We start from the raw sequence: 576,716 nt of genomic DNA on the forward strand, positions 1-576,716 counted from the left end.
TTACCTAGTTTCACCCTTGTTAATTCACTTGTTTTCTAACTGCACCACACTTGGAAACTGGAAAAAGCGGCCTTCCTTCTTTTACTCAGCACCGCTATCGTACGTGGTGGAAACATCCATCTTCTACCGACTTCAATGTATATATTTATGTTCATGTTGACGCAATCTATTCACTATTTAGCTAGCCTTTAAGAATAGCTCATCTGCTTGCGTTTCCTTGCATGTGTATACGTGTGAAATAGCTTGATCTCTTCATTATGTCTGCAGCATACGTTTCTTCATCTTGATCCCAATATGTCATTCATCTCGATACTTTCTTGATGCCTTATAGAACCGTCTACATTCTCTACAACTCTTCCCTATACGCCAGCTTTACTCTTTATGCCGGTGAGGACGTCACCATTCTTCTTCGTCATTCAACGTCCGGTTTCTTCCGGAATTTCATTCAGACGACCATTGTATTGTCTTGTATGCAGATATGGTTTCCTCAATGGGAACCTTGCCTCCCAGATTCTCCTTGGTATCAGTATTTTCACTGGTACTGCACATGTTTCACACTCCGGCATCCAACATACAGGTGCTGTGGGCGAGATGGTTGAGGTGGGGGTACTTGGCTCCTTCTCTACAGACATTATCCTATTCACCTTAAGATTTATTTCCTTAGAATGTGAGGGTCAGAATAGTACTTTGGACACAGGACAATTTTGTTTTGGACAGCTGACACTAAGAGATCCTTACTTTTGAGTTTATGTACGGAAACACCTCTAGCGCAGGGACAGCAAGGCATTTTCCCAACCCCTTTCAAGTCGTTCGCCAAAACCATGTCTAACTTGTGTACAAAGTTGTATTCCCGACTACTCACACATATCTGTCCCTGTTGGCCTTTCCTTGAGAGGATGAGGAAGTCCAAAGGGTAATGGTCAGGATGTTCTACAACATAACCTCTGTCCGTTGTTCAGAAAACAATCTATCCAGATTTCTGGCCCTACCACTAAAACCGAGCAAAAGCTAACAAAGTTAGGGCCTCTTGCCCAATGGTGGTTGGTTTCTGACCCAGTTACATGTCTTTATTATCAAGCGAGGGTGCCTGACCACATTGCTCAGTTCAAATAACCAGGCACCAGAATGGGATCTATATTAACCCCTTAACCGCTGAGGTTTTTCCCCTCCGAGGGCTGAGCCCTTTTTTGGAGATTTCTGTATGTTGTAAACAATCACTTGTAACTTTTCTGTTACAAGAGATATCTCAGCCAAATTTGGCGCATTTTCTTTCCATATGTAGGTGGTCATATAACCACCAAAAAAATCCTAGTTTGCTGTAGGAGTGCGAGAGAAAATAACAAAAAAGATCATATTTTTGTTTTTCCAAAAAATGCCAAAGAAATTATGTACAAAGAAGCCTTTGATTGTTTTCTTGTAAGAGCTAGGAACAAATGGGTTGCAGTTCTGAATTTGACATTTTCCAAGCTTTCAAGAACAGGTTGAGTGGAAACAAGAAAACACATTTTTATAAGGTTACCATCAGTTATGTGCAACGTAGGCGAATTATCCCTTTTTTCTTTTTAATAGGACCTTCTATGAGGAAATGGACTGGTAAGGTAATGGCTTCTGTCAGTATTGAGAAAAGTAATGCACTGCTACATTCCACCTACTCATCTAGTTAGGAAATCACACATTTCTGGTAATGTTTTGCAAAATAAGCAATATCACGAGCCAAAAATGGAGCCATGGTTCACAGGATTTTTATGCTGATGGATTAAACAGACGTACTTAGCAATTGAAAATAAGGAAAATTAATGTGGTGAAGAATGGCGGGCATACACTTTTTGAAAGAGCACAGATAGACCTTTTGAAGGATAGGTGACTTGTGCAGTTTACAAAAGCGCAGTGTGCCTAAAACAGCGACTAAATGTAGGACACAATTGGGAAATGAAAGGGCTGTGTAACAAAGTGCAGTAGGAAACGTGTGAAGACGTTCTGAAAACTAAGAGAAAACAATAAATGTCGTACCTTCCTACGTTCCCACAGGTGTCCCAACGAAAACAATACCTCACATGTGTGGGTGCACTGACCCGTGCGCAAAGGGAATAGGCTAAACCACTAGTACATCAGACGCCCTTGGGAATACTGGTTTTGGCCGTCTAGACAACCCACAGATTTGGGCCTGGGGTGTCCCAGCCACCAAGGAAAACGGAGAACCACCTACATTTCTGAAAAGAAGACAACTGGGGGAATTAAAAGGGTTCTTACTTCCACCAATCACGCTAGGATTTGTTACCCACAACGCCTGGCAGACTCCAAAAAGTGGCAGAAAAACACTATTTCCAGACATTTTCCACCAGGAAACTACCGAAACATGCTGGCAACAACACATGTCCTGCCTTCCCACGTTCCCACAGGTGTCTCAACGAAAACAGTACCTTACATGGGCACAAAGGGAAAAGGCTAAACCACTTGTACGTCAAACGCCTTGGGGGAAGTCTGTATTTTACCATCTGGGCAAACCACAGATTTGGGCCTTTGGTGTCGCAGCCATCAAGGAAAACGGGCAACCCCATACATTTCTGAAAAGAAGACACCCGGGGGAATCCAAAGAGGTCTGTCATTTTTGCCAATCGCCTTAAAATGTATTACCCCACAAGGCCCAACAAACTCCAAAAAGTGGAGAAAAAAATGCAATTTTCAGACATTTGCACTAGGAAACCACCGAAATACGCCAGCAATAACACATGTCCTACATTCCCATGTTCCCACAGGTGTCCCAGTGAAAATGGTACCCGACGTGTGGGTGCACTTACCTGGGTGCAAAGGGAAAAGGCTAAACCACTGGTACACCAAAGGGCCTAGGAAGAGGACATTCTTATGGTCAGGGTTGATGTCCCTGGCCTTGAGCGGCCCTCTCACATGTTCCCATGTGGGTCGAACTTGCCTGGAGATCTGGCTGGGCTGCGTTACAGCTTTTCCCTACAGGAAAGGACAGGGACCCTGCCGGGGCTCCCTGGAATTGCTGCTGGGCTTGGGGACGGTCAACCCACATGGGAGACAATTGCCCAAGGCCAGGGACATCACCAACGACTATCCTGGAGCTCTGGCAGGGCTTTGTTACAGCTTCTGCCTCCGGGAGGGGATGGGGACCCCACTTGGGCTCCCTGGGCATTACCTTTGCATCACCCGTTCCCACCCACACTACTGATACTTCAGCCACAGTCCCGCCAACCACACTAACAATCCGCCCCCAATTATAATATCATCTATATATATATATATATATATATATATATATATATCAAGAATAGTTATAATATAATAACAAAAGGACATTTTGGACTACTTACATAAGCCAGTGAAAGCTTCTGCCTGCCACAACTGTAAACTAAACAAAAAACATTAATTATCTATGGTCAGCCCACCAAAAACAATCATGGTCGTATCACCCCCACCCTTTTGTACAAGCCATCCCTGGTGGGTGTCCTTTGTCGGATGTCTCCCATGTGGGACGACCGTCCACAAGCCCAGGCAGGAGACCTGGCCGTGCTGCGTTACAGATGTTCCTTATGGGGAGGAATCAAGACCCTGCCAGGGCTCCCTGGAACTGTTGCTGGACTTGGGGATGATCGACCCACATGGGAGACAGGCGCCCAAGGTCGGAGGCATCACCTCCAACCATCCTGGAGTGCTGGCTGGCCTGCGTTACAGCTTTTCCCTATGGGAAAGGACGGGGACACTGCCGGGGCTCTCTGGGACCGCCACTGGGCTTGGGGACGGTCAACTGACATGGGAGACAGGTGCCAAGACCAGGGACATCAGCCCAATCATCCTGGAGCTCTGACTGGCTGGCCTGCATAGATTCTTCATCAGATTGGAAGGCAGGGGAGGGGGGTGAAAGCTCTTAAACAAGAAGCTCTGCAAAATCACATCTACTGAACAGGCGTCCGAACTACGGGCTACATCCAGGCAGTAATGCTTGGTGAACATGTGGCTCGACGACCACGTCAGTGTCTGGCAAATTTCTGTCACCAGCAGGCCCCTTTGTAAAGCAGAAGAACCGGCTATGCTCCTGGTTGAATGGGCCCGAACGCCTGGTGGCAAATCTTTCCCTGTCATCTGATAACACTCTGCAATGCAGAGAGTTATCCTTCGAGAGATTGTCTTTTCTGGACCATGAGAAATCCACAAAGAGTTGATCTTCGCGTCTGAATTCCACCGCGCTTGCCACATAAAAGCTGAGAGCCCTCTTCGGGTCCAACATGTGCAACCTCTTCTCACCCTGGGAAGGTTGTATAGGAGGGTAAAACACTGGTAAATTGATGCTCTGAGGGACTCGGAATTCACAGATCACTTTAAGGAGAAAGTTTAATCCAGGTGCTGCCTGGGTTCCTGCCTAAAGAACCAGAAGAAAGGTGGCCTACTGGATAAAGCCTGCAGCTCACTCACACGTCTTGCCAATGTGATTGCCACCAGGAAGGCCGTCTTCAAGGTAAGCATCCAGACAGAACATGAATAAAAGTGCTCAAACGGAGACACCATTAAAAATGTAAGAAACAAGTAGGCGGAAACTTACAAGACGCTTCAGGAATTGGGACATAACAGGGATCATGAATAAGGATCCTTGATCTGGAGACCTTTTAAAAACAGACAGTCACCAAGTAGCCTTTGACTGTACAGGCCGGAGGAGGCCTGAGACAGAAGGAACGCCATCACTGTAGTGGTGGGACAAGAAATAGGGTCTATCCTGTGTTCCATGTACCACATCTCAAATCTTCTCCATCTGCAAACGTACAGAGATCTGGTAGAAATCTGAGTGCAGCCAGTAGCACCCTAAGTACCTCTTCTGAAAGGTCTCAGTCATATCTCATCCTCTCAAGAGCCACGCATGGAGGGTGAGGGATTCTGGGTTTGGGTGGAGTATCTGACCTTCCGGCTGGGATAGGAGGTCTGGCTGTCGAGGCAACCGGAAAGGAGGGCAGATGGTCAAGTCTAGGAGTTCCGAGTCCCAATGTCCTCCTCACCAAATCCGGGGCAATCAAGATGGCTCGAAACCTCCTGAGAACCCCCGGTATGACAGTATCCAAAGGAAGGCATAGTGGAGGTTGAAGACCCACTCAACTAGAAATGCATTCCCTAATGCACATCTCACTGGGAATTCCCTCAAGCAGAACTGTCTGCACTTCCTATAGGAGCTTGTGGCAAACCGATCTATCGTGGGGGTACCCCAGTGAACGAAGATCTCCTGAACAACTTCCTGGCACACTGCCCACTCGTGTGAAACCGTACTCTGCCTGCTCAGAATGTCTGCCAGCCCATTCACTGCTATGCCAAATGGGCAATGGAAGCAGAGATCTGGTTGTCCAGCCACCAGAACCATAGTTGCAGAGCCTCCCGGCAAAAGGGTAGAAACCAAACGCCCTCCTGTTTGCTGAGGTAGTAGATGGCTACTGTATTGTCTGTCATAACAAGGACATGCTTCCCCCCTGAGAGAGGGCGCAAAGGCCATCACGGCTAACGTGATAGCCCGCAACTCCAGCCTGTTCATATGCCACTGGCTCTCCATTGGTGACCAAAGGACACTCACCTGCAGATCCCTGCAGTGAGCGCTCCAACACTTCTATGACCCAATCGTGACGACTTGGGCCTGGGGCCACGGAGGCCAAAAGGGTTCCCCCTTCTCATGTTCTCTGTGTTGGCCCACCAAGACAGATCGTTGGCCACTGACCTTGACACTTTGACAATGCCCTTCATTGCATTGAAGTATTGGGAGCACTGATCTCTCAGGGATGTAAGTTGAAACATCGAATGCAGATTTGTTTTTGTAGAAATGCGGGGGGGAGACCCTGTTTCGCCTCTCTCCCACCCACTTTAACTATTTCCCTTATCCCCACCGCTATATTTTTTTTAAATGTCCCCAAAATAGGAGAAATGATCACAAAAAAGCTGCAATAATTTCCCCATTCAATGTTTTCCTTTCGACTTTTTCTGCAGATACCGTATCTCAGCAGCCATAGCAGAAAGCGCCTGTACAGTCTGGATTCTGGCACCAGACAAATGTAAGAAGCCATGAGACCCGAGAGGCAGATGAAGGAAGCCGCTGGTAGGATGTCTTGATTCTGGAAGAGATAAACCATTTGCCTGACACTGGTGACTCTCTCTTCGGGAAGGGCCTTCCCCACATAAGTGTCCAGAACTGCTCCGATGAACTAGAGCTTCTTCGTTGGTGTAACACAGGACTTCTAGAAGTTTAGGGAAAAGCCCAACCTGTGTAGCAGTGAGCAGGTGTCCTCGAGCGGAGTCGATACATGCTCTGGCAACCTCCATTTGGATGAGCCAGTTGTCCAGGTACAGGAATACATGGACACCGCATCTCCTGAGGTGGGCCACCACCACTGCCATTAGCTTGGTGAAGACCTTGGGCATGGAGGTCAGCCCAAAAGGGAGCACTTTGAATTGGTAATGTGTGTCCCCTATGACTAACTTTAGGAAATGCCTCTGCTTCCGATGGATCGGCACATGAAAATAGGCGTCCTGGAGATCCAGCGACACCAACCAGTTCCGAAGCTGCAGAGCCTGGAGAATTTCTCTCAACATCCCCATTTTGTACTAGTCCTTCCTCTGGAACTTGATCAAGGCCCTGATGTCCAAAATGGAATGGAGTCCTCCTCTTTTCTTGGGTACCAGGAAATACCGGGAATACCAGCCCGATCCGCTCGGGTGGCACCTCTTCCAGAGCAGCACCCTCCGTTGTTGGTGGAGCTCCTGTTCCGGTTGGTGGTGAGGGGGAGGAGGGCTGTCTGGTGGTTTGCTCAAAAATGGTAGACAGTACCCCCATTCGACGAGCTGTAATGTCCAAGCCTTGGAGGTCATCTCCTTTAACTGGGGCAAGTGCTCGCAAATTCTCCCTCCAACTGGAGAAACATGAGGGGAGAAGTAAAAGTGGCTTGGCAGGCACTGCCGCAGTCTGCTGATCCCTAGATGCCCCTCTGCCTCGTCCGTGACACAAGAAACACCTCTGCCCTTGCCTGGCTTGCGGAAACTGTGCTCAGTTCCCAAACGGGACATACTGCATATAGCCTCTTCCCCCTGATGAGAAACCGAAAGATTGTTTAGGTGGTTGTTGCACAGCTAGGCCCAGCGACTTGGCAGCTAGTTTGGAGTCCATTGGCTCTATGGCCGAACAGGTGCTTGCCATCGGAGGCTATGTCCAGCAATTTAGCCTGGACATTTGGTGAGAACCCAGAACTGGGCAGATAGGCCGCCCTTCTCAGCACAGTAGCCAATCCCATTGTCCTGCCCACACAATATGCAACATCCAGATCAGACTGCAGTGCTTGGCAGGCTTCATCCTTGCCCTCATCCACAAGTCGCAGAAAACCATCCCTCATCTCGCAAACAGGGATGTGGTCTGCTGCCTGCTCGACCAGTCTTCACAGACCATGAGAGTATTTGGTAAATGCACAGGATGTATTCACTGCCTTGAGGGCCCCACTGCTTGAAGCAAAAATGACTCCCTGTATGTTGGCAGGTTTGAAGTGGATGTGGCTGGTCAGGAGCTCACCGTAGCAGCTTGCACTACCAGACCCTCAGGAGAAGGGTGAATAGATAGAAACGGCGGATTCCCCCTCGCTGGCTTGTACTTCTTGGTCAACTCAGAATCTACAGCTGGTGTGGAGCAAGGCTTTAGCTGCAAGGTGGTAACGGGATCAACTATAGCCATGTTGAAGGGCAACGGCCTTCCCATTGGGGGACCTCTGTCCAGAATGTCTGTCAGGTCATAGGTAGACAGGGACTTTGCAAGGGCACCCAGATCGAATGCTTCCACCACCCTCTCGACCGTCCTGCGGTGTTAGTGTTGAGAGACAGATGAACACATCATCCATAGCTACAACCCCTCCCCCAGCCCAATATCGTAGAGGTGAGAAGCATGACTCACTAAGACAACCGTACTGCCCATATCCCAGGTAGGTACAGCAGGAGATGGACACAATTTAAGTTGTAGAGGGCACAAGTAAAAACTAAGCTAACGTTGCAACGTTACACGTGAATGCATTAGACACGAAGCAAATGTGCACTCACCATGAAGAATCCGTACACTCGGTCAAATATACATTTATAAATGACAAATATGAACATGACATCCATGAAGAATACTAACATAAGCAATGTATGACCTGAATGCAACATGAACGACACGTGCATATAGCTCGCAAAGATAGAATTGCAAAAGTAATGGGCAGCCAGCTTTCCCAAAATGGCAGCCACAGCATGTTTTTAAGTTAATGAAATGCCTCAAGACTTCCCAAGAATTTAAGATGCTCAAATCACAGAAATACAGATCCGTGCAGAACTCAAGCTGGTAATCATAGCCAAGGTTGCTGAGCAATTGGGGAGGGTCCGAACACTACAAAAAAAGGCAGGAGATAATTCCCAGGGCATAAGAAAACTCCCCGTCTAATTAAAGTTTTGAAGAGCACAACCAACCATTGAGAGTCAGGCCTGAGCGTACCATAAACCTAAGAAAACTCCATGATGAACAACTCAAGTATCCCCAGTGGTAAAAGGAACCATAACACTTGCACTAATATTAGGTATAAACCGAATAAATGCAGGGTGAAATCATTCCAAATAAGGTCTCATCACACGAGACCCATAATTGAAGAACACCGTTGATTCATTAGCAGCGAACACAGATAGGACACCTGCCTCACTACTCACACATATTCCCAGACAAGAGGCGCCGCACAAGGTTGAATACAAAGAAATTAACGTGGCTCATGGCCTAGGACTAAGGGATCGTATCTTCTTTAATTGAAAGGAAAGCAGTCCGTGGCCCTCTCTCCCCCTGCTACTGTCTGGTTCATGTCTTGACGCCCTGTCAGTTGCCCAAGGTTGTCAGTATGGAGCCAACCAATCAAAACCCCCAATGTTAGACCGCCCAATACATAATATGCCAACCAATACTCAATTGTATAAATTATGTTTTATTAACATCCATTTTAGAGGTGGTCTCTAAACCACCACATTTTTGTTACCCAATCAGAAGTTCAAACATTATAGAATGTATATGTGGTCAATCCTCTTAACCAATCCCTTTACCCCGTAGGTTTTGGTAGAGTATGATGCTCATTATGACTAAAGATCAATTTAAGACATTTTCAATAAGCACGTTCAGTGCTTCGAGAATTGTATACTGTCCATGCTTTATTTTAAGGTCAATAAAGCTGGGTTTTGCCTTGCACTTTGACTATTCCTGTTATTGTGCTCGGTTTGATCTAGCACCAGAACCTCTGTGGAATTGTGGGGACATCCCAAGCCGTCTAGGTTGGGAGATCTGGCTAGACCATGAGCATCATGGAGTTCTTCTGCAAGGGCAACCAAATCAACCTGGCCGGCAAAATAATCAACCCCACCGGCCACCTTACCCAGTGGCCCAAAGCCAAAAGGCGCCTGGGCCCCTCATTTTCGAAAACCAACCCCATAGTGTCGAAAAACTTAGACGAGACCCGGGGACAAAGGAACGGTCAGCCGGTGGCATCGTTCCAACCGGGCCTAATGGCACAGATATCAGGCGCTACAGCAGACCTCTCGCCATCGTGGTCACGCACCAGGACATTGGATCAGATTCGGCATCCCTGGTCCTGAAGCCTTCGGGCACAACTGGAGCCGTGGGAGCCTGCTGCGCCCAGACTCAGGTCTGTCTTAGCGTGATCCTCTGACAAATGAGAGTTGTGCCTGCGTCGGTGGCACTGCTCTGCTTCTTTTTGTGGGAAGACAAGGACGATGAATGGCTCTGGGAATGTGACCTTTTCTTGGCCTTCTTACGGTACCGGTCCTCTTTCTCGGGTGTAGGACCCAGTGTATTTTGGCCTGGCGGTCGAACGAGCTGGGGATTTCAACAGGGGTCACACGAGTGCTGGCTTCACCGACCGTTCCCTCATCGACTTGTTCAGTTGTTGGCAAGAACCACAATCCTCAATTATGTGATCGTTCCCCAGACACCACACGCAGATACCATGTGGGTCGGTGATCAACTTCTTGGTGTTGCAGTCTTGATCCCGCTTGAACCTGGATGCCTTAGGAGCAGACATGTTGACAAGAAGCGGTCAAAAATGACAATTTGTAGTCAAATTTGATTTAATTAAAAATTCTCTCATGAGACTCGTTCTGAAAACAGTGTGCCGAGTGCATGGAAACACGGAACAGAGGCGCAGTAACATTGTATATATGGCGGTCAAAGTCACACCCGGAGCCAGAGTGGCACACTGAGTCAAGAGGGCTCGACAGTTGAGTAGTAATATGCCCCCTGTATAAACAAATTCTGAGTAGCTGACGCTGGAATGGATATCCCATCTAATGAGGAATCAGCGGGAGAATGCAATCCCTTGAATGCCTTGCTTGTGTCCTTGCGCAAGTCGGCTCTATCAGTCCGACCCTACATAGATGCCAGTGTGCAGTCTATTTGGTAAACACAAATGGCATTTACATTTTGATGGAGTGAGACATCAAACTCTAACCTTGGTGCAAGCAGTTGCGTTTCTTTCTGTAGCTGTTGAATTCGAGCATTACTAATAATACCTTCCATCCTGTGCTTGCCATAAATCTGACAAGGAATTTATAGATGAAAGGAGAGTAATGAAAAACGGTATTCCCACATAAGCAACCATTCCAATAGGTGGGCCTCTCCCAGGTTAGAAGGGACTGTGGCCATTCATGAGGCACACAAACTGCATTTGGATTTTGGAAGAGTCTCAAAAGAAATGAAGATGGAATCCATCACATCTTCAAGCTCCCAATTGCATACGAGTAGGGCCTTTTGCCCAAGCTGTCTTCTCTGTGGTTGACTAACACCAACCAGGTGTGTTGCATTGACACAGAATTCCCTCCATTGCCCAGTTACGTGCCGTGGCACTCATCACCGGTGAATGTAATCGTTTGGTTATATAAAACATGTCAAATCTGAGAGAATCAGAAAACCTTTAATTTAGCTATGAAGTGAATATTTTTAGGGCCAATACAGATTTCTTTTTTTCTCTCTCAAGCTTTCTTTATTGGTTTTACATAACAGTGAGTGGTAGTTTCACCACCAATGAAAACGGTAACCCCCTTTTCTCTTTTCGAGCACCCCAGTACAGCGCAACAGCATTTATACATGCGTGTACAATCATTAGGTTTGACACGACACAGCAGGGACCATTGCAGTGATATGGAAGTTTGACCATGTCAGCCCTGGTTCTTTTATATTTCACATTGCAATAAGGTGAATCAACTCTCATGGGTTCACATCCTCTCCAGGTCCATACTTTATGAGGTCAATTTCTCACATACATGGGGTTGTACATACTCGTTGGGGGTTAGATCCCGTTGCTGCAGGACTGCCCCCAATTGCCAACGTATTCTGTGTCCACTTAGCACGGTAGCGTCTGCACGGATCCCAGGAGGCAAGAGGTCTACTACTGCATGGGCGCATTATTGCATATTGTGATTCTCTTTTCTCACACATATTCATAAAGTGCAACCAGCTCTGAAAACATGGAGATTTACGTTCCCCCCCTCCCCCCAAGTTTGAGCAATTAAATATCTGGCGGTTACTGTTGCCATCCCCAGCAGTTTCTTCTATAAGCGGGCGTCCCCTCCACCCCCATCATTGCTAGCAACCACAGCCCAGGGAGTTGTCCCATGGAGACGTTAGCATCTGAGTCATAGCATCCTCGATTTTCTCCTAAAAGGGCATGATGTGTGGGCAGGACCACGCCACATGATAGAAATCAGCCGACTGAGGGTCACATCTTTTACAGAAATCGTCCGAGTCACATCTTTTACAAAGGGGAGATCTCCCAGGGAAGAACCTACTCAGGGAGACTAGTATGTAATAGACTTGGTGCAGGAGCTTGCAGTGAATTAATCAGAGCCGGGCTGTTCAGGGATCGGTTGCATGTCTGTGGGCATACGAGTTTCCATTGGTCTTCATTTATCACTGTCCCTAGGGACAGCACCCACCCGTTTCTATAGTTCTGATCCCTCTCCTCCAACATTCTGATCATTTTGTAGATAGCAGACATCAGTTACTTAGTAGATAGAGGGTTAATCACGTATTGAAGTAGTGGAAAGGGGGCGGGGGCTTGCAGGAAATTTGACCATTTAGATTTGATCACTTCCCTGATACAGAAATAGAGCAGCATAGTCACATCCGTCATTCACCTCTAGTCATCAGAAAGTCCCATGTTATAAACTGGTCATTCTGTACCAGGACTTCTAGGGTCAGGATTCACAGTCTCTCAAAGTGTGTCTGGAACACTTTCTCGTGTTTAATCGGGATCCCACATATTTTAAATATAGGGAGGTTAGGGGAATAGCAGGTCTTCCAGCCCATCACGTGGGAGATTTTCCCCCCAGGCTTTACATGTGGTTTCCACTCGGTCAATCTCGGATCATGCCGGCCTTCCTTGGTTGCCCCATAGCATTCCCTTTAAGTCGTTTAGATAAGCGATTGCTTTTGCTAAAAGTGTGTGCGGGAGTTCAGCCGTGGGGGGCCACCACCACACAGAGTACTGAATCTGTGCAGCCAGAAAATATAAATCAGGGTATTCTAACCTGCCTCGTTCATAGGGAAGGATGAGGGTGTCGTAGGACACCCTAGCCAGTTTGTCTGCCCAGGCTAGTCGCACCATCAGGCTCTTAAGTTGGGACCAGAAGCTTACTAGGGGCCTGGTAGGTACATTATTAAATATATAGAGCACTTTTGGAAGGACTACCATTTTAGCCGAGGAGATGCAGGCAGCTTGGGTGATAGGTAGAAGGTTCCACAATCCCACTTTGTGCTCCAGTACTTCGAATGTCTTTACATAGTTTTCCCTGTACAGGTCTTTCACTGATGGAGTCACAAGGACACCCAGATATCGTATGCCTCAGGGACACCACCAGAAGTCCTTCCCCACGTCTGACTGCTCAACATACAGGGTTAGGGGCAGCACCTCTGACTTAGTCCAGTTTATTCTCAACCCTGATAGATCTCCAAACCTACTTATTTCCTGTGTTAGTGGTGGTAAAGTCTGTCTGGGAGGTTTTACATATTATAGTATATCGTACGCATATAGGGAGAGGTGCGGTTGTATCCTTATGCCCCAGTGAGCATGGTATTTGTTAGGGAGAATTCTCCTTCTAGGGCTAATTTCCCTCACCTAGTGAGTCCCCGAGCAGCTTTGCTGGATTTCTGGAGTTTATTTTTTCCACCTGAGTGTACATCTTTTTCCACTCTTGCATGCGTTTTGGCCTATGTGTTTTTACTCATTGTGTGATCTTGGGCACTGGAGCACACCACTCCAGGTGCCCCTGTTCTTGTATGGGTTACACCGCACCCTCAGTGTAGTAACCCAGGGTTGTCTTTAAGACTTCCCTCTGACTCCATTTCCCTGGGGCTGACTACTGTCCCCCAGAGAAAGGTAAAGTTGCCATTTACTTTACATATTCATTTTTACCACAGACCCAGTACACCCCATCTTACATGGAGTACTGGAAAGGGCTAATCTGTACCCTTTTTATGTCTGTACCTCCCTGAGCATTGTTTCGCTCTTAACATTTAGACTTGGCTGGTGGCAGTGGTATCTACCCTAACTTTTCTACCGCAAATATACTAGATAAACGTGGTACTGTTCTTGGCTATTATATTAGCCTCGAACATAAACTCGCTTGGGTTTATACGCCATTTCTTTTTGTTAAAGTCCTTCTTGTGTTTTACTTTGCGCGGCAAACTAGGTTCACCTTCTTTGTTCACCGTCTTTTTGGCGGGCTGCAGAAGCCCTCCTCAAGGCGCCTGGGTGTCTAGGTGGGCTGAATGTGAGGGAGGGGTGTAGTCACCCCCTGCACAGGGTATCCTAGGAAACCCAAGTCACACTTTGCCATGATTGGCTGAGGTGGTTGTCCCAGCTGGACAACCCCTGCTGCGTGAGTGACAGCCAGGCTGTGTGAATGGGGGTTTTGGGCATAAAAGGCAGGTCTCTTGGGCTAGAAGTCAGAGTCGCCTCTGGAACTACAAGGAACCAAAGAGAAGCGGAGAGAATGACGGCTGCTGCAACTACCCCATCCCAGTGAAGCCCTGCTGCAGTCTTGAGCTATCTACCCTTCGACGACTAAGAGGAGATCCAGTCCGGAGTCTTCTTCCCTTGAGCCTGGTGGGGATAATCAGCTCATCTTCTTCAGCCAGAGATCTCTGCCGTGGTCAAAATCGCTGCACACTGCTGTAGTGGTCCGGATAGCCACCTGCTGAGCCTCTCCTGTTTTTAAGGAGCACACCTTTTTTTCCATTGTCGCTACTGCTGGCTTCATCCCTGCGTGGTGCAGACCCCCTTCAGACATCGTCCTTCACAACGAAACTCCAGGAATCGTGGGTCTGCGGGAAATCAACAGGAACAACTGCCAAGGCACCAGCTGCATCGTGGGAATAAGGTACTGTGTTCTACTCGAGGAAACTGGGCGAATCCCTTTTCTTCATCTTCAAGGCTCGTCCTGGTCTTCCGTCCTTCTTATAACTTTTGCTTCCGAACATTGACAATATTCAAGTACTTTTGGGCTACGCTGAATCTTGAACTGTCTAACGGTGTGATCTTCGGCAACAGGTCTCCGGTGTCACTTAAACCTGGCTCTGACCCTTTGACTTTTGAACTCCTGTTTCTGAGTGTTTCTCGATACTGTCTGCCTAACCTAAATATTGCCTGTGATTTTTGCATCCAACTCCCTCTGGGTATCTCAGGTGCTAAGTGTGTTTTTGCCCCGGTAGCATTTCATGTCACGGATACGTGTTTATTGAGTAGACCGAACTGTCAAAAAGTGAGCGCAACCGTATCCACGGTATCGTGTTTTGTTCATAACACCGGTTCATTCAAACACAGGGTAGTTACCTTGAGAAATACTGTACAAAGTGAATTGGTTAGTTGTAGTATATTTAACGTGTGGTTTTGTTTAAAGGTTAATAGAAGTGTTGTGTTTATAACTGATGGTTTAAAAATAAATGTACTTATATATTTTTTTTACCTGAAACCTTGAGTCAGTGTTTGCTTGAGTCACAGTAATTGTGGTCGCTTTGTGTAATCTCTGCTACTGCTCATATACTCTAGCCTGGCTGCTCTGCTACTGCTACCACTATAACTTAGTAGTACAGGCTTGTACCAAAGGTAAAACTTGTATTGCCACCTGTAGTCTTAATTGTGTGTAGTGGTCCCTAAGGGCACTGCACGGGATTCTGCCTAACAGTATTCTCGTTTATAGCAGGCCAGGGGTTCAACCGCTAGGGTGAACAGGATCAGCGATAAAGGGCATCCCTGGTGCGTCCCCCGTGTGAGATGGAAATATTCTGAATTAATTCTGTTAGTGTATCCCGCAGCCGTGGGTACAGTGTATAACAGGCGGCCCCATCTTATAAATGTAAGATCAAACCCAGAGAGGCACAGGACTTCGAACAGGAAGGGCCATTCCGCAGAGTCGAAGGCCTTCTCTGCGTCTAGTGCGGCCAAAGCGATTTCCGGGTCGAGATTATGCATAAGCGTGAACAGCTGTCTCAAGTTATTTTGGGTTGACCGTCCAGGGATGAATCCCGCCTGATCCGGGAATACCAGTGTGGGCATGTAGGGCAGGAGTCAATCCACAAGTATTTTGGCTAGGATTTTGTTGTCCGTGTTGATTAAGAACAGTAGTCTGTCTGTACGAGGTGCATTTTTGGAGATCCTTATCTGGTTTAAGGAGCACTTTTACCAGGGCGATCTGGTAGATTCGAGGATGATGCCTCTAGATACAGCGTTCTCATACATGTCTCGCAGGTGTGGCAGCAGGAGGTCTACATAGGCCTTGTAGAGTTCAGACGTTCTCCCTTCCCAACGGAAAGGCCCCGGGCCTGGATGGGATAAGACTGCTTTACAGATCTCTTCATCCATGAGGGGCGCGTTCAGGGTCTCTCCCTTCATCGTGTCTAGCCACCCCAGAGCTATTTTGTCCAGATACTGTGCAATGGTATCATGTCCTACGTCTAATTGGGATGTGTATAGACGGTCGTAGAATTCACAAAAGACACAGTTGATCCCCTCGAGTGTCCTGCTAGGTCAGTCGCCCTCACCATATCTTACAACTGCAATGGGGTCTCTGAGGAACCTTTCCCTTCTGGTTGCCAACAAACTTAACTCCTCTTTTTACTCTCAGCGTGTTACGCATCTCTAGCGAGTCTCAGGATCCCTGCCGAATCTCTAGGTCTTTAAATAGCAGTTTCTAGTGCGAGTATTGGTCCTGCGCAGAGCCTTCAGAATCCCTCCTTCTTTTGATATACACCTTAAAAAGCCTCCCAAACCATCTCTGGGTCAGGGACCGAGCCCACATTAATTTGAAAGTAAGTATGTATATCCTGCCCATTTCCTCATGGAACACTGCATCATCTAGTGCGCCATCCCTAAACCGTCAGCGCAATTGCTTTGGGGGTCTATTTGGTCTGGTGATAAGGATTAACACCAGGGAGTGGTCTGAGAGGGTTCAGGGGAGCATGTCTGCCTCAATTACATTCATGGCCAGGGGGATGTTGCCATAACCTAGTCTAATCTGGAGGAGCTACCGTGCACACTTGAGTAGGAGTATTCTTGGTCATCAGGGTACATCCTGCGCCATGTATCATGTAGATCATGATCATTTGCAATGGCAGTCCACGCCTGGGCCGCACGAGAGTGTGTGTTGCACTGTAGATCTATCAAGGTCTAGACTGATGGCCATGTTAAAGTCGCCCACCCACACAATATCATAGTTCGGGAATTTATGAATACGATTGGCGCAGCGGAGAAATAATTCTGGTGAGTCTATGTTTGGGGCATATACGTTTATCAGAAGGAGTTTTATTCTGGATATCTCCCCAGCCAGTATGATGTACTGACCTTCCTCATCCCAGATCTGATAATGATAATGTAGTAGTGGTGTATATAGGTGGCCACTGCCCGGGAGTGTCCGGTGTATGAAGAGCAATACCGGTGAATTCCCCAGCCCGCTATGCTAGCGAGGGCCCCTCCCCTCATTAAATGGGCTTGCTGTATACATAAAATATTTACATTATGGTTCGTGACATAATTTGTAATCAGACAGACTTTCTTCTGATTGGCAAACCCTTGTATATTCCATGACATTAATGACATTACGGTGTCCATTTTCCTCATCACTTTAGGTATTCCCATAATGTGAACAGTAGAAAGCATTGGAAAACCCTATGGTGCCCAGCTGGTTCGGTTGTGGTCAGACCAGTAACCAGATGGTTACCTTGTTACGTCGTGGACATTGGTTTGGTCTCTCCAGCGCTGTGCTCGAATCCCTTCCCCCACCCCCGCTATAAATCAAGTTGAAAGAACATGCTCTATACCAAACCCCAACAATAGCCACCACCCACCCACACCAGAGACATAAACCTACCAGCTCCCATTCTACCCCACCCCACCCAAACTTCCCTCAATATCAAACACCAAACAGTGTCCACAGTGACTGCAGATATCGGGGCCACAGGCGGACAGTTTTTTTCTCCTTGTGGCAATGGTTAGGCCCAACATCTTCACGTCCTTGTCCGGAACTCACCATTTGGTGTGTCTGGGCAGCAATATGTCGATCCATAGCAAAGTATTAATGATAATATCAAGGCGACCCAGTGGGGTCAGGAAGATACTGTGCAAAGCGTTCAGCAGCCTCCAGGGAGGTAAAGAAGGTTACTGTACCATTGAGGAGCACTCCGAGCTTGGCAGGATATAAATCTCCTTTCTCAGCAGGATGTTTTTTACTGTCTGGAAAGTTTTCCTTTGTTCCTGGACTAGTGAGCTGAAGTCCGGAAAAAGGTGAATGGTAGCAGATCCGCACCGTAATTCTTTCCTGTCTCTCGCAGCACGTAGCAGAATATCCCTGTCACAATAGCGAAATATTCTGGCAATGATAGGGCGCTCCGGTGCCCCAGGGGGTTGCTCCACCACCAGTGATCGATGTGCCCGTTCCACCATGTACATGTTTGTGATCGGGGGTTCACCCAGGACTTCTACAAGCAGTTTTTCCACGAATTTCTCCATGTTATCAATTGGTGTGGACTCCAGTATCCCCAGGATGTGGATGTTATTCCGTCTTGATCATCCTTCCAGGTCTTCATTCTTCACCACCACTTTCTTAACCGTTTGTTGAAGTACAGCCACTTCCCTCTGCAGGGCGGTCACCTTGTCCTCGCCTTCGCCATCTGTTTCTCAGTCATTCGGCCACAGAGTTTATTGATTTGTATGGCTGAGACATCAACTTTGCAGGTAAGGGAATCATTTTTTGCACCAAGGTTGTCCGTGCTGCTTTTCAGGGCCAGTAATGTTTGGTTTAGGGTCGACACATCCAGTTGGGTGGGGCCCTGGTTATGCTCCGGAGGAGGTTGTGGCTGTTCCTCCATGCAAATTGAACCATCTTGGCATGTCTTTTGGGGTTGCCCATTGCGAAATGTGCACTATGGCTATGCACCCTGTTCGCAATGCTGGGTCTCGTGGTATGGTTTGTTGTATGGCGTTAGTAAGGTGGGTTATCCGAGGATCATGATGGTGCACCCCGCTTCCGTTGGGGGTCAGATGGTGGTTCTGATGCAAGTAGATATGCCAAGTCAGTGTCCGCTCACTCCCAAGCACTGGTGACCGACAGGCGTGTGTAGGGGTGTAACAGGTCCAGTCCGGGAGAACTCCCAGTTTATGGGAAAGATATCATGGTGGACCCTACCGGGGTGGAGGTGGCAGAGGCCCGTGGCAGTGTCCTGCTTGCGATAATTTGCGCCTCCTTAGCACATTCGGGGCTTAGAGACAGAGGGGTTCAAATTCTGACCCTGTCCAGGTGTGTGAGGTGTAGCCCCCACAGTGGGGTGTACAGGTGGGCCTATATGCCACAGGTCGTGGCATAGTGTTTCCGTATTTTCACAAGAGTGGTGTGGTGCTGTGCCCCAGGGCAGCTCCTCGCCTGTGGTGTTCCGCGCCTCCCCAAGCGCAGGCAACCCCACACCCCCAGAGCTTGTTAGTGGCCGCTACAAGTAGGTGTTGTGGAGTAACCCCCCAGTCAGTGCCACAGGTACTGTCATGCAGCAGCTGTCGGGCCCGCGGTGCAGGGTTTCCGGAATGGCTGGGAGGTGGTTGTGCAGGAGGGCAGGCTCCCCAGCAGCAGGGCCAGAGCAGCACACCGGATGTTTGGTGGCTCACCAGTGGACGGTCTCACACAGAATGATCGAGGAGGGACAGCTGGGGCCGCAGCTGCAGTCAGGGGGGAAGTGGCCCGGTCTCAGAGGGCTCCTCATCCCGCCTCCACTTGGTGTCACTGGGTCAACCACACCAGGGAGCCTCACCTGAGAGGGATGTGGGAACAGCAGGTCCTCGCACCATAAGGGGCACCCCCGGCTCTGTCAGGGGCGACCCCCAAGGACCGATTCCAGGCTCTGTCCGCTCCGGCTCCTCTCAGCGAGTGCCGCCGCAGTATTGTGTCTCAGGCAGGCGACCCAGTCCAGCAGATGTTTCGGTGCACCGCACCAAAGGATCACAGCGGCTCGCTGTTTTGATCTGGCGCTGCCCTCACAAATCACGGATTCATGCTGTAAATTCCAGGGTGAGACAGAGACACAGGTTGCAGTATAGTGTAGAAGGATTTTAGGCTATTGCCAGAGTTTCTCAGGCTGCAGCCATTTTCCAGCTGCACAACAGCGCCCCCAGGGCCAATACGGATTTGACTTTGTGCATATTGATGTGTCTCAAAAGGGGCACGTATGTACGTGATGAACGAAGGAGCTTGAATTTGGTACCTTAAATTAGACACTCAAGGACTTATTTTGACATCAGATTTGCATTTGCCAGCTACTCATCCTTCTCACCAAACAGTAGGGCGCGAAGCCTCCTTGAAAATATATGCTGATCTTCAAAGTCTCTTGCCCTCCCCTGTCACTCTGCCCCACCTACCAGAGTTCAATGCGTGTGATTGGAGACACTCCACAACAGGGCATTAGAAAGGTTCTTTTGCCCTTAATCACAAATGTGATGTCCTTTCACACCTCCTTGCGGAAATCCACTATAAATGCTGAAAAGACCTTCCAGATGCCAGTATTGCATGTGTATTTGCTTGAGTGAGCGGCAGCAATTCTGGAAAACCTAACGCTTATAAAAGTCTGCCTAGAGTATTTGTGAAAGGCTGCTATACCCTTGTGCAGGCAGCCACCGACAACACAGGGCCGAGCTGGCAGATGAACATCAAGACTCAGGGCCTCCTCAGAAGTGAACTTGTACTTGATCTCCAGTTTCTTTGTTCTCAGGGGTGAGAATGGCTTATGTCAAATCCCTTTGTCTACACCCAGTATATATCGCTGCATGAAAATGTCCACCTGTCTATTGCAAAAGGGTCAGAAGAGGGGTTTCTCTAAACATAGTATCTTCTGCTTTTAAGCCCACTCCAACAACCTAGTAAGGTATGAAAAAACGTAGTCTTTGACGTTCTATTGTTAAATTGACCCGTTTGGTACATGTCATTTTGGTCGCCACTTTTCTATCAATCATGGTCGACCACGTCCACCTAACCCCCATTTTCTTTTATAGGGCTGCCAGATCCCACCATTGTCACCCCTACCTTACTCCCTTAACCCCGTAACCCAAACATAACATATATAAATATATATACAGACCATCAACAACACATAAACTTCACCCACAGCACTCGAGGCCTTCATCCGATCTGATACTAGAACCAAAGCCCAGCACTCTGTCAACCGAGCTGAAGCTGCCAACAGCACAGCACACCACATCTCCCACTCTCCTTCTCCCCTCCTCCCGATTAACCCTACCCCCGCCCTTCCTGTTTACAGATCTGCCAGAGCGCCTGGGGACCAATTCCACTATACAAGTACCGATAACATATATATATATATATATATATATATTGATTTGTCCCCCTCGACAACATGGACGCCCCCTTCCTCAGCAACACGGCGCCTCCAGGAGTAACCATGGAAACACAGACACCTGCACGCTGATTAGCTGCAGCAAGATACAACTAGCCTATCGGGAACCGGCAGGCTCTTAAGCTGGCCCCCACACCAAAAGGCCCTTTCTGAGCCTGGAATGGACTGAAGGGTCCCTGCTCATCAGCATCCCCCATTGGATCATGATGCAGTCACTGATGCAACTGGGGCACACACACACTCCTGTGCCCATGGACATCGGACACTCTCTGCAAACCATCAAGTGAGTGAAGGCTTAAGACCTCCCCCAACCACACACACACACTGTCAACTCTGAACGTGATCTGTGCTCCTCTGTCTGCCTGTCACACCTACTCTACCCTTCTCTTCATTGCATTTTGTGCCTTGTCTGGCCCTCAAATCTAGGTGTTTTTTTTAACATCCTGCACTCCAGATTGCACTGCATTTTATGCCCCTCCTGCAACCACTAGACCGCCTCATGAGCTGGGTCAGAGCTTGCAGTGCAGCCTTGCCTCTTTCCTTCAACTATCCTCTGCCTCCCTGACGGCATTCACTATCTCTCCTATCTTCTCCAAATGCTACATTGTCACCTGCCCTCCCTCTCTTACTAAGTCTGGAAGAAAAAAGACATATTGAGAGCCAACCCTGGGCTACCCATTGCAGACAATATGTCAGTACAACTTCCAGAGAGGTCTTAATCAACATCCTTTTCTCTGTCTCTTCTCCAGATCTTTGGACTCTTCATCTCATCTCCACTGTCCTCCCTTTCACATCCTCTCCCAATAATTGTGGCACCAAGTGGCAAGTCCTCTTGGCCGGCTTCTCATCTTCACACTGCAACATTAATGCCTACCACACAGGTACCATCTTGGATCAGGGTCCTCCTCCTCCTCGACCAGCACCTGCCACCCCTCATTAACTTCCTTCCATCACCCACCTTTCCCCCTTCCCCTTTGGCTGGTGTATCATGCCCCTGTACTCCACCTCAGAAAACCTTCAAAGGAAGAGACCTCCTTCACCTGGCTAACACCTGCTCAGCCAACAAACACTTTGCCGACATCTGCCTCCTCCTTGAAGACACTGACCTTGACATTCTCGCTCTTTCCGAGACGTGGTTCAATGCCAGCTCAGTCACTGCTTTTGACTCCCTTCTCCCGGATGGCTACAAGATCATTTTCAAACCACAACCTCACTGTGCTGGTGGTGGGGGTGCCTTAATCTTCTCTGAGTGGGTTCCTTTCTATTCCAACCCACTCGGCTGGACACACTCATCCACTTTGACCTCCCCCAACCCCTCCTCTGGTCTGACCATTCTCTCATTCCACCTGGGTCCCCTCGGCCTTGTGACTGCACCTCCAAAAAGCCCTCCATACCTCGTTCACAAACATTCGTCCGATGAAACAAGTGTCAGCTGCTGCCTTTCCATCCACCTTCATACCCGCTTTTCTCCCCACCCCAGACTCTACCACCGACTCTGCTTTCAGAAACCTCCATTTGGCCACTACCAGTACTCTTGACATTCTTGCCCCAGTCACGAGGATACGCCTGAAACCCACTTCCAAGCATAACACCTAGTACTACTTCGAACTTGCAGCCCTAAATCACAAGTGCAGAGTTGCAGGACAGAAATGGCAACCTTCAAGCTCACCCTCTGACAAACTGGCCTGCCGCCTACTTTAAATGCAATACAGACTCTCCATCCGTGTCAAGAAAAGGGCCCACATCCAGGCACGAGTATCGGGTGCATCCAGTGTTAGGGAGAATTCTCATAAATGTGCTAATTACCTTCACCTTAGAGACCCCCAGCAACTTTGCTGGATTTTGAGGAATTGATTTTTTTACCTGGAGAGAGTGTGACCCTTTTTTCCACTCTCTCATGTGTTTTGAAATGTGTTTTACTCTTGTGTTTCTTTTGGTTATGGAGTCTAACCAACTCCATAGGCATCATCTTTTCATTTGTGTCACACAGCACCCTTAGTGCAGTGGCACAGGGAAACCTTTTCAGGCTTTCCCAAGGTTTAAATACCTTCGCTGGGATAACCTACTGTTTCCCAGAGTAAGTAAAGTGAAATTGATTTTACTATTCTTTTAAATTCCTAGACCCAGCACACCCTATCTTACAATAGGGTGCTGGAGGGATTACTTAGTATCCCCTGTGTCTAGATACTCATGTAGCAGTGAAATGCGACCCTTTCCTCTCAGAATGGCTGGTGGCAGTGGTTTTACAATGAACTACAATGATTTTTCCCGACCGTGAGCGCCGGTAGCGTTAAATCGTGGGAGCCATGTTTTTCAAGATGGCATCTGAGCTCCCGCTGTAAAAAAGGTCCCGGGCTTCTTTTTTCACCATTTCTTTGTGGAAAGGTCCTTCTAGAGTTTTGCTCTGCGCATCGAACCAGATTTGGTCTCTTTGTTCATTCGCCTTTGGCGGGCTTCAGGAGTGAAGACCGACTCTTGGGCCCAAGTGTCTGGGGTGGCAAGGAAGTGAGTGATGTGCCTGAAACTCCCTGTGCTTAGTCTCCTAGGTGACCCAAATGCACTCTGGCACGATTGGCTGGCTGACTGTCCAGCAAGGACAGCCACCCTGTTGGGTGAGTGACAGCTAGCCTGGAATGAATGGGAGAGAACTGAATAAAAGGCGAGTCTGTTGGCTTGTAAAGCAGAGTCGACCACTGGAACGAAAGAACCAAAGACGAGCTTGAAGAGGACAGCTGCTGCAACTCCTGGACCGTTGGTTTGCCGGGTGAAGCCCTCCTACAGGTCTGAATCGCCAAGTTCACCTTGACAGACAAGCGCCGCAAGGACGACTTCTTCCTTTGATTTGGTGGAACCAATCAACTCAACAGTAAGCCACCTGGATACCTATCTCAGAGCTGGTTGCATCTTCGTCATAGTGCTGCAGAAAACCGTATAACCAGGGAGAGGAACACCAGTTTTTGTGCTTTACCCACAGTCACCGAAATTGAAGTTTGCCAAGTGCCAGCTTTTTGACCAGTCCCAGTGCAGGAGTCCCCAGACGTCCTCCCTCTTGTCCCCACGACTGAGGCACAGGAACAGCGAGATCTACAGGAACTGTCAGGAACAGAAGTCATCAACTGCATCTTTTCCTTCATTGTAAGGTACTGTGAAATAAGACAAGAGTACTTACCTCTCGGGGTGAAAGTGCTTGAAACTTTTGCAACTCGAAGGCCTAATCAGCTTGTGACCCAACAAATGATTCTTCTTTTTACAAACTGCTTCCAAGAACTTGTGCAGAGACCTCACCGTTTACTTACCAGAAACGCTTTATCCTATCCAAAACTTTAGCCCATTGACTTTGGCCTAGCCTATTGAATTGACTATTCTGGTGAACTCAAAGTATATGCATGGTCTAAGAATAATTGTTGAAGTTCGAACCTTTCTAAGAAAAGTTAGATTACGAACCTTCTTCCAGAATCACAATCTGGAACGTGACGAAACAGATGAAGACACTGGACTACATAACCCATCGACATTTACACCTACCGATGGGCAAATACCATCAGAGCTCTTAACTTTCGAAAGATGTGTGCTAGAAGATCTGGACCGCTTACGGAAGAAAACCACTAAAATCAAACAACATGTCACGAGCTGAAAAACAAGCACTAATATCACTACAGACAAACAAAAATATTATCATCAAGCCAGCGGACAAAGGAGGAGGCTTGGTGATTATGACTATAGACCAATACAAAAACATGGTCTTAGCATTACTAGATGACCGAGAAAGTTACTCAATACTAAGAAAAGACCCTACCCGTGAAATATCACAAGAAATCTCGGAAGCTGTCAATTTCGCACTACAACGTGAATGGATCTCAGAAAAAGAAGCAGAATACCTTATTAAACCAGTCGGCAGGACCCCCTGCTTCTATTCATTACCCAAAATCCACAAAGACTCTACAAACCCACCAGGACGTCCGATAGTCTCAGGATGTGGTTCAATTATAGAACCTTTATGCAAGTTTGTGGACATTTTTCTGCAACCAATCAGTATTCAAACCCCTACCTATCTTCGAGACACTACCCACACAATAAATATCTTTGATGCTTTGGACTTCAACCCCCGGGAACAAATACTGGTAACTATGGACATTAAATCTCTTTATACCAGTATACCCCAGGATGATGCAATTGAAACCATTAGGGAATGGCTTACCTCCAATCCCCCCAACACCAGGACTCCGGTGAACTTCATCGTTGAAATTATGACAATTGCATTACAACGCAATTTCTTCACCTTCAACAACACCATTTACTTACAAACTAAGGGTACGGCTATGGGGGCAGCGTTCGCACCCAGCCTTGCCATCCTGTTCATGGCGAAATTTGAGAAAGAATTTGTGTTCTCCTATAAAAATAACTGGCAACTTAATATTAGCAGTTGGTACCGTTACATCGACGATGTTATTTTCATTTGGACAGGTACTGCAAATGAACTTACCGTATTTTGGAACTGGCTCAATTCGTGCAACACACATTCAATTTACGATGGAACAAAGCAACCAGGAGATTAAATTTTTGGATCTCACAATCCGCGCCATGAATGGAAAGTTACTTTGTGACCTCTACAGAAAAACAACGGCCCGAAATACTCTTCTTCACTTCACTAGCAACCACCCGGCACATATCAGAAACAACGTACCCTATGGTCAGTACCTTCGAATACGCCGCAATTGCTCCTCCATAGATGACTATAAGGTTCATGCACAGAGCCTTACCACACGGCTGCTAACCAGGGGATACCCCAAGAAACAACTCAATTTAGCAAATAGGAGAGCTCGAAACAGCAATCGCGAGAACCTACTTCAAAAACAACAAGATAACACAGCCCCCCAGGAGAAACAACTAACGTGTGTCGTCACATTTGGAGCACACACCTCAAAAATCAAACAGATAATCAATAAATATTGGCATATTGCACGCCTGAATATGCCTGAGGACCGTGCCCCAAGATTTGCATACAAACGAGGAAAAAACCTGCAGGAGCACCTCGTGCACTCACTTTTTCAACCTGCTTCACAAACCACTCGCACCCTTCGACCGCTGCAAGGACACCACCCATGTGGTAACTGTGTAGCTTGCAAACTCACCAAAAAAATGAGTTCTTTTCAAATTGGACGCCGAACTTGGACGCTCCGGGACTTGACAAACTGCAAAAGCCAGAGTGTAGTCTACTGCATCGAGTGCCCATGCGGCCTACGTTATATAGGCCAAACCTCACGAGCTGTCAACACAAGAATATCTGAACACAGATCCAAAATTAGATGCAAAACCATTACTGCACAATGGGTTGAACACTTTTTGAATTTCAATCACACCCCCAATGACATCCTGTGGTGGGTAATTGAAAAAGTAAAAGGCAGACCAGACATCAATCACAGCCTCAACAAAAAGGAAGCCCTATGGATTCATAGGCTGGATACTTATCACCATGGCCTCAATGAAATCTTTCAACCTATCACCTAATAATAAATGATGCTGACCGCATGCTCTTTCAAAAAGTGCCGCTGTGCACATGCATTTTCCAAATATGGTTTATGTGATCCTGGGCAGGAAGATCATTGAGCCAATCCTTCCACCACCCCCTTCCCGCAATACCATAATCCTACTGCGAGATACGCCTAACACATAAAAGCAAATTTACAGCATGCCTAAATATATATGGCAGCGAGCGCTCGTCTAACTAATGTGAGCACAAGCTACCAGTATCATAATGAACTACCAGCTTGTAGTCCTTCCTGGCAGCAAGGGAGCATGCGCACCCTGAAAATGCTTACTCTGCCACTTAGAATAAACATCCCCATTGCGCATGCGTGGGCGTCCATAGCTACGCGTTCGTTCACTCAGCGAGTGCCAGCTTCACTCCGCACTCCAGCGAATATTTCCCCTGCCGACTCAACTCACGGCAGACGAAGGCTTCAAGAAAGCATGACCCAGCGCCAACAAAGCGACTAATGAGGTGAGACAGAGGCCTCTAAATTATCTGACACTCGCGGCTCGGCTGCATATGTTCTACTGAGTACTTAGGATCGAACATAACCTGATGGAAATTTCCATTCATATCTAACAGCTTGAAGTCAGTCTATGAAAACCTTGACACACTGGGACACCCGCAAACCTGAGCCAGGCAACTCTACTTCGGGTCCCAGGACTAGACGGTCCTGTCCTATCCACAACACGTGATTACACCAAACGCTTGAACAAGGCGTACCGGCATGTAATTTTGGAATCCGGTCGCCATGAGATTAAATTCTAATGCAACCTCGGTCCCATTAATAGGGACCCCTAGGGTATCACAACCAATCTCATCACTACCTCTGTCACCCCCCCACAGGGTCTCTGATTCTCAGCCCTGATGAAGGCGGATCGAACCTCAAACCTTTACCGCCAAAACGTGACAAATACAGGAATCAACAACACACCTGTTTCAAACCAAGTTGAAACCAACTTTTGCTACCAACCAACTTGGGATCACGTTGGCTAATGACCAGATATCTAACATGAAAAGACCCTTGAACATTTCCGTATAGAAATATTAGACTTTAAATATTCTATACTTACCTGAATGTATATATTTTCAATTGCCTTAATGTTTTGTACATAGGGATTGCTCTAAAACTGTATTCCTAAACTTGTCTATTGTCTTTGGATAACGACCAAATAATTATCCAGAATAGTTATATGTTACTGTGTTTTTCTCTCTGCATTTACTTTGTCTTAATATGTACTTTGGAAAATAGTAAAACACCTTTAATGTATCGTTTGTATCTTCAATTCTGTGCTTTAGCGATTGTATTAATTTATACCCACACGCAGATTTATTCTGTGATTGCCAAAGATTAGGCAACACATTTTCTGCCTTCATAATTTAAATTAACATTTTTTTCAAATATCTAGTGGTTACTAGAACACAGTAAAGGTACACATCTTGTTTCATAGCTAAGAATAATTGTATCCTTTCATGTTCTAATAATCTTTGCCTTTTACTCATCTTGAAAAGTATTCTGAAGTAGTATTGAAGTATATGTGTGTGATTATATTGCCTACTTCTTATGAATGTTTTATAACTGACAGATAAATAAATTAATAAGAATTTATCAAAGAAACCTTGAATGTAAGAGTTTACTTGAAACTGTGTAACATCATTACTGCTCACATTCCCCTCTTGAGATAAACCTGGCTGCTCAGCTCCGCTACCAAAACTGTGTAGTACAGACTTATACCAAAGGTTGGTTTACTTACACCTGTAGTCCTATTTGTGTGTAGTGGTCCCAAAGGGTACTGCATACAAACTTTGCCTAACATCCAACACGGCTGAACTCTTCAAAATCTGCAGGGAACTAGCCAACCCTTCCGCAGTCTCCTCCCCTCTTCTGTGCCAGGCCCTCTGCAATGCACTGGCCACACACTTCACCACTAAAACTCTGGACATCCTGAGCACCCTTGCCACCCTTCCGCCCAACCCATCCCTCACTTCCGTGCCTACTATGGGTTCTCACCCTTCTCCTGCCTCCCTTGCCTCCTTCTCACCTGTCACACTTGAAAGAGTCACCAGAGTTGACCGCTCGATGAAGGTCTCTTCCAAACAGGTTTCCCCTTGCTCCTCCAGGACCATCAATGACAACATTGGCTCTCTTGCCCATGTACTCACTGATTTCTGCAACCACTCTTTTGCCACTGGATCTTCCGCTCCTCCCTCAAGCACCCCCTTGTGTGCCCCCTCCTGAAAAAACATTCAACAGACCCTACCTGTCCAGCCACCTACCACCCTATTTTTAGCACCTGCTTCCTTGGAAAACTGTTGGAGAAACTGGCCTTTCCTCAACTTACTCCACACACTGAACTTGTTGGTGGTCTCCACGACCATCAAACTGGATTCAGAGTATCCAGAAGCACAGAAACTGCTGTTCTAAACACCCGTGAAGAATTGCTCACATCTCTGGACACTAACCCTCCAACCATTCTCATCCTACTCGAGCTCTCGATCTTGGCACGGTCAACCATTCCATCCTCATAAGACGGCTCCATGATACTCTTGGTATCTTGGAGCAGCACTGGACTGACTGACCTCCTTCATAACTGACCGTTAATTCCAAGCCATTCTGGGCACCTTCGCCTCACCTACTTCCTTCTCCACCTGTGGTGTCCCCTAGACCTCCAACCTCTCCCTCTGGCTCTTTAAAACTTATTTTGCTCAGCTGGCACTCCTCATCTCCTTCTCCGCCAACTTCCAGTGCTACATAGATATGACAACCCTTTTTCAAACTTCCTGCTGACCCTCTTGCATCTTCCATCATTCCTGACTGATTATCTGCCATCCAGTCCTGGTGCACTTCCAACGACCTCTGCCTCAATGCCAGCATGACAGATGATATCCTTCCCATTAGGACCCCTGCTCCCTCTTTCTTCCCCTCACTCTGGCCTTCATCTATGGGCTCTCCCCCGGCTCCTTCATCTGAAGCCAAAAACCTTGGAGTCATCTTCGACTCCTCTCTCCTTCCTCCCTCACACTCAGGACATCGCCAAAAAGTCCCACTTGCAGCTCCTTCTTAAAGGAATCATCCCTTTCCTCTAGAAGCTCAATGTTTCCCGAGCCCTGGTTTTCTTTAAGCTGGACTACTGCAATAGCCTTCTCCAGAATCTACCTTCTTCCACTCTACGACTCATCCAGCTAATCCAGAATAGGGCAGCAAGACTTATCCTTGGCCTTTAGTCCAGGGACCGCATCTCTCCTGCCCTAAAAACTTTTCACTGGCTCCCAGTTGTTGCACTGACTAAATTCAAATCCCTCTGCATCATCCACAAGGCTGTCTGCGGTAAGGGGCCATGCTATCTGCAACTTTCTCTTACAAAAGACCCTCCCTCTAGACCTACGTTCCTTTGGCACCAACTCTCTATGTATAACAGATGGCTGGAGGCTGTTCTTTCTTCAGCTGGCTCCCTCCTATGGCACAGCCTCCCCCTACCCTTTTGTCTTGAGCAGAACGTCCTAAAATTTCAGAAGCTACTCAAGACTTTCCTCCTTCCCTGCTCTGCGAATCTCACAGCTGCTTTGATTGGTGACCAGGGCCCTTATGTACCCTTGGGGTCCTGGCCTTCCACGCCCAATTGTCCAAGCCTCTGCCTACCTTGCAGCACTTGCCTAGGCACCCACTGGCACCCTGTAGGCTTGGCCCTATTTACACAATGCAGCTCCTGGCCGCTTAGCACTTACCATACTATGCACTTCATCTGCTGCTCACCTACGAGCACGAACACTCCATCACCTTACCCACACCCCTTCTTCGTGGCACTTGCACGTTCTGAACACTCACATGGCAAAGTAGGTTTGTCTTTATCCTCTACTGTATTTATTTATTGTTTCAATCCCATGTTCCCTCCCTGCTGTCTTGGGAGCGCTTTGAAACAGAATTTACTTACTGTATAAGCACCTAACAAATGCACAATAAAATAAATACTATGCGCTTTATAAATGCAAATAAATAAAATGTATATATAGTCCCCAGAATCAAAAAGTGGTGACCAAACTTACATCAAGCAAACACAGGTCGATAGAACAATGGCAAACAAGCTTTCAAAAAGCCTCCTTCAAATCAATATCTAGATTGTTGACTGCTGTGGCGAGTGCAAGGTAAACAGCAAGGACAAATTCCGATAAGCCCAGTCTCCAACGGGAGCAGACAAGGCTAACAATGCTATTCGTGGATAAGGCACAGAGTAATTCGCCACAATATTGTTATCATGACAACCTTCAAATGAGCATCTTAAAATGACATCTCATGTTGACTTCTATCCTGACCTTCGCTACAGTACTTTCTATTATCCCTTCCGGAGAAGCACTTGGTGCGCAACACTAAACAGATCTAGGACGCAATGGGCTTCAGTATCAAGCTGTGATGTCAAAGGGTGGGTAAGAAATTACACATGAGGCTTGAAAAGTCTCATGATGGGTGAGACATCCCATTGCTCTATGTAAACGGGAAGACAGGAGCCACACATAGAAGCACGGCTTTACCAACATCGTTGGTGTTAGCCTGATTGGATGCGAGCCACAAAGGTGGTACCGATTGATCTGGTGAGTGCATTGGTAAAGATATATTCTCCCCAAAGGTTGGGTGGGTAACATCAGGTCCTTCACCGTTTGTGTCCAGGAGCCAGGCTCAGAATCCATGTGGTTGGGCAAGGAGTATGCCAGCAGTAGCCCTAAAAGGAAGACGGACCCAGTCTGCACATTCCACATGGAAAGCATCCCGGTCTCACCACACACAGGCTTCCAGTGAAGAAGAAGGTTAAGAGACAGAGACCACAAAAAAGGATTTTTTTTTTCTTGGGAAGCTGCCCTTCTTGATGCATACTAAAGTGCTTTTTGAGCACACTCGCATGCAGTAGACTTAATGCACGAGTCCAACTCAGAGGAAGGTCCTTCACATTCAGGTTGGTCTATTGTTGTGTCTCGCCGTCTGTGACACCTTTGTCTTTGAGCTACAAGAGCTGTTGTCACTTCATCAGAGTTAAAAATTGGGCATCAATACCAGTTTGTACCCAAAAAGTGCACTCCAACAGCACCTTGAGAGGGTTCCCAGAAGAGGTAGAGCCCTGCCAGACTTTAGGCTATGACTGCCATGGGCAGCCTCATACAGCCAGGGTAGGAGTACTGAAGGATGGAACAACAATTTACTTCTTAATTGTAGAGCCGTCCCAAGCCCCAAGATCTTCTGGCTCTAGTTGCAGTCGAAGCGTTGGAAAACAATCCCAAAAATAAAACCTGAATGTCACTGAAGCATCTGTCACCAAGAAACGGTGGACTACTAAAAGGAAACGGAATCACCTTCTTGTGTCCTACAAAGTTCTTGAAATCTAGCCGAATTCTGGTGCCAAAGACTTCTATGTAACTGTGAAGCCTGGTAATGTGGAGCTAAACCAAACAGGAAACAGAGGGCAGGTCCATACCAATGATGCTGGGATCTCAGACTGGGAACACAGTTTCCGAGTTCACCTCAAAACATTGCACACAGAAGCCCTACCTTTGTTTGTGGTCAAACAATTCATTCAGGTATACATTACTAAAAAGGGACAGACAAGGAACCTGGTGGGCAAGAAGCAAAAAGGTTGCCTAGCATTAACAATCCTAAAAGCAATTTGAATTGAGTTGTGTCTAAAGTGGAACACAGCTTAAGAAGATTCTGACTGGTCAAAGCAGACCGAAGGTATAGGAAATCAGGGTATGCACACAAGCTTCCATGTTCTTATGCAGAGCAAAAAGTCTTCCATTCTCAGTCCCTGGGTACAGATATCCTATGAGTTGGGGGGGGCGGGAGGCTGTACCTTTACTATGGTATTTCAAACTCTTGCAGTCCTCTTTCTGAGGAAAGACTATTCTATAAGGGCATGACAATCGCTGAAAAGGGCAGTGCAAAATAAAAGGAGATTTTAGCCCAATGAACAGACAGGTTTGTCTAAAAGGGCTTCAAATTATTATAAACTGTGTTTGCAATGTGGTAATTATTAAGTGGATGTGAAATGCAGGCTCATATTTGTCTTGCAGCCCTTGTCTTAATGAATTATCTTTAGGAAAGATTCCAAGACTGTGGCCATCAGATGCTGCCAGCATGAAAGAGGACACCCATTTGCTCAGAAGAGAGCTTTCACTGAAATTATTTAATAGGGAAAAAAGATCAAACAAACTAATGTGATCAAAACCAAAATTGATTGGACACAGAACAGTTAGCATATTTGATCAGAAAACACAGAATAAAAGTTACCCATTCGTGTTTCAATAGCCTTTGATGATTTACAGTACCACAGACACTGAGGAAATGCCCTTAAAGATATTGAGATTCATTCCTGCAGCGTAATTATGGTGCACGACCATACAAAAACTGAAATAGCTAAGCAGAAAAATACCTTCATTCCGTTCTCCCAAAAGCAAGCTTTGCAACTCTCAATTAACATTTTCAAGAGTCAATTTGATATGTACAACACATATCTTAAAATGCAAACTCATCAAATGACATAACAAAATGAGAACAGAACAGTATTGTGAAGGAAACACCCCACCCAACACAGGAGGCTAATTGTTCAAATCTGCAACATGCCTTATAAGTAGAATTTCTTTAAAAAAAATACAATTTATTTTTTTTAAAACACAGGGAGGGTAGATAATTCTACCCCTTACTACAAGAACAAGCACACCAGCCAAACATAATGGCCTCTGTCATGGGTCAATATACTATTGCTAAAATATACATCCTAAAATGTCATCATTTGTAAGTTAGTAATGCATATAAAACGTTAATAAAAATCTTAAACACAAGTACTCTTGCATATACACACACACATAAAAAAAATCCTTCAACTGGTCTGGGGAGCGATTTGTAGCTTGAAGGCAATTGGGGAGCAATACCCTAAGTTAGTGTGGCTAAGGCAAACTTTAAACAAATCCAGTCGATGCACTGGAGGCAAGAAGGTAAAAACTGAAATTTGAGGCCAGTGTTTATAATTGGTGCATTCCTTAGGCATCCCAATGCTATGGGTGGGTCCACTGTGTAAAACGGCAAGTGCCTCATTTGTAAGGTTTCCCAGATTAAAGGCGAAGCACAACCAATCGATTTTAGTTGAACAATTAGAGAAGTGCCACTTTATGACTTAGTGGTCTCATTACCACATGATTTATTTTTATAATTTTTGTAGTATATGCGCCACTAATATAGGGACTCTGCAACATGCAAAGGTGGGAAATAAAGAAGTAGGTGTTGAAGGTTCAGGATATCGACAATGTAAGGAAAAACAACAGTACCACTACACATGGATGGTGTTGCAAGTGAAAATATCAGATAAACGTGTTAGAGTTGTGGTATTATTGAAGACCGAGCAGAATATAGGATACTTAAGCGATCTGCAGAATGTTATCCAGCCAGGTGGGGGTGGAAGAGTCCTAAAGGAAGAAGCCTTGACATATGAAAGGTCTACCACCAACACGTTTGTGCTTATGGTGGATTATGACCCCCACCCACCAGTTTTGCTTGGCCAACCTTAGGCGTCTGATTGACTGACAAGAGTGCTAATGCTTTGTTGAGGTATCATGGCTCTGTTCATGGTCCAGGCAGATAAACAAAGTCAAAGCTTTACACTATATCAGCAGCCAGTGCAGAGGCACTTGGAAAGCGATATTAGCTTTCAACTTTAGAGAGATGATCAGCCCATTGTGAGCCAAAAACGAAGCTGGCCGTTTGGTTTTGTAGAAATGCTAACTTTTTCAAGGTTTACGCTGGCAGAGCAGAGATATTATTGCAGTCAGAATCTTCTCAACTACTGCAACAATTCTGATTGTATGGGCTGCCTGTCGAAAAAGGTAGATTCCTGGCAGGATCTGAAGATGGAAGAGTGACTTATTTATTGCATTGAGAACATCAAACAATACTTCCAAGCTACAAACCTGCTCCCCAGAATCAGGACTATATCCAACCCAGTTCACCATTGGAAAGGGAGAGGGTTCAAATTTGATGGGCCTCCCGATAGGATTTCTGACTTGAATGGATTTAGGCAAAGACAGTTGAGTGTCACCCACTGCTGCATAAGCAGAACAAAGTCTGCCATTTACTTAGTCACCATGACCTTTACAACCTTCAACCAGTTTCAGGTAATGCTGGATGCCTTTTACATACATGGGGAAACCAGCTTTGCAGTAAGTTGATGTGAGAGAGTGGTGGTGGTCTATATACACACGCACCCTGAAATTGTTATGTGGGATGATCCTTGGGAAACACTGCTTATGGCTACATCTGAGAAAGACGTGAAGCGTACCAATTTCAGGCGAAAGGGTTTGTCAAGAAAATATGAGAACCATTGCAAGGGTACACCAGACATTTCAACTGACGCCTTTAGAAGAATGATGATGATGTCAACAGTATCAAAAGGCAGCAATGGAAAGGGGGTTGGGGGAGTCGAGCAGTATCTTCTCCAAAGTTTCTTTTGGTTTTTCAGTTTTCAGCCAAGAGCTCAAGGTTTGAGGAGTGCGGTCTGGGCTAGTGCCGATTGTATGCCATTGTGCACTTCGGAAAACAGGGTGGCACAGGACAGTGCCTTTCAGAAAACTGCCATCACATCATCTTGATAAATCTCAAGAACATACTATAGTACCAAAACCTGAGACAAGACATACATGGATAGATTTAGATTGAAGGCAGCTACACAATGAGATGCACAACGTATGTTCTTATGGTAGTGCAGTTATAATGGGAGGGCTGTTACTATTAAATTCATATATTTTATTGAATCTAATTGTTTTCTTTCACAAGGTATTCCACACTATTTTTTGGTAAACAGAGATGTAATCAGTTCTTAAACATGAGCAATCTTTCTTGTATTTAAGGTGTTCTCCATACCAGGGATTCAGTCCCAATATCAGCTGGGCCACTCTCCGCTAAACCTACATTATTAAAATATATGGACAACCCAAAGCATACCGTTATCAGCTGTCACAAGTGTTCTGCTCCTATTGACCGATTACCCTTCATATCCACTAGAGCCAAAAGATATACATGTACAAAGTTAAATTCCACAGGTTTGTTGGTAAGGTTGCTACAGAGGCTTCTTTTGTATTCTAACAAATATCTGTACACAAGTTTGGTGCATTAAAATACATTTCGAGCATGTGTCATTCAAATTCTTTTTTTTTTTTAGGGAGAAAAAAAACAAGGCTTATTGTAGTTCACTTAAAGTACTCAGTGGTAAATACAAGTAAAACAATTAGTTAAACAAGGTTAGCCCCATTATGTACCTTTAGCTACAAACATATTTTAAAAATACCATTATCTACAACGAATTGGCAACCTCAGAACATAAATGATGCAAGTACATCACATACTTGTAACCTTAAGATTATGTATGTGCGTTACATCTCTTTTACCATTGAGCATTGTTCACGAGCTCACAGGTGCCATAACAGTGTTAACTTTCTGTTCTGAGGTTTGAATTTCATACCCCTCTTAGTTTCAGTATTAAAAACAGGAGTGATCAAGGAAATGTTCAGTAAACAAAGCATACCCCAATTTTTTCCAAATGACTAAATCAATGTTCTTGGTCCACCAGATACCTTTACAGATAAGGGCATTTCTACTCGCAGGTCAGACTGCACCAATGATCAAACTAACCGTCTTGCCCATTCCATTCCAGTGTTTTCTCACATCCCCATGTTCAGCTTTTCTGCGGTTGACCCCATCAATGTCCAGCTGGTCATGGGTTTTTACAGTGATCAAAGTTCCACCTTTCTGGTCAGTCCTCATGACCAGTCCAGTGCAAAGTGTTCAAATAAATTACACAGACATGATTCAGGATGCTGCGAGACAGCTTACCCCTCTTCCACTGAGCCTAGGGGCTGCCAGATAATGTTCTCAAAAACACAATGTTATATTTTGATTTACAATAAGCAACAGAAGCAGCGTGCAGATTAGAGCAAAGGAATTGCCAAGACGCTGCCAAAACTCTCATACTGCAACGAAAGAGCACTGTTCTGGGTAATATCAAGCACAATAGCATTATAGTTACAAGAATCTCAAGAATACTTAACAGCAAAAGGGCACAACACATCCCTGGAGGAGGTGTTTACCATGCTTCTTTCTTAAGCTTAACAGTCCTCAATAGGCAGATGTCCTTCAGTGCATAGGTCACAGAACAGATTTATGTTTTCTTAATAAATACATTTTATTTAAGAAAGGAAGTGTAACGCAGAGGCACACTTCTAAAATGAAAGCACCACACAATTCACTGTATGTTCAGGTGATACAATAGCATTTAAGCTCATCTCAAATCGACACTGTAAACGTAAACTCCTTTTTATGTAAACAGCTTTCAAAGTGGTCAGTAGTGTGAACACGCCCTATATGCCCGCAACAAAACAGTAAACTAGAAGTACTAGTTATTTCGATTTTTTTTAAAGTAAATGCATATCAAAACACTCGTTTTTTCATAAATTAAATTGCTAGCCAGTGTTATTTTGTTCCAAACAGCATGTAGCTCAGTGCCCTTTGGGAATTGAAAAATGGCAAAACGCTGTCTGGAATGGTTGCTTTTCAGGTTTCTATTTCTGAGGGCATGCATATGCTTGCTCTTAAGCGTGGGTGCGAAAAGAAAAAGGTTTTGTATTTCTGAAAATCCAGACAGCCTGGTATATACATCCTTAGAATGTAACCAGCACAGTAAGTCCTGTTCTGAATGAATCTTAGGTTGGTGTTAACACGAGCAGCATCAGCTATGGGGTACTCTTTCAGGTGGCCATGTATACTTTCTTTTCCGCCGCCAATTGTAACTAACAAGGTATAACTTTGCCCTTCATGGCCGGCATTGGCTGCAGCAGAGCTGCATATGCTAGCATGGTGCAGAGCATGCTTTTGCAGAACAGAAGAACCAGGAGTGTGCAATGCTTTTCTTTTTGGGTAATAGTGAACCAATTTCAGGCAGCAAATAAAGCCAATGGCTTCTAACCTGTAACACTAATAAATAGTCCTGATTACATTAGGATATCACACGGTTTTCTGGTTACAGTATACACCACACCACCCAGTACCTACTCCCAATATCTTCAAATAACTTTCATAGGTGCTCACTGGGAAACGGAAAAACTAGGAACTTTGTTTGCATTGGCCCCTACCAGGCGGCTTACTATCCGGAGTGGATTACCATGCGACAAGTTTGATATCGAACATGAGCCTCTACATTGGGGGGTTCCCTAAACCTTGACCACCCTTTTGCAAAGTAAACAAACTCTATTCTCCACGCAAACACTTTGTTTGCAGTCAGTTGTGCGTTAAATAAAGTCCAAGCGTGTTGGAGAAATTATATTATGAAATCCTGAAAGAATAGTCACTGTGCACAGTGGAGTACAGCAAACAGATTTTGTGAACAACTGCAGATATTGGCATTGTAGACAAAGAATGCTGACCTCACTCACCTACCGATGTACAAAATCCATGCACCCAAAAGATGCATAAAGTAGCCCAACAAAACACTTTTTTGGAATAGAAGTAAAATGGCGGACAAAAACACGACATCTCTCTCCAACATTGCTCTGCTTGTAAAAGACATAAAAACGTGCACCATTTATTCTCCTTACATGCGAGTAAAAAACGCAATGGCAGCAGGTTCTACTTGACCAACATTCTGAAAAAAAGCAGCGAGAATAATCTGGGAAGCGATTATCCCATTCGTGAAAAATTCAACTATGTTTCAAGGGCTGGGAGGATAGCTCAAGGGCAACACGGTTGTCTTGGAAGCAAGGCACACAGAGCAACACAGGTTCGAATCCCGGTCTTGCACTTACAAACCAGTCTTCGGTATCAAGCCAGTTATAAAACATTAATGAATACCCACAATGAGGATTAGAAAGACAGACTTTGAAATTGGAAAATTATTTGAGACAAAGTGTGTTCCCATTAAATGTACCTATTTTTCTAACTATGCATCCAAACAAAGGTGGTCACACGGGTCCAACAACCTGGACACCACTGCAATTACTCAGAAGTAAATAAATAAGAAACGTGTTGCGATGGTAATAACCAGTTCAAAAACTGAAGAGCGTCACAAAAAGAGCAAATAACTGTTCCAAGAGTTGGCATCACACTTTCCCCCCTGACAAGGCACGGATTAATTTGCCAGTAATAAATGACATCCCTTAATTTTTCACTTCCAGCTCGCCGCAAATGCCACCAGATATTAGTCACAACTGTCCGAGAAGAATTTCAGTGATATTCTCCAGTTGCAGCACAACCTTTCTTGCCAGTGGATTACATGTAATCTTATTGTCCGATCTCAAGCAGTGCAGATGTCGGTGCAAACGTGGAATTAGACCACCTATGCATATTCTTCGAGAAACTTCATGTGGAAGTTTTTCACTTTTTCAAGGAGTACCATCAGCTTCTCTGCTGGGGGAAGAATGGTCATCCTGGGAAAAACAGAACAGGAAAACATTAGACATCTTATCTTCTGTGACATTTAGTTTGGCAATGGGAATTTGTCCTGCCAGTGACATTTATGGTGGCAGTGGGAGTTCGCTCCTGCCTGGCACACTGACAGACGCTGTAGGATGTCACTCCTGGGGGACATTGCCAGGGACATTTTAGGTGGATGTAGTTGTGTGCTGCAGCTGGTCTGCAGCATTGGAGGAAAGTCTTTTAAACAATCTATCTCCACCCCTTTCTCTGAGTGGTGGGGAGGCCTTTCATCATTGTTACATTGTTTTAATTTCCTGTTATTTCCTCCTTTTATAGGGTCACCCGGGGTGGCAATTCACTGTACTTGAGAAATGACCCAAGAGTGTAGCTCTCTCTGCACTTACCCCAGTCCCCACCGACTGGGTGCACTTGCCCCCCCCATACCCCCCAGTACTTGTCCACCCACCCCAACCTCCCCCTCCCCTGTAACCGTCTGTGCACTTGCATGATCCGAATGTCCCTTGCCCGAAGATAATCTGTCCCCCCGCCGCCCCCACTGTCTTCACTCCTAAATTGCACTTGGAAAAACTGCAGAATCGTCGTCAGAACCATTTGCTGTTATCTCAACTGTTTAATTGTATTTTATGCACCTACTCTGCCTGTGCAGACTATTATTGTTTCCGAATTTCAAGGGCCCTGTACGACTGCCCCCCCCCCCCCATGTTCCCACCCTCCATGAGCACCTTGAAACACTTGCCTTGTGTATAGGCCCTTTACAAATAAAGATTACGAACAAATTAAAACTTTACATTTTTGGAGGCAATCGAGCATACGCAGCTGCCCCAGTCACCATGGTCAGGCAGCATAGCAGCCCTGTTAGAGAAGCATGAAAGTTCTCCGACATCTAAAGAATGAGGAGCCTGCATAGGAATGGGCACCTTAAACTATCAAACCCAACCACGGGATGCCTCAGCGGTTACACCAAAGTCTCCAACCACATCTCAAACAATAAAATTACATTTAAGCTGTCTCAGTCTTTTGCCTACTCATTTTAACCATGTGATGTTTATGCCACAAGGAAAACAGAAAGAGCTTACTCCATGGTTTAACACCTGTGCCTCCATAACCATTTTACTCTGTAACTCTCTCGTTTTGTGCAATAAAAATAATACTGTACCTAAAATGGTAGGTTCCATCGCGCTGGCCAAACCCACTACCCGGAACAACACAGATTCCGGTCTCCTCCAGAAGACTCATGCAGTAAAACATATCCGGAGCCATTTCATGATTCTGAGGAACAAAAAGGAACAAATATTGTAATAGTGGAATTGCAAAAGAAACTTTATAAAATCAAAACGTCTGGTCACTCCCTACTGTATACATCTTTTTGTTTAGATACTCATAAATGATTTGCAACAGAAGTAGGATCTGCACAATGAAGACCGCGTGTATTTTTAGAATTATGTACAACAATAAAATGAAAAAAACTGGATTAGTTTTAACCAACTCAACACGCGCTACACATTACAATCATGTACAGAATACAACAAAAGAAAGCATTTCTTCAGAGCAACGTTCTCATGATTTGGACCACGTGTAGGGATCACCGATTCCACCAGAAGGGTGTGCACCAACAACCCACATCATAAGCATGACATTGCTTCTCCCTTACATGCACATATTTGCTGGAAGCTGGAGGATCCGGTGACAGGTGGCGAGGCTGGCTATGGAGATCCACTGGGGGAGGAAGGAGCACCCAGTAGGGTGATAGACCCATCACAGGCCCGGAGTAGGAACAGATGCTTACCAGAGGTTTTCATGGGTCTTTACTGAAAAGGTTAATGGCCTCTCCACATCAAACCATATGCACCACAGTTCGGAGAGCAAAACGTCCTTCCTAGAAGACATGTTGTTGTGAAGATATTCTGTGGGTTTTCATGAACAGAAGGGTTGGCTCTGTGCAAGCTCATACCGCGTGAACGCTGTTGAACATTTCCTTTGTACTCTTGATTATTAATATGCCGGGAACTGCTATTCATTCTCTGAGTGTATTGAATATCAGAACTTGAATAAAGTTAACGATAAAAGTGGAGGGGTCACCATTTATTACCCGTACCTCCAAATAGGAGTTTCATTGAAAAAGCCATTTTAAAAGCAGTGAATAATGTCGGTCCATATGTTATTTATTTAAAATGTAGGTGTTCGTTCCGCATCTGTGAAATACTTTTTTATATATGCAACAAAAAAAATGCAAGTTTGTCCAGATTCAGGGCTCAAAAGGGGACTGATGCAGATTTCCCAAGTGAGCTCTTCTGCAGCAACATAAACAAGGTCACAAGTCTGTGCTGAAAAGAACGCTCGGGTACCGGCTCAGACAGGTTTAGTCCGAGCACATTTTCAATCAGTGTGCCAAGGGCAGGTCTTATTCCTGGACGCCAGCGCAACCTACTAAGAAAAACCAATAAGTGGCTGAAAGATGTCACAGAAAAGGATTTCTGATGGATTCTTTCCGTTCACCGATACCTCATCTTTGAGATTTCATATCCAGTACCAGCTGTCTTTGGAAATGTATTTGGCACTAGAGGGAACCTAGCACTGTTGCATTCTGGACAGGACATCAGGGTTAGCATATATGGAGCTGCTGCGTCCCATGACTCGTGTTCCCTTTTTTTCCACGTATTCTGTATGCTTCTGGAACGCCGCTTAGCTAACCATTTCTAGCTGCGCCATGCCCAACCCTCCAAAGTTCTTGTGCTTCATGCCCTGTGAGGACTGCGGCAGGCAAACATCCGTTTTGGATCACGACTGGATTTGGCTGTACAGTCTGAGGGAAGAATAGGACATGGAGGATTGCGAATCATGTCAGTCAATAGACTAATACCATCCGGGTGTATGACGCCTAGCCCTTCACTTTCTATCACAAGAGCGGCAAGAGGACCCTGTTGAGATCTCCCTGTCAGGAAGCCTTGAAGACGGTAGTCGATTAGAGGACAGAAGAGAAGGTCTGCAAGACCAGGAGGAAAAAAACAAAAAGACAGACACACACACCCACCCACCCCTCCCTCCCCCTGCAACTTTTCTCAGCATCATTCTTCCTCCTGCAGCAAGCAAAGGGATACCTCGGTGGGTCCCATGCAAGTTGCCCATAGGGGGCCAGTTCTGCCGAAACCCAGCTCCTTGGTGCTGTAGCCAATTTACTCCCATTCCCCCTGCTCCTATGCCCGACATTAATCTTGTGCCAGGGACTCCCCAGCAGCCACCGCCCCTCTACACTCACCTCAACCCGTTACTTGTGCAGGCGACACCCCCCAAATCCCTTGCTGTTTACCATCTCAAACCTGCTGCCGTTCCCAATGTGCCCTCCCTTCAAATGAAAGCCCCCTGCCTACCAAAGAGCCTTTGCCGAGCTCTCGTGTATCCAGGTGTCTTCACAACACATCCTTCGCCAGAGGGCTTGGTCGTGCAGGATGAGATTGCAGTCTGAAATCCCTGCCCTCCTTATTTTTGCCCCTGTAAGAGAGCAAGAGTCTGGAAGCAACGGTGCTCAAGGTCCGTTCCCCCCCACTACCCCCCCAATCCCCATCAGGTAGCCTGAACCTGCAGGCTGTGAATGCAACTTGCACCCTGGTTAAGTATGCCTTTGGTCTGTGGAGTGTCCTTTTCGGTGCTGCTGAGAGCCTAGCAAAAGATGAGAAAAAGCGGGGTTTCAAGAAGCTCGTCAATGATGGGAAGGCTGCTGCTTACCAACTCTTGCAACCAGGCTTTGATATGGCAGATTTCATGGTGTGAACCATGCGCCAGGTATGGTCCTCACGAGCCACTCCTGGGAAGGTACCTCAGCGATCACTCCAGATGTCCGCTCTAAACTCTGAAAATACATATTGATGGCGATTGCTTTTTTGGGTCAAGGCTGTTGAGTCCTTGCAGAAGTTTCAGGCCTCCAAATACATGCCTAAATCCTTGGGAATAACAGTCCAGAAATCCTCCACATCTGCTCCAAGAGGTCTTGCTTTTTTTGAAGATCCCACTCTCTTGCCCACAGTGCCAGGGGGCAAGGCCATGCAGTGCAGCGGTTTCGCCGCCTCAACTCTCCCGACCACTGCCCCAGTGCAAAACCATTGTGAACTGGACTTTGTCCATCTGACGCTGGTGGGTAATTTTTCCAAAAGCGGCATCGCACTACTATGGTAGCTTGGCCCTACAAGTCATTACACCGGGTGATCGGCTCCCTTTCCTTCAACCCCCACTCGACCACCCTCATTACAATCTGCCTCACCTCCAGATCCTCTCCTGTTGGTCTGTCAGTTTCTGAGAAAGAGTGCCGTCAAGCTGGTGCCTTGTTTGGAACAAGAGCAGGGGTGTGGTTGCTATTCGCTCTACTTCACAATTCTGAAGAAAGACCGGGCCTGCTTCCCATCATGGAACTGAAGCTCTTGAACATCTGTATGCGTAAAGACAGGTTCATGATGGTTATCCTGGCCTAAATCTTCAAGACCCACGAGCTGCAGGACTGGTTTAGCCACTGGCTCTCCAAAACACCGAATTCAATGCGCCAATCCATCCCCAGCAAAGGAAGTATCTTTGGTTCTCAGTTGGCAATTCCCACCAGTTCCAAGTCTTCCCATTTGGTCTTTCCTCAGCACCTAGGATCTTCAACCTGTTGGAATTGGTTGCCACTAATATCAGGAGGGAGGGGATTCAAGTCTTCCCCCTATCTGGACAATTGGCTAATTCAATCCTGCACCCCAGGCTTGGTGTCACAACATCTGTACCACACAGTCTGTTGTACAGTTTGGGCTTCTCCCTGAACAAAGCCATTGCAGATCTTGCTGACAACCTCCCTCTGCTTCAATAGAGTGGTCTTTGACACCCGCCTCAGTATGGCTTTTTCTCCCGAGGATTGGGTTGAAAACATCCTTTAAATGGTGCATGTTGTCCCATGTTAAGTGGCTGGTACAGTCCTGCGCTGCTTTTCTGTGCCTTCTGAGTCTCATGTCCTCCTACATCTTGATGGTGACCGAGGTATGGTTGCACTTGATGCCGCTAAAGTGGCTGCTTCGATGTCTGTGGTTCCAGGCAGGGGAAAATGTGAGGCCTTTTGTAGGTGTTGGACAGTGTGCCTTGTGATCTTCTGTCTGGCCTTGCAAGACAACTTGCTGTGTGGGGCACAAACTGTGTTCACGGATGCCTCCCTCAAGGGCTGGGGAGCTCACCTCCTAGACCTCACAGTGGGCAGTCTCTGGTCTCTAATGGAAACCAAGGATTGAATCAAATTGCTGGAACTGCGAACAATCTAGTTAGCCCCGATTGCCTTCCTACCCTCTACAGGAGGCAAAACGGTGCTGGTCTTGACAGGCAACACAGTGGTCATTCATTACCTCAACAAACCAGGTGGTGTGGGGGTCACTGCCTCCATGCAGGGAAGAACTGAGAATGCGGTTCCAGCTCTAAAGAACAAAGTATCCGATAGCGTTTCATCTCACCAGGATGGAGACCGTGGTATGGATGCTCTGGGAAGACAGACTTCTGCCCTCCACAAGTGGGAGCTCTACCAGCACGTTCTGGAGATCTTCTCCTGTTGTGGAGACTCCTCAAGTGGATCTCTTTGTTTCGAATGTGAATCATACGTTCGAGTTCTGTTGCAGAGCTTCCACAGCAGCAAGCTCTGCGAGACACACGGATGGTTGAATGGAACTTCTAGCTCCTCTATGCAATGCCATCAATCACAGTCATCATGCTGGTTCTCAGGATGCAAAAGACTATCAGGTTGATTCTGTTCACTTGAGACTGGAGAACATGATACCTGGAACTTATGGTCAGGTCCATGTGCCTTTCCGGCAGCGGTGGACCTACTCTCCCACTTGGGGAAGCCCTCAATCGGAAGCTTGAACCTCAATTTTTGGCTGATGAGGCCAGGCTGAACAGCATATTGATAAATGTGCTTGCCGTGATGGTTCAAACGACAGGTTGTGTGTTAAGCACTCCTTGCAGTGATTTGTGTTCACATTCAAGATTATAATACCATATTCTAGCAAGGCCGACTAAACCTTTCCAATGTCTGAATGGATAAACCAGCATGTATATTTACTTTCTTTTGTAGCACAATAGGTGCTATCATCACCAATGTACCTGCACCAGATAGTGGTTTCTGAGAGATTAACGTAGCATGCAAGTATCATGGAGGTCTAGAAATGGATTCCTTCTGAGGAGGGGGTTGTAAAACATAGGCAGCCACCTTCAATGATGAGCATAAAATGTTAGTCCGCAGAAGTGAAGAGGTTTCCAAATTCAAGACAATGGAACCAAAGTTTTCATGTTCTTATCCTGACTTTGCCAACAGACGATAGTGATCCTGGACAAGTAATATTATATCACTGACAGTACTGTCCTGTCTTCTGTGAAAAGGTGTACCTTCTCGCATGATGGTGGCATTGTTTAGGCCATTACATAAGCCTTCTTTGTATGTTGCTCATTTGATTTGAAGGGGTTCTATACAGAAAAGAGTGGAGCAGATATCACAGACCTCTGCCAAGCATATTTTATGGTCTGTTAATTTGACACAAAAACGGTTTGTACTATTCAAAGCTTCTTCTGCGCATTGTAAATAACAATACAAAAGTCTGTGTTTTTTGTATTTTCAAAAATGTAATATACAGAAGAGAAACCCAGATGAAATTGTTTAAGATCACATCAGTTAGTATGCTGGTTCTTCCCTTTATGGTGGAGACAATGACGCTGGAATCATTACCATTTTCCATAATATGCTTCTATAACATCAAATATTGTCATGTTTACTTCCACGTCAGTTCTATATAATGATCATTTTAGTTCATGGTAAGAGCTGGAAAATAAACTGGTAAATTGCAGGAATTGCAGACTGGATGCAAATCCAAGCTTCAACTCTTAACCAATTTGTAATCCTGTGCATCTCATTTAATGTCATGTTACTTAACCTGTGAAAATTGACAGTCCCTAAACCTTAGCCCTTCAGGGAGATTTAGTTCTAAGGTTATGATCTTCAAAATGCCCCACTCATGGTTTCACTGGCTTTAGTGTTGCTTCATGTATAATAATCTTGAGCATTGAGATATTGCACACCACAGTCTTTGCTCTCAATTGTCAACACCAGTTGAAAAGCATGGACCTCTTCTGGATACAGACCTCTTCATAGCAGCTTCTAAGCTGCATCCACTATCAATACTATGATATGTGTAGCTTCCTCCTTCCCTCCAATTCGTCTCCTGTGTCCATGCTGGACCATTTTTGCATTCTGCGAGGAAGTCAATCTGAGCCCTCCGTCCATTGCGGGTTATGTGCACCTTTTTCATACGATCTGTGTCCTGCATATATACTACAGCTCATATACCTTCCCTGTAAATGCTATTGATAGAATAAAAAGGTCCTGTATCTAAGCTAGAATACAAGTACCTTTGTTGTGGACTGCTAAGTTTGAACTTGAAATGCTACGTATTTATTTTTATGATTATAGCAAGAATGAAGAGGGTAATGGGACTGAAAGGGAGTACCCATGCATATTTTAATAGCTGCACATCATGCAATGGGTTGTAATCACAAAGGCAGGGGGGGAGATTACCAGATATTCTGGATCCTTTGATTTCTTTGGAATGATGGAGGGTCCCCCACCCCAAAGGTTTCTGTGCCATGGGCCCCCAAAATGCTTAAGAATGCCCTGCAATCTTGCTTGGGGTTTAGAAAAGTGCATGCACATCTTCACCTGATCTTTGGGTAGTATTGTGTCCTCTGTATTTATGGTAAGATTTTGTACAGTCCAGCTGGTATTATTTATTTATGTATACACAAGCCAAATTAAGCATTCTTTAATTAGCAGCAACTAATAGTAACATTCAATGGAAGATAGAAATCATTTAAACAAGAACCAATAATGCAGGTAAGTAATTATTTTCTATGCTTAACATGATCCAGCACACGGAGTGACATCAATCAAGGTTGGTATTGGCACTTGCTTTTGTTCACCATTACAGAATTGGGTTGAGGAGGGAAAATGGTTAGAGTTAAAGTAGAACACACCTTCAACTGGTTCAATATTTAGTTTCTACCATGGGGATCCAGACAGTCTTATCCCAGCAATAATAGTGTCAACAATTAAAACCTGTAAGGGAATGAGTACTGCCAAAGCCAATAGGGTTCAGAAGAAGAGCCTTTAGGAAACCAGGACAGCCAAAGTCAATGGGACAGCAGTTCCATTAGAAAAATGTTATCAGTCAAGGAGCTTTTTGAAAAACCGCAGGAGCTCAAGGGAAGCCCACTTTACAAGCAGAAGCTGGAAGGCCTGCACAGGTGAGTCGTGGCCAACTCCAAAGGGGTTAAAATAGTACTTCCCAAGCCAGGGAGCACTACAAATGGTCAGCGGTAGTTACACCCCAGGCCCCACAGTACCTTAGAATTGGAGAAGAGGTTTCAGTTGGATGCCTTTCTGATGCAGACCCTTGTTCCTGGTCCTTGGTCGTGGTGACAAAAGGGAGGACGTCTGGTGGGCTTCTACGGCAGCACTCTTGAGAGCGACTCAGCAGCAATGGATTCTACATGATACAGCAGCTCTTTGTGGTTTTGGTGCCTTTTTCCTCAGTGCCAAAGAGAAACTAATAGCTCCGGTTGGAGTTTTCTCAGTCCTGGACTGGAGAGGAGACTCTGGACAAAGATTTCCTGCTTCTGCAGGTCCTTGAAGGTGCCCACGAACTTTTGGCCAGATTCGTTCTCTGGATGACGATGCACTTGATAAGGGTCAGGGGTCCCCGTGCATTGGGATTCTGTAGCCTAGGAAAGTCCCAGAAAGTAGCGGGTTGACCCATAATGAAGCAGGTTCATCGAGGCTAGTTGGTCCCACCAGCCCAAGGGAGTAAGTCGTCCTGCACAGATCTTCCCTGTGGAAACGGTCAGCACAGCTGCAAGGCTTCACCGGTGCTTCCGTGGTCCTGGAAGGTGCTGCTAGTGTCTCTGCTCATCCAGTTTGTCGGATATGATGTTCCAGTGGTCGACTCTGCCTGTAGTCCCAAAAGCCTCGCCTTTTCTGCAAAAACTCATTAATTCACAGCCCTAATGCTGTCAATCACATGGGGGTGCCTGTCCTCCAGGACAGCCAGCTGGCCAGTCAGAACTGGCTTCAGTCAAGCACACCTAGAGACAAAGGACAGCAAAGTTTCGGGACCCTCCCTCACTTCCTGCCTTTCCAGACACACTGGAGCCTGGGCGGGTTTCAGGGCTGAAGCCCACCAAAGGCAAAACACAAAGGACTTAAACCTAATTTAAACAGAGTAAAAGCCCAGAAGGAACTAACAGACAAGAAGACGGGGCGATTTTGGAAAAATGGTCACCCATGGGTGCTCTACTGCAGTGGAGATGAGAAATCATCCTGTTAGTACCCTGCACACAAGGTAGTAAAAGTAACCACTGCTACCTGCCATTCAAGTTAGTTAGTGTAACAAAACGTCACATGAGAAGTGGGGTAAGGAGTTACTAGGTAACCCCCAGGCACTCCCCATTGGGTGGTGTGTGCTGGACCCACAAAAGAAAAGGCAAGTAATAAAAGCCATCTCAGTGTTCTTGGGAACTGTAGTTCACACAAGAAAATGTATTCGAACATTAACAGAGGGGGCTGTGTGTCACTAAGCAAAACGCAGATGCCTATGCAGCTTACCAGACTCCATTAAACCGTTCCAAAATCCAAGTCAGAGAAAAACAAATTTTTTTTTTTTTTTTTTAAGATCAATTTTTTTTTTATTTATTTATTGTTTGGCTGTATGAAACTACCTTTCAATAATTACAAAAATGATTAAAAACACATCATAAACATATTACAATTCAATTCATCAGTATATAACACATTTCAATATTTTACACCTGGCACCCAATATATATAAAACCTTAATAGCAGCATTTCTCCTTTTTTTTTTTTTTCCCCTTTTATTTCCCTTTTCTTTCTTTCCCCTTCCTCGCCTCTCTTCCCCTTTTTTTTCTTTCCTGTCTCCTTCTCTCTCTCTTCCCTTTCCATCACCTTCCCCTCATAAAAGCATTCACAGTAACTTTGGATATAGTTCATTTAAGAAACCTGTTGTTGCTAATCTAATTGACATTCTCTTTGCACCAAAAATCAGTAGCCATAATTCTTCCATATCGGTTAACATTTGCGCTTTAAAGCAATGGAAATAGTATTTACGACGTATAGCATATAATGTAGGACAGTAGGCAATGACATGTTTCAACGTTTCTGCGGTATCAGGGTCCTTACAGAATCGACAGATGTTCTCACTGGCATCTATTAGTTTCCGCCTAAATAAAATATCCTTTGTATGCCACAAATTTAGACGAAAACGAATGTAGTCATCTCTAAATTTTGGAGATGGATATTTTAAGATATAAGATTCTACAACTCTAAATTTTTTGTGGCCAAACTGGGCAATGTTCCAGTCCTTAGAGAGGGAGCATTTTTCCAAAGTATGTATCCAATCTTGCCGATACAGTTTAATTTTAGCTTGCATTGGATTGTGGATTAAAGTATCCAAAGAGATGTCCGCATCAGAAAGAATATTTATAGCTGTATTTAACCAGCATTTTGGGTATTGATGATCTGAGTATAGTAAATATTTACCCAAAATACAGGATATATCTACACATTGTAATGACCGGATGCATTTTCTCAACAGAGCTATCAATTTCCATGCAATAGTACTGCATAACGATAACAGCCCTAATTCAAAACGAATCATTGCGATGGGGACACAAGTAGGCAAATTAAAAATTGAGCGCCAGAATTTACCCTCTAATCGATCCCACACTAAACGGGGCAGCTTCGATACAGCTTCGGAACCATACGAGATAATGGGTTTTACTTTCATGGAATAAAATGATATTATATGATTGCACGTAAACTTTCCAAACTTATATAAAATAACCCTAGATTGGGAAATTAGGGTTTGCAGTTTCAATTCAAGTTCTTTTTGAAACACTTTATCATTGTTATCCTGGCTGATCATAATACCCAAATATCTATATATTGACGTTAAGAAAATTTGCTCCTTTTTTATATACCATTTAAATTGAGAGTATTTTGTTATTTTACGATTTTGACACATCATAATTTGGGTTTTCGTTAAGTTTATAGTCATGGCATTTTCTACAGCATACTCCGATAACCCATTAATGAAACGTTGCAAACCTGCCGGAGTTTTTGACAATAGAACAAGATCGTCTGCATAAAGGATCCATGGTATCTGTTCTTGATCTAGTTTGGGAGCATCAGAGTTAACATTCTGAAATTTTTCACCCATATCAAGGATAAATAGGTTAAATAAAGTAGCTGCCAGGATGCATCCCTGCTTTAGTCCTCAATATGTTGAGATGGGAGGGGTTAGCATCCCGTCGCGAGTTAGACGGATATAAACTGATGTATTTTCATGAAAGATAGAAATTAATTTGACCAGTGAATAAGGGCAGCCCAATAGCAGCAGTTTCTGCAGCATTAGATTGCGGTCTATAGAATCGAATGCTTCCTTGAAGTCTACAAAGGCAACGAATAACGGTTGCCCTTGCTGACAGCAGAGAGCCTTGATTGCAGTCAAGGAGACAATATTTATAGCCGTTCCCTTACCAGCCACAAATCCTGTCTGAAACCTATCTCTCATGTTCAATGAGTTGATCCATTGTTGGAGATCTCTTAGAATTAGTGAAGCAAAGATTTTACCTGGAACATCTAGTAAGGCGATTGGCCTATAATTTGCGGGGTTTTGTCTATCGCCTTTTTTATAAATGGGTACAATCAACGAGGTACACCACGATTTAGGGATCTTTTGGGTAATTACAACTTGAGAGAAGATTTCAAACAGGATGGCAGCCCATAAATCCGGAAATTCTTTTAGCATGGCATTAGAAAGCCCATCAGGGCCTGGAGCACGGGATCTACTAGCTTTGTGGATAAGATAAAGAATATCATCTATTGTAAAAGCTATTGAGAAGGAACCCTCAAGTTTTACAGAAGGTACGCAATTAGTAGAAGGGGGAGGAGCATAAAGACCAGAAAAATGGGAGATCCATATGGAAGAAGCAACATCATTAATCTGCATTTGGCATTGCGTGGTGTTATATGTGTCTGTTATTAATGACCAACATCCTGCAGAGTTTTTTGTCAACACTTTAACCAACATTGCCTCACCATCCTTTTGATATAATAACGAACGATAAGTTCTTCTCCAATTCCTATGTTTGGTTTTGATTGCTTTAAGAGCAGCCCAGCGCTGATCAACTGGTAATGATTGGACCGATTTCTTATTTTTTCGAAATAGAGCTTTCGCTTTCTGCATATCTTGATTGTAAGAATGTGCTGCAACTGAACATTTTGTTATCTTAGTAGAACCGGCAAATAGATACATTAGTTTTGTGTAATCAATATCAAAATTCCAGTAATTTAGCGAGGTTTTACATGATGTTTTAAGACAATCTGTAAAATGCAGTAGTTTGGTACTGGTCCATCGTAAGCGGTTTCGACCAGGATTTACATCAATAGAACCTTCCATTGTTATAGAAGACACAAGTGGAGCAATTCCTTGATCACCAGAGTTCAGTGGCCAGTGGAGATGTAGCATATTATAATCACTAGCCGAAGATGGCAAAACTTGAAACCCCTTCAGGAGATAGAACAATGAACGGCTAACATAAATGAAGTCAATGGTAGCCACAGAACTACCCCTTTTCCATGTCGGGTGGGGAGGGGAGTCCTCAGGGAATGATCCATTTACCATGAACATATCTTTTGATTGTATAAACTCATTCCAGCTTCGTACTCGATCGTCAGATAATACTTTGTTATTATTTAAACAATGGAGGTTTAAATCTCCCGCTAGAATTATGTGCATTTGATTCTTGTATTGATAAAGTTTTGCCCATAAGCGCTCAAGAGAGCGCAAGTAGGAATCGGTGGAAAAAGCAGCTGGATTCCAATATGTATTAATCAGACAGTACTGACAATCTTCAATTGATAGTTGAGCTAGCTGGATATACGGGGTCAAGCTTTCATGTGAGATGACACTCATAGATGGAGTTGTTTTCAACATCATCAATAAACCAGACATTGGGCGACCTTTTGTAGCAGAAATAGCAGGATTTAGAATGGGATAATAACCATCCCACGACGGGCAGTTAGTTAGCCATGTTTCCTGTAGTAATATAAAATTGTACTCTCTTAATTTAATAGCAGCATCAGAAAGAAGATGTTTGAAGCCTCTGGTATTCCAGCTTAATAATGAGAGTTGTTTACTATGGGAGACGTTAAGCTTGAGAGGCAGAACACCGACATTTACACTGTTGTATGCATTGTGAACTACTCAAATCTGCTTTAGTGAAGGCGCCCAATGTTACTTGTGCGTCTTTACATGGAACTGAAAAAGCAGAGCTTCTTTGATGGTCAATAGCTAGATCAAAACCCAGATCCCACAAGGCTGAGCGAGCAGCCCAAAGAATATTTAAAACCACTCTTGAGCGGAACCAGAGCCGCACCGAAGACAGATCATTGGTATTTAAAAATTCAACTTGTTCAATGTCACCCGAATTAATATCCTCCAATGCATATATATCACCAAAAATAGCTAAAAGACTAGCACGATTCAAATCATATGAATGATATGGCAAAGGCCTACATTTAATAATTAGTGAATGGAGATTTTTTTTTACATCAGGTTTTTTCTGTCTATTTTGAGGACTCTCTGAATTCGTAGTAAGTATCGCATGGGAGCTTACCTGTTCAGTAAGACCAAACGGAATTTGCTTTAAATTAGAGGCAGCAAATAGAGTTTGGTTTAGATTCGAAGTAGTAGATAGAGGTAATTTCTGTCTGTCCTCATCACATGTAACAGCACTATTACCAGAAGTCTGGTGATATTTTAACATGTATTGTTCAATGGCTGAAGCTATGATACAATCTAAGGTTGGAGGCATAGAGGATAAATTACATTGCTCCATTTTATTCGCAACTGTCAAGAAAGGAAGGGAAGGCAGCTGTGGTACAGATTTTATTGAAGAAGGCAATCTATGTTGAGATGGCTTATTTGCTCCAATTTGAGAAGGGGAGCTATCTTTAACTTTAGATCCATCAATGATATTAGATTCAGCTAGAGGAGGTTTAAGGCCTTTAGCGTCTAGATAAAGATCGATTTCTTTGCGCAACTCTGCACGTTTTAAACACAATTCAGCATCCAATAGATCGTTCACTCTTGGAGCAGTGATTAATTTCGGGTGATTATCAGTTACAGCAGATTCATTGTCAATCAAGGCCACAATGTTATTTAAGGGCGTGTGTTCAACTGAAGGTTGTACATTTACAAGCCCTTTTAGGTTTTTCTCTGCAGCGATTTTTGCATATTTATCCCGTACTACTTTAGCAGCTATGATCATTTTATTTTTGGCTGGTAGCTTTAGCCCTTTCAAGAATGATTTAGCGATCGAGGAGGGAATATGCTGCTTTGGTTGGTTTTTTGTTTTCTTTCTTAAGGGGCTAGTATGAGTCTGTTTAGCAGAGGTAGCACCCGAAAAAATTGTGAATAGTTCTTTAGAGGATTGTAATACATTGGCTGATGCTGAAGCCGACACAGTATTAGCTAATGGACATACAGAAGCACACTTCTCAACAGGGGAATGAAGTTCTTGAATAATATGTGGGAATGTAGGTAGGGTAAACTGGGGAGATGTAGCCGGGTTTTCTATGGCCAATTTTGGTTTCTCCAATTGATTAAGTGGAGAATCCTTGATTGCTTTCTGTTGTAGTACTTTAGCAGGAGATAACTGATTTTTTAGGAGAAATGAGAACACTATCATTTGATGGTTTCAGCTGTTGTAAGCGTAGCTGTGATTGCCATCTAATTAATTTAGTAAGTTGTTTATCCTGGATTTTAAGTTTTTCGTCCAAGGTCTCACATAATTTAAACAATGATGATATAGCCAGATTCATAGCATGCAAGGTGGTTTCAATTAAAACTGTGGAAGACAAACATGCAGTAGGAGGAGGTGGCAAAGAAAACAGGGGCATGGAAGGAGAAGGAATAGGTTTCGATATGATATGAGACCGTCTGGGAGTAGGCGCTATATATGAAGATACTGACATATGTTTCTCATCATCAGAATAAATGTGAGAGATTTCTGGTAATTCGTAGTTTGCCTCAGGAGCCACATTATTATCAATAAAGGATGAATTAGAACAGTGATCAAGTTCGTCTCGATCCTTTATAGACTCATCAGCCAATACTATAACCGTGGGATTAGAAGATGTATCACACATAGAAGGAATACACGAAGCAGCAGGAGTTAATGAACAGTTTGACTCAGATATAACTAAAGGCTTGCTAGTGGGCATAAAATTATCACTCCGCGGCAACAGTGTGCTCACTTCTTTTGTAGCCTGAGTATCTTTGTCACATGGTAATTTTCTCAGATCAGTATTAGAATCCGACAAAAGGGCCGGTTGTATTGGAATTTCGCTATCTTTCAGCATTGTTATATCTGAAATAGAGCACTTGGATTTGGGCTGCATTATGGTAGATGGAATATCAGGCGCAGTACAATTACCGGGCAGGTCACTACTACATACCCCTTTATCTTTGCCCATAGTGGCGAGCATCTCCTGTATATCGCGCGACGCTACTGTTGCTTTAAATCTTGCGATTTTAGGAACTCGGGAAGCTGAAGCCCCATGCGGACGCGGCGTGCTGCCCATTACTTTCCTTTTCTGAGGAGCAAGAGGTGGGGAAGATGGAACTGCCGCCTGTTTGCTTGATCTAAGATAGTAAAAGCGTCGGCGCATTTAATACGCCACCTAAAAAAGCACTTAGATTAATACTTCAAAAAAAAAAATAAAAAAGAAAAAACAAATAAAAGGCAAACTTCGGCGCTACACAGATTAATGCCAAGTGTATTAAAAACGTAAATTGATAGTGTTTTTTGTCAATACACAATTATATAGATTCCTTTTTTTTTGGAAATGATATCATTCATCCAAATAGTCTACAGCAACTGTTCAGTTTTCAGGGAAGGGAACGCCCGACAGCTTGTGGAGCTGCCAGAGTCCGACTCTCCACCCCAAACCCTGAGAGCTGATAAGATACGTATGAGTAGAGTTGGCAGCTGAAGGCTTCGATCCGAATTACTCACAGGTCACAGCCAAACAGCACAACAGCGGCTCCAGCCCTTACTTCCTCCAGGGCTTAACGCCGCAAGGGTGGATATACCGGCAATTTATGCTGTGATAGAGTCACGTGACCACTCACGTGTGCACGATAGGCCCCGCCTCCTCCAGGAAGCAGGGAAGGCAGCAAGAGCTCAGCTCGCAGTGCTGCTAGGCTCAAAGTCAATTGCAGGCAAATTCAGGCGCTCGGTACATGAAGCGCACCTTCCAGCTGAACAAACACACCAGGGAGTAGCAAAAAGTACTACTCAGGAGGTAAAAATCAAAAAGATCCCAGATTCTAGCAAAAGAGCCGAGGGTCTCCAAGGTTAAAGGGAATTAGCACAGAAACCGAAAATTCTCCCTAACAATCTATCAATGGTTGAAATGTATTTATCACTTTGCTTAATCTTTCCACTCGGACAACTTCCCATAGTTAAGGCCACATCAAAGTATATGGGAGATTTGATATTTTGTGTGGTGTAAGGAACTCATGGTGGCAACAGTAAAGACAGATATGAGTGATCACAGTTCAAGGGTGTTTATTAAACTGTATATGTGGGTTGGAAAAACGCCTAAATCTAAGATAGGAGCAAGCTACGACCATCAAATAATAAGGCAGTCCTAGTTGCATCTTGTCAAATAAAAGGGCCTATACTAAGAAAAACCTATTGCCAATCCTTACGCTAAATACAGACAGTGTTGGATAGGGTTCACAGGAAATGAAGTGTTCACAAATAATAAGTCAGGATGCAGCAGTCGGGTCTCCTTTCCCCACGTTTTGAGCACTGGACAAGGTAGGACACTGGAACACAGCACATGCTCAAGCTTTCCCAGCATGAGCTAACAGTTCCGTTGTCAGCTTGTCAGGGTCTTCAGTGGTCAATTCTCTTTTCTTACACACAAAAAGTCCCTTCCTTCCGAGGACCGGATGTCTTCAGTAAAATAACAGAGTTCCCCTCTTCCAGGTGCAGATCCTCAGAAAGTTCTTTAATTATATCAGAAACCCTGAATGTTATGTTCTCCTGCTTTTGAGGGTTTGTTAGATTCAAAATGTGTAACCAAAAGTTCAACAAAAACGTCTTCTCTGTATTAGGGTGGCAGTTCTTCACCCATGGGTTCCCCCTCATTCAGGCTCAGATCCCACTCGATGGTTAGCCTCCCTCAGCCGGGTTCACAACAGCTTTCAACACAATCTTCATTTGTAACATTCACAAATCTTATGTCTTTTTAAACAGTTCACTGGGGACATCCCTCTGCCAGGTTCACACTTGTCAACGCACTGTTAACTGGGACTTCAGATTTCACCCCTGGTCGGCATCCCTCGGTCAGGTTCACTCTTGCCAACTTTACGATGCAGGATTTGCATCCCTTAGTTTTCACAATCCTCTGTCAGTCAAATGCTTTTGAATGTATAGGGGATTTTACTAGACCCCTGTATGACCACTTTGACCCCCTTCTCGCCTTTCTCCCAAGGCCTTCTGGTTATGGTAGTTCAACAATAGGGTATTCGCCCAGAGTTTCTCAAATGAGCACCCACGTGGTGCTTTGATCTGCTATGCTGGCTTTGCCCTTTGTTATCAATAGTTCCTTGTACTTTCTTTAATCAGCTGCTTGCTAACAGTTCGGTTTCTTATTGGCTCTCCTCTTGACTCCTTGTTAAGTTCTCGTTTCGGCCGTCTTTCTCCTCCTCTTGAACTGCCATGCTGAGTTAGCTCTCTCATCGTGCGGTCTGCCTTGCTTGTATTGTGCTCTCGTGCTCCACCTTTTATCCCCGTGGGGAAGGGAAAGGGCCGTCAGGTGTGTAAAATTCAGGTTTATTACCCGACTTTGCCTGACCCTGGCGTTGGGAAATGTCAGGTCAATGGCCTTGGTGTTTGTCGTCTCTCGCAGTGTGCAAAGGTGTTCGTGTCAGAAATGGGGTGGGCAGCTAGAGTGTTCAAGCATTCTACAGGGGAGGATGGGGGGAAAAAGGTACAACAAGAAGGGTGATACCGTGCTCACCAGTCAGTGTACCACTGCCACTCCCCAAGGAACGCCCCCCGCCCCAAAACCGGTGATTCTCCCTCACTAGTCCACCCTTAGGAACTGGATCCAATAGCGATGGCCGTGTCCTGGCCACCTGGATGACAGATCCCCACAGACTAATAACTAATAAGTGAGACACCTTCAGGTTTCTCACAGTGGATACAGGAAATGTCTCCATTTTAAAACCACTCTAAAATGAACCCTTTAGCAGGCGTAATTGCGCATGAACTAACAATTCTATGGCAAGCCCAGAAGCAAGAATTATGTTTAAACCTCTGTGGCAAGTCAAAATCATGATTCGGACAAGGTATCATGTCGGACAACTGGTGTCATAAATCAAAAATAAAACCTACCTGTCCCTAGTGGCTTTTGTACCAAACTCAAAGATAATACATCAAAAAGGTGCTTGTCAGGATGTCCTACAACATAACCTCGGTTCTCAGTCAAGAACACCTGCCCTATCCGGCTCTCTGTCTCTGCCACTATAAAAAAACAGAAGCCATCATAAATAAAGCTTGTGGTCTCTTGCCCCGTGGGAAAACTGGAGGGTGCCTGACCCAATGTCTCTGTCCAATTCTAGTGGTACCGACTCTTACCCCGCCTTGGGGTCGTGCGATTCTCACCAAGTCTAGGGGATGTTTGACTTTCACCCCGCCTTGGCTTTGTCTACTTCACACACATTGTAGGGGTTGTTTGTTTTGCACCCTGCCCTGGGGTTAAGTTTCAACCAGTCTTGGGGTTGTCTGGTTTCCACACATCCCCATGGGGTAGGTTGGTTTACACCCTACTCTGATTGTCTTTGACCTCACCACCCACCTCCCAATTTGCCAGAGTGTCCGCATACCTCTTTCCCCTTGGGGTAAGACATTTTGGGACTTTAACGCAGTCTCAGTTGTGTGACTCCCTTCGGTGCTGCTGGGATGGATGCTGCCCTCCAGCCAGTGTCTTGATGGCGGCTTGCAGTCACCCCATCCCGCCTCCCCCATTAGGCTTATCTAGCTCCTCCTACTGGCTCTGGTCTTCCGTTTCTCGGTTGCAGCAGTTTTGCTGCTTGTCCACGGCCTCCTCCGCGGGTCAAGACACCACACTGGGTGTGCGTACCTCTTAGCAGGCCACACCTCCCAGGAGGCGTCCTCTCCCGTGAGGCTCCGCAGGACTCTCTCCAACTCTGTGCATGCAGGTGGAGTCTTGCTCCGCTCGTCAGTGAGGAGACATATCTGATTAACTGGGCCAGCTGAAAGACAGTGCCTGAATAGGGCCAGAAACCACACCAGCTGTTGATATCTGAAGTGGAGCCTCATTACACAATCAGTTCCCATATAAGCAACGACCTTATTAATTTCTTGGGACAAAGGAATGCAACACATATCCCTATGTATGGATTCCCTGTCTTTTAAAGGGGTGGATGATCACCAGTGGGATACTGCTGGTCATGTGCCCTAGGGGGTGTTCAGCTTAGCGGGTTCACCTCCATTATCCCAAAGGTGGTGGGGCTCTCCCTCGGGGAGAGGTGTCAAATTCCCAGGGTTCGTCACACCTCTTTAATGCAAACCCTTCCTGCAGCACCATAACATGGCTTTACACCAATCCAACATCAACCTTTAACAGGAAAGCACTCCAAGAGGACTGAAAACTACAACTCCCTAGAAATTAAATAGTTGAGGGGTGGGTCATGGAACAAGCGGGCAGTGAAATAACCCATGCAGGAGAAGAGGAAGGCACAAATCGACCACAGCGGCATCGGAGGACCTGTAACAAAAATGGTGGACAGCACCCAATAGACCTGAGGAGAAGCAGCAGGTCTGCCTCCTGACGGACCCAGAGCCGAAAGAAGCCACTGGTAAATGAGAGCAGCAGGTGCCGTATGAGGTGGAGCGGGAACGCCGTGTGAGGCGTCCCGGATCAGCAATCGAGCAGCAGAGGCGGACCGGGAAGGAGCATGCAGTGCGTGAGAAGGTCTGGGAGTGGAAGAGCACAACGGGGGGTACCCGGCCCTATCTGTCTGGGGGCCAGAGACACCTACTGCAGCAGAGCACCAGATGCTGAAAGGGGAAGAACGGGAAGACTGTGACCCGCATGAACTGTCCCATACAGTAGGATACAGGGACGCCAGAAGTGAACTGAGGCAGTGCTTCACACGAGAGCCTCCAGAAAAGAGCAGACATCGGAGCGGCCAACGGCCCTGCGGCAAGGAGTGGAGGCGAGGGTGCCGGAAGGCAAAGTGCGGCATATGGTTTTACTGCACCTGGAATAAGTGTTCCACTATTCACAAAAAGTATATTGTCCAGTTGACCGATTATGTGATTTGTACCGAGAGTCACTGTACAACTGGTAGGGTCTACTGCACTTGCATTACTGAATGTAATTGTGAAAGTAACCATTGATTCTTGGTCCCCAAGAATAGGTGTGACCTATACTGAATGTGTATGAAAAGGTTTTGACTTCCCTAGGATTGTCAGGTATTCCAAATAAGGTTTATACTTTGGTCTGTGGACCTTCAAGTTTGGGGTTTCTTTTTTTATAATTGTGATTTCATATAATGTGTTGGTGCTTATTTACCCCTAGGTATATCTGGGCCTAACTGTATTTAAAAAATCCTTTATTTTTACAATACAAAGTGTTTCTTTGGACCATTTGTATTGCAATTTCATGTGTACTGATTCTACAGCCCTCTCTCCCTCCTAAGATAAACCTGGCTACTCGGTCTACGCTACCATGTAATCAGGTGGTACAGCCGCATACTAAGAGTTGAGTCTTGTACTGCCTCAGTTGAATGGTTTTGACAAAGTTGATAGCACTGCAGAAAAACTGCTAACATCTACATGTCCATAAAATGAACCAGTGCTATCCTTTTTATAAAAAAAAAAGATTTAATTGAATTTTATAAACAACCAAACAATACAAACCAAACAAACAGTGCATGTTCCAACAGTTTCATTACACTTTAACTTCTAACCACTACTTGCCCTAACCCATCCCCCTTTACGAGTCTATTGCATTAAACCGTCAGTGTCCGCTACGTGTGGTTCGGTCCCCTCCTCTACAGGCTCCCCCGGGTCAGCTAATGACCCAAACAGTTTGGCTATCAGTGATTTCAAGGCCATCAGGAACTCCTACTCCTCCCCCCCCCCGCCCCTGTGCTACTCGCTTCTTGCCATGCCATGGTTTCGGCTTCAGCCCATTTTTGCAAATCTTTCCACCACACCTCTATCTTTGGCACATGGCATGACTTCCATCCCATGGCAATCCTTTTTGCAAGCACATAAGCCAGATCCCTCAGCTTACTTACATGCCTGAGCTTCTGTGGTCTGGGGAACCCCCCCAGCAGACAGACCCACACTGTATCCACTACTATCTTGACCCCTTTTTCTTCCAGTTTCTCTTTCACTCCCCTCCAGAATCGCTCTATGATCGGGCATGACCAGAACATATGCACCATGCCCGCGTTCTCCTCATCACACTTGGGGCATCCTTGCCGCCCTGCATTTTCAAACCTCGATATCCTCCAAGGCGTCATATAGGCCCTGTGTGTTGTTTACAGCTGAATCTGTTTCAGCCTCACGTTTCTGGACACCTTCCTATGATACCCTTGCACCAGTTCCCATATCCCGTCTCTCCCTTTGGGGCCCTGACCTCCATTTCCCAGTAGAGTCAACTGCGTGACCTCCTTCCCCACTTTAGACATCAGCATTTCATACAGTCTGGAAATCTCATGACCCCCCTCATCTATGTCATATATCACGTCTATGGTGGCGTCTAATTCTTCCTCCAACACAGTTTCAGGCCATGTTCTCTTAATCCTCTGTACCACTCTATGATACGTAATGTACTGGCCCTCGTGCAACCCAGTTTCTTCCTGCAGCCCCTCAAATGTAATACTAGAGCCCTCCTGCCAAATGTCACCCATTGTTGCCACCCCAGCCGGTTCCCAGTGGTTCCTGAATATCATTCGTAGCTGAGCGTCTGCCCCCGTCAATACAACCAATGGTATCTGCGGTCCAGAGCCAACAGACCGTACTCAAATATAAAAGACACCATGCCATCCCGTACAGCAGGCACCAGCCCTGAATTCACACACATCAACCATGCCCGCGATCGAGACACTACTCCTAAACGACAGTGAGTAAACACTACCCACCCGCGCATGCGCGGCCGTAAGCAAGGCGCGCAAAAACAAGTGAAATAGTTCCTACGCATGCGCGTAACTGTGGATGCCGCCGACGTTGCAGCAAGCCACAGCTACGATATGCGAAGGTAAGGAAACACAGCGGCTTTAGAGCGGTCCCGCCGCCCGCACTGAACGAGTGCATTTTCGCTGGTAGAAGGAGCACTTTTCAATAGTAATAAAAGGTCCCTCACGGTGAGCACACAGCCAGCATAATGTGTAATATCTACCCACTTGATGCCAAGCTTAGACACATAATAGGCACTAAGCCCGAGCATGATACAGAAGTATAAGTATCAACACGCCGGCACTGTAAATTGCCATCACAGCCTTTGGCTTCATGAAACACAAATAACATAAGCGCAGTCCAGCGCTGTATTCACCAGATGTTTATCTATCCTTTTTTCCAGCCACTCTGCTGACTAGCACATCCTAGAAGCACAGGATTCACCAAACCCAGCGCACAGACGGCGATGCAAGCAATGAGCTCTCATCAGTTTCAACGCTAACCTGTCACACCGAACCACTACGGCGCAGGTAGGACTATGTCCAAACACACCAGCACAGGATTCTCCCTGTAGAGTTACACCCATCACTGACCTCCTATTTTACTTATATTTTAGATGTCCCAATCAATGTGACAGACCAAGCCCACTGAATTTGTCCTGAAGACGGCACCAGATACAACAATAACAGCTGAATGCCAGAAACACCATTCATGTGTCGACTAGATAGATGTGTAGTCAACCAGACCACATTTTAAGTCACAACCGTTCCTAACAAACACTATGAAAAAGTGAAAGTAAAGAACCAATGTATCAAGTTGTTTACAAAGCCTCAAATGTTGAATATCCACCTTGCTCACTGTTCTTAGAGAGGCAACAGTTTCACCTCACTGATGATGCCCAACAAGGCTGAAACACGTGTATGGGGTTACTGATGGTACTCTTGTTCAGAGGAGAATTGCCTAGCATTTCGGCGCTGGACTGCCCCTGGGCAGGACAAAGGCTGATATGCAGGGAAATTTCTTCTAAGGGACAGTGAGCTAAAGACTTGGTAGAGTCTCTCCCAGGGGTTATTCACCCAAGGTACAAGTCATTGGGCTGTGTTCGTGCTGGTAGAGAGATTCCCAGACCCCCCTTTGTTTTGAATAAATTAACTTTGGGTTTCACCCTAAGTTAACAGGGCGATCCAGACGTGGACCCCTTGCTCACTGTTCTTAGAGAGGCAACAGTTTCACCTCACTGATGATGCCCAACAAGGCTGAAACATGTGTATGGGGTTACTGATGGTACTCTTGTTCAGAGGAGAATTGCCTAGCATTTCGGCGCTGGACTGCCCCATGGCAGGACAAAGGCTGATATGCAGGGAAATTTCTTCTCTGTGAAAGGGACAGTGAGCTAAAGACTTGGTAGAGTCTCTCCCAGGGGTTATTCACCCAAGAACAAGTCATTGGGCTGTGTTCGTGCTGGTAGGGAGATTCCCAGACCCCCCCTTTGTTTTGAATATCCACAATTATTTATGTTAAGCAAAAAGGGGTTTTGTCAATAGCAGTGTGATGCAACTTGTTTTAAATTCAAATACAAATAAATGTAATTGTTTTGCATACAGTTTGGGTGTTCTCATATGTGCAGATTAACCAACAGAGATCTGCTAATTGTGTGCTGGACCCATAACCAGCCAGTGTGAAACAGGTGGGGTAGCCTAGGTTCTTTTCTTTGTTTAACTGCCATACCCCTCCTAACTTCGGCCCCCTTGATCAAAAAGAGGGACATATTACCCCCTTATTTACAATAATATCTTGTGTTACTGCCTGATGAAACGTGTCGATCACGTTGTCCGTTGCAATTGGTGGTATAAGTTTGGACCTTGGTTTGAATTGAGGCATGTACAGAGTACTGGGTCTGATATTGAGGTCTAGTATTGTTCGGCTCATTTCAGCATTTGCCTGCTCAACAAGTGTCACCAGTAAATGAGCGTTTTCAATGTCGCAAATGGTAATCGTGCTGGGAGTTGCCCAATCTTCACATTCTTGTACTTTTGATAGTCCTAGAGGAAAATACCTTTTTAAGTTTTCCAGTGAAGTTGAAAAGATCCACTTGTAGGTTGGTGTAATCCTGCTGCGCGATGGTGCAAATGAGAGCCCACAGTTTAGCAATGAGATTTCATTGGAGGACTGTCTGACAAATTGATAACAAGGTGGTTTACCTCACGGTTCTCGTTAGTTGTCTAGTGCTTGCACTCGTCATCCGTCTGGTGAGATCTTCTTGAGAGTTGGTCTGTTCCGCCTGTTGCCCTGACTCCTTCCTCTCCTCCCTTGTATTGAGGTATTTGTGATAGGAGGTAACTGGAACCGAACATGCCTTGTTGCATCTACCCTGTTGCTTTTCCTGTACCTCTTTGATGTAAAAAGAACATCCTTGACGGGGGGTCCATTGTTGGTCTATCTTGTCTACTCATGTGAGATGTGTCGGGTTCTGATTCAATGTCTGAGCTTCCTGATGATGAAGCCAGTGTGCTTTCCCTTCATTGTGTTTTGAAATGGTCTTTGCATTTCTCCCGAAAAGTGTAAACAACGTACGCTCTATAATCCTCATCTCAAATGAATTTTCTTGATTTCCTGAGTTCGTCTATATCATTGTAGTCTGAGGTTTTCCTACATGGTGTGGTCGTTTTTCTGTTTTGTTGTTTCCAATGCTTTCATCTCTGAAATTTCCTGTTTAACAGCTTCAACTTGTTCTTGTAATCTTTAGTATTCCTTTATTGCAGTAGCTCCACCATGATTTTCGAAACTGGTATTAATGTTTTCTTCCCATTTTTCTGCCAAATCATGGTCTTTAGAGTTGCTGAAATCAGGAAAAAAATTAAATAGACGGAGCAGGCCTCTTGGAATCTTCATTCTCTAGGTAGTACTGCATGGTCACTTTTTCCCAGTATTTGTTTCCTTTTTGGAAACAAAGTTTTTCAAATTTTGTCGTTAATCTTTTTGTACCAATTTAGAAGCTTCGAAGGCTTGAGTAATACTGCCCCTGGCAAGAAAAGGGCTATGGTATCTTCATCCCTGGTCAACAGATATTCAGTCATCCTGAGTTAGGGAGATGGGTGTTAGTGGAGCGATGCAGAAAAAAATGATTAGGAATATATGGGCTGGGTAGTCCAAAAAGGTGTGCGCCAACCTGGACTGCACATCTGGTGCGAACCCAGACTTTCGTAACCACGCAAGCCTGCGCATTACTGTGCTAGCCTCAATGGTTCTGCTAATGCCATCGGCAGAGTCCAAACATGATTGGAGGGATTCACACATTGCACCCTTTCTATCTTGTATGATATTCAGGAAACCCTTCCTTTCTTTTCCTTCAGGGATATGCTCAGCTGCTATCGCAATATAGTTCCACATGGTGTGGGTAAATTTCACCAGAGTGCAAATGGTGTTGATTCAGGGCTATACTACTGGCTGAAAAAACCTTTTTGCTAGTGTGTCAAATCGCTTGTCATCCCTATCTGGAGGGATGGTAGGCTAAGCCACACGCCTAGATGTAGATGTGGCAGCCTGCACAACAAGGCTTTATGGGGTAGGATGCCCGCAGAGGAAATCTGGATCAATGCTGGATGGCTTATATTGTTTTGTCAAATTTTCACCAACAGCTAGGTTGGTGTCAGTGGACTCTTTGCCATCACTCTTTTCTTAATGCTGAGTGAAATGGTAAAATAGAGTCTTTTTGTGCACTTTTGTCTAGTATGTCCGTTAAGTCATCCCGTTCATAGGCAGTAGCTGGCCTCCCCCAACCCAGGTATTCAGCCACCCTGTGCATTTGTTGTCTGTGAAGAAGGCTTCAGCGTGCTCAGACAGGTCAGATGTGACCAAGTCAATTTCAGGGGAAGCGTCCAGGCCACTTGCACACTTTAGGCTCTCATATACATTTTCAATCCTGGACTCCTAAAACACTAGTGCCTCAGGAACATTAGGTGTTCCATATTCCAGGCCAAAAGGTGGAGTATCCTGGTCGGAGGGTTCAGCCTCCTCAAAAATAAAGGAAAGACTTGAAAAAGTCCCTCTTGGGCAAAGGCTTCAAGTGTTTCTCGACCTCCTTCGAGGACATCGATGGCTTTGGTGCCTTCAACGCCCAAGGGGATGCCCTCGACGGGCTCCACCCACGACTAGGATTCTTCGAGAGTAGAGAAACAGGTCTCTCTCTGATGCCTCAATGGCTCTCAGGGGGTGAACTGCATTCGGGCCGCACTCTAGGGCATGCAAGCTTTAGCTGCTTGGGCTCCTTATCGGCCGTGGCAGGCGCGACATTTTTGTGACCCATCACCATTTCTTTCGAATGGGTCGGGCGCCTTTTCGAAGATTTTCCTCATCTGCAGACGGAATGTCTCCCATTCAGCCTTTAAGGCCTACCTACCTTGGGGAAAGGCCACCCTGCGGTCAGGAGAGGAGTTGGAGGAAGAAGATGGATTAACTATGATGCCTTTTAAAAAATATTTTTCCTCGATGAGGCGGTGTGGCGGGAACCGCTCCGAGATTGAGAACGTTTCTTAGAACGTTTTCTCGGCAGCAACTCACCCTCAAACTACGTTCATCTTATGTTTTTGAAGGCGTCATGGAAGGGGACTTCCGAGGGTGCCTACCCCCAGCGTGTTCCCCCTTTTGTTCCTCGAGTGCCTTCCCTGTCATGTATTGACAGAACTGCAGCCTGACATCTTGTGGTTGATGCCTCGGCACCACAGACAAACGCTGTAAGGATCAGTAATTGACATCTTCAAACCACACTCAGGCATTTCTTAAATCCGGTCTTGGGTATCGACGTTTTTAGAATAATCGCTGTAGTACTAGACAGAGAAACCACACTGTATCCGAAGCAGAGCCAGTGGAAAAACGGAACTGAATTACTGGTGTGGTACATCCTATATATACTGTCAATGAGGTCAGCCTCGAGAGGGGAAGGAGGTCTTCGAAAGATGTTTCACGGCGCACCCTACCACAACAAAATGTATCAAGCAGCTGATGCTGGAAGGAGTTATCATATGATGAGCCATATGTGGGAGGACACAATCCATTCGAAATTTAGCGAAGATAGTAGGTCGTCAGGCAGCATCTATTTAGTTCATTTTCCCAGGTCCTCCACGTTCCAGAGCTCTGCAGAGACTCAAGATCAGACACCAGCAAGGTGACAATTTCTTTCCAGTATCATCAAGTTGTTCCTCTGGACAAAGGAGGGGAAATCAGAATTTGAATGGTCACTGCTGAATGTGGAGACATGGAACCGGCGAGCCATCTTTGGGGACGTTGCAGACCTCAGAATATGATGAAAGCAGTTATGTTGGAGTGCCACATGCAGTTAAGATGGTCGCAACAAGAGATGGCCTTACACATCAATTTTTTGGAGATGTTCACAGGCCTGTTCGCAGTGAAGACACTAGCAGTACATTGTTGGATGGACAACATTGCCAAAGTGGGATATATCAATCGCATGAGAGGAATGAAATAATGAATGCTAGTCGAGCTGGCAAAGGATTTTTGGCACTACTACCTAGAGAGGAAGATCTAGGTCAAAGCAGAGTATCTGCCGAAGTGGACAATGCAGTAACAGACTGGAACTCGCACTACCTTTGGGACGTCAGGGACTGCAGACTGAGCAGAGCGGTGTTCAAGAGCAAAAGAGATGGCGTCCAGTGGAACCAAATCTCTTCATGTCCAGGCTGAACACCCAGTAACCTATGTTCTTCAGATGGAGACTAGACCCAGAAGCAGCAGGGTTGGACACCTTTCCTCAGGTATGGAGCCAGGAAGTGCTTTACTCCTTTGCTCAGTTTGACATAATTGTAAGAACATTGGCGAACGTTCGAAGAGAGGGAGCCAGAGTAGTCATCATAGTACCAGCCTGGACATTGCAAGTGTGGTTTCCAGTTCTGATGAAACTGTATATGAATTTTCTGTAAGTGATACGGAGTCCGCAGGATCTCCTGACATACCCAGCAGGGAGGGTTCACCAACTGATAGTGGGGGACCACACCTTGCTAGCTTGCAGGGTTTCGGGTAGAGATGGACACTACAGGGCCTTTCAGGAAAGGCTACTAACCTCATCAGGAAGTCTTGGGCTCCTTTGATAGCCAGGTGTTACAACACGGCGGGGCTAGTATGGGTGAAGTCATGTCAGCAGAGGTTTTCACCCCGTTTCTGCCCCTATAGTGCAGGTTCTGAATTTCTTACTGTCTCTGGTGAAGGAAGGTAGGGTGTGTTGGACAGTAGGCATGAATAGATGTACAATTTCACCAGAGCACGAGTTGATAGAAGATGCGACAATTGGGGAACATCCAGCAGTAGTACAATTACTTAACGGTATCGAGTTGTGCAAGCCACCAACTGCTAGGTACAGGTCCTTGTGGGATGTTAACAAGGTTTTGCATCTTTTTAACACCCGAGAACAAGCTTTTGTCCATGAAACAATTATCTGGGAAAGTTTGCGTTCCTGCTATGTATAGATTCATGCAGGAGTGTATCAGAGTGTATCAGGGCTTTCGGGATCAACAGGAAAAGCTTTTATCCCCAAAGAGTCTTGTTGAGTATAGCCAGGTGCACGGGTCAAGATCAAAGATCATTTTGTATCCGTACTTTGTGGGGAACTGCAAGTTATGTGTGGCTAAGTGCATTACGGCTTACAAGACAGCGACTAAGGGGATGAGGAGACAGGGAGTGACCGAACTGCTTATTGCACGTAGACCTCCCAAGACAGTTTCAACTCCCTTGCCAGTGATATTGGTGCGCATGGTCATGGACTGTAGGAAGTTTGGCTTTTGGGGCGCCTTCAGTAAGCGACGCTGTGGCGTCTAAAGCTTTTGCAGTTGGAGTGAGCATGGAAGATATTTTTGGGGTACGTCATTGGTCATGTGAGTCTACCTTCAAGACTTTTTATTTTAAGAGGATTTCAACATTAGCAGATAGTTATGGGGAGCTTTGAACAATCTTAATGTTTGCCTCCAGTCTTGACATAGAATAAAGGATACCCAGTTTTACAGCGCAGGGAGTCTTGATTCTATTGACGACAAAGAGGCAAGCATTATTCACACCCAAGTTAAGCATGCTGTAAGTGGGGGATGCTGTAGTTCAGGATGTTGCAAGTCTGACATAGTACAGGTATTAGTTTGTGTAACACCAGCCCTTAAAATGTGTTCTCTGTTTACAGGTGAAGAGCAGAACAGTGGCTGAAGGGTTACTCTTGCTCCATTTGCAGATGGTTTCGAGAAAAGTCCGCTCTTCGAGTGTCGGCTCGGTGGTTTCGAGCTCCATGATTAGTCCTAATCGGAGCGTAAGACAATACAGGAGTGCAGTCAGAAGTGTTGACAGTTTGGGTTTGGAAGAAGAGACTTCAGTCTATCAAAAGAAGGTGGTGTCTGAGGCAGGAAATGACAAAGGGGTCAGATGTTAGGATTGGTTGCAATGGAAGCTTTGAAAACTATTGAAGAGGAGAGTATTTCTAGGGAGTTGCACTTGTCAGTCCTCAAGTGTTCTCTTGATAAAGGTTGATTGGTTTAAACCTATGCTATGGTGCTGAAGTGTTTGTATTTAAATAGTTTAAGCATAATGCCTGCTCTGTGTTTTTAATAGAAAGAATTAAGATTCCCTATGTTGTAAGTATGAGTAACCTTAATTGTAACTTCATTTGCAATGTTTCTTTATTGATTTACAGCAATTGCTACATCTTTGTAGTGACCACAATACACATTTTAATCAAATCACCTTTATGAATGGAATGGAGAATCATGGTTTCTCAAAACTTAGAATTTCTTTTCCAATTAACCTTTTTCCAATTTAGCTTACCATGTTCTCCTTGAAGACAAACTACAGACACAAAAAAAACAACTTAGGTTCTAGGCACTTCTTTACTGTTTCACCTGGAGGTTTTTAGTTAAGCTGTGGGTGTTTGACTACTGTGAGGTTTTTGTGAAGTGCATAAAGAAGAACTTATTGTGCATTTTTAGGTCCAGCCAGAAATTTTGAAACGAAGAGCTATAATTTGGAGGACTGTCTTCACCTTACATTGCATGTTAATAGCAAAGTCATACCAGGTCAAGCAGTTAGAGCATAACAGAATTCCTTACACAAGCCAAAGACCATACTTTATATATGGGATGGTCTAAGCTTTGTTCAATGCATCAAGACATCAGTTCTCATTTCAGGTCAGCAAGCAATAGACCATTACAACCGAACAAAAAGACAACAAACCTTTGCTATTTCGATGGCTCTCTGTGGAATGAATATCCTAGGAAAGGCATACATGGCTCCTTGAAGTGGGTTGCACTGAATACCAGGGACTTGATTAAACAAATCTTCCGTCAGTTTGGCTTTTGTGCCCAGGCTGCTCAAAATCGCTTCCTTTTCCTATTGAAAAAGGACAATAGCCCAACAGTTAGGTTTGCATGTGGTAGCCAACGCACCACAAGTGTCATGTCCCTCCCCCAGCCCCCCGTCCTCCCTTCCAGGTGGTCTGGCATTTCAGGTAACATATGCAAATACAACAAAAGAGGTGACCCTTTGGGAAAATTTGATAACCTAGTACCTGCACCAAAATATAAAAAGGGATCACATGAAATCACTGGCAGAGGGAAGAATCTGCAACAAACAAGCAGCCACATGCATGAACAACACAATTAAATAATGTAGACTTACTTTACTGGCATGTATTCAATAGGGGCAGAATAGTCAGTGTGCATTCACCACCAAGGATAGTGAATCCACCAGAAGTGCTGCCGGGAGACATCCTTAAGTTTTATTATTTTCGTTTTAACAAAATAGTAAGAAAACAGTGAGCATACGCCTGCAGATATAGCACATGCAGAACAGAAGTACTACAAAATCAACCACCAGAGTTCAGCTTTGCACCTCCAGTGAGGGAAGCCCAACTGCATCCGGTTCGCACCCTCTACAAGTCCCATCCTAGACGAGATCCTCAGTAGTAGCTTTGCAGGACACATGCGATCATGTAGCTGCTTATTTATCTTGATGCACCACAAGTAGATAACGCTTGAGATCTTGCCAAATATCATTAGATGAGTTTTGGGTTTCACAATATTACACATCTCCGCTTCCAGCTAGCTAGCCCAAATAATGTCAGACAACCAGAGTTTCTAGGAGCCCCTATTTGACACCCAGAGCTTCGGAATCCTACACTTAGCTAGCAGTAGTGCCATCTTAAATGTCGAGTTGTACACCTCCCTCAACGAATACACACAGCAGGCATTCCATGGGTGAGCGAGGTACTTGGTTTCTAGTCATGTGCCCCAGCGATTTTATCCTCTCCCCAATAATTCTGAACCTCAGGCCACGTCCATACAATATGATAGAAGTTTGCAACTAGGCTTTTACATTTTGGGCATTCCTCTGAGTGAGAGGCATCAATTCTATGCAATCTTTTAGGTGTGTACCAAGTGTGGAGCAGAAAGCGGTAATGTGTAAAGGCATAGTCCAGGACTGATTGCTATGCGACATGTGATGGAACCGTTGGACAGTGATATCGTCACGGATATCTGCCTGCCATTCGGGCCGTGCTGTGTCCTCAATGCACTGTTTGTAAGCCTGTAGTCGACTATATGACCTAGATAAGATGTTGGTGAAATATGTCCAGTATACCCGTGGGCCTAGGTGTGACGGGGAAAGAAGGCCGTTTTTTTCCACATAGCTGCCCTCATGTGGTAGTATTGTAGCATCACTGTCAGCTTGACTGATCCTGGGGACCCAGCTAATGTCTCTAGAAGTGAGGCGATTTCGCTGTTTCGGATTATGTGTTTCCATTTAAAAATACCTTGGCATCCCCATAACCTATGCATGTCCTAGTCAAAGGAGATGTCAAGTCCTTTCGTATGCCAAATGTCAAGGCACAGTGAAAAGTACTGTACGCCTCTCAGAAGTTGCCGAATTTCTGCCCAACTCCAGAGCGTACATTCTGTGGGATTTGATCTGTCTGTCGCACGGCCTAATGGAGTTATCAAGATTTGATTGGGAAAAAAAAAAACTGCAAGCTACCACCTTGCTCAAGGCAAACATGTGGGTGGTCAAGCTCCCAAGTAATGGAAAAGGTTATGTATTGCCAACACTCCTTGGGTGCATGGCCCATTTAACACTTTGGGGCATTAACCTCCCCAAACTAGTTCACTTAGTAGGCCAATTGACGTCTGAAGAAAATTGCAGGCGAGTTTTATGGGTATTGTTTGAAAGAGGTATAGGAACTTTGGTAGTAGCAGCATTTTTATTACAGAAATTCTGCCGGCCATTTATATCGAGAGGGCTTTCCAGGTTTAGTCTCGACCTCGGTAAGTCAGCTGTTGGGAAAAGTTAAGGTTGAAGAGCAATTCCGGGTCCACGCATAAACGGATACCTAGATATCTGGCCTCTGATGGCTTCCAAATGAAGCTCAACCACTGCCGTGGGCCTCGCCATCCATGTGACAGGCATAGTTTCTAACTGACTTTAAGCCTAGCTTATGAGCGAATACAGAAATCTCCATCAGCAAGGGCAAGTTGTCCCCAGGCTTGTCACCATAACACTAGGTCATCCTCGTAAAGGGAGACTATTGAAACTCGCCTTATGACCCAAATTCCCTGTTTTAGTCAATTTTGCTTTAGAGTACATGCCAGTGGTTCAGTGGCTATGCAAATAACAGCGACAGGGGACATACCTATTAAGTTCCCCTCCACAATTCTAAAGGGTCTTAGATCGTTGTGTTGGTGAGAACACTGAGTAAAGCAGCCATATCCAAAGTATTATACCCGGTCTGGATTACATTTTTGCCCAGCACTGCTCATAGATATTCCCATTCCACAGAATAGAGCGTGTTTTCAGCATCCAAAAAACAGCTATGGCATCTGATCTGAGGTCTATGTTTACCATAGTGGCAAACATCCTATGTTGAGTCAACCGGTCAGGCACAGATCCGACTGGTCAGTGTTAGGGAGTTTTACACAGGCTACTGTGTGACAGAACTTAGAAAAGCCCACCCTGGAGGTACAGGGTTTCAACTCTTAGATTTGGCCTGAACCACACAAAGGTTTGGTAGAATGGCTGAGCAGCCAGGCTTAGTTTAGGAGGGTTGTAGGAAGAACTCTGAGCATATATGTATTCAAAAAACATTAATACACTTAGTAATACTAAACATAATTGTGATTTAATATATAGAATAAGGCACTCTTAAATATTCAATGCAGGTACTAAACACAGTAACACAATTGCAAGATTCCTAAAGGTAAATAGACCATATGTATAGTACATTTCAGAATAACGTGTACAGTAACACATCTCTTGATAAAACTATCTGAAACATATGTAAACTTTTCCAACTTAAAATAACCTTGAATAACCTTTCACCCAGTCTTAAAGAGTCCAACCCTACCTTATAAGAGTCTCCCAATGTCCGGAGGGGCAGGATATAGTGTACAAGGTTGAAAGTGGCAATGTTCAGCAGGATCTTTTCTGGGTTTGCAGGCAAGTAAAGTTAGGTTTTTCAAGTCAAGAAAGCCTATGGGGTTTCCTTCTGGGGTTGCCTCAAGGACCAGTGTCCTAAGGCAGGAGAGAGTACAATGGGTTGTCCACCCCGACGTATCTCTAAGGAAGCCCCGGAGGGGTGCGAGATCTGCAGCCCCCAGGAATACAGAATCAGCCAGCAAAGCTCCAGGTACGTTTTAAAGGGAGCAGGACAGTAACTTCAAATGAAGAAGTTGTTGCTGCAGTACTGATCCACTGGAAAGGTGACAGACCCAGTCAGAAGTTTCTCTGTCTTGGAGACAGAAGAACAAGTTACTTCTTACCTGGTAACGTTCTTTCGACGGGATGTTCCTCCGACGTATTCCTTATCTTTGATAATACGTTTCCAGCTTGCTGGCCTTGGAAATGTTTTCTGTAGAGGGCGCTGCGCGTCGACGTCCGCCGAGTCGATGTCCTTCGACGGCCACCATATCGGCGCCGACGTCACCATGCCCATAAATAGCCACGCGCTGCGTCCGTTGCTCAGTTCCGTTTTGTAGCGTAAGAAAAGTCATGCGGTGGTCTGGAGGGTTGCCCAGAGCAATGCCAGTGGTTAGGATTCATTCTAAACCTTCCAGCCATCACCTCTTTGTTTTTGCTTTGAATTGGTTAGTGACCTTGAAGGAGCGTAAGCTGCAACTACAAGGGAAATTATCACTGCGGGGATGGTTGGGAGGGGCGATGAGGAATACGTCGGAGGAACATCCCGTCGAAAGAACGTTACCAGGTAAGAAGGAACTTGTTCTTCGAAGGGATTGTGTCCTCCGACGTATTCCTCATCTTTGATAGACTCCCATAGCAGTGGCATGTAATTGGAGGCGGGAGTGAGAGTGTTATGTATCCCTTTAGGGATGGACCGAATGTAATACGGCCTTGCCAAATCTGGTCTCTTGAGCAGTGGAGGAATCCAGATTGTAAAATTTTGTGAATGTATGTGCGGACGACCATGTGGCAGCCGCACATATGTCCCGGACCGGTACCCCTCTTTGGAGAGCCGAAGAGGCTGCGATACCCCTGGTTGAATGAAACCCTGAGATTTATGTGGTGGCTCTTTCCCTGCTAGTCTATAACATTCCAGGATGGCCAAAATAATCCACCTGGAGATGGTTTGTTTTGTTATGGGTAGTCCTAACTTGTGACCTGAGTATCCTACAAACAGTTGGTCTGCTTGCCTGATCCTAGCCATTCTGCTGATGTAAAAGCTGAGAGCTCGCCTAGGGTCCAGCCTATTTAGCCTTTCCTCCTCTTTCCCCGGATGGGGAGGAGGGTAGAACAAAGGCAAGGTAATTTTCTGAGTAATATGAAATTCAGAAACCACCTTTGGGAGGAAATTAGGCTTCACCTGTAGGACAACCTTGTCCTTGTGGAAGATTGTATGTGGGGGTTTACAGGAGAGAGCTTGTAGCTCGCTCACCCTCCCAGCAGATGTTAGTGCTACCAATAGGACAGTTTTAAGCGTGAGAAATCTCAGCGCGCAAGAGTGAAGTGGTTCAAATGGAGTGCCCATTAAGAAGTTTAAGACTAAATTTAAGTCCCATAAGGGAACCTGGAATGGTTTTGGAGGGTAAACATTAGTTAGTCCTTTGAGAAATTGTACCACTAGAGGAATTTCGAAATACGATGGTTCCTCCGCAGTGCGCTTGAAGATAGAAAGCGCTGCAAGATAGCCTTTTACAGTGCCCACTTGAAGGCCTGAGTTTGCCAAGTAGAGCAGAAACGATAACACCGTTGGTGTACCACATGAAAGAGGGTCGATATTCTCTTCCCTACACCAGCTGCAAAATTTGTTCCAACGGCAGCGGTATAAAAACTTTGTTGCCGGTCTTCTGGCCGAAAGCAACACCTCCATGACGTCATCAGGGAGATCCCAATCCTAGTACCTCAACCTTTCAGAAGCCCAGCGTGAAGGTTGAGGGTTCTGGTGTCTGGATGGAGAACCTGACCTCCCTTCTGCGAGAGAAGATTCTCTTTGAGTGGAAGACGGATTGGAGGACAGATGGACATATCTAGAAGGTCCGGGTACCACCTTCTCCTGGCCCAATTTGGGGCAATTAGGATCATGGTTTTCCGGAATCTTCTCAACCTCCTGATCATTTGAGGAATAACAGGGACTGGAGGGAACGCGTAAAGGAGTGGAAACTCCCAGTCCACTACGAACAATCTCCTAGAGCTCCTCTCGGGGGAAATTCCTTTGAACAGAACAGATCGCACTTCTTGTTGCTTGTGGCGAACAGATCCACCTGAGAGGTTCCCCAAAGGGTGAAGATCTCTTAAAGGACTTCCTGAGCTAGCTCCCACTTGTGGGAGACTGTGCTCTGCCTGCTCAGGGCGTCCGCTGTCAAGTTCTTCTCTCCGGCTAGGTGGACAGCCGATAGAGAGATTCCTTCTTGGATTGCCCAAAACCAGAGCTGCATCGCCTCTCTGCACAGTGGCAGTGATCCTACGCCTCCTCTTTTGTTGAGGTAGTACATGGCCACCGTGTTGTCCATCATTATCAGGACATTTCTCCCCTGTACTGATGGCAGGAAAGCTTTCAGCGCTAGTCTGATTGCTCTCAGCTCTAATAGGTTGATGTGTAGTCTGGACTCCGATGGAGACCAACGACCGCTGATGGTGAAGTCGTTGGCATGGGCTCCCCACCCCGTGAGTGAGGCGTCTGACTACTGTTATCTCCGGCCATGGTTGCCAAAACAGTTCTCCTTTCAAGACGTTCTCTGGATAGGCCCACCATTGAAGGTCGCGGGCTACCTTGTCCGGAATCCGGAGGAGATCTGTCATTCTCCCTGAGAATTGCGACCACTGACTTCTCAGTGCCCACTGAAGAGATCTCATTCTCAGGTGAGCCTCTGGCACAAGGAAGATGCAGGATGCCATGAGGCCTAGCAACCTCAAAAATTTGAAGGCTGGGAGACGTTGGGCATTTTGAAACTTGATGACCATCTGTAGAATATCTTGAGCCCTCACCTCTGGTGGCGAGGCTTTTCCCAGGGAAGTGTCCAGGACCGCTCCAATGAACTGGAGTCTCTGTGATGGTAACATCTGTGACTTCTTTAAATTGAGGGAGAAGCCCAGTCCGTGAAGGAAGTGGCAGACATAATCTAGCTGGGCCTGGGCCTGTTCCAAAGATACAGCCCTAATCAGCCAGTCGTCCAGGTAGGGGTAGACATGGATCCCTTCCCTCCTTAGACTCGCCGCCACTACCGAAATCAGCTTGGTGAAGACCCTCGGGCGGAGGTCAGCCCAAATGGCAGAACTCGAAATTGATAATGAGTCGCTAATTGCAAACCTCAGGTATTTCCTGTGTTTGAGATGGATTGGCACATGGAAATAAGCATCCTGAAGGTCCAGAGATACCAGCCAGTCCTGGAGCTGGAGAGCCTGAAGGATCTGAGAGAGTTTTACCATCTTGAACTTGTCCTTCCTGAGGAACTTGTTCAATTCTCGTAAGTCCAGGATGGGTCTCAGCCCTCCGTCCTTCTTTGGTATAAGAAAGTAGGGGGGAGTACCAGCCCTTGTTCCTTTGCGCTACAGGTACCGGTTCTATGGCACCTTTCTCTTGCAGGTCTATAATTTCCTGCAAGAGGAGCGGATCTGAAACTTTCAGAGAGCTGTTCCCCGGTGGATGACTGAGGAATGTGTAGAAAGGGTAGGCAGTAACCTTGGGCAACTGTTTCCAATGCCCAAGCATCTGACGTTATAGCCTGCCATTCCGTCAGATGGCGAGTTAACCTGCCCCCTACAGGTGTATTGTGTGGAAAGGCCTCAGAGTGGTTTGGGGGCAGCTGATGCAGATGCCGAGGGTAAAGAGGCACCTGCTGCGGCCTTAGTACTTTTGACCCGTCCACCTCGGGTGGATCTCCTTTGGCCTCTTTGAGCCGGCTGTCCTCTGCCTTTCCCGAATGCGGAATAACAGCGAAAGGACTTTCCTCTTACAGAGGTTCCTGAGGGGCGAAAAGAAGGTTGGCGGATAGCAGCTCCTAAAGATTTTGCTGCTGCTTTAGAAGTCTGTAACTTTTCCAGACTGTCATCAGCCTTTTTCCCCGAATAATGACGAGCAGTCAAATGGCATATTCAAAAGTCTGGCCTGTACATCTCGAGCAAAGCCCGACTTTCGCAACCACGCATGCCTGCGGATTGTTGTACTTGCCGCCATGGCCCTGCTGATACGGTCAGCGGAATCAATGCCAGTTTGAAGTGATTCGCACATGGCATCTTTGCCATCTTTAATAATGTTAAGGAAGGTTTCCTTTTCCTCTCCTTCGGGTATGCAGTCAGCCGCTGATGAAGCACACTGCCATAGTGTGCGTCTGAACCTGGGGAGGGTACAGGTGGAGTTGATGGACTTCAACGCCCTACTACAGGCAGAGAAAACTTTCTTCGTCATAGAGTAGTACCTCTTTTCATCTCTATCCTGTGGGACAGTAGGGTAAGCGGTCCTACTGCTAGATGAAGTTGCCGCTTGAACCACCAGGCTCTCTGGAGTCGGGTGTTTTGATAAGTATTCAGGGTCAGCAGCCGCTACCCTATACTTGGTTGACAATCTTTTATTGACTGCAGGAATAACTTCGGGAGTTTCCCAATTTGATGCAATTTTCCTTTGTAAGACTGCATGGAAGGGGCCCACCTGGTCCTCCTGTGGGCCTTTGTCTAATATATCTGTTAGGTCGTCCTGTTGAAAAACAGTTGAAGGCGCAGACCAACCCATAAACTCAATAATTCTTGCCATCAGGGTTCTATAGGTTGTTTCGGCATGTTCCCCTGGGTCTGGCTTAACAAATTCCGCTTCTGGGGAAGTGTCCAGCCCACTTGCCTCATGTAGTGACTCCTGTAGGTCCTTCAGCCTTCTTTCCTCAGAGGTGAAATCCTCTGCAATAGGCAGTGTGGTCCTCTGTAACCCGAATATTTCCTGGTCAGAATCTTCCCCCTCTCCATAAATTGAACAAAGTCCAGGGTACTCTGACCTCTGAAATGGAGTAAAACCCATCTCTAAGGCAGAGGGAGCCAAACTCGTCGTTATTGGACAAGAAAACGTCAATGTCGTCGAGGCCAATGTAACAGGCTTCGAAGGCGCCGAAAACAGAGTCGGAAAAATTGGAAGGGGTCTCGAAGAACTCGAGAGGATCGGGATCCTACTCGAGGGCATCGACGACTGTCTCGGCGTCGTGCCGGAGGCCCTTGAAATCACTGTTGGCTGTGGAGTGGCCTTGGTCCCCTCTTTCATCGGCGTCAAGGTCGGCGATGGCGTCGAGTCGATCGACGCGTCGAGGAACCCTTCGACAACGGCGTCGATGGCGCTGATCCGTGTGTCGAACGAATCTTCGACGACGGCGTCGAAGACGGTGCCTTCTTACCCGATGGCTCATGGCGCTCTCGGGTGGAATGTTTCGCCGGGTGCTGCGACTTGCGGCGTTTTTAATTTTGGGGTTTTTCACCTGGGGTATCACCCTCAGCTGTCTTCGAGGGGGTCGAGGCCGCGTTCTCGAAGACGCTTAACATTTTCTTTCTGAATTCCTCCCACTCAGCTTGAGAACTGTGTTTAGTGGGACAGGAGAACCTTTCTGGGGACACAGAAGACGAGGAATGGGACCTTCGACGTCTCTTTTTTGAGTGTCTTGATCTCGATGAATGGTGGGAGCTGCTTCAAGATCTAGAATGGGAATGTTTGACGGCGAGGAGACGAATGCCTCGACTCAGCCGACGAAACTTTCGAGGAGGTTTTGGCTAACTTACCTCTCTCGAGCTTCCCCTTGCGCTCCTTCAAGGCTTTCGCCGTCATGGACATGCAGTCCTCACACTCCGAACAATGGTGCTCGGATCCCAAGCACCATAAGCAGATCCTGTGTGGATCCGTTATTGACTTTTTTTTACCGCAGTCTCGACATTTCTTGAAGCCGGATTGCGGCGTCGTCGGCTCTGATGAAGAAGCCACCAAGAACGATAAGGTATATTCGAGTAGAAATAGATAGTTAACCTGACTGAACTGAGCAACGACATTCCGAGGCCCCACGAAGCGCGGAAAAACGGAACTGAGCAACGGGTGCAGCGCGTGGCTATTTATGGGCATGGTGACGTCGGCGCCGATACGGCGGACGTCGACGCGCAGCGCCCTCTACAGAAAAAATTTCCGAGGCCAGCAAGCTGGAAACGTATTATCAAAGATAAGGAATACGTCGGAGGACACAATCCCTTCGAAGGGTACTTTGGTGGATCTGACGAAAGTTCTCGTGCAGACAGATGCCCAGAAAAGGATCTGGCATGTTGGCGCCTTTTCCCAGTTCGGCTGAAGGACAGATGTCATGATGGTAGACTTCTCCTTTTCTCGGTCCTCGTCTCATTTGGGGGGACTTTAGGGAGTTTGTTCGAGTCTCTGTAGGTAAAGAAAGATTCCCATAAAAGTCCCAGGCAGATTGGTTCTTCAGGCAATGATACACAGCACAGTGGCACAGGAACCCGGTATTGTTGAATTGCAGGCAGTGGAGGTCACAGCTCTTCCATGGATGGTGCAAAATGTAGTTAGTCTTGGGACTGGTTAGGCCCACCAGTCCAAGTGAGGAAGTAGTGTTGTTCGGATCTTCCTTGTCGCTTAGAAATGAAGGTCGGGAGAATAGAGAAAAGGTAGACAATGTTTCCCCTCAGCACTCCACATAAGGTGGGTTGTGCTAATCTCACAAAACAAAGCACAGGCAGGATGAAAAGTATCCCCCTGCCTTGGTAACAGAGTTAACTAACGGAAACTAAAGAAAACATTACAGTGGGAGCTCCAGGAGCTTCCAGTTAGTGCAGTGTGCTACTTCAGTAAAATAGTAGATGACAGAAAAGGTAAAGGAAAGCACGACTCCAAAACAATACACCAAAAAGGTTTTAAAAAAAAAATAAGTTTCCTCAAGAGCAGGGCAAAAGAACGAGTTGAGTGGGTGTGGAAAAAGGGTCACATTCACTCAGGAGAATCAGTCAAAAATCCAGCAGAAAGTGCTGGGGGACTCACAGGTGGAGAGATTTGTACACAAGAAGGAACATCTACTCTGACAGACAGTGTATCAGGACAGAGATATGTGGGAGGAAGTGATTTGCAATAATTTTTGCAAGCATTTTATTGTCTGGGCGTTAAACAACAATGGATGGTAACATCCACACATCTCCTTTGGTTTGCCTTCTTTAGGCAACAAGATAATAGGCACCCTGTTGACTGAGGGTGGTAGGGTGCCTTAAGTGAAAGCTTCAGAGTACATGTCTAGCAGTGGTTGGCTAAGGCGATCAATGTAATCTTTGCAAAATTCGTCTGTGAGGTCGTCTGGCCCTGAGGAATTTCCTCCAACCCTACTTGCCTATGGCTTTCTTGACCTCATCCAGGGTAATGGGCCTTTCAAATGTTTGTCGATGCAAGGAATATCTATCTGGTCTAGGTATTGGGTAGTTTCGGCTACAGAGTGTGCCGTCTTGGTATCATAACTGTGCATAAAAGTCTCTCAATACAGCGTTTATCCCTGTGGCATCCGTTCTTCTGTTCCCTGTACATCCTCAATCTCCCGTATGGCTGGAATTCCCGTTTAACCAGCCAGGCGAAAGACTTTCCAGTCTGCCTCCCTCTGCATAGCTACTGGCTCCAGTTGGCCTATATAGTCCATACATTACTTACTGTAAACTTATTTCTGATAATAGTATCTGCTTCGATTCACATGCTATGCATAGGCCGACATCTAGTGGTAGCCACAGAGTATTGCATGACTTGTTTTCGAAATGCGAAAAGGGATGTTGACTGGGTGGGTTTGTAATACTATCCCTTGTATGGCGTGTACTGTATCCATGGTCCTTCACGTATTGAGGTCCTTCAGATTGATTTGTTTCTGACATGAGGGTGCATGAAGCATTTGAGTGAGTACTAGAAAGACAAAGTAGAAAGAGAAAGGTGAAAAACATCCATGCACCTTCAACTACATGAGGGGAGGAAGGGTGGGCGCATGCAAATCTAAGCAGATACAAGCATCAGAAATCCGATTATGATACGTAATGTATGCCTTTTGAGGCTTGTGGATCTGCTTAGAACAACATGCTATGCCTATATTAAGAAGGTGGGTTGTCTGAAGGTCAGTGGCAAATGTGTGTCTTAATTCTGCTGGGCCCATCTGTGAATCTGCTTTAGAGTGTGTATTTAAGCAGTAATATTGTGTAAATGGGTGAATGGAACTCCAAGTAGCTACTGTGCAAATTGCATCTATTTGATCATTTGTAATGCAATCTAGAGTAGCACCTGTGCCTCTAGTAGAGTGGGCTCTCAGTTTCAAAAGTAAGGATTTGTTAAATAATAAGTAGCAAAGCTGGATGCATTTGACTATCTACTTTTAGGTTGCAGGCTTAGATACATGATCTCCACCTCTACCAGCTTCTATGTATACAAAGAACTGGATACGTTTTCCCTAGAGGTTTAGCCCTGTTTAGCTGGTACAAGACTGATTTCCTTACATCTAGAGTATGAAGACTTTTCTGCTGAATTCGTTTTTTTTTTTTTTTAAATCTGGAAGTTCAATGGATTGGTGAACATGGAACTTAGAGATGAGTTTAGGTGAAAAACAAGGATGGGTTCTGAGAACCACCTTGTCTTTGTGAATGTTAATGTATTTTACATTTATAAAGCGCACTACAGCCCAGAGGCATCGAGGCGCTGTTGCATGTGATTGTGTTGGGTACAATTTAAGAAGGCTTGGTTCATGGTTATGGTTGTTGAATAAGGTTACATACATAGGCATTTTGAACATAGGGAATTCATTACTTCATTTGGGAAACTTACATAAACATTTCATACGGTAAAGCAAAGTTGATCTAAGGAAGTGCGAATCACCAGACACTAGGTAGGGCAACACAGAAATCTGGGTGTTAACAGCTGTACTGTCTCTTACTGTAGCAAACAGCAAGAGCATTCATTACTATGTTACACAAATAGCCTGGTCTTTATTGCTTTATGAAATGCTAGGTGTGAATCAAGTTACTCACTGTAGTGACTAAAATGTCTATAGTCCCCTTTCCTGCATACTGTATGGGCGTCTCTCCTACAGACGGGAGACGGAACCTTTTTCACCAGAAAAAACCTTCTTCCCCTTTAAATTTAGAGACACGTGGGAGTGCGGCCCTGGGAGCATGCTCTCCCCTGACTCCGCCCATCGGCGGCGCCACTCAGTCCCCATAGACGTGTCAACAATATTAGTATTGCCTAATGACACCAGTTTTATTAGGGGTGGGGGGTGATGTTGGGACGTATGGAGGAAAGGGGACTATGGACTAAGAGTACGTTAGTCCCTACGGTGTGTAACTTCCAATTACTGTAACGTCTCGTCCCCTTTCCTCCATACTGTATGGGCGATAACTGAATGTAGCCCCAGGGTGGAGAGGTGACCCTCCTTAAGAAAACAAGTTCCTTAATACTGCCTGCCGAATGCCACATGTGACCTGGAGCCAGCATCCAAACAGTAGTGCTTACAAAAGTCTGAGGGAGTGGCCCACGTGGCCACCCTGCTAATCGCCTGCCACGGTACGTATTCTGGAATATGATCGCCGTGGCCTTGGCGACAGCATGAGCATGCATGTTTGCCGGAAGCGGTTTGTGCTAACCCTCATATGCCTCCTTAATGGCTGCCACCACCCATCTTGCTATGGAGGCCTGGGAAGCCTGATATCCTGGCCTTGACCCGCCGAAGGTGATATAGAGCCTCAGATTTGCAGAAGCTCTTGGTCCTGTCCAAGTAGAACTTCAGCGCTCTCCTAACATCTAAACGCTGCAGAACACCGAGCATCGTCCTTGGGAGCTGCAAAGAAAGTAGGGAGTACCATCTCCTCGTTTAGGTGGAACGCAGAGGCTACCTTAGAAGGGAATGCAGGGTGTGTTCTGATGACCACCAGGTCCATGTGAAAGGTAGTGCATGGCTCAGAAGCCACTAGAGCTTGGATCTCACTGACACAACATGCAGACCTAAGACCCACCAAAAGGGGCTGTCTTCATGGTGACCAGCCTGATGTCCGGCTGCCATAGGCTCAAAAGGATTATGTGCCAAAGTGCCCAACACTATATTGCGGTCCCAAACAGGGTGTGGCTTCCTGATGGGCGGGTAGAGCCTAGCGAGTCCCGTAAAGTGTCTTAACAACCGGATTGGCTGACAAGAAAACCCCTCCTCTGAATTCCGGTAGACTCCGATGGCCACCCGATAGGTGCGGCATGTGTCGATCTGCACTCCAGTGTGTGCTAAATGTGCAGAGAAAGATAGCACATCGTCCAGTGAGCAAGTGAGAGGCTCAACTTCCTTGGACTCAGCTCAGTGGCAAAACCTAGTCCACTTGCATTCGTACTGGCTCCTAGGGGCATCGCTCCTAGCACCCTGAATGATGTCTAGATTAGCTTGCGAGAGGCACAGATGCGTCAGAGTGACCTGTTCAGGTACCACACTGCAAGGGCTAACTTCTGTGGGGCAGGGTGTATCACTGTGCCCCCAGTTGTCACAGTAGATGTGCTGGGCCCAGCAGAAGGTGCATCGGAGGTTGGTCCAATAGGCTGAGTAGCTCTGAGTACCATGGCCTTGCCGGCCACCACAGGACTATCAGAATGATGGAGGGGACAGGACTCTCTTAACTTGCATATCGCCCTGTGTACCAGTGGAGTGGGAGGGAAGGCATATACGTTCATGCTGTTCCACTGAATCTGTAACGCATCGCCCAGTGAGCCTAGACCCTGTCCCTGCCAGGATGCAAACTGAAGGCACTTCCTGCTGAACGAGGTGGAAAAAAAAAAAAGGAGGTCCACCTGAGGATGACCCCATCTGTTGAAAATCCGCGGAAGGACCTGGTCGTTCAACTGCCATTCATAATTGTCCGTCCGCAGCCTGCTGAGCCTGTCCGCCTCCAGGTTTGACCCCCCCCCCCGGAAGGTGGATTGCTGTCATGTGAATATCACTCTCCAGAGCCCATTGCCAGATGCTTACCACGAGGGTGCATAGGGAAGGGGACCTGGTGCCACCCTGCTTGTTGAGGTAATACATGCTGGTGGAGTTGTCTGTCTGAATGAGGATCACTTTGCTGCGGATGAGCGGTAGGAAGGCCTTGAGCTCTAGCCAATTGATATGTGCTTCCTATTCCTGCGAGGACCAGACTCTGGCCACTGGTTGTCCAGCATAGCTCCCCAGCCCTCCAGGGATGAATCCGTGTTGATGGTTACATGCAGTGCCGGTTGACGGAAGGTCGTGCCTATCCTCATATTGCAGTCCGTGCTCCACCAGACTAGGTCCTGGTGTAGGAAGGTAGGAATGCTGACTAGTACCGCCTGTGAACCCCACTCCCGATTCCATGAGGCTGCAAAGTGCAGCTGTAATTTCCTCATCTTAAATTGTAAGGTACTGCCAAGAGACAAGCCGCCATGATACCCAGGAGGTGCTGGTAGCACCATGCTTGTTACCTCTCTGCTGAGGAAGTGGCCCGTGGCCCTCTTGATGGCTGTTATCTTTTCCTCCGAGGGAAAAACTCGCTCGGATCTCGTATTCCAGATGAGACCGAGGAACGTTAGACTCTGCATCCGCTCCAGCAGAGACTTTTTGAGATTGAAGGAGAATCCCAAGTCGTGTAACCTGTTCATGAGGGCGGAGGATGTATGCTGAACCGCCCCCAGAGAATTGCCCTGACAAGCCAGTCGTCGAGGTATGGGTAGACATGATGACCCTGGGCCCTGAGAAGGGCTGCTACTGCATTCATAAGCCTGGTAAAAACCTCCAGGGCTGAAATGAGGCCAAAGGGTAGCACCTTGTATTGGAAATGGAAGCCCAAGATCCTGAACCGGAGGAGGGACAGATGGGGCTGCCAAATATGGACGTGTAAATAAGCGTCCTTCAGATCCAGGGAGCACATCCAGTCTCTCCTACATAGTGTCTCCGCAATAAGCGCTGGGGTAACCATCTTGAACTTTTGAAGTGGGAGGGAAAGGTTCAGGCTGTAAAGCTCCAACACAACTCTCAGGCCTGCCTTGTTGTTCTTGTGTATGGCAAAAATCCTGGAATAGAAGCCCATACCCTGCTGGGAGGCTGGGACTTCTTCCACTGCCTGGCTCTCTACGAGCGATCAAATTTTCTCCAACAGAGTTGCTGTCCCAATCTGTGGGAGTGGAGGGTGGAGGAGAGAGGAGAGGGAGGTACCGGTAGGCGGTACCCTATGGACACTACTGATGGGATCCATGGGTCTGCGAACCTTGTGTGCCAATTGCGAGCGTGGAAGGCAAGCCTCCTCTGCCCCCCCACTCCCTCCCTCAGTTCGTCCCTCCTTCCCCCCCCTTCACCCCTACCCTCCCCCTGTCCCCCACTGGAGACACGTGGACCTGGAGGGGAGTGTCATGCCTTCTTTCCCTCTGAGGCTGAGGAGGGGGACTGAAATAAAACCCTACTCTCCAGTCTTCTGTTGCTTGTGGCGTTGTTGGCTCGGAGTTCGGTCAGGCTGCCTGGACCGTCGTTCTTGGAAGCCCCTGAACCCGCTGGTGCGTTTGACTGTTGGCCTTAACGTGGACTTTGTGAGGATGGATAAAGACTTCGCAGTCTGGGAACTGTTCTTCCTATCCAATTCCTCATCCGTGGGGGAATGGAAGAGGTCACTACCTTCCAATGGAAGGTCCAACATGTGTTCCTGGACGTCCGGGTTGAACTTTGTGCCCCAGAGCCAGGCCGACCTTCTCATGTCTGTGGCAATGCAGATGGCCCAGCCTGAGGCATCAATATGTGCCACTGCGGACTCCATATCTTGAGCCAACATCTTCAATTATGCCAGTCCCGCCTTAAAACGTGCTGCATTCCACGTGCCTGTGTCGTGGTGCCTTGGCCAAAAATGATAGACCTGGCTGAAGCAGCCATAGACACAGGTGATCCTATTGATCCAGTAATTCTATCGGGATGGGCTCAACGAGCCATCTGTTTGCTTGGCAACGCCAGCTGTTCCATTTCAGCAGAGCACTGCAGGGAATTCTTCACAAAATAGACACCAAGCTATCCAAGTTGGCAGACACCGAGTCCGGAGCCGCCGCCCAGGGTCTGCTCTTCGGCAACACCTTCGTCAAAGAGATGGCTAAATTTGTGGGCAAATTTACTGTGCTAGACAAGGCGCAATCCTCCATCAAAAGAGTCTTCTCTTCTAAAATTTTTGCCAGGGGTGGTCGAGACAGAGGTCGCTCGTCCGGCCGTTACTTCTTTGACCGAAGACCTCCGCAATTCAGGGACCATCAAGCCTGGCAGGATCGCTCAGACACCTTCTTCCCATCGAGAGGACGAGGAAGAGGTCGCAGCTGGAGAAGAGCTGCCCGATACGCTGCACAACAGCAGACTTCAGGTCAGTCTACCTATCGCTGCACCCGCAACATTAATGCCTATAGGAGGGAGGTTAGCTCTTTTTGCGCATGCATGGGATTCCTTATCAGGGGACGCTTGGGTCAGAGACAGTTCGCGGCATGCACCTAGAATTCTTCACACAACCTTGTCAGGCAGGCCGTCCCATTCCAATCGCAATGTCCAAGCAGGACGAGTTAGAATTAGACAAGGAGATTCACAGTTTATCACTGAAGCAAGTGATTCGCCCCTGCACGAGTTTAGGTGGTTTTTTCAGTTCCATATTTCTGGTGCGCAGGAAACAAAGTACATCCAGTGATAAACCTGAGGGCCCTCAACAATTTTATCGTTTACCGTCACTTCAAGATGGAGGGTATTCACATGCTCAGGGACCTTCTCAGACCCAACGACTGGCTCATGCGGCTGGACCTGAAAGATGCGTACCTCACGGTGCCCATACATAAGGACCACGCAAGAAACCTGAGATTTTCCTGTGGACACCGAGACTGGGAATTCACGAGCCTTCCATTCGGTCTTTCGTCAGCTTCGTGGGCTTTCTCCAAGCTCCTGAAGCCAGTAGTGGCACAGTTGAGAGAACAAGGTGTCAGACTGATAATATATTTAGACAATATTATCTTCATGGTGCAATCTCAAGCTCTGGTAGAGCAGCAGACCAAGTTGGCCATAGATCTGCTACACAGTCTCCGATTCCTTATAAATTGGGAGAAATCTTTCCTCCACACATCCAAAAACCTAGAATTTTTAGGATTCGTCATCAACACTGAAACGGCTCAACTCCGTCTTCCGGTGTCCAAGATTCACTCTACCAAACGGGAGATCCGCAGACTCCTACAGAGGGACGATATATCTCTTCGGGACCTAGCGAGAGTAATAGGTCTTCTCTCTTCCTCTATCCAAGCTATTTTTCCAGGACCCCTGCACTATCGGGAGCTTCAGAGGTTGAAGGGGCAACATCTTCTTTCTTACTCACAACGGCTGACTATCACCAGAGGCGAGAACAGAGCTCAACTGGTGGCTCATACACATGGAGGCCTGGAACGGCTGGGCGATCTTCGGATCCGCTCCAGACATTGTGATAGAGTCAGACGCCAGCCATTCCTGCTGGGGAGCGAGATGCGGTCCAATAGCCACAGGAGGGACATGGTCACCCCAGGAACTTGGTATGCACATAAACTGCCTGGAGCTCCTAGCGGGTTCCTTCGCGGTACGCTCCTTTACCAAAGAGAGTGAGTTGTTGTATCTTACTGAAAATGGACAACATTTTGGCGGTGAGATACATCAATCATCTGGGTGGCACCAAATCTCGGCCTCTAGCGGAACTAGCCAAAGACTTTTGGCATTAATGCCTAGAGCACCGAATTTCAGTCACAGCAGAATATCTACCAGGCCTGACGAATGTAGTGGCGGATTGGTATTCCCGGAATGCAGTCGATTACAGCGACTGGAGGCTCAACAGAGAAGTCTTCCTTTGACTTCAACAAATTTGGGGTCCCATGTCCAAAGATCTATTTGCCTCTCGCCTGAAAACTCAGCTACCAGTGTTTTTCAGCTGGAATCCAGATCCAGCAGCGACCACGACAGATGCTTTTCTCCAACATTGGACCAAAGGGGTGAATTATGCATTTCCTTCTACAACATGATAACGAGGACCCTGGCAAAGGCCTGTCAGGAACAAACAGAATTGGTTGTTATAGCCCCGGTCTGGACCTCTCAGATCTGGTATCCAGTTCTTCTGGAACTTTCTTCGGATTTTCCAATCCTTCTACCCCAATTTCCAGATCCCCTACTGAATCCTGCAGGACAGCGTCACCGTCTCCTCCTTCAAGGGTCTCTGGTCTTAGCAGCCTGGAGGATTTCAGGTCTAGGTGGAGAGTTCCAGGCATGTCTCACATGGCAGTCAACCTTATCGCGGAGAGTTGGGCCCCGGCCACTCTCAGAAGATACTCTAACTCATGGAACACCTGCAGAAGCTGGTGTCAAGGCAAAGGCTTGCATCCAGTTTCGGCACCTGTAGAGGAAATTCTGAATTTCCTAGCATCCTTAGTAGAAAACAGTCTGGCTTACAGAAAGATTAACGCATATCGCCCTGCTATTTCAGCAGGCCACAACCCCATTGAAGGAATTCCAGCCGGTGAACACCATTTAGTTTGCAGGCTACTTAAGGCTTACTGCTCCGCCTCTGTCTCTGTCTCGTTACGGCAAACTTTGGGATGTCAACAAAGTGTTGAACCTTTTGCTATCTTGGCCAGATAATAAAGAGTTCTCTCGCACAGCCTTATCTGGTAAGCTCACTACACTGCATTGCATTGCCTTGTCTCCTGTAGGAGAGTTTCGGATGTCAGAGTCCTCGATCTGGCGGGCAGAACCTCCCCCCCCCCCCCCCCCCGACGGCATAGTATTCCACATACATAGAAGGACAAAGTGCAACTCCAGAGTGATTTCCTACCTTGCTTTTAGAGACCAGCCCAAGATCCGCTTAGTCAGATGCCTCAAGGCTTACGAGGAGGTCACAGCTCCCCTCAGGACATCCCATAATGGGCAGCTGTTAATAGCCTTACGTAAACCTCAAAGCAGTTTCCGCTCCGACCCTAGCGCGTTGGGTGCGGTGGACTTTAACCCAAGCAGGAATAGATACCTTGCACTTCGGAGCTAACTCCGTGATAGGAGCCATGGCTTCTAAAGCCTTTCAAGTCGGGATCCGACTGGAAGATATCATGAGGATGGCGGACTGGGCAAGTGAATCGGTATTTAAGCAATTCTACCTGAAACCGTTAGAACAGCCGGCATCTATTGTGGTAAGTAAGCTTTAAACTAACATAATGGGAGCATCCGGTCTTGACATAGTAGAAAGATTTTCCATAGTGACTTACTAGAAAGTCTTAATTCTATTAAAGACACGGAGGCGTGATTGTTTTTCTTTGAAATAACACAACGTATTTCTCCCCCTCCCCTTAATGGGAACTAGGGTTGTAATATACATGACCTAACTTCAGTTATCTCTCTCTTTCTTGACAGCACCTACCGACAAATCAGCCTAATCCAAGGCTCCTCTACTTACTGCTGCAAGTTGACTACAGTTCTGAATTTTCTGTCGCCCAAGTTCGCAGCTTTGAAAGAGGAAGTGCATCAACACTGTTAATGTGGGGACTTGATACCTCGTTGGTGGATACTGGTCACATGTTTGCTGACCTTGGACTGAACTTTTCCTCAGGACTCTGGGAAATGTAGTTTTATGTTTACAGGCTTTATAAACCACATTTTGTCATTTCACTGTTAAATTTATGTTTATATTTTCTATATATGAGAAAATATCTTGCTGCTGAGTGATTTCTTCAAATATATAAATAAAGAAAGGGAAGCATAATGCTCACCTCCGTGTCTTTAATAGAATTAAGACTTTCTAGTAAGTTATTATGGAAAATCTTTATTGTGTTCCCCTGGAACATGTGACAATAGAAAATGTTTGCATCTGAGCGATCATTTCCAAATCTTTTGGGCTAACTCGGACAGACGTAGAGAATGTGTCCCGCCCAGTTTGTTGAGATACAACATGGCAGTGGCGCCGTCTGAGAGGACTAGAACTGTGTGCCCTGGTAAGTGTTGATAAAATGCTTGCAGGGGTTTGAGGACTGATAACAATTCGAGTAGGTTAATGTGATTCTTTGCTGTTGTGTGTACACACGCTGTGAGCAGTGTGATGAAGGTAATGTGCTCCCCCATCCTGTGAGCGAGGAGTCTGTTGAGAGTGGCTTGCACTCTCAACAGTGGGTGGGTTGTGAATGGGTTTCCCATTGAACATATTTTCATTTGGTCCATCACAAAAACCCTGTACCAAAACAACCACAAAATCATCCCCCTTGCACAAGACTATTGTTTTGCTAGCCACGCTTGCACTGGGCGCATGCGCAGACACGTCTGTGGAACTAGATATATGCAAGAAGCCATCATCCAGAGCAGGCGACTTGCCTGGCATACAGTTCTCCTACAACCGGCTACATAATGAGGTTCTTGGAACAGAATGTTCTGGACTCTTGTTTGAATTTAAATACTAAGCCCTCTAGAGTCTTTATTATTGCTCCCGGAATATCTTTACTTGACTGGGGATGGGACTGGACCTTCTCGTTGATTGAGAACCCCAATTGGAACAATAGATTTATTGTTGCTAGAGTGTTCTTATAGCACATTTGTGGTGTTTCTTCTATTAGGAGTCAGTCGTCTAGATAAGGGTACACTGGGATTGATTGCCTTTGCGGGTGTGCTGCTACCACTGCTAATACTTTGGTGAACACCCTTGGCGCTGATGAAATGCCGAAGAGGAGTACCTCAAATTGATAGTGTGTATTCCCTAGTTGGTGCGCTTGTAACATTGAAATATGAAAGTATGCATCTTTCATGTCCAATGTTGCCATGTAACCCCCCCGTTTTAAGAAGAGGATTACTTCTTGCAGTGTTGTCAACCGAAAACTTTGTGATTTAACATATGTGTTGGCTGGACGCAGGTTTGACAGAGGGCGCATAGTTAAATCTTTCTTTGGCACTAAGAAGTACGCTCAATAGATAACATTGTTACTTCTTGTGAGCTGGAACGAGCTCCATTGTGCCCTTCTGAAGAAGAGACTTGATTTCTTCTTGTAGGATTTTTTTTGATGCTGTAGAGACTTCTTCCAGTGTCTTGGTTGATTATGTTGCCATTTTTCCAGAAACTCGCTTAACCCCCTGCCAATGTAGAGTACACCCACGGATCTGACGAGATTCCCTCCAATGCATAGGTGAATTGACAAATGTGACCTACTGGAGAGGCATGGGAGGGAACCTGGACTGGAATACCATTTCATAGAGGAGGAGGTGCCTCTAGTACTGGTGGCTCTACCACAAGGCCTTCCATAGCCCCTTGGAAAGTTTGATTTATGGGGTGGATTGGCTTTGCGGGTTGATCCAAGAAGAGGACGGTCCATGATTGTAACCATGTGAATGTGGGAAACGCTGCCTGTGAAAGGAATGTCGAGTGTTAAACACTCCTCGTTGTATGTAGAGTTTGTTAGATACTTGACCAAACATTTATAGGGTCACGTATTCTTCCTTGACACTCGAGTGCATCATCAACAGCTTTGCTGAAAAGAACATTGGGCTCAATTAGCATAAGGTAGCTTGCATCTCTAGCTTAAACACTGATTGGCGTAGCCAAGAGTGCCTGTTTAAAAGTGTCCTTTCTGGAATGATGCAGCCAACATTTGGGATTTTAAGGGCCCAGGAACTGCATCAACTTGTTGTTGGACAGTGACCCATAGGGGACAATTATAGCTAGCCAAAAAGATGGTATTGTTAATAATAAATAATAATAATTTGGCATTTATATAGCGCTACGAACCCTCAGGTTTCTGAGCACTGCTTATTATTACCCACGGTGTGTGGTGCTCATTTATCGACCTCGGAAGGATGAAAGGCTGAGTTTGGCCCTGCCGGGATTCGAACCTGCGTTAGCAGGCTCTGCACGGGTGTCAAAGCGAGCGCTCTACTCGCTGTTATCAGTGCGTGTCCGATTCCCTGTTGATGGATCCGGTTTAAACTATACCCTAATGTAGAGTATATCTGTAGGAGCAGAATTCAAGGTTTTTTCAATCCTAGGGTTAACGGCTCTAGTTAACGAAGTTAATAAGGATGGTTGAATAAGTCTTTGTACTGATTGAAGGGTATGAAATGTGTGACTGACTCTCACCTAAAATTCCACCCACAAAATCTGCATCATTCTTGCGTGTCATTTTAAAAATGCTCTGCTGCTTTAATATGTAGCTTGTTATATTGCAGCAGATTATCAATAGGGGAATCAGTAATGGGTTTGTCTTGGTCTTCAAGAGATAGCAAGACAAACGTTTGGGTCATTGTCCTCCTAAAACGAATCTTGTGGGAACTGGTCATCAATGATGTATTTATCATCAGATGTGTCCCGACCATGTGTAAGGGCAGTCTGAGTTGAGGATTTGCCAGGGGGGGTACAATGAGTGTAACCTTTGTGCTTTAGCAGGAAATTGGTCTTCTTCAAGCCCTTCTGTGCCTGTTAGAACAATAGACACTTGCATGACATGGACTGCCCAACGTTTAGTACCCCTGTCCATTAATGTTTTGGGTTTGAAGAGTTTAGACAATTTACAGTGTTTCTCTGTGTGATATCTAGGGAGGCAACAATTGCAAACCTGGTGCGTGTCCTTCCAGGGGTATTTACGGTTGCAGGACTAACTACATCTAAATGGAGTGTTTTCCATTATTACTGCAAAAGGCAGAACAACGATGAATAGAAAGGAGAGAGAGGAAAAATTCTCTGTGTGCAAGAGTATACAACAACCCCCACTCTCCCTACTGCAATAGGCCGGGGCCTGGTGTAGGCCGCAGCTAATGGCCGAGAGGGGATTATCCCCCGTCGAAAGTTAAGATCTGGAGCAGTCGTCGAGAGCTGCTGTAGAATGGTCACTGAAATGATAAGCAACCGAAAGCGTGAACAGCTAATACAGTTTTATAATAAATGGTGTTAGCCAGGAAACTTTGCAAACAACGACCAACTACAATGGGGGGGGAAATAATAAATAATGGAGGGCCATCGATGTGTGAAGGACCAGGTGTACAGTACACGTCACGCAAGGCATCGTATTACAAACGCGCCCAGTCATCTTCGAAAACAAGGCATGCAATACTCCGCGACTACCAGTAGATGTCAGCCTATGCGTAGCATGCGATTCTAAGCATATCCATAAACCTCAGAATATAGAACTGTTCCACTCTCTCCTCTAGGTTTGCCAGTAAGTCCTTGTTCCCATTGCGGCTATATTGTTGGACGGCATGTATCTCCGATAAGTCTCAACCAGATGTCTTTCAGAATCCCACTGATATTGGAAATACATATTTCCTGCATACAGAGTTTGAAGGTTACCCACAGTGGCAATGACTGACGTAGTGTTAAAATTAAAATATTCTGCAATTGCTGTGGAGCTCTGTCGTGCATAAACTGTTAGCGACCACAAGTTGAATTTCCATGGGCCATAATGCTTACATGCTGTGGGCAATTGTCATCTCACGATGGATGTTCTTCAGATGCTGTTCTAATAGCAACCATCAGGTGATTAATTTGGCGAAGTCTGCCCTTTATACTCACAAGGCAGTGTGCGTTGAACAAACCCACAGAGCTTTTGTCTTTGGTATGGTTGATTTCTGCTAAGACTGGCTCCTTGGCAGGCATTTCTACTTCACAAACACTTTGTGACTATCTGATTTCTTTGTGAAAAAGGTTAGAGCAGATTGCATTAACACGGCTGCCTACAATCACCCAAGGCTTATCGGCTTTACCTGCGGCAGATGTAGAATCGTGATCAACTTTCCAGCTGACATAAGTGCAACTAAGCGCCTTAAGTCATCTTCCCCTTCCGATACTATTCCCCCAGAAACCCTTCAGGAAATATGTCAAATTGCCCCCTGGGTATGCCAGGCGGTTAATCTGTCCTGTGCATCAGGCTTTATTGCACCAGAACTAAAGCAGTCTCACATTATCCCTCTCTCTCTCAAAGAAACCCTCTCTCGACCCCACTGTCCTTACTAATTTCCACGCTATCGAACTCCTCTCATTGTCCATTAAACTTTGGAATCTCTGATTTCACCACTCCTCGTCTTTTCTTGAGCTCTCTAAATTTCTGGATCCCCTTCAATCAAGCATTCGGCCTGGTCAAGGCACAGAAAGTGTGCTTGTCTCGGTCCTGGATGACCTGACTGAATTCGCTGCCCTCCAGGGCGGGGGGGCGGGGGCACACTGATTTTCTTAGACTTATCGGCAGGGTTCAATGCAGTGGACCATCCCATGCTGCTATACCGCCTCTCTCTGGCCGGCCTCTCGCCAGCTCCTCTCCCGATTCTCGTCCTTCCTGACGGACAGGACACAAATTCTTTCACTTTCTTCCTTTCACAAACCAGCACGCTTCCTTTTGGTGTTCCACAGAGCTCTACATTATCCCCTGCCTTGTTTAACATTTATATTCAACCCCTTTTGCTGCTCATCCACTCCTTCCTTCCACTAAAACTCCTATGCCAACGACACCAAAATCATTGTCCGGCTTGACCTTGCTCAGCCGGACACAGCTTCTCAGTTTAGGGGTCGCTTGGCGGCTGTGGGTAGTCGGATGGGTAGATACTGGCTTAAATTGAATGGGGACAACACTGGGGTGCTGGTGTTGGGCAGTGGTCGAAGCGGGTGGTAGCAGTGCTCCTCTGCTATTTTAAAATTAAGTTTTACTGTTCCGCTTTCCCTTAAACAGCAGGCACATTTGTTTGTGGGTTTGGATAGTGTGTGGGAGGCGGTGTGGCGATGGGGTTTCTGGGGAGCGGGGAAGGCCTGCAGGGAACATAGTCCCACTACTTCTTTTCACACACTTTGATTGATCTCTGGTGTTGGGTACCCCTCCTAGTCATCTTTCTGGGCGGCTGATTGATGGTCCTCAGAGCTTGGCCCCTGCCTTCACCCGTTCCTCAGGTGAGGAATCTTGGGTTCATGTTCTTGGGAGTCTCTGGCTGCTTCCTGTTAAGAGTCCTTTGGAATGTTTTGCCTTTTCTGCCTACTAATCTCTGCCCATTTGTGGTTTCATCCCTCATCTTGAGCCGCTAGATTATTGCAATTCCTTGTTCTTAGCTCTACCGGGTTATATTTTACATTACCTACTGTTATTGCAAAATCTTGTAGCTCGTATTGCTACCGATACTCCTTATGGCTTCCACATTTCTCTTGTTTTACGCTCACTCCAGTCGATGCCGGGTCATACACAGATTATCTTTAAATCCCTTTGCATGGTTCACCGGGCTTACTAGGGCGTGGGAGCAGAAAACGTACAGGAGAAGTTTCATCCCCATTTACCTGGCCATTCTCTTTGCGCATGTGATGCCTGACTTGTCATTCCCAGATTCCCACGTGTTCTGATGAGTGGCCGCTCGTTTTCTATTGCAGCGGCTAAACTGTGGAATATTTTACCCTGCTTCTCTGTGCCACAGTAGATCACCTCAGCTTTTGCAAACTTTTGAAACTCATCTATTCTAGGGTTGCCCGACCCTGCTGTTCTCAGTGCCATGATGCCTCTGGCGACTGCACACTTTATAAAAATCACTACCATAAAGCTAACCGGGCTGTAGCCTGAAAATGTGCAGGCAGTACTTTACATCCCCCCGTCCCCCACTCCCCAGCGCTTCTTCACTCAAATATGTAGTTGATACAAGCCAATGAATTGTGCACCTCAGGGTAAGGAGTGTATTCTTAGGCTGCTTGGTTATGGCACCTCCAAATATCTAAGCAGCCCATAATATTCTGCCAATGCCCTAACCACCCCAGCAGTGGGTGAGCTTTTGCACTTCTGCTGGGAGACATCCTTAAACCCAGAAAAGGAATTGAGTTTTGAGAGATAATCTGGAGGCAATAGGGAGCCAGTGTAGGCTACGTCGTGTGTCAGATATGTGAGATTTCCTGGACATTTGAGGGCCGCCCTTATAGCATTGTTCTGGGTGACTTGGAGCTTGTTCATGTTCCTTTGGCTGGTACCTAGATATAGGGCATTACAATAATCTATTTTTGCCATTACAAGGGTTCTAGCAAGGATAATGCAATTAGAAGGAGTTAGGAACGGGCTGCTGGCTGTTATAAGCTTGCAGGTGTAGGCTGATGCAGAAACAACAGCATTCATTTGTCTAGTGAGTGATAAGGTGGAGTCAAGTTAGATACCTAGTGTTTTTGTATCCTTAGAGACGTTGATTGTATTACCATCAATGGTGAAGGATTTGAAGGTGCAATCTAGTTTACTGAGTCTGGTTTGAGAGCCAAGGAGGAGTAGCTCCGTTTTCTCATTGTTTAAGCAGAGTCCATGGTGTGCCATCCAAGCCTGGATAATCAAGTAGACATTAAGTGCTTCGGAGTCGGTGACCTGATTGTCCGTGATGGGAATGAGTATCTGGATGTCGTCAGCATAGTTGGTATAGTTGACACCCAGCTAGTCTAGAATATCAAAACAGGGCTTTGTAAATACATTATAAAGCGTTGGGGATACACAAGAACCTTGGGGGACTCCACATGTCACTGTTGATGGTTCGGCTGAAGCGGTTGGTGCGAAGACGCGCATCGTTCTGTTTGCTAAGAAAGATCTAATCCATGAGGTGGCTTCATCAGAAAAGTGGGCAGCAGTTTTAAGGTGTTGGCATAAAATTTGGTGGTTGACCAAATCGAAAGCTGCCGATAGGTCAATCAATAGGAGTAGGGCAAGTTTACCTTTGTCGTAAGTCCTCAATTTGTGTTTTGGGGTCAATAAGGGCAGTTTTGGTTTCCGTGTCTAGGACGGAAGCCCGAATGCCAAAGGCCAAGACGTTTTTGATTCAAGGTAGGCCTGAATCTGTAGATAGGCTGGCCTATCCAAGATTTTTAGGAGGAAGGGTACCGTAGTAATGTTTCTATAATTGGCCGGATTATTTGGATCGAGGGTGGTTTTTTTTTACGTAATGGGATCATCCATGCATCTTTAAGGTTATTAGTTACAATCCCAGATTTAAAAGGAGGCGTTTATGAAGGTGGTGATGAATGGGGCAAGGAGTCAGCTTGGCAGTTGGAAGGTGTGAGTTTTTTAATAATATTCTCAACTTCCCATATGGAGAGTGGAGAAAAGCTGAAAGGTTTGGCAGGGTGAGTTGAAGTTGTATTGTTAAATGCTGAGTAAAATGCAGGGTCAGGCGTGATGCTGCATTTTTTAGGTTGATTTTTATTTGCAAGGATGCAACTTTGTCCAGGAGGGCTTTCTGGATGTTAGTACACCAAGAGGACTCTATGTTGCATTGTTCTAATGGTGCTATAGGTGATTCAAGTTCTTTAAGAATCTTAAAGAGCTCCTTGGTGTTGGATTCCGCCAGTAAGATACGATTATTGTAAGCATCTTTTTTGGCAAGGAGTATAGCCTCTTTATAGGATAGCTATGCAGTGATTAGGGAGCTTTTGTTAGCCTCAGAAATCCATCGACCCAAAGGGGGAGACAGGGAAAATGTCCAATGCAGGTACAATCAGTCACTTTTAGAGAGTTCTGTTGAGTTCAAAAGTTCCTTATTGGAATCTATGGGACAAAGTCAGTAGACATAACTGTGGTTATGATGAAAAAGACAAGTTCCCGGTCTACCCCATAGGTGCAGATGAGACAGCAACCAACCACAGGGAAACAACAGAAGAACCTTCTTGAAGAGCTCCAGTGCCAAGTTTGAGACCCAGTAGGTCAATTCTAATGAATGGCAAAGTGTGAAGTAGCAAGAGGCCTGCAGAAACCTCGGGCCTCCTGAGGACAGATCAAATAATCCACCAAAGGGCCCAGAGGGAAGTAATCACAGTGATGTCCTTGAGAACAAGACTCGGGAACAGTGAAACAACCTGGTTATTAAAAGATCATCTCCTGCAGGCCAGTTTTCATCAGTTACCCAGAGATGGTAGCCAGTGATAAACGGGTTGCCGACAACGTCGTTCACAGAAACAGAGTTCAAAAAGCAATTCCATATTTTAATACATCTGGCAAATAACTTTCTTCTACACATTGTTTAAGAACATCGTGGCCAAGAGGTGGAGGCGGTATTAGGAAGGGTGAGTGGTGTTCCTCTGAAAGGGACTGGTTTAATTCATTTTAAATTGTCTGTACATGTTTAGTAGAGCTACCGTTTGGAAAAATACTTGAGGAAAGCTGAAACCATGCGGGCCACATTACTTGCATTTACATCAGTAGATTGGCACTCGGCGCAACATTAACCTTACGAGAAAAAAAACTCACCTCCCTGCCACCCTTGCCTCAGGACGAAGCTGTGCTGTGATCCTTATTTCGCTTGTGTAAAAGGGCAAATGTTAGTTTCCTCATTGCTTTCAGTTTCATGGCTTGTTTAATCTGTTAAGAGTGTCACTTACTTGACCTAGAGGCTTGCAAAAAGAAAACTCAGATGTTCAAGTTTTTCTTTCAGCCAGTTTTCAAACGATATTTCGTGGATCCATTTTTCTAAAGCTTTCACTGCTTTTATCCCTGATCGATATTTTTGTATATACTTTATTTTTCTGCAAAACAAAGGGGGGTCTGGGAGTCTCTCTACTAGCACAAACACAGCCAGTTGACCTGTTCTTGGGTGGATGGCCCTGTGAAAGTCTAAACCAAGTCTTTAGCTCATTGTCCGTGTCATAGATGAGAAATATCCCTGCGTATCAGCATTTGTCCTGCCCAGGGGGAAGTCCAGCACCACAATGCTAGGCAATTCTCCTCTGAACAAGAGTACAAACAGCAACCCAGACACTCCCCTTGTTTTACTTTCTTCTTTCACCACCCTTATCAAACACGGATTTCAACAACAAAATGATCACAACAATCCTAAAGGACTGGACACCCTAGACAAAACCCCAATACAGATGACCCAAAAGAAGAACACATGGCACAGGAGTGAAAACAACTAAAAAGATAGGTTGAGGAAGACTAGGAACCCAACCAAGCAGGCATTCATTTGATGGACAAAGCAGGGCAGCCAATCAGCAAAAAACAAGGAAATAAGGTTCAATGCAACCCAGAGCAGCCCAAACAAACAGAAGAGGTGCGGTTGGGGCTCCAATACCATTTTAGGCGACGACAGCTTCCGATATATAAAAAGGCACCCAACAAAGGTATTTCAGGAAAGCCAGCATTAAAACAGCCCATAGGCGGTCCCACAACGCAAGTCCCAATCAAGTTAACAAGGAGGACCAGTGGGCGTGTTAGGGAGAATTTTCAGAAAAGTACTAATTCCCTTCTATCTTAGAGACCCCACAGCTCTTTTTGCTGGACTTTAGGACTTTTTATCTCTCATGTAATTCTAATGCGATTAATTCTCGGCGTTTTTGACTTTGGAGTCTGACAAACTCCATAGGCATCTTTACATTGTGTCACACACAGCACCCTCAGTGCAGTGGCACAGGGAGGTCGCTTAGATTTTCCAAAGGTTTAAATACCTCCTCTTGGTGAAACTACTGTTTCCAAGAGCAGTGAATTGAAATTGACTTTACTTACATTTTGTAACTTTCTAGACCCACCACACACTATCTTACAATAGGGTGTTGGAGGGGTTACTTAGTATCTCCTTTGTCTAGTTTCTCATGTAACAATTTTATGTTACCCTTTCTACAATTAATGGCTGTTGGCAGTGGTTTACTTTTTCCTACCATTGTGTGTTTGTACCGTAGGCTGCGTTCGCAGCCACGGTAAGGCACCCATGGGTGCCCTTTTCGTCAAAATGGTCTTTTTTTTGCCATTTTTTGTTGGAAAGGTCCTTCTTGAGATTTACTCTGCACGCCAAACCAGGGTTTGTCTCTTTGTTCGTTTTGTCTTTGGCGGGATTCACGAGTGAAGCACGCCTCTGGCTCCAGTATGTCAGCAGGGGCAGGAAGTGAGGGAGGTGCCCGAAACTCCCTGTGCTTAATCCCCTTGGTTACAGGAATGCACCCAAAAGGTGACTGGCTGACTGGCTGTCCGGCAAGGACAGCCACCCTGCTGTGTGATTGACAGCTAGGCTGGAATTAATGGGAGAAACCTACATAAAAGGCAAGGCTTTTTGGCTTGGAAGGCAGAGTCGACCACTGGACGAAGGAATCCGAAGAACTTGAAAGAGACTACTGATGCAACTCCTGGACCGTTGGTTTGCCCGGTGAAGCCCTGCTGCTATGCTGAGGTTCCCAATTCGCCTCGACTAGCGAAGCCCTGCAAGGACGACTTCTCCCTTTGAGTTGGTGGGACCAATCAACTCCAAAGTAAGCCCGACTGGACATCCTCTCGAAGCTGCTTGCATTTCCACTGCTGCTGGAACCGAAGAGCCAGGGAGAGAAATACCAGATTGTGATTGTTGCTTTTAAGTCAGACCCGAGCGCTTGGAAGATACTCCAGACTTCCCTGATGCAGCACCGACCAAGCCCGAGCCACCTCAACAGAGTGGAGAACCGCGGTGTTGCCATTTGCTGTCAGACGCGAGGGGCAGAAACACTGAAGGACCGCTGAATTGAAGTTTGCCCATTGCTGCCACGGACCATCCCATTGCAGAGCGGGAGTCCCCAGAGGTCCTCCCGCTTGTCGAGGCTCAGGAACAGGATCTGCAGAGCTGTACAGGAACAGAAGCCTGCTGGAACCATTTCTTCTACCCAGAGGTACTGTAAAGTCTAAGAGAACTTAACTCTTGTTGTGTAGCCTTACTTGCTCTCAATTGAGACCTGTCTTGGTCACCTTGCAGAGTTGCTAAAGCTTTGCCCTTCACAAGCCTCTCAGCTTGTGGCCCTTGAAGTGCTTCATTTTCAACAAACATTTCTAAAAACATTGTACTAGACTTTTTACATACCTGCAAAGAAGATCTTCAGCACCCTTTGACATTATGCAATTAACATTGGCTGTCCTGGCTCCCTAAGTGACTCTTCTTACCTCCGACTCTGCTTTATCCTTTCCCTAGGAAAGGGAAAATTTAGGGAAAGGGTTAATTTACTGAACATTGGAAGGTTTTAAAGTACCTACCTGTTTATGAATGATTTGTTATCCTTTGTTTTATTCCTCGATTCTTTTTCACCAGACTCAATATTGCTGTAAATGTCCCAGTGATAAATCAATGTCCACAGTGTCCTAGCTATTTAGGTCACCTGAAGGTGTAGGAAGTGTATGTGCCATCCCCAATGGGCATCATCTGATTTAGAGACACTAAGTGTGTTTTGAAGTGTAGTCTTATTGTTACATATATATATATATTGCTACCTTCTGAAAAAGGCTTATACAACCGACTGTGAAATAAATTAATAATTTATTATCAAGAAACCTTGAGTGTAAGTGTTTATTTGAATAACTGTACTGTGAAACTTGTCACAACATTACTGCTCACATTGACACCTCTTGAGCCAAGCCTGGCTGCTCAGGCACACTACCAACCGGTGTAGTTCAGACTTATACCAAAGGTTGGGTCCCTATTGCCAGGAGGTCAGGGTTATTATAGTGCACCCAAAGGGTAATGCATACAATCTTGCCCAACACTGCTGGCAGGTGGTGAGGGTCTATTGTAGAGATGTTACATAGAGTGTTTGCTTTACTTTTGTTCAACTAAAAACCTTCACAAGGCTAAGCTCCACTAGACATAGCAATTGTAACATGCCTAGTATGGATAACTTCAACAGGAAGCCCTGCTCACTCTAACAGTAGACAAACTGAAAGAAATGTGTAAAGTCAGGAATCTTTCTGTTAAAGGAAAGAAAAATAAATGGATTACAAGGTTGTTAGATCACCAAAGGTTGGATAGTAGGCCTGTAACTCCTACTACTCCAGAAAATGTCGAAATTGATATTGAGGATAATGATTCTGAGTCTGACTCTAACGTCTTAGAAGAGGGAGAGGAGTCCCAGGGTAGGAACCCCTCTATGCCTCAGCCTTCCCTTTTGCCTCAACCTGTGTCCACTGGGACCCCACAAGGTCCATCACTGAGTCCAGAATATGTGTCTCTTGAAAGAATGAGACTTGAATTGGAGTTCGAAAGAATACAGGCTCAAGCTGAAGCCAAACATCAGGACATCAAACTCAGGGAACTAGAAATGCAACATGCTCTTGAAATTAAAAAATTGTCTCTTGAAAGTTTCTTTCCCAGCGTCCTCTAGATCTTCCAGTTCAAAAAAGGCTTTGCCTGCCCAAAGAAGGAGTATGTAGGTAATGATGCAAAACTTATTATGGATTGCTTTTGAATACAATCATGGGATTAAGGGTCTCGCATGCAATCGTCTGATTCCTTGACTTTAGTCTAGGCTCCCCCAGGTTGCAACTGATGCTGTAATGGAGGTGGGGGAACTAGCTTTGATTGCTAGATTTGGGATAACCCCTTCCCAGTACCTTAAGATGTTTAGGACCCTCAAAAAGACTGATGATACCCCTTGGGCTACCTGGGTGTGTGAAAGTTTGAAAAACTTTCATGGGTTAAGGGTTCCAGAGGAACTACTTTTGAAGGAATGAGAAATCTGTTTTTGTTGGAATCTATTTTTGTTGCCTGCTCTCCTGAGCTGAGACAGCATTTGGCTGACTCAAAGGAGATTGATGCCAAGAAGCTAGCAAAGGCTGCCAATTTATGGGTTGCCAACAGGGCTATTCACAAGGATTCTGGGGCCACTTGCAAAAAGGATGAGGGGAAGCAGCACAAGAAACAAAGAATTCAAGTCCAACCAACCAAAAGACGGTCACAAACATAAGAAGGGTAAGCCATATGGGAAACCAGGTCAGTCTAGTGAAACGTCAGGTGCAGAAAACATTTGGTAAATGTTATGCTTGTGGGTCAACTGACCATGTGAAAGGGGATCGAGATGCAAGGGTAAACCTTCAGGGATCCACACTGCCTCCTTAGCCTTCATCCCTGAGGGAGAAGTACATATGGCAAGTGGAAACATTCATCTATTGGCTGAAAACCCCATTGGAGTCTCAGCTAGTTCTTTAGTGTCACTGGGTCTGTGGGAACAACAGAATGTAGCCATGTATAACTATTCCAGATCACACCAAAGAATATTACAAAGACAGTGTACTTGTTATTGGACAGGAGACCCCTGCCATTAGAGACACTGTGGCCAGACTTACTGTAGTGGATGAAACCTTTTCCAAACCTGAGGATGTTGCTAAGGCACCCAAAAGGTCCCACCAAGCTTTCTGGAGGCCCAATCCAGATGGTTCCACTACTACCAGCTCTCATCCAGTGCAACAATATTACTGTAAGAATACCTGTCAGTGTTCAGAATGAGGTGCCTGGGAGAGTCATGTTGGGGAATGACTTAAAAGCTCTTAGAGTTGTATCAAGTACCCCCCCCCCCAGGCCTCTCAGTAAAAGGAAGCAGGCGCAGGCTAGGAAGGCCAGAGAGCTCACATTGGATGAATCTCAATGGGTTGTTACAGAGGTACCTAGAACACCCAGACCACAGGAAGAACAAACTTCTAATTCCAGGAGGAAAGAGACAAAGGGGAAACCCAAGGTCTCAGGAAGAAAAAAAAAGTATCACCCCTGTGCAGAGAAAACAAGGACATACTGAGTGGACAGTCCAAGGTCACACCTGTGACCCCTACACCAGCTGATGCTGAGTGGGAGGACCAACCAGAGGCTGGTGAAACAGTTACTGTTTCACCAGAACTGGAAAAAGACCCTCCCCCTGTTGGGGATCTGGATCCTGAAGACCATCCTGAGCTGCAGACTTTGCTTGCAGAAGGTGGCCCCTGTAGGGCAGGCTTCGGCAGAGGTCAAAGAGAGTGTCCTACTCTTGAAGGACTTCGCCAACAGGCAGCTTCCCAGCTGGATGGGCAAGAGCTAGGGAAGCACAGGCTGTACTGGGTGGATGGCCTCCTCTACAGTGAGCCTATTGAGTCTTCCCCAGGGGACCTCAGAAGACTTGTAGTGCCTCAGGAGGTGAGAACCCAGTTTCTACAGTTAACCCACAAGACCCCTTTAGCTTGTCACTCTAGAAGACCAATGAAAGGATTTCTCTTTATTTCTACTGGCCTAAGATGGGGTCTGATGTAGATCGATTCTGTAGAAGCGGTCACACTTGTCAGACTTTTGGCAAGAGGGGAGCCAAGAACGTGGCACCCTTGGTGCCCCTCCTCCCAGTGGTCGGAGTTCCTTTTGAGAGCGTAGGAATCGACATTGTTGGTCCCTTAGACCTTCCACCATCTTCAGGCAACCGATTTATATTGGCTGTGGTAAACCATGCTACCAGGTATCATGAAGCAATACCTATAAGAACTGTTACTGCTGAGGCAGTCGCTAAGGCCCTACTTGATATTTTTACCATGGTAGGTTTTCCCAACGAGGTTATCTCAGACAGGGGGACCACTTTTATGTCCCACTACATGCAAGCCATGTGGAAAAACTGTGGAGTGACCTACAAGTTCTCAAAAGCCTACAACCCCCAAACCAATGGGTTGGTGGAGCGGTTTAATCGAACTATGAAGAACAAGATAGGTGCTTTAGAAGAACCCCTTAGAAGAAAGTGGGATCTTCTACTGTAATGCCTTCTCTTTGCTTATAGAGAACTCCCTCAAGAAGTGCTTGGCTTCAGCCACTTTGAGCTTCTCTATGGTCATCCGGTTAGAGGTCCATTGGCCCTAATCAAGGAAGGGTTGGAGAGTGTTCCTTCCCACAAGCCAGTGAGAGTCACTGACTGTGTTAGGTCTCCGAAGGAGAATGACACACATGACAGAAGCCTCAAAAAATTTGAAAGCAGGTCGAGCTCTGGTTAAACAGTGGCATGACAAGAAGGCCAACATGGCTGAGTTTATTCAAGATCAGCTACTTCTAGTTATGGTACCTGCAAGGAAGAGGGCCTTACAGGACAAATGTATTGGACCCTTCAAGGTTGTGGGCAAACTTGAAGTTCATTTTTTTGGTGGACTTGGGCAATCCCAAGCAGGCCCCCCAGGGTCTTTCAGACCAACCGCCTAAAGGCATATGTATCCAGACCGGAGATGGGAGCTTTGCTCTTAACATCTGATCAAGAGGAGAAGAGTGTACCTCTACCCGACCTTAGGGGACAGCCTTTAGATGGAAAAATAGAAGGGGTTAATCTCTCTTCCGATCTGATTTTAGACCAACAGGAGGAGTGCAAGGTTCTGTTAAATCAGTGTGCCTCCCTGTTTACACTCACACCAGGCTTGACCCCTTGGGGCCAGCATGATATTCTCACTGGTGACAGTTTACCTATCAAAAGCAGGGGGTACATGAGTGTTAGGGAGAATTCTCAGAAATGTGCTAATCCCTTCTACCTTAGAGTGCCCCAGCGCTTTTTGCTGGAATTTAGGACTTTTTTTTATCTCTCATGTAATTTTAATGTGATTTATTCTCTGTGTTTCTTTTGACTTTGGAGTCTGATAAACTCCATAAGCATTATCTTTACATTGTGTCACAAAGCACCTTCAGTGCAGTGGCACAGGGATGTCTCTTTCTAGACACAGCACACACCATTTTATAATAGGGTGCTGCAGGGTTTACTTAGAATCCCCTTTGTCTAGTTTCTCATTTATCAATTTTATGTTACACTTTCTACAAAATGGCTGGTGGCACCGGTTTAGTTTTTACCATCATTGTAGGTTTTTATCGAAGGCTGCGTTCGCAGCCATGGTAAGGCACCCATGGGTGCCCATTTCGTGAAAATGGCCGCAATCTTTTTTTTCCCTGCGATTTTCTGTTGGGAAGGTCCTTCTTGAGATTTACTCTGCGTACCAAACCAGGTTTGGTCTCTCTGTTCTTTTTGTCTTTGGCAGGATTCACAAGTGAAGCCCGCCTCTGGCTCCAGTATGTCTGGCAGGGGCAGGAACTAAGGGAGGTGCCCGGAACTCCCTGTGCTAAATCCCCTTGGTTACAGGAATGCACCCAAAGGGTGATTGGCCGACTGGCTGTCGGGCAAGGACAGCCACCCTGCTGTGCGATTGACAGCTACGCTGGAATTAAAGGGAGAAACCTGCATAAAAAGCGAGGCTTTTTCTCTTGGAAGGAAAGTCGACCACTGGACGAAGGAATGCGAAGAGGAACTTGGAAGAGACGCCTGTTGCAACTCCTCGACCGTTGATTTGCCCAGTGAAGCCCTGTTGCTGTGCTGAAGCTCCAAATTCGCCTCGACTAGAGAAGCCCTGCAAGGACGACTTCTCCCATTGAGTTGGTGGGATAACATCAACTCCAAAGTAAGCCCGTCTGGACATCCTCTTGAAGCTGGTTGCATTTTCACTGCTGCTGCTGGAACCAAAGAGGCAGGGAGAGGAACACCAGATTGTGTGCGTTGCTTTTTTTAAAATTAGGTTTTACAACATGTTTTAACCATTCCCCCAACAATCCCCCTTGCACCTCCCCCGAGGCAACTTCCACTCTTTCCCTGACTCGTTTTCCTCCCGGACCTATCATCAATGTTCATTGTAGATCTAGCAGTCTTAAACACTGCGGGCATCACATCACCCTAAAATCGTCCTTAAGGAAGGGTAACATTTCCTCCCAATCCGCAGCAAAGTTCTGTACCTTGTTGTCCATGGCATACGTCGCCCATTCAAGAGCTACTATTTCCCAGATCTTTCGCAGCCAATCTTGTATCATGGGGGCCTCTGGGCACTTCCACCTTTGTGCTATTATCATCATAGCCGCCAAAGTTAATATCAGTCTCGTGTTCTCCCTCGCCTTAGGCTCTCCCTCTCTCGTAGTTCCTCTAATTCTGTAACGCTCACCTGGTTCCCACGGGGGCGCTGGTCTAGTCTGGATTGCTGTGGCCTCTTCTAGCGTGATGCGCAGGACCCGGAACACCGATTGGACAGGACCTCCAAATCGTGCTTGCCTGGCCTGTAGGAATATCCTTCTGCAGATGAGAAAGGGGATTAACAGTCTGCAGAATAGTGTGCTAGCTCCCCCCTTGCCCCCTTCCCCCTTCCCCCTTCGTTCCTCTCTAACTTCCTCCAAACCCCGGTTTAAGCTCACCCTATGGTTTGGAAGGATGAACTCTCCATCCTGCTTCTGGTGCAGGGGCGCGTGTTCGTCCAGTTACTTCACTGGTTTTCAGAATGGCGCTAGCAAAATCCACTTGACTTTCCTGAGCGATGCGCCGTAAGTATGAAAGTTCAAAGTTCAAGTGAGGCCCCCTTTATGTTGTCTTTCTAACCTGTGATCTGTCCTTTATTTCAGGTGCAGAATGAAGGCGATGCGTTGAGGGGTTAAACTGCCGAGGTGAGTAGTGAGGAGGGCGATCCCTCTAAATGTCCTCATCATTCCCCAGAAATGTCTCTTGTCCTTTCCCCATAGGGGCCGGGGTACGGTACCTGCCAACGGGGCGGAGCCGACCCAAAATGTGGAAGAAAAGCCAGTAAGTATTATGGCTGTTAATCAGGCTTTCCTTCTGTGTTCCTTCTGCTCACCTTTTGTTTCTTCCTCTCTCCCCTAGGTGCAGAGATGTGGCGTCCGATGCTGACAGCCGCGATGGAGCCGGGAGATGTCTCGAGGACAGGTGAGTGAAGCGTGGCGCTGCAGCGAGCAACGCAATGCTTTTAAATGGAAGTCTTTCTTCAGGGATGCTGGCGAGAAGATTCCGGATGCAGGTAAGAAGTTTGAAATAGTCCTTGGTTTTCACCTTTCTCTTCTCTTCCTTCCTTGCAGGTCTTCCAGGTTCGAGGCGGGCGTGGCTGGAGTCCAGGAGCAGGAGCAGACACGGTGAGCGTTAAGCTGCAAGAAGCAGAACAACGCAAAGCATGAGCTGCTGTCTGGGCGTGGCTTAAATAGCCTCCAAAGAAGTCCCAGGTATGTATCCTTCCCCAACTAGGTATGTATCCTTCCCTGGCCACGCCCGAGTGAAAAAATAGTCCCTATGAAAAAATAGTCCCTTTCAGGTCTCAGGGAGGCCTGAAGGGTGCAGCATGGTCTGCATCAGGTAAGTGCACAAAACACCTCCCTTTATGAGCTTGGCGCCAAAGGCGCCAGGACTGAGTCCAAAGAGCCCCTATAAGGGGCCGCTGGGCTTTTACCCGAGGGCATGATGCCTGCTTCCGGGGGTGCTGGGCCTGGCCTGGTGCTCCGGGGGTAGGCATCATGACAAATTCCCAGAAGGATCTGTACCGGTGATCTGTCATCCCCGGAGCCGTAGGCTTGCTCCTGCGCCCTCTGTACCTCCCTTAAAAACAGTTCGATTTTTGGACATTCCCACCAGATATGTTCTGCTGTACCCACCATCCCACAGCCCCTCCAACACACTCCCAAGGTTCCCGGATATATTCTGCAAAGGCAGGCCGGTGTATAGTGCTACCCAACCAAAATCTTGTACCAAGCTTCTTGTAATTGGGAAGCTTTTGCCAGCTTGGGTTCCACAGCCTCTCCCATTCTTCCCTGCTGATTTCCCTCCCCAGGACATATTCCCACTTCTGCATATACGCCCACTGGTGATCTGCATTCTCAGTGTCTAAGATCTTATAGAGGTTAGAGACTAGGCCCTTCACTCCGTCATTGGATAGGATAAAGTTTTCAAATTTCATTGGCTCCCTGGTTGCCGCCAACCTATTCACCGGGTGTAACACCAAATGTCTTATTTGTGCATATCTTAGTCTTTCCCCTTCTTGTATTGCATATTCCCTTTACAATCCTCAAACGACTGCAATTCCCCCTCACCCCCTCGAAACATGTCACTCAACTTCCTACAGCCTCCATCCTGCCACTGCTTAAACCCCCCCTTTTTACATCCCCGGCATGAAATCCCGATTGCCAAAAATAGGTGTGAAAAGAGATGGGAACATCGAAAATCCTTTGGGTCCCGTCATTTTATCCCAGGTGTCTGCCATGAGCTTAGTTATTGAGCTCTCATATAAATGTTTAGGTCTGTGTGACTTAGGCAACCATAGGACGTCCGACAGGTTACAGTGGGCGTCCGCCCTATCCATCTTTACCCATAACTTATCTTGTATACCCTCATCTCCCTTCAACCATTCCCTAATCACCCGCAACTGCGCCGCTTCATAATATCTCAAAGTTCGGTAACGCTAGCCCTCCCTCACCTCTGGATGCCCTTAGTAAGCGCTTGCTGACCCTAGCTCTTTTCCCTTCCCATAAGAACTCGTTAGTCAGTACTACCAATTCCCTAAAATAAAACTTATGGTATTGTTCGCGAGATTGCTTGAAATAAATACAACAGTCTCGGGAGTGTGACCATCTTGACCGCTGCGATCCGCCCCAACCATGAAACCCTGAGATTTCTCCATCTCTGGAAGTCCCTTTTAATTTCTTTCAAGAGTGGGGGGTAGTTGGCCATATACCAGCCCGCAAGGATTGCCGTGATCCCAACTCCCAAATACCTAATACCCCCCCGGTCTCCATATAAAAGGAGTGCTTGCCTTCAGAATGTCAAGCTCCCCTGCCCTAAGCGTGAGATTCAAGATTTCAGATTTGTTGCGGTTAATCTTTAGACCCGAGACCTCCCCAAACTCCTCCAACAGGTTCGTACTAACCCGTATAGAGTCAGTTGGCTCTGCCAAGGTGAGCAGCATATCATTGGCGAACGCTGCCACCTTCTGTTGTACCCCCGCCCCCGAAGGAAATGCCCTGCATCCCCTCTGCCTCCCTTATCGCCTGAAGGAGAGGCTCCAAATAAAATCGCATAAAGCATTGGGGAGAGCGGGCAGCTTTGTTTTGTACCCCTCTACAGGCTGACAGGTCTTGACATCACTCCGTTCACCGCTATTCTTATGGACAGGGTCTGATAGTTAGCTTGGACCATCGTCAAAAATTCCCCTCCAAAGCCCATCTGTCGCAAAACCCGGAACAGAAAGGGCCACTCCACACGGTCGAATGCTTTTTCTGCATCCAATGCTAAAAGGACCGCGGGAGTGAAGCCCGCCTAATCCGGGTGTATCAGGTCCGAAAAATAATTCTTTGTAAAGATCTTGGCATCAATATTTATCAGCGCAATTGGCCTATAGGATGTTCTCTCCTCGGATCCTTATTGGGCTTAAGTATGAGGGTTAGCTTAGCCTCCTCAATGGAAGGAGTTATTCTGCCCGTCAGCCTAAATGTATTAAAGAGCGAGGTAAGGTGCGGGATCAGCTGCGCGATGAACATTTTGTAGAAGGCTCCAGTATAACTGTCTGGGCCCGGGGCCTTGTTCGTTTGCAGATCCCTAATCACTCTTCGTATTTCCTCCTATGTAATTTCCTGATTAAGGGCCTCCCGTACGTCCCTCCCGATGCTCCGCAGCTGTACCTTTTCTAAGAACCTTTCCTGTAGGCTGGTCAGAGGATTCTGCGAGGCATATAGAGAGTCCTAGTCCTCTGCTAACGCTTCTTGTAGACCCCCCCAAACGTGTAACCCGTTCCCCTGTCCCATGTTTTCAACGCTGTAATAGCATTCTCGATCTCGCCCCCCTAAGTAGGCGCGCTAACAGTGCATCTGCCTTATTTGCCTTCGCGTAATATTCCTGGCGAACCGCGAGCAGAGCTCCTTCCGCCTTTTTAGTCCGGAGAATTTTTAGTTGTACCAGTGCCTTTCTGTTCTCCCTCATAGCGGACCTAGTCGGGGTCATACCCGCTTTTTGCCTTGCCGCCTCCACCTCCGCCTCAAGCTGCATTTTCAATGTCTTCAATTGCCCTGCCCGTAGGGCGGCTGCCGCTATTAATTCCCCCCTAAGAGTAGCCTTAAACGCATCCCCCTTCTTGTTGGTAGCAAAAAAACTTTTGATAGTCTCTTCAATTTCTCCTCTAATCACCGGATCCCTTAATAGGGACCTTGGATATTTCCATCACCAAACCCCCCCTTTCCTTTCGTCCTAGTTCCAGTGTGATGGACACGGTCTTGTGATCTGCTATCCCTATAGGCCCTGTGCTCACCGCCCAAATCCCTCCCACCAATCCCACGGAGACCCAAATATAACCAATTCTAGACTGACCCATGGACTCCCGATAAAAATGTGTATCCCTCCTCCTCCCCCCTCAGCTCCCGCCATGTGTCTCATAACCCCATCCTTCCAATCCTGTCCTTCAGTTCTGCTGACATCACCGCCCCTCCCCCTCTTACCGGACCACCGATCCTATCCTGCTCCCTGCCCCAGGCAATGTTAACATCTCCCATGAGAACTATTTGGCTCCAGGCTTTTTCTTCAAACCCCCTCAGCACTCGCTGCAAAAACTGCTCCTGCCCAGAGTTTGGAGCATACACAACTACTATGGTGCAGGGAAGATCCTGGTGCCCCCTACCCCTTGGCCACAATATACCTCCACTCCCTATCCCGTATGACATCACCGACTCTAAAATCAACCGTGTTTTTAATAGCCAGGCCACTCCCCTTGTTTTACTATGGCTAGAGGCATGCAAGATCTGGTCAAACCCCCGCAATTTCAACCGTCCCTGATCCTTGTGCAGAAGATGCATTTCCTGTAGACCCAAGATGTCCGGCCCTTCCTTCCTTGTGAATTGTCCCACCTTCTTTCTCTTAAGAGGGGAGTTCAGCCCTCTGACATTATGCGTTAGACACTTGAAGGGTCACCAACCTGGTCCTGTTCCGTGTCCATCAATGCTACCCTTTTGCCTTCTCCTCCGCAAGTTGCCTCATCTCCCCACCCTCTTCCACCCTCCCTCATCACCCCACTTCCTCTCAACCCGCTCCCCCCCGGAAGTGCATTTCCTTCCCGCTTCCCCTGCACTCCCAACTCGAGCATTCCCGCCCTTCCTGTTTCATAATGGTTGCTCCCCCAAAGACCCTAAAGCCCCATTACTCCTTTTAGAGGCCCACCACCCCTTGTACCGACGTTTTACATCAGAGGTCCTCTTGTGCTCCCTTTGCCTCCTCTCTGGTCTTGTCTTTCCGTATTGATCTGCTCTCCTTCAGTCCCCTTCTCCTTTTCTCCCCGACTGTCGTCCACTCCCATGGTCTCGGTCTGGGCCGGTTGCCCACCAAATGTGTGCCAGATCCTGTAGGGGTTTCCTCCAACCCCATTTGCAAGACATCTGCTCCTTCCTGCATGGAGGTGATGCGTTTTTGACTCCCCTCCCATTAAAAAACCAAGCCAAAATAGGAAGATCCATTTGTAACGCATGCCTTTCTCATTTAACGCCTTTAGTACTGGACTCATTTGTCTCCTCTTTGTGAGCGTGCTGCTCGCCAAGTCCTGGTAAAATGCTATCTGCTGCCCTTTATACATAATGGGTTCTCGTTTTCTCACTGCCTGGAGGACTGGTTCCTTCTGAGCATATCTAGTAAAAGCTGCCAGGACGTCTCTTGGTCTTGTTGTCTGACCTTTGGCCAGTTTCCCCACTCTGCACTCGATCCAGTTCGATCCTGTCCAGGCTCCCTTCTTCCAGAATATCTGCAAAAACTTCTTGGATTACTGCCTTTAAATATGTATCTGGCACCGATTCCGGCAGAATTTTTACTTAGGTTAATCCTCCAGGATCCATTTTCAATGTCCTCCATCTGGATCGCCAGCTTATGATACATGATATATGATATGGCATTTGTAACGCGCCTATACACAAGTGTTTCAAGGCGCGACGAGGCAGGGAGGGGGGGAACAAGGGGAGACAGACAACGATCCTACTAGGCCAGGTGTCATTCAGATCGCGCAAGTGCATGGGTAGGGGGGACGGGAAAAGTGCAAGGGGGAAAGTGTTCTGAGTGGCTACGTCAAGTCGCTCTATGGCTTCCCTGTTAGCCGTGGTTTCTTTGTCCACTTCTTGAAGACCTTTTTCCAGGAGATCTGTCCTCTACCCTAGTTGCTGCATCTCCTGTCTGATCTCTCCAAAGTCCTCACGCAGGTCAGCTCGCATGAGTTGAAATTGATCTTGAAATGTCTTTGCCAAGTTAGTCTGTAGGACATGCATTTTGCCCAGGAAGTCCTGTCTCGACATCCGGGTCAAACCTTCCGTGCACCCTTGCGAATTGCCTTCCCCGGCCTCTTCCTGGCTGTTCCTGGCCCCCTCCCTAGTGTTTTGCACAGGCCACATTGCATGGAGGGTGCCCGGAGTGTCTCCTGGGGCGGCCTTCCCCCTTTTCCTTTCGTTTTCGTGGTCAGTCCTCAGCCTTCCGCTCCCCACTGCTCCTTTGCCCCTCCATCGGGTGTCCCCGGGGCCTTCTCGCCCCTCCCCGATCCTCCTTTGACACTTCAATGTGAAAAGCCCTTTACCGCCTCAGTGCTTCTTCCCTTTATCCGGTCTCTCTGGGCGGTCCTCTTATGTCGACTCCTTTATTCTGCTTTGCACTGCTCACTATCCCTGTGTGTCTCCTTCTCCTGCTCTTCCACTTCTGTGCCCGGGAGAGGTGTGGGCGAGTATAGTACCGGTGCCAGCACCCGGTGGTTCTAGATAAGCTGGCCAGTGCACAGATCCCTGGCGGGCCCGAGATCAGGGAAGGCTACGTGAGCTATTGCCTGCCATATACCAGTCAAATGCCAAGTTCGTTTGTCTATGCAGGGGCCTCTGGGCTCAACCTGCGTGCCAATGTGGGCCCGGGCCTCCCAGTTATCACCTTCCTTCCCACTGGAGGGTCCAGCATCCTTTCCCCCCCCCTTCTCCCTCTTCTGCAGACCTCCCCCCCGGGGGTTCGCAGTCCTCCTCTATGTGGAAATGGTGGCCACCTCTCCCGAGGTTCAATTGGGTGGGGCCCCCCCTCCTGCCACTCTGGCGTGCCCCTAACCTCTTCGCTCAGCCTCCCGCCAGACACGGCCCCCTCCTCGCTTGCTCCTCTCCTTTCTCTGCAGGCCGTTGGGGTCACACCTCCGATATGCGCCACTGGTGCCTGTAGCACTCTGCTCGCTGCCCGCGCCTCCTCAGCGGTCCAGTCTCCCACTGTTGGGTGCTTCGCCTCTGGTGTCGGGCGGGCACCCTTTTCCCTCAACCGCACTCCTTGCGCCGGCAGCCTTCCTCCGCTCTCCGTCTCTTCTCCTTCTTGCCCACCCGCTTCCGCGGCAGGGCCGCAGACGCTCTCCACAGAGGGCGGCACACGCCATCTCCCGAGCTCTCCCCCAAAGATCCTCCACTGTTGCACTGACCTTAAAGCTGCAAATATAGCGGGTTAGGGGCACTGGAGGGGTGGTGGGACGCCCTATCCAGTTCGGGGCCATGGACTAGCTGTCGTCACGTCTACTTGGTGCCGGCGGCCATTCTGAACTCTGTGTGCGTTGCTTTTAAGTCCGACTTCCCTGATGCAGGACTGACCAAGCCTGAGCCACTTCAACAGAGCGCTGGACCCCAGAAGCAAGGAAATTCTGAAGTGGTATCCTAGAACCGCGGTGTTGCTATTTGCTGTCAGACGTGAGGAGCTGAAACACCAAAGGACTGCTGAATTGAAGTTTGCCCTTTGCTGCCGCTGACCGTCCCATTGCAGAGCAGGAGTCCCCCAGGTATCCTCCCTCTTGTTCCCACGACTGAGCCTCAGGAACAACAGGATCTGCAGAGCTGTGCAGGAACAGAAGCCAGCTGGAACCATTTCTTCTAACCAGAGGTACTGTAAAGTCTAAGACAACTTACCTCTTGTTGTGTAGCCTTACTTGCGCTCAGTTGAGACCTGTCTTGGTTACCTTGCAGAGTTGCTAAAGCCTCTCAGGTTGTGGCCGTTCAAGTGTTATATTTTCTACACACATTTCTAAAAACATTGTGCAAGACTTTACCTACCTGCAAAGAAGATCTTCAGCTCCCCTTTACATTGTGCAATGAACATTGGCTGTCCTGGCTCCCCGAGTGACTATTCTTAACTATGACTCGGTGCTTTATCCTTTTCCCAGGAAAGGGTTAATTTACTGAACATTCAAAGGTTTGAAAATTACTTACCCGTTTATGAATGATGTGTTAACCTTTGTTTTATTCCTCTATTCTATCTTTTTAACCAAACTCAGCATTGTATATGTACCAGTGATAAATCAATGTCCACAGTGTCCTAGCCATTTAAGTCACCTGAAGGTGTAGGAAGTGTGTGTGTGTGCCACCCCCAATGGGCATCATCTGATTTAGAGAAAATGAGTGTTTTGAAGTGTATTCTAATCATTACATATATATTGCTCTATTATGAAGAAGGCTTATACAACTGGCTCTGAAATAAATTAATAATTGTTTTAAACAAACCTTGAGTGTAAGTGTTTATTTGGATAACTGTACTGTGAAATTGTTGCAACATTACTGCTCACATTGACCCCTCTTGAGGTAAGCCTGGCTGCTCAGCCACACTACCAACCTGTGTAGTTCAGACTTATACCAAATGCTGGGTCCCTATTGTCAGGTCAGGCTTATTGTAGTGCATCCAAAGGGTACTGCATACAATCTTGCCCAACAGGGAAGATAAGGCCAGACAGGGTAGGATGTCAAGCAGACAAAAATTGAAACCGGATCCAAGGGTGCGGGACACAAGCCCAGCCAGCATGGCCAAACCTGGTCCCAAAATTGCAGCAGAAGCTTCTCAGCAACAAAAATCGTCCAGCCGGCAGGTAAACCTGCAGCATTCAGCAGAACTTTAACAAACATCCAGCAGCACTGCAGGGAGAAGTGAGGGAGTGAGGGGGGCAGGAGGTCTCCTAGATAAACTCAGAGGGGGCCACAAAGGCTTTGGCAGCCAGCCAACCAAATTGACCCAGAAAAAGCCACATTATATCTAATGATTAGTCTACAGCTAGGGACTGGTGTAAAGTAGCCCAGACCATTATAGAGAGTGCAGGCAGTGGCTTATTTAGGTTGTCTGCTTCACTAGGCCCAACTACATTCATGCCCCCTCTCCCCCCTTTGATCCAATTCTTTTAGACTCCCTTCTTTCAGCAGAATCCACACTTTCACCAGACTCTGCCCTCCTTCAACAAACTACATTCCTTTAACCCATTCTTGTCAGTTTGGATCCAGAAGACATGACATTTTTAGCGTGAAGGAATTAGAAAGTTACTGCTCCAACTCTATTCAATTGTTGTGTGTGAAAGCAATTTACGATTCCATTACCATGTGGATCGAATTGATCACATTCTGGAGAACACTCAGGGCACTGGGGACAGACACTCATGCGTACTTTGAAGCAGTACCAGGATAAACTCCCAGAATTTCTTCTCTCCCAAACCTGATCGGCCAAGCAGGATCCCGGGGAGAGGAGATGCATTAACGCTGCAGGTTAGAGAGTCCTGTAGGTAGCCCAGCAGTTGCCATTATCTAGATGCTCTTGTTGGGTTCTGACATACTGTGTGGCCCAAGGGGATGTTTTACTCTTTTACCAGAGTGGACTAAACCTACACACGAGAGTTGGAAGTCTTAAGAGAGCAACAGATTGAAAGTAGCTGTTTTTGTCAAACTATCCTTTAACCTACGTGTGCTGGTAAACGTAGCGTCCCTCTTTGCCCAAGCTTCAGCTTTGTCAGTGTTACATTTCACTTGAAATCACGTACCCAGACTGAGTGCTTGGTATGCTTTTTTAGGAATGAAACTCCCATCCATTTGATCATTCAGCAAACCCACTGTAGCAATCTGGGTCTCTGTTCCATCCCGAAAAGCCATTTGAGTAGCCTGTGACATTAAGACGCAAGGTCTTGGCTAGTCACACTGCCACTGTAGGATTGTACAAAAGAAATACAACAGTGCTTTGATATATAGTAGGAAATAGAACTGCACATGCTCCCATAATTCACTTCTTTTTCAGTTCATGAAGCACTGCAAGCCTTACCCTCATAAACTGTTCATATGACTCTTCCTCAGGCTTTGGTGGATTTACAACAACATCCATAGCTGCCTGACCAGAGACCGGAGGACAAAGACGAACTGAGAGCAGCTTGAGGAGTTGTTCCTTTATATCTGGGTGTAAATTGACCACTTCCATATAACCACCTCTGTAGCCACACCTGAAACCAAAAGATAAAACAATGCAGGTCACTGGTTGTTGTTTAAGTGATAAACCAACAAAAAGCAAGCTTGTGCTACGCTTTGAAAGAAAAACCGCAAAGAAAACTGCAGCAGCAACAAAAGAATTTGGTCAAAAGCACAAATCAAAATTGGTTCGGATGGAGTACAAAATCCTACACATATTGTGGGATATATCTAGTTATGACCCACAGGACTAATAATCTTTACATTGGCATGCACCATCCAATTCTTAAGTTGTGTTAATGACTGAGCTTTAGCTCGTAATATTGCTGTTTGGAATCAAAGAATTAAAGTAATTGCTTTGTTTAAATTGTTCAAGAGAAATTTGGTTTTTGAAAGAAACCTACTCGCCCATGTAGCCTTTGGAAGTAGAGTGGAAGGATGCTAGTTCCACGTTGTTAAAGTACTCTGGTCCCATCTCATACAGAACTTTCTTGAAGGAATGAAAACAACACTCTGTTGGATATACATTGTCCTGGTAGACCTACGGAAATACAAAAGCAAATATCTAAATGTGAAAAGAATTCTGGCAAACGATAAACTGTTAACCAAATTTGAAACCACTGGAGTGTTTTAAGGCAAATTTTATTCAGTTTAATTTCACTCCTAATTTGATTACATAGTTGGAAAACAAATTGCAAAAGTAACAATAGTTTATGTCATCATTAAGGCCCCAAACGCTCAACGAAGAATCTGAGATGGAGATTGGAAAAAAAACAAAAAAGGAGAATATACAAAGCCACCTGTCCGATATACCATCACATTTTTTTAGACCAATTAATTCTTCAAAAAGACTCTGACCATGATTTACTGAATTGGGACATAAATTCCCAGCACTAATATGGTGGATTATTTTCTCTGGCTCTGGACCAATGGTTAATCACCCCTTTTCATGTTGGAACCATAGGTAGCCTTTGACTATTGCTCATCACATTTTTTCCGATGCTTCAGGTATTGATGGGATAGTTGACAAACTGGTGTCAGGATTCCCCTTTTCAATCATAAAGCAGCAGGCAAACATGGATGCAGTGTATTCAAGGGCTGAATGATGGTAGGGGTTGAGTCATCATTGCTCTCATCAATGCAGTTCAATGTGTATGTCATGGAGCTGCAGTATAGAAGCCAACATCTGAAATACTATCAGTCTGCTAACAGATGGAAAAATAGACTCCCAAAATATCTATTTTGATTCCCAAGCCTGACAGAATATTCTTCATTTTTCGTTGCAGAATCATGGAATGCTTAACCTAACCTTCCCAGTCTTACAACGTAATGAGGCAATAGACAAATTGTTATGCCTGTAATGGTGTTAAAACGCTCCTAGAATGCTTATCACTTAGTCTCATTTTAACTGAATCTTGAAAGTAGGAATATGGTAGAATCCCAACCCATTCCGAAGAGCCAAGGCTACGAGGCTCACATGTGATCACAAAGCAGAAACCCACACTTGAGAAGTATTTTGAAATTCTTCTTCACTTCAGTAGACCTACAGTGTACATATGGAATAATACCACCTTCTTTTGAGCAATGATTAGCAAAACCTGTCCTGCATCGGGGCCTGGAAGGAGTTATATGCTAGGTTATGTTAAGCATTTAACTTGTAATGCAAGAAAGTGCTTGCGATACACGGAGGAAGGTTTATAGATTACATTTACCGGTTAGGACAGAATTCTGAATTTTGGGGTCCTCCAGTCCAATTTTGTGGGGCTCCTAAACGTTTTTTTCTTTCCTGTTGGTCGTCTCCGTCCCTTGACTACATTTCTAAAATGAGAGGCACTCTTACTAAAGTTCTATTGGCAATAATAATAATTTAGCATTTATATAGCGCTACGGATCCTCAGGCATCTGAGCGCTGCTTATTACCCACAGTGTGTGGTGCTCATTTATCGACCTCGGAAGGATGAAAGGTGAGTTTGACCCTGCCAGGATTCAAACCTGCATCAGCAGGCTCTGCACAGATGTCAAAGCGAGCGCTCTACTCGCTGTGCTATTGGACCGGCTGCAATCTAAGAATGTAATCCTTTTTGCTCTGCAGTCCTATGGTACCAAATATGGCTTTGTGGACAACATTTTTTAAGCACTTCACTGTGGTCCCACTGTAATTTTATTTAATGCAAGAAAACAGCTGCATTTCTGCAGGTGTTGGAAGCTAAGCAACCTTACCCGAGAGACCCCCATTGCACAGCCCCCAATCACACATATGGCATCTGCAGAGATCTAAATTAGGATTGGCTTACCAGGAACAAAAAGCAGCTCCTGGCCATCAGTCATCACCCGTAAGGCAGGAGCTACCTCTGGTAAACCAGGAGCCAGTCGCACAAGATGCAAACTCTAATCCTTTGTCTGTTATACATTAGCCAATAAGCTTTTAATGTCCCGTAGGTGGATCCTCAATTCTCCTTCATACGCATTCTTAAACCTACACAGTTAATATCACAGGTATGTTTCTATGGCACCTCGTTCCTGGGGAGTGAAACATAGCTTCCAACTCCTAGCAATTTTGAACCCTGGCATGTCCTATGATGTCATTGTTGATGACTTCATATGAGAAACCAGTTAGGGCGCCATCTAGGATCTCCCAATGACCTTATTGGTAAGAACCAACCATGGGGAAGCATGTTTTAATTTATCTGAAGGTGCAGAGTACATTCTAGCACAGATGTAATATAGTCTGTCTTTTATGAAGGTCCAAAAACATTTGTCAAACACTATAAATAATGGTAGGGTAACTACAGAAAGTCTGTCTTGAACATAGCAATCTACAGTGTAAGATACAATACAACAGGAGTCTTCAACCTTTGGATCTCCACAGGTTTTAGATTACAACTTCCACTAGCCCATCCAGCATAGGCAATGGTGAGGATCATGGGAGTCATAGTTCAATGTAGTGAAAGGAACAAGTTACTTACCTGTAACTATAGTTCTCCAGCATGGGTCTGGCATGGAATCACATGCTCATGAATATTCCCTGTCATCAGGCTGGGAATCCTCAGTAACAGAAAAAAACAGCTACAGTTTCTAAACTGTCTTTCTTCTATAAACCAATCACTGAGCTCGGGGTCATACTGCCCCCAGCCAATGACTGCCCTCTACCTAAGCCGCTCTGGCAGTCATCTTCAGATTTGATAGCACATAAAGTGGCAGTAGGACCAAGAGAACAGTTGCAGAGGGGCAGGTTTCCACGTGAAACCATTCCAGACCCATGCTGGAGAACAACAATTACAGGTAAGTAACTTGTTCCTTCTCCAGCATGGGGTCTGGCATGGATTCACATGTGTATGAATAAAGAATACATAGCAGTACACACATGCACAACCACGGGAGGTGGCAACGCTCAACAGAAGAGATCTCTTACCTCCTCACCAGGCTCACCTTCAAGCGAACAGGTTGCGCAGCACTGCTTGGCCGACTCTGGACACCTCCCTGGATTCCCCGTCGACGCAGTAGAATTTCGTGAAGATGTGCTTTGAAAAGCACATAGCAGCCCTGCAGATGTCCAGCAGGGGCACGCCAGACAGGAACGTCATTGTAGCAAGGATCTCTCTGGTAGAATGGGCTCTCGGAAGGGCAGGCAGCGGTCTGTTTGCCAACCGGTGACAGTGAGTGATACAGCCGGAGAGCCACCTGGAAATGGAAGCCTTGGACAGGGCGTTCCCATGGTTCATAGGGCCAAACTTCCCAAAAAGCTGAGAAGTTGTCCGGAAACTCTTCGTGCGGGCCTCAAAACTTCAGCGCACTAGCCACATCCAGCCAGTGCAAAGTCCTTTCAGCGGGTGACAAAGGCGTCGGAAAAAAACACAGGCAACATCAAGGGCTTGTTGAGATGAAATTCCGACAGAACCTTGGGCATGAAAGAGGGGTGCGTCTGCAACACCAACCTTGTCTCATGGAAAGTCAAGTAGGGCCACTTGCATGACAGGGCCAGGATCTCCCCCACTCGTCTTGCAGAGGTGATAGCCACGAGGAACGCTGTCTTCCACGACAGAAGCTTGATCAGAGCTGAATGCATTGGCTCGAATGAGAACCCCATGGGCCTAGTCAGCACCACGTCGAGTTTCCAAAGCGGGGCCAGAGCCTTCACTGGCGGGAACGAGTGGAACAGTCCCTTGATGAACTCCTTAACTAGACGGTGTGACCACAGTGAAGACCGTCCCAGAGATCTGGTGTAGCGGTAGATAGCCTCCAGATGTTCCTTGGTGGAGGCGTGAGCCAGACCCGATTTAGCTAATGACAGTAAATACGGATGTACTTGAGGGGCCATGATCCTGAGAGGGTTGATCTTCTGCGAACGGCACGAAGTCGCAAAGCGCTTCCATTTGTGGCCATAGCACTTGTAGATGAAGCCCTGGCGGGTACCTCCTTGCAGTCCGCGAAGGATCGTAGCCACCGAACTCTAATGCTGCAGGAGCCAGGCCTTCAGGTTCAGAGACCCCCCCCCCGCGGTCGTGGTGCAGAATTGCACCTCCTTCCTTGGTGAGAACATCCGCGGCAACTGGTAGCTTGACTGGAGGGGACACCGACATGCAGAGAAGGTCGAAGGTCCGGGTACCAGATCTGCCTCGGCCGCGCTGGTGCGATGAGGATCCTCCTGCACCGGTATCGTCCGAGTTGACCGATGACTCGAAGAAGTAGCCGCAACGGAGGGAACGCACACACAAACAGGCCTTCCCAAGGGAATGAGAATGCGAACCTCCGGCACGCGTTTGTTGCCGTCACAAACAGATTGATCTGGTGACTACTGCATTTTTGGAAAAGGGTGTCCACTTGATCCTGCCAAAGCTCCCACCCGTGGCAAGAGAGCAACTCCCTGCTGAGAGAGTCGGTGACTTGGTTCTTCGCTCCTGCCAGGTGAAACGGAATGAACATCCCCTGGGTGACAGCCCCGTGCCACAAGTCCTGCACCTCCTTGGATAGCGCTGGGATCTGGTGCTCCCCTGTTTCCGGATGTAAAACATTGTGGTGGTATTGTCCGTGAAGACCCTCACCACTTTGCCCTTGAGGGAAGGTAGAAATTACTTGAGGGCCCAAAGCACTGCATGTAGTTCCAGAATGTTGATGTTAAGAGTCTTCGCCTCCGGCAGCCACAAGCCTATCGCGTGAAGATGTCCGGTGTGGGCTCCCCATCCTTCCAGGGAAGCATCCGTCGTGACAGTCTCTTGGTACGGGCGGGCTCTGGAAATATGTGCCTCCGGCGAGATTGGAGTGCCCGCCCCACCACCTTATCGCTCGACGAACTCCTCGCTGAGCGCGAGCCTGTCCTGGAACCCCCCAGACAACTGGACCCAAAAGGCATCGAGGAACTCCTGTAGAGGGCACATCCGCAACCTACAGAGCCGAATCAGGTATATGCATGACATAATGCCGAGTAGAGACTTGATGGTCCACACCGTGGCGACCTTCCGTGCTAACAACCGTTGCACCTTGCCCAAGATGGCCAATATCCTCTCCTCCGACAGCAACGCCCGGCAGGACACTGTCGAGCCTGGGTCCCAGGAACAGCTTGTCCTGTGATGGAGTCCATCAGGAATTTGCATAATTCACAGAGAACCCCAGTTCTGTCAGCAGTTCGACGGTCTTTGCCGTGTGGTCGACGGCAAAGTTCTTTGATCCGGCCCGGAGGAGCCAGTCATCCAGGTAAGGGTTCCCATGGATCCCTTGCAGTCATAGATGGGCCGCCACCGGAGCCAGGCATTTGGTGATAACTCTGGGTGCTGACTTCAGTCCGAAAAGAAGAGCCTTGAACTGGTAATGCTTCCCTTGAACGACAAAGCGCAAAAACTGGGTGTCCTTTGTGTATGGGGACGTGGATGTACGCGTCCTCTATATCCAAGGACGACAGAAAGTCCCCTTCCTCTAGCTGGCCGAGCACATGCTGCAGCTTGACCATCCTGAACTTCTGGGACTTTATGTACTTGTTGAGCCGTCACAGGTCGAGAATGGGACTCCAGCCCCCGGTCTTCTTTCTTACGATGAAGTACCTCTAGTAGACCCCGGAGTCGCTGTGGAACCAGCCTTATTGCCCCTTTTCGTAACATGTCACGAATCTCCAGCAGCAGCTGAGGGATGTGATTTCTCTGCCGGGCCACCGGCGGTATTCGCAGGCACTGTCATTGAAAATCCAAGGTGTGTCCATGGGCGAGAGCGTCCAGCACCCAACGATTGGTGGAGATGGTTTCCCACATGCGGATGAAGTTTGCCAGCTGGCCTCACACTGGGGTACATGGGTGGGGGCCCGAAGTCTTGGCTGGTTCAAGCTTGCTTGAACCAGCTGTGCCGCATTGAGGCCATTTGACGACTGCAGCCACCTCTGAAGGCCTTGGAGCGACCCCTGGTGACTTCCTGGGTGTAGGATCGGGAGTACCTGCCGAAACCTTCGAAGGCCTGCTGGGTTTCCCACCTGAAGAACAAAAGGACGGCTGATGCTGCTGCTGGGTGCCCAAAGCACGGGCCGTCTCTGTGTTGGTCTTGATGGCCTGGAGGGATACATCGACGGACTTCCCGAAGAGGTTGTCTCCGTTGAACAGCATGTCCAGGACCCTTGTCTGGACGTCGTGGCTGTGAGCCAGCCATGACGACAAACCATGTTGCCCATCTGGGGGAACCCTGTGTCAGCAATGTCCAGCGCCACCGTGATGGCGTGGTTTGACGCCACCTCACCCTTCCTTGAGGATCTCCGCAGCCTCTACCCGCTTGTCAGTGGGGAGGAAATCCAGGAACTGAGACATTTTATACCAGAGCTCCCGGTCGTATCTGGCCACGATCCCCAAGCTGTTGGCCACCTTCACCGTCGGCGCTGAGAAGATCACCTTTCTACCCATGGAATCCAATTTCTTCCCCTCGCTGTCTGGGAGTACAGATGAAGAAAAAGAACTTGACAACTTCTACCTGGCGGCCGCCGAGAGCACAGAGTCCGGTGACGGTTGAGACCGCGGGCACTGGGGCACAGACTCCGGCACACAATACAAGACGGCCTCTCTTCGCTGGAGCAGGATTCTTTAGCAAAGCCAGCCCCTCATCTCACCGCCGCAGCCCGAGACACCAATAGGCCTGTGGAGCCTGCCAGCCCCTCCCCTACTGCTTTGAAGGTAGTGGGAGGCGACCGACAGGCAAAGCCGCGAGGTGAAGGCCCGAGGATAAGGCCACTTCAGGAGCGCTCATCGGCTCTCTGCTGCTCGAGGGTGCTATATCCAGGTAAGCGCCTCTGCCCAGCAGGTCACCATCACGCTCACTCGTCTTGCCCGCCTACGCACCCGCACCATAACCCTGCCTGCCGCTAGTTTACCCCTGTCCCCATGCCTCAGAAACAAGCACCTGTGCACCAGGCTAACCCCTCTCTCCACTGCACGCCATATCCTGACCACCCCAAGGCGTGTAGTAGCGGCCTCCATGGCCTACCCTCTCCACTGCGCCCCCTCCACAGCACCAAGTCAGCAGCCGCCTCCTGCAGGATGCCCTGTACTGATAAGCTGTGGCACACCTCAGAGATCCTGCAATACCATGCAGTAGCCCGTTCTAAATCATCTCCAGTGACAAAAAACACTGACTGCATCCCACATTGCTGCCATTACTGAACTCGATGGGTACTCCCACAGTCAAGGCTGTTAATGTATGCCCCCTACCACTGCCAATGCCAAACTTGCTGTGTATACCTCCACCTCTGCCAATGTAAATCATGCTGTGTATGCCTCCACCTCTGCCAGTGCTAATCATGTTGTGTATGGTTTAGGGTCATTTGTTCGAATCAAAAGATACGAATAGTCAAACTTTCGAAATCACAAAAGATACGACATGCTATCTTTAACATGGAAAGTGCATTTCGTTCGAAAACCAATCCATCGACAATAGTCATGCACTTTTACATGTTAAAAGTAGCATTTCACTGCCTTTTTCAGTGCTGAAATTACAGGACTGGACAGCTCCATCTAACGTTTCAAAATGTTTTGTGTATTTTGACATTTTTACCTTGAAATGTTACATGGAGCTGTCCAGTCCTGTAATTTCGGCACTGGACAGCTCCATGCAACGTTGCAAAGTTTTAGTGTATATTGGGGGGGTCCCTCCCCAGCCCCCCATGCCAAAACCCTAACCCAAGACCCAACCCCTAACCCCAAGCCCATTTTCAAAAGGCAAACTTTCAAATTTTTTTCTATCAAATTGTCATTCCAAACTTTTGTATTTCGAAAAAAAAAGATTTGAAAGTTTGCCTTTCGAAACTTTTGTAATCGAAAAATTGACTGGACACCGTTGTATATGCCTCCACCTCTGCCAATGCCAACACTGCTGTGTATGCCTCCACCTCTGCCAATGTAAATCATGTTGGGTGCCCCCCACCCCATTACTGCCAATGCCAAACCTGCTGTGTGTGCCACCACCTCTGCAAATATAAATCATGTTAGGCGCACCACCACCTTTGCCAACGCCAAACCTGCCAGGTGTGCCACTACCTCTTCTAATCATGTTGTGCATGCCGGCGCTCCCAAGGGTACCTCCCGTTTGTATCCCACCACGAACAACACGTCCTCGGCACCTACTCCCAAATCAGATAGCCCGAGCACATCAACCATTCTTAAGTGTGCCCTCATCAATGCGCGAACACTTCCTGCGCACGCTTTAGACATCCACGACCTTCTCTGTGACTCCAACCTCGACCTACTATTCGTCAGCGAGACATGGCTTCACGAAGCTTCCGGCCCAGCACTGTGCCTTGCCCTACCAGAGGGTTACACCATTTTTAGACAAGACCGGAAATCCCAAAAAGGAGGGGGGATTGCACTGATAGCTAAGCAATCCATCCCCATCAGAAGAATCCAAGGAGACATAGGCCAGAACTGCGCCAACATGCTAATCAAAATTAACCCCTCGCCCAGCTATACTATCACTGCCCATGTCACCTACTGCCCACCAGGACCAACTACAGAATTCCAAGAAGCACTCTTGCACATACTCAGTGACAACCTGAAGGAATCCACCACGTCCATCCTTCTTGGTGACATGAATCTCGGCCTCAATGAACCCACAGACGGAAATGCCTCCTCTTCAACGACACCCTCGCTAGTCTTGGCTTCAAACAAGCAGTGTCAGAACCGACCCATAACAAAAGGTTGCACCCTGTATTAGATCGCCCAGCACAATTGCCCACTATCAATCGTAAGCATCACCTCCACTCCTTGGTCAGATCACAAGGCCATCCATTTCAATCTCAACTACGCCATGGTCCAGACCACCACCAAAGGGACACTGCCGCCAGCCTGTACTAGGAGCACCAAGAAACTCACCAAGGAAAGACTACTCCCACATCTCCAGGTTTCAGAACTTGAACCTCCATTCACTAATGATCCGGACACCCTCGCAGCCACCTACAACCTCATCTCCAAAGCTACAGACTCCATTGCACCCCTTAAGCAAAGAAAAGCCAAACCCATCAGACAATCCAAATCCTGGTACACCCAGGATCTTCTGAAACTTCGCTCACAAAAACGATCAGCTCTCTCCCCTTGGCAATCGAAACCTAATGACGCTACCAAACTTGCCTTTAAAAACATTGTTAATCAATACAAAAAACCGCAATCATAACAGCCAAAGCTACTTCCTTCAGCTCATGGATAGCCAACGCAAAATCTGGGTCCAGAGAAAACTTTGCAATCTTCAGAGAATTAGAAACCCCTACTACGCCCCCCCCTCCTCCAATCCCTCGAACAAAGACAAAGATTGGTGCAACGACATTCAAGAAGCCACGCTCAATAAACAAAACACCCTCCAAGAAAAAAATCATCAGCCACCAAAAAGCCTTAACGCTACAACTATTCGATCTTCACCAGAAAACCCCAGCCGAAATTCCAGCCTTCTCATTCCAGGAGATGACAGAAAAGGATGTCCTATCCATTGTCAACTCAATAAAGCCCTCCAACTGTAAGGGTGATTCGTGCACTGCTCAGCTCATCAAAGACAGCGCTCCCCTACGCTAGTACAGTTCTTCACTGCCTTCATCAACGCTTCATTCCATTCAAACCAAGTGCCTTCCTGCCTCAAAGAAGCCTGGGTGCGCCCGCTGCTGAAGAAGCCTACACTGGACCCAAAATCACCAGGGAACTACAGGCCCATCACAACGGTCCCCTTCCTTCTGAAGATTCTAGACAAAGCAGCATACATCCAAGTCCAGAAATACCTAGAAACGCATCATCTGCTTGGCCTCCGACAGTCGGGCTTCCGCCCCAACCATGGCACAGAGACCGCACTATTGGATCTCAAGAACCAAATTGATGACCTCAGATGTGGGCAAACAGGCCCTCCTATTACTCCTCGACCTCTCCATGGCATTGGACCTGGTGAACCACGACACCTTATGCCACCACCCCTCAACGGCTGGCAATTTCTCAGCTAATGCCACTGCGTGGATCGCATCCTTTCTCACTGGTAGAGCAATGAAAGTTCTCGGACCAAGCCTGCGCACAACCACATCTAATCAAGTGCGGGGTTCCACAAGGGTCCTGCATCTCACCCAACCTGTACAACCTATTCACCAGATCTCTATTCAAATACCTCGACATGATGGGCATCGCATACACCAATTATGCAGATGACACGCAGGTCCTCATCCCCGTGAAGGGCGACTACGAGACAGACCAAAAAAACACTCTATTCCATATACACCACCATCCAGACATGGACGGACGAAAACTGGCTCTGCCTCAATAGTGAAAAGACGGAACTTGTAATCATCGGCTCTCCGACCACAATCAAAAAAATGGGTTCCCAATATGACTCCTTCCTCATCGACAGCTCTTGCATCCCTGTTTCCCAGTCAGTCAAAATGCTGGGAGTTTACCTTGATTCTAATCTCACTATGACAAGACAGGTGAACGCAATTTAATCAGCAGCAGCCTACCACTCGAAACTCAATCACTGCTGCCAGGCCCTTCCTTACGCAACAAAATTCCCTCACCATTGCAAGGCCAATCATAGGATCACGCTTAGACTACTGCAATACACTCCCCTACTGGGCACATCGGCAAGGAACATCAAGAAACTCCAAACAGTGCAGAACAATCCACTCAAGAGCAGCCACAGGGATCTCTAAAAGAGACCACATCTCTGCTACAAGGAAATCCGTCCACTGGCTGCGCTTCAAAGAACGCATCCTCTTTAAATCCCTTGCATTGACCCACAAATGTCGCCATGACACAGAACCTCGTTACCTCGCACAAAGATTCTCTGCGCCCCCCATCTAGCAGACCAGCCATACTAACCGACTGTCTATTCCTAAAAGCCTCAGGATCAGGGCAGGCGGCTCTAGCTTCCCAGTTCTAGCGGCGACCAACTGGAACCTGCTACCTCCCGCTATCAGAGGCGCTGAATACCATATAGTCTTCAGAAAAGCAATAAAAACCCTGCTGTTCGTGTAATCTTCCACAATAGCTGAATGCCAACCTGTAATGCATATAACACTGTCTGTAAGCAATGTAAAACATATGTATCACTCCATCTCCTGTAACTAAGTCAAATTCTTGAAACAGCGCCGCGATGCCTCCGGGCTGCCAGGCGCTTTACAAATATAAAAAGAAATAAATCCCAGACGTCGTCCAGGAGCAGTACCGACAGAATAGTCTTCCTCTTCGCCTTCCGGCGTTGGTACAAGAAGCCCTCCTTCTCCTCCGGGGTGAGCACAAAAAGCTCCAACGCCTGGGCAATCATGGAAAGAAAAGATCCCACCTCGTCCGGTGGAGAGGCTCTCGCAGCCCCGCGCCATCAGCCGTATCCATCGTTGCCATCTGTCCCTGTCTGGGGTTTGGGAGTAGCGGGTGTCTCCTCTTCTTCGCTGATGGCTGCCCCGGTGTCACCTGCATCACTAGTGGTGCCGCTGGAGCCTGTGGAGTCGTCAGTAACCTCCTCTGAATCTCCAACACCAGCATGTGGAGCGTCGAGAGGATATCCTGTGACAAATCCCTACGGGGCACCTGGGGAACAGCATCACTGGGCCCAGCACCCACATTGTCATCCCCATAGACTAAGTCGTCGGCTGGCATCTCTTTGACGTTCCTATCGTCGTCGTCACCATTGTGGATGGTGCGGACGGAAAAAATCTCATCCTCGTTGGACGAAGAAATGTCTGTGCTCTGGAGTTGTTCTTCGGGTCCTGAGGGGTCAGTCTTGGGCTGAGGGCCGGCATCCTCTTCTCCGGGGTCTTTTCAATTGCTTGAACAAAGACACTATCCTTGCCGGAAGAAACACTCTGGCTGCTGCCGGGGCACCCTCGACTGGGTCAGCCCCTTTTGCCTTCGAAAGGGAAGCCACCACCATCTCAATGAGCCAGATGATTTGGCCTGGACCACCTTGGCCTTCACAGGCAGGTCGTCCATTCTCTTTTGCGGGCAGCCCGGACTCCTTGTCCTGCTTGGCCTTCTCCTGCGCGGTCAGTTCGGGCACCTTACCCTGTTTGGCCTTATTCGGTGTACCCCGCTGCTTCCTTGGGGTAGCCGACTTCCTCTTGGATGAAGAGCTTGAGCAGTGGCTGGAGATCAAGGCCGATGAACGCGCCCTGACCGTCGTGGGACCCGCTGGAGCATTGACCCTGACTGAATCGGACTCGCAGTGCTTGGCCTTGTGTTGGGCCCCCACGGATGGAGCGCCCTAAAAAGACTTCGAAGCCTGCTCAGGTTTGCTGGATCCGGCAGAGGCATGCCCCTGAGAAGCACCCGGGCTAGAGGCCCTGGACTGGAACCACGCAGCCAACCGGACGCGTCGATCCTTCATTACGCGTGGTGAAGCCATGGCAAATCCCACAATCTTGCGTCGGGTGTAAACAGTACAGGCATTGGGAATGCTCGTCATCCGAATAAACATTCTGCAAACCGCAGCTGGTACACAGCTTGAAGAGGGAAAAGAGGGAAACTTTTCTCCTCCGACATGATCAGGAAAGGTGTAGGCCTGAAGACTTTTGGAAGCTTCCAAGAAGAACACTTGACAATTTCTGCACTTGAGGGGCAATCAAAGATGCCGAAAAACAGGTCCCCGTTTATCGGAAGGATGAATGATGGAGCACACGGGCACTATTGACTGGAAAATACTATTTCCTACCACAAAAAGCAAAAATCGCAGAACAGCTTGAAGAGCAAAACGCAGAGAACTCCCCAACACTTGAACGTGCGGTAAACATTTGAAGATGGCTGCCAGAGGAGGGGCATAGATAGAGGGCAGTCATTGGCTGGGGGCAGTATGACCCAGCGCTCAGTGATTGGTTTATAGGAGAAAGCTAGTTTAGAAACTAAACAAACTTTTTTCTGTTACCGAGGATTCCCAGCCTGACAACGGGCAATATTCATGAGCATGTGAATACATTCCAGACCCCATTGCTGGAGAATGCAGGCTTAATACCCAGTCACTAAAATTATTACAACTTTCATCCGCTCAATAAGTTAGCGACTCTAGTCCTGATAATCCTGTGTCCACACAACATGAAAGGGGTTTTAAATATGGTTGAACTTTGCAGGCCACCTGTCCCAACCTTTACCATTGATCATGGTCAGGGCCTACCTGTTGATTTGATATTAGTGGTCTGATGAATGAAGATAAGTTTACTTCAGAAACAGTTCCTTCACATCTATGTTGCATTCGCTGATGGGCTGGTGCAAAGTCATAATTGTACTATCCAAATGTCTTCTTTTTATAGGGGACTGTTTTTAGAACAGTGATAAAGGTACTAAACTATCTCATCATGGTAAAGGCTCACTCAATACAGAGAAACTCTGCTGTGTAAAAATACCATAGTTGTAAATGGACAGTATGTTTAAATGCAAACTTCAATCAAACTAGGCAACTGAAACCTACTGGTATGCAGAAACACGCTTTTTAAATGTTGCATCTCTTACTTGCACACATGATCGGCTGTACCAGTGAGGTCACTGATCATGCCATATTGAGGTCATATGTCATCAATAATGTCATGAGTGTGCTTAAGGACTGTGCAATGGGAGCCCCATGGTTAAGGTTATGTAGCTTCAACGCCTGCCATATTTCAGGTGTTTGTAGCATTAAATAGTCACCTAAAGCTTTTTCAATTTCAGCTCCCAAAAAAGTATCCCACTGCAATCCATTTTTTTTTTAAAAGAGTGACCCACATCCGGGGATTCTAGAGATTTGCAACTATTTGCATCACTCGATTTGAGCAGATGGGGGGGGGGACAGGCAGGGCTGCACGTATTTGCGGTTATTGCTACAATCTCTGGAGTGAAAAGTAGGACAAGCCAGTCGTAAAATTCACTGAATTGCTTTTAACAGATATAAACATTATCACAAGCGTATATTTATTATTTTCCAGGGCACGTCTTTATATTTATGTAATATATGCAGCGTTGTGTGCCAGCACCGTTTTTTGGAGAAATGCGTTACACATTACATGGGTCAAGCAGGTAGCCATTTTCACTTTGAGTTACTTTATGTGGCTCCAACCTGCTGTGTGCAAAGTCAGCACGCTCCTAGGCAGTATAGCGACGCATGGGCATGTTCGAGGAGGGTCAAGGACATTTAGTTCGCATCCACAAAGCCCCGGTACTGTAGGATATCTGGTGTGTATTCAACGCTTCATGCAGGACTCCTCCCATAGCCCAAGGGGCACACTCTTCCATAGTGTTATAATATGATATGATATAGCATTTATAACACCTATACACAAGTGTTTCAGGGCGCGACGAGGGGAGGGGAGGTACAGAGGGAGGACAAAGACAACGATCTTACTAGGCCAGGTGACATTGAGATCACGCAAGGGGAGGGGATAGAGGGTAAGTGCGGGGGGAAGAGGGCTGGGGAAGTGCAATACATAGGATCAACAGTAAGTGCAGGGGCAAAGAGGGGCGGGGGAGCGGTGCTGGGCCCAAGATCAGAGGGTAGCCAGGTGACCAGTGCAGTTTCAGTCAGGAGTTCAGCAGGGGAGACGAGAGAAGGCAGAAGCAAAGAGGAAGGTCTTGAGGTGCTTCCAGAACCGGAGATGGTTCTCCTCAATATTCAGGGAGGCAGTTCCAGAGGGAGGCCCCAGCCGAAGAACGAGATCTACCGCCAACTCGTTGCTTGGAGAAGCGGCTGACCCTGAGGGAGCAGGAGGCGGATGAACGAAGAGCTTGTTGTTTGACATATGGCCAGTTGCAGAGATCTGTAATCTCAACAACATCCCCTTAAGACGCAATCTGATCCAAAGAGGTTTAGATCAAATGGGGGGGGGGGGGAAATACAGAGATTTCTCAACAAGTTGCAGCCTTTGGAAGGCTTGTAGGCCTGGAAAAGAATCGGTTGTATTTCACAAGAAAATAGGAAGTGAGGTCTTAAAGCCCCCCCCCCCCCATGAACGACAGGTTATTTAGATACATTTATGACGTTAAAGTAGCATACTGTGATCCATGGCTGGGAAATTGGGGGTACTCCTGAAAAAGTAGTGTCAGCATCTTCACGTTCATGAAGCAACAACTGGGTGTGTGGATAGTGTTCAGTTCCAGACGTGTCATTTGAAACATTGGGACTGCCATTTCTGGAATCCACATATGGCTGTAGATCATCCATTTCTGGGGAGTCCTCATTTAGTCCAACGTACGGAGTGCAATGTTCAAATACGAGGTCCTCGTCACTCTTACCTGGTAACGTTATTTCGATGGGATGGTCCGACGACGTATTCCATATCTATGACAGGTAATCACCACAGCTGTGCTGTTTTGGAAAATTTTCGGCGTCTGCATCCTGCGTCAATGACGTCGATACGCTGTCCTCGAGGGCCTCCATCGAGCCGACATCACCAGATGTTATAAGTAGGACGCTCAACGCCCATAGCCTCAGTTGTTTTTTCCCTGAGCGTGTGGCACCAATCTTCTGCCAGTATGACCATAGAAAGCCTTGCGGAAACGTAAGCTGCAATAGCAGAAGAAATTCTGTAGCGGGGCAGGTAGGGAGGAAGCGATGTGGAATACGTCGTCGGACCATCCCATCGAAAGAACGTTACCAGGTAAGAGTAACTTGTTCTTCGAGGGGATTGGGCCTTCCGACGTATTCCAGATCTATGACAGACTCCCAAAGCAGTACCAATGTATGGAGGAGGGAAAAGAATTTAGAATATAGAAATTTAGAATGCCCAAAGAAAGTGCCTGCAACTCACTCACTCTGCGAGCAGAAGTAACCGCAACTAAAAATACAGTTTTAAGGGTTAACAGTCTCAAAGGACAAGAATGTAAATGTTCAAATGGAGCACCCATTAGGAATTTTAGAACAAGGTTCAAATCCCAACCGGGCACCTGGAAAGGCGACGGTGGAAACACATTAGTGAGCCCTTTCAGAAACTGAGAAATTAAAGGAATTTTGAAATAAGAACACTCTTCAGACGAGCGCTTAAATATGGACAGCTCCGCCAGGTAACCTTTAATGGTACCCACTTGCAGGCCCTTGTGGGCCAACGAAAGCAAAAAAGAAATAACCACAGGAATGTCACATGAAAAAGGATCCACATTCTTAACCCTGCACCAGTTGCAGAACTTTCTCAAAGGGCAAAGGTACAGGGGCTTTGTTGCAGGCCGTCTGGGCGAAAGCAACACCTCCATCACGTCTTCAGGGAGGTCCCAATCCTTATAACTCAACCTTTCAGAAGCCAAGCGTGAAGGTTGAGGGATCTGACCTCTGGATGGAGAACCTGAGCCCCCCCCTCCCGTGAGAGCAGATCGTCTCGGTAGGGAAGACGGCGTGGAGGGCAGATGGACAAGTCGAGAACGTCCGGGTACCACGCTCTCCGGGCCCATGCCGGAGTAATGAGGATCATCCGGGAACCGAACCTCCGTAACCTGTGCAGCACTTGCGGGATGATGGAGACTGGAGGAAATGTGTACAGCAGTGGGAAGGACCACTCCACCACGAACACGTCCCCCAAGGCTCCTCTTGAGGAAATTCCCGCAAGCAGAACCTTTTGCACTTCCAGTTGGCACTGGAGGCGAAGAGATCCACTTGTGGGGTCCCCCAAAGGGCGAAGATCTCCAGGATAATCTCCTGAGCCAGCTCCCACTCATGAGAGATCGCACTCTGCCTGCTCAGAGCATCCGCCGTCTCGTTTTCGTCTCCGGCCAGATGAACTGCTGAGATTGAATTTTCCTGCTGGATGGCCCAGAACCAGAGCTGCATCACCTCACTGCAGATAGGAAGTGACCATGCCCCCCCCTTTTTGTTGAGGTAGTGCATGGCTACTGTGTTGTCTGTCAGAATCGGGACATTCTTTCCTCGCACAGTTGGCAGAAAAGCCTTCAGGGCAAGCCCGACGGCCCTCAGCTCCAACAGATTGATATGGAGTCTGGACTCCGACGGAGACCAACGACCGCTGACTGTCAACTCGTTGGCATGAGCTCCCCATCCCGTGAGGGATGCGTCCGTCACAATCGTCACCTCCGGCCAGGGTAGCCAAAATTGAGGCGCGCCCCCCCCCCCTCATCAGATTGCCTTTGACGGCCCACCACAGAAGGTCAGGTGGCCGACAGATGATCTAGGACTTGCTCGGGAGAGCGCGTCCTGATCAACCAATCGTACAGGTAGGGGTAGACGTGAAGTTGAAGGGCCTGGAGGACTTGAGAGAGAGTAGCCATCTTGAACTTGTCCTTCCTGAGGAGCTTGTTCTAACCACGAAAGTCCATGATGGGTCTCAATCCTCCCGTCTTTCTTCGAAATCAAAAAATAAGGGGAATACCATCCAGTGTTCCTCTCCGCTACAAGCACCAGTTCTATGGCACCTTTATCCAGCAGGGATTTTATTTCCTGCGCAAGGAGCAGATCCGGACTCTTCAAAGAAATTCCCTGGTGGATTGTCGTGAGGCCTCTGCCGGAAAGGAAGACAGTAGCCGTGGGCTAAGATCTCCAGAACCCGCACATCTGAAGTAATAGCACGCCATTCTACAAGATGCTGCGCGAGCCCAACCGGCAATCCATGGGACATGGCCTCATGACTGAGCTGAAGCGGCATTGCCTGAGGGTAAAGAGGCAACTGCCCGAGTTGCCTTGGCACCCCGAGTACTTTATTTTACACCTCTGATACCCCTACGGTGGCCCCTTTGACTTGCAGCTCCTCTCGATCTACCAAAGATTGAGTAATATCGAAAGGAACCTCCACTCCATTGCTGTCCCCTAGGACAAAAAGGCAGAGGTTGGCGACCTGCAGCGCTCAACGACTTCGCTGCAGTTTTTGAGGTCTGCAACCTCTCAAGGCTCTCGTCAGCCTTGCTGCCAAAAAGATGTTCACCATCAAAGGGCATGTTGAGAAGCCAGGCTTGTACATCAGGAGCAAACCCCCGACTTCCGCAACCACGCAAACCTGCACATTACGGTGCTCGCTGCCATGGACTGGCTGACGCAATCTGCCATGTCCAGACTCGACTGAACGGATTCACACATGGCATCCCTGCCATCCTGAACAAGAGCAAGAAAGCTATCCCGTCCCTCCCCTTCGGTTATATGTTCAGCCGCCAAAGAGAATTCCACCGAGTATGAGTGAAACGTGCTAAGGCGCACACACAGAGTTGGCTGCCTGTAAAGCCATACCCCCTGAAGAAAACACTTTCTTTGCCCAGCCATCAAAACGTTTGTCGTCCCCATCAGGAGGGATGGTAGGGTACGATACCTGTTTTGCCGGGGCCGTAGGCGCCTGCATCACCAAACTCTCCGGAGTGGGGTGCGCAGTCAAGTAGCTGGGGTCGCTACTGGCTGGACGGTATTTTTGCGGCAAAGACTTGCTCACTGCCGGGAGACTCACCGGAGCAGTCCAAGCCGCTGCCACCCTTCTTTGCAAGGCCATATGGAAAGGCAGTACCGGGTCAGTTGGAGGACCTTGGTCAAGGATACCAGTCAGGTCAGCCTACAGAAAATCCACTGGTGGCGCAGACCACCCCAAGTATTCCGTCACCCTCGACATAAGGCACCGGTACGATGACTCGGTGTGCGTGCCAGGCTCAGGCCTACCGAACTCAACCTCCGGAGAGGTGTCCAGACCACAGGCGTCATGCAAGGACTGACGCAGGTCTTCTAGCTGGCTAGGACCAGACATGAGTTTGTCAGGAACCTCTTCAGGAACCATACCTTCATCAGACCCTTCATCCACCTCAGATGTAATCCAGAGGCTGGAATAAATCCCTGGATGAGGGCACAGACATAGGCTCGAATACAGGCCTTACTGACTTCTGCCTTTCTCAGTTTCCACCGGTCTCTGGGGCACCTCTGCAAAATCCTCCTCAAAAGGCGTCGAGGGAATCGGCAGCGACGTTGAGCGTGGCGCTGATGGCTTCGACACAGGCCTCAAGGGCGGAGCCCCGAGCGTGTCCTTCGACAGCCTTGGCGCCGATGGCTTCCTCAGAGGCGGAGCCTCGAGAGAGTCCTTTGACGGTCTCAGCGCTGACGTCTTCTTCGAAGATCTCACAGGCTCCGACGGTCTCGATGGCGTCGATGACTGGGACCTGGAGCGGGCATGGCTAGAGCGATCCACCTTGTCCGACCGGGACCTCGAAGGTTCCTGGTGATCGTGACGACCGCTAGAGCCCTAAGGCATGCGAACAGTGTCTCTACCTCGTTCCCTGCCGGCGTCATTCGACGGCGCGGACGAAATGGAGCCCTGCGACTGAAAAATCGCCATCATCTCCTTACGGAACGAATCCCATTCTGCAGGAGTGGAATGCTTGGTGGGACAAGCAACCCACCGACGGGCGGAGTCCTCGGACGAGGACAGGGAAGGCGACCAATGACAGCGCTTCCATGAGTGCCTCGAAGAGGCAGAGGAATGGTGGGACACGCTCCGGGACCGAGACCCCCCTGTACTTACGCCGACGATGCAGAGAGTCGGCCCTCGAATCGTCAGTGGAAACCCCAGTGGATTTTGACTTCTGGGGCTTGGATACCTTACCGATGGAAAGCTTCTTCGTACGCTCCTGCAAGGCCTTCGAAGTTAACGCCTGGCAATTGTCACAATCGTCCGTGGCTTAGTCCTCACCGAGGCACCAGAAGCAGGCGTTGTGCGGGTCCGTCAGCAACATCTTGGAACCGCAGTCCCGACACTTCTTGAAACCCGGCCGCGGGGTAGAAGAAGAAGATGAAGACATCATGTAAATCTTCACAAAGAAACTGGTTTGACGAACCGATAAAACAACTCAGAAGAACCGAGGCGCGCCGAGATCTCCGAAGCGAACACGTTTGCGGAAAAAACAGAACTGAGGCAACGGGCGTCGTGCGTCCTACTTATAACATCCGGTGACGTCGGCTCGACGAGGCCCTCGAGGACAGCGTATCGACGCCATCGATGCAGGATGCAGACGACGAAAATTTTCCGTAGCAGCCCAGATGTGGTGATTACCTGTCATAGATATGGAATACGTCGGAGGACCCAATCCCCCTCAAAATTTTGTACCCGATTCAGGCGATAGAATCTTGAGAATTGTGTCAAGCGAAGGAGGCCTTGTTTGGAGAATTGTTCCTAGTTTGAGTCCAAATATTGAATCAGATAAGAACAGACTGGGAAGTAGGACCCATAAACGTATATAAGTCATCAATGGGAGGCATAAGAAATCCAAAAGGGCGAAAAGAAAGTCAATTGGAAGGATATGTTATGTTAAGTTGACTTTACCATTTGCATGGTCTCTAGGTGCTCACTGCCACTGTAAGAAAAATGGCAGGTGGGTTATTGAGCGCAAGAGGGATAGGATAGAGGCTGTGCTCTTCTGTTGAATCTTGCAGAACCAGGAGGAAATGGTGTCTGTGCATGTCGACTTTCTAAGTGTGCTTTGACTGTGTGCACTGGCTTTTTGTGTCATGAGTGGTAATGCCCAGTGTCTGGGTTTGTTTGCGGATGTTTGTTGTGGCAGATGTGCAGTTTGTGCTGGCAGAAGTAAGGTTTGTCTCGTCTGCAGTGGCTCTTTAGGGCGTTTTTGGACCTTGGGAGGTATGCGGGAGAGGAGCAGGGGTGGTTAGTACAGTGGAAAATTTCAGAGTGTAGTACGCTTTCAACACAGAGGCCGAATTCAGAGGGCAGCAGTACTCTATTCAATACAGTGTCTACATTTCAGGATTCATCCAAGTGTAATATATGTGCTGCCTTAAAACATCTTCTAAGTGCAGTACAGTGGCTACCCTAAGAAGTCATCTAAGAGCAATACATAGATTACTCTCAAAATATTTTCTTCAAAATGTAATACATTAGCTACCCTCGACATGCATCCAAGTGCAATACATTTGCTGCTCTCAAAGGATTCTTCTAAGTGTGATACATTGGCTAGATTTGGAGCGCAGTGAGGTTCAACCCAGTGTTAAAAATGTCATGATAGTGAATAAAGCAATAAAGTAGTGGCAGTATTTTCTAAGCACAGCCTTGACTATGCTCCCAATGTCTATCACCTTAACTGTCTGTAGCAGTAGACTACTTTGCATGGTGCACACAGCGAACAGGAGGGGTGGGCTAAAGTGTGACAGGAATAAGGACTTGGGAGTGATGGAGCTGGGAAGGGGCGGCACAGCGAGCTTGAGGGACGTGAAAGGTAAAAAAAAAATGTAATGACCGCACCAGGTCACTCACCCAGTGAAAATTAGTCCAAGTACGGGTCTGCAAATTGGACCCGCTCTCAAGTCTTTGGGAGGCAGAGATGCAAAATAGACTTTTCAATTCTCAAAGGGAAGACACGCAATGCAGGAAGATGCCATTTGCATGAAGTTCTGGGAGAGGTAAGGTAGTCGGGGTGCACAATAAGCCCTAGATGCTGCAGAGATGCATATAAAACTATCCAACAGACGCCAGTCAAGAAAGGACTTGACAAAGTAATAAGCCATCGGACACACGGGGGCAAGCATACTAAAACAGGGGGAGTAAAGCTGAACACCGTAGGATGTCAAATCATGTTCATCCACACTTCTATATGGCTTAGGCTGTCTTAATGGGGCTCCACAGTCTTTCCAGTGAGCGGTCACGATGGGCCACGAGTCAGGACACATGGGAATAATTTGCAACGAGGAGGTGTGGGGATGACAGTACGCCATTTGCGCTGTCACCAGATTCATTATTAGGGAGTATATGACGACACACCGATATTGGAAGCTAAAACAACCGTAAGGGGACACCTAAAATGGAACACACTGGTTCAGTGACACCACTTTATTGTTCCGGGGAGCAGATTGCTTGGCACACACCCTTCTAGAGCACCATGTGACTGAGCAGCAGAATGCTAGGAGAGGAAGAACAAAGGGAGTAACCCAAGAGGGGAAAATGTTCCCATTGGACGGTTTTGCGCTTGTGAGGTCTGGATGTTGGATGCCATTTTTAAAGGACAGAAATATAGCGCACAGCAGCTGATAAATCCAGATTTGAAGGCCATTACCAGCAACTTAACATTTTAACAGGTCAACACACAGACTAGGGAAATGTAAACATGGATCTGTTAATGAGCACTCTTGCAAGGGACACGCCACAGGAATGCAAACGCCTGTAGTAGCAGTTCTCTGAATATATCACTCGAAGAGAGTCAGCAGAGTCCTTGTTGTCCTTGCGAGTCTTCCGCTTTTGTCAATTCTGATAACGTGTGCATTTAAGGGTCTACGTTTTTGCTGACCGGTTTTGTGGACAGGTACTCAGCAACTCGGATTATAATCTTTTTTTGAATTCCCATATATCCAGAGCGTTTTCATTTTTCGTCTTGTCTTGGGCTAATTGTTTCCGAACACTAACGGCTTTCCCTCTGCCTGTGGATTAACACTGCACTATATTGCAGTATACCGCCATTTACTCACTTAAAAGCTCAAGGGACCTAAAGGGCAGGGAGAGGGGGTGGGGGAGACGCACTCTGGCGGCTCCTCAAGCAGCCGGGCGTGCCCTGCCGTTGACCTGCTATTTTCCTCCCCATTTGGCTTTGGAGTAAAGGCTGCCTGTCTCAGCAGGAAGTAGGCACTGCGGCATCTATTAGTCTCTGCGTTTCGTTTTGAAAGTTCGGCACCGACTCTGATTTTGAACTTAGTTTAGACATCAGTCATCTGCCCACTAACCACCTTATAGGGGCTGTGAGTTTCTCTCCCAGTTATAGTAGTGGTTACGGGCAGAGTCTTTGGTGGTGATTTTGGCAGCTATTTCAGCGATTGTGTGGATCATTTATCTAATGGTTGGCGGTGTTACTTTTTTGCGGCAGGATAGCTCCTAGTCAGAGGACTCTGAGGACACTTAAATTGGACTCTTGAATTTGGCAGACCTATTCTTTTTTGTTCATTGATTTTGGAATATTAATGGAACATCAATGACACCAGACTTTTTTTTTAATAGTACTTGCTCAGCATCTTTTACTCTTGGCTATCAATCCCGTATGGAATTTTAACATTTCTGGTCTTTTGTGATTCACTTCTGTTTTTAGGTAAACGCCATCATCTTGTATCAATCTCTATCAAATACGGTGGTTTTTATATGGGTGCTATATTAGTTTTTATTTAATTTCATATATGTTCTACTGAGTTTTATTGTGCCTAGAAGACATTTTCTTTTTAAGATGCACGGTATACCATTATTGCTTAGTACCAACTTCTTTGTATTTTAGTGTCCCTTCTAGGACGCCCATACAAGATTAACTTTTAGAGAGTCTAAAAAAACGGTAAAAAGAAAATTAAGAGGATGAGGGAGCTTTGGGGAAAATGGCAAGTGCCAAAAAGCCAAAGCAAGCTAGAGCTCCGAAAGCTACCCCCAAATCCATAGCCAGGACCCCGAGGCCCAGGAGAGCCGTCAGTCAACTCTCATTAGACTCCCATCTAAAGACTATGGCCGGGAACCTGGAGGATAGGATACAGGTCACCGAAAAAGCCATATTGGAAGCCGCTTCTTCTATTGGGGTCGTAGACGATATGGGGATGAGAGGAGGCTCAACTGTACTTAGGCTATCATGTGAGGTGATTATTAAGGCACTCCCTGCTCACTGTGCTGAGAGGCACAGCTTCACCTCCCTGATGAGGTCCAAACAGGCTGAAACACGTATATGGGGTTGCTGTTGGTACTCTTGTTCAGAGAGGAATTGCCATAGCATTTCGGTGCTGCACTGCTCATGTGGGCGGGACAAAGACTGATATGCAAATGGATATTTCCCATCTGTGAAAGGTACAGTGAGCAAAAAGTGTGTGCTGCAAACTCATCTCAGAGCAGGTTATCGTGCCATGTTCTTTCTGGAGAGGAGCGTCTGCTACCTTTTTTGAAATATGATTATTAAGGATGTTGGGCCTGATGAGGGGCTGGGTCTAATTTGGATATTAAGGAGACTCCTCTGAGTAAGGGTGTTGCACCATTTAGTGACAAGTGGGAAAACATGCTCCTTTTTGGGGTTAGGGAGGTGGTTAAGCAGGGGGTTATCGCCCTCAGTAGGGAACATTTCATTAGCCTCAACAACAATGGAGGATGATAAGATTTGGCTAGAGTGCCTAAGTGATACAACATTGAAGCCCCTTTACCAGCCTTTGGCCCAGAAATTGTGAATACCAGCTAGGGATTAACCTTAGAAGCGAAATGGCTGGAAAGGGCCACTTATGCCCTCCTCCAATCTTTTAAAAGTGGGGTCATGAATACCTTAGCGATAACAGATGACTCCATTAGAGATTTAAAACAACGTGGGGGAGGAGTTAAGGTGGTTTGGTTGTAATGGTTAAGGCGTCACTACCAAGTAGGGTGGAGATGGTAGAGACCATGATGGACTTTTGAGGTTTAATCCGCTTGGTAGTGAAAGGTTTGACGTCCTAAACCTCTACAATAATCCCAACAAGGTAGAGGGGGAGAAATAGACGAAGGTAAAGGATTTTTTGGATAAGTATCAGGCTGATGGAGGGGGCACTCACAGATTTGGGGGGGGATTTTAACATCAAATGGGATGTGGTTTAGCAAGCGATCTGTATGAATCTTTAGAGGATCAACTTTTACAGGTTTCGAATCCTCAAATGGAGGCTACTACGGTATGTGCTAGGGGCCTCCAATTTAGTGCCTGGCTGATCGAGTGGGGCATGAGATCGGTGAATGGGCGTATCAACCCCGGACATCCCAGGCAAACCTATGTTTAATAACCATCTAAGTTTTTCTACTATTGATTATTTTTGCCTGTCATTAGATCTATGGAAAAATATTGTGAGTTTTGAAGTACCCAGAGTGGGTAACAGTGATCATTAACCCTTGGTTTTAACTATTAGTGGATTGGCCGTGGGGGTGGGGCATTTCTATAGAATAGTGTACCAAGTGGAAACCTAAAAGGATAAAGTGGGGGAAAATTCAAGGTTCCGGTTTGCATTTAAAAATACTGGCCGGGCTAAAAAACAGAATAAATGGGAATCCTTGAGAACTATCTGGTCCCCGGGAACTGGTGGGTTTCTTAATGGTCATTCTGGAGGCTCTAACTGGGGGCTTTTTGGTGGAGCCCAAACAAAAAAGGGAGTTATGGGAAGAAGGACTGGTTTGAGCAGGCTTGTATAACGGCAAAATTAGCACCTCTAAATGCCCAAAATGTCCAATGTCTGACAGATGTAACTTCGTTCGAACTCATTCTGATTATCGTAGGGTGATTGAGCAAAGGAAAATGGAGCTGGAAGATTGAGCCTGGGACGAATTCCTGGAGGCAATTAGGCTTCTGAGAATTTGTTAAGGGAGGGCCCGTCGGCAATGGAATGCAGGACCAAAGAGGCACCCATGTAGGGGCGGCAGATTGGGTATCCTATTGTGGGACACTGTTTGGCAATGGTTGTGTTCAAAAGGAGAAGGAGCCTGGGGGTGTAACATTATGTTTTTCCATGGAAGAGGTTGTTAAAGCAATGGGGCTCAGTCACAAAGTCGAGCCCATGGTCCGGATGCTATACCGGCGCACCTTTTTATGGAAGAAATGTACCTATATGTTGCTCCACTGCTGACCTGCAGGAGTTCAGGGCATTACCCACCCTCTTGGAAGTTGGCGACTATTTTACCCATATTTAGAAAGGGAGACTTAACTATGACTTCATCATACCGACCTATATCTCTCTTGGACACCTCATTTAAAAATGTTGTACAGGTTTTGCTGGGATATATAGAGAGTTGGCTTACAGATGGGGCAATTTTGACTGATATTCAATTTGGTTTTCGCCCCAGTTTAGGTACGATGGAACAAGTATTGAATTTGTTCCTGCTGGTGTCAAACTTTGTATTCTGCAGGAGCAAGGTGGTTTATCTAGCCTTTACGGACTTAAGCACAGCCTTCGACAAAGTCGATCGATTTAAGTTGTGGGCTGTGCTCGAATAGATGGGCTGTCCTGAGGCAATCCTGGGGGTGTTGCAGGAGATTCATACAGATAGAGCCAATGTTCGATTTGCACCTGGGGGCAGGTGCACAGAGTGTTTTAACATAGGGCTGGGGGTCAGGCAAGGGTGTGTGCTCGCCCTCATACCCTTTATACATTGATGGGTTATTGCAGGCCCTTTTGAGTACTGGTGCAGACTGTTTGAGCCTGGGGGTAGGCCCTTCCCGGTATTAGAATACGCTGACGATACAGTGCTTATGGCCAGAAACTCCAAGGCTCTACAGGTTTTGGTTGATGCTTATGCTTCCTTTATGAACGCCCTGGGAATTAAGATCAACACTGTTAAATTAGCAGTGATTGAGGAAGGAATTACATCAAGATGCGCCCCATAGTCTGTAGAGCGGAAGTAATTCCCAGGGTAGCTGAATATGATTGTCTGGGGGTAAGGTTTTCAGAGACCCTGACGGGCAGCACCCATGTAAAGAAAAAGTCCCTGAAAATGAGCCAGTATCTGTGGGGGCTTATCCCGCTTTTTAGCAAGAGTAAGGGCCAGCACATGCAATCAGCACTTAAGGTCTATACAGCACAAATTAAGGCAGCTACCCAATACGGAGTAGCGCTGTGGGGTTATTGTAAACCCGGCAATTTGCAGGGTAAGGAAAACCACAAAAAAAAAAAAACTTCTAGGGCTTCCAGGTTGATCATCCTGTGCCTCGGTTCATAGGGAACTGCGGATGGCCTTCTGGGAGGATGATTGGGCAGCTGCCCTGTGCAATTTATGGCCGAGGCTATGGGAAAATATGAATGCTACTTTAGTTCAAGAAGTATGTTGTATAGGGATAGGTGGGCCAAAATACACTGGTTGCAAACTGTCGGGGATCTTTTGTGTAATGTTCCGGTTCAGTTTCCTCCTGTCTCTGTTATCGTTGAACGTAAGAACATATAAGGAGGCAGTGACCCGGGGGATTGCGGTAAAACGTGCCCTTGCAGTACGGGTGACACATTCTAACAGTTATCACAGTCCTAAGTGGGTTTCCGAATATACAGCCGTATCTCGTCTGGGCTAGGAAAAGGCATTATAGTTGGCTTATCACTCGGGCAAGATTTGACTGTTTAATGCTGAGGGGGAATGCTGAGAAATGGCCTGGATATCCAGATGATCCCAGCTGCCCTGTGTGTGAGCTCCTAAGGGGAATTTGAGTCATTTTATACTATTCTGCCCAGGTTATGGGGAGATCAGAAAATTGACAATTTTGCAGATTTGAAAATGAACGGACTTGCGTCAGTATAGACCTGTTATGGTGTTTCTTTTGACGGACGTAACTGAATTGATGGCATGGTCCCGTTTTCCTACCTGAAGGCTGCTATGTATAGAAGAAAGGGATTTTTATGGGGATAGAATGCTGTATTTTATGAATTTGATAATGTGTGTTTTTAATGTTCTTTTCTGAAAAATAATTTGTTCTGATGATTTATTCACTTTGTATTCCTTGTTCAAAGTGTGTTTTGTTTAGGTATGATGGATTTTTCTTTTATCAAAATAAACACAACTAACAGTCACACAGATGCATAAATCAAAGTGCAAAAAGCAAAGTTGCAAGCTAATAGCCAGCCATAAAAAGTCACTTGCCATCTCAATGCTATACATACACACAGCACACCATTTCTTACTTGCCAAGAATCAAATATCACTAGCCAATAGCTAGAGCACATTTTGTGCCCTGCATAAATGACAGATCCTGTTCTTCTCCCCCCCTTCCCATTTCAAGAGACCCCATTACATTAGGTATGGGTGGAAGATTATTTCTAGCCCTCTGCCTTCTTCACTGTGCTACTCACCTCGACCTAAGTGTCAGAGGAAGATGCTTTCCCTCCACAGTCTGGCAGAATATTTGATCATATTGAAGAATGACAATAGTTGCCTTGGCAAATGTCAACTACAAAGTGCAGTTTACTTCTATAATTTGTATAGCTCACAGTATTAACCATCTGAAAGCACTTTACACTGTATAGTATAAGAAACCCATGTTGGCAACAGTAAACCGACAAGTGATCACAGTTCAAGGGTGTTTATTAATCTGCAAAAATGGGTGACATAAATGCCTAATCTAACCATAAATTTAACTTGGGAGAGATCTACAACCAGCAAATAATAAAGCAGTCCTATTGGCATCTTGTCAAATAAAAAGGGCCTATACTTAAAAAAAAAAAAACAACACTATTGCCAATCCTTACAACTAAATAGTGTGGGATAGAAAATGTTCAAAAAAAGAAAGGAGTGTTCACCAAATGACATGTCGGGATGGTGTGGCTGGGTCTCCCTTCCCTGCATTTTTAGCATGGGCCAAGGCAGGACCTTTGAGCACAGCACACTCCTGGCCTCACCAGCACAGGGTTGTAGTTCCTTTCAATGATTCTAGGACCTTCCGGGGACAAGTCTCTTGTCTGCAAAAGTCTCTTGCCTTAGAAGGTCAGCTGTACCAAAACAAACAAAGTTCCTTTGTCAATCTTTTCACGTTGGGCGACTGCTCTTCGACTCTTGGATCCCCCTCAGCAAGGCTCCGATCCTTCTTGCAATATTAGCCTCCCTCAATCGGGTTCACCATAGCATTTCACGGGCATCCCTCAGTCAGGGTCACATTTGCCACCGTTTCACTAAACCCCTTGGGTTCTCTTCTCCTAAATCGGGGTCTCAACCCCCATTCAGGCTTTCTCTAAAGCCCCCAGTCAGGTTTCGCACAGTTCAGTCACCACAATGTCCAAAGGTATGTTAGGGGTCACTCCATTTCGCAGGTTTCCCTCAGTCAGGTTTATGTCTGCCTCCACTAAGGCCTCTTGGGACTTGTAGTTTCACCTGGTTCGAAAGAGGCGGCACCAGCCAGAGACCTTAGAATGAGCGCCATTTGGCGTCAGTCCACTCTAGCTTTGGTGCCAGTTTCTTTCGCAAAAGTTCAAAAGGGCTTCCCTCTTCCGGGCTTGGACCCTTCTCCAACAGTTCACAAGGGGGATTCCCTCTGTCGGGCTCAGACCGATCCAAGGTTCACCAAGAAGACCATCTCCACTGGGCCCAAGTCTCCTCTCACCTCAGTTTTCAAAAGAAAGGTTTTGCGACTTCCAGTCCCAGAATGCACTGTTAGGACTTTGCTCCCACTTCTCAGCTCTCCAAAATGGCATTTGGCATTGGGAGCTGCAGGAGCTAAAAGGGGATGCTGTTCCGAGGTCCGGGTCTCTCCTGCTGACCCTCAGAGACCTGGGTTCACCTGAATGGCCAAGTGGAGGAGTTCTGCTGTTGGTACTGCCAGGCAACCCCAGCTGCCCCTGTACTTGTCTTCTGGAGGTACAGCTCCCACTCCACAGTCCAATCTCCTCTGTACTCACAGGGCCAGTGTCAAGGCGGTTTTCTCCTCCAGGTCACGCTTGTCTCTACAGCTCCTTTGGTATTCCTCAGGCTTCGGGCACCTTGCAGCATCCCTAATTCGCTCAAAGTGTGCTTTCCTGCCCCGCCTTTTATACTTTCTAGTAGTGACTGGATCCAGGTGTGATTGGTTGTAAGGGAATGCCTGACCCTGCCCGTCCTCGTTAGCAGACCATGGCGGTCGTCCATAGGAGTTAAAGGCCCAAGGATTCCTATGGGTAATTCTTATCCTCCCATTCTCTCTCCTCTTCGTCTCAGTGGTTTCAGAAAGGAACAGGAGGAATTCTGGGAAGTGTTGTTTTTACTAGAGAGTACTAGTTTACAAGGACTAGTTTACTAGGGAGTTTAGGAAAATCAGGTAAAATATTGTGAGGAAAAGCCCACTTATTGTACGGGGTGATATATGGGATTGTTAGGCAGAAACCTGTGCAGTTCCCTTAGGGACCACTGCAAAAGATTTAGGACTACAGGTGTTTGGCAGTAAACTAACTTGGTAGCAGTCTGTACCACACAGATTCACTTGGTAGCTGTGGCTGAGCAGTCAGACTTCCCTCAAGAGTTAGGCAGTATGCAGAGTATACACAATAGGTACAGAGACACAGTAGTACAAATAAACACTGACCAGAGCTTTAAGTATATAATTTATTTAAAGACACTTGTGATTTACACTAGCAAAAAGATGTAAGTAAATTCAGCACACAGTCACTATCATATGGGATACATTACTCACCGTAATCGTATTTCTGATGCTTGTATCTGTTTAGATTCACATGCTGTGCATAGGCCGACATCTAGTGGAAGCTGCGGAGTATTACAGTTTGTTTTTCGAAACTCGAAAATGGGCGTCGACACAGGCGTGCCAGTAATACTATCCCTAGTGTGACGTCCACTGTACCCAAGATCCCTCACGCGTCTAGGATCCTCAGATTGTATTTTTTCTGACATGAGGAAGCATGAGGAGTAGCGTGAGTACTGATAATCCAAGCAGATAGACAGAAAGGTAAGACTACCAGCAATCATGCGCCTTCTCTCGGAGGGGAGGAAGGGTGGGTCGCATGTGAATCTAAGCAGATACAAGCATCAGAAATACGATTACGGTGAGTAATGTATCCCTTCTGAGGCTTGTGGAATCTGCTTAGATCACATGCTGTGCATAGATTAGCGAGCAGTACCAGAAGAAGGAGGTGGGATGTGAGAAGAGTCATGAGCAAACAGGTGTCTCAGAACCGCTTGTCCCACTTGTGTATTTGTCTTGGAATGAGTGTCAATGCAGTAATGCTGAGTAAAAGTGTGAATAGAGCTCCAAGTAGCTGCTTTGCAAATGGTGTCGAGGGGAACATTTGCAATGAAAGCCAGAGTGGCCCCAATGCCTCTAGTAGAGTGGGCTCTTGGCGTAAAAGGCAGAGTTTTTTCAGAAAGAGTAACACAGCTGTATACAGTTGATAATCCACTTCGAGATAGCGCCTTTAGAGACGCGATCTCCCTCTCTGCCTGTAGCTACCGAGACAAACAGTTGATCTGTTTTCCTTAGCGGTCTGGTTTTGTTTACATAGTAGAGGACCGCCCTACGCACATCTAGGGTGTTAAGTTTCACCTCAGCCGAGCTTTGCGGGTTCTGGAAGAAAGCTGGAAGCTCGATGGACTGGTTTACATGGAATTTAGATATAAATTTAGGTGAGAACCTAGGGTGTGTGCGTAAACCCAGTTTGTCTTTGTGGATAGTAAAGAAAGGATCCTGCACTGACAGAGCCTGAATTTCACTGACCCTTCTTATAGAGGTAATGGCTACTAAGAAGGCCGTTTTATAAGTCAGGTGTTTGAGACTACTTTTATGCATGGGTTCGAAAGGGGGGCCCATGAGCTTAGCTAGCACCACATTGAGGTCCCATCCTGGCGGTGGGTTCGAAATAGGAGGGTGAAGTCTCTTTACTCCTTCCATGAAGGCTTTAACTACTGGTACTTTCCACCACGATACCTTGTTATGGGATGTGGTGTACGCCGAGAGGGCTGCCAGGTGTACTTTCAGAGAGTTAAAAACCAAACCTGCGTCCAGCAGGTGGAGCATGTATGTTACAACGTTGGAAGGAGTGCAATCAACTGGGTTGATTTGTTTATTCTGGCACCAAATAACGAATCTCTTCCACTTGTCAAAGTAACAGTGCCTTGTGTTTGGTTTCCTGGATTCTTTTAGGATGTCCATGCACCTCTGTGGTAAATTGAGATGCCCAAACTCTATGACTTCAGGAGCCATGCTGCCAGGTTCATTGAGTTGGGTTCCTGGTGCACTGTTTGACCTTGTTGCTGGGACAGTAGGTTGTACCAGGCTGGGAGTTTGATGGGCTCGCACACCGCCATCCTGCGTAGGTGTGGAAACCATGGTTGTCTCGCCCACATGGGAGCAACTAGGATGAGCGTCATCGATTCCTTGTTCATCTTGTACACCACCTTCCTGATGAGGAGTTGGTGGAAAAGCGTACGCAAACATCCCTGACCAGTTCATCCACAGGGCGTTCCCTTGGGAGCCTGGCTGGGGGAACCTGGATGCAAATCCTGGGCATTGTTTGTTTTCGCTTGTGGCGAATAGGTCTATAGTGGGGAAACCCCACTGAGAGAAGAGATCTTCTACGATATCTCTGTGAAGGACCCATTCGTGTTCTTCTGGGAGGGAGTCTCTGCTTAGGGCATCCGCTAGGGAATTGAGCTCCCCTGGAACATGTTGTGATGACAGGAAGATGTTCCGTCTGAGTGCCCATATCCAGATTTTCTGGGCAAGCTTGGACAGATTTGGCGAACGAGTCCCTCCTTGTTTGTTCAGATAGAACATGGCTGTCGTGCTGTCCGTCCGGATCTGCACCGACAAGTTTAGCAGATAGGGCTCGAACGCCCGAAGCGCTCGGAATACTGCCAGCAGCTCCAGCAGGTTGATGTGGTTCTTGGCTACTGAGTGAGACCAGAGACCCTGAGCTGTGTGGTGGAGATGGTGAGCTCCCCACCCAGTCAGGCATGCATCTGTAGTCACCACTGCTTGTACTTCGGGATCATAAAAGGGTTTTCCCCTTGCGAGATTCTCTCTTGTCCACCAGTGTAAGCTCTGTACGAGTGTTGGCGAAACGACCACTAGATCGTCCCACTGACCACTTGCCTGAGACCACTGTTTCGCCAACCATTCCTGCATGGGACGCATGCGCAGACGCGCGTGGGGGACCAGGTAAATGCATGACGCCATCATGCCCAGTAACCGCATTGCTTTGCGTACCGTTATTTGTTGACCTGACTGATAATGTGGAATCTGCAGTAGTATATTCCGAATTCTCTCTTCCGAAGGGAAGGTCAACCCTTTCTGAGTATCTAGGATTGCTCCTAGGAACTGTTTTGAGGTGCTTGGCACCAGACTTGACTTCTTCTCGTTGATAGAGAAGCCTAATTCGTGGAGGAGGTTGATAGTCCTCTGAATGTTTGACCTGCAAATTCCTGGGGTTTCCCCCGTTATGAGCCAGTCGTCCAGATAAGGGTACACTGGGATTGCCTCCCTGCGTAGGTGTGCAGCTGCCACCGCCAGTACCTTGGTGAATACCCTTGGTGCTGAAGCTATCCCGAAGGGCAGTACCTTGAATTGGTAGTGGCGACTGTTTACCTTGAAGCGCAAGTATTTTCTGTGGGCTGGGAGCATGGAAATATGAAAATAAGCATCTTTCATATCCAAGGTTGCCATGTACTCCCCTTTTTTAGGAGGGGGATTACCTCTTGTAGCGTGGTCATACGGAATTTTTGGGGCTTGACATACTTGTTGGCAGGCCGTAAGTCCAATACTGGGCGCATTGTCAAATCTTTCTTTGGCACAAGGAAGTAAGTTGAATAGATACCCTTGTTTACCTGGTGTCCTGGGACGAGTTCTATCGCGTCCTTTTCTAGCAGAATGGCGATCTCCTCGAGAAGGATCTTCTGATGTTCTAAGGAGTGTATTCTTTGTCGTGGAGGGTGGTTCCGGGGACGCTGCAGTAATTCTATACAATATCCTGTGGACACTGTTGACAGCACCCATCTGTCTGAGGTGATCCCTTCCCAAGCCTGGGTGAAGTTGGAAATGCGTCCCCCTACTGGGGTTGCGTGAGAAGGGACCCTGAACTGAGCGTCACTGCTTTGGTGGAGGCGTGCCCCCTCCCTTGTTGGGGCTGCCTCTGCCTCTTCCACGACCTCTCTTGTTACCCCTGCCGTAACTTTGGGTAGACTGCTGGTTGTTGTTCCATTGTGTACCCTGTCCTTGGGCATAGTTGCCTTTTTGTGAATTTTGGCCGCGTGGGCGACGAAAATTACTGTTCCCCCTCTGGTTAGGGGGTTTGTTGGTAAGCTGGCCAAGGGATTTGAGAGTCTCGTACTCGTCCTTGGCATTCTTAAGTGCGTCTTCGACCGCTTTCCCAAACAATAGATCGGGTTCCACCGGCTTGTCTATTAATGAAGCCTGGGTTTCTGTTTTGAACCTCGACTGCCGTAACCACGCATGTCTCTTGATAACAGTACCTTCTGCTATCAATCTTCCTGCGTTGTCCGCGGCGTCAAAAGTTGCTTTTAATATGCAACCAGACACGGCTCTCCCTTCTGCCGAGATCCGAGCCAACTGGCCCTTTAACGGTTCAGGAGCAGAGGCTATGAGCGCCGCAACCTCTTCCCATTGATGGCAGTTGTAACTTGCCAACAGGGTGGTGGAGTTTGCGATCCTTGCTTGGTAGGCGGACGTTGAGGCTACCTTCCTGCCAAACCCGTACAGTCTTTTGCTCTCCTTGTCGGGAGGAGCTTCTGACGACGATAAGGGTGTCCCAGCCCTCTTCAGAGTGTTGGTAACCACTAGGGAGTCTGGTTTAAGATGTCCTCTTATATAAAGAGGGTCAGACTGGGCTGCCCGAAAAAGTTTTTCGACTCTGGGGTTGACGGCTCTGGTGAGGTTAGGATTCACCAGGGATGGATCTATTCTACGTTGGATGGATTTAAGGATAGGGATGGTCTGAGCGACCGGCCTCCTCTCTCCCACCAACTCTTCTGCGAAGTCCCTTTCCTCCTGTACACCGTGGGTGTCGATGTGAAAATGTTCTGCTGCGCGAGCGAGAACTTCATTAAGGAGGGGCTGGTTATCAACTGGCGAGTCGTTAACTGGGGCTTCGCTCTCTACCGGGGAATCTACTCTGTAAATTTCCTGCTCATCTTCTACCTCCTCTAGGTCCTCATCATCCGCATAGTATTCAGTCCCGGTTTGTTCCTCCATAATTGTAAACTCCTGGTCCCCTTCAGGGAAAGGCTGTCCTTGGTATCTGGGGTGTGGAGTAGAGTATGGAGTAGAGTAAGGCTGCACCTCGAAGGGTTCAGGTCTTTCGAACCGGGCCTTTTTACTTAGGGGGATAGGATCAGAGGAGCCTGAGGGTGTGCCCCTTGAGGGTCATACGAAAGGAAATGTTCTGGGTTTTTGTCATAAAAATCAGCTAAGGAAGACATCCTTGACATGACCCTGTCTATGTCTTCACTGGACCATTCTTTGGAACAGGGTATCACTTTAGTAGGCAACTTAGAGGACTTATCAAGGGTACCCTTGCTGGATGTTGATGTCCCAGTAGATTTATGTGTGTCTGTCTGCTTAGGGTGGAAGGATGGTCTTACAGGAGTGGAAGGCTGTGCTTTCCGCTGTTTCCCCCCCTCCCCGTGCGTGGAAAAATGTTTTCCCTGCCCCTTGGAGGCCCCAGAGACTTTCGACGCCTGGCGTCGAGGGTCGGGAGAGGTATCTTGTTTCGAGCGTGGGGCCTCGCTGGTGTTAACTGCGGCCTCGGTCTCCTGGAGCACGGCCTGGGGGTGGAAGTCGTCTTCGTCTTCCGACGATCGAACTTCCGTTAATCTAGGGAGCGAGGCACTCTTAGCAAGAGTGGATGATTGCCTTGCGTCATGAGGCGATCTCGATCGAGAGCGCCCAGAGGACACCGAGTCGGACCGTTCTATCTGTGCCTCTTTCCGAGAAGTCGACGTCGTCGAGGTTCGGTTGGGCTTAGTGTGTTTAGTGTGTGTAGGGTGTGTAGCGCTTGCGTCGCCGGGGGTCTTCCCCATAGCCGCCCTGCCGGACAACCTTCCGAGGTCGGGGACCTGCGCTCGGCAGTCTTTCGACGCCGTAATGCCCTCGCCGTCCGAAAGTACGGCGTCGCTGCCATCGCTGAAGGCGCCCTCCGCTGCCATGGCCGCCTGCCTGGCGTGGTGGGCCCAACGCTTTGTCGAACGGTCCTTAAGTGTCTTAGGCTTAAACCTACTACACGCTCTGCAGTTCGCTTCGGGGTGGTCCCTCGGCAAGCAGAGATTGCACGTGGCGTGCCTGTCGACCCAAGGGTATTTGCGGTTGCACTTGGGGCAGAATTGGAAAGGGGTACCCTCCATACGCACCTTGAGGCAGCGGGCTGGTAAGTGTAGGAAATATATAAGGTGTACCTATATACCAAGAGTGAAGAGTATGTACCACCCCCCACTCTCCCTACTTGCAGGGCCGAGGCCAGCGGCCTACTAGGCCCGGGCCGAGGCCAGCGGCCTTCCGAGGCCCAGACCCGTCGTGCAGCAGCCGACGGTCGAAGTCTTCTCCAGCCGTCGTCGAGTGTCGAGGGTCGACGTTGGGGTGGGGAAGGATGTCAAATAATTTTAAACTTCAATAATTAGCAAAAGTATGGCTAAGGCCAGGGGACTCCGCAAGATGCTTCCGACCAGTATGGCAGAAAAAAACAATCTGAGGATCCTAGACGCGTGAGGGATCTTGGGTACAGTGGACGTCACACTAGGGATAGTATTACTGGCACGCCTGTGTCGACGCCCATTTTCGAGTTTCGAAAAACAAACTGTAATACTCCGCAGCTTCCACTAGATGTCGGCCTATGCACAGCATGTGATCTAAGCAGATTCCACAAGCCTCAGAAATATATACAACCCTATTCACTTATTAGACAAGTCTTAGTGAAAAACACCACTTATTTTCAGACAGAGGTGAGCGCTTAACATAAGATGACACTCTAATAAGTTATAAAGAAGGGGAGGGGAAAAAGGCAGAGTTAAGGAAGCACACAAGTTTCAATACTTTTAAAAAGAACCACAGTAAAGCAGGATAGGCAGAGTTCTACTGGAGAGCAAGGAAGTCAATTGCAAGGCCCACTCTTGGAGAGAGCAAGCAGAAGGGGTCCATGTTCACACAGCGGGGTTATGCCCAAAGAGTCTTGTAGATATTTAGCACAAAAAGGATGAAATTCAAGTCAGGAAAAGTTAGCTAGGTTGTCCCAGGCTAGCCCAGGTTAGAAAGTCGAGGCTTTACTGTCACCCCGAACGATCTGTTGCAAGGGAAGCCAGGCGGGACACAGTACCTTCAATGTGAAGGAATCTCCAGCGGGGGCAGTTGTTCCTGGCAGCAGGTGCAAGTCGGCGTTTCGTCCAGAGGAAGAAGAGGTCTCGCCGTGGAGGAAAGATGAAGGTCGTTGCACTGCCAGGGAAGAAACCAGCCGCTGAGTTCTTCAGTTAAAAGGTACTACCCTTCTCTCCGCGGTAGTGGTAAACCGTGGTATTCTGGTTGCCGGGGTGCTTGGTACGGGCAAGGCGGACACGAGATGCTCCAGGGAGGTGAAAAGAAGGCAAAACTGGTTATCCCCACCAGTCAAAGGAAGAACACTCTCCGGACTGGAGATCTCCTCGGTCGTCGGGAAAAGTGGTGAGACGGTTCAGCAGGGCTCCACCGGTGGCGTCGTCGTTGCAGGTCGGCTCAGCTTCTCCCTCCTCGGATTCTTAGGTCCTGTGGTGACTTCTGAAGTTCCAGTCCCCAAAGCCCTGCTTTTATGCTGCACACCCCCATTCACTCAGCCTAGCTGTCAATCAAACATGCTAAGTGGTGGCCCAATCACACAAGAGGGCGACTTGAGTTACCAAGGTAACTCAGTCCAGGGTGCCTAAACCCCCTCCCACGCCCCCTGTGGTACCCAGACAGAGTGGCACCACTTTTGGAGGCTTCTGTGGAGAAGCCTGCCAAAAAGTGGAACAAAGGGCTCGAGTTGGGTTGGAGTCACAGAAGAGAACACAAACGCCATTTTAAAATCGAGTTCTGGCAAAAGATACCAACGGGTGAATTAATATTAAATAAATATACCAGCGGTATGTTCGAGGCTATAAGAATTAAATAATTAAAGTTGGTAGCCTCGAACAATGGGAAAATCCCATAGAGATATATTTGCAGTCGAATATAAAAAAGAAGTATCCACTGCCACCAGCCAAAACTCGATCAGGGGGGACGGAGACGTAACCCCTCGAACAACAGACCCCAGGGCAATCGAATTGCTCCGACCAGTACGTCCACAATATGATGGTTTGTACTGGTTTCTGTTCATAATTTGGGACTAGTACAGACAATGGTGACTTTACATGCCCTGGGAGACAGTAGTCAGTCCCAGGGTATGGAGTCTATGTTGGGGAGTCGCTACGACACCCCTGGGTTACGGCACGGAGGGTGCTGTGTAACCCACATCAAAAACACATGAGACCCTATGGAGTAAAGGGCCCCATAGCCCATAAAACACATTGAAAGATAAAGGAAAACCTCAAATCATGTCTAAGAGTGGGAGTAAAAAGGATATATCACTTAGCAGGAGAAAAAATAAAACCCCAAAAATCCAGCAAAGCTGCTGGGGGACTCACTAGGTTTGGGAAATTAGCCTTACAGAGAATTCTCCCTAACAGGGATTTCCTCTCTTCTGTGTTGGGGCTTGTTGGAATTGGGCAGGGGTGAACGGTATGGGTTTTGAAATGATGTATGGTGACTGAGGGGAAGGTTAATGTGGACAGTTGCAATACAAGAGATGGTAATTGCCACTTCTTTCTGAGTTGGTACTTGGTGGAATTAGGGGAATGGCGGGGTACCAGGACAGGATTTAGAACCTATAAAGGTGGAGGAAGTGTCAGGGGAGGCGGGGGGGATGACGGGGAATACTGCATCTCGCCATTGGATGTCTCACCCACATTCCCCGACGACCCCTCTACCAGGTGATCCTCCCATACTTGTCAACTCCCCAGGGTCTGGATTCAAGGGTGATGTCCGTGCCCTGGCCACCTGAGAAGGAGATCCCCAGGGTTCAGCCAGTGCGACGCCTTCAGGTTTCTCACAATAGCCTTTGTGGTGCTGGAGAAGAGATGCAAGGTATTGAAGCACTCATTGAAACTCACAGGAATCACAAATTATTATGCTATTTAAAAGCAAGGGAATTCCACCACGAGGTACTCTATAAACACATTATCTTCTCATAGCAGATGCATGCGGACAGAACATGCACAGAGAGGGTTGCTGGTGATAAGGGAACTACTCCACCTTTCTTGCGATCAGTGCTCTGCTAGCATCAGTTGCAGGCAGCATATCTTGCTAAGTAGGAGCCATTGCGAAATGTTGTCCATGAAAGGGTAGGTTCTCAGAGCTTCTCTTATAGTGATGAGACAGCCAGATTTAGGGGAGTAGTTTAACAGAAAAGGAAGGATCACCTGCAAGATATGGAGAGGGTGCCTTCTAATCGCAGCTACACAGAGATCTAGGCCTACACCAAATCTGTGGGACCCGATTAACCCGTACACAATGCTGCACAGGGCTATGCGCTATGCCTTTGACTAGGCGATATTCCAGATTAACACCACCACAAAACACAGCCTTTAACATGTTTGACACACAACTACATACCTGGCCGAGCCCGATGGCATCTTTAATATTTATTTTATATGTCAAAATATGATTTATTTGGGTTTCCAAGGGGCCTTTCAAAAGCCTAAATAAGTCCAAGGTTGCGTCATAAGGTAGGCTGGTGCAGTGGGCTTGAATTAAGTTTGCAAAATAGGATAAGGGTCGTCTAATATTCCCTTAGTGTTCTGGCTGTGCATTTTCCTGTATATCACCCCTAGTCTGTTACCAGAAAGTGGAGAACAGCTACAAATGTCAATCAGGCTGACTTGAGAAATGTGTTGCAGCATTCAGGTGAGCTGAGACATTGAAATATGTCCGTTTTGCTTACCTGCATGGAGGGCTTTGGCATGCTAGGAAGAACGTACAGGAAGACATGAAAGTGGAGCGCCTGGAAGGAACAAGTTACTTACCTGTAACTATTGTTCTCCAGCATGGTCTGGCATGGATTCACATGCTCCTGAATATTCCCTGTCAGGCTGGGAATCCTCAGTAAAACAAAAACAGTTTCACTTCAAAACTATTTCTCTCTTCAACCAATCACTGTCCTCTGGGTCATACTGCCCCCATCCAATGACCGTCTCTTCCTAAGGCCCTCCTCTGGGAACCATCTTCAGATTTGATAAGCATGTAAAGTGGCAGTATGACCAAAAATAGCCACAGAGGGGATGGAGGGAGGGTTTGCATATGAATCCATGCCAGACCCATGCTGGAGAACAATAGTAACAGGTAAGTAACTTGTTCCTTCTCCAGCACGGGGTCTGGCATGGATTTAGATGCTCATGAATAATGAATACATTGCAGTACAACATTACACAACCACGGGCGGTGGCAAGGCTCAACAGAAGAAATGAACACTTACCTCTGGAACAGACTTACCTCAAGCAAACAGGTTGTGTAGCACTGCTTGGCTGACTCTTTACTTCTACCTGGAAACCCTGTCGACGCAGTAGAGTAGTTTCTTGGAGGTGTGTGTGGACCTCCACGTAGCAGCCCTGCTGATATCCAGCAGGGGCACACCAGACAGTACGCTGTTGTCGCAGCGATCGCTCTGGTGGAGTGGGCTCTTGGCCTTCTGTTCGCCGACCGATGACAGTGCATACTTCAGACGGAGAGCCACCTTGAGATGGAAGCCTTGGACAAGGCCTTCCCATGGTTCAGAGGGCCAAAGTTCACAAACAGTTGTGAAGTCTTCCGAAGACTCTTCATGCGTGTCACGTAGGACTTCAGGGCACGGGCAACATCCAGCAAGTGCAAGGCCCTTTTAGCCGGTGACAAAGGCTTCGGGGAAAAAAACAGGTAACACCAAAGACTTGAGGTGGAATTCCGACGGAACCTTCAGCATTAAAACAGAGGTGTGTCCACAGCACCACCCTCGAATCGTGGAAAGTCAGGTATGGTTGCTTGTAGGATAGGGCCTGGATCTCAACTACCCTCCTGGCAGAGGTGATAGACACCAGGAAAGCTGTCTTCCACAAGAGGAACGAGAGGGGCCTGATGCTTAGGCTCGAAGGGCTCCCCCCTTCCCCCCTGAGCCTCATCAGAAACACGCTGCATTCCCATGGCGGGAAAAAACCTTCAACCGGGGGGAAAAGTCGAAAAGGTCCTTTGAGGAACGCCTTGACGAGTCGGTGAGACCAAATTGAAGATCTTTCTGGAGACTTGGTCTAGCGGGATATAGCCACCAGATGCACCTTGATCGAGGCGTGTGCCAGACCAGCCTTGGCCAAGGATAGCAAGTATGGAAGACTCCTCCGACGGTCACGGCCCGCAGGGTAATCTTATGCGACCGGCACCACGTAGCAAAATGCTTTGACTTGTGATGGTACCACTTCAAAATCAACGACGCCCTGACCTTTGCGAGGACCTCCCTGCAGCCAGCAGGCAACTCCTATCTGCCAAATTCTAGGGCTGCAGGAGCCAAGCCCCAGGTTCAGCGATCCTGGGTCGTGATGCAGGATTGTGCCTCATTCTTTGGTGAGAAGATCTGGAACCACCAGCAGCTTGACCAGAGGCGATGCTGACAGACTGAGAAGGTCCAGATAGCAAATCTGCATCGGCCACGCCGGGGCAATGAATATCATCTTGCATGAACAATGAGTGTTGACGACTCGTAGCAGGAGAGGGAATGGGGTGGGGGGGGGGGGGAGGGAACGAATACCGGAACAGCCCTCCCCAAGGGAAGGAGAGCGCGTCCTTTGGGCTCCTCGGCTGGTGGAACCTGCTGGCAAACTTCTGGCACTTGGGAGTTCTCCGCCGTCACAAACCGATCTGGAGCCTGCCCCACTCAGCGAACAAGCAGTCCACCTGATCCTCACGAAGCCCACACTCGTGGCAGGAGCATAGTTCCCTGCTGAGGGAGTCTGTGATAGTTTTCTTGACTCGCGTCAGGTGAAGAGCGACGAGCAACATCCCCTGTCAAACGGCCCATCAGCACAAGTCCTGCGCTTCCTTGGAGAGTGTCAGGGATTGTGTGCCCCCCCCCCCTGCTTCCTGATGTAAAACATGGTGGTGTCTGTGAAGATCCTCATCACCTTGCCTTTCAGAGACGGGAGCAATGACTTGAGGGCCCATGAATGATGCCCGTAGCTCCAGGATGTTGATATGAATGTCGTCCTCCTCTGTCCTTCTCTACCAACCACAGGCCTCTGGCATGCAGACGTCCAGTGTGCGCTCCCCATCCCTCTAGGGAGGTGTCTGTGCAGGACATCATGCACAGCAGCGACTTGGATGGCCCCGCACTGTGGACTTCTTCATCTACTACAGCTGCTGCACCTTCCCCAGAACGGCTGCTATCCTCTCCTCCAAGTGAGACGCAAGGCAAGACAATGTATGGAGTCTGGCACCCAAGAACAGCACGTTCTGCGATGGTGTTAGGCAGGACTTTCAATAGGAATCCCAGATCTGTTAGTAGTTGGATGGTCACCTCCGCGTGTCCTTCGGCTAGCTCCCGCAAGCGGGCATGAATCAACCTGTCATCCAGGTACAGGTATATACATGTATGCCCTGTGGACGCAGATGGGCCGCCAATGGTGCCAGGCATTTCATGAACACTGGGGGCCGACTTCCTGCCGAAATGTAGGGCCTTAAACTGGTAGTGCTGTCCCTGTACCAAGAAATGTAGACATTTGAATTTTCTTATGGAAGTAGGCATCCTCCAGGTCCAGCAACGTCAAGAAGTCACCTCCATCCTGAATTCTTGGGACTTGAGGTGTTTGTTCAGATAGTTGTAAGTCTAGAATGGGCCTCCAGCCCCCTGTCTTCTTTCTGACCAGAAAGTGTCTGGAATAGACCCTGGAGCCCCTTTTCGCAGCATGGCCCATACCCCTTCCATCAGGTGAGGGATGTGCTGCTCCTGATGGGTAACCGGAGGCCTCCTCACTCTCCCTACCCCCCCCACCCTTTAGGGTTTTGAACCAAGGCCTGAACCGGTTTCCCCCTTTCTGGCGTGCCAGCAGACTATCAAAGTCATTGCGGCGGTGTTAGGCAGAAACCTGTGCAGTTCCCTTTGGGAACACTGCAAAAGATTTAGGACTACAGGTGTTAGCAGTAAACCCACTTGGTAGCAGTCTGTACCACCCAGATTTACCTGGTAGCTGTGGCTGGGCAGTCAGACTTCCCTCAAGAAGAGTTAGGCAGTATGCAAAGTATACACAATAGGCACTCAGATACAATAGCACAAGCAAACACTGACCAGAGCTTTGGTATCAAAGTATATAATTATTTATTTAAACACACACTGTTTGAAACACTCCAGCACTCTTATTGTAAAACACTCTAAACACAGTTACTTTTATGATATATATACAACCCTTATTCCTTATCAGACAAGTCTTCGTTAACACCACTTATTTCCAGACAGAGGTGAGCGCTTAACTATAGATGGCACTCCAATAAGTTCATGAAAAAAGGGAGGGAAACAAGGCAGAATATGTGAAGATACACCACTCTAAGATTTAGGAACACTTTTAGCAAGGCAGAAGAGCAAAAGTCACTGGTGAGCCAAAGTCCATAGGCTGGGCCCACTCTTAGAGAGAGCGGAGCACAAATGCGCCCAAGATCACAGTTACACTAGGCTTTGAAAGTCTTGCAGAGAGTTCGAAAAGAGTTCAGAGAGGCTCAAAAGTTTAGCCAGGGTGTCCCAGGCTAACCCAGTTTCGAAAGCCGGGGGCCAAATCTACCCCGTTCAGTCGGTGGCAAGGGAAGCCAGGCGGAACACAGTACCTTAAGTGGGAAGGATCCTCCAGCTGTGGCAGTTGTTCCTGGCAGCGGGTGAAAGTCTCGGCATCGTCCAGAGGAAGAGAAGATCTCGACTTGGAGGAAAGATGAAGGTCGTTGCACTGCCATGAAGAAACCAGCCGCTGAATTTTCCGGTTAAAGGTATTACCCTTCATTTCGCGGTCGTGGTAATACGTGGTATTCCGGTTGCCGGGGTGCTTGGCACAGGCAAGGCGGCCATGAGATGCATCGGGAAGGCGAAAAGACGGTGAAACTGGTTATCCCCACCAGTCAACGGAAGAAGACTCTCTGGCGGGAGATCTCCTCTGTCGTTGGGAAAAGTGGTGAGACGGTTCAGCAGGGCTCCACCGGTGGCGTCTTCTTAGCAGGTCGGCTCAGCTTCTCCCTCGTCGGATTCTTAGGTCCTGTGGCCACTTCTAAAGTTCCAGTCCCCAAAGCCCTGCTTTTATGCAGAAAACCCCCATTCACTCAGCCTAGCTGTCACTCAAACATGCTAAGTGGTGAGCCGGCCGGACAGAGTGCGACTTGAGTTGCCTAGGCAACTCAGTCCAGGGTGCCTAAATCCCCCTCCACCCCTCCTAAGTACCCCAGACAGAGTGGCACCACTTTGGAGGGCTTCTGTGGAGAAGCCCGCCAAAAAGTGGAACAAAGGGCTCCACTTGGGTTGGAGTCACAGAAGAGCACACAAACGCCATTTTAGAACAGAGTTTTGGCAAAAAATACCAACCGGAGAATTAATAATAAATAAATAGGCGGTATGTTCGAGGCTATCGTAATTAAATAAATAAAGCTAGTAGCCTCGAACAGTGGGAAAATCCCATAGAGAAATATTTGCGGTTGAATATAAAAAGTAGTATCCACTGCCACCAGGCAAAACTCGATCGGGGGGACGGAGACGTGCCCCCTCAACTAACAGACCCCGGGCCAATCGAATTGCCCCGGCAAGTACGTCCACAATATGATGGTTTGTACTGGTTCTGTTCAGAATTCAAGACTAGTAAAGTCAATGGTGACTTTACATGCCCTGGGAGACAGTAGTCAGCCCCAGGGTATGGAGTCTATACTGGGGGGTCACTATGACACCCCTGTGTTACTGCACTGAGGGTGCTGTGTAACACACATCACAAAAACACATGAAGCCCTATGGAGAAAAAGACCCCATAGCCCATTAAACACATCTAGAGTCAAAGGAACACACTCAAATCATGTCCAAGAGTGAGGGTAAAAGAGTCTCACTCTTGGCAGGAGAAAAAAATAAACCCCAAAAATCCAGCAAAGCTGCTGGGGGACTCACTAGATTAGGAAATTCAGCCTAAACAGAGAATTCTCCCTAACAGGCGGCCTCACGCCTTGGGGGTAGGGACATCTGAGCTGCGGGGGCAGCGGGATTCACCAACAGATCCTGCTGTCACAGGGTTAGCACCCTTAACTGCAGCGGTATCCAACTCTGTCGGCGACAAGGTCTTCGCCTGCACCGATTGGGCCTGCTTGGGATGGTCAGCCTTCTCCTCCGTCTGCAGCTTCTCGGATTTCTCAAGAAGATGACTTCCTTTTCGAGTAGGAGCTCGATTGGCGGCTGGCAATGGAAGTCAATCGAGCCCTATTCACCCTGTGACCTGCTTCCGTGGCAAACCCGGTGGAGTCGGACTTGCGGTTCTTGGCCTTATCTTGGCCCCCCCACAGGACTTCAGGCCGCTCCTCGGACCTGCCGGTCCGGGGTGAGGCATGACCCTGCTTGCTGCATGGGCCAGAGGCCTTGGCGTTGAGCCACGCTGCCAGTCTACTGTGCCTGTCCAAATTTCACACTCAACCTCCTTGTGGTCCGGGTGCAGGCAGTAGAGGTAATGCAGGTGCTCGTCCTCCACAAAAACGTTCCATAGCCCACATTTGGTGCAGGGCTTGAAGAGGGACCTTCCTTCCTTCTCCTATGTCATAGTCGGAAAGCGGGAAGTAGGCCTGATGGCCTTCTCGAATCTTTGACGATCTTCGCCCTTGGGGGGCGCTGAAGTTCAACAACAGATCCTGCTGTCGCCAGATGGAGAAGAGAATCCACAGGCTTCTTAGAAACTAAAATAGAACGTTTTTCCGTTGAAAACCACACAAAAAAAACATACAAATAGCTCGGAGAGCAAACTCGAGGACTCTCAACACTGAAGCATCCGGTAAAAATCTGAAGATGGCTGCCAGAGGAGGGGCTTAGGGAGAGGACAGTATGACCCAGAGGACAGTGATTGGTTTAAGGGAGAAATACAGCTTTAAGTGAAAGTAAAACTTTTTTCTTTTACAGAGGATTCCCAGCCTGATGACGGGGAATATTCATGAGCATGTGAATCCATGCCAGAGCCCATACTGCTGTGGTGAAACACAGAAACACACGCTCATACTCTATCAGACAGAAGGCTCAGGCGTGAACAGCAGTCATTGGACACAGCTAGCAATCAACAGTGGCAGTTCATGCATTAGCAGTCCGGCTCCTGCTCAGCAGGTTGAAACGTTTTGCATCAGTATTCCTTCACTTGAGCTAAGCGAGGCTTGAGGTACACTGACACCACAGTGACAGGCCCTCTGCAACTGCAGGAAGGCAAGAGGAAGAGAAAAATTCACATAAAGCCATGCCTCCCCTATTAATCATGTTAAATTAATAATTCTTAAATGGTAGAAATTAAACCAGCCCACCAAATTAACATTCCACCTTTATTCGGAAAATGGCAGATTTCCCAAATGCCTAATCCAACCCTGCCTTGCTGGTTGTCTCCGCCATGCACACCACTGCTCTACTACCACCTATTACTCTCTCTCACATTCTCCTGTCAAACACACTCCCTATCTTAATCTCAGACCTTCTCTAAATCCCCTACACATCACCCTTGCTCCATCTCTCACCTTTCTTTGACTCTCCTTTTACACACGCCTCACCACATTACACTCAACTCCTATTGCCCTCTCCTACACACAATACCTTACCCTGCACTCTCACACTGCCACAGTCTCAACACTCCACCGTCTGACCTCTGCCTTGGCTCTTGGTCACCACGCTCAAGCTGATCTCACTCCAACACCTTTCAATCTCTTCTGTGCTGGCTGGGCTTTTCTGGACCAGCCTTCTCCCTTTTAACACTTCTCCCGGCTCCCTTTGTTCCTCCTGGACACATGCTCCTGTTGGCGAATCTCTGGCTAAACTATGCCTGGAAGGCATCAAAAAGGCTTTTCAATCTCCATTTGCAGGGTAGCAACCATGTGCTCAGGTTGATAGTTTTCCTTGTGGCTTTCATGTGCTGGTGAGCTTTGCTTCCAATTTGTTTTGGGGAGGATTTCTGCGAGTCTCTTGCTCCCCTATGTAGTTCCTTCCCATCTTCAGTGGATGACAAGTGCTTACTTAAAGCTTAACCCCATTAGGACCAAATTTGTACCACTTGGCCACCCCTTCAAGCAGGAATCCACTAAAAGGTGGCTTGACGGAAAAAAGTGTTTGGACGTGCTCAACCCTCATCTCACCCACTCGGCAAAATCCTGAGGCATTATTGAGGATGGCAATCTATCCTTTTAACAACACATTGCCAAAAAAGGCTCAAACGGGTTGGTATAAGATCTCCCTAATCCTAAAGATCAAGCCATTGCTGAGATTCAGAACGGTGGGGCAGGTCTGAGTTATCTCACATATCGATATGGGCAATTGTCTTTCTCTCAGGGCTCCCACCTGCTCACCAGACCTCCTTCAAAGTGGCCCACCATGCTGTGGTTCGCCTCTAGGAGAACTTCCAGTACCTTTTATCATAGGACTTTTATTACACCGGTTATACTTCCGCGCTGCACACCGTATTCCGCTGGTGGGAGTCTTAACATCAACATGATTGCATTTGTTGGCTGCTTGCACCCCCTCTCTGCTTATAATTTTCGTTCACAACAGATCCATGCAGAAGGGGATTTTCAATCACCCTGCGGAATCCCTTAATCTATTTCTGCATAAATAAAGCACCCTTTCTGTAGTATCTGAAGCAAGACGGGCACAAACCTGCAGCATTAAAAAGCAGATGGTATCATTCATTCCAATTTATAAGCATTTCAAAACTATCTTTGTTACCACTTGCAACCCATCACTAGTGCCATGTGATTTATTTCTTATACTCGTTTTTATTAGGGTTAAATGGTGGGTGGAGGCGAAACTGTACCCAAACAGCAGAGCCGATCGGAATTTTGGAGTTTCACAAATAGAAGCTCTGCTCAAAACCATCACGCTCTCGCAACTATGTGACGAAATAACTATCTCCATAATAAATTTCAATAACTTGCAAGCCCAACCAGCCCAAAGTGCTGGAGCAAAAGGCTTGCTTGCCTAGAAGACCCCGGGACTTGTGCTCCCCCACCCCCCCATTCGACCCAGGGAACCCTATAGACAGATTACCCTTGGGCTCTTGCTGCCAGAGAGGAGAATGAGCACTCAAATGGTTACTGCAGACCATCTATGCAGTTTTCCTTCCTACTGTCCCTGACCTCCAAAGGTCACTAAATAAATCGCATCTGCCTCCCAATACTTTCGGAAATGATAAGCACAACACAGCACATTGGAAAGGGCATATTATCGACCTTCTACAGAAATGTTCAGAAATCAATCTTAATTTTCTGGGTTATGCAAAGTGCAGAAATACTTCCGGTATTTACAGCAACACTGTGGCAATTGTTTGGAGCTAGGCTAACTAACAAGGTGAAGAAGCGTCATCGTATTACAAGTAACAGTTGTAATACGCACTTTATTGTCCAATGCAGCAAAAATGGAAAGTATATCCTAAAATGACTGGCTTCATACCAGGAGTTCAAGGGAAAGAAGCATTAACTACTTGCAAAAGCTTTCCTACAAACTGTGAAAAGCCATTGGATTTACGTCGGCGTAAAGTAAAATCTGTCCAAACAATAATTAGACTTTCTTTTCCTTCTGAAGCTAAATGCTTTCTTCTCAAGATAAGATTTACAGCTACAAAAAATTATAAGAAAACAAAATGCGTACCAAATATTGGAATTCGAAAATTGTTAAGTTAGGATGCCCATCAACTAGTGTAACAATGTACAACAAAAATACCAAAACCACTACAGCCACCATTCCTTTGCAAAATAAGATACTGAGTGTGTACCATGGAATGTGTGTTAATGTGCCTGCAAGTATTAGGTGAATTCGGCTTAAACTTGAAAACATCACAGAATCGAGTTGGGAACTGGAAATCAGAAATTCTACAATAAACAAATTAATACATTTACAAGCATAACATACCATATAATCAAAAGCAGTACTCTTGGGCACTGACGGCTTTAAATGTGTGACAATAAAACAAGGTTGCTCCTCACAAAGCCCTTCTAAAAATGCAATGGAGATCATTTACCTCATCAGCAAGTAAGAAAAGGTTCTCTTCCCAGGCAAAATGAATGACATCTTCTATGCATCGCCTGTTCTGAACCTGTCCTGGTGAATGCAAGAAACCAAAAGAATAAGAGGGGGTGAGACTTCGAGGTACAGAAGAAAAGGAGTCATCCCAGAAAGATAAATGATGCTAGAGAACTCCGGATTGGGTTAAAAAAAAATATTTAAAACGAGAATCATCTCAAAATATGAGATTCACTTGCATAGTACACAAATAAAACGATATTAAACATTATAGAACAGCAGGAAGGGACTTCATTACAGGTTTGGCAGCAGCGGTAAAACATTCAGTATCTGGAAATACTGCACGTCTTAACCGTTCCCCAAATCCTGACTTTCCCTTTTGAAAATATTCAATTCTGCCTGCTTTTATGTGGAGCTACTCTCCACACAAACATAAGCATTTCTGTATAAGGTTTTACCATGCACCATTACTGCATATGGTATACTGCATGCCCCCCAATGGAGTGCTCTGGGACAACAAAATGGCAATAATCGAGCCTTTGGCATGAGTGAACCATGCAGACTTTTTTTCGGTAACATGTGGTAAAAAAGTAGTTTGGTGGTATTTACAGACACAAAACATTGGAAATTGAGTAACTGCACTAGTTGAAGTTGCATCGTTTTTGGATGGGAGCATTTGGGCATGTCCGATAGGAAACCTTCAGGTCTTGACTGTGGTAACGTTTTTAAAAAGGTATCAATGTGTAAGAATGAAATCGCTGCATCACTGTGCATCCCCATTTCCCTGCGCTATGCAGTGCTTTAGGAGCCCTTCCAGCTTTAGCTTTTTGTTGACTTGTATTCAACCAGTTAGGGTACATATGGGGAAATGTGCTGTGTTGGCAAGATTACCACTTCATATTTTGGGAAATAGCAGGCTCTTCATGAGGTACAACATGTGGAAGGAAGAAGACCTGTGCATCTGCACTTAAAAAACAGGTACGTATACGGCCTTGGGCAGCATTTATGCACGCTCTGTCTGAATCTAGCAGCCATTTAAAGAGGAATTAGGGACAAGGGGAGTGTATGTCCAATGCAACAGAGATCAGTGATCTTGTAACTGTAAATATAACATGGTATAACATGTAAATTAAGCGAATGGCACTGAAAAAAAAATAATCAAACCAAGAAGGACCCATTACGGGCAGAGTATGAAAATGGCAACACTGCAAAAGTAACAATTTTAAGAAATCAACATTGCACAATACTAATTTGAACAATGCAGAAAAGTAACCAAACTTAAAGATGTTACAGTTCCAAGTAGTCACGTATGTGCACATTTGTTTACCCTACTGCAAAAGGCTGATGAAGTGAGTGATTCTAGATTCACCCATGAAACTCCATGTACCTATTTGTATCTGTATTTCTCCACCTGCAAATATTTAAAGCACTTCAGATATGCAGCAGCACGTTGCTTAGAAGCATACACTCCAAGAACATGCACATACCTTTCTTTCCATGCCCTTCAGAGGAAGCCTGTGTTGGGCAAACGTTCCACCCGTTCTATATATTGCATCCACCTTCTTATGAGACAGCGGGAATGGATGGGAGTCCAGTTACATAAACGCTCAAACGACTAATGCCCAGACACATCCTACAAGATTACGCACAGGTGTAATGAGCAAATTAAGGACACCAATGTGATCAGCTAGTGATGCACTTATTCTGAATGTCTTCATTAACCCCTTGAAATCTTCCATGTAAGAAAAATATGGTTGTCTAGGTTAACCTTCTTTCTGTATTGCTGAATGCCGTGTCCATCTAGCGCCTATTCCTGGCAAACACAAATCCTAGGATAGCTTTCGAAATCTACTTTTAATTAAACTTCGGCCCAGTGAGCCAGCGTCAAGACAGATCACTTTAGAGTGAAGCTTCATCTACACAGCAAGGACACTGGTACTTCCTCCCTTCTTAAAAAAACAAAAGCAGTAAAGCTTAGGGAGCTGTGGCCACCACCACACTAACCACACTAGTGAAAAGGAATCTGCACAGGCTACCTGAAAAGGGCCCACATTAGCTAAACAAAACCTTACATTTACAAGAAAAATAAATAAGAGGATAAAGTGCCAAAGATTATGCAAACATAAAAAGTAAGTTAGATAAGATGTAACAGAAAGAACCACAAGACCACTGCAAAGGGTCCCGTGAAGAGACTTCATTATGATCAATCTAAAAATAAGAAACGTTTCAGTTTAGTCTCCAGTACACCCAATGCTTCATTAAAACGATTTAGCAAACTCTTTCAAACAATCCAAAAATGTGCACTAACCTGTGGGATTCCCTGGGTTAATAATGCACAGAACCTTTGGATGGCAAAATTCTTTGGCAGCTTTTAGAGCTCGGTGAAGCTCATTCACATCTAGTGCCCAGCAGTTGTCTTCATCCAAATAGTAATTCACCTGAATAGCACCAAGTTCAGATATGGCTGCCGAATACAGTGGATACTGTGGGATTGGGATCATTATGCCAGTACGGGATTTCCCTCCTCCCGAGACCAGAATCTTCAGTATACTCTGCCAAAGACAAACAGGAATCATATTTGAGTTTTGTCACATGCCTGAGCGCTAACTCATTAATTGAGAATATTAACAATGCTTTCAATATCCGAAAAGTAGCTTTTTTCCCAAAGTTTTGTGTTTCCTTTCATAAAATCAATTATTATAAACATTACAATATACAAACTGCTTTTAGCTATAGAAGTGACATGCATATCTTTGTCCTACATTCAATATTTTCGCCCTAAAGAGGGCATGTGAGCAGTCCACCACATCCTTGTCTTATCATACACTACAGAGAACGGCATAACGTTGGAGAATCCCTTCACACACTGCCCACCCCCGTTAAGATGGATTTCTAGAATCTGGCCTGGTGGACAGATTTTAGGAGGCCACCAGTAAACAGGGGAACTCTGTCAAGATAAGTGTGGAGAGTGGTCAAGACCTAGTCCCAGGAGAGTGAGGGGTGCCAGGGGTCCACACAGTGAAGAACGCAATCATTCAATTTAGACAGAGAAGTGCAAAAATACGCTATTTATTCTAGGCCTAAAAACACACACTAGTAAATGAACCGGGCAAGTGATAAAATCACATACCACTCAATTATCAAACATATATACAGTCACCTTTAGGTTTTTAAAAACGGATTCAATAACTTGGACAATTAAAAGAAGGCAAGTAGTTATGCAGTAGAATTAAACAATTCACACGAATGATGCCCTAACTTTATAAATCCAATCTCTATGATGTATGGGGCCTTGTGCCCAAAAGTCACAAAGCTTCTTCTTAGGAGAGGGAACTGATGTAGGAAGAGTTCTTGTCGTGGTGAAATGTTTCAGAATATATATTTCAACTAAGTTACAGGTATGTTAAATTAATTCCTATCTTTAAGATAAAAGCTTTTAGATCCAACAATCAAAAAGTGATGGAACGAAATAACCAAAGTTCATTCTAAAGATTTATTCTAAGGAAATATAGTGAGGTGAAAGTGTGGGTTAACTGGAGAGGAGGGGAAATCGGAGGTCACTGGAGGTAGGTTTTCCCACCGTTGGTTCCAGTGAGAGGTGCCCAGGAGCTGCAGCTGCAAGAATTCTTCTGTCTGGTTCCAGGAGCAGAGTGCAACACTTTGTGAAAAAGAAATGCAGAAGGCACCGATCCAGACCTCCTCAGGATACTTCACAAGACTGGCAAGGAGAGTTCCAGCATTTGGAGGAAGTGCATTTGTGAAGTGCTGTCGGCCTTGGAGGAGCCCGAATGCCAGTTTTTTTCTGTGGACAAGAAACTACAAACTTTAACTTGGTAAACATACTGAGAAAGAAGAGACTTATTAAGGACACTATTTTTAGTGCCAACTGTTATTTATACCCTCTTATTTTACTTATTTTCACAGTAACGAGCCTAAGCCCCGCCCCCTTTTCCCAAAATCCTCTTAAACAGCGGGCCGCGCGCATTTGGCACGCGCGCATTTGGAGGAAGTGCATTTGTGAAGTGCTGTCGGCTGTCTGCTGGCTGAGGGCCGGAGGGTTGGGGGCCATAGGCAATTACAATTTGTCATTTTTCAGGAAAAAAATGTGCAATGAATGGTATATTTGCATATTTGTGGAATTGAATTGTATACTTGTGGAAAAAAAAGGGACATAAATAAGTAACTGTTATAAGCTGAAACTAAGCTGATCCTGTCATAAGATAATATATTGATCACAAAATGGTGACGCTGCGCACCGGGATGCCGCCAAAAGAAGTCATTACCGTGTGTGTGCGCATGCCGCCATTTCCAATCTTGCACGGGTTAGCAAATCAACATCTAGCATGAGAGCCTGTTCGGCAGTAGCTGATATTAGAAAATACTGTGCTATAGGGAGTAAAAGTGGAAGTAAAATTGAGAGTGCTCAACCAGTTGGGCTTGCTGAACTGTCAACTAAACTGGATTTAATTGACAAAGATACTCAGGAGAGCTGTGAGGAAATTCAATTGCCCCCACCTGACTCGCTAATTGCGGCCGGTTTACTGGATGTAATTGAACAACAAGGAGAGGGGAGAGTGGAACCCCAAATCAAGGCGGTAGAAAGCGTACCGGACTTACAAATCACCGCAGACTTAAATAAGGATGAAAAAGAACAGGATGTTTCTATTGGTAATATTAATGATGGAAATGTTGAAGTGGTGAGAATGGATGACACACTTAACAGAAATAAAGTTAGCTCACCAGAAACAAACCAGTCTTCTGACTCCAAATGGGACTTAAATGACAGTATAGACAGCCAGGAGCTATACCAGTCACCCATGATGTTCTCTCCAACAAACAATGCCTCATCTGTCTCCTCCTGTTCCTTTGCTCAACCAACCCCGCGGCGAAATCACTCTGCCCCAAATGAAAAGATTCAGGCAATACCAGGAAGCTTTGTTATAGGACTTGAAACCTCCTTGCAAACTATGAATGCAGCTCTTTTTTCACTTACACACCTCTATGATACACTAGATACGAAAAATTAACGACCAACACTCCCTTTTAATTAAATTACTTCAAAAAACCTCAGCAAAAGAGTCCGGTTGTGGCTGCTGCGAGAAGGAAAAGAACAGACAACAATCGAATTATAAGTGTAGAATCAAGAACTGAAGATACAAAATTACAGGCTGATATACTTCTAATCGATTGTACTCAAGATCAACTGTCTGCATTACAATTGGGGGTAAAAAATAAAAATACAAAGGCAGGAAGTTTAACAGAACTAGTGCAGGAAAAAAAAATTGATAAACTAATCAATGTGGGCGATCAGGGAAGCTCACTGAGAAGTAGTATGGAAGAAAAAAAAAAAAAGAAGAGTGCATAGTTGGGCAATCCTGCTCCAAAAAAAAGAAAGACAAGGCAAAAAACCTGGAAATTCCTGATGAGCAACCCCTAATACCGAAAGAAAATAGCGATGCTCAACCTATTAGAGGGGTAACAGAAAATGAAAATACGCCGATTTATAACATTTTTGACACAAGAAAGAACCAAATACGAGTGTCAAAACTACCACAAAAAAAAAAAAGAAAATCAAAAAATGTTCCCACCGTTGCTAACTCTAAAATCACAGGAACAAAGCGATTTATCCGTACCATAACTTTGCCTAAATCAGCAGCAGCTGTAGCCCGCACGGCTATCGCAAATAAATATCGGAAAGCGATATCCCAAAAAGCACGCCAAGGACGACTGGCACAAAATACGCCCCCAGAATATGAACCTTTAAATAATCTAATTCAAATGGCTGATCAGCAAAAGGAAGCTGACATTTGCAATGCCACCAAGGAGTTATGTGGGGCGAGCAGTGGTGAAGCAAGTGTTGTACCAAATAGACCATCGAACCAGATAAATTATGGTCTGACTAACACTGAGAATCAGCCTAGAAGAGAGAAACAGGAAAAAGCTAGCAATGGTGTTGAATGTAATGACTCTACAAAACAGCAGCAGGATAAGCTTATACTGTTGTCAGAATGGAAATCAGAAATAGAGCAATCCTTAAAAAGTATTATTGCTCAAGCAAATATGAACGAGAATCCAATGGGAACTGGCTTGGGCGGGGGAGTTCATACACCTGTGAGTAACACGGTAAGACACAATCAACCTCAGCCTAAAACACACTATACAACCAAAGCTGGGTATCGCACGCCAGGCAGAGACGTTAATACAAATTGTCTGATGATGCAGTGTCAACCTCAGCCTTGTCAAAGTTTTGACCTGAATAGGCAATCTTTGTTGAATATATTTGCTGAGGTTCAGGCTCTTGAAGGGATAAGTTCTTGTGATATAGACAAGATAGAATTCCCTCACCGAAACGATCTGTCCATGATAAAGCTATGGATGAAATCCAGCTTTGTCAAAAATGCAGTATGGGAAGCGCAAGATGATCTCTACGAATTGGGTTTTATTCTGGTAAAGCCAGCCTTGTGGGACCAACAACAACCCCCTATCTCCAGAAACCAGTTTGTGCCTAAAGTAAATGTATATCAGAAAGGCCAAAGTTGTAATTCACGAACAAATGCCTCAAGTTAAAATGGACAAATGATAGAGGAGAGTGAGCTGAGAATGAATAGCAACTAACTAGTCCAAAATCTAAAAACTCTAGTGTTAGCCTCTTGGAATACAAGAGGCTTTAAGCATTTTACCAAATCCAAAGATAGCTTATTGTTGAATTATGACATTTTGGCTTTCCAGGAAATTTGGCTTTCAGAGGCTCCAGTGTGGGATAATCATGTGTTAATTTTGAATCCTGCTATCATGCCAGTCGGAGGTAGACAGATCCATGGCAGGTTTAATGGTAGCTATAAAAACATCCCCCAATATGCAAATTGAACATTGGTTCTATCCTAACAGCTTTTTACAATTGGTAAGGATCAAATTTAAAACTGAAGATATTGGATTGTTAAACATCTACTGGAATCATTCTGCAATATCCGAATCTGATTTCTTTGAAGCCATGGATGAAACATTAAATTTAACAATCCTAGATCCGATTTGTAATCATGTAATAACTGGTGATTTGAATTTAACATGTCTAACCCAAATGGGAACAACTGACGCCGATAGCTAAAAGATGGAACGCTTATATGGCGGACCGACTGTTTGTAATGCTAAATGGAGCTAAAAAAGGTGATATGCCATCTAGCAGCACGTGGCATAGAGGTTCACAAACAGCAACAATTGATTATACCTTTGTAAACCGAGACCTGTTCAATTATATAACTGAATTTCGAATTATATCCCAGAAAATAAGTGATCATGCCATTCAATCCATAAAACGGACCTGGGTAATTGATGACAAATTATACGATTCATCTCTAGCTTGTAACCTAATGGCTAATTCAGCTCAAAACAGATTTCATTGGACGCCAGCATCTTTACAACTTTTATGTGAAACATTAGATCGGTCTCAGCATAATAATACAGTTCATGGCTCTAATACTTGTCCTTATGTCGAAGAAATGCAGATCTTCGGGTCCAAGAGAAATGATTACCACAGTAGCAAGCCTAGAAATCTGCATACTTTTGACCTTGAGGTAGCTACTCACAAATCTCGATATAGGGCTGATAGAAGAAAAATTATAAAAGAAAATTCTCTTGACTGCTCACGACAACTGAATACACTAAAATGTAAAAGATAAGAATTGTATAAGAGCAAGGAAAGCTCTTATGTATCAACACGATGCAGAGGTTATGTTAAAATATCTCAGAGAGAAAAATTCAGCTAAAATATGGTCACTTCTAAAACAAACGCAGACAAAAGTTCAAATAGTGAATCAAATGAACCCTATTCCCCAGGAAGTATGGTTTACCTTTTACAAAACCTTATATGCTGATACTATCACTACTAGACATCAAAATAATTTTGAACCGAGTAAGACAGAGAATCTTGTCTTTGACATTGACGACATCTTATTGATCATTGCAAAATTGCCTACATATCGTGCTCCGGGCCCAGATGGTCTGTCAAACTTCATGCTAAAAAATAAAAAAAAAATCAACTGCATGGGCACAAATTCTAATAACCATCTTTAGGCAAATTGTGTCAACACACTCCATTCCAGATTCATGGAGGAAATCCATAACTATTCCTATCCAGAAGAAAGGGGATAAATAACAACCTAAGAATTATAGACCTATATCTCTCATGGATATACCGGGTAACATTTTTGCCCGTTTATTATTGAGAAATATCAATAAATGGCTGAATGGTGTGGGAATTAGAGACCCAAATCAAACTGGCTTTATGCCAGGAATGGGGACAGCCATTAATCTGCATATTTTGGAAGTACTAAAGAAACAAGAGTATCAGAGAGGGCAGGTAACATATGGCTTTTATAGACTTTCAGGCTACCTTTGATTCAGTTTGTAGAAAAAGACTAATCAACAAGCTACTGGAAGCAAAATGTCTGAACTTTATTACATACTGGATCAACGAATTACACTCTAAAACTACAGTACAGATCAGATTAGCCTTAGATGGCACCCTATCAGTCCCAATAGAAACATTTCGGGGACTAAAGCAAGGATGCATCTTGGCAAGCACCCTGTTTAATTTCTTTATGTCGGCAGTGCAATATGATTTTCTGAAAACATCTGATGCTCCCCGTTTGGGAGCGCATGCAGTCCCCTGGCTATTCTATGCTGATGATTTAGTGTTGCTAGCGAAGACGCCAGGGGGCCTGCAAGCACTCTTAGATACCCTAAGCAATTATGTTGTCGCAAACTTGCTTACAATTAACCAAGACAAGTGCAAAATCATGATACTTGAGCCAAAGAAAAAAAAAATAATCTCCAAAACCAGAAAGTGGCAAATTCAGAACATGAATATAGGTGTCATCTCTGACTACAAGTACTTGGGAGTGACAATTAGTAATAACCAACAGGACAAACCATATTTCTGTGAAGTCGAAACCAAGGTTAACACTGGTATAGCACATTCTAAAATAATACAAGGCAAATTTGGCAAATTTTCATTACTTCCAGCCATTACATTCTATAAGCAAAAGGTCACACCAATAATAACCTCTAGTGCTGAAACAAGAGAGATCGTTCCAGAGAATGTGTGGCAAAAATTTGAGGGTCGTTATTGGAAAATAATTTGTGGCCTTCCAATGTCTACATCAATGTGCTTAATACGACATGAACTCGGTCTAGTATCATTGTATGCAATTTATACATGGAAAATCTTGATGCTGTATCGTAAATATAACATGGCTATTAGAGAAAATGGAATAATGTATACAATGAGAGGACATATGCTAGAATCAGTGAACCCCAAAATTGAGAAATGGAGAAAGTGAGTAAAAGAATTAATGAATATATCTGGTATTGATCTTGAGCTACTCATTAATAACCCAAAGAGGGCAAAAATGAAACATGAATTGTTTGATTGGATAAGAACTCGAGAGGCATGCATTAAACTACGAGTGTTTAAACAACAAGCTTTTGCAACCAAAAAACTTCATGTAATGGAAAACTACTTAACAAAGTTTCCAGATGCCAAATCCAGGTATACATATATGAGATTACGATTGAATATTTGTCATACGAATCAAGTGCGATTCATGAGAAAGAAAACATCCAATGCCAATTGTAGATTATGTCTTGTACCAACAGCAATGGAGACACTAAAACACTTATTCTCTGAATGTCCTGCCTTATTACAACAAAGATGTAAAATATTTAAACATTGTTTGAGAGTGAGTTCAGCTTGAGTGAAGACATGTTCTGGAATATCTTGTTTAATAGTCAATCTGCCAAATTGAACATTGCAAGTGTTGTGATCATTGAATCACTAGCCTTGTCGGATCAACGTGATACTATTAATCTCAATACCAAATTGATACAATTTTAATTTAAACTTTTAAATTACACAAGTGGTCTAACATTCTGTTTCAATCTGTGGCATTATATAATGAAATTGATTGATGTGGACATGCTTTGCTGCTAAATTGCATTTACTTATTTTTCTATTGTTATCATATGAATTTTTTAATTACGATTGTGTATATCAAATACTTTTGTATATTGTAAATCCAATGGTTTGAGGTATAATTTTCGTTATTCTTTTATTTTTTGAAAGGCTGTATTTTACAGCTAAATCAAAATAAAATAAATAAATAGTTCCAGCAACAGTTACCGCACATGGGCGACAGCAGCATCTGTCCAGACTCGGATGAAGACCTTCCAGAGCAGGATCCCTTGAAGATGGGAGGCTGAAATTTGGCAGGAGGGCAACTTCTGCCACAAGCCGGTGACCACCGAAGTTCCGCTGAGGAACATGGAACAGCAATGGTTCTACCAAGGTAGCCCAGTGGAGAGCTGGTCAACACACTGGGTGGTCCGTCCAGGAACACTTCCGACGGGTCAGGACGTCTGGATCCTAGAGAATGCATCGAGACTGGTTGGTCCCACCAGTCCAAGGGTTGACGCACCACGCAGGGCCTTTGTGAAGCGGAAGGCTCACTTCCCTGTAAAAAGTCAGGGCAGGCTCAAGAACAAAAGCAACATTTGGAGGGGGGGGGGGGGGAGCATACAGCGAACATGGAGGGAAAGTTTACAAAAGAAAAAGCTTTCCTAACACATCCCCCCTAGGATCTTCCCACCCTGCTCAGGTAGGGGAGACTGGCAAGGGGGAACTTTTAATTTCCACCCCTCAGCTGCACCCATCCAGCATGAGCAAGGAGACCCCTTTGAAAGATGTTAACTAATTGGGAGGCAAGGCTCTTAATGCTGGGGCAACTAACCCTTCCACGGTTTTAGCCCCTCAGTAAGACATTCCTGTGAATCCATGGTAATTTCTTTGACCAGATAGAAAGAATATTTTCTGTTATAGAGTGTTCTTAAGCTTAATCTGGAGCGCTAGGAATGCGTAAAGCTGCAGAGGAAATTGACCCATTCGCTACTGGTCTTTTTGTAATCAATGAAATGTCTTGATTACACAAATCTGTCATGGCCTTATATAAGGTCCCTGAATAAAGGGGGTGGGGTATTATACTTCATAATGTCTTCATAAGAGTGGTCGATTTCGACCCCAAGTAATCCAAAGAGGAGTCCGCCTACTAGTATTTATATTCACTTTGTAACTTTACATTGTTTATGGAGAAACTAGAGACTACCTCGACTCAGGACAATTTTTGTGCTATTGCAGGCAGTGTATATTCAAATTTCCTCAGAGAAGAGCAGAGCATCAGTATAAAGCGTGAACTTCTGTGGTTTCCTCTCACCTATCGAGCCATAGTTGTTTCTCCTCCTGACATTCTGAGCACACACCTCCATTGTAGGGGAAAGTAGAATGGCAAACAGTGGGGTGAGGGGCAGCCTGATGTTGCCTGCTAAAGTCCTGTGGGTTTTTGGTGGTTTGTTTTTCCTTGAATTCATACTGGCCATTTTATGTCCTGAACAGAGGCGAGCATTATTCATTTATATAGCGCTCAAAACCCAGAGGTATCTAGGCGTTTCTACTTAAGAGATTGGTTGCAGCGCTTCAGGTTACAGAAAGGAAGTGCAAGAGGGGGTTACACCAAAGAGGAACGTACAGAAGTGATACATCACATGGGGTCCAAAAGGGGGTGGGGGGAGGGGCACACAACAGCATCACAGAGGACCTGGGGGGGGCACACAACAGCATCACAGAGGACCTGGGGGGGGCACACAACAGCATCACAGAGGACCTGGGGGGGGGGGAAGCGTACCTGAAGCGGACAAGGAGCAACAGGGGCCTTGTCGTGGGCCTCAGCTGGTGTGCCGGCTCCGGCCTTCCGGTTGCGCTGATTGGGCCATCAGTGCCCAGGTAACCAATGGGAGGAGGGAGTGCAGACTAGGCAAGGAGCCTTACTGCCACAAGGAAGTTTCGGCTATCTTGGAAGTGCCGGTGGGCAATGTGGCCCAATATGCACAGATATAAAGGGTCTTGCAAAGCCATAAAATCAAATGGCTGTGATGAAAATGATGGCTCTTCTGGTAATCAGTAGCCCCCCCAGCAGCACATTAAAATAATTTGCAGAGATGAAACTATGTTTTCACACAGCAGGCGCGATGCACACAGCTAAATTGCAGGTCTTACCCAGTAAGTGCATGCCCTCTCCAGTAGATATTGCAGCAGGAGGAGGATTGCTGAAGCAGCAAGGGGCCGTCCACGAGTGTAGAGAGTGAGGAGAGAGAATTATGCTCATCTTTTTTTAATCCTGCAACTCCCAGCACTTCAAACTTCTTGTATTCAACTTTTTTTTTTAAATGGGAAGAAAAAACGATCAAAGGACTACAAATCCCCACAAGTCCCTTGACTCTCGTAGTCCTGAGCCCCTTTACCTCCACCTATCAGCAATCAGAATCCTCTACATCTCGCATCCTGTCCGGGTCCTTTTCTGTTTCTTTTTGCTGCTCTCATATAGATAAGTAATGGGGGGGAACCTCTGTTATATTTTCAGATTTACTGTTTTTGTGTATATAAGAGCGATTGTGCATACATGCTAAGTTAATGCGTGCTGTTTGCCTTGTATTTAGCCACTTGGAGTGTACACAATATATTACCAGAGCGCGAGTTAGATGGAGTGGATTCATTGCCCCTTAGTAGTGGCAGCCGGTCCCCGCTCTTGGTACACAGATGGTCTGCCGCATGGCCGCTAGGACCCCGGAGACACCGTGGCATCCTACATATCCTCCTAAGGAGGTTCGTCGAGACCACGTGTCACATCACTGCCAATTCTGTATTACTTAGCAAAGCGTATTGGAGTGTTCGGCGCGCAGCTTGTGTTTCACATTAAAAGACGCATATTGGGCCTCAGAGCAGCTTCTCTTGCAATGGAGAAGGTCACAATTGCAGCGTGAGCAGTAATTACAATGTACAAAAAAAAAAGAAAAACAAAGCTGATGATCTGGTAGCAACTTGCTTGTTCAAGCACAGAGGGTGACACTACGCACTAGCTAACCATCCCAGTACACTATACCCAACCTCCCAATTTCTACAGCCACCCACATGGCATCTAAAAGCACCTCCCCTGAATCGATTGAGGAGGAATGGGCCGAGGACAAGGACCTACCCCTTAGTTTCAAGAAGGTTGTAGGGGTCTCCTTAGCGGTAGCAGTATACCAGGGAGTCCAGCCCATTACAGAGCGCCTATAGGTGCTGGAGGCTATGCTGGCTGATAAAGATGCCAGGAAGGGAGTGCTCAGGAAAAGAAGGGCAGATAGCCCTGGAGAAGGTACATCAGCTAGACACCCCTACACCAGGGTTGACCATGTGGGGAGAAGGCTTGAAAGAGCCCACCCTCTTCTACCCCCTCAAGCCAGATGGATTGGGATAACAATGTGCCTCGTGAGGTGGTCGACCCCTTAGATAAATTGAATGCATTTATGCAAATGTCGACGGTGCCACACCACCGACCCCCAGGGGTGAATAATGTAGGGGAGGATGACAGAGGATATTCACCTGATGAAGAAGAGGAAGGTGAAGACGAGGAGGTACTCTGTGTCCCAGGAGGAGCACACAGCTAAGAGTCGCCTGGTACTTCAGGATGACAATATGAGCAACATATTCGACCCTGACGCTACTAGACACCCCAAATCTACGGCGTGGGTGCTGTCACCCAGAGAGGCGCTGTACATAGCACAGCATATCAGGACGCCTCTAGACAGAGATGTGCGCTTCCACGTGAGAGCGGAGTGCCCCAGACCGGATCTACCCGGCAAAGTCACCGACACCCCAGACCTATGACCCAAGATGGTGGCTTTTGTCACTAAAACTTCCAGAGACTTTCAGAAAGGGGTGCATTGCGCCTGGAAAGGCTGTCAAGACAAGGTGTTGGATTTGGCCAGCCCCCTTGGCGAAAATAATGGACCTAGCTGAACAAGCCAAGGATACTGGGGAGCCTGTGTACGCACAGGCTCTGCGAAGCTGGGCGCAACGCGCAGTTTGCCTCCTGGGCAACACCAACTGTGCCCTTTCTTTGTAAAGGCGAAGAGGGCTCTTGCTGAAAATAGATCGCAAGCTCAGCGATCTAGCCACTTATGAAGCAAGGGAAGATGCAAAGGGCATGCTGTTTGGAGAAGCCTATGGGATGTCTCAGTTCGTCGAAACGTATACTGCGCTGGAGAAAGTGCAGACCTCGATAAGGAAGCTATTTTCAGGACACGTTTTTGCAGGGACCGGACGACACCGAGGTGGATCGCCCGGTCACTTCAATATGTGAAGAAGGCCTCAAGGACCGCAAACTCAATAGTGGGAAAGCAGACACCATCTTCCCAACAAGGACCCGGCACTCCAGTGGAAAAGGCACCTACAGACAGCGGAGTGTCCGAGGCGGTAAATGTGAAATGCGCATGTATTCCGATGATCGTGGGTAGGACAGCATTGTTTCAAAACAAATGGTGAGAGTTGGCATCTTTATCATCAGTTACTTTGAGGGACAATTAGAATGTATTATGGGCTGTACGGAATAAGGTCATTTGGACAGGGATTCCATGAAGTTGATATTATAACATTGAGATATTTGACAATGTACAGTCTTGTAAAGATTCTAATGAGACTACATTGTAACATGCAGTGACTCTTGGAGGCAACTGGTCCCTGATGAGACGCATATGATCGTGATTTGTTGTACGAGAATTGAGAACTGGGTCATTCTGTCCAGATAGAACTGAATGTAACAATTAAGTGTGTGACATGGCTGAGCCAATACACTTGATTGACTATTTCTCGTGATAAAAATCACAAAGGGGTGTACTACTAACCAGATAAACAGGGTTAGCCCTGACAAACGATCTGTTTACACAGATGTAAGCCTGGGCAATCTTCATTCCCTTATAGTCTAGAACACAACTTTTTATGGAGGGCCACCAACACCAACCGCTCAAAAAACATATTTGCCGGTCCATATTTTATCCACTGTTTTGGTGAGGGGGTGGAAGGGGAACAGGATAACATGGAAGGAGCAGGCTGTCAAGGGAATTTGGCGACTCCGCCAGAAGAGATGCAGTATTCATCATCTTCTGCGGATGTGGTTTTCCTAATGCCTACGTATTTAATGGCACGTTGTCACAGTAGGGCCTTCCCTCCCGGGCTTACCAAGGTGGCAAGTATGAGATCAATTTTGGTTACCATGAAAACGACTGTAAGAGACAGGGAGTTAATACAACTACTTTTAGTAGTTCTGATTCTACATTGTGTTTAGATTATAAATCCAAAAGAAAACCATTACTCCCCTTAAAGTCATCCCTAAGAAATGCATCTTATAAATCACTCAGCGACCATCTAAGGACATTATGGACTCCAAGCCCCATAATTCTCTCAGTACTCAGAGAAAGAAGAGGGGTCCAGAGTTAGAAACGCCAATGAGCAGTCTAGTGGTTATAATGACCAACACATGAGCAGGGCTTTTAAACATTTAAAGGCGCTTCAGGTGCAGGCCATCAAGAAGGAGAAGAAGCAGCAGGACGAAGCAGAAGTCGGTGCCGCCGATTTGCTGGTAGCGGGACGCCGTGCATAGAACGTGGCAGAGGTCGTGGTGCCTGTGCGATGCAGAGGATGTGCAACGGGAAGCGGTGTTGAGGCCAACTGTCCTGAAGGACAAAGAACCTCTCCATGTACTGCATCTCACCTCGTGTGAGGTTTTCACCCGAGCCAGTGGGGAGCAGCGCATGCTCCTTTGACAGCCAGCTAGAGCAGCAGAAGGCTGACCGGAGCTGTCAAATGCCAGGAAAGGCCCGACAAGCGAGGAAGCAGAAGCAGCAAGTCAGAAGGAGACGCCACGACAGACCGGAGAGTTGGCCCGACCTAGGTGACACCGGGACACTTTAAGTAGACCACTGGTCAAGAAAGCAATTTTTGAATACCAACCCTTTCATTTACACACTGAATGCAATCTCCCAAAAGGGAGAGGGCAAACAGAATAATATTGTAACCCGCATTACCCAACCCTTAAGGGGCAATAATCGTACAAGGTGAATATGACTTAACTAAAAACTGAGATACCCCAATAAGAGACTATTGTAACCCGCATTGCGCAAACCAAAGAGGGGCAATAATAAAACTAAGGGGGTACAATTTTCTCCAGAGAGGGTTATCCAAACAGGGGACATTATCACCTGCATTGCCAAACAACATCAAGGCTATTTGAACATAGCAGGGGGAGAACCAGACACATCAGAAAGTTGTATAACACATTGCCAACAGCCAATAGGTTGTGTAGAAATCACATAGATAAGTGAGCTTTCGGCCCTTGGAATGTGCATTTATGGCTGGTTAGGATTACACCAGAATAATTCTGAGTCCAAATAACCAGACAAACTCAAGAAGATAGCAAGTTGCCGTTTTATTAACAATTATCTTAAACAGGCAGTGTACAACGAAGATCAACAGACGAACGCTCATTTAGCGATTTCCATTAAAAAAAATGATATACTTCTTTATGCGTCAGAGTGACGTCATACTACGTGGCAATAGGGAAAAACATACCAAGGGTTGGGATTTGTTAAGGGACACATCTAGATATACAATCAGGGCTCGGTATGTTATGGACTGTCTGATATCAGGTGGACAACTTATGCCCACCTCTTTAGACGTGTACTTTACGAAAAATCAGTTACACAATGTTTTATTGTTTTTTTAAGCTATAAAAAGGTCCTTCATTATACAGACTAATACAATTGATTTGGCACACTTGTGCCATGTCTGGAACATTCAGTTTAATTAGCAGTACGTAAGCCAAGACCCAGGTGCAAGTAGATAGGACATGAGGCTGCCCTACCATCCAATTAGCCCAGTATCCCTCATCACCCATGCCGTCTGCCATGATATTCATTTTGTACTTGGCCTTGCAGAGTATCCTCATCCTGGGAATGCAATCGGAGTGAGGGCATTCACTTTTGTATCTGGAACTTCAAGTTGAAGCCCTATTTCCATCCTCGACTCACGTGACAAGAGACCACAGCAAGCTTTTAAATGTTTTAAATTAATTTACACACCTCTTCAGTGTAGATAGCCGACCTCCACTTCTCAGTTCTTGACTTCAGGCCAGACGGCCTCAACGCAGCTCCAGTTCCCTGCTTTTCTACTGCGACACAGCTTTTCATTCTTTCTCAAGGATTCTTTGGCTTACTATTTCATGAAGCCAATGTTCAGTTTTTGTACAATGGCGGCTCTGCCTGCATTCTTTTTAGTACTTATAGCTAGCCTATACTATGACTTCATCGATCTTGCGTTTCAGTGTCTGTACATTCTTCATACTTCTGATTTCGGCAGAGCTTTGTACCGTGTAATCTTCTTTTACACTTGAGAGTTCACTTGATTCATTACTTCGTCCTTTCTACTCTAGGATCCATACATCGTCTTCATTCAGTATCTCGGGATGTCATGCACACGTTATGACCTCATCAGTTCATTTTCGTAGCTCCTTCTCATATTCCTTCAAGGTTTCCTCCTGTAGGCTGTCGTCAACTTAAAGGTACATTTGATATGGTCATCTTAATGGATACCGTCTTCCATATGCCGACTGTATTATTGGCACAGTAGTTGAGGTTAGACAGGGCATGGTCTCATGGCTCCAATACAGGAGAGGTGGAGGCGGGAGGGGGGTAGGGTCTCCTGCAGATGTGTACGTCTGCTCCTCTACATTAGTACCATTTAAACCATTTGTCAATGTAAATCAAACCCAAGACCATTTCCCAAAAGCCAGCAAATACTGAAAAACTTGAACTGTGCTGCTCCTTTTAAGTTTGAGGCTCATGGCTCGGTTTAGGGAGAATCAAAGACCAATGGAGACCGTTTCAAGTCTAAGTGAGAGAAGTGACAAAAAATGCATATTAATTATGATTTCCACCTTTTACTTGCTATCATGACAAGGTTGCACCTGCAGAATGCAGGTAATCACTGGCATACCCGAGAGATAGCAAGCGACATTGCGCCTTACATTCCACCTACAGACTGGGCATTTACCAAAAGCAAGGAAAACAGGAGGTGCATAAGGCACCAGTTTAAAAGGGAACTCAATTTCTTAAAGTGCAAAGAGGCCCGAGTGGGTCTAAAGCATAATTGTGTTAGCTGGATAACACTGACTATATGATAGACATTTAAAAAAATGTCAATTCCAGTCGTAAAATGTTGTCAAGAACCCTGAAAGGCACGATTATGCATTTCTTATAAGTAATCATTCCTTCAGAGTTTTTTAAATATAATATTTTACTTCAACTGTCAGATTATTGTACAAAGCTTATAAAAAACAAACAATGTCCTAGAGTACACATATGTAGAAAAGCAGCGATTCTTCTGTGGTTTGAACAACATTGGTGTTTGACTCGCAATCATGAATCGCAACCTCAAAGAGTTTTTTTTATTTAACTCCTATGTTGACCAGAAGACTAAATGGAATTACAGGGGAAGTGTAGGCATGCATTCCCCTTGGTTTAAAACAGCACAAGGTATTTACCACTAACTCTATATGCAAAAGTGAAGATTATTCATAATTCTTAACTAAAAGCCCCTGAGGAATGAAACAAACTCCTCTCCATTTTAACCCCAAATGTGCACTGGCTACGTTTTTTTTTAATAATTGTGAAAATGAAAAATTGTAGCAATGTACCAAACAGGTAGGTTGCATGTCCAAGTTGTCTCCAAGCACATGTTCCAACAATCTTTACTTAAATAAGCGTGCATGTTGCTACCCTGAATTATATTCAAAATAACTATTTAGCATGTAAAGTATTTAGCAGTAGTTTCTGCCTCAACCATTTTCTGACCACAAGGATAGAAAGTGTAATCATCCAATGAAGACTGGGCTGTATATTTAATAGACCGCCACACTATGAGGTAGGCCAATGGAAGAACTTTACCAATCGCATAGTATAACATAAATATGACATAACGTGGGGATTTTGGGCTCTTTAAAACAGTGTGAGTACAAAGGAGAGCCTTCGGACACTGGGGAGAGCTACAGAAAAGACCACATATTCATTCTGAATTTATTAAAGAAGAGAACAACTTAAGAGCTGCAGGAGGGAAGGTTCCTGATTGAGGGGAGGATTCCTGTCCACAAGGAAACCTGATGATGACTGGGACTTCCCAGGGAACACATGAATGTTTCACCTGGCTTCATCCCCCTAAAGACTCATCAAAAGGGAGTGGGATATTCCCCAAAATAATTCATATATGCGGTCCATATGTAATTTCCTACTAAGTCACCAAAAAAGGGTACGTTTGTGGAGCTATATCAAAATACACTGATTGTGGGAAATAAAACAGGGCATTTTGACTGCATGCAAATTTGGGCAAGATGTCAGTTCAATCCAACTTAAAGTTGTACACGCAAGGCCATAGCTAGTACTTCTGTGCATTCTGCATGACGCTCTTTAAAGATCAAAATCTCATTTAATCGCATAGTGAGTCATATGTGATTTGAAATGAGAGGTATTTTTATTTGTGCAATACAGTCTGAAAAGCATTTTGTCAGGTGGGATGTGCAAGTCAAAATAGTCTGCGTTCTAAATTGAAAACATTACTTCTCTAACCCAAAACCTGCAGAATTCTAATACAAGTTAATGTAAGCTCATTTGAAACTGCACACACAAATTAGCACCCCCACAGCACTGTACCACGGGAAATCGGAGAAAAGCAACAGTTCTGCGATTCTATTAATTGCTAGTGTTACTGGGGAAAGTAAAATTCTTCAATTCATGTGTAAATGGGACTCTGTAATAGTCATTTGTGAAGTCAAGCATTTTGAAATATTGCCCATTAAGTGGTACAAGTGTAACTTGAATGTCTAGTAGTAATTCAGAACTTGAGAAATTTGAGTTTGAGCAAACAGTTTCTTGCCCAAAATTGTGGAGTGGGACTGTATATGAGGAAGTATGAGATTGAGGTGTCCACTTAAAAGGGAAATATAAATATTAACATATTAATCAAAATATATCGCACATTGCAGGAGAAGGTGCTAGAGCTACGGCAATCTGACTGCTGGTCATAAGGGAGACTATGCTGCTAAAAAGAAAAATGTCTTTGCAACTTTCAGTGGTGTGTGCTTGCAAAAGATATATGGAATATGTGTCGTAGTGGTTTGTATGCAGCCAGTCGAAACCTACCAATCAACGTTGAGTGGATAAGCACCTGCACAGAAGTCCCAAAACAATCACTAGCAGACAATAGACGGATTATATTATCGATCTACCTCCCTTGGCCGGCAAACATGGTGACCATCGACTCCAATTTTGTCAATTTTTCCACCTTTCTGGTTTTCATAATGCACTTTAAACGGCCTCTGTTTTTCACCGATAAATTCTGCCTTTATGGACTTCACTAAAACATGGTTTCTGATTGAGGACTATAGTACATCTTGGGTTTTGGTACCATCTCTGAAACACACAGACTAGAACATGCTTTGTCCTTGGGATACCTGCATCAGAAATAATATTTACATGGTTTGTCTTCTGTAACCCAAGACCAGTTCTTTTCCACTGACTTTCATGGAATACTATACATTCTGCAACAAAACCTTTCAGTTACCCTAACACTTTCCCAACAGTGTGCCTACCCCTGGCAGCCATTTCCAAGACACTGAAGACTTCCAAAAATACATACTGTGGAAAGAACTAAAGACATGAAAAAAGTTGCTGATAGCAAAAGGAAAAGGCAAGAAACACCTCCTTATGAAAAATCCCAACAAAGAAGTTCTACCCTTAAAGTACTTACCAAAACATTTTATTCTGTCCAAATTGTCCCGGATATATTTTAGACCCTTATGATCAGATGAAGAAAGGTTTGGCTGCCACTCTACGGCCAAATAACCTGTTCTTTGGGAAAGGAGTCCACGAGAGTGTTTTAGCTCACTGTGCCTTAATAGAAGAGAATTATGCATTTGCATATCAGTCTGGTCCCACCCACTTAGGCAGTCCAGTACTGAAATGCTAGGCAATTCTCCTCTGAACAAGAGTACCAACGGCAACCCCAGACACGCATTTCAACATTATGGGCCTCATCAGTGAGGTCAAGCTTTGCCTCTTGTGACGAATCGTGGGATTCAGTCACTTCTACCCAGAGAGGAGCCCCATTCTGTGAGGCTAGGGAGGTGAGTTTAGGGGTGTCAGTAAGCGGGACCTCACAAGGAGAGACTCCCCTCTTGGGCATAAAAACTCCCTTTCTAAGGGACTGCCTTTTCCTTTTCTCAAACACCAAGTACAACATTATCAGTTTACAGGCGACCAGACTCCTCTTACATATGTTATTGCAATCTAATGACAAAAGAAAGGTATCTGCCCGATACTGTGAAAAGCAAGAACCAAGCAGTGATAAAAGATGCCCGTCAACCATTGACACCAAGAAACTTAAGGAGCTGGTTTTTTAATTATTTATTTCAATTGCATACATACAGTCTTAAGTAGACTTTATACACAATATAACATCACAAAATCCATCATACGAACAAAATAGTTAAAAACAAATAAACACATACTTAGTCCCATACCCTATATACAACTCACTACCCCCCCCCCGGTGTTTTGCAAGCGAAGCGGAAAAACACAGTCCTTCATCAGTTTCACCCTTATATAGGGGTTGGGGCTGTGTGGACCAATCAGGGCTGCTCTGGCCTCTTTTTCTATAAATAGACCCCTAAACTCCGCCCCCTTTCTCTTTGCCCGTGGTTTGCCATGCAGCCTCTCCCGTCATCACTGGAGATTTGCGGGGTACCTCTGTCTCCCTGACAGACGATGCCATCAACGCTTCTGTAGCGTTGTACTTCCCACAGGCAGGTGAGCTATGATTGGGAAATGCAGACTCAGATATCTAACTTCGTGACGGCATCTGTGGGGAAAGCCGCGTGGCGCATGGCTGCAGGGGAGACGGGAATGTGCAAGAGACCGTGACCGCCTGTCCGACTCTCCCTCTGTGCGGAGCCTGCAGTCACATGTGAGGGCTTCCTGTTAGCTGTGTCCTCCTTATATAATGACCCGCTGTGAATGAAGGGTTTGGGAACCGCCGGGTCTTTACTGTTCGTTTCCAGTTCGGCTCCACGCGATAAGGGAGTGGGAACCGCCGGGCTGTCACTGCCTGTTTCCTCAGCTCCCAGCGCTGCTGGGTTCAAAGGTGTTGCCGCCGTTTCCTCTCATGGTGGTTACCCAGCTGTATTCCCCCCCCCCCTCACGGAGGTGATTTCACCATTTCTCCCCTTGTTCTCGTTCCTCCATTTCCTCCCGTTCACAAACCCCCCCCCCCCCCCCCCGAAGGATCGAGCTGTTCGGGTCGATCCATGTTTCTGGAGAGATAATCTGGGACCACCTGGAACGATGCGGGTTTATGTACAGTCCTGAAGCAAAAAGCCTGTAGAATAAGGAACCATCTTATAACGCGCTGGTTTGAATCCTTGTGTATCGCTAACCACTGTAGTGGCGCATGGTCTGTAAATACAGTAAATGTCCGACCTAAGAGATAATATCTCAGTTTCCACCGACCACTTAATAGCCAAACACTCTTTTTCCAGAGTAGAATAAGACTCTTCATGTGGTAGTAGTTTTCGGCTAATAAACACCACCGGGTAAAGATCTTCCTCCACTCCCTGGGAAAGAACGGCACCTAACCCAACTCCCGAGGCGTCAGTTTGAAGGAAGAATTCTTTCTTGAAATCGGGGCAACATAACACCGGGAGTACTAAAATGGCTTCCTTTAGGTGGTTAAAGGCTTTAAAGGCTTCCTGGTCCATGTGGATGGACTTGGTGTAGGTACTTTTCAAAGCTTCGGTCAATGGTGCTGCTACTGTTGAAAACATGGTAATAAACCTCATATATTATCCCACAAAATCCAAAAAGGCCCTGATCTGCTTCCCGTTTGGCATTGGTAACTTCAAAATGGCTTCCACTTCGTCTAGTTGAGGACGTATTTTTCCACCCCCAACTAGATATCCTAGATACCGGGTTTGTTGGGCACCTATGGTTGTTTTTTTCGGGTTGATTTTTAAGCCCGCTCCGTCCAACTCCTTGATGACATTTTGAAGATGAATAAGATGTTCTTTCCAACTATTGCTGAATGCTATAATGTCATCTAAATACGCCGAACAATAGGCACTATGAGTTCTCAGCACCTCGTTCATCAATGACTGGAACGTGGCCGGGGCCCCATGGAGTCCAAAAGGCAAGACTGTAAAGTGGTATAATGCCGATGGTGTGGAGAAAGCGGTTTTGATCTTTTCTTCTCTTAAAGGTATCTGCCAATAACCCTCGGTAAGGTCTGTTGTCGTGAGATACTGTGCTGCTCCCAGCCTTTCCAACAATTCATCTACACGAGGCATGGGATAGGCTTGGTATGTAGAAATCTCATTTAGTTTTCGATAATCCATACAAAACCGGGTGGAACCATCCGGTTTAGGGACCAGCACTATCGGGGAAGACCAATGTCTGGTTGATTTTTCTATTACTCCCAGTTTCAACATCTCTTCAACTTCTGCCTGTACTGTTGCCCTTTTTGTTTCCGGAAGTCGATATGGTCTAATTCTGACGTATTGGTTTGGTAATGTCTCTATTCGATGTTCTACAAGCAAGGTTCTTCCAGGGTAGAAAGAGAAAACTCCACTTAAAGGGTTAAGGACTTCCATTAATTCTTTCTTCTTCTCTTCCGTTAAGCCAGGACCCCACTAGATGGCTTGTAGAGTGATTGGTTCTGATTCGCTGTTTCGTTCGTCCCTTGATAATGCGTTCATCCCTGTTGGTGCTTTATTGGGCTCCTTCCATGCTTTCAGGAGGTTGACGTGGTAGTTTTTTGTTTTTTCTCTCCTGTCTGGCTGTTCTATTAAGTAATTCACAGGACCAAGCACTGCTGCCACTGTATATGGACCTCTCCATTGGGCCAACATTTTATTGTATGGTGTGGGTAACAAGACCAGCACTTTGTCCCCTTTCTGGAAAGTTTGTACCCGTGCAGACCGATTGTAATATTTTTCCCGATTTATCTGTGAGCGGCCCAGATTCTCCCTTGCCAACTTGGTTAAGTTGTCTCGAAGATTAATGACATAGTCCGTAAATTGGGTCTCTTCGTCCTGGTCTTCCCATTCACTTTGAGCTATATCCAGAACTGTTCGAGGTTTGTGTCCGAACAACAAACAACAGTTCGAACGGGGAGAACCCAGTGGAGGACTGAGGGGTGTCTCTTAAAACCATAGGTACCCATGGTAACACTTGGTCCCAATTAGTGCCTGTAGGCTCAGTCACTTTTTTTAACATCTTTTTAATGGTTTTATTATATCGTTCCACCAGGCCATCTGTATTTGTATTTATTTTATTTGTATAGCGCAGACCAGGCCTGCAGGCTACCGGGCGCATTTCTTAAGGCAATGGTTACATAAGTTGCATACAGTGATAATATATCAAACAATAAATATGGCATAGAAATAGACGTAGGTAGTACAACGATACATGGTTTGTCAAGTAGTACATCCCTACATAGGTTATTGCAACACGTTTTCAGAATGTAGCTTAGGCATTGGAAGAGGCGAGCCAACGTTTGGCTCTATGTTTGAAAAGGTTGAGGGAGGGGAGGTTTCTGATAGTCAAGGGGACAGCATTCCACAGTTTGGCTGCCAGGACTGGGAAGCTAGGACCACCAGCTGTTTGGAGCTTGTATCTAGGTATCCGTAGGCTCTGGTTGAGGGTAGATCTGAGTGAGCGAACTGGAGTGTACAACGTGAATCGTGAGGAGAGATAAGTGGGGGCCAGGTTGTTCATGCATTTGTAGGTAAGGGCAAGCGATTTTAGTGAGATCGTTTGGGTGACTGACAACCAATGAAGGTTCTTCCTGGTATCCGAAATGTGTGCGGATCTGGGGATATTGAGGGCTGCCCTGATGGTGTTATTTTGTATGATTTGGAGCTTGTCTAGGTTACCCTGATTAGTGCCCTTGTACAATGCATTGCAATAGTCTAGTTTGGACATGACCAGGGTCCTAGCAAGGGTAGTACAGTTGTGCGAGGAGAGGAAAGGGCGACATGCTGTGATCAGCTTGCAGGTATAGGCGGCGGTGGCCGCAACTGCATTAGTTTGTCTGTGAAGGGAGAGGGTGGAGTCGAGGTGAATTCCAAGCGTTTTTGTGTCTTTGGAGACTTTTATTATATTTCCATCGATGTTAAAGGAGCTGAACATAGGGTTCAGCTTGTTTAGTCTTTGCTGAGTACCTAGGATGAGGAGCTCTGTCTTGTTGTCATTGAGACAGAGCTCATGTTGGGCCATCCATGTTTGAATGACATGGTAAACGTTGTTCAAGGCTTTTGAGTCTAATGTGTAATCGCCCGTGATGGGGATGAGTATCTGGGTGTCATCCGCATAATTTGTGTAGGTGACACCCAGATAGTCGAGCACATCAAATAAGGGTTTAGTAAATACATTGTAAAGGGTCGGGGATACACACGATCCTTGGGGGACTCCGCAAGGGACTGGTGCAGGGTCAGCCGCGGAGGTGGGCGAAAATACCCTCATCTGTCTGTTATCCAGAAAGGATTGAATCCAGTTTGTGGCCATGTCGGAGAAGTGAGCTGCAGTTTTCAGGTGGTGACAGAGGATTTGGTGATTAACCAGATCAAAGGCAGCAGATAAGTCTAATAGTAGTAACAGGGCTAGTTTACCTTTGTCTTTGAGATCCTCAATTTGGGTCTTGAGATCGAGGAGGGCTGTCTCCGTACCGTGCTTCGGTCTAAAGCCGGATTGTCTCGTGCCTAGTAGGTTGTTTGATTCCAGATAGTTCTGTATCTGAAGATAGGCTGCTCTATCTAAGATCTTTAGCAGCAATGGGACCGTTGTGATAGGCCTATAATTGGTTGGAACCTCCGGGTCTAAGGTGGGTTTTTTTAGGAGAGGGATAACCCAAGCATCCTTTAGGTTATTGGGGACCACTCCCGATTGAAAGGAGGCGTTGATGAAAGAGGTGATAAAGGAGCGAGGTCGTGAGCTGACTCCTTAATGATCGGGGCTGGACAGGTGTCCCCTTGGCAGTTTGAGGGTTTTAAATTGCAGATTTTTTCAACCTCCAGAACGGTGAGTGGTGTAAAGCTGAACGGCACAGGGGAGTCAGGGGTTGTTAATTTAGGTGGCCTGGTATTGCTAAATGTAAGGGTGTGGAGGGTATTTTGTTTGGCGTTTATTTTGGATTGCAAGGTGGATATTTTGTTGAGAAGGGCATTTTGTATATTGTTGCACCAGGTGCTGTCCTTGGTGCACGTGTCCGGGGCAGGTGAGGGAGATTCTAGCTCTTTGAGGATTTTGAATAATTCTCTAGTGTTCGATTCTGCCTGGGATATTCGTGAGTTGTATGTCTCCTTTTTGGCTTGTAATATGGCCTCCTTGTAGTTGAGAGGTGATTAGAAGGGAGGCTTTATTGGCAGCATTGGGGTGGCTTTTCCAAAGGGCTTCAGCCTTGCCCTTTTCTTTGCGTAGCACGTTGAGCTGCGAGGTGAACCAGGTGTTCAGGTGGGACTGTTTGGCTTTACGGATTTTTAGTGGAGCTAGGCTCTCAATGGCATTGGTCATTAGGCTGTTATAAGTGTCTACTAGGACAGTGGGGTCCTTGTCCTTCTGCTGTGCAGCAAGAGTGTTCAAGCAAGGGAGGATAAGAGGAAGCAGTTTCTCCCTGGTGATATCTTTTTTATTTCTGGTAGGTATAGCGGGGGCTATGGTAGGTATGGGCTGGGGGTTGGTGGCTGGCAAGAGGAAGGTAATAACATGATGGTCAGACCACGCGCATGCATCATTAGAAGTGACATTGGTGTTACAGGTAAGGTCGGCTAGCCAGTCGAGCGTTCTTCCTTTGATGTGTGTAGGATCACAAATACGCTGCTGGAAACCTAGGTTGGAGAGGGTGTTGTCTACTTCAGTGGCCATGTGGTCCTTGGGATCTGAGAGACCTAGGTTGAGGTCTCCTAGTAGCAGTATCTGAGAGTTGGGCTTGGTGTTAGTCGACAATGTGGATGCAACATCATCTGTGAATGAACCCAATGGGCCTGGAGGTCTGTATATAAGGTGGAATGTAGCTGTATTGGTAGGAGAGAGCGATAGTTTCACTGAGAGAGATTCTGCAGAACTAAGTTGTATGTGGGGAGCAGCTCTCATAATGATTTTGTTGCTATGAATAAAGGCGGCGACTCCTCCTTTCGACAAGTTGGAATGGCGGTCGTTTCTGATGATGGTATAACGCTTGGGTAGGGATAGAGCGAGGAGTGGGCCAGAGGCGTCATGTAACCAGGTTTCGGTAATAGCTAGGAAGTCAAGGTTCTGGACCGTGATGAGGTCAGCGATGTCAAGGGCGTGCGCCGTGAGGGATCTAGCATTGATAAGGGCTCCCTTGAGTGCTGCGATGGGTAGGGTGGATGGTGGAGGACTAGGCGTTATGGTAGAGTTGGGCAGTGGAAGGGCAGAGCGATTGCGCAGAATACAAGGTGGTCTGGGCAGTCTAGTTCTAAGTCTGCTATTCCTTTGTTGTAAAGTACATGGGATGTTTGGAGTGGGTTTGGTAGCAAAGTGCTTGAGCCAGAGGGCTGGGTCATTGAGGTAAGGGTTTGATAGGGGCTCGGGATGGTAGAGCATGGTTGATGGGCGAATAAGTAAGGTCTTAGGGTTACTTGCGCGGTAGCTGGCAGCAGTGCAGGCTGATAGTCCTAGGAAGACTATGAATATAAGGTCAATGCTGGCACAGGTTCTTAGCTGCATGCCGCAGCTTGTATTACTCAGGGGACTGAGGATATAATTATATGGGTTCAGGACAAAGGGTATAAAGGAGTAGAGGTGGCGCGACTAGGCAGCCAGCAGCAGTGTAACTCAGGTCAGTAGGCACAGTACAGGGACATCTAGATTCAAAATGGCACAATTAGGCAGCTAACGGCAGTGCAAATCAGGTCAGTAGGCACAGTACAGGGGCATCTAGATTCAAGATGGCACAATTAGACAGCTAACGGCAGTGCAAATCAGGTCAGTAGGCACAGTACAGGGACATCTAGATTCAAAATGGCACAATTAGGCAGCTAACGGCAGTGCAAATCAGGTCAGTAGGCACAGTACAGGGGCATCTAGATTCAAGATGGCACAATTAGACAGCTAACGGCAGTGCAAATCAGGTCAGTAGGCACAGTACAGGGACATCTAGATTCAAAATGGTACAATTAGGCAGCTAACGGCAGTGCAAATCAGGTCTGCACAGTACAGGGACATCTAGATTCAAAATGGCACAGCAGTGCAAATCAGGTCAGTAGGCACAGTACAGGGACATCTAGATTCGAAATGGCACAATTAGGCAGCTAACAGCAGTGCAACACAGTTCACTAGGCACAGTATACAGGCATCTAGATACAAAATGCCATTGGACAGGCATTACAGGATATACTTGTAAAATAGGGGGATGTAAAGAAAGGTCTAAAGGAGAGGGGCGAGTGAGGGATGCACTGCGTTCAGCCGTAGGTGTAAAGGATGTGGTCCATGGTAGTTGTAGCTGCAGGTAAGTGGCCAAGGCGTCCCGCGACGGTGAGTCGGGAGGTGAAATGCGGGGTATCCGGGTGGCAAGTTATAGGCATGGACAGCACACACGTGTGCAGCCGTGCGGGATGGCAACGTTAATTGAACAGGAACGTAAGAAATGCGCTGTAAATTAAGCACTTCTAGTCAGCAGATGGCGTTATGCATGTGGCAGCGCTGGCTTACCTGGAGCAGAACGGGCAGAGTTCCTGGCCCCTGGCTCCTGTGGCTCCAAACAGGCACACAACAGGCCTTAGCATGGCCTTCGTTGTGGCCGGCGTTTGCGGATGCCGGAACGAAGAAAAATTAAAGTGCGGCCTCGTTGTGGCGCCGCGATGCGCCCAGAATTGCACAGTCAGGCACTCCGTGGAGACAAGGTCAGGCAGGCCTTGCTCCGTGTGCCCGCACTCCTGGAGCTGGATTCTGGCTTCGGGGGGGTGCGAGGGGCTGTCTGTCTGTGGATGATGAATCGTGGTACGTATCTGTCTTATGTTCAGCTGTTGGCATACCCACTGCATCACACCAGATACAAAATGTCTTCCCTGGTCGGTAATTATTTCGGATGGTATACCCACACGGGCGAAGAATGGTACAAGCAGGTTACAGACTTGTTTTGCGCTTATACCTCTCATGGGGAAGGCTTCAGGGTATCTCGTGGCATAGTCCACAATGACTAGGATGAATTGATGTCCATGGCTATTAGGTTCCAAGGGTCCAACTATATCCATTCCGATACGGAAAAAGGGTTCTTTTATAAGGGGTAAAGGTTGCAAAGGGGCTTTGGGAGGTATTCGTGGATTGGTTTTCTGGCAGACTTTACATTCTTCACAATATCTTGTCACATCCCGATAAGACTCCTGGCCAATAGAACCTTTTTAGGACTTTTTATTGAGTTTTGTCTCTTGCCAAATGACCCCGTCTTATGTGCCAATTTCACTATAGTAGGTCTGAAACTCAGGGGTACTAATAATTGTTCGACTTCATGGTTTCCTTTATCTTTGGTTACCCGGTACAGAAGACCCCTTGATGACTTAAACCAGGGATAAGAGGTACCCTTTTCTGGAGGGACTAAGGCCTGGTCCCAGGCAACCTTTAGTGTGGGATCTGCGCTTAACTCACTTCAGAAAGTAGGCTTTTTATCATCTGGTAACCAGTCTATGTACCCCGCAAACCTTTTCTCTTCTGCCCATTTTCTCTTTCCCCTTCTCACTTCACTCCTACTTTTCCATGATTGAATTATATTTGCGAAAAGGGAGCTGTCTTCAGCCATTCTGCATCCTTTACACAGTCCTGAAAGGAAGGGAGGACTGTCCCTAGCAGTACCGGTGTTGGCAAGTGAGGCATAATGGCGACCATCTTGGACTCGACCCCTTTTACTTCTATGGTAACCTCTTTGGACGGATACGCCTTTGTGTCCCCATGAACAAATTTTATAGGTATGGTAGTTTCCAACCCAAGCCCTTCCACACTTACTTCCGGTCTGACTGCCGTTTGTTCACTCCCGCTGTTGAGTAGGGCCCGTCGGGGAGTACCATCCACACGGACGTCTAGAAAATAAGGGTCTCGACTTCTCCGGTACTCTCTTCCTTGGATGAATCCGATTTCCATTGGTTCCGCAGGTTTAGGTTTCTTGGGGCAAAACCTTGCTATATGCCCCCAGTCTCCACAATCGAAACACTGCGGCCGTCGGCTTAAAATTGGCCAGGGTGTACCCTTGGAGTCCATTCTTGTCCATTGTTCCCCTGCCCCCTGAGTTTTTAGGGCGTAGTTTCTTGAAAGGGGGAGGTCAGTGGGAGTCACACGAACCGACCCCGCCTTCTGGAAAGCAGAAGCAATAGCAATGGCTTCCGCCAGCGTGGATCGATGGTGTTGTCGAACCCACTGTTGCATTGAAGATGGTAGAGCTTCTGTGAACTGTTCCAACTTTACTTTATCCATTATGTTTTGGATACTGCTACTGGATGGTTTAAGCCATTTTTTCGGTCAGGTCTTGGACACGATAGTACAATTGTCTGGGGGTCTCCCCCGGTTTCAGTTTTGTCTCTCGGAGCCTGATCCGATACGCTTCTTCATCCATGCCCATGCGTTCCAGTATGGTTCTTTTTATTTCGGCGTACGCTGTGTCACCTGTTGGGTTGGCTGCTTGGTAGGCCCCTTGCATAGTTCCAGTCAGCAAGGGGGCTATAAAGTGTCCCCATTTGTCAACGGGTACATTGAGCATTGCGAGCGACTCTTTCAAAGTTGGTGAAGAAATAGCATGGATCTTCACCAGGTTGGAATTTCTGTAACACTGCCGTAGGGGCCATGGGGGACCCTCTGCTTGTTGCCATGGCATCTGTGACTTTCTTCAGTGCATCTTGACTGGCCGCCTGGAGCTGGAGCGCTTGTTGTATGGTTTGACGGTCCGTCTGTGCCTGGTGAGTCTGGACCTGGATAATCTGTTGGAGCTGCTGTTGTCCTTCGGCTAGAGTTTTAATAATGCCCTCCACGGCGTGCTTCAGGATCCCACCGCTGCCATCAAATTTGTAAGGATGAGGCAGACAGCAGCTGGCTTGAAGGAACTTAAAATTGCCTTTATTCAGGTTCACAAAGAAGAGAAAAATAAAATAAAAAAGGATTGTTCAAAGTTCTTGAATAGAGTTCTTTCTTCTTCTATGATAAGGATGAACCATGGAAAGGTGACGCCTAGTCTTCATACGCCCAGAGCGTCTCAGGTGCAGTTCTCTCTCTCTCTTCCCCGGTGTTCTGCAAGAGAAGCGGAAAAACACACACAGTCCTTCATCAGTTTCACCCTTATGTAGGGGTTGGGGCTGTGTGGACCAATCAGGGCTGCTCTGGCCTCTTTCTATAAATAGACCCCCAAGCTCCGCCCCCCCCCTTCTCTTTGCCCGTGGTTTGCCATGCAGCCTCTCCCGTCAACACTGGAGATTTGCGGAGTACCTCTGTCTCCCTGCCAGACGATGCTATCAACGCTTCTGTAGTGTTGTACTTCCCCACAGGCAGGTGAGCTATGATTGGGAAATGCAGACTCGGATATCTTTAACTTAGTGATGGCATCTGTGGGGAAAGCCGCGTGGCGCATGGCTGCAGGGGAGACGGGAATGTGCAAGAGACCGTGACCGCCTGTCCGACTCTCCCTCTGTGCGGAGCCTGCGGTCACATGTGAGGGCTTCCCGTTAGCTGTGTCCCCCTTATATAATGACCCGCTGTGAATGAAGAGTTTGGGAACCGCCGGGTCTTTACTGTTCGTTTCCAGTTCGGCTCCATGCGATAAGGGAGCGGGAACTGCCGGGCTGTCACTGCCTGTTTCCTCGGCTCCCAGCGCTGCTGGGTTTAGTCCGGGAAGGTGTCGCTGCTGTTACCGCTCACGGTGGTTACCCAGCTGTATTCCCCCCTCACAGAGGTGATTCCACCATTTCTCCCCTTCTTCCCGTTCCTCCCTTTCCTCCCGTTCACAGTTCATCATAAATGCACAGTTTAATAATCTAAAATAAAAGATTACAATCATTCTCACTTATACAATACATCCACAAATCAATCATATCATCAAAGGCATCACTTCTATACTGCTGCAGATATCAACAGCGAGGTATATCAAGACCATCACACTCCATGAGTAAGTGCTTAATGGACTCAATGATTGATTCACCTCACAATCTACACAGACATTGCTTCCTAGGTATACCTCTCTGGACACCTTAAATTTCGAACACATTAACAATGTTAAATATGATGTGCAGATAACATCTCACTATATCACTACTTGGATAGGCCTCTATATATTTTGGAAGACAACTTCTATCGAAATAATAGTCTAAAAACCTCCTATTAGTTCGCATAGCCACTTCAATTACCGCGCATACATGGTCATACCAATTCAAGGTCGTTTTCACCATACCCTTATATACTGATGAAGATACTAGAGGGATTTGTACACGTAACTGAATCCCATCTTTCTTGCACAGACTGTAGTCGACCTATACAACTATCCTTGATGGAAAATGCCAAAGTGGAAACCGCATGCTTTTGTATGGCCTCATTGTTACCCTGCCACATATTCCGCAATAGTAGTACCATTCATTTGACCCTGTGGACTCTCAGGTGAGGGGCAAAAAATACTAACTCATCTACCCACAAATAACATGGCTGAGCTGCGAGAAAGCCCAATTTTACTCCCTCAATGGCAAAAAAAAAAAGAGACCCCTACTGGGAGAAAGGCAATTGATGTTTTCAGACACTGGTGCAGATTGTGAGGGAAGCACTTAGCCCAATGAGAAGCAAAATGTTAAGTGTGAGATTGTTTGCTTGATTTACCACAACAAAATCACAGACTTCTTGAAGAGGAACTCGCCAGGCTGACGCCTCCCCTAAGATTTCCCCCAGCAAACCACGAAGGATAGAATGAGCAAGATACATGCCAGCAGAGGAGGGGGGGGGAGAGAGGGGCAATACACATCCATATACCTAGTAGTTGGACTGAGAGAAAATCCCAACTTTAAATTACCCACAGGGATGGGAAACAAACAATCCTGTGTTATGCTGTGAGGAGCACCATCATCCTTTATTTCAACAAGTTAAGAGGTGTTGAAAAGGCCACTGCATCATAAAAATTTATTTCGGAAACAAAATTATTTCCATAAAAACAAGATCATACAATAACAATATGATTTGCAGAAGTATATACACTGAAGATGAGTCAGTATGCAGTTAAAAGTAATTAAATCAGATACCTATAGATTTCATCAAGTAGATAATGCATTTCTCAGGAAAGACAAGTGCCCAGGCCACGCAAGGTGAGTCAGCCCATAACAAATAGCACAGGGCGGGTCTATCCTGAGAGAACGCCCAACTCACGCAGGAGTGGATTTAACGTGTCCCCTCTCAGCCTAGAATAAACAGGACAAACAGTAAAAAGTGGGCCAGGTCCTCCCCGGGTGCATTGCACAGAGGGTATGACTGATTGTCGGTATACTTGGTGCAAGCTGCCTCCACTGCTCTTCCTAAAAACAGTTAAAACGTGCCTTAGTTATGAGGATAAATTGAGAGGGATTCTTGGCCCACAGGAGATGGCTTTGGGGACCAGGGGCTGCAATGAGGGCATGCTTTCTATTTGAGGGTTTCATAATCTCCTGGGACTCCCTGATCTCTGAAATATGCAAATGGACCCTTGTTGTTACATCTCTAAGTTCACATGCAGACAAGATGTCTAATGCAAGAAACAGATGGGGCGCATTAATTTCTGCAAGTTTTGCTTTGACATACCCCAGCCAGGGAATTCTTCCATTGGGATCTTTAGCGACCTAATATCCGATTAGCTCCCGAGTCAGTTCAGCTTTGGGATTACCCCAAAGTCTAAGACAATGACAGACAGGCTGTGCTGTGATTGTCACTGACACATTTTCAACCCAGTGCTAGATGTACTCCAAAGCTAGGAGTCGAACATGGAAGGCCCAAAACTCTTAAGGAAATTCTCTGCCACCTGGATGGAATAAACATTACTATAGCCCCACAGCTCCATGCCAAACCTTGCAACGAAGGCTGCTTTTCCATTGTACATTTTGACACCAGGGCAACTGGTTTGGTCTTGAACATATCCATGGCTCTTGTCACCCCTCCGCCCACACCCCCTTTCATGGCCTGCTCAAATCTCACGTTTGGTTACATGTGGGTCAGGACTAAAATTAGAAGAAAGTCTAACTCCAAGGTAGTCAAAGCTATGGAACCTTGGAATCCGTGCACCCTTACTGAACATCGCTTGAAATTTCAGAGGACGCTTCACCCTACCACTGGCCATCATGGCCAACTTTTGAGCATTAATCCTAAAACCCAAAGAGTCCATGAATGAGGTGAACTCATGAATAAGCTTCTGTAATGCTTGAGGAGTATGCGCCATTGACAACAAGGGTACAATTTAACAGACAATTATATGAGCGGGGGGCGGGCACAGCCCTGGTCCACCACCAGCTCTACTGGAAAAGGGGCAGTGCATCTCCCATTTGCACCACTCCTCACACAAGCTTCGGTTGAACAGTACAATCTAGCCAAGAGATTCATTATAGCCTGTGGCCAGTTCATGGATCAGGGCACATGCCAAAGCTTGGTACAAAGAAATTTGTCAAAGAAATTTGTCAAACCCCATGCTCAGATCCATGAGCGCAACATAGATCGGCTCACCTGTAGCAAAGAGCGAGTGGGCCACAACAAGATGGAGATTCAGAGACTGTTCTGGAGTACCGAGACTGGGTCTGAACCCTAGCTGTATGGATGAAAGAATGTTGCTACCCTCTATCCAGGACTCCAGCCTGGCCAGAATTACATGCCCCAAGATTTTAAAGAGAGTCCAGAAGAGACGTTGGCCTATAGGAAGCAGGTAGAACCCACAGCCCTTCCTTATAAATTGGCTGGATAACTGCATGAGTAGGACTCAGCTGACCCTCTAGAACTGCCATTTCAGCCTTCAGCCTAGAGGCATCCAATGACACTTCAGGAGGATATGGCTGTAGAGACGACGCACCTCGAGATTTTAAGTTCAAGTCTAATCGGGAAGTGGTCGCTGCAGATTTCACCCACCACTTCAAATCCCAAAATTAAGCCCCAGAATCTGACCGGGACACAGATAATCGCGGAATGGCCCAGAGCAGATGAAAAATAAACTTGCCAGTGATGATATCAGAGAAAAAACGTTGGCTGAACGCAAGCCCCAGTCAGAGGTAGTGCCAGAGCCTTAGCCCTCCCACACACATTCTAGTGTTCATCAAGATGGGAGTGGAGACCCCTGCCAAATCATCCTCAGAGGTGACATGCAGTTTACCATCCAGGCCCTCACCCAACTTGGCAAAAGTCCGCGCCCCCCTCCCCCCCCGCCCACAGAACGAGAAACATTCTGTGAGGTTACCAATGTAGCAAGACCCTCCATCAGCGATGAGAATACAAAAAGACTGCTCCTTGCATACTTAACACGAGGGCGATTATAAAAATGTATCAACATTATGTCACTCATACCATGCCTGCAAATTCTGACCACCTGGAGAAAAGAGTACAAAGACTCCAGTGGAAAGTACTTCCGAGCAAGGTTGGTTTTGACCAGTATGAACAGGCCTCCGGAGCAGCACCCACTATGACTTCTCTAGGCCGCTACAAAGTAAGCAACAAAGCCATCCACAGACACTTCTTCCGAGACATGTCTCCCCGGAGAAGGATTAGATCTGCCTTCTCAAAAAGAGTCAGGGTCTCCGGGCTGGCCAACCTGGATGTAATGCCTGGCACATGCCACAATAACACCAAAGACGGAGCTAGCAACATGTCATTACGAGAGCCATTGAGGGTTTCAGGTACAACATGACAATAACCAGACCCAGACTCTGGTGGTCATTCAATAAGATATGCATTATTCACCGTAATAGCATTTCTGATGATTGTATCTGCTTAGATTCACATGCTCTGCATATGGTCTGTCATCCAGTGGTAACCGCAGAGTATTGCATCTTGTCTTTTGGGGACCAAAAGAGGACGTCGGCATAGGCGTGTCTGTAACACTATCTCTATCGTGACGTGTAGTGTACCCAAAATCCCTCACGCGCCGAGGTCCCTCCGATTGCATTTTTTCTGCCATGAGGGAGCACAAGGCTATTGTGAGCGAATACATGAAAAGAGGAAGAGTAAGACGTACATGTTCCTTCCCCGCTCTGGATGGAGGTAGGGAGGGCGCAGGTGAATCTGCAGACACAATCATCAGAAATGCTATTACGGTGAGTAATGCAGGTCTTCTGGTGCTTGTTAATCTGCTTAGAATCACATGCTGTGCATAGACTAGCGAGCAGTACCTGGAGTTGGAGGTGGGTTGTGAGGAGGAACAGTAGAGAAAAGATGTCTTAGTACTGCTTGTCCCACCTGTTTTGTAAAGGTGTGTACAGAACACCAGGTTGCCGCTTTTAAATGGACTCTAGGGGAACATTTGCAATGAATGCTATGGAAGCCCCAGTTCCCCGAGTAGTGTGTTCTAGGCTTGAAGGGCAGTTCTCTCCTAGCAAGAATGAAACAGTATGATGCATTTGACAATCCACCTTGAGATAGCTGATTTAGAGACAGGATCCCCTTCTCTACCAGCTGCCACCAACACGAAAAAGTTTTGTATCCCTCAGTGGTTTTGTTCTTTCCAGGTAGAACATGACTGCCCTGCGCACATCTAGTGTGTGCAGGCCTCTTTCAGCCATGCTAGTGGGATTCTGGAAAAATGTAGGTAGTTCGATCGATTGGTTCACATGGAACTTCGAGATGAATTTAGGCGCAAATCTGGGATGAGTGCATAGAACTACCTTATCCCTGTGGACTGTGACAAAAGGGTCTAGAACAGAAAGGGCCTGTAGTTCGCTAACCCTTCTAATAGAAGTGATAGCCACTAGGAAGGCCGTCTTGTAAGTAAGGTCTTTTAGACTTGCTTTGTGCATTGGCTCAAAGGGAGATCCCATGAGTCTGGTTAAAACCACATTTAGATCCCATCCAGGAACTGGGTGAGAAATGGGTGGGGGGGGAATGAATCCTCTTAACCCCTTCCATAAAAGCTTTAAATCACTGGTATTTTCCACCACAACACCTTCTGTTGTGACGTGCTGTAGGCTGAGAGAGCAGCAAGATTAACTTTTAGGGAATTGAAGACCAACCCTGAGTCTAACAAATGGGTTAGGGACAGCACAATGTGTGCGGGTGAGCAATCGATGGGATTGACGCCCTTGGTATTAAACCAGATGACAAACTGTTTCCATTTGCTGGAATAGCAATAGTGGATGTTAGGTTTCCTAGCTTCCCTGAGAATGTCCATGCATCTCGGAGGGAGCTGAAGATGTCCAAACTCTGAGCTCAGGAGCCAGGCTGCCAAGTACAGAGTTTGGGTGTAGGGTTTCTCCCCTGTCCTGCGACATGTTGTACGGGCAGGGTAGTTTTACTGGTGGAAGAGGGACATTTCCATTAGATGAGCGAACCAGGGTTGGCGGGCCCACATGGGGGCTACCAATATCATGGCGACTGGTTCCTGGTGCATCTTGTGGACTATCTTGTTGAGTAGGGGAGTCCGGGGGGGGGAAAAGCGTTAAATTTCCCTGACCATGTTATCCAGAGACCATGCCCCTTGGAGCGGTTCTGGGGTACCTGGAGGTGTAGTTTTGGCACTGGGCGTTCTCCTGAGTTGCGAACAGGTCGATCTCTGTGAAGCCCCATTCTGCGAAGGCGCTGGACACAATGTCTTCGTGCAGACACCATTCGTATTTTTCAGCAGTGGGAAATCTCTGCTGAGCAAGTCTGTCAGAAGATTGAGTTCCCCTGGCACGTGTTGGGATAACAGAAACATCTTGTGTTTGAAAGCCCATATCCAAATGGTTTGGGACAGCTTGGATATCCCTAGAGAGTGAGTGGCCCCCCCTGTTTATTCAGGTAATACATGGCTGTGGTGTTGTCGGTTAGAATCAGCACGGTCTTCCCTTGTAGTTGCATCCGAAAAGCCTTTAATGCTTTGAACACCGCTAACAGCTCCAGTAAGTTTATATGGTTGGACACTACTTGTGGAGACCACACTCCATGCCCCGTCTGCTGAAGCAGGTGAGCCCCCCCCCCAACCAGGTGAGAGATGCGTCTGTCATGAGAGTGGCTTCCACTGCAGCGGTGGTGAATGTTTTCCCCTTCAGGTTTTCCCTGGACCACCACTGCAGAGAGAGAACAAGGCCTGTCGAGACAACTACCAGATCTTCCCATTGTGTGCTGGCCTGACACCACTGGCTGTTGAGCCACTATTGCATGGGACGCATGCACAGCCGCGCGTGTGGAACCAGGTATATGCATGACGCCATCATCCCTAGCAAACGCATGGCTTTGCGCACCGTCACCTCCCGACTGGCTACATATTGAGGGATCTGAAAAAGCATGTTCTGAACCCTCTTTGGAGGGGAAGACGAGGCCGTCTTTCGTCTAGATTAGAGCCCCCAGAAATAGTTTTACGGCTGGGGACTACACCAGATTTTTATTTCTCGTTGATGGAGAATCCCAGACTGAACAGAAAGTCTACGGTCCTTTGGGTGTTCAAAAAACATGCGTCGTACGAGTCCCCTGTTATGAGCCAGTCATCGAGGTAAGGGTAAACCGGGACGGTGAGTCTGCGCAGGTGTGCTGCCGCTACTGCCAGTACTTTGGTAAACACACTTTGCACTGAGGCGATGCCGAAGAGGAGCACTTTGAATTGGCAATGCCGGTCCTCTATCATGAACCTTCGAAATTTCCTGTGCGCTGGAAACAGTGAAATATGAAAGTATGCATCTTTCATGTCCAATGTTGCCATGTTGTCCCCCTGTTTCAACAGTGGGATCACCTCCTGTAGTGTTACCATACAAAACTTTTGAGGTTTTATAAATTTGTTTGCTGGGCGCAGGCCTAGAACAGGGCGCATGGTGAGGTCAATTTTTGGGTACAAGGAAGTACACTGAATAAATACCCTCGTTTACCTGAAGAATAGGGACGGCTTCTATGGCGTCCTTTCCCAGCAGCGCTTCCACCTCTTGATTGAGGATCTGCAGACGGTCCGGTGAGAAGCACAGTGAGCATGGTGGTCTGGACTGTGGTGGTCGGGTGAATTCCACGCAGTACCCGTGGGCGACCGTCTTTATGATCCACTGGTCTGAAGTTATCCCCTCCCATGCCGTGAGGAAAGATGTTAATCGCCCCCCCGACCAGGGTGACATGGGAGGAGACCAGGATCTGTTGGCCATTTCTGACCCGAGGCTGTGGCTCCAATTGGATTGGGGCCTCTACCTCTGCCTTTGTCGTGTCGCTGACCCCAGGGTGGGTAGTAGGCAGGGCTTCCTGATGTTTGTCCAGAGTAATAGTTTCCCGTGCTGTAGTCATTCTGACTTCAACGGAGACTGCCCTCAAAAGGACCGACGAGAACTACCCCCCCCCCCCTTTGTGGTGAACGCTTCCGAGTTATTTGTTGAAATGATTTAAGAGTCTCATGCTCTTTCTTGAGCGTCTCCAAGGCATCGTCAACCGCTTTGCCGAAGAGGTTGGTCTCCTCTATGGGTTTGTTGATAAGAGAGACCTGTGTTTCAGGTTTGAACCCAGAGTTACGAAGCCAAGCGTGCCGCTTGAGTAGAGTGCCCTGGGCAAGAGACCTGCCTGCTGTCTCAGCAGTGTCTGGAGTGTTCCTTATTATGTTCTGGTTTACCGGCCTACCCTCCGCCACGATGGTGAGAAGCCTGGACCTAACGGGTTCAGGAACCTCCTGGAGACCTTCTTGTACAAGGTTCCATTGTGCATCTGCATAACTAGCCAGTAGCGTGGTGTTATTCACGATGCGTGTGGTGTATGCAGTTGCTGAGGTAACACGCTTACCTAGGGCATACAACCTCTTGGATTCCTTATCCGGAGGTGCCTCCCCCGTAGTAAGGGGGGTAGTGACTACCAAGGAGTCGGGTGGTGTGTCCTTTAATATACTGAGGGTTCGAGGGAGCTGGCCGAAATAGTTTTTTTCAACTCTTGGGTTTACTGCCCAGCTCTGAGCTGGCGTGACCAGGGAGGGGGCCAATCTTCTTTTAACAGAATTTAGGAGGGAATGGCTTGGATTGAGGGGGTTTCTCCTTGAGAATGTTCTCCACAAAATCTTGCTCGGGTACCGCCCCTGATCTGAAAGTGATCTGCTGCTTTCCTTAAGATGGCAATGAAGGCCATTTGGTCATCTACAGGCGAGGCTTGGCATGCCGGGGTAGATGGAGGAGAATCCAGACATAGCACATCAGTGTCCCGATCTTGTGTGGGTAGTGTCCATGGCACCGTTTCTACTTGCTGGGTTTCCTCCCTGTTGTCCATGGCATCCGCCTGGTCCTCAGAATAGTCCTGCAGGAAAGAAGGGTCTTCTTCGCTGTAGATTTCCTGGTAAGTGTCCATCTGGACCACATCTTCATGGTGGACAGAAGCCGAGGACTGAGAGTCCATATTTTCTTGGAAACGAGAAGCTGATCTTAAAGAAGGGTCTTCACAAGATCTCTTGGGGGAAGGCTGCTCAGAAAGCGAGACAATCCTTTCAAGACGATCCATGCACCCTTCAAATTTCTCCCAAAACAAAAGGGCTGTGAGAAGGACTTCAAAAAATGCATTACTACCCCAATGGTTACCATATAGGTGCATTGGACAGCAGGCCTTGAGATGGGTGTCGAACAAGGCCTTTTTTACACATTAAAATCTTATAAAATCCGACGCCTTTAATTTTTCCGTGCATATCAGTTTACACCAACTGAGAGCAAAGGGCCGGTGACTTGAGAGACACCAGAATATATCTTTTGATTTATATATGCATGGATGAAATTGCAGGCTGTGAGGCAGCAGACCAAAAACAGACATTTAGTCTCTGAGCCATGTGCACTGATTATGTGTTCTATTCATTTTCAAGTTTACTCATTTTTGTTCATCTTTCGCATACTTTTTACACTTCTGTGGCGTATACAGTCTATATAACACTGTCAAAATAGGTTATAAAGAAAATATTTTCAACAAATTACACATAAAAAGAATAATTTCTATAACGAATTTTAATATTGAATAAGAATCTAAAACATGCTATATTAACTTCGAACACTAGGTGTCGCTCCATAGTTCTTTTTACATAGATTTGGATGTTCTGGAAATGCAAGAGGCCATTTGGTATTTTCTGTTTTGCAGCATTCGTTCAGAGTCCGTATTAGAAGTTCCTTTTTTTTGGGATGTTTGTGGATTATGGGTATTTCAATTCTTTACTTTTTATGGAATTCCTAAACTGTGGATCTGCTGTTGTGGGATTTTACAATTTTTGGATAGATTTATGATGCACTTTGATTCATGGATCGTGCATGTGCTGTTTTATGGGATTATTTTCACCAACTTCTTTTTATTTTGGGACATTTATTGATTTTTGGATTCCAAGCCACGCATATATATATCTTTTTCAATTTCTTTGGATTTCCTTGACCGTAGATCTGCTGTTTTGTTGGATTTCCCACAATTTTTTGCTGGATTTATGATGCACTTTGATCCATGACTACGGATTAATGGGATTTTTTTCAGATTTGGATTATTGACGTGGATTTCTTTACCTGGAATTTCGCGTCCTGGATTTATTTGGAATTTGTCGAGCTTTGGGAATATTGGATTGTGGCATTCGCAATGGTACATTTATTTTACATTTTGTTAATAGTTTCTATTGAAAATGATGCTGTGTAGTTATGCAAATTTTTCTTTTTCGAAATCAAGTACACACTCTTAGACTTTTTGGTAGTTTCTGTATTTTCTTCTTTGAATTGTTTTTCCTTTGACAAACATTGGGCAATCTGTAGTTCTTGAAAAAGACGAGATAAAACAACTTTTGTGCCGGCTGGCATGTGGTTGTGGGTTCCCTCACTTAGTAACTTTTCTCCCTGGCACTGCTCTTTCTCGACAATTGTGAACTTTGTAGTTTGAACATTTCCTATACATTTTTTTGTTTTTCTTTTTCTTTGTTGAATATAAATCCTTCTGAAAGCAATTGTTTAACAGTGTTTCATCCATTATGTGGAATTCTAAATTGAAATGAGAAACGCTGTTATAAACCAAAATATAGTATCTGATACGTTTTGTAAAGCACTGTTTCAGAATAGATATGTACATTTAAGTAATATTTTCTATTATGTTCACGTTATAAATCTTACCTCAGTAATGACAATAGTGGGTTCTGTGACTTGTTTAAATCCTGTTACCTGACTCTCTTTACCTAAGTGGTTGTGTCACAATCACCCGAGTGTGAACCGTCGCCTCGATTTAGAAAACGACTTCCTCACATAGGTTCTTTTCTCCGAGGACTGTTTGCTTTCGTTATATGTTGCGGCCGTTGTTGGGGTTTCGTTATAAGAACTCTTTACATGTAATTAGATGTATTTCGGTAATGATGTTTTCGGTATATAAAATTAGTTCTTACAGTGTCTACATATAGGATTCGTTATAAAGACATGCAACCCTTCAGTGGAGGCAAATCATTTTTAATCTTACAGTTTAACTTACACAATTTTAAAAGCAGTGTGTACAATATGCCCACCTCAAAACCTTATCTTGGGCACAAATGCGTATGCCATGACTAGTTTAAACATCCATTCAACTATGACTGGGAGTTAATGTGGTTAATGGTGCTACAACATTTTTTTGCAGGGAGGGAAAGCTCAGTGTGCTAGTGATCATCTGTTCCATTTGTGATGGGGGCTTGTGCTTCCATACCCTGTACTTTAACTGTTAATTGCCAGGGAAACTTGCTTTTCTGTCACTATGCCCACCGCTGCCACAATGATTTCCTTACAGTTACATTTTTGCGCAAGTTGTCTGGATGTCGCATACTTATGCCTATAAAATAATATTTACTCTCAAAGTTTTAAAATGGGAGTAAAATACTCTGTTCAAAATCTCATCTGGATCATTGGGTGCAAGCCAACAATTTAGTCCTCGTCAGGCTCTCAATTCGACCACCACCATAGGGCCGGTCAGGTTTCATGGAAAAAGAAATGGTAGGAGCACGGAGCAGAGATAATTTCGCATTTATATAGCGCTCCGAACCCTCGGTATCTGAGCACTGCTTATTATTACCCACTGTGTGTGGTGCTCATTTATCGACCTCGGAAGGATGAAAGGCTGAGTTTGGCCCTGCCAGGATTCAAACCTGCGTTCGCAAGCTCTGCATGGATGTCAAAGCAAGCGCTCTACTCGCTGTGCCACTTGATTATGGCTATGCCATGAGCGTAGCCAGTCATATACTCCTGCACACAATCTCTCTCACTGAGAGCTGCTCACTGGGACCACTCTTCTGTTGCTCAGAGACTCACAGTTGGTCCAACATGCACTCTTGATCATGGGCACCATCTTGTGTGACAGGGTCAGGAACCAGAACCTTTCAAGGGGTGATGGGGACCCCTCTCAACCTGGGCATAAGGCCTACCAGGGTATCAGCCAGAGCTAGTCTTGGCCTAAAAGTGGGGCGAGGCACTTTGGGAGGGGCCCTAGTCTCGGTTCCACCTGCATGTGCCTGGAGGCGATTGTCAAGTACTGCTTTTTCTTGAAGCAAATCTGCTGTGCCCTGTTCTTGCTAGTGTTTTCTTTCTTCCTTTTGAGGACAGCAGAGCCCACCTGCGAGCTAAATAGCAATCAACTCTGAGGCAGCAGAGCAGTACGTGCTGCAGACCAGCATCAGGAAATTCTAGACCACACAGAAATACCTTGAAATATTACTATTTTGATTGCGAGGCACCATCACAAAACTCTGGTGGACCCCTTGAGAAGGGTGCAGGGTTTAAGAGGTGCTTTAATGCAGTGCACCTGGATGAGACATACACGGGGAAAGAGCAAGCGATTTGCCAGCGGGTATAGGGAGCACCAGGACCAATGGGATGGGGAGGAGGACTAAGTGGGACAACGGGAACAGGGCAGTGTCGGTTGTTTGGATGAGGTCAAGGGAGGAAAGAAAGACCAGGCAGAGGAAGGACAGTGCAGCAAAGCATGGAGGAAGATTAAAAGTATGCACAGTGAGGTATTGGTTGCTGAGAGAAAGTGGTACTTGGGTGTGTGTTTATGGAGAGTATGCAAGTGAGAATAAGTGGGAGTGTAGGGAAGTAAGGCTGTGTTAGAAAGGTGCTCGACAGAGTGAAAGGAGGTCGACTATGGTAGGAGGGAGGGGTGATTTTTAGTTTAGGTTGGAGTGTATCGGGAGTGGAGGAATGGGGTTAGAAAGGAGAGTATAGAGTCAGAGGTAGAGTGGAGAAGAATAGAGAAGAGTAGTGGAGTTGCAAGAAGGAACAAGTTACTTACCTGTAACAGTTGTTCTCCCGCATGGGTCTGGCATGGACTCACATGCTCATGAATATTCCCAGTCAGGCTGGGAATCCTCGGTAAAGAAAAAAAAAAAAAATCAGTATCAGTTTCGTTTCTGATCTGTCTTTCTTGGTAGTAACCAATCACTGGTCTCTGGGTCATACTGCCCCCAGCCAATGACTGCCCTCTCCCTAAGCTCCTCCCCTTGCAGCCATCCTCAGATTTGGTAGCACGTAAAGTGGCAGTATGACCAAGTGAAGAGCCGCAGAGGGGTATGAGGGAGGGTTCGCATGTGAATCCATGCCAGACCCATGCTGGAGAACAGCTACAGGTAAGTAACTTGTTCCTTCTCCAGCATGGGGTCTGGCATGGATTCACATGCTCATGAATATGAGAATACATAGCAGTGCACACATGCACAACCACGGGAGGTGGCAAAAAGGCTCAACATTAAGCAACTCTTACCTCCTCACCAGGCCCACCTTCAGGCGAACAGGTTGCGCAGCACTGCTTGGCCGACTCTTGACTCCTCCCTGGAATCCCGGTCGACACAGTGGAATCTCGTGAAGGTGTGCGTCGACCTCCACGTAGCAGCCCTGCAGATGTCCAGCAGGGGCACACCAGACAAGAACGCCATACTGGCAGCGATCGCTCTGGTCGAATGGGCTCTCGGACGGCCGGGCAACGGCCGGTTGGCCAACCGATGACAGTGCATGATGCAGCCGGAGAGCCATCTGGAATTGGAAGCCTTCGAGAGAGCCTTCCCTTGGTTCACAGGTCCAAAGTTCACAAACAGCTGTGAAGTCTTCCGAAAACTCTTCGTTCGGTCCACGTAGAACTTAAGCGCTCTAGCTACATCCAGCGAGTGCAAAGTCCTCTCGGCCGGCGACGAAGGCGACGGAAAGAAAACTGGCAACACCAAGGGCTCGTTAAGATGGAAGTCTGATGGCACCTTGGGCATGAAAGAGGGGTGTGTCCTCAGCACCACCCTCGTATCGTGAAAAGTGAAGTATGGAGGCTTGCAGGATAGGGCCTGAATCTCTCCCACGCGTTGTGCGGAAGTGATGGCCACAAGGAACACTGTCTTCCATGACAGGAACTTCAGTACCACGTTGAGCTTCCACGCCGGGGCTGGAGCCCTCACTGGCGGGAACGATCGGAACAGTCCCTTCATAAATTCCTTCACCAGTCGATGAGACCACAAGGACGGCCGTCCTGCAGTTCTGGTGTATCGGGAGATCGCTGCCAAATGTATCTTGATGGAAGCTTGAGCTAGTCCAGCTTTGGCCAGCGACAGTAGGTATGGTAGCACTTGAGGTGCCGTAATCCGTAGAGGGTTGATCTTCTGTGCACGGCACCAGACAGAGAACCTCTTCCACTTATGTCTGTAGCACTTGAGAGTTGAGGACGCCCTGGCCTTTGCAAGAACCTCTCTGCAGTCAGCCGGGATATCGTACCCTCCAAAGTCTAGTGCTGCAGGAGCCAGGCCTGCAAGCTCGGCGACTCCGGGTCGTGATGAAGAATGGCGGCTCCCTCTCTGGAGAGAAGAGCTGCGTCCGTCTACATCTTGACTGGTGGGGATGCTGAGAGGTCCAGAAGGTCTGGGAACCAGATCTGTCTCGGCCACGCCGGTGCGATGAGGATCATCCTGCACTGGGACCTCTTGAGCTGGCTGATGAGTCGAAGCAGTAGCGGCAACGGAGGAAACGCATACAGGAACAGGCCGTCCCAGGGGAACAAGAAAGCATCGCCCATGCTCCTCGGCTGGGGAACCTTCTGGCGATCCTCTGGCACTTGGAGTTTGTCGCCGTCGCGAACAGGTCGATCTGGGGTTTGCCCCATCGTTGGAAGAGCCGATCCACTTGATCCTGGCGTAGTTCCCAATCGTGGCACGAGCGCAGCTCCCTGCTGAGTGAGTCGGCGATGGTGCTTTTTATTCCTGCCAGATGGAAGGGAACCAGAAACATCCCCTGGGCGACGGCCCAGTGCCACAGATCCTGAGCCTTTTTTGATAGGGCTGGGGATCTGGTGCCTCCCTGCTTCCGGATGTAAAACATCGTGGTGGTGTTGTCGGTGAAGATCCTCACGACCTTGCCCAGAACACGGCACGGAGCTCCAAGATGTCAATGTGGAGAGAACTCTCCTCCAGGAGCCAAAGGCCTCTTGCGTGGAGATCTCCGGTGTGCGCACCCCATCCCTCAAGGGAGGCGTCCGTCGTCACCGTCTCTTGATGTGCCAGGGTCTGGAAGTCCGTGCCTGCTGTGAGGTGTGCACGGGGGGCCCCACCACTGAATCGCCTGACGGAAAATCTCATTGAGCGGGATCTGGTCTTCGAAGCTGCCTGCCGCTTGCATCCAGCGGGCGTCGAGGAACTCCTGTAGAGGACGCATCCGTAGCCTGCACAGTCGCACTAGATAGATGCATGAGGACATCATTCCGAGGAGGGACTTGATGGCCCTCACCCTGGCCACGTCCGTGGCTAGCAGGCACTGCACCTTGCCTAAAATGGCCTTCGTCCTTCCCTCCGACGGAGACGCCAATCGTTCCACAGTATCGAGCTTCGCTCCCAGAAACAGTGCCATCTGCGACGGAACCAAATGAGATTTCGGGTAGTTGATGGAGAAACCCAGCTCTGCGAGTAGGCGGACGGTCTTCGCTGTGTGCTCGACAGCGAGTTCTCTTGTCCTTGCACGGATGAGTCTGACGTCCAGGTAGGGGTAGACGTGAATCCCCAGCAGGCGCAGCCGCGCCGCCACTGATGTTAGGCACTTGGTGAACACCCTGGGTGCCGACTCCAATCCGAATGGCAGAGCTCTGAATTGGAAGTGGCGTCCTTGGACTACAAATCTGAGGAACCTTCGGTGTCCTTTTAGGATGGGGATGTGGAAGTAAGCAGCCTCCAAGTCCAACAACAATAGGAAGTCGCCCTCCCCAGCTGTCCCAGCACGTGCTGGAGAGTGACCATCCTGAACTTCTGTGGCTTGATGTATTTGTTCAACCGACGTAGGTCCAGGATGGGGCGCCAACCGCCTGTCTTCTTTCTGACGAGGAAGTATCTTGAGTATACTCCGGAGCCCCGGCGCCTCTTGGGGACGAGCTCGATGGCACCTTTCTTGAGCATCGCCTTTACCTCCAACAGCAGTTGAAGGACGGGATTTTCTTTCCTGGCCATGGGAGGAATGCGGGGACACTTCTTTTGGAATTCGAGAGTGCGCCCGTGGGCCACGGCATCCAGCACCCAACGGTCGGTGGAGATGGACTCCCACACGCTGACTAACTTCGCCAGTTCAATCTTGCTTGGAGGCGGCCTTGCCGCCGATGCCAAGATCCTCCTTGCTTGCCCCGACCTCTATAAGTCTCCTGGGACGAGAAGCGGGCCGCCTGGCGGTATGTAGAGGAGCCACCGCCTGATCCCTTGGAGGCCCCCTGTCTGCCTCCGGCGCTCCAAAATGCCGTCATTGCTGAAGGACTCCCAGGGCTCGGGCCGTCTGTGTCGGCCTTGATGGCCTGCAGCGACTCATCCATCATTTTCCCTAACAGGTTGTTGCCGTCAAACGTCATGTCCAAAACCCTGGTCTGCACGTCCTGACGGAAGTTGTCGCCTTGAGCCACCCTCGTCGTTGAAGGCAAACACTGTTGCCTAACTGGCGAAACCCGATGGCTGCAATGTCCGTTGCCACCGTAATGGCGTGGTCCGAGGCCACCTCGCCTTCCTGCAGAATCTCCAGGGCCTCTGCCCTCTTGTCCTCTGGTAGGAAGTCCAGTACGGGAGCTATCTTGTACCATAGCTCCCTGTTAACGTGCCACAATCGCTTAGGCGTTGGCTGCCTTAATTGTCGTCGCCGCCGACGAGATGACCCGTCGCCCCATGGCGTCCAATTTCTTACCCTCGCTGTCGGGTGGGGAAGTAGAGGTTGAGGCTGTCGCCCACGCCGCCTTCTTTTTGGCCGCCGCTGAGACAGCCGAATCCGGCGTAGGTTGAGCCCTGAGGGACAAAGGGGCGGCGTCGGGGACCCGGTACTACTTCTCATACCTGTCCCTCTTGGCAAGCGTCGTGGACGGGTTCTTCAGGAACGCAAGTCCCTTGTCCCAGATATCGTCGAGTAACGGTACCGCGAGGACCGTCTTTCTCTTGGCCTTTCGCCGTTGATAGAAGAAACCCTCCTTCTGTTCCTCGGGGCAGAGCTGGAAGAGCTTGGATGCCCTGGCGATCATGGCGTGAAAGGAGCCAATTTCGTTGGGTGGGGAAGCCCGAGGGAGTGGTGATGGAAGGTCCGTCCCTTCGTCACCACCGTCGTCATCCGTCCCCGTCGTATCCGTCGCCGTGTCATCCCTGGGGTCCGGAGAGGGGGATGAGGGCTCCACGGGTCGTGGGGGCATGAAGGGCGGGGAGGGATGAACTCTCCTCCGCTTGTTCGGAGGGCTTCCCGACGGGCCCGGTTCTGGATCATCCGCCGGGGTTTGTGGTAATCTCGTCCTCATCTCCCTGCATAAGGTTTGGATTGCCATGAAAATGGTTGCCGAGTTGTCCTGAGGCTCGGGCAATAGCTGCAACGGGAGGGATGGCTGCTCCTCGTCGGCGCCACCTTCGCTTTCTTTGACCACCTCTTCGGGATCCCTCCCGTGGGATTGTACCTTCTCGAACCTCTCGTTGAGGTTCTTCATGGTTTCCACCAGCTCCTCCTCAGAGGCCGAATCCGTGTCCGTAATGGCCACCGTCACCCTCCCCCCCTCTTTTTCCACCGGGGTCTTCACGGGGGTCTTGTCAATGGGCTGGAAAGAGGATTCCCTCCGCGGTGGCAGGGAAACTCTAGGCCCCGAGATCGCCTCCACTGGTGTAGCCGCCCCAGGCTTTGCCAGGGTCGCCGCAACTCCCTCGATAGAGGCCTTAGCTGGGTGAATCAAGGCCTTCGCCACCTTTGGCATGCTTGAGGCCTTCACCTTGGGGGGAGGGTCACCAACTCGCTCCCCCTCGGCTGAATACTTTGAGATCGACCGGGGCCTCTCCAGAAGCTTACCCGGGTTCTCGGATTTCCTCTTCCCTGAACCAGAGCGTTGGCTCATGGTTGATGGTGCCGGGGAAGGCGCGCCCTGCATGGCAGCCGAAGAGCCTGACCGTTCAGCGCTCCCGGTGCCCGCAGACTCGCAGTGCTTAGCCTTCTGTTGGGCCCCCGTCGCCGGGGCGCCCTCACAGGACTTAGAAGACAGCTCTGACCTTTTCTTCTTCTCAAAAGGCTGGGCCCTTCTCCAGCCAGCTGGCGAGGCGGGTACGACGATCCTTCAGGGTTCGTTCCGATAGGTTCTTGCAGAGCGCACAGTCCTTCTCCACGTGCGTCTTGTCCTCATGAAGGCAGTAGAGACATCTCGAATGCTCGTCCTCCTTGAAAACATTCTGTAACCCGCATCCAGGGCAGTTCCTGAACAGCTTGGATCCGGGCGTCGAGCTTCCCTTGTCCTGGGCCATGTCCTTGGTAGGCCTCAGATATTCTGGAATCCTCCAAGAAGCGTAACTCGACGAAAACTTCACCCTTGAGGGGCATAAAAAAATTCCGAAACGGGTCCCCGTTGATCGGAAGTAGAACGGTGGAGCTTGTGGCTCGATTTAACAGAAAAATTTGAAAATCTCTTTGAAAAAAGCGCGAAAACGCAGTAAAAGCTCGAGAGCTATAGCACGAGGACTCCCAACACTTGAACGTGCGGTAAAAATCTGAGGATGGCTGCCAGGGGAGGGGTTTAGGGCTCTGGCAGTCATTGGCTGGGGGCAGTATGACCCAGAGACCAGCGACTGGTTACTACTAAGAAAGACAGATCAGAAACGAAACCGATACTGATTTTTTCTTTACCGAGGATTCCCAGCCTAACGACGGGGAATATTCATGAGCATGTGAATCCATGCCAGACCCCATGCTGGAGAAAGGAGAGTAGAACTGAGGGTAGAAGGAGTAGAGGAGGGAGAGTAATATCAGTGGGACAGAAGCGAGTGAAAGGAGTAAAGTGGGAGGAAGAGCAGGAAGGAGAGTAGGAGGAAGGGAAAGCAAGGAAAGAACATACGGTCAGGAGCATAAGGGTCAGAGTTAAAGAACAAGTGCAACCTGTGTGACTGGAAGGCACCACTTTAAGAGCATTCCTCTTGTGGGACCCCAGGTTAAGATCAAACTAGTAGATCCCGGAGGGAGTAAGAGGTCATGCAGTTGCCTTTAGGTTCTCACCACTAGTCATCCAGACCGTAGACAGAGAATAGTTTCTAGTGACCACCTTGGGATTTATGGATGCCTGGGCTAGTGACGTTAAAGCTAATGTAAGATAGAGAGAGCAGCCACTTAATGAAACCCTCCTCAAACATTTTAATAAAAACCCTTGAACCGTCTTCAAGAGTTGGTGTGTTCTTGAGGCCATCTGTGACACTTTTAGTGTTACAGTACTACGGGGCGTCATCTGGTAATGAGGGCAAATTCTGAGGCTTCGGGCCCAAACAGGAGTACAGGAGGCCCACCATCAATGTCTACCACTCCCCCCACCCACCCCCCATCCCCAATGTCTACATTGTGTGTCCTGGATCACATTCAGGGAGGCGATGAATTGAACTTCAAAGTTTTTCCCGAAGTGTTATTCGAAACAATGTTTTAACACACATGAACACTTTTTGGGTTCCACAATTTCAGTGTGGAGGCTGATCCTTATTTTGGTACCATTTAATGGTACCAAAATAAGGATCAGCCTCCACACTGAAATTGTGGAGCCCAAAAAGTGTTCATGTACATTACATGTCCACCCATTGAGTATTGCAAGGAATCAGAAGCATGAGGCAAAAACAAAAAGGTGGCATTTTGATTGTTACAAACTTTAATTGTAGTAAAAAGGGGTTGGGGAAACTCATAACTTGCCCTAAAGCTAAGAGGGGTTTCCCTACCTCAATCTAAAACCACTAATGTCTTTGTCAGGAAGTTCAAATCAAAATGTGTGCATCGTCCTATGCCCCAACCCATTTCCGTCTTACACTCGTAACTCAGGATAAGAAAAAGGGGGTTCTCTGTAGAAAACAATGTTCCAAAAGAAGATCCAAGATTAAAGTTCAGAAGAGTCTCCCTCCTCCTGATAGTTCTCCAAGTCCTTAAAGTTTGAGTTAAACCAGGTGTGGCAATTACCTTCCCCTGGTTTGCTGCCACAAGAAAACGATCTCAGATTGTCGTGCCCTCTGATTTTTCAATGAGGGGCTTTAAATTCTCAAATAATCACTGATCAAGAGGGTGTCCCCCCCCTCCTCTTAGCTTATTTTCTGAAGGTTTCAACACCAGGGAGAGCAACCCTCCTCCCCTGGTCGATCTACTGCCAATGATACCACAGCCGTACACTACCCTGCCAGGTTCTGTGACTATGAAGATTCAGGGTGCTGCTCTCTTCATATGGGTGCAAGTCCCAGACTCGCCTTCATCGTATTCCACAAATGTTTTCTACTGCTTCTGACTATTCAGTACTACTTCTGTAGACTTCAATGGTTTGACCCTTGTGTTCTCCTTGAGGTTTCCCTGTGCCTTCAAAGTCCACCAAGTTGCAGGGCTCAGCAACAACTGTAAGCTTCTGCTGTCTCTCTCCCCCCCACCCCCATTTCCCTCCCCCCATCATCCTCTTCCCTCCCTCCCTCCCCCAATCGGAAACCAGTAACCACTAGACTGTTCCTTGTGGTTCTCAAGTAAAATCCTCATGCTTCTGCACATCGCCCTCTTCACAGTACAGATGTGTACTCCTTTGTCAGTCATTAGGGATCTTCCTTGTCACAGTACTGGGAAAAGGATCTTCACTTCGGTAATTCCTAATCTTCCTCACCCCAGTACTTTCTAGAGTAATGGCAGGGTGACCACAACTAATGAGCTTATTAGGGAGGGGGTTGTTTTTAACTTCGTGGTAAGGGGGTCTATGGTCAGGTAAAGAACAAGTTACTTTCTTACCTGGTAACGTTCTTTCGATGGGATGGTCCGACGACGTATTCCATATCTATGACAGGTAATGTCCACAGCTGTGCTGCTTCGAAAAATCTTCGGCGTCTGCGTCAACGCGCCGTCCCAGAGGACCTCCTCCGACGGCCGACGACACACGATGTGATAAGTAGGACGCACGACGCCCATAGCCTCAGTTATAGTTTTTTCCCCCAGAACGTGTGCCACCAGTTTTCTGCCAGTCAGACCCACAAGGCCTTGCGTAACGCAAGCTGCAATCGCAAAAGAAATTCTGCAACGGGGAAGGTAGGGAGGGAGCGATATGGAATACGTCGTCGGACCATCCCATCGAAAGAACGTTACCAGGTAAGAAAGTAACTTGTTCTTCGAGGGGATTGGGTCCTCCGACGTATTCCATATCTATGACATACTCCTAAAGCAGTACCAACCAAGGAGGTGGGAAAAGAATTTAGAACACAAATTTAGCATGCCCAATCAAATTGCGGAATATAGGACTGCCTTGCCAAAGGCCAGATCCTGCCCTCTGATGGAATCAAGGTAGTAGTGACGTACAAAAGTATGTACTGAAGCCCAGGTGGCTGCATCACAGATGTGACGAATAGGAACACCCCTCTGCAGGGCAGTAGACGCAGCCACTCCCTGGTAGAATGGGCCCGCAAGCCAGCCGGAGGGTCCTTACCCGCCAAGCGGTAACACTCGGAGATAGCTGAAATAATCCAACGAGACAAAGTCGTTTCGTCACAGCTTGTCCCAAACGCTTTCCAACGTAACCAGCGTAAAAGTTGATTGTCCACTCTGACCCGGGACATGCGCGAAATATAAAAGCTCAACGCTCTCCTAGGATCAAGCCTATGGAGCCTCTCCTCTTCCTTACCAGGATGTGGAGGAGGATAGAACGCCGGAAGAACAACCTTCTGGCTCAAATGAAATTCCGAAACCACCTTCGGAAGAAAAGAAGGATGAACTCCAAGGACAACCCTGTCCTGATGAAACACAGTGAAGGGTGGCTTAACTGAAAGTGCCTGTAACTCACTCACTCTGCGAGCGGAAGTAACCGCAACCAAAAACACAGTTTTCAAAGTGAACAGCCTCAAAGGGCAAGAATGTAAAGGCTCAAACGGAGCACCCATAAGAAACTTAAGAACAAGGTTCATATCCCAACCGGGCACCAGAAAAGGTTACGGAGGGAACACATTAATGAGCCCTTTCAAAAACTGAGAAATTAAAGGAATCTTAAAATAGGAAGATTCTTCAGACGAGCGCTTAAAGATGGACAGCGCCGCCAGGTAACCTTTAATGGTCCCCACTTGCAAGCCCATGTGGGCCAAGGAAAGCAAAAAAGACAGAACCATGGGAATGTCACATTCAAAAGGATCCGCATTCTTAACTCTCCACCAGTCGCCGAACTTTCTCCAAAGGCAACGGTACAGAGACTTTGTTGCCGGCCGCCTGGCCGAGAGCAACACCTCCATCACGTCTTCAGGGAGGTCCCAATCCTTATACCTCAACCTACCAGAAGCCAAGCGTGAAGGTTGAGGGATCTGACCTCTGGATGGAGAACCTGACGCCCCTCCCGTGAGAGCAGATCGTCTCGGTAGGGAAGACGACGTGGAGGGCAGATGGACAAGTCGAGAAGGTCCGGGTACCACGTCCTCCGGGCCCATGCCGGAGCAATGAGGATCATCCAGGAACCGAACCTCGGCAGTACTTGCGGGATGACGGGGACTGGAGGAAACGCGTACAGCAGTGGGAATGACCACTCCACCACGAACGCATCTCCTAAGGCTCCTTTTGGAGGAAATTCCCACGAGCAAAACCTCGCACTTCCGGTTGACACTAGAGGCGGAGAGATCTACTTGAGGGGTACCCCAAAGGGTGAAGATCTCCAGGAGAATCTCCTGAGCCAGCTCCCACTCGTGAGAGATCGTGCTCCGTCTGCTCAGAGCGTCCGCCGTCTCGTTGTCGTCTCCGCCAGATGAACAGCTGAGATCAAAACTTCCTGCTGGATGGCCCAGAACTCGAGCTGCATCGCCTCCCTGCACAGAGGAAGTGACCCGTCTTCCCCCCCCCTTTTTGTTGAGATAGTGCATGGCCACCGTGTTGTCCGTTAGAATCAGGACACTCTTTCCTCACACAGTCGGCAGAAAAGCCTTCAGGGCAAGCCTGACGGCCCTCAGCTCCAACAGATTGATATGGAGTCTGGACTCCGACGGAGACCAATGACCGCTGACTGTCAACTCGTTGGCATGAGCTCCCCATCCCGTGAGCTATGCGTCCGTCACGATCGTCACCTCCGGCCAGAGCAGCCGAAATGGGCCCCCCCCCCTTCATCAGATTGCCTTCGACGGCCCACCACAGAAGGTCCTGGGTGACCGAGGGCGGCACCTGAACAGGGTCCGACAGCCTGCCGGAGAACTGAGACCACTGGAGCTCGAGTGCCCACTGCAAAGATCTCATCCGCAGACGAGCCTCTGGCACCAGAAGAATGCAGGATGCCATGAGGACGAGCAGTCTCAAGAATTCGGACGCTGGGAGATTCTGGGCAAGTTGAAACTTGTGCACCATCTGCTGAATGTGAAGAGCCCTCACCTGGGGAGGAAAACACTGCCCCACGGATGTGTCGAGCACTGCTCCGATGTACTGGAGCCGCTGCGTTGGTGTCAAATGGGACTTCTTTAAATTGAGGGAGAAGCCCAGCTTGTGAAGGGAGTGGCAGGTGACGGACAGATGATCCAGGACTTGCTCGGGAGAGCTCCCCCTGATCAACCAATCGTCCAGGTAGGGGTAGACGTGAATCCCCCCTTTCCTGAGATGCGCTGCCACCACCACCATGAGCTTGGTGAAAACCCTCGGGCCGGAGGTCAATCCGAACGGCAGGACCCGAAACTGAATGTGCGAGTCGCCAACCGCCAACCTCAGGTACTTCTTGTGCTTGGGATGGATCGGCACATGGAAGTAAGCATCCTTGAGGTCGAGAGACACCAACCAGTCCTGAAGTTGAAGGGCCTGGAGGACTTGAGAGTAACCATCTTGAACTTGTCCTTCCTGAGGAGTTTGTTCAAACCGTGCAAGTCCATGATGGGACTCAATCCCCCGTCTTTCTTCGAAATCAAAAAATAAGGGGAATACCATCCCTTGTTCCTCTCCGCTACAGGCACTAGTTCTATGGTGCCTTTCTCCAGCAGGGCTTGAATTTCCTGAGCAAGGAGCGGATCCAGACTCTTCAAAGAGGTTCCCAGGTGGATTGTCGTGAGGCCTCTGCCGAAAAGGAAGACAGTAGCCGTGGGTTATGATCTCCAGAACCCACACATCTGAAGTAATGGCTCGTCACTCTACAAGATGCTGCGCCAGCCTTCCCCCAACCGGCGAACCATGGGACCTGGCCTCATGACTGAGTGGTAGCGGCTGCGGCGTTGCCTGAGGGCAAAGAGGCAACTGCCCGAGCGGCCTTCGCACCTCGAGTACCCTTGTTTCCACCTCTGGCACTCTTATGGTGGCCTCTGACTGCTAGCTCATCTCGCTTTACTGAAGGACGAGTAATAGCGAAAGGAATCTCCCCTCCATTGCTGTTGCCTAGGACGAAAAGGCGGAGGTTGGCGAACTGCAGCACCCAACCACTTCGCTGCAGCTTTGGAGGTCTGCAACCTCTCAAGGCTCTCGTCAGACTTGCTGCCAAAAAGAGGTTCACCGTCAAAGGGCATGTTGAGGAGCCGGGACTGCACATCAGGAGAGAACCCAGACTTCCGCAACCACGCAAACCTGCGTATTACGGTGCTCGCCGCCATGGACCGGCTGACACAATCTGCCATGTCCAAATCCGACTGAACGGCCTCGCACATGGCATCCTTGCCATCCTGAACCATAGCAAGGAAACCATCCCGTTTGTCCCCTTCGGGAATACGTTCAACTGCTAATGAAACAGAGTTCCACAGAGTGTGTGTAACGAGACAAGGCACATATGGAGTTGGCCGCCTGAAGGGCCATACCCCCTGAAGAAAACACTTTCTTCGCCCAGCCTTCAAAACGTTTGTCGTCCCTATCTGGAGGGATGGTGGGATACGACGCCTGCTTTGCCGGGCCGTAGCCGCCTGCACCAAACTCTCCGGAGTGGGGTGCCTGGACAAGTAGCAGGGGTCGCTACTGGCTGGATGGTATTTTCACGACAAAGACTTGCCCACTGCCGGGAGACTCTCCGGAGCAGTCCAAGCCGCCGCCACCCTTCTCTGCAGAGCCATATGAAACGGCAAAACCGGGTCAGTGGGGGGGCGGGGGGGACCAAGATCAAGGATGTCCATGAGATCATCCTGAACGAACTCCCCTGGGGGAGCTGACCAACCCAAGTACTCAGTGACCCAAGACATAAGGCTCCGATATGAAGAATCGGCATGAGTGCCAGGCTCCGGCCTACAAAACTCCACCTCTGGAGAAGTGTCCAGTCCACTGGCATCACGCAGTGACTGCCTCAGGTCATCAAACTGGCTATGGCCCGAGATAAACTCATCTGGTACCGTAACCAAGCCGTCAGAGCCTTCATCACCCTCTGAAATGTACTCCAGGCGGGGAGAGGAAGACATCTGGGGACCAAAGCAGTGCCTGACCTTAGCCAGAGCCTTTCTAGGGGCTAACCCCGTGCCACGGGGCCCCTCCGACACCACCGCCTCGAAAGGCATCGAGGGCGCCGAACGAGTTGGCGCCAGTGTCGACAGAAACGGTGTCGCCGTCAGCTGCAGCGCCTCCAGCATCGACACAGGCCACAAAGCCGGAGCTTCGAGTGTGTCTCTCGACGACCTAGGCGCCGACAGCATCGACGACCCCCTCGGAGGCAGAGCCTCGAGAGAAATCATCGACGACCTCAGCGCCACAGGCGTCGACGTCTTCTTCGAAGACGGCACAGGATCACGCGGTCTCGAGCGCGTCGAGGACCGGGACCTGGAACGGGCATGGCGAGAACGGCTACCCTTGTCCGAGCGGGACCTCTCCCGCAAGCCTTGCCGACCACCCGAGCCCGAAGGCGTACGAGCGGCGTCTCTCGACCGGTGCCGACCGACCCCACTCGGAGGCGCGGACGGACCGGTGGCCTGCGATTCAAGAATCGCTAGCATCTGCTTCCCGAAGGAAGCCCATTCCTCCAGTGTCGCTTGCATGGAGGGATAAGCAACCCGGCGACGGGCGGAGTCCTCGGAAGAGGACGGGGAAGGCGAATGATGCCGGTGCTTCTGAGAATGCCTCGAAGAGGCGGAGGAGTGGCGAGACCGACTCCTGGAAGGAGACCCACTGGACTTCCGACGATGACGCGGAGAGTCGCCCTCGAGTCATCCGTCGAAAGCCCCAAAGACCTCGACTTCCAGGGCTTAGACACCCAGCCTACCGACAGCTTCTTGTGTTCCCGCAAGGCCTTTGCCGTGAGCGACTGGCAGTCGACACAGTCATCCGTATCGTGGGCCTCCCCGAGGCACCAGAGGCAGGCGTCGTGCGAGTCCGTGACCGACATCTTGGACCCACAGTCCTCGCATTTCTTGAAGCCCGGACGTGGGGTTGAAGACCAAGTAGACATCGCCACAAACAGGTATTCACAAAAAACCGAACAGGTTCAACGAACCGAGAAGAAAACAGCAAACTCCAAAGAGTCGAGGCGTACCGAGATTCAGGCGTATCGAGATTCACAGAGCGAACGCGTTCGCGGAAAAAACGGATCTGAGGCTATGGGCGTTGTGCGTCCTACTTATCACATCGGGTGACGTCGGCCGTCAGAGGAGGTCCTCGGGGACGCCGCATCAACATCATCGACGCAGGAGCGGAAGATTTTCCGAAGCAGCACAGCTGTGGACATTACCTGTCGTAGATATGGAATACGTCGGAGGACCCAATCCCCTCGAAGAATAAGTTACTCACCGTATGGACTAACATACTCTTAGTCCATAGTCCCCTTTCCTCCATACTGCATGGGCATCCCTCGTGAGGGATGGAAGACGGAACCTTTTTCACCACAAAAATCTTCTTCCCCTCTTAAATTTAGAGGCGCGGCCCTGGGAGCATGCACTGCCCTGACTCCACCGCCACACCTCAGTCCCCAAAGACGCGTCAACAATAGATATACCATTGCCTAGTGACACCAGATTATAGGGGGGGGGGGTAATGGTGGGACATATGGAGGAAAGGGGACTATGGACTACGTAGGTTAGTCACTACAGTGAGTAATTTACATTTTTACTCTTACATCGCGTCCCCCTTCCTCCATACTGCATGGGCGATTACAACTGAATGCAGCACCAGGGTGGAGAGGAGACCCTCCTTAAGCAAACAGGTTCCGCAGAACCACCTGTCCGAAAGCCGCATCCGACCTGGAGTCGGCATCCTAACAGTAATGCTTGTAGAAAGCCGATGGGGTGGCCCATGTGGTCGCCCTGCTTATGACCTGCCAGGGGACATGGCGCTGAAAGGCAATGGCCGTTGCCTTGGCCTTGACTGCGTGGGCATGCATATTCGCCGGAAGGGGTCTATGCTGGCCCTCGTACGCTTCCTTGATGGTCGAGACCATCCAGCGGGAAATGGAGGCTTTGGAGGCCCGATAGCCTGGCCTGGCGCATCCAAAAGTGAATAGGGCATCTGACTTGCAGAAGCCCTTGCTCCTGTCCAGGTAGAATTTCAGGGCCCACCTGACATCTAGGCAGCGCAGATCGGAGGTTCGTCCTTCGGGTCCGCAAAGAATGCAGGAAGGACGATCGCCTCGTTTAAGTGAAAGGCTGATGGCACCTTTGGTAGAAATGCTGGATGGTGTCATGATCTCTGCTTCCAAAAGGTCAGGGTTTTCCCAACTCCCTTGGAAGCAGATCCATAACCCAGGTTCCGAGTGCCAACCAGTCCCAATTGGGACCTTTTGGACCCAGTCCTGGCGCCAGTGGCACCAGGCTCATAAATATGCCCAGTCCCAGCGCTGGAAGCGCCGGGCTCATAATGCTTGGGTGAACTTACCTGCAGCAGACCATGCTGCTTACTTGCCTGTCAGTTGAGCCTCTGATCCTCTTCTGTTTGGAAATACTTTTCCTGTTGGGTGGGGCAGGAGCCACTCCCTAGATTCAGAACACTGGAACTCTTCTGGAAAGCAGGAACTCTTTTCTTACCTAGGCGTGGCTGTGGAAGGAGACACCTAAGCACTACAGGAGGCTATTTAAACCACACCCGATGGATGAATCTTGCTTTGCGTTATTCTGCATCCTCTGCAGCAGAATGCTCATCGGGTCTTCTGCATCTGATCCTGGGCCTAAGGAAAAAGGCTTACCATCCTGAATCCAGTCTTCAGCAACACCTATAAAGACAAGAAAGAACAGGTTAGCATTACGGTCTTCAGTGACAACGCTTCACTTACCTGGTCCATCGGCTGTCACCAACGCCTCGCGCTGCATTCCGGCATCTGAAAGACAAAGGCTCACCTACTCTTCGTGCGCTCCGGAGGTCTTCACACTGCATTCCGGCATCTGAAAGACAAAAGCTTACCAACTCTTCGCACGCTCCGGAGGCCTTCGGCGCTGCATCCCGCATCTGAAAGACAAAACAAGGTGCGTTTAAAGACATTGGGGAATTTTAATACTCACGTGCCATTACTCCTTTCCACATCTAACCCAGTGGGTATTCCGGCACCCTGCAGCCGCTCCGAACTTGTACCTGCAAAATAAAAAGACAGTTAGAGCGCATAGTGAAGCAGGCAACAAGCGCTTACTTACGTGCTTCCAGGTGCTTCTATTCATCACACGGGCTCCATCTTCAACTCACTTCAGCCAGTCATCCGCCATCGCCGGAACCCTGCAAAACAAGAGACATCATTACTAAAGACTTTAAAGACATTACAATTACTCGAAACTTACCGTTCGTGCAGTAAACGACGGACAGCAGTCCTCTGAAGTCAAGAGGCCTGCTCCCCTTATCCAGTGAAGAAACTGGTTACAGCACCCTGCCCCGAGGCAGATGGAGAGCACAGCGTTCACTTACCTAAGGTGAGAGCGTTAACCTTTGGGGTTCTACAGGAGAAGAGAAAGGGAAGAAGAGAGAGACATTCAATAACCCAGTTCCTTAATCCCATATTTTCTATCTGCAGACATCTTACCCTTCGAGTCAGACATACAGTGCACAGAGGTCCAGCCCAAAGAGCCAGCCGTGTGTTACACATCACCTTTGAAGATACGGTATACGCCCAGTCAAGACCGGCGCCTCTACGGGAATCAGGTGAGCGTTACAGATGGGTCCACAGGACCACCTTATCCTTGTGAAAGATAGTGTACGGCTTTGAGGCGAGTAGGGCCTGGATTCATGGGCGTGATTTTGGGGGGGGGGTGGGACAGGGGTGTTTGCCCCCCAATTTTCATGGCACACCATTTTGTCCCTATTCATTTGGCTGGGGCACCTTTTCTTCAGATGTCATGTCCCCCCCCCCCAACATTTTCAGCAAAGTTACTCCACTGCCTGGATTTCGCTGACCCTGCGTGCCGATATGAGGCCGACTAGCAGGGCCGTCTTGATGGTGACCAGCCTGATGTCCGCGGACACCATAGGCTCAAATGGCTTGTGAGCGAGGGCGCCCAAGTCTAGGTTCAAATCCCACATGGGGTGTGGCTTCCTGATGGGAGGGTAGAGTCTAGCGAGTCCAGCCAAATTTCACCCGACGATCGGGTTGGAGGAGAAGACCCCTACTCCGAATTCCTGTAGGCCCCAATGGCTGAAAGGTATGTGCGGCAGGTGTCCACCTGCACGCCAGAGTTGGCGAGGTGCGCTGAGGAAGGACAGCACGTCCTCCAATGAACAAGCCAGCGAGTCAATATCCCTGGAGAGCGCCCAGTGTCAGAATCTTGTCCATTTACTTTTATACTGGGCTCTGGTAGCCTTGCTCCTAGCCCCCTGTACGATTTCCAGATTGGCTTGGGATAGGCTGAGGTGGCGGAGCATCACTTGCTCAGGAACCACGCTGTGAGGGCCAGCTTCTGCGGGACGGGGTGTACGACCTTGCCCCCCTGCTGTGTCAGAAGATGTGCTGGGCCCATCGAGAGGTGGATTGGAGTTACCGCCGAGAGGCTGAGCAGCTCCAAGAACGATGGGCTGGCTGGCCACCACAGAGCTATCAGAATGACATTGAGCTGGTGAGACTCTTTGAACTTGCAAAGCACTCTGTGAATCAGTGGAGTGGGCAGGAAAGCATATGCGGACATGCCATTCCACCGGATCCATAAGGCGTCACCCAGGGAGCCTAGGCCCTGCCCCTGCCAGGAGGCGAACGGGGAGCACTTCTTGTTGTGCCTGGTGGCAAAGAGATCCACTTGGGGGAGCCCCCCCCCCCCATCTGTGGAAGATCTCCTGTGCAATGAGGTTGTTCAGCTGCCACTTGTAGTTGTCCGCTCCCAACCTGCTGAGCCGGTCCCAGGTTAGATTCCCCCGGAAGGTGGACTGCCGTGCGGAAAATCTCGTTCTTCAAGACCCATTCCCACATGTTGATGGCCAGTCTGCACAGGGAAGGGGACCGGTCCCCCCCTTGCTTGTTGATGTAGTACATACTGGTCGAGTTGTCTGTCTGGATGAGGACAACCTTTCCCTTGAGACGTGGGAGGAAGGCTCCGAGCGCTAACCCAATGGTGTTCAGTTCCAGCCAATTGATGTGGTATTCTTGTTCCCGATGGGTCCACGTGCTGTGGACTGAGAGGTCCTCAATTGTGGCTCCCCAGGCCTCTAGGGAGGAGTCTGTGGTAATCGTCACCTGTGGGACCGGGGGCTAGAATGGCTTGCCCGTCCGCAGGTTGCAGTCCCTGGCCCACCATGAGAGGTCCGGGTGGAGAGAGATGGGGATCTTGATAATTGCAGCTTGAGAGCCACTCTCCTGGTCCCACGACACTGCAAAGTGGAGTTGAATCCTCATCATGAGTCTTGTGTGGGGGACGGCCAACAGTACTGCTGCAAAAAGGCCCAGTAGATGCTGGTACCACCAAGCCGAAGTAGTGCCTCGGATGAGGAAGTGGGATATGGCCTCCCTGATGCCCGCAATCTTGTCCTCCGAGGGGGAAGACCCTCTCGTAGCGTGTGTCCCAGATGAGGCCCAGGAAGGTCAACGACTGCATGGGTTGCAGCTGTGACTTCTTGAGATTGAGCGAAAAGCCCAGATTGTGTAGCGTGTTCAACAGTGCATGGTAGGAGTGGTGAACTGCTTCTTGAGATGTAGCCCTGACGGGCCAGTCGTCTAGGTAGGGGTATATATGGAGGCCCTGAGCCCGGAGCAGGACTGCCACCGCATTCATGAGTCTGGTCTGAAGTTGGGAAGGGCCCGCAATCCTATCGAAGTCGACATGCGCCGGGGAGGAGCTGTGGCATCTGAGGACCGAGTACCTATTGAAAAAAGACATAAGAAGAAATAGAGGAAGAATCTGCACATGGAATTACATAGCCGAAGCCAAACCCAGGAGCGCTGGTGAATTCGGCCGTTCCCGTCAATGTGGAAAAGAGGACTGCAGTGTGGCGCCGGAGGACAGAGTCAGGGCAGCGCATGCTCCCAGGGCCACACCTCGACGTGCCTCTAAATTTAGAGGGGAAGAAGATTTTTCTGGTGAAAAGGGGGCTCCGTCTCCCGTCCCTCGCGAGGGACGCCCATGCAGTATGGAGGAAAGTGGAACGGGACGTAAGGGCGGGGATACTGCTTCCTTCTCGGGGTACAATCATTGAAAGGTGTTTGTAAGGATTCAGGCGGAGGCAGGATGAGCTGAAGGCAGGTAAGTTTATTATGGAAAGGGGCCCGCCGTGCCCTTCTACACTTCAACTGGTCCAACGGTCCACTGGGTCACGCGAACCAAGCTTCGTACGAAAAGAAGGAGATTGGTTTGCGTGCCCCAACGTTCTTGGTTTGCGTGCCCCAGCGTTCTATAAATAACATTCTCTACACCTCCCTCCTTAACAAAAACAAGAAACATATCCCATTCAAATATAAAGCTAACATTACAATACTACTTAAATTTTATAATGGAGAAAATTTGCATTTAAAACATTTGAACTCCTTCATACTCCTAAGACTTATATAAAGGTGACATAAGTAAACTTTGTCAGCACTAGCAAATTTCCAATTTAAGCACGGATGAACAACACTCTTTCAATACGATGCGTAGTCTTTCATCCACACTGGTTTTGACCTGGATCTCTGATAACTACCGGAACTGTCATTAACATCTCTACCAACAACATTCTCTCTTTCTTCATGAACACTTCTATCAGAACTGTCTTGAGCACCTTTGCCTTGAGCACTCTCACTCCCACCTTGAACACTTCCACTCTCTTCATCTCTTTTCTTTTTGCTGTCATTATTTGACTAATTTTCCTCTACTCTCCTATCCTCGCCATGTGCTTTCACAATACTCCCTTTGGACCACACCTCTCCTCCTTCTAATATAACCACACTCTTCCTTACTGCAGAAATCCTTTTTGGACCCACGAACTTGCTGTCCAAACATTTGTTCACCAGTCTGGGATTCTTAACGTATATCATTTCTCCTACTTTCCACTCCCTCTCTTTCACTTTCTCACGGGCATCAAAACACAATTTGTTCCTCTCCTGGCTCTCCCCGATACATTTCATTATCTGTTTTCTATCCACTTGAACTACTCCTGCTACTCCCAACCACCCTGGACACAATTTAGTTCCTGGTTCTCTTCCTTTAAGAGAAACAAATGGTGATACTTTAGTCACTGAATGCGGGGTAGTGAGATGATTCCATGTCATTATCTCCAACATCTGCTTCCATGGCTGCCTTACCCTCATGGCTAATTGCAAACCTTCCTTCAAAAACGGTTTACTCTCTCCACTAGGCCATTGGCCTTTGGGCGATACAATGCAGTTCTAGCATGTCTAATGCTACAACTGCTGAGAAATGTTTTCATTGCCGCCGAGACAAACTGAACTCCATTATCTGACACAAGTTCAGTGGGCACCCCCTCTCTTAGGAAAATGTTCTCTAAAAATACAATGAGCTCTCTAGCCGTGACCTCTCTTACGGCTTCCCATTCTACCCATTTCGTGTGAAAATCGACCAACACAAACAGAAATTTCAAACCATCTCCTAATCCCATAATGTCCACAGCAACCTTAGACCACGGCTGCTCCGGCACCATGTTAAAACTCAGCGGTGTTAATCTCATCACTTTAGTTTTGTCACTCAATTGACACTCCATGCAATCCTTCACCCACCTTTCTGCCATTTTGTCAATACACGGCCACCAGAAATTCTGTCTAAGTTTTCTCTTCATCGCACTTTCCCCTGGGTGGCCCTCATGAGCCAACTCCAAAAGAGTCTGCCGGATCGCCACTGGAGGTACCACACATCGTCCTCTCCTCAATTTGCCATCACTTATGTTCAACTCCTCCTTAACTTCCCACCAAATGTTAAAACTCTTATCCAAATTATTCTTGTGGGGCCAACCCTTCACAGTCCATTCTTTGATCAACTTGAGTTCCTCATCAGAATCCTCTCCCTGTAACCACTTTTATTGACTCACCGCCTCATTTACCTCAGCTATCACTGATTCTTCCACTGTCTCATCCTCCACCATCTCAGTTTCTTTTAAAGGCATCCTCGAAAGACAATCTGCTACTAAATTCTTCTTCCCAGACAGATAACTCAGGTCAAAATTGTACCCTTGAAGACCCAAACCCCACCTGCTTATCCTTGGCGAACCCAAAGCCCACCTTCCACTCTCAAACAACTGTACCAATGGCTTGTGATCAGAGCAAACCACAAATCGCCTGCCCCACAAGAAGAATTTAAAATGCACCACAGCCCAAAACATGGCCAAGGTCTCTCTCTCGATCACTGAATACTTGGACTCCGCCCCCCTCAACGCTCTTGAGGCAAAAGCAATAACTCTCTCCTTATTCTCTTTATCCAATTGTACCGAAGTGGCTCCCAACCCCCTCAAACTAGCATCTACAATCAGAATTGTTTTATCCATGGGGTTAAACCTCCCAATAGACGGTGCTTTACTGATTGCTTCTTTGAAACCTTCAAATGCCTTCCCACATTCTGGAGTCCACTCAAATCTCGACCCCTTTTTTAGTATCATTCCTATTGGGGCCGACACTGTTGCAAAATCTTTCACAAAACGATGGTAATATTCTGCAAGGCCTAAAACAGACCTCACTTGGTCCTTATCCGTCGGTACTGGGGCTTTTTCTACAGCTTCTACTAAACATTTTTTTGGTCTCACACCCAATTCATCACGTCCGAGATACTCCACCTTCCTCACTGCAATTTTACACTTGTCTCTTTTCAGTCATTCCGGCTTCCGACAACCTTCCCAACACTTGCCTCAATACTTCTTCATGTTCAGCCTTAGTGTTTGCAAACACAAGCATGTCATCTTGAAACACTACAACATTCCTCACACCCTCCATCACTTTGTCCATAACTCTCTGAAATACAGCTACTGCAAGTCCGAATGGCATCCTTCGATACTTGAAAGTTCCAAAAATCGTAATGAACACCGTCAAATGCTGGCATTCTTCCTTCAAGGGTATCTGGTGATAAGCCTGAGACAGGTCAATTACAGAAAATACTCGGGCCTTAGCGAGAGTTGACAACTTATCACTTAATATCGGCAAAGGGTGCCTGTCCACCAGAATATTCCTGTTGATGTCCCTCATATCAACGCAAAGCCTTATATCACCATTTGCCTTGGCTGCCACAACAACTGGTGATAACCATTCTGAACTCTCACTTTCTTCAATAATTCCTTTCTGTAATAAGGACTCAATTTCATTCTTTAGTCTCTCTCTTAGGTTATGAGGTATCGGCCTCACCTTATGCACCTTTGGAACTGCTCCCGCTTTTAAGCGAATCTCATTTTCAAAGTCTCTCACCATTCCCAGTTCTCCTTTAAAAACTGCCAGGAACAACTCCTCCCATTTGTCATGAACCTCAGCTACAGAAACAGGATCTTCTGCACTTGCTTGTATGCCGCTTCCCAACTTGCGCTGTTCCTCCCAGCCTAACAAAGATGAGCCTTCCTGTGTGACAAACACATCCGAATCACAACTTCTGCCCTTATACTTAATCATTGCTTGGAACTTGCCTAACACGTCTATCTTCACATTTCAATAGGCATATGGTTCTATGCCATGCTCCTTCAAATCTTCTACCTTCCTTTGCAAACAGACTTCATATGTTTTCCTCGAAATCAGCGTCCATGGAGAGCAACTATCCACCTTTAACGCCACTACTCTTCCGTTCATCATGAACACATCGGTCGGAGCACTTCGCTTGCCGGATAGTTCTGATACTTCCAAAACGTGTTTGGTCCGAGTCAGCTGGGCAACATCTGCATTTTCTTCTTCCTCCGAGATTCTTGCACTAGACCCTATGCACTGCACTTGCCCCGATTCTCTACAAACTCTTGCGAAATGTCCTTTTTTCTTGCACTTCAAGCAGAAAATGTTCTTTGCAGGACAAAATGTGCTCGTGGAGATATGGCGATTGCTGCCACATTTGTAGCATTTGACTTCCCTGCTCAAATTCATTTTCTTAAATGCTCTCACAGCTGCCACTTCACCTTCTGTTTTCTCACTTTTTATCGTGGCCATGTATTTGTGTCTGTTCCATTCCTCTTGCAATCTCAATTGGCACTTCTAAAGTCACATCTTTGGTTAACAACCTTTCTTGTATTTTCATGTTGCTCGTGCAATGCACTACTTGATCCTGTTTCAATGAGTCGGTCAGCACTCCGAATTCACATGTGTGACTTAAGGATTTTAGCGCTGCCACAAAATTTTCTACTGGCTCCTGTAGTTCCTGAATTCTTTGGAAGAATTTGTGCCTTTCAAAAGTAGTGTTTTTCTTTGCCTCAAAGTGGATTTCCAGTTTTCTTTCAGCTAAAACGTATTGATCCATATCACCTTGCCCATCTGGTGGGGGCTGAGGCAACCCATCATAGACACTATGACCCTCAGTGCCTAGGTTGTGTAGAAGAATCGCCTCTTTCCTTCCTGCAGCAAATTTGTCGCCCCCAATTGCTATCAGGTAGGTATCAAAAATCTTCTTCCACCTGTCCCACCTTATTGGTGGTGCTCCCGGCTCAGATAGGAAAGGTGGGGGTGTGGCCATGCTAAATATGGGTTGTAACTTCCTCCACTTAGCCGGACAACCTTGCTCGTTTGTCCCTCAAGAGTATTTTGTAACTGTCTTTCTGCCTTCACCACGGCTTTCTAATACAAAATTTCAACACTGTCTCTGTGTGCTCTTCCCAGCTGTGAGCAGCCTCAACGTTAATGTGCTATGGAGGTTTCACACAACATAAAGCATTTGCTTCAAATCCTTTTCCCCTTTCTTTTTTCTGTGGGGCCGGTTGGGCTCGTTTTTCCCTTATTGCTGAGGGCGTATCGCTCTTGGGCTCCTGAAACCTCAGCTGGCCAGCATCCACCCCTGCCTCCCCTCCTCCTCACCTCAATGTGTGCTGCCTGTGGGGCACTGCCGCTCAAACGGCCCTATGGGGTCCCGGATGCTGGTCCGGCAGCTTCACCAGCGCTGCCGCTCTACCCAGCCCTGGGCCTCCAGCCTTCCGTGCTGGCGAGGCCCGTGTGCAGGGAGGGGCTGGGGTGGCGCTGCGGGCGGCCTCTCACAACGACAGCAAGTTTCCTTCTCTCTCGCCGCGGCCGTCTGTGTTCCGTGGCGGCCCCCCCGTCCTCGTCGCCAATGTAAGGATTCAGGCGGGGGCAGGATGAGCTGAAGGCAGGTAAGTTCATTATGGAAAGGGGCCCGCCGTGCCCTTCTACACTTCATCTGGTCCAACAGTCCACTGGGTCACGAGAACCAAGCTTCGTACGAAAACAAGGAGATTGGTTTGCGTGCCCCAGCGTTCTTGGTTCGCGTGCCCCAGCGTTCTATAAATAACATTCTCTACAGGGTTCCTCCTCCTTTCGGAGTGATGACGCTTTGCACTTCGTCACAGTATGTAATAACAAAAAGTACTGACACCCCTGATCAATTTACAAATTGGTAAGCAATAAGTTTAAAATGTTAAATTATCTGAATGTCTGGTGATCTCTACAGGGTGGGGCTTCCATTTAAATGTCTAAGCAGGAATATGGCTTGGGCACCACTGCGTTTCTAGGTTTTCAAACATTATTGTGGCAAGCCATCAGATGCCTGAAGGCCCGGAGGAGGGCTGCCACCGCATTCATGAGTCTGGTAAAGACCCTCGGGGCCGAGTTGAGGCCAAAAGGGAGGACCTTGTACTGAAAATGGCAGCCCATGATCCTGAACCGGAGAAAAGAACGATGGGGTTGCCAGATCGTGACATGCAGATACGCGTGCTTCAGATCCAGGGAGCATATCCAGCCTCCCCTACATAAGGTCTCCGCAATAAAAGCTGGCGTCACCATCTTGAACCTCTGGAGAGGTAAGGAGAGGTTGAGGGTGGAAAGGTCCAGCACAACTCTCAGGCCCGCCTGGTTCTTTTTCTGAATGGCGAAGATCTTGGACTAGAAGCCCGATCCTCGCTGGGAGGCTGGGACTTCCTCCACGGCCTGGCTCAAGACGAGCGACCAAGACTCAGCCAAAAGAGTTGCTGTCCCAACTTGCGGAAGAGGAGGAGAGGGAGTAGAGGCAGGAATAGGTACACGGTACCCAGAGGATACTACGGACAGGATACTACAGGGGTCTAGGTTGCCAAAAGTGTGCATGAAAGGCAAGCCTGCCCCCTCCCGGCGACACGTCTACCCGAGTGGGTCTGTCATGACTAGGGGTAGGCGCGCGTTCCGACTCTCTAGACCTCAGTTCCTGGAAGCCACGGAAGCATTCAGATGAGCGACCCTTATCCGAGCGTTGCTGAGACTGGGAGTACGCTTTGGGCGTGGTCTTTGTCAGAACGGATAAAGAATTAGCCGTCTGAGAGCTATTCTTCTTGTCCAGCTCTTCGTCTGTGCTGGAGTGAAAGAGGTCAGTGCCCTCGAAGGGCGTATCTAGAATGCGTTCCTGGACATCCGGGTTGAACTTCGTTGCCCGGAGCCAGGCCATTCTTCTCATGTCCGTGGCAATACAGATGGCATGTCCAGAGGTATCAATGTGTGCCAGCGTGGACTCCATGATATCCTGAGCCACGAGCTTGGCCTCGGCTAGCCCCGCCTTGAAGCGTGATTGGCTGTGGGTGGGGAGTTCCGGGTAGAAGTCAGCAATTTCCAGCCATAATCTCTGGATAGTGGCTGCCAGCATGGTGTCTGCGTTGGCCTGTTGCAGGAGCAATGAAGTATTGGAATACAGCTTCTTACCGTATGCCTCCAAGGTTTTCTCCTCCTTACCTAACAGCGCTGTTGATTACGAGGACAACTGAGGCTTGGAGGAGTACAGTGACGCCACAGCGATCACCGAGTAGTGTGGCTGAGGATGGGAGGAGAGCCAGAGTAACCCCCCCTCCATCCGTCTGTACTTGGCGTCCAGGCGGCGGTTGACTGGCTGGACAGACTGGGGTATGAGCCAACTCTTCTTGGCGAGGGAGACTACATCGGTTTGGAGTGGAATTCCCGTTCTGGCAGAAGGGCACCTTGTGAGGACTTCAGCGAGGATGCCCTCTGCCGGCTGCTCTACCGGGGGGCTGGGGGAGGCCCAGGTATTCTGCCACGCCCGAGATACGTTAGTGGAAGGCCCTGGCTGATGATGGCGTGTCAGGATCCTCCTCATCAGTATCCTGAGGGTCTGGAGGATCCTGTGGAGGAGGAGTATCCAGAGCCAGAGGCTGGGGCACAGGGACTGCCGCCAGAGGTTGAGGAAGAGGAGGAGGCTAGTATGGAACCGCCTGCGGAGTAGGCTGAGGACCTGGAGACGCCGGCTGCGCCGGGGCCAAAGGTATCGGCGGAGGTGTCTGTGGTGCCGCTAGCATAGCAGGAAGGACTTCCCTGACTGCGTCATTGATGATAGCCCCCATATCTGGAGACTTCATGAGGCCGAGGAACCTCTCAAAGATCCGGTCCTTGCTGGTCGAGGAGGAGGAAGAGGAGGGGACCAACGGGGTAGCTAGAGCCAGCTGAGGCCGCTGCTGCCCCTCCCCTATACATACAGACTTAAGGGGAAACAACCTTGCGCATAAGAAGGATAGGCCGTAGGCCACGTGCCTGGTTGATGCCAGTCCCACCTCGATACTCTTTCTTCGCCGAAGTCCTGCAGAGGCGTCAAACAGGGTTCTGGCACGTCGGCCATTTTGTTGAGCTGCCTACCACGTGGCTGCGACGTGTTGCTCGGCTCGTTGGTGCAAGCCTCTGCCAAGTCTCTTATGTAAGCGGCGTGCGACTTGCCCCGCTCCCCGGCCAGTGCCTGGTAGGTGTTTCCACCTCGGCCCGGGGGTCGTTAGATCTGCATTCAGGTGCCCCCTCGGACGTGCTGCCGGTAACAGGGCGTAGCCCCTCGGCCATGATGCCGGTACAAGGGCGGAGCCCCTTGGGCGCAAGCCCGGTAATAGAGCCTAGCGGCCCCTCGACCTTGGCACCAGGATGATCCGAGGACCCCTTATCCCGGTAGCTGTAACAGCCTCGGTGCGTGTTAGTATAAGGAACAGACCGGTCCTCCGGCGTAGGAGAGTCCCTGGAAAGGAGTCTCCCTTGCGAGGTGCAGATGAAAATAAAGGCCCTACATCAGGCCTGGATCGATGTTTCACGAAACTCTGGAGATCCTCAGAAGGAGACCGTTGGAAGAGCTCCCTCCACCTGGCTAGTCTGTTCATCAGCGCTTTCGAGGACAGCGAGCCGCACGCCGAACAGGTTTGCGAACCATGTTCTGGGCCAAGGCAATGTAGGCAGATGGCGTGGGGGTCTGACGTTGGGAAGGGCCCACAATCCTGTCGAAGTCGACATGCGCCGTGGAGGAGCTGTGGTGTCTGAGGACCGAGTACCTATTAAAAAAAGACATAAGAAGAAATAGAGGAAGAATCCGCACATGGAATTACATAACCGAAGCCAAACCCAGGAGGGCCGCTCCAGTCAACACGGAAAAGGGGACTGTAGTGTGGCGCCGGAGGACGGAGTCAGGGCAGCGCATGCTCCCAGGGCCGCACTTCTGCGTGCCTCTAAATTTAGAGGGGAAGAAGATTTTTCTGGTGAAAAGGGGTTCCGTCTCCCATTCCTCGCGAGGGACGCCCATGCAGTATGGAGGAAAGTGGAACGGGACGCAAGAGTAATGGCGATGAGGAGGGGTTCCTCCTCCTTTCGGAGTGATGACGCTTTGCACTTCGTCACAGTATGTAATAACAAAAAGTACTGACACCCTTGATCAATTTAGAAATTGGTAAGCAATACGTTTCAAATGTTAAATGTATCTGAATGTCTAATGATCTCTACAGGGTGGGGCTTCCATTTAAATGTCTAAGCAGGAATATGGCTTGGGCAACACTGCGTTTCTAGGTTTTCAAACATTATTGTGGCAAGCCATCAGATGCCTGGACTATCGAGGCCTTCCGTGCCCTTATGCAATATTACCACTACCAAAGGAAACAACCTGGGAGAGGACCACTAGTATAAGGAGGTTGTGCCTTTTTCTCAAGTTACAAAAACATAAAAACCACTTGCATCAGTTAAGAGCTTTTCTCATGTGATTCAAATGAGCAAACATCTATCTGGTAGCAATATATTTACTTGTAATGAACACATTGACTAGACAGCACCTAATCATAACTCGTTAGAAGGACAGCAAGCCAAGGTACACGTTATGTACATCCAATTCACATCACTACTAGGGTATGCTGTACCCGAAGGGCCTTAAAGAGAGAAGATACAGACAACAGCAAAAAAAATAAAGAAAAGCTGGCAATCAACATGAACAATCAGCTTGTATGTTACTTTCCTGAATACTTCGCAGATAAGCTGAAAATGCATTTAATAAAATGGCAAACTTACTGCAATTCCATCACTAGCCCCAGTGGTAAGATAAATATTATCGGGATCTGCTGGAACACCCCCATCTCGTCTCTCAATGTACATGGCAACATCTTCACGAATACAATTCACACCTTGGCTGGCACTGTAAGAACCTAAAAGTAATAAGATAGCATAATGTAAGTTATGCTATCAAAATATCATTGGTTGTTTCTTTCCAACAACTGTTTGCCATTTTAGACTGCATCACAAGTTTAATTTGCAGTACAAGTTACTCACAGTAGTGGCATTGTCCCCTCTCTCCAGACTACCAGTTTACCCCACTATATTTTGGAGGTCAGAGCATTTGTCTGTGGCAGACAAGAAACACAAGCATTGGCAATGCCAACAGTTTGGGCTTTTGTGCAGGCATGGGAAAGGCACTTGCCAGCACTGCGGGAGTGCTATTAACTAGCTATTGATGGTAGCAGGTGCAAGAACCTGGGAATTCATGAGCAGTGCTTGGCAAATGCCCAATACTTGTACAAGCCAAAACTATTGGCTTTGTCAATGCTTGTTTTTAACAGGACTTCAGTGAAGATCATATAGTATTTATAAATCCAGTGGCTGAAGGCAGACATGGTTAAGACATTTTTATTACACCCGTAGTGCGTTTAGAACTGCAATTAAGTCATTAACTCTCAGAAGACTGCTTTGAAAAACAATGGCAGGCACTTCAAATGAAAAGTTTGATAGTGAGGCATAATTAAAGAGATCTCAAAGAGCTCCCATGAGGAGGGATTGTGGGCGGTAAGGAGCAGGAACTGGGTGGGAATGGCCATGTACAGTCAATGGGTGGACAAATAAACATCTACTAGTTTTGTGCCCCCTCCTGATATGCCATTTCTCCAGATTTGTACGGTTTAAGTTACTTACCTGTAACTATTGTTCTCTAGCATGGGTCTGGCATGGATTCACATGCAAGCTCTCCTGCCAATAGTTACAGGTAACTAACTTAAATCTTCTGCAGCATGGCATCTGGCAGGGATTAACATGCTCATGAATTACGATTACACAGCAGTGCCCATACATAACCACAGGAGGTGGCAAGGCTTAACAGAAGCAATAACATTCACCTCTGTAACATACTCCCCTCAAATCAATAGGTTGCGTAGCACCGCTTGGCCAACTCCGTACTCCTCCCTGGAATCCCCATCGATGCAGAAGAATCTTGTGTATGTGTGCATGGACCTCCACATAGCAGCCCTGCAGATGTCGAGCAGGGGCACACCAGAGAGAAACACTGTTGCTGCAATAGCTCAGGTGGAATGGGCTCTCGGCCGGTATGGCAGTGGCCTGCTCACCTGTCGATGGCAGTGCATGATGCAGCCAGAGAGCCACCTGGAGATGGAAGCCTTCGACAAGGATTTCCCTTGATTCACAGGTCCAAAGATGACGAACAACTGAGAAAGCTTCTGAAAACCTTGAATAGGTGCCACGTAGAACTTCAAGGCACGAACGTCCAGCAAATGCAAAGCCCTCTCCACCAGCGACGACGGATTCGGGAAAAAGACTGGCAACACTAAAGGCCTGTCGAGGTGGCCTTCTGAAGGAACCTTTGGCAGGAAGGTGGTGTGTGCGTGTGCAGTACCACCTTTGAAGCATGGAAAGACAAGTAAGGCTGCTTGCAGGACTGGGCCTGAATCTCCTCAACCCTCCTGGCCGAGGGAATAGCCATGAGGAAAGCGGTCTTGCACAAGAGAAGCTTGAGCGGGATCTGATGCATAGGTTTGAAGGGTGCTCCATGAGCTTACCTAGCACCACATGGAGCTCCCAAGCCACGGGAGGAGCCTTCACCAGAGGGAAAAGTCCTGAAAGTTCCTTGAGGAACTCCTTGACAAGTCGGAGACCACAGCGAAGGTCTGCCTGGAGACCTAATGTGCAAATAACAATGGGGGTCCTGGGTGTCCCTCTGCCAGACATTAGTCCTGGTTACGAGAGCCTTACTCAGAGTCTTTAGCTCACCATCTTTCACAGAGCAGAAATATCCAAAACATATCAGTCTTTGTCCTAACATGGGGCAGTCCAGCATCAAAATGCTAGGCAATTCTCCTCTGAACAAGAGCACCAACAGCAACCCCAGACATGTGTTTCGGTCTGGTTGGACCTCATCAGTAGCGTGGAGCTGTGCCTCTCCAAGAATAGTGAGCAAGGGGTCCACGTTGAAGAACAATGGTCTGGAGGGTTGCCCAGAGCAATGACAGTGGTTGGGATTCATTCTAAACCTTCCAGCCATCACCTCTTTGTTTTTGGAGACCTAATGTGCCTGGATATGGCGGTAAGACACACCTTGATAGAGGCATGAGTCAGTCCCACTATGGCCAAGGAAAGCAAGTATGTTAGAAGTTGAGAGGCCTTGACCCGCAGCTGAATAATCTTCCGAGTCCTGAACCACACAAAGAAGCATTTCGATATATGCCCTTTAGAACTTTAACGTTGACGAAGCCCTGGCCCTGGCCAGGATCTTCTTACATTCGTCGAGTATCATCCTGCAGTGACACCGGGTGTGTTGATCACATGTAGTAGGAGAGGAAACTGAGGAAAGGCAGACAAGAACCCTCCCTCCCACAGGAACAAGAACGGGTCTCGCAAGCTCTTCAGCTGAGGGAACCTGCTGGCGGACCGGCACTAGGTGTTCGCCATAATCGCGAAGAGATTGATCTGGGGCCGTCCCCACTTGTCAAACAGAAGATACACCTGGTCCTGGTGAAGCTCCCACTCATGGCAAGAAGGCAGTCCCTGCTGAGCAAGTCCGCAATTGTGCTCTTGACTCCCGCCAGGTCAAACGGGACAAGGAACATGCCTTGATGGATGGCCCAACGTCACAAGTCCTGGGCCTCTTTGGAGAGCACCAGTGATTGGGTTTCACCCCCCCCCTGGTTTTCGGATATAGAACATGGGCGTGGTGAAAATCCACACCACCTTGTCCTTCCATGACGTCAGAAAAGAATTGATGGCCCAGAATAGGGCCGAAGCACCAGAAAGTTGTGTAGGTCCTTTTCCTCCGGTTGCCAGATGCCTCTGGCGCGCAATTGACTGGTGTGGGCTCTCCATCCCTCTAGGGAGGCGTCCTTGGTGACCGTCTCCTGATAAAGAGGAACCTCAAATGGAGCTCACTGGACGAGGTGCGGCCATACGGCCCACCACTAGATCGCCTGCTGGAACTCCTCGTTCAGTGAGATTTTGTCCGCAAAATTCATCGACACCTGCATCCAGGAACTTCTGGAGAATTACAAGTCTGCACAGCCGAACGAGGCTGATGCAGGAGGACATCATGCTCAGCAGCGACTTGATGGATTGAACTGTCGCTGTCTGCATAGACGACAAGCGCTGTACCTTTCCCTGTATGTCTTTCACCCTCTCTTCCGAAGGTGATGGCAGACACGTTACTGTGTTGATTCGGGTGCCTAGAAACAGCGTGTCGTGAGATGGTGTCAAGCAAGACTACGGCTAGTTTATGGAGAACTCCAATGCACGACTTCAATGTGTGGTCGCCCGCAAGTGCGCCTGAGCCAGAAAACCAAGCCAGTCGTCCAAGTAGTGGTATACACGGATGCCTTGCAGACCAAGATATGCCGCCACCAGGGCCAGGCACTTCGTGAACACCCTCGGGCTGATTTTAGGCCGAAAGGCAGGGCCTGGATCTGGTAATGCTGACCTTGAGCTATGAACCGTGGGAACTTGCAGTGTTTGTGAATTGGTATGTGGAAGTATTCATCCTCTAGATCCAACAACGTCAGAAAAGCCCCTTGCTCCAGCTGGCTGAGCACGTGTTGCAACGGGACCATCCATAACTCTTGGGACTTTACATACTTGTTGAGGCGACAAAGATCTAGGATCAGTCATCACCACCTAGTTTTCTTTCGAACCACAAAGTATCTGGAGTACACTCCGGACCCTACAGACACATCGGGGGACAGCTTCTATCACCCCTTTTTGTAACATGGCACGCACCTCTGTCAAAAGCTTTGGTCCATGTACTTGTCGCTGAATTGGTGGGATACGTGGACACCTGTGTTCAAATTCCAAGGTGTGTCCCTGTCAGAGAACGTCCAGCACCCATATGTCTGGTGAATTTTTCCCACGTGGCGAACTTCGCCAGCCGGCCTCCCGCCATGGTCCCTAGGTGGTGGCTCAAGGTCACGGTCAGTTAAGGCCTGCTTGTGTGTTGGGGCTCTGCCCTGCGGGCAGAGCTGCTGTTGCCCTCCGAATCCGAGAGGGACCCCTGCATGCGAGGAGGAGCATGCACGATTTAATGTATCCCTTGGAGGATCTGCTTGGTTTTCCTCTGGAAGAGCGAAAGGACATTGAATGCTACTGCTGCAAGATTCCCAGAAAGCGTGATGTCTCCATCAGTCTTTATTGTTTGCAACCACTCCGACAACCTTTGACGAAAATTCCTCCAATTGAAAAGCATATCCAGTACCTTTGTCTGCATGTCCGGATGGAAGTTAGTCGCCTTCAGCCGACCTGGATGACATTAAGCAAACACTGTTCCCCATCTTGCGAAAACCTGTGTGCGCGATGTCGACTGCCTCTGTGATGCAACGATCCGAGGCCACTTACCCCTCCTCCTTTAAAGAGCTCTAGTGCGTTCATCGGTGAAAATCCAGTACGCATATGAATGTTCACTCGTGGCACCTGCATAGCAGGACAACCGAGGGCGTTTAGCCCCACGCATAGATGCGCACAACTAGATTTGTTAGATTCACGGCTGTCCATGGGCGGATCCCAATAGAAAGGTTTGCTTCACTTGAGACGCTGTGACAGGACGCAATTCCACATTCTGCCTCAGACGATCCGTAGATTCTTGGACCCGCAGGATTACACCAGCTCGTAGTTGGGGGATCAGAGATGTCGCCTGGATTCCACTGATGGTCCATAGAAGGAGTGAACCCCACGATAAGAAAACTAGGTCCTGAAGAAGATGACCCAAACAACTGGGGTTATCGAACCTGGTCGACCAACCAGCCCATGAGCCTCCTCATGAGCACAATGTTGTCCAACTCAAGAAATGTGTACACGTTAAAAACCACTTGTGACCAGACTGGCTTGTTTGCCCCTAGGTGTTTTGGTTGCCCTTCACAGAGGGTTTGTTGTTTTAACAAGATCAGTACAAGTTTCGATATGACAGGATAACTGAGTAAAACAGATAGAAATTCCTGGTAGCAGTGTCCCTCCTTTCATATACGGAAGAGACATATCTAATGTATATGGTCTTGATATAGTATCTACATACTTGTGTCTGACCTTTTAACTCTTTTTTTGTTGTTGCGTTATACGTGTAGGCTTGTTGATCAGGGAAAGTCTCCTTGCTATCCCTTTTAGATAGGCAGCACATCACCAAGCTCCTAGAGAGAGGCCCTCCAAATAGGGGCAGGGTGTTCTTCTGACTGGGGACAGCCTGCATGTGCGTTTTGTCAAGAAGAGAGGGTTGTTGTCCTTTCTCCCCTACGTAAAGATTTCTCCTAGTACCATTCTTTGTGTTAACATAGAATGCCCTAAGGGTAGGAATGCAATGATGACCGAGTTGGTCTATACTTAAGCCCTAGGTGTTTCTTTTCAATGGTTTCGAGCCAGATGCTGATGGAGTCATCGTCAAACTTGATTTTGGCGTTGATGAAATCTGTGTCTTGGACGCTGATGATTTCGACATCGACTTTTCCGTCGACTCTGTGACAGACTTTGATGACTCGACGGAGACTGCAATGATTTCTCATCGACTTGAGACCTCGACGGCTCGCGATGAAAACCTGGCCTTTGTCCCAGGCTCAAGGGCCTGCAAGATTTGGCTCTAGCCCTTTCCTGAGCAGCTTCAGGAGGCACAGTAGGATCATGGCCTTCTTGCTTCGAGGGAGCTGGTTTTGCAAAGATTTGTATTATTTCCTGCCTGAATGATTACCATTCAGCCAGATTCGAGGCCTTAGTAGGGCAAGATATACTCCTCTCTGGAGATGAGTTGGACGAGGAAGACTAGGATATTTATGATGCCTTTTCTTCGATTTTCTCATCGACGAGGAGTGGCTAGAGCCACATCGACGAGGAGTGGCTAGAGCCACTGTGACCTAGACCTTTTAGTTTTCTTCTGTCGAGGTGAGTCATCTCTCGCTTTGTCGGAAGATGTTTTTTGACAGAGTAGTTGAACGGGGATTTTTTGAGGAGTCTACCTACCACCAATTTTCCTTTACGCTCCTTCAGAGCTTTTCCTGTCATTCATTGACATGACAGACAGGTCGAGGCCTTGTGCTCCACACCAAGGCACCATAAACAGACCCGATGTGGGTCTGTCAGCGACATTTTAGCGCTGCAGTCTTGGCAATTCTTAAACCCAGTCTCCAGGGTTGTCCGAGCCGAAGACATTCTGAAGTAAAATGAAGGGCGTCGTAGTTCACCAAGCGCTAGCTTACTCGGAAAAACACAACTGAAGCCAACGGGCGTTGCGCGTTACATATATACCTTCGATGACGTCATCCTCGAGACGGAAGCCCTCGAGGGACATCAAGTCGACTGCACAGCGCCCTCTGCTGAAATAAATTCCAAAGTAGTTGAAGCTGGATATAGAAGATATAGATGAGGAATACGTGGCAGGACAGAAACAATTCAAACACAACAGTAGTGTTGTCTGCAAAGAACAAGACCTCGTAAAACGTCAGGGAAAGAAAATCCTTCTAAACCCAGAAAAAGGCTTTCAGCCCCTTAACACAATACAGAGCGAGTTGTCTTCCATGCTCCATGGATTGTGGATCCATAAAGGAGCACAGGGTGGTATCTCAGCTGTTTTCAGAGTCCATTGTTGCAGATCCAAAAGATTCTCTTGGAACAAACGGAACCTCAGCAGGTCACTCCTGTCAATCCACTGGGACAGCTTTATAAGGATCCTATTGGGCTCATAGCCAAAGCACCCTCTGCCGGCACCAATGTTATGTTAAAGGTTCTTATACCGTCCACTGTCACCACCTGCGTAGTCCCTTGGCACTCTGGCAGATCTGTAAAGCAAGAGGGTAAGGGGAGGTGTGCATTAGTACAATGGGGCGCAGAAAGGAGCAAGAGAGCTGTGCTGTGCTCTTGGCAGCATCAGTTTGGTTTACACCATTTGCTGAGTATGTGTGATTTTCGGTCAGTAGCCATCATGTGCTGTTGTGCGAGGGTATGTGCGGTTTGTTTCATCATTGTGGTGCAGTGTGTTGCAGGTGATTTGTAGTGCTGTAGAGGTATGGCTGTGTTCATTTCAGAGTTTGACAAGTGTATGCAGAAGGATACGTTTTTTAGTAGAGTTGGTTAGTGGTGGTGCCCTACGTTAATTTACCCCCTCCATTTTGATGCTCTGCGGCACATATTCCTTCCCCTGTTGTACATTGTGGTATGCTACAATTACCACTCCTATTTTGTGTGCCGAGGTGTGGGTCGTCAACGGCGCCATTCAGTGACCGTACCCTCTCCACCCCGTGCTCAGACCAGCTGATGCCTGCATCCCTCCCCCCCCCCCCCCAGCAAATCCCGGTTTGCAGCAACCATAACCCCCTCAATCCCCCCTGCAAAGGGGCAGGGGGCTCTATTCCCTGTGCCCTTGTGCTTCCTGTGCCACGTGGTCAATCTCTCGCTACAGTTGTTATCTAAAGCCCTATATCTGTGGTCCAATTAATATGGTCCCATCTTTCACCCCCGTTTCCGGTTTGACCTTCTAAGGGGACAGGTACACCTGAGTCTCCCGCCCATTCAGACGCCTCTCTACTTCCTTGCACTTCACTCTGGTCTGGCCTACTCGCCCTTCTTTCCGCTGTGTGTTCAATTCATGGGGGGGGGCGTGGGTGATGTTCATTGGTGTTAGTCCCGTTCCGAGTTGAGCCAGGTCTTAAAAGGTTTTCTGAATTTTAGATGGCCCTTCATGGTTCATATTTTTCTGGGGATGGAGTTCCAAAGTTTAATGACTAGGCAAGAGAATGATGCACCACGTTTTTCCCTCATGTATGGTTTAGGTTCTAGGCGGATGTCGTAGCTGGAGTCGAGTGTTCTAGTCGGCTGGTAGATGGCGATTTTCTTTTTTATGAATTCCGCTCCTAGGTTGTGGATTGCTCTGTGTGTTATGCACATCGTTTTGAAGGAGATTTGTTTTTTGACTGGCAGCCAATGTAGCATCTTTAGCGCTGGAGTGATGTGGCCCCTTGGTGAGAGTCTGAGAAGTCTGGCAGCTGCGTTCTGTATATGTTGCAGTTTCTTCAGTAAATAATCTGGCATTTAAATGTATAGGCTATTTATGTAGTCTATCTTGGACATGATGAGAGAGAGAGAGAGAGATGATGACTGGTATTTTGTACGAAGGAGAGGAATGGTAGAATATTTTTGATTGTGTGTAGATGGAAGAAGTATTTCTTGATGATCACGTTTTTGGTTCTAGGGCTAGCTCGTTGTCCATTTGGATTCCAAGGTTTTTGACAACTTTGGATGGTGTGGGTACTGTTCCCATTTCTGTGGGCCTTGGGATGTAATGGTTGCTTCCTTTGTTTGATGTAATCATGATTTCCGTCTTGCCCAGGTTGATTTTGAGGGTATTAGTGTTCATCCATTGGTAGAGTTCTTTGAGACCGTCTATTAGCATTGCGTTCTCTTCTTGTTCGTAGATTTTGTAGATGATTTGGGTGTCATCTGCATAGTTTCGTCAAGTGAAGCAGTGCCTTTTGATGAGGTTGATTAGTGGAGTCATGTTGAAGAGGAGTGGGGATAGCAAGGACCTTAGTGGTTCTCCACAGGTGTCCTGCAGTGCTGATTTGAATGGCTTTAGCCATACTGTTTTTGTTCAGGGTGTTGAGGGTGTTGTGGCTGACTGTCGAATGCTGCGGTGAGGTCGAGAAGTATCAGTGCAGTTTGTGTTTTGAGTCTGCGTTGGTCTGACGGTCATCCCATATAGGGAGAAGTGCCATCTCTGACCCTCTCATGGGTCTGAAGCCGACTGACGCCTGTCCCAATAGTTGGTGATTTTCTACATGTTCCAGTGGTTGTTCATATAAATAGATCTCAAATAATTTTGCTGCATAGGGAACGTTTCAGATCAGTCTGTAGTTTGAGAGGTCTTCCACATCGCATGTTGTATCGTTGAGGAGTGGTTCGATGTAGGCAGATTTGAATGCTCGTGGTACTCTTCCTGTTTAGAAGGATATGTGTAAGGATTGATTTATAGATGTCTGGTGGGCAGGGGTCCATTGGGGAGCTGGCCTTGTTTTTTTCACCAGGCTGAGGAGTTTTTTTCTTGACTTTTGGGCAAAGCTTTTCAGGTTGTTCTGTCGATCCAGGATATGTGGGGCTGCGGGGAAGGTGTGCACGGTCTGGTTGATTGGACTTTATATGATCTGGTGTATGTCAGTGATTTTATTCCTAAAATGATCTGCAAGATCATCGCATAATTTGCGAGGGTACTGGTGGGTTATTGCATCCAGGGGGGATTTCTCATCTTTATGATGTTGAATAGTGTTGGGTGGCTTTTGTGATCCAGTCATCACAATATTTCTTTTTGGCTTTACGACTTTCCTTTTTGTATGCTCAGATTTCTTTGATAGATTACTCTTTTGGCTTGGTCATAGTTTTTCCTCCATTCTTGTTCTAGTTTCCTCCAATGGAGGCCAGATGCAGTTGGAGCCATTTCACATGTAGGCTGGCATTGGGCATCACCTGGAAGCAAAACACCATTAGCCAAAACCTGTTCTTGGAAAACAATATATGTATTGCAACAATGGTATAGTAAAGCGACCAAACGAAACATTTTTAAAAATCAAGAATTTAAGAAGAAAAAAACTTGTTTTGTGGACAAGATGTATGCCTTTTAGACGGGCGAGGTGGGCCAGAGTGGATAAAACATACCAAACATAAAACTAAAAGTAATGAAAATGATGATCTACAGCTGAAAGCCCCTATATTGGCAGATAGTTTGGTCAGATCTATTTTGAAAAGGTTTAACTTTAAAAATTCTCCTCTTGCTTTCAGAGAAAAACAAGGTATTAGAAATGCTGTACTTTATACATAGAAAGTGCTGTGCAAATGAGGCGTAACGTGACTGCAAAGTGACTGTAAAGTAATCCTTTAGAGCATATGACGGACCAGGAAGTGGACAGACCATCTGCTCATGCAATTCTCGAGGGCCTGTTTGTCCCCGTTAAGATGGATTTCTCAACTCTGACCTGGTGTGCAGAAGTTTAGAGGCCACCCTCGGTTTAGTGAAACAGGTGAACCTTCTGGACAGGCTAGACCAATCTAGGTAGCTTAGAAGGCGGTCAAGACTAAGTTTTTGGAGGGGCAAGAGTGATCAGAAGCCCAAAATGAGCACAAAGCAACTAACCACAAATTACTCTTAGACAAGTTCATGTGAACAATATCTATACATTTATCTATACCGCTCAGTGCTGTGCTTTGACATCAGCAAACATGCCCACAAGGCAAGAAAATCTACTCATTGGCTACCAGTCAAGGACTGAATCAAGTTCAAGGTTCTATCCATCACCCACCGATGCCTCTCCAGTGACATCCCCCCAACCTGGCCGAAAAGAAAAAATAAATAAAATAAAAATAAATTCAACCAACACGCCGCAACCAGACCAGTAAGATTTGCTTACCAGCACCGTCTTGTAACACCCAGGTTCAACAAAGAAAGCAGGAGGGGCAAGCTTCCTAGTCCGGCGCCCCCGCGCTCTGGAATGACGCCACCGCCCCCGCCCTGTGCAGCAAACCTTCCTACGAGTCTTTCAGAAAAAAGCTTAAAACCCATCTCTTCAACTGACACGGACCCTCAGCACCATTTTCTGTCTGCAACTAGCGCCTAGATGCCCATGGGCTTTGCATGCTTCCAACAAATATACAAATAAAATAAATTGTCGGCCGGACCATTAGACACAAGTAACTTTAGCAATGCGAAAACTGTTACCACACAAAATCCTTATACTATACAATCTATATACACATTATGTTTCCTAATGCATTTCAGTGGTAAACCACAGCTACAGCCTGTAATGAAAGGTTAAGTTAACGTTAACACATCAATAGCATTAGGCAATTCTTAGTCGTCCCCCAACATTCGCGTTCAGCCCCAAGAAGAGGGGATCCCTGTGCAGATGAAACAAAAAGCGAGTCTTCTTGGGAGGGCTGTAGCAACTCGGGAAGGGGCTTGAGGCGATGAAGAATTGGTTCTCAGTATTCGAGTAGGCCCTGCCCTTGTCTGCAAAGCAGTGTTCAAAAGGCGAGAATAGCTAGGGAGCGCAGGCTAACCCAATCTAGATTGAATACCTTTAAGGGATACTCGTGCGTAAGCGTGAACGGTTCTGCCGGGTGGGGGGGGCGGGCACCAGTAAGTGATGCAAGTACTCACCGACCCTCGGCACAGTCCGGATCTAACTTGGCCAGTTTAGTCAAGGTCGCTAGTAGGTTAGAGTCTTGCAGTTTCGTGGCACTCTGGCTTTCAACGGCTGCGGGGGAGAACCATCTGTGACGGGACAGTTGCCTTTTCTCAGCTTCCGAAGGAGGTATGAAGAAAATTCTGGTGCAGCATGCTTCGGGGAACAGGACGGCAGAACAGCAAGGGATCTACAGCAACCGTCACCACCAGGTAGGTACTCTGGAATCACAGATGCGGGCAGCGTTAAGCACTCTCCTAATTCAGGACTCAGAGTAGCTAGGCCTGTGAGATTTGCCGGAAGAAAGCACATGACCACAAGCAAGCAATGTCCCAAGTTTCAGGTTTGCAGTCGGGACGGCGGCAGGTCTACAGAATACCCCGAGGTAGAGCTGGGCAGTTTACTGGATGCCCCAAGAACACTTCCAAAGGGGACTTGTTCAGTGGGTAAGCAGAGGGCACAGAGCAGTTGTTCCCTTGTTCCCACGACTCCATAAGGGGCGAAGTGCCTTTGGCAGGCCGCCACATCCATCACATAACAGGGTTTGTCAGATCAGATGTGCCCCATTCCTAATGAACTGTAGGAAATACCCTACTCCTTACAGTGCATCCCCATGAACGCCCTGCTGCCACCTCTTTCCCCATCACCTCCCTCTGCTCTTCCGATCCTCTGTTTCGGCCCTGATATTTTGCACAGCACGTTGTTGCTTTCTAACTTGGTTTGTGCTAAACGCATACCATACATACATGAATAAAATATTTAAACTTAAGCCTGCACCCAAAAGGGACGCCAAAGGGAGGCATTGCCAGGTCAGACTTGTTTGTGCAATGCGTTTTCAGACCCGTAGATATGAAACTTGTACGGCCTAGAAGTGGAATGCCTACAGATGGTTCAGATTCTGTACAGGGACCCTGAAGGGGTCCCGAGCGTCAACAGTGAGAGGTTTACATTTCCAAATTAAAGAGTGAAAGTCCCTGTCCTGACAATTGTTAAATCTAGCACTGGAAGCCCATGTTGTTGTGGCATCTATTCGTCAGACCGACAGAATCTAGAGGATAAAACTAAATGACAGAAGATCAAGGTATGTCTCCAGATGGTCTAGAATCGGAACTGAACATGGTTAGGGAGATTTATCATGTTTGTGCTTCATCCCCTCTCCTTGTGAGACCTCTAGCACGTTTTGTTGAAGTTCTGGACCCTTTTCTGAAATCCTGAATGAGTGGATGTGTTTTCCACGCATTCATTCTTATGGCCTCTGTCTTTTGGAACTCTGTTCTCTGAGTTTTACCTGTCCTATGGAGTCTACTTTCCTCCATACCTCTTTAAGGCATCTATATTTTACTGTTGCAGAACAGCTCCTTATGGGCAGTGTTGCTGGGAACCCTTTGGTCCTCCTTAGAGATTATTTTCTTTATCCATGAGTAATTACAGTTCTTAAGGATAGAGATACTAAAACTTTATACGCTGAGAGATTGGCAGACACCAACTTCTGTAGAGTGCCACAGAGGTACCCAATATCCCCCTTCTCTCTGCTCCGGTGACCATTTAGTCACACATACAACCTCCTAGTTATGGCTGTTGGCAGTGGATCTGTTCTACCAACTATTGTCTGATTTCCCTACTGCAGGCTATGTCCATAGCCCTGCTAGTGCACAATAGGAGCCCCCAAGTACTAACTTGGGGGCTTCCATTTTTTCGCTATTTCTAGCATGGTTGTTCTTTGTTAGCCCTTCTACCTTTCTGGAAGGGGAGGTCTGTGTTTGTGTTTTGCCTTTGCCAGGAACCCTTGGTGTCCCCGCCTAGGCTCCAGTGTGTCTAGGCAGGCAGGAAGTGGAGGAAGCAGTTTTCCACCCTACTGTCCTTTGTCTGCCAGAGTACATAAATGGGACCAGCTCCCACTGGGGGTCTGGCTGTCCATATGCCACTTTCTGTAAACTGCTAAGAGAGATTGTCCTGGAACTTTATAAAAGGTGAGGCTCCTGTAATGAAAAGCAAGTCAACCACTGGAATCTGAAGTAACGGAAGACTACCAGAGACGCCTACAGACCCTCTACAATGCTGTGTAGAGACCACTGCTGTCCTGACCCCGTTTAAGCGACAGAGGAAACATGGCGAGAACGACTCCTTCCCTTTAAATGGCGGGAACAACCAGTCCCAAGACAAACTTTAATTTGAGCCTTCTCCCTAGGTCCTATGACCTTCCACAGCTGTGGATCCCAATACCAGGAGACCAGCGACCCATTTTAAGTGCATCATCGTGGAAAGGCCGAATTTGTCCAAGTCTTTGCTGAGCCCTCAAGGACACGCCAGAGAGACAATCCAACTCCTCCAAGACCCCTCAACAGTGTGCAGGAACTGAAGAAGCTTGACCGGGCGAATCGTGTACTTTGTTGGTGCTGCAGAAAAGGCGCCAAAATCACAGAGTGACTAGAGAAGTTGATGAAAGCAATGCCACAGGCCCTCCCTCGAGACTGCTGCCGAGAGATCCCGTCCATTGTCCGGCCTTGTCATCAGACCAAGGAATTCGCAGGTCTGGTCCAGAGCTGTAACATCGCGTAGCATCCAGCCACAAACACTTTCTTCTAACCAAAGTTACTGTGGGGGAAAAGGTAGTGCATCCATTATTCCAGAAAGAAGCTCTGGATAGTTTGAGTGCACAAAGAGGTGTCCAGGGCAACCCCCTCTTACCTCCAACCCAAGCCGTTACTTATGTCCCCTTAGCAAGTCCTTTAACAGGGTCTGATGTTGGGTAAGCCTTCTTGCATTTCTTATCCTAGAGAGTAGAAAGTACCCACAGGAACTTTTGACTTCTGCTGCTTTTGAAGACTAAGCGTCTCCGAATTCCCCTTTACAGCTCACATCTTCCTCTTGTGCCAAGCCTGACTGCTCTGCCACTCTACCAAGGTTCCAGAGTAGTACAGACAGATACTAAGAGTTGGGGATCTACAAATCACTGGGATAGCTTACTAAAGTCTTACCTACAAGTGGGACTTTAGGAAAACTCCCCTAACAGACACTAAGCCAACTAAGAACACTGGAGGAGATTGGGAAGCACTCTGAACACAAGATTTGAGAACATCTGAAATTCTTCCCCTCTCCAAAGATGGTCATCAAGTTAATTTAGGCAACTGAACAATGCAACAGAAGTGGAATAAAAATCTAGATCTATCCGGGGACTGTCAAACGGCGATCTGTTGAAACAAGTCAGTGTTAACTTTGAGTTGCTGGAACTGGTTCAGCTGCCGACCTGGTGGCGGATCTCAGGGAAGCGATGGAGGGGCCGATTGTGGAGGCAGACATACGGGGCGCTACAGTCAAAGGGTAGGTCCCCGGAAAGTGATGGCTACCCTGTAGAATTTTACAGCGAGTACACAGATATGCCGATTCCCACAGCTTAATATATGGTGAGGCATTTGGGACTGGGATTCTTCTGGCCTCTATGAGGGAGGCAGTTTTAACAGTTTGATTAAAGGAGGGGAAGATCTATTTGACTGCACGTCCTAATTATTAAATGTGGATGCGAAAATCCTGGGTAAGATCCTAGCTACCATGCCGTCTGGCGTGGCTCTGATACTAGTACATCCGGATCAGTGCAGATTTATTGCAGGGGTCGAAATACAATAAGGAACATTTGTCGCTTACAACACGTTATGGACCAGGTTAAGCATTTTTGGGGTGAGGAGGGGGTGGCGTTGGCCTCCTTTGAAGTAATGAATGCCTTTGATTCCCTGTAATGGGAAAGGTTGTTCAGAGTGTTGAGGGCCTATGGATTTGGGGCAAATATCTGCCGCTGGCAGAGTCTGCTGTACAATTGACAGGTTGAAGCAGTGAAGACAAATGATTGGGTATTCTTGGCAGTGGACGTCGAGCAGGGCCACGCGTCGGGATGCCCGGTCTCACCAATTTTATCCGCCAGGTCAATGGAGCGTTTGAGAAAGGAGATGAGCTAAGCAGGGATACACGCGGGAGGGATGCAATATGTCATTGCGTTATATGCAGATCTGCTGCTGTATGTGGGGAACCTGCTGGATAATATGCCAATGTTGCTCGATGTGCTGGGGAATTTCCGGAAGTTATCAGGATTCCAGAACAATAACGATAAGTCCCCTCTTATTCCTGAGGGGTAAAAAGCAAGAATCTCGCTTCTCGCCCGGAATGGGGGATACGTTGCGAAGGGGAGTAATTCCGATATTTGGCAATCCAAATCTTTCATGATAAAGAAAGACACATTTGTGTATAACACATGAAGGGAATTGTTTGGGATAGGGGACTCCATCCAATTTTGGAAGAATATGCCGTTATCACTGATGTGGAGGGTATCACTCTGCAAAATGGTGATACTACTGAGGCTACTCTATTATTTTACTAACATTCCATACGTGATCAAGAGGGTTTTCAAGATGCTGGATGAGAAGATCGGGGAAGTGTTGTGGAATGCAGGGAGGAGAAGGGCATCGCTGACGCCCGCGCTCGGACGGGGGTCTCAATTTACCAGACAATGGAGGTGTACTTTATGGCGGCACAGCTGCAGACGGTGGGAGGGCACTAGAGGAGAACTGTTGAGGGGACTGGTGGCGACCCTTCTGGCATCTCGACGAGGGACGGAATTGTTGTGGGGCACGATAGGAGGTAAAAGGGGTGACAAATGTGTCAGACGGTACCGGCAATATGGAAACAGCTTCTCGCAAGATCCATGTCGCAGGGTTATATAATCTAGATCTGCCATGTAGTGCGGACTCGAAGCTATGGCAGGTAATTGGGAGGGTAAGGATTGGGCAGTTGTGGGAGAAGGGATGTCGGACAGTGGGGGACTTGTTTGAGGGAGGAAGACTGATGCCGTTTGCGAAGTGGAGCGCATGATATGGGATTTCGAATGGACTTTTTTTTAATGTTCGGGGAAGTGACTAAATGGCTAGCTGCAACAGGTGGGCAGCGGGGAAGATACCGGAGGAGCCGAGCGAGAGTCAGTTGATGCAGGTGCTGCTTGATCAGGGTGGAGGCGGGGTCAAAATCTCCCGCATTTACCAGGCAGTGAGGAGCGAGATCCCCCCTTAAGGACCTGGAAGTAAAGAGTACGTGGGAAAAGGATGGGGGCCGTCACATATCGAAGAGGGAGTGGATGAAGATTTGGGAACAGGTTTGTAAGCTCTGAAGAAACGCTCCGTTTAAACTCATTCAGTTCAACATACTGCATAGAGGTTATGTGACCTCAACCAAGCTTCATGCTATGAAGGACACCCTTAGTCGGGACTGCCACGTTGTGGGATGGGGCAGGCAGGCCACTGGCACATGATATGCGGCTGCACGGTTGATGCACGCAATTGGGGTATAGTCATGTCTAAGAGGAATTAATTGAATTGTTAGGCCCCAGTTTTGAATGCGTCCCAAAGGTGTGTTTATGGTGTATGATGCAAGGGGGGATGCAACACAAATCGTGAAATTGGCTAGCCCAGTTTCTGTTGATACATAGTTTGTTATTCATGCAAAATACCAATACAAATACTTTAAGATTATTTTTTTAAAGTTAGTGCGAACTTTAAGGAGTTTCAATAAGACTTGACCAGACACATGAAACTGGTAAATTGGATCTGGAGGAGAATGTATTCCTTGGAAAATACTTCAAAAAGTAGGGAGCAAAAGACTTAAAAATCCTAACAAAGGACTGCTTTTAACGATGGGCTGCTCCACTGCTGGGAAATCTGTACATAAAATTGGGCAGAAATACAAATAGAATGGTTTGTGAACACTGCAATCAGTATACATCGATGAATGGATGAGGCTAAAGTTGATCACAACATGAAGGATTACGGACCAGTGCCAATATAATGAGCTGAGTGAATTGGGGAGCTTAATGCCTCTGAACGCCACAGACATGAAACCCTATGCTCAACTGCAGATGGGAACACATTGCATTAGTTGCAAATATAAAATATATTTAAAAATAAATGCTATATGTACAGGTATATGGCCATCTGTGCAACCTTATGGAAAACAAACACAACAAATTGGTATGGAGAACAAAGAAACTCTGAAAGAATGTTTTTCCATTCACTTAAACTAACAAACGCCATTCCAGAGATAGACGTCTAGCCTCCAGCATTTTGTGGGTCTGTTTTTCATTATTCAGATTCCCTTCCTTTGATGCTGCAGCCTGTAAGCCAGCGATTGATCTATTTCTCCCCTCCCGCCGTCCTCTGAAAGTTTGATCAATCCATTGGTCAGCTCAGATGTTTGCAGTACGACATCTGTCCCCATAGACAGTTGGGCTATTGTGGTGGTGTAACCTTGGAGGGTGTACATTGACTGACCGGCGTGGGAACGAATGGGTGTGCAATTTAGCAGTGTGGCCCGACAGGATTTTGGCACTGTGGAAGTGAAAGCTGAAGGCAAAAGAATCGGGTATTCTTGAATGGTAATTCCATTCAATTTGTTTGTGGATTAAAAGTTTTATATTCATAAACTTCAAGGTGTCCCTGTTGAACAATCTAAAAACAAATCAATTTTTGCTGAAAGCTATTTGATTAAATGTAGTGCAAGTTTGTAGACTGGTAGACCATCTGAGTTTCTAAAGAAAATGCCCATTAGCGTTCTATGAAATATTTCTCTTTTAGGTGTCATATTTGTTTCCACCTTCCATCTTTAAATTGTCTCTCTTTGAACCACTGCCTTTCATGCTTTTCTTTGACAATAGATCTTAAAGCAATATGTGCCTCATGGTTATTCATTGCTTGAAGCACAGCTCATAATTTCTGACTTTATTCTGTGTCTATGTTTGACATATGCCCAATATTCTTAAAATAAACATTCCGAAAGGAAATCAGCATTCATGCCCGTGAATTTCACCTTTCCAGTTGGGGAAGGCAATCCTCCCCAATTAAGAGTTGGAAAGGCTTTAGGTTCTTCATTGGGACTGCAATTTGTTAATGCAGAGTCTACAAAAAAGAAACCTATTCAAGGGAAAGCAATTCGGGGCTCTACACACTGAAGTTGGAAGCCATAGAAAAAGGCCCATATGCAATAGATAAAAACGTTCACCTTTAAACAAAGAATGCCACATACGAAAAGAACACAGATTCTACCATATAAACTGTGGTATGCTTCGTAACCTCAAACATGCCACAGGTGACTGATCTTTAGTTGTAGTTCCCTAGGTAGGGAAACATTAAGATGGGGACAGAGAGGACTTTATCCAACCATTTTCTTTTAATAAAGATGTCTGATGTTGAGAACATTACCACTTTGTCCGCTTCTAGTTTGACCCCTCACTTAATCTATCCACTGTCACCATGATAAAAGGTGATGAAAAACCAGCTCCAAGTTTGGACAATATCCAGAAAAAGAGTGAGCAGCCGTTTCTCCCCATTCAGGTAAATGAGGGGGGAGGGAGCCTGTTCTCACCAGAGTATGCCTGAATAACCAACGAAGCTTAATTAATGATCCAGAGGGAAGTGATACCAGAATTGGTGATAGCCTTCACAATAGGAGTATTGAAGGGTGCAGAAGTATCAAATTCCACAATAGAGAAAGAAAGGTGGGGGGCAAAACATTTAGATCACTAATTTTTGGAATACAATGCAAGATCCGGATGGACAATAAACCTTTGAAGGAGGTGCTTACCACTAAAGGATTGGACACAAATCACTAAGCAGAAGGAAATGGGTCACTAGCATACTTAAGCACATTTTTAATGCGTTTGAGCCCAGGTGCCTGGATAAATGCAGCAGACTGCAATGAAAGACCACAGGAAGATTGCCTAAGAAGATCATCAAGTCATGGAACAAGGAGTGGTGTCCAAAGGAAAAAGGAAGTAACCCATGAGGGAAGACCAGGCACTCGAGATAAAGGATGGCTTAGAAAAGATTCAGTGCAATTGTGCCAGGCTGAGGGTGCCGTGGTGTGAGGCACGAGGACAGATACACAAGCTAGATGTGGAAGCAGTCCTATGTGATGAATCCAATGGTGTCCCCACTCCTTTCCCAGCTGTGACCGCTCCCCATGGGGCCAGGGGACGGAAGCCACTACCTGAGCCTGACCCTGGGGGCAGCTATATGGAGGGAGGATCAAATGGGGGGTGGGGGGGGGGATCAGATGGGGGGGGGGGGAGACAACCTACGGGAGAGTATCATGGCACCATTGGATGAGACCGAGTAGTACCAAAGGGGAGGTTTTTGATAAAATGTTTTCAAATTGTGCATTTTAAAGAATATTTGGTACCACTGGTCAAATCTACTAGCCGCATGGTGAAGTGGCCACATGGGCCAAAAAAGTGGCTCACTTTGGCCAAACAAAACTGGGCCACACTAGCACTTTGCGTTTTTGGCTCAGGCATTGCACTATAGATCCGTCTGAGGCCAGCAGTGACCACGAGAGGCAGAGAAGCCGAGAAACTGATGCAGCAACCGAGAGATAAACACCGAACAAAAGTTACCAGCTTGCCACGGCAGAAGGAGAATACGCCAGCCAGAGCCAGTGAATACACCAGTGGGAAGCAGGGATCCCGGGGTGTATTGACAGCCATGCCAAAACCGAATGTGTATTAATGAAGCATATGAGAGAAAGAGTGCAAGAGTATTTCTTTGGAAGGAAGAACGCAACAGAAACACAAGACTTTCGTTTGTGAGTGTTTGAAATACACACGTAAAAGAAGTCCTGGCAGAACAACATACCAGGCAGCTATAATATCAGGAAAAGCAAGATCCAGTTTGGAGGAGTGTACAGTTGTAAGTGTGTGCATCTAAGAACAACCTGTTACGCTCCCCTGGTATCCACGGGGACGCCACCCAGCCAGTTGGTCGTTGGTGCCCTTCCCAATGATTCCCTGGTGTGGTCTCGGTATCGATGGGATTCCGCCTGGAAATTAAGACTATATTAGGACTGAGCGACCAAGGTAAGGTTCCCCCCCCCACCTCCCTTGTGTTTCCAGCCCCTCAGGTGCTCTTCTCACCTGGTTGTCGGAATCGGTGGGCTCTCCGTCCTGCTCTCTGGGCTGGGGCGCGTGGCCTTTTGTGGGCGCGGGCGGTCCAGTTACTTCACTGACTGCTGCCCTTGTAGTGTCTTTCAGGTAGGTCTTATTGCGGTTGATGGCGTCGTAATTCTTGAATGCCTTTTCTCTGTTCTAAATGTCTCTTTATCTCCCTAGGAGCGCAGAGTGTCCGCTTGGAGAACTGGATATGCTGGTCCTCACCGGGAGATGATGGCGCGCTATGATGCGGTAAGGAGGCACTTTGCGTAGCGCAGCGATGTCTTGTCCTCACTGACCTGTGCTTTTCTCTTTTCGTAGGTCGCGGTGAGTTCCCAGCGCAGATGGAGTTCCGGAGCTATGCCGGCCGAAAAGCAACCAACCAGGTAAGTCTTTAAGCGCTTTGTGGTTGTAATGTCTCCACTACCTCCTTTAATGATGTCTTTCTCGGTCCTTCGATCCAGGCGGTGAACTCCACCAACAGAGCTGCCCAGGAGCTGCGAGCAGTGAAGGATGATGAATGCAGGTAAGATTCTGCCGCTAACGATGTCCTTGGTTTTTCTTCAGGTCCGGAATTCACCAGGCTTGTGAGAAAGCTGGACACGGTGAGCGTCACATTGCTAGAAGCAAAGTAATGCGAAGTGTGTTGTCTTGTTCGAGTGTGGTTTAAATAGCCAACACTAGACCGCATAGCTTGGTTCTAGGAACCAAGCTATGTGGATGCCTCCATGTTGGCTGAAAGCCTAAATAAAGTAGTTCCTCAAGCAGATGTCTTTCCTTACTGATGAGCCTGGCGCCAAAGGCGCCAGGACTGGCCCCAAGAGGGCCTGAGAAGTGGCTGCCAGGCCTTATTAGTGACCCCAGCCCTGAATCCACCTGGCCAATGGGCTTGCCAGTGGGGATCAGGGCTGTGGGTCGTGACACAACCTGGCAGGAGAGTATACCAGTTATCCTAGCAAGACATAGGGCCTCATTACACGGATGGCAGTGGACCAAGGTGCCATTAGCACCTTGGTCCAAGCCGGTAAAATACCGGCACCGCCTTGGTGGAAAGGGGAATTACCGCCCTATTCCAAGGTTGGTGGGGCGGTAATTCCCTCTTCCCCCCCATTGCCCTTCCCCATTCCCATTTTTGCCCCATAGGGCTCTATGGGAATGGGGAAGGCGCTAATTACGGTACCGCAAATTGCGGTACCGTAATTAGCTCCCTGGTCCCTTTGCGGGTTGGTTTTTAACGCCTGCAAAAAGCAGGCGTTAAATTCCCCAACCCGCAAAGGGACCTCGTAGTAAGGCGGTAAGGGTTTACCGGTAAAATACCGGTACCGGTAAATCCTTACCGCCTACCGTGTAATGAGGCCCAAAGATAGCGAGCCTAGCCGTTTCATATATCAGTTGTGTCATTTATCAAAAGAAACCTAATGAATTGATATTGTTGAATAAAACACCAGGGGAGGAAAAATGCAGGGGATGCAAACCATCCTCTGGAACAAGGAACTCTATAATGTTGGAACATTTGTGTTGGAGTTACGCATTTTTCCTTTTTGAACATATATGAACCACTCAAGGCCAAAGACATAACCCTTTTAACTTTAGAGTTTACTTTATTAGAATGTGAGGGCCAGAAGAGTACTTTGGTTATTTTATGCTTGTTTTGCTTTCGATATTCGGACACAGACACACCCTTAGTTTTGTTTTTAGGTAGGGAAACAACTCTTGGAACAGGAACAGAGGCTTTTCCCCACCCCCTTTTATTTTAATAAAAATCTCTGACCAAAACCAGGACTCCCTTTTGTCAGAGTCTCCTTCCTGGCTTCACACACTTGGTAAAGAGGTGACTTAAGAATTTTACCTGAGGGCATATGAAAATTAATTCATTCCATCACTGGCCCACGTGGGACACCACGGAATTAACAAACAGAAATCAGGTCAGAGCCAATTACTGATGTGTGATGGGACCTCCACAAAGAAGGTGCAGTAAGGGGCTGTTCGATGTGCGAGAACTGCAAGAAGGGTTGCACCATACATGACACCTACAGTACGCCCCAACATGCCATGGGAAAGAGTTGGGTTAGATATTGTAAAGCCAAGTCATAAAGGGGAAAAGAAAGTACTACTGCATTGTTTTAATATATCTGCCCACCAAAAAGGTGGATGTGGCACAGACTAGTAAAATATGCACAGGAGACATACATTGCTAGTGTATAATTAGGTCCAATTAAAGTTGCAAGGAATGTACACTTTTTTTTAAATTAGAATTTATTAAGATTTTGGAAGTCATGGAAAAAGGCATTACAGTACAGTGTTCAAAAACCAAAATTTAAAGGGTCACATACAAGTGAAACATTCTTGCCCCCCCAAATTGAAAAACATACTCATTCAAAATAAGTTTTCACCCTCCCAACCCCAACCTCCCCGGAATTTTTTTCCTCATTGATTTATTATCATATATATCCAAAGATAAAAAAGTAGAGACTCATTGGGTGCACAGTATAGTGTATATGGGAATCACTAACGTAGGTTGAGCGGATTTGAGAATCTCCGGGCATGATGTATGTCTTTTCTAATAGGGCGAATCAGAATGTTCTCCTCGCGGGGGGGGGGGGGGGGAGGAGGGTACAACCTTTCAGTTTCACTCCATGCTTTACTGGTTAGTTCCTGGCATATACTTACAGACAAAGTCTCCCCGTAGTATGTCACAATGGTCAAATTTAGAACGCAGGGTTGAGGTAATTCCTCCCCCCCCTCCCCAAGACACATTCGATGCTACATTAATCCATTCACCTTTGCTTGGTGTGTGTGTTCGGACTTCCATTTAATGACTAGAGTAGCACAGGCTGCTAATAAGAGGTGGGCTGCCAGGCCCCTAATGTTCTTTCTTTCGTTTTCACATTGCTCAAATCCAAAGAGAATCAAAAAGGGATTTGCATACCTCGGGACTCCATTGAGGTCTTTCATCCACCCCAAGACTTCATTCCAGTAGACCTTGATTCTTGGGCAGTCCCACCACATGTGCCAATAGTCGGCTATTCTGCCACAATTACGCCAACAGTGTGAGCTTAGTGACTGAAACATTCTGGAGAGCCTGAGGGGGTCATATTGCCAACTGTGTAGCAATTTGATCGCATGGAGTTTGTATTGGCCAGAGACCTGAGGGGCAGCCCTGCACATCCTACCCCACATGGTCGGGTCAATCTCTTCACCAAGATCCTTCTTCCATCTATTCTTCAGGGGCAGCGTGGAGCCCTTCCTTGCTTCGATCAATTCCCTGTACATGGCGGATATTAGACCTTTCATTTCTGTTCTGGAGTTCAAGAGCTTCTCAAAGGGGGTGAGTTCTCTATCTACTTTATCTTTCCATTCTACCCTTGTCAGGACTCCCTTAATCTGCAGGTAATGAAAAACAGGGAGAGGGCCTAGCCCGAGGTTCTCACCCAGTTCCGAAATTGTAACGAAGGACCCATTCTTCCAGAGCTGACCTGCCCTCTCCAGACCTGCTTTAAACCATGGTTGGAATCTATCCAAGTTGGGAATATTTTCCCTGATGCTAGGGGGCCATGAAGTAATTTTCTGCATATCCCTTCTCTCCCTCCAGATTTCCCAAATGGTCCCCAGTATCGGGTGATCACTTAATCTCCGTACTAGTTTATTTCTCGGGACCCATAGCCACTCAAACCGTTGCCGGGGACAGATCGTGATTGCCCATCTCAGCCCATTGAGGTTCTTTGTGATTTCGGAGGTGGGGAATCAGAATTCGGAGCTGGGCAGCCTCATTTCTTCAGGTCCGGCAGTCCCATCCCTCCCCTATCTTTAGGCAATGCCAAGGTGTCATAGGCTACTCTCGCTCTCTTTCCCTCCCAAAGGAACTTCACAATTGCCCTTTTGGCCTCATCAAAAAAAGTGTTTTGGTATTTGTATGGGGAGCATCTGGAAGGGGTAAAGAAAACGGGGAGACATACCATTTTGATCGCATTAAGTCTACCCAACCATGATCTCGTAAGTTTCTTCCATTTGGCAAGATCTGCATGGACCTTTAGGAGGAGGGGAGGGGAAAGTGGCTTCATAGAGTTTGGTAATGTCCCTCGTGACCTGTATGCCTAAATATTTGACTTTTTTCCAAGATAAGGCCCAACAGAGAGAGTCTGTCCAAGTCTGCTTATGTGGTCTCATGTAGGGGGAATAGGATTGATTTGCCCTCATTAATTTTGAAACCCGAGAGGCCACCGTATTAATTAGTTGAATTGCTCTGGGGATGGAGGATGTGGGGTTTGAGATATGCAAAAGTAGGTCATCTGCATATAAGGCTACTTTATATTCTGTAGCTCCTAGTCTGAGTCCAAGTCCTTCAACCCGAGGGTCGGCTCTCAATTTCTGGGCTAGGGGTTACAAAGAGAGCAAAGAGTATTGCAGAGAGAGGGCAACCCGGTCGCGTTCCTCTACTTAGTTCAAACCAGCGGGAGTATTCCCCAGTTGACGAAGACCGAAGCTTTGGGTGATGTGTATACTGCCCGAATCCCTCCCCTGAATTTCGGGCCTATTCCCATTTTGCGGAGGACTGCCATCAAAGCCCAATTCAACCCTATCGAAAGCCTTCTCAGCAGCGGCCGACAGGAGAACTGGGTCATTTCTCATGGTTCGAGATGCATTAATTAAGTGTAGGGTCCTGGTCTACCCAGTATAAAACCGACCTGGTCCGCGTGTATTAAGACGTGGTATACAAGTCTCCAGTCGGGCCGCAAGAATTCTGGTATGTATTTTTGCATCGACATTTAGCAAGGATATGGGGCGGTATAAGCCGCATTGCTTAGGATTCCGGCCTTCTTTGAGGATCACCGAGACGAGGGCTCGGACAAAAAAAAAAAAAATTTAAAAAAAAAAAAAAAGAGTTCGGAACTTTCCCAGTGTCTAGGATCTCAAAAGCGGGAGGAGAGAAAGGATTTATAGAATCTGGCGGTATAGCCGTCTTCCCCAGGGGGTTTGCCCAATGACAATCTCTTAACTGCATTCTTGACCTCTTCTTCCATTATCGGACCCTCGAATGCATGGTTTTCATCACATATCTGCGGAATTTTTACCGAGGACAAGTATTCATCAGTGTCTAATTCCCTGCGTTGGGCCTCCGATCTATACAGGGCCTCATAAAATGTGGCGAAGGCCTCAGGGATGTCTGCATTGGTTGCGGTTTGAGAGGTTTCCTGGTTTTCTATTTCCAGGACCTGCCGCTCTATTTGTTGGGCACGTAACCTCGCTGCCAGCAAGGCGTCCAACTTGTCCCCTTTCTCATAGAAGTTTGGTCTCTAGAGCTGCAATTTACAGACCGTGTTCAAGAAGGCGGAGTTCTTCGCTCTTCCTTTTTGCTTCCAAGATCTTATCCGCTTTCCCAGTTTCGTCTTTCCTTGCCTCCTCATCTAGGTGACAAATCTCATTTCTGAGTTTGTTTTCAACCAAGTTTCTTTCCCTTTTCTTACTCGCTCCCTCCCTGATCAGGATTCCACGCCAGGTCTCTTCCCCGCTTCCAACACTATTAGTTTGGAAACCTCCCCGGTGTTGTTGGTCTTAATATATTCACTCATTTCAGTTTCCATCTCAGTTTTGAAAACCGGGTCTTTCCAGAATGTCTCATTACACCGCCAATGGCCCCCTTTCCTAGGTAAGGTTTCCCAGTCAATGTCAGCGGTGACATATTGTGATCGGGCCAAGTGATCGGGACGATGTCCGATCTTATAGTAGCATTATACATTTCCTCTGTTAATATATATAGTTGATCCTAGTAAAGGTATTATGGGGGGGGGGCGGAATAGAAGGTTTATCCCTGTTCTTCTGGGTGGAGTTGCCGCCATGCATTTCTCAAGCCATATGTGTTAAACATATTTGCAACCTCACTGCGCCCTCCTTCCATAGGGTCCCTCTTGTTAGTTTTACCGGTTTTCCAATCCAAGTTAGGATTCGCCCATAAATTGAAATCACCCCCAAGGAGGACGTGGCCGGTGGCTTCTAGCATGATTTTGGGGACCGTCTTGGCTAGGAATCTAGATTGGCCCGTGTTGGGGGCATATATGGTTGCAAGTGTAATGGTCACTTTTCCTGTAGTGCCTGCCACAAATAAAGCGCACCCTTCTACATCCGCCCAAGTCTTGGAGGTTGCGAAACCTAGTCCCCTCCTGATGAGAAGCCCAACTCCTCTCCCTTCTCAGAGGCCTGGAACCCCAAAATGATGACCACGTTCGCACCACCATGAGTTCCGTTCCTCCCCCCTTGCATATTTCGTTTCCTGTAGGAAGAGTAGGTCTAGTTTCCCCCTGCGGAATTCCCGATATATCAAATATCTGTTTGTTGGAGAATTGAGACCCTTGACATTTAATGTTCCCACCCTAAGGAGGTCTCCTATCCATAGGCCTGTATCAACCCCCATTTGTCATCATACGTTTTGGAGGATCCTTTAGCAATGGAAGACAACTTAGTGAGGTATCGATCAACCGTGCGTGTACCCTTTCAAGTCTGTGAGGATTCTGTTCCGCGTCTCCCCCCTTGACCCCCCCCCTCCTGCCCCCTCACTCCCCTCTGCATCCCCCATTCCCGGTAGGTGGCGTCCGATCGAGATCAGTTGGAAATGTTGATCCGGCGTCGGACCACCAGTGGTAACCGTTATCTCACGGTCCCTCTACAGAAAACATTCTCAATAACATTTGAGCCCCCTTTCCATTCCCCCACTCCCCTGACCAAAACAAACTCTTTAGAAGGATATTCAAGATCTCGTATGATACCGCAGGTTGTTGTCAGCAGAATGCTCATTCTCTCTTCAGGGAGAAGCATTCAAATAAGTTCTCTCTGTAACTGAACCCCGCCCCCGTGGCTCGGATCACAGAGGGCCTCTCGAGCCGTCTTGTCATCGTATCTCAGCGGCAGATATGCAGAGTTCCTTCCAGACTGCCACATTCATTTATCTCCATCAGGTGTGACGTTGCCTCTCGTATTTTCTCAATCCCTTAACCCTTTTCCTTCGTGGTCCTTGGAGTTCCCACTGTCTCCCACTCCGTCCTTCCTCCTCCTGGTCTCCACCTTCTGCATGCGTTCCCAAAAGTTTGGAGGTGCAGTCGCGGATCTCCCTTTCCAATCTCAATCGCATTTTCTTGCCTCCATGTTCATAAGAGAGGGAGAAGGGGTATCCCCACCTGTATGGGGTTCCTTGAGCCATTTTGTAAGAGGGCCACACATTCGCCTTAGGGCCAAGGTCAATGACGATAGGCCCTGGAAGATAGTTATCTGTGCTCCTCCAAGGGTGATTAAACCTCTAGTCCTGGCCTTCGAGAATCCTAACTATCTTGATACCTGTGGAACCGGGCAAGAACGGATCTCGAACCGCCTGTTGGACGACCGGCTCTGTGTATCCGCTCTGCTTTGGGCTCACTGATCTCCTCGTCCGCTACCAGTATTTTCGATAATATCATGGATCGTTTTCTTGAGGACTCCTGTTTCACCTTCGTGTTCCAAAAGCACAGGTTATTTCTCCTCTCTCGATTTTCCAAATCATCCATTCTGAGTCGGACTTCCTCCTCTCTTTGCTCCCTCTCCCTTATTTGAAGGTCCATCTGGGTTTCGAGGCTATCATTGGAGGCTTGATTGTTTTCCACGCCTTCAAGTCTCTCTTCAATCTTGTCCATTCACTGTGTTATCTGATCCACTTCCCGCCTATGTTGGCTCCCATGTTCTTTATTTCGCTCAGGAGAGCAGCAATGTCTCCTTTGGTCGCTGCAGCTTCTGTCCCGGAGGCCTCCATGGTCAATGTACCTGTGCTTTCTGCGGCAGGAAAGGGTGGGGAGTAGGCGTACTTGGCAAGTTTCAATTTACTGTCCACATATATCGGAGTGGTTCCAAGCCCTCCTCATTCAACAGAACACCCTGGGGCTGGGAAGAAGTAGATGAGCCTTACTACAGTCTATCATGCGAAGGAGGGCACACGCCCCGTTTTCGGGGGCCCAACCCTTCAGAGGAGAGGTGTGCTTGCTTTGTTCATATATGAACAGCGAGTATGGTCGCAATGAGGCCTTGGGTATTCCAATTGGGCACAACCTCAACATAGTAGGGATTACGGCGGGGGGGGGAGGGGGATCTCCCCGAGGTTGCGTAGGGCCCTGCAGCTCTTGGCCCTGACTCTTGTTTACTTCGTCTTTAATCGGGGTCTCTAATATGGTTATAGTTTTGCCTCCTTCATAGTGCCTCATGTCCTTCACCATTCCATAGACACCAGAGTAAGAGGGAGATTGTTATTGTTGTCCAGTGTTGCGGTTACGTTTTCCCTTGGGTATATGCCGTTAGAGTTCTTGTGCTAGTCTTCGGGGTCCAGTGCGGGAGGCCGCGGGCCTGCTGGGAGCTCCAGCAGTTTCCGGAACAATCTTGCTGGGTTCACTGGTGTGTTGGGAGGAAGAGGAAGGTTCACCCTTGTGCACCCACTCCTCTATTACGGACTCAAGGGATGCGGGCCGCCTTTACATGGGTGGCTGGGACCAGGCACCATCCGCACGTGTTGGATGAGCCCCAAGCAGAAGACAGTAGCTTTTAGGGCCGTAGCGGACCGCTTGCCAGTGGTTGGCCTCCTCAGTATTCAGCACAGATGACCTCAGAATGATTCCAGGAGTGCCCTGCAGTTTCACTCGCTCACAGATACCACAGACCACCCCTCACTGCTGGGGCGCCTCTCCGTACCTCCCAGTTCTCCTCCTTTGCCAGGATCGCGGTTTAACTCCATTCCTCCACTGCTGTTGTCATTTCCCTCCTTGCGTACTTTGTGGAGGGAGTAAGTTGGTTCTCTTTGCGTCGTCCACTATGTCCTCGTTGAGGGATGGGTGTTCACGAGATCACCTCAGGGCTGTGCAGTGAAAGGCCCTAGGTTTGCGTTCCTCACAGGTTTTTATTCAGCAGGGCAGTCGTAGGAGGGTTTCGAACTCATTGTCTCTATGGACCTTGCTCCCAGAACTACTCTCTCATTCATGTGAATCTCAGCAACTTTGCGTTCTGATGGTGGGAGCGAGTTGGGTGCGTGGGGTTGTCCGTTTGGAGCCAAGCTTGTGGTCGTTTTTATGGGCTCTGCATGTGTCATAATGTGCCGGCCAGTCTTCACGGGTACTCTGTAATGTTGCGGACAGTACGGAGGATCCGCAACACACCCGATTCAGGACTTACTCCTAGTCCGCTCTAGGCGTCAACTCAGGGTCCTCTGCTCATAATTTTTTTTTTTTCCATCATCTTCCCCCTCTTTCCCCCTCCTCTGGCACTACGGGTCCACGGGTGGCGCAGAGGGCGAGGATGGGCCCCCACGAGTTCCGTTAGTTCGGGAAGTCAAGTGGCTCCTCCACGGTGCAACTCGCCTCCGCTCTCTTTCTGATGAGTGAGGGCCCTCGTGGTGGGGCTCGGTCTCAGCACACTCAGCGGAGCAACTGACCTTCCCAGTGCGCTCCCTCAGCGGCATCCAGGGGTCCTCGATCCCAATGGCAATGTCCATCTGTGCGATGGCTACCCTCACGCCTGCAGGGTTCGGCCGCACTTCCGCTTTCACAATAAGGCTGCTGTAGTCTGCGGAGGGGGTGGGGGGCCTGCCTATAACGTCATGTTTCATCTCAATTCTTCACCGATTTTTATCAGCCTTTCACTCCCTTGAAGGGGGCTTGGGGGGGGGGGGAACACACCTTCACGATGCAATTTTTGCTAGGTGTCTCCAGCAGGAGGCAGGGTCCCAAGCGGGGGCTCAATTCGCTTGTGGGGCTGTGGTGTACGGAGCTCACACGGTGAGTAAGCTCATCCTGCGCCCCCTGGTGGCCAATCTCCATGTACCCATTTTTAAGGGTAAATACAATACAACACTAAACCAGTGCAATTTATCACCCACAAAACTATAGTGAGGCGAGTGCTTTAACGATGCAATTAAGGATTGCCTACAAAGGGCGTTCGGAAGGGTAGAAATTGGAGTGCAGTAAAAGAAATGGTTGTGGCTTGTTCACACCACATTCAACAACAGGTGCGTCACCAGTTGAAATGTTGTGGGGAAGGAAACCCAAATGAAGTTGTGCACACCACATATCAGAGCTAATTCAGTAGATATAGACTACAGGGTTAAAGGTTAGAATAAGGTTGAGGCAAGCGACAAAGTAGCACATGCCTGGCATAATGCAGTTAAGGAAACTAACATGTGGTGAGGAGAATGGGTAAGCATTCAGTTCCCATTAGCAAAGAGTGGAACTTTGGTATCAGTAACACGCCCACAATGGCCATATGGTTATACATAAGGCATTAGAACATAAGAGTGTGTGGAATCGAAATCCAGTAGTAAAGTGTGGGAGTCCTCGGAATCCTAAAATGGGTAGGCAAGGTTTTACAGGGTTCCAGGAGGGATCAGAATAGGTGCAGGGGGGAAAATAAAAAGTGGTACCTGTTTCACAAGAAACAGAATCAGGGGCAGTGTGGTAAACAGAATTCAAAAGGAATATATATATATCAATCCGTGTTTGGCATAATTTCCCTTTCCTTGTTGCCATATCCCCACCCTAGCTCCCCTCACATCTGTCCCTTGATCAGTGCGATTCGTGATATCATAGCCTGTATGAGGTCACCAAGCAGCATTCCAGGTTTCCAGGTTGCCAGTTGGAGGCATCTCTGGTGCCAAGGCTGGTTGCCTCTAGGTTCAGTTACAGTAGCAGTATTCAAATAACAGGAAAGCAATGCACAACAAAAGCATGGACGACTCACCAAGGCTCTGTCCACCACATCCTTGCAAAATCCGGCTCGCTCTCTCCTTCGCATCTTTAGGAAAATGTGGGTTATCCAATAAATCTGGGTATGTGCAGAGTGCCACCACCTGTAGACCAAAGAAAATAAAGCTGGATGAAAGAAAGTTCCAGGAGACTGGTGGGGGTGTCTGCTTTGGAGGGCTTGCTTTTCCAGCACATTAGTACTTGTTTGGGAGAGTTCTTTGAGGGTTGTGTGTTTGTGGTAGAAATCTGCTTCTAAATAAGCAAAGCATCTCGCTTCCCTCAGATTACTACCTTGGTTCACCTACTGGTAACACGGCTGAACCTAGTTTCTTGTAAACAAATTCATAATATCTCACCAAATCCTACACCAGAAAAGCAGAAAACAAACAAAATTGTCTCAAATTATTCCACCGTCTTAAACTTCAGTGATAAAATCCTTCAATGTGTGTTACAATACTGCAAACTCTTCACACTCTCCACCCGTCCCACGACGCGAGCAAGCACTTCCGAGTTACGTAAATCCCAGATTCTGACTCGCATCCACATCTTAATCAGAGTAATTTCCAGGTTGGTGAGAAAATGAATCTTCCTCTAGGGTTTACTCGGTTACACCTGAGCTTAAAGAGTCAATCAGATGTCCCACCTCCCCCATATTAAGTCAAAAAGGAAACCTTTTCATTTCAACATTATTCTGCAGGTCATGAATTTAGATTGTTGATTTCTCAATACAGTAGAATTGATTTGGTTGTGGGGAGAGGACTTAAAGTTTGGGCCATACCTGCCCTTGCTTATAATAGCATATGGTGGACCATACATGGCAATTATTTAAATGTATCCTCTTTTGGGGGTAGATCGATCACCACAAGTAAGGTCTCCTTTTTTCTTTGCTTAACTTTTCTTTACCTCTTTCACCCAGGAAAAATCCTCAGCCCAAAAGATCTGAATAGATTTGCCTGACCACCAAACATGAAATAAGGTCCTTCTCTCGCCACATCCTCACCAGCACTCACTCACTCAACATTGAACATTTAGTTGTGGTTAGTTGCCACCAATGTATGAACTTAATGGGCTGATTTGGACATTTTGTATGCCTGGTCACATAAAAGTACCCACAGTTTCTCTGCGAATCCAACATCTAAATCAGGGCTTGCAAATTCTAGTAGCCCACTAGCATTCGAGAGTATTTTTTTTTATGAAGGGTGAGAACCATTTGCATGGTACTCGACATTGCTGGCGAGCATGGGGATGTTAGAAACTTATTTTTCATTTACTGCAAACACACTTTGCAGTAAATGGCAAATACAAGTTTCACTGTGGATGCTTGACCGCATGGCACCAAATAATATGCGCGCTTATGGCGACATGAACCCTTTTACAAAAAGCACTGGTGAATATTTTGCCACCCGTCACCTTGGGGCAAGAATGAGTATGTAAACTACAGAACTCGCCTCGGCAGGTCTAGTGGGATTTTTAAGAATTTGCAAACCCTGTAAATATTTTCCAGATCTTTCCTTCAGCTCCCCAGTCCATAAACATCTACTTCCAATAACACTTTGTAACAGGCCTAAAATTACTCGGTTGGGTATATATTACTTTCTCAAATAAAGTTGGGGTCCCGAATTAGCAGCTTCCATTTCCTCCGAGTAATACATTCCTTTAACTTTAAATAAAAGAAATTGGAAAGCATAGCAACAACAAATCCCTCTTCAAAGTTAGAATATCAATAAATCGGAAATTCCAAGATGGCGGCTGAGCCGGGTAGACGTGCGTGAGCGTAGCTCCGTCCCCCAGCTCAGGCCGCAATAATAAAGAAACGACATATGCAGGCTGCGAGCCCATCAAGGTGACTCCTCAATCCCCCCTTTGCTTCCCGCCGGGGCGAAACCTCGGACTGTGACTGGATGCCACGCACCCCAGCCGAGCGAGGCGCCTCGGCCCGGGAGAAGCGGAATCTCCAGAAGCAGCGGAGAGAGCCCCGCAGGAAAGCTCCCGGCCCCCGACGGTGGGAAACACAGAGGCGAACAGCGACATTAGGCTCGCGACCCCGCCCAGCGGAGACGCCGCCGAAGAGGACCGGCGGGTTCCGGGTTCCGCCGCGGCCCCGAAGAGGAGTGCATCCGCTGAAAAGAAGCAGACCGAGAGAGGGAGGCGCCCAGGAGGGAGAATCGTAGCCCACGCTCGATCAAGAGGAGAAGGCACCGGAGAGTACAGCGAGAGCAGCCGACAGAAACTGGGACAGACGTTGGAGCCCAGCAGAACCCAGAGACGGGGACCCGAAAAGCAGGTACGAGGCGAGGTGGAGCCCCCGGGACAGGCGGGAAAAGTCCCCGTCCCATTTGCAGTTCCGCACGCAGCCCCACAACGCGGATTAGGGGGCTCCACGACAGGGAGTAAGTGGGGGGTGGCGTTGCCCCCCCCCATGGTCACATAAGGGATCGGAAGGGAGACTCCAATATCGCCCATATAAACGAACAGAGTCTCGGCCCCCTCCCCCACGAGGCGGGCCAGAACCAGAACAGTCACGCCACGAGTCGGGTCCGGGGCAATATCATACGGCGGACCCGACGGCCCCCAAAACCTCAAGGGCCAGCGCGGAGAAATCCCGCAATCCAACACCAGGTACACATACCCCCAAAGTGATAACAGGGTCAGGAAGACCCGGAGAGAAGACCCCACAGAAAAAGCACCCAGGGCTAAGAATACACCCACATGTCCAAGGCTAGGACGAGGCAGGGGTCGCAGGCACTAACGAAAATTAAAGGTGGCTCCAGTCAGTCACATGATCTGGCCCACATTTGGGGAATAGGAAACACAGGAACGAAGCAATCTAACAAACAGAAAAGCGTAGAGAAAGACCCCTTAGTACAAGACGAAAACTCAGACATGGCGGCCTCACGAGACGGCATGAAAATGTGGTTCAAAGAGAAGCAAGATCAATTTATCGCCTCAACACAGACAATTCGACAATATGAAGGGGGAACTGAAACAAGCAGTACAGGATCTAAAAAAGACAGAATCCCTAGAGGAGAGGACGGACAACATAGAAAAAACGATCCAGAACATGGACGAAGAGGCGACCTTACGAGCCGAGGCACAAGATCGCCTCTCACGTCTGGCGTTGGAACTCGAAACACAATGTGAAGACTTAGAAAATAGATCTAGGAGATCAAACATACGTATTAAAAACATGCCGGAAACAGTAGAAGACAAAGATCTCTGTACAGCAATACAACAAGTATTCCGAGAGAAATTGAAAGACGTATCAGGGGAAGACATCCATAGACAGAGTACATAGGGTCGGCCCACGGCGAGCAGGGGACCCCAGGTCCCGCCCCAGAGACGCCTTGGTGTCCATGACAAAATACGCACAAAAGGAAAGAATTTTGCGAGAGCCCAGGACACTGGAACAAATTAGAATGAACGGCAAAGACATTTTACTATTCCAGGACCTTGCACAATCTACGCTCAGAAAGAGAAGAGAAATGAGCCAACTGACTAAAATCTTGTCAGACAAACAAATCCGTTACAAATGGACATTCCCATTTGGCGTTCTATTCTCATGGGAAGAGAGACAACACCGAATTACAACATGCGAAGAGGGCCTAAGGAGAATAGGATACCAGGAACACGAGCCAGACCCCACAAAAACAAGGGAACCTCCCAGACAACGAATCCAGCCGAGGGGGTGGCAAACGGAGAAAAGAAGATCTAGACTCCAACCACAGATCCCAGATTGAACGTAACGCTCCAGGATAAGATATCCAAGGTAGGCTAGGAGGGGGAGACAACAGGACCATGAGCACCTCACCAAGGGCAAGAGCCGAATAGTGGCGCGGCAGAGCCACGGGAACATCATGGAACATGTGCCACAAGCAGGGTTTAGGATTCCCTGCGAATAATCACCCTGAGTTGTTAGAGGGCATGGAGCGAAGGCGCAATGCCAGAGCAACCATAGGGCCCAGGGCACTCCTCAGGGACAATGTTGGGGGGAATGGAATACGGGCCAGGAAGGATTTATCAAAGCCACGGTCAATAAACTTGAACTTTGCGGAAGGAGAGGTGATCCTGACAGGTGACTTCAATATGGCGTGGAACCGGACAGAAGATCGCTCAAATCCGAAAGCATCCCAACAAGGGGCCCGACACCAACGCTCAGATTGGCGATGCAGAATCTGGCATTAGAAGACGTGTTTAGTTTAGTTTATTATTTGTAGGGCGCGCCAAGCCCTGGAGCATCAGGGCGCACAAGACAAGAATATGCTCAACTTTGTTACAGGTACATCTACATAATCATAGTACATTCAGCAATAAATAAAATATATACAGGTGCATGTGCATGGTCATAATGCAGTATACAATAAGCAAGAATGAGCAGGGCTGGAGCTAGGTCCAGACAAGAGGTGATAAGGGTACAGGAATATTTAACAATGTGGAGGTGATATACAGTGGAATAAGTACAGTAATATACAATGGTGTAAAATACAGAACGTGGTATCAGAGCTGGGGCATGCAGGTGGATCGCTAGTAGGGACAGTCAGGTCAAGCAGGTCGGATTAGTTAGATGTCATTAGCTCTCAGCCACTTGGTCAAATTCTGCCTGAATTTCGCAAAGGGCTGGGGTTCTCTTATGTCATGTGGTAGGGAGTTCCAAAGCTGTGCTGCTTTGACTGCAAAGCTATGTCCTCCAATGGTGGCACGTTTAAAGCGAGGGACATAGAGACAATTCGCATTGACCATTCTTGTTGGTCTAGGTGAGGTTCTTAAGTGTAGCCGGTCCATGAGGTAGGGTGGTGCCATGTTATTGAGGCACTTGTGAGTAAGGGAGGTAATTTTGAGTTGGATTTTGTCCTGAGTGGATAGCCATTTATATTCTCTTCTTATAGAGGAGATATGCTCTTTCCTGTTGATCTTAAGCGCGGCTCTCAGGGCATTATTCTGTAGGACCTGGATTTTTTGGATAGTCTGTTAGCCCCAATGTAGAGACCATTACAGTAGTCCAGTTTGGACAGTATAAGGGCTCTGGCAAGCGTGATGCAGCTGTCTGTAGAGAGGAATTGCTTGCTGGCTCTAATGAGTTTGCAAGTATATGCTGTAGAAGAGGCTAGGGAGTTGACTTGTTTGCCAAAGTTTAAGGTGGCGTCAAGGTAAAAGCCTAGGGTCTTGACTTCCTTTGCTACTTTGATATTGTTCCCATCGATAATGAAGCTGGCATAGTCAGTGTTAAGTTTAGTTATGTATGTCGGGGTGCCTAGGATTATGAGCTCAGTTTTGTCGTCGTTCAGGCATAAGCCGTGTGTCGCCATCCATGCCTGAACGATGCTGTAAATTTTATTCACTAAAGCCAGATCCACGACGTAATCTCCTGAAAGCGGAAGGAGGATCTGGGTATCTTCTGCATAGTTGGTGTAGGCGATACCCAGATGATCCATTTCGTCAAAGAGTGGCTTTGTAAATATGTTATAGAGGGTTGGTGATACACAAGATCCCTGGGGTACACCGCACGTTATAGGGATCGGGTCAGCTGAGGCTGATGGAGAGAAGACTCTCATGGTGCGGTTATTCAGGAAGGATTTGATCCATAATATGGCCTCTTTAGAGAAGTGAGCAGCAGAGTCTAGGTGGCTGCATAAGACTGTATGGTCGACTAAATCAAACGCTGCTGAGAGGTCTAGCAAGAGGAGTAAGGCTGCTTGGCCATTGTCCCTACATTGATCTATTTGGGCCTTGAGATCGATAAGGGCAGTCTCTGTTCCATGCTGGGGACGGAATCCAGATTGGCGGGTTCCGAGCAGGTGGTTGGATTCAAGGAAATATTGTATTTGCATGTATGCCACTTTGTCTAAAATTTTTAGAAGAAAGGGCACAGTCGTGATAGGCCTAAAATTGGTGGGAATGGCAGGGTAGAGGGTTTGCTTCTTTAGGAGTGGCAGGACCCATGACTAAGATTTTTCGGTACAATGCCGGTAGTGAAGGATGAGTTGATGAGTTTAGTTATGAATGGCGATAGTTCTCTCGCAGCATCCTTAATTAATTGGGCAGGGCAATGGTCACCTTTACAGTTGGATGGTTTAAGTCCCAGGATCACTTTTTCGACTTCAATGGTAGATACCTTGGAGAAGCAGAAACGTGTTATTTGTTTAGATTTAAGTAGGGGTGCTGGGGTTAGAGCGTCCTGAGGTGTGAGAGATGCTTTTTTGAAGGCAATGGAGAAGGCTCAGAGGATCAACCGAAGGATTCACTCATCACTCACACGTGCACGATTCCAGCTTCCAGGATAGATTATATATGGGCTTCAGGAGCTATAATTGGAGAAATACAGGATATCGAAAAAGGCACAATATCACTATCAGACCATGCCCCACTTTGGATAACCCTTCCCAAACTGCGACATCTATCTGGGCTTATGGCGATGGACACTCCCGGGAGAAATGTTACAAGATTTAGCGACAAGAGAAACTATAAGGGAAAAAATTGATGAATATTTCGAGTTCAACACCACCCAGGATGTCTCCCCGAGCACCACGTGGGAATCCTTCAAAGCAGTGATAATTAATAGCCTTGAAAGCTCGAAAAGATAAGCTCATACACAAATGGGAAGATGAGCTGGGGGAAAAACTGGAAGAAATAAGGGAAGAAATTACCAAGAACTCCTCCAGGCAATTGAAGAGAGCATACCGACACACAGAGCCAGATAGATCTGATCAGGACCAAAAGAGTTGAAACGCAATTACTCCATACAAAACATTGGTACGCGATGAAATCAAATAAAGCAGACAAACTACTTGCAAGACAACTAAAAGGCAGACGGCAAGACCAAGCAGTGAAGGAGACAAACGGACAAGGAGAAAAGAAAACACAAACGAAAGACATAAAAGAAGTTTTTCGAGAGTATTACCAGAACCTTTACACGTCGCAGAGGCCGGGTAAGGAGGCACAAATGGCATTCCTGACCGGGGTAACACTCCCAACAATATCCCCACCAGAAAAAGAATCCCTCGACCAACCTATCACGACAGAGGAGGTTGGGAAGGCAATAAGATAACTACCCAAGAATAAAGCCCCGGGACCAGATGGCTTTACAGCCGCATTTTATAAAACTTACGCCGACTTATTTATACCCCACCTAACCACCCTATACAATACCTTCAATAATACGCGCAACCTCTCCACATCAATGAACAACGCAAAAATTCTAGTCTTCCACAAGAAAGGGAAGGACCCAGAAAAACCCGGATCGTATCGCCCAATTGCCCTAATCAATGTAGGTGCCAAACTCTATACAAAAGTCCTGGCCAACAGATTAGCCACGCTGCTCCCCAAATTAATCCATCAAGAACAATCAGGCTTCATCCCCAAAAGAAAAACCCACGACAACATAAGGAGAATAGTTCACCTAATAGAGAAGACCGGAATCATGAAAATTCCCTCGGCAATAATAGCATTGGATGCGGAAAAGGAATTCGACCGGGTAGAGTGGACAAAGCTGTTTGCTACATTATGGAAAATGGGCATGGGAAAGGACTTCATCGAAATGATCCGGGCAAATTACAATTCCCCGACGGCCAGCATCACAGTCAACGGAGAACTCTCGGACCCTATCAAAATAAGCAGGGGAACGAAACAGGGATGCCCCTTATCACCTCTACTCTACGCAATCTTCCTAGAACCTCTCCTAGCCAAGATCAGAGCGGCACCGAACATTAAGGGCATAGAAATGGGCACACACGCACAAGACGGCGGCATATGCAGATGATATGTTGCTGACAATAGCAGATCCAAACAACACGCTCCCCCTTCTCATCCAGCAAATAGATGACTTCGGAGCAATCTGGGGATTGAAGATAAATAAGCAGAAGTCATCAGTAATGGCCCTAGCGGGAGACAAAGAAGAGATATACAAGACAACTACAGACCTCCAACTTCTAAAAGCCGAAGAAGGAGTGAAGTACTTAGGAGTTACCCTGACACCACAGGTCCAGAACCTCTATAAAGGAAACTACCCCAAACTCCTGGAAGACATTAAAAAAGATCTACTCAGATGGAACCCTCTGTCAATCTCATGGTGGGGCAGAATAACGGTTATCAAGATGACGATATTACCCAGACTGCTTTACTATTTCCAGGCCCTCCCCATCCAAGTCCCGCCAGAATTCTTTAAATAACTCTCCAAAATTATCACGAAATACATACGGCAAAACAAAACCCCGAGATTGTCACAACAAGTGCTTACGGCTCAAAAAACAGACGGAGGCATGGCGCTCCCCCATATGAAGAAATACTACGAGGCGGCGCAATTGTGGGTCTTACATAACTGGATCACAGATAACTCAGAAAAAATGTGGGAGGCACAGGACAGGGCTGTCGCAAACACTAATCTGCGCCACCTCCTATGGAGGAAACCCGAACACAGACACCAAAATATCCAACTCAGCGAAGTCATGAGCTCCACCATGGAAATCTGGAACAGAGCAACCAAAAAGGGAACTCTGATGATACACCCCGCCCCTTTCATACAACTCGTAGACAACCCAGACTCCCCCCCCCCCGGTCAAGTAAAAGGATCCTTTAAGAAATGGAGGGAAGCGCAATGTACAAAAGTGGGCGATATGATTGAGGAACGACAGATCAGATCCTTCCAAGAATGCCAGGAACTGCTGGGCCTCACGGAAAAGGACAGATACCACTATGAGCAACTCCACCACTGGCTCACAACTCCAAGAATAACAGAGGCATGGACAAGGGACCTCAACCCATTTGAGACCTACATATTGACCCAAACGGGGGAAACAAAATTTGTATCCACTCTCTACAAATTCATTAACACACAAGATGAAAAGATCACCTGGCTGTACATGAAAAAGTGGGAAGCAACCCTAGGGAAACAAATCATGAGGGACCAATGGTTATACCTCTGGCAAATAATTCCGAAATGGACATGAGCAGTACAAACAAGGGAAGCCTGGACAAAAGTGATGATACATTGGCATTACACGCCGGAGAGAATCCACAAAATGTTCCCCACAACGCAAGGGAAATGCTGGAGGGGATGTGACACACTCGGAACCTGGAGACACATCTGGTGGGACTGCATAGAAATCCAACAATTTTGAGGGAGCTGCCAGCCAAGGAGAAGAAATTTGGATGTGCGGCATGTAGGCCCCCCCACCCCCCCCCCGAGATAAGTCCTTCACTAAGACACAAAAACGGAATTTTATGGGCCTCCTCATAGCAGCTTGGTTGGCAATTGCGCAAAAATGGAAACAGAAAGCCCCTCCAACCTCTCAAGAATGGCTTCGAAGGATTTGGACATAAGTAGCGATGGAGAAGATCACGTATAACCTCCAAGGAGACAGACAGAAGTTTACCACGGATTGGGGAGAAACTATAGAATTCCTGCAAAGCGATTACATACAGCAATGGCGCCCCCATAACATCCGCATACTGGATATGTTCACAGCCTAAAGTAGAAACACCTAAGGATCGCAGAGACATTTCATATACGTTAATTCCGGTGAGGAATGAGGGGGAGGGGAAGGGGGGCGTTTTGAGGGACACTGTTGAGTCCCGAAGTTTATGTTTTGAAGAAATGCCAATAAAAATTATTTGAAAAAAAAAGATCAATAAATCTCTCCTCGCTCGACAACTATTGAACCTTTTTAAAACCTGCCTCAATTCATAACTCGAATCTTTGGACTTAATTTCATTTATAAGGTTGTTGCCGTGACAACTCGAAGTTGAGAAGGATGAAGGTAATATACTCAATACCATTATTCCTCAATAAACCCCATCATGTGGGCAACACTGGATAATTCCAAATTCTCTCGGTTAAAACAGGTCTGGGAAGCCATTCTCCCACGTTAACTCACACTATGATGAGCATTTTTTTTTTTCTGTGTGCGATTGGGTATGGCCTTCGAAGATCATACAACAAGCACATCAGGGTTATATGATATTTATAACCTGTACACAAGGGTTTATAGCACCACAAGAGAGGGGAGACAGAAGGAAGACAAGACAAACAATCATACTAGGTCTTGTGACATTCGGATAGTGCAAGTGCGACAACGAGAAGTGCAGGGGGAAGGGTGGGGAGGGGGTGCGATCAGGGTAGCAAGGATCTGAGTAAGTGCAGCCAGGGCAGAGCGGCTCTGGGTAAGTGCAGGAGGCAGGGGCTGTAGGGGTTACAGTTACAGCCACTAAGAGCGCAGTAGGCCAGGAGGCAGTACAGAGAAGACTGGTCATGGAGGAGCCTGGTACCCATCGAGACTGAGGGTACCAAGCAACCAGTCGGCGCAGCAGACAGGTAAGTTAACGAGAGAGAGAAGGCAGAGGAGAAACGAGAGAGAGAAGGCAGAGGAGAAAAGGAAGGTCTTGTGCTGCTTCATGAACTTTAGGTAGTCCGGGTCAAGTCTGAGGGGCAGTGAGGCCGTTAGAGTGAGGCACCTGCAGACAAGCAAGATCTACCCCCGCCAAACCCCCCCCCACCCCCAATCTCTGCTTGGAGAAGCGTCTGACCCTCAGAGTTAGAGGTAGCTGAGCAAAGGCCTCTAGAAGAAAGGTATTTTAGGCAGCGAGGGCTCAGCCCCAGAAAGCAGTGTGGACGATGCAGAGGGTCTTGAACTTGATCCTTGCAGCCACCGGGAGATTTCAGGACTGGAGCAATGCGGCCCCTAGACTGGAGGCCAAGGATAAGTCTTGCAGTCCTGTTCTGGATTCGTTGCAGGGGGCGCAGAGTAGCGTTAGGCAGATTGAGAAAGAGGCTGTTGCAGTAGTCCAGCCTGGAGAGAACCAGGGCTCTGTAGACAATGAGCTTCTGGTGGAGGTGGGGGGGAGGTAAGAAAAGGTAGAATACCTCACTGACAGGAAACAGCCCTCTGAGAGTCCAACTCCGCCAGCTGAAGTGAGAAGAATTACATGCTTTTTTGGAATTATAAGCATCTATCTTCCAAACAGATCAGATTAATTTAATGAAGAAATCTTATTAGAACCAGTAACATAGTAAATACAAATAGTTTTGGGAGGACATTCATGTGTTCAGCTATCCCACCCACCCCAAACAAAGAAAGCCATCTCTGAAGGTCCTCTTGAAAAAGCAACCCTAGTGGAGGAAAGCTGAAATCACAGGTTCACTGCTAATCCAAACAAGCAAATATTTCAACTTATCCATGCACAATCAAAATCTAAACGTCTGTAAGACAGAATTTGCATCTGTCAGTTAGGACACAATTGAAGTTCTAATGACTTGTCCATATTCACCTTGTATCCCGATTCGGGTCAATATATCCATCAAAATGACTCCTCTGTATAGCGTGGCAAGTGGGAGACACTCACTATTCTTTATGGGGTGGGGTGGCTAAACTACACATCCCAGCTAACAATGAGAACTTGCATCATTGTGGTTCACCGGGCCGGAGATGCTTGACCAAGCTGGCATAGGAACATGAAACCTGATAGTCACGAATCAAGCTGACAAGCGCCAGTGGCTTACTCATCTTGCGAGTGGTGTTGAATGCCTAGTCCATCCAAAAATGCCTTTCGCTAGTTACCGGAACCCCATTGAGCTGCTTAGCAGCCCCTAAGGAAAACCAAGATGGTGCCAGAGGCTGTGGGCCTTTTTAAAATCTCAGAGGTAATAGGTTAACACCTGTTGGCGCAGAACCAAGAAATTTAGGAGGCTGAGGAAAGAGCCAATTCGAAGCCTATAGCCTCAAGGGTATAAAAGAGGCTGCAGACGCTCATCTGTTGTCTTGATCCCGGAGGAGGAAAACAAACCTACTGCTGCTTTGTGCCTGGAAGGTATACCATTTCCCCCGACACAAGGAAACCTGTGAGGATGGATTACCACGAAGAGCTAGAAAATCCTGGTACAACCCAGAATGGGGGCTTGCGGGAGAGATTATACATGGGAGAACACAGAAGTGTTGTTGGAGACTGTGAAACAGACTCTAGCACGCAAGGGCTAGGAGGGAAAGTCCTCGAGGAGGTGACTGCTGGGAGTAGGAGTCTAGTGGAGGCAAACTTAATGCCAGTGGCCTGCAGAACGGTCTACTCGGAAAAACACGATGACTTTGTGAAGAGACCAGTAGCACGAGAAAGAGCCAGTCGGTTGGGAAGAAACCTCAGTATTGAGAGTGCGGGCCTGTTATGTTTTGAAATATTTTATAGTATATGGCTGAATATGGAAGTGATAGGTTGTGGATTTTCTGCAGGCTGGAACTTTGGACTTGTATTTCTTATAATAGATTTAGCTTTGGGGCCTTTCCGGAGTGCTCAAGGTTAGGTTTTGGCACCTTACTCTAAATTTATATATGTATAGAAAATAAGTGAAGTTTTGAAATTCAACATTTGCATGAAAACATGTACATAGATGTTTATTTCTTTCTATGTGTCTTTTGTAAGTGATTAACATGTTAAAATTTAAATAAAACAATGTACAATATCTTTAAACTAGTATCCAATTTTTTACTACATTGACTAGTGTGATCTTGTGGTCATAGGTTGCACAACGTGGGAGTGGCATTAAGGTGGCGTTTAAGGTGGCGTTAGCAGAATGTAAGGGGTTTTGTTGCATTAAGTTCTCACCTTAACGCCTCTGCAACTAAAGTTTGTTCCTTGAATTTCAAGGGTTTTGATATTCTAGATTTTATTCCACAAATGGTCAGGGGCCACGGTCTACGGCCATGCACACTGTCAATTTATGAACACTACCAGACCTCTAGAATTATTGGCTTTTTGCCATGGCCAGTTGGCACGTCCACTATTTTAAAACACTTGCAACACATGTTTATCAATCACAAACTGATCTTGGACCTGTTTTGACAGTGGTATTGTTATGTATAGAAGACTGCAGGCTTTGAGTACTCACAATGGTTTTAGGCAGTGAGAAAATTATTTGCCGAGCATCCCACACTTTGGTTAAGCAGCATGCTACAAGCCCCTTGTTTTATGTCCAGTTTCTTGGCGACTGTTGAGATAGGTGACTGTTGGAATACATCGCACAACCCCCAACTAACCTAATTTAAGCAGCATGGAAAAGGGAAGAAAAATGCACAGTAAGTGAACATATATCTCAAAGTGAAATATACAAATACAGGTCAATTGACCTTCCCATTAGAAGAACGTGCACGAGACAAAACAGCATTGGACTTTCAAAAAAGTAACAAACACCAGAATAACCCGACAGAGGAAATGTTCCAATAAATATGCCAGCAAAGTACACAAGGTGCTCACCTTTTAAACCCAGCCATCTCTCGTGAAATATTCCCTGGAAAACAAAATCCTAATAAGAAACAAGTGGTCATTGTCTCATGGGTAAGCGTCTGCACGGGAACAAGACAACCTGATTAAAATCCTGGTAGCCAAAAACTTGAGCAAGCTTGCCAACCTCAAAAAGAAAAAAAGGGATTGCGTCCACCATCTGAAAAAAAGTTACGCTGTCCACCCATACGTGTCCTTTGCTTGTGCCCTGAAAAGCAGCTACAAATTAACTGCACCAGTGTCCAGTATTGCAAACTCCGTTGCCACATTGTTGGCAAATACTCATTACTTACTTGCCCTCTCATCATTTCCCCTCCTCAACTCCATGTCTGGCCTACGACAAAACACTGCTTTATAAAGATAAATTGAAAAGTACACATACCATAGTGTCACTCAAATCTATAAATCCTTATAAAACTACGTTTAGCAAAAAGTGCACAATTGTGGCATCACTACCCCTCCCACCATCTTGACTGGGAGACTGCAAATACCAGAATGCAATTCGGCAAAAGCCAAAAATATGAACTGAGTGCATTACTTTGAAGGACTGGGAGTGGCACTGTTAAAAAAACAAAAAAAAAAAATCAAAAAACAAAAAAAATGCAGTGTCTTATGAGATATTTAAAACGAAGAAAGCACACAGTATCTGGGACCGTGGGCTGTCTCCCATCCATGCAATAACCAGGACCAACCCTGGTTAGCTTCAGGACTGGCCCCGTAGCTCTCAGTGGTCTTGTAGCTTGGGCTTATTTATTAGGCAGCATGGCCTGAGGGGACTGGCCCCCTTCCTCACTTTGAAGTTCCTGGTTACTGCATGGATGGGAGACCTGGATTTCACCCCCAAAGTCACTGTAGATTTTATTTTTGTTACTTTTTTCCTTAGCCACGGGCATAAAACTACAGATGTCTGTGCGTATATCTGTAGTCACATTATAGCCAGGAATATAGAAGAAAAAAAAAAGGCATGAAAAACCACTCCACAGGCCCTCACCAAGTGTCTCTATGCCTGCTCCCCACACACCCATGATGGGCTACTCACCTCCTGTGCCCTCTCTAATTCCCCCCACAACACACCGTTTCCATGACAGTTTGCTTTCAAATGTTGGCTATTCGCAGCTATTCTGTCCATAGCTGAGGCTACAGAAAAACTGTGTTGCAAACTCAGTCCCTAGAACACCTCCAACTCCCAAATTTCACTTGGTGTCCTCTCATCTCCCCTCGCCCCACCTCTAGACTGATGGCATGTGCATGTTTTTTTACCTTCAAATGGCTCCCCCCCCCCCCCCCCCCCGTTTCATTTTCCGAAAACCTCAGCTATGTCCACTGCCATCTCTTGCATCGATTAAAAACAAAGATGGCGGCCATTTCATTTCTAAACATGGTTTTGGCAATTTACCAGAGATACCCGTCAAACATTGTTAAAACTACTGCACGCAATAACCCCAAAACATAAAAAGGCCTCCAGTAAACACTTCGTTCCCAAGTTGTTTTGGACATGGTCCAAATCCGTCCAGCAGTTGGGGCTGTGCAGTCTGGCAAAAATGTACCTTATTTGTCTATGGGAAAGTGAATGGGAAGAACTGCGCAACTTTGTTTTCTTTTTCTTAAAAACCTTTTCTATTTTTTTACGAATCTTTTGCCAACTTTGCAGTCCGAGGGAGGCAGGCAGGAGGGAATGGCGCGCGTCCCCAATTGACTTCAAAATTTCCGCCAAATCCATTGCACAATTCAAATGTTATTTGCAATAGAATTTTTCGAGTTTCCTATGGTAATCCAATTTACCTTCACTATAGGGCGGAAACTGCCACCCCTTATAATATCTCTATGTTAACGATATGGTCTCATCCTATATAGATTGAAAATATATTGATATAGCTCAAAAACGATAGATTATCCAGCCCTAGCATAGCACAGTGTGCCCCTGCATATACAAGGGCTGGTTAAGGACAGGCTTATGTACTTTTGATGTCACTACCATATTCAAGGTTGGGAACACCTACATTTCTGTTGGCCCATCCCGGAAAATGTTTTCCATAGCTGTCCATTTTAATTTTTAGTAATTGCCCCCATGACGTTTATGGTGCTTTTCCAAAACCATCCTGAAAATCATCATTAATAGAGGCTTGGCTGGAGACATCCGCCTCACTTGTGTCATTGCTCGGAATCCTCACGGTGGGCTATATTTAACAAGACGTCACCCCCAAACATTCACAGTTTGAATTACACTGCCACAACCATAATCCCTTCCAATCTCACATATCTTATTGCCTCTGTAAGGCGTTCAATAAATTAGAGCAAACTGCAACATGACAAGAGGCACCATTGTCACGTGCCCCTGAATAAAGAAAACAAATGAGTAGTAAAAACAGGGTGCAAAACTTGCACTAGCCACTGGCTATCGTCCTAGTTCACTCTTGGTGAGTAAGAATTGGTGTGCTCTGTGTATTTATAGAAATGAGGTGGCAAGTGACTTTTTTTATTGCTGGCTACTAGCTTGCAACTTTCATTTTTGCATGCTAGTAAAACCATTGACCCTCCTTTCCCCAATGGGACTAGAACATAGTTCCCCCCATCAAAGTCAACAAATGATGGCTAAATGCAAATATTTCTAAAAACCTGCCTCAACCTCCATCCAAGCCTGTCAAAACCTTTTCATCTTATAAAGATTGCAATATTGAAGTGGAGGGGTGGTACCTAGCACCATGTATCTAATGTATAATGGATCCGCTCCTTTCCTTCTCATCACAAGTCCAACCTTATCCGTTTGTATTAAAGTTGGTAATACTTTATCTAACCTATTGGCGAATACTCAAGTAAACGTTTTCATATAAACATTCAAGAGGGCTACAGGCCAATTCAAGGATCAGCAAATCTAATCTAATCCCCATTTGAGGTAGCACCAAGAAGGACGTTTCCAAAAAGGAGGGCGGCACTCAATGCCCCTCCAATAACATTAAAATACCCGCCAACTTGGGAACGAGCATGGCAACAAATACCCTATCAAATTATGGTGCTTTACCCAGGGCCTTAACAGATGAATGCCGCTCATGTTCAGCTCGGGTATTGGGTTCACAAGCATTTGGTAATTTTCCTCAGTCAGCTTTGGAAGCAACAAAGTTCAAAAAGTAATATTTGTGCATGAGTAACTGCCACACCTCCTTTGTATAAGGTTTCAAAAAAAGAATTTGGCAAATGATACAGCATCCCCTTCAGGATCCTTTATGGTCCCTCCAAGCACAGTTATCTTGGACAATAATCTCAACCTCAGCCACTGCTCTGAGCAACTCTCTAGACCATTGCTCTTCAGCCTGCAAAACCATTACAGAAAAGGGAAAGACCATACACAAATAAGGCCAGAGTCCCACACCAAAGTGGACAGTACAGCTTGAACTACTTGGATAGCATCCAGTCTGCACAAGACCAAAAGCAACACCCGACATGTTCGGCCTCATTGCATTTGATCAGTGAGGTGTAGCCTGTGTCTTTAGGCCCAGCAGACTCAGGACCAACATCTGGGCATACTGTTCCCACTTGGGCGACTAAAACAAAACACTGAAGGGCTGGAATGTTTGCTTGTGGTCTTGTGCAGAAGGCACTCCATGTATACTTTACCTCCTCATACACCTTCCAACACTACTACAACATCTGCAAATCTGTGCCCGCATCCACAAAACCCACACACATTTTATTCAAGATTACCAAAAGATAAATCATTTTCAGCAAGCAACTTCTGCTACTGGCATCCATGCAGACGGATTCCAAAAGCTCACCCAACTTCATAGAGCAGCAGGACGAGATCCAGTTGAATCCCAATCAATGGAGATTCCTTCCAAAAGCGCAAGGATTGCCAAAAGTCTATAAGCCCTACTCCATATTACAAGGATAACCATTCCCTGTCGCCCACCACCCTCACCAACAACTGGAAGAAATCATCACAGTACCACCTAATGCAGAAACATGTAAACAGCCTCAAACATCCCCTATTTCACCATCCAAAAAAACACCAAATGTGAAACAGCTATACGCATTAACGCCTACAATTGCTTGTGTAAAGAAATGTACTTTTTCTTCACCGGATGGGTATTAAGTCTTCAAAATGTGTTGCATCTGCCATCCAAAGCCAGCTACCTCCTTGACGTTGTCCCAATGGGGTATTAAGGACCTTTTCCTCTTGACGTTCCTTTCTCCCTTTAAGGCTTAGGTGACTTGTGTGACCTCTTCTGGTTTGGTAGAGAGCAAGATTCTTTCCCCGTTTCAAAATATGTGCAAACGGGTATGTCCAACTATAATTGAACCCTTATCCGCAAAACCATGTTGATAATAACCAGCATTCTGTTCTTTAATCCAAAGTCATAGCTGCAAGATCCAGGAGTATCAACATCTTTTCTTCATTATATTCCTGCAACTCTACTCAAAATATGGACTTCATCCTTGAAATTGTGACAGACTCAAATCAACCTCTACCTAGATCCTTCCCTGCCCCCTCACTGAGCTCGATTTTGAGATGAAAAGTCTGGTCATCCATAAAACAAACATTCTTCACTAAATCTCGCACCACTGTTTCAAACTTTTTTTTAGGAGGACCCAAAATATTTGTGCCCCACTCCAAAATATTTGCAGATTACACCCCTTTCCAGTTCCACTTCTTTCGAGTGACCCTCTATTTTTCCCAATTGATCTTCCCTACATCTTGATGCAGAGATAAATACTAAACCTACACTCTTACTGCTCTAATCTATAATAAAATATCTTCAATTTATTTTATTGCACGGTCCTAGTCCAAGAGCAGCGCAGCGCTATAAAAGAAGCTTGTGCCAGAATTGGGCTTGGCATTTTATACAGTACTGTTGGTGGATTTTATGTATCGGCCCTTCAGGTATTGAGACACTTTTTTGTGTTTTGCCGAGCATGGTAGGGGCATTGCGAGGTGGTCGGGGCATGGTAGGAAAAGGACTGCTTACAAATCTTCCCTTTGCACGCTAGCTTGACTCCTCTGTATGCCTTAAATATAAGCCCAGTTGGAACTCCACAATTCTTCCAAAAGAGGAATGTGCTCAACAGTGGGAAGATAAGGCTTCTTCCTCACAAGATTCAGCAGAAGCCATTCCTGAGGATGCTGCGACGGCATGGATCAGACATGGTGGATGGGATATCGGAGAATGTATGGCTAAGAGAAGCCACCCGCTAACACCAGAGCAAGTATACAGGTGACATCCCAAGACCTCTCCACAATCCCAGTCTAACACAGTCCAAAGGCTTCATCCATTCCAATCAGAGTCCCAAAAGTGAAATAAGGTGTGCACTAAACAGGGCAGCAACTCCTATTCTGGAATCTATTGGCAGAGTGTGCTGAGTGAGTGCACTCAAATGGTTAGCAACACTTCTGGTGAAATGGGAGAATATGCATACTCTGCTGTGGACCACTTCCATAGCTGAAACATGATTCCAGTGAGGCAAGTGAATTCTGAGCTACAGCAATGCCTGTACAGACCAAACAAAATTACTTATGGTCTTTGGAAGAAAGTACTTTATGCACAGAAACATAGCATCAAGCTCCAAGTGGATATAAATTGGTCATTCCTGAGATTACTCCAGTGTGGCTGTAGGGGCAGAAATATACTGAAATCCACACAGATATTTAGTATGACCAGGAAACAGAGCTCTTCAATGAAACACCCACACCCTAGTGTCACAGACAAAGGAAATATTTGTCAATCATTGCATAGGTACCAACCTTTCTCAAGTCTTCTTCTGAGCGACAGGGCAGGAAAGACTGATCCTGCAAACATCCAAGATCCATCTGAGCTTCCAGTGAACCAAACCCTAAGTTAGCAAGCAGACCATTTATCAATGAAATGGGTAAGCGCGAGTTCCCAGCCAACCCAGATGTAAAACCGTGATTTCATGAATTCCTGTACACATGAGAAAAAATGCTAAAGCAGAAGAGGACAGTGCATGATTCTGTAATTAAAAAATGCTGATGAGTGAGCCCGATAGGCACCTTCAGCTAAGCGTCCTTCTGATGCAAAGCACAGGCCCAGTCTCCTGCAAAAAGAAGGATAACCAAAACGCGTTGCCATTCTTTAATCTTTGAGAAAGGTTAAGGCTTAGGGTCGAAAGATTCCCACTGGTACGTACCTAGGCCAGCCTGGATGTTTTCTCACTCCAAACTTAGATTGTAAGCAGTAGCCTTTTTCAAAGGTTAGAAAAGCCTTAAATGCTACCATGGTAGAGTATTCGCACTCCTGCACTAGGAAGTGGGGCCCTGTTGAGATAATCATGGGAGGTTATGGGGAAATTGGCAAAGGAAAAGCCCCATGTAGTGGCCTTTTAAACCAAGGCGAGATTGACCGAAGGTCAAATATAAGAGGTGCTCCTTCACCAGCATAAATGTATCAAATACATGGATAGGTCAAGTATTCATAAATGCAGGTCAGTTCTGGAAGCAAATGCAGTCACTACCCCAAGCGGCACAGTGAACCTGCAGATCTGAGGTTTCCACCATGCCGCCTAGGTCTCTCAGACGGCTGGTGGAGGCATCAAAAAGAGGGCATTTGATGGCAGTGAACCAAGCCTATGAGGTCCTGCGCTACTGGTCATCCAGTGGCTCTTTCCTCCATCATTCAGGGCTAATGTTGAAGATGCTGATGTGGATGACAGTGTTATAAAGCAGGACATCTGCCACTTTGAGGGAATAATTTATTGTATTGCTCGGCAGACCAAATCTCTAAAGACCCAATTATCTCAGCGCAAGTAAGCCTGCATGGCCACTTTCTTATCATGCTGTTAGGACTCCCCTTCTGTGAAGAGTCTTCTGGCAGTGACACCTATAAGACGTCAGCCTCCATGCTGTCAAAGAGTCAGCTGCTTCCTCCACCTCGCCTTGAGTAATTTGATCACCATTAAGGCCTCTGATAACAAGTACTGAAGGAATTTTTGACCTTGGAGAAGGTCAAGTAGGAGGTACAAGAGGCAACGGTAGAAATCCCTATTGAAGTACTGGAACGACTGGCTATGGTAGCAAGGCTTGCGTAGCCAGCATGGGAATGCCCAGTTGTGATATCATGGGGAGTATAGCATGGCACTGTACTACATCCTGCCTCCTTTAAAATAACCTGGATATAAATTAAGTATTTATCTGTTGTCCCCACCATACTAGGGGGCAGAGGCAAATCTCAGCCCTGGTCACAGATGGCTTCAATAATTACACAAATCCAGAAAAAAAAAAAAATAAATAAATAAAAAAAAACACAAAAACAGAGCAACTATTTTTATTTGGGTTTTCACATTTATGTTACATTAGGAAGACTGCAGCTTGTTCCTACAGGAAGGGGCGGTCCCTGACTGACCCCTCAATCTACCACTGGCTCCCTCCACTCTAACCCAGGCTTCCCTATTCCCCAGTATGGATGACTATCGATTGGTAACCCTTACTTTCTAAGAAATCCTAATCCTGCATGGAAGGCCTAAAGGACGAAGCCTTATTCATCTTGCTCCTTCTGGGACTTTCTATTGACTCTCTGCTCCTAGTGCCACACAATGTTCACAATTAGGTTGTTCATGATGTTACCCATCACACTCTCACTCTTTCCTGACCTTGTTTCTCTCCTCACCCCTCCCTTTTCCCACCTACATCTCCCTGGGTCCTCTTTTGTCTCCCTCTGACCACTATATCTCCCCCTACCTCCACAGATCAACCCCCCCTACCTCCACAGATCACCCACCCTTCCTCCACAGCTCCCTTCTTTCTCTATACCCCCTTATCCTATTGCTCCCTCCTGTGTCCAATCTCCCCTGTGCCCAATCTCCCCCTTCTCTGCCCGATTCCTCTGTTCCACCTACTTTCATGCCCCTCTTACATTTCCTCTTGCTTTCTCTGCACGACCCTCACCAGTCACTTTATCTTCACGGCCTACTTTGACCCCTTCTATCCCAAACAACCCTCCTTGCTATCACACATTATCATACACTCTCACAGCCACAACTTCAACCTTTCACACATTCCTCCTTGCCATCACACCTCTCTCCCCCTCCCCTCTTTCCATATTCAACACCTCCACAGACTTCTAAACACTCTGGTTCACCTTCAGCTTGGTGTCTCAAGTCACCATCAATCCCGCTAACCTCCTCCAAACACCTTTCACTTCGTCTTGTGAATGCAGTCCTTTTATACCCTGGAGGTTCTCTGCTCCCTCCCCCTTCTCATTGGTTCCTTGCCTCGTGCGACTGTTTGGGCCAATCTAGTCCTATGCTTTTGGAAGCATAGAACACTTTAGCCCAGCACCCTTTTCATCCATAGGTTTTTGTGCAGTCTTAGCGGTCCAGGTAGGTTAGTGTTCACCAGGCATCTCGCTATTCATCTGCCTCTGGATGCTACAGTCTTGCTGGTAAACTGGAGGTCAATGTGAATGTTAGCTTCTTGGTCATCATCACCCATATGCTATTTGGATTTGTTTGCTGCTGTGTTGGATTCTGGATCTGGGACGCACATTCCCCCGCCGCCAGCTCTGGACAGGAGGCCTTTCCAGGGTATTCAGAGGCAGTCCCGACTCCAGGGCGGGGTGAGGAAGTTTGGAGGGCCCCAGTCTCTGTCCCTCCATGTGTGCCGTGTTCAATGAACATGGTGCTACTTTCAATCACACAATACCTTTTGCGCCCCACTGCTCAACCAAGTTATTTTGCCTCATTCAGAAATGAAGACAAACACGCTTTGCCGCCACCAGAGACTGACGCAACCTTGACAGAGACAGATGGTCCGCCCAATGTTTCTGAATCACCCACATTGACAAAGCCACTCGCTGCACTAAAGCAACAAAAACTTCAAGGAATGGGAAGTCTGTCAGACAAAACAACAGTATCCAAAAGCTGGGTTTCAATGTTGCACCAAAATAAATGGTTCGGCCAACACAGGCTTATCAAGAGTTTCTAAGTGAAATCCCACCCATGCAGAGAAGTTGGCCTGTAGGGTTAGGTAGGTGCCAGACCAATGGAGGGGCAGGGGAGAAGAATTTTAGGAACGGGAAAGAACGAGGTATAAAATCCAATTCGCGAAGAGCACATGGTGGGGCATTACATTAGGGTGAAGTCAGGAGGAGAGGTGGTGGCCTGAGAGACCAAATGAAGGAAAGGAAGTGGAACAGAGCATTGAGGATTGGATGAGGAGGAATATAGAGAACGATCAGTGAACTAAAATGTGTACTCAAACCAAGTCAATCTCTATGAACCTTAAGCACAGATTGCTACATTTTAAGTTTCTTCAACAAGCCTTCATCAGGTCTATTCTGTGAGGGTACCGGTAAGGGGACACAAATTCGATCCCTCAGTCTCAAATGTAAAAAAAAGACAATGCAACATTTGCTCATTCAGAAATTGAATGTTTGTTTCCACTCATCTGAAATAACGCAAACTAAATTGCAAGTTGAGTCCAAGTCATATGTATCGAGTCTACCATTGCAAGTTTGGAAATCACCAAGTACATTTATTAATATAGCCCATTGCTAGTGAGTTCATGGATCCCAGTCAATTAGATGAGCTCTGAGTCAACTTTTCACTCATGGTGGATGGGTGCAAGAATTATTGCAAGCCTGTAATTGTGAGGCTACTGTGATGAATCCCCAGAAGTCATCACTTCTCCCGTAAGGGGAGCCCTTTCCCACGATGCCAGGAAAGTGAGGCTGCTACCCGATAGTCCAACTCTAGGTGGTACTCAGTGGGTGGATCTGATGGGGAGGTAAGCCCCTTATGAGATTAGTGGCAACCTGGGGAGAACACGGTAGCCCCATAGCCCACCTAACCCAAATGCCCCTTTTTACCCTCCCCCACCTACCAGTACCTTCCCTAGTGTACCCATGCACCTTTGGCATACCAACCAGGTAGGCAGTACTGAGATGGAGTGTGGATCCCTCAAGGGACTTAAATCCTTTAAGTACCGAGATGAGGAAGAGCAACTGACTCACTGCGCGTCCTCAACATCAGTACTGGGACGAGGAAGAATTGCATAAGCATAAAGAGCCCCTCTACAGAACAGACTAGTTATAAGATTCCTATTGGCAGAGCTACCATTAAAACAGAAGAAGGAATTTTAAAATCGTAGAGGCCCTTCCTGGAGTAACCAGGAGATTCAGACCCTGTACGAAGGAAGGAACAGCAGGGGGCGAGAAGGAAACCCGCCGGTATCCAAAAGGTCCATTGTGGAAAGGCTGGAGAGGGAGACACGAGGCACAGCACCCAAACGACCGAGAACGCTGGGGCGAAGGAACTCCGAATTGCTGCAGAGACGCCACAGTCCCTTGAATGATAGAAGGAGTCCTGGAGGCCAAAGGGAGCCGCTGCAGTCCCTGGAAGGATCAAGCGATGCCAGAGAGGAGAATCGAATCCCGTACACAACCGTGAGACACTGGTAAGAACCCAGAGGAGGGTGGGGAGACCAACAGTTGTGGGGGTCCCCAAAAGAGAACTAAATCTTTGCCAAAAGGGTCTGGAACCCAAAGAGGCAAATACAAAAAGAAAGTGTCTGGGTCCCAAGAGAGAGAGAAGCCTATGCCAAAGGGGTCTGGGACTTGAAGGAGAGAAGGAAACGAATACAAAAAGGGGTCTGGGAACTGAGACGAAGAAAGAAACTAATAAGGAGGGTCTGGGACACAAGGGGGAATGCTTGGCAGGATAGTGAACTGGGTGCAACTCATGAGGAGCTGAGAAGGGTCTGGGACCCACAGCTAATGACACATTGCATCCAGGATCATCACCATAGTCGCAGTACTTGGCAGGGTTGTGAACCAGGTAGACTAATACTGGAGATCCTGAAGAGCACTTTGAGGCTAGGGAAAGGAGACCTACCCCTTGGTCTTGATGAACATTGTGGAAAGAACCAAGTGAAGGGAAGTATTTTCTTGGCTTTGTGAAACGTCTGTTACAAGTCAAGAGAAGACAGACACTTGCCTTGGCATTGTGAGAAACCAAAGAAAGGTCAGAGGGAGGGAGTCATCCCTCAACACTGCAAAGAAACAAGACTTTAGTTTTGTGTGTTCGCTGGAATACACGCCAAGAACCTTTGAGACTTTTGATTTACATTCCTGGAGAACAGTTTGGTTTGCTTCACCCAGAATTGAACTTTGGATTGTTGTCGAGAAGAAGGGAGCCATTCTTCGGACCAAGAAGAACACCCCTCTTTCTTAGTTAAGTTTATAGTGTAAGGGGCGGGATTAGTCTTTTTGACACAGGACGGTGGACTCTTTGCTTTAAACTGACATCCTGACAATTTCCTTAGTATTAGTCGAGGCAGGGAAACCCCTCTTAGAACTAGAGTCCGATAGAGTTTCTATTTCATTTGCTTACTAATAAAAGTGTATAGCCAAAAACATTCCACCTGCATGTCAGTCTCCTCCTCCCTTACACTACCCATAGAGAATTTCCACACCGAGACCGAAGGACCTCATACTCAGGACAGTGTTCCTAGCTTGAGATTTAGGAACGATTATCTGTCCTGGTCTATATAACTGTACAAGAGGCAAGTAACATATGGGCGCGACCACTGTTGGAATTGTAAATGTTTGATTTATGGTGCTAATTATGACTTAATGTAGTGTGTAAAAAAATAACACAAAAGGACATTGGAGGGACAGACTAGAGTGGGTGGAGATAGAAAGGGAGAAGCAGAGAAAAAAACAGGGCAAAACTAGAATCGAGCTCTGTGCCTCTGGTGAGCCCAGAACTGCTCCAGGATTGTCCCTCCCTTCCCCCCCCCCACAGTTCTTTGCCGGGGTACTCTCGGTTTGGCAGCTAAGTGTGTGCACCACTATCCTGGTACAGACTCATCGAGCCAGAATGCTCAAAAATAATATCGCTGAGGGTGGGTTCCCCCCCTAATATCTGTGGGGATGGGGGTGGGTCCCCCCCCTCCCTTCCCCGGTTCCAAAATGTCCTTTGGCAAGTCGAAGAAGACCAAATCTTACATCCAAAAAGGTTTGACAACATCAGACCAACATAAGCAAAACCAGACTCTCTCCTCTAGGGTCTCCCAGGACATGGAGGACAAGGACGATACATCAACACCAGCTACAAACGCAGACATTGCTTCTCTCCTTGAGAACTTGAAAAGTGAGATGCGGACAGAGATCAGACAAAACAGCTTAGAATGTAAAGCAAAATTCGCTCGAGCCAAATCTAATATTAGAAAAAGCATGGAATCAATGGGGACCAGGCTGACAGACACGGAAAGCTCTGTCGTGGAGCCCTCTAATGACCAATCTGGCATGGAGCAGCACCGGATATTCCTGGAGGAACAGCAAGCGTTTATGCGAACGAAGATTGAAGATGGGGAGAACAGATCGATATGGAACAAGCTACGACTGCAGGGGATTCCACAATCTGTCCCAGACACCCAGCTGGCACTGTATGTACAGGATCTTTTCCGAGAGATTGTAGGCCTCCCAAATGATACAGATATGATCCTGGACCACATGTACTGGGTTTTCTCCTCATATCAGAAGAGCAAGGGGTATCTTCCCAACGTCCTCACCAGAGTTCACTTTCTTCACATGAAGGAGGACATCATTAAGAAAAGGTAGAGGATTCCTAGAGTACAACTTTCTGGGCGCAAAAGTTCACATCCTCCAAGACTTGGGCCAGCATACTTTGGAGAAGAGGCAGGGTTGTGCCCTCTCCTGCTTGGTTGCGTGACCACAACATCACATACAGATGGGGGTTCCCCTTTAAACTCCTCTTTCACAATCAGAATGCTCCATGTCAGGTCGCTTCTTTGGAAGACTCTTCCGTTTTACTCTGAATCACCTCTTCAGATGATGGCTCAGACCGCGTGGGAGGTGCAGTGGATCGTCCTCAATGGATATGCAAGCCAAGGGTCCCCGATGGACAATGGCAGCAGAAATCCCTTGAGCGATGTCGGGAGGAGAGCCGATGTTGAGCGCTTGTCCGCTTTCTCCTTGTTGGCACATCTGTAGTCGAGATCCTCACTATGGATTTGTTTGATTACGTTGGAGGACCGGGTCGGGGGGCCTCGGTGATGCCCACAATCTTGATACTATGAACTGTGCCCTTCCAGCCTTAAATGATCTGTGTCAGCCGCTGTCCCTCCCCCCCTCTGCTCCAGACGCTACCACCCCCCCTTTGGATTATACAGGTTATATCCATCATTTTGTTCTAGATCACCATAGTTTCTCTGGTCCCATTTTGGGGCCACACTAGCCATTTCCATGGCTTGGTCTTATTTGTTCAACAGTTAAACATTCCGTTTTCTTGGAAGAGAAGGTGTGTACATGCGAAACTGGGGTTCAGCATTGTTTGCTATGGGGTACTGCTTGATGCTGAAGTGGGGCTCCCCCTGGGAGGTTCTTCTCCATTGGTCTTCTCTCAGAATGGGAGACAGGTGTACTTTTTTTTTGTGGAAAGTCTGCTTTTGGGTGCATCATGGGGGCACAAGGGGGCAAGGGGGGGGGAATGCTGCTTGATACAATACCTAAGGCAGTTTGTCTTGAATGTTCCCTGGCTACACATGACACTGTCCATTAAAATCATTGCCCTGAACACACAGGAGCTCAAATTCCCCCTTTAAGGGGAATGCGTTACTTGATTGTCTTCCTCACTGTGATCCCGATGTAGTGCTCCTTCAGGAGACCCATTTGAAGCAATCTGATGAATGGCATCTGACTTCGCGTATGTTTGGTTGTTTGTTTGCCAGTGGGGGCCCTAAACAGGGGCGTGGCAATACATCTTAATGCAGATACTTTTCGTCAAGAGACAAATGCTCACAGATAAAGAGGGACGGTATGTGGGCCTGTCAGGGTTTTTTGGGGTGGGGGGAATCTCCCGTTACTTTCTTTCCTATTTATGGCCCTAATGATGACCAATGTTCCTTCAACCAGCTTTTTCAGACTATAGCCCAATTTGCAGATGGCGAATTGTTCTGGGGAGGTGATTTTAGTGCTGCAAGGGATCCGGTAAAGGATCACTCCTCGTTCCCCTCCTCTGCATGTCTCCGTTCTGCAGCTTTTATCTTCCAGGGGGTTCGAGATTTGGGTTTGGAGGATTCCTGGTGGCACTTACACCCATTCAATACAGATTATACATTTTACTCCCACGTGCATAGCTGTTACTCCAGGATTGATGTTTCCCCAGCCCCCCCCCCTCTCCACGTTGGGCGCTGTCCTTGAGGCTACTATTGGGAGTAGAATTCATTCAGATCCTGCTTTGCTTACACTTTCGGTGGGACAGGATCAGCAGCCCAGGTCACACCTTTGGCGCATCAATGATGTCCTGTTGCGCGACCCTCTTATTGAGGACAAAGTGAAAGACCATATTATTCATATTTTCAGCTTAGTGACACAGGTGAGGTTTCTCTGGGTTCGTTATACAAGGCATGTAAAACCATGATTCGGGCGAGTTTATTAGTTTATCTGCAGCACATCGCAAATTACTACATGCACAGGATTTCCACCCTTGAGACTCAGGTCCAGGCTTTGGAGCAGGAACATAAACGGACGGGTTCACTGAAAACCTACCGTCAGTTGAGGATCGCTAGAGGGGAGCTAGAAACTTGGTCACAGGAGAGGCGACTTATGCACTAAACAATTCTATTACTCGAGGAGTAATAAAGCAAACAGGGTTTTAGCATGGAAGCTGCAACATCTCCAAACTAGGAATCATATTCAGTGTCTTAGGGCTCCATGGGGTGAACTCTGTTCTGACAAGGTAGCCAAGCTGAACATTCTCACAGATTACTATACTTCCCTTTTCCAGGGTAAGGCTCTTGATACTGAGAAGCAGCGGCGGCATTATCTTCAACACCTATCGCTCCTCGTACTTACGGTGGAAGATGGGCACCAGCATGAGCGCCCAATTGAGGACGACTGTTTTACAGGCTATTCAGGCTCTTCCTTTGGGCAATTCACCTGGGCCAGATGGGTTTTCCATAGCCTTTTACATGAGATTCGCAGCCCACCTGGTGTCACCGCTCACAAGGCTATTTATTAACATTTTAGTGACTGGCCGTGTAACTACTTCTATGGTGGGCTCTCACCTCACCCTTTTGCTTAAGTCTGGAAAAGACCCACAAGACTGCTCTGTGTATCGACCTATAGCTGTCCTAAATTACGTTGCACATATTTATTCTAAAGTTCTAGCTTGCTGTCTCGCCCCTTTGCTTCCTCAGCTGGATCAGTCAAGTTGTATTCTTGACCGCGAAGCTCAGGATAACATTCAGATGGCAATTAATGCTATAGATTGGTGCATTAAGTGGAATATCTCGAAAGCCCTCTTTTCACTTGACGCAATAGCATAAGCTGTTCCTATTTAACTGAAGTTTTAACAGCTTTTCGTTTTGGTCCTAATTTTGTTACTTATTCTCGCAAATTTCACCTGCCCATCTACATCAATTAAAATGAACTGGAAACTCTCAGACCCACTGCCCATCAATCGAGGCACACGCCAGGGTTGCCCTTTATCCCCTCTCTTATTTGCTTTAGCCCTTGAACCCCCCCCCCGCCCCCGACTATAAAAGTAAGAAGTAACCCTCCAATTAATGGGAGCAACACTGGAGGAACCACACACATTGGTCCTTTATGCTGATATTTTTATGATGACTTGATCCTTTATCCACCCTTCCAGCTATTTCTAAGGAGTTGAACGTATTTCGTTGAGATCTCGGGATATGCTCTTAATTACACTAAATCTGCACCTCTTAATGTTTCCATGCCCTGAACAGACCTGCTTTTTTACAACAAACATATCCATTTAGGTGGGAGGAGGATAAACTTAAATATTTTAACTTGAGCGGTGGAAGTTTTGGTAGATGCAGTGCCATTAAAATGAATGTGCTACCTCGGCTACTTTACGCTTTCTGGGCTTTCACAGTATTGCTCCCTTCTCACACTCTGAAAACCCTGTGATCTAAGCTATGGGCTTTTTCTGGCAGTGGGAACACCCCCTGGCACCACCCCCAATTGTCTAGGAGAATTCTTGCTAGTCCGAAATGGCAGTGTGGCGTTATGGTGCATAACATACATCAATGCCTACTGGCGGCTCAAACATCTGAGATACTCCATTTCTCAGATGCTATGCCGGTCAAGCGTTGGATGGAGTTTAAACAGACGTGTCTCTGTGTCCCTCTGGCTTCCCTGGCCTGGCTCTCATCCAAGTGAAGTGCCGACCTCTGAGGTGCTCCTTCCCATCCTCTACTCTGGTTACATTAACCTATTGGGACAGGTTGAATCATAAGAATTGATTTACCACCCACCCTTCACCATTGACACCAGTCTTTCATAATCCATGGTTCACCCCTGGTCTGACTAGCAGAGTTTTCCACAGATGGCAGGAAGGTGGACTACGGGACCAGAGTCAGTTATATGACCGAGGCTTTAACACGCCCCCCCCCCACCACCTTCGAGCAGTGCAAGACAACCTTTACCCTACCAGAATCTGAGAGATTCCAATAGACTGGAGTGGAGTGGGGGGGGGGGGGGGTTGATTCGGGAAATCGGAGGCCTTAAATTGGTGTCGCTTAATCTTTCCTTTCGTAGGGTCTCCAATATAAATGAACTTTTGGATACAGTAGAAGAGATGGAGGCATATATGAGGAGCAGGGAGCAGGATTTGAGTTGCGTGATCCCACTCACATCATGGGCGTATATGGAAATGCGCTTCTAGGGCGTCCACATGTACCACCATATTGGAGAACTCTTAGAAGATTCTTTATCATTAGCATCTCATGCCGGACTGTTTGCATGCCATATATCCGTTTGTCACTGCTGGAAGGTGTGTGCGGAGGTCGGGTCCATGGCTCATATGGTGGCATTGCCCAGGCCCTTAAGCACCATTGAGCTGCAATTATTACTTTAATACAACTAATTGTGGGTATTCAGCATCCCTTGGATCCTCCTAGTGGTTTTGTTGGGAGACAGATGATCAAGCGGTGTTCACCATCGGGCCCAACCTCCACTCATTAGTATCTACCCACATGCGTAAAGCAGCTAAGCTAACCATTGCTCAATATTGGAGAAAGACGGATCCTCCCTCGCTTAACACATGGTGGGCAAAAGTTTGGCATATCTGCTCCCATGGAGAGGTTACTGCCACCCGCTCTGATTCATTAATTAAATGTAGGCGCATACAGGGTGCTTTTGTAACCTTTGTGACTACGAATGACCTATAGCCCACAGATCCCCCACCAGTGGAAATCATTTTCGTTTCTGTAAATAAGAGACATTACAGGTGGAAAGGATGGACGCTAGCCTGAGGTTTTGTTTCATGGTTTTCTGTGGGCGTGCGCTGGACCCCTGTGCGTGTCCGCTTTGGACAGCTACAGATGATCTGGATGCCCTTTTCTTTGTGTTCGGGTTCATTTTTTTTTCTCTTGCCCCTCTAATTGTGCATGCACCAGAAATGATTTCATGTATTTTGCTGTTTTTCTGCCCTTCCCCTTCTTAATTGTTATTTGTTTGTTTGGACTTGTTTTTTCTTTTTCTTATACGATATACTGAAAAATGTAATACACCTACTGTTATAAAAAAAATAATAATAGAATCGGGAGAGCACGTGACAAGAGAAATTAGCTGGGCGTCTGTGGGGGGAACAAGCTTGACAGTACTTTACAAGCTGGTTAAGCGGAGTAGTCAAACAGGGAAGCCCTTCGAAGAACTCCAGGAGACAGAAGGCAATACCTTTAGGCTCTCACTACAATCAGATTTTAGATAGTACTGGTTGCCATTTATAATCTAGTTTCTTTTTATTTCGTTTTCATAACCATACATTAAAGAGAGACCACCATGCAACAATACAATCATATTGCATCCTTCTTTGGTGCATTAGCATCGCTGGCCTTAACAAGAAGACACACACAATGTGCTTTGTGAGAAACCTGAAGGTGTCTCACCTGCTAGTCCCTGGGGGGGTGGGGGATCTGTCATCCAGGTCGCTTTTGGAACCAGTTCCTGGGGTGGACCAGTGTGGGAGGATCATGAGGCTGATGGGACCCTCGGGAAGTGGACACCGGAAGGCGAGACGCTGGATCCCCTTTCACCTTTCCCACCCCCCATCCTACCCGGTAGTCCTAGGAATCCAACCCCCCCTTTTCCGACACAATCACTTTTTCACAGACAGTTCACCGTCGAGCGACAATGGACTAACACCAGAGCTGTATACCCGACATGTCCCAACACCATCAACAGGCAAGGTCATGGAATTACAGAATGTTACACACACCCGACTACATCACACTTCGCCACATGGATAAAAGGCAGAGCACGAAAGCTCACTCAGAGATGCAAACCACACAAGGAAACAGCAGTTCCAAGCTGGCCGTTTAATACAAGGAGAAAGACGGCGAGACCAGAGCGAGTCGCAATGATGGAAGTACCATGACCTCTAAAGTAAGAAAACGAAGCCCAGGAACTAAGGCTGGTCAAACCTGCAGTGTGTGTTGGGGGAACCCGGGGCTCTCCCGCATCGATAACCAAGTTGGGGAGGAGCAATTGCCACCGTGGTACTGTCCTTGGCTCGTACAACAAAGCAGCGTCAGAAAAGACGGCACAGTCGGTGAGTCAGAGAGACTGATACCAAACCAGCTTGTGTTTTGAACCAAGGTTGCAAGCAGCAACATTGTTCAAAGAGAACAGTGTGTGAGGTGTTTTCAGAGAGCGACGCAGATATAATTGCAAGCCAAAAGAATTGAACTTTGTGATTGAACATTGGTAGGCAACCCAAGACACCAAACACAGTGGTCTGGAGCCACGTTGGCGCTCATTCGATGGTCTGTTAGGTATCCAACTGATACAAGTGTGAGAAAAAGGAACACTGAGATCGAAGTGGCTATGCAACAGGTCTTGCTAAATCACGTGCACATTCGAAGGTCTTTGATAGTTAAAGAGCACATTGCAATTGGTCTGAGCCCAGCTGAGGGAGACTAATTGATCAAAAGAAAGGGATCTGCTCCCGGCAGAGGTGCATCCAGGGCAAATGCCCAAAATGAACTACTGGTGAAAAGGAAAAGGACGTTTGCGTGTTTGTGTACACCGGGCCCTCTGAGTCAAGAGGCTTGCAAGAAGCAAAGACTTGGACACAGGAGGTCCTGAACTGTGAAACTGAACTGTAACCTCGTGCCGCAGTGTGCGCTTTGCTCGAGTGACCCGGCTTGCCCCGTGCTGAAAACATGGAGAAGGTAGGCCAACGGCCCAATGATCCCAACTTATTTTGTGAACACTTCTTTTTCATGAACTTCAACCCCACACCATTTGTAAATTAGTAGTAAGGATTGGCAATAGGTGTTTTATTATGGGCCCCTTTTGATTTGACAAGAGTCTACTAGGACTGCATTCTTTATTATTTGATGGTCGTACCTTGCTCCCATCTTAGATTTAGATGGGCATTTATATCACCCCTGTGTAAGTTCAATAAACACCCTTGAACTCTGGTCACTTGTGTCTGTCTTACTGTTGGATACCATGCCTTCCTTACAGCGTACACTGCTACTAAATCTCGTACTTAAGAAAAAGAAAAAAACAGCACCCCTGCTGCACTACAGCACCGAGTCTACATCTTCAGATGGGCTTTCACAAGTAGGACCCCACCCTTTCTGCCTTTCAGGGGGGCATGGTGTCCGAGGGCGCACATTACCAATGTCAAGGTGTTCCAGGCCCTTACGTCCTCGCTTACCTCCATTAGACCCTTATTCCCAATACTCTCAAAACCCTCACCTGAGTTTGAAGATTCAGAATCCTTGGGAGAGGTCTTTGTCTTTCTTCGATTTGGCCTTTGTCTTGTCACAAAGACGGTCTTTGAAGAGATGGGGCCTATCCTCCCCTGCCGCCACAGTGACCTCCTAGGGTGAACTGGTTGGGCACTGTGGCGACTTGACAGGAAGTGTCCAAAAAATTTTTGAGGGAAAAGCCAATTGGGCACAAAAACCCTCTTTGTAGCGAAGAATCACAAGATGGATACGTAATAACTTGCACCGTTGAGTGTTTCCGAAAGTATACCAGCAAGTTTGCTTGCCCAGGAAGTGATGACAAAAAGATCTGCTTGCTGAAGGTCTGCTGTCCAGAATAGAGGGCTGAAGATAGATGGGGGTAGATTCCAGTAAGAAGATCTGGGGTTCCAATTTGTGCGCTGAAGATGGACGGAGATTCTCACAAGTAAGAGGATCCAGAAATGTAACTTCGTTCTGGGTGCGGAACGAAAGAAAGTGGGAATCGTGAGAGCCCAGGAAATAGGAGGCCACGTGGGTGAAAAAGCAGGGAGAATCCCAGGAAGGGATCCGGGAGGAAGCAGAGACCCACGGGATAGCAGCTGAAAGGCAAAAAGTAGCAGCGTAGCGAGTAGAGATCCAAGCGGGAGGAAAGAGGGTGGAAAGGCACACTGAAAGGATCAGTGCGAGCCAAAGCAGGATATGCAAAAAGCAATGAGCATAGAAAGCTAGCATCTTACCCAGGGACAGGAGCGAACAGTGTTGCAACGCACGCGTGTTGATGACTTGCCAGTACATAAACAACTTCGGAGGTCCGGCGGCCATTTTGAAAATAAACTAGACCGTCCCTAGCGATACAACGTAGTGGAACACATGTGCGCTGTACTGCCCGCACAAAATGCAATGTTTTGCTCCCCTGCACCAGCGATACCATAGACAACAGCAGGCATCTGTAGCACCTGTACACCCCTCTATGCCAGACAGCGGATTCAGCGAAAGACCATGTCTCCAGGTCCCCCCACCATGCCTCCAATCTGAGGCCTGCAGCAGATTTCCCATGCCATTGCTATTCTCCGGTTGGCCAGTATACAAATAAGGTATTTCATTCTTGTAATAGGTGCCGTCAAGCGGTTGCACGGAAATATCCCCAGCAGGCACGCCTCTGGAGACCATGTGTGCATATGTATGCCTCCCTGTGTCACCTTATCAGAAATCCCTGACGGGAATCCCCCGATCACTGGGCAGGAATAGAACATGTGCAACATGTCAGCCTGATAATACCCGCACCTGGGTCACCCTTGTGTGCTCGCACCATCGAACTGAGATCATCTTTGTGGCGTCAGGTACGCCCTGTGTGTCACATTGAGTTGCGTAAACTTAAAGCTGGCGTATATTTGTGTATTTTAGTGCTTTAGCCCATTCCCCATCAGTAAATACCTTACCCAATTCAGACTCATTTTTCACGCACCCCAAGTTTGTCCTCATTCAATATGCTTGACAGTATTTCGTATAGTCTGGATATTGCATGCCCCCCGCCCCCTCCGGCTTGCTGTACAGTAGTACCAGCCCAAGGTCGACTTCTGCACTTCAACTACCTGGCCAGCACGTTTCGACTGCCTTCAGTAAGGGTATGTTAGGAACTGACCCTTGCATAGATCCTGTTTGGACACCAATGTTGAGAACTCTACCAGCTTGCCCTCCAGCAGCAGATAATTTAATGTGATCACCCTATTGGTCACCCAGATTGTACCCACTTCCCTGTGGTGTTGCTCCAATACTGCGGTTAACGGTATCTTCAGGGAATAGGGGTCTCCATGCCCAGTCACCTCCAAGCCCTCTCCCACAGCCTCCTGCCCAGCGTCACCAAGTAAGGCGTATGGTATGCTTGGGCAACGCGCTCGCCATCCACAGTATTTCTTTTAAGTAATATTGTTGCACTGGGGTTTGTAAAAGGACAGTATCGAATGTAGCTTCGTCCCTCAACCAATGTACCACAAACTGCAGCTGCCCCGCCAGGTAATATGACTCGAAATGCAGCATTTTTAAAACCACCCCCACCCAGGTTTATAGTTTGTACTTCGTGTGCTCAATGCTATCCTTCTCTTTCCTCCCCATATGAATCCCATCATCACGGAATCCAACTTGCGGAACAACGTCCTAGGTACCTCAAAGGGTACGTTTATAAAATAGTACAACAGGCGAGGAAGAATCATCTTGTGAAGAGCCACCCTCCCCATTACAGAGAGCGGCAGTTTGGAGCAAAGATACTCTGACCGAATGACTCCCTCATACGCCTCCAGCGTGTTCTTGACATGAGAAGTATGAGAATCCTGCCACACATTCACACCAGGAGCCTATCGTTAACTCCATACGAGGCAGGAGTGCGTGGTTCATTCCAACCAGTCAGGCAAAGGAAAACAAGCATGATTTGTCCCAACTGACAGCGATATCCGAACGATTATATATTCTTGAGATATTAGATCATTTTATTAAAGGAGATTTAGCGTTGGGTTCTGCAAATAGAGCAGCATGCACTAAGACGACATGCGCCTTCCCGTCCATGGTTATGCCTCCATCCACATATTCCGCTCTCAGGAACACAGCCGGGGGCTCTAGAGCGAATATAAACAAAAGGGGGGAAAAAAAAAATAAAAAATTTTATAAAAATCGGGCATCCCTGCTTTGTCCCCTCTTTATTTCCCACCTGTCTGATATCCATTTGCTAGTCTCAACTCTGGCCACCAGTTTCGTATATATAAATCTGACCCACGTCAGGAAACCGTCCCCAATGCCAAAGTGCCACAGGGACGCATACAGCTAGTCCCCACCAAACCGAGTCGAAGGCTTTTATGGTGTCCAGAATGGTCACAGCATATTGTGCCTTGCTATTCGCAAGCAGTGCTATCAGAATCTTGCAATCCTGATTTACCATGGAGAGCTGCCTATGCAAAACACATTCCCTAGGAGGTTTGTGTAGTTTCATAATTGGGACAAGAAACAAGTTACTTACCAGTAACTGTTCTCCAGCATAGGTCTGGCATGGATTTCCATGCTCATGAATATTCCCCATCGTCAGGCTGGGAATCCTTGGTAAAGAAAAAATCAGTTTCAGTTTCATTTCTGAACGGTCTTTCTCCTAACAACCAATCACTGGTCTCAGGGTCAGACTGCCCCCAGCCAATGACTGCCCTCTACCTAAGCCCCCTCCTCTGCCAGCCATCTACAGATTTGGTAGCACGTAAAGTGGCAGTAGGACCAAGAGAAGAGCCACAGAGGGGTAGGCGGGAGGGTTTGCATGTGAATCCATGCCAGAGCCATACTGGAGAACAACAGTTACACGAAAGTAACTTGTTCCTTCTCCAGCATGGGGTCTCGCATGCTCATGAATAAAGAATACATAGCAGTACACACATGCAGAATCATGGGAGGTGGCAAGGCTCAACATTAAGCATCTCTTACCTCCTCACCAGACTCCCCTTCAAGCAAACAAGTTGCGCGGCAGTGCTTGGCAGACTCTGGACTCCTCCCTGAAATTCCTGTCGACGCAGTAGAACTTTGTGAAGGTGTGCATCGACTCCACGTAGCAGCCCTGCAGATGTCAAGCAGGGGCACACCAGACAGGAACGCTGAAGTTGTAGCGATCGCGCTGGTCGAGTGGGCTCTAAGACAGCCAGGTAACGGTCGGTTTGCCAACCGGTGACAATGGGTGATGCAGCCGGAGAGCCACCTGGAAATGGAAGCCTTGGATAGGGCCTTTACATGGTTAACAGGGCCAAAGTTCACAAAAAGTTGCAACGGCTTCTGGAAACTCTTTGTACTGTCCACATAGAACTTCAGCGCTCTAGCCACATCCAACAAGTGCAAAGTCCTCTCAGCCGGCAAAAAAGGCATCGGGAAGAATACAGGTAACACCAAGGGCTCGTTTAGATGAAAGTCCGACAGCACCTTGGCCATGAAGGAGGGGTGCGTCGGTAGCACCACCATTGTCTCATGGAATGTCAAATAAGGTGGTTTACAAGAGGGCCTGGATCTCTCCCACTCGTCGTGCGGAGGTGGTGGCCACAACAAAAGCATTTTTCACAACAAAAATGTCAGTGGCGCCGAATGCATAGGCTCGAACGGAGGACCCATGAGCCTAGTCAGCACCACATTGAGCTACCACGCCGGAGCCTTTACCCGGCGGGAACAAGCTAAACAGTCCTTTGATGAACTCCTTGACCAATCGATGCGACAATAAGGATGATTGCCCAGGAGATCTGGTGTAGCGGGAGATAGCCGCCAGATGAACTTTAATGGAAGCGTGGGCCAGTCCTGCCTTGGCGAACGACAACAAATACGGGAGCACCTGCAGAGCAGTGACTCAGAGGGTCGATCTTCTGATTACAGCATCAAACGATGAACCTCTTCCACTTGTGCCCGTACCATCTGAGAGTAGACAAAGCTCTGGCCTTGACGAACACCTCCTTACAATCCGCTGGGAGATCGTAGCCCCCAAACTCTAGTGCTGCAGGAGCCAGGCCTGCAGGTTCAGTGATCCTGGGTTGTGATGCAGAATCGCGCCTCCTTGCCTGGCAAGATGATCTATGACCACCCGAAGCTTGACTGGAGGGGACGCCGACATGTCCAGAAGGTCCGGTTACCATATCTGCCGAGACCACGCCTGTGTGACGAGGATCATCCTGCACCGGGACCGTCTGAGTTGACTAATCGAAGAAGAAACGGCAACAGAGGGAACGCATACAGAAACAGGCCGTCCCAGGGGAAAGAACGCATTCCCCCCCCCCCCCATGCTCCCTGGCTGGAGAAACCTGCTGGCGAACCTCCGGCACTTGGTGTTCATCGCCGTCGCAAACAGATCGATCTGGGGATTGCCCCATCTGTGGAACAGGTGATCCACTCGGCGATGGTGTTCTTCACTCCTGCCAGATGAAACGGGATGAGGAATATCCCCTGGGCTACGGCCCAGTGCAAGGTCCTGCACCTCTTTGGAGTGCTGGGGATCTGGTTCCCCCCCCCCCCACCCTTCTTCCTGATGTAGGACACAGTGGTGGTGTTGTCTGTGAAGACTCGTACCACCTTGCCCTTGCGGGACGGTAGAAGGACTTGAGGACCCAAAACACTGCCTGCAGCTCCAAAACGTTGATGTGCAACGTCTTCTCCTCCAGTAGCCACAGGCCTCTTGCATGAAGACTTCCGGTGTGAGCTCTGCATTCTTCCAGGGAGGCGTTCGTCGTGATGGTCTCCTGATGAGGTAGGGTCTGGAAATCCGCTCCTGCGGAGAGATGTGCGTGCACTCCTCACCACTGTACCGTTCAACGGAAACTCTCGTTGAGTGCGACCTTCTCGAAGCTTCCTGACACTTGTATCCAACGGACATCAAGGAACTCCTGCAGTGGACGCATCCGTAGCCTGCACAGCCGAATGAGGTATATGCATGACGACATCATGCCGAGCAGGGACTTGATGGACCTCACCCTTGCGATCTTCAGGACCAACAGCCATTTTACCTTGCCCAAGATGGCCGCTATCCTCTCCTCCGATGGAGACGCCAGACACAACACTGTTGAGTCGGGCTCCAGGAAACCGCACGTCCTGCGATGGAATCAAGCAGGGTGTTGCATAGTTCACCAAGAACCCCAGATCCATCAGGATCTGGAACGGTCCTCGCTGTGTGTTCGACGGCAATGTCCTTTGAGCATGCCCGGATAAGCCAGTCGTCCAGGTAAGGGTAGACGTGGATCCCTTGTAGACGCAGCTGCGCCGCCACCAGCAGCAGCACCAGGCACTTGGTGAAAACCCTTGGCACTGACTTCAATCCGAAGGGAAGGGCCTTGAACTGGTAATGTTGCCCATGAAGCGTAGGAATTTGTGGTGGCCCTTTTGTATGGGGATGTGAAAATCGGCATCTTCCAAGTCCAGCGACGATAGAAAATCCCGCTCTTCCAGCTGTCACAGCACGCGCTGAAGAGTCACCATCCGAAATTTTTGAGACTTGGTGTACTTGTTCAGATGGTGGAGGTCCAGGATGGGCCTCCAATCGCCGGTCTTCTTTTTGACGAGGAAGTAACGAGAGTACCCTCCGGATCCCAGGAGCCTCTTTGGGACGAGCTCTATCGCAAACTTTTTTAGCATGGCCTGCACCTCCAGCAGAAGCTGAGGGACGTGGTTTTCCTGCCGGGCCACTGGTGGTATACGGGGACACTTCAGTTGGGCCTCTAGGGTGTGTCTGTGGGCAAGAGCATCCAGCACCCAACGGTCGGTGGAGATGGTCTTCCACACGCTGACGAAGTTCGACAGCTGGCCTCCCACCGGGGTGCTCGGGTGGGGACCAGACACCACGACTGGTTCAATCCTGTTTTGATGTCAAAGTGCCGCCTTGGCGACAACGTCCTCATCCAGATTTGGCACGTCCCCTGTAGGTCTCCTGCGACGACGAGCAGGAGGGTTGACGGTAGGACGAAGCACATCCCCCGAATCCTTTGGAAGAACCTTGGAATTTTTCTCCGGAGGTCCGAAAGGACGGCCGTCTTTGCTGAGGTGGCCCAAGGCACGAACCGTCTCAATGTCTGCCTTGATGGCCTGAAGGGACTCGTCCACAGACTTCCCGAACAAACTGTCCCCGAAGGGCATGTCCAACACCTTCGACTGAACGTCCTGGCGGAAATTAGAGGTCCTAAGCCAACCCCGCCGACCAAGGCAAATGCTGTTGCCGATTTGGCGGAAACCTGTGTCAGCGATGTCCATGGCCCCCGTAATGGCGTGGTCCGATGCCACCTCACCTTCCTGTAGGATTGCCAACGCTTCAGCCCTCTTGTCCTTAGGAAGGAAATCCAGGAGGGGAGCGATCTTGAACCACAGCTCCCTGTCGCAACGCGCCACGATGGTGAGAGCGTTTGCAGCCTTGATGGTCGATGCTGCCGACGTGATAACTCTTCGCCCTATGCTATCCAACTGGGGGAGGGGAGAGGGGGCAGCTGATGAGGAGGCGCCCGAAGATTTCTTCTTGGCCGCTGCCGAAACCACAGTCTGGGGACTGCTGGGATCGTAAGCACTTAGGCGCAGAGTCCGGCACCCTGCATTTCTTCTCATAACGGTCCCTCTTCGCCGGGGCAGAGGAAGGGTTCTTCATGAGGGACAACCCTTCGTCCCAAATGTCATCCAAGAGTGGGATCTAAAGGACAGTATTCCTCTTTGCCTCGCAGCGCTGGTAAAGGAAATCATCCTTCTCAGGGACAAGCTGGAACAGCTCCAAGGCCCTCGAGATCATGGCGTGGAACAAGCCTATCTCATTGGGCGGTGAAGATCTGGGCAGCAGAGACTGAAGATTTCCCCCAATCCGCCGTCGGCATCCGTGCCCGTCGTGACCGTGTCCGGATCCGTATCATCCCTCAGGGGGGGGTGGGGGGTAGAAGAGGGAGGCAAAGGGTGGAAAGCAGACGGAGGGTGAACTTTCCTCTTCTTGGATGGTGGTTCCTCCGATGGTCGCCGGCGCGAGAGTCATGGCATCCTTGTCCGAATCTCCAAGCATAGGGTATGCAGAGCAGTAAGAAAGTCCACCGAGATATCTCCAGGTGGTTGCTGAGGCTGCAGCGATGGAGGCGAGGGCGTTTGCGGCTTAGGCTGGTCCTCCAAGCCCTCAACACCCTATTGCTCCTCGTTGTTCTCTGCGTCGTCATTGTCATGGCTCTCGTCGGGATCCTTCCCATAGGGCCTGCTCTCAACGCATCGTTCCTCCTGGAGGGTCCAGAGGTTGGTAAGCTCCTCCTCCGAGGATATATCTGAGCCCTGAAGGGCTACCGTGCCCCCCCTTTCCCGGCGACCAAGGGAGACGGTTTCGGGGAAATGATTGCCATCATCCTGTCTGGTGTCTTTTGATGGGTTGAAAAGAGGACTCCCTCCTGGCAGGCAAGGATACTCTTGCCTTCGGGGCAGTGCCCTGCGGATCAGCCTCAGCAGCCTTTGTGAGGGACGCAACCACTCCATCGATGGAAGGGGCCTTCGTCAGATGTACCTGTGCCTTCACGGCCTTCGTCGAGCCGGAGGCCTTCTCCTTAGGGGGTTGTGTGGGTGGTGGGGGGTCTGTGAGCCCTGCTCCCCCATGGCCTTCTCAGTAGGGCCTGTCTGGGTCTTCTCCAGGAGCTTGCCCGGATGGTCAGATTTCCTACTCTTAGAAGAATTTGAGCGTTGGCTAGTGGTTGAAGGCGCCAGAGATGCTGTACGCGCCCTGGCCGCCGTGGAGCCCATCGCAATGGGGCTCCCGGTGGCAGTGGACTCACAGTGCTTAACCTTATGTTGGGCCCCCGCGGGAGGGGCACCTTCAAAGGTCTTAGAAGACTGCTCAACCTTCTTCTGGGCAGGGGAGGCATGCTGCAGAGACTCACCCAGAGCAGGGGCCTTGGCCTGCAGCTACTTGTTGAGACGTCTGCGTCGTTCGTTCGACGTGTGGGGTACCATCTCCTGACAAGAAGCACAGTCATCCTCCACGTGCGTCGGATCCGAGTGCAGGCAGTAAAGGCACGGGGAAATGTCCGTCCTCTGAAAAGACATTCCGTAGGTTGCAGCCGGGGCAAACCTTGGAGAGGCGCCGAGTCCTTCACATCCGCCATGTCCACGCGTAGGCCTTGAAGAAGCTTCTGAAATCCTCCAAGAAGAAACGACGAAATTCACCCTTAAGGGGCGCTGAAGAATCCAAAAACGGGTCCCCATTAATCGGATGGTGGATCGATAGGGCTTGAGGCTCGATTGACAAAATAGCAAAATTCTTAAGAAAAAAAAACATTTAAAAAAATACAGTAAAAGCTTGAGAGCTGTAGCACTAGGACTCCCAACACTTGACCGTGCGGTAAAAATCTGAAGATGGCTGCCAGAGGAGGGGCTTGGGTGGAGGGCAGTCATTGGCTGGTGACAGTATGACCCAGAGACTAGTGATTGGTTGTTAGGAGAAAGACAGTTCAGAAGTGAAACAAACTAATTTTCTTAACCGAGGATTTAAGCCCATTAGTATGCACCCATCCCGGCTCACTACATTGAGAAAGTTGCGCATCTTCTATTGCCTAAAAATAAAAGCCCTTGAATCTAACCTCGAGTCTGGGAATGTATCTGGCCATCTGACTGCCTGAAGCTTATTTTGGTTAATCAAAGTGCTATCCTCTGGGCAAAGCCTGTCCCCTTGATTTAAAAGGAAGAGCCCTTTACTACAAAGATAGCTTTGGACCTACACATCAGCAAGGAGTTAGGAGAGCCATGAAAATGCTTATTGGAATGAGGGGGCACCCATTTATTAACACAAACACTTGCATATAGACCCCACAGCCTGCGATTGAGCGGCCAATACTTTTAAGTAATAGGGAAATGGTGCCACCAATTGTTCCCAAAAGACATCGGGCAGACTCAGCAAGTGCAACTGGAGTCTGATCCATCAGGACCTTAGGCTCCAGAGATCTCAGGACGTATCCTTGAAATCTGAACCTTAGGGTAGGCTCAGATAAAGTGTGTAAAACCCTCAGAGAACACCTTAAGTGATAACCCCTGCTAAAGAGGCTGTGATTTTGTGAACAATACTATCTGCACAGTCAACATTAGCCGCCATTTTGTGTATGCCCATTAGGTACGGTTCAATCATAGTACAGGCTTAGGCCCTGGAGCACTGAGCTGGTAGTCTCAGAAAACCTGGGCAATGCCCTTTGAGACCTGGTAACGGGTCTAGGTTGGGCCTTGGCAAGGGTGCCGATATTTGCCCCATAATGCTAACCTTCGTTGCTTTTGGTTCCGTTTTGCATTAGACCAGATTGGGCAGTGTGGCAAGCCAGAAGGCGGACTCACACCAGTGGACATTTAATCAAAGGGTTTCATTTAACTTAAAATAGTAGGCCTCTAAAAAGGGAAGTTCCCTTACCAACAAACTAAACAAAAGGTGCTTGTCAACAGTCAAAAATTACAAAAAAATGTCACTTTGTCCAAACTTTTTCCTCTAATCTGGCCCTACCACTTAGAAAAATTATAAAAGAAAACTAGGCAGTGTGTCCTGCCTTCAGAGTGGTTTACCCAGACTTCCCACGGTTTCCAGGAATCCCTCCTGGTTTCGGATCCAATGCTCATCCACGGAAAACAATCCTCCATGGTTTAACAGTTCTTGTCCATCTTAGCCAAGTTCAAATATTTTCTCAAGCTTACAAAATAAAGTATTGCATTCCTGAACACAGCAAATGGCCAGGTTTTGTAGGTGAAGGGATACCCCCTTAGTCCCTCCACAACTTGGGTGGGTTTCCCCTCCACCCCACCTAGACCCCCCCCCCCCCCCCCCCCCCACAGGTTCACGTCTTGGTCGTCTCCATGATCCCCTTGAATTTGTTCATCACTTGTCTTATTGAGCCACTCGGTCTCCCAGTTTCACTTATCTGCTAGGTTTATTGGTAACCCCTCCCTTACATATGCTGTTCTTGGTAGTTTGTTAGCCGCTTGGCTGATTACAATATCCGGGATTATTGGGCTCCAGTAACCCTTGTTACTTGGTTCTTCTGCTCTCTGGGCCTTTATGACCCAGTTATCCTTCTTCCCCTTTTGCTCTCTGGTCTCTTCGCACCCTCCACTACGAGCAACCTGGGTACCTTCTCTGTTGGAGGTGTTGCTCCAGTGAGGTGGCGTCTGCTCGGTAGTGTGCTCCACGGCTTTCTGTCATTCCAGTTTGGACACAAGCGAGTTTTGTGTTCCACTCATCCCAGCATTTCTCTTCTAGGCTTATTTGTTCCTCCATTCGACCTCCGCGTGGTCGCGCCTCCAGATAAAAACGGCTCTGCTCGGCCTTGGCCTCACTGAATCCACAGGGCTCTGTACCCAGTCTGCGGCATCTCTCTCCTTCCTCTCTCTGTGCCACAGCCGGCTCCACTGTGCATTGTAGCTCTGCCACTCATGCTCACGTCAGAGGCTCGCCTCTGGTATTGCTTCTTCTATGGGTGATTGCACCTTTATTCTCGCTCTGTGACCAAAGAAAAGCAGATTCAATATTATTTTGAGTCCCACAAATGAATGCAACATCAGTTTCTCAGATTCCCATGTATGCAGATAATGCTGGAGTTATAGGGAGTTGCCCATGGGAACAGAGTCCTTGCCCCCAGGGAACAAGGGACAAAACCTCCAAATTCGTCACAGCAGTTATTATACAGAGGTACCTCCAGTATTAGGTACTCACAGTCAGCGTGGTTGTCGGTATTAGCCATATACAGGGAGCCTCAGAGCTACAGGTTCTAGCAGACCCACAGTGCAGAGACTGGCATTAGCCCAATATAGGGACCCCATAGTTGTCTCCATTAATAGGTCACTAATAAGCCGAGTTGCTTCCAATAATAGATTCAGACAGTCCCTCAAGCACTGGTGCCGATATTAGCCCCAAACCTCGCAGTTGCCTCAGGTAAGGTGGAGAGCAGCATCCACTGAACCATGCGAAGCCCCCCGGGCTTTGTAACATTCAAGACTCACTGGATTAGGCACGGCGGAAAAAATAAAGATGCGTTCTACTCACCTTTTTGTGAAAGCCGCTTTCCCAGCGCTGAAGCATTCTCCAGCAAAGCCATTACAGCCGTTAATTTGTTTTCAGGTCCTGTGAATAAGGATATAGAAAGAAAAAAGGTTTTTCTGCATGCGCAAGGTGTCCAGTTCTGCCGCTGCAGAGAGAAGGACTGGTGGGTTACGCAGGAGGGTGCCTATGGGTGGAGTGGGACCAGACGCCCACGATTGAGCACTGGCTTACCATCGAGGAAGCCGAGGGGTTCTTGCTGTAGTAAGGCTTCTGCCAAGTCCCAGCCAGATGGGGCATCGACAATTATGGAGGAAAGGTGACATTGGAGTAGAAGAGGGAATGTTCAGAGGTTTAGTCTTTATGCCAGCGTCTAGGTCCCCAAGTAAAGCAAACAATTTAGCAACGTGTGGTTCCTGGACAGGAGCATTGCAACCTAGCATCATTACATTTTGTTAATTTTGCCGAATGAAAAAAAGAGCTACAAAACAAAAAATGTATCTTGGGCCTCAGTAAGCACAAGACCCATTTGTAAACTACTCAGCGGTCACACACAACAAGTTCCCCTTCCCCAACTAGATATTTGCATCTATGGGATGTGCACAAAGTTCTCAGGATTGTTAGTACTTGGACAGTTTAAGGGAATGACAAGTCTTTCTGAGAAGTTCACATAACAGTTGTACTTACAAATTTGAAGAGGTCTCGGACGTATTGGTGGCATACATTATAGGGAGGAAATGCTGAAGTTACTCGAGTACCCGTATAGTAATGTAATTTCTTTTTTTGTTATTAATGTGCTGCTTTAAAAAAAAACAGTCTTGGGTCTTGTTCATTTCTACCTCAATAAACAAACATTATGATACCACATCCATTAGTGTTGCAGGTACAACAATGTGAGACCATGGGTGTTACAACACAAGGTGTGTTAATGAGGTCAACACAGAATTAGACAGCCTGTAGGTTAGACTTTTAAATTGGCACCCTGAGCCTTTGGCTGTACCGAGGCCCTGACACCTAAAAATATCAAACTGTTCTGAGAAAATGAACAATGGAAAGGTACTGGCATGTGAGGAGGGCGGCAGATAACCAGAGGTTAATTCAGAGTCTGGACATTTCCAGAAGATTCCTGGTCATGTAATCGAGTAGTAAGTACATCAGTGAATGGCAGGCTGTTTCTTCCACACAGTCAAGTAGCGTGAACTGTTTAATTGTGCAAGAACAATGCTTAAATCGCACATTTCGATCACTCTCTCTGGCTCCAACCTCCAGCGACCCTAATAATGCCCATCAGTGCCAATACCGGCAATAAGCATTCCTTTTCCCAAGCCAGCAAACATGAAGACACTACAAGGTAAGTTAACAGGACTAAGGTACGTACTAGAATGGAGAAGCTTTGTTAGATGAGAAGTTTCAAAGCTTACAAGAAGGCAATCAAGGACTTATCAGTTATTGATTTATACTAAAAATAATTTTGTCGGGAGACCACCTGGGGGTTGCAGACGATATGGTCGCCTGAGCCTTCATCTTCTCTGAAACCCATGAGGGAATGACGGCACGTTTCAGCCAACTCGGCCAGTTTAAAAAAAAAAATCAGCAGATAGGTGAAGAGGGGAAGCGGCCGGCACCCCGCGGGTTGCTTCCTAGAGAAATCTGTGAGAGATACGCCCCGAATGCAGCACAGACAGGTGCCACGGCGCTCGCCGGTTCCCGAGCACGCACACAGCCCCGCCCAGCGCTTAACGCGGTGGATCGGGAAGGAGAGACTGCAGTGTTGGAAAGAGTGGCGGAGAAATTCGTAAGCGCCAGCCAGATACAGCGAGGAGAAAACAAAAACAAGCAGATCGCCCTGTCATCGTGGGTCCAGCACGGAGAGCGAAGGGGCTGGCATTGCCCTGAGCTACCCCTGTGAGCTACATTCCAAGAGGGGTCAGTGCCCAGAAAGCGAAATGGGGGTTGCGGGGGCGAAGCATTCCCTCTTGGTAAGAGACTGCTCCCCATGAGCGGCAAGCAACACCCGGCTTAGCGGGGCTCCCGGCTCCTGGCCAACATTCCCCTGCTCTGCATCAATCAACGTGGGCACCACCCCAGATACAAGACCCTGCCTTAACTGTTCTGATGATTGCGGTACTCCAGCCTCCCAATACAAGCTGCAGACAGCGAACCACGTGTGCTAGCACAAACATCACGAGCCGAGTAAAGGAACACGGGGGAGGCTGTTTGGGATCTCTTCACACGCAAGGCCCCGTATGTAACCAGCCCCCGTGAATGCACTCAAACTCTGGGTACCCCCCAGCGTGTGGTATGGGCCTTGCAGAAGTGCATACAGTGTTTCGCTGCCAACCCCACCCCCCAGGCCACCAGGGTACAAGGGTGCAAGGACAGAGAGCACCTTAATAACAGGGAGGCACTGGAGATACAGAACTACATGAACCGCAACCGTACACAAGCTACAATAGTTTCGTCGCACAAGTCCAAACATGGTGTCTCAACCTCCTACAGACCCGACAATCATACCGGGAGCAGATCATGATGCTTCTACAACTCATGGATAAAATCAAGTCGCTGAAGAGCAGCATGACAACTACAGTGAACGCCTTGCAAGACAGAGTCCACAAAATAGAGGACAAGGTAGAGGCTCTGGAAAATTACCAACTGTTGACAGACCTGGTGGATATGAAAACGGAAGGTCGCTTCCAGGACCTGGAGCAGAGAAATGTAGACCTAGCGGCCAAGGTTGATGACCTCGAGAAATGGGAAAGGAGGTCTAACATACATATACAAGGCCTCTAGGAGACACCAAATCGAGACCCTGTCAAGCCTTGAAAGGCAAGTGAAAGCTATTCACTCCCCCCTCTAACACCAGACCTGGAGTTTGAAAGAGTGCACTGGGCAGGAGCCCCCTCCTTCCCCCGAATGATCCGAGGTCGGTCCTAGCAAAACAGCATCATTATAGGCACAAGGTCGAAATTGTGCAGCAGGCAAGAGAGCAGGATCACATTGACATTGAGGGAACGCGAAAGAATTTTCCAAGGCCCGTCAGCATCTACTCTGACTAAAAGATTGCTGCCCGCTAAGGACATGACTTTGGGAACAGAACATCTGCTACAGGTGGGGCTTCCCATTTGCGCTTTCCTTTGAACATGGCAACAAGGAATACAGAGTGGTCTCCACGGAAGAAGCAAATAGTGTTCTACAAGGCTGGACAGCGGGAGCAAGTGGAGTCGAGATGGAAGAACTCATCCTCTGAACCACTCAGGAAACCAATAGGCCCCTGACCCAAGAGGCGACGCGCTAAGGGCACTAGGAAATTTAAAAGATTTAACACCCAATGACTTGCCGTGGCCGAATAACTGGACATGAACAGACAATCCAACAACCTTAGAACGCTGTGATATGAGTCTTGGCACGAGATTGGGAATCCTCAGACAAGGCTGGTGCACCGAAACTGGAAAGAGGAAGAAGGCCTGCCTTTTTGCGTTTCCTTTTTTCTTTAGTTTTTCTCCCCCTCTGGGTTGAGTTAAGTGTTGACTGCAGAAGGTTAGCACTGACTAAAAGTAAGCATGTTACAGTTAAGTTGTGGGTTTCGGGGAGTCCCGCTAGTGTGGCCCTATTTTTCTAGGGCTTCTCCAGTTACAAGGGGGTTTCACTCTCTAGGTTCTTCAGGGTCTTGAAGGGGGGGGGGTAGACACAAGGGATTCATCAACACGATTCACACTTCTACAGATCAACACGCAGCATACTCTCATGGGTAGCACACCTGAAGAGAGACCGAACACTTCAAAATCCATAGCGGTCGGGGGGAAAAGAAAGCACACACTGGAGCTAAATGAACGGCCACCCATCAGATTTGCCACCAGCCAGGGGCATGGCAAATAATTCAGTTAGATTTGGATCCCTAAATGTGAAGAGCCTAAACTCACCTCAAAAGAGATCTTTGCTAGGGAGGGCATTCAACCAGTCTACACTGGATGTCCTCTTTGTCCAAGAAACCAAATTTCGGAGTGGAGAGGAGATCACCCTGAAGGGAAGGCAACTGGGAGGAGTCATTTGGGCATCTGGACCAGTCAAAAGGGGAGGGGTGGGGATGCTAGATCGGGTATCATTGGGGTTGCAAACACCACAAACTCACAGAAATACGAACGGGAGGTATCTGGTAACAAATGGGATAATTCGATCAAGAACAGGCACATTGTGCTCACCTTACACACCCAATGACCAACAAATCGCATTTAGTAAGGAGCATTTTGGCTTTATAGAAAAATGGAGAACGTGGGCTCTGATTTGCAGAGGGGACTTCAACATGGTGATGGATCCGGCTCTGGACTGGATTTCATATAGAGAAGGAGCAGTTCCGCCCATGGGGAAAGGGCTTTTCCAGACCCTTTTGCAAAAATACTTCTTGGTAGATTTGTGCAGATCCCACCACCCGCAAACTAGAGCATACACATTTTACTCTCCCCCATCACCAAACATTCACACAAATAGATTACATCTTTCTGGAGGCGGCACACACGCGCAACATTGAGAGAGCAGCCATTAAATTAGTGGGTTGGTCAGACCACGACATGTGCACCATGAATTTAGATTTAGGCTCGGGCACGATGACAGACAAAAGATGGATCTGTAACGACACACTTTTCAAAGATCAGGTCTTTAGGTAATCACTTGACTCCGAAATTAGGGAATTTTGTGAATGAAACGACACAGGCGAGATCTCATGACTCACTGTATGGGAAGCAGAAAAAGCAATGATAAGGGGGCTCCTGATAGCGCAGGGACATTTAGGAAGAGAACTAGACTGCTGTGGGAAACGTTCCTGCAAAACAAAATAAACAAAGAAGCAGTTCTGTCAGGCAGGTGGGGCAACACTATAAAAACATTGGCAGAAATAAAAGAGCTTAAAGAATTGTGAAGTGGTAAAGCGCCAACACACCTTCGGTATGTCAAACAAAGGTTTTATGAAAAAGGGGATAAAGCTCACACACTTTTGGCAGCCAGACTAAGGGCAGAGAGCCGAGAAAGCGGTTTACAAAATTAAGCATCTGAAGGGGGCAACATTGAATAAACCTACCGAAACCACAGCTCGATTCGCCCAGTTCTATGAACAATGTACACCTCAGATAATGCATCCACCCAGGAAACCAGTTTTAGGGAACTTTACATTTGAACCGCCCAGATAGAGACAAATTGGGCACCCCAATAAAAGTAGAGGAAGGAAGTGATGTCATCTCGAAACTAAAAGGCAGGATCAGCGCAATGGCAGGACGGCTTCACCCCAGCATTTTATAAGACCTTCAGCGGGGCTATGGCTCCCTTTTTGACCCTGCTCTTAACAGCATCATGGAAACGGGCCAGGCACCAGTATCCTTCATGGAGGCCTGTATCATTGTTCTCCACAAAGAAGGGAGAGAAGCTTGAGTGTGGTTCCTACAGGCCAATCTCCCTGTTAATCGTTGATGCCAAAATCTATGCTAGCATTCTCGCAAACAGGTTAATCAGGGTTCTGCCGAAGCTTGTACACAATGAGCAGGTGGGCTACATGAAAGAGCGACAAGGTTCAGACAACATCCGCAAAACACTGGACCTAATGGCGTCAATTGACCCTAAATACTCAGACCCCACCCTAGTCTCAGTGGACGCTGAAAAAGCATTCGACAGGGTGGAGTGGCTGTTCATATTAAATGTCCTGCGGAAAGCCAACTTGGGGGGCACAGGCTCTGTACTGCAACACAAAGGCAAAAGGTGGTGGTCAATGGAGTGGCATCCCCTCTTTTTGCCTCAAGACAGGGAACTAGGCAAGGCTGTCCCCTATCGCCTTTGATTTAGTGATGTAGCCTCGGGCCCAGAACATCTGGGAAAATGGCACAATCACTGGGATTACTAAATTTGGGAAGGAATACAAATTGGCATTGTTCGCAGACAATGTCTTAGTTTACCTGACGCACCCATCCTGGTCTATCCCAGCACTCTTAGCCGCAATGGAGGAATATGGGACCCACTCGGGTTTTCGCATCAATCGAAGCAAAAAAGGTTATCCGACGCTGAGAAAAAGACAGGTCCCTCTCAGATAATCTATTGAAAAGCTGGGGCCTGAAGCAGAATCAGGACGACATTCGATACTTGGGGGTAACCGTCACGAAACAGTTGGGTGGCCTGGACCATGCCAATTTTGCGCCACTCTGGACGGCGATTGAAAGGGACATCCAGAAATGGTCAAAACTAAAACTCTCCTGGTCAGACAGGTTCACAACAATTAAAATAAATGTGCTCCCTTGGCTTATCTTCCTTTTCCAGTCACTCCCGGTGATACTCCCTGTTAACCTTTCTGTGGGAGCTTGCATGGCTTACAAAATAATGACCCTTCCAAAAAACAAGGGGGGCATGGTATACCCAGACATTTATGAATACTATAGAGCAGCACAATTCTGTGTGTTACTAGACCATCAGAGAGAATCAGACAAGAAATCACACCTAGAGAATGCATACTTCGCACCAGTCGCGTTGGGAGAATGGCTATGGGTCCCTCAAAAATCACTGCTGAGACGAGTGCGCGAAAACCTGATCCTGGAAATGCTAAAGGCTATTTGGAAAAAGAAACCAGACATGAGCGGTGTAACCACATGGCCCTCTTCCCCTAAAATGCACCTGGACACCTCCAATTAGAGACCTAATGGCAGACCCAATTCACTTACAACGACAATACGAGCAGGATTTGGTCAGGATAGGGCAAAAGTGGAAGGAAGGGACCATTTCATGACAAGGATAAGCTACAAAGTGCTCAACAAGGCCAACAGATCCAACCATTGTTATACATGCAACTAAAAAGTGCACTTAAGAGACCCACGGTGGAACAAAACCCCAGAGACAACTTACTCCATTTGAGAGCGTGCTTAGCACTCACACAGGCTCCAAAGGGTTGATTGCAAAATAGTGCCTTGCTGGAAAGTGGACACCTACCAACACCACACACACAAGCTCGGTGGGAGAGAAACCTGGGATGGGACGGCAAACTAGAGGCATAGGCCGCAGTATACAGAGCTGTCTGGAACTCACTATTTCAGTCCAATACAAAATGCAGAACAGGCTGCTCATGCAATGGCACTTCAGCCCAGAGAGACTAGCAAACATGTACTCAGGGGCAAGCACATAATGTTGGAGGGGTTGCCCACTGGTTAGCAACTATTGGCACCAATGGTGGGATTGTCCTAAAGTGCAAACCTATTGGAAGGAAATCCTGGGCTGGTTTCATGGCATAGAAGGAATCAGGAGAGCTGCGACCCAACCCCCCCTTCCTGGTTTTGTATGGTGTTGAGCTCGTAGACAACCACGATTTGGTGTTACCGCACATGCCCAGGAATTTACTTCTAGCAGCCCAGGCGTGTTTAACGATACAGTGGAAGAGCAGCATGCTGGTGACAAAAAGGAATGGATGCGCAAAGCAAAGGAGATATTTGATATGGAAAGCCTTACTGCAATGCTAATGGAATCACACACGCACATAGACACAATGTGACTCCCATTTCTAGAGGATTGGGAAAAGAACAAATTAGCGCCCTAAGGCCCCGACTTTGGATGTTCTCTCTCCTGCATAAGTTTGATCGCATGCTAGCTCAAACAGCCCTTCAATTCGCTGCAATCCCGAACAATGCTGTTATTAAATACACTTCTGGCAATTGGCTAAGTGCTGAACGCTTGCTGTTCTTTCGAAGTATGTTATGTGTCGGGGGGAGGGATAAATGAGGGTGGAGGGAGAGGGGGGGGGGAAATGAAAACTAGATCAAAACATGCGCACTGATTGGCAACTGATGTACTGTAACTCACTGTACCGGTTGATGTTCAATAAAATTCTATTTAAGAAAAAATAATAAGGTTGTCAGTCTATCACATTCCATCTAGCTGGTTAATATGGGAAATGGAACAATTCCAGGTTAATTGGTATCTGCTCAAGGCTTATTGTGGCACAATGACCATTAAAGTATGCATTGTGGGAGCCAGGCAAAAAGACAAAAAGGTTTCGACTTTCAAGAATCATTTTATGCAAAATAAAAATAAAAAAAATGAATGGGTATCCCGTTGGTGGTAAAGAAGCCATAGACTTAGATCTAGCCAAAGAATGCAACTTTCACACAGTAAAAGATGGAAGGTCTAGATCCTATTAGGAGGCTTTGAAACAAAACAGTTAACCTCAGAATGTAAATTGCAAAATGTTTTGTTTTTATTCGGTGAATCAAGCAAAGTTTGATGGCATCGAACAGGACAATACAATAAAAGGTAATAAAATAATGGTTTATTTCTCTGAGTCACTTAAGGAATGTAGTGTTTGGATTGAAGTTTTAATGCTCCAATAGTATAAAGAAAATTTCATACAACACTGGTCTTTGTGCTAAGGACGGGATTGCTCGTCCTAGGTGCATGGGAAGGCCTATTGTGATCATTTTCCTTAGCAGTTAAGTGGTTAAAATAATCTAGACTTTTTTTTTTATTTTATTGCATCAATTAGTTACCAAAGGAAACTTTAAATGCATCGTGGAGATAAAAAGAAAAGAATTGAAAAAAAGGAAGGAAGGAAGAAGAAAAAAAAAAAAAAACAGTTACATCAAATATATATATATATAACTAAATGTCCAAAATTGTAAAGGTTTCTCTCATAAAGTTCAACAGAGCCAGGGTAATAGATACTTTTTCCCCCCTTCTCAGAATTAGCCACCTGTCCTGCAAGGTTAAAGTGCTTAAATTTGAAAGGTGCGTCCCCAACCATTTCTCTCTGAACTTAGTTAAGGTAACACAATTCATCACTAGATGCTGTAAGGTTTCAGCCTCTTGCCCACAGCCCCGACACAGCAGACTGGGTTTTTCCTCTTTTTTGGTTCTTCTCCCCAAGACTTCTCTTGTGTGGAAGAGGTTTAGTCTGAATTTTAAGAACCGCTGTCTTTCCGTATTTGAGGGAAATCTATCCAAGTAAGGGTGGACGGTGCCTCTGCAATAGTGCTCGTCCATGCCTTGGGTGATTGATGGCAAAGCACTGAGCCTGTCCAGGGTGGCTATCCAGCCCCTCGTCCTATTTGCATAGACTTGCATATTAGCCCAGCAGTTAAGGGGTTACAGTACAAAACAAAAAAACAACAACAACCCTTCCCAAAACTCGGCATGTTGTAGAGTGAGGCACATATCAGTGATTTCCAATCTCGGAAGAGTGAGGTCATGTAAGATCTGCGAGGACAAAAGGTGTGTTCTGCTGGTTAATTGCCTTCATTATCGGACACAATAATTCAGCCGGTAGGAAGAACAAGTGGGAGGAGAGTACCAGGCATCCATCACCCAATTAACTTCAGATGAACTAAACAATGGGTTAATTGTTTTTCAGTCCAAATTACAAACCGCTATGAGGCTGCTACACTAAACACACTTAACAATCTTCTCAGCCACAAAGACACAAGTGGTGTGGAGTTGCTTATCTTTCTTGATTACTCAAGGGCATTTGGCACAGAGGATGCTGGAGAGGATCCTGGAACCACTATTTAAGCAAGAACTGCTGCTCGGGAGGGCATTCGCAGGCAGCAATAGCGCAGAAACCAAACTTAAATGGCCGAGCCATAAGGGGCGTTCAATCGAATCTCAGGGGCGTTCTGCATGGGAATGGCAAACAAAGGTAGTTCTAGCTATCAGCACCTCAGTCTGTTGTCTGGGGCACTAAAAGGATTTTTTGTTTGTGTGAGAAAATAAGGTAACCACCACATGAATTACAAAAGGAATTACCCAAGTCCCTTCTCAATTTCCTTTGCTGCCATCAGTGTGGTGAGACTAGCCAGGCACGTAGCCGAGACTGAAGGGCAAGAATGCCAGCATAGGAATGGCGTGGGAAGTCAGAGGAAGGAGAGTGGTGGATGAGGGAAACACGTGTGCACAAAGGGAGGGAGTGCTACTAGGGTTTGTGGGTGAAGCTGGCAGACTCCCGGGAAGTGCACATTGCCAGCAGGATGCTCAGGTTACAGGCTTGCATTAGAAGTTAAGGCCCACGGTCAGAGCTCCCAGATTGACTATTTATGCCAGGAACTTGGGGGTTGGTCACCCTGAGTTACCTGGGGGCAACCAGACGTGGACTCCCTGCTGACTGTGCTCAGAGAGGCACAGCTTCACCTCACTGATGAGGCCCAACAAGGCTGAAACGCGTGTATTGGGTTGCTGTTGGTATTCTTGTTCAGAGAGGAATTGCCATATCATTTCGGTGCTGGACTGCCCATGTGGGCGGGACAAAGACTGATATGCAAATGGATATTTCCCATCTGTGAAAGGTACAGTGAGCAAAAAGCGTGTGCTGCAAACTCATCTCAGAACAGGTTATCATGCCATGTTCTTACTGGAGAGGAGCACTCGCTACCTTTTTTAAAATATTTATGGGATCTGGCCCTCCTTTTCCAACTTTGTTCCAGAACCTTTCAAACAGTGCATACGAACTGGGAGAACTTCTCAGAAGCTAGATCACAGTCAATCCCTGAAATGGTGCGATTCACCGCAATTCGCCTTAGTCGCACGTGGTTTCTTTTTAACATTGAGCCCCTGCAAACTCTGTGAGAAAGCATTTTATTCAATGTTATCTGTATGGTGATGACATGGTTATATAGGGCGGAGGGACGGAGAAGGATATTAAGACAGCCATGTTCTTTATCAGGGATGTAGAGTTCTGGAAGTTTAGACATTTGCTCAAACTGATCCCACAAGAAGGACGGTCTGCTCTCCAAAATACAGCCAAGTCAAATCTTTGAAAGGAAGCAGATTCAATCTTTACATAAAAAGCGACAAATACCCTTTTTGAATTTTGGATTTTATCAATTTTCTCACAATGATTTATGAACTATGACAATCTTTCGGGTGGATTCACTTCTCCCCAGGAGGGAGTCCCTTTCCATAATGTCAGGGAGGTGCGGCCGGTAACTGATAGTCTCCCTGGGGGTTGGTAACATGCGTGAGGACCTCATGGGAGAGGGGGTAAGGGTGTTTTGGTGAGAGGAGGGGTGGAGGGAGTCTCACCTCCTTGGGATAAGGATGCAAGTCTGAGATACAGCCCCTTTAACTGCTAAGCTCTCAAGCTGGCAACCACACCACATCCACTTGGGAATAAGAACCTGGCCATGAGGCACGACCTTTCTACCCATTAACCCCACAATCCGATAGCACCAGGCTGTAAACAATTATCATCCCATTACTGAGGCTTACCATCCTTTAGCAATGGTAATATGTACCACTGCGATATCAGTTGTTCTAATCTGTTGATCATGATGTTAAGACATCTAAATCAGACCGATTAGGTAATTTAGGTATCTTTTCTGTTGCCACTACCAGGAAGAAGCAGGCGGAGATGAAGACCGACAGGAACATACTTTATCTTAGAACTGGAACGAGGTGGGACACATGAACAGTAAAGAGCAATACCAAGAAGGAACCTGAGCTGTATAGATATCCACCGAGGCATGGTTCCAGCTATGCCATACAAATCAAAGGACGACTATCTAAAGGAGAGACACAGCCAACCAGGACAAGTGACCAGGAAGCATGAAGAAGACGCAGAGGGTGTCAGGATGCAGCCGAGAACAGCCTGCTCCCGGAGTCTAGGGGACAACAGGACAGCTTTGCCCCACACCGTTCAGAGAGGCTGGCAGACGGTGATGCGAATGCAAGATGCAGCGTCCATAATGTTGGTCCAAGGGATGAGCAGGAGATGCACATGGTGAAGGCACAGAGACACAGATGCCTGCACAGCATACGATGTAGAAGAGGGAACACCCCTCTCTACCCCTCCCCTAACCCCCCCCCCCCCAAACCAGGAAGAACCAGCCGCGCATCTCAGGAACAGGCAAGGTGTTGGGAGATGCACAAGGACCGGTAGGGGCTGGAAGGTACAGGAGGCAAAAACCCTCTATGGACATAACAAGCAGGACTATAGCCCTCATAACAGTACTTGGCAAGCGTGCCACCCAAGGGGACAAAGACGGGGAGAGCAACCAGGGTTGGGGACCCAAACCAAAGGTGATAAGAGTCATCTTCCTCGTGGCAGTACTTGGCAGGGAAGTGAACCAAGTGTGCCAAACCAAAGAAGACCTAAGCATTCAGAGTTGGAGTGTTGTAGGTGTGAAGCCTAATGAAGAGACGACTAGGGGAAGGGAGTAATTCACGCTGGCTCTAAGAGATTGTTTTGTGATTGCCAGGAGAAGGGAATCATTCTCCTGGTAACTCAGAAGGTCCAAAAAGGTCTGGGGAAAGGAGTCGCCCTCCACCCCTCCAGGCTACTTTGAGACTGGACGCCAGGATAAGGGAGGCATTTCTCCTGGGACTAGAACAGTACTGCTTTATTTGTTAGTTCATAGTGTAAGGGATAGAAGTAAGACAGGACGGTGGACACTTACTTTAACAGATATCCTGACAGATAACCTGAGGAAAGTGATGCAGGATCTGGTCCTTTCGCATTTGGACCAGGGCAGTTACATACTACGAGGCTTTGCGCAAATGTTCCCAACATTATCGATTGAGTATGTGCAGAACCATCATATCACTACGCTTACTCTCTACACCATCACACAACTAGAACACAGCTATACCCCTGATAAATTCAGCCTAGCAGTTATCCACATACAAACACTACCCCATGCACCTCATCACCCTAATAAAACGCAGCTATCCCATGACATTCCGGCCTAGTTGCTCACATAAGCATCCTTCAGGCCCAACGCAGCCAGAACCTGGACATTGGACCCATTAGGACCTCGGAGGTTGGAATGGACAGGTGCATATATCCACCTCCTACTCTAGGAGGTCTGCGTTGTGCTTAACTGTCCCACTTGGGAAAACTGGAGCAGGGATTTCCACCCCCCTAACTGGATTGTATAGGTAAAATGTTCAACCCATTTACTGAGGTTATACCTGTAGGGGGCGTATAGTAGTGCCGACGGCCTACACACTGCTACCCGAGTCTAACACACCACCCTGTCTTTCTTGCTATTGCAAGCCCTGGGATACAGTGTCCTACTTGCTCTGCCAATATTAGGGGATACTGCTTCTTACCTAGAAGAGCAGCATTAGGGGATTAGCAGCATAGACTGTCTCAGCAACCTTTCTATTACTCAGACTTCTCCCTGCTAGGCGCTCCATCATGGCCTGGATTCCCCACTGTGCACTGATCTCTCCCTTCCCCTTCTCTCTCGGACTCTCCCTTCCCTCGCCCCCTTCCCTCTTGCAGCTCTTCCCATTCCCCACCCCTTTCCCCTCTCCAATTCTTCTCTCCATGAAGGCTTCGAAATTGAGGGGAGCTGGGAGCTATTTAGCTCCTGCTTCGAACATAGTAGAGCCTGGTTAGGTTGAAACCAACAGCTACCAGGCGCTACTTCTGGCTCCTAGGGCCAACTGATGCCTTCCAAGTTTGTAAATGTGACATTAACTACTGAGTATTTGAGCATGTTAATAGAGACAAATTAGACCACATCCAATACACATTTAGAGACAATGGTTCATACATCAAGTTAAAAGAGCATCTCTGGTAGTTCCTGGTTATCCTGTGGTAGCTCCTGCCTACAGGGCGATGCCCAATATCCAATATCCTGGAGCTGGTTTTAGCTCCTGCTCACTGAATCGCAGTGTCGAACCCTATGACATCAATTATCAGGAATACTAGTGGAGTGATATCGCCCTTTTATACTGTGGATAATAGGAGCATTATGTCAACATGGACTGGCTCTCCAAATCCTTCCTGGGTCTCATTGGTCCTGGATCCATGTGCCCATCTCCTCCCCTTGTGGGTAGACCCTACTCTCCTTAATTCCAGATGAGGGGAGTTTTCTAATGGTTTAATTCATGTCCTGCACAGGTCCTAACCTTTAGGGTCAAGCAGAAGGGATGTGGCTGCTCCTCCAGAGCTAACACGCGACCTGGCAAGTTTGCAGTGAAAGCTGCAATTTTGCGATTGTGCATACAGTCAGAACTTTACGGTCTGTGATCACTATTCATGTCAGGCTTTGTCACAGGTACTGCTCTGGGACTCCCACGATGCCCATGGAATACTATACCGCTGGTAGGCAAAGTAGCACATTTTTCCTGCTCTCCTTGGCTACTTAAACATAAAATCTTGCTAACTCAACTATGGATTTGCTGCCAGTAACCTGAACACAATACCTTTGCTCAAAGACTATCAGCCTTCGGAGGATTATGAGAGCTATAGAGGATCCCCCCATTTATTAACTCTAGGGGACGCATCAAGGAAAAGGTGGCTTCTCCTAGCCCCCAATGTTACCCAGTGTCACATGGCTGGGGCAGCCAGTGACTGTCCCAAATAGCCCTCAGAGTGTGTCTCTGATGCTGGAGTTACACAGCAGCCCACACTTCAGATGCACATTCAGTGTAAATAGCTTACTGCTGAATAAAGGATGTCCAGACCCAGGACAAGATCTCATCAAATCCATGTAGATAATAAACAATGTGAGACTGCATCGATCTCTGGTACTCCACAATGCATGCGGGGGAGGGAGGGGGAATACTGTAGCTGGGGGGACCCTAAGCAAGCAGGGTTTGAAAGGAGAGGGAGGAAAACAAATACATCGCCAAGATCCTTCATTCAAACCCAAACAGGCAATTGCATGGAAAATAAATCCAGAAAGGGCATCAGTGTCAAAAGGCACTAGCAACACAATCAATCAGACACACCCATCAACCAAGCAAGTACATTGCACCAGCTACTGCCTCAAGAGCGGATGGCTCTGTTACACCAAGAACGTACAAGGGGTGGTGCATCAGTTTTAGTGTTACACACCATTCAAGGAGCTTATTTAGAAAGGGCAGACCTGTAAAAGGATGGCAACTGGTCAAGCCTACATAGTCTAGTGAATGTTTAATAGCAATGGGCGCTCCTTACTAGCCCTTCACACTAAGTATTCAGAAGAGGAATTAGAAAGAAATTAAAGGCACATATTTGGAGAGGTTTTTTTGCCCGTTTAGACTTTGACATGATCTATCTTACTCCAGGGAATCTTTCTGCTGTATGAATAGGTTTGTCAGATGGACCAATTTAAAAACAACATACAAAACACCTTTATTGAACTACAAGTGCAGAATGGATGAATGTGCATATAGACAGGTCTGAAAAAAAGCCACAAAGGGATCACTTATTTGGCACAGAGTCTAGAAGGCTGAACTTCCTAAGGCCATGAATTTCCCTTGAAAAATCCATCTTCCTGCACATTATAGCTTAAAATAAGGTGCGGGATGGGCTGAACATCAAAGGGGTTCAGCTAAACACAGATGGGACAACTTGCGATATCAGAAAAAAAGATTAACATTGTTGTGCTGGCCTATTCAAAACAGGACCCAATGCCTATGTACTAGTTCCCAAATCAAATATAGATGGCGTTCAGTATACCTCTTGTCTGACCCACAGTAGGAGAACAAAGTGCCCAGCATGCGGATTGCTTCCTTTATTCTATTTGTTTCCAGCTTTATCCATCATGGGCCATGTCCAGACTTTTAATGGAGCACACATCTATCAGCGAAAAAGACATTCACACTTGTATAGTTTTCACTTGCATAGTTTTACCACGAGTTGTACCAGGAAGAATGTCTCCCCCAAACTTGCCAAGGCCCTTGTCCGACTGAGCTCGCCCACAAACCAAAGGTAGCCCTCCTAGGATCAAGCATTCAACAGGCAAAGGTTTCTCTTATTTAAGTCTCCACATTTACCAAAAACAGTTGTAAAGCCCTTAACAGGCTTTCAGCTTTTGCTCGTTTTGATCTGGCTCATGCCAGCTTCTGAGATATTATTTCCAGTAGCCTCAGCATGATCATTTTGTACTTGGTCGTGGGTAAGTAACTGAGCATTGGCCCTCAAACTTGAACCTCTTTTCTCTTCCTCCCTCTGTGCACCTTCTCTCTGGACTGTCATCCCAACTCCCTCAATGCCGGCCTCATCCTGCCTGGTTTTATACCCCAGCTCGTTGATTAGGTTGACTGATCGCTGATGTAAGGAATAAGACTCAAGACACAAGGGCATTGTGTGGATTGCTATAACCTTTTATTAAACAGAAAAGAGGTTTGGAGAAAGACATATCTCGCCCCATCAGCATGAGGGGTTTCCCCGCCTCAACAAAAACTAAAGGATGTCAATGTCAGAATGTCCAAAAGTAAGAGTTCTTCGTCCTGTGTCTGAAACCCTAACCTGACCCTTACATTCTAAACCCAAGATAATGTGAAAAGGGGGTATAGTGTCTCAAGTGGTGGAAGGTGGTTCCTTCCACAGTTCCAAAAGGGTGCAAAAAGAAACAAAATAGTTAAAGTTCTGAAGAGAGGGTCCGAGGAATGTCACAGCCCCCCCCCGCACCCCTCTACCCCTATGAACATGACGGCCGAGCCAGGAATGCATAAAGTCACTCACTATTCGGACAGCCCCGAGGAGCTCCAGTGACTGACACATATGCAGAAAGGTATTCTCTCAGACAGCCATTCAAACCATATCCAGTGAGTGTCTTTATGGATACAGGTACTTTAACTTAGTTCTGTAGATGGAGGACAGATACATATAGCCAAAAGCTTTTATAATTTTTCTCATTAGCCAAGTGCAGAAACGCTGAACCCAAGGCCACAAAGATGAAGAGCAAGCTTACAGATGCTTTCGGCAACTAAACCTATGGAACCACAGGATCACATAAGGAGCCTGGCAGGACCAAATAAGACTAACCTATAGGAAACATATATGATATAGGTGTGCAGAAATCATAGTACAAGTATAACGAAGATCCCTGAAGGCCACAAGCTACAGTACAGAGCAGGAAGGCCAAGGCTCACAGCCAAGGCCCGAGACAAGCAGAACATTCCTAACCTAAAACCTGTGCAGAGAAAAATAATAAATCTTCATAATCGCAGACCTGTAGAGCTCGATTTTGTGGTCCTAAACCACATGATACAGCCGAGCTAGACAATGGTTAGTCACCCAGGGTGGGAAGACTAGCAGTTCTCAGAGCCACAGACATGAAGTGAAACATGAACAAGTTAACACCGTTACAACTTGGAGAGCACTCTCACAAGCAAAGCAAAAGTGATACTGCTAACAGATACATTGGGTACACAGTCATTCTCATCAGCTTGAAAAGCTGCACAGAGCTGGGTCCCAGGCCCGAGGAGACCAGTTCCAGCCAATCAGGGGACAGAAATCCCAGGGTGGGTGGCAGGGGCCAATGTATTCCTGCAACAATGTTGTAATAAATAGTTTCATGGGGAAGGGGCAGGCCAGCCACCTGATAAGGAAGGGCCAATTGAGTAGGATCTATAAGGGTAATATATATGTATACCACTCCAAGCACCCAACCAAAACGCGCAATAGGTTTTTTGGGGAAGGCCCAGGTTGTGATGACATGCTGTATCAAAAAGGGTTGACAGGGATTTGGGAAGTTTGATTCCAGAGATTTTTGAGTGTCCTGTATGATCCGTGTCAGTTTTTGTAATAAATGACAGTTCGAACTTGTCCTTGGTGGAGTGCTCCATTTGTTCGGGGGCAGGGTTGTTGGGCCCTTGGGAGCTGAAAGGATGAGCTTGTCGTACGCCCCGGACCTCTGGCATTCCAGACCCAACCAATAGTTCCACAAGTCTCAAGAGGGGGAGCTCCCCTACCCCAAGGTTTATCAAGATGATTTACTACTCAAACTCAGGAGGGGTTTCCTTTTTGCGGAGTTCCTCTGGCATTTTACACCTACAAAATAATATGGTCCAAAAGGAAGCACTCCCTTCCCCTTGGTTTCTTTTTCCACGTCCACAACTTCCCAATCCAGGGACACCCTTTCCCTCTCCTGGAGCTTCCTCAGCTCATTAGAATTTACAAATACCTTTACTTGGGATTCTATAATTACGTGAGTATGTTTCCCTTCCCCTGGGTTTCTCAGCCCTCAGGGATTTTCCATTTCTTTGATTGTCCAATGTATTCATGCTTCTTGCTTAGGGTGTATGCTTCCCTTCCCCTAGAGTAGGTACAATCTTAAGGAGATCACTCTCCCTCTTCCCAATTCTCACAGTACATTCACATTGCAAAGTGTACTCTCCTGCCAGGCTTTCACAGCTTTTACTTTGCACATTCACTTTTCTCCTATGCCTGATATGGTTTCACCAAAGGGGTAGGAATCAATGTTCACTTTGCATTTGGGTGCAGGTCCCAGACACGCAATCTCGTTGCCTGGTCTTCTTACCTGCCATGGCTTTTACAACATACAAATTTAGGTGCTGGTTGCAGCCTCATCACATGCTGCCCGATATACTCGCCTGCCAGGTATTCAACATGTGTCAGTTTTGCTCAATTATCCTTGGGTCTTTAAACCCGCTTCACTGGTTTCTCTTAATACTTTCAGCGTTGCTGTACCTTACTTGGGTTCGCTTTCACCCCGTTTCTATGTGCTGCGCAGTCTACGCTACGAAGCACCCCAGTGTCCCACTTCCCTTATTTGGGCACACGGGTCGCTTACGACTGTCAGCGTTCTCTGTGGTCCTTGCTTCCTTTGCTGGGGAGCTTCGGCTTCATCATGGCCTCCTATCAGCTTTACGGTAACCGCTCCACTGTGGCCTCCTCGCAGTCTCTCCTGCTCCAGGCTCTTGAGCAGCTTACCTTCCTTCCAGCTTTTTGCGACGGCACCGACAGCCAACGGCCTGTTTCCTGCTCCAGCTGTCATCTGCTTCGTTTCCCGGCCCACATCAGGTAAAGTGGATGTGCTTCCCCCTCGAGCGCCATCATCTTTGCAGTGCTGAGCTTTTGAATGTCCCGGCACCTGATACTTCCAACGACTAAAGCACCGCTCTAGTTCAGTGCTCTACATTACTCCTGCAATCTTTCTCGTCTCAGTCTTTCCATAAGGTGGACTGAAATTCAAAGCCTTATAATGCATACTGAGAGTGGGGGAATAGGTTGTTTATTGCAGTATGCAATACAGGTTGGGAGATTTCAAGATGGAGTGCCATAGCCTAGAGTGGAAAGGGGGATACAAGGTATATGTCAGTGAGTCTCCTTCACTCCCATGAAGGATGTCTGCCCCCCCATATGGTCCACCTCCCTCAAGCAGCCACCCCAGGAACAGGTAGCAGCTGCCTTTCCCAGGCCATATGGGAAGAGAGTGTCCCCAGAGAGGGAGTGTCGACATCACTAGATTCACCACACCGAGCAATCTTAATTGTTTGGGCATCACAGAATTAGTTGCAAGTCTTTTCCCACATCGCACCCAAATGGTCGGCTGTCCAACTGGTTAGGGCTTGCAGTTTTGATAGCGAACCCCTGCTAACCTGGAATCCGGTGGAAGTTCGTCCCTGAGGTGCATGACTGTACTCCATGCAGTTGGGGTTGCTTTCTAAAATGGGGAGAGGAAGTGGATTTGAGGGTTCGGGAATCTATACTAGTGAGGACCAGCTTTCTTCCCAAGTGTAATGCAGACTGCCTCATGCCACCCATTTGTTTGGTGGTGTATACAGTATGTACTGGGGATGCTCTGTGTGGACATCGAAATCCTTCCATCTTTCAAGGTTCGGAGAGGGGAATAGATCCTGGGGTGTGGTGGGATCTTCCATTTACCACCTTAAGGGGTTGTATTGAATTTTAGGAGGCTTGCCATAACCCCCAGTCTGCAAGACCTTCCAAACCAATCTACCTAATGTGACACTGTCCCAGTTGGGAATTCAAATAAGGATGTATTCGGATTATTACAAACCTGGCCAATCCTGCTGCAGTCTCTACCTCTCATGTCCTTTCCCAGGCCCTCTGCACGGCTCTGGCTTCTCATTTCATCTCTAAAACTGAGGACATCCTGCCCCCCCCCTCTCTCTCGCTCTCTTCCTCTCCCCCTGACCCCTCTATGGCCACCTCTCCTCCCTCCTTCTCTGACTTTCCCGTTCTCCCCAGACAAGGTTTCTAGTCGAGTTTGATCCATGAAAGTCTCGTCAAAACAGGTTCAACCCTGTTCCTCCCAAACCATCAAGGACCACTCCCTGGCTCCTGCCCTGGCCGATTTCTGCAACCATTCCTTCGCCACTGGAGTCTTCCCATTTCCCCCCCCCCCCCCCCCCCCCCAAGCACTCGCTTGTTCACCCTCTTCTTAAGAAACCCTCTGCCAACCCGTTCGGCCCTGCTAACTATCGCCCACTTCCTGGGCAAACTCATGGATAAGCTGGCCATCTCCCAGCTTAATCTTCACACTGAATCTGTTGGTTGTCTTCATGGCCACCAGCCTGGCTTCAGAGCTGCCAGAAGCATGGAAACTGATCTCCTTAACATCAGTGAAGACCTGCTCTCAAACCTTGATTCCAACACCCACTGTGTCCTCATCTTACTTGATCTCTCTTCTGCCTTTGACACGGTCAACCATGTCATCCTGCTCAACCGTCTCCATGATAACCTGAGTATCACTGGTCAAGCCCTGGCGTGGCTGACTTCTTTCCTCTCTGATCGACCCTCCCAGGTCCAATTTGGGTCCTTCCTCGCCTCGATCTCTGTCTGTGGTGTCCCCCAGGGGTCTAACCTCTCTCCCTGGCTGTTCAGCCAATATCTGGCACTTCTTGCCCACCGCATTGCCGCTCTCTGTCCCACCTTTCAGTGCCATGCGGATGACACTCTGCTCATTTTCAGGCTTCCTTCGGTGGTACGACATCCTTTCATCGCCTGCCTTTTCCTCCCCAGGCTTTTCAAAGTGCACATTCCATCGAATGTGCTCATCGAGTATTTTATGGGGGGGGGGGTGGGGTGTAGGAAAGGGCAGATAAGGGTTTGGGCGGGCAATGACAAAAAATAAGTGTGTGAGGGGGGTTTTCGGGGGTACCCCCCCAGAAAAAACACAATGCGCACATTCAATGGAATGTGCAGGTTAAAAAGCCTGGGGATGAAAAGACAGTATGAAATGACATGGAACCCCTTCGGCCACCTATTCTCCATCTCTCATCTCAGACTGTCCATCTGCTATCCAGGAGTGGTGTGCCGCCAATTATCTCTGCCTTAATGCCAGTAAGACTGAGATTCTCCTCATCGGTACACCAGCTCCCTCCTTTCCTGTCACTCTCTGGCCGGCCTCTTGTCCCTAGTCCTGCTCCTACCTGCAAGGCTAAAAACCTCTGGGTCATCTTCGACTCCACTCTCTCCTTCTCTCCTCACATCTCTGACATCTCTAAGAAGTCACACTACCAGCTGCACCTCCTCAGAGGTATTCTTCCTTTCCTCTCCTTCCCCCAGAAGCTCACTGTCTCCAGAGCTCTAGTTCTCTCTAGGCTGGACTATTGCAACAGCCTCTTTCTAAATCTGCCTGCCTCTACTCGCAGTCCTGTTCTGGATGAGTTGCAGAGGGTGGAGAGACTTGTCTTTGGCCTCAAGCCCAGGGATCGTATCTCTCCAGGACTGAAATCTCTGCATTGGCTCCCAGGGGCTGCGAGGATGAAGTTCTGGGGCCTCAAAACCTTTAACTCTATCTTCCTAAATATCTTCCCTCTCAAGCTCTTTGCTCATCCGCCTCCAACTCCCTGAGAGTCAGTCACTTCTCCAAGCAACAAGTTGGTGGCAGATCCCCTTCTTTGGCTGGGGCCTCCCTCCCTGAAACTTGAGGAGAACCATCTCTGGTTCCGGAAGCACCTCAAAACCTTTACCTTTGCTTCTGCTTCTGCTTTCTCTCCTCCTCTCCCCTCCTGAATTCCTGTCTGAATCTGTACTGGTAACCTAGCCACTCTCTGATCTCGGGCCCAGGTCCCAGGTCCCCTCCCCCGCCAGTTACACACCTGCACTGCCTCGCGGGCTAACCCCGCACTTGGGTACTGTTTTCTGTAGCCCTTCAGTCCCCCACCAGCACTTGACACCTGATGTCTGCACTTACCCTTGCACTTGCCACCAGCTGGCCCTACTTCTATTATTGTTTTATTTATTCTATTACCCCTATTATTAGTCTATTAGTCTATTATTTATTCTGTCCCCACCGGCCCCTCCCACTCTGCACTTTTCCTCTTCCCCCGTCCTCTGCACTTGTGCGATCCGAATGACACTTGGCCTAGTAGGATCGCTGTATCTGTCTTCCCTCGGTTTCCCCTCCCATGCTAAATCATGCCTTGAAACACTTGTGTATAGGCCCGGTATAAATACTATATCATATGCAAGTTGAGGGTTTGCGCTTTTAAATGAACATATTAAGACACATTTTAACCCCAGATCAGGGTAACCAAATTACTAGGACAAGTTAATTGAAATGTAATGTGAAACATAGTTTTAGCTGTAGGTAACGTACAAAAGCGCAAGAAAAGACAATCTCCAAATTGTCCATAGTAAACTACGGCAAGGTCTAATGTACATTTCAGATTGGTCCCTTTCTGTACTGTCATCACTTAAAAAAAAAATTACGCTTTTACCAAGTTAGGTTAAATAAAAACATGCACCAACTTAGTAATTTGAGATACCACGCAAGCATGACACCATCAATTCTTTTCTAGCAGACCGCCATGGTGGCGATGTGCACAGTATAAAAGCCAGTTAACATAACATATCTGAACTAAAGCTTTTAAGCATCGTCTGCTTACACCTCAAATAGAAAAAGAGAACTAGCTCTCCATTACTCAAAAACAGGACTGAGTAATTTAGTCACCACTTATGAACATCCCTATTTAGCCCTTGAAGTAGAAGCACGAAGGCACGTTTTTAATACCAGTGCCCTCTGCCTTTGAATACAGGGTGATCACCTTTCACGGGGAAGAGGTGGTGGGGCTTATACACAAATTAAATATAGGTCTAAAGGAGCAAGCTAAAAAGAGTAAAATAAAACATACGTTTGTGTCCTGAATACTAGGAGTTGAAGAGCATGGCCAAAAGTTCATAATAAACATGTGTTCTTACCTGACGGAGAAATGTGATTGGCTGCTGACCCATAGCATGGGCATCTCCAATGTTGGCTTTGATGACCTCGCTGAAAGGCTTTTTAATTCCCTACCAGAAAAAGAGAAGAATGAATTGAATTGTTGCGTAACCGGGTGTGTTTTTAGAGGCAACTCAGCTGGTTTTTTGGAAAAGAAAGGAAAGAAGAAGGGTGTTGGAAAAAAAAAAGAATACATGATATAATAATTAGATTGTTGGATCGCAAATGGTTTTTGTTTTGTACTCCAACTTAGAGGACTACAGTCACCAAGTAAAAACAAGCTTAAAAGAAAAAAGAACAAAAAAAACGTGTTTGGCATGTGGAATGCTGTACAGAGTGGTTTACTCAGCACCCAGTATGGCCTTCCACATGTTCTCTTTTTTACAAGTCTATGAAAACAGACTTTTCTGCAGAATTATGTCTTTTGTGAATGTCTATTATGGCCAAAAATGCAAATTGCACAAACTACAAGCAAATACACGTTCTACAGCGCACGGAGCAAAACTAATTAGGATGCTGCAACCCAAACTGTGAGGAGTAGTCGCTGAACTGGTAACCCAAAACTCGGGTCAGACCACACAGCACTCACTCATTTCTTAGTTGAAAGTATTTTGTATTAGGCAAAACTAAATGTATAATGAAGCAAAAGCAATGAAAGGAACACAGCTGAGCAAATGAATTGGCATTACAAATAAATGTCAAAACCCTACCTGCCTTTTAATTGTATACAGTGTACATGCATTGGCTAACCATGTTTCACGATATTGTTGTTCAATAATCGTAGAACATTTTCTTTAAATAAATACCAGCAAAAGGGGAAAACATGAACGTTCATAAAACTTGCCAACGACAGTATCCCGAGTTGTTAGATGTCGATGATTGGAGGGGGTGAGATGACGGGGAATGGTGGGGGCATGGGGAGATGAGGGTGCAATTGCCGCGTGAAAAGAATTGCACAGAGGTTTTACAGCGGCAAAGCTTGGAAGGAATTGCGCCTCGAGTGTAAGGTTGAGGGGACATAAATACCCCTCATTCTGTTTGTAATAAAGTACTTTTAAAGTAACAATGTGCGTGGTTAAAGAGTTACCTGCATTACAGGCGGGAAGGCAAGCATAAACACACGGAAGGAAGAGGGCGCTGAAATGGAATCTCACAAATCAAATCCCCGTCGAGTAGAGTTGACGCTTCAATTAAAGTAGGTCAATCCATTTGGGCATTTCCCCATCCTTTATGGGAGAAATTCTACGTTCATGGATATTTGCTGGGCCTGGAAACTCGCACATTGTGCTTCCCGAAGGCAAGGCACTGCAGGCCCGCTTTCTCCCCCGGCTGTCTTCAACCTCAGTTACTTGACCTCGACACTCCATCCATGGTCAAACATGTATGGCTGGATGACAGATGGGTCAGCACTCTTCCCCCCCCCCCCTACTTCTGGACAGCTCATGTTCCCAGCTATGTAATGCATTTGCCTTTCACGCAGTCCTCTCTGGACTCCGCCCACTCTCACAGTTCGCTTGGCAATATTTTTAAGCAAGCCTCCACACTCCAGGGGAATGCATGAACACATCACACTGACATACCCAAACATTACCTTGATCTACTAGGATCCTCCATTTTATATGGGGGCCAAACAGTTACATCACACAGATGGAAGCATTTTCCAAAATGACTTCACCGTGCTCCAGTCTTTTTTGGAATGAGAATCTGGGAAGTGACCCATGTTTCATATTCATGCAGCAATGTGGATCAAGCCAATTTCAGTCCCGTCCACCAACTTTGTGTCCACACACATGCTGGATATGGGCAAGTGCACTACCCATGCACAAGCCTTTCCTCACTCTGCTGCATTGGACAGCTCTTCCTTAACGCTGCCAGTTTAGTGTGCCCATCAGCTAAAGTAAGGTTTTCTTCCACTGCACTTCATGCAAGCATGGTCTGCCACACTACTTGGGGATCAGGTCTGAATTACTCCCCTAAGCATTTCTCAAAGGTGCAGATGCCAAGTCAATAATAACCTAGAGCCCATTGTCTACCTTACTCCTGCGGAATAATCAGATAATGTCCAGACTGGACATTACACCGCTAGTGGTAGCACCCAGTGTGGCAGCCAATGTGACCACCCCATGATCTACTTGTAGGCACAGGCAGGCGAGCTCATCAAACTAGATAAAAAGGAGAATGTGGTAAGAAGCATAAAGAGAAAGCAGTTCGGGATATGTGGATTGTTCAGCATGGAGAAGTCATCTTGGAATTTCTCAAATTCAGTAGCACTTTCTTCATTTGGACCAAACTTGTGCACATGCCTAGTAAACCTTGGTTTCAAATGCACCTTTGACGTGGGCATCTTATTGATCCTACTCCGTTCCAGGACAGTCATCTCTTGTCTGCCTGCTACCAGTTGCAGTTACAGAATGATTAGTCCGTTTTGTTTCTTAGGAGAGTAAAATGTAACTCTGGCAAATAAGCCTCCATGCTTGAAAGGGTGAACTTGAACACATCGAGCCGATCACACAGCCGCTTACTATTATTAGTACTACAAAACAACCCGCAATTAAAGGCAGCACTGAATTCCCCTTAAGCATCTGCATAACGTCTCGGTCCTACAAGAGGCAAGTCGACACTTTCACAAACACTACCCCCTCTACCTTAGAATGTTTCCTCTCAAACACCCATTTTCACTTAAATCTATACTCCCGTTTCCCATTTAGTCTACATACTTCAATGTTCCCTCTCCTCCAACCACTGACTGGATACTCTTCTACTGACAAGCCATGGCTCTTTGGGACTACTACAGTGGCTAGCTGGTGCAGTAAAAAAACCTTTTAACATAACAGATTTCCATGTGTGGCAAGTAAACAATGAAAGAAAAAGAAAAAAAAACAATCAGTCTTCATGTTAAAACGATGTTTTTATTTAGAAGTGGGCCCTTAAGAGTCCCCTCTTTTCCCACACTTTAGGACACATCACCCTCAGCCCCCTTTGCAGCTGCCTGTGTCAAACTAAGATTTAACAGAATTTAGTCAAGCACAGTACTCCTGCCAAGACACTACAAGCACCAACTATGGCTGGGTTCTACCCCTAGCCTGAAGTTGAATCTCAAACAGACCTAGGTGAATCTAAAGCAAAATAGATATTTCATTCCACTGAGCCACAAAAAAACAAAAAAAATATATATATATCATACAACTGGGAGCACATCAAAATCCAATAGATTACACATTCCCAATATCTCGCCTGCCCCAACACAAACAGTCCCTTATTCTGTTAATTTTGCCCATTAGGTGGCACTTTATTAGCCACAATTATGTGCCTCCCTCCTGCGCTCAATACCTGTTCCGTGAGGCGTGGACGTCCTTCTGGCATTATCCAGGCAGAGCGCTCCTGTGCAGGGCTGAAAATGAATTTAAAGAGTTAGGCCCAAACCTAATCCTGTTAAGGCTACAGGGAACAGGTGGATCAACCTCCCCACGACACGTGGCAACCACTCAGTAGTTTAATGGTGTAGAAACAGTGCAGGGTAAGAGTTGGTTTACAAATGTCCAATTATGTGAAGGAAGATCGTAGCGAAGATGCAGATAGGAGGGCCAGGTGTGCGACTGATACGCAGCCAGAGCACCTGCAAGAATAGGACAATAGGCAAGGACATGGTCGGAAACAGATAAGGAAGCACGGTGATTGGCAAGGAGCAGGAAGTCAAGGCAGGAGCTATATAACAAGCAAATAACAGGAAGGGCAAGGTAAAGGCCAGGTAACAGGCTGGAACAGGGCAAAATAGGGAGGGACTTGGTAGGAGAATAGACAGGAGAAGCAAGACATGGACAAGTGGCAGGAAAAGGCAAGGACAAGAGAAAAAGGGAAGCATGGAAAAGGGCTGGCAAGGCAAAAAGAGTGGCTAAAAAACAGAAGCCCGGTCAAGGAGTGCAGAATGAACAGACCGAATGAAGACACCGTGAGTAATCCAAAAAGGGGTTTAAAAAAAATATATATTTTTAAAAAAAGGGATGCCTCCATCCGAACGAGGTTCTAGAATACAGCATCCATGGCCATGAAAACAGGCACCCCGCCAGTTTCCGGCGCAAGTGGGAAGGGAAGAGGTCAACGTAATGTCTGCAATGCGGGAACATGTCAAGACGGTACATGCCTCGTGGGGACCGGTCCGGCCTGCGGTTTCCCCGTCGCCAGTGCAGATGGAGAAACCAGCCTTTCCAAGTGCAAGGAGGCACGCAGACTACGACCGTTCATGACAGTTTGGCCTTTTGCAACCCATGGACTGCCCCTTATCCGATAGCTTTATGGTAGAGTAACATGAAACTATGTGCAGCTATGGTGCTGCTGCAGTAAAGGTGCCAATCCAGCGCTGCCAAGGGGGGCTAAACTACCAGCTGCAGGAGTGATGATAGCAGGGTGGGTCACACCCTAGAAGGATAGGATATTGTTGACAGCCACAATAAAAGGTGTCTAAGGCACAAGTGTGGCTCGAGTTGTCCAACAACATGTTAGGGGTGCTCAAAGGGTGAGGACATGAGAGGCCTCTGGAGTGTGGGATACGACAACAAAATAACCAGGGGAGCCCCCCCCCCCCCCCAACCGCCACTATGAGGCGAGAGCCACAGGTAAGTTAATCACGTGGGTATAACACCGCCAGGCCCTGCATGATGAGCAAACATGAAATTGCATGGAGCACTCTGCGGTAGAATGAGACCAGTTGACTGTTCCCAGGAGTCACTAGGAACAGGGACCAGCAGATACATACAAGGTCAGAGTAAATGGTGTCCCCGCTGATGCTTGCGGCACATCTCATTGGTCGGATGCCGTGTGAATGCTTCCCTTCCAGAGACTCAGGATGTCTTGGGTCTCTTTTCAGGTTTGCTGACCAATGGCAGGTTAATAAAGTCCCGAAGGTCAGCATGAAGTCTTATTACAAATAAAGAAACAAGCAATTCTTGGGGCAGAGTGGGAATATATGTGGCACCACGAGCGAGGGAGGGAGGTGATTAACAGAGGTAGGTCAAGACCGTCTGCTCCAGTTACCATTTACATATTCCTAGCCATAGGGGATTGACTTAGTCCCACCAATCAGCGTAGTGGGATGTGTAATATTTTGCAACATTAATAGCTACTGTTTTTGATTATGCAAATAGCCCTTAACCGTATAAAACATCTGACCGCAGTGGGTGGTGTTGTCAGCTCCTATCAATCAGTTCTGTTCCATTGTGTGGTTTGATTTGTGCTTGCCCAACAGTAATAAAAAGCATTACTTCTTGCTTGGTGTACGCTCCCATTTGGATTGCTTCTGCTGTCTTATTGACTACGTGCTCGTTAAGTAACCCCAGATACACTGCCATTGTCATTTTTATGCAGTCTTTTGAAAGAAAATGGCTTAATTACAGCTGTAAATTAGATCCAGGTGTAATAAAAATGTCTTAACCAGTGTGCCTTCAGCCACTTGATTTAGAAGTAATGTCTTCCTATAACCTTCCAATGTTCATGGTTTACTTAATGATACAGTACTAATCATGAATGAGAATCTACGGAAACCATGTTGATGTCATCTTCCATGGGCCAGTGTCAGTGGCTTTTGTTTAGCACATCTCACTGCACGGCTCAGTTTTCCACCCATAGCAAATGTTTGATGTGCAAATGGAATGTCCCCCACCTCTCAGAATTTAGCGTTCTAACAAAAATATCTAGAGTTCAGCCTATGACCGAAGCAGCATCTAATGTTTTCTGGCTGTAGCACCGTTTTACCTGAATCGTATGGCCTGTTCACATTTCCTATCCCAAACCTTTCTCAAGTTACTATTGCTTTATTGACAACATTTCTTTTTTCTGCACTGGCCTGGACCGTTTGTGGATTTTTTAAGCACTTAGCTACACAAGGCTTGCAAGTGCTACAGTAACAAAACAAACATGCACATGTTTCAGTGCCTGTAGCCCGTGGACATTTTTTGGGACTGACCTATTCACAAAGATGTCCTATTTAAAGGGATAGTGCTATGAAATGTTTTATTGGCTAAAAAGATGCCCAGAATAAAAAATATATATAACAAATATTTTTAAACAAAGTTCCTATGTAGAATTGTGAGCAAATGAGGCTCAAACTAAAACATTTCAAGCACTAGGAGGCATCCATTTTGTGAAATGGATGAGCCTCCTGTGCCTGTGTTAATTTATGCCCTTGCAGCACTAATAAAGCAAAAGCCAGCCAGCTGTAATACACAAAAGCTACCAGCAGGTGGCTTTTGCTTCATTATTGCCGGAGAGCAGATATTAACACAACCTGCTGCTGGTAAGTGCTTTACGTTTAATTCTTTTTTGAAAGCACTGCAAAATAAATGCTGCGGTTTTCTTTCTAACTTAAAAAGAAAACTGCAGCATTTATAACGTTGTATTTATGTATACTGTGGCTTCAGCTTTGAGTCTTCTGGGATTCCCCGACCCGGGTCGGGGGAGCCCAGGAGACTCAAAACTGAAGCCACAGCAAACATAAATACAACGTTGTTGTATTTAAATATGCAGAGGTTTTCTTTCTACGTTTCCCAGAGCTAGAGAAACGTAGAAATGTAAACCGCAGCATTTAGAAATACAACGATGTTGTATTTCTGAATGCGGCGGCTTTCACTTGGAGTCTCCTGGACACTCATGGTCGGGTGAGCCCGGGAGACTCAAAGTGAAAACCACCACAGTCAGAAATACAACAACCTTGTATTTATAAATTGCTGCACCTTTGCTTTTTTCACTTTCATTTTACGTTTTCTGTGCTTCCCTGGGCTTGGGGAGCACCGAAAACATAAAATTAAAGTGAAGGGAGCCTCCCCAGCTCATGCAGCTCTGCTCTGGCTGCAGTAAGCAAAAGCTCGCACTAGGGGGCTTTTGCTGCTTGTTTAGTGCCGCCAGGGCACACCTTAACATGAGCTGAGCAGGCTGCCTGAAATGGCAAAATGGATGCTCCCATGTAAACTCTTTGAGCCTCGTTTGCTCAAACGTTTACATAGTTTTCATTAAAATTATCTTTAGTGCATGTTTTTCATTATTGCCCATCTGAGCTGACAAACATACACATAGATGGGGGCGTGGCTTACCGCCATGCAGTAAAAATGCACTCCGTACAGCTCCTACAGGATCCGTCTTTATCCGAGCCGTTGTACCGTGCACTTTGGACACCAGATGCCAGAGGAGACTGTCGGCAACGTGGAACACCTGGGCCACCGAACGAAGTGACCCACGCACGACAACATAGCCAGATCAAGCCACAATCCGGCCTGAACCTTAGCAGGCCCAGGTGGGCGGCCACGATGGCAGCACACAGACGCAGCGGGCGCCGCACAGCCCGAGATCCTGAGCGCACCGCAGGTCGGCTCTGTAGATGCCTTGGTGCAGGAGGCCGACAGAGTAGCGCAAGAGCTTCTCTGGGGGCATGGCATGGAGGGAGACGCACAGCTGAAGAGCCCACCGCCTCAATAGCCCCCAACAAACCTGAGAGGTAGGAAATACCTGTCCTGATCCTGCGCTGTTACGTGCCGCCCGGGAGCTGGAAGTGTCCCTGAGGGCTCCTTCCTCGGAAAGGTATATTAATCAACGAGGACAGTGAGGACGCGCAAGATCACTTGCCAAGAAACCCCCGCCCGGGCACAACCGCAACCCATAAGAGCAAGAGTATTAAAGTATAAAGATTGATAGAAAATACTGAAGTACTTCAGGAGCGGAGGCTTGATCACGAGGACATACCCTGACTCCTGACTATACTTTACAAGTACAGAAAAGCAGGATGCATTTCACTTTGACTCACAGAAACCAACCTTAAGTATATGCCGCTATACCCGACATGCCTGGAGATCATATACAAAGATAGGGCCCTCTTTTTCAAGACCCTTGAGGAAACGCACACATGGATGGACACTGAGCACTGGCGCTTATACCAGAATGATGACTAGACCACATGGAAGGGACGAAACGACCTGAGGCTTGAGGAACAAACTAGCAGGAAACTGATACCCAGACAACAAAAGGACACGCAATGCCATTGCGCAGTACCAACCTCGATGTGCCAAGACTACGAACAGGACGCTAAACAATAGCATACCCTTTGACGCATGGATGCTGCAGGACAACAGCAGGGAGCCACAAGCACAAAGCACAGAGGCGTGTCTTTTGCCCACAGACTTTTTTTTGTTGGGATACTAGCAGTTACGTATCTACCCGCCGCACAACGGTCACCATAGACCCGGACTAGACAGTGAGGTTGTGAGAAGCGAGGATGCCTGAGCACACCATAGATTGCTGGGCAATTGTTGGGGGTACTGCTGGGAGGGCAGTGGCTTGTTGGGGGTTGATTGCACCATTTCATAGAGCAGTCACTCTATAAGCTCTAGTCGGTCAGCAAGCGACTGGTCAATGCATACAAAAGCTGCTGTTATAGGGGCACGCAAACTTCCTATAGTAAGGCCTTGCAGATATCACGGCACACATGACTAGAGACCTTAGGCTAATCACCTGGAATGTCCGGGGACTAAACATCTTTATAAAAAAAGGAACAGAGTTATATGATACTTGCATAGACAAAGACGTATCGCTCCTGCAGGAAGATCCAAACTCCCTCAAGAGAAGCAAGTGGTATTAGCCAGGAAATGGCGAGGCAACACAATAGGCTTACCTTATTCGGCATATTCAAGGGGAGTGCTACTCTGGATAGCGCCCACAGTGCCTTTCCAGGTGCTTAGAATTACCAATGACACCAATGGCAGAATGATACTGGTCATGGGGTTCTTAGAAAACAAAGAAGTGTGTATCATTAACACCTACGCCCAAACCACGACGCCTCAACTTTCTTCCGCTCACTGTACACCAAGTGTGACCGGTTAGAAGCAGCACCATCATCTGGGGAGGAGAAGTCAACTGTTGTCGTGACCCTTTATTAGATAGATCCGATGACAAGGTCACACACCCCCGGCCAAGGCACTAAATGTGCTGACAAGAGCCTTTGACCTGACATATGGAGGGAGAAACACCCACATGACGGGGGTTACTCACATTACACCGCCCCACGGGATCTGCACACCAGGCTAGACTACTTTTTTAAATGATTTTATTTTTTATTTTACAGGTGTGTAGTCATTGGGGAATTTACAGAGGCAAGTTACAAAGCCAGAGTGCTGTCAGATCACGCCCCAGTCCCAGAGGGCATGTATCCCAACCTGGAAGTTGAGAGGGGAATCCCTGAAAGATACAGCGTTTAAGGAACAACTCAAGGAAAGCATTAATTGATACTTTGCAAATAACTTTGACAGTGCAGCATCCACTGGGATATTGTGAGAAGCCTTCAAAGTAGTAACTAGAGGGTATACCATCGCAAAAGCAGGAGGGATAGAAGCAATAATTACGACAGAACTATCCAAAACTGAAAAAGCCCTAGAAGGCATCAACAATATCACAGATGGCCCTAGAGATCACACCCCTGACAAGATCAGATTAAAACAAGAATGCCTCAAACACTGGGACAGGCCGGGCACACTGAGTTATGCCAAATACGTTGAGAAACATGCTGAGGGAGATAAACCGGGGAGACGCTTAGCCTGGTTGTACGAAAGACACCAAACTAGATGTGATTCAATCAATCAATCAGGAATAGTGACAATGTCCTATGCCCCACACAAGCAGATATAAATAAGACCTTCTTAGACTACTACAAGGCCTTATACGCAGACTCCTCAGCGGTACAAACCGCAGAAATAGAGGAAGCCCTCTCCCAAATAGGAACCCCAAGGTTAGACACTATAGCCGCAGCAATGCTGATGAACTATCAGCCATGATCAGGGAATTATCAATAGGCAAAACTCCAGATGCAAATGGGCTACCAAGCGAGATTTATAAAGAATATGCAGACGAACGGACACCCCCCCCCCCACTAGACAAGTTAAACAAGGTGTATGATAAAGGTGCCCTCCGCTGTCATTAAGGTAATCCATCATTAATCCCCTACTTAAGCACGACAAACCAGCCACAGAGTGTGGTTCGTACAGTCCATTATCACTGTTAAAGCAAGATGGGAAGATACTCACTTCCCTACTTGCTAACAGACCTAAAAAGGCGATAACAGAACTGATATACCCATATCAGACAGAACACGTGCTTGGGAGGAACACAACCTGGAACCTGCGCAGGTTACATCACATCATAGACCACACCAGCACAAATCACCATGCAGTAGCCTCACTAGATGCAGTTAAGGCGTTTGATCTGTCAGGTGGTCATGGCTACTTGCAACATTACAGCAATTTGGAATAGGGCCCAAGTATATAAGATGGGTGCAATTACTGTACAGTAACCCAATCGCCAGAGTGAAGCCAGGCAACCAAATATCTGAACAATGGACCCTAGAAAAAGGTCCTAGGCAGCGATGCCCACCATCCCCCTCACAGCCCCCATGTTGTTCATCCATGCCCTTAAACCTATATCAATATACCTCTTTAACAAATATAAGGAAGCAGGCATAAAACGCCCGATGGCCTCTCTTGTCCCTATACATACATCATCCAGAAACTAACTTGCAATATATACTAGACGTCCTAGATAGATTTGCCGCACTCTTAGGTATCACAATCAGCAGACACAAGTCATGCCTGTTCCCGCTTGCAGGTCTCAGAGGGAAGAATAGGCCCTTGCCTACACTGCCCGTGTCTTGGAGTACCGACTTGTTCTGGTACTTAGGCATTGATGTATATCACGACCCTCGTGCAGACCACATGCAGTACAAGGCGTAACAAAATCAATGGACTTCTGGGCAAGACTATCTCTATCCATGATGGGAAGGGCAGCGCTACTAAAAATGGTAGTGCTCCCCAGGCTACTACACCACTTCACTAATGTCCCGTATAACATTCCCAAAAGCTTCTTCACTAAGCGAGACAGCATGCAGAAGGTTTTTGTGGCAAAAATCGTACAGGTAGGCTTGCATTGGGCAAATTGCAGAGGCCACATGAACAAGGGGGCATCAGAGCTCCCAATTTTGAACTGTATTTTGTGGCAAGCCAGATGCAATCTGTCATGGGATGGCTGTCTGACGAACCAACTCAGGACACTTGCTTGCTAGAGCCCGCCTGCAGCCCTTTCTTCTTGAAAGAAGTGATATGGACACACACCACACATATGCAACGCCCCCACGCTTGCTGGCACTGGGCAGAGGCACAGGACCTGTAAACTGATGGGGCACACAACACCCTACTCCCCCAGATCCCACTGGTCACATTGATAGAGAACAACCCACAGAACAGAGCCATTATCAGAAAGTACTGGGAGCCCAAAGGAATAGCGACGGTGGGAGACTTGCTACAAGAAGGGAGGGTGACTGACTTCCCAACCCTTATGTCTGACACCAGGTTACACGAGGGCCAGTACACTATGCATGCAAGGCTGTTAAGAGCACTCGAGCAGAGATGGCCCACAGTAGGGGGCCAGTTGGAAGCCACCGCAGCAGTGGAAACACTGTACGATATATCAGAGAGGTGCCACGCAGTATCCAGGTTATACAAACACTTTCCGGCCCAACAGGCAAATAGCACACTACATGCCCGCCTAAGGTGGGAGAAGGACCTGCAAGTAAAATTCACAGACCGACTATGGCGACAGGTGATCTCATACCACAAGCGTTTGTCACGCAATGCTAAACTGCAACTCTTACAGCTGTTTGCAAACATGGAGCATATCGGACGCCCCAGAAAATGTCATCGCTCAAACACGCACCTCTGACCCAAATGCAAACTCGGGTACGCAGTCATGCCACATATGTTCTGGGCCTGCCCTAGGATACAGCAGTATTAGGAAGGGATAGCACTGAAGCGGTCTAACGCAGTCGTAACCCTGCAAGTACAATCCCCCCTCTGCTTGTCGGCTTTTATATTTCCACACCCAAAAAGGAGCTAGGCACATCTGTAAACTGAAAGACCTGGCCTTTGCGTTGGCTAAGCGCAGGATAGCAATGGGCTGGAAAACATACAAGAACCCTGATGTCGGACTATGGTGGCAGGACCTACAGAAATGGACCACGGCAGAGAGGTCAGTATGGCAAGAAGCAGCCCGCCAAGGGGAAGGATGCACGGATGTTGACTCCTGGAGAATACTATTGCAAGAAGTGTTTGCTACCACACAAGCCCAGTCCTCCAATGAAGTGCTGGGACAGACGCTCATAGAACGCACAGATCCACAAAACGGCCCCGTTGAACATCATATTTTTTCAGCAATATGAATAGTGCACAAGTTACTTGTTAATTGTAGGGGGAGGGGAGGCACTGTCAAGCAGACTAGTCATGTTAATATACTAATTACTACATTTGTTATCTAATGAGGTCTGTCTTTACTGTTAAAAACAAAATAAATTTAAAAAATAAAATAATCACAGATTATTTCAGGTTTTCTTCTGCAATCGTAAATAGAGTTTTATTTATGCCACAACAACAAGCCGCCTCATTTTGTGAAGGGTAAATACTTGGCAAGTGAAAAAGGTGCAAAGTGGCCACCATTGAGCCAGCCCTGGTATTTCAACTAATAGCTGTGTATTCTGGGACCTGCGGTCTAGTCTACTTGCCTACACCCAGCATATAGAGCATTGTTGGCATAAAAGTCAGAACTGGTTAAGTAAAAGGCGTCACATGGCATGGTCCCCTTGCTAGTCAGTGACAATATGAAACTTTTGTTTTGCAAAAGCATTGCTTATCATACCTTTATTTCCCACAAAGTCAACACATTCACTGATTCCATGAAGTTGTTCGATTCATTCCGTTTTCAAAAAAAACAATCTAAACTTTTCCCGTATGCAACAGAACACTGATGGGCGTTTGTATGCCCTGGTATTTTACTTCATGTGGGTGACCAGTAAATCACTTTAAGGGCAGGGGGTTGGGAGGGGGGGGCATCCCTCTTCTACAATTCTTCTAGTGTGCGGTCAGCAGGCCCACAGATTTTATTTTCCAAGCTCGGCAGCCTGTTTTCTCCGGCATGCAAATTCTTCCTCCCACCCCTTCCTCTTTTCCTCCATCACCTCGCATCTCCATCTTCTGGGTCTCGTCCCTCTCCAACCTTAACCCCAATCTTCTCCCTTGCCCCTCTAACTCCCACCCGTCATGATTGCCACTCTAGTCTCAAGGTCAGAAAAGATTTTTGTGAATGGTAAGACATCTCAAATTCTTCACAGGTTTAATTTTCACTATTAGGTTTATGAACCCTGCAGAGACAGGAGACATGACTGCAATAAGAATCTGGCATCGATCTCAGATTCATCACTGTTTCAGTACACCATTAATTAATTGTGAACTTCCGTTTTCCTCTTCAGCAGCCTCAAACCTGGCTCTTTGTGGTATGCACCAATCAGTGGCTTCAGAGATGTTTCAATTGATTTGGTGCATTGTGCATTTTAACGAGTATATAGAAGTTCGCCCTTCCTCTTCCACTGATAATTCTATATCTGCTCATTTAAAAAAGATATTCCCAGATTTCAGTCAAGGATCTAAGCAGCAGCTTAACTGTTTGTGAACCCATCATCCACACTTCCTTATTAGTACTGTTAGCTCCCGACTACATTTGTGGATTTACGCTATGCACACACTCAGCAAAAGGTTTACTCCAAACATAAAACAAATCTCCGTTTATTTTTCTAATACTACAGTGTACGAATATGTAGGTATGTTTACATTGCCACAATGCCAAACTACCTACGTGTATATGGAGGACATACTTGGCAAGTGACAAAACTCGAAACACTTCCGGCTTTTCAGCCAACTGTGGTTTACATTCTGGCTGTCCTCAGCCGCAGCATGAGCCTACAGTGTGTTAATAAATCTACTCTAGAGATATGTGCCCCCCCAAAAGTAACTCTGATCGCGCCTCTTGCATGCAAGAGGCAGATGCAGTGAATCGGGTTGGCTTGATTAATAGTGGCAGGTACAATGGGAGTTCCATCAAAAACACTGTGCGGAGGTAGCCCTGTTTCGCACTGTATGAGGCTACTTTCCTTTAACTGAATTGCTGTTAAGAAGCAGCACTGGTAAAGGCAACAGTTTGGTTCTTATATGGCATTAACAGGCATTTGCCAGGCTCTGCTATCATATGACTGGGTACTCCCGCAGTTTGCCAGCGGTCGTCATTTTATGCCATGTTAATAGACGTTTATACTGTACTATCAGAGTATCTAGGCTAGTCTACGGAGTGGCATACAGTGCCCACCTGGGGTAGCCGGACCTTGGTCCACTAGAAAAACGAATATGGGTGAGGGGAATATAAAAAAAAAAAAAGTAGGATGGGATAGAAGGAAAGAATGCTATAACCACTGAGGGAAGCAACAGGGGCAGATGGTTTGTGATAGCATGGGTGCGTCAGTCCGGTTATGATCAGGCACCATTATGGCCGACATGCTATCCCACGCCCAAAACGGTTGCCTTAGCCAGTGCGTGTTGAAGCCTGGATTTGACCTCGCAAGTAGTTTGCGATAAAAATAAGTCGAGGTCACTGAAGACCGGATAGTACAGAAAAGCTAGAGCTGAGCAGTCTAGGTTCTCAAAATAGTTCAGCTCAAAAGTAAAGAGAAACAGCTTTTTCCAATCTAAAAATAGCAGCTTCACAAGTGTTAATAAAGCCGTTCACGCGACACCACAGAATTGCGAAATACCTCCTTCCTCTACATCAGTACCCATCAGTTGCCAATAGTTTAAAATTACGTGGCTCGAGAACACAATGTCCCAAGTCCTGTCCCAAGTCCTACGACAACGTTGACATTCTAGCACATCATAAGAGCAGCAGCATCGTGTGTCCTTGAGAGCTCTGGCAGTGGACGCAGAAACAGGAAACACAACGGTTCAAACTGATGTAACTGGATGCCCCAACATGGTTATAAAAAAAAACAATGCTTTGAATGTCATATTGCTGCGCAGCTCACACATGTGCAGAGTGGTCTGGAAGCCGAGCCCAGGAAACGCCCACATGCTAGCAATCGCCTTAGATGTGCCTCAGTTCCACCAAGAGAATTCCTTTATCACTTTAAAAAAAAAAAACCACCTTCTTAAACACATTGCTTCAAATGGTGTAGCAATCGCAGCACCATTGGCTACACATAAGTCTTAGACTAGCCGCCACAGTGAACAGAAAGAGATAATGGGAGAAGTCAAAAACGATAGTGCTAGAGGTTGCAGACCCCTTCTTTATATATGCAAGCCAAAACAAACACGTAATCAGGAATCCCGAGCAATCCAGCCAGTCATTGAAAAATTCCTCCTTTCCTTTTACAACAAATAGCACCCAGCACAAAGAGCAGAACTAGTTACTTAGCTGTAACTCCTGTTCACCAGCATGGGTATCTTACATGGATTCACATGCTCATGAATATACCAGTGGCCAGGCTGGGAATCCTCAGTAATATTAAAAGGAGTTTCGCTTTAAAGTAAAAAAAATCCTTGCCACTCATACAAGCTATTGCTGTCATTCCGGGCAAGACGAGCCATAGAGGGGTAGGAGGAAGGGTTGCATGTGAATCCATGTAAGATCCCCATGCTGGAGAACAGGAGTTACAGGCAAGGAACTAGTTCCTTCTTCAGCAGGGGATCTTACATGGATTCACATGCTCATGATTACGATTATCCAGCAGTGCCTACACAACCACGGGAGATTGTACAGGCTCGACAGAAGAAATACAATAACTCCCTTCTGGAACACTCCTCTCAGTTAAACAGTTTGAGAAGCAGTGCCTGGCCGATACAGGACGCAACCCTGGAATACCTGTCGATGCAGTAGAATCTTGTGAAGGTAGGAGTCGACATCCACGTTAGCAGCCCTACAAATGTTCAGCAGGGGAACACCAGACAGGACCGCCATAGTAGCAACAGCAGCTCTGGTGGAATTGCTTTCCTGGCAACAGCCTGTTGGCAAGCCGGTGCAAATGCGTGATACAACCAGCCAGACACACCTGGAAATGGACGACTTGAGAGTGCTTTCCCCTGTACTCCAGGCGCAAATGTCACAAACAACTGCAAAGTTTTGTGAAAACCTTTAGTGCGTGAAACATAGAACTTAAAAGCATGTGCCACGTCCAAAGAATGCAAAACCCGCTCGCAGGAGAGGCAGGATTGCGGAAGACAGGCACAGCTAAAGGTTTGTTCAAATGAAAGTCGGACAGAACCTTTGTCATGAACGATAGAGGAGTACGTAGCACCACCTTGGACTTCTGGAAGGACAAATAAGGTGGGATGCAAGAGAGCTTGCAACTCTCCAACACGTCGGGCCAAAATAGCCACAAGAAAAGCAGTTTTCCAAGGCAAAAACTTCAGAGAAGCACTGTGAAGAGGTTCAAATAAAGGACTACTCAATCTTGACAGGACGTTGAGCTCCCATGGGGAGGCTGGAGCTTTCACCAGCAGGAATGCTCTGAACAGAATGCTTAGGAATTCTTTAACAAGTCTGTGAGACCACAAGGAAGCCCTGCCAGGCCTCGGAGTGCATCGGGAGATAGCTGCCAGGTGCACCTTGATGGACGTGTGGGCAAGACCTGCCATTGCTAGGGAGAGCAGGTAAGGCAGGATTTGATGAGCTGTCATGCGAAGGGGAGCCCCTGTGAAGTACACCACACAGACAAGCTCTTCCATTTGTGCTTATAGCATGCAAGGGAAGAAGCTGCCCTAGCATTGGCCAGAATATCTTTACATTCTGTGAACAATGAGGAACAGCCAAACTCTAGGTGTATAGGAGCCAAGCCGCCAGTTTCAAGGACGCTGGGTCATGGTGGAGGACAGAACCCCCCCCCCTCCCCACAACTCACCCCTTCCTCTCTGGAGAGCAGGTCTGAAAGAGAAGGCAGCTTGATGCAAGAAACCACAGACAGGTGGGGCCAGTCTGAGTACCAGATCTGCTTGGGACACGCCGGAGCAATGAGTATCATCTTGCAATGGGGCCGTTGAGTGCCCTTACCACTCGGAGAATATGTGGAACTGGAGGGAATGCGTAGAGAAATCGGCCTTCCCAGGGGAAAGAGAAGGCATCCCCTAGAATCCTTGGTTGCGGGTACCAGCTGGCAAACTTGGGCCACTTTGCATTTGCTGCTGTGGTGGTGGTGGTGGTGAATAGGTTGATTTGAGGGTGACCCCCACCTGAAGAAGAGCAGAGGGACTAGAGCATCAAGAAGCTCCCACTTGTAGCAGGATCAGTGTTACGTGCCGAGTGAATCTGCAGTGGTACTGTGAATGCCTGCCAGATGGAATGGAATGAGAAACAACTTCTAATCTATCGCCTATTTCCACATCACTTGAACTTCCTTTGACAGAATGGTTCTGCACCTCCCCCTCCATCCCCCTCGTTTCCTGATGTAGAATATTGTGGTTGTGTTGTCCATGAGGATGCAGACAACCTTGCCTTGGAGTTTGAAGGACTTAGAGCCAAAACACAGCTTGCAGTTTCAAGACATTGATGGGCAACTCCTTCTCTGGGTGCCATAAACCCCTGGCGTGAAGTTGACCTGTGTAGGCTCCCTAACCCTTCCAAAGAGGCCTCGGGTGGTCACCATGGCCCGATGCGTTGGAAGGCAAAAAGGAATGCCTTGCATGAAATGAGGATGTTAATGTTGGTATTTATATAGCGCACCGTCACCAACGGAGGTGGTCTCCAGGCTCTCAGGCAGATCTGCAAACAAAGAGGTGAGGTTGGGTTGGTGGGTGAAGAGGGCGTAGGAAAGTGAGAAGGTGGTGTCCTGTTGGCAGCTTCAGTTCGGTTTTCACCGTGTGCTGAGCTTGGGTGTGAATATAGGATCGAAGAGAGTCCTCATGTGCGGTTGTTGCGATTTATGTGTTGATTGTTTGTTGGTGTGTGGTGAAGTCCATGTGGTTTGCTGTGAGAGAAGTGGTTGTTTGGTTTTTGTGTGCGTTAAGTATGCAGAAATTTGAGGTTTTGGTTAGTGGATTATCTGCTTCTTAATCCTTGTAGTTTTGTTTTATGTATTGTCATATGGGTAGGTATATTCCTTACCTGACTGTCTAATTTCTAGGGCGATGGCGTGGCTGGTTCCGCCCCCTCCATGGCACTGAAACAGCTCTGCTAGACCTTAAGACACAAATTGAGGAGCTAAAGGATAACAGAAAAACATCTCTGCTACTCCTACTGGACTTGGTAGCAGCCTTCGACTTGGTGGATCATGCAGTATTATGCAACCACCTTAGGCTTGCTGCCAACTTCACTGGGGAGGCTATAGCCTGGGTCCAAACCTTTCTAGCTAACCGTACCATGAGAGTCTTCTCCACTTCAGCCTCTGCTTACCCCATCAAAATAACCTGTGGTGTCCCAAAGGGATCCTGTGTCTCACCTACCATGTATAACATCTTCACCAAACCGTTGTTTGACAAGTTGGACAGACTGGGCGTCACCTACACTAACTATGCAGATGACACCCATATCCTCATACCCCTTTCGGGCAACTTCGAAGCCGACTCGGCCTTGGTGAACAAGATATACATCCTCATTCAGGCATGGATGGCGTCAGATGGCCTCTGCCTGAATGACGATAAAACGGAGATACTGATCCTGGGATCTGACGCTAACCTTAAAACTAAGCTCAAACTACGCATCCTTCAACATTGATAACAACATTGGTGATGTCTGTGGTTAAAACCTTAGGATTCTATCTGGACTCCTCTCTCACACTCAAGAAGCAAGTTAACTCCCTTGCCTCTACAACAGCCTATACCTGCAAACTAATCCGAGCTGCTAGACCGTTTCTTTCTAGTGCTAGCTGTATTACCCTAGCCAACGCTCTCATTATGGCTAGATTAGATTACTGCAATGCCCTGTATTCAGGAGCCAACAAATAGATCACAGACAAAATTCAAAGATTGAAGAACAACGCCTTGAGAGCAGCGTTGAACATCCCCAATAGAGAGCACATTACCAAATTCAGGAAAGAGGTCAACTGGCTATAAATAAAGGATATAATCTTCCTTAAAACTGTTTCTCTCACCTCCAAATGCCTTAACAACCTAGCACCCCCTACCTGTCGGAAAACAATCACTAGGAGAACAGCCATCCACCCTACGAGATCTGCCAACACACTTATGCTTGAGATCGACAGCTGGAGGAACCAGCTTCCAAGTTAAAGCTGCGCAATCCCAGAATAAGCTCCCACTCGACCTCAGACTAGAACAACCTTACCCTAAATTTAGACACAAAATGGTTGCGCACTAACGACCCATAACTAGATCTACCTTATACCCAACTACTTCTGGCTTATATCTGACATGACTACTGCACACCCCGTACCTGACCGTCGTCACACTCTATACTCAATACATGTATACACTCCTTGCATGCATACACGCCCATAAACATCTGCATGGAGTTATACTGTATTTTAGGCGAGCATGTATATGTAAATGCTCCTTGACACTCTAAGGATATGCTCTGTATTATATGTATGTATGTATTTGTGTTTGTGTTTATGCACTGTAACTAAGCTATAAGACTACTTGTACTGCTGCGCCCGGCTACCTGAGGGTTTGGTGCGCATTACCAAATAAATAAACAAACAAAATAACTGATTTGAGCTGTGAACACCCGGTTGTGTGAGGATTATCCCCAAAGTAGATAGTGGTGTTTGATTACCATTCCCCAGCTCCTTCCTATCCATTTACTGTCAGTGGTCTATTGGGTAGGTATATTCTTTCTCTTCCCTGACTCTCTATTCTCTAGGGCGATGGCCTGGCTGGATAACAGCTAAGGTATTTGAGGTTAGTACACCCGGATGGGCGTGCGTTTCCCTTACTTAGGTATTGGGTTTATATTACCATTCCCCGCTCCTTCCCATCCATTTACTGTCGGTGGTCCAATGCTGCCTGTGGTTACAATTTGGGCCAAGGTGCTGTTGCTAGGTCACACAATGCCTTCCTTCCCGATTGATCTGTGGATGTTCTTTGGTATGATTCTAGGTGGTCTTTCTTTCAGGATGATCGAACCACCATTGTAGGGCCCTCCTGAATACTGGAATGAGGGTGATCCTGTTTCAGAAGCCTGATATTTGTTGCCACCTGGAATCCAGAAACTGTTGTAGAGGGCTCATGTGCAGCCTGCAATGAGCGACTAGGGGGATGCATAAAGACCTCTCTAACAGATTTGATGGAGCGGACAGTAGCCACTCAAAGAGTTGAGAGCTGTTGATCTATGCTCAAGATGGCCTTGACCCTCTCCTCAGAGGGGGAAGCCAGACATGCTAGTGCGTCGAGACGTGAGCCTAGCAAAAGAGCGTTCTGCGATGGCACCATGCAGAATTTTGGAAAGTTGATCGAGAATCTGAGAGAATTTAGCCAGCTTATGGTCTCTTCGGAGTGCTGTAAGGCCAGTGGGTGAGAGCGGACACAGATCTGCCAGTCGTCTAGGTAGGAGTAGACAGATCCCTGAACGCCATAGATGGGCTGTGACTGGAGCCAGACACTTTGTGAAGACCCTCAGAGCTGATTTGAGGCTTAAGGGAAGAGCCTTGAATTGGTAAGGTCTGCAGTTTACAACAAACCGGAGGAAGAGATGGTGCCTGCGAGGAACGAGGATGTGAAAGTAGGCATCTTTAGGTCTGGAGAGGGCAGGAAGTCTCGGTGCTCCAGTTGTTCGAGCTCATGCTGCAATGTGACCATCCAGAACTTTTGGGACTTGAGAAATCTGTGGAGTCGTCTCAGGTCGAGAATGGGCCTCCAACTCCCTGAGACTTCTTTCTCACTAAGAGGTATCTGGAGTACACTCCAGAGCCCCAGAGGTGTTTTGGCATGGTCTCTATTGCCCCTTCTTGTAGCAGTGCCCGAATCTCTTGCAAGAGTAGAGGCAGATGCTGTTCATGATGGGAGGAATGGAGGGGCACTTGTCCAGGAATTCAATGGTGTGACCCTGCTGGACAATGTTGAGCACCCATTTGTCCATGGAGATGGTGTGCCACTCGTTGAAAAACTGTGATAGACGACCTTCCACTGGGGTGTCTGGCCCTGGACCTGGTCAGGCCTGTTTGGTTATCAGCATTTGGGAGAATATTCCCTCGAGCTCCCAGTCTGTAGGACGGTGAAAGTTCTCTGTACACCGCTTGCATGCTGAAGCGCAAAGGATGGCCATATGCTGGCCTGTAGTCTTTGGTGGACCTGGAGAAACAGCCCTTGGATGAACGAAAGGACTGCCTCCGTTGCTGAAGAGTACCCAGCAGGTGTGCTCTATCAGCGTCTGTCTTTATGGGCTGCAGAGTCATATACAGCCTTGCCCGAAAAGGTCGAAGCCCTCAAAAGCGACATCAATATCGATTGGACCTCATGGTGAAAGTTAGTGGCTTTCAACCAGCCTTGCCTGCGGAGCATTGCCCCGGTTGCCCATTTGTCGTAAACCTGAATCTGCAATGTCCAGCAAGACTAATTGTGTGATCAGTGGCCACCTCACCTTTGTGAAACAGAGCTAACGTTTTGTTCTTCTTGTCCTCAGGGAGGAAGTCAAAGATGGGTCCTAGCTTATACCATAGCTCCCTATCGTATCTGGAGAGTATAGCTAAAGCGTTAGCCACTTCAATGGTGGAGGCAGCAGTGGTAATGATGTGTTTCCCAAACACGTCCAGCTTCTTACTCTCCTGGTCTGGTGGGAGCATGCATTGAGGGGAGGGGTTAGTGGATCTTTTCATCACAGCAGCACAAACCTTGGACGAAGGCTAGGAACGGAGACACTTCGGGGCAGAATATGGTATTCTGTCTTTTTCCTCTAGGCGATCCTTCTTTGGAGGGGCCGAGAAAGGCGTCTTCCTGACCAATCAGCCATATTCCCATAGGTCATTGAGCAGATGGATGGATACAATGGATTTCCAAGAGGACCATCTCCTTTGGAAAAGCAAACCGTCCTTTTTCTTCTCTTCAGGGATCAGAATGAATCATTTTGCTGCACGTGTCAACAGAGCATGAAATGAGCCCATCTCTTCTGATAGGGTGTCTCTGAAGGGGAGATCCACATCAGGGTGCTCCCCATCAGCTGGAATCAGGTCGTCAAACTAATCTGTACCATGGGTACCTTGTGTGGTGCCAGTATCCGGATTCGTGTCTGTGAACATAGCCACAGGGACGGGAAACAACCTGAAATTAAAACAAGCCGTCCCAAAATAAATATGGATTGCTTGTATTAAAAACTGCCGATTTCCCCCCCGCCCATATTGTTTAATGTCCTAGTTCTTTATTTTGAAATTCTAGTCAGAGGGTCGGGCTGAGAGGATCCCCTGGTTTGCCTCACCACTCTCCAGTCTTGTGGCAGAGAGACCTCACATTTGGTAGTGAAAGGGTGCAGAAGTAAAGCTCGGACACAGAGGACATGTTTTGGGTCATTAAACACGAGAAGAGGGTTGGTAAAATGCCTTTCTGTTCCTAAAGCCAAGAGGTTTCCCTGCCTCAAAGAAAACTAGTGATAACCATTATATAAGGGCCTCAAAACCTGCGGCACAGTGACTTTTGCTGGAACTGCGCATGGCATCTGGGTCCATGAGCCACCTGCTACAGGACCTCCCCATAATTATGTGGGCTGGTTTAAAAATGCCACCATGGCAGGTTGCGGGAAAAGGCAGGGGTTGTGAGGGGGTAAGGGGGGGGGGGAGGAGGAGGAGGAGGAGGAGGGTGGGTGGAGGGGGTTAGGATTCGTGGAGAAAATGGAACTCAGCCGTTTACTCGAAGGTAGACGAATGGTGGGCATGCCTAACAAAGATTTGTTGCATGGAAAAGAGGATAGCATGACTTGCAGCTGGAGGAGGAAGCATGACTTGCATCTGGAGGAGGGGGAAATTCCTGGGGATATGGTCCAGGTTAGGAACGTCTAGGGATCGCCCAGAATTATTTGGGGCTGGGATTCAGATGCAATTAGTGGGAGGAGTAGATAGTGGGATATCTATAATCCTTATGTTCCCGCCATCAGCAATTCAATTTGGCTATGTTTAATAAACCTTTGTCCACCACATTGAAAAATGTATATGTTTTAATCATTTAGCATTGTACTGCCATAAATAACTGCATGCAAATGGTCTCAAAATTAGCACTAGCCATTGTCAATTAAGAAAAGGTGTGCCGGTTGCATGTGGATAGCTAATCTACTGTGGACACTCGGTAAAGTAGCCGATCACGGAACTGCACCGGTATATGTTGTGGACTACTGTGAGGAGTTTTATCAACACATCGTTCCGTTGATCAATAATTATGAAAATACAAAGCCTCGCACAGCATCGATTGGCATGAACGCCAGCATGCAGTGAAAAACTGCTTTAAGACAAGTCATTTAGGGTCGAAGGCTCATTATGGACACGCCCCTCTCGCACAACAAAATCCAATAAGTCTGGCAATGTGATGTGCTCACGACAAAGCAGTTACTTTCATGTTGGAGCCCGGCAACGTCAGAGTGTGGTACAAATTGGGGCTCTGTTCGAGGGAGGGAAGAGCACCTGGGTGGGAGAAGACATGGGGAGAGGATGCCCTTTGGTGAGACATGGTATCCCTCCCCCCCATTCCCTTTTCACAATGAACCATCAGTTCCAGCAGCCTTTATAGGTTACGGTCAACCCTTCCCCATTTCTTCCTTTCAAAATGATCAGGGATGTCATTATTATACTTGGACGAGGAAAAGATCAGCTAGAAGGCCTCCTCCTTATTTGGAAGGTTAAACACACAACATCATTTTGTTGATGCAGAGAAATATCAGAATTAACCCTACCCTCTCCTTTCATTCATAGGTTATGGTCAGTCTTTCCCGCTTTCTTACACACCAAATGTGCCACAGCCACTTCACTTTGGTATTGAGACGAGGAAGAGGACTGTGGAGGAGTACCATTGCAGCTATGGTCAGGCACTTAAAGTAAAGGACTTGCACCTGCAACCATTTTACAGGCCACAGGTGCATAAAAATGGAGACCGCCAGGCAATCAGAGAGAAATCTGCCTGGAGAGAAGGACGCGGCAGGCAGACGTGGAGCAGGCCGGAGAGGGGCCTGCGGGAAGGACATTTGTGCAGCAGAAGGATGAAAGACGCCAGGCCCAAGAGGGTCGCGAGAAGGTCGAGACACCCGCCAAGGGGTCAGGGGGGCAGAGGAGGGCGATATGCTGTGTTCACTGCCAGAGCTGTGGGACACAGATCTACTGATCGCCGCTGCAGAAAGGTTCGAAGACAGGGATCGCTGCTCGCTGGCGGTCCCGGGAAGCACAAGTGGAAGGGCGAGAGATGGAAAGGGGAGAGAAGGCACCTGGAGGAGTGGCTGCATGCCGACGAGTGCAAGAAAGGGAATACTCGTACTGGGGCGCTCCATGGGCTGGAAGCAAGCATGTGTAAATGCTGAACGAAATGAAAACTATGATAATTGGTTTTGGAAACCAAATTGTAGCTTGTTTGTTATTTAAGAAACCTCAAAGTGTTAACAATATTTTAAAGAGTGCAACAAGCAATATTGAACACCGAACTAAAGTAAAGATATGATGAGCCTATAAAAACACGGCATGAGTGAAAAAGTTAAAAGCATGCGACAAGCACTTACGAATAATATGAAGACAAGTTGGTGGAAAAGGGTGAACACCACTGAGCTGTGGCCAAGTCAAAAGAATGCCAATAAGAATCTGGTTGTATGAGGATCAAGTTGTGGTGAATTTAAAAGACTGCCAAGAAGAATCTGAAATAGGTGCAAGCACAAAGATACAAAGTTGTGTGAAAACACGTTGTGGCAAAGCCAAGAGATGTCCAAGGAAACTCAGAAGAGTATTAACCGATGAAACCAGTTCAGAGAAAACCTGTGTTGGCAAGAAATCTGGAAGAATACAGAAGCATCACAAAGTACCAAGGGTTATCGGTTACGTGATCTGTAATGGGTGGACTGTGTGGTCCGACAACTGCGCCTGGACCAAGTGACCCACCCCCCCTTGCTTGGAAAGAGCCAAGGAAAGCCAAGATAAAGAAACTGTATATAACAGATTGCTAAAGTGCACGGTAAAGAGAAATCTGTGTGAACCATTGAAAAGGCTGAAGGATTACAAATGTGAACTGGAAATATTTTTTGGAGAGTCAAGAGATTTTAACCGATTGTAGTTTTGAAGCTGGAAGAACTGACTTGTTAGGGAAGGGAACCACAATACTTTATGTACTGTCTTGAACTTTGGGAAGGGCAAGCTGCCAGGAGCTGGAAGAAGCTCTGAACTGTATTTGGAGCACCATTTTCTTTTGGTTGCTGACAACCCGACACATTGTATATCTTTAGTTGTGAGGGCAAGAATAGTTTTTAGACACAGACAGACTTTTGAGCTGAACTTACTGACACAGACTATCCTTAGTTTCTTTAGGTAGGGAAATCCCACCTTAACATAGGGCAAGCTGGGTCTTACTCCATCCTGACACTTAAGAAAAATAAACAAATTTTTGTTCAGAAAATGGAATCTGTTATTGTCCAACTTCATGAGGCCTTCACAGTGCACATAGCGTATGCTGGGAGGTAGGTGGCTAGAATGCGGTCAATACGTGAGCTGAAGTTTCTATGGGTTATGGGCACCTTATTATTAATGTAGCTGTAGCTCCCACAGGAGAGGAGGGAACCTAAAGTCCCCACCCTGCTGGTCACCAGGAGCGGGACACAACATAAGTCAGAGTGTTCAGATAGAAGGTATGCATTTACAAAAACACATGGTATATATTTTTTTAATGGATTAAGGTAGTGAGACCAAGTAAAACGGTGGAAGCTAAAGGATGGGTCTGGTGGAGACAGTGCCCAGGACCACCATCAGCTCCATGCAGCTATACCCTGCAGATGGTATGCAAAGGGAGGGTGGAGAGGGCAGGGGATGGGGGGGGGGGCAGAATGAGAATCACCAAGGTTCTCCAGTTCAATTTGTAGGGCCACCTTCTGCCACAGACACATTGTCCAACTGTAACACGCAGCATCAGAAAGATCCAATACTGTAAGAGCCAGAATGGCCCACAGTCCTTCCGTCGGACTATATGGACCATTTCATATAGAAGAACAGAGCTGCCAAAGTTTATACATCATGAGAAAGTGAAACTGTGCGCGAAAAGTGTCGCAGACAGTGGTCTTGTAAAATAGATTCTCTCAACAATCGCAAGACAAACATCACATCATCATTCAGCCCAGAAGCTCGAATGTCAGAGTTTCCAAAAGTGGCAGGGCCAGATAGGAATTCTGAGCACAAAGCTGCAGGTGGCTGCTGTGCAACCAAGTACACCTGCAAAACGTGTGGTCCATAGCAGTGTAAGCCAATCACACAATTCTGCTGTAATTTCTGCACAGCAGCGTTACTCCCTCATAATAGGCAAAACCCCCAACAAAATGGGGAGTAAATATACGAAGGCAAAAAAAGTAAACGGTGACACATGGGTGCTTGCTTCTTTTCACCCAGTAAAGCTCCACATAACCCTCTAGTGCACTGGGCAACAGGCCAGGTCACGTTTCCCTCAGAGTACTGCCAAAACCATTGTACAAGACCCACTCACAACGTGGCGGTTGCCCAAATGTGTGATTCCATGCCGTCAGAACAAGACAACCTGCTTTATCCTTTCCCCACCGAGTATCATGGCTATGTACATGTGCTCAGCAAGAAGGCTGCTGAGATGCTCCCACCCCACTGTGTCTTTGGCTGCCGTATAGATAGTTCCGGAAGTCGTATAGTCGTATTTATGCCATTACACAGGCTGAGACAAAGCACCTGCGGATTATACTGACACAAACCTGCTTTATCCGGCACTCCAATTGTCCGGTGTCTTCCCTGCTATTTGTTGTGCCAAAGAAAACTGGGGACTTACGGACATGCATCGACTACCGTGGTATGAATCAGATCACTATCAAAAACAGGTGCCTGCTACCTCAGATTCCTATGCTCTTGGATCGGGTCCGGGATGTGTGTATTTATACAAAGCTGGACCTTTGGGGGTGCTTACCACCTGGTACGGGCACGTGCAGGGGATGAGTGGAAGACAACCTTCCACACGAAATTTGGCTTTTATGAATACCAAGTCATGCCATTCGATCTCTGCAACGCACCCGCCGCCTTCGAGCACTTCCTCGTCAAGGTTTGCTAGGATATTTTCGAAAAGTTCACGGTAGTTTATATAGATGACATCTTGATATACCCGCACAACCAGAGGAACATGTACAACATGTCGGGGCTGTGTTACAACGCCTTTGTGAGCACCACCTATATGCAAAACTTGAGAGATGAGAGTTCCATCGTGACACTATAGAATCCTTGGTTTCTTCATATACCGAACGGGGGTACAGCTGTACCAGAGAAGGTGCACACTATCCTAGACTGGCCACTACTTAGGTCGGCTAATGTAGTCCAATCCTTTTTGGGCTTTGCGAATTTCTATAAGCATTTTGTACAGGGCTTCACAGACATCGTGACACCCATCACAAAGCTGCTGCAAAAGGGACACCAGTATCACTGGGGGTGCAAACGTCAGCTATCAGCATTAAAAGACTGCATTCACAACAGTCCCAGTCCTGAGACATCCAGACACCATCCATATGTTTCTGGTCGAGACAGATGAATCGAGCGCTGCTCTGGGTGCTATAATCTCCCAGAGAGACCCTCGGACAGGACTGTTGCTTCCCGTCACTTTTTTTACCTACACAAACTGCTCCCTGCAGAAGCAAATTACACTATTGCTGATCATGAATTATTGTCTATAAAGGCCGCTTTCGAGGAGAGGAGACACTACTTACTTGCGGCATGTCACGTGATAATAGTCATAACTGATCACAGAAACCTACAATTCATTAAAAAGGAAAAAACCCTAAGTCCGTACCAACTCCGATGGGCGCTCTATTTTGCAGAATTTAATTTCCTTATTACATATCGACCAGTCACAAAAGACAAAAAGGCTGACTTCCTCTCCCAGCATCCCGGTTTAGCAGAAAAGACCCCAGCAGACACACCAAGACCAGGTTATTCCTGCCACACAGATAGAAGGTGCAACATCATTGGACACCGACTTGTATGCAGCAGTACAGAAAGCAAAAAGCAATGTCCATCCAGCAATTGTGCCCATGGAGCAAGGTTAGACCGAAGCATAAAGGTAAAGGATACTCTACCCTTCTACCATCATGCGCTATAAATCTACCCACATAAAAAAGCTACAACTCCAAGTGCTGCAATGGGGTCACGATTCTGTGTTGGCCGGTCATCCTGGCAACACCAAGACATATGTGCTAGTAACCTGGCATTTTTGGTGGCCCCATGTTAGAGTCATGGTACGCAGCAAAGTGTCAAACCTGTAATCACCAGAAATCAGACCACCAAAGGCCTGCTGGGCTTTTGTATCCCCCTACCAACACCGCCAATTCCATGGCATGCCGCGAGCATGGACCGAATTGTGGGCCTTCCCCCCCGTGCAAGGCTACTCCATGATCTGCGTTATAGTACAATCATTCAGTGCCCACAGCTGGTACAATAGCCAATCTTTTTCTGCAACATGTGGTATGCCTATATGGTTTACCCACACTCATAGTAACAGATGGGTGAGGTGGGGGGGTTGCAGTTTACTTCCCATTCTTGGCATGCCTTTTGTGCTCTTGTTGGTACAAATATTTGTCTATTGACTAGTTACAATCCGGAGTCAGATCGACAAACTGAAAAGGTCAATCAAGGGTTATAACAATGTCTGCGCTGTTTCGCCACCGTAGCAGAAAAGACACGGGTACAGTCCGTATGGTTAGCGGGGGCAGCAAACACCACCACCAAACACACCTCAACCAAACAGACACCATTCTAAAGCCAATATGGTCAACACCCACGTTTCCTACCCGTTCCCATCGGTTCTTAACCATCCAACTCTACATGGCAAGGTTGTGTACATGCAACAGGTATGGAGGGACGTACACATTAATATGGACCAGGTGAAACACGTGTATAGATATTTTATTTATATTGTGCTCGTGCACAAGTGTTTCAGAGCGTGACAAGGCAAGGGAGGGGGAACAGGGGAAAACAAACAACGATCTTACTAGGCCCAGTGACATTGAGAATGCGCAAGTGCATGGGATGGGGGAGGGGGAGAAGTGGAACGTGCGGGCAAAGGAGAAACATAAATAATAATAAATAAATAAATAATGAAGGCAACAAACGGTGGTAGTGCAGCCCGCACCCGAAAGTGCTGGGTTTAAGGCAGCAGACAGGGAAGGTCTGATAAGTGCAGGGAGAAATAAAAAGGGGGTGGGGGAACTGTATGGGTACAGATACAGACCCCAGTGCATGGTGTGGCCCAGCAGCAGTGCAGGAGGTGGCCGTGTGAGCAGGTACCCGGCCCCGGAGGACAGAGGGTGACCAGGTGACCAGGTGCACGGTGCCAAAAGACAAGTAGACACCCATCACCAGAATCGGGTGTGGCTTTCCATGAAACACATACACTTAGATGGACTTCGCAAGCTGCAGCCCTGCATTTTATTTTTAGGCCCTTTTCCCATCACAGACCAAGCAAACCCAGTGGCTGGGCAGTTGCAATTGCCTGCTCAAATGAAGGTGCACCCAGTGTTCCATGTCTCCCTTTTGAAGCCACTACTGGAACCAGAAAACCACCTCAAATTATTGTCCAGGGACAGCCTGAATATGAGGGAATGGCCATCCCAAACTCCCATCACACTCCAGCAGGTCAACTACAGTATGATAGATTGGGTGGGTTATGGGCCCGAAAAACATTCATGGGAACCAGTCCACCGCGTATATGCGCCTCGGCTACTGGAGGGGGTGGGGGGGGTGATGTCAGGGACACAAACCTAGGGCATCTACGTTACAACCAAAGACAGCACAGCAGGTGGCAGGTGTCCTGCAGCTCCAGCGTTCCAACCATGGAGTCGACCTCACCACAGATTAGTTTGGTCCTCACATACATGTGCCTGGGCATCTACTCAGGATTAGGAGCATGTGCGAGGAGCCATGCCCCACCGGAGGGAGCTGTGGGTCCCTGGCTTCACTCAATTTAACTGAGTGGGGCAGGCATCGTGCCACTAGACCACCATGGAGTGCAAAGCGGGGACAATGCGCAGGGAGCCAGCTCCCACCCGTAATACTCCGGCCCCTGCTCAGCGAGAAGGTAAGTTTTGCGAGCATACTCACACCCAGATTCGCTGCTGGAGAGCACACGCTGGGGCCAAGACCCAACCAGACGCCACCGGCCCCTGCTCTTGCACAGATAGTACCCCTGCATGCTATATTAACAAACCAAGTTATCTTGTCCACACGTGGAATGCGACTGTGCAGCTTCTCTGCCCAAGCGATTTCGATGCAGCCCACACCCTGAGCGCTATTAACAACCTACTTAATCTGTGATTGGTGTTTGCAATCCACAACGAACACCCCTTGTTGTGTTGCTGTCAGTACAAGTACCCGAGCATGGTTCTTTCTGCAGCAGCCACCTGCCACTCCTGAGGACCAAGCCTAGTGCCAGCAAACAACCAAGAAGCACTTTAAGCCAAGTGTTGCATGTCGATTTCATGTAATTCTCATGTTCATTACTGTGTCATGTGTACAGTGCGTATGAGTATGCGTAGACCTAGAGGGACCACTGGGAAACTCCTGTGAGGTAACAGGTGGCATAGTCATTGAGAGAAGTGTGTGTGTGTGAGACAGAGTGAGTGAGAAGTACAGAGGCAGTAGCCTCGGGACACAGAGACGAGGGGCAACACCTTCCCTACCATCCCCCTACCCATCTAAAACCTCTCCCTAACCCTCTACCCGGTTTAGCCAATTCCCCAGTGTGGTTGCGGAGACCTGTGTTACTAGCAATTGCCGGTCCCAAAACCCTGGTGGGGAGCGAGATGCTTGTGCTACCCCCGCGCTGGTCAAAGTAGACACTGTCAGCATCATCTCACAGGAAGGGGTGGGTGCCACTTATTAGGCAGAAACCCAGAGTCAGACCTACACCAGAGAGGGACAGGCAATTAGTAGGGCCCCAATTCCTGTCCCAGCTATGTGGAGTACCAACATTCAATCACCCCATACTCATGACCCAAAATGTTGTCAGAGTTTTCTGTACCCCTTAAGAACCCTGGAAGGCAAACACCCAAGAGAAGGAGGACCATCAGCTCCCACACAGTGACTTGTGAAAGCGCAAACGAGAAAGCAACTCTACAAAGAGAGTGAACTGGTCTTTACAGACGATGTACACTAGCGCTACACCATCAGCATCATGGGAAGAACAGAGACAGGAGCTCATTAAGTCAGACACTGCAAGTTAGCCCTAGGAGAGTCGCAGGCAGGGCCCCTATACCACCAGGGACTTGGGCTGGAGCGATGGCTGCTCAGACTGTACTTATCTCACAGGGTACCGCTCCTCTTGTTTTTGTTTTAGCACAACAAACAAATCAGATTTTATTTACACCCAAATAACATGGGGGGGGGGTCCTGGGAGACACTCTGCCAGACATGAGTCCTGGTTACAAGAGCCTTACCCAGGACAAAGACTGATGTGTAGTGGACATTTCTCTTCTGTGAAAGGATGGTGAGCTAAAGACTCTGGTTGAGACTCTAACCCGGGATATAGGCCGCTAGTAAAGAAACTCCCAGAGCCCCCTTGTTTTTTATTTTCACCCATACAGGACAGACGGAAGGCTTCCAGTAGCCTATAGGTTATACAGTACAGTTCTGTTTTAAAAACAGGTCCTGTTAATTGAGGCAGATGAGGCTGAGGAGTTAAAAACGCTTCATTTAACCATAGGCAAGTTACAGTCAATACTTAAGCCTTAAAAAGTACTTCTCTTTGCCCAGCTCGATCCCTCTCCCGCCGCTGCGGCTTCTCCAAAGGAAGATGCTCCGGTTCATCTGGAGGGGCAAGAAATCGCGAATACCCCAGAGAACCATGATGGGCAGCACCAGACTAGGTGGACTGGGGGTCCCCGACCTCTGCAGATATCAGATAGCAGCACAGCTGGCCCATATTCAGGCATGGGAGATTACCTCCCCTGGAACTCACTGCGAAAGACCTGCCAGCTGGAGGGAAGATCTGCAAGAGAAACCCCTCTAGCTACAATAAAAGATCGAGCGGCGATCCCAATGTTCCCCAAAACTATCCTTCTAGAAGCCCCGATCCCAGGCTCTTACCCGAGAACTGGCAGGAAGGCTGCCCTCATAACCCAAATCTTGCTGGCGGCAAAGATTACTGTGGCCCGCAACTGGAAGTCTGCTGAAGGCCCCCTGATGACGCTCGGTGGACAAAGCTCTGGGACATTTTGATAGCCGAGAAGATCACTGCAGACAAGGCGAGCATCCTTCATTGCTTCTCGAATATCTGGGGCCTTTCCTGGATTATGACCGAAACTTTCCAGCATTGACTTACAAACCGCGCCTAATCGCAGTTAGACGGCGAATGGCTGGCACCCAGTCTTGCCCAACCAGACTGACAGTGAAGGCTGTTCCACGGGGAAACGGGTGAGGAATGTCGATACCTTAAACTGGAGGCATTGCGTTGTATTTGGTTGCGAATATAAGGATCACTGGTGTGATGATTTATAAATAAAGAAATAAAAAAAATGTCAAAGTACTTTGGATGAGGTGACAGCGAGTGTCCCGTTTCCTTACTCGGCTCACATGACATGCACACAGCATTCCAACATTCTCTGTGCCAACTTGTAAGCATTCAATAACCTTCCATATGTCGTTCATTGTGGCCAGCAAGACATGCAAAAAGGACAACACATACTAGTCTCAGTTCTGGCCAAAACACTGCATTGTCCGTGAAAGGTACTGGTACTGACAAGTTCCTCATCATCGGGGCGTCACAACCAACCCTCTCCAACAACCCACCCAAATCATTTATAAACTAGAGGGTTGGTGCACTAACACACATACACACATATTCTAATCCACTTCATATAGAGACACTGCTGGATTTCTGGCTACAAGGGCCAATCCGGATTCTTGCACTACCCCTTCATGCAGAGATTTTAGGAGTCCTGTTAATTTGGGTGTCAGGCTCCCGCAAGCCAACGCAGCACACAGCATTAAACGCTTCCAACATTATCAGGTGTAGTCTCAAGCATTGATCGAGTTTACTCATACCTTTCCTAATCCCAGCATGAATGAGTAGCAGCATATGGTTGTCAGCTAGCCATAGCTGTATTCAATTTAATAGGAGCTTCACAAGAATCTTCATTGTGGCATCAATTAGAGAAGATCAGCCTGTAGTTAAGTTTACCCTACCCAGTCACCAGCTTTAAAATGAGACAGACAAGGTCAGGCTCCTTCTAGGAATGTGGGACCTTACGTAATCTAATAATTGCATTACGAACTTGGACAAATACATGAAACCATTGTGGTATTTCGTTCATATTCAAATGCACTGGAATAGAATCTTGGCCAGCAGACTTTTGAACTTCTGTGGCTGTAGGGCCTCCTCCAGCATGGTTATACAGGAAACAGAGACACGATGCCCCTCCTTTGTTCAACTTCTACAGCCTTGGCAAAGTCCCCATCTTCTTGTTGGTACATCACCTTTAAAATGGGTTTCCCCCCCAAAGTCTTTGAGTTGATTAGAATGTCTACTTTTGGGTACTCACCCTGGATACCTAAAGTTACAAGCAACTTGCATAGCGCAATGGTGCTGCTTAAGACCAGGTTACCAGTCACGAACAGGAGGGGTAAACCCGACAGCCACTAGGGTCCAATCAGTGCAACCAAAAATAAAAAAAGTCATAATAAAATTGCCTGACTTAGGGTGCTGTGGCGATGCAGAGGAAGGACACAGACTCTGAGGACATGGTTTGCATCAGTGTCCTCCCTCTCCTTCTTGCGGCATCGCCATGCTTCACTGCAAACACATGGACATACCATTTTTCGGGTTTGTTGGCATTCTCTGCAAGGTTCTTGGGACCAACGGTCTGTGGTCTAACCTTCACCTCTGCTTGGGTTAGGGCTCCCGCCCTGTTGGTTTCTCGCATTCTCGGACTGCTGTGACTTTGGCGTCCTGGAAACTAGCTTCAAGCGACTTTGGAACTCACTGGTTTCTTGCACTCTTCTCTCGTCCGGTGTAGTGCAGCTTGGGACCTCCCACAGCCTGCACCTACGATCTTGTCTCTTGCTTCTCTCTGCTCGCTCTTTAGAGTTACATCCTTTAACTAACTCATACCAGTAAGGTGGACGTCCTGATTTAAGGGATACAACCTTTTCTCTCAGGATAAAGATATCCCTTATGAGTTTCTTCTTCCCAGTTTTGAGGATTCATATTTTCTTGTTTTTTGACAAATCCCATGTAGGCCACAATATGACCAGCTTGAGGGAGTTCTTCATGGGAACGGGAGTACTTGTCCCGAGTAGAGGTCCCACTTACCTCTACCCCTGGGGAGGGTATTACAGAGCTGGCTCACCTCCCCAGCCTCATAGGAAGGGGCTCCCCATTGGGGAGAAGGGACAAATGCCCTCGACTCATCACAGTACTCAAGAGTAGTGGTGCCAAACGGTATGCTACAACGGTATGCTACAAGTTCTGGAGGACCAACGCTAAATCTTGGCAAGTCTAACAGGCAACAAAGAAAGACCCAACAAAGTGCAAGAAAGAAGTACAGGACACTATAAATCCTAGAGAGGGGGACTGTTTACAACAAAGAATCCAGTCCTAATTTAGCTAAGAGAGAAAACTTGAGTACCAGTATCCTAGAGAAAGCTAGAGTGAGGTGTGAAAACCCTAAACCCACTGCATGGGCTCAGTTAAAATCAAATCCCCCCCATTCTATTGTATTCTAAATGATGGATAAAGTGAACTTGCATGTGGTTTAAAGTCGACTTTGACCTGGCAGTAAGTTGTGAAAAGTGCCTCAACCTACCATGTAAATAAAGAGCTGCTAGCGATCACCCAAATAACCCCCCAAAACATTAGGCCAATAATCATAACGTACACAGCAGGAGGGTGAAATAAAATAATTAAAACAAACTAGTACCAATCCTGCACATCAGTGGTACTTGCATTAAAAACAGAACACAAGGGGGCGCTGTTGAGCAGCCAGCAAGATGGCCGCTTAACTTTCAAGCTCTGTGGCCCGTGAGCTACACATCCGCCACAATCAGCGGTTCTTGGTATATACGGGAGCTGGGACCCCAGGCATTCTGCTGCCCACCGCCTCTGCTTCATCCTGCCCTGTTTTTGGGCGAAATCGGACCTTCAGAGCCACTTTGCCGCCGGTGGAGGCCTCCGGGCCTCGTGACTCCATTTGCAGCCCATCCCCCCCTCTCGCCCTGCGAGGGTTTGCGTCGCTGCGGCTTGGTGCGCGGCCACCTGGGGCACAGACATCACCCCCTCTCCGCCCTCCCTCCCTGGACTGCATGGCCGGCTGCTCCTGAGCGGCGCTGACATCCGCGGCCCGCTCCCCCCATGGGGGTGCGCCGGGGCCCATGGTCTGCCGGCGCGGCTTTCTCGCCGACCGCTCCTGCCTGTGGGCGGCGGTGATGGCGCCAGCCCCTGGCGGGCGGAGACACTCGGGGATACAGCGGGGGCTGCTGGAGCGGCCCCTGCACTAACGCCACCTGATCACACCTGCTTCGCGGCTCCGCCGCCTACTTTACTGGTCCCCTGTGACGGCTGGGACAGGTGGCTGTGCCGGAGCCTCCCCGTTGCGGCGGCGCCGTCATCCGTGCCCCGCTCTCCTCGCCGACCGCTCCTGCCTTTGGGCGGCGGTGACGGCGCCGGCCCCCTGCGGGCGAAGACACTCTGGGATACGGCGGGGGCTGCTGGAGCGGCCCCCGCACTAACGCCACCTGATCACTCCTGCTTCGCGGCTCCACCGCCTACTTCACTGGTCCCCTGTGACGGGGGCTGTGCTGAGACCTCCCCGTTACGGGCTCCAGCTGTGGTTTGGGGGCTCGATCCCGCCTGGACCTACTGCTGCGGGTTGGAGGCCCGCTTGTACCCGGATGGACACCCACTCTTCGGCCTGCAGGGTCCTAAGTTGAGGAGGGGGAGTGAACTGATCACTGTGCACTGTGCCCATCTGCTCTGCCTCATTCCTGGGCTGCGCCTGTTCCACTCAAAGAAAGAAATCAACCCCCCAAGCATACCAGTCTCCCCTGCGACCACTCTCCTGTTGCTGGTGCCACCCTGGGCTTCCACTACTCTCATCTCCCCAGTCTGCGCACCTACTCCCCTCGCCCCGGGTGCACCTTGCGCCTCCGACTACGCTGCCCTCCACTACTGGCCCCCTGTGCCTGGGCCCTCCTGGCTCAGAGGCGGGCGCCGCAGGATACTGCCCCCCCCGGACCATACTGCCACCCTGCTTGCCCCTTGGAGCGGGCTCATTGCCCCAGAACATGCCAGCTGGGGGTGCTCCTTGCTTCTGCCTCCTAGGCAGTCGCCGACCCATCGCTGATTACGGGCCTAGTCCCTCTCTAAATCCCCCTGGGCCCCACTGCTGCCTTTCTACGAAACATTCTCTGCTCTTATCAAGGTGCCCCCGAAGATGTCCGGCAAAGCACGGAGCAATGGACAAGTTTGCCAAAGCCCTAGCCAAGCAAGACCAAGATGGGGCTGCACTTCTTCAAGACGACTCGGATGCCTCCTCATGCTCTCCTCAGCCGGACCTTACGTCATTCATGGAGTCAATGGCCAAAAACTTTGCGTCATTTCACGAAAAATTAGACGACATAAATGCCAATGTAGCCTCCCTACGCACCAAATTGGATCAGCATGGCACTAGGCTGGTTGAGGCCGAGACCAGGATTGGGGCCACTGAGGACGAGGTACACGTGCTCCAGAATACGGTCTCTGACTTGGTGCGAGATATGAAGCAGGTCAAGGCGAAGTGCGATGATTTGGAGTCCCGATCCCTCAGGAATAATATCCGCATTATAGGGGTTCCCGAGACGGCCCTCAAGGGCAAAATGGAACTTGCAGTCGAGACCCTTCTGAGAGACCTCCTAGGGGATCCTCAACTCTCCCCGTTCTTTACTATCGAGCGCGCCCATCGCTCATTGGCCCCTCGCCCCAAACCGGGCGACTTCCCCAGACCAATTATAGCCAAGGTTCTCAGCTTCAGAGATAGAGACCACATCCTACGGCTGGCCCGTGAAAGAGGGGAACTGAGACTTGAGTCCCAGATTATCCGCATTTTCCCGGACTTCTCTGTTAATGTTCAATTGGAGCGCAGGCAATTCAATGGTGTGGAAAAAATGCTCAGAGAGAGGAAGGTGGAATATGCCATGTTGTTCCCTGCTAGGCTGAAGCTCACCCACCGTAATAAACTGTACTTTTTCACTGTCCCTGAGGAGGCGGTGAAATTTATTGAGTCCCATATTCCTGTCCCAGGCCCCGAGGGTGATACCGTTGATGAGGGTTGAGCCGGCCCGTCATGCACCTGTTACTCGAATCATTGTGGTACTATTACCACGCCTGTTATTTGCAATTTACTTGTAATCTCATGTATCTTTTCCCTTGTGAATTATCCTATTGTCGTAACTCGTTGCGAAATTTCATGAAATGCTACATGGGTCACAGCTGTATGGTTCACAGTATATAGTACATTTACTTGGATCCTTTATTCCTACAGCCCCTACTCACTGTACCCTACTATGTTGTCTCCTCTAAAAAACTTAACTTAACCACCGCTGTACGCTATTTGGTGTGCTCCACCGTTCAACTATCTTAATCGGGCTCACGGCAGCAGCTACCCCCGCTGCAGTTGCAACGCCGAGTTTGGCTTGTTTGGTTCATTGGCTGTTCCCCTGTTTGGTTTGGGGGTTGGTCCAGCCCCGTTGGGCTTGGCACAAAAGCCATGAGACTTGGGCACTGCTATGTTGGGGGTGGCAGTGAGGGACGGGGGGGGGGGTGTAGGTGTTATTGGGGGATGTTATAGTAACAAAAATGGTGAGACAGTGGTAGCTTTGGGTATAACACATCTGGTCACTGTACAAGTGGCCGGCACTTGTTCGACAATATATGACACACATTACTCGGATCCCCCCTAAATTGCTACTGAATGGCTATTAGGCTAATGTCTTGGAATATCAGAGGGCTCAGCAACTACACGAAGGCACGCAGGGTCACGGCCTACGTCCAGAGGCACGGGGTCAAAATACTTTTCTTACAGGAAACTCCTGCCCTCGCACAATTATCGTCCTCTCTTGCCCCGTCATGGGGCCCCAACAAATATTACACTGTGTTCTCCTCACAATCCAGAGGTGTCCTCACCTTGATTCACAAGTCCTTGGAGTTCTCCCTTCGCACCAGCCATATAGATGTCCAGGGTAGATCTGTGATCCTACACTGTTTCCTCGCTAATGCGGAGTGCCTTCTGGTCAACACATACGCCCCATGCATTGATGCACCCGATTTTTTCGATCACATCCTTGACATCCTCCTTGGCTATGTTGGGGTTCCCATCATATGGGGGGGCAGGGGGGTCATGAATCTCATCCTGGACTCCGACTTGGACAGATCCGGTGTTACACCTAGAACATTGTCCAGGGCCGCTCGCCGCCTCCATGCACACATGCTCGCTGCCGGTCTGGTGGATGCCTGGAGGGTACTCCACCCAATGTCAAAAGAGTTTACATTTTACTCCTCCGTCCATGAGTCATTCCAGGATTGATCTTTTCCTTCTCTCTGCGGGGCTCATGGCCAAAACACTCACCACACAGATTCTCCCTCGCACACTCTCTGATCACTCCCCGATCACGTTGGACATCGCCTTGCACCCGACCCTCCCTCAGCATTCTAACTGGCGGTTTAAGTCTGACGCACTACACGATATAGTCTTCAAGGCTGACATCCTTGCAGGTATCACCTCATTTTTTGATGGCAACAAACGCCATGACACAAAGGACGGGGTGAGATGGGAGGCCTTTAAGGTTTTCATCAGGGGCATGTGCATCTCCAGGGAGGCTGGGGTCCTGAAAGATATTATAAACTCTCCGCGCCGTTCTGAGTCCAAACTTGGGGAGCTAGAGCGCGAGTATGCGGCCACCCCCTCTCCGCCCAAACTGGCACAGATTAGAACTGAACTAGACACGTTCGAGTCCTTCGCCCACAGAGAGATAAGATACCTTGCCTGCCCCATTGCGGCCCGAAAGTATGGTGACTGAGAGAGACCAGGCCGTACTCTTGCCCGCCTCGTCCGGGCCGAGGGAGGTAGAGCTCGAATTGATAGTATCATTGACAACGACGGAGTGCGACATTGGTCTGACCGGCCCATTCTTGAGACCTTCGCAGATTTCTATGCAACCCTTTATGCTCAGCAACCAGAACACAGCCCGCAGGATCTGGACGACCTCCTAGACCGCAGTCCAATGTCCCTTGTATCCCTAGCCACCAAAGAACAACTAGATGCTCCCTTCACCCTTGACGAGATCACCGCTGTCATTTCAGCCCTCCCTAAGGCGAAAGCCCCCGGTCCAGATGGCCTGACCGCCGAGTTCGATCAGGAACATGTTGCTCTCCTTGCTCCGCGCCTTCACGAGGTTTGGGAGGAGTCGCTGCGCCTTACCACCCTCCCCCGGTCCCTGCGTGAGGCTGTCATTACCGTGCTTCCTAAACCGGGAAAGCCTCCGGATGAGTGAGGCTCTTATAGACCTCTATCCCTTATCAATACCGATACCAAGATCCTCGCCAAAATCATAGCAAATAGGTTCCTCCCCATCATGAAATACCCGATTCACCCAGACCAGAGCCGATTTGTTCCTGCTCGTTCCACTGCCTTAAACATTCGGCGGCTATTTAACGTCATCTCTAGAATAGACCCCCAAGCCAACGCGGTGGCCGTTACATTAGATTCCCAAAAAGCGTTCGACATGGTCTCGTGGCAATATCTGTGGGCGGTGCTGGAGAAGATGGGGATTGGCCCATACATGATGTCCTGCATTAAACTGCTATACACTAACCCTGTGGCCAGAGTCCTGGTTAACTCTCACCTATCGGCTCCCTTCTCCCTCCACAGGGGGACACGACAGGGGTGCCCTTTCTCTCCCTTGTTATTCGCAATGGCCATCGAGCCCATGGCTGATAGTGTACGTAACAACCACGTGCGCAAAAGGGATTCGCCTGCGGGATACTCCCGAAATTATATCACTATATGCCGATGATGTGCTTTTATATATCAGAGACCCCTCAGTCCACCTCGACCCGATCATGCGTGAAATGATCAAAATTGGCACATTCTCGGGCTTCACCATAAATTACTCTAAATCAGAAATCTTTCCCCTCACTCCTGCTACCTCCCAACCTATATGCAAATTCCCTCTCAAATGGGCTCCCGAGGGCATCAAATACTTAGGGGTCCAAGTGTCCCTCTCAAAATCCTCTCTATTTTCTGATAACTATGGGGCTGCCGCACAATACGTTCATACCAGGATGGAAAGATGGCGAAACCTCCCCCTCTCACTATCAGAGAGACTGTCCCTAATAAAAATGATTATTGTTCCCAAACTGCTGTACGTATTCGCTAACGTTCCACTTTGGCCCGGGAAACAATACTTTGCGGATTTGCACTCGGAGTGCGCCCGTTTTCTTTGGCATTCAGGGGCCGTGCGCAGAAAGTGGCAGCATATTACCATACCTTACGAGAGGGGGGGGCTTCAATGCACCTGACCTCACCCAGTATTGGATAGCCGCCCAGGCCCAGCATGCTACATATTGGTACCACCACCAGGAACCCCCCCCCGCATGTTAAACTTGAAATCCTAGCGACCGAGGAGGTGAATGTCATGTCCTTGATCCTGTTTCAATCATATCGTACGCGGGCCCCTGCTGACCCAGTGGCCTCCACTATTAGGGCGTGGCGGCAGATTCTGACGCCTGGTTCTGGCTCCTCCCCGTACTACAAATGGCTTCCCCTCTGGTCTTTCCCCGGCCTCACCCCCACACAGGATCAGCTCCTCATACGCCACTGGTCGGACCTGGGATACAGATCATTCTCCGACCTGTTCCCTGACGGAAAATTCATCACCCCAGATACGTGGAGGCCAGGGCATTCCAGGTCCCCACCTGAGCTGCTGCAATACTTCCGTATTAGGGCGGCAGTCCAGGACATGTGGCCTTCATACCGGAACGAACCCCCCCCCCCCCCCCCCCCCCCCCCCCCGAGTCCCCTGAGGTCTGCTATATAGCCAATTCCGCTGGTGGTAGGGGTATCGTATCCTCCTTGAATTAAATGTTGATGGCGCGTGCTGTTGAACCCCCCACCCCCCACACTGTTCGTGATGCCTGGAGTCGGGATCTGGGATTAGACATCACAGATGATATGTGGTCCAAAATGTGCATGCACACTCGCAAGGTTTCTTTTAATTCTAGAGTTAGATGTATCCAGTACAAGCTACTCAATCGCCTGTACTACACCCCTTATGCGATTGGAAAATTTGCCCGGGATCAATCCCACCCCTGTCAAAGATGTAGATCTAACGAAGCGGACCATGCACACATGTTCTGGTGCTGTGGGGCATTGGCCCCGTTCTAGAATGCGGTGCTTGAGACCCTTTCTGAAATAGTAGGGTTCTGTGTAGATCCTGAACCCCTGTCTCTTCTGTTTGGGCTCTGGGAGGGGGCTGAAGCGAAACGGGAAGCTACGTTTTTGAATGTGGCAGCGATTGTTGCCAAGAAATGCATTGTGCAATGCTGGAAGCGCAGATCCCCCCCCCTTCCCTGGAAATGTGGCTGAAGGCCCTCACCTGGACACAATCCTGTGAAGAAGACTATTACCATGCTGCCTAGTAATGCTCGCCCTAAATACATATGGACAGAGTTTTGTAGTTACTTTAACAGTAAGGTGGACTTGGAGCTCTTATCATCCCCTCCTTCTCCTGATCAGGGGGCGGATCACTCTACATGATGCATGCCTCTATTGCGATTAACCTCTGTTGGGACTGTATCCGACCTTCTGTAGAACTTATACTTCATCATTCACGCTTCAACATGAAATGTGTGTCACTGTCTTAATTTGCACTGTACCGGCTGCTACTTCTTGCCAATAAAGAAAAGTTTTAAAAAAAAAAAAACACAAGTTCCAACTTCATAGTAATATTGCACAATCATAATAAGAGCTGGATTCACAGAATTAAAAGAGCCTTAAGATTAACATCAGATGTACACGCCAAGTTCATTGCCTGGCTGGATTGCTCCAAGGTAAAACCCATAGGCAAAGACTCAATAAACAAAAAAAGGGATTCCCAAAAAAAGACATACTCAAGTTAATGGAAAACAGTTCTATTTGGCCTACTCAGAGGATTGACCACATTGAAGTAACAAGCAAAAAACCAAAAAATTAAAAAAATAAAAAATAATAAAATAAATTTTTTTTTAAAAAAACACTACTTGATGACTTGCAAGAAAATTATTCATCTTAGTTATCTCGCGGTCACACCCGAGTCACTCAGTTTCTAGGATTGGAGCCTTTTACTCTGAAGAGGTTTTGCACTACAACACTGATCAACTCTATCCAGTGACAAATTGGATTCTGCACTACAGGAGTACAAGGATGAGTGGGGGACAAAATGCCTACTCTACCCTCACAGTTCTATGAACCAAGAGCAAACACAATCATAAAAGGTAAAACAGGCACAGTTAAGAGATATTCCCCCTTCACCTTTTGTGATGAAAACATAGCTGTCCCTCGGCCCATGTTAAGAAGGGGTGTGAATGTGACCCAAACAACATGGTAATACAGTCCAAAATAAAGGTTCGATAAAAACGTTATTCAATCTACAAAACACTGTACAAAAACCTACCCATGTGGAAAGAACAGAGCAGATGCAACAGATAGAAAAATGTAGCACTTGGGAATACAAGGGAGACAGGCACATTGTTAGCCACAAAAGGATACGCCTTTGGGTGAAAAAAGGTGCAAAGGGTGACCTAACCAATCTCTAGAGCCCAAATGGACCAAGGTGGTAGTTATTGGTCAACAGTACATTGTTTCAGGTCTTTGGAGGGGGTCACAGTGTCGAGCCAGGCTTCGGGCAGTTATGCGAGCCGATCAAGCTCAGTTTGGGCATGGTGGATCATGTGGGCCCAAGCAGCAAGCAGGCATCGAGTAGGTTCAAGTTCGGTAGCTCTGTGCGTCTCAAATGCAGCTTTTGGCGATGCGGGTCAGGGTGCTCTTTGAGGTCGAGTCGGATTGTAACCGCTGCGGGAGGTTGATGAGTGACGCTCCAGAGGTACGAGTCAACAGTTGTCCAAATGGGGATCCTGTTGCTGCGATGTGCAGTTCAGTGAAGCTGCGGTTTGAGGTGCAAGTCAGGTCGAGACATGGTGTAAACCCTGGTCTGAGTCAGCAAGTGACTCTCCAGCAATTAGAGTATGAGCCCATAATCGAGCGGTTGATTTGAGCCTAGCCGGTGACTGGCTCAGCAAGGGCAAGATGCAGCGTCAAGTGGGCTCTATGTGCAAGCAATCGCTTAAAGATTCGGAGGAGTGACAGAAAGTAGCACCAGTGGGATCCCTCTGTGTTGAATTTGCTTCTATGGCCATCTGATCAGTTATAAGGCGGTGGAGCGGGGAGCCTTAGAAGATCTGGTCCTCCAGGTGCTACGAGGACCAATTCAGGGGCTCGAGGACAAGGCGAGTCCTTTCAGGGTCTGCTCTCCCATGCCTGGGATATTCTGTGGCAGAATGGCAAGCCCTGGCGCACAGTAAATGTCCCCCTCAATGAACCCTTGGAGTGGGTAGGAGCTGAGCTTTCCTCTGTATTTGACTGCTACGTCTTCACCTCAGGGGTTGGGGGCTTTGGAAAGTACAACTCTCCCAAAAGGAGTCCAGTGAATCCTTCTCAGGTGTTGTTCTAGAGTGCATCAAAGAAGTGGTGGGATAAACCTTCTAAAAAGGTAAAGGTCCAAAAGATGATTTGACTAAAGCTAACCTATGTCAGTGGTCCAATCCCTGCTCTAGAAGATGGAGACAGGAAGGAGAGAGAGAGAGAAACAAAATGGCGGGAGTCTACTTCCACTAACAGAGCTCTCCCGACTACCCCAACCCTGCCCCCTTTCTTCCTCTCACTAGAATGAAAGGCCTTTAGAAATGCAGCACCCTGGTGTGAGGCTCTCCCTTTTCAATGGGTGTGCTCCTTTGATGACTGGGCCCAGGGCAGCTGCATAGGGGGCAGCTGTCTCTAGCGGAGGGCGTTACCTACTCCCACAAAGGGATCAAAGAAAAGGCATGGCCATTCAGGAGGCATAGCCATTCAGGTTCCTGTCCCATCACTTGGCAGACTCAGCCCCTCTCGCCAGAATACACATCACGTTCCACAGGGCAGTTGACTCACAGTAGCCAACATGCGTGATTTAATTGGATTTGGCTGCCAGGATCATAAATAGTGCCATGCACTATGCTTGAAAGCTTGACATCATGGGCTGCTAATAATTATCATAGTTTTGGTATGGGGGCATATCTGACTTGGCTGTCAGGGCAACTGTCAAACGGGCAACTGTGACCTCTGAATCTGCTCTATGCCACTGGTAGAGCAGATGCTGCAAATCAGGGTACTGATGCAGAGGGACCCTATGATTCTGGCACAGAGATTATGAAATAATCAGCAGATTACCCCATCAAAGATGGAATTACCCACATAATTGTATTAATAAAAATCAAGAAAAAGTCAAGGATTTGCACCCTTGCCAGATGACAATTCCTCACAGAGAGTTGTCAATGGTGAGGAATCACAGGAGTCATTGTCCAAAACTGGGAGAGACACAGGTTGTAGACCCCTGCTCTCAGCTGAATATCCTTCTTGGTCTTCTGGCTTTTTGACTGGGTCCCACCACTTGAATACAGTGAGGAGCACCTCAACTGTGGTCTGAGGTCTGGTAGCAGGCTGTGTAGAGTGTTGGACTTGAGGCCACCTTATATAAAGCCCAACGGCTAAGGACCCCAAGGCAAAGGACGGCTCCATTTCGACGGCCCCGCAGGTATCCGCATGTGAAGCAAGAAGCCATCAATAAGTAAGTGTGGCAAGGGCAGGGACAAAAGCAATTACTTCACGCCATACTACCCTACCACTCAACCCTAGAAGCTAAACTATTGTAACAATGTTACTGTGGTAGCATTGCATTAAGAAGTTCAGCTTTACAGCATGTCTATGGTATAGTTGCATTTATAAAGCGGGAAGTGGGCCCAATATCCTCTCTTACTTGCATTTAGAAGTGTGCCTAATAGCGAAGTTGAATTAGAAGCATGCCCAATAGCGTGCCTTGCTTGCATTTAGAAATGTGCCTAATAGCCTCTCGTGGTTGAATTTAGAAGTTTGCCTAATATCCTCTCTGTGCAAAGTTGAACTTAGAAGTGTGCCTAATAGCCTCCCGTAGTTGAAATTAGAAGTTTGCCTAATATCCTCTCTGTGCAAAATAGATTTTAGAAGTGTTCAACTGTCCATAGTTGAACTGTGCCCAATATCGTGCCCTGGTTGAATTTAGAAGTGCGCCTAATATCCTCTATGCAAAGTTGCATTTAGAAGAGTGCCGAATATCCACTCTGTACAAAAGAATCTAGAAATGGAATCAGAAACTCTGCCCTATAGCTTACCTGTAGTCATAATTGCATTTGAAAGTTGCATCTAGAAAGTTTACTCTATAGCGTATCTGTATCAAATCTGCAATTAGAAAGTCCTCCCAAATTGCACTTAAAAGTCCACCTAAAAACATATCTGTGAAGTTGTTGCACTCGAATCTCTCACTAATAGCATACCTGTATTCCAGCTTGCTAGAAGAAAGGCTAGCCAACAGCGTAACTGTGCTGTAGCTGCAACTAGATGGCCACCTAACAGCATATCCTAAGGTCTAGCTAGACTTCAAAACCGCCCAAAGGCATTTCTGCAGTCTAGTTTATAATTAATAGATTAAAAGTTAGAATAATATCACCCTGCTTAGCTGAACCCAAAAACCATGAATAATCTCACCCAGTGATATTGCTGAATTTATAAAGTCCAAATATAAAGTGTAATTTACATCTGAAACTGTACCCAATAGCAGGTACTGCCGTGCTATCGACAATTAACATCCAGTGTTATAGCGAAAGTGGGATTGTGTAAACGATATCTTCCAACCTATCTATATCACAGTTACTAACCATGAGTGCACCCAATCCACCAAGGTCTGCCGGAAACGTCCCCCGTGCACCGCTTTCGCCCTCTGGCCAGCCCTGCCTCCCGTCCCCCCTCCCCAAATCATCCCATCCTCCACCACATCCCCTACCCAGTCCCTTTCCAAACACCAAGCCAGAGGGGCACGATGGCGAGCCCACCACCTCAAGACCACTGCTCCTCCGAACCCCTCCACCGATCACCCTACTTTGATCATACCCAATCCCCTCACTAGCTTACCGGGCACACCCTGTCCAGCAATCATGCACCCCTCTGTTTCCCCCCGCCCCAATCATCCCTCCCGACCACACCCCTTCCCCTCCCTAAAAACTGCACGCCTAGCAAGAACAGAAGCCTCATCCCGCTCTCCCTCTGACCCCCCCCCCACCTTCTCGCACACACCAATCGCACCAAAGAGGAAACGTACCTGGCTCCCCTCAATCTCTCAGCACTCATTGCCTCCCTTGTCTCGACCCACCACCTCATCCCCCCCCAATCACCACCCTCCCCCATGCCTCACCCTGCCTGAAGCCACTCTCCCTCAATTTCTCACCGACCGCAACCGACACTCCTAACCCCCCACAATCCCTCCTTCAAATCCCCCGTGCCAAACCCAATCTCCCTAACACACGCGTCCATCCACTCTCACCCGAAACCCGCCTACTTTTCTGCTCGCCCACTCTTCGCATCGATCTTCAACCACCCCACCCCTCTCGCTTTCAAGTTTCCACCCTCTCCCCCCTACCCCCCCAATCGCTGCAGCTCCGTCACCAACCTCACCTACTGAAGTGAATTGCATCCTATTTAAGGCCTGATCCGTAGCAAAAAAACAGACACAGCATCTTTGACCTCCTCGTCTCTGACAAACCGGACCTAGTCTTCATCACCGAAACCTGGTTCTCTGACGACTTCGCCCCTATCGCCAATGAAGCCTTCCCACAGACTACTCCCTCACCCCACTGAACCATCCCTCTAGAGGAGGAGGAATAGCATTAGTCTTCAAATCTCACTTCCACGCCTCAATCACCGACAAACAACCTTCCATTCCTCCTTCCTGCGAATCACTCCTCGTTAAACTATCCCTTTCTCCTTCGGTCTCACACAGCTTCCAAATAATCTACAGACCCCCTGGCTATGATAGACAATTCTCAAACAACCTCTGCGACTCTACTGCCACCCTTCAACTAAAAACACCCCAACCTCACCCTCCTAGGAGATTTCAGCATATGGCTCGACATCCCCACCAGCCCTATGACCCACTCTCTGGTTGACGGCCTAGACGCGATCAACCCCCAACCCCACATAAACGGCCCGACTCACTATAAAGGACACTCTTGATGCCATCTTCAGCTCCCACAACCGGATACTCCTAAACTCCCCACCCCTATCATCTGGTCCGATCACGTCATTGTTTCCGTCATTGTTTCCTTCGCCATTCGCTCACCCGAACCGCTTCCTGTACCCAAACCTTCGAATCTATGCAAATGCTGGAAAAAACTAATAATCCTTCCTGACCTAGCCGACGCACTCCTCCACCTATCTGCCAACTCAATAATCAACTAACCCCTGACGACTTTGACTCATGGCTCAACTCATTAATGCGGCTCACACCCTCTTGCAAACCATCAGCCCGTCGTGGCCCATTCCCTATATGGTTCACACCTGAACTGAAGACGTCTAAACAACTATATAAATACCTAGAACGCAAATGGGGGAAAGACAAAACCTCCCTTTGAAGATCCACCTTGGCCAGGCACCTTCACCAGTACAAGGCAGAAATCCGGAAAGCAAAAAAAAAGCCCATTACAACTCCCGAATCCCAAACTGTAAAAACCCCAGCAAAGAACTTCACAAAATTATCATCGAATTCACCAAACCATCATTCACTACCACCGTCCTGACCCCCCTCACAATCAGAGGCTCACTCTCTCCACTTTTATACCACAGCTCTTGAAAGAAGAAACGGGCTACCAACAAACTAGCTCTCTTACACCCACCAGGCAACCCACCCCCCATACCGGCCAATCCACCGCCTGCGGCCACTCCCCAACCAATGTTCGATTCCTTTAGTCCAATATCACCCAACCAATTCCTCAAGCCCCTCTCTGCCCGCAAACCATCCGGCTCTCTGCTAGACCCTTGCCCGGCCACAACCCTCAAAGAAATGTTCGCTTCTACCTGTGCAGGAGAACACGCAAGATCCATCATAAATGACTCCCTTTCCTCTGGAATTTTTCCCCACGCATTCAAAATGGTTCAGGTCAAACCTCTAATAAAAAAACCTTTCCTCAACCCTCTCGAGCCCAAAAACTACCGCCCCATCTCAAACACCAGGTTCCTTGCCAAACACATTGACCGAACCGCCTACTCCCACTAAATGCCTTTGTCAAAGCCAACAATCTCCTAGACACCGCACAATCAGGTTTCAGAGCCCGAAACGGAACCGAAACCACCCTAACCTCAATCTGGGATGACCTTAAAAACACAGCAGACTCCGCAGGATGCGCCGCGTTAATCCTTCTTGACCTATCCGCCGCCTTCGACACAATCATTCACTCAATCCTCCTTGACCGCCTCCGCTCCCCAGGAATTTGTGGAACCGCTCTCAAATGGATAGCTTTGTTCCTCAAAGATAGGCACCAAATAAAGCTACTCTCCACCTATTCCTCCCAAGCCCGACCAGTCAACACGGGAGTTCCACAAGGAGCATGCCTTATCAGCCCTCCTGTTCAATCTCTACATGGCCACCCTCACACAAATAATTCGTTCACACAACATCCTGTGTTACAACTACGCTGATGACACTCAACTAATTCTAAAACTCTTGAACTCAAAACCCAACTGCCGACCTGACCTCGCTTCCTGCCTCCTCGACAGAGCTCTGGATGACCACAAATCACCTCTTGCTAAACCCCTCCAAAACCAAAATCATGGTATGTAGCAACTCTGAACTTCTTCCACACCCACTACCCTGGCCATCTGCCATGGGCAACTCACCGACCCCCTCCAAATCAGAATAAACCTTGGATGCACCCTAGACTGCGACCTAACATTCTCGCTCCAAGTCAACAACGTCTCAAAGTCCTGCCACTACCACCTGAAAACTCTAGGCGCATCTTTCCATACCTCTCCTTTCCCAACAGACTCTCCGCAGTCCAATCAATTGTTATATCACGACTGGACTACGCTAACCCCCTCTACCTCGGAGTCCAGGCATACCAACTGAATAAACTACAAAGAGCACAAAACGCAGCAGCCAAACTGCTACTAGCGCTCGGCCCGAGAGACCACATCTCCCCAGCCCTCAAAACTCTGCACTGGCTTCCAGTTGCACGAAGGGTGACCTTCCAAACCTTATGCATTTCTCACCAAGCACTGCATAAAACCAGACCTCAATATCTTCAAGACAAACTAAAACCCTTTCACCCTCCAGGTACTCTAAGATCAAGCTCTGCCGGCCTCCTAGTCATACCTAGGACAAACTCAGTGAGGTTAGGAGGATCATCATTCTCAGCCTTGGCCCCAACACTGTGGAACGCACTCCCACCCCACATCCGCCTCACTGAAGACCTCATGTCCTTCCGCAAATTGCTGAAAACTTGGCTCTTCCCCTAAAAACCGTCCCCGTACTCAAACTAACTCAAACTGAATAACCACATCTCAATGACTTTACAAAATACTAGATCATAAATAGCAACGCAGCAGCATGATCCAAACGACAAATAGAAAACTAATTATCCTCTATTGGTTAGCTAAAAAGGACAAACAAAAAGAGAATGAGTAAAAAGGATCAAACCTGCGAAGTAGAAAAGAATACGTTGTATGAGAGCAGTAAAGTGACTGAAATCAACAAAATGGACAAAATAAATGCAACAGACAAGAGGACCAATGTTGGACGTGAGGATAAAGCGGACAACGACAATTCAACTAACCCAATATACTAGAGCATAAATAACAATAAGACAAATAACAATACAACATCATGATCCAAGCAAGAAATCTACAACTAATAACCGCTAATGTAAACTAAAAGAACAAACAGAATAGAATGAGTAAAGCAGTGAAGTGGATAAAAAGAATAAATCGTACGAAAACAGTAATGTGGTTGAAATCAATGAAATGGATGTAATGATTGCAATGGACGAAAGGAATAAAATGGACGAAATGAACAAAGAGGAGGAAGGAAAGATGAATACAAGAGACTGATGGGTACACAGACGCCATGGAATGTATTGAGTGCATGGCATAAAGGAAAGGTACAGAATAGACGATTCAAGTATGTGAGACGGGTGTAGCGCATGGGACAGATGGAGAGCACGGAACGGATCGAGTGCGTATGACAAGTGACTTCAGCTGAACCGATAATGCAGGATGAATGAACAAAGTGAGGGGAGCGGATGAAATCGGTAGAATGGATAAAGCGCGTAGAGCGGATGAGAGCATTGAGCGGATGCATGCATTGAGCAGATGAGTGTGTAGAGCGGATGAGCGTCCAGAACGAATGAATGCATTGAGTGGATGAGTGTGTAGAGCGGATGAGTGTGTAGAGCGGAAAGGTGCATAGAGTGTACAAGTGCCTATAGCGGACGAGGGCATAGAGCGGACGAGTGCATAAGAGCGGACGAGTGCGCAAAATGAATGAGTGGTTGGAGCGGATGAGAGCGTGGAACAGAGAAGAGTGTGGTGCAGATGTAGGCTGTGGTGCGAAGGTAGTTTGTGTGAGTGGTTAATAGAGTGGAGCGGATGTAGGTGTGCTCAGCCAATGTAGAGTGCTGAGCAGATATAGGAGTATGGTGTGGGTGCGGAGCGGGTGTTGAGGGCGGAGCAGGTCTTGAGGGCAGAGCAGGTGTAGAATGCAGAGCGAGTGTCAAGCGTGAAGCAAACGGGTGATGTATGTGGATAAACGGGTGAAGTGGTTGGAAGGAATGGATGTAGTAAATGGGAAGAGAAACAGGTGTAGTGGGTGGCAGAAATGGAGGATGGATCTGGAAGAAAGGGTGATGTATATAGATGAGACTGGAACTGTTGGAGTGTGTGAACAAAATGGGTCAAATATATTGAATAAAACGAAGTATGTGGAGAGAATATATATTTTGTTTACTAAATGCTGTCATCAACCTTCAGTCCTTTTGACCACTCAAACCATCAAGGAACAGGCAGGGATGACATGTTAGTCATAGACCCATGCAACAACACACAGTACTTTAGGTGACAACTGGCACAATAAGGACAGCGACAGAAGTTCTTCTTTCCACATTTCTTAAGCACCAATAAGGCACCACAGACTGTCAAGTTTTGCTTGCACCAATAGAATACCTGGAGACGACGCACAGAGCCATGTATCTGTTACATGACGAGTTAAACAATGGAAGTTAAACAATGGGAGACCCATGTGGCATCTTTCACTCAACATGAAAACAGGAATGAGTGCAGATGAGGCACTAAGTCACAACATAAAGAGCAAGGGATTGAAGTAGTTGCTAGACTTTTACCCTGAAAAAAAGAAAACACAATGAGGGGATGATTTCGGGTCTATGGGAACTCTCCTGGGATATACCAGAATGTACACCCTGCTACTGCATTAAAAGGGTTCTGAACGCCTGCTCCTTATTCAGTCAACATATTTTACTCAGAAGCCATTTCTCCAGTCAGACGGTCGAGGCTTTGATCATAGCGCACTGGTGCCACAACTTAAACGTGGGCTAAACTCTCCCTCTTGCAAGTCAGTAGAAGTCTATATTGTGTGTTGGGACCGTCTCCCACCCACCCCCACCCCAAAGGGGAATGGCGCCCTAGTGCTGTACAGGGGGAAAAAAACCTATTGGCCATGAGACATAATCAATTATTCCTCACACACGTCAACTGTATTTGGATTTTTTTGAATCAATCGTCAATTTCGATCAGAAATTAGTATTATGGTTTTTATTGTGTGTGGACCTAGCTTCAAGAAGCAACGGGGTAAAGCTGTACAGGGTGGCAGGGAGGAGAGAGGCGGATGGCATCTAGCAAATCAGGTGGCGAGTTGGTGGGAGTTGTGACGTGATGGCTTAGTTGTTGAGGTGGAATGACTCCTTAAAGGGGTGGGTCTGGAGTGCTTTCCTGAATTGTAGAAGCATGGGGGCAAGTCTGATGCTGACAGGGAGGGGGTTCCATATTCTTGGGGCGTAGGCAGAGAAGGCTCGTTTTCTGGTCCTTTCCTTTTGGCAGCAGCTGATTTTAAGTCTGCGCATGTCCTGGTTTCTGGTGATACGCTGTCCGCCAGAGATGCAGAGTTTTTCTGCGCGATAGCTGGGCGGCTGCCTTACAAAAGTTAGGTGTGCCTTATGGAATAACTTACAATAACACATTCACAGATGGCGGAAGCATGCCAACGAAGGGGGGGCTGTACAATAGCATAAAGAGGAGTACAAGTAGTGAGCCAGTTTATGAGGGTGTAAAAACTGCACCGTGCGTTGCCGTTCTAGGCAGATTGCTGCCATACACACAAACATAATGTCACAGAGGGGTACTTGTGTACATAGCACGAGTTGGTCAAAGGAGAAAAGGGTGCTCCCGATAGCTATCAGGCAAGTAGGCTACAAGCAAGAGCTACATAGCTCTCAGCCATTTCGAGAAACGCAACAGCATTAATCATCAAATTGACCAAATAATATTTTACCTGACTGGAAATGTGTAAGCAATAACTTGATCAAGAGCATTTTGCTGCCACCTCTCGCCATATTCGATTTATAGCAATGGCCATTACATAGAACCCCCACCAGCAGCTAAGCAATCAACATACAAATCCCTGCTAGTATGCCAAATCGACCCGATTTCTGGAGAAAAAAAAACACTAAAATATGGAAACGAAAGATATCTGTATAGTTTGTCAACGGAATGCTATTTCTGTCGTTTTAGTAATAAACGTAGCAGAATCAAAACGGTGCCATGTGATTATTCCACAACGTCGGTGCGCTGGGTACAGGGGTGGACTGGGAACCAAGGAAACCCTAGAATGTTCAAAGTGGTCCTATATTACATATGTTCAGCAAGCCCAACCCTTTCCCTGGGAGGGGAAAAAAATCGGTTACCACACAAAAGAGGCCCAGGGTGCAGAGACCTACCGGGACATCTGCAGAGTTCCCTATAGGCCAACCCTGGCTGGGTACCACTCGTAAAGCTTTGAATTATGAAAACGATTTCAAATAAATTATAGATTTGTTTGCCGTGGCGCTACTGATAAACTTAAGTGAACTTTCCCAGTGTAAATTGCTTTTAAGTGATCTTAAATTGAAATAATTACATTGTAACTATTGCGTCATCTTTCATCTGTCAAACTACACTTCGGTTTTGAAGCTGTAAAGTTGCAGCGATTTCCTCTGCCTGTCAAATTTAGAAGAGAGTTTTCTTTCTGTTGCCGAGTCATGAACTACAGGGGGCTGGCTGATGAAACCAGACCTGCTTGTGACAGCACAGCTCCCGAAACTCCAGCACTGACTGCAGCTACCAAAGCAAAGTAGTAGGGCAAAAACACCCTTTCGGAGACAACGTTCAAGACAAAAATGCTCAAATTCGGCGGGGGGCAATGTCAAGATGTGCAAAGACGAGATATTGAGCCACGTGTTTTTACACAAGTAAAATAAGAAAACATGAACCGTTATGTGGCAAGAGCGGCCATAAAGGGGGCGGAACAACGAAATGTGATGGGGCTGGCAGCGGCAGCATCATACATTTATAGCCAGAACCCTACATTTGGAGAGGATTTTTGTTTTTAAGAGAGGTGGGAAGACAATCGAGGAGGACAGAGCCCGCCGTGGATGTGGTGCTGTTTCCCCGCTACTCACCCCTTGCAGCTCCCTCTCCAACTCGCCTGCTCGACACACGATGGGCCCCCGCACTGCATACTCCACAGCCCGCACACAAGGGTTCATGCTCTGCAGAGTCAGGCTGCGGGGACGTGGAGGGCACCCGGGGGGTGTGTGCGGAGCTGGGGCCGTGCTGCTGGCTGAACGCCGGGGCCCGACACCTGACAGCGCCCCGACAAACGAAAACCTTAATTTCCTCATCTTGCTTACTCCGTCAAGTGTAATTTCTCTTATACCCCAAAATCCGTTTATCCTCTGCTTTTCGGCTGTCTTCGGAACCACTCCCTTTTAATTTCCAATTGGGCAGCAGTTTTAAACGAGGAAAGCGCGTTCTCGACTGCACCGTCGCCGCGAAGTGAAAGTATCAGGCATCCCCCTGAATGTGTGTATCATCTGCCTTCGGCTACCTCCGGAACTCCTCCCTCTTCATTTCCTATTGGATAGCGGCTCCAGCAGCACCAGCGTGCTTTACGTCTTTCAGGGAAAGGGACAAGTCAGCAGCACGCCTGCTGCGGTCCTGGTGGATGGCTTTCAGCACAGTTCGGTTTGGGGTAAGTCTCCGTTTTAGGACGCTGGGTGATGGCCGTTTTTGACCAAGAAAAGAACGTCACGGCTATCCTCACAGTTCCGATATAGGGCTCGGTGCTGCATTTTACAAAGGATTCGTTTTGCCAGCACACAAAGTTGGGATGTAGCCCCGGGTCGCAGCCCAGGGGGCTACACCCAAAAGGCTACCCACATTAATCTTTGTTAATTTAGGAATGCCTTTCAATTTCTAAAAACAACATAATTCCCATGCACTTTTACATTAGATGCACAAGATGTGTGACATATTGAGGAAGCAGTCTAGACCAGAGAGAAAGGGTGCTGGTAGCTAATCCGGTCTTAACTTTCAGTCCTAGTTTTGTCATTTGACAGTTTTGACATTTTAAATAAACGGGCCCCCTCACTTCCCCTTGTTATGCAAAGTTTGAATGCAGTACCCTGTGGTAACACTACAAGCAACTATGACTACAGGCGTAGGCAACCCAACCTTTGGTATAAGCTTGTACTGCACAGTTTTGGTAGTGTGTTGAGCAGCCAGGCTTATCTCAAGAGGGGAAATGTGAACAGTAGTGGAGTTACACAACAATTCAGAGTTATGGGTATTTAAATAAACTCTGACACTCAAGGTTTCTTGCATAAACAATGTATTTATCAGTCAGTTATAAAGCCTTCTTCAGAAGGGAGCAATAGACTAGTAACACACAAATATACTTCAATAATGTACACTCTGAGTTTCTGAATCAGACAAAACCCTTTTGGGATGGCCACAGACACAACCTACTCCCACAGGTGACTTCAGTAACAAGGGTGCTGGGGACATTAACATCTTACTTTTGGCATTCAGAACACTCTTAAAAAGTTGGTAAAAAGCAAAGGTTATTAGAACACAAGAAATTACAAATATTCCTAAGCAGGGAAAATACTTTCAGATAGCACTTAGAAGAGTCATTCAATTCAAATAGGCTAAGCCAAAGTCAATGGGCAAACGTCTTTGTATAGGATGCAGCACTTCAGGTAAGCAAATGGAAAAGTCTTTGCACACGTTCGTAGTAGTCTTTGATAAAAAGAATGAAATGTAGGGCCACAAGCTGATTAGACTTGTGAGTGGCAGAAGTTACAAGCACTTCCCCAGTAAGAGGTAAGTTCTCTTAGACTTGTTTTACAGTACTTTGGTAAAGAAGAAAAAGATGCGGACTCCTGCACTGCACTGGCACTGCCAAAACTGGCAACCGACAAACTTTACTTTCAGTGGCTGTTTTGCGTTTCAGCTCCTTGCGGTACAGCAAATAGCAATAAGTGCGGTTGCTGGCTGTCAAGGTGGACTTAACTCACATCTGAGGTCCCATACTCGACTGAGGGGTGGTCAGGGTTGGTCTGTCCTGCTTAGTGGGAGTCCCGAAGATCTTCCAAAAGCTTAAGGCCAGCTTACAAGCAACACACACAATCTGGTGTCCCTCTCCCTGGCTCTACGGTTTCATGCAGAAACTCTGAGTAAATTCAACCAGCTCCGAGATGGGTGTCCAGGTGGCTTACTTGGGAATTGATTGGTCCTACCAACTCAAAGGGAGATTGCAGGGCTTTTCTGTTGTTGCGAACTTGGCAAGTACTCACTGCAGCAGGGCTTCACCGGGCAAACCAACGGTCCAGAAGTTGCAGCAGGCGTCCTCTTCAAGGTCTTCTTCGGTTCCTTCGTCCAGTGGTCGACTCTGCCTTCCAAGCCAAAAGACCTGCCTTTTTATTCAGTTCTCTCCCATTCATTCCAGCCTAGCTTTCACTCACCTAGCAGGGTGGCTGTCCTTGCCATACAGTCAGCCAGCCAATCATCACAGAGTGCATTTGGCTCTCTAAGAGACTAAGCACAGGGAGTTTCAGGCACCTCCTTCACTTCTGCCTTCCCCAGACACTATGGAGCCAGAGGCGGGTTTCACTCCTGAAGCCTGCCAAAGGCGAATGAACAAAGATACCAAACCTGGATTGACGCGCAGAGAAAAACTCGAGAAAGACCTTCCCACAAAGAAATGGTGAAAAAAGAAGACCGGGGACCATTTTAACAAAGGAGTCCCCGCGCCATTTTGAAAAACATGGCTCCCGCGATTTAACGTTACCGGAGCTGCGAACAGTTCGCGTTCAGGGTAAATCATGGTAGTTCATTACAAAACCACTGCCACCAGCCATTCTGAGAGAAAAGGGTAACATATAAATGCTACATGAGTAACTAGACACAGGGGATACTAAGTGACCCCTCCAGCACTCTATTGTAAGATAGGGTGTGCTGGGTCTAGAATTTTACAGTATTAAGTGAAGTCAATTTCACTCCACTGCTCTGGGAAACAGTAGGCGATCCCAGAGAAGGTATTTAAATCTTGGGAAATCTGGAAGACTTCCCTGTGGCACTGCACTGAAGGTGCTTGGTGACACAGTTGTAAAAGATGATGCCTATGAAGTTGGTTAGACTCCATAACTAAAAGAAACACAGAAAACACATTGAAAAGTTCAAAGTCCCAAAGTTTAGGAAAAGAGCAGGAGGGTTCTAAGGTGGGAGGAACTGGCATACTTCGGAGAATTCTCCCTAACACCCCTCGCCACAATAGTTATTCAGTTTAATATAGCCCACAACTGAATAACTATTAGGGTGAGGGGGCGTTTATTTAAAATGTCAAAACTCGTCTGAAAGGTGATCCCAAGTATGTGTCCAGGTTCTTTATAAGCCGCTTTGTCGTGGCGTTTATCGGTCCCTGATTAGCACCCGATTTGTGAATAGTAGTGAGAACAGTGTGACTGCAGCACGTTCATATGAAAGTCTGCTACTTTCATCAGCAAGGTATTTTCAGAGTAATATTTTCTACTAACCTTGAGGTTTTAGCATCTTAATATTTGGTTTGCATTTTAGGACACAGAAAATCTCGACCAGGGATTGACTTCGAGTTTAAGGAGAGGAAAGCTGAGGAGGCCACCAAGGGGCGCGCAGATGACAGTCGCCTAAATGCGCTCTTCCATCACCCGGGCCCGAGAAAGTGCTTTTGCTCCCACTGAATGCCCCCATGGTGCCAAGGTGACCCCAGAGGTGGACTTCTCAGCCGGTGGGCTCCATCCCGTCTGAAGCCCGGAAGAAATCGCTGCCGGCAAAGTGGAGATCCAGCTCCTCCTCCTTTGACCGGCGCAAAACCTAAAGTCCTGAGAGAAGGCCCAGGACGCAGAGACACCAGAGTGTCTCCACTCGGCAGACCCGACTAAGGAGTGAGTCGACCGTCTCCAGCACCCCAACCCAGTACAGGAGGGGGCTAGAGGTGAGGAGGAGGGCTGTGTCTGTCCCCCTGACACAGAGGAACATCGGTGGTGCCCCGCTTTCCCCTACCCCATCAGTACTACAGTGACTCGGCCCTGCTTGGGGGCCCGGAGAAAGACACAGGGACTGGCCTATGTGCCTTGGAGAGATCTGAGGCTGCATGCCTCTAAGCCCCTTCCTCAGGAGAGACCAGGAGCCAGGGCCCCCGGCGGCCCGGGGTGAGCATGAGCCAGAGCTGTGAGGGAAGACCCAGGGCTGTGGGGTGACTGAGGCCAGCACAAAAGAGCACACAAAGGACCATAAAAGGGCAGCAAGGGGGGCCCCATGGATCTGTGAAGGGTGCCCACTCCACCCACCCGGGCCGGAGGGCCCATCTGACTTTCCCTTTAGGGGGACGCTGAGGATAGAGTACTAGGGTGCTCCTAAACACTTTGGGCTCTCCTGCTGAGGGGGTAGCCCAGGCAGGTGTCTGGACCTAACATTGATCCTGTTATGTCTCATGGCAATCGATGGTCCTTGTGACAACGCTGGAAAGGCATCGGATTGGTTTCCCCTGGTCCTCCCAAGAAGGACGATTAAGAAGCTGCAGTGTTCAGGCTCCTGTAGAATATCTAGGAGGATGACTCCGCCCACATTGTCAAGGAGCACTTATCTGTCTGCAAGCCCCGAGCAACGTCGCGTTGCTACTCCTATCCTAGCCACGCTTCATAAGTGATCGCCAAACCTCTTACTGTTTGCATGTATTCACATCTACAACTCTCTCCCTTTCACCTATCCTTCTGCTTTGTTTATGATCGTAGACTGTCAGCCTTTCGAGGAGAGTCACGGCTCCCGCAGCGTCTCCGCTCGTTTAATCAGGAACGGCTCAGATCCGCTGATTCCTTCATTTCAATCCCCCGGCTTGCACAAGGTAAAGGCATAATTTATGGGAACGTGTATAGATAGGAATTACTGTAATCGCTACTCTCCTACCCTCTTCGTTCCTGCATTTACGAGTCAACGCTGTTAGGATACCTAGGCAACCAGACTTGCTTCCCGCAAATCCAGAAGCAAGAACCCGACGAGACGCTACAAGCAATCGCTCTTCTCTTCTAGTGGCCGGACAAGCATACCAGGTAGAGAGGCTCCCCGAAGTATTCCTCCGGTTTACTATCTTTCATATATTAATGCTCACATCTCTTTCACCTTTTCCTCCGTCTGAACGGCTAGATTAGATCCTGCAAAATCTTCCTCATGTGCATTCACAAGTCCTTTTGTAATACAGACATTGTGAATAGGTGTAGAACCTGGGTAAGTCAGATTGCATGGGTTTTCTTAAAGTTAACTTGAGGAGGGATCTAATCAGAGCCCTTCCCATACAGCATCTCCCGAGACCTCTCCAGAGCGCCTTCTCATCCAACTGCTGGCAGGACTACAGACGCCTGTAGTAGGAAGACTCTTCAGCTTTCATCTACAACAGGATTTTCTTCCCCAGAGGTTTTCCCTGGGAACTCAGGGTCTGCCTGCAAGCCACTCTTCAGGGGGGCTCTGAGCAACCAGGAGGATCCTCCTCCCTTCCCCGACGGCGTGTGGATCCAGGTAGGTGGATTTCCATCAACCTTAAGAAAAGTAAAGTTTGAACATAAATCTTGTTACACAGCATAACAGAGCCCTCTGGAGGACTGCAGAACGAGGTGAGGGCCCCCTGGACAGGGGCACGTGCCCGCCTCTATGCAGGGATTTTGCAGAGACCGAGGTGACAGTCGGAGACCAAGTGAAACCCCTGGGGCACTGGACCCTCGGGTGAGGGCTTGAGTGTGGGTGTGTGGCCCCCGCACTCGGGGCGTGTGCCCGCCTGCCCAGACCCCACGGCAAGGGATTGACAATCTGGAGGAAGACTTAATACCACAAACGGGGGACACACAGTCGCCTGGCCTGGCGAAAGTGAACTTGCACAGGCCCTGGCGATTGAAACTGGGAACAAAACAGAGTCCTTTCCCCCCACCTTTGCTTCGCCTGAGATTGGATAGACCGGTGGGAGCAGGGCAGTGGTGATGATGGGTATGGCAAGGGTCACCATCTTCCAGGACCTGTCCTCTCTCACCCTCTCAAAGAGGCGACTGTGCCTAACTCTGACAAAGTGGCTAACTGGAAAGGGGGCGCAATATCGATGGGGGGTTCCCGTTTTCCATCTCCTTCGAGCTAGATGGACAGAGACTCAGGCTTGTGATTGAAGAGGAGATAAAGCCACGAAGGAGCTGCTGGCGGATGGAGGATCGGCCTCTGGACCACAGGGAGAGAATCAGAGTGACAGAAGCTGGTGCATCAAGGGACCAAGAAGAAAAAGGGTCCCGGGCTCTAGGAAATTTGTGAAGCTGAACACAACCCCTCCCAACATGATTATACCCCCTGAGGTGGCGCAAATAGGGTCGGGTTGGGGGGATAAGGGGTCTATCCCCTTTGGGGATCACCTGAGGTGAGACGAGGCCTTGAGGTGGGGAATGTTAGGTTCACAAGTGCTGTTCAGTGTGGGGTAAGAATGTGTAAAGTGTTGTTTGGTCTTAGTTTTTTTTTCTTCTGGGGTCATTCAGCATTCGGGGATCTGGCTGGAGGCAACTGTGTTTGAGTTGTCTTGTGGTAAGGCCCGGGTGGTGGGTTTGGTTGGTGGTTCGCACTCACCTGGTGATATCAACTGGGGGGGCTGGTGCCTTGGGGCGAGGGGTAAGGGGATTGGGGGTTTAGGGAAATTAGTTTATACATAATGGCTCAGGGAATGTGCACCAAAGGAATATGTTCTCCTGGCATGAGGGGCGGGGGTGCTTTTGTGTGGCAGTGTAGGCGGGACACAGGACTTGAAAATGGTTGATAGAGACCGGGCTAGGATTGGGGACAGTTTGCGTGTGTGTACATTGAATGTTACAGGGCTTAACTCCCCCACAAAGAGGTCGCTGGTCGCCAGGGAATTTAAAAGGTCAGGCATTAATGTCATGTTCTTCCAGGAAACCAGGTACAAAAGAGGTGAAGAATGGAGAACCCGGGTGGGCAAATTGGATGTGAACACTGGGAGTCTGGTATTGTCAGGAAGGGAGGGTTGGGATTTTGGTTCAGAAAGGGCTACAAATAGATGTAACTAAGGTCTGGTCTGACGCCTAAGGGAGATCGATCTAGATCTCAGGTTTAATTAATAAAATAAGGGTCACCTTTGCGATGGTTTATGCCCCAAAGCAAGGTTAGAAGAGATTCCTCAGCAGAACGTTAGAGAAAATAATGAGGGAAGGCCAGGGACACCTTATCCTGGGAGGGGACTTTAATATGTGGATGGACGCAACTAAGGACAGACAAACCAGACAGGCAGGGAGTCTAGAACCGCAGGGACAGGGAGATGTTGAGTTGGGATTGGCCATGGAGTTGTACGGGTTAAGGGACATATGGTGGCACCTCCACCCACAGAAGAGGGGATTAACTTTCTACTCTGTACCTCACAGCACTTTGACGAGAAAAGACTACCTGTATGTCTCCAGGGATCTCTGGGAGGTGTTGAGGGACTCAGGGATTCACTCAGTCTCCTGGTCTGACCATGACACGGTATCCGTGGACATTAACTGGCGAGGGCTCTTTCCGAGGAATCCCAAGTTTAGGTGTAACGATTCACTGCTGAAGGACCCGGCCTTCAGAGAGGAATTGGGGAATGGCATTAAAGAATTCTTTACCATCGTGGTGGCGCCAGAGAGCACGACCGAAATGGCGGTCTCTCTGTGAACTCCGTGAGGGGCTCCTACAATATCCTTAAAATAACTGCATTGGAAGCACATACAGCCATATGTCCAGCGCACCTATGGGTGAATGAGGCCCCCTCCAGCACTCTGGCGACTGTGGTGCCTGGGACCCCTCCCTGCACCGCAGATACACACATGGCGCCGGCAGCCGTTGGAGCCAGAGGGCTGTGGGGACAGCGTGACAGCACTTGGGTGGCCCACTGAACAGGCGCAACATCAGCGGTGGATCTGGAGGGTGGTGTGACCCGGCCTTCCAGGCATCAAGAGGGAAGGCTGAGGAGAATGCGTCGCGGCCCGGGAGCGGAGGATGTTGGGAGCCTGCTCCCCCCCCCCCCGGGGCCTTGATCTGTGCTGCGCCCCCGGGTGAGCCTCAGGAGGAGACGGCGGGGAGAAGCGGATGGGGTGGGTAATCTGGTCCCCACCCTGGGATACAGTGAGGAGACATCCCCCCGGTGAGGCGGGCGGACCTGGCTCCGGAGAGAGGAGGGGAAACAGCTCCTCACGGCCCAAGAACTGAGGCAGTGTGGAGTTCGTTCTTGTGCTCACCGCCCTAGTTGAAGTATGATGAGAGCCGGCAGGCCTGCGGGTGGGCTGGAGGCGTGCCCCGCGCTGGTGGGCCTGGGTTTGGACCGCTCCGAAGATCCAGCTGATGGATAGGAGGGCAGAGGCCCATGCCGTGGCCAAGACTCCCTTCTCCCAGGCAGGCTTCCAGTTCCCAGCAGGCCGTGTGCACAGGCTGCAGCGGAGGGGGAGCTACGCTGGGCGGGTGGGAGCCGGAGCCCCCGTCTACCTGGCTGCCGTGCTCAAGCACCTGACTGCTGAGATACCATAGCTGGCCGGAATGCCGGCCGGGAGAACAAGAAGACCTGCATCATTCCCAGATATCTGCAGCTTACCAGCCAAACTGTTGAGGAGCTCAACAAGCTGCTGGGCAAAGTCACCATTGCCCAGGGCAGGGTCCTGCCCAACTTCCAGGCCATGCTGCTGCCCAAGAAGACAGGGGGCCATGAGGCATGGGGAAAAGGCCAGCAACACCAGCTATACATACTACAGCGAGGCTGGGAGGCGGTGGCGGGCTGGAGCCCGCTCTCTGTGCGAGGCAGCCACGCGTGTGGCCTTTGGATAATGTACACAATCTGGGAGGACTTGGAGACAGGTGCTCTTGACCTGAGACCCCCCCCCATATAGTTGGACAGTGGGAGGAGGTTTGCCCTTGTAGGGACACATCAGGGTGCCCGCTTTGAACCCTGGCAGACAAAGGTGACCCAGGGTGGCGGGGGACACATCTCTCCCCGACGGTGAATACTGGAAGGAGTTCAGGCCGGGAAATTGGAAGGGGCAACGGCGCAAGCCCAGGGGCAATCCTTTTGCAGTGCTGCCTGGAAAGCAGTGGACCTACCCCAGGGGTTGCCCCGTGTGCCCAAGTTTCCTGGATTGGGGGTGACCATTGCGGCTCCCCCTCCCTGTTGGTGGGGACTAAATCATAATGTGGCTGGAGGGGGTGAGGGCCCGGGATTCCGCTGGTCTGGCCCCGCCATTGCCCAATGGGAGCGGCTTGGACGGGCCAAACCCCTGGTGAACATTGCAGAGGCGAGTTTGAAACACCCAAGACCAGCAGTTGACTCGGGAGAGATCCGGCCCGGCCTTGGAATCGGACCCCTGGTCAATACTCGCCCCGCTAACAGTCCAGAACTCGAAGCGACCTGCACCTGACATGGAAAGTCACACAAAACACAGCGGAAACTCCCCTTCGGGGGTCGGGGCCTCGAGGGCACTCAAACCGTTGCACCAGGTGGAGAAGGCTGACTCACCAGAGGTAATGATGGAGGCAGCTGCCCAAATCCCCGAAGTGGATATCGGGGAGATACTGCTGGATCTGAAAGTGGGAATCGGTGGTCTCGACTCCAAATTGGATTCACTCTCCTCCAAGGTCGACCTGCTACAACATTGCCTTGCGAAGCACAGCGAACACCTAGAGGAGGTGGAACATAGGGTATCCAGCCTGGAAGATGGATCAACCTCCCTTGCCGTCAGGGTGTCATCTCTCAAGGCCCAGATGAAGGAGGTGTCTGCCAAAAATGAGGACCTGCCGCAATAATACACATCTGGTGGGAATCGGAGAACGCCACGGGCAACCTAAGATGGAGGAATTTGTCAAAACCCTTTGCACAGTACTCTTCGGGGGATCTGAGCTCTCTCCTTTGTTTGTGGTTGAGGTTGCCCCCCCCCCGCCCCATCATCGCTCGCTTTCTGAATTACAGAGACTGGGAGACGATTCTTCGTCTGCCCAGAGCAAAAGGGGACCTCCAGTATGACGGGGACAGAGTCCAGATATAGCCTGACTTCTCTGCAGCAGTACAAGCCTTGTGACGATCCTTTATGGGGGTTAAGAGACTCTAAATCCTGTACTCCATGCTGTTCCGGCAAAGCTTTGGATCCAACATGGACACAGTCCGTCACCTCACCTGAGGCAACAAACTCTTTCCGGGATGAGATTAGCAGATGTCTTCCCCCAGAACAACCCGAGACCGTGGAAGGATGAGCAAGACCGCGCCCAGGGGGGCCGGGAGGACCCTGGCTGAGGAATCTCAGGACATCCCTGATGTGGAGAGGGCAGCGTGCATAACATCCCGGATGTTTGATCCAATTTGCCTTCAATACACAGGTACTCCTGGGTTTGGTTTCTGGTTTAGGCGACGGGGGGGCTCTAATTGGTGGGTTGGGGTTACCCGTGGGGATGGGTGGACGGGGAGGGTTAAGGACAGAGGAAGGCGGTCACATTCTGTTTATGAGATGTGAAATGGGGTTGGGGGAGAGCTATCCTCAATATTTGTGCACCCTGGAAGTAACCGGGTTCCGGGTAGCAACATGGAATATTAGGGCAGGACCAACCCCGCCAAGATCTGGAAGGTCAAGCAATGCTTTAGGAGGCACCAGATAAATGTGGCTTTTATTCAGGAGACTCGTCTATCCCATCCTCTGAGCATAAATAGGCGCCAACTGGGGGTGCCATAGGTACTTCTCTTCCTACTCCTCTTACGCCAAGGGGGAAGCCATCCTGATAGCTAGGGGGGTGAAGTTATGTCTGATTTCAGTAGGAAGAGACGAGGGTGGGAGGGCCCTCCTGGTGCATGGTGTCCTTGAGGGAGTATTGTTGACCTTGGTGAACGCCTACGGTCCTAACGTGGACAACCAGAATGCATTTGACTTGGTTATGGTGCAACTGGCGGGGTGTCAGAATGCCACTATTGTCTGGGGGGGGACCTGAACACAGTGCTGGATCCCACACAAGATAGATCTGGGGTGAATCGGGGCAGCACGACTAAGGCAAGCCTTCAGGTCCGAGAAATCTGTGCGACATATAACGTTGACGCATGGAGGCACCAGCACTGGGGGATTCGGGACTACACATATCACTACTGGGTACATGGATCTAGCTCCAGGCTGGACTACTTGTTGGTATCTCGTGTAGGGGACTTCCAGTGGGCTGACAGTCATATACTTCCGTGCACTCTGTCAGATCACTCCCCTGTGCTTTTGGCATGCAGGCTGGAGAGGAGAGTGAGGGGGGCCCATTCCTGGCGATTCAAGACAAGCGCACTTCAGGATCCAATGTTCCTTCAGGAACTTCATGGGGCAATCCAGTCCTATCTTCAGAGTAATGAGGGCTGCGTCTCCACTGTGGGAGTACTCTGGTAAAGTCTCAAGTGTTACATTAGGGGGTGTATATGTCCAAAGCGAACAGGATTCTCCGGGGCATTAGGCGGGAACTTGCCTCTGGGGAGTCTCGAATAAAGGACCTAGAGAGGGAATATGCAGCTACAACAGACCCCGGACCGGCTGGGCGAGGAGCTAGATAGATTTAAGATCAATGTGGAATGGTAGATTTGGTTCCAAGCCTGTGGCCATCAGGTACGCCAATATGGTGAGGAGCAGAAACCAGAGGCACTGCTGCCGCGACTGATAGCGGCCGACAGATGTCCCCCGCAGGTGGACAGCGTAAGGGACCCCCCAGGGCAGGCAGGTGCACTCCGAGGAGCAAATCACGTCAGTGTTTCAGACCTTCTATGAGCAATTGTATGGATCCCGGTGCACAGGAGACCCGGGGGCCCTGCGTGCCTATTTGGAGGGGGTAGAACTATACTGGATGGAAGCACTCCTATGTGAGCCTCTTAATCAAGAGATCTCCCTGGAAGAAATCCTAGTACCGATAAGGGAACTCCTGGGGTCAAAGTCACCGGGGCCTGACGGCTTACCAGGTGAATTTTACAAGGCCTATGCCCCATTGCTCCTCCAAGTATACGAGGAATCTTCTTGTAAAAATCATTCACTGTGATTATATACAAGTAAATAAAAACATTTTTTTAAAAAGTATACGAGGAATCTCTGGTGGCAGGGACTTTGCGCGAGGCAAACATAGTGCTCGTAAGTAGGTAAACAAGGGAAACCACCTGAGGACTGCTTCATACCAACCAATTTCTTTAATAAACGTCGATAACAAGATATTTGCCAAGATCCTTGTGAAGAGGCTGCTTCCTCTGATGCCTGGCCTGGTGTTAGCCGATCAGGTGGGATTTATCCCCGGGAGGAACACCACTTTCGGTCTTCGCCGTCTGTTCGACGTGATTGAGGCACTTGATCCTTCATCCCAGGCTATCCCAGTCTTTTTAGACGCTGAGAAGGCCTTCAACTCTGTTGAATGGCCCTTCATATTCGTGGTACTCCATAAACTGGGATTCGGCCCCCACTTTACTAGACCGTTTTCTCTCCTATACACCAACCCCTCTGCGAGAATCATAGTGGGGCGGGCGAGATTGGCTGGTTTTCTGATGGGGACCCATCGCTCTCCGCTTCTATTCGCCATTGTAATGGAACCACTGGCGGTGATCCTGAAGGACCAGCACATCCAGAGGGGACTGCGACTCGCCCGCACAGATTGATGATATCCCTGTACATGGACGATGTGGCCCTGTACATGGACGATGTGGCCCTGTACATGGACGATGTGGCCATGTACACTGATTATCCAGAGGATAACTTGTGCCCGGTGATGAGGGAAGTGCTGTGGTTTGGGGCTTTCTCAGGCCTGAGAATCAATCATAGCAAGTGTGTGGTGCTCCCCCTCACGAAGGAGACGAGGGCATTTAAAGACGAGTTTGGCCTCAGGTGGCAGACACTGGTGTAAGATATCTCGGGGTGTTGGTATCTCGCAATCGAGAGGAACTATTTTGTGATAACTTTGGGAGGGCCATTGGGACTCTTCAGGAAGCGGTGGCGAGATGGAAACTTTTTCCGCTCACGCTAATAGGGCACATCGCTCTTGTCAAAATGATCATTCTGCCTATGTCTTCATTAATGTCCCTCTATTGCTATCGAGCGCCTTTTTTTGGAGGCTGCAAGGGCTTATTCTCGATTTGTTGTGGGCCGGGAAGCCAGCAAGAGTAGCGTAAACGGCATTGAAACAGCCACTAGCAAGAGGGGGCTTGGCTCTGCCCGACCTGGAACGATACTACTGGGCCACACAGGCACAGTTTTTAGGACATCAGTACGCCACACACTTTGTGAGGTCACACGTACAAGTGGAGAGGGCACTGGCGGCTCCCGCCCTGTTGCGAGCGGTCATCATCGGTTCCATGTTTTAATATGGACGGTCCTTTGCAGGTCTGCCCCACGCCCTTCAGAAACCTCCAGATTAGGATCTAGACTGCCTAAGCCACCACAAGCCAACCTTTCCCAAGGTCATACCAAGACGGAACCCATACAAATACCGCACAACCCTCCTAAAAGCAAACGTATCTGCACTCAGAAACCTAGCACTAAATCATCTGAAACCCTGATCAACAATGACTACACTAGCGATACTATGAAAGGAACACATAACCTTAAGGAAGGCCTCATCAATGTTAGATCCTTGATAGCCCGTGCATCTGAAATTGCAGATATCATCTACAACCAGCTAGATTTTCTAGCTGTGACTGAAACTTGGTTGCACAAAGCGGCCGGCCAAGCCCTATTGCTTGCCATTCCTCCTAACTTCACCATCTTCAGAAAAGACAGAGAAACCTCCAAAGCAGGCGGCATAGCCTTCATCTGTAGAGCTGACCTCACTATCAAAGAAAGAGACCACATGTCCATGTCCTCAGCAGAACTACTCTCCCTCAAACTAGGCATGCCCACTTCACGTACTATTACTGTGCACCTTATCTGTAGACCCCCAGGCCTTCTAGGGTCTTTTGAAGAAGACATAACCACCCTTCTTAACACCAATGCTAAACCGGGGACACAAATTATCCTACTTGGTGACTTCAACCTAGGATACAATGACCCCAAAGACTCTAATGCCTCAATCCTAGCTAATACAATAGTGGAAGCAGGCCTCACCATCCAAAACAATGGCCCCACACATGTCAAAGGCTGTACTCTGGACTGGGTGACAGATATTAACTGCACCTCTACCATAACGGCTATTGAACCATGCATATGGACTGACCATCATCTGAACTTATTGACCATCTCAGACCTACCTCAATCCAAAACAACTAAACTACCGGCACCTCCAGCCTTTACACGTTGCAGAAAAAACATAACAGTCATGAATCTCCTCCCCCTGATTCAGCCCATCACTAATCACTCTAATCTTATCACCAACCCTAATGATCTGGTTGACCTTTACAACAACACTATCAACTCAGCTATAGACATCATTGCGCCACTGAAACTCAGCAAATCTGAACCATTGGCCCATCTTAACACCTGGTTCACCCCAAGCCTAAAATCTCTGCGCAAAAAAGACATGCAGAAGCTTGCTGGAAAATGTCATGATCCATCGATCACGCCCCTTTTGATCCTCCCGGTCCTTGGCACGTCGGGGGTTACTCGCTGTAGTACACCCAACATGGCCGAACTCACAGAACGTCCATGCAGCACGTTCCATAAAGGAACCACGCCCCCGCGGCTCCGCGCGTCTCAACGCTATCCTTAGCTGAGGTTAGACGTGCGTCGCAGTTCGTGCTCCTGGAACTGAGTTGCTACTCGAATTCCCGGACCCATTCCTTCTCCTTCCTCCCCCTTGTACCTGTATTCCATCCGCGTTCCGCGGGGACCGCTCTCATGTGCGGCCTTCCTTCCTGGAGTTCCGTGGACCCGGACGAAGAAGCTGAATGTATCCTGGAATCCAACGACGGCCGAGCGGGCTAATACAAGACCCGAACAGCACGGAAGAAAATGCCGGCGAAGGATCCCGCAACGCAGCAAAAACAGGTGAGAAAAAAGGAAACCTGTGACAGATTGAGACGCCACCTGATTGAATTCGACACAGACATGGAAGCGGCCATACAGGACCTTATGCATGGCATACAAGAGCTGACGACCGAAGTGCAAAATTTAAAGGCAGAGAACGCCGCCTTAAAGCAATTGGTATTGTCCCGTGAATCTGCTACGAAAGGGAGTGTAATCCTGGGCGGCGTTGTTGATAAATATGATGGTTCCGCAAAAAGCCTTCGTGGATTCCTTGACTCATGTTTGGTCCACTTTACTTTCAAGCCATTATTTTTCTACGCCCAGGGCTAAGGTGGGCTTTATTATTTCGCATCTTTCCGGCAATGCCTTGACCTGGGCCACCCCACTGGTTAACTCTGAGGATTCTCTCCTGGATGATTACGATGGCTTCATACAGGACCTTAAGACCATGTTTGACCGCCCAGAGCAGGTCTACAGTGCCCAGGAACGTCTACTCGACTTTCAACAAGGTTTCCAGGATATGCTCACGTACATCACACGCTTCAAACAGTTGGCTAAAGAAGCGGATTGGTCCTCTGAAGCTTGTTTTACCCTATTTCGAAGGGGGCTAAACAAAGACATCAAGGATGAACTAGCCAGAGTGGCGCGCCCAAGTTCTTATCAGGCCCTGATGGATCTTGCTCTGCAGATTGACTTTCGCATTCAGGAGAGAAAGGCAGAGAAAAGGAAAAGCAAGCTACCACTCCAGAAGAGCCCCATTGGAATAACCTTGAGTCCTGAAGGTATTTCCACTTCGAGTAACGAGCCTGAACCTATGCACCTAGGGGCATTCCGTGGACCCATCTCCTCCCAAGAAAGAATGCGTAGGATCCATACCGGGTTTTGTATGTATTGTGCATCAGACAAACATTTAGTAAGAGGGTGCCCAATAGCCCCTCCACGGCGATCGGGAAACGCCAGCTCCCGATCCTAGATGGAGCACAGGTTCGGGAGAGAGATGTCTGCTCCACATCAATTCCATCCATGAACTCTCCTGGACAAAATTCTTTGGTGATCTTACAGGCCTTTTTATCGCCATCCAAGAAGGAAACTTATACCATCCTGGCACTGGTGGACTGTGGAGCTATGGGGATTTTCATAGACCAAGAATGGGTTCTTAAACACCATATTCCTTACAAATCCTGGACTTTATGCAACCTGTAGAAGCAATTGATGGAAGGCCCCTTTTTTCAGGACCCATAACCCTTCAGACCAAGGACGTCGAACTTGACATAAACCACCATCGAGAAAGGATAACATTTGACATCAAGTCGGCCCATTACGCAATGGTATTGGGAATGCCCTGGCTTCAAAAACACAATCCGTACATCAATTGGACAGCGGGTTCCTTGTTCCTGGGCTCAGAATTTTGTATGTCCCACTGCATAATGTCAGACTGCGCTCCGACACCATCAGAAGGACCTCCTACGAATCACCAAGGTACAATCTCGGTCTCAAACATTATCCCGATCCCGGAGATATACCAGGAATATTCTAATGTTTTCTCTTCTGCCATTGTCCAGGCGTTACCTCCCCATAGACCAGAAGACTGTGCTATAGAAACGGACCCTTCTGCTGTGATTCCCTTTGGAAGGTGTTCATCTTGTCCGAAACTGAAAAGAAAGCCCATCGAGAATACCTGGATACTAATCTTGCAAATGGCACCATACGACCCTCCAAATCCCCAGCAGGGGCCTCACTGTTTTGTTCCCAAGAAAGATACCAAGGAACTCAGACCGTGTCTGGTTTATCGAGGTCTAAATCAATGCACCCTTAAGGATCGCTATCCGTTACCCTTGATCTCGGACATTCTGGAGGCAGTAAGGGGCGCAGTTGTTTTCACCAAGTTGGATCTCAGGGGTGCCTACCATCTGATTCGTATTAGGGCAGGAGACAAGTGGAAAACGGCCTTTAGAACACCCTTCGGTCATTATGAATACTTGGTCATGCCCTTTGGACTTGCTAATGCCCCGGCGGTATTCCAACACTTCATGGATAGGGTGTTCTCAGACATGCTGTTTCTTTTTGTGATTGTCTATTTGGACGATATCCTAATATTTTCGAAGGACATTTCTAAGTACGAAGAACATGTAAAGGCAGTGTTACGACTACTACGCGAAAACAAACTCCTGGCAAAGCCCGAGAAATGCATCTTCCATGCTTCTACTATACACTACCTAAGATTTGTCCTTAGTCCAGAAGGCATCGGAATGGATCAATCCAAGGTTAAGGCTATATTATCCTGGCCAAGTCCCACCTCTGTGAAACAAATCCAGTCTTTCCTGGTCTTGGCTAATTTCTACAGGAAATTCATAACTTCCTTTTCCGAGATAGTCCAACCAATCATTGCCCTGTTAAAGAAAGGCATTCCCTTCCTTTGGACCACAGCTCAAGAGGAAGCCTTCCAACGGTTGAAGACTGTGTTTACACAAGCCCCTATCCTGGCTCAACCTGATGTCAACCAACTATTCATAGTGGAGACAGATGCCTCCAGCTATGCTATTGGAGCCGTTCTCAAACAGCTATTCGGGGACAGGATGGAGCACCCCATCGCTTACCTTTCACGGACAGTAACTCCCAGTGAAACCCATTACTCATTCTTGGAAAAGGAACTGCTAGCCATCCGTCAAGCCTTCACTGAGTGGCGTCATCTTCTCCTCGGAGCACAACATCCTGTCCAGGTCCCCACGGACCATCGAAACGTACAAGTACTGCAGGCCTTGGAATGTAGGAATAGCCGTCAAGCTCGGTGGGCCTTCTTCTTTGCCCAATATCAGTTCCAGATTCACCACATTCCCGGAACACAAAATCTAATAGCTGACGCCCTCTCTCGACGTCCATACTACGAACCTCCAAGAGATCGGGCATATCCCAAGATGTTTCCTCACACAATATTTATAGCTCAAGCAAACAATCTCCTGGAAGACATTTGCATACAAACTCAGACTTCGGAACTCTGGAAGGGTCTTTCAAAAAGAAATCGATGGGATCTGAGAACCAAGGACGGATACTTGTTTAAAAATAACAACCTGTTCATTCCCACACAGAAACTACAACAAAAGATCATAAACCTCTGCCATGATACCCTTCACTCCAGTCATCGTGGCATTTCCAATACCCTCCGTCTATTACAAAGACAATTCTGGTGGCCCAGAATGAAGGCTGAAGTTCAACTGTACGTTCAATCTTGTTCCGTCTGTAATCAAAACAAACATGACAACCAGAAACCAGCAGGACTCTTATTACAGCCTACTCCACCAACGAGACCTTGGGAAGTCATCGCTACAGACTTTATTGTAGAATTACCGCCATCTAGAGCGTACACCACTATCATGGTCACTATTGACTTGTTCACTCAAATGGCTCATTTTACACCTCTGTATAAGTTACCATCCTCGTCAGAACTTGCTGGAATCTTCCTGGAACACATCTTCCGACTGCATGGACTTCCTTCCAAGATCATATCGGACAGAGGACCACAGTATATCTCTCAATTTTGGAAGCACCTCTGCAGGATACTAGGAATCCAACGAGCCCTCTCCTCAGGATATCATCCCCAAACCAATGGAGTCACAGAACGAGTAAATCAAACCCTTGAAGAATACCTTCGTTGTTTCTCTACTAAGGTCCAGGAGGATTGGTCGCTTCTAATACCAGTGGCAGAATTCGCCTACAACAATTCGGACCATTCCGCTGTTAAAACCAGCCCTTTTTTTTGCAGCCATGGATTCCAACCTGCGGTATTACCTTCAGTCCTTCCGCATCCTACTCCAGTTCCAACAGTCGACTCCTGGATCGAAACACTCATCAATATACAGAGAGAAGCCAAGGAACATCTAGAAAGGGCACAGATCCAAACTAAGCACTATGCAGTTTCGAGGAGAAGACCAGGGCCTTCTTACACCATTGGGGATAAAGTATGGTTATCTTCAAAGCTACTGCCCCGACATCTCAGACCGAATAAGTTGGCTCCTCGATATTATGGCCCTTTTCCTATAAAAGAAGTCATATGGCCTTTCGACTTAAACTACCAGACTCCTGGAAGAAAATCTCTCCAGTTTTTCACAAATCTCTATTGAAGCCTTACATCCAAACCACCTGGACTAACCTTAGACCCAGTCCTGTGATTGTCAATGACCAGTTAGAAGAACAAGTTACTTCTTACCTGGTAATGTTCTTTCGACGGGATGTTCCTCCAACGTATTCCTTATCTTTGATAATACGTTTCCAGCTTGCTGGCCTCGGAAATTTTTTCTGTAGAGGGCGCTGCGCGTCGACGTGCGCCGAGTCGATGTCCCTCGACGGCCACCGCATCGGCGCCGACGTCATCATGCCCATAAATAGCCACGCGCTGCGTCCGTTGCTCAGTTCCGTTTTGTAGCATAAGAAAAGTCATGCCTGAATTGGTTATTAACCTTGAAGGAGCGTAAGCTGCAACCACAAGGGAAGTATCACTGCAGGGATAGTTGGGAGGGGCAATAAGGAATACGTCGGAGGAACATCCCGTCGAAAGAACGTTACCAGATAAGAAGTAACTTGTTCTTTGAAGGGATTGTGTCCTCCAACTTATTCCTTATCTTTGATAGACTCCCATAGCAGTGGCATGTAATTGGAGGTCGGAGTGAGAATGTTATGTATCCCTTTAGGGATGGACCGAATGTAATACGGCCTTGCCAAATCTGGTCTCTTGAGCAGTGGAGGAATCCAGATTGTAAAATTTTGTGAATATATGTGCGGATGACCATGTGGCAGCCGCACATATGTCTCGGATCGGTACCCCTCTTTGGAGAGCCGAAGAGGCTGCGATACCCCTGGTTGAATGAGCCCTGAGAATTTGGGGTGGCTCTTTCCCTGCCAGTTTGTAACATTCCAGGATGGCCAAAATAATCCACCTGGAGATGGTTTGTTTTGTTATGGGTAGTCCCAACTTGTGACCTGAGTATCCTACAAACAGTTGGTCTGCTTGCCTGATCCTAGCCATTCTGCTGATGTAAAAGCTGAGAGCTCGCCTAGGGTCCAGCCTATTTAGCCTTTCCTCCTCTTTCCCCGGATGGGGAGGAGGCTAGAACGAAGGTAAGGTAATTTTCTGAGTAATATGAAATTCAGAAACCACCTTTGGGAGAAAAGTAGGCTTCACCTGTAGGACAACTTTGTCCTTGTGGAAGATTGTATGTGGGGGTTTACAGGAGAGAGCTTGTAGCTCGCTCACCCTCCTAGCAGATGTTAGTGCTACCAATAGGACAGTTTTAAGCGTGAGAAATATCAACGCGCAAGAGGGAAGTGGTTCGAATGTAGTGCCCATTAGGAAGTTTAAGACTAAATTTAAATTTAAGTCCCATAAGGGAACCTGGAATGGTTTTGGAGGGTAAACATTAGTTAGTCCCTTGAGAAATTGTACCACTAGAGGAAGTTTGAAATACAATGGTTCCTCCGCAGTGCGCTTGAAGATAGAAAGCGCTGCGAGATAGCCTTTTACAGTGCCAACATGAAGGCCTGAGTTTGCCAAGCAGAGTAGAAACGATAACACCGTTGGTGTACCACATGAAAAAGGGTCGATATTCTCTTCCCTACACCAGCTGCAAAATTTGTTCCAACGGCAGCGTTATAAAGACTTTGTTGCCGGTCTTCTGGCCAAAAGCAACACCTCCATGACGTCATCAGGGAGATCCCAATCCTTGTACCTCACCCTTTCAGAAGCCAAGCGTGAAGGTTGAGGGTTCTGGTGTCTGGATGGAGAACCTGACCTCGCTTCTGCGAGAGAAGATTCTCTTTGAGTGGAAGACGGATTGGAGGACAGATGGACATAGCTAGAAGGTCTGGGTACCACATTCTCCTGGCCCAATCCGGGGCAATTAGGATCATGGTTTTCCGGATTCTTCTCAACCTCCTGATCATTTGAGGAATAACAGGGACTGGTGGGAACGCGTAAAGGAGTGGAAACTCCCAGTCCACTACAAACGCATCTCCTAGAGCTCCTCTCGGGGGGAAATTCCCTTGAACAGATCGCACTTCCTGTTGGTGCTTGTAGCGAACAGATCCACCTGAGGGGTTCCCCAAAGGGCGAAGATCTCTTGAAGGACTTCCCGAGCTAGCTCCCACTCGTGGGAGACTGTGCTCTGCCTGCTCAGAGCGTCCGCTGTCAAGTTCTTCTCTCCGGCTAGGTGAACTGCCGATAGAGAGATTCCTTCTTGGATTGCCTAAAACCAGAGCTGCATCGCCTCTCTGCACAGTGGCAGTGATCCTACGCCTCCTCTTTTGTTGAGGTAGTGCATGGCCACCATGTTGTCCGTCATTATCAGGACATTTCTCCCCTGTACTGATGGCAGGAAAGCTTTCAGCGCTAGTCTGATCGCTCTCAGCTCTAATAGGTTGATGTGTAGTCTGGACTCCGATGGAGACCAACGACCGCTGATGGTCAAGTCGTTTGCCTCGGCTCCCCACCCCGTGAGTGAGGCCTCTGTGACTACTGTTATCTCCGGCCATGGTTGCTAAAACAGTTCTCCTTTCAAGATGTTCCCTGGATAGGCCCACCATTGAAGGTCGCGGGCTACCTTGTCCGGAATCCGGAGGAGATCTGTCATTCTCCCTGAGAATTGCAACCACTGACTTCTCAGTGCCCACTGAAGAGATCTCATTCTCAGGCGAGCCTCTGGCACAAGGAAGATGCAGGATGCCATGAGGCCTAGCAACCTCAAAAAGTCGAAGGTTGGGAGACGTTGGGCATTTTGAAACTTGGTGACCATCTGTAGAATATCTTGAGCCCTCACCTCTGGTGGCGAGGCTTTTCCCAGGGAAGTGTCCAGGACCGCTCCAATGAACTGGAGTCTCTGTGATGGTATCATCTGTGACTTCTTTAAATTGAGGGAGAAGCCCAGTCTGTGAAGGAAGTGGCAGACATAATCTAGCTGGGCCTGGGCCTGTTCCGAAGATACAGCCCTGATCAGCCAATCGTCCAGGTAGGGGATCCCTTCCCTCCTTAGACTCGCCGCCACTACCGACATCAGCTTGGTGAAGACCCTCGGGGCGGAGGTCAGCCCAAATGGCAGAACTCGAAATTTATAATGAGAGTCGCCAATTGTGAACCTCAGGTATTTCCTGTGTTTGAGATGGATTGGCACATGGAAATAAGCATCCTGAAGGTCCAGAGATACCTGCCAGTCCTGGAGCTGGAGGGCCTGAAGGATCTGAGAGAGAGTTACCATCTTGAACTTGTCCTTTCTGAGGAACTTGTTCAATTCTCGTAAGTCCAGGATGGGTCTCAGTCCTCCGTCTTTCTTTGGTATGAGAAAGTAGGGGGAGTACCAGCCCTTGTTCCTGTCCGCTACAGGTACCGGTTCTATGGCACCTTTCTCTAGCAGGTCTATAATGTCCTGCAAGAGGAGCGGATCTGGAACTTTTAGAGAGCTGTTCCCCGGTGGATGACTGAGGAATGTGTAGAAAGGGCAGGCAGTAACCCTGGGCAACTGTCTCCAATGCCCAAGCATCTGACGTTATAGCCTGCCATTTCCGTCAGATGGTGAGTTAACCTGCCCCCTACAGGTGCATTGTGTGGGAAGGCCTCAGAGTGGTTTGGGGGCGGCTGATGCAGATGCCGAGGGTAAAAAGGCACCTTCTGCTGCTGCGGTTTTAGTACTTTTGACCTCGGGTGGATCTCCTTTGGCCTCTTTGAGTTGGCTGTCCTCTGCCTTTCCCGAATGTGGAATAATAGCGAAAGGACTTTCCTCTCCCAGAGGTTCCTGAGGGGCGAAAAGGAGTTTGGCGGATAGCAGCTCCTAAAGATTTTGCTGCTGCTTTAGAAGTCTGTAACTTTTCCAGACTGTCATCAGCCTTTTTCCCAAATAATGAAAAGCCGTCAAAGGGCATATTCAAAAGTCCTGCCTGTACATCTAGAGCAAAGCCCGACTTTCGCAACCACGCATGCCTGCGGATTGTTGTACTTGCCGCCATGGCCCTGCTGATACTGTCAGCGGAATCGATGCCAGTTTGAAGTGATTCGCACATGGCATCTTTGCCATCTTTAATAATGTTAAGGAAGGCTTCCTTTTCCTCTCTTTCGGGTATGCAGTCAGCCGCTGATGAAGCACACTCCCATAGTGTGTGACTGAACCTGGCGAGCGTACAGGTGGCGCTGATGGACTTCAACGCCATACTACAGGCAGAGAAGACTTTCTTCGCCATAGAATCGTACCTCTTGTCATCTCTATCCTGTGGGACAGTAGGGTAAGCGGTCCTACTGCTAGATGAAGTTGCCGCTTGAACCACTAGGCTCTCTGGGGTCGGGTGTTTTGATAAGTATTCAGGGTCAGCAGCCGCTACCCTATACTTGGCTGACAATCTTTTATTGACCGCAGGGATAACTTCAGGAGTTTCCCAATTAGATGCAATTTTCCTTTGTAAGGCTGCATGTAAGGGGACCACCGGGACCTCCTGTGGGCCTTTGTCTAATATGTCTGTTAGGTCATCCTGTTGTGCGGATGAAACAGGTGAAGGCGCAGACCAACCCATAAATTCAATAATTCTTGCCATCAGGGTTCTATAGGGTGTTTCGGCATGTTCCCCTGGGTCTGGCTTAACAAATTCCACTTCTGGGGAAGTGTCCAGCCCACTTGCCTCATGTAGTGACTCCTGTAGGTCCTTCAGCCTTCTTTCCTCAGAGGTGAAATCCTCTGAAATAGGCAGTGTGGTCCTCTGTAACCCAAATGTTTCCTGGTCAGAATCTTCCCCCTCTTCATAAATTGAAGATAGTCCAGGGTACTCTGACCTCTGAAATGGTGTAAAACCCATCTCTAAGGCAGAAGGAGCCAAACTCGTCGTTATTGGGCGAGAAAACATCGATGTCATCGACGCCGATGTAACAGGCTTCCAAGGCGCCGACAACGGTGTCGAAAAAACTGGAAGGGGTCACGAAGAACTCGAGAGGATCGGGATCCTACTCGAGGGCATCGACGACGGTCTCGGCGTCGTGCCAGAGGCACTTGGAATCACCGTTAGCTGTGGAGTGGCCTTGGTCCTCTCTTTCATCGGCGTCAGCGTCGACGATGGCGTCGAGTCGATCGACCGATGCGTCAAGGAACCCTTCGACAACGGCGTCGATGGCGCCGATCCGTGCGTCGAAGGAATCTTCGACAACGGCGTAGAAGATGGTGCCTTCTTACCCGATGGCTCATGGCGCTCTCGGGTGGAATGTTTCGCCGGGTGCTGCGACTCGCGGCGTTTTGATTTTTTGGGTTTTTCACCCGGGGTATCACCCTCAGCTGTCTTCGAGGGGGTCGAGGCCGCGTTCTCGAAGATGCTTAACATTTTCTTTCTGAATTCCTCCCACTAAGCTTGAGAACTGTGTTTAGTGGGACAGGAGACCCTTTCTGGGGACACAGAAGACGACGAGGAAGGGGACTTCGACGTCTCTTTTTTTGAGTGTCTTGATCTTGACGAATGGTGGGAGCTACTTCGAGATCTAGAATGGGAATGTTTTCGACGGCGAGGAGACGAATGCCTCGACTCAGCCGAAGAAACTTTCGAGGAGGTTTTGACTGACTTACCTCTCTCGAGCTTCCCCTTGCGCTCCTTCAAGGCTTTCGCCGTCATGGACATGCAGTCCTCACACTCCGAACAATGGTGCTCGTATCCCAAGCACCACAAGCAGATCCTGTCTGGATCCGTTATCGAATTTTTTTTACCGCAGTCTCAACATTTCTTGAAGCCGGATCGCGGCGGCGTCGGTTCTGATGAAGAAGCCATCGAGAACGAGAAGGTATATTCGAGTAGATATAGTTATCCTGACTGAACTGAGCAACGACGTTCCGAGGTCCCACGAAGCACGGAAAAACGGAACAGAGCAACGGACGCAGCGCGTGGCTATTTATGGGCATGATGATGTCGGCGCCGATACGGTGGCCGTCGAGGGACATCGACTCGGCAGACGTCGACGCGCAGCGCCCTCTACAGAAAAAATTTCCGAGGCCAGCAAGCTGGAAACATATTATCAAAGATAAGGAATACGTCGGAGGACACAATCCCTTCGAATATGAAGTTTCTCGAATATGTGACTCCAGATATAGGCGAGGACAACTTCAATACCTGGTGGAATGGAAGGGCTATCCACCCAGTGAACGTACCTGGGAACCCGTCTCAAACCTGAACTCCCCCAGATTACTCAGAAGGTTCCATCTAATACATCCAGGCAAACCCGGTGGAACGAGTTTTAGAAGGGGGCATGCTGTCATGATCCATCGATCACGCCCCTTTTGGTACTCCTGGTCCTTGGCACGTCGGGGGTTACTCGCTGTAGTACACCCAACATGGCCGAACTCACAGAACGCGGTCTATCGATCTTTACGTCCATGCAGCACGTTCCATAAAGGAACCACGCCCCCACGGCTCCGCGCATCTCAACGCTATTATTAGCTGAGGCTAGACGTGCGTCGCAGTTCGCGCTCCTGGAACTGAATTGCTAATCGAATTCCCGGACCCATTCCTTTTCCTTCCTCCCCCTTGTACCTGTATTCCATCCGCGTTCCGCGCAGACCGCTCTCATGTGCGGCCTTCCTTCCTGGTCTTCCTGGAGTTCCATGGTCCCGGACGAAGAAGCTGAACGAATCCTGGAATCCGACGATGGCCAAGCAGGCTTATACAAGACCCGAACAGCACAGAAGAAAACCTCGGCGAAGGATCCCGCAAGGCAAAAAAAACAGGTGAGAAAAAAGGAAACCTGTGACAGAAAAAAAAAAAAACTCCCTTCAGAACAAAAACTTACTCACCACCCTCACCAACAGCTACAAGAAACAAATCATTCAGGCAAAAAAAGAAACCTTCAATGACAGAATTAGAAAAGCTAATTCTAACACTAGGGAAATCTTCACCATCCTCAGAGAATTAGAATCCCCTATTACTCCCATAGACTCCTGCACCAAAGATAAAATGTGGTGTACCAACATTCAAAATGCCTTATTCAATAAAATCACCTTGTTACAAAACAAAATCTCTGCCAAAAGAACTTCCCTCCACAATATTGCGCTATCCACTCAAGAGGCCATCCTACAGGAACTCGCCGTCAACCAAACTAAACCACACAACCAATTTAACTTTAGAGCTATCGCCATTGCAGAAGCGAAGAATATCATCATATCTCTTAAACCTTCTCGCTGTCTTGGCGACACCTGCCCAGCCCCTATTATCAAAGAAGCTGCACAAGAACTAGCCCCTTTTGTCACCTGCTTCATCAACTCCCTCAAATCATGTACTGTGCCCTCCAACCTCAAAGATGCCTGGATACTACCTCTCCTAAAAAAAACTAACCTAGACCCTAATGTCCCAACTATCTGTAACGCTTACCTTAGACTCTGCGGGGACACCACTAAATGCTGATAACTTTCTTCTCTGGGTGCGTTGTATTCAACTATCTCTTTTATCGCTACTCTTCTTCTTGAACCTTTTGTCTAGTGAGAGAACCAGGGACAACTATTAGAAAACCTTTTCTTATAACTGGATTTAACTATTGATTCCCACTGTTCTTTATTATTACCTTAGGTTCTTATTTGGTGAGCTCTCCATCCTGCAACTGGCAGGTGCGCTTGTTCTGAAGACAGAGAGAACGGGAGGCTAGTGATATCACTGAATGGAAGTCGCTGACTAGAAAGCTGACAGGGGTCTGAGAGAAACACAGAAACAGCCAGAAGGACTCACACTATTAATTCTCCTGAACTGCTGTGTGGACAATGAATTAGTTCAATTAATATTAGTGACACACAACTGCGGGGAATGCTAAATAATGTTTCAAAATTTCTTCACAGAAAAATGCGCGCCTAATGTGCAGCAGGAAAATAATTCTGCACCTAGACTAGTCATGAAAAAACATGTGCGCATGGTGCTGAAAGAACACTAGCCAGTGACGCGTAACTAATTCCTAGAATACGTGTGCCTGCTGAGGAGAAAAATAAAACATGTGCGCGTGGTGCTGAATGAATACTAGCCTGTGAAGCGTAACTAAATACTAGAATATGCGTGCCTGCTGGGGAGAGCGAATTTACTGAGAAACTCAACGACTTGTCATAAATTAACCATAATGGCACAATTCAAGGCGAAGCGCATAAGATTCACTGGTGCACCACAAACATTCCAAAACTAACTCAAAACCTAGGTTACCTTGAAATTCAGTGATTGAATAGCAAGAAAACTGAATCTTGAACAACTCCCAATAAGGGAAACAATACTTGCAGTGACTGTGTAACCCTCCGTACTCCGGTTTCGACTGAATTTGACTAACTTGCTCTTTGTGAAAACTCAAACAGGATAATACCCGGAAAAACAATGACATGGGCAGGACAAAGGGCGGACAAGGGTGAGAAAGGAAATACGGGCAAAAGAAGGGAAAAATACTGAGGGAACGCTGCAGGAATTCCGAACCGCGGTAAGCGTCTCTGAAGAAAAAACAGACGCGAAGCACGGAACGAAAAAGGGGAGGGGCTTAAATACCCAGTGAGGTGTGAGTGATTGCAACTAGACTGCAAATTCTATTTCGAGGAATTTCGTTGGCAGCCATGTTGGTTGAAATCTAATAAGTGTTCTACAAGTAACTACCACAGACTATTTCAGCATTAACCCACGAATACCCTGCTGCACTGGAACCAAAGAAAATCTCTGAAGGGAAACCCAGTGATCATGACACTGTCGACCCATGACGACAGTTCCGTTCCTCCTCAAAATCTTAGATAAAGCTGCCTATCTACAGATCCAATCCTACCTGGAGATTAACAACCTATTGGGCACTAGACAATCGGTATTTCGACCAAGACATGGAACCGAGACGGTCCTCCTTGATCTCAAAAACCAACTAGATGAGCATAAAGACAAAGGAGACACATCCATTATTCTACTCCTGGATCTATCAGCCGCATTCGACCTGGTGGATCACTAAGTACTCTGTAACCATCTTAAATAGGCTGCCAACTTTTCCACCAAGGTCAAGGCATGGATTCATTCATTCTTGGATAATAGAACCATAAGAGTCTTCTCGCCCATCTCAGCCGCTGACCCAGTCCCCATCGCCTGTGGTGTTCCCCAGGGGTCTTGCGTCTCCCCCACTTTGTACAATATTTTTACAAAGCACCTCTTTGATATCCTGGAAAAACTGGGTGTCTCATATACTGTCATGACCATGGCCCCTGGCTCTGACACTCGGGGCCTCTGGGCCGCATCACAGTGTCCCTGCATGGCCCCCAAGACTCTCTTGGACCCCCCAAGACTCTCTTGGAGTCAGTCCTGGCGCCAGGCTCATATGGCAGAAGGGGGGGGCTGGAGCTCTCAATGGCAATAGCACAACATGGATGCCCCCACATGGTTCTGTTCCAGAACTGAACCATGCGGTCTAGCATTTAGGGTGTGGTCAGGCCTGAAGGCACCTGGGATACCTGCAGACTATATAAGCCACGCCCGAGCTGCAGAACACGCTTCACGTTGCTCCGCACTCGCAGCGTGACGTTCACTGTGTTCTGTCCTCTGCATTCCAGGCCTGCACCTACAAGAAGAAGATGATCATCATTAGCCATCCTTACCTGCTAGTTATTCCAGCTCCTGTCATTCGCTCCAGTGTCCCGAATTTCCAGCATCTCGGCGGACGCTCGCTCTCTCCTGGAAGCCGCAACCTGGGGAAGGAAATAGAACGAGAGCATTAGTAAGCGTTCGCATCTCACATGTAAACAACATTCGGAAGCAAGCTTACCTGAGTGGAATTCGCTGTTGGTTTATTCCCGTTCCGGGCTTCCATCAACCTGCAAGAGAAAGGCAAGGCTGGTTAACACGCATACTTACTCGACGGTGATTCGTACAACATCTACTCATCGCTCCGCATCCTCTCAGCAGCTTACCATCCGGAACATCACGGCGGCCTGCAAGAGAAGAATAACACAGGTTAGCACACCGCAAAAGCGCACATAGCGCCATGCTCCACGCATTCACTTACCATCTCGAGCACAAGCCCCAGCCAGCTTGGCGTCTTCATCATTCCTCCCACACCTAAGAGAGAGAAGGAAAGACATTAACAGGGGCAATTACAAGTACGGACAAACTATCAAAACAATAGACTTACCTGAAGAACTGAGTCGCAGCAGGTCTAGACTCACGGGCCCGCGCCAGTGAAGCTAACTCGGCGGCGAAGCGCCCCATCCACGACGCACCCCTGCACAGAACTGCAGGATGGAGAGCGCACCATATCAAAATCCAAGGTGGGGAAAGCTCTAAGGGGGTTGTTGGGTTCACAAGGGAGGTGGGCCCAGAGAGGAAGAGATTGTGTGCTAAATCAAAACTCCCATATTCCAGACTAGATCCTCGGCAGAACGAGAACCCGGGGCAGGTGGAACCAGGTCGGAAGCAGTCCAACCAGATCGGGTGACGTTCCTGTGGATACCAGGTGAGCGTTACATATACTAATTATGCTGACGACACCCAGATCCTCATACCAATCCAAGGAGACTACGACAAAGACACTATACTCATAAACAAAATCTACCAAATCATTCAAACCTGGATGGCCACACACGGCTTATGTCTTAACGACGATAAAACTGAGCTCTAAATCATTGGTTCCACCAGCAAATTAAATAAACTCTCCCACCTATACAAATCCATCACTATTGATGGTATCATAATCAATGTAGCCAAGGAAGTTAAAACATTAGGATTCTACTTAGACTCAACTCTCAACCTTAAAAAACAAGTTAATGCCACAGCCTCAGCAGCCAGCTATTATTGCAAGCTAATTCACGCATGCAAACCATTTCTATCCACAGATAGTTGCATCACCATCGCACAAGCTCTCATCCTCTCGAAACTAGACTATTGCAACGCACTCTACCTAGGCACCAGCAAACACAACTCCAAACCCTGCAAAACAACGCCCTCAGAACAGCATTAGGCATTCCCAAAGGACAACATATATCTGACCATAGAAGAACTGCTAACTGGCTGACCATCAATGACCGTATCAAGCTTAAAACCTTGAACATTACACACAACTGTCTTAACAACAGAGCCCCAGCATACCTCACTGAAATATTCACCAGGCATACATCTGAATGCCCCATTAGAAATGCCCAAACCAACAGCATCAAAATCCCTAAATTCAAGCTGAAAAAAACTGGAGGCTCAAGCTTCCCAGTACTGGCTGCAACTCTATTCCGGTTCCATTTAGAGCCATTCCATCCTTTCACCTGTTCAAAACCAATGTTAAACTCTGGCTACAAACCAATGATTGCTGACACCTATCCTAGGAACGACCGGTCTCCTGGACACTTCTCCCCTCACCCCTTGCCTTCCACTAATCCCTTCTATGCTACCGATAACTGTAAATATATACTAATATCTTGTATGCAACTTGTAAGATATGCCTGCAACTGAAACATAAGAAAGGTAAAGAAAGTTATGTAACAATAACTTGCAACTGTAACATAAGAAATGTAAGATATTTATGTAACTGTAATTTCAGTTCTGCACAAGTTGATGAAATTTGTAAGTTTTCATGTAATGACAAACTGTAACTGTAACATAAGAAATGTAAGATATTTATGTAACTGTAACCTAAGATTTCCACAAGCGCCCAGTTGCCTAACGGCCCGGTGCGCTCTATAAATAAATAAACAATACAATATCCCCGCAAAAATATTGCGATACAAAAATATGTCGATATTGAGGAATGGACCCTGTGGGGGACACCCCCGCATTATTTTTTAATGTGCGGGGGACACCCCCGCAACCCCTCTCCCACAAATTATCCCCCCAAAAAATATCGCCTCTGGCGCTCCATACGACCATATATACACCTATATTTTTGGTGGGGATAATACATAGGGATACCATCATCGGGAAACCCAAGGGGTCGCCCACTATGCTAAACGTTGTTAAGATCACTTGTACGGTCTGGAAAAAGATGGGGGGGGGTGAGCCTCCCCACTCTATAATCGCCCATCCTACCGGCACAACACTTTCCCGGCCTAGCTATAACTAGTGAACAGTCTTATTTGCAATGGGCAAGCAAATTAGGAATTGAGAACCTCGCCGATCTCTTCATAGAAGGGTTGTTTCTTATGGTTCAGCAGACGAGGGAGCGAGGCGATAGCTTGGCATTAGATGTCTTTATTTCTGGTTGCGACATGCGCTTAAAGATCTTTTTCCAATGTTTCCGGCCAGCCTCTGGTGTGGCCGGTGTTGCACGGGGTGATTCAGTCGCAGGGAGAGGGCTGTTTGGTCTCACAGATCTATAGCGGGTTGGTCTCGGACTCGCCCACTGGAGAGAGAAGCCCCGCAGTGGAGATTGGAGGAGGCCCTGGGGGGCCCCATTGGAGACGAAGACTGGGAGTATGTACTGAAACAAAACGCAGAAAGTATCCTTCAACTCCAAATATAAGTTAATACACTTTGATCTTCTGCACCAGACTTAGCACTCCCCGGCTAGACTTCACACACATTTTCCCACCACCCCGCCGGATTGTGTCAGGTGCGCCTTTGCTCTGGAAAGTGCTTTCTGAGTGCCCGCGTTTGTGTGGTTTCTGGGCAGAGGTGTTAGCAAAAATATCGCTGATTGTGGTGGAACTGCTAGACCCAGATCCTATTGTGGCCCTGCTAGGTTGTACGAGGGCCCGCAGTAAGACGTCTGGCCGGACTATTGCTTGTGGTGGCGCGCAGGAGAGTAGCCATGGCCTGGGGGAGGGGACGCCCACCCAGCCCTCAACGGTGGATCCAGGACGTTGCTTATTTTTATGACACTGAGACAGCCTTTATCCGGACCTTGCCCTTACATGATCGTCATCGTCAAGATCTGGGGCCCATATATTCAATACTTGATTACAAGTGCGGACTGATAATGATGAATGATGTAATGACAGTGTTGAGGCATATAATGCGACTCTGTTCTCTACTTTTTGTTTGAATTCTCTGTTGCTGTGGGAGGGCGCCGCGAAAGGTTCAGACCCTGTATGTGTTTTTGTTCATGTTAAAATGCTAAAATAAAGTATTTAAAAAAAAAGAATTCTTTACCATCAATGACACCGGTGAAGTGGGAAGGGGCACGGTATGGGACGCAGCTAAGGCCACATGGAGGGGTCTGCTGATCAGGGAAGGGGCCCGCAGGAAGAGGGAATGTACATTAATTGAGAAAGAACTCCGGGACCAAATAGGTACTCTGGAGAGACGTGCTCAGTCCCTCTCTGTGGATAGAGAGGATCATATTCAGGAAGTGAGGGGTCTGAGGGTGCAATCGAAACTGCTGGAGGAAGGGAAGGTGGTTCGTACTCTGCAGTTCCTTGAGCAAACATTTTACGAGGCGGGAGATAAAGCTGACGCCCCCTCCTCGCCGCAGGGCTAAGGGGACAGCGGGCAGAAAGATGGGTCACAGAGGTCAAAAGTGGGACGCGCTAGCGAGAGTAGAGCAGAAGGGATTCAGGAGACATTTGCTGCGTTCTATGAGTCCCTATATGAAAGTGAGGGGAGGGCCACACTTGGTGAGATCAAGACATACCTTGAGGGAGTCTCCCTCCCGTCTGTTTATGGAGCTGACTCAGGGATCATGGATGCCCGTATTTTGGGTGAGGAAATTCAGGATGCCATAGGACGCCTCTGGTTGGGAAAAGCACCTGGGGAGGACGGGTTTACACCGGGTTTCTATAACATATTCTCACCGGTCCTCATTCCTTTTCTCACACTGCTTTTTAATGGTAGAGCACCAGACTAGTTTGCCCAGGCTCTTATCTCAGTGATACCGAAGGAAGGTCAGGACCCCAGCTCCTGCGGTTCATACCACCCAATCTCACTCCTAAATATAGACACCAATATCTATGCTAGGGTTCTGGCGGCCAGGTTGGAGGGGCATCTTCTGAAATTGGTACACTCAGACCAGGTGGGGTTTGTGGCGGGGCGCCAGGCGGCAGATACTAGGATGAAAACACTGCATGTGTTCAATAAGGCTCAGGCACTGCAGGGTGACCCCACGCTTCTGTCAGTTGATGCAGAAAAGGCCTTTCACAGGGTTGAGTCAGACTTTTTGGAAGCAGTACCTATTAAAATAGGGTTGGGCAAGAAATTCTTAAAAGGCATCAGGGCAATTTATTCCTCCCCGAAGGCATGCGTAGCGGTGAATGGAGGATACTCGAGGTGGTTTTATCTGGGTAGGGGAACGAGGCAGGGTTGGCCGCTTTCCCCCACGCTCTATGTGCTTTCGCTGGAGTCACTGGCTCAGAAATTGAGACAGGACCTGCAAATTGATGGGATTACCGTGGGAGGCATTACCTATAAACTAGGTCTTTATGCGGATGACATGTTACTACATGTAGTGAACCCAGTGACCTCGGTCCAAGTGGCAGTGCACTTGATTGAAGGGTACGGCCATTTGGCAGGGTTCAAAATAAATACGGGCAAGTCAGTCCTCTTGCCATTGGATAGAAGCAGGGTTGGCGAGGGGGGATGGTTCTCCCCACTGGGCATAAAGGTGAGCTTGGGACCATTACGGTATCAGGGGATTAACATCACGATAGAGTTGGAAATCCTCTACAAGGTGAATTTCCCCCCCTCTGGCAATGCAAGCGGAGCGTGACCTAGAGAAATGGAATAAGTTTAGCATATCGTGGATGGGCAGGCTGAACGCAATTAAAATGGTTGTACTCCCGAAGTTCCTATATCTAGTTCAAATGCTCCTGATACAGATCCCAGATGCCTTTTTTAGAACAATTAAGGGTACTCTCAAACAGTTCCTCTGGCAGGAGAAGCAACCGAGGGTCTCGAGTGTGACACTGAGTCTCTCCAAGGAAAGGGGAGAGTGGGCCTCCCATATCTACAACTATACTACAAGGCATCCCAGCTTAAGATTCTAATCCCACACCCCGGAATAGGGGGCGATGTGCAATGGGTGGGCATGGATAATTACCATTTGAGACCGGAGACGGTGGGGGAAAGTTTGTAGGTCCCCAGGAGTAAGTTGTTGAGGAGGATTAGAGAGCATCCCATGTTGTGCAATATATGGAGTGTCTGCCTCCAAGGAGTTAGAATGGGTGGAGTCACGAAGTGGCCTTTTTCCCTTGGACATCTGTGTCCCCCAGGGATAAGGGACACCATTGCGAACCCTGAGAGGTTTCAACGGTGGTATGAGGCGGGATTGGAAAGGGTTGAGCAACTGTGGAGGGATGGCAGGTTTATTACGCTACAGGAGTTGGAGGAGGCCCTGGGGTTGGTCAAGCTCTCCGTCTTCTCGTATCTGCATTTAAAAGGTGTCTTCACAAGGGAGGTCTGGAGAGAAAAAATCCAGAGAGACTCACGCCATTTTAGAAGATTCTAGATACTGCCACAGGCTCAATGTTCTGTCTCGGTTCTCTATACAGGCCCCTGGTGGACCCCCGAATGGGATCCTCCGATAGGTTGAGACAGAAGTGGGAGGGAGATCTAGAGTTGGTCCTTTCCCCCCAGACGTGGCAGAGAATGTGCCGGGGAGCCTCACAGGCCTCAATCTCCTGCCAATACAAATTGCATGCTGTTAAATTATTACACAGATGGCAGTACGACCCGGACAGGCTGGCCAAAATGTTCCAAAGTGTGAGCCCTATGTGATGGCATGGGTGCGGCAAGAGAGCCGATTATTGGCATTTGTAGTGGGGTTGTGAAGTGGTCCAGTCCTACTGGAATGAAGTCCTTAGCTATATCAGGGACTCGGATGGAATTACAAGATCTAAAACTCTGATGCTGATACTGTTTGGGCTAGAGGAGCAGGACGGGGAGTACATGCAAGTACCGAAAATGGTGCATGGTGTGCTTCTGGAGGGGAGAGCATGCCTGGCCACACAGTGGAAGAAGGAGCTTCCCCCATCTAAGAAAGAATGGGTCAACACAGCTAAGAATGTATATTGGATGGATCGCTTAACGGCTACCATACATGGTGACTTGGGGTCTGTGCAAACTGAATGGGCTGACTTCTGTGATAGTGCGTGTCATAGGTGAGGCCGGGGAAGGTCCGGCTCACGGAGGGGGTCGGAGCCGAGTCTGTACACCACACAGGTTAATGTGTCCCTATGCACAAACTGAACGCCACACCTAGTATTGGGTCAGTAGACCCCCCTCGGGAATGGTTTTTGATGTTTAACTGAACATGGTAGAGCCATTATATTGTTGAGCGGGTTAGGGTGGGGGGGGAGCAGGCTGTGATGGGGAAGGGGGGTATAGCATATTTTTATGATATCTATGTTGTAACCTTTCTATGTCGTCCTTTTTGAAAATTCAATAAAAACTGAAGTTTAAACAAAAAAAAGAGAGAAAACCCTTTCGCTGATCGACAGTAAACAAACCTTGTTATTGGATTGTGGGCGGACATGGTTAACACCCTAATTATTGCTATCTTGACCTCACACATCCAATGTTGATTTCTGCTTTCACACTGAAATAATTTTCTTTAAAATCTTGGGTGCAAGCTCCCCTGGTCCAAGTGCTCCTTGTGTGACCATACACCTGTTTGTTTGTGCATTAATGCACCACTCCACCTAGCCTTCAGAATAAATTGAAAACGCGTTTCCTTCTTACTCTTCTGCTGCCATTTCTTTAACTGGCTGTTGGCTAAAAGAGATTCAGATCACTGAGTCGCCTTCAAGGAATTTAATCATGTACTATCTCTATCGCCCCCACCAACCCCTCTTCATTCTGTCACTCAGTGCCACACTCACTCACCCATTTGCTGTCTCACTAGCTTGTACATTCACTCTTTTGCATGGATTTTCCTTACACCCTCCCAAACCAACATTAAAATCTAACATACAGGGATACAGTGGGTTGAAAAATGCACAGGTCCCAGTCCCTCATCATTTCCAGAAGAGTGAATGGATCGTTTGGAATAGACAGAGAAGAAAAATGCATAGATAATTGGCAATTGGGACCATCCCACCCCATGAGCAAAAACTGTGAGACGTGGTATCCTTTAACGCCTTGCTGCTGCCGGCTATCGTGGCTATTGGAACCTGACACAGAACACTGAGGCTGCACTGTGTTCCCACTGTGGTAGCTGGTCCTTTAAGAAAACTATGACCCACACGTTGCAGGGTGGAGCGCCCCCACGGAGTCCGGTGACGAGTCCTGTCAATTACCAGTTAACCGACTGTCCCAAGTGGCTGGACTCTCGCCCTTTACTGACTACCCCACAGAGCTCCTTACTGATGCTGAGAAGACAAGGCAAAGCGGACCCAGGCGATTCCAGGACACAGGTGGACCAGGTGCAGAGTCTACGTAGTGCACGTCGCTGGACTAGCACTACCTCTGTGGAGGAAATAGTAGACGCTGCGGAACTGATCTTTCCTGCACGTTCACCTTCAATGGGAAGGTAAGCTGACATCCCCTATTACGATCAAAACCCTCCCTGTGCCCATGGATGGGAGCCTCCTGATGAACCTTGACTATAGTCCCACCACAGATTCATTAAACCAGCATATGCATGTAGCGGGGGTCCAGATCTCTTTGCCATCACTCGTGAGCATAAACTGGACATCACAGCACTTCACGAGCACCAGTTCTGGAGGAACAGACGCAGCCGACGGTCCGAGAAAAACATCTGACAGCTGCCCTCATCCCTAAAACGCCTGGCCCAAGACTCACTAACAAGCAAAACACACCCCATAGTTGCACTTAGTGGTGCGAGCCCCCTAGCTAGCCAACCGCCCCTCCCCCTCCTTATAACAGCACAGCTGGGGCCCACAGACTTGAAGAAGCAGCCACTCAAATCAATGAAGAGCCTAACTGCATGGTTGAAGTTGCAGAATCAATGGCCATGGAAAAACATTCACCCCCTCCGAGTGCAGCGTACTTGGCAGGACAGGAAGGTCTATCCAGAATGCCAGCGCATGTAATATCCCTACGTGGTTTTTCTTCCAACACTCTGCCACTCGAAGAAAAGGATGCCGTGCAGACAAACACCCATCGGGACACACCCAGCCAGCGTTTTTCTGAATGTAACAGCGAGACCTGTCGACCAATGGAACTGGCCTCCTTCAAAGCCAGAGGCCCTAAAATCAGGAATCTATTCAACACAAACACACAGACAGGAGAGCCACTCACAACATAACGCCCTTCCTGAAATGGAATTGGAAAGGGCGGAATGCTCCTCCTTTGAGAGTAGCTAAGACAAACTCAATAAATTTGCCGGTCAGGAAGAAGTGTACAAAAGCACAACTGACCGCACCCTGCCCGAAGACCACCCAGGCTCTGCACAATGTACAAGAATCACTTTGTAATGTTCCCCGGATGTGTGAACTAACTCACCATGAACTACTGGAAGGACTGGAAACAGTAGAAGACGTCGACCTTCCTAGAGTTGACACGCAAAGGCTCAAAAACACTGCTCTCTCGCAAGGCAGACAAACAGTGGAAAAAGCCCCAGCTCAAAAAAGACCAAGACTGGACTCGCACCCAGAACACCTATTGACAAACTCCACATCTATCCTTAAGGACCAAGTGTCTTGAAAAGCAACCGCATTCATGGTGACGCCACATCATACAGCAAGATGTAGCTGATATGAGTTTGATGATAAGGTCCTTGAAGACCAGTCCATGGGATCCCAAAAGGAATAATAACAGGACAAGACTGACAAACAATCAAAAAGACAGCACAAGGCACTTTTCTGATAAGCCCATAGACAACACAGAAAATCAGGAAATTGCAGATGAGGACTTCGAGGTCTCGCAGGCCTTCCGGGGTCCACCAAAGGCTCCTAACCTCCCACCTGCCTCTTCCAATGAATCAGTCGATTGGACAAACCCCCCATCAAACATGTCACCTAAAGACCCCTCCAATAGCCAGGGTCAGGGAAAGGAAAGAACCACGACAACTGGCCCCTCATCTCAAAAATCAACAAATTCGCCCAAACAAGACCCCCCCCCCCGACTTAACTATCAGTGATCACGATTGCTATGGCTCTGCTCATGAAGCTCTACGAAGCTATAGATGACACTTTTATCCAATCAGACAATGCTGCTGGCAATGGTAAACTCTAAACTGATCTTCATGGAAGGCTATATCACCGCCAGCTCAACAGCAGCACTAGAACAACTGAGAGCCCCCCAACTTACATCTAGTGAGAACAGGATACCTAGAACTGATCCACAACACATTAACAACGAGGAGGAGGGGGAAGATAAAATGATGATGAATAAGCCAACAAGGGTCTCTACCCGGAGCCTGAAAACCATGGATGAAAACCTTACCATTGGTCATGATCAGGAGGTAATAGCTGTAGAAAGCTTGGAAGAAGCCGAACAGGGAGGAAGTGAAACTGTAAACCCAACTTCAATCACTGGGGAGTTGACAGATGCTCCGGAGAAGAAGCAGGCAGATGGAGGAAAAGAAAAGGAAAAGGAAAAAAAAAGTACCCTTTGTTCGGTGCTAGATGTAGAAAGAGACTTAAGACCACATTACTGGCGGGGCTATCAAAACAAACCCAGCGAGCTAGAGGAAATGAATCCAGGAACTTTTTCAAGCAATTGAGAATCCCAGTGAAAGAAAGGAATTTGGGGAGAAAGCTTAAAGGTTTAAAAAGCAAAAGAGAAACATCTTCCAGTCTAGAAGAACCTTAGCAAATCACACAAAACGGCCCAGCTACAGGAGAGGACTTAAACCCTCTTTTAAATCTCTCCACTTATTCAATCGAGGATCACAAAGACGACATTCCGGCACCAAGATCTGCCGCAACCTATGTATCTCACGAACCCCAATCTTTCTCACACTGGCTGAGAAGCGTGAACTCGTAACTAAAAACTTTAAAGCCAAGGACAGTACTTCATAACAGGAGAGCAAATCCGATAAATCACAAATCACTGACGAGGAAAAACGTTCCTTCAAGTCCACCCACCCCCAACTCCGGCAAGAAACTCTACAGGAACCAGAATATTTCAAACCGCCTGTCAGCAAGCGACCGCAACATGAGCACTGATCGAAAAAGACTCACAAATCGTAATGCTTTTTACAGTAGACGGAGTAAACATTCAGACCGCCCGCTTAAACAAAGGCATTTGTAAAAGACTGAGCAGTGGCATCCTGTCCCTAAACGATTGCACAAGTATTATGACCAGTGCGTAGGTTGGAAAGAGTAGTGGATGAACAGGATGACTTCATGCTTAATAGACATAACGTGGTTAGACTTTGCCATTGCATCCCCCAATTGAAAGAAGTTACCATAGAAGACTTTGCAGTAGTCGAATTCAGATGTGAAGACAGAACTGATCTGGTTCACTTGTATCTGTGCTTGAAGGTAGTGAACAATCGGATGCTCTCCACAGCCTCAAACTTTCTGCAGCTGGGCTATGACCTTATAGACTTAGCAATAAAATCGACAGAGAAATGCCTTGGAGAAGAAGGCTTTATCTTCCAAAACGCTAAGTACTAAAGGCCACCAAATAAGAACATCTGGCAACGAAACAGCCGTAATTCTCGACCAGGAAAATGAACAAAACACTTGCATAGAAGGCAGGAAAGACCTTGAAGATGAAGGGCTGTGGCCACTTGAAGCATGGAAAAGGAACCTCACACTGACTATTAACTATGAATCTGAAAATGTCTGACAAGGAAAAGTGAATATAAACAATGCCCCAAAAGTGCTAAAATGCAAGAAGACTCTTGGGCTTGGCTCCCGGCGGCCCTGGCGACCAAACAGTGCAAATAGCAGGGACTCTGGGAAGACAGCCCAATAAACCATTTATGACTCGCAGCATGTAACACCAGAGTATTCTCACATCTTCTGAGGGGTAGGTCTTTCCAGTGGGGGCAACCTTGACCTGGTTTGTCTCCAAGAAACATGGCTAAAATCTACACCCTCTCTAGACGGATTTACCATCTTCTGGAACTCGGCAACAATGGGGGACGCGGGGCGCCCAAGAGGTGGTCTATTGACAATGATCAACCTAGAAGCTGGTTTTGAAATAATCAACTCCAAAAACAGAGGATCCTTATTACAACAGACCACTCTGCGAAGTAAACACATAAGCCCCAAATAAAAAGCAACTCTGAGGACCATTACTTGATTCTAATCAACATCTATTGGAGCCTGACAATCACAAACAACAAAGACCTACTGGGCCCACTGGTGGACGCAATTGATGAAGACTACTCTATGGGGACGTCATCTATTATTCTGTGTGGGCGCTTTAATTTAGAATATCCATTTTGGAATGTACACATGGAAAATGGAAACTTGAAACCAAGAACCAACTGCACTCAAAAAGGTCTCGAATGTAAAGCCCTGATGAAAAGTAATGACCTTCAAGTCATAAACGGTAATTTCTAAAAGAATAATACCCGTAAATTCACATGGCACAGAGGTACCCAGTCGTCAGAATTTGAATATGTCTCCATTTCGAGGAACCTAATCAAAGACATAGGGCCTCATTATAAGTATGCCGGTCCGGAAACAACGGTGCAGGAAGCTTACTGGCACCGTTGTTTCCAGACCGGCATACTACAGGTCTGCCTGCCGAAGCCGCTGTGCCCAACAGGTCTGACCCTGCTGGGCACAGCGGCCATGGTAAGCAGAACATCAAGGAAGCACTGGCACCGTTAACAACAATGCCGGTGCTTCCGTGGTCCCCATCCCCATAGAGTCCTATTGGACTCTATGGGAATGGGGATTAACCAAATTGCCGGCACCTGACTTCCCAGACGCCAGACTTGGAATAGTCCAGTGGCACCGGGAAGTCAGGCGCAGGTAATTCATTATGGGTCTGGCTGCCTGCCGGTAGCTCCGGTGGTCCGCCGGTAGCACCCGCGGGATTACCGCTGGATCCGTAATGTGGCCCATAGTCTCCTTTGAGGTTGTGAACATTAATGAAAGTGATCACAACTGGCTGAAATAGATCTAGGTCCGAGACTTAGAGTGCCTCACCATGAAACAAGAACTGGACCTCAAGGTGACAATGGTGGTAGGGTGGGAATAAATAAATCAGCAATAGAACGTACCATCGCTATCTATTCGGCGAGACTGGAAAAGACTGAAACTGGTGGACTAGTTAAAATCATGGATTATGTCCCAACATCACCTTACTCAGAACAAAATGCAAGCCTTCTAACCCTTCTCAAACTATTCACTGCCACACATTTCACCAATTACTAAAAGACGGGAGATGAGGAAGATCATTCGAACTTTAAAAAAGCTCCCTCAAGGAAGCTCAATGAGCATAATCAACAAAGTAAAATCGAATTACAGTCAGTGGCTTACCAATCACAAGCACTCCCTGGTCCAACAGGACGCAGAAAGGATACTGAGCAGATTATCCATCAAGTCGACAGCAGAAATATGGGCCTTGATCAGAGCTCTAAATCAGCCGCAGCAGTTCCAGCAATTAAACGGGGTGACTGAGGAAAATTAGGTGTCCTTTTTCAATTTCTTGTTTAAAGACCCGTCATCCACCTGGAGCCTTCCAAAAAATACCAACATCACTTGGAAATTGTCATATGACTATGAGGATCTATTGAATAAAAGCAAACTACTAAATTCTTCACGTGCACCGGGCCCGGATGTCCTATCCAATATGACACTGAAGGAAAACCCAGAGCAATGGGTGACCATGCTTGACTTGGTACTTAAGAACGTTCCAGCATCCAAATCAATACCACCGTTGTGGAAAACAGCACACGTAATTCCAATCTTTAAAAGTGGAAACAAGAGCAACCCGAGCGATTACTGCCTTATTGTTGGACATTATGGGGAAACTATACGCCTCCCTACTCCTCAGAGGATTGAATGAATGGTCTTCAAGGAATGGCCATAAAGATGAATTCCAAGCTGGCTTTGCAAAAGGACTAGGCAAAAGGACTAGGCACATCGCTCTGGACTCTTTCATGACCTCTGCGACTCTCTCTCACTCACTATTCTCCCCTCTGGCCCGATTCACTCTGCAGGGCACACTCCGGATGTTCTGATCTCCTCAGACCTTCCCCTTTCTGTCCCTCTCACCACTCCCTTCTCCTGGAGTGATCACTTTCTCCTTTCCTCCCATCTTACCCTCTCTACCCCAAAGGCCAAGCCACTTCCATCACTGCCACCCACCTTCTCGGTCATCCGACCCATGAAGCGCGTATCAGTTGAGGCTTTCGCTGCCACTTTCTCACCCGCCCCTCCCCCCTTTGGCTGACTCTCATCCTGACACAGCCCTCTCCACGCTCCACTCTGCTATATCTGATACTCTTGATATCCTTGCCCCTGTCATGAGGATCCGCCTGAACCCCAAAGCCTAGTTCAACTCCTGGTACTGCTCAGACCATGTCACCCTTAAACGCAAGTGCAGGGTCACCGAGAGGAAATGACGTGCTTCTTGTACATCCTCTGACAAACTGGCCTGCCGCCTGCTCCAAAGTCAATACGGGCTCTCTGTATTCACCAAGAAGACAGCTCATATCCAAGCCCGCGTCTCGGTGGCATCTAACAATTCGGCTGAACTCTTTAAAATCTGCAAGGAACTGCCAATCCTGCTGCAGTCTCTACGTTCCCTGTCCCTACCCAGGCCCTCTGCACGACACTGGCTTCTCACTTCATCTCTAAAACTCAGGACATCCTGTCCTCATACTCCTCCTCTCCCCTCCCTCCTTATACTCCCTGCTCTTCCTCTGGCCCCTCTGCAGCCACCTCTCCTCCCTCCTTCTCTGCCTTTCCCCTGTTATCCATAGACAAGGTTTCTAGACAGGTTCAATCTATGAATGTCTTGTCAAACCAGGTTCACCCCTGTTCCTCCAAAACCATCAAGGACCACATTGACACCCTTGCTCCTGCCCTGGCTGACTTCTGCAACCACTCCTTCACCACTGGAGTCTTCCCATCCCCCATGAACCACTCCCTTGTGCATCCTCTTCTTAAGAAACCCTCTGCCGATCCCTCCTGCCAGGCTATCGCCCAATCTCCATCACTCCCTCCCTGGGCGAGCTCCTGGAAAAACTGGCCATCTCCCAGCTTAATCTCCACACTGAATCCGTTGGTTGTCTGTAACGCTCACCTGATTCCCACGGAAGCGCAGGTCTGGCTTCGAGTGCTGATGCTTCTTCAATGGTGAAGCGCAGGACTCTGAAGATGGACAGGAAGGGCCCTCTACTCTGGCTTCTCCGGCTCGCAGGAATATTCCCCTGTGCGTGAAAAGGGAGTATTACCTACTGACTGAGTTATGCTCAAGCCTCCCACTCTCTTCCAACCCTCCACGATACCCTTCCATGATTCCCCGTGAAGTCTCACCTTAGGGTCAGGAAGGATGAGCTCTCCATCCTGCTTCTGATGCAGGGGCGCATTGAAACCCAGTTACTTCACTGGATTGAGGATTGATGGGAGTTCAGGTAAGCTTGACTATTCAGGTAAGGCTCTGTAAAAGTTCTGTTGCAAGTTCAAAAGTCCAAACTTAATAATAATGTTCATTGTCTTTTTGCAGCAAGCGCTAATGCTTATGTCCTTTTTCCCCTTAGGGGCCGGGGTTCGGAATGCCGGAGATATGGCACCGACCCGAAGTGAAACGTGCAGTTCCAGTTCCAGTAAATGGCAGGTTAGTTCTGGATGAGCGCTCGGGAACTGACTTTGCATACGCTCATTCAATGTCTTTGTCTTTTTTCCCCATAGGGGCCGGGGTCCGGAAAATGCCTGGAAGCGGCAAGACCCGAAATTAAATGGGAAAGACCCAGCAGGTAAGTCTTATTCCCTTCCTTCTCTCACCTCTTATTCTTGTCTTTTTCTCTAGGCTCTGGGAAGTGGCTGTGTATCCGGATGATCGCTGCTGAAGACGGAGGAACCCAGGAAAGGTGAGTGAAATGCAGCGCTGCACCGATCGTAACGAAATGCTTTTAAAAATAATGTCTTCCCTTTCAGGATCGTCGGTGATGTCGCTGTGGTGCAGATTTAGCTGGTAAGGTCTCTTGTCTCCCTTTGCAGGTGACCCAGGATGCTGACAGGCGTGGCTGAAGTCCAGATGCAGGAGCTGACACGGTGAGCGTCCAGCTGCGAGGAGCAGAACAACGCGAAGCGTGAGTTGCTGATCGGGTGTGGTTTAAATAGCTTTGGAAGAAGTCCCAAGTGTGTATCCTTCCTCCGATCAGGTATGTATCCTTCCCCGACTACACCCGGGTGGAAAGTAGTCCCACAGGTAAAGTAGTTCCATTCAGGCCTCAAGAGGGCCTGGATGTGGCAGCATGGTCTGCATCAGGTAAGTGCACATTAAAACACTTGAACACATGTCTAGCTTTATGAGCCTGGCGCCTAAGGCGCCAGGACAGAGGTCCAACATGAGCCTGGCGCCTAAGGCGCCAGGACTGTGTCCAAAGGGCCCCAGCTTGGGCCCGCTGGCACTCCCCTGGGGGAAATGATGCCTGCCTCTGGGGTCGCTGGGTCGGACCTGGCTCCTTGGAGGTAGGCATCATGACAGTACCCCCCCCCCCCCTCAAGGCCCCTCCCAAGGTTCTTCCCTCCGGGGGTTTGGGCTTGTTCGGAAATCTCCGGTGAAACCTTTGTACTAATTGAGGTGCGTGGACATGGTCACTAGGCTCCCACAATCTCTCTTGAGGTCCATATCCCTTCCAGTCAACAAGATAGAAGAGTTTCGACTTTACCACCTTGGAGTCTAGAATGTCTTTAACTTCGAATTCTAATTCCCCTTCAATTTGAACTGGATCTGGAGGCTTGGACAATCGGGTTCCTGGTTGTACTGGCTTCAAAAGTGATGCATGAAAAACTGGATGAATACGCATGTTGGACGGTAGATCCAGTTTAAAGGCCACTGGGTTGATTATAGCTTTGATGGGATAAGGTCCTATGAATCTGGGATTGAAGGTTCGCGGGCCCTTGAGGGGTAAATGTTTAGTTGCTAGCCATACCTGGTCTCCTACTTGGTAAGGAGGAGTTTTACTTCGGTGCAAATCAGCGTTTTCTTTATACTTTTTCTTGGCTTGCTGTAAATGAGTTGCAGCTTCTTTGAAGGCTCGGGTTATTGTGGAATGCAGATGATTTACTGCGGGCATTTCCAGGGTCAGAGGTGGATCTAGGTCAGAGGTCCGAGGATGGTGACCATACAAAGTATAAAAGGGGGTTTGTCCGGTTCCTGAATGCACTGAATTGTTGTATGCATATTCTGCGATCCAAAGGATGTCTTTCCAATTTAACTCGGATTGATGTAACATGCACCGAAGATATTGCTCGAGAGTCTGATTGGTTCTCTCGATTTGTCCGTCGGTCTGGGGGTGGTGGCTGGTGGATAACCGCACATCTATTTGTGCTAGTTGGCAACACTTCTTCCAAAAATGTGAGATAAATTGACTTCCACGATCCGAGACTAATATGGAAGGGAAACCATGTATGCGAACTATATTCTCCAGGAATTCCTTGGCCAAGGTGGAAGCTGAAGGCAAACCCTTTAAAGGGATAAAGTGGGCCATTTTGGAGAATAGGTGCACAATTACAAGGATTGTGTTGTAACCAGCACAAGGAGGCAGATCTGTTATAAAGTCCATTGACAGGGTGTGCCATGGCGCCGGTGGAATATCCAAAGGTTGAAGTAGGCCGGCTGGCCTTTTCTTTTGAGCCTTGTTTTGGGCGCAAATTCCACAAGACAGTACAAAAGACTTTATGTCTTTTCTCCAAGAAGGCCACCAGAAGTGGCGTTTGATTTTTTCCTCCGTTTTAGCGATACCAGGGTGTCCTTCCATTAAAGATTCATGATGATGGGCAATAACAAGTTCTTGCAATTCTTTACTTGGCAGGAACAACCGCTCCTGGAAGTAGGGTAAGTCATCCTTAACGGTGTAATGAGGACCCTTTTGACTCCATTCCAGTAAGGTTGAAGAGTCTAGAAGTTGTTTTACTTGCGTTTGGATATCCTCAATAGTTTGCAATGAAGTTAAGCCTAAGATTCTTTGCTCAGGTATGATGGGCACAGGTTCTAAGCTCGAATTAGGTTCTTCCATGCCAATCCGGGATAAGGCGTCCGCTTTTCCATTCTAGCAGCCAGGGCGATAGGTAATTACAAAATCAAATTCCGCAAAGAATAGAGCCCATCGCAGTTGTCGTGAAGATTGAGCTTTGGCCGTTTTTAAATACTGTAAGTTTCTGTGGTCCGTAATTACGGTGATGGTGTGTCTTGCCCCGAGAAGGTAGTGACGCCAAGCCTTGAAAGCAGATTTGATGGCCAGTAATTGCATAGTTGATTTCAGGAGGAGAACATTTTCTGGACCAAAAAACTGGGTGTAGTTGGTTAGTTTTTGGGTCTCTTTGCGACAGAACAGCTCCCATGACCGAACTGGATGCATCGGTTTCCACTATGTACGGGAGATCTGGGTGCGGGTGCTTCAATACAGGTGCAGAGGTGAATTTGGTTTTCAGGTCCTGGAAGGCTTGTTCGGCCTCAAGAGTCCATTCGAAGCATTTGTTTTTCTTTATGAGAGCGGTGATGGGTTGGACTGTTCGGGAAAATTCCGGGATGAATCTTCGATAGAAATTGGCAAAGCCGAGCATGCTCTGAACTCCCTTCACCGAGCTTGGAGATGGCCATTTGAGGATGGCGTCCACCTTTCGCGATTCCATTCGGACTCCTTGAGGTGTCAGGATGAATCCGAGAAACTCAACTTCTGTGGTATGAAAAACGCATTTTTCGAGTTTTGCAAATAATCTGTGCTGGCGCAGTTTCTCAAGAACTGCCCTAACATGTTTTCTGTGATCAGATTCTGAAGAAGAGTACACCAGGATGTCGTCAATGTAAACAATGACACAGACATCGATAAGTTCCCGAAGAACATCATTCATAAAGTACTGAAAGGCGGCATGTGCATTGCACAAACCGAAGGGCATCACCTGATATTCGAAGAGCCCAAACTTGGTGCGGAATGCAGTCTTCCATTCGTCGCCTTCTTTTATGCGCACCAGGTGATAAGCTCCTCGGAGATCTAACTTGGTGTACACACAAGCGTCTTTCACCTGGTCGATAAGCTCAGGGATCAAGGGCAGAGGATAACGATTCTTAATCGTTATTTGATTTAGGGCGCGATAGTCTATACACGTTCTAAGGTCGCCTTCTTTTTTCGGCACGAAGAACAGAGCTGAAGAGACAGCAGACTTGGACAGGCGAATAAAACCATTGGCTAGGTAATGATCTAAATACTGACGCAAATGCAGGTTCCGTAAGAGCATAAATCCTACTACAAGGTAGTTGAGCATTGGGTACCAGATCGATTTGGCAATCATAAGACCGATGGGGAGGTAACGTGTTAGCCTGTTCTTTCTGAAAAATGTCTTGGAATTCTTGGTATTCTGACGGTAGCTGTACAGGGGTGGAAGTTGCTGAGGCTAGACCCATAGCTGGATTTCTTGGATAACAAGTTGGTTCACAATCAGGAAAACTTATCTTCTTTGCTCGCCAGTCAATTCTGGGATTATGTGTTTCTAACCAAGGAATTCCAAGAATTACTTGAAATTGTGGGGCCTTGATCACATCAAACACGATTGCTTCCCGATGTCCATCCTGACCCACCAGTGTCACTTCAACAGTGGAATGCGTTACAGGCCCTGAGGCTATTTCGGTTCCATCTACTGTAGTAATGACATCTTGGGTTACTTTCGGGCGGAGAGGTAGCTTAATCCTGGAAGCCAATTCACGGTCTATGTAATTTCCAATAGCTCCACTGTCGATGTATGCTTTTATAGCATGCAACTGCTGAGGCTGTTTTGGGTCCACGAGCACCATTGGCATGACAAAATGCGAGGTCAAAGAGTTAGTTTTCAAGCTCGGCAAGCGGACCCCTACGCTTGCCGGGCTAGGTCGTTTCCCGAATCAGGTGTCACTAATTCGTTATCAGTAGCTCCAACCACCTTCTTAAGTGGTTTAACTGGACAATTTTGAAGAAAGTGACCGGAAGTCCCGCAATACAGACAAAGTTGCATTTGCCGCCTTCTCTCTCGTTCTTTCTGCGTTAATGGTCCTTTAACACCACCGATTTGCATAGGTTCAGATACGTCGGTACTCTTGGAGTTAGCGTGGGTTTTGATCGGTGCTCGGTTTTCATACTTGAACCGATCTGCTTTTCTATTTTAAAATCTGTGATCAAGTTGAACCGCCAAGTCAATGTAGTCTGCGCAGACCTGGGGTGGGTTTACTATCTGAGCTAGAACATCCTTAAGCTCTCCGCGTAGGCCTCGATGAAACAATGTGATCCTTTTGCTTTCTGGCCATCCAGTTTCCACAACCAGTCTGTTAAAGGTGGCTATGTAGGACAGAAGATCCTGATTACCTTGTCGTAAGGATAGCAGTTCGTTATCAAGGGCCTGTCCTTGAGAGTGTCGAGCGAACAATCTTTCCATGCTGGCCTGGAAGCCCTGAAAATTCTGGAGAATGGGATCATCCTGATTTACCAATGGAATAGACCAATCGGCAGCACTGCCACTGAGGTGAGATAGTATAAAGGCTACCTTGGTCTGGTCGTTAGGGAAGGCTCCGGGTCTGCATAGAAAGTGTAAACGACATTGGTTCATAAAGACAGTATATTTCTTGCGATCCCCCGCAAAACGTTCAGGCGGGGCCAAAGGCATGTGTCCAGGTAGATTAATTTGTACCGGGTTACTCAAACCCAATGATGTGGAAATGTCTCCGGAATTAGGTAAAAGAGTGTGCCCTGCCTGGGCCTGTAATAACCTTTTGGCTAGGTCATCTGTTCTTTCCTTGGATAAGATCAGTTCTCTTTTGAGAGCGTTAGTCTCCTGGCGGGCTGAGTGCACCTCTGCCCGTAATTCCCCCAAAAGCTGGGCCAGCTGGTCAGTCTCGGAAGTCTCCATAGCGCCCGGGTGGGAAATTGTGGGTAGGCTTCGCGTTCTGTAACGCTCACCTGATTCCCACGGAGGTGCAGGTCTGGCTTCGAGTGCTGATGCTTCTTCAATGGTGAAGCGCAGGACTCTGAAGATGGACAGGAAGGGCCCTCTACTCTGGCTTCTCCGGCTCGCAGGAATATTCCCCTTTGCGTGAAAAGGGAGTATTACCTACTGACTGAGTTATGCTCAAGCCTCCCACTCTCTTCCAACCCTCCACGATACCCTTCCACGATTCCCTGTGAAGTCTCACCTTAGGGTCAGGAAGGATGAGCTCTCCATCCTGCTTCTGATGCAGGGGCGCGTTGAAACCCAGTTACTTCACTGGATTGAGGATTGATGGCAGTTCAGGTAAGCTTGACTATTCAGGTAAGGCTCTGTAAAAGTTCTGTTGCAAGTTCAAAAGTCCAAGCTTAATAATAATGTTCATTGTCTTTTTGCAGCAAGCGCTAATGCTTATGTCCTTTTTCCCCTTAGGGGCCGGGGTTCAGAATGCCGGAGATATGGCACCGACCCGAAGTGAAACGTGCAGTTCCAGTTCCAGTAAATGGCAGGTTAGTTCTGGATGAGCGCTCGGGAACTGACTTTGCATACGCTCATTCAATGTCTTTGTCTTTTTTCCCCATAGGGGCCGGGGTCCGGAAAATGCCTGGAAGCGGCAAGACCCGAAATTAAATGGGAAAGACCCAGCAGGTAAGTCTTATTCCCTTCCTTCTCTCACCTCTTATTCTTGTCTTTTTCTCTAGGCTCTGGGAAGTGGCTGTGTATCCGGATGATCGCTGCTGAAGACGGAGGAACCCAGGAAAGGTGAGTGAAATGCAGCGCTGCACCGATCGTAACGAAATGCTTTTAAAAATAATGTCTTCCCTTTCAGGATTGTCGGTGATGTCTCCGTGGTGCAGATTTAGCTGGTAAGGTCTCTTGTCTCCCTTTGCAGGTGACCCAGGATGCTGACAGGCGTGGCTGAAGTCCAGATGCAGGAGCTGACACGGTGAGCTTCCAGCTGCGAGGAGCAGAACAACGCGAAGCGTGAGTTGCTGATCGGGTGTGGTTTAAATAGCTTTGGAAGAAGTCCTAAGTGTGTATCCTTCCTCCGATCAGGTATGTATCCTTCCCCGACCACACCCGGGTGGAAAGTAGTCCCACAGGTAAAGTAGTTCCATTCAGGCCTCAAGAGGGCCTGGATGTGGCAGCATGGTCTGCATCAGGTAAGTGCACATTAAAACACTTGAACACATGTCTAGCTTTATGAGCCTGGCGCCTAAGGCACCAGGACAGAGGTCCAACATGAGCCTGGTGCCTAAGGCGCCAGGACTGCGTCCAAAGAGGCCCAGCTTGGGCCCGCTGGCACTCCCCTGGGGGAAATGATGCCTGCCTCTGGGGTCGCTGGGTCGGACCTGGCTCCTTGGAGGTAGGCATCATGACAGTGTCTTCATGACCATTAGTTTGGCTTCAGAGCTGCCAGAAGAACGGAAACTGCTCTCCTGAACATCAGTGAAGACCTGCTCTCCAACCTTGACTCCAACATCCCCTGTGTCCTCATCCTCCTTGATCTCTCTTCTGCCTTTGGCACTGTCAACCATGCCATCCTGCTAAATTGTCTCAGTGATAACCTAGGTATCACCGGTCAGGCCCTGGCGTGGCTGACTTCCTTCCTCTCTGACCAACCCTCCCAGGTCCAACTTGGATTCTACCTCTCTGTTATCTTCTTCTCTACCTGTGGTGTCCCCCAGGGGTCTAACCTCTCTCCCTGGCTGTTCAACCAATACCTGGTACTCCTTGCCCACTGCATTGCTGCTCTCTGCCCCAACTTTCAGTGCTATGCGGATGACACTCAGCTCATTTTCAGGCTACCTTCGGCCCCCGCTTCTCCGTCCCTCATATCCGACTGTCTGTCTGCTATCCAGGAGTGGTGTGCCACCAATGACCTCTGCCTTAATGCCAGTAAGACTGAGATCCTCCTCATCGGCACACCCACTCCCTCCTTTCTAGTATCTCTCTGGCCGCCCTCTCTTGGCCCTCTTCCTGCTCCCACTTGCAAGGCTAAAAACCTTGGGGTCATCTTTGACTCCACACTCTCCTTCTCGCCTCATATCTCTGACGTCTCTAAGAAATCACACTTCCAGCTGCACCTCCTCAGAGGTTTTCTTCCTTTCCTCTCCTTCCCTCTGTTACGCTCACCTGGTCTCTGTGGGGACGTTCGGGCATGGTTGCAGCCCTCCCTGGGACTGACTCCCCTTGGTCAGGCTTCTTCCCCTGCTCTTGTGGACTGTGCTGGTTGTTGGCACTGCCTCTGCAAAAATATGAGAGACCGTGAGAATGCTGTGATACGACTGTGGTCCCCCTCAAACCCTTCTTCCCAGAATGTGGTGAGCATGCGCCGACCCATATAGTCTCACCTGTTTAATTATGATGGTGAGCTCTCCATCCTGATTCTCACTGCAGGGGCGCTTTAGATAGACCGAGTTTCTTCTCTGGTCCATGTGCGTGGCAACCCAGACCGGCTGTGGCTGAACCACTCCAAAGGTAAGTATCCTTTCAATAATGATTAATGTCTGTATCCTTTTGTAATGTCTTTCCTTGATTGTTGTCCGTATCTTTTTGTAATATCTTTCCTTTTCCCCAATAGGTGATATGAGGCCCAGCGGTAGTTGCGGTGCAAGAAGCGAGCCCCAATGGAAGAAAAGGGAGTTCACGATGCGCGAGGATTGGTCTAAGCGTGACCTTAGCATAATGTCTTTATCTCTTTTCTAACCTTGTTTTGTCTTTTTCTCTTGCAGGGATTGTCTGGCGATGTCGGACTGGAATGCTGTTATCCGAAGATCTGCCGGCAGGTGAAGGATGCCTGGATCCGCGATGATGCTGGCCGAAAGTGGACTCCCGAATAAGTGTTGTGGCTTGGTGCCGGAGTCAGGTAAGGATGTGCTCCGACTGTGGTTGCTGCTGGAATCGGGTAAGGATGCACTATGACTGCGGTTGCTGCGGGTATCCGGTAAGGATGCCCTCTGACTGCGGTGGCTGCTTTAATCAGGTAAGTATGCGCTCCGACTGTGGTTGCTGCTGGAATCAGGTAAGGATGCGCTCCGACTGCGGTTGCTGCTGGAATCCGGTAAGGATGCGCTCTGACTGCGGTTGCTGCTGGAATCAGGTAAGGATGCGCTTCAGGCAGCAGTGAGCGTTAAGCTGCTATAAGCGGGCGGGGCAGGCTTAAATAGCCTTGTCCCGGCCACGCCCCTTTGTTCTGACTCGTGGCCCCACCCTGCCACACCTAGAGAATGCTGCACGTGCAGCCCCATTCACTCCTATGGCCATGCCAGACCTGGAGGCACGTGTAGGCCCTGCAGGAGAAAAAACAGCACGTGCACCAGAATAAAAGTGTGCAGAGCACACTTTCTCATGAGCCTGGCGCCTAAGTTGCCAGGACTGGGTCCAACTGGACCTTTTACGTAGTGGAGCCTTTCTACTAGCCTTACTAAAAGCAAATACTCTGCCAACAAAGTTTCACCTGGCTTTTGTCGACTTCTCCAAAGCATTAGACATTATCAACAGAGGACACCTATGGAAGACGCTCGAGGCCTGGAACGGCCCTCCAGAAATGCTCGAACAACTACATGTGCTGTACTCAAACACATCAATTAGAATACGGCTAAATGCAGGAGGGCTCCTGAGTAAACAGATCCCGACAGATGAGGGTGTAAATGAAGGGTTGTTCCCTTGCCCAAGCCCTGTTTAGCTTATACATCTCGGACATCTGCAAACAGATGGAAAATAGCAGAAGCTTCCCACCGAAAATCAGTAGAACAAGGATCACACACCTGCTGCATGCAGATGTTATGGTCCTGATGGACTTCATCGCAACTGACCTCCAAAGGCAACTGAGTTGACTGCCAAACTATGCTGCAAGGAACAATCTAGAAATCAACACAACAAAACAAAGATTCTCACCCTCAAAAGGGGCAGAGGCAAAGAAAGAAGAGCTCCAAATGGAGATTGAATTGAACAGAAATTGAATCAGTGAGGTCATTCAAATATTTGAGGATCCAGATTTTGAACAGTGCAGTGGAATCACACTCAATTGACTGCCTACGAGGAAAAGCTAAGGCTCTAGCTAACCAAGCTATGATTCTGAAGAGGAAATTCTGTAAATAATCATTGCTTCCACTTATTGAGTTTTATAAGGTCAAAGTAGTACCAACACTAACCTACAGTGCTGACACCTTATTTGCAAGCCCTTCAAAGCACTGGGCAATTCTCAAGGGATTTTTTTGGAAGTATCTCTTCCAATACAGCTCTTCAGGAAGGTACTGGGCCTGATCTCAATGAACGCAGCAGCCCAATGGAAAACATTAAGTCTGTTGGGGAAATTCATATGCAGTGACTCTCCTTCGATGCTGACCTGGATTAAAAATGAAGTTGAGAAAAAAAGAAGGATCTAATCCGGATCAGAGGGTACAACCAAATACTCCAATCCAGTGATGAAGAGAAAAAGAAAGGAGTCATGATAGCCTTCGCCACACATCTCAACGCACGAATTAAGGCCACATTGGCAGACAAAAAAGGTCGATACCTGTTTGTGAAAGCCCAGATAGAAAATCGCCATCTTACCCTGGCAACCCTATACGCCCCCAACAGGGGCCAAGATGGCTTCGTCATAGATAAAATGAACAAACTAGAACACTTCCCAGAAGGGGAAGTGATACTAACGGGAGACTTCAACCTAGCATGGAATCAGAAAGAAGACCGCTCAGATCCAGAAATCACCCACCAGGGGACTCCATCGGCAGCGTTAAAACAGATGATGAATAGGATGGCACTAGAAGATGTATGGCGCAGAATCAGAGGAGCTTCCCAGGGATACACATATCACTCCCATGTTCACAACTCAAGTTCCAGAATAGACTACATATGGGCTACACAAAGCGTAATCGGAGAGATCCAGGACATCGAAAAAGGTCAAATATCACTACCAGACCATGCCCCTCTATGGATAAGACTTCCAAAAATAAGGAGACGCTCCGCCCTCTGGCGCTGGGTGCTACCTAGAGAACTCCTACAAGACCCGGTCCTGAAAGACATAATCAGAGAAAAGATTGTGGAATATCTAGAGCAGAACGACTCACCGGAGGTCTCTCCGTCCACGGTCTGGGAGGCCCTCAAAGCGGTTATACGCGGACAAATAATAGCATTGAAGGTGCAAAAAGACAAGCAAGCATACAAATGGGAAAGCGAACTAGAGAAAAAAACTGGAAGAAATAAGAGAAGAAATTACTAAGAACACGTCCCTGAAAGTAAAAAGGGCATACCGCGACGTCCAGAGTCAGATCGATCTCCTAAGAACCAAAAGGGCGGAGACGCAACTTCTCTACACAAAACACTGGTATGCGATTAAATTAAACAAGGCGGATAAACTACTACCAAGACAACTAAAAGGCAAACAGCAAAACCAAATGATTCAAGCCCTAAAAGACCGACAAGGAACGAAGAAAATGCAAACAAAAGACATTCAAGAGATATTCAGAAACTTTTATCAGACACTATACACAACACAGAGTCCGATCAAAGAGAAACAAGCAGCCTTTCTGCAAGAAATAACTTTGCCAACAATAACAAAAGGTGAACAGATAGCACTGGACAATCCAATAACATCAGAGGAGGTGGCAAGGGCAATCGAAGAACTTCCAAAAAACTAAGCGCCAGGACCAGACGGCTACATAGCAGCCTTCTATAAAACTTACGTGGACCTATTGACACCTACTCTAACAGACCTCTTCAAAACCTTTAAGGAGACGTCCAATATCACGACTTCAATGAACGAGGCAAAGCTACTAGTATTCCACAAGAAGGGGAAGGACCCAGAAAATCCGAGCTGCTATCGCCCCATTGCCCTAATTAATATAGACGCCAAACTATACACAGAAATTCTGGCCAACAGGTTATCACCACTACTCCCCAAACTAATCCATCAGGAACAGTCGGGATTCATCCCAAATAGGAAAACCCACGACAACATCAGATGAGTAATACACCTTATAGAGAAAGTCGGGATCATGAGAACCCCAGCAGCAATCCTGTCAGTGGACGCGGAAAAGGCATTCGACCGAGTGGAATGGTCCATGCTCTTTGCGACGCTAAAAAAAATGGGCTTGGGGAACACATACATAAACATGATTCGAGCCAATTGTAACTCACCAACGGCCAGGATAGCAGTAAATGGAGAACTTTCAGACTCAATCAGAATAGAAAGAGGCACCAAACAGGGGTGCCCTCTATCGCCACTCCTATACGCTATTTTCCTCAAACAACTATTGGCAAAGATCAGAGCCGCCCCAGACATAAAGGCAATAGAAATGGGAGGACGAACACACAAAACTGCGGCATACGCAGACAACATGCTGATGACAATAAAAGAACCAACGAAGACACTCTCCATCCTCATTCAACAGATAGATGACTTCGGAGCAATATCAGGCCTGAAAATTAACAAGCAGAAATCGTCAGTTATGGTCCTGGCTGGGGACAAAAGAGAGAACAACGGAAGATCTCCACCTACAATCAGCAGAAGACGGGGTGAGATACCTCAGAGTCACACTGACATCCACGATAGAGAACCTCTACACAGGGAACTATCCGAAACTCCTAGGGAACATACAAAGGGATCTGCACAGATGGAACCCACTTGTAATATCTTGGTGGGGCAGAATAACAGTCATTAAAATGACGATACTCCCCAAACTGTTGTATTATTTCCTGGCGCTCCCCATACGGATACCGACAACGTTCTTTAAGTCTCTCACCAAAATCATTAAAAAATACATTTGGCAAAACAAAACACCAAGACTGTCGCAACAAGTGATCACAGCACATAAAACAGACCGAGGGATGGCACTCCCGCACTTTAAGAAATATTATGAGGCAGCACAACTGTGGGTCCTAAACGAATGGATTACCGACACATCGGACAAATGGTGTGAGGCACAGGACAGAGCAATCGCAAGAACAAACCTGCGCCATCTCCTATGGATCAGACCGGAGCACAGACACCAAAACCTCAAAATAAGTGAGATTATGAGCTCCATCATGGAAGTGTGGGACAGAGCGACAAAGAAGGAAACTCTCACGATAGATCCAGCCCCCTTCATTGCAATCCTAGACAACCCAGAATTTCATCTGGGGGCCGAAAAAGGAGCTATACTCACACACCCATTTGCTGTCTCACTAGCTTGTACATTCACTCTTTTGCATGGATTTTCCTTACACCCTCCCAAACCAACATTAAAATCTAACATACAGGGATACAGTGGGTTGAAAAATGCACAGGTCCCAGTCCCTCATCATTTCCAGAAGAGTGAATGGATCGTTTGGAATAGACAGAGAAGAAAAATACATAGATAATTGGCAATTGGGACCATCCCACCCCATGAGCAAAAACTGTGAGACGTGGTATCCTTTAACGCCTTGCTGCTGCCGGCTATCGTGGCTATTGGAACCTGACACAGAACACTGAGGCTGCACTGTGTTCCCATTGTGGTAGCTGGTCCTTTAGGAAAACTATGACCCACACGTTGCAGGGTGGAGCGCCCCCACGGAGTCCGGTGACGAGTCCTGTCACTTACCAGTTAACCGACTGTCCCAAGTGGCTGGACTCTCGCCCTTTACTGACTACCCCACGGAGCTCCTTACTGATGCTGAGAAGACAAGGCAATGCGGACCCAGGCGATTCCAGGACACAGGTGGACCAGGTGCAGAGTCTACGTAGTGCACGTCGCTGGACTAGCACTACCTCTGTGGAGGAAATAGTAGACGCTGCGGAACTGATCTTTCCTGCACTTTCACCTGCAATCGGAAGCTAAGCTGACATCCCCTATTACGATCAAAACCCTCCCTGTGCCCATGGATGGGAGCCTCCTGATGAACCTTGACTATAGTCCCACCACAGATTCATTAAACCAGCATATGCATGTAGCGGGGGTCCAGATCTCTTTGCCGTCACTCGTGGGCATAAATTGGACATCACAGCACTTCACAAACACCAATTCTGGAGGAACAGACGCAGCCGAGGGTCCGAGAAAAACATCTGACAGCTGCCCTCATCCCTAAAACGCCTGGCCCAAGACTCACTAACAAGCAAAACACACCCCATAGTTGCACTTAGTGGTGCGAGCCCCCTAGCTAGCCAACCACCCCTCCCCCTCCTTATAACAGCACAGCTGGGGCCCACAGACTTGAAGAAGCAGCCACTCAAATCAATGAAGAGCCTAACTGCATGGTCGAAGTTGCAGAATCAATGGCCATGGAAAAACATTCACCCCCTCCGAGTGCAGCGTTCTTGCAGGACAGGAAGGTCTATCCAGAATGCCAGCGCATGTAATATCCCTATGTGGTTTTTCTTCCAACACTCTGCCACTCGAAGAAAAGGATGCCGTGCAGACAAACACCCATCGGGACACACCCAGCCAGCGTTTTTCTGAATGTAACAGCGAGACCTGTCGACCAATGGAACTGGCCTCCTTCAAAGCCAGAGGCCCTAAAATCAGGAATCTATTCAACACAAACACACAGACAGGAGAGCCACTCACAACATAACACCCTTCCTGAAATGGAATTGGAAAGGGCGGAATGCTCCTCCTTTGAGAGCAGCTAAGACAAACTCAATACATTTTCCGGTCAGGAAGAAGTGTACAAAAGCACAACTGACCGCACCCTGCCCGAAGACCACCCAGGCTCTGCACAATGTACAAGAATCACTTTGTAATGTTCTCCGGATGTGTGAACTAACTCACCATGAACTACTGGAAGGACTGGAAACAGTAGAAGACGTCGACCTTCCTAGAGTTGACACGCAAAGGCTCAAAAACACTGCTCTCAAGGCAGACAAACAGTGGAAAAAGCCCCAGCTCAAAAAAGACCAAGACTGGATTCGCACCCAGAACACCTATTGACAAACTCCACATCTATCCTTAAGGACCAAGTGTCTTGAAAAGCAACCGCATTCATGGTGACGCCACATCATACAGCAAGATGTAGCTGATATGAGTTTGATGATATGATATGAGTTTGATGATTAGGTCCTTGAAGACCAGTCCATGGGATCCCAAAAGGAATAATAACAGGACAAGACTGACAAACAATCAAAAAGACAGCACAAGGCACTTTTCTGATCAGCCCATAGACAACACAGAAAATCAGGAAATTGCAGATGAGGACTTCGAGGTCTCGCAGGCCTTCCGGGGTCCACCAAAGGCTCCTAACCTCCCACCTGCCTCTTCCAATGAATCAGTCGATTGGACAAACCCCCCATCAAACATGTCCCCTAAAGACCCCTCCAATAGCCAGGGTCAGGGGAAGGAAAGAACCACAACAACTGGCCCCTCATCTCAAAAATCAACAAATTCGCCCAAACAAGACCCCCCCCGACTTAACTATCAGTGATCACGATTGCTATGGCTCTGTTCATGAAGCTCTACGAAACTATAGATGACACCTTTATCCAATCAGTCAATGCTGCTGGCAATGGTAAACTCTAAACTGATCTTCATGGAAGGCTATATCACCGCCAGCTCAAAGGCAGCTCTAGAACAACTGAGAGCCCCCCAACTTACATCTGGTGAGAACAGGATACCTAGAACTGATCCACAACACATTAACAACGAGGAGGAGGGGGAAGATAAAATGATGATGAATAAGCCAACAAGGGTCTCTACCCGGAGCCTGAAAACCATGGATGAAAACCTTACCACTGGTCATGATCAGGAGGTAATAGCTGTAGAAAGCTTGGAAGAAGCCGAACAGGGAGGAAGTGAAACTGTAAACCCAACTTCAATCACTGGGGAGTTGACAGATGCTCCGGAGAAGAAGCAGACAGATGGAGGAAAAGAAAAGGAAAAGGAAAAAAAAGTACCCTTTGTTCGGTGCTAGATGTAGAAAGAGACTTAAGACCACATTACTGGCGGGGCTATCAAAAGAAACCCAGCGAGCTAGAGGAAATGAATCCAGGAACTTTTTCAAGCAATTGAGAATCCCAGTGAAAGAAAGGAATTTGGGGAGAAAGCTTAAAGGTTTAAAAAGCAAAAGAGAAACATCTTCCAGTCTAGAAGAACCTCAGCAAATCACACAAAACGGCCCAGCTACAGGAGAGGACTTAAACCCTCTTTTAAATCTCTCCACTTATTCAATCGAGGATCACAAAGACGACATTCCGGCACCAAGATCTGCCGCAACCTATGTATCTCACGAACCCCAATCTTTCTCACACTGGCTGAGAAGCGTGAACTCGTAACTAAAAACTTTAAAGCCAAGGACAGTACTTCATAACAGGAGAGCAAATCAGATAAATCACAAATCACTGACGAGGAAAAACGTTCCTTCAAGTCCCCCCACCCCCAACTCCGGCAAGAAACTCTACAGGAACCAGAATATTTCAAACCGCCTGTCAGAAAGCGACCGCAACATGAGCACTGATCGAAAAAGACTCACAAATCGTAATGCTTTTTACAGTAGACGGAGTAAACATTCAGACCGCCGCTTAAACAAAGGCATTTGTAAAAGACTGAGCAGTGGCATCCTGTCCCTAAACGATTGCACAAGTATTATGACCAGTGCGTAGGTTGGAAAGAGTGGTGGATGAACAGGATGACTTCATGCTTAATAGACATATAGACATAACGTGGTTAGACTTTGCCATTGCATCCCCCAATTGAAAGAAGTTACCATAGAATACTTTGCAGTAGTCGAATTCAGATGTGAAGACAGAACTGATCTGGTTCACTTGTATCTGTGCTTGAAGGTAGTGAACAATCGGATGCTCTCCACAGCCTCAAACTTTCTGCAGCTGGGCTATGACCTTATAGACTTAGCAATAAAATCGACAGAGAAATGCCTTGGAGAAGAAGGCTTTATCTTCCAAAACGCTAAGTACTAAAGACCACCAAATAAGAACATCTGGCAACAAAACAGCCGTAATTGTCGACCAGGAAAATGAACAAAACACTTGCATAGAAGGCAGGAAAGACCTTGAAGATGAAGGGCTGTGGTCACTTGAAGCATGGAAAAGGAACCTCACACTGACTATTAACTATGAATCTGAAAATGGCTGACAAGGAAAAGTGAATATAAACAATGCCCCAAAAGTGCTAAAATGCAAGAAGACTCTTGGGCTTGGCTCCCGGCGGCCCTGGCGACCAAACAGTGCAAATAGCAGGGACTCTGGGAAGACAGCCCAATAAACCATTTATGACTCGCAGCATGTAACACCAGAGTATTCTCACATCTTCTGAGGGGTGGGTCTTTCCAGTGGGGGCAACCTTGACCTGGTTTGTCTCCAAGAAACATGGCTAAAATCTTACACCCTCTCTAGACGGATTTACCATCTTCTGGAACTCGGCAACAATGGGGGACGCGGGGCGCCCAAGAGGTGGTCTATTGACAATGATCAACCTAGAAGCTGGTTTTGAAATAATCAACTCCAAAAACAGAGGATCCTTATTACAAAAGACCACTCTGCGAAGTAAACACATAAGCCCCAAATAAAAAGCAACTCTGAGGACCATTACTTGATTCTAATCAACATCTATTGGAGCCTGACAATCACAAACAACAAAGACCTACTGGGCCCACTGGTGGGCGCAATTGATGAAGACTACTCTATGGGGACGTCATCTATTATCCTGTGTGGGCGCTTTAATTTAGAATATCAATTTTGGAATGTACACATGGAAAATGGAAACTTGAAACCAAGAACCAACTGCACTCAAAAAGGTCTCGAATGTAAAGCCCTGATGAAAAGTAATGACCTTCAAGTCATAAACGGTAATTTCTAAAAGAATAATACCCGTGAATTCACATGGCACAGAGGTACCCAGTCGTCAGAATTTGACTATGTCTTAATTTCGAGGAACCTAATCAAAGACATAGGGCCTCATTATAAGTATGCCGGTCCGGAAACAACGGTGCAGGAAGCTTACTGGCACCGTTGTTTCCAGACCGGCATACTACAGGTCTGCCTGCCGAAGCCGCTGTGCCCAACAGGTCTGACCCTGCTGGGCACAGCGGCCATGGTAAGCACAACATCAAGGAAGCACTGGCACCGTTAACAATGATGCTGTTGCTTCTGTGGTCCCCACCCCCATAGAGTCCTGTTGGACTCTATGTGAATGGGGATTAACCAAATTGCCGGCACCTGACTTCCCAGACGCCAGACTTGGAATAGTCCAGTGGCACCGGGAAGTCAGGCGCAGGTAATTCATTATGGGTCTGGCGGCCTGCCGGTAGCTCCGGTGGCCCGCCGGTAGCACCCGCAGGATTACCGCTGGATCCGTAATGTGGCCCATAGTCTCCTTTGAGGTTGTGAACATTAATGAAAGTGATCACAACTGGCTGAAATAGATCTAGGTCCGAGACTTAGAGTGCCTCACCATGAAACAAGAACTGGACCTCGAGGTGACAATGGTGGTAGGGTGGGCATAAATAAATCAGCAATAGAAAGTACCATCGCTATCTATGCGGAGAGACTGGAAAAGACTGAAACTGGTGGACTAGGTAAAATCGTGGATTATGTCCCAACATCACCTTACTCAGAACAAAATGCAAGCCTTCTAACCCTTCTCAAACTATTCACTGCCACACATTTCACCAATTACTAAAAGACGGGAGATGAGGAAGATCATTCGAACTTTAAAATAGCTCCCTCAAGGAAGCTCAATGAGCATAATCAACAAAGTAAAATGGAATTACAGTCAGTGGCTTACCAATCACAAGCACTCCCTGGTCCAACAGGACGCAGAAAGGATACTGAGCGGATTATCCATCAAGTCGACAGCAGAAATATGGGCCATGATCAGAGCTCTAAATCAGCCCCAGCAGTTCCAGCAATTAAACGGGGTGACTGAGGAAAATTAGGTGTCCTTTTTCAATTTCTTGTTTAAAGACCCGTCATCCACCTGGAGCCTTCCAAAAAATACCAACATCACTTGGAAATTGTCATATGACTATGAGGATCTATTGAATAAAAGCAAACTACTAAATTCGTCACGTGCGCCGGGCCCGGATGGCCTATCCAATATGACACTGAAGGAAAACCCAGAGCAATGGGTGACCATGCTTGACTTGGTACTTAAGAACGTTCCAGCATCCAAATCAATACCACCGTCGTGGAAAACAGCACACGTAATTCCAATCTTTAAAAGTGGAAACAAGAGCAACCCGAGCGATTACCGCCTTATTGTTGGACATTATGGGGAAACTATACGCCTCCCTACTCCTCAGAGGATTGAATGAATGGTCTTCAAGAAATGGCCATAAAGATGAATTCCAAGCTGGCTTTGCAAAAGGACTAGGCAAAAGGACTAGGCACATCGCTCTGGACTCTTTCGTGACCTCTGCGACTCTCTCTCACTCACTAGTCTCCCCTCTGGCCCGATTCACTCTGCAGGGCACACTCCGGATGTTCTGATCTCCTCGGACCTTCCCCTTTCTGTCCCTCTCACCACTCCCCTTTCCTGGAGTGATCACTTTCTCCTTTCCTCCCATCTTACCCTCTCTACCCCAAAGGCCAAGCCACTTCCATCACTGCCACCCACCTTCTCGGTCATCCGACCCATGAAGCGTGTATCAGTTGAGGCTTTCGCCGCCACTTTCTCACCCGCCCCTCCCCCCTTTGGCTGACTCTCATCCTGACACAGCCCTCTCCACGCTCCACTCTGCTATATCTGATACTCTTGATATCCTTGCCCCTGTCATGAGGATCCGCCTGAACCCCAAAGCCTAGTGCAACTCCTGGTACGGCTCAGACCATGTCGCCCTTAAACGCAAGTGCAGGGTGACCGAGAGGAAATGACGTGCTTCTTGTACATCCTCTGACAAACTGGCCTGCCGCCTGCTCCAAAGTCAATACCGGCTCTCTGTATTCACCAAGAAGAGAGCTCATATCCAAGCCCGCGTCTCGGTGGCATCTAACAATTCGGCTGAACTCTTTAAAATCTGCAAGGAACTGGCCAATCCTGCTGCAGTCTCTACGTCCCCTGTCCCTACCCAGGCCCTCTGCACGACACTGGCTTCTCACTTCATCTCTAAAACTCAGAACATCCTGTCCTCATACTCCTCCTCTCCCCTCCCTCCTTATACTCCCTGCTCTTCCTCTGGCCCCTCTGCAGCCACCTCTCCTCCCTCCTTCTCTGCCTTTCCCCTGTTATCCACAGACAAGGTTTCTAGACAGGTTCGATCTATGAATGTCTCGTCAGACCAGGTTCACCCCTGTTCCTCCAAAACCATCAAGGACCACATTGACACCCTTGCTCCTGCCCTGGCTGACTTCTGCAACCACTCCTTCGCCACTGTCTTCCCATCCCCCATGAACCACTCCCTTGTGCATCCTCTTCTTAAGAAACCCTCTGCCGATCCCTCCTGCCAGGCTAACTATCGCCCAATCTCCATCACTCCCTCCCTGGGCGAGCTCCTTGAGAAACTGGCCATCTCCCAGCTTAATCTCCACTTAATCTCCACACTGAATCTGTTGGTTGTCTTCATGACCATTAGTCTGGCTTCAGAGCTGCCAGAAGAACGGAAACTGCTCTCCTGAACATCAGTGAAGACCTGCTCTCCAACCTTGACTCCAACATCCCTCATCCTCCTTGATCTCTCTTCTGCCTTTGGCACTGTCAACCATGCCATCCTGCTAAATTGTCTCAGTGATAACCTAGGTATCACCGGTCAGGCCCTGGCGTGGCTGACTTCCTTCCTCTATGACCAACCCTCCCAGGTCCAACTTGGATTCTTCCTCTCTGTTATCTTCTTCTCTACCTGTGGTGTCCCCCAGGGGTCTAACCTCTCTCCCTGGCTGTTCAACCAATACCTGGCACTCCTTGCCCACTGCATTGCTGCTCTCTGCCCCAACTTTCAATGCTATGCGGTTGACATTCAGCTCATTTTCAGGCTACCTTCGGCCCCCTCTTCTCCGTCCCTCATATCCGACTGTCTGTCTGCTATCCAGGAGTGGTGTGCCACCAATGACCTCTGCCTTAATGCCAGTAAGACTGAGATCCTCCTCATCGGCACACCCACTCCCTCCTTTCTAGTATCTCTCTGGCCGCCCTCTCTTGGCCCTCTTCCTGCTCCCACTTGCAAGGCTAAAAACCTTGGGGTCATTTTTGACTCCACACTCTCCTTCTCGCCTCATATCTCTGACGTCTCTAAGAAGTCACACTTCCAGCTACACCTCCTCAGAGGTTTTCTTCCTTTCCTCTCCTTCCCTCTGTTAAGCTCACCTGGTCTCTGCGGGGACGTTCGGGCATGGTTGCAGCCCTCCCTGGGACTGACTCCCCTTGGTCAGGCTTCTTCCCCTGCTCTTGTGGACTGTGCTGGTTGTTGGCACTGCCTCTGCGAAAATATGAGAGACCGTGAGAATGCTGTGATACGACTGTGGTCCCCTTCAAACCCTTCTTCCCAGAATGTGGTGAGAATGCGCCGACCCATATAGTCTCACCTGTTTAATTATGATGGTGAGCTCTCCATCCTGATTCTCAGTGCAGGGGCGCTTTAGATAGACCGAGTTTCTTCTCTGGTCCATGTGCGTGGCAACCCAGACCGGCTGTGGCTGAACCACTCCAAAGGTAAGTATCCTTTCAATAATGATTAATGTCTGTATCCTTTTGTAATATCTTTCCTTGATTGTTGTCCGTATCTTTTTGTAATGTCTTTCCTTTTCCCCAATAGGTGATATGAGGCCCAGCGGTAGTTGCGGTGCAAGAAGCGAGCCCCAATGGAAGAAAAGGGAGTTCACGATGCGCGAGGATTGGTCTAAGCGTGACCTTAGCATAATGTCTTTATCTCTTTTCTAACCTTGTTTTGTCTTTTTCACTTGTAGGGATTGTCTGGCGATGTCGGACTGGAATGCTGTTATCCGAAGATCTGCCGGCAGGTGAAGGATGCCTGGATCCGCGATGATGCTGGCCGAAAGTGGACTCCCGAATAAGTGTTGTGGCTGGGTGCCGGAGTCAGGTAAGGATGTGCTCCGACTGTGGTTGCTGCTGGAATCGGGTAAGGATGCACTATGACTGTGGTTGCTGCGGGTATCAGGTAAGGATGCCCTCTGACTGCGGTGGCTGCTGGAATCAGGTAAGTATGCGCTCCGACTGTGGTTGCTGCTGGAATCAGGTAAGGATGCGCTCCGACTGCGGATGCTGCTGAAATCCGGTAAGGATGCGCTCTGTCTGCGGTTGCTGCTGGAATCAGGTAAGGATGCGCTTCAGGCAGCAGTGAGCGTTAAGCTGCTATAAGCGGGCGGGGCAGGCTTAAATAGCCTGGTCCCGGCCACGCCCCTTTGTTCTGACTCGTGGCCCCACCCTGCCACTCCTAGAGAATGCTGCACGTGAAGCCCCATTCACTCCTATGGCCATGCCAGACCTGGAGGCACGTGTAGGCCCTGCAGGAGAAAAAACAGCACGTGCACCAGAATAAAAGTGTGCAGAGCACACTTTCTCATGAGCCTGGCGCCTAAGTTGCCAGGACTGGGTCCAACTGGACCTTTTACGTAGTGGAGCCTTTCTACTAGCCTTACTAAAAGCAAATACTCTGACAACAAAGTTTCACCTGGCTTTTGTCGACTTCTCCAAAGCATTAGACATTATCAACAGAGGACACCTATGGAAGACGCTCGAGGCCTGGAACGGCCCTCCAGACATGCTCGAACAACTACATGTGCTGTACTCAAACACATCAATCAGAATACAGCTAAATGCAGGAGGGCTCCTGAGTAAACAGATCCCGACAGATGAGGGTGTAAATGAAGGGTTGTTCCCTTGCCCAAGCCCTGTTTAGCTTATACATCTCGGACATCTGCAAACAGATGGAAAATAGCAGAAGCTTCCCACCGAAAATCAGTAGAACAAGGATCACACACCTGCTGCATGCAGATGTTATGGTCCTGATGGACTTCACCGCAACTGACCTCCAAAGGCAACTGAGTTGACTGCCAAACTATGCTGCAAGGAACAATCTCGAAATCAACACAACAAAACAAAGATTCTCACCCTCAAAAGGGGCAGAGGCAAAGAAAGAAGAGCTCCAAATGGAGATTGAATTGAACAGAAATTGAATCAGTGAGGTCATTCAAATATTTGAGGATCCAGATTTTGAACAGTGCAGTGGAATCACACTCAATTGACTGCCTACGAGGAAAAGCTAAGGCTCTAGCTAACCAAGCTATGATTCTGAAGAGGAAATTCCGTAAATAATCATTGCTTCCACTTATTGGGCCTCATTACGACCCTGGCGGAAATCGTGGCGCCAAATGCACCATGGAGCACGGCGGAAAGCTGCCGATAGCGCCATGGGGGTTGGCGGATTTACCGCCCCATTCCGACCTTGGCGGGGCGGTAAATCCCCATTCCCCATTTTACCCTTCCCCATTCCCATTTTTGCCCCATAGGGTATAATGGGAGTGGGGAAGGCGTTAATTACGCCACCGTAAAATACGGTGGCGTAATTAACAACAAGGTCCCGTAGCGCCATGGATTTCTCCGCCCGGAAAAACCAGGCGGAAAACGCTCCATGGCGCTACGGGAACTCGTAGTGGGGCGGACGGGTCCGCCGCGAATACCGCTGGCGTAAACCCACTCCGCCAGGGTCGTAATGAGGCCCATTGAGTTTTATAAGGTCAAAGTAGTCCCAACACTAACCTACAGTGCTGACACCTTATTTGCAAGCCCTTCAAAGCACTGGGCAATTCTCAAGGGACTCTTTTGGAAGTATCTCTTCCAATACAGCTCTTCAGGAAGGTACTGGGCCTGATCTCAATGAACGCAGCAGCCCAATGGAAAACATTAAGTCTGTTGGGGAAATGCATGTGCAGTGACTCTCCTTCGATGTTGACCTGGATTAAAAATGAAGTTGAGAAAAAAAGAAGGATCTAATCCGGATCAGAGGGTACAACCAAATACTCCAATCCAGTGATGAAGAGAAAAAGAAAGGAGTCATGATAGCCTTCGCCACACATCTCAACGCACGAATTAAGGCCACATTGGCAGACAAAAAAGGTCGATACCTGTTTGTGAAAGCCCAGATAGAAAATCGCCATCTTACCCTGACAACCCTATACGCCCCCAACACGGGCCAAGATGGCTTCGTCATAGATAAAATGAACAAACTAGAACACTTCCCAGAAGGGGAAGTGATACTAACGGGAGACTTCAACCTAGCATGGAATCAGAAGGAAGACCGCTCAGATCCAGAAATCACCCACTAGGGGACTCTATCGGCAGCGTTAAAACAGATGATGAATAGGATGGCACTAGAAGATGTATGGCGCAGAATCAGAGGAGCTTCCCAGGGATACACATATCACTCCCATGTACACAACTCAAGGTCCAGAATAGACTACATATGGGCTACACGAAGCGTAATCAGAGAGATCCAGGACATCGAAAAAGGTCAAATATCACTACCAGACCATGCCCCTCTATGGATAACACTTCCAAAAATAAGGAGACGCTCCGCCCTCTGGCGCTGGGTGCTACCTAGAGAACTCCTACAAGACCCGGTCCTGAAAGACATAATCAGAGAAAAGATTGTGGAATATCTAGAGCAGAACGACTCACCGGAGGTCTCTCCGTCCACGGTCTGGGAGGCCCTCAAAGCGGTGATACGCGGACAAATAATAGCATTGAAGGCGCAAAAAGACAAGCAAGCATACAAATGGGAAAGCGAACTAGAGAAAAAACTGGAAGAAATAAGAGAAGAAATTACTAAGAACACGTCCCTGAAAGTAAAAAGGGCATACCGCCACGTCCAGAGTCAGATCGATCTCCTAAGAACCAAAAGGGCGGAGACGCAACTTCTCTACACAAAACACTGGTATGCGATTAAATTAAACAAGGCGGATAAACTACTAGCAAGACAACTAAAAGGCAAACAGCAAAACCAAATGATTCAAGCCCTAAAAGACCGACAAGGAACGAAGAAAATGCAAACAAAAGACATTAAAGAGATATTCAGAAACTTTTATCCGACACTATACACAACACAGAGTCCGATCAAAGAGAAACAAGCAGCCTTTCTGCAAGAAATAACTTTGCCAACAATAACAAAAGGTGAACAGATAGCACTGGACAATCCAATACCATCAGAGGAGGTGGCACGGGCAATCGAAGAACTTCCAAAAAACAAAGCGCCAGGACCAGACGGCTACATAGCAGCCTTCTATAAAACTTACGTGGATCTATTGACACCTACTCTAACAGACCTCTTCAACACCTTTAAGGAGACGTCCAATATCACGACTTCAATGAACGAGGCAAAGATACTAATATTCCACAAGAAGGGGAAGGACCCAGAAAATCCGAGCTCCTATCGCCCCATTGCCCTAATTAATATAGACGCCAAACTATACACAGAAATTCTGGCCAACAGGTTATCACCACTACTCCCCAAACTAATCCATCAGGAACAGTCGGGATTCATCCCAAACAGGAAAACCCACAACAACATCAGACGAGTAATACACCTTATAGAGAAAGTCGGGATCATGAGAACCTCAGCAGCAATCCTGTCAGTGGACGCGGAAAAGGCGTTCGACCGAGTGGAATGGTCCATGCTCTTTGCGACGCTAAAACAAATGGGCTTGGGGAACACATACATAAACATGATTCGAGCCAATTATAACTTACCAACGGCCAGGATAGCAGTAAATGGAGAACTTTCAGACTCAATCAGAATAGAAAGAGGCACCAAACAGGGGTGCCCTCTATCGCCACTCCTATACGCTATTTTCCTCAAACAACTATTGGCAAAGATCAGAGCCGCCCCAGACATAAAGGCAATAGAAATGGGAGGACGAACACACAAAACAGCGGCATACGCAGACAACATGCTGATGACAATAAAAGAACCAACGAAGACACTCCCCATCCTCATTCAATAGATAGATGACTTCGGAGCAATATCAGGCCTGAAAATTAACAAGCAGAAATCGTCAGTAATGGTCCTGGCTGGGGACAAAAGAGAGAACGACGGAAGATCTCCACCTACAATCAGCAGAAGACGGGGTGAGATACCTCGGAGTCACACTGACATCCACGATAGAGAACCTCTACACAGGGAACTATCCGAAACTCCTAGGGAACATACAAAGGGATCTGCACAGATGGAACCCACTTGTAATATCTTGGTGGGGCAGAATAACAGTCATTAAAATGCCGATACTCCCCAAACTGTTGTACTATTTCCTGGCGCTCCCCATACGGATACCGACAACGTTCTTTAAGTCTCTCACCAAAATCATTACAAAATACATTTGGCAAAACAAAACACCAAGACTGTCGCAACAAGTGATCACAGCACATAAAACAGACCGAGGGATGGCGCTCCCGCACTTTAAGAAATATTATGAGGCAGCACAACTGTGGGCCCTAAACGAATGGATTACAGACACATCGGACAAATGGTGTGAGGCACAGGACAGAGCAATCGCAAGAACAAACCTGCGCCATCTCCTATGGATCAGACCGGAGCACAGACACCAAAACCTCAAAATAAGTGAGATTATGAGCTCCATCATGGAAGTGTGGGACAGAGCGACAAAGAAGGAAACTCTCACGATAGATCCAGCCCCCTTCATTGCAATCCTAGACAACCCAGAATTTCCTCCGGGGGCCGAAAAAGGAGCTTTCCAGAAGTGGAGATCAGCAGAATACACAAAAGAGGGAGATATGTTTACCGGCCAACACATCAGAACATTTCCCGAATGCCAAGACCTACTTGGTCTAATGGAAAAGGACAGATACCAATACAATCAGCTCACTCACTTGCTCAATACGCCAAGAATAACTCACGCTTTGACAAGAACACTTACACCATTTGAGACGTACATGATGACCCAAACGGGAGAAAAGAAATTCGTCTCCACCTTATACAAATTCATAAATGTACAACCCGAAAATATAACATGGCTGTACATGAAGAAATGGGAAACTACATTAGGGAAAAACATCACGAGAGAACAGTGGACATATATCTGTCAAATAATCCCCAAATGGACACGGGCGATCCAAACAAGAGAAGCATGGACAAAAATAATAATCCAATGGCACTACACACCAGAAAGACTCCACAGAATGTTCAGCACTGCAAACCCAAAATGCTGGAGAGGATGCGATGCAATAGGAAACTGGAGACATATCCGGTGGGACTGTATGAAACTGCAACCCTTCTGGTCAGAAGTGAAATCACAAATGCAAAACATCTTTAAGGGAACGGCGAACCTGGGAGAGGAAGTCTGGATGTGCGGCATGTGGGACCCGAGAGATAGGACACTTACAAGAATACAAAAGAGAAACTTTATGGGTCTCCTTATAGCGGCCTGGCTAGCAATAGCACAAAAATGGAAGCAAAACCTCCCCCCAACCAAACAAGAATGGCTGCACAGAATATGGACATATGTGGCAATGGAAAAAATCACTTACAACATACAGGGGGACAGACAAAGATTTGCAACAGACTGGGGGGAAACAATAGAATATCTACAAAGCGACTACATGCTCCAATGGTGCCCGCATAAAATCTACATACTGGACATATTCACAGGATAACTCCAGAAAAGAAAAATGGAACCAGTGGACCACCTAAGAACTATATAACCTGTGAGGAGGGAGGGGGGAGGCTAGGGAGGGGGGACAATGGGACAATGTTGAGTCCCAATGTTTATGTTTAAAGAAATGCAAATAAAAACAACTTTAAAAAAAAAAGAAATGAAGTTAGGAGGAAAGAGAATGCTGTACTGACTAAATGGGGAGAAGACTGCCAAAGTGTATTGCTATCGATGGAGAGCACGGTGGAGGCACTTCAAACGAACCCGGAGAAGGTCAAGAAAAAGCTATGGGCAGTGGACTGGATCTACACCTTAGAAGGCACCCGCAAATAGAAACTACAGAAGATCCTGGCAGAAGAACCAAGGAGAAATACAATCTTACCTCAGAAAATGCTCTGACCCGGCTATTAGAGCTCACTTCATGCAGATCCGATTCAATCTTTGCAAAACTAAGTGTAAGGTTTTCTCTCTATGGTATCTAAAAAGGTGGTGAACAGCAACCTGTAGGAGTCCTGAGCATTTGATATTTACACCTTACCGCACACATGTGCGAATTTACAACCCAAGAGGCGATGAGTGATCTCTTCTATGATGACCTTGTCTGCCCTCAGCGTAGACAGATTGCTCTGTGGGAGTGAAGGCCCTCTTCTGTGAAATGGTTAGCCCTGGTGGCTAACTCTGATTAGTGTGCACCTGTAACGCTCACCTGATTCCCGCAGAGGCGTCGGTCTTGGCTGGGTGAATGCCGTATCTTCAAAGGTGATGTGTAACACACGGTTGGCTCTTTGGGCTGGACCTCTGTGCACTGTATGTCTGACTCGAAGAGTAAGATGTCTGCAGATAGAAAATATGGGATTAATGAACTGGGGTTATTGGGTGCCTCTCTCCTCTTCCCTTTCTCTTCTCCTGTAGAACCCCAAAGGTTAACGCCCTCACCTTAGGTAAGTGAACGCCGAGCTCTCCATCTGCCTCGGGGCAGGGTGCCGTAACCAGTTTCTTCACTGGATAAGGGTGCAGGCCTCTTGACCTCAGAGGACTGCTGTCCGTCGTTAACTGCACGAACGGTAAGTTCTGGGCACTTCAAATGTCTTAAAAGTCTTTTTGTAATGATATCTCTTGTTTTGCAGGGTTCCGGGGATGGCGGGCTGATGAGAGTTGAGGATCGAACCCGCGTGAGGAATAGAAGCGCCTGGAAGCACGTAAGTAAGCGCTTGTAGCCTGCTTCACGATGCGCACTAACTGTCCCTTTTATCTTGCAGGTACAAGTTCGGAGCTTTAGAGAAGCTGAAGGGTACTGGAATACCCACTGGATTCGGCGTGGGAAGGAGTAATGGCACGTGAGTAATAAAGTTGCCCAATGTCTTTAAACGCACCTTCTTTTGTCTTTCAGATGCGGGATGCAGCGCCGAAGGCCTCCGGAGCGTGCGAAGAGCTGGTAAGCTTTTGTCTTTCAGATGCCGGAATGCAGTGAGAAGACCTCCGGAGCATGCGAAGAGTAGGTAAGCCTTTGTCTTTCAGATGCCGGAATGCAGCGCGAGGCATTGGTGACAGCCGATGGACCAGGTAAGAGATGCGCTGCCACTGAAGACCGTAGTGCTAACCTGTTCTTTCTTTGTCTTTACAGGTGCTGCTGAAGACTGGATTCCAGGATGGTAAGCCTTTGTTCCCTTAGGCCCAGGATCAGAAGCAGAAGACACGATGAGCGTTCTGCTGCAGAGAATGCAGAATAACACAAAGCAAGATTCATCCATCGGGTGTGGTTTAAATAGCCTCCTGTAGTGCTTAGGTGTCTCCTTCCACAGCCACGCCTAGGTAAGAAAAGAGTTCCTGCTTTCCAGAAGAGTTCCAGTGTTCTGAACCTAGGGAGTGGCTCCTGCCCCACCCAACAGGAAAAGTAGTCCCAAACAGAAGAGGATCAGGGGTTCAACTGGCAGGTAAGTAAGCAGCATGGTCTGCTGCAGGTAAGTCCACCCAAGCATTATGAGCCCGGCGCTTCCAGCGCTGGGACTGGGCATCTTTATGAGCCTGGTGCCACTGGCGCCAGGACAGGGTCCAAAAGGTCCCAATTGGGACTGGCTGGCACTCGGAACCGGGGTTATGGGTCTGCTTCCAAGGGAGTCGGGCAGGTCCTGATCTTTTGGAAACAGACATGGGTCGTCCAAAGCAAAGCAAAGGGGGGCATTTAAAACAGTGGTAGACTCCAGAGGGTTAAGTAGCGTACAACAAGACAATGAATTGGGTCTTGAGGCTGCTTGATCTTAAACGTGGATCCAACCTGTAAATCAGGTCAACTGCTTGTATTCCATCCAGAGTGTGCAAATTTAATAATACCCGTAGGTCACTGTGGTTGAGGAATATAGGAGTACTGGTGGGTCAGTTGCTGGGATAGATTTAATCTACCTACGCAAGAGGAAGGATCTTCCTCCCTCCTGCCATTCGTACACTGTAACCTAGTGGTTGTTCTCCCCCGCCATCTTTTCCCCACCCCACCCTTCCCTCACCCTGACAAATGGCCGACGGTCACTTTCTAGCTTTTGCAGAGGAATTAGTTGATGGCATTCTAGCCAATCCATCCCTACTAGGACTAGACCTAACACCACAGAACATTATTAATAACGACGAATGGAATGATATTGAGATCCTTAGAAAGAAAATCATTCGCACTGAATTACATGGCGCTCTTATGACTGAGTATCTGAGGGCGCATGCTGCACCCAACGGCCTTATCATACGTATTGAACCACGTATCTTTCTAGATAACCTTAAATTCAGGAAAGACTGGTCCTTCATAGCCAACAAGTGTACCAGAGATTGGCTCATACTCATCATCAACACTGCCAAAACAGTAACAGATCAATTACTGAAAGAATTGAATGATACAAGTGAGGCACTTAAAACTAAAATCACTGCAGATACTTTTGCGGCTAAACTCATTCTCCTAGAAACCTCTCTTAAGGAGTTTAAAGACAACAACTTGAATAGAAAGATTATCAAATTAAAGAAAGACCTTGCGGCCTTCACTCATGTGAAAATCTACCCCTATGTAGCAGAGGAATACTTCACTGAGGAAGCAAAACAAACACGACGAGAGGCTGCACAACTCCGGCTCCAAAACCTCCAAAGATCTAATTCCAATAGATCCTGGAACAGCTCGAGTAGCAACTCGAGCAATAGCTCCAATAACAACAAATGGCAGAACAAGAGAGTACGCTTCAACAGCGCCAGTCAAGGCACCCCTCCTGCGGTCCCTTTTTTAGGACAACGCGGGAGAGGCCAGAACCGCGCCCGTTGGCAGAACCACCCCCAGCCCACAGTGGTCACACGCAGCCGGGGACTAGGAGTTATACCACCACTCCTCCCTCACTTATCGTAAACCAATCTACCCACATCCTCACCAGATCTGAACGAGAGATTTTACAAAAAGGACTATCTTTCATACCTACAGCACGCTACGACCCGTTCCAAACCCGGGTCGAAGTCACACAAATGATGCGCAAGATACGACTAAAGCAGTATTTTGCCAACCACACCTATGAAGACAATGATGTGACAGGCCTACGCCCTCCATCACAGTTTTTTCCACCCTACCGTGCAAACACCGCAGAATCAGTCACTTTCGAACAGGCATTGCTCAAAAAGATCGCAGTATTTGAATCAAATATTCCATTCATCCATAACAACTGTACAAAACCTCAACTACTCGCCCTGACAGATTTAGCCAACAATCCAGACATCATGATTAAACCAGCTGACAAAGGGGGAGCTATAGTTATTATGGACACCACCAAATACATCACAATGGTCACCACCCTACTCAACGATCCTAATAGCTACAGCATTTTACCCAGAGATCCCACCCCAGCCCTGCAGGCTCTGATAGCCCCCATCATTTACGAGGCAGAAGCCGAGGGATACATCAGCGCCCGGGAAGCTGCATTTCTAACCCCCCCCCACCCTCGGATCCCTGCTATGTACGCTCTTCCCAAGATTCATAAAGGGCTCACACCACCACCAGGGCGTCCGATTGTCTCTGGCATTAGTTCCATTTTGGAACCCCTTTCACAATACGTGGATTTCTTTATCAAAGACCAGGTTCCAAAAATGACCAGCTATGTGAAAGACTCGACATCTATGCTGACCCTCCTAGACACCATCGCATTTGATCCAGAAATAGAATGGCTAGTCACTATCGACATAGAATCCCTGTATACTCAGATACCACAACAAGAAACACTGCAGATGCTTAACGGTATGTTACACTCAGGTATGGATCTACATGGAGTCCCGCCTAGCTTTATCGTATCTCTCGCTGAAATAGCACTGACCAAGAATTATTTTCTCTTTGAGGACACTTTTTACCAACAGACCTCGGGTACCGCGATGGGGGCAACCTTTGCCCCTAGTCTCGCCAATCTATACGTCGATTTATTCGAACGCCAACACATCCATCCCACAACCAATCCATATCTCGCCCATTTAACTGTATGGCGGCGATATATCGATGATATCTTTGTGATATTCAGAGGTTCAGAACAGGAGGTGGAAGCTTTTCATATTTGGCTTAACTCCCTTAACCCCCATCTCAAGTTCACCATGGAGAGACACAGATCCAACACACACTTTCTCGACCTGGCCATCTCAGCTACAGGCGGGCGCCTCTCTTCGAGCGTCTACAGAAAAATCACAGACAGAAACGCCTTGCTTTGCTATTCCAGCTACCACCCTAAGGCCCTCAGAGATAATCTCCCCTTTGGACAGTTCTTACGCTATCGGAGACTGTGCTCACAGACTACGGACTATACCAAACAATCCAAACAACTCCAGACGCAACTCACTGAGCGAGGTTATCCTAGGAGGATTATTAAGGACACCTGTAAACGAGCTAGGAACATCCCACGTTCAATCACCTTACAACAACATACCAAACCCAGTGAGTCGAACACCTTCACAGCAGTGTTCAGTTTCTCACCTCTTCTCAGTAAAATCAAACGAGAAGTTAAGAGACTTTGGCCGATTCTCAACACAGGCGCCTCCACCATCCCTGTCCCACGCTTCGCCCTCAAGAGACGTTGTAACATAAGAGATAAGGTTGTCAAAACACTCATACCCAATACCCCTAGGGATGAGTCTACACAGGGGACCCTTTGGAACACTCAACCCCCCAAGGGTCATGCACCCTGTGGCCACTGCTCGATGTGTGCCCAGACCTCCAGAACCACACAGATAGAGATTGGTTGGAAAACACCATGGATACAAAATACATTTACCAACTGTAATACCAAGGGCGTTATCTACATGATAACCTGCCCCTGCGCCCTGAGATACATCGGCATGACAAATAGGCCAGTTCGGATCCGCATGACCGAACATAAATCATGCATAAGAACGCACAAACTTACTGCACCCTTGGTGTCCCATTTCTTGGATAAAGGACACACAGCTGACCAGTTCAAGTGGACTATCATAGAGAAAGTCACACCGCCCGCAGAGGCGGGAATTACCACAACATGCTGTTCAAAAAAGAACAGATGTGGATTTACAGACTCAACAGCTATTCGGAGGGTTTGAATGAACAAATCCAGTGGCATGAACTGGCAGTATTGCCCTAAAGACAACATACCAGACATGCTTGCAAGTACGTGCGTTTCAGGTTCGTCATGCTTCCCTCTGGATTTTTCTAAGAGTGGTCCATCTCTCTCACATACGGGCACAAGGGCATCCCGGTACATTGGGACCCCCTTGTACCCCACCAACTGTGTCCCACTGCTTTCTCATCTTTCCTCCGCTTTGCCACTTGTCAGCTCTTTCATTCACTTTTCATCTATTTTTACATTCATTTTCACACTCTATTTTTCATTTTCTCTCCTTTTTTTAGTTCAAAAATTAGTCATTTATGAATATATTTTTTAATATATTTTCTATTTATTATTTATTATTTTTCATTTCAGCTTTTAATATTCCTTTCGTATCATCACTCCCTTCCCCCCCCCCCTCCCTCCCCTTCCGTCTCCCCTTTCCTCCAGACCTAGTCTCAGACCCAGTGCGGTGCCTTATCCTTTTTAGCTTGAGCGCGCTCAGTCCTACTTTCTAGAGGCGCTCAAGCTTTTTCCACCGTCACCCGACTCTTCGAGCTCGAACGCGCTCAGCCTCTGTCTCTAGAGGCGCTCGAGCTTGTCCCAGTCCTACCCGACGCTCGAGGCTCACAGGGAGCCAGCGCCGGCACGTAGACGCCTGCGCGAGCGCGTTGCTCGTGGTTTCTACAGTCAGTTGGCCTTATTTCAACCAAACCAGCGTTCTCGAGCTGCATTAGCCCGAAACAGCTCCCAGACAGCACAGAGGAGAGCAGATGCCCCCTTCAACAGGTACAGACCACTTTTAGGCACTATGGCACTTTGATCAGGGCAAATTCTGCCATGTATCCAGCACTATTTACTATACCTGATATGGCTTGTTTATTCCCCATAGGTATATTTTTTACCTGCAACTCGGTGTTTTGAGCAACCAAGATTCACCGTTTAGATTCCAGCTTATATGCTGGTTTAGAGGTATGTTCAGCCTGCTTCCCCCACCCCACAGGCACCCCCCATGCACCAGTCGGGCGCGGGTTGCCACCACTTCACCTAATTTGCCTACGAGCTAGGGGCCCACCATTTCCACCCTGTAGTGCACACTTTGTATCATATTAAGTGCACATCAGCGCCTCTCACTCCCTGGCAGCATTTTAACAGTCACCTTTAGAGACTCTGTCTGGCACCTCTTTCCTCTCCCCCACCTATTGGCGATGAATTCAACCACTGGTGTACAGGCACCTTCTACTACTCCTGTAATTTTGGACCAATTAATGGCCTTTCTCCCACATGCTCCACTCTAGGCATGTTAAAAGCACCACTCCGTAGCACTTTGCACCAACCCCCTGGTGCCCCCAAACACACCCCCTCCCCTTGTCCCTGTTCTTACCCCCCGCATTGAATGCTCTCCATTTTTCTCCCCCCTCCCTCTTTTGTCTCCCTCCAGGAGACACCAAGATCTTCATTCCGGTTCAGTAACTTACTGAACACTTGGCACACCCGCTTGCATTCTAAATCACGGTCCTGAAGAAGATGGCCTAAATCTCTTACGCCATTGAAACCGGTCGACCCCTTTCGGTCATGAGGGCTCTCATGACCCACGCTTGATCTCTTACACACCTACCAAAGAGACACAAACCTTTAACCACTACTCACTGTAGCACACTCATCACCACTGAGTGAGCCACACATTTTTATAAGAGCCTTTCTAGCCCCCCAGCCCCCCGGCTGGCCATTTTTTAGTGACCCACCAGTGGCTACTCCACCAGTACTCCTATATTCCTCAACCACAGTGACCTACGGGTATTATTAAATTTGCACACTCTGGATGGAATACAAGCAGTTGACCTGATTTACAGGTTGGATCCACGTTTAAGATCAAGCAGCCTCAAGACCCAATTCATTGTCTTGTTGTACGCTACTTAACCCTCTGGAGTCTACCACTGTTTTAAATGCCCCCCTTTGCTTTGCTTTGGACGACCCATGTCTGTTTCCAGACATTGCCATTAGTATAGAAGGTTGAGGGACAGTACTCTCCTCTATATCTTTTTAGTAGGCGATACACCACACGCCACCCAGGGACAGGCACCCCCGCTAGGATCAGGGTGTTCTTCCTTAGGGTCAGGTATGCCGAGTCGGGTGGTCCTCCCCCCTTTTTTCATGGATGTTGAGTGTGAGCACTCTAATTGATTCAGTTATTTTGCAATCTTTTGATGCACTTCGAATACCTACCTTCCTAAAAAACCGCTTTTGTTGTGTTACCAGATGTTACCTTGTTAATGGTTTAAGGATGAATACTGTGCACCAAGCACCTTAGCTGAATAAGCTTCCCTGTTGTTTTCTAGACCTGATCTTTTGGAAGCAGAGATCATGACAGCACCCTGGTTAAATAAACGGTCACATACCATTCTTGTTTGACCAGCTTGACAGTCTTGTTTTTATAACACAGAAATGTGTGCAGTTAGAACCTTGGTATAAAATCATTACATAAAATCAAGGGTCATACATGAGAAAGTCAGTTCACATTTGGTAAATAAATAAGTGCATCTCATAGCTTGAGTCACCTGGTAGCAAATTAATTAATCTCTGGTAAATGAATAATTAAATGCCAACAATTAGAGCACAGGTAAACCGGTCAGTTCACATTTGGTACATAAAGAAGTGCATCTCATAGCTTGAGTGACCTGGGAGCAAATTAATTCACCTCTGGTAAATTAATAATTAACTTTTCTTCAATACAGGTTATGGCAGAGTCCTGGCCACTATGGCCGCAAACACTTACCCTGGTCCTCTGTGAACATTTGCACACCAAACTTTCCCTTGAAGGGGGGAAAGTAGACACTACCCACAATGGTTGGACCACCAAAACTGCCAGACGTGCGTCTGCCTCTGAAGAGACACCGGGGGGGATTTAGGGAATGTGTCTGTGACCACTCCTGCTCATTTTTCTCTGACTAGTGGGTTTCTCTATTTTTAATATCTTCTTATTCTATTTTGTAATCCTTTTTATTTATCTGACTAACATATCTCATAGGTCTCTACGCCCTCACTTTTGACAAGAATAGCACACTTTACCAAGGACATCTGTGCCACGCAGGCGTAGAGTATTATGCCTCACAGTTTGTAAATATACGTTTCTCCCCCTCACTTTGACAGGAATTTCACACTTTACCAAGTACGTCTGTGCGACGCAGATGAAGAGTAGTCTGCCACACAGTTTGTAAAGTAAATATACATTTTTTCCCTCCTACCTCAAAGCCAGTACCCGTGGCTTAGCATGAGAACACCGCAGCTCTGTTTTAGCAAAACAGTGCTGGCAGTGCGGAATACACTGCTGGACCTTACTCTCCTGACTTCGGGCAGACACACACTCTCGATCCAGGGTTGGGGAGAGCCACGAGCTAGCCGAAGCAAGGACTGCCTCAGGGGACAACCCTCAGCGCACAGAGAGCCTCGCTGCCCTCTCTGGTTCTACAGGAGCTTCTCCGCTATCAACATCCACCCTGCCCACCAGGTGTGGAACTGTGGGGGCCTTCTGATAGGGCTAGAGGTCAAAACACCTCAGCCACACACTCGCTCCTCCTCTTGCTGGACCATACCAAGTCCCCTGGGACTTCTCGCCTGGAACACGCTACGGAAAACAGGAGAGCGGCTTTTTAAACAAAACACAAACCCAGGGCCCATTTACACAGCAAACTCACATGAAATGCAGGTTTACATAAGGAAGTGACATCCTGTAGAACATCTGCAAAAACAGAAAACGTGGACAAAACCTTCAGAGATTTTGGAGGAAAGAAGACTTGTGGGAAACTCTTTCCCACTTGTACACAACGTGCACAGCACTAACACGGGAAAGGAAACTGTACTTTGAGAAATATTTGGTAAAATACAGAGTCATGTCTCCAGAAGTATGGTGGCGCCATCTGCTGAATGGGGCACAAACTAGCCTAATAATAGCAGTGGTGACAATTTTGAAGAATTGTCTGGACGCTAGACTTCAGTAAGAATCACTCCGAAGCCAGGACGCTGATCCTTGCCTAAAAGCCAGAGTCCTTGGCCTAATGGCACTTGAAAAACGTAATAAATTGGATTTTGGATGTTTTGCTAAAAGTTTAAGTTTTAAACTAAATGTGCAAATAAATAAAAAATAAATTGAAAGTATCCTTCAACCTCATTCGTCATCCCATCTTTCTAGACCTGCTTGGCTCCAAGTTTAGAAGGTCCAGGTGGCTAAGAAAGACCTTGCACTGCAGCTAAGCCCTTTCCTGATAGTCCTGGGCACTTCCGGTTACACTCAAGTTTAGTTCCTATGACTTGGATTCAGAGACCTGCCACAAAATGTACCGAAGTGACCATTAAGTCCACAGACAATGGCCTTGAGGGCAAGAATCTGCCTGGCGGACAAGCTTGCACCATCCACATTTGCTATGCCACCATCTGGGACACCAGTTTGTTCCCCATTTATCCCCACATGTCATCTTTCTTTGCACCTGTTCTTCCCCTTATCTGCTGTCCCCCACCGATTACTCTGCTTTCCCTTTGTCCAGGACGGCTTCCTTGCTTCTTCCTCTCCCATGATCCTCGCCTCTATGTGCCCCTGCTCTCCATCGTCCCCTTGTCAACACTCCTTTGATCGGCTCTCTTTTTGAACTCCCTTTTTCCTTTGTCTTGTTTTTACCCAAAATGTGAGCGTGTTAACAAACACTATTTTTATGGGAAGAGAAGGGCCCTAATCACATTACTGGCTCTCTTAGTGGCCTGTATGTGCCTGTTAATGGCCCACCACCCTCAGTAATCCCCTTGCGTGGCATATTTAAGTGTCAGGTATTTTCCAGCCAGTAATGCCCGCTGTGGCAGCCATTATCGCTTACATGTGATAAATGCTTTATTGATTGGTAACGCTCAGCCAACAGTGTATTTAACTCAACGCGCGAGCCTCCCTTTTTATCACCAAATCTCAATGCTTGCTTCAGCCACAGTGTCAAACAGCCTTCCAGTGAGGAACACCAGTAATAGGGGACACACCCAACCATAACTAGCAACTTGTGTAGTAAGCCAACATATGACATTCGCAGCACCTCTGTTCAGGGATACCACAGCAGGCACCAGCAAATCGAACAGATCTGTCTTTGCAAATGTAGCAGTAAACACCCCTCTATCTTTGCAAAGACATCCTCATTTGCTTTACAAGTTCTTGTTCTATAATGGTCTCGATGACAGGCACAGACTAAGCTAATAACGTGTGCTGGTGACTGACCCACAGGCTGCAATTCTTAAGGATGACTGCCCTACATGTTCATATTTCAATAATGGATTCTGCAAGTAGAGTCACGCCTGCACTACTTATAAACGAACCAGATGTTTACAGAGACTGTGTGCCAGATCTGCTGGTGAACCTTTACTAAGCTTGTTACTAAGTTTGTACTACATGTGATTGCATCTCATGAAATGTGCTGGGTCAGCCACTGCAATTTCCATTACTGCAGACAGTGCTAAGCAGAGCATCAGCATTATAATGTTGCTGTACACCGAAGAATAGCATTGACGTTTGACTTTTTACACGTATGTGTGGTTTGAAAAGTGGGAATGACTGCACTGTCAGCCGAATTTGGTTGCAGGTGATAAAACAGACCTGAATGTTATGTAGCCCTAGAGGATAGAGGACCTTTTTGTCTATTACACAGACTTAAGTGCCCTCAACATGTAGAAACTAAACTTGTAAAATATCACCTCAGGATATGAACTCTTGCTGCTCTAGTATTATTATGAATATTATTATTATAAGGGTATTTATTAAGCTCAAACCTAGCTTCTGGAAGCAACGGGGCACTTTAGCTCATGATCGTGTTTCTGGCATGCACGGACAAAGGCAAGCACTTACATTTGCTAGTTAAAATGGTAAATGAAATTATTTGAGATTGTTCTATTACACAGTTTGTTAAATTATATTTGACATAGTTTGTTTGAATTGGTTTCTATAGGAACCAAATCCAGAATCTGTGTACAGTTCACAGTTGTTGCAAAGAATCCTATTTGTTTTGGATTATGTATCTTGGAATTTAAATGTATTAACAATTGGCTAATCTATGTTGGAATTGGAAATGAGGCTTTAATTTTTACTGCAGTATGTACTTTCCATAATGCATTTCTTCTAAATGCAACTCCCACAGTAATGTAATAAATCCATAAATGTCATTGCGTAAAAAGCTATGTTGGAATAATAAATGCTTTTAATTTGTTAGTTATGTTATATTGGGTATTTGTATCCAGCCTGCTGGCTGCAGCTTATTAGCGGTACAGTATTCGGTAGCCCTTTAGCTCACTAAGAAACATATGTACCTTTCTGGTTACTTTGGAAAAACTGTGCTGAAATGTGTTTGATTTTGACAGGGTTTTTTCAAATATTTTCTTACGGGGGAGGATCGCCCCACCTGTATCCCTAATGTCAAGTTCAGGCATGCTCGCTGCACTTGCTCGCTACATTGTATAATTAAATTAATTATGTCCAACCACTTTTTAAGCCCACTAGCTACCCACTGTCAGTTTGTCAGCCCAACAACCAGCCGCAAGCAACTGTATGGCTAATGTGGCAACTAGGTAGCTCTCTGGCTGCTGCTTAAATACAATTTCTCAATCCACAGCAAGTCTTTGGCTGTCCTGCCCAAAGGCTTTTCTTTGTTTTATATAACCTGTTTGAGGGGTCAGAGTGAGGAGACAGATACAAGGTTGTTTGGGTCTACAAATGGTTTTATTCAAATAATAAAAGGGGTGAGTAAATGATGACTTGCTCTAAAAGAGGGGTTTCCCTGCCTCAACAAAACAAACTAACAAGGCAGTCCTTGTCAAGATGTCAAAAATAATGTTCAGCGTCCTGTGTCCAAACCCTATTCTGATCCTCGCACTCTCAATGTTACCACAATCTATTATAAGGAGAAAATAAAGTGTCTTTTGCTTCATTCCTACAGCCCTGTGCTCTTCTCTAGTACACTGTTTTAATAAGTAAAACAAAGTCTAAAGTCTTCAAAATTAATGTTCCACAAATCCCAAAATGAGGCCTTAGTTGTATTGTTTACTGTTGGGGCTCTGACTCCCTTCTTCTAGTAGTTGGTACTAAAATGCAAAGGGGGACAATCCACATCCCATGGTCTTTCCCAAGATAATTATTTGTAAGCAATTGCTTTATCATGGTTCTCCCTGATCTTTGGTAGGCCTTGCCTTCTTTTCGGCCAAGTATTACCAAATTTGATCCACAGGACTACTGGAACGATGAAGAGTTGGTATTTTTAATCTTCTCACAGAAGCACATTAACTTGTCGCACCATTTATACTTCTGTGATAACATGGGTTTCTTCTCCTACCCACTTTACCATTCACGTCCCATTTATGATATAATCTTTAAGCCCCCACTTGGTTCGGGTGTTATTTTCAGTATGGAAGTGTTATGAGTAACAAATCATCTTCTTACCCGTTCCTTTGTCACCACTTTAGGAAGTAGGTATTCTCCGCGCTCCTTGTATGTTCTCTCTGCTGACTCTGTGATTACCGGTGCCACTGTGATAGAGGCTTGTTCAGCTGTCGTCCCGCTTCCCTCTGTCGGTGGCAATCCAGCCCAAAGAGATCTTCATTAGGTTTCTGCTCTGACACCTGCTTTGGCACAGTACCTTAGTTTGTCTCATGTTTCTTGCAGCAGCAAGGTTTCAGCTTAAGCAGCGTCTCATTAAACACTGGCTTTGACACACGCTTATGTTGTATTACAGTGAGGCTGCACAGCTCTCTGCAGAATCACGTTCCAAATGGGGTGTATGCATACCCCCACTCAGTTACACCATCTGTTTGTCTTTCTTGTGCCTTATGAAGACGGAGGCATGTCCTTTGAAGGCAACAGAGATGCTAGGACCCAGATGGAGCGAGTGAAATCGAAACTGGCCACAGCTATCTCCCAGGCAAAAATCATCATGCATAAATATGGCACATTTTCTATCAAATCGGCATGGTACTTTTGGAACATGAGAACAGTACCATGCCTTTTGTATGGGCTTGAAATTCTATTAATTAAGAGAAGTCTTCAATTTGACAAATGGGAGGCCAACTATTGGAAGCAAATATTAAATCTTCCACAATGTATTCCAGGTGCCTGGGCCAGATACGAGCTGGAACTAGTTTCCCTCCAGGCGCTCTATCATTGGGGCCTATGTTCATTGTTTAGAAAGTGTCTTATGTCTACAGACCAAACTGTTATCCTACAAACTTTGTCCAATTATGTGTTCTTTGTTAAACATGCCTTTGTGACTGCTTGGTCGAGCAAAGTCTATCAAATTCTGGCTGATACAAATGTGTCGATTGATTGGTTACTTACTAATCCTGACAAAGCTACAATTAAGATCTATGAGGTCGATTGGATCAAGACAAGAGAATCATGCCTACAATATCGAGATGGTGATGCTTGTAGATTCCCTCCTAAAAAAGTACGAACTCTTCCTCCATATTTGGTGAGAACACCTTCGGTGAAATATCGTACTGGGTTATTGCGCTTACGCTTTAACCTGTGGCTCACAAAGGATGTTCAGGTTAGACGAAAGTTGCTTTTGTCCCGTCATAACTATTGTCGTTTTTGCTTGGAATCTGAGACACAGGAAACTTTGTTGCATTTGGTAACAGAATGTATACCCTTGAGGAGTCTCAGGGAGACACATTTTGCTCGCCACTGCAAATACTTGGGCGGACTGGAACTCGTACAATGTTGGCCTTTGATTCTTTCTTCTTCACATATGTCGATCCAAATTGCCACTATTAATTTACTGACAAATCTGAATTTAGAAGTTTTAACAAATTGATTGAAAGCTGTTATCACTATGAGATGTTTAATCCTATGTTCACATGGATGATTTACATATGAATTTAACAGCACATGGCTGATGTATATGAAATATTATCAAATTGTTTTACTTTGTTTTATATTTGCAACATTTATGTATACATTTTGAAAGGTTGATTTATTTCAGTTAAATCAAAGAATTGTTTTTAAAAAAATTCTGGGGCGGCACCACTGACTGAAGCCCTGGTTTCTGCCGTCTCTTGGGCTCCCGTAGCAGTCTCCCGCCAGTCTTAATAGTTGTCAACTAGATTGCAACTCCTTGTACTGCACTCCGCTGCACTTCTTAATTTGTTTGCTGCTTTCATTCGGGGAACGACTCCATGTGCAAAACTTCTCTGAAACGTGTCATTTCTCTTTTTGTCCCGCGTACAAGAGTACATCCACGCTTTTCAATCTTCTGTCAGAACCTCTAAAAGGATCTTCTATTTTCAACCACAATACAATGTTTCCTTCATTCCTTCTGCTTCCGTGTCTAAAACCACTGCCACTGCTACTACTAAAGCAACATAGTATTAGTCTGTCTTTGCTTTTTAGGCTCTGATTATTGTTGGGTAATGGAAAACAACTAGCACGTTGGATGCAGTTCTGTGCATCCTTGTGTAGCCTCCTTATCGCAGTTAGAAAATAGATATATTCCACAGTATTTTTATTTCTGTTCCTTACTAATAACATGCAGGGAGGATTTCTTGGGGGTTGTGAAGGGCAATTTCGTCATATTCGTCACACCTCCTTTGGAGTGGCAGTATAGCTACATGTTAGCACAGTACTTCCAAAAGAGTATGAGCAGTATAGTATGATATAGTATGATATAGTTCTGTGACGTCTAAACTTGCCATGGGCTCTAGCCCCAGATCGTTTACAAACCTAGCAACACCCTTTTCTTCTCCCAATACCTAGGTCTGCACATCCTCAATTCCCCACTGTGAAAAACCTGAGGGTATTCTCACTCCTAACCCCCTTGGATCCTCTGCACAGGTGGCCAGGGGGGAGGAGATGCGAGGGAGGATCACCTGGGTGGAGGGTCCTTGGGGACCGGGAGTGGGGTGCCCATGGGCGAGACATGATATCCCCCTTCCCTATTGACGACAAACCCAACCCTTTCCCAACCTTCATGGGCTGTTATAATCCAGTTCCCCTCATATCTCCACAAGTGACACTTGACAGTACTGGGCCATCATGCCTTACATTGGAGAGCCACAACCATGGCTTTCCCCCTCCCCCCATCAAGGGGAAGATTTGTGCTATGGAAGGAGTTATTTCCAGTCACTTACCAGCAAAATCAAGTGCGAAAAATACAAGTACCAGAATCCTCAGCGCTAACTAACTTGTCACACCTGAAACAGAAATGCAGACCCGCCTGAAAAAACAAAGAAACTCAGCCTCCCTGAAGATTGATGAAGTCATGAAAACGTGCGTTAGGAGGAGAAGCTAAAGACTGGCAACAGAGCGCCTGCCTTCACATCTTTAAATGAAATCTGTCTTGTGAAGCGGTTGGTCTCTCGTGCCAGAGAGAATGGATACTCAATGCACAATGTAAGCAAAGCTTTAATGACTATGTATGCAAGTGAGGGTGGCAAGGGTGTTCTATGCTATATGAGTAACAATGTAACGGTTGAGTGTTCAAGTACACGCAAAGAATCAATGCTGTACGTGTTAATTATAACTTGGAATGATAGTGAATATATCGATTTAGTATGTACACTATATTGAACAGTTTGTACTTAATTTTTTTTATTCTCGATTTTACAGTTACATTGTACCGATGTGTGTCATTGGGTGATGCTTCCTGCAGACGGCTTTTTCAACAGAAATTGGACAATACAAGTGAACAATGCATCAGTAATGACCATAATGTGGGACGATGGCCAGACACCAATCTGTCCTTTCGCTGTTGCAGTAACAAGGAGCAACATGGCAGCCTATAGATTATGAAAACATGTAGATGTGAAAGTGTTGCATTTCGAACTGAAACCACTCCGTCCTTCTCAATAACCTATCCCAATGTACATCGATCGAAAGAAACTTTCCGCAAACAATACAAAGGGTGTGATTAATCGATCCCTGAAGGTAATTGGCATTATAAGATGTTTTTGTGGGCATAATCTCCTCTTTTCATCAATTTGTCAAAAATAAAAGTACTTGCTACCATTTCGATTATCGCTGTTTTCTTTGAAATATATGTTTTATAACATTTTTTTTGTGTTCCGTGTTCTGACATGGGCGATGACAGGGTACGTTTGGCTACGCTGCCTATCACCTTCATTAAAATAGTTGGAGCATATATTTATGACAAGTGTTGTCAGCTTGAGGGGCAGGTGATATGATTTAGTGCCGCAAGGCATAGCTCTCAACTCACCCGCTTTTGGCGGGTGTCACCTGCCTTGTAAACAGGTGAGTCACCCGCCAAGCCTCGTGCACGCCCATTCATTTCAATGGGCCTCTCACCCGACAAACACAAAATCGGGTGATTTCACCCGCCTTTGCATCGAAAAAGGTTGAGAGCTATGGCAAGGGCACTTGAATTTAGGGCAATAGAATAATGGATAACATTTCCATAAGGTGGCGGTGCCCAGGCATGCATTTTCGCATGTCTCAAAGTGAGGAAAACTAGGTGCACAGGAAAATTTTTTAAGATGCATCAATGTATGATGCCCAATCGATTGGGATAACATTTCTGAGCTACTACCCGTTTAATTATATTGCCGAGTGCTGCGAGAAATGAAACCATATACTACTTTAAGAAATGTTTGCTTGGCGAAAATATGTATTGTATTATTCAAACCCTTACAACATTGGATTGCAACAGAGCATCTGTTTGATATCGAGTCGACACTTTTTTTTCCCGCCTGTCCAGTCAAAGCGTCGTGTCCGCCACTTCCGGTGCATTAAAACACGTCTAAGATTGTTGAAACCAGAAAACAGGACATCATACAACAACGGCTCCCACTGCAAGTACGGCTAGTAAAAGCCTCGCTCGTCCAATGGAAGGAAGCGGTATCCTGTTGGGGGTTAGCATTCAAGCTAGAATCACAGCCCTAGACAATTGTGGCGCGTTTCCTGTGGGGAATCGAGATGAGCGCGTGGAAAGGGGCGGAGTTAGAAGCACATGCAAAGGGGCGGGGCCTCAGGGTGAGTGGAGAGGGGCGGAGCTCCAGTGCGCACGGAAGGCCGGAGCTCGGGTTTGTTTGTCTGTGGCTCTCTAGGTAATAAAGAGAAGATGGCCACGAAATCGTGTCCCGAGTGCGAGCAACAGGTGAGGGCGCGACGTGGGGACGTGTATGTCAGGTACTGTTGGGCGGCAGTCGAAAACGGTGGTTGTTCAAACAAAGCAGCCTCCGGGGGATGCTTCACGACGTTCTTAGGAAGTCCCCTCCCATGGCCAAAGCATTTGCCACACTATGTCTACGAACTCTCCGGCTGCTTGCGTACAGCTCTAAAAGCATCGTTTACTCGTGATCTAACGCCCTTTGGCACAGATGTCTGGGACTCCGTTTCCGCAACTGTCCGCAGCGACCAGCCCATGCTCCTTTTGGCACCTCTGCCAATGCAATTCTACCCACAGACGACATGGCTACCCCTGTAACAGTCCTATGCCTATGCAGTTGGGTAGCTAACTGCTGCCACTCCCTGCTACCCTGCAAACGGATGGCCCCAGAGATCGAGTGATACAGTGGCGCAGATATCTACGTATCCGCACTGGAACATCTGCTTAAGCACCGCATTCGTCCCACCGCTGACCCTGCTCCCCACGTGTAGTCCAATCCTGCCCACAGACAGCCATCAAATTACAATAGTAGTGCCCAAATCATGTTAAAGGTTATTTGGTGGTGGTATGTTTTGTGTTCTCTAGTGGTATCTCGCACACTGGCAGGTTTTTACAATTTCTCGTGTCAGTTGGTGACAAACACACCAACCATATGCATTCTACTATTTCCAGGCTCTGCATGCTGCGTGGATTTTTTTTTATTTTATTGTTTAATGCCGCATCTCATGTTGTGCCAGTATAGGTGTATTGTGTGCATTTGTTTCCAGGATGTGTAAGGGCGGGGAGGGGGCATAACTGTATGTTAGGTTGCACGAAGACGCTTACATGGTGGATTCATGGAAGATTGGGATTCCTTGTTCGACGAGTGACACCTGCCTGTGTGGTTCGCACCAGTCGTGACAAATTCCCAAGTGACTGAACAATACTGTGGATTGATGTAGACCCTAGACTGCAGTAGTACGATGATGAATAATTACGGGTGACTTTAGAAAATATACTCATTGTTTAATATATGGTTTTAATTGTGCCTTGAAAAAGCCAAAGTAAGGGCAAACGTATACGTGCCTCCTAGCAGAGTTTGTTGGCACTACTGTACAAACATATAACTACTGAAATGCCTATTTGACCACTTTTTTAGAATTGCTAATAAACCAATGACACTCTCACTTTTGAAGGGTACTAATAACAAAAAAAATATCAAGCCAGGCACAAAGGCGTGCATATAATCCACACAACTGATTTGAAAAATATGCTTTGTAACCCGAGGTGGTACAAAGGGAAGACCTCGACAATACAAAACGTGAGCAAAGAGCAAACCTTGTGTGGTTGATTATCCAAATCGACACATCTACAAAATAAAGTGCCATTTTTATTTGCGGCTATCATATGGTTCTTGCGCCACCTATAAACCTAAACTATTGCAATTGAGTATGGATAGGGAGACATGGCATATGAAGAGGGACACACAGCATGTAGGTTTTTAATTTGCCCAGCAAATGACTGCCCATGGTCATACTAATCACTATGGCCATTGCCACCTTGTTCCTGCCCGCCCAAAACATCTCATCGTGGGAACTCTTTGAGCTCACTTACCATCAAACATTGCACTCATAAGTGCCTGCCAGCTTTTTTTCCCTCAAGCACTCTGCTGAGAGTTAATGACTTAATCGGAGCTATAAACCTGCTACCAGTGTAAAAAGTTGGTCTTAATCACCTCTGCCTTCAGCCACTCGATTTATGAGCACTATGCGTGTCCTTCACACGTCCTGCTAAAAATTAGCATTGGCAAAGCCAATATCTTTGGCTTCTTTATAACCCCAAACAGCTTTATACATGAATCTGTAGCTTGGATCTTGCAATGCTACATAGTTGAAGGTGGATAAAAAAAAAAAAATGTCGATCAGGCTTACACGTCTGTCCAGCCTCCCATATGCTTACTATCTCGCATATATGTATATTGGACTTCATTGTTTACTAGTTGGCATATGTGCTCCTAAACCATAATTCAACTATCTGGCTTTGTCTGGGGAGTGGGCACTACTTTAAATGGGGTTTTAATTCATTTTATACAAGCAAAGTTTCAGGATGTTAAGAGCTGCTCAGTTTTTGCTTTGGAGTAAAATAAAAATGTGGGGATGCCCGCCATAACCAATTAATATTTGACATGATCTGAGGGGTTTTGTTTAGCCCTATAAATACTTATAAAGACTTGAAACAAGACTGTGTTAGCACCACTACTTAATCTTTTTATCGCAGACCTGGGGAAAGCATTGGTCGCTGCTAGATCACACCCCCCCCCATTTGACTTTTTATCAAAGTTAATTGGCTTTTATATGCAGATTATTTGGTGCTGTGTGACCAGACCCCCTTTGGCCTCCAGCGCCAAATCGACACACTAGTGCATTCTACTTCATCCAATGGGCAGGAGATAAATATTAAAAAAACAAAAAGGTAATGATTGTAAGACCGGGTGGGAGGGGTAAAGCATTTTAAGTGGGCCCTTTTTAGATAAAGTTTTAGGTACGGTTCTCAACTTTGTATATTTGGGTTTTAATATTTATGAAACTGACAGACTGCAGCTTCATTATCTACAACTGGGGGGGGGGTGGGCGGGGAAAGCTTAATATCTTGATTTATCCAGCAAAAAGTAAGATATTGTTTAGTTCAATTTCAGCTAGTCCCCTGTTGCAATTGTATCGAATGAAAGTTATGCCAATAAGGGCAGACACGCTGCTATTGTGGAAGGAGGTGAATCGGACTGTCACAAGTCTGGGCAGAGAGCACAGGGTAGAGGCTATCTCTCACGGTATGCACGTAGATTAGGGGAGATTCCAGAGGCAATGCTAGGATATAACAGAAAAAGGGTACACACCAAGCTGTTGTGGTATTCACAGGAACTACAGGAGCAGAAGCAGGCTGTAAACAAAGAGACAGAGAAAAAGCCAAGACAAGCAAGTACACTGGGCAACACAGATTGATCAGAAATAATGGTGTACTGGAATATAAGGGGTCTCCAGGGATTAAGGAAAGCCCTTGGGATAGGTACCAGCAGATTACAACAGTCATAAGCAGTGGGCGGGAGCGGTGCTCCTATACTTCTTTAAAATAAGTTTTACCGTTCCTATACTTTTATTTTAAAAAGAAACTGTTCTGGAACGGTTTCGTTTTAAAATACGTGTAGGAAGAAGTTGAAACTTGCACTTTCAGTGCACTGCACTGGACATGCCCTTAAACAGCAAGTGCATGGTTTTGGGGTTTGTATTGTGCATGGGAGGGGGTGTGGCAATGGGGTTTGTGGGGAGCGGTGCAGGCCAGTAGGGAACATAGCTCCACTACTTCTTTTCGTACACTTCGACCACTGTATAGCAGTGTTCTGATTTAGGCGTGCCGAGGAAACTGTTGTACTCAGTGCAAGGGTAAAACTGAAGACCATATACCGAGGCAGGTACGACTTCAACAGTCTAGGCGAAGGCAACAGAAGTCTTTCCCTTATCTGATCTGAACAGAGACCAACCCAGGGTCACACTGTAAAACGGATTCAAGTGGAGGCGCCACAGTGGACCAAGATGTAATACAAGTAGAAAGCAGCGTTGCAAGACATTACCAGGTAGAGGATAGGATACAGACACTAGAACGAAGGACTGAAGTCGGGAAATAGCGTAGGCGAGGAACAAACAGGAAAACTTCAACAGACTGAGTTTGAACAAGGAAGGGAGGAAAGCAAGACAGAAAGATATCAGAAGCTAGAACAGGCAGGTTGCAAGGTAAGGAGCCCAGAGGAGCAGGGCAGAAGGCAGCAGCAGACTGGAGAGGGAGCTGCAAGCATCAGCAGCAACAGGATTCAAAGGCCAAAAGAATATTTCCAGGACAGGTCAAAAACTGGTAACGGGAGCACAAGAACAAACTCCCAGTGGAAGCAGTTGACGGACGACTGCTTTCTGTTCAAAGTGAACTTATAAAGATCCTCCCAGCCAGCAGGTTGGAGCTGATTGCAGACTCTGGCAGCTGTGTTCAATTAAGCCCAGCCCTGGCTTCAGTAGCTTGCAGCAGTGGTTTCTAATTAAGGGCTCTCCAGGTCTCTGCAGCCTAGCCTGCAGTAGCCTGGAACAGGTGAATGCAATCGGGTCCTCTGCAGCTCTTAGTAGCTTGCTGCAAACAAATGTATTTAGTATGTCTCCTCCAGCCCGCTAACTTTTGAACAGCATACATGTCCCAGAATGCATCTGCTGGTTTAACCCAAAAGCCGGAATGGAACATGCAATTAGGTTGGTTCAAAACTGCAGTAGTAAAACAAGTAAATAAATGCAGAGGCAGTTGGCAGGTTTTAACTTTGCAAGTGAGTCTCTGAATGTGTGCATGTATCGGTGCTGGGTGGCAGATGAGTAGGGGCATAACACGGACAAGCTTAGAGGGGATCTTTTGGAAAACATGTTTTTTATTATTTTTTTAATTTTTTTTTTTTTAATCTTCCATTAGGTTCCCCATATGCACCAGTCTGATATGAGCTGGGTGTTTCATCCATGTGGTCCTAGGTCTGCACGGAAAGTTTGTGCTTTTTTACAGGGAGATTTTAATGGCAGAGAAACCATCTCTGCTAGGGCAGTTATATATATAGCTATAAAAAGAAAAAATGCGTATCGATTGAATGAATGTGGCGAGGCATGTAACAGTTTATTAGAGCTGGAGACAACCATGTAAACCAAAAGACTGTCCCTAGATAGTGAGGAAATGATTCATTGAAGCAGATTGGATCTTTACAATTGAGATTTGTAAAACTTATGTGCACCAATATTGCGTGATCCTAGAGGTGAAATCACTTTGTGTTCCCGAGGTATCTGTCTCTGCTCCCGGACAGTAAATGGAGGAAATACTTTTTACGAATTAGATGAAACCTGTTCAACACCGATGAAATACTGGGAGCTAGGCAGAATATCTCGAGGGTAAATAGAATATGCAGATTTTGTAAATGTACGCAAATTGAGACCTTCCAACACAAGTGAGTATTAAACCACGTGGGATTTTTAAAAAATCCATTTTAAAAGTCTTAGAAGACTGAAATGGTATGACCTTTTTATGGATTGTGTGTAGGGTTGTTGGCATTGTACTCACTTGTAATTTTATTGTAACTTAATGCCTTTTTTCTTTTATTGCTGTGGTACACCTTTTTATTGTGAGTTTACTGTTTTGCTGTGTCTGTGTAAGAGGCACAATAAATTAAAAAAGCAATAATTCAACAATGCAGCTTAAATTCAATAACTTTGTGGTGTACACAGCCTCGTCTTCCTCAGGGCGAGTAATTGGTGTAATAGTTCTGTAAGAAAGGAAGAAAGCTACAATGAGGCCATGTGCTAATGTGGCTGCATCACTTCAGTTAACTATGGTACCCTATTACTGCATGAGTCCTTATTTAGGAGTATCCACTCTCAAATTCCTTTAGAGCTGAATGTGCTACAAAATAAATGGTTATGGCTTTAGTCAACATTGTTGCTCTGAACTTGGGTTTTACCACCCTCTTAATACAGATTATTTGTATTTTTTTATTTCTTTGTTTTACAATCTAACATTCAACAACAAACATGACGCACAAACTCGCACTTCATGTTGGGATTTTGCTCTCCGTTCTCATCTTTCTTGGCGCGCTTCGCGGCCTCTCTTGCCCACGTCCTCAGTGTTCTGTAGCGCCACCCGGGTATCCTCCCCCCACCCCCCCAGGAACTAGCCTTTTCTGGGCCGGGTCTGCTCTGCCTCCTCCTTTCTCCGTGAGGATTCTCCTCTCGCGTCACTTCCAGCTTATCAACATTAATCCGGCCCACTGGGGGTCGCTTGAGCTATTCCTTCCGTTGCATTCGAACAGTTCCTGTATCAGCGATTTCCATGCCTGTATCTTGGTTTCTCACGCTTTCTCCCCTTTTGTAGCACTCTAGTTTCTTCAGGTATGCCCACCATGTCTCTATGATTGGCCCTGTGCTTCAGTTCCATATCATTGCTATGCACCGTTTCGCCAGTGTACACATTAAGCAAGTCTTTCATCTTTGCTATGTGTCCTTTGTTTGCTTCCTTGTGGGAACAAGCCCAGTAGATAGGACTCCAGTGACCCTGCTTGCATGTGGATTCCGCCTTCAGCAGCCTTTGCTCTAACAGTGTCCCAAAATCTTATCACCGGACAGGACCAAACATGTAAATCATGTTTGCCTTCTCTGCCGTGCATCGCAGCCAGCTCAGGGTTTGCTTGTTGCCCATGGTGGACATTCTCCTGGGCGTGAAGTACGCTCTGTGTGTAAGGTAGAGCTGTGCTTGTCTAAATCTCGCATTCCTGGAGACTTTCTTCGTGTACCAGAGGGCCTTGGACCATTCCTCGTCTGTGAAGGTTTTCTGGCGTTCTCTTCCCATCTTGTCCAAGCTTGCAGCTCTTGTGCATTATTACTGCCCAGGAGCTGTAGAGTCTGGATACCGTATGTCCCCTTTCTGACACATCATACCACGCGTCCAGTGCCCCCTGAGCGTCTGCCCTTTCGGGTAATGCCGTCCACCGTTTTCTGGTCTTCTGGACCATGCTGTTGTAAATTATAATTTGACCTCTGTGTATGTCCTACTCTTCCATCAGCGTCTGGAATTCCACCCATTGTGCATATTGCCATAAGTCCCTGATCCGGTCCACTCCCTTGCCTTCCCAATGTGTTCGATATGTCACAAGGGTCTCTGTATGGGCACTGACTAGCCCCGCAAGGGGGATTTGCGTGGGGCAGGGGTCTCATATCTCTTGCGTTTTCCATGCCATCTTCCATAGGGTTAGCACCAGTTTGACCATGGTATGGAGGGGTTTGAGAAAGGATTTGTCTATCCATGGTAGCTTTCTCAGTCAGTATTGTCGCAGAGCTGATCGCAAAAGCAATGCGTCTATGGATATGTCGTCTCCCAGCCACTGTACTACCAATTGCAGTTGTCCTGCCAGGTTCGAAGTCCGGCAACCTGATCCCTGCCGATTCATAGTCTCTCTGTAGAGTGTTCACGGCTATTCTGTTCCCCTCCCCCCACAGGAACTCCTGTGCTACTATGTTTAGCTGTTTGAAAAATGACCCGGGTCTGTTGCGTGGTATGTTTGTAAAGTAGTATAGCAGGCAGGGCAGTACTGTCCTTTTCAGCAGGGCCGCTCCACCTATTATTCCCAGTGGGAGCGCATTCCAGAACTTCATCACTTTCTCGATTTTTATCTAGGGCTACCTGCGTGTTGTCCTCGTGTCTTCGCAGTATCATGATATGTCTACCCCTAAGTAACAAAAGGTCTGTGTCCGGTGTCCATGTGAGTTCTCGGTCTGGCAGCTGGTCCGGGGTAACCTATCTCAGATCAGCTAGAGGAAACGGCGAGGACTTTCCCCTATTAATGGTGATTTCTGACAATCTAGCAAATGCGCCCATAGCCTAAAGCAGGTCTGGTAGATGTTGATTTTTGACTTAGAGTAGTATATCGTCCACGTATATCGAAATTTGGTGTGTGACCCTGTCTGTTTATCCCAGATTCTTTATACTTCGCTTTGAGGAAGGCTGCAAATGCTTGTAGGGCCTATATAAATAACATCAGGGATAGTGGACATCCCTGCTTCGTGCCCTTGCAGATTTGCCAAGCCTCCTGAGATGTGTCTACCTGTCTTCACTCTCGCCTTGGGATCCCTGTATAGGAGCCTAATCCAGCGAAGAAATCCCTCCCCTATCCCAAAGCGCATTATAAATAATAAAACAAAATGGGCGAGTGCGCCCAGCAGCCAATTCCGTTTTACAGAATCAGAGGCTTTAACAGAGTCCAGTGATGCCACAGTGCTTTCACCCCGTCTCTGGTTCATTTGATCCACTATGTGGTACAGTCTGCGCAGGTTCCACGTAGTATTCCTCCCCGGTACCTAGCCCGTTTCGTCTGGGTGCACCAACGTGGGTATGAGTCGGCTGGCTAGGGTTGCTGTCAGGACTTTGGAATCCTGATTTATCAAGGAAATTGGCCTGCAAGAGATGCAGTTGAGAGCCAGTTTCCATGGTTTTGATATAGGTATTAAAACCGATTCTGACAAGCTGTTCGGGAGCCGTCCTTTCTCGTATGCCTCCTCATACATACATACATACATATCTAGCGGCCTTGGAGCCAAGGTGTCTTTATATTTCTTGTAAAATTCTCTGGGTAACCCATCGGGTCCTGGGGGACTTGCCAGTTTGGGAGGCTGGCTATTATGGCTGCCCGTTCATCTGCTGTGAGGGGTGCCTCCAATAACCGTGCTTGCTCCTCCGATAATTTGGGCAGGTTAATCTCCGCCAGGGCATCGGCTGTGTCCCCCCGCCTCCGTCTCATGGTTCTGGGAGTGCAATCTTTTGTAAAATTGTGGAAAAACTTTATTAATGCCCTCCTAGGTCCTCCCTTCTGTCCCCTTTTCATCTTTGATTGCATTTATTGGGTCATGTCTACTCTCCTGCCTGGTTAGCCAGGCTAAGAGCCTGCTGGGCTTATCCCCTTCTGCATGTAGCCTCTGTATATACTTCCCATAATCCAATTCCTCCCAGTTGCTCCCAAATTGCGGTGAACTTCAGCCTCCGAGATACAAGTTCGCAATGTTCCTCCCTGGTTATGCCAGCCTGTGTTTCTGTGCGTTCCATCTCCCTTTCTGTTTCCACCAGCTCTGCGAGAATGCTCCCCGAGTCCTCCTGCTTTCCCCATCGCCGTCCCCCCTGACCACCACTTTAAAGGCTTCCCAGACCGTTCCTATACTATCCGCGCTGCCCTCATTGTGCTCAAAATAGATCATGTCCTGGATATGCTCCTGGAATTCTCCCTCCATTAATGCCTCTGCCCTCAGCTTCCACGTGGGTATGGGAGCCTCTCTGTATGTGTATGCCCATTTTCTACTATTGGGGTGTGGTCAGATAGTGTCCATGCTTTAATGTGTATCCCCGTGAATTCCCCCAGAGTCTCCCTCCCTGTGAGTAAGTAGTCTATCCTTGTAAATGTTCAGTGTGGGGCTCTGTAGTGTGTATCCCCTGGTTTACGCATATACCTTGCTTCAGCTGATCCAGGATCTTCTGCTGGGCTCTCGCCGGCGGCACTGGCTTTCCGTGTTTAGTGTCCGATCTGTCCAGCGTGCAGTTGAATTCCCCTGCCCAAATGAAGGACGCCTCCCTGTATGGAGCCAGCCTAGGTGCCACCTTCTTGAAGAACTTGATCGTGTCCTGATTGGGGCCATACGTGTTTATTAAGCATACTTCTTTGTTTTCCAGCATTTCATGTACGATCACCATTCTGCCCCCCAGATCACTCTTGTTTTATGAGCTATAAGGAGACTCCAGGCGCTATCCACGTCAGAACTCCCCTGGCGTAGTTGGAATACGACGAGCTATACATCTGTCTGCCCCATTTCTTGACTGCCTTTAATTGCTTCTCTGCGATCAGATGAGTTTCTTGCAGCATTGCTATTTTTATTTTCGTACTCTTAATCTCTTAACATAGGCGTTCAGGCCCCGGCCATTCCAGGTGACTATCGTGGCTTCTTCCTGGCCCATTTGCATAATGAGTCTTGCGGCCCCTCCATTCCCACAAGCCTTGTGCTGTCCCATGTCTAGCTATGGCCTCTCCTGCACCGTCCTGTGCAGTTCTCCTCCTCTTGGGGTACCTCTGATCCTTTCCATCTGTGTGGGCACTGGTCTGCCCAGGTGTCGTATGGGTCCTCTGCCTTGGGGTACTGTCTTGACCTCCTGTTCAGGTGTGTCCCAATGTTATCGCCACTTGTGCCTTCTCTTTGCTTTTGTTGCATAGTGCATCCTCCACATTTCGTACCTTCTACCAACCAAACAACACACTATAACTAATAACAAACGCCCAGGTACCCTCCGCCTGCTCGGGCTCTGCCGCTCTCCTTGTGTCGTCCTCCATCCTGTGGGTGATATATGGTATGATGTTTTATTTATATTGCGCTCATACACAAGTGTTTCAGAGCACGACCAAGCAAAGGGAGGAGCACAAGGGATAACAAAAAAAAGAAAAACGATCTTACTAGGCCCAGTGACATTAAGAACATGCAAGTGAATGGAGAAGGGAAAAGGGGTAGAGTGCGTGGAAAGGGGAGAAGTGGAAAGTGCAGAACAGAGGAGAGAAAAGAATAAATAAGTGAAATAAATAAATACAGGCAATGAAGAGGTGGTAGTGCAGCCTGCAAGTGGCAAGTGCCTGATTGGTCAGATAGGGTATATCTGATAAGTGCAGAAGAAAGGTGGGGGCTCTATGGGTACAGACACAGATCCCAGTGCAGTGGGCGGCCCGGAGGCAGTGCAGGAGTAAGGCAGGATGAGCAGGTACCTGGGTCAGAAGGACAGTGGGTGGCAAGGTAAACAGTGTGAGAGAAAACGGGTCAGCACGGGAGAAGAGGGGCAAAGGAAGAAGCAAAGGGTGCGTTTGTTGCAACGCGGGGTGCCTTAAAACTGGCATCCTGAGTTCTGTCACTCTGTGGGGTTTCTGTTTGTGGTGTCTGGCTGGCAGCCCTCGGAATATGCTGCCTCCCGCTTGTGTGTCCGCTGGTCTATACCCATTTCATGTTGATCATCTGTCGTTCTGTGCCTCATTGAGGAGCGTTCCTGTTGATCTGTTTGTTTCCATTTGTCTCTCAGTTGTGGGATCCCCTGCGGATCCATCAACTCGTGGGCTTCAGCTGTAGTCTCGAAAAGGTGTGACCTGCCGTTATGAAGCCCTTTCAGTTTAGCAGGGTACAGGAGCATATATTTCACGTTGGCGGCCCTGAGGCGTACCTTAGTCGGCCAAAACTGTGCTCTTTGCTTCTGCACCAGTACTGTGCAGTCTGGGTAAATTGTTATTCTGGGGGTGTCCCTCGTTATCACCCCTCCCTCCCTTGTAAATGCAATATCTTTTCTCGAGCTTTAAAGGTCATAATCTTTGCAATCATAGGTCTTGGGAGTGCCCCCGGGCTGGGCCTCCTGGTCAGTGCTCTGTGTACTCTAGCCACCGCAAAGCCCTGAGACAGGACCCCAGCTCCCACTTCTTGAAGCAATAAGCTCTCAACGTAGTTTGTGGGGTCCCTGCCTTCCTCCCCTTCCAGAAGTTCCACTGCGCATGTTGCGTCTGGCCCTCCCTTCTGCATCCTCCGCCCTTCTGCATCCTCCGCCCTATTTTCCAGGGCGCGTATGCGGTTTAACGCATCTGCCATTTGGGATTGGGTGGTCTCAATGTTCCCTGTGTTGCTCTGTACCTGGTCTTCTACCGTATTCACCCTCTCCGCCAAGGTCCTCGCATCCTGTCTGAGGAGCCCCACATCTACAATGACTGCATCCATTTTGTGCTCCAATGATGTTTCAGTGCCGCTATGGCTTCGAGTATAAGGCCCTCTTCCTGACCCCTCTCCAGCTGTTTGGTGTTGGATGGGCTCATACCGGCTTCTGGTGCCACGGGCTGGGATGTGTTTTTCCAAGTGCCTGTTTCCATACTGGTCTGCTTTCCTTTTCCTCCTTTCTGTTTTTCTGGCATGGTTGCTTGTTCTGTTTATGATACACTCCTGACCTGCCCAATTATCCCCCTTCGGGGGTCCTCTCAGTCCAATCCTCTTCTTCTCCCTTGCGTTGGAAGGAGCAGCCTCACCTGAGGGGGATCTATGCTGCCTCTGTTACCAGCCTGCATGCTAGCGTACCGTTCTGCACCGTCCGTGGTTCGGTCTTCCTGTATCCCACGTTGTGATGTTTCTATGTTCCGCCGTCAGATCTGCGGCTCTAGCCTTATCCGCGTCCGTCGTTTTTATTATAGCATACTGTTTGAACGGCCTCCTCCCGTTTTGTCCGGGGTCTTGTCCTGACCGGTGCTCAGAGTTGGTATGCTGTCTTTTGTGTGGGCACTGTCCGGGGCTAGTCTGCCCCTCTATTGCTCTCTCCAGGCTTCAGTCGACGTACCTCCAAACCCCCACCGCGTGTGTGTGTGGGGGTCCTCGCCTGACCGTGGCGTAGTTGGGACGTATAGTTCTAGTAATGGCAGCGGTCTGTCCACTTCCCCTTACAGGCCGGCCAGATCTCCCTCCGTGGTTTGTGATGTTGTTGTGACTGTCGGTGGGTTGTGTTCTCCTGCATTGGTGCCGTGCTGTGTAGAGCTGCCAGTGGGTTGCGCTCCCCCGCTTTGAGGATGCGCAATGTGCGAACACTGACCAAGCGTGTCCCTAAGCCATTTTGAGCAAGCTTCTCGTTGCGGCTGATGGGGGGGTGGGGGGCACCCCCAGCTGTGCCAATGTGCTGCAGTATATTAAGGCCCCCCCACCCCCTCGTATTCCTCTACGCGGTGTTGGGAGCTGCTTTGCTGTCTGGTGAGCCGGCACAATCCGGAGCACTGCGCCCCTCTGCTTTATTATTCAGGTGTCGGCCCCATCTACCTCTGATTTTGTGCTTAGGCGCGTGGCTGGATCTCTCTCAGGGGAGCTCCGAGGTGCTGCTGCCTTTCACGTGGCATCAATCCTTTTCACATACAAATTCCATTAATGGCTTAAGCCAGTTGTATGAAGCGTACGCACCCTAAAAACACAATTGTATAATAGAACATCAGACATTAAAAAAAGTGTGTGTGTGTATATATATGTATGTGTGTATGTATATATTAGTTCTTCCCCAGGTAAAAAAGAGGAATACAATCAGTTCTGAGATTCCTCTAGCAACATCCATTACAAACTTAAAATTTGAGAAATACTATTCCCTACCATCAAACTGGCCCATAACATTTCCTCTACAATGGCAGTTTGATAATCCTTCGAACCCATGAAAGTACTTGTGCTTGTGCTTAATTGTCAGGAAGACATCCTACGTGGATTCCAGCAGTAGGCATGGGTGAACTGGACGAGAGACCCCAATCAGTGTAAACACCCCAAAACTACACAGGAATCACAAGAGACTTGAGGTCAGTAAATACCCAAGCCAGCACAGTACCTCAGCACAGAGGCTTTTGCAGCAGGACTACTTCAGGATCTGCAGCCAAAAACCTGGTCGTTGAATTCCTTCATCAAGAAGACTGGACACGGCAAGGACATTTGCAGCAAGGATCACTGGGAAGGCTTTAGGCAAGGTTTTCCTTGCGGCTGGATGCTGCTCTGGATTTGGCGCCTTTGTCAGGTCACAGAAGTCAGAATATCGCTGGTCGGATTCTCGTCGTTTTCAAGGTCTAGCACTCTAGTGAGGCGATTTTTCAGACTGGAATCATGCCTCTGTAGATCCAGCAAGATGGCCACGAAGTTTCAGCGAGTTACTGAATTTGGAAGACTTTGCACCACACAATGGCTTGAGGTCCCAGGGTATTGAGTATTGCAGCCTCGCATGGTCACAGCACTGCGTGGGATGGCTCAAAATGTAGTCTTCTTGAGTCTAGTGGGTTGCACCAGGCTCTGGGTCGGGGGTCGTCATTTTCGGAGTCCCCAGGTCAATTGGAAGGAAAGGCTGCAGCGGGCTTTCTGGTCGTTGGAAATAATTTCAGCCGCAAATTCTTCATCTTCCTTTACGGTTTTTGTTCCAGTAGTCGACTACCTCTTCAGCTTCCAGGATTGGACTTTTATGCAGGAACCCAGCCAATCAAATAGTCATGCAATATTCAAACTTGAGGGGGCTGGCAATCCTTTCAGGCCAAGCAGCCTTCCAGTCTGAACTGGATTCTCAGTCGGGCTGGCAGAAGGGCTGTGCAGTTTTGGACTCTTCCCTCACTTCTGCCTTCACAGACCCTATGGAGCCTGGGCAGAGAGTCACAGGACTCCCGCCGAAGATAAAAATCACACAAAGGAATTTCCCGCCCTGGCAGTCGGGGGAAGGAACAAGTGTTGAGAATTCTCAGAAATGTGTTAATTCCCTTCTATCTTGGAGACCGCAAGCTCTTTTTGCTGGACTTTTTATCTCTCATGTAATTTTAATGTGATCTACTGTTTCTTTTGACTTTGGAGTCTGACAAACTCCATAGGCATCATCTTTACATTGGGTCACACAGCACCTTCAGCCTTTTAGATTTCCCAAAGGTTTAAATATCTTCACTGCTCTTGGAAACAGTAGTTTCACTAAGAGAAGTGAAATTGACTTTACTTTTTGTAACTTTCTAGACCCAGCACACACCAAGTATGCCCTTTGTCTAGTTTCTCATGTAACATATTTGTTACCCTTTCTACAATTAATGGCTGGTGGCAGTGATTTTCTTTTTACTACCATTGTGTGCTTTTACCGCGGGCTGCGTTTTGCAGCTGCAGTAAGGCACCCATGGGTGCCCATTTTGTCAAAATGGCCCGGTCTTTTTCATTTCTTGTTGGAAATGTCCTTCTTGAGATTTACTCTGCATGCCAAACCAGGGTTGGTCCCTTTGTTCATTTTGTCTTTGGCGGGATTCACAAGTGAAGCCTACCTCTGGCTCCAGTATGTCTGGCAGGGGCAGGAAGCGAGGCAGGTGCCTGATACTCCCTGTGCTTAATGCCCTTGGTTACAGGAATGCATCCACAGGTGATTTGTCGGCTGGCTGTCCGTCAAGGACAGCCACCCTGCTGTGTGATTGACAGCTACGCTGGAATGAATGGGAGAAACCTGCATAAAAGGCAAGGCTTTTTGGCTTGGAATGCAGAGTCGACCACTGGACAAAGGAATCCGAAGAACTTGAAAGACGCCTGCTGCAACTCCTGGACCGTTGGTTTGCCCGGTGAAGCTCTGCTGCTGTGTTGAAGCTCCGAATTCACCTCAACTCGAGAAGCCCTGCAAGGACGGCTGCTCCCTTTTGAGTTGGTGGGACCAATCCACTCCAAAGTAAGCCCGTCTGGACATCCTCTCGAAGCTGGTTGTATTTCCACTGCTGCTACTGTTGGAACCGAAGTGCCAGGGAGAGGAACACCAGATTGTGTGCGTTGCTTTTAAGTCAGACCCGAGCGTTACGAAGATCCTCTGGACTTCCTGATGCAGGACTAACCAAGCCTAAGCAACCTCAAAGGAGTGCTGAATCCCAGAAGCAAGGATAGTCTGAAGTGGGATCTGAGAACTGCAGTGTTGCTATTTGCTGACAGAAGCGAGGAGCTAAACACCGAAGGACCGCTGAATTGAAGTTTGCCCATTGCTGCCGCTGACCTTCCCATTGCAGAACAGGAGTTCCCAGGCGTCCTCCCTCTTGTCCCCACTGCTGAGGCTCAGGAAAAACAGGATCTGCAGAGCTATACAGGAACGGAAGCCAGCTGGAACCATTTTTTCTAACCAGAGATACTGTAAAGTCTAAGAGAACTTACCTCTTGTGTAGCCTTGCTTGCTCTCAGTTGAGACCTGTCTTAGTTACCTTGCAGAGTTGCTAAAGCTTTGCCCCTCGCACGCCTCCCAGCTTGTGGCCCTTCAAGTGTTCTAGTTTCTACAAACATTTCTCAAAACATTGTGCAAGACTTTTTATCTACCTGCAAAGAAGATGTTCAGCTCCCCTTGCCATTGTGCAATTAACTTTGGCTGTCCCAATGTCTCTTCTTACCCATGACTCTGTCCTTTTTCTTTTCCCCAGGAAAGGGTTAATTTAGTGAACATTGGAAGGTTTCAAAAGTACTTAACTGAATTATTTGTTAACCTTTGTTTTATTCCTTAGATCTTTTACACCAAACTCAGTATTGCTCTAAATGTACCAGTGATAAATCAATGTCCAGTGTCCTAGATATTTAAGTCACCTGAGGGTGTAGGAAGTGTGTGCCATCCCCACTGGGTATCATCTGATTTAGAGAAACTAAGAGCGTGTTTTGAAGTGTATTTTAATAGTTAAATATATATTAATCCGTTCTGAAGGCTTATACAACTGACTGTGAAATAAATTAATAATTGTTTTTATCAAGAAACCAAGTGTTTATTTGAATAACTGTACTGTGAAACTGTGTCACAACATTATTGCTCACATTGACCCCTCTTTAGAGAAGCCTGGCTACTCGGCCACACTACCAACCTGTGTAGTTCAGACTTATACCAATGTTTGGGTCCCTAATGCCAGGATGTCATGGTTATTGTAGTGCACTTAAAGGGTACTGTATACAATCTTGGCTAACAACAAGGAACACTAAGATGATGAAAAAAGAAGACGGACCATTTTGGTAAAATGAGCACCCATGGGTGCCTTTACCAGGGCTGTGCAAACAGCCCGCCCGCGGTAAAGGTGCACCAAATTAATAAAAGGGTTCACTGCCACCAGCCATTAAAGGTAAGTTTGTCCTTTTAACATGCATGTTACATTTAAAATGAGAGAGGGGATACTTGTTATTTCACCAGCACGCCACATAAGGTGGGGGTTTGGGGGTGCTGGTCTCGCCTAATAAAATGTATCCAAAGATCCTTTCTACTCTTGGGAACTGTAGTTCTCACAAGGTTATCCAGAGAAAGTTGAAAGGAAAGCCCCTAGGGCAACCCAGCAATTTACTGCCAAAATGTTGTCAAAGAGGATAACATTTAAAAGACACTATGGAGAGTCTTAAAAATGACACCCATAACAAGAATAAGAGAATGTGAGTGAAAAAGGTTCCCACTCAGAGTTATAGGGAAAAATAATCTGCCAGTCCAGCAAAAAGTTCTAGGGTTGACATGGGTCAGGAAGATTGATCATTGATATGAAAATCATACTTGAAGCGCACCAAGGGTAATTGGACCTCTGGAAAAACATGCAGTCTGTGCCTGCCTTGTTAAAAGGCAAATGTAGGCCTATACCTATTCAGTAATTGTAGGACTACTCGCCCTTTTGATTTTGTCAGATAAGCCGTTAACATTCCATGACATTACCGACACTTTCCGGTCCAACCCCTCGGCCATCACCCTGCATCTAACATCTACCCTCCAAATTGTGCCGACTGAAGGAATATGCAGACGAGAAAACCATTACTTATGCTCCACAATGCCTTCTCCTGTAAACACATCAATCCCCAAAGTCTTTTGACTCGCAACCTACCCTAACCTCAGTCTGTAGGCCCGCATCCATCCTACCATCAGTCTTTTTACCCCACCCACCTTACCCAACTCTATCCCACCCAAACACTGAACCTCTACCCGCCCCACCACTTTACCTCTATCCCTAACCCCACTTTCTCTACTCAACTCTACCACCTCTTTTTACCCCACCACTAAGCCTACATCCTTCATTCCCCCATCCTACCTCCTCTATTCCCCCACCCACCCATCTAACTCCCCTCTCATCCTGCGCCTCACACTCTCGCTTAATTTCTTACCCTTTCACTCTGACCCTTTCTGGCTCATATTTTCTCTTGCTCATTATGATGGCACGCTCCATTAATGGCTTCCTCCCTTGCTCTATTCCCCTTCTCCTCCTATTGCACACCTGCACCCTTTATTCCATCCCCCTTTGAAACTTTGCACTCTCCGCCTTGCACCATGGTGCCTATAAATCCAAAGGACCGAAGTAGATGCCAAAACTATTGGCATTGCCAATGCTTGTTTTCTTTTTATCTCTTCCTCCCCCAATCTGTTGGCACCCCATGTGACATGCTGGGGTGCTACTATGACGTCAAGATCTGCGTTTGCGGTCGTGTTTGGCTTTTAACAAGACTGTCCACAAATGCAAGTCTTGGATGAAATCCATTTTAATATATCAAATTCTGTTAATGTGGGACGGACCACTCCTGTGTCGTTGTGAGCAAGTAATGCAATGCCAACTTTATCCCATTTTGCGTGACATCATTACCAAATGACTGGAACATTTGCAGGTGCATTCCAGGTGGGTGTAAGCAGCCAATTCTGAAAGGACAACCTTGATTCCTTTTAGTATTTTACTCTTGAGAACCCTTTTTCTTTTTTGTAAAATTGTAGTATATTAATTCGGTGATGGCCCACGATATGACATTGGAATGCTGCAGTTGGAATGAGGAGAAAGTAATGCAGTGTAGATTGTGATGATCTTTAATGCAGGGTTCGAAATTGCCAGTAGCTGTGAGCTATTTAACATCTGGTTCTAGCCAAGGGGAGCCTGGTTAACACGTAGCCAACAGCTACCAGGTGCTACATTTGACTCCTCTGTCAAGTGGTGCTATGCAAATGTAGCTATGCGATAGTAACTGTGTGTTTAGGAGCATGTTTAAAGGAGAATAAAGAACCCGCCTAAGACATTTAATGCATATTGTAGAATATTTAATGGACAAAGTTATTTGCATCTTGTGCTCATGTTGGATTTGCTGCTCGCTGTATACAGTTTCCCTAGAGGTAGCTACTGCATAACGGGTGGTACCCAGGAGCTGCTTTTTTTCTCATGGTCAACAAATCCTAATGTTGACCCTAATTTAATGTGTTGGTGGTGATATTTGAGTGATTGGAGAATCTGAGAAGTGTGACCATGATGGTGGGATTGTGAGTTATTGTGCTTCATATTACTAATTACTTTGTTTACAATACACAAAAAAGCTTATTTACTAGTGACCAGGATTTACAACTTAATCTGCCTTTTGTTCATATATTATATTATCATTTTGGTATTTATTTGTTCTGGTTTTTATCACCCTCTGCATGAATCGTTTTATCCATGTGCTGGGTATTGACTGTTGGATTTCATGTATTCATCTGTTCTTTTTTTTGCTGTGAGTTACAGTAGAGTTTCGATTACCTGACACCATTTGGAAGCATATAATGCTAGATCAGCAAATTTCGGTTAGCTGGTTGGCGAGAGCTGGAAAAGGGAGCAAAGTGCCAGATAAGTCTTCCTGGCCTTCTGCTTTGCCGACTAGCACTCTGGCATCTGATTCTTAGTTATCCGGCTTCAAAACGTTACCCTGCATTTTTGTTCACAAATATATCCGCAATGGCAGGGCGTGGATAATCAAGCATATGAGTTGACACTGCTCATTGACAAAGCATTTACTGTATTTCCTAAAGTATGTATAGAGTTCCTTTCAAGTGTGCACTTTGTGTTTGCTTCTCGTGGAGCCAAGCCGTGTCTGTTTGTAATGACACACAAGGCATGAACTGTGGGGATAACCTTGTGCGGCCCAGAAACAACAATAAAGGAGAATCCTTGGAAGGGACAGGTCTAGAGTATGCATTTGCAAGGAAACCATTCTTGATGCTTAAGATGGATGTAGAAGCACCTTTGGATGAAGTACATTGGTACACCAGGATACGGTGGTAGATGTCTGTAATTGTACTGTAAAAGTTACCTTGTTAAGTACCAATTATCATAAGATTGCGTGGTCTGTGTTGATGTTTTGTGTGGTTGCCAGTCATTTGGTCGAAAACAATTGCTCGACTGGACAACTGGTCGAATCAATTTGGTTGAAAACCAAATGGTCGAATTTTGATTTTTTTTATTTTTACCCATTTTTTGGTTTTTGGGGGGGGGGGTCCCCCCAAACCCCCTTTTTTTTCCTTTTTTTTTTCCACACGAAAACCCACAAAACACATATATAAATAAATAAAAAAAATTTGACCATTTGGTTTTCGACCAAATTGCAGTCGACCAGTTTGTAGTCGACCAAATGACTGGACAGCGTTTTGTGTGTGTTCTTCTTGGTATTTGTATGTTCTAATTCCTTATGGTCATATTTCTACAGACATGGCTTTGTCATCGGGAAGAGCGTTTAATTTGTTCTTTTCCATGTTGTGTTAGTGCGATGATTCACCAGAAGACATTGGGGGAAATGTTGGTGGTCGAACACAACAGTTGAGCGAGATCAGTGAATGATGTTTGGCCATTGCCTACAAGCATTACATAGTACTAATTACAGTAAATGGGTCATTTTGATCTGCTGCTAGGAGCAGACTGAAAAATAAAGTTTCTTTGGGGACCTACCAGAGCTGTGATGAACAAGTGGAAGCAGAAGGTCTACGTGAATATGGGTTATTTAGTGTGTTCCATTTGAAAGTCCTAATTCTTGAAATTAAGTAGTTTGTGCAAAGAAATGTAGATACACTGATTAAATGTAGGTACACTGATTTAAGATGTTAAGAAGCAGCACTCCAGTTTGGCTGTTTGAAGATGGCAGAATTCATTAACGATTCATGCTCTACTATAACGGCACACGCGTTCAAGAAGAATTGGCATTGGGTAAGGTTGTTGTTCTATATACATCATGTGTTCTGAAGTTGTTGTGCCATGAACCTATACGATGTGAGCGTGGAAGAACAAATAAATAAGAAATTAAATCAGACCGATTATGGTACAGAAAAGGTGTAGAGGCGGGCAATTTATCTTTTTTATAGATGTCAAAACGCTTTGTATTCTGAAATGACAAGAGTTCCGCGAGGATGAAATCGTTGTGGAGCATGTTGAGAAATTAGGCTTTAAGGGAGCGCAAAGGGTGGAGTTGGATCGTTTTAGAAAAACCGTGCTATCTGACTTTTGCAAAAAAAGTTGTTGGAAATGGTGGGCCATATGATTGTGAAAGCACACGGGGTGCACTAGTTATCTGTTGGCAGATGGTGGTGTCGGCCCTATAATTCCAGACCAGAATATAAAAAAGTAAAAGCGTCTATTTGTTTTCAGTACCTTCTCTTTTAGTTTTATCCCCACTGACAGTAATGCTGTTTTTGGAGGAGGGAATAGACCTTTAAGCGGAAGAGGGGAGCATTGCATGAAGCCAGGGACGCTTTAGTTATGGCTATAAGAAGTTCTGATATGCAATAAAGGGCACTGGTTACCTTTTCTGGGCACAAGTCCATTTTCTTCTCAATTCATAAGTCATTCTGTGGCGGATTCCGTTCATATGAACAATTGTTTAATAAAAGAGCAGGGATTTCTTCAAACCGAAAATTGCCATCTAATTTGAATACATTAATGCTTTCAAATGATTAAAAAAAAATCGCAAACAAAAAACACCACGACTGCTGTAATTTGGCTTTCCCAAAGGTACCAATGTGAAAGCCTGGCTTTTGAGTCCTCCTTTTTTATTCTTAGATGACTGGCTTTGTTCTTGATCCTTTCAATGAGCCACCTCCTTGAAAGGTATTACTAGAAGAGCGCTCAAATACCTACTCGGTCATGAGCCCCATTATAAATGCACAATACAAATGCCTTAGTAGTGTTTGCTACATACCATGCCAAGAGCCAGTTGATCCCTTTTTTAAATTTCTTTAGTGGGGTGCTTTCACCCCATCCAAAAGATTTGTGTACTCGCACACTGAGGTGGGTGCTGTAGTTGGTGGTTACCAAAACTTCAATTTACACCAGGAACGTTTTTGTTCTTTTATTTGTTTAGTAACATTTTTATTCTCAAATTCGTATAGTTTTGTGTCGAGAGGCATGTTTATCAAATGGCGACATATCCAGATGGTTGACCTCTGCTAGTTGTGACAAATCTTTTGATGATGCCACTTCTCCCCAGGAGGGAAACTTTCCCTGTAAGGCTAGGGTGGCGACAGCTAGCCAATAATCCCCCCCCCCCGCCTCCTAGGGGTGGTAAAATGCAGAGGGCCTTTGAGGGAAGGATTCCCCTCTTGGGGATGAAGATGTTCATTCCATGGTTCCCTTCCATCTGAAACCGTAAGCTACCCACTTGTCTTATAACCCTCTTCTTCATAGTGGCAACATGTTACATTGTAACATAGTAGACTTCTCAAGTACTGAGACGAGGAGGCATGAAGGTCAATCCCTTGAAAGTTATGAAGGATTCTGATACTCTGCGGGTATGATCTGGCAGCATTGGCAGCATTGTATAATACGAGACAATGGGCTTAACAAAGTGTCGAGTCCAGCTGGGACCAGCAGCAGGAGTGGAGCAGACTGCAGGCGGGAGTTACAAAATCTGAGGACAGACTGCAGAATGGAGGACGCCGACGCCAAGCTTAGAGTCCTATGGGTGTCTAGCAGGAGCAGACTCGACGTAAGACCAGTGAGGAGATGGCGTGAACTCGATGAGGTGGGCCATTCTGTCAAACTATGCCAACGCCGTGCAGATACAAGGTCCGTAGAACAGCAGAAACGGAACAGAGAAACCAGAGCAGCTTCCAAATGTACCTGAGTCCCAGGAAAAAACGGTGATGTGTCAGCCCAGAAGAAAGTAAAGGAAGGCATGGGAGACCCGGTAGGAATACTGAGGTGTCGGAGTGAAAGGCTGCTAGTGGAAGAAAAGAAACATCAATCTGTGAATCGGGCATAATATCCCTCTGCCCAGTGGTGGATGCAACTCTACTAGTGAAAGGCTGTAATGTGTACATTAAAAACTATCTCCCTTGGCCCAGTGGTGGAGATAAAGCCACTGGGGGGAAAAGAGCTTGAATCTTTCGGCGGTAGTCTCCCTCGGCACACTAGCAGTGAAGAAGCTACTGAAGAAAAGAATTGTACAGTGTGTTAATGTTAAAGGTTTTTATAGCACGCACTGTTGCCACCTGCGTGGTCTTGTGGCGCTCATGCGGTTCTGTAATGGAAGGAGGGTGGGTTGTTAGTAGGATTGAGCAGGAAAAGAGAAGAAAGCTGTGATATGCTTTTGGCAGCTTCAGTTTGAACACACTGTTCACTGACCATAAATGCGGTTTTCGGAAGTTGTCCGCCATGTGCTGTGGTGCGAGACTGTGTGGATTGTTTTGTTGTTGCAGTGTCGTGAAGTACGTGCGGATTGTGGTGCTGTAGACGTATGGTTGTGTGAAGTTCAGAGTTTGAGAGGTGTATGCCGAAGAGTGAATCTTTAGTCCGGATTGTTGGCGGGTCCGAAAACTCAATTGAAGTGCTTCACCCTTCCTATCCCAGGAATCCATCCAAGTGTGCCACCCACCGAACCCTCCAGAAAATCCACTTCCCACCCCTGAATTCCATCTTGGGTATATGAAATTAGGTAGTAACACAGTTGGCCTAAGCGGGAGATAAGGCAAACTAACATAATTGGCCTAGATGTGAAATATGGTTACCACTGTGGGCTACATGCATCAGATTATAAGCTATTAGGTAATGAGTGGTGGGCCAGTTTAATGGGGTGCAGTAATGGCTGTGCCCCCTGCCTGAAACCACACTTAGCTTGTCACTCGTTGCTGGTTGACGACTGCAGGCTTCCCAGGCGAACACAGGCAAACATGGATTAGAGCTGCCTCTAAGAGAGCTTGCCTGGGGGCCCTTTGCCTTGGGGCTGCCTGGGCAGAAGGGCTGCTCTGCGGAACTGTCCCAAGTAGACGATGAGGCCCAATCAGAGTCTGGGTAGGGAGCTGGGGGTTGGGGTGGGAGTAGAGTCAAGCTCTAGAAGCGCTGCCAAAAGTACATTTGCTCTTACCAATCTCATCAGGAGAGATACTGTTTAAATTTAGGAATTATTGATAAATCATCAGAGAACCATAGAGGCAATCCTTGAACCATTACCCAAGGTGCAAAGGAGGGAAGTGCAACCCCCATTGGGCGAACTTTGGCAGGAGTTGCGTCTGATGGAAAGTGATAGTTGGCAAATCGGGCCCTAGAGTAACAGACAAACTAAAACATTGGAAATCCTTGTTGGAACTGAGTTAGGAGAAGAGAGTTATTCTCTGGCATTGTAATTTGAATTCCGAGAGTTTAGTTTTGGAAGGTTAAAACATTTTTGTTAATTGGGAGGAGGGAGTCATCCTCCTGAATAGTGTTTTTCCGTTGGTAATGATGGGCCGCTAGTTTTGGAATTTTGACGGAGGACAGAATTAGCTGAACAGACATTCTGACTAGACTACCCCTAGATTATTATTTATTAGGTAGGGGAACTCTAGAGTTGGGGATAGTTAGTCTTTCTTTTCTTATGTCTCACTTTGAGTCATGCCACCTTTGTGTACAACTCCTGATTTTTGGTGCCTTGTCACAGTCCTTTTTAGGGGTTCCATTCTATGTAGAGGCTTAGCAGCAATCTGTTACCTCTTCCAGGTTTTGTGGGGATTCAGGCAGGTCTCGTCAAATTATTTAAAATCCTGCCAGACATGCATGTCGAGTAACTTCGTTAATCTATTGAACCCATGTTGACATAAAATGTACCAGCCTTTCTTTAACCTGGTACAGGTCACCATAAGCCCACTTTATTTGGCACACGGCTGTCACCGAGAGGCCAGCCATGGACAGTGACTTTTATTGCACATTTATTGAAAAGTTTGTATGCTGTGAAAGTCAGTCTCAAACATTCACTTTACTTGCCCACAAGGTTGAGTGCCACGCAAATGGCACTCAACTTTCATGAAAACTACTTGACTATGCAAGCACTTAATTTATGCAAGTTCTGATTCAGGGCAAGTCTCAGCTTAACGCTGTATTCATCACTTCTCTGTGAAAGCATCCTGTCTGACTTGTAACACTGCCAGTCTCAAGGGGCCTTTGAGACCACACTGCATGATTACAGCTTTTCTCAGGTGGGTTCATTTTCTCAATGATTCTCTGCTTTCCAGTGCTTCCAAACTTAACATTTAGGCTTTCAAAGCTTCACATCGTTTCCAGATTTCTAGTGCTTTAAGGATCGCAACATTTAACAGGGTTTCTCTTCTCTGGAAGAGAGTTGACGAGGGGTGAGGGACTTTCATTAAAAGTCTCGTCGCTCTCACCACCTAAACAATTTTCTGAGGTATTACCCAACCTCTGTGGCCTGGTTCAGAGTGCTTCTCATCTTAGTACTTGAGGAGTTTTGCAGGATTCTAAGGATATCCAACACCTATCTGTGGGGTCTATGTGCCTTCCTGGAGTCACAGCACTTTTAACTTCAACTATTCAGAGAGCTTTTAGCCTGGTAGCCAAATGCATAGTCAAGAGGCTAGTATGTAAGCATGGCTGCATGCATAGCCCTCATCCCATTCAAGTCAGATAATGTCTCCAGGTGGTTACACATTTTAGTCCAACCTCTCCAGTGTACTTGGTTCTCTGTACTCCCTACATAATGCTATGTTTTGCCGCATCACATGACAAGGGAAATCAGGATGAAATTAGTGCAGTCAGCCATTTTGGTTATCGGTACATGCATAAGTGTACTGGCATCTGCTGTAACCGCCGGTCCCTTGTTTTGTACATTAATGTTTAGTTAGACAATTCGTCTAAGTCCCAAGACCCGACACACTGGGTTCCTCCTACAGCCAATATAGAAGGCTATTATCTATCATTGTTGTGTGCATCAGTGTCACTGGCACACTGGAGTTTTGGTTCCGTCATCTGATGGTTTGCCAAACTAGAAGGGGGTTGATTCTTCAAAATTACAAGCATGTGTCTTAACATGGTCTGTATGCCATGCATTCTCAATGTAGTAACTCACTGGTTCATACTTAAACAAGAAGGGTTAATGATTAACATGTGAAAAGAGAACTTCTGTGGATTCCTGAAAGAGAAGTTGTGGGTGAAGATGATCAGCTTGCCTATGCTGCCAGAGGGAGCCAAAGCATGCCAGCCTGGGTTAACTATGGGACCCGGGTCGGGGGAGGAGGAGCAGACCGCTCTCCTTGCTTACGTTCCACTCTACCAGTTGGTTGCCAGTTATAGGGTCGAAAACAAAAGGATTGAATGCCTTTTGATCGACAGAGGACCGAAAAAAAGGTTTTTTTTGGGGGGGGGGTTGGGGGGAGTTTGCCCCCATTCCCTCGTTTTCTTTATTAAAAACATTTTTTTTTTTTACCAACCCAAACTAAAAAATAAAAAAAAAAATCGACCCTTTTTTTCCGATCCTTTGACTGTCGATCAAAAGATCATTCGATCCTTTCTTTTCGATCCTTTGACTGGACACCCTACCAGTTAGGCCTGGAACAAACAAACCACAAAGAGTTGGGACCTAGTCCTTTTTTCAGTGTCGCCCATGGCCTTTCTGTTCCCTCCTTTTCACTGTGGAATTGAAATTCCACCCATGTGTGAATTCATACTGCTGTTTACCCACCCCATCTAGGTGGATCTTGGTATGTTGCCCTACAAGAAATATGATAATTTCTTACACAGGAAATGGTGCCTTTTTAACAGCTACGATCTCACTTGCTCTTGCCTATCTCACACTCTTGTACTACTCACCCTGATGTTCCCTTCCTTCTACACCCCCCTTTTCTCCTCCTCCCAATCTTTGATTCTCTCCCGCTCTCGTCTGTCCCTCTGTTATTCTGTCTCATTTCTGCTCTCTCCACCCCTTCTTCTCTCAAGTCACTCTTCTCACTCGCACCCAAGTACCACTCACAAATCAGTGATACTGCTTACACACGCTCTGCTCTCTTCCATGCTCTGCTCCACCGCCCCTCCTCCATCTGGTCTCTTGGTACACCTTCTCCTCCCTTGACAGCACTCAACCCACTCATTTGTCCCTTTATCACCCCCACCCCCCCCTCACCATTGGTCCTCATGCTCCCCGGGCTTATCTCAGCATTTCTCTCCCCCCAGCAGCCTGGCTACACAGGTGAAAACCCTTAAAGTGCCCCTTTAAACCCTGACCCGTTTTGAAATGCAAGTCCACTGGTGCTTCGTGGTGGCAGCACGCTACAGTAATTGTTAGTTGCAGCATTCATGTTGCATTGAAATGGAGTGTACTGTTTGCAGGTCTGCAGCGCAGAAAGCTTTTTCGGTTCTGTGTTTGTCACTGCATCGCTCACGGGTGGGTCCAATATTTCTTTCTTTTCCTCAAGGAGTTATGGGCTTGGTAGTTCTAAAGGTTAAGTGAGAAAGCACTGGCCAGCATAAGGTAGGCATGGGTTGATTGTTGGTGTTACTTCCTATTTGTAACCAGGTTCATGTGGGGGAAGCAGAGACTGGGGTTCTCCTCATTCCCTCACTCCACCTCTGGACAGGACCAGCTCTGACAAATACCCTAGTAGGCCTCCTGCCCCTGGTTGAAGGGGGGTACCCCATGCCCCCTTGGCAGGGCCAAGAGCCTGACCTTGTCACAACTATTTTATTTTTTTTTAATTTTTTTCCCCTACCTTGCATGGCTTCCAGCCTGAGTCGTCCTCCGCCCCAAGTAAGTCGCAAACCATTCAAAGAAATCTTTGCCTACCTCCCCTAATGCCTGAACCTACCACCCGTGGGGCTTTTGTAAGGTCCTTCACTTCTTGGTTAAGGAATTAATATCCTGGACTATTTCCTTTTTGCTTATGTGGACAATATACCTTCTCCTTCACAGGAATCCCGAGGCTCAGTCCGGCTCCCGCATTCCGTCATCCCTCGAAGATGTATTTGTTTTAATTTCACCTTTCAGTAATATAAAGCAAATTTATTTTTACTTTAGTAAATGTGTAATATTTGTATTGGTGTAGTGAGTTTACCACATCTCACTGTCTGCTATCCTTCCCAACCTTGAATACAGTTGCAGGCCTTCGATCAATCATCTTGCAAAGGTAAGCTCCAAGACTGCCATAGAGAAACTATTTAAGTTTCCCATTGTGATCTGGGGTCCAAAACTGGGTGGTAGGTAGTCAGTCTGTTAATGCATTGACCCCGTTCCCCATTGGTACCCATCTGGGCAACCTCTGATACAAATGTTTTACTTTTTTTTTCAAGTGGCCTGGAAATGGCATGTTCATCAGATGAACTGGGTTTTGTAGACCTTACAGATATTCAGTTAATTGAGATCCAGAGGAAGAGATGTAGGAATGATCGATATCCTCATTACAAACTACTTTGTAAGCTCCAACCCATTCTTTTTTTTAAAGTGTCTTTATTGGCATTTTCAATACATGTGACGTACATAAAACATACTCACCCCTTTCCCCTCCCTCTCCATGCCTGAATTCTCCTCCGGTAGGTCCATTTGCAGTTGTCTCCGCCAATCTCCGCTTAATGACTACATTATGCCCAATATTTTCAAATTTTGTGGACACCATTGCTGCATATAATCTGCCTTCAGGAAGTCTAATATTCCCCAATCTTTGCGGAATTTGTGTCTCTCCCCTTGTATCCCATAGGTCACCCACTCCATAGCCAAAATCCCCCGTACTTTATGCAGCCATTCAATGTTTGTTCGGGGTGTTTATTTGTTTCCAGCTACTACTAACCAGGCCGCTATCAACAGGATCATGAAAGCTTTTCGGTGGAGGTTCGTCAGAATTTGAAATTCAGGGTAAAAAAGACGGCACATCCATTCCTTGGGTGCGTATAGTGGGGGCGGGGGCACATACAACTTTTTTTTGTAGCTGGTCCTTAACCTCTTCCCAGAATATCTTCAGTATCCGGCAGTCCCACTAAATGTGGCTCCAGTCCCCTCTGCCTGAGCATCCCCTACAGCATTCCCACGTAACCCCCTGGGTACATCGAGTGCAATCTTTGCTATGTGAGATGCCACTGTACCATGACTTTGTACCATGCCTCCCTGGTTTGTATGGATCTAGTTAGTTTTGGTATTTGTCCCCATAACTTCTCCCAATGTTTTAGAGGTCTCTCTTCCCCGAGTGTCTTCTGCCAGCGTGTCATGTATTTCCAACCCATTCTTTTAAACACACCTCATTTGATTTCATGATACAAATCCAAAGTTGGTCTTGCGCCCGCCTTACAACCTCAGCATATCCACTGCTGAACCTTGTACTACCAATTTATCCACAACATAATACAGGTGACCATGGCAGTTACCTAACTCGCTGCTACATTCTCTTTCAGATCAGGGCCCTCATCCTATTTAGACAAGATAGGCCGTTACAGTTCTTCTCCATGTAGCGCAAGAAAGGGGCCCGTAGCCAACTAAATGTGGATTCTGTCCCTCTTCTATTTGCCGTGAGCTTTTCCAACGTCCATATGTGCCATACTTTGTTCAGCCATCCACTGTGGTGGTGACGACATTTGTTTCCACTTTACTAAGAAGGTTACTGTAAGGGTGCAGAAGGAGGAGGTTAACACAAAGGTAGCATATTTGTGGCAAATACTTTTTTATTCAGTGATAGAGAAACCTACGTTATCTCTAGGAGTGGTGGGGAGAAGGGTCACTGCCTCAACTAAAAGATCTAAGGTAACTGTTGGGTTGCCTGTGAAGTCAAAATGTCCACGGTCCTGTGTCATGAAAACCTGACTCTCTCACTAGGAACGATAACTAGTGCAGTATCAGTTTGGCCGATCCCAGGAGAATAACTACCGTCTCCTGGGTTCGAGTTCCTTGTTGGTTTTAACAGTTCAGTTCAAACCGTCTTGTGTCTCACGTTGTCAGGTCAGGTGGGGTGGGGGGGTGTAGTGGTGGCTCCCATCCCTGCTAGTAATGTTCCAAACAATAGTTCTTGTGTGTTACCAAGGGGAAATGGCTTCTTTCCCCTGATAGTAGAAACCCAAACACTCTGGTGCTCCCTGTTGGTGGGTCAGGAAAATGTCTTCCTTTTCCTGATGTACACTTTGAAATAGCTTGCGGGAATGGTATAACATTGTTTCATTGACAGTCCTTTTTACAACTGCCTTTTAAACGAGTAAAAAAAATGGTCATCTAAATCTTTGGGGGGGTGGGAAAGGGCAGATAAGGGATTGGGTGGGTCGGGAATAGTTAAAAATAGGTGGAGATTTAAAAGGGGAAACCCTGCCCCAAAAAAAAAATGCGATGACCATTTTCGTGATTTTGTACTAGTTTAAAAGGCAGTAGTAAAAATGACTTGACGATGAAAGGACATGGAACCGGGGGAATGACTCCCTGCCCATAGCCTTCTCTCCAACAGGCTTCACCCCTATAACACCCAATTCTCATCTTTGACTTGGCCCACTTGCTTCATTACCCTGCCAAGTACTGCCATAGGAAGACGGCTCTTATCTTTTACCTTGCTCTCTACCCTTGGGGTCCTTAGCCCTTTTCTGACGATGGCCTTGGGGCTACCACCAACATGAGGAAGACCTCCTCAGAGGCAAAAGTCACTCTCATTGGGATCCTCGACCCTTCTCAGATCCGTGATTTTGGTACTGTTACTGACCCAAGGAAGATTTCCTCTTGTGTACAGTTCACTCGTACTACCTTTCAAATTAGGGGACTGGTGCCTGCTCCTGTTTCCCCATGTGACGTTACTCTGTTGCCAGGGCCCTCTCGTGCCCCCACCAGTCAGCCCGCTCTCTCCTGTCCATTCTGGGATCTTCCTGCTGTGCTCTGCTCTCTCCTGGGGTCTGCACTTGCCTTGCCTTGTCTCAGTCTTAGGGAGCTTCTCAGTCCCTATGGTGGCTCTGCAGCCTTTGGCTCCTTGCAGCAACCTGTTACGGACCGAGTGGTCCACCTCCTCCTGGAGGTGGTGCTACTGCCTCACCAACGTCTTGCCAGGTCTTGTGTCGGACCTGCTAGAGACTTGTCTCCTTATCCGACAGTGTCCCGGTCTCCAGCCCTTTGATACCCCCGTGCTGAGCAGCTTCCACGAATGATGTTGCTCCGGGGACAGCTTGACATTGTGTCGAGCCCCTCTTTGGTTTTTAAAAGTCAGTTCAGGTATGTTTCTTCCTGGAAGGTGAGAATGCCCCTCTGAGTTCACAAACGTGCTCTGTCTGCATCCATGCATTCCTCTTTGTGTCAGTACTTGTCTCCCAGGTATTCTTCGTCTCAGTACTAGAGTCGAGTAAATGGTATAATGCCACAATAGCAAATGTAAGTGCTAACAAGTGGAGGTTGGCTAAAAGATGGTAAAGGGTTTGGGAAGGTTAGGGATGTTGTGCCTATTTATACCCAGGTATTCGTCATCCTCAGTGGGGTGTGGGGGGCGAGAGTCCCTCCACATGAGATTCCCCCCCCTCCCACCCCACCAGCATTTTACCAGCTACAGGGTGACTATCTGATAGCGACCTGGCTTCATGGAAATGGGCTCCTTCGGCGAGAAGTGACGACACCTGATGAATGGTCACATTACTTTTGCCGCCAAAAGCATGTGATGCCAACCCTCCTATGCCTACGCGCGCTACCTTTTCTCCTCCCTCCTCCCCTATCCCAGTATTGTGTACAGGGGATCTAGTTGGCAGTCGGATGTCTTTCAATTTAGATCTTGTTTCCAACCAGAACGCTTGGTTAGAGGGACACCCCCTTTCCTGACCTGGGGATCGATATAGTTGCCTCACGCATTTATGGGGCAGCTCTCTCCCCACTCTAATGTTGTTAAATAATCTGGCGAACGGTCCCGCCAATGTCTGGCTCAGCATTCTGTGGAACCGGGCTGTCTGGCCATTTGGGTCCGGAACCCTAAGGGGTTGAAGTGTCTTTTTATAGCTGCTATGACTTCCTGCGGATCTATTGGGGCGTCAAGGGTTTCTCTCTGCTTCCGACAACATGGGAAGATTTATATCCTCCAAGTAGTCTTTTTGTATGCGTTTGTGTTCTCAGCCTTGTAGAGACTGTCATAGAAGGCTTTCCGCTTGTGGAATTCGTCCCCCTCTGTCCCCCTTTGTCATCCCCTATTGAATGGATAAATGCTTTGGCCAATCAACTGAGGGTGAGAGCAGCTAGTTTCCTCCCCAGTTTGTTCCCGAATTCGTAAAACCCTTGCTGGGAGCATAAAATGACACGATCAGCTCTTTGCAGCCTCAGAGCATGAAGTGAATTTCTGATATCTGCTAATTCCATGTTTTTCAGATTCTTATTGCCTCGTTTCCCCTGCCATTTGTTCCTCTGTCTGTGTACGCAATTTCTTTGGGGCTGCAGCCATTGCTGTCTGTTTTCCCCTTTGCTACTGCCTTCACTTTCTCCCAATATGTGGTTACGGATGTGTCTGCGCAGTTGAAGTTTGGGTATTCCCTTACAGAGTCTTTTAGTTCTTCTGCGCTTACTGGGTCATTCAGTATTCCCGCAGACAACCACCATGTATGCCTCCTGTATGGGATGCCCAGGCATGCGAGCAATACCCCAACTGAGCTATGGTCGGTAAGGTCATGGGGTCAATGTGGGGCAGTGTTGAAGACACATATATGTATTCGATCTGAGGACATGCGAGTAGTGGGTATAGTCTTGTGATTGGGGGTACATCTCCTTCCAAACATCCATCCGGCCCAAATTGCCAACTGCACAAGGAAGGTTATACGTAGCCTTGCCCCCTGCTATTTATTTGTTTTTTGCTGACCGATCTAGCTCCCTACTGCAAAAAGGGAGCAGGCGCCCCTCTCTCGAAAGAACAAGGCATGATAACCTGTCCAGTGGTTATTAACCACATTGAGAGTTCGCAGCCATTGCTTTTTGCTCACTGTACCTTCACAGATGGGAAATATCCATTTGCATATCAGGAATTGCCATTGCATTTCGGTGCTGGACTGCCCCTGGGCAGGACAAAGACTGGTATGCAAATGGATATTTCCCATCTGTGAAGGTACAGTGAGCAAAAAGCAATGGCTGCGAGTGGTTAATAACCACTGAACATCAAGCCTTGCTCTATCGAGAGAGGGGCGCCGCTACCTTTGCAAACCGATCTAGCTCCCTAGTCAGTACCAGGTTCATGTCACCCATTAGAATGATGGCCCCCTCAGGCCTGCTCCTCAAACTTCTTGAGCTGCATACAAGAATGCTATTGTCAGCTCCCCCATGGCTACTGTGCCGTGCACAATTGCGTAGCGGTCCTCGCTGTCCACTTGGGTCTCCTGCACCTGGAGCGGGACGCTCTTGTCGAACAGCAATGCTACCCCCAGTCTTCTTGGTCTGGGCAGAAATGTGGAACTGCAGCGGATAGTCTGCCCCACCCCTGAGTCTTTCCTGGTCTTGCTTCTGTAAATGGGTATCCTAAAGCGCCACTATTTTACTATTCCTTTTCAGTAGCTCACCATATAACTGAATCCTTTTGCTGGGAATGTTGAGGCCCCTCACATTTAGCGAGCATAGCTTATCCCCCAATCCCTGTATCATGTAGTGTTCTTGACCGCGTCCTTGACCATGTTGCCTGCCATGGGTATCCTGTCATGTTGCCCCCTTACCATGCACCCATGTACCCCCGCATATCTTCCCAGAAACCACCCCTGTAAATCGATGTGTCCACCGCATAGTTACAGAATAACCACTTCTGTCAACCCCCAACAATTTCAACTTGTGAACAAACTCCTGAGCTAAATAAACCTCTGCTTGCCTTCCTGGTTCCCACTCGGGCCCTCGTCTACTGTACCCCGTCTACTGTACCCCGGTCTATGTGCTCATCATACCACCCGTTGTCACAACCAGAGCACATGCTCCAAGATTGCCCATCTCGTTAATCTTTCCATTTGGGGCCCCTCTGGCGTCAATTGCCTCTTGTTCGCCTGCTTGTGTGCCTCCCTCCTTGGCATCCTTGCTCTGCCCCTTTGCCATATCCCGGGCGGTTTTTCTCCCCATGCTTGCAAGTTTCTTTTGGGGCCTCCTGTGGGGGGTTCACTTGTTGAACATAAACATTTAGGAGTTAGGCCACTGCTTTTAGCGTCTGGATCGTAACTACTTGGCAACCCTTTTGAAAATGCAGGCCGAATGGGTAGGTCACTTTGAATCGGATGCTCCTCCTAGAGAGTTCTGTTAATGGTTTTATCTGCTGCCCTTTGATATGGGTTGCCTGAGCCAGGTCCTGAAATATCTGTACTTTGCCCATCAACTTGATGTGGCCTTCCTTTGCTTAGGATAGCTTCTTTCGTCTTCTAGTGGTGAATTATTACCACAATGCGTCTGCGGGAGGTGGTGATCCTCCCACAGCCTCATGGGCCCCACACTATGCGTTAAGTCAACCCTGATCTTCAGATTGATGTTTTACACCAGGGATGCTTTCACAATATCTTTCGCATATGCCTGTTTCCCTGCCCTCTAACGAGAACCTTATCCGGAAGTTGGCTGTCCATGTGCTGTTCTCCAGTTCTTTGCATTTCATCTGGCAAGCTTCCACTTCCTCCATGGCACTTCCACTGGCTCTTGCCACACTCTGCAGCTTTTCCTCCAGCGCGGCTACTGATCTTTGTGTGGTCGACCTGCTCACCCAGGTCGTCTTTCTCCCTCCTCTTCTCATTGATTGCCGACAACCATTCAGACTTAAGTGAGGCTATTTCCATGCGCAGAGTTGTTCGTAGATCCTCCTTCAATTGCTGCAGCGGGTTGAGCAGTATTTCCATCTTGAGTGGGCCATTTCCCTCATTGTGACCTCCATTTCGCCCTCTGCCCCTGCAACCGCCACCTCTGCATGGTCTCACCGTTCTCCACTCCTGCTAGCAAGAGGAAGTTGTGTATATTCGGTTCTGGACCTTTGTGCAGGGTCTGGGACATTTTTCGTTCAGGTTTGTGGTTGTGATCTGCGTCACTGTGACCTGCCTGCTTCCTTTGGTCCTGCCGTTCTGCCACCATGCAACTCTCTCTGGTTTGCCTCCCGCTTTCACTTCTCAGCTATGGGCTTTGCCCAGTCCAGTCTGGGTGTCTTCCTTGCTCTCCCTGATCTACAGCAGTCTACTGTATTTCCCCCATAGTGGGGGATCTCCGCCTAATTGTCCCTGTGATTATGCCTGTGCTGGGCCTGCTTGGGTCACCTCTCCGGATGGGCACATTGGAAGCCGGTCGGGCCAGCTGGCCAAAGCACCCCCCATGAGCCGTGCTCCTCCTCAACTAGTCTGCTCAGTTACGCATCTCACTGCTTTCTCGGACCCGCAAGGCTGCCTCAACAGAGCTGTGGGCGAGCGCCGGGTGGGAGGAGCGATCAGCAAGGCTCCCAGAGCTGGGCGCTGCTGCTTCTGTTGCTCCCAGTCACTCTCCTGTCATGGTCCGCCCACCATGTTGGGCATCCCGCTGCACATCCTTCGACCGCTGGCCTTTCACAGCGGAGCCACGGTGGCCCCTCGCCACTCCATCTGCTGCTATTGTACTGCAGGCTCTTGGGGGTGGGTGGATCACTCCCTGGGGTCTGTCATGTCAGACTTCGAGTTGAGGGTCATTGTGGAGGGTTTGTGAGCGGCGCAGAAAAAGCATCCGCTCACACCACCATCTTGGCTCCCCATGCCCCCCCCCCCCCATTATGTATATTATGCGCCTTCGTCTTGCCACCATGGTTTGGGATATCGTCTACCATGGGGATGGGGGTTTTTTTTTTGGTCTTTTATACGAATTGTGTCCTTTTATTTTAGCAGTGCAGTGTCTAATGCATGTACAGCCTCGCCCGCATGCTTTTTGACAGTGCTCTATAATTTTCTCTGCACTGGAACAGACTAGACTCTTGCAAGCTTGCAGAGATTTGTTTGTGCCAATTATTTTAGTCCTTCCGGTTTTTTATTCGTATTTATTTGGCTGCCATCTGCATCTGTTTGCCCCTGCATTTCTACTGGGTCTGTTCAGCTCCAGCACCTGTTACATCATTTATCAGTATCAGGGCATCTTTGTCTGCGTGTACGCTCACTGCAGCGTTGGTAGGAGGCATTTTCCATTATCACCTGCAAGAGTTTGACACCAAGAAACTCTACATGGTACGTGATACTTCCTTCAAGGTAACTCAAGCTGAGGATATTTTTTTCAGGGTCTACCAAGTAGAAGGGGTCTTTTGGTGCCCAGTGCTAGCTGACAACTCTGACGTTCACATTCTGGGGCTAAAACCAGAGGTGAGTCTGTGGTGGTACAAGACAATCTGGAGTCGACACTGTGGTTAGTGCCATCTTCCTTAGGTGACAAAATTGGATACATGCAAACAAATTCAATACAATGTCTAGATTTACAGTTTTTTTGTAGTACAAGCTTATTTCGCAGCTCCACCAACAAGGAACTTCTTCATGAAAAGACAAGTACGTTAACAGCCAAACACGGCCATCCTCACCAGGGGAACTTCAAAATCTTTGTTACTCTTCACAAAGGAAAGCGTTTCGGTCCTGCTCTTTTGCGGATTTTCATGGCTTCAGGGCAGAAACTGCAAGACGGTTTTTAAAAATGTTCATACCCCCTCAAGCCTCACCATACCCCAGTACTCGGCAGCGGACGCCCTGAAAGTTCTCTTCTCTCACTTCCTCAATCCACTGTTCTGCACAAGCAGGGACTTGAGGACAGTTTTGAGGGATTCTTGGCAGGGCTTTCAAAACCTTCTCACTCACATACATAGGCGAGGAGATTTTCTGAAAGTCTGCTACCATTTGCATGGTATGCTACTTCAACAACCACGCATGGGTCATGACACAGCTCTTCATATTGGAGAGATGAGACTGGTCCGCACAAGCAGCCACCTCTGTGTCTGATGGTGACAAAGGGCGTTGATGCCCCTGGGCATCTGACCCACTAAAGAGGCAAAAGCCCCAAGTAGTTGGGAGGCCAGGAAGCTGAATGGCAAGGTGGAACGAGGAAGGACAAGAACTGGAGGAGAGCAGAATACGGAAGCGCCAGAACAGGATGCACTGCCGGGATGGCCCGGGATTAGACGGTGCCATCACGTTATTCAATGTGATCTGTGCCAGCTTTGGGACTGCAGAGTTACCAGCGTTGCCAGAGAGACCAGGATGTGGGCTGGCAGCCATGACTTGTGACTCTACCTTGAATTTACCAGGTCTGCTTGGGTCACAGCCAGTCTTTCCGAGGGTCAGGGTTGTGGACTTTCAACAAACATAGAATTATTTTTGTGATGGACCACAATATGTGGCCTGGGCATATCAGAGTTATCTGCAACTTGTCGCTTAATGCATGCTTGCAGTTGCTCATGCACATCTCTGCTTGAAAAAGCTGCAATTTTACCTGAGCAGTTTGTGGCCATGAACTTTGCATATCAAGTTGGCAATTCTGCTGATTCCATCAGGGTGCCAGACAGATCCGTTTTTCACCACCAGCGAAGATCAATTGATGGTCCGGGGTCCCTTCTCAGAGAAACTCCTGTCAGACACAACACTGCTCACTCGTTGGTTGGGATGCAGCTGGTGGACTTGCAAGTTCTGTGAACTTCGAAAGAGAGTTTGCAGCTCAAGCTGGTTTCCCTGGACTTGAAGGTCTTTGTGCACAACATTGGTGGGCAAGTGGTGTTGATCTTGACTGAGACACCTACAGCAATGTTTATTTGAACAAGCTGGGTGGCACAAAGTCTCCACTCCTGGCTCTCCTAGCAGTGGAGATGTGGAAAGGGCCATAAATCATATTATTCATGCTCTGCATTTCCTGGCAGTCTTAACGTAAAAAGCAGATCTCTACATTCGCCCACCGGCAGCCAAGCAACTGTGGGAGCTCAACCTTGGAAGTCCTGTTGCTGCTTATGAGGTGCCAGTGTCGTCAAGTGGACCCATTTTCCACTCCTCAACAAGTGGGCCCTCTTTGACTTGTGAATGAATTGGCATGCGCCCCAGGTCACTGAGAGATTACCTGAATACTTCATGGGATGGGAATACTGTGGACAACCCCCGCCCCACCCCTTCTTTTTCTCATGACCCAGACCATTTGTAGTTTCAGGAGATGTACCGCACATTGGGCATCTTTAGTCTTTCAGAGTCAACAGGAGTCCTTGGGCTGTGAGGAAATCTTCAGAAGGGGCTTGTTGTACAAAAATGGACTATAGTTTGTCACTTTGTCCAAATGCCCGTTAAGTCTGTATCTTGCACATTAGACGATGGGCCCTCCTTTGCAAAGGACCTGGCTGATTGTGGAATACCAAGTGGTTCTTGTCGCTGTCACTTGGTGGCACTGTCCATAAGTCATTTTGAATCTGTGGTATCGTAGGCATTCATTTGGGTGTTTTAGGCGAAGTTTTAGTTTTCTTGTGCGCGTTTTGAGTTGTTTTTTTTTTCCACCTTCTTTTTGTACGCCCTGGGCTCGTCTTTGAAGGCAGAGTGAGCTCTTTTTCTGCTAAGCAAAATGTGCTGTGTTGCTGTTATTGTGGGATGGGGATATTCAAAAACGATGGCGCAAAGGGTCTATAGACTAAGTACACTAATCCTATGGGGATTAACTTTTACATATGGCCATCTTTGTTTCTCATGCAGCAGTCTTCAAAAGTTATCGGTGATTTTTATAAACATTGGGTTAAACACTCCATCCATCGCCCATGTACCCTCCAGTTTTCTACCTGCCTTTTGTAAAATGTGGCATTATAATGTGAAAAGACTAAATCTTCTTTTTCAATTTCAGGTTCCAGTTGCCTGCAAATCCTGTCCCTGCGGTTTCATATTCATTAGTCGAAAGCTCTTGCATGCCAAACACAAGGACCAATCGTCCCGCATTTCAGGTAACCAAAACACTATTAATGTTTTAGGTCTACTTTGATTGAGTTTTAGCTCTCTCCTGGCGTTCTTGGCGGTACACCTTGGGGACGGGGGGGCAGCGGGGACCCTGCTGTTGCATGTTCCCGATGCAGTGTGTCTCTCGTTGGCCCATTACATCTTGCTTTTGGCTTTGTCGATCTACCTGTATGTATCCTACATTTGAACCCTCTAACCGAAAAATGCCTGCAATGCTGAGGGCCTGGCTTTCCCCTATGACAAAATCAATAAGTTTGGCTGATGAATAATCATTGCATATTATTGGCATCCTATCGGAAGGTACTAGCACCATTTTCCATCTACTACCATCATGTACCCATGAATTAATGTAATTCATCATGTATTGGCATGATGGTCTTGGTTACTGGGGTCATGTGCAAGTCATTCTGTCATATACCCGGTAATGCCATTAAAAGCCAGGTATATCAGTGGTTTAAAAAACAAACAAAAAAATCCAATGTACTCACCATTGCCAAATATTGGCATTTGAAAAGCCAGTAACTTCTGCATTGCCACCGAGGTGCTTGCCCCGTTTTTCAATATTATTCAAAGTTTCCATAGTGGGCAGGTTTTACTATTCTCACACAAAGCAATGCCACATTTTATACTGTCCAGTTACCACAGAAGTACCAGGATCAGTCCTGTTCAGATGGAGTAGCTGTGCAAGATTCCATTATAGTCTGTAAGGACAGTATTGTTAGTTTCCATTGTGCCCATTTAGTACAATAAGAGCAAATACTATTATGCCAAGTAGTTCAACAATGCTTTATTCACATATCCCCTGTTAACATAGCAAGGCCACGTTACATGGACTTCACATGGAAGTCGGATCCCCATCAGGCCAAACTGCAGTGTGCCCAGTTAGTACTGCAAGGCTAGATTCCTGCAACAGTGACCAGCTTGATGGGGGGGGGGGGGGCTGCAGCAGCATGTACGTTTATGCAGTGCTGGGAGTATTATGTGCGTGACTGCTACAGTGTCCTGCCATTCATTCTCTTTCTCTCTCTTTCTCTCTCTCTTTCTCTCTCTCTTTCTCTCTCTCTTTCTCTCTCTCTTTCTCTCTCTCTTTCTCTCTCTGCTTGTGCTTATTCTGTGCCCTCACCCTGTCCACATTAGCGAAAACAAAGGAGGTGATTGCTGCAAGGTTTATAATTAATCTTAAGACTCTGGCAATTTTTCTGGGCATTCTGCTATTCAACCTTTGCAGAAATGGGATCAACCATATGCAAATCGGGCCTAGTCCAGCCCTAACTGCTAGCACATCCGTTCTGCATGAGACCACACGCAAACCCAATAGGACTGGTGTTCGCTCACTACCTTTGCAATAGACTCACTCCAGGCTTCAATATCCCCTTGGAAGACTTTCGTTCTGATGACCGTACAATCAATCCATCCAAATGCATTGTGTCGAGGTCACCTATGTGTGCCAAGCCTGGAAATCGCTGAGGGCCAGTTAGTGCTACCGGCTCCATGATGGGATATATGGCAGAGAACCTCTGGCCCCCAGAGGACAGCTGGTTCTCCCACTGGTAATATAGGCAGTCTGCAAATGGTGAGTTCAGAAGAGACCCCTAATTAGCCTGGTCGAACCATCTCCTAAGGAAGGGAATTGGGAGATCCTAGCACCCAATACAGATGTTATCTGAATACGTCATAAAAGTAGTTCTCAGGAAAGCTGAACAACATCTGCCAGTCAAACACTTAATTTGGAGCAGTTGATAACTCCGTACAGGATTGGATTTACCAAGCTTTCTGGTTTTTCATACACTGAACTGGGGTGTAAAAATAAATAGATAAATAAATTTAAAAAAAATTCCAGCAGCACAAGGACGCTGGAAACTGCTGAACAGAACTACGGGTGAACAAACAAGATGAGGCCTAGATCAGGGGCTGTCATCATACTGCTGTGTGCTTCCCAACATAATAAAACCAGAAAAAGGAAAAAATAGTCAAAAGCTACCCCTATTCTTGGACGCACTTTAGATACATGCAAAAGGCAGCATGGGCTAGTTTAAACAAATATTAGCCAAGGAGAGATCACAAAAAAGGAGGGAGTGAATGCTTAAAGGGATGGTCTAGTAAAAGTTTTTATTTAAAAAATAGATAGGCCACATAAAAAAAAATACTAGCATCCTCCGTTTTAAAACTAGCATCCTCCGTTTTAAAACTTCCTATGTAAAATTTTGAGCTATTCAAGCTCAAAATTCGAAAAAGCAAGCACAGGGGCGCCGCCATTTTGTGAAATGGAGGCCCTCCTGTGCTGGCTTTTGCTTTTGCGGCACTAATGAAGGAAAAGCCAGCCAGCTGTAGTAAACAGTCTACCGCTGGGTGGCTTTCCCTTCATTAGTGCCGGGACTCGGAGGACGCGGACCGGAGACCAGAGCAGGAAAGCTGCAGCTGAATCTTGGTAAGTGCTATTTATTTTTTTTACAAAAAATAAGCACTAGCTGCGGTTTTATTTCTAAGTTTTCCGGGCTGGAGGAGCCCGGAAAACTTAGAAATAAAACCGCAGCTTTAAAAACGTTGTATTTATGTTTGCGGTCGCTTTTGAAGCGACCGCAAACATAAATACAACGTTATTGTGTTGGAAAACGCTGCGGTTTTAAAACCGGAGCGTTTTCCAACACAACCGCGTTGTCTGCCTGAATCTGCTTTACCATTTGGGGCTCTCGGGCTCCCCGTGGGGAGCCCGAGAGCCCCAAATGGTATAGCAGACACAACGGGGTTGTTTTCCGCAATGCCGCGTTGTCTGCCTGAATCTGCTTTTACCAGTGGGAGAACCAGCTGTCCTCTGGGGGCCAGAGGTTCTCTGCCATATATCCCATCATGGAGCCGGTAGCACTAACTGGCCCTCAGCGATTTCCAGGCTTGGCACACATAGGTGACCTCGACACAATGCATTTGGATGGATTGATTGTACGGTCATCAGAACGAAAGTCTTCCAAGGGGTATGTGTATTTTAATTGGTCATTGGACAAACATCTAAAAAGACCAGGAACAAGAAGGTCTTGATAAGAAAAAATCAAACGTACAACAAGAGGTGGCAAAGCCAGTGGACCGCGCGCTAGAACAGGGCCAGATGAAGGTTGATGGTAGACTCAAGAGCCTGGTAAAACCTGGGCCCAAAGTCTACTGGTGCAAGGTCTTAATAGAAGCCAGAGAACGGGCAGCTGGTGGCTTTAGCCCTGATAGGGGCAGTTGCAAGATGTTTTGGCTTTGTCAATGTTGCTTGTTTCATATGTTTCCACAAGTGTTTGCACGTAGTGATTGAAGATGAAAACCTTGTTGGTGAACAAGAGTAGACTGTATCGTTTTTGAAGTGCCTGTGGAGGTTGGTGTTTCTGCTGTTGGATTGCTATGCACCATAACAAATTGACTGTTGGCTTTTCACATGCTCGTTTTCTGTGGTACATGTACAAACATTGGACTGAGCTTTATTTTACCTTAATGTAAGATTGCATTTAAATCTTCTAACCTAAGACATTTTTTAATTGATGTCATGCATATGCTCAGCACATCAACTTCTATTATTTTGCAATACTGTCCCTTTTTATATTCCCTGATTTATATTCAGCTCGCTGGTACCCATTTATTTTGAACAATGCTTTTATCGCTACTTCAATAGGACCCTGCCACACTCCTTTTAAAATGTATGTAGGCTTCCCTTCATGGGCACTGTAGCAAGGACATCTTCAATTTCGGTTCTTCAATTTCTGTTTATTGCATGCAAAACATTGTTTTGTGAAAATGTTTTTCTTTAAGGATACTCTGGCTTCGGGTAAATATTGTACCTATATTAAATTGTCCTGCTTGTGACTGTTGAATTTACTCCTATACTTGTGGATAATCGCGTTTGTTACATCGGCTCTCATTTACTAACACCTATTGAGTGTTTGGAAGGATTGCTGGCTCATCTGTACTATTCTGCTTTTTAAAATGTTACTAGTAATAATGACCCCCCCCCCCGTATTATTTGTACAATGAATAGATGCATGCTAAACACTTGATCTGTAAGACCTGCACGTTCCTCCATCCCAGGGCCCTACTGATCTATTTTTTTGCAACATATATTTTTATTGAAACCTCGATGGTCACAGTACAAAATACAGCACAATGTAAGAGCAAGGTAACAGTTAACATCGGAAGTTAATTGTGTGTAATTAACAAACTTGAGCTTAACACAGCCCAGGAACCGGGAGGGAGGGAAGGAAGAAAAAAGAAAAAAACAGATTATATAATGCAAGACACACGACCAGGCACAGGGACTTAGTTACATCGTAGTTGTCAGCAGGCGCTCCTAGCACCCATGTCCCTATTCCAGTGAGAAATGCTTCAAAATCTAGGACCGAAAAACATCTATACTCTGTCGGCCACATGTTTCAGAAAGGGGCACCATATTTCATGCGTCCCGCCAGAAGAGATGTCATTTTCTCTAATCCCTTTAACTTCCACACTTTACCCACCAGTAAGTGCATGCGCCTTCTGCAGACTTCCAAAATTGTGCTTGGGTGATTTGTGCTGCGCGATCTGAATGACACTTGGCCTAGTAAGATTGTTGTCTGTCTTCCCTCTGTTCCCCCTCCCTTGCCTCGTCGCGCTTTGAAACACTTGTGTATAGGCGCATTATAAATGCCACATCATATATCATATCATTAACAACTCTGAGACCAGCTCTGCTTTGGGGCCTGTCGTAGGGAATGAGCCGTCGTCTGGAATGTCACCCAACAAGAGGACCAAAGGGTCCATGGGGAGCAGGGCGCTCTACGCTTATTCTACACACATTTTTACATTTTAGTTTAATATGTACTCTTGTTCTCAGCAGCATACTAAATGAGAGTGCTTAATTCTTCCTTCAATACAAGTTTTCACTTCTTGTATCTCAACCAACCATACTATCGAGGTAGCACTCATTCACATACTCCTAGCAATTGAACATTGCGTCATCGTGGGATTCAATGAATATTATAGCTTAGTAACTTAGTACTTCCATTCCACTTCGCAGTCTTAATTCAATTTTCAACATCCGCCATCAGCTATGGCTTCAAATGGTACCCTAAACCCTCACTGGTTTTGGGTGAATGTCGTCATGCAATCCCTCTTGGATCCAATCTTAACTACAGAACCAACAATCTTTACAATGTTCAAAGTAATAGCCGTAATATCGAACGATAACCACCTGGCATAGCCTTTTACTCGCGCAACCATCTAAGACTCTTCTTTGCAAAATCAGACGTGCAGCATCTCCAAGAACCTCAACAGTCCAACACCCCTCCCCTGTCCTTATGTTATCCATCTGCTTTTGACTTCGACATGATCAACTCTTGATCGAGATACTCCTTGGTCCTGGCTTCCCATTACTTATGTAAAGGGTTCTATTCCCGTTCTGGCCAATTGTCTAAATTAACAAACTCAGTCGAAGGCTTTTACCAACTGTACTCAGCGATTGATCATTTCTTGAGCCCAAGTAGAACTGTATATATTTAGGAGACCTTGAATCGCCTCGCATTGATAGTTTACTCGCAAAGCAAATTAAAGTATACAGTCTACCGTCTTCATAATGGCCGTAGGATCCACTCTAGCGAACCCATGTGCATCCTGGCTATTAGAATAATTCCCCTCTCTGCATCCCTACCTATTGTCTGTGTCCTTGTGTGCCATCCTATTATCTTGCCCGCACTTCACTTTCCACCAACGACCAGGGTCTGGATATCCTGGGCGAGGACACAATACGCTGCCTATGGACAAGCCACGTGCTTTGTTACTCCTAGAGCTGTGATTTGGTGCAGTACATAAGCCTTCTAACGTAATACCAAGGTTACGATCAAGGGTGTGATGAATTGGATTCTGCTCTGCAGGAGTAGGACAAGTAGGGGTAAAATGACCTACTCTGGTCTTGTGCGCCTACAAACCAAAGCACAATGCAATCATAAAGGTAAAACTGACAGATACCTCCTTCGCCTTTTGTGATCACGTGAGCTGAGTGAAGGCTATACTCTTAAGAAGGCTGTGAAGGTGAACCAGTAGTGACTGAAACAGCATCAACCATATCTTTGTCCAAAATAAAGGGAATGTCCAATTCAGGTTCTATAAAAATGTAAACACTTTAATTAAACACACCATCTGGACATAGAATGAATAAAAAATGCTGTACAACAACCCGCCCCAAAGGAAGAAGAGAGAAGATGCGACCGACTGGAGAAGTAGGGCTCTGAGCGTAGTTCCAGGGGTAGCAGTTAAAGTACTAACCACAAAAAAAGGATATCTTGGTGAAAACTGGAGCGATCGTGACCTAACCAGTCTCTAGGGTCCAAGTGGGCTGAGCTCGCATTTCAGAGTAAACGGCTCCTGGATTCAGGAGCCGTGGGCTGACAGTCAAACTCTTGGTTGAACCTAGATGCGAGCTGATCAGGCTCAGTTTGGGCACAGGTGTTGAGTAGGGGCGAATGTGGGTGCTCTGTGAGGTAGAGGCTTTCAAAGATGCAGGTGGGAGTGGTCCCAGGACTGCTTCATAATTGGTCGGGCTTTAGCCACGAGAGGTGTTGATGAGTGTCACTCTAGCGGGTGGAGTCGGCGGGTGACTGTCTTCGAAGTGGTGATCTAGGGTGTGTGAATGTGTGATCAAAGAGGTGGTAGTTACAGGGCTAGTTGGGCTGAGCCGTGGTTGTAAATCCTAGTTAAAGTCGGCGTGTGACTTCGGTTTGGCTCCCAGCATTCAGCAGTTTCTTCAGGTCTACCAGGTGATGAGCTTTGTCTGGGGCACAATGCAGTGTCGAGGTGGTTGAAGGTGTAAGCATTGCTCAATGCGGTGGAGGAGCGCAGCAACTAGTGCCAGCGACTTCCCTCTTGTTCCAGGTGCGGTGAACAGGGAGCTTCTGCTGGTATGGTCTTCCGGTTGCTGTGAGGCCCATTCAGGGGGACTTGAAGATAGAATGGTTCAGTGCAGGGTCTGCTCTCCCAGCACAGGAGATTCTGAGTGGTAGGTCCTGATCCACAGCAGAGGTTACTTCTGATGTGCCCTTCGAGGGGGGACCGATCTTGCTTCAGTCTTGGATGATTTCTCCTTCACCTCAGGATGATGAGTACAAACTCTCTCAAAGGAAGTCCAGTGAGACCTTAGAGAATCTGCAAGGAACTGAGCAAATCTTCTGAATGGGTGGAAGGCCTCTTCTTTTAATGGCAAACATCTTCGTGTGATTGGACGAAAGCTAGCCATCCTTTTTGGTCCAATCCCTGCTCTGGAACTGAGTGGAATTTTCCCTGTTTGTCACACCCAAAGTACTTTACTGTGAATTCCGATGATGGAAGTCTCCTTCCCGTGACCAGAGCCCTCCATCATAATCCTGCCCGTTCCCTTCTTCCTTAGAGCAAAGGTCTTTAGAGATGTAGCACCCTGGTGTGCGGCTACTCTTTTTTGAATGTTACTGATTGGGTTGTGAGGGTTTTTGAATGGGTTGTGAGGGAGGGAGGGAGGCTGGTTGAGGTGGGGGACAGATGTGAAAGGGACATTGAATGCAAAATGGGTCCAGATCGGATCAGTGGCGCACAGGAGAGACTACACAAGCCCAGCGCCTCAATTCAGATTAGAGATTCCAACTAACCAATTCCACTAACCATTTCCTCCTCTGCATACACCTCTCAAACTCCAAACCAAACACAACCACAAACCTACAGCACAACAAACTGCACAAACTTCACTACATTGCAACAACACAACAAAAGACAGACTTCCACAACAGTACATGACGACTACCGGCCAAAAACACCCCAGGCCCAGCTAACGGACCCACCGGGCTGAGGCCGCCAACAGCACATCACTGCTCTCTTGCACTTTTCCTGCTTCCTCCCACTAACTTGCCCTCCCTTCCTTTTTCAGAGCCGCCACTGCGCCAGGTGGTGGTGACAGTGCACGGTACAAATGTCCATTAACATTAACTGACGTGGCAGGGCATGTAGTCAACAGAAAAGGGATATCCGTTTGGCAGGTTTCCCCTTTTTGCAGATTCAATTTTCTTTTTGCCATTTAAACATTAAAGCGCAGTCCTCATTGTACCAAAAACGATTACTTTGCATGCGTTCAAATGCAAGAAAAGCCAACGAGTCCTTACCACCATATTAATATCGTCAAGTCCTCGTTGGACTGTTTGGTACGAACCGTTTAACCAAAAAATAAACACAAAACGTGCATCTCGATATTCAACCAAAACAGTCAAGTCGGGGTGCAACGCTCAGCTTAACATGCTGGCGTGAGCATCCCTTCCAAAATTCATCCTGTATGTAATATTAGCGAGAAGTATGTCATCTTGTGGGGTTTATGATGGATATTGTGGGATCATGATTTGTTTGCAAACTGGATTAATGGGCTCCAGTTGCTTAAACGGTGTCATCCCATCATGCAGTGCCCCTTCAATTTTGCTCATGGCAGCTTCAAACCACACCCGTGCCCACCACTCCATGTCAGGTGCTGCTGCTTGGACCTTCCAATGCTTTGCTATCACTAAGCGCGCCGCTACTAGACGGTGGGTGATCAATCTAGAACCTCTAGCTACCAGTTTGTAATGCCCCTGCAAATCCTCGTTTCCCAAAAGTAAGACCAGTCCATTTCCAGTTCAAATCCACATATTTCCTTAATTTTTGCCACCACTGCACCCCCAAACCCCTGAATCTGGGGATAAACCCACCAAAAAAGGAAAAAGGAGCCAGGAGTTGCTCCGCATCTCCAGCCACTGGTGGGAGGGCAGGGTTCATCCCATGTTAACACTCCAGAATAAGATACCAGCAGCCTAGTAATTTGAAGCTATTCTCCTTATGCTTCACTGCATGGGATGTTTTGCCTGCTCTGGTACAACATGTACCAGGTCACCTGCCTATGTCTTTTTCTCATCTGGTCTAATATCTAGAAGGGGGCTTGAACCTGGTAGCCACACTCGTCAGGACCACCCAGTGCCTTAGCTGTATATATCCATCTCTATCCTGCTCCCCAACCATGTAGGCCTATCTGCATTGTTTAAATGTGAGAGGTTGGTTATCCCTAGACAGCTGGCCCAGTCTGTGTAACCCACCCTTGGTCCACTGGAGAAACCTGTGTTGAACCTTGGAGAATTCCCTATTCCCCCAATACCTGTCATAGGAGATGGAAAGGTCATTGTAGCATTCCGTTGCGCAGCTTTGTCCCAGTACTCCATAGTAGCTGTAGATATCGGGAGTTCCTCTTTCCCCTGTTTCGCGTCTTTGGGGAATACCAGCACTATTGATGCAAGGGAGCTCCCAATGTGTGTTCAATATCTGCCCAATGTTTCGGGATTTGCACTGTTGCTTGACTTTCCAGGAAAGGCGCTAGTTGAGCCGTGTAGAGGTAATATTCAATATCTGGTACTGCCAGTCCTCCTGCTCCCTTAGCTGCCATAAGCGTGTGCCTGGCCACCCTCGGAGATCTCATTGGACCAAAATCTAAAAACATGTGCCTGCAAATCCTTTAACACCGCCCTGGGGATCCAAATTGGTAGAGCTTGAAATGTATAAAGTAGGCGCAGCGGTAGGGTCATCTTAACTGCTGTTCTTCCTAACCAGGAGATTTCTGATTCCCCTGTCCCCGCCCCCCTCCTCCCCCGCCATCTGAACCCGCCCCCCCCAAATCTCAACTCTTCATGCTTGGTCCCAGCAAATAGCGGAGAGATGAAAACCGCGTATAAGTCGGGGTAGTGTGCTTTTAGATGGATACCCAAGTACTTCAGGGATCGCAAAGCCCACAAGAATGGGACAGTTGTCTGCAATTGCTCGATTCTCTGAGGTGTTTTTTATATATTAAGTATCGTAGATTTTGTGTGATTGCTCTTGAAACCAGATACCCTGTGAAACCTTTCCAATAACGATGTGGGGCAAGGTGATCTGGGAATCCCGCATATAGTGCCAGTTTGTTGATGGCCCGCTATGTTTATCCTGCAAATATCCCCAGAAGAGAGACCAAGACGAGCCAAGGGCTCCATCGACAAAGCAAATGGGAGCAGGGATAAATGGTATTCTTGTCTGATCCCTTCCGCAGATGGACTGGGTTCGAGAGGACCCTGTTCACTTTAATCCGAGTGGATGGGAGCACAAAGTTTGCTAGTATGAATTTGAGGAACCTTGTCCCAGAACCTACCAATACCTTGGATAAGTACGCCCAATCTATGCGATCAAATGTTTTTTCAGCGCCCATCGACAGTAGGGTCAATGACTGCCTATGTTGTCGTGCCCAGGTCGTAATATCCACTGTGAGCTAAATATTATCGCACGCTTAGCAGCCCAGAACAAACCCTGTTTAGTCCCCCACTGGTACCACAGGAAACAGTGGCCAAGCGTGCCGTCATAAACTATATATGAGAATCACAATTAAGGACCGTTATTGATCGGAAAGAGGAACACAGAGTGGGATCCTTGCATGGCTTCCTTATCAATGTAAGTGTTAATTCCCCCATAGACGGTGTAATGGACCCTGTTTCAATGAATGAATTAAACTGCCATACGAGGGGACAGTTGAGAATTTTTTATTAAAGGGCTTTGTACCCGCTTGTGACTGAGGCTTTGTTTGGTGGGAGCGAGCAAATGGCTTGGACAACCTCTACTGTAATGGGCATGTCTCATTTTTGTTTGTCTGCAAAAGCTAGAGGGAAGCCAGGCCTCTTGGATAAATGCATTCTGCTGCAAACTTTCGAGAGTCCACTGTGAACAGATCTGTACAATATTTGCATTTTAGCAGGCTCATCGTAGCACAGTAGATCTTGCCCACCAATCGCAGCACTATTCTGCTGGGCCTGAAGTTTATAAACCAGCATCCGCAAGACCTTATTGGATCTGCTATAGTAAAAAATGCTTTGTGCGGAGATAATTTATGGGAAATGTCATCCGCCCACAGTGCTTTTAGTTCCGCCCTTGCTACCTTCAGTTGTCTATAGGTTCTTTTAGCCCCATCACTCTTATACTGGGTTTCCCACTCCCAAACTCTTTACTCAGCTCAGGTTTGCTGGGCGGTGAGGATCCTCTTCTGGGCTGCGGCTAGGCTAATTAACTGCACCACCCCTAGAGTGGGCTTGAGAGCCTCCCATACTCGCACCACAGAGAACTCCCCTGTGAGATTTTTCTGGATATACTGGTTTATCCTCTCAAACTGTGGTGCATATGGCGGAATCTGCTGAACCCCGCTAATAGGGGCTGGGATACTAAATAAATAGTTGATTCTGGAGTAGCTGCAGTGGACATGGGGGGTGGGGGGGGAGAAAAATTTGAATAGTCGCGATGTTGGGGGTGAAGGTGTCCCGATACATCTACCAATTGCATGTCTGCCATAGCCCTCTTAAGGAAAACAGTCTGTTACTTCAGCAGGAGTTGACGGGTGAGATCTGTTTTTGTTCCCCATCTAGCACTGCATTAAAACCCCAGCCAATCACAAGTACCCCCCCCCCCCCGAACCCTAAACTGCCCTATGCGTAGGAATAATTGTGCATGAAGTTGACCCTGTTGCTGATTAGGCCCGTACACAGATACCAGGGTGAGATCCCTACCCGAAAAACATATGTTCAGCCCAATAAATCTACCACAGGCACCTTTCATCACGCTCACCTGTTCAAAATGCAGAGAGCTGGATATTATAATTGCGACGCCCCCGCCTTTTTATGAGAGGAAGAGACAAAATATTGGTGGGGAAACCCGTGGGATCGCAACCTCGGCCAGTCCCACTGCAGGAGATCGGTCTCCTGGCGCATCAGCCTTAAGATCTGCCAACTTGGAGAGCACACTCTCTTCCTTGGGGAATTTACCCCCTGGACACTTAGTGACACGATTTGCACATCAGCCAGAGTAGTGTTTTAGCTGTCTGCTAGTTTCCCCACAATCGAGCAATAACATAAAAATCGGCTATTCCGCTCCCCCATCCCTCCTGCCAGTGAAGCTCCTTTCCAGTTTCGGCCTACAAGAGAATGTACCCCCATGCTTCAAACACCTCACACACTGCACCAAAAACAATAATGGAAGAAAGAGAAGAAAAAATAAATGGGAACAAAAACAATCCTGTGTGGGGCAAACATCAGGTCAAACTACCTGATCGAAGGCACGCGCTCCTAATGCCCTTATAATTGTACTCCATTTCAAACTGTGATCGCTTAAAGCAGCCTCCACAACAACATTAATTATATCACACATGCAGACCTAGCAGGCATAATACATCTGTCGTACTGGTCAGTCCTTTAAAGGCAGAACTCCTCCTCCGCGTGGGAGCGCTCGTCATGCGGGGGCCTCCGAGTCCCTACTCCTCTCCATCCTGTCCAGCGAGGGCCTCAGGCGGTCCCTGCTCCTACTTTTCCTTGAGCATGCATGGGACCTGGTAGCTGCAAGGGTCTGATAGGGTCCCGAATCCAGCAGATGTATGTCCGCTTCTGGTATCTTCGCAGTTCCACCGCTGCCCCAAGATATTCAAACTGATGCTGGAACCCATTCAGCTTGAACAGAATACTGAACTGGTACCCCCACCTACAGCAAATTCCTTTCTCCGATAACCAGTCAGTGGTCTCATCTGTGCATTTGAATGGTTCCTTGTGAAAGGTCCTGACAGTTGGAGAGGCCCCCTTATACTCCAAGCTCTGCATCCCTCTAATCTTTTGGAAGACCAGGTCTTTAGTTTTAAAGAAGTGAACCCTTGCTAGAACACTGGGTAGGAGATTATGCTTTGTCTGAAAATTTGAATATACCTTGTGTTCAATTGGATCTCCAAGTATTTCATAGAAAACTCACGAACGTACTCTTCTAGATCCTGGTCCTTAATCTCCCTTGGTATTCCTCTGACTCAGACATTGTTTTTACAGGACCTGTTTTTGTTTTTACAGGACCTGTTTTCAGCTCTTCGTGCCTCTCCTCTGCAGCGTTTCTATAGGCCTTCAGCGCTGGCTACAGCTGGTCGGAGTTCGTCTGGTTGCAGAAGGTGGACTCTGCTCCCCCAGCCGGGCTTCATTCTGCTGCACACTGAGTCAATTCCTGAAAGGAGCCCTTTAATTCCTGCAGGGTTGAAGCCATTTCCTTTTATATCAATTGGAGCAAGCAGACAATGTCTCCCTTTGTGGCCAGCTGTGCGTCTTCAACTGCAGCTGGCGTCCGAGTCGAGGCTGGCCTCGGTTGTTGGAGTATCTCCTTAATAGAGGTCCTCGTAGTGGCGTGGGTCTGCTTTCCGTTTCACACTTCTCTGGCAGCGAGTCTCTGCAACAGGTTTCTGCCCTCTGTTATGCTCACCCCTCCCTGCGCCTCCGGGGCCGCAGGACCATCAATGGGCTCAACGCTCACCAGGGCTCTTCCGGCAGCTGCCATTTTCCCTGCACTTCGGCTCTTCAGGCCTGTGCCCGATTCGGGGTGAAAACCAGATTCCCAAGACCGGAGACTCCAGCTGCCAGTTGACCAGGTAGTTGGACCCACATGCACAGTTCTGTGAGTTCAAATCGGAGTATTATGAGGCTATCATCACCGCTCATGCTTCTAAGAGCTCATGAGGATCACACCGCCATCAGCCTCCAGCCAGGCCTCACCTCCTCATTCTATTTAATAAAAATACCAGGGCTCTGCACCCTTGCCAGATGGCAATTCCTCACGAAGAGAGCTTGCACAATTTATCTATTGCCCCTTGTCATTACAACCCTTGCCACGTATTTTGAGTACCTCTGACTATAACGTAATTTCTTCTGTTTGCATGGTCTGTTCCTCCCGCCACATAATAGTACAAAAACATACCCATCCATTCACTCCGTAACCCATTACCCGGCCAACCACAGTGAAACCGTGAGTTAACTACCCGCACCCGAGAACTACACAAGTCAGGAACCCCCCTCCACCCACCCCCATCTTCAACTCTGTCTTATGCAGACACACCAGCTAACCTATAAAAGCCCTTGATGGCACCGCCACCGCCAGATCTTAACTGACCTACAAAGACACAAGCCCACAGAGTGCACTCCACTGTCGCAGCAGAAGAGAACAAAACTCGACACCATCCAAACCAGACAAGGTCCTAGAGGTGGGCTAAAGCCCCTATAGCCCAATCTCTGATTTATTCTACCACCAAAGATCCCAAGATACCCCGATACAGAGCTGGACGCCGCCAAAGAGAAACGGAACAAAGAACAATCCGACCAGATACACGCCCGCTTCCTACAGAAACCGCAGGAAATTCAGAACACACTCCAGCCAACGAAATAAACATCACAAGAAAAGAAAAATCTCTATATCTAACACTGTACCTCGCACCTTGACAACTTAACACTGACACGTCTAGGCATGCCAAAAACCCACCGGAACACATCAGAAAAAGAGAAGATCCGACAAAAGAAAGGAACTAAACCAATGCCCTCACCCCTCATATCCCAAAAACACAAGGGCACTGGGGATCAACCACATCAAAACATAGAAGATGAAGAAGCAGAACAACTAATCATCAACCCGGCAATCAGTCTAACAGATTGTTTCAGCGAGGAAGTAAACTATACGGAGCACCATCAATTTGTGACAAAAACACAGAAGAACTCAAACAGAACAACCACAAGACAAAGCTAGGATCAAAAAACGAATAGAACTGTGTCAAAAAGATCCACTGCAACCTAATAAACGCCAGATCAATGTCCAAACATGCCACAGAGATTTTTGACCTCCAGTGCGATGGGGGGTATCGACATCTTATTTATAACTGAAACATGGCTAGACGACCACTACTAAACCACATTGCATAACTGCATCCCCGACAACTTCAAGTGGTCACAAGCAAACGGGAAAAAGAAAGGAGGAGGACTGGCGATCGCGTACAAGAAACACCTGAAAATCAAAACTGATGAAGCACTAAACATCAAACTGCGAATCCCTAATCTTCACCTGACAGCAAATCCCAAGACAAAACTCAAATTTGTTTTTACACGGACCACCAATTTCCCTGAAGCAATCGCCCACCTAGCCATCGAGCAGGAACACCTGATAATCTTGGGAGACTTTAACATCTGGTTTGATGAAGAAACTGCTAATCTGCAAAAATCACTAGCCAAGCAACTGACAATGAAACTTCATCAGCTAGTCAAAGGAGCAACCTACATGGTTTGACATGCGCTAGACGCAATCTTTGACAACACAATCCTTGTCACCATGACGCCGCCATTACAGAACCTCTGGAGCGACCACCTCATCATTCCCTTTGTGATCACGCTGCCCACGACAACAGCCAAACATGACAAACTACCAACTATCATGAAAAAATACTGAAGGGCATCAAAACTAGAATTTAGCAGAACAACTAGGAGTCAACAAACCAAAAACGACCCTGGACTAATCTGACATCAATAGAAAAACAGAACTACTTCATAAATGGATTGCCGGAAACAACGGGGTCTCCAAGGAAAAACCTTTCACCCCATCATGCAAAAGAGCGACGGCAAGATTGTTCACCCCCACCACTGTGCCATGAAAAGGAAAAACGGGAAGCTCAAACTAGAATGGAGGGGGAAAAAACGATCAGGTGAAGAAACTACAACTCCAGCGACACCTCCACTCACAAAAAGGAAATCCATAAGGCCAAAAAGAAATACGACAACAATCGCCAAAGTCCCCAACACCCAAAAAGAACTGTTTCAGATCATAAACGAAATGAGAGCCTCCTGGCTACAACCCATTGATACCTTCACTGAAACTATGCAATGACCTTGCAGACCACTTCAAAAACAGAATCACCACCATCCAACACATCATACAAAGCAGACAAGCTACTACAACATGCAACCCATCCAACCACCCAAGAATCATCGGAATAAATTTCCCCCAAATATCTGCTGCGACATTCATCAAGCTGGTAAGCAATAGCAACAAAGCAGGCTCCCGCATTGGTCCATGCCCCCAGATTTACACAAATCAATCCTGACACAAGGAACTCCTATGGAATACTACAGAAACCTTTTCAACCAATCACTTTCAACAGGGAAAGTACAGTGATCATTCATAGCTGCATACATCAAGCCGCTCCTCAAGAACCCAGCTGGAAATGTGTAGGATCTCTCCAACTACAGACCCATCTGCAACATTCCGTACCCAGGGAAACTACTTGAGACATACATCTATAAAATAATTCAAGAATTCATAGAAGAACACCAACTGTTGGCCCAAGCACAAGTAGGCTTCAGACCTATGAGAGGAACGGAAACGGTACTGCTTTCAATCTGGGACGATCTAAAGACTAATGCAGACTCGGACCAAAGCACTCTGGATCTCTCCGCATCGTTTGACAGTCAACCATGAAGTACTCATTAGGAGACTGGAAAAAATGGGAATCACAGACCTAGCCCTGCTATGGATGAAATCCTTCCTAAACAAGCAAAACAGAAACCATATGGATCAAAATTTTCAATCTGCTACAAGGTAATCCACTTGTGGAGTACTACAAGGATCCTCCTTCTCCCCATTGCTCTTCAACATATACCTGATGCCGCTAATCAAACTCATTAAAAAACACGGCCTCACATGCTACAACTACGACACACAGATTGTATACAAGATACACAGAAGGAGAAGAAAAGAGAACGCTGAAAGACTGCCTACAACAGTCCTAAAACTGGATGAACACAAACAGCCTCAAACTCAACCCAGGCAAAACAGAAATGATGATCATCGCTAAAAGTGGGAAAAAACAACCACTACATCCCATGGCCGATGGAACTGGGAACAGCACCGACTCCATAACGATAGTAAAGAACCTGGGAGTCTTGATGGACAACGCATAACACTTGAGCCGCAAGTACGCTATAATCAAATGTATCTTCCTGCTACACGCAGTAAAAAAGGATCCTACCGTTCCTCTCTTTCACCCACAAAACACTCACCATCACACTCGTGTCCAGGTCAAAACAATGTGCATAAAGCACAGAGCAGTCTGAGCAGAGGTCCTAAAGAATAAAATAAATCTGCCATCCGACAAGATCACGCAGATCAAACAACATTTGCTTAGAACCAAAACCATACAAAAAATAAAATTCAGAGGATCATCTTTCTCACCTGGCAGGTATAACCTGGAATGACCTACAAAGAAATGTACGCAACATAAGGGATCATCTGGAGTTCAGACAACTACTCAAAACATGGCTCTTTGCTCCAGAAATGGGAGGAAACATCTAGGAAACCTAGACGCAAAGGGAAAGATGAAAGCTCTGGAGGAAACCATGACCCCTAACTTAGTCATCAGTTATCAAAAACGGGGTCAGGTTGAGGGGGGGCACCGCCTACCTATATCCACATACCACTAATCATCAAAGGAAACTTGGATAAGGACCCCCAACCAGATGGGCAGAGAGGGGCCAGAATCATCTAACCACAACATTGTCACCCGCAGCGCGGGGGAACCAGCGTAAACCAGCTAGGTACACACAATACTAGTCACACAGAGGAATACTCCCAGTGCTCAACATGCTTGCCAACTATGCACAGAAACTAAAACACAGGACAACCATAGAAGTTGAGCACAGAAACGCAAAGACAGAGGTAAGAAACCAATCAAAAATGTAAAACCTGCTAACCCAACAAGCTCAATTTTCTGAATACACCTCTCATACAGAAACTCGCACAATCGCGCCTCTGCACAGCAATCCGCATGCACTTCACCGCACTGCAACAGACTAATAAGCTCTGAAATCTCTCCATTGGCTCCCAGTGGATGCAAGGTTTAAGTTCAAAACCTTCTGCATTGTCCACAAGGCTTTCTGGGGCCAAAATACCTTCAGCTATCCCTCCACAAATACCTCCCCTCTCTAGCTCTTCGCTCCTCTACCTCAAACTCCCTCAGGGTCAGTCGTTTTTCAAAGAAACGAGCTTGGGGTAGATCTGCCTTTGGCTTGGGCCTCCCTCTGGAACAGCCTCCCTGCCTCTGTGAAACTTGAGAACCATCTCCGGTTTAGGAAGCAACTCGGACCTTCCTCTCTGTTTCTGCCTTCGCCCCCTTCTCCCCTGATGATCTGTTCTCACTGCACCGTGCACCTGGCCACCCTCTGTCCTCCGGGCCCAGGTACCTGCTCGTCCTGCCACCCTCCCGCATTGCCTCCGGTCCACCCCTTGCACCTTGCACTGGGGTCTGTATCTGTACCCATTCAGCCCCCCACCCCCTTCCTGCACTTATCAGACCTACCCTGTCTGCTGCCTTAAATCCAGCACTTGCCGGCTGCCCTACCACTGTTTGTTGCATGTATTATTTATCCGTTTCTCCTTTGCTCCGCACTTTTCACTTCACCTCCCATCCATGCACTTTTCCCCTCTCCCTCTCCCATGCACTTGCGTGTTCTCAATGTAACTGGGCCTAGTAAGATCGTTGTTTTGTTCTCCCCTGTTCCCCTCCCTTTCCTTGTCGCGCTCTGAAACACTTGAGTATGAGCGCAATCGAAATAAAATTTCAATTCACAACAGTCTTGCACAACAGCACATGGGGATTTGGCACCAACCCGAAAACCACACTTAAGCTCAGCTAATGGTGCAAACCGAACTGACAACTCTCACTGTCCTATTCCCACTACTAACTCCCTTTCCGTTCCATTCCCCTTTTTTCACAATCTCCTTTTCAGATCCACTAGAGTGCCTGGGGACCATTGTAGTGGTGACGGTGTGCGGTACAAATAACTTTAAACCACTAACTGTTTTATCAACAGAGCCACAACACAAACTTCTGTATCCTCTAGTCCAGTGTCTTGTATCGCGACACCTTCATCAATCTGCAGTTGCGCATCCTCCCTCCCATCAATCCATTTTCTCTTCCTTACTGCTCTCATTCACGCCAAATACCCTGTCACAGCTACTTTTGAGGACTGCCGATAGATTTTTTTTGTGTGTTTTTAAATACATTATTCTTATTCCATGTCTACTTGCACAGCAGGGAATGCTGTGTGTGCCAAAGTAAATGTTCTGCACTTACAGATTTTGAATACACTAGCTTGTTTCTGTAAATGAAGCCCAATTGAACTTTGAGGACTGGTCTTCAGAAGGATATTGTTTGTTTGGTCTTGTTGTAGATAACTGTAGTCTCAAACACACTCTCGTTTAATAAACACTCAGATTCCTCTTTGAGAAGGTATATGGGAGGTTAGAGGGGACCATGTGCTTCCTCATGAAAAGGAGTGTTTGCCCAATTAGTTTGTGGTGGTAGGATTAAAAAAATAAAAGATTTAAAGCTTCAAGAATACGTCTGTATATTTTATGGGACCCCATTGAGGCTATAAATCTGCTGCCTGGCTGTTAAGTAGATTCCATTCAGACCGATTAATTGCGTAATGCTTCCTATGTTCATTCTAGTACGGGTTCACTATAGTAGAACTCCAGTAGGGCTTGCATCCTTTTGTGTCCAACACATTGATTACTTGCAAGAACCAACGTTGAAATACATATTATTAAATCGGAGTGCTAGTACTGTTCAGAAGAAATCTTCGTGTGTTAAGCACTGTTTACAGAGATCTCTAATCCTGTGCCAGATCAGTCCCAAAATTGTGTCAAGGATAAACCTGTTTGTTTTGTATACTTTGTAGATGGCAGCACTTTGCTACAAAGCAACACGCCTGCATTATTTCCCTCTGGCTATACAAGCAAACCTACAGCATCAGTACTTTTAGAGCTCTCTTCCTCCTGAAGAGATGTAAGCATTGGGCAGCAACCCCCACAATGAAGAGCACAAAGATAGTGTTGAGGCTCATGTTTGGCTTTACTACAAGCCGATGTAGCAATCGGATAGTTTGTCTATTATCTCATTGTAGCTTACTCGACTGTATTCTGTGAACGTTTGCCCTTTTGCATTCTGGTGAAACTGTTTGAGCCATCGCCTGATTTTTCAAATGTTTTTGTTTAGGGGGCATTTGATTGCAAGGGGTCCTAAACCGAAAATGGCCGACCCAATATTACAAGCCTCGGGGACGCTTATTTCCAGATCTGCTTTTTTTTTTTGTCACAAACTGTTTTTGTACTATTTCAAACGTTCTTCAGCACATCATGCATAAAATCTGCAAGTTTGTGTTGGGCGCGTTTTACCTTTTTAAAATGGAAGACCATGCAATGGAAAATCCAGATGAGATTGTTTAGGCTTCCATCAATTAATATTCTGGAATTTGTATACTTCCTCAATGAAGACGATATAAGCTTAACTCATTCAGCAATAGCATAACTTTCTGCTGTACTTTTTTTATTTTTTGGGGTTTTTACATGTTTGAGCTGTGACATTTTTGGGACTTTTCCCAGTCAGTCTACAAAACCGGGTATTATTTCACGAAGGTTAAACGTGGACCAATATTTACACCTGGCTAAATAACCAGTACAGGAAAACAGTTTATCAAGCACAAACATTTCACACTAGATTCAGGTTCACTTCATAGTTAGCATGTGTGATCCTGAGCCACTCCTTCTGTTGCAACTGCCAGTCCCTAAATGTTTCTAAATTGTCTGCCCCTAAAAGTGATTTCGGTCTTTGAGGGCACTTTTATTTTTCTTCTTCTAAAATCTCTCAAGTTTTATGTGAAGAATCCTACGGATCCCTCACTGAAACCTTGCCTAATGTCTCCTCCCAGGAGGCCAGGGGGAAGGTAGACTCTTCCTGATTCCAAACCTGGGGTTGGTGTACTCCGAGAGGATAGAGATGGGCCCAGGGTGGTGAGGAGGTTCCGTGGGATGAGACACAGTATTTTTCTTCTGACAAGATTTTTACCACTGTGCCTAAAGAGGTTATGGCTTATTGTCACTTTAATGTCTCAACCTCATGGCAGATAAGGTTGTGAACCCCATGGTTATAAAACCAGAACAACCTATACTAATGCATATATATTTTTTTTTTGTTGGTATCCCAAACTAAACACCTTCCTAAAACCCAAGGGTACAGTGTAAAGGATTATGGAAATGTCTTCACTAAACCATCTTCCTCTGATAGCTGATTCTCAGAGTCACTCTGTAAAAAGCATTAAGGGAATAGAATCTACCTTCATAAATTATGTAGAGGTGGAAAAACCTAACTTTAGCGGAAGAAACAAGTCCCAAAATCCAAGAGGTACTGAGACGAAGAGAACTGAAGAGGCATGTAGATGTAGTTGTTGGTCAATTAAGTCTAGTAGCCATTGCAGTAGTCGGGCCATTATGGCTAATGGCCCACACCTGAGACAGTTGTTGAACCTGTGGGACATAAGAGGCCCCAGCAGAAGAGTAGAAGGACCAGGAACGAGAACTGGAAGGCTGTAGTAGCAGTAGTCGAGGAGAAACACAAGGCTGGCAAATCACAAAGACGTGTAACGGAAGGGACGCCGGAACGTGGAGATGGAAGATTTCACCTGCAAGTTCTGAGAGTTCTGTTCTCCCAAAACCTGAATAGCAGAAGACTTGCTGGAGGCTGAGGTTTCCCCATGTGCGCCTTGTTGCTGTGATTGCAGAGTGGTAAATGTGCAGGAGACTATGGCCAGAAGCAGAAGTCAAGCCGAGGGTCTCGGTAGGAAAGGAAATCAAGTGGCTGAACCAAAGACCCCTGTGCTGGAGAGGGGTGAGGGTCCCCAGCGAGGTAGAAGTGGTTGGGGAAATCGACGGTTGACCGAGACAATTCATCATAACCAGGATTACTATTGGTGCCATTTCTTTTTCTGGAAATTGGAAGGGGGTATCTTCATCCAGGATTAAAGAGTTGTTGCTAGTGGATTTCTGTTGGTTTAACTATTTACTTTGAACTTTTAAGAGCTAGTTCAAAACCTTTCTTTTCTTTTCCTTTGAACATTTTTTAAATTGACTTGGGGATGGGACCTTATCCAGGACAGGAGAAGGCCATTCAGCCAGAATTAATATTGTTTCTTATATTGTTTTGCTATACAATTTTCTTTGTGTATTTGTTTCGTGTGAATGCCAGTTTTCCCATGTTAAAATGTTTCCCTAGGGTTGAAACTAGGTAGGGAATTCCTCTAGTGTAGGGCAAGCAAGCTTTTTTCTTTAATAAAATGGCATATTGTGAGAAATCTACAAGCAGTTGTCCGCCTCGCATTACTGACCCCTCACATTTGGCTATAGCGTTGCATCATATTGTAGCGTCCATTTGATATATTACAAAAGTCATGTGTTTCTTTGCTCACTAAAACTTGAAAACCATGGCCCTCTTCTAATCTCTGTCTAAATACAGATACGTGCAGCTTCCTAGCAGCTTCTAATTCGTACCTGCTATCTGTTATGGTTGCTTTCCTGTATCCATGCTCGAGCAGCGGTCGAAGTGGACAGGAGCGGTGCTCCTCTACTTTTAAATCAGTTTTACAGTTCCTATACTTTTATTTTAAAAAGAAACCGTTCCAGAACTGTTTAGTGTAGGAAAATGTAGGAAGAAGTTGAAACTTGCACTACACTAAACGTTCCCTTAAACAGCAGGTGCATGTGTTTGGGGGTTTGTATTGTGCGTGGGAGGGGGCGTGGTGATGGTGTTGGTCAGGAGTGGGTACAGGCCAGTAGGGAACATAGTTCCACTACTTCTTTTCGTACACTTTGACCACTGTGCTCGAGCCACTTTTATGTTTGGTGAGACAGCTAATTCGAGTTCTGTGTCTGAGTATTTGTCTTTTTCATACAGCTACTGATCTGTGCCCATAATCTATACTTGAGCCGATACCCCATCTTGTGGCTGTTATTGTTAAGAAGTGATATAGGCCTATGCTAGAATCAAAGTACCCTGATCGCTCACTGCTAATGTTGTCCTTGAAACTTCTGATTCGAGTGGAAGGATTATGGATCTTTCTTGGTTTCGAAGATGTCTGGGCCCCAGTCCCCAAAATTCAGACTTTAAATCCCAGCGATGAGCCGGCATTCAATCTGGTGAAGGAGTTTGCATTTCAATATTTTTTAGCACTGAATTGAAACCGTCAGCTGCAATTCACACGAGACAAGTGTGGAAAGGGGCCCTGAAATAACATTTTTCCACTGTACGTCTGCTGCGTGGAACCTTTTTGTAATGTGCACTCGTGTCGCTTCAGCTTTTGAGTTATTTGTTCTGTTGCCTTTTATTGCTTCCATGGCTGGCGTTGAGTAGGAGGCCGGTTACTGATTAGTCATCCGTGCTCCCACGCAAGGCTTGTATTTCCTTTCAGGGTATTGGAGAAAACAGGAAAAACGATTTTGTTGGTAGGAGTGGTGTTTGCTGTGTTTTAGCAGTCGGTCGTATTGTTTTTGTGACGCCACCCCATAGTCTGCTTTCACTAGAGATGAGCTGTATAAGAATGTACCCTCTTCCACCCTTTCTACTGCATCCCTCATTTTCCACCCTATTCCTACACACGTTTGCTTTACCCTTCCCTCTACCTTTTAACACTTAGGCCGTCTCCCTCTCCACCTTTTACTCTTGCCTCACTCCCATCATCCGTTGCTTTATGGCCTCCTCAATCCACCGCTTTTTTTTTTTTTTTTTTTTTTTTTTTACATATTGTCCTGCCAGGGTGTGAACGTGCTTTACTTTAACTACGCTCATTTTATGTGCTTCGTCTTGAGTGGTTACAGCGCTACTTTTACTCTACTGTGATGGACACCTGGGAAATGTGTGTAAATACTATTCTGCATAGCGGCCATGTCGATCTACACTGAACTCCCTTACTGGCGATGAGGGAACCACAGAGCTCAAGCTGTGTAACTGGCAAGAAAAACATTTCCCCAGCAGTCTTAATTGGGAATTCACCAGAGTTGTCAAGTAAGAGCCGAGTGTGCTGATTTCCTCAAATTAATATTAGGAAACACTTTACCATTTTATAGTGATTGGCCTGCAACGCTAATAGCAATATTTTTGCTGCCCAGTTCTCTTTCCTCATTTAAGGTTTGCGAGGGTATAGGATTAGAGTTTCAGCGATGTTTGTCCGCAGTAGGAGCTTTAAACTACACGTTTTTTTTTTTTAATGTGTATTTTTTTTAGTTCAGTGCTACTCCCTTTGCTGTGTTAGGAAAAACCAATACATTGAATTTCTAGTTCCACGATTCAAAGTTTCTCCCTTCAGTCTCTAGTCCACTTTGCTTTAGAAACTTTCCCTCTAAATTCCAGGTTTCATGAATGTGCTTACTACTTAATTTTTCAACTGTCACTAACTTCTCTCCAGGCCTGAGTATTCTGTACTTCTCGCAATGATTGGGTTTACATAGGAACTTCTACTGCCTCCTAGGACTTGGAGGCTGTCTCTCCAGTTGGGCTAGGAATGAGGCCTCCAAGTTCATCTGCATTTGCTTTAATTTGTTTTGGGAGTTTCTTCTCCAATTTCCATGAACCAATGTTTCTCCAAGCAGATCCTTTATGCTAAATACGTTGCCTCCAAGTTTTGGGATTCAGTGGTTTCTTTAGTGTACCCTTTCTTCTGTGAAATTTTCCTTGTGTTCCAGTTAACCATTTTTGCACTTTACTTTCTCCTGTTTGGCTCAGACTACAGATTTGGAGGCTTCTTAGGTACTTTCTCCAGTAGTGCCAGAAACCTGAACTCAAAGTTCCAACTTGCAACGTTTCTCCATTTCTTTGTTTTTTTCCTCTTGGACGACTTCTGGGACTACATTTTTCTAGCCAAGAAGGCAACCTAGTCTTTTATCAAGTATTTTCTCTGTCCCAGGACCACAGACTCGACTGTCTGTCGCGATCTATTGACCTGTGGCACCCATTACAAAAAAAATAAACTCGTGGTTCCACTTTTTGCTTTCCGCCTCCTCCCCTTAACCTAGTTACCGTGCAGCAGCCAATTCAACAGTCCTTTTGGGTCTGATGCAAGTCTAGTCTTCGCTACTCCCCACTGGTCCAGTGTCAGATCCATTGTGCCTCAGCTTCATCGTATGATTTATCAAACTCTCCATGACTTGCGCATCTGTCCTCGCTCCAGCTTTGATAGGTCTGTCTTTCCCCCACTTTGACCCCCCCCCCTCTTCCCCCACTGCTTTAGACTAAACCCCCCCCGCTAATATTTTTCTTCTTTTCCATGTTGAGGTCACCAAACTGAGAAGGCAGACACCTGCCCAGTTTTTTTTCTGTCTTGCTTCACACTGAGTGAGAAAGAGACCGACCAGTTACACTTAAGTAGTAATTTTTAGCAGCTGCACATAATTAAAAAAAATAATTTGATGTAGTAACTGCAGAAGTGGAACCCTTCCAGCGGGACAGGCTCCAGGCCTGAAAGGGACTCCTTGGCCAGTTAGCAAACCAAGAGCTGTCCTCAGCCCTTGCTTGTTTGAAACTGTTTTGGGTACAATCCAATAGTGTGGCGACACTACTTTGTGGAATGTGAAGATGGCTGTGCGGCCATGGAATAATTCAGGATAAAATTGCATTGCTTTGGACCAAAGAGCCACTCTGAAATGTGTGTTAAGACATGCCGATCTACACTGAACTCCCTTACTGACGATGAGGGAACCACAGAGCTCAAGCTGTGTAACTGGCAAGAAAAACATTTCCCCAGCAGTCTTAAGTGGGAATTGACCGGAGAGGAGTTAAGAGCTGAATCTGCTGATTTCCTCAAATTAATATTAGGAAACACTTTACCATTTTATAGCGATTGGCCTGCAAAGCTAATAGCAATATTTTTGCTACCAGTTCTCTTTCCTAATTTAAGGTTTGCAAGGGGATGGGATTAGAGTTTCAGCGATGTTTGTCCGCAGTAGGAGCTTTACTGCAGGTGTTTTTTTTTTTTGCTACTCCCTTTGCTGTGTTTTGAAAAAACAAAAAATTGAATTTCTAGTTCCACGATTCAAAGTTTCTCCCTTCAGTCTCTAGTCCACTTTGCTTTAGAAACTTTGCCTCTAAATTCCCGGTTTCAGGTATTTGCTTCCTACTTCATTTTTCAACTGTCACTAACTTATCTAAACCAGCGCACGTCAGTCCTCGTTTCAGTCTGTACTTTCAACTTGATGTGCTGGCATAGATTATGTATATGTGAATGATTCCACCTATAGAAACTATACCTTGGTTTGGATGCTGGCAACCTCCTATGAGATGAGCATTACCACATTGTCCGTCTGTCACCAGCCCTTCTATGTCAGGTGCCCAAGTCTTCCATATATACCATATTTTTTTCTTCAAATCCGTACTACGGGAGAGTAGCATATAAGGAGCCTTGCACCCCACGCCACCCCCCACCCCAAATATCTACTTGACGTGTATCAAGAGGATGAGGACCAGTGCTATAAGAATTTATCTAAATACCCACCTAATTGGCAATTCTCCTATATATGGCTCGTGTTTAAACTCATGTGTTAACTCTCTTGGTAGTTGGTTACAAGATGGGGATTGTATAAGTCACTGTTCTGTCTGGTCTTAAGAGTGTGCAGGGATTGAAGTTCTATGTGAGGTGTGTATGTGTGTGTGTGTGTGTGTGTGTGTGTGTGAGACACAGAGACCCATGGCAGTTGAAGATGAGCCAGTGGGCTCCTTCCCTGCTCTTTGTCCTAGTTCCTGTTTAAGATGTGACTCAAGTTGTCTACGTTACCAGCGTTGCCTCAAGAGGTCTCACTCTTAACGGGCGACAAGCTGGTCCAGAATCCGGCCCAAGGAGGTGAAAAAGAGATTTTCAGAGGGTGAAAAGGAGGCGTCTGCCAAGGGGAGGGTGCAGACAGGAGGATCGTATGTTAAGGAAGAGGAGGTCCCACTGCCCCCCAAAGGAGCCATCCCACCACCCAGGGCAAGTGAAGGAGTGAGAGACTCGCCAGTTCTCCCGGATAGTGAGGCAGGTGCTCAATTGGACGATCATTTTGGACATGAGCCAGGTTCCTAATACGAAGTGCCACGTGGAGCTTGGTTGGCAAGGCCAAGAGGCAGAGTGAGAAGTTTGTTTGTAGATGAACATTTCAATATAGGATTCAAGAGGAGCTGTGGTCTCCCAATAATATTCAGGGTTTGAATGCTCTGTTACTCACCGGCTCGGAAGGTCCACGAGGATCTGGGCCCAGTCTGTTTCTCAGTGTCTGCTGAGAGGCTGTCGGCCAGTTGTCTTGATTAGATGGCACTTGGTTTCTGTGCCATGGTGGATTGATGCTCTGACAGCCGTTTGATGCTTGGAGCTGAGTGGATCTCCTCTCTGACGTAGTGAACTGCCGTGTAGTGCCATCATACGGAGTGGTGAGGGTGTTCATCTACACCAGTGTTCAGAGGATTCCAAGAGTGTTGGTTTGCTTTGAAGAGTCTAGCTGCAGGGGAAAAGGAAAGAGCCTCCAGGTGTTTGCGTGCATGATGACTTCATGGTGTGCCCTCAAGCCATTCAATGGATTCCAATTCCTGGAGAAGTCGCAGCATGGCTATGAAGCTGCAGGTCGTGCCTGTTGCCTTGCAAAAGAAAAACATATTCATGGCTAAGAGTAATAAAATCATTAAGGAATGCCATGCAGAATATACCAGCTTAACGGTTATCCAGGTACTGCGTTTGTACTTCACGCGGCTGCACTGGGAGACATGCAGTTTTTGCTGTCTTGATGGAGGGATATATATAAGTTGCCTCGTTTGGTGTAATGAAGTTTCATGTCGCTATCATCAGTGAGCAAAATCGGCAGTGCTGGGTTACGTACGTGATCCAACTTTGTCGTCTGACTGCTAACGTTGAATTTTTGCATTTGAGTTCCACTGGCAACGGGAGCACATTTTACCGTGTTTATTACTACGGCACGGACAGAGCATTCTTTTGTTGCCCTGGCAAGTCGGCACAAATATATGTGCAACTAGCTGTGAAAATGAGATGAGAACATTCTGTTGCTGATCCATGGAGTGATGATACGGCCAAAGAGGTGTTGAGCAGTGGCAACCAACACCTCTCTGACCACTCATCGTGTCTGGGAGGTAGTTTTGCTCTTGTTGGTTGTGTGTTTGTCTGGCCAACAAACTTGCACTGGTTGTGGGATAGATTTGCTGTCCTGCTGGGCACACCAGTGGTAGCGATGTTGCGCGGGTCATGCCGTCGTGGTTGGTTTCAATTTCTGTTGGTGTGTCTGGAGTTATTATTGTGTGTTGCGTTTTAGCGGTTTGTTCTGGACTGTTGATTGGCAAGCAGTGGCCCTGACATGTTTGGGGATTCCGGTAGATTTTTTGTCATGCCCCGATTGAGTGGCTTGCTTGTGCCAGTTCCTGCTGAGGGCAGTCGTGCTTAAGGGTGGCAGCCCTAAGACCTCTCGGTGGCAGCGAGGGGTAAAGGGTGGTCAGTGTCTCAGGTGTTCTGCAGTGTTCGTCTGGTTTCCCTTGGTGGGCAGGGTATGTACTTAGGTGTGGTAGCCATGAATATAAGTTGTTGGGTGTTTGTTCTGTGGATTGGGAATGTTGTAATGTTGACCCAAGGTTGCTGCTGGATAGTTGGTTATGCCCTCTTGGTCGGTTACCCTGTGTTTGGCTGTTGGTGTTGTTGGATCGTGTGGCATGTGTGTAGTGTGGCATAGTGTTCTTGGCGTGTTTTTTCCGTCTGTGAAGGAAAGGAGGTGTGTTGTGTGTTTTGGTATGTGAAGGGAAGGAGATTTGTTATGCCTGGTCTTGAGTGTGCAGAGATTGAATGATGTCAGGGACTGAATTTCACATGTGGAATGTTCTGGATGAGTTGGAATGTTGTCCTGTGTGTGTTCCACCCATGGCAGTTGAAGATGTAGCCTGGGTGGTGGGAGCCAGTGGACTCCCTCCCTGCTCCTTGTTCTAGTTGCTCCTTAATTAAGATTTAACTGATGTTACTCAATAAAGGAACTTGTCTACACTACCTGAGCTGCCTCGAGAAGTCTCACTCAACAGTCACCTACCGAAGGGAACCACTGTTAAATCCTCCCTACCCAAGCCTGCTGTACATGGAGGAAGGAGTGACGCTTTGGTATGCATGCCACAGCAGAGATCAGATCCACTTCAATATTTATTGGGCATCAAGACTGTGTTCTTTGTCTTTGGAATGCAAAGGGAGCTTAGGGGGTGTTGAGTGAGACTGCAGTACAGAAGGGCCATCCCATGGACTGGTCCAGCAGCGTGGGACCAGTAGCTGAAGGAAATTAGGGGAACTGCATGAGAGGTAAGACGTCTCTTGGGGCGTACGTGTGTGTGAGTGATAGTTGCACCATATCAGGTGCGATGACTTGCGTTCCTGAGCCATGCACCACGGAGAGGAGAAGCATCTCTTCACAAAGGCACACTGAAAGCTATGCCTCAGTCAAGTCTCATGGCTACATTAGACCTCACTCCACCATAAAAAATCCACCCTTCCCTTACAGGTAGTGAATTGAATTATAGCAGGAAATGCCTTCATCCACTGCATTCCCTGCAACCTTGCTATTTTCTGGTCTTTGGCAATCTGTAGTTTCTCTCAATGAGGGTCAGCCAGAGAGAATTAAGGCTAAAGTACGTTGTGACTTGGCCATATGTGGGTGTCTGGGTGATGGGAGCTCTGGGTGGTCGGGGACATCCACCTATCCTGTGAATCAGACCCTGGAGGCAGTATAAGAGGGATTCTCCAGGGCCCCCAGCCCATCCGTATCTTTGTATTCCTACTATACCAATAACCCTGTGGTCTATGTATAAAGGTTAGTGGATACCCCACAACCTCCAGTATGGCCCAAGAGGTGAAACATGGTCCAGAAAAGAAATGCCTGTCGGAACCATGGACACGAAGCCATTCATAGAGCTGTGGTGCCAGGTCTCTCTGAGCCACCTGGTAACATTTTTGTTAGAGGGGAAACTGGTACATAAGTGCTGTAATCAGCTGGCAGGGAGGCCTACAGCTGTTCGGAAGAAGCCAAACTTCATAACTCTGAAACACTCTGGTAAGCATCAGCAATTCCATCATGGAATTTGGTGGGCAGGAGGGAAGCCCTGCCAAATTCCAAGATTGCAGATAGTCATTTAATTTTCTGTGTGTGAAGCCATGGGTTGGTCTGTGCACAATCAAGCTCGCCAGGGGTAATCTGGTGAGTTCATTTCTGATGTAGGCACATCTGGCATTCATCTCACTCTCCAGGCCAATTTCAAACCCAGATGGCATTGAAAGTGGGCCAGTCGGTGGGAGCCACATGCTGATAGGGGAAACAATTGGAAAGCAAGCCCAGGTAGAGGTTGGAGTGGAGAAAGCGAGAGCAAAAGTAGCAGACCAGAAAGAACAGGCGAAGGGATCGGAAGGAGCATGTATGCAAAAATGTACCTAATCCCAGTATTTAAAGAGTTGAGGGTTTCCACATATTTTTGGGCAACAAGAGTCTGAATGAAGTAGGTAATTTGACAGATTGCTATAAAGATAACCAAAGCTAATAATGCAGACAATGACTTTGAATGTAGATTGTTGTGCAGTGGAAGTGCGAACATTTGCCTCTTGTCAATTCTATGGCTTCCTCCCATTGTGCCAGGTACCCATGTGTAGATCTCCAGAGCTCTTTTTGCTACCTGTTTGCGTATGCCAGAATTCTGGGAGGGCTGTCCCTGTCCTGAATCCTTATGCAGAATAATAGGCGTCCCATTTAGTGGGGCAATGATAACATCTGTTATTTACAATATAGTGGAGCTCCTGGCTCTCACTGTGACTCGGTGAAGTTTGTTCCTTGTTCTGAAAGTGTTTAGAACATGTGCAGGTTCGGGGGCCCTCTCTCTGTGCACACTAGGTGGTGGTTCGAGCATGAGGGCGTCTGGGTTGGAGCTGCCGCATGTGTGGAAGAACCGATGGCTAGGGCTCCAAATTCGATCGCACATGACCTGTCATGGGACCTTCTGTGACAGGCACACCAAGTTTAGCATGGGTCAGATAGCAACAAGTTATTACCAGTCATAAAAGGTATGGTTCAAAAAGTGTCAGCTTGCGACAATGGGTGGGTGTTGGGTGGCCAGGGGGGGTGGGGGTCACTTTGTGCCAGTATGTGGCCACAGACATAAAAACGAAGTGTCAGCAGCACAGTCCCCCATTGTTAACGGGGAGGGGGGCGGAGTGGTATGCTATGGGAACCAGTAGCATGAAGGAGGCAGCATGTAGCTGTGTAGTCACGTGCTCTGTACCAACTTCATTTGGGCACTTGCAGCAGGGAATGTGCACGGCTGGATGTACACTGAAAGACCACACGATTTGCCTCTGGGGCAGCCGGCAAGAATGGGGCTAGCCTAGGCATATATTCTTCTTGAGACAAACTTAAAGATTTGCTTTGAATGCAGACATGAAATGCTGACAAATATCGATGTTAATTGTGTACAATGAGCACGAAAGGGGGCAGCACTGGCATATTGGGCTGTATTCCGTGTCAAAGAGATCAACTCCCTCTATCCTGAAAATGGTGTGCTTCAAACTGCTTACAATTGTCAAGTTTTTATTACATTTGAATGTAATGCATTTATCCAAGCAAGGGGCATATTTAAGGCTCTTAATCTCTATAAGGTTCAATAATAATGATTATTATTTTGCCAGCAGAAGGTTTCATGCAAAAGGTTAGTGCAGCCATGATTCGTAAATGACACATAATGTGTAGTTTATTCTCCGACATGACAAGTTCGTGTATCGACTATATTATACAGCTGCCTTGAAATGTGTTAATGCTTACTTTATTAAATTATCATCAAGTAAAAATGACGCCATGACCGTTATTTCAGCAAGCATGCCACTTTAAAATGGTCAGTGCAGCAGGAATCTTGTACATCTGGATGGTGCTTATCCAGAGCTCATTCCTCGAGGTAGAAGGTCCAGAGGACAGTTTTTTTTAGTAATCTGTGGCTGATCTGTTGGCTGAAAAGAACCTACAAAGCTGTGGGTATTCGGAGCATACGCTGTAGTATAAAAAATATACAAGTGCATTCCAAAAAAACGACTTTTTATCGAACTGCACAGTTGGAGAGAAGCAGCATAAGAGGTCATAGGCGTGCTTTTTAAATAAAAGCCTGCTTCAAAAGACCAGATCTGCATGCGTCCCTGTTGTCTGCTTCATGGTATGTCAACGCGGATTTATGTTTTCTGCGCATTTTTCTGTTAATGGCAAACTTAAACATGCAAGGCACACCTATTGAATCCATTGCCAGATATAAAAACCAAAAATAGATTCCAATTCATTGGGGTGGCCCAAATTACATGCCTACAAAAACAATATTTTGTGTTAGTTCGTTAATAATGAATGTACATCTTTCAACTTCTATTGTCAGCCGATGGAACATTGGGGGGCGGGTGGGGGTGGCGTCTACGAATTAACGTGATTGTTGCAGGTCCGTATAAAGATATATTTCATTCCAGTTTGATCATTAGTTCTCTTGTCGCATGTGAATAAACATTGGGTCAATCAAAGGAAAGGAGAGGCTTGTTGGGAGTGTCTGTATCTGCAGAGACCCTATCGTAGGCCCAGGCAATCCGGAATTGCTGTGTTTATACTTGTATAGCCCCCACCCATGCAGCATTGCTTAAGACCAAACGCCTAGAAAGTTCCAATTTCTTGGAAAAACTGCAGAGGAAGGGAGCTTGTCCGACAGGAGAAGTGTTGATTGGGGTTGCACCTGGGTGTATTTGATTGTAATACTCCTTAAGAAGTCCTTTTCCAGGGGGATCCAAATGCAGAAGCCTTTCCCAAGTCCTAATTTGATTGCCTGAGAGGGATTTTGGAAGCAGGAGCACATATTGGTTGCAAAGCTTGCCTATCGGAGTTGCCTGGAGATGTTGATGTTCATACCTGTCTTGGGCCTTTAAAAAGAGAAACCAAGAGGGAGTACAGTGGCCCCTGTGCATTTAGATATATGTACCAACAATCCGTTAAAACGCTGATAGAAATTGATCTTTTTGGGGAATCCTTTACAAGCTGTGTGCAGAAATGGGGGCTGCAAGTGAAAGTTTGTGGTATATTTAAGGTAGAATGCCCTACAATTTGATTTCGCTGGACAGATGTGTATTTTGTATTGATTACATTTCCAAATCACTTTGCACCAAGGCACTGTATATAATTGAGATGGTAGAATAAGAAGATATGACCATTTAAAAACTGAACAGTAAGAATTTGGGAAAGTACAAAGGGAAACAAAAAAAGAAAATTTAAATTATATGGGAAAGCATGGCAAACATGGTAACATCACTACAGCAACGGAAAGAGATAAATGACAGATGGTAAATGGTTAGTCTAAACAGCTGTGAAATGTCAGGACGAAGAAAGGACTGCCACTTCGCCAGGTGGCCCAACACCATAATCGTTTGATCTTAAAGTAATGTTGAACGCAGCTCCCGACTGCCTATCACTCACTCCCAGAGTGCAGCAGTCGGCACTGTCATGACGCCAGATGAAAAATACGTTGCCGCGTTCAACCCTGTATTGTCTGACAGACAAATATTAACTGATCCCAAGGGCCATTTTTAGCAATGTATACAACATGGATCACAAATTTACAGGAATGCATGCACTTTTTGACCTTTTGAAAACCTTAGCTTACATAAAAAGAAAAATCCTGAATAACCAGATGGAATAGGAAGAAGGCAATTTTCTCCCCTTCAATCCTAGGAAAATAAGGCACATCTTTCTTTTATCTTTTCTGCACAATGTTATTTGGAAAAAATGTGCATTGTTTTTTTAATTGACTTGAAGTGGACTCCTAACGCTAAATAAAATTAAGTGTTAATTCCTTTCTTTTCTGTCTCAAATGTATACTCCTGCTTGTGTGATCCTTGTGTTTCTTCCTTTCTTTGAAATGTGATGCCGATGGGATAATTTGAATGGTCATATTGGAAACAATTGTATTTTTTTGGCTGTCCAGAATAGTTCTTCAGATCTTCTTCTTTTTACACAAATGGATGTTTGTGTGTATTGTGAATGTAAACTTTAGCGAGGTAATGGCAGGCCATGTTTCTTTTCGGGAGACAAGCAGCATGTATTTATTTGGGATATGGGGTGGTGACTTGAGTAACATTCAAAGGTAGGGGACCTCTGCAAATTTTATTTTAAATAAAACCGAATATTCCGATTAACAGCCTTTTCTTTGCCCTGACGTTTTGGGGTGAGGATTGTCCTGTAGGGGGATCTTATACCAGCACAGTTTCTCTGTAAAAAGCTTCAAAACTGAGGTAGTCATTACACAATTATTTTTACTGTGGAGAGCACTGGGACCCTCCTTTCCCTGTTTATCAAGATCTTCCTTTGTGTTTCTTGGGAGAGACCCTTGGGATTTCTGTTCCCCAGTAAGCCATCCCCTCCTGCTTGCCATGTCGCCATGCCGGCAGCAAAAGGAGCATGCGAGTGCCAACTTTCAGGAAGTAATCCCTCTTGGTAAGAAAATCGGAAGGGCAATACAGACTACCTCTTGACCGGAGAGGCAACATGCAGTGTTCTGCCATTATGAATGTCTCCAATATAAATGGCGGTTGGTTAGATATACTTTTATGCTATGCTAAGATCTATGTTGGGAAGCTTTGTGATCGGCTTTGGAAACAACTAAGAAGAAAATGTTTTACATCCTGAAAGGAAAACTAGAAGTTCCAGACTGCAAAATAATGAAGGTTTGAAACCTACTTAACAACACTGTACTTTCACCACTGGCCTACATTGAGATCAGTGAGGATCTCGACTTCCTTTGAGCCTGAGAAGATGGCTGGTTAGGTCTTGGCCACTTCATTGACTGGAAAGTGAGAGAACCAGATCTTGCACCCCTCCCTAAATCCTCTCCAAGATCCAAGGGCATTTATACAATGTTCACTGCAAAGTACAAAAAAGGAGCAAAGGTGATGTGGCCTGTTTTTTTTACTTTTTCTGTTTGCACTTTCTACCTCAAGGGACAAAATCAAGAGTTTAGTGCAAATGGAAGTCCCCTCTGCCCAATTTACAAGCTCTTAGAAAATTACCTCCTTCTGTGACTCCACAATAGCGAGGCTTCTAGTCTTTAATCAGCCCAGGCTGACATTTTTTTTTAAGCGACTTGTATACTAATCTGCTAGAAAGTAGAGGGCCGATGGCATGACTGGTGATTGCAGAAACAATTTGGCTCAAGAGTGTTTGTCACTGTGCCCATTTAATCTTGCAAAGGCTATGTATAAATGGACATCCTCCCCGGTTGACACTACTGCCCAAATGCTAGATCCATAGGCGTTGAGTACATGGGTGGCAGATGCCCCAGTTCTCCTTGAACACATTTTTCCCTGTGAATATTTTGCAACCAAAAACGAACCAAATTAATTCTGGACCGAGTGCCATGCTCTCTTAAGCACTGGGCGCAGGCAGGGCCTGGATCCTCTCCTGCTGGGCCCACTTTAAGGTCGGCAGGCTGCCTCATCCCTTACCTTGATTGGGGGTTGAGGGAAGGTTAGGGGGAAGGCCAAAGCTGTTTGTTGGCATGCCAGACGGAGGGTGGTCATAAATAAGAATGCTGCAAAGACTGCTCTGCAAGTTAGTTGACTGATGCTGAGATGTTCTGTTAAGATCTTCTTGTAAATCCTATGGTTTTTGTGCATAAGGTAGCGCTAGTGACACATATGTGGCAAGGGATTGCTAGCACAAAAAAGCCTGGGTGTTCAGTAGCAGGATATCTGGTTGAGATGGGAGTGCAAAGGCCCAGCATTAGTTTTCTGAATCGGCACATTATTTTTGTTTTGTGTCCCTGAACCATTTAAACCAATGCAGGTGTTTTTTTTTTTTTTTTTTTTTTTTTTTTTTTTTTTTACAATGATTTCCCAAACCGGGAGCCTCCTTGGCAAGCATATACTTTCAGACGGTACTGGCGTAGTCCTCCTTCCTCTGCCTGCTCAGCCCTCGTCTGTCTTCTGTGTCAAACTCCCTCCCATCATGTGTGCCACGTTGGGCTATTTTTTAGCACAGTTGGACTACTCGAAAACCATTTGTGCGTGACTGGAGTGTGTGAGTTAGGTGTTTTAATTTGGTGGGGGCGGGTGCTACACGGCACAACAGTGAATTTGGAAATCTTGTTTGTTCGTATCTATCCGGAAGCGGAAGTATAAAACGGTTGGTAAGTTCAATCCATATCTTTACTTTGGACGAGCAAGTACTCCCCATTTCCCGAGTCGCAGCCTGGCCGGGAGGAACACGGCATCTTGGCTTTGCAGTCAGCACGTTAACGACCTAGCAAACTCATTTCTGTTGCTCACAGCAACAGAGCCTTTCTTATGCCCGATAGATAGGACATTTCCAAATAAAAGACCAGGGAATGGCAGCCATTCTCTTGCAAATATGTGCCTTCTTCAAAATCAGCTAGTCAATAACAGAATAAACCCCCTTTTAAAAGATTAATATCTACCCATGTTGTCTACTAGCTTGACGTGTAATAAAATGTTTGCTTTGTGCACCCTGGGCCTTGTGTGTGGTAACCTATTTTATTTCCACATGTTCTCATAGGAAAAAGGGGTGGGCTTGCTGAAAATGTGTATGTAATATGGGGCCGCTTTGAAAATGATTTCCAGGGCCCCTTTTGGTTTATGGCCCACCCCTTGCTTTGTTCCAGTGGTCAAATACTCTTTTCATACTTAACGAGCTGGAAGCCTGTGATCAAGAATCTCCTTAACTCAGTTTATTACTTAACTTCTTTGAGTGTGAGTCAAAGTGGTTTAAGCACAGTGCGTTAAATATAGTGTTTCAGGCTTTCTTTATTTTGCTGTCTGAGACTTCTAGTTTTCCTTTTCAGGATGTGAAAAATAAAACCACAGTGATTCTTTTAGCTTGACATGTTTCTTCAAGGATTAACATGTTGTCGGATTGCTGCAAGTACTCTTATCGTACAATATTACTGTAGGCCCTGCAATCCAAGACTTAAATGTTTGTACCAAGTGAAGCTTGGAAGGTGTGTGATCAAGTTATTAAATTTCATAGTGGGTTAAAATACCTGGTTTACGGTTTAGCCACAGAATTTAATTCTGACTTAGCTGCACACTTAAGAGTCCTTTTTTATAAGGGAATTAAATTCATACTATGTGAAAAAGATGCCCTAACAATGAGGCTATTTAACGATCTTGGGGACCAAATGGTGTACCCTGGAGGGCCTTGGTTAGACCCAAATGACCTTACTTGGAATTGCCTTGTTGCTGCTTTTGACCCTCCCTCGGTCTCGTATCATTTGATTTGACCGGCAGGTGGTCTCCCCAGCCATGTAGTGCATCAGTGATTCATGTTTGGCAGGGGAACTGTGGCAGAATCTCGCCATGCACTCTCTCCCTTTGCGCCGTCGCTCTCTCTGCACCCTTCCGAATCACACCCCTTACACTCCCGCGCCCCGGCACACTCGAAGATACCCCTCTTCACCCTCATGCCATCTTCTCGCCTTTGCTCGCAGACCCATCATTCTTCCTGATGCCATTGCTTTTTTTTCTTTCCCTGCAACTCTTAACCCTTTCTCACTCCCTCTTGCTCATCAATGGCATCCTCTCCCAATGACTTCTAGCTTTCTCAATTCCCTTTCTTTTTCTCTCGCACACCTGCGCCCTTCTCGCATCCTCCCTTGAAACTTTGTGATCTCCTCCTTGCACCCATGGGGCTATAAATGCAAAAAACATGTTGGTTTCCAATTCCTGCTGTAAAACTAGTTTCGACATTGCGAATGGGTTCGGCTCCCTCGTTTTTTCAGAATTTCTACCCCTGTAGCGAAAATCAAGTTGGCAGCAAGTCGGATCTGATGCAATTATTGTAAATCCCTTTTTTCTTCAGAAATGCCTGCTTCCTCGTGCAGCCTCACTCAGCATTCAGAAAAAGGACAACTATACATGTGTGAAGCGCTTTAGGCTTTGGCGCACCCCCATTATGAAGGAGGAAACGCCTGTATGGATTTTTACCTGTTGACATTTACGTTGCGAGGAGTTGATGGAAAATGCCTTGCAGAGCGTTTGTGGTCGAAGTTTGAAGAAGGGGGGCGGGGGGAGGTAAGCATTGACATTGCGGCGCAGCCCATACTCCTGCCTGAGAGCCTTCAGCTTTGCAGGGCATTCTGAACAGGGGCGCAAAATGCACGCGGTGCTCTGATGTTCTGAAAGGATTTCAAAGTGGAAAATGGACCGTATCTCTCTAGCATTCATTGCATGTTTTGGTCGGGCGGTATTTAAGACCAGCAGCCGCAGACATGCGGTTGAGTTACACCGCTTATTTTTTTTTCAAAAACTATGTTTAGGTCTCGATTTTCATAAGTCCCAAGCTTAAGTGGAAATGCATTGTCATTGCCGTAAGGGTTTATGCACACTGTGGTCCGCCTATGGAATAAGTAAATACCCGGGCATGTTCAAGGGCATTGCCGCTTCGCTGTGGATCAGGAAAGGCACTTTTCTTGTACTGCCGTCAAGCTTATTGTTCAGTTATGCCCCTTGGTGTACATTTATTTACAGAAAACGGCTGCTATAAATGGCTGCGGTACATTCAAAATGTTCTTTTTGTACACGTGTTTGAGACGCCCCCGTCGTTCTTGCCCGCTCATAGCAGCCGTTCATACGTGGGAGGGACCCATGTGGCTCGGGGAACACTTGCAGCTTTGTGTGCGTCCTTCCCACTTCTAACCATCCGGTTAAACAGTTGCTTTAGGCTATCGTCGTTGAAACCCCGCCTTTGTCTGCTTGCTTCAATTATTCAGCGTGAGCGCATCAAGCACTTGGATGCGGTCCAGGGAATTGTGGTGTCGCGAAATATTAACTACAAACTCCAGCCCCTGCCCTGCACCACCGTCCCCCTTTGTAGATTCGTTTTTAGAATGTATTCCTCTCGGGAGACTTTATTCTCTAACTACCTCGCGCCTTTAATTCTGAGAAATACTTTATCGACTTTTATTTGCTCTTCTGTGCGTCCCGTGCAGGCTCTGTCACTCTGAAAGGCGCATTTGAAGGTTTCTTGAGATGGAAGGCCGTTTTGCTGTGCGGTAATTTTACACAACTGCACCGCTGGTAATGCAGTAATCGTCGCCAGTACCGGGGATCCACATCCGATCATTAATTCTGTAATTGTTATGAATCGTGAGGGACGAAAGTAGGAAGGTAGCCCTGCAGGTTGAGTGACTGCTGCGGGTTGTGCTTGAGCCACTGCACTTTTTAATTTAGGCTATTACGTGGCTTTCTTGTGCCATCTGTAAGCCAAAACTATTACCACAAAAGTGCAGAATTGGAGGTGAGATGTAATGAGGGATGCACAGCTTGTGGGTGTTAGGGTTTGTTAGGACAGTTTTTCTGAAGTCCCCCACCCCGCAAGTGACTTCATAAAACTTTACCTTGGGCAATACAGAAACTCCAACTCTTAGTACAGCCCTGAACAACCTGCTATTGTGGTAGCTGTGACCGAGCAGCCAGGCTTATCTTAAGAGGAAGAGGGGGCTGTAGATAGGTACAAAGAACTTGTAGCATACAGATGGTCCAACGAAACACTTCTACACGCAGGGCTTGCAAAATCTACTTGCCAGCTATCATTGGCAAGTAGCTTTTATGCAGGGGACTACCATTTGCATGATACTCGACCTTGCTGGCAAGTAGGGGGATGTTGGAAACCTATTTTTTTATTTACTGCAAACACACTTTGCATTAAAAGGCAAATACAGGGTTCACTTTGCATGCTTGACAGCATTGCAGCAAATTTGAAGTGTGCTTATGCACCATTTTACAAAAAGCACTGGTAAATATTTTGTCACATTGGGGCAAGTGCATTCCTCTTCGTTCAAGTGTGCAAACTAAGGAACTCGCCCTGCAAGTCTAATGGGAATTTTAAGAATGTGCAAGGCCTGACACAGTTGTATTGTACAAATAATGGTTATTTTATATATATATACACACAGGCAAAGAGAATTATAAGTCACATACACAATTATAAAAACAAACACAACCCTTGTGGTAAGTAAACCAAAGTATAAAACATATTTTAGAATGGCTGAATGCTATTCAAGGCGAGTAAAACCATATTAGACTTTTAGAATGACGGTATGTAATTCAAGGTAAGCAGAACCTATTGGTAGTAAACTGTTCAATTATTCAGTTGCAGGAATAATATAGTTATACCAACTATGTTATAAGTGCCCCTCCACTTGTGTAAGTTATTCTGTTTCAGGAATAATAGTTACACTACCAACCTCAGGTAAGCACTTTGCGACAGATTGTGATGAACCCGATGGAGTCATCCCTAATTTCCCGCCGGTGAAGGCACGCTCACACCAGAAAAAATACAGCCTGCTTGGAAAAAAGGCCCCAGACACTCTTGCAAGGATAACTAATATTTATTTTGACAAAAATAGGGAAGCATGAGCAAAGAACTCTGCTGTCACAGAACTTTTGAGGTCAGTTGGCATGTGCTGTATGTTATAAGCACAAAAAGCGTCGCTAATGACTTCAGTACAATACGGATTGGCGGAGGCCTATAGATAAAGAGCATGCTCCATATGGGATGCCAGGCCATTGGTCCATCTTCATCTGCCCATCTCTGTTCATTTGGGTGCTGCTGGGCTCGTCCTCCGTGGTGAGCCGATCTAACAATTAGCTACTCTAACGCACATGTTATTGTTACGATTGTAACAATGCACCTGGCAGATAAAGGGATGAGCTCTGTCTGGGAAGAACCAAGGTCGCACTAACTCACACACACACTTCACTCGTTCCAAAACAGATTAGCAACTCCCAAAGTGCTCCATCTTAGTTTTGATCTATAATTTTGATGCCACCCTGCACAAATCATGTGACGCATTCCTAAAGGCGCGATAGCCTTGCTGTCTGATCTTAGTGATTGATGGAGGTGTAAAAGATTAATGGTTGGTGGTCTAGGTTTGAATGGTACTGTGGCATGTGGGGGTCATGGGATTAAAGCATTCAAGACTGTATTTCTCATGTGGGGATCGTTGGGGACAGGAGGGCCTTGCTATCTGTTTCGTGAGATGGTACCGCCAAGAGGCGCTATGCTCCCTTCTCATGACCTTTCAGGGCACATTCTTGCCAGGGCGCGAGGGCCTGTAACTCTCAGAATAATGGAGGAGGTTGTCGATTTCTGAGACCTGGCCGGGAGGGGGTGGTGGGGTGGTCGCGCTCAAGCAAGGTGCCTAATACTAATACACAAAGTGCTGTTGGCCGCTTGCCAAGATGGTGTTCACTCCCGCATCTACCATATAGCTTATAATACATGCACTGAGGTGATTGTGTACCACCCTTTGTGTATCCCCTCTCAGCTCCCTGGATGGGCTCTATTAGCGTCTAGGTCTTGTTCGGTATTGCCTAGGGGGGTGGGGAAGACCCTCTCTCCTTCCCAACACTGGCAACCTCCTCCCATGTGGCTGTGGGACAGCAGCCGCTACCTGATCCTGACCCTGAGGGCGGCTTTGAGGGAGGAGACAAGGCCCAGGGTGGTGATGGGAGCCCGTGGGATGGGACACAGTATTTGTCCTTTGAAGGGGAGAACCTTTCAAGGCTGTCAAAACAGGTTGTGGCTTATTGTCATAATGTATTTGAACCACACATGATCTCTTGCTCTAGACATAAATGCCGTAAAACCTGAACAAGCCTTGACAACAGACCATTCAAAGTATTTCAGGATAGAAATCTTCATTACTCCTAAAGAGATAATGGAAAGGAATCTAGAAATATTACCTCAAGTGAATTGTCTTCCTCTGTAACAACAAATTCTAATGGTCCACCCTTAATTGACTCTTAGGGAAATAAATCTACCCTTAAAACTAAGTAGTAACTAAAATGGATTAACTTTGTTGAGTGCTTCAAGTCCCATAATACCATAAGTACTGGGACAAGGAAGAGGACTGAAGAGTTATGCTGTAGTAGTAGTAGTCAGGCAGTTAAGCCTAAGAGCCCACAGCTGAAGGAACCTGAGGGGCATAAAAGGTCCTCTCGGGAGCAGGCAATTGGAAGGAGCTGGAACACGTGCTGTAGTAGGTTCTAAGTGATCCGACTGCGGCTGATTTTGCCGCAGCCGGAAAGTTTGCAAGGTGCGAAAGGTTTGCACCATTCTCATGCGAACCCTTACATACTACGGGGGCTGCAGGGGTTTCCCCCGTTCACTATACTGTAAAGAATAGTGAGCAGAGTATTGCGAGGGACACCCCGCAGCCCCACTTTATTATTTTTTTTTTGTGGTTGTGCTGCAGGGGTGTCCCCCGCAGTCTTTTTAAACATTTTTTTTACTCGCCTGCAATACTACCACCAAAGGTTCGAACTATTGGTGTTCGAACCTTTGGTGGTAGCATTTTTCGTTCGTATGGTACGGTCGAACCTTTTTTCGGTCAGATCGTACAATACCTTGTAGTAGCAGGGGCAGAAAGAAGACCGTGTTGGCAGTCCAAGCAGAAGTGGGAGAACCAAAGGGACGCCGGAACATTGATGCAGCAGATTTCACCTGCTTGTTCTGCGAGGGTCCTGTCCCCCACATATTGTCCCCCAAACTCTGAGTTGCAGAGGCTGCGCAGCGGAAGGCATGTTGGAAGGCTGTCTTTCGCCAAGTAAGCCTAATTGTGGAGCTTGCTGTGCCAGAAGTGTGTCGGAGACCGAGTCGGCCTCCTTAATCGAGTGGCCGCACCGGAGACTCCTTCTGCGAGGAAGGGTGTGGTTCTCTGTGAAGTCCGAAGTAGTAGAAGTTGTGCCAGAAGCCGTGCAACCCTCAGTACAAGGATCACGGAAGCGTTTTGAATCTTTGCGCGAACGTTGACGGCAACAGTATCCAGTTCAATCTTCACTTGCGCATAAGCAAGCTGAAGTTGTTGGTTGAACTTTTAACAATGGGACAATGAAAAAGTAGTACTCGCGTGTGATCAGTAATTTCTTTCACTTGTGTGAAGAGCAAATGCTGCAGAAAGCCAATATTAACCTCCTTTAGACATTGTAAACTTTATAAAGAATTGGTCGCATGTGCCTAATTTTGCTTTTCAATGGAAGAGTGACCTTTGTATCTGCATTCACGCGAACCTTAAATGCTCATGAAGGTATTGTATCTAGAGTTGGCGATAGAGAAAGCTTTGCCCAAGCCAAAAGTATTCCCCCTTTACAGACTGAAAGCAGCTTTTCTTAAAGCCAGAAAACAAGCTAATCAAGACTGTGAGGCCAATAGAAGTTTCACCTTGCCTAAGATACCAGTGTGCACGCATTACCTGAAGCCAAGATAGTGGTACCGAGACTTCTGGGTAATTGTTTTGGCTAACAGTTGGCAGAGAGATGAAAGGTGAAGTTGGCAAAAGAAAACTTGCTGCTCATAAATATTATTGGAAGTTGACACAATCTATATTGCCAAAGACTTTAAGAATCGGAGAGAAGTGGGTCACAAAAGCAAACTTGGGTTGTTATGGCAGACAAGACAAGAGGCAAAGAGGTTGTCCCTTTTTGAAGAGAGATATTCTGGGGAAGAGTACCTTGCCTGTTTTGAAGGTGTTGAAGTGCCTTAACATAAATCTTGGCAGAACTAAAACCTATTATAAATCATAAAATACTGAAGCTGTGGTGGAATCACCAGGTACTAAGAATGTGGTATATCTGGTTGTCAATGGATGTAAAACTTCACTAGTACACGTGAAGCGGAGTACTGTGATCAAAGGAGGATGTTCCCAAGGTAAACTTTAGTAGAAGTGAAATTGTTGAGTAGAAGCAGCAGCACTGTGAAGCCATCCTGACCAAGATACCTACTGTGCATTCTAATCTTTTAACTAATGGCATAATAACTGTTAACCAAGACGGTTGTAGAAGTTGCATTTTTTTTTAACTGTGGCAAGTCTTCCTGGATTACTGGAAGTGGCGGCAAAGCATCATGGCTGGGAATACCATTGGCACTGTTTTGAGGAGGTGGAAAGTCAGTGTTTCACCAAGAAGAAAAGATTTGCTATTGTTGGAACTTTGGTTAACAAAACCTTACCTTGACAGTGAAACTTCAAGAACTGATCTACAGGGTTTTTTTTGGTTAAACATTGGGGTTGACTTCACCTTGAATCCTGTGGAAGGGAACTCGCCAAGGTTGAGAGGTTATTACGAAACTGAATTTTGTTGATGTTATTTTGAATTGCTATATATTTTACTTTGTATTTGATAAGCGTGCGTGTCAGACATCTTGTGTTAGTGTTTCCCTTTAGTTCTTTTAGGCAGGGAAATCCTCAGCACAGTAGGGATAGTGAGGCATTTAATATAATTTATATACTTCAATAATAGAATGTAATGTTTTGGACAATGATCAGTTATCCGCCTTGCATTGCTGACACCTCACATAGTCCACAGCAGCACTTCACATACCGCAGCTGAAAAGGATGCATACCCGATCCGTGGAAGCCATGGGAGACTGAGAAAAGAAGCAGACGCGGTTGCAACAAGGAAATTAGCAGAAATCCTTTACGGATGAGTCCACCCAACTGTAGTGTGAACCCTGAGGCATGTTGACGACAACAGATACTGTGAATTGTATGCAATACAACAAAGAGAGGGGAAGAGACCAAAAGTACATATTATTCGAAGGGAAAGGAACCCTGTATAGAACCCTTATGAATGGGTGCAACGCAAACACATAGATTATCTTACTCTGGTTTTCTATCAAGAAGATCCATTATCCAACACAGTTGGTAAGCAATAATGGAAAAGGGCAGATGCCCAGGATTACCAGTCTGTGAGAACAAGAAGCCCTTAGCAGTAGAGTATATCAGGCCATAGGAAGAAGTGTACAAGTGTCAAAGAAGTCCTGAAGTGAAATAACAACACTAAAAAAAGAATTGTGGTAACCAGGAGAAACCGAAAGGGCAAAGTGATAGTCAAGTTCTTTTTGTGAAGGTGACTATTGGCCAAGAAAGGCCCATAGAACTGTTATTTGTGACCTCAATAACAAGGAGGCCATTCCAAGATGGCAGACCTACTGTGAGGACGCGTCGCCCCGAGCTACCGCGCCGATTCACCTGATAAGCGCTAAAAACACATTCAGAAGCAGTAAAATCGCCCTCCCTGGTAACTGCTGTGTGGAGTGCGGGCATCCAGACGAGGGAAACTCTGTAAAAGCCTCTGTGCAGCCGCTCTACCGCGGCACGTAATTGAAAGCCCCAGGGCCCGCTACCCACCACCGAAGCAGCTGACAGTTATCGAGGCGCGCCAGGGTCCTGAATGGCTCCACTGACCACTCCGCTCACCTCAGGAGCGTTCGGAGGGGGCCCGGTCAGCGGCCGCCGCATCGGATCCTGAAAGGTGGATCCTGCTGCGGGAGACCGGTGGTACCGGACCCTGAGGACAGCTGCGAGGAGACGTCGCAGTGTACTCCCGGAAAACAAAGAGGGGCTGCCGCTGCCCGCGCACCGTACCTACTCCTAGAGGAATCGGCTTCAGAGAGGTGGACCACCTCACGCCCAGACCGAAGGTACAAAGCAGAGGAGCTCCCAAATGACGGGGGGCCTCATAGCCCTCCCCACACACCAAGAGTCAAGGGCAAAGTCACCCATCCCCTGGGACTCGAGTCAAGGCCTGCACAGAAGACAGGTCCCATAAAGTGCCTTCAAGACGCGGCAGACAACTCGTATTCTCCGGGGTAGAGGACACAGCCCGGTCCACCGCTCCAGAGAAGAACCAAGTAAGTGGGGGATATGGCAGGGGGCCACAGAGACAACAGAAGTGTGGGTAGAGCCCCTCTCCCATCGAGGTGACACCCCGGGGAGAAGACTTCCTCCAGAGGATCAGGCCTGGGTGGGGGACCTGCGATCTCGCACCCAACTTCCAAGGGCCATACCACCGGACAGCTTGGAACCAGCTGGAGGGACTGTGGGTGGCGGGCAACTACAGGATCCTTGGCCGGGAACAGCAGCACTTAAAGCTAGTACACAGGAAGGATCAAATCAAGCGCACAACCGCCCCCATCATCTAGACCCTAGATAGCGCAGACCCGGGAGAGTGTCCTGCTGCCCTTCCAGGGTGAATTAACGGGGGTGCCAGTCACGATCTGATCCACAGCAGCTCTGCCACAACTGAGGGGCTACTAGGCCACGCCATAATCAATACCAACACCACCCCAGAAGCCCCCATGTTCCTCCAGGATGTCAAGGAACAAGTCCAAAGATACCCAAGGCTCCTCAAACGGCGAGAAAGAATCAGGAAGGGACTCTTGTGCAGATCTGGGCCAGGGAGTCGGAGGAGCAGAGGTCTCGGGACCCCAAGGATGGGACCACGGAATCCACACGAGATACCAGCCAGAATCCACAGGAAATGCCTGCGACCCATTCAATGCTAAAGGCTCTTCTGGGGGAAATTGTGGAAAAAATCATGGAAGCATAGAGGGAAGACTAGAAATAAAAAGGACCTCAACAAAATTGAAGAGTGGACCTGAATGAGAGAGCCATACAAGAGCTGACTGAAGACACACGAAAGGCAGATGCCCTTCTAGAAACCCTAGCTACAGCCACCCATAACCTTGAGTTGAGGGCCGAGGATTTGGAGAACAGATCCAGAGGATCCAATATACACACTAAATACTTGCCTGAGACTGAGCAGGAACAAGATCCACCCGAAACAATGAGAGCAATATTTGGCGAACCACTAGAAGAGGATCAGAATGATTGTAAAGACTGGTAGGGGGTGTCTGTACTTCTGCTCTCCATATGGTAGAGGAGAGGCACAGAAGACCCCAGCCAAGATTCTCTATAAGGTAGCAATGGATGAGCAATCAAGGCCTAGCTTCTCAGGAGGTGATGCAGGCTGGTTCTTAAGTACAGTGTAGTTCCCGAACACCCACAAAGGAATGTCCACACACTGTATTACTGAAAACAGTCTTTATATAATTAATATTCAAAGTTATGTACACGATCACAAGAACGCACTTTGTACTCAGAAGTCAATAATGATACATATATACAATTCTAGAGTGGTACCACCAATGTTATCGAATCTCATTAAAGTACATCAACTGTACGGTTAAAATGTCACACAGATCAATAACGAGTAAACCAGCAATAGAGATAGGCAGGAACGTAAGATGGTTGAAACAATAGGCAGAATGCTGGCCCCGTTACCTAGACACATTTCTGTGTGGAGATCCCCCCCACCCCCAACCTGGGCAACCTGTAAAATAAGATATATCGCACAAGCTCAGTCCATATGTTCAATAGTCTCACTTCTTCCTATTAAGGTTTTGCCCCCCCCCCCCAATGTACCTGGTGGAGTAGAGTTCTCCGATGCGTCGACCGATTCTCCTTGAGTGCCTCCCTTTCAGGCGGGAGCCACGGATCGTCAAGAGGTGTCGGGGAACTTGGCGTTCGGTGTCGGGGAATCGACGGCCCTTCTTGAGTGCCCTCCCTTTAAGGCAGCAGTCACGGGTCGTTGAACGTCCGACGATGAACGGGGTGAACTACGGCAGGGAAGTGGCAGCTTCGTTCCTAGCGGTGCTCGTCGATGACAAAGTGTTGGCATCCTGCAAGGAAGAGGCGTGCGGGGCACCTCCAGTGACGATAGTTCTGGACCGCAAAGAGATGAAGAACTGTGGCCCGGCAAAGGCGTCGAGTCGTCGGCGTCTCTGTGGTCCTTAGGTGGCGGGAAACCCACCGGTGGATGCTCCTCGGCACGTCGACGGTCGGGCCTTCTCCAGCGGGAGACAAGCGGATGACGATGCAGGCGAGGGCGTCCGATGATCAATGGAAGTTCTTAGGCAAATGGGAGCATGGCGGCTACGGTCGACGGCGGTCGTCGACAGTGGCAGACAACAGTCCGGGTGCTTCTCCTTGGAGTTCCGCAGCAGTCCCCGTATCGGGTCGGCAGCCTGTCGAAGGTCTGTCTACCAGGGAGCGTTGGCAAAGATCAGCTGTGCACGATGGTCCCTCGTAGCTCGGGAAGAGGGTACCTTACCAGGTCCTCTCTGGGTCAGTCCTTGGAGGCCCAACAGATTTCAGATTGTGAAGGAGAGCAACAGCAATTCTTCTCGTCCAGCAGGGCTTCAAGGTCAAGCGTCAGTTACTCCAGTTACTCGTCGTAGTGGACTTCAGCTTCTGAACACGATTCCTAGCAGTGAGCGGTCCCCAGATATACTGTTGATCTCCCATTCATTCCGCTGGGTCACACTCAAGCATCCAATCACAACCACGGGCATTCATGCAAGCAGGCAGCCAATCAGGCACACGAGGTATTCCGGCCATTCACTTCTCTCCAGACACTTACAACAGGTTATGTGTATTGGGACAAGTACCGAGCCATTCAACACTCCAAGCTGCATTCATACCGGTTTCGGGCAGGGTTGTCTCAGTCATGGTGTCATCCACCAGATACTAGACACCCACAACACAGAATGCATATTCGTCACACTCTATTCACCCAGGTCCCACCCACAGGAGGTACCCACAACATGTATCACCGGGAAGGCTCCAGCTAGTCTGTCCGAGCCTTCACAACAACACCATATATGGCACTTCATCCAACAGCCAGTCAGGGGGAAGGGACAGAGTCAGGGCTTCCCAGGACTTTGGGAAAACAAGGTAATGGGTAATAGAAAGCAAGAGGCCACAGGGGCTATCTTGTTTTCCATCAGGAATCAACTGATCCCAGTGGCAGGGCCGGGGTATCCCAAAATGGAGGATACTCTGCGCACCTGTCGATTTCAGCATGGAGCTGCCACCAGCCCATACCCTGCTCTGTGGGCCACCCACAGGTGCCCAAAAACATACACTAGGGGCACAGGGTTGTACCCCCCCCCATGGGTGCCATAAGGGTATCCCACGGGTCCGTTCACCAAACCAAAAGAGAGAGATGCACCGCCAGGAGTCCCACATGAACTCCTGCGCGGAAAACACGACAGAACACACGATAAAAAGCAGTAAAGGACAAGGATACGGAGGCCCTGTCCCTCCGATGCATTTCCAGCATCACAACGATGACATCAGGTTCGACAGGCTACATAGGGTTGGGCCAAAGCGCCAGGAACCGGGAGCGAGACCACTGGTTGTCCTGGTGGCGTTCCATAGCTACACACTGAAAGAGAGGATCCTGCAAGCAGCCAGAAAAGCGGGCCAGATTTCCCACAACGGCGCAGACATCCAGTTGTACCAGGACCTGTCACAAACCACCCTGAACAGGAGAAGATGCATGGCCCCGATTCTGACGCATCTGAGAGAAAACCAGGTGCGATACAGATGGCTCCATCCATTCCCCCTCAGCTTTACATGGCAGGGGGAAAAAACATAAAATTACGACATGCGAGCAAGGAGCAGCGCTACTCGGCCTAGAGGACGATAAACCACCGCCATGCGTGTCTCCAGCTGGTCTAGCGGTCACTCGGAAGCCTTGGGAATGGACAGAAGCATGCCCAAAGAAATCAAGGAAAGGGCGGAAACACTCTCTCCGTGGATCTCAGCCCCAAGATCATCTACCAGATCAATGGGGCCAACCTGGTATGAAGGACATATAAGGAGGTCAAGGAGCACGTCCCCTAATTATAAGACACCCCTGGGGAGGGCGTATACTTAAAAAAAATAAAGTGCTTAAAAGAACAGAAGTTGTTAGAACCAACACAAGAGCGTGATGCAATGGGGATGGGGGAGGAGACCCGGCTTATTGGAATGGGAAAGGGAATTCCCGCATGTAGACAAACCGGGCAGCTATTGGGGTCCGGCTCGCGGGTTCTTAAACCGAGAGGGGCTGGGTGCCAGCTGGACCCACCCGGTGATCCAGGAGCTAGCAACTGTCGAAAGGCATCTGAGGCCTGATATTATGCCCCGGTCATCGGAATTTCCAAGATGCCTAAATATCATTGGGAGAGACAAGTTTAGCACGCCCTATTGCACTGGTTAATATGGAACAGTTAAATGTCTTGACATTAAACGTCAACAGTTTAAACTCCCCAATCAAGAGAAAGAACATTGAGAGATTCCTCCGCAAGGAAAATCCACACATAGCCACACTCCAGGAGACCCATATTCAGACCAATTTGGGGATATAATAGGTTGATTCAGGCCACACAATCTTGTAAGGGAGGTGAGTAATAATTGCCCTGAAAGACGGATTGGAGATGGCAATCAAATCCACACAGACAACGAGGGAAGATAACTGGCGGTGCTGCTTGAGGGTAGGAGGGAGACACAATAGCAACCATTTACACACCTAATAATGGCCAAGACTCTTCAGAAGTCCCTCTACTGGCTGGGCAACTTTTGCCAGGGGCTGCATTATACTAACGGGATTTCAATATGGCATGGAAGCCCTTGATGGATAGAAGCAGGGCCACATGGTAGCAACAAGGGGGGGCCCTCTGGGGATCTCAGAAGGAAAATGGGAGAACTGGCCCTAGTGGATAATCGGGGATAAGCTGTGATGGTAGCCGAGGCTCTATCTATCGTTCCCCCTTTCCTGAAATACTCCCAAATCTTCTCACGATCTTTATGATGGCAATTATAGCGCGGGGAGGGGCTCCAGGCTTCGGTTTCCTCATGAGGGCTCTATGCGCTCGCTCCACTCTGAATCCTTGTGAGAGTTTGTCAGCTCCTATTTCCCGCAGGATCATATTCTCCACATAGTCTGTAGGATCCTGGCCTTCTTCTCCTTCCGGCAAACCAACCACTCGAATGTTGTTCCTTCTCGCTCTCCCTTCGGCCTCCTCCGCACGGTTCTCCAGGTTAGCCACCTGCTGCTTTAGTATGTGGACTTCCTTTGCATTATCAGTGCTGGTGGTCGTGTTAGTTTTGACCGCACTTTCCAGGCTGCTCGTTCTGTCTGCCAGCGCCCTGACATCTTGTCGCAGCAAGTTGACATCTATCCCCACCGCGTCTATCTTGGCCTCCAAGGAGGTCCTTCAGTCCACCATCGCTATCCCCCAAGAATCTTAGTTCCATTATGGCTGCCAATATCTGGTGGTTTTCAGTCCCAGGGGAGCTCTCCGTGGGCCCACTTACGTCCGCCTGCGCCGGCGCAGTTGGGGACTGCTGTGTCTTAGCAAACGCATCCATCGTGGGTTGCTTGCTCTTGCCTTTGATCCCTTTCCTCACCATCTTGTGATCTAGGATAAGTGTCCCATGCTGCTCCGTCCGGGGCACAGCAATTCTGTGGCTCTGTTTCGCCGTGATGTCCACGGGTCACTACTAGTCCTGGCTGTTGTTTCGGGGTGTCCCGCATGGATTCCTGTGCGTTTAGCAATGTGCTTGAGTGGGTTATGTCCTCCCGCGTTCGAGTTGACTTATCAGCCACGGAGCGCAATTTGGTACTTTGCGCTTTCCAGTATCTGCTCTTGATGCACAACACTTGTGTTTTGTGGGCTATCTGCCTCCACCCGGCGCCTCGGGGATCGTGTGGCGCAGAAGCCATGCAGTCGTGCCCCAGACAGAGCAAGAAGGCCTCCTCTCCTCCTCTGCCTCCCACACTTTCACCCAATGAGCACAGTGGCGCAATTCATCTATATTAGGCGCTTCATGGGCACCTCTCATGTCCAGTGGCTGCTACAGTTAGTGTCCGGACTCAGACTCTAGCTCTCCCCTATGCCTATGCCAGGGATATCTCCACCTTACTTGTCAGCAGCACTTCGCTCCAGGTGTTTCCCTTTCAGTTTGCTCGTCGTGTGGGAGAAGTGTCCGGCTGTAACGCTCACCTGATTCCCGCAGAGGCGCCGGTCTTGACTGGGTGAATGCCGTATCTTCAAAGGTGGTGTGTAACACACGGTTGGCTCTTTGGGCTGGACCTCTGTGCACTGTATGTCTGACTCGAAGAGTAAGATGTCTGCAGATAGAAAATATGGGATTAATGAACTGGGGTTATTGGGTGCCTCTCTCCTCTTTCCTTTCTCTTCTCCTGTAGAACCCCATAACGCCCTCACCTTAGGTAAGTGAACGCCGAGCTCTCCATCTGCCTCGGGGCAGGGTGCCGTAACCAGTTTCTTCACTGGATAAGGGTGCAGGCCTCTTGACCTCAGAGGACTGCTGTCCGTCGTTAACTGCACGAACGGTAAGTTCTGGGCACTTCAAATGTCTTAAAAGTCTTTTTGTAATGATATCTCTTGTTTTGCAGGGTTCCGGCGATGGCGGGCTGATGAGAGTTGAGGATCGAACCCGCGTGAGGAATAGAAGCGCCTGGAAGCACGCAAGTAAGCGCTTGTAGCCTGCTTCACGATGCGCACTAACTGTCCCTTTTATCTTGCAGGTACCAGTTCGGAGCTTTAGAGAAGCTGAAGGGTGCTGGAATACCCACTGGATTCGGCGTGGGAAGGAGTAATGGCACGTGAGTAATAAAGTTGCCCAATGTCTTTAAACGCACCTTCTTTTGTCTTTCAGATGCGGGATGCAGCGCCGAAGGCCTCCGGAGCGTGCGAAGAGCTGGTAAGCTTTTGTCTTTCAGATGCCGGAATGCAGTGCGAAGACCTCCGGAGCATGCAAAGAGTAGGTAAGCCTTTGTCTTTCAGATGCCGGAATGCAGCGCGAGGCGTTGGTGACAGCCGATGGACCAGGTAAGAGATGCGCTGCCACTGAAGACCGTAGTGCTAACCTGTTCTTTCTTTGTCTTTACAGGTGCTGCTGAAGACTGGATTCCAGGATGGTAAGCCTTTGTTCCCTTAGGCCCAGGATCAGAAGCAGAAGACACGATGAGCGTTCTGCTGCAGAGAATGCAGAATAACACAAAGCAAGATTCATCCATCGGGTGTGGTTTAAATAGCCTCCTGTAGTGCTTGGGTGTCTCCTTCCACAGCCACGCCTAGGTAAGAAAAGAGTTCCTGCTTTCCAGAAGAGTTCCAGTGTTCTGAACCTAGGGAGTGGCTCCTGCCCCACCCAACAGGAAAAGTAGTCCCAAACAGAAGAGGATCAGGGGTTCAACTGGCAGGTAAGTAAGCAGCATGGTCTGCTGCAGGTAAGTCCACCCAAGCATTATGAGCCCGGCGCTTCCAGCGCTGGGACTGGGCATCTTTATGAGCCTGGCGCCAGGACAGGGTCCAAAAGGTCCCAATTGGGACTGGCTGGCACTCGGAACCGGGGTTATGGGTCTGCTTCCAAGGGAGTCGGGCAAGTCCTGATCTTTTGGAAGCAGAGATCATGACACCGGCAAGCAACGCTGGTCCCTCTCTTCATTCGGTCCAAGTACTGCTGATTATCAGAGGCAGCAAACTCCTGCACCTCACTCTCACAGGCGCGGGTGCTTCCACTGCATAATGGTGGCGCTTCGTTTCAGGATGGCGACGGCAGTCCCTCCCTTCATCCACCGCGCAGAAGAGACAAAGGAAATGTCGCACAGCTCCTCCATTCCAGTTGTTCCGGCTCCCAGAGAATCAATGGATTCTGCAAGTCCTGGCACCATAGTTCCGCACCCACGCGTGCTCTTATGTATTTGAGGGCCCGACACACACACACTGGACCTCTGCTCCCGGTGCCCATAACACTCGGCAGCTGTTTGCTGCCCGGGCCATCAGCCGCACCTCCGCTCCTGTGTGTGGCACCCGAGCATTCAACTTGTTAACACTCGCCGGCGGCAGAAGCCGCTCGCACGATATTCTCACGCTTTTGGGGGTGGGGGCTTCCGTGCAGGCTTCAGTCACCGGCCCCCCATCTTCGATCCTCCCAAGTCGCCGCTCACCGTTCCATCGGCAGGGGTCCAATGCAATTGAACTCCAGGCAACAATGTATTCTTGTGCACGCCTTGCTTGGGCCTGTTTTGCTGATCCTGTGTTCGCGGCCGCTCGCCCATTGTTGTCTGCCATTTTAGATACTTTGTCTCAGGGCCGCCGAACGTTGCAAAGTCAGTTTCACTGCTGCTGCTCACACGATCTGCTCAATATTTCCAGTAGTGGCAGGGCATCTGTTAACACGCCCATGTTTCCATTATTAGAGTGGGTCGTCTATTTTCAGTATGTGTAATTTCGGATCTCCGGAGCAGCTTCCATCAGGCACGTCTTGTTACATGGCCAGCAACTGGCCCTAGTGGATACGTGGAGGGAGGTCAAGGGGGACGCGACAGGATACACATTTTATTCATATGCGCATAAATCCCACTCCTGCATAAACTATATATGGATGTCTGCCCCCTCTATTGGGCACCTTAACAGATATTAACCTGGGACCTATGACAACCTCAGACCATGCCCCTCTCGCCCTGTCTATAGCTAGACCACACGGACCAATGGGACTGTGGAGATGGCGGTACCCGGTCCTGTTGTTCAAACATAAAATACTAGCGAGGGAGAACAGGAATTGGAGGACTTTGTGACCTATAATAACTGGGAGGATACATTGCCTCAAGTTTGGTGGGACGCCCTTAAGGCCACGGTGAGGGGCAAGATTATAGTGATCAAAGCAAGGAGAGAAAGGGAGGTGAGACTAGAGGAAGAAACACTGGGGCTTAAACTTAGAGGCAATGGAACGTATGGCCATGAAACATACAAGAGCCGCTGAGAGGGAGGGCTGTACACTGAGGCCAAATTAATCTCATTCAGACCAGGGCAGCGGAACGGAGTCTTCTGCGCTTGCGCCAAAGGTACTATGTCAAGGCCAACAGATCAGACCGTCTCCTAGCGCAAATGCTATGAAAAGAGGATAAACGTAGAAACATCCTGAAAATCAAAGGGGAGGGAAGCCGGACGTGTACAAAATATCAAGAGATACAAAGAGTTTTGCTGTTTTTATACCAATCTGTACTCCTCAAGCAATCCTGACCCGGTAGCGCAAGAGTCCTATCTGGACAAAGTCCCACTCAAAGCCATATCAAAGGAAGACGGACAGATTAGAAGAGGATATAACAGATGAGGTCATAAAAGCAATCGGCACATTAGCACCAAATAAGGCTCTGGGTCCCGATGGGTACGTGGCTGAGTTTTATAAACTTCATAATCCCACACTTAACAAGATTTTTTAATCAGGTAGGCCCCAACAAAGAATTCCCTAGGTCTATGGAAGAGGCAAAGGTAATCCTCATTCACAAAAAGGGGAAGGACCCAGAGATGTGCAGGTCGTATCGCTCGATAGCATTGATAAACGTAGACGCTAAAATTCATACTAGGGACCTGGTATCCAGGTTATATACAATCATGCCTAAGTTGGTAAAACCCGACCAGACTGGATTCAACAAGGGTATACAAACGGCAGATAATGTATGGAGGGTAGCCCCCCAAATAGAAAAAGCACCGCGGCAGGAGGTCCCGGCTCTGCTCCTAGCGATCGACGCAGAAAAGGCCTTAGATCGGGTGGAGTGGAGCTTCCTCTTCGCCACAATGGTTAAAATGGGGTTCGGACCCAAATACATAGATAGGATTAAGGCTAACTATCAAACCCTGATCCTTAGATTGACAGTTAACGGTCAGGTATCCAACCCGGTTAAGGTATAGCGGGGGCACTAAACAGGGTTGCCCTCTATCCCCGCTACTATACGCTTTGCACCTCAAACCATTCTTGGCGGCGGTGAGAGCGGCAGACTCCATGATAGGCATACCATTCGAGGTCAGGAACACAAGGTGGCCGCCTTCGCGAACGATCTGCTTCTCATGCTGACATGTCCCGAGCAGTCCTTGTGGGGGGTCTGCGAGGAGCTTACAGTTTGGACAAGTAGCCGGGTTAAAGATGAATGCCAACAAGTCAGAACTACTTAGCCTTAACCTGCCCATCCCCACCGAACAACTAATCGAAGCCACACATGCCTCTAGATGGGCTAGTAATAAGATCAAATATCTGGGGGTATATTTAACTAAAACTATAGAAGAAATATACCAGGCAAACTACCCGCCGCTACTGGAAAAGACTAAATCGAAGTTGATTAACTGGGGCCCGCTTGCTATCTTGGGTAAACGTCTTAAAAATGGCAATACTGCTGCGGCTGCTGTATCTATTCGCCGCTCTGCCGGTGGACGTACCGCGCTTCTTCTTTAGAGCCCTACAGAAGATCACTAATCGATTCATATGGAAACATAAACATCTGAGAATCTCCACATCCCTCATGAGAATGCCAACCTCTCATGGAGGTATGGGGGAGCCGGATTTTAGGGCATATTATATAGCGGCCCAAATTAGAATCCTTAGAGATTGGCAAAGAGCCGACGGGGATAAAATATGGCGGGGGATGGATGGGGCGGTGGTGGCAGGACGATTAGAAGTGCTGTGGAAACCAAGGCCAGACAGAACCCCCCCCCCCCCAATGTATGGCAGTACAATTACCTCGACGGTGGGACAGGCATGGGACGCCGCAGTGACATGGGCCCGGGTTACTACGTTCCCATCCCCATGCACACCACTATTTGAAAATCCCCAATTCACTCCGGGCTGCGGTAACTCTACATTTGAGCAGTGGTATCAAGGTGGATGTCGAATGGTGCGAGACATGTTTGAAGGTGGCAGGGTTAAAGAATTCGAGCGATGTAAATTAGACTTTGGACTAGAGGAGAGACATAGGTATGGATACATCCAACTGCGGCACTAGTTATCCCACCCGGAACTGAAAAAAGCAGGCTTGCGGTCCCTAACCCCCTTTCAATAATATTTAGATACACACTCCGGGGACAAAGGCCTGATGCCATATATAAATATATCAAGGAAGGGAAAAATACACCAAACATGGCCTATATGAGCAAGTGGGAGACAGATACAGGCATGAACATAGGTGACCAGGAGTGGCAAAGGCTGTGGACTCAGATTCCTAAACCCACTAGATCTCTACAACTCCGGGAAGCATGGCTAAAAATAATGGTCCAATGGCACTTAACCCTGGTCAAACTCCATAAAATATACCTGAATTCCTCCCCAAAGTGCTGGAGAGATTGTAGAGGGGTCGGTATGTGGGCCCATATCTGGTGGGAATGCCCGAAGCTAGACACATATTTGGGATACATACAACAAGCTATAACACCAGTCCTGGGGAGGGTGGGAGGGTAAAACGGGGGACTGGTTATGCTATGCATGTACGGGACCCTGGTTGAAATTCCTACGAAATCACTCCATAAAGTATATGTAATAATGTCGGTAATGGTGTTGGCTCATAGGTGGAAGTCGAAAGCCCCCCCCCCCCCCCCCCCAGAACATGAGTGGATTGCCAAAATCTGGTCAGTGGTAGCCCCTGTTACTTTCTCACAAGACAACTGAGAGACGCACTTCGAAAAGAAGGGCCTCATCAATGGAAAGGGTAATCTCCCCTCCTTGCAAGAGAAAGGTCGAGAAAAGCTCCCTTTCACCTTCTGTCAGAAAAAGCCTGGGAAGTCCATCTATGGGAACACGGTCTACAAGCGGTAATAACAATAAGACTTTGTCGATGCCCAAACCATCCACGAAGGAGAAGCCATCTATGACCACGCTCCAAACATCTTCGTTGACTAGCAAGTCCTCGTCATCCAAATCTTCATCGATGAAGGCGAAAGAAACGCACCATTCTTCCACGAAACTCTTGTCAACGGAGTTGACTCTCATTCGGCCACAAAATCCTCATCCACAAAGACAGCAACTCATCACTCGTAGTCGATGTCACCAATAACCGTGTCTACGGAAAAGAACAGACCAGAAAAGCCGTCCATGAGTATCCCGTCAACGGCAAACCCACCGTCCACGGAGGAGAGTGCAAATAAAGCTAAAGATGTAGGGCCTGATTCATGGAACATTTTCCTATGGGATTGCGCCATTATAAAACACTTTTGTGAATCAGGCACATAATTTCTTCCACTCCAGGAGGGCAGGAAGAACCTGTAACAATACAATGATCACCATTAAAGGCGATGGAGTTACCAGATATTATTCTGCAAGAAGAATATTCTGACACTGAAGTCATGGGTAACTAACCCATTTATAATCCAAAAGAGAATAGTCCACCATGGCACCCTACCACTGATGACATAACAGATCCATATGATCCTACACTGATGGCATCCATGCAAAGAATCATGGAGTTCAATAGACGCCAAATAACTCAGCTCAGCTCTTCCCTGGCTAGCTCAAGGGGCTCAAGATCGCCACAAAAACAGGTCACCACATTACACTACGCTGAGGGGCTCCCCCACTAGCAGTAGAACCTGTAAACGCCCACGCTCCCCTAAACAGTCGCACAGGCCCAGGGACAGACCACTGTCACACATCGCTTCACCAACAAGTCTCACCCCCGTAGGTCCTCACCGAGAGAATGGAGACTTTCACCATCAAGGGACCCAACTATGGTACCTTCAACTGTGTCGGTCTCAGATTGGCAGTAGGACCCATTCAGGGACTTCACGGACACAGAAGAACCAGAGGAAGGAGAGATCACACACAACCCAGATAAGCATTGCAAATGGGAGGACTATGTGATAGAAAAACCAAGAAAACTTGATTCCCAGGGGAAAACATCACCACTGGATGACTTGGTATCCTTTCACACTATAATTGCCAAAGCAGCGGATCTTTTCAAAATACAGGTAACTTCAGAAGAGAAGAAATCATTACGAACATAGGGATAAGCAAAGGAGAACTGACAACTATACCACTGTTGGACACAATCTGGGATGCAGGGGTAAGAATCCTATCCACACCTCTGTGTACACCTGCTTTGGTATCAGTACCAGAGAAAAAAATACAAGGCTCCAGATACAGCCCCTCTATGCTTAAGAGGACATACAAAGCCTGACTCAGTCATCACTGTTGCAGCTGGCAAACCCCTCGTCCCCTCTGACGGCACCACCGAACAAGGAAGGCCGAAAACTCAAAGCTATGGGCAGAAAGTTCTCGTTATCAGCATCTCTAACCATCAGAGCAGCTAATGGCTTAGCTATGACAACACGTTTTGACAGGGAACTCTGGCTACGGATGTCAAAACTAACCAAACCTCTACCTGCAGAGCTTCAAGAAGAAGCAAAAGCAATAATAACGATGGGGAAGCCACCTCCCATCACATGATCAGTGCAGCTGAAGACATTGTCGAATCAGGGTTTCGACAAATGGCCCACAGAACAGTCCTCAGAAGACAGGCGTGGATGAAGGCAACCAATTTTAGGCCAGAAGTTCAAGCACATTCTAGACATGCCCTTTCACAGACATTACCTTTTTGGTTAAAAAAAAAATCGATGACCAATTCAAAAGCATTTAAATCGGACACAGACGCAGCTAGAACTATTAGCTTGCTGAAAGACAAAGCTAAGGACCACTGCTCCGTTCGGTCTTTTCAGGGTTAATCCTCAAGATACAGAGGCTACAGCAGACCCTCCTATGGTCAGAGAACGCAAAGCACCACGTTTTAGGACAATAAATGTCACCAGTACGCGGCCAGATTCAACACCCATGGAGGCAGACGTGGCTCGGGCCACTCGAACACAATCGGAACAGAGCTGACAATCCAGATACACCCCTCCCACAAAACACCCCGGTGGGAGGAAGGATAAGCCAACATTACCATCATTGGTGAAACATTACATCAGACAAATGCATGCTACAGGTTATTCGCGAGGGGCACACCATCAAATTTATAAACTAACCTCCTTCCCTTCCACCTCCTACCTCAAAAAATCCACTTGATTAAACTTTGCAAACTGTTACAAAAAGCAGCCATAGAAACAGTTCAAGTAAACCAAAGGGGATCAGGTTTCTACTCCCGATTGAACGGCCAGTGGCCACCAATATTGGACCTAAGGGCGCTAAACAAGTTCACGAAGCGCATCAAATTCAAAATGATCTTTTTAAAAAATGTATTACCATGGCTAAACGAGAACGGCTATCTAGTAAACCTGGATTTGGAAGACGCATACTTCCATATCCCCATCCACCCTTCTCACAGAAGATTTCTCAGTGGGAGATGCACATTTTCATTTCCGAGTTCTCCCCTTCAGCCTAAGGTCGGCACCAAGGGTCTTAACCAAATGCCTGGCACCGGTGGCAGCAAACCTCAGACGCTCGGGAACGCAGGTGTTTCCCTACTTAGACGATTGGTTAATAAAAGCACGCTCGTACAAACTCGCAACCACTGCGGTTGGGGAGACAATGAACCAAGTGCAGGCAAAGAGAGCCCTTTTCCTAGGAGCAGAGTTGGACACTTGCATCCCCAGAATACGACGCTCTGCAGACAGTGTCCATGATGCTGCAACTAATCTCATGGTTCCCCGACAGTACGACCACGGTACGATCTTTCAAGTCGCTGCGGGGCATGATGTCCTCATGTATACATCTCATACCCAACTGCAGACTAAGGATGAGAACAATACAAGAGACCTTGGACCACGAATGGGCTCAAGCACACGGGTCATGGGAAGATGTCATCCAACTTCCACCAATCTTCCACAAAGCACTTCAATGGTGGGGGACCCTACAAGATCTGACACAGGGGATGCCATTTCAAGCTCCTACGTCTACGCTTCTTCTCAGAACAGGGGCATCCCTATCAGGCTGGGGAGCACACTTAGCAGAACTACAGACAAAGGGCACGTGGTCAACTCAAGAGTCTCGACTACACATCAACGTTCTGGAGCTCATGGCAATCTGCTGGGCACTGAAAGCCTTCCTACCTGTTGTAGCAGGGCAAGTAGTCACGATACAGACTGACAACACAACCTCCATGCATTATACCAACAAGCAAGGAGGCACAAGATCAGAGATGCTATCCAGAGAAGCACAGAGGCTATGGGCATGGGCTTTACAGCACAAGGTCCAGTTGAAAGCAGAACACCTACCAGGAGTAGACAATATTGTAGTGGACAAATTAAGCAGGGATTACATGAGCCCCCCCCCCCCCATGAATGGGAGCTAGACAAAAAAGAGAAACTGCAGATATTCTGCATGTGGGAACTGCAGATATTCTGCATGTGGGGACAGCCAGTGATTGATCTCTTTGCCACCAGCAACGCGAAATGTCACCTCTTTGCCTCGAGATACCCAGAGGCTCTTTCATTGGGAGACCCGTTCTCAATAACCTGGACGGGCTGGTTCCTGTACTCATTTCCACTGACCCCATTGATGGCATGAGTGCTATGCAGAGAGAAGGCGTAACCGTGCAAGATGATACTCGTAGCTCCGGAATGGGAGTGTAAAGTTTGGTACCCAACCCTCCGGCGCCTCTCCCAAGTGTCACCCATTTGCCTCAGAACGCATCAGAGTT

General features: G+C 47.3%; 2 protein-coding genes across 2 annotated transcripts in view; one reads left to right on the forward strand and one right to left on the reverse strand.

The window, feature by feature from the left end:
- Positions 1-37,805: 37,805 nt before the first annotated feature.
- Positions 37,806-390,408, reverse strand: GPT2 (glutamic--pyruvic transaminase 2). Its single transcript, XM_069607062.1, has 11 exons — positions 390,002-390,408; positions 336,131-336,220; positions 268,803-268,911; positions 237,714-237,847; positions 167,833-168,076; positions 165,523-165,602; positions 116,876-117,012; positions 116,332-116,506; positions 69,514-69,669; positions 40,088-40,200; positions 37,806-38,921 (listed from the first exon to the last, which is right to left on the reverse strand). Exons 1-11 carry the CDS (start codon positions 390,221-390,223, stop codon positions 38,831-38,833), a joined length of 1,551 nt encoding a protein of 516 aa, XP_069463163.1. The 5' UTR covers positions 390,224-390,408; the 3' UTR covers positions 37,806-38,830.
- An 87,433-nt stretch (positions 390,409-477,841) lies between these two features.
- C1PH16orf87 (chromosome 1p C16orf87 homolog) overlaps positions 477,842-576,716 on the forward strand; it is a 203,619-nt gene continuing 104,744 nt past the window's right edge. The window contains exons 1-2 of the mRNA XM_069607063.1: positions 477,842-477,971; positions 515,789-515,885. Of these exons, the coding sequence (XP_069463164.1) occupies positions 477,936-477,971; positions 515,789-515,885 (133 nt within the window). The 5' untranslated portion in view covers positions 477,842-477,935. The remainder of the gene's footprint in view (positions 477,972-515,788; positions 515,886-576,716) is intronic.

The sequence above is a fragment of the Ambystoma mexicanum genome, chromosome 1p (genome assembly GCF_040938575.1).
Source record: "Ambystoma mexicanum isolate Mex_15411 chromosome 1p, UKY_AmexF1_1, whole genome shotgun sequence".
In the NCBI taxonomy this organism is placed as follows: Eukaryota; Metazoa; Chordata; class Amphibia; order Caudata; family Ambystomatidae; genus Ambystoma; species Ambystoma mexicanum.

Bases quoted from the DNA above. Each gene is read 5' to 3' on its own strand.
- GPT2 (XM_069607062.1), bottom strand. From the start codon at position 390,223: ATGAGGAAATTAAGGTTTTCGTTTGTCGGGGCGCTGTCAGGTGTCGGG. The intron at 268,912-336,130 runs GTAAGAACACAT...TTTGGTCTACAG, and splicing joins CAATCACATTTCTCCGTCAG to GTGGTGGCACTCTGCACATA. The intron at 116,507-116,875 runs GTAGGTTTCTTT...TTTTGGTTTCAG, and splicing joins TCCAAAGGCTACATGGGCGA to GTGTGGCTACAGAGGTGGTT.